General features: G+C 49.1%; 10 protein-coding genes, 2 long non-coding RNA genes and 1 pseudogene across 29 annotated transcripts; 6 read left to right on the top strand and 7 right to left on the bottom strand.

Moving 5' to 3' along the window:
• Nucleotides 1–4,189: 4,189 nt before the first annotated feature.
• On the bottom strand, nt 4,190–42,524 carry DNMT3B (DNA methyltransferase 3 beta). Of its 4 annotated transcripts, none has more exons than XM_089896692.1 (22): nt 42,269–42,524; nt 28,812–28,992; nt 27,841–27,902; nt 26,245–26,352; nt 24,980–25,105; nt 24,123–24,332; nt 22,608–22,766; nt 20,237–20,344; nt 19,194–19,338; nt 17,198–17,323; nt 17,018–17,062; nt 15,519–15,598; nt 15,104–15,216; nt 14,558–14,741; nt 13,933–14,017; nt 12,863–13,008; nt 12,443–12,533; nt 11,974–12,122; nt 11,055–11,140; nt 8,439–8,508; nt 7,581–7,699; nt 4,190–6,218 (listed from the first exon to the last, which is right to left on the bottom strand). In XM_089896692.1, exons 2-22 carry the CDS (start codon nt 28,984–28,986, stop codon nt 6,077–6,079), a joined length of 2,529 nt encoding a protein of 842 aa, XP_089752818.1. In that variant the 5' UTR covers nt 28,987–28,992; nt 42,269–42,524; the 3' UTR covers nt 4,190–6,076. The 4 variants fall into 4 exon arrangements, with proteins under 4 accessions (XP_089752818.1, XP_089752815.1, XP_089752816.1 ...); XM_089896689.1 differs by having other exon boundaries at nt 28,821–28,992; nt 42,269–42,362; XM_089896690.1 differs by lacking the exons at nt 7,581–7,699; nt 8,439–8,508 and having other exon boundaries at nt 42,269–42,362.
• Nucleotides 42,525–59,717: 17,193 nt separating this feature from the next.
• On the top strand, nt 59,718–80,548 carry COMMD7 (COMM domain containing 7). Its single transcript, XM_022592696.3, has 9 exons — nt 59,718–60,080; nt 67,155–67,208; nt 67,308–67,410; nt 76,400–76,456; nt 76,538–76,575; nt 77,038–77,128; nt 77,434–77,483; nt 77,855–77,903; nt 78,472–80,548. The coding sequence occupies exons 1-9, from the start codon at nt 59,997–59,999 to the stop codon at nt 78,546–78,548; spliced, it is 603 nt and encodes a 200-aa protein (XP_022448404.1). The 5' UTR covers nt 59,718–59,996; the 3' UTR covers nt 78,549–80,548.
• A 2,951-nt stretch (nt 80,549–83,499) lies between these two features.
• Nucleotides 83,500–86,371, bottom strand: LOC149747477 (uncharacterized). Its single transcript, XR_016387908.1, has 2 exons — nt 86,162–86,371; nt 83,500–84,697 (listed from the first exon to the last, which is right to left on the bottom strand). It is a non-coding gene; the product is annotated as an uncharacterized LOC149747477 (long non-coding RNA).
• Nucleotides 86,372–113,134: 26,763 nt separating this feature from the next.
• On the top strand, nt 113,135–115,563 carry LOC111184431 (uncharacterized protein C20orf203). The gene is given in 4 exon segments (XM_022592959.2): nt 113,135–113,681; nt 113,683–113,724; nt 113,726–113,857; nt 113,860–115,563. Coding segments are annotated over 4 exon segments (384 nt in total). The 5' UTR covers nt 113,135–113,579; the 3' UTR covers nt 113,968–115,563.
• Nucleotides 115,564–165,854: 50,291 nt separating this feature from the next.
• NOL4L (nucleolar protein 4 like) lies at nt 165,855–296,108 on the top strand. Of its 5 annotated transcripts, none has more exons than XM_089896684.1 (12): nt 165,855–166,614; nt 217,457–217,612; nt 223,552–223,663; nt 232,390–232,499; nt 266,658–266,799; nt 282,848–283,116; nt 285,448–285,633; nt 285,713–285,904; nt 286,108–286,230; nt 286,669–286,870; nt 287,848–287,946; nt 291,411–292,085. In XM_089896684.1, exons 1-12 carry the CDS (start codon nt 166,294–166,296, stop codon nt 291,632–291,634), a joined length of 2,136 nt encoding a protein of 711 aa, XP_089752810.1. In that variant the 5' UTR covers nt 165,855–166,293; the 3' UTR covers nt 291,635–292,085. The 5 variants fall into 5 exon arrangements, 4 of the variants coding, with proteins under 4 accessions (XP_089752810.1, XP_089752808.1, XP_022448406.1 ...); XR_016387907.1 differs by lacking the exon at nt 287,848–287,946 and having other exon boundaries at nt 165,859–166,614; nt 291,414–291,979; nt 292,084–296,108; XM_089896682.1 differs by lacking the exon at nt 287,848–287,946 and having other exon boundaries at nt 165,856–166,614; nt 286,762–286,870; nt 291,414–292,085.
• Nucleotides 239,649–240,998, bottom strand: LOC115803392 (large ribosomal subunit protein uL23 pseudogene; annotated as a pseudogene).
• A 3,811-nt stretch (nt 296,109–299,919) lies between the features above and the next one.
• ASXL1 (ASXL transcriptional regulator 1) lies at nt 299,920–367,712 on the bottom strand. Its single transcript, XM_022592700.3, has 13 exons — nt 367,588–367,712; nt 361,675–361,757; nt 360,710–360,712; nt 359,229–359,337; nt 311,083–311,203; nt 310,909–311,006; nt 310,240–310,333; nt 309,629–309,781; nt 308,252–308,415; nt 308,060–308,156; nt 306,454–306,559; nt 305,536–306,169; nt 299,920–304,800 (listed from the first exon to the last, which is right to left on the bottom strand). Exons 1-13 carry the CDS (start codon nt 367,642–367,644, stop codon nt 301,882–301,884), a joined length of 4,638 nt encoding a protein of 1,545 aa, XP_022448408.3. The 5' UTR covers nt 367,645–367,712; the 3' UTR covers nt 299,920–301,881.
• A 111-nt stretch (nt 367,713–367,823) lies between these two features.
• On the top strand, nt 367,824–384,627 carry LOC111184298 (uncharacterized). The gene is made up of 3 exons (XR_004024113.2): nt 367,824–368,368; nt 379,534–379,634; nt 381,292–384,627. It is a non-coding gene; the product is annotated as an uncharacterized LOC111184298 (long non-coding RNA).
• A 1,572-nt stretch (nt 384,628–386,199) lies between these two features.
• On the bottom strand, nt 386,200–423,690 carry KIF3B (kinesin family member 3B). Of its 5 annotated transcripts, none has more exons than XM_022592703.3 (11): nt 423,582–423,690; nt 422,263–422,386; nt 418,126–418,258; nt 401,900–403,369; nt 398,619–398,720; nt 398,282–398,404; nt 398,055–398,173; nt 393,665–393,778; nt 392,868–392,973; nt 390,241–390,419; nt 386,200–389,676 (listed from the first exon to the last, which is right to left on the bottom strand). In XM_022592703.3, the coding sequence occupies exons 3-11, from the start codon at nt 418,156–418,158 to the stop codon at nt 389,580–389,582; spliced, it is 2,343 nt and encodes a 780-aa protein (XP_022448411.1). In that variant the 5' UTR covers nt 418,159–418,258; nt 422,263–422,386; nt 423,582–423,690; the 3' UTR covers nt 386,200–389,579. The 5 variants fall into 5 exon arrangements, with proteins under 5 accessions (XP_022448411.1, XP_089752806.1, XP_022448412.1 ...); XM_089896680.1 differs by having other exon boundaries at nt 422,263–422,372; nt 423,582–423,682; XM_022592704.3 differs by lacking the exon at nt 418,126–418,258.
• A 22,335-nt stretch (nt 423,691–446,025) lies between these two features.
• On the bottom strand, nt 446,026–471,194 carry POFUT1 (protein O-fucosyltransferase 1). Of its 2 annotated transcripts, XM_022592707.2 has the most exons (8): nt 470,991–471,194; nt 469,225–469,346; nt 465,599–465,781; nt 464,331–464,443; nt 454,814–455,006; nt 453,105–453,347; nt 451,847–451,929; nt 450,199–450,304 (listed from the first exon to the last, which is right to left on the bottom strand). In XM_022592707.2, exons 1-8 carry the CDS (start codon nt 471,121–471,123, stop codon nt 450,301–450,303), a joined length of 1,074 nt encoding a protein of 357 aa, XP_022448415.2. In that variant the 5' UTR covers nt 471,124–471,194; the 3' UTR covers nt 450,199–450,300. The 2 variants fall into 2 exon arrangements, with proteins under 2 accessions (XP_022448414.2, XP_022448415.2); XM_022592706.2 differs by lacking the exon at nt 451,847–451,929 and having other exon boundaries at nt 446,026–450,304.
• PLAGL2 (PLAG1 like zinc finger 2) lies at nt 471,015–485,360 on the top strand. 2 transcript variants are annotated; one of them, XM_022592708.3, is made up of 3 exons: nt 471,015–471,424; nt 476,661–477,033; nt 480,188–485,360. In XM_022592708.3, the coding sequence occupies exons 2-3, from the start codon at nt 476,774–476,776 to the stop codon at nt 481,416–481,418; spliced, it is 1,491 nt and encodes a 496-aa protein (XP_022448416.1). In that variant the 5' UTR covers nt 471,015–471,424; nt 476,661–476,773; the 3' UTR covers nt 481,419–485,360. The 2 variants fall into 2 exon arrangements, with proteins under 2 accessions (XP_022448416.1, XP_022448417.1); XM_022592709.2 differs by lacking the exon at nt 476,661–477,033 and having other exon boundaries at nt 471,016–471,424.
• Nucleotides 485,361–486,590: 1,230 nt separating this feature from the next.
• On the top strand, nt 486,591–508,564 carry LOC111184304 (putative testis-specific Y-encoded-like protein 3). Its single transcript, XM_089896688.1, has one exon. It carries the CDS (start codon nt 487,544–487,546, stop codon nt 488,606–488,608), a length of 1,065 nt encoding a protein of 354 aa, XP_089752814.1. The 5' UTR covers nt 486,591–487,543; the 3' UTR covers nt 488,609–508,564.
• TM9SF4 (transmembrane 9 superfamily member 4) lies at nt 508,261–565,001 on the bottom strand. Of its 5 annotated transcripts, none has more exons than XM_022592715.3 (18): nt 564,834–565,000; nt 541,176–541,289; nt 536,418–536,517; nt 531,532–531,700; nt 531,303–531,432; nt 529,937–530,060; nt 528,362–528,480; nt 528,148–528,259; nt 526,743–526,813; nt 522,254–522,386; nt 520,747–520,828; nt 520,575–520,650; nt 517,678–517,761; nt 515,958–516,133; nt 515,399–515,462; nt 514,118–514,237; nt 513,219–513,308; nt 508,261–510,199 (listed from the first exon to the last, which is right to left on the bottom strand). In XM_022592715.3, exons 1-18 carry the CDS (start codon nt 564,846–564,848, stop codon nt 510,050–510,052), a joined length of 1,929 nt encoding a protein of 642 aa, XP_022448423.1. In that variant the 5' UTR covers nt 564,849–565,000; the 3' UTR covers nt 508,261–510,049. The 5 variants fall into 5 exon arrangements, with proteins under 5 accessions (XP_022448423.1, XP_022448424.1, XP_089752811.1 ...); XM_022592716.2 differs by lacking the exon at nt 564,834–565,000 and adding an exon at nt 563,617–564,126; XM_089896685.1 differs by lacking the exon at nt 517,678–517,761 and having other exon boundaries at nt 564,834–565,001.
• Nucleotides 565,002–567,977: the final 2,976 nt, after the last annotated feature.

Here is a 567,977-nt window from a genome sequence, read left to right as displayed (position 1 = left end):
ATCTAGAGTGACCCTACAACCTCATCGTCCGTTCTTTTCTTAGTATAGTCACATCTTGTTTATGCCTTTACTGTCTGCCTTCCCGTCAGTTCCACGGAAGCAAGGCTTTTCTCAGTCCTGCTCCCACCGTGTCCCAGAGCCTGATACATAGGTTCTTAGTAGAGACTTGCTCAAAGAATGAATTACACCCACTTTACAGAAGAGGAAACTGAGTGTCAGAGAGGTCAACTGCCCAGCATCACAAAGACTGATCCAGGTTTCCAGCTGGTTTCCTTGTCCAAATATCATTTATTCTTGTGTTCAACAAATATGTATTTTCCCTGATCAATCAGGCCCTAGGATTTTGGTGATGACCAAGAACCAGACATAGCCTCTGAGCTCTTAAAGTTTCCAGTCCAGCAGGGAAGGCAAAGCACATAACTAATTACACATCACTACTTAATTACAAACCAGACTTAGTGTTAGGCAGGAGGAGGCTGTGGCAGGAGTGATGGCACCTGCATTGCAAGAGGTGGGGTCCTGGAGGCCTCTTCTGGGCTGGGTCTCTCCCTCCCCTGAGGCCTGGAGAGATGTTCAGGGAAGAATAGGTTGGGGAGCTGGGGCAGGAGCTATTTATCAACTGGCCAGGAGGCACTTCAATATTTTAACCACCAGTATACAGCTGGGTAGTCTCTCTGGTATGCAGCGCTCCAAGAGTGCAGCATGAGACCTGACCTCACCTGAGGAGTATGGGAAGGCTTCCCAGAGTTGATAGTTGCCCTAAAATATGAGACGTTAACCCAGCACAAGAGTAAGGGTAGGAATAGACAAACAAGAGGATGCAGCAAAGAGCCCTGTAACCATATGATTACAGCAGTAGTAGTAATATTAGCACTATAGTGAATTGATACGAAGTCTGGATAATTGAGTAAAGATATTCATAAGTGATTTGGGCAATATAATGTGTTATCATCTTATACACAAGGACATTAAGTTTCCAACAGTTTCAGTGAATTTCATAAGTAGCAAAGCCAGCAGGCCTGGGTTCAAATCCTGACTCTGCTAGGAGTTAGAATCAAATGATGTGTGTAATGTTCTTAGACCACTCCTAGCACATAGTGTGTGTTCAATAAATGTTAGGGATTTCGAAGTCCCTTTCGATTAATGTCAACGTTCAATTACTGTCAACTGATTGTTGTCAGCAGTACCTAAAAGCCATTTTGGGTGAGGGAGGAATGGGTGTGGGGAATGAAAGCCAAGTCAAGAAGAGCCTCAAGTGCCAGTCTAGAGTTTGAACCTGGTTCTGGAGACACAGGACATCACAGGTTTCTGAGCAAGGGCCTCTGAAATAAAACTCACCTACCCTCCCAGGAGACAGCTCCCCAAAGAGCGAGGGTCACGTGATCTCCTCAGGCTCCACCCTCCTCCCTGAGGCGATTAGCCAAGGTTGTCTGGGTCAGATTAAGCTTTGACTGAGAAAGGCCAGAGGGTAAACAGAAAAAAAGAACTTCCATCCAGCAGGTGAAAGTTGGGAGACTTTACTATGCGTCTTTAAGCTACCGTTGTAAAGTATGAGGTAATCTCATTTTCCCAGATAGAAATTGTGAGTCTCCTCTCCGAAAACAAAACCAAAACACTATGACTTCAAGACCCGAGTTTTCCAAATGTATGACAAGATTATTGAACTAAAAAATGGTGTCAGGTCTCATTTGCCTTGAGGACCTCACAAGCTCATGCAGGAGAGGACTGCAAAAGTAAGAAATGATAATACAGAGTGCTTTGTGCTGAGATGGATTCTTCTATCTGTCCACAGGGAAGGAGGGCTCAGATTAGGGGATGTCTCTTAATGCTGCCTAGAGTGGAGGCAAAGGAGCCTTCCTGGAAGAGGTGAGAACTGGAGGACCTGTCTGGCAAAGTGGAGAAGGCTGTTCCAGGCAGAGAACAGCGCATGCAAAGACTCAGAGTAAGTAGTCCCAACTCCAGTAATAAAGTTAAACAGAAAGAAGGAAGAAAGGAAAGAAGGCAGAAAGGAAGGAGGGAAGGTAAGCTGGAAAAAAGTAAGAAGGGAAGGAAGCAAGAAAGGTAAATTGTACCATAGGCTGCAAAGGCCAGCAGGTAATTTCAGGATCCAAACACACACACACACACACACACACACACACACAGAGATGCAGGTGAGACCAATGGATTCGCAGAACAGATTCTAACTTACACCTCCTTTGCCACTGGCTGTGTGGCCTTGGGTATGTTAGACTTCTGAGCCTCAGTTCTCTTACCTATGATCACAATAATCACTGCCTCACTTCAGGGTTGCTGGGAGGATTCTCTAACAGTAAACAATAAAGCAGCCGCCACTTACTCAGCACTCACTACCCACAAGCACTCTGCATGTGCTTCACATACACTGAATCATTTGATCCACACGTCAACCTTATGAGGTTATTATCTCCATTTTACACTGGATAAACTGAGGTACAGAGTGGCTATGGAGCACATCCAAGGTCACAAATAAGGAGGGGGTGAAGCCAGGAGAGGCATCCAGTCTGGCTGCAGAGAGGAATCAAAGATGAAACACAGGCCTGGAACAGAGAATCCCTCAAGAAGCAGTTGGCTGGAAAACCAGAGGGACTGAGGTAGAGTGGGGCACCCTCTCTATCTAGTGCTCATCTCCAACAGCCATGGAAAAACTGTCCAGAGGTCAGTCTCTGCACCCCCAGGCAAGATCCCTTCCACAGGTCTCTGGGGTGCCGGATGCCAAAGCCACCCCCATCAACTCTCCCTAACAAGGAGCACGGGGACCCCAATATGATGGAGGGGAGGGGGGTGATGGACACAGTTTCAATGCCAGATGCTGCTGTTGCTATAGTTAGCATCTGAGCCCAGCTCCTTTGAAACACCTAGGTGAATACTACCTGTCCTTCCTTTTTAAGACTTTAATACATTAATATTGGATGTTACCATCACTACCAGCACCGTCATTAACACTGCATTGATTAATGGGTTTCGTTATCACAATGCCATTCAATACATGTGAGGGCTTACTACGTGCCAGACACCAGGCAAAGCAATTTACCCAGATCACAGCCTTGAACATTCACAGCAGCCCTAGGAAGTAGGTAGGATTTATGATTCCCACTTTTATAGAGATGAAAAATTCCAAGGGTCACCTGCCCAAGTGATACAACATGCCAGACCCCAGATACAGCCCCAGGCAACTGGAAGACTTTCAGAAAAGGCCTACTTGTGGTGCAAACCAACTACTTCCCCAAGATCAGAATTTTCATTACATTCTCCATTTGGCCCCAGACCTGGGATCACTGCTATCCAAACCTGGCCCCCATCTTGAGAAAATACAGAGAACTGCCCCGGCAGCCCCAACAAGGTCTCCCCACTAGCCTGCCCACAGGTAGGCCAGGACACCCAAGGGCCCCTCATCTGAAGAGCTAGTTCATCTCCTCTCTTGGGGTTTTGAGGCCGAGGCTGTTTATTTTGCTTCATCCTGTCCTGGCATTTGGTGCAGCACTGTATACAAGATGGCTTAATAGGGCAGCCAAGGCCCCTGGGGCCTGAACACCTGAGCAGAGCGCCAGCCTGGCTTGGCTTGCGAATTGACAATTGTCTCACCATGGCAACTTGCACCTGAGCTGTCCTAGCCCAGCAAGTGCCTAAAAAAATAGCTGCTTTCTCATTCTCCAACCCTGGACCAGACCCTTTCTGAACTTGGCCTTATTAAGGCCCATAACTCTAATCATGGAGGTGGCCGTGATTATAACCTATCTTATGTTAAGAAACAAGTTCAGAGGTGCCAAGTCCAACTGAGGCTCAATTGATACACCATGTGCATCCCATTTACACACCATTCTCCCTCTGCACGCACCAGCTGACCGATATTAACCTCTGGAGAGCTATTGAAATCAGCTACTTTGCCCTGACCCATGGTTAGAGATAGTGAAATATGAGGATTATGGCATGATGGGCTCTGGGCTTGGGACACCTGGCTGGGTGGCCCCAGGTAAACTTTAAGATGGAACTACTGAAGCGAGTTGCAATGTTAAGCTTAAGCAAGATACACATTCCACCCAAAGAGCTGGGGCCACTGGCAGCTATGTTAAAATCTCGGACCATGGGCCACTCCCAACAAGTCCCCTCACTGACTGTGGCTGAACTGTGATATGGCAACTTGGGAGCAGTGGAACAGGGTGCAGGGAAAGCCTACAGAGGGACAAGGAACTGGAGGATCAGCCCTGGGATTCTTGAGTCATCTGGACCAGCTACCCAAGAGCTGTAATAATCTGGAGATGGCTGTTCCAGACATCAAGGCTTTAAATGAACTCAAGCACTCCAGTTATTTGTTTGGGGAACCAAGGTTTAGAAACCCATTCACTAGCCGAGATTGGTTCTTGGACCAGAAGCATGGAATTCTCAGGCTCCACTCCAGACTTAATGAATCAGACTCTGGGGATGGGGCCCAGAAATCTCCACTGAACAAGCCTTCCAGGGAACGCTGATACATTGGAGTTTGGGGACCATGGCACTAGATTTGGGGGTCACCGTGGTACTTATGTACTGGGCTTGTTGATGAATGACCTACTGCGACCACCCACCTTTCCACTTTAACCAGGCCCTCACATACCCCACCCATCTGACCTGCAAAAGAACAAAAGGGACACCAGACTGTTAGAGAAATACTGATTTTAATTCAACATAAGGTAAACTCTAGGCATCTGTCATCTTTCAGCCTAAAAATTAGCAAAACTGTTGAAACAAGGCACAATTTTTCCCCATACTTTGTTACATGGCTCCAGTTACAAAAAAAAAAAAAATTATGAAAATGTTAAAACAAAAATAGATGTCTGAGTTTTAAAAAAAAAGTGTATAAAAAACCTCCCACAAAACCTGTCAACACTGTTCCTTAGTCTACAAAATAGCACCAGTAAGAAGAGTAAAAGGTGTTAAAAACCATTACGACAGCATTTCTGAAATGCAGCTTGTCCGACCTCCCACTCCCCCTAAAAACGATTTATCGATTTATCATGGAATAAAAAAGGACTTTAAAATCTCTGGAGGGAGGGTCGAGCTTTTATTGCAGTTTTCCCCCTGCAGTCTCTTAGATGAGGGGAAAGTGCGAGGAATGTGCTTCTGCCCCTGGCTGTCACTGCTGAGTTTAGAGAAGCCTAAGGAATTGGGGTGTCATACTTCTAATCTGGGGACCTGTGCCTGCGTAGTAGTCTGGAGGGTGGGGGGACGGGTGGGGGGGCGTCTTACCTAAGCCTTCTCCTTCTCCCCCCTCACACGGGGAAGGGGGGAAGACAGTGAGAAGCCATACCTGTCTACACAATACATGGCAGCTTATAACCCAGCCCACCCCTTCCTGAGCTTCCAGAGGGTTCTATTGCAGTCACTGGGAGGGATTTAGCTAAGGGTAGCCCTGCCTTTGGGTTTATGGGGAAAAAAAATAGCCCTGAAAGTGATGATGATGTCATCCCGGCTGAAATCACCATCCTTGTGGAAAATACTCTAAATGGGCCCCGGATCCCAGCCCTTTATACTGAGGCCAGGGGAACGTGCCGGGGAAAATTCAAGACAGACATGGACATCATGTCCTCTTCTGCTAGCCCTAGAAGAAACCATCCTAGGCCCTTAAAAGGTCCCTTAGCTACATGTCTACTGCCACACACTCCTGGAAACAAGGAGCTGCAGACATTTAAAAAATTAAAGTCTTGCAGTAACTGTCTTGGGTGATTTTTCAGCATTAACCTGAGTATCGGAGAGCTGTCGGCACTGTGGTTTTGGTATCTTAGCCATCGTTTCTCTGAGCGGTAAACCCAGGAGGGAAAAAAAAGCCATCTTACTACCTATTTCAAGTTTTAAAATTTTAGAAGACAAAATGAGCACCGTGTTTGGCCACTCCGAGCGGCCAGGTCTGAATTGTGCACAAGGAGATGGCACCTCGGGGTCCCCCTGCCAGGAGGGGACAAGGCAGCTCTGCTCCCGACGAGATACTCGGCCCGACCCCACACAGCTGAGCTGGGAAGGGCAGAGCCTGGGTGCACCTCCTGGGTCGTGGCTCTGCCCACACGCCCTGGTGCCTGGGGTACTATTCACAGGCAAAGTAGTCCTTCAAGGGGGCGAAGAGGTGTCGGATGACAGGTACACTCCAGGACCTCCCGAGCAGCTTCTGGCGGGCAACACGGCCCATGTTGGACACATCTGTGTAGTGTACGGGAAAGCCGAAGATCCTGGGGGTGGGGAGGGGGGCACCAGAGTGAAAACACAGGGAGTCAGATGTGCCCCCTCCAGCGTGCTTAACGCCTCTGGGAGATCCTCGCCTCGGCAGCCAACGTGGCGCTGCTCTTCCTGCCCTTTGACCCGTCCCTTCCACCAGGCCCACCAGGCCTTCACATGAGCCCTCTCTTGAGCCCCAGAGGTCAGGCCCACCAGTTCTTCAGCACAAATGACTGTCATGAGGGCATGGTCCCTCTCTGAGGGCACCTGTCTTGTGCACGCCCCTACACTGACTGGCACAATGCTCCTGGCACATAGATGGTGCTCAGTGGACCTTTCTCAAATGAATGAATGCCAAGATGGCCGGCCAGCCAGCAGACAGAAACATACCTCTCTTCAAACCACACAAGGACAGAAGTTAGGCAAATTGCCTTAGTAAGGAATAAGGACACTCACATAATGGACCTATTTCCAATAATCAGATGCTCAGATAATTTACTGTGAGGAAACTGAAGCATCCTGCGTGTTCTTTCCTTCTTCAAAGCAAACTGCTGGATCAAGGGCCAAGCTGGACTTAATGGTAGATGGCAACCAAATATACCAACAGCCTCCTGAATGGAATTCTACCACAGGTCTGGGAAGAGGCTACAGATACACGGGACCTCATTCTTTCCCAGGTTTCCAATCTAATACCACAAATTAAACCAAGAAATAAATCCAGTTGTAGAACTAACATATCTGGAATGTAAATACTCTTATCAAATAACCACAAAACACAGCCAAAAATGTAAAGAGGAATACTCGTAGCCCTTACTACATTCTAATCACAATAACAAAATAAAACAAAAGGAGTGAGAGAAAAAAAATTAAATACAGAACAGGAGAAATGAAATCTCAGAGCTGGTTCCCTGAATCAAAATAGACACACTACCAACTTAGTCAAATAAATGGATAAGGGAGAAGACAGACTGTGGCTAAGGAGGAATCAGCTTTAGAACAAGCGACTTGGCAGGAGGAATCCTGAGAAAGAGCAATGGCATGTCGGCGGGGTGTCCTGTAGCTGGATCCTCATCCATCCTAGTGTCCCAGCATGGTGGGGCGGGCAAATGCCGGGGCAACACAGCCAACATAGACAGATGTGCCGTCTCACAACCTCATGTTCTGGATTCCTCACCACCACAACCCTTTTGCCATTTCTGCTAGGAAATAAGCACTAACTGAAAAGGTTACTCCCAGCCCTGCTAATATAGAAGGTCACTGAGACCATGTGGAATTAAGGCAAGCACTTGCCCATTCGCACTGCTGGCCTTAACCATGTTTTCTTCCCCTTTCTCTCTATCTGCTTGATTCCCCTTTCCACGTACAGCCTTGCTCACCTTTCTAGCTCAGTGCACCACAAAACATCTTCTTTGCCATTCATGACAACAGGGAAAAGTTGGTTTTTCCCCTGTCTGATCGAGTTCGACTTGGTGGTTATTGTCTGTACTTTCTTTAACTGGAGAACAAAACGACATCATGGAGTGAGCACAGAATGAAGGGTTCTGGGTCAAGGCTCAGAAGCAGGTAAGGGAAGGAAGAGGGAGGGGTGGGTGGCAGAGAGAGAGTGTCAGGGCCGGGCTCTGAGAGGGAATGAGAAAAGGAAAGTTGGAAGGACAAGAACACTCTGTGCTTCCCACAAACACCAAGAAGTTAATGAACAGGAAGGACCAGCCTCAGAGAGAACAAGAGATAAACAACAAATGACCACAAATGAGATCACATGGGGGCCAAGAAAACAGAGTTATTGATCAAGCAAGATTAAGCAAAATTGAAAGTCCACCCAGACTGTAGAGGATGGTCAACCAGGGTTTGAATGAATGGAGCTTAGCTTAATGGAAACATTGAAAAGTAAGTTTATGGAGATCTTAATAGAATTATCCATGACTTAACCGTAGGTTTTTTTTTTTTTCTGCAAAAGTGTACTCATTTCTCACTGGGAGGATGAGCTGAGTCTCTGTGGAGTGTGCCTTCACAATCGGAAAGTCTACTTGCCTTTTCTCATAGTGATTTGTTTATCAAGAACCTCTCCTACACTGTACTTGAAGACAGGATAGAACAATTATGTGGGGAAAGAAGCCCAGCACCAGGGAGTCACGTGGGGGGAGGGGCAGGAACAAATTGGACACCAAGGTCAAGTCCCGATTAGAGATCACCAAGTGCATTTCCCAGTGGGCCGGGCACAGAGCACATCTTACCTTTGCTGTCCTATTGAACTCCAGGCAGTCCTGCAGCTCGAGTTTATCATTCTTTGATGCTATCACAGGCCTGAGAACATCCAAAACCCATTACTTCCTACCACCTTGAAAGGGGCCTTGGCTAGGTGCCTCCCAAGGTGGGAGTGAGAGCCCAAGCTGCAAAATGTGCTCTGGCAGTGAACTTTGCTACAAATACATGATAAAAATGGCCCTGGCATGAGCACGAGCCTGTGTGCTGAGCCAGGGACAGACTAGCCCCTTGATGGCGGCCGGGGGGCGGGGAGCCCAATGTCCAGGAGTGAATGCTCCTCCTTCTCAAATGTTAACAGTAGTCAAAGCTCCTTCACTGAGGGGAGCAGGATGGGGAAGCACATTGTTGGAGGAGCCAGGAGATGCCTCAGTCTCAGCCCCACTGCTCACTGGCTGAGTGAACGACCTTGAGCAAGTTCTGCCACCTCTCTGAGCCTCAGGAGCTTGGATTAGGTCTTTGTGGGTCTGCTCACTCCAACTAGCACATCAAACCCACGACTTGGTTGCTTATTGCTGGAGTGCAGCCTCAGGAGGCTTTAATAATGGGTCCAAGTGAAGACAAAAGGTGGTTCACAAAAGGACTAAAATTAATTCCCCCTTGTAACTGTCACCACTGAAACCTGCAAAAGCAGAGAGAGGAAAACAGATGCTTGAGAAGGAGAATGGATAGAACTTCAGAAAATGAAGTGGTTAAGCAGGTCCAGACCAGAAAACCAGCAAAAGGTCTGAATGCACAGGGTTGATGAATGCCACAGCATCCCTGTGTAAGGAACTCCAAGGCCAAAAAGAAATCAGACGTAAGATTGGATATGGTGCCCGCAAGAGGGGCCATCGAACACAGAATAATGCCTCACTGACCTCACCCTCTCTCCATTCCCAACTCTTCCATGGACCCAGGGGAGCTAAGGGCTCACAGCCCTGCTCTACCTTCTGTTGATTCTAGGACTGAAATCTTAACAACCAAGATGTTTGGTCTAAAGGCTGGATTTGGGTCTGTGACCCGGGGTTGACGCTGGCTGAGTCATGGATCCTGCAGAGCCCACCTGTAGCAGTTCACTTCTCATCCCAACTCAGATAATGCTCAGCAAATCCCATTATCTAGAATCTGATCCCTCCCTGTAATCCCACAGGACACTCTCCTGGAGCCACTGCTCTCATTGTGTTCAGTGCATGTGGATGGTACCTCTCGAGCACAACACAGTAATCAAAGTCAGAGCCCTCCTCCTCTGAACAACACCTCAGCTGCCTCCCCACTTCTGCATTCACCACGTGATAGTCTAGTCTTCCACCAGAAACCCTGAGAACCAGAGACACAACTCATCTCATCCGCTTAAAATCTCACGTGAACTCCTGGGTCAAAGTAAATATGTGTTGCCATGACTACAAGCCTCACAGAATTTGGCCCATACTTCGGAGTTCTCAGCCCTCCTCTCACACCCGCTCCACACCCACTCCCCACCCCTGGAACGCTGTTCTCCGGGCTGCTCTGCGAATGCCCGTCACTGGCCTCCCTGATCCTCTCCCTTCTGCTCTCAACTGCATGTCTCCACTCCATCACTTTGAGTCCTGCTGGGATGAGAAGCCTCCCCATCAACTCTTCCAGTGCCCCCTCCAACCCTGACCCTGAAATCATTTGTCTTCTCTACGCCTCCCTCACTGGCTCTGTGAGAGCCAAGACTGACATCTAGTCACCACGGAACTGGCAGCAGGGACAGAAGTGTCTGGCAGGGTGACAGCTCAGGAACGGAGTGAATAAGCCGAGTTCATTCCACACATGGACATTGCACCATCTGATGGGCTGATAATGAAAATATAAGACACCCAACAGAAATCCCAAGCTATTCCAGTACCTTCTGACCTCTGTCCACACTTTGCTAAATGTCTGAAAGTTATGTTTCCAACACTCCCTTTTAAAGAAGAATTTTTTTGAAGCTAACTCATTTGCAAGTTATATTACCATCACATTTGGTATCTTAATTAGAAGGTTGGTCTCCGTGAAGCCACATAAAGGAGATAGTTAAGCCTCAGCCAAGCCACTTGCCTGGTGGCTCTCAACATGAAAGGACTAATGAAAAGTTGGGGAAAGATCTCAGTCAAGAAAATCCAAGGGAGACAGGCTTTGGGCAACCAATTGTTATCTCAGCTCTGCCACCTGATTGGTCACCACAGGCCTGGTCCAGGGATCACTTCATCTCAGGGGCAGGGAGGTTAAGTTCATTTCCTAATGGACCGTAACTGGGAGGAGAGGTGGGGTGTAGAAACATCAGCATCCCTCGCTGGGAAGAAGCCTGCTCCAACACATGGCACTTTTAAGCACCAGGTCCCTAGGCAGAGCAGAAATAAATGTACTGAGGAATCCTGGCCTGAGATTCTCAGGCACTTGGTGTACAGCCTAACAGGCTTCAGCCATAACCCTATGGTTGAAGGGGTTGGTCTGAAGCAGAGGGTGAGGCCTTTTCTCAGCAGAGCCAGCTCTTTCTACAAGGTTCCAATGTGTCTCCCTCATAAGAGTCGATGGTTAATGGCTCATACCGTTAGTTATATTTAACTTGGCTGTTACCTGCCCCACTCGGAGCCCCTTGTTACCTGTTCATCCCGGGCAGGTTGCCCCAGAAGTACCGGGCTCTGTGAGCAGCAGACACTTTGATGGCATCAATCATCACAGGATTACACTGCAGGGAGAGAGAAGGGCAGCTGCTGGGAGCCCATGGCAGAACTCAGGCGGCAGACAGGTGACATGGCAGTCCCCTGGCTGTGGAGGAGGCATGGTTCCTGTCGGGCAAGGGACAGGCTAATTCCCCTCAAGAATCTGACTGAAGGACATAGCTAGTGCCCCCATATTAATGGTGGGGAAAGAGACCAGATCAGACCGGCAGGTTATAAGAGAAAGTATCCCCGGGGGCACGCCGTGTTATTACAGAATGTACTGTGTACAATGGTAAAAGCAGCTCAAAATTGAAATCCAGCAGGCTGAGGTCCTTGTTATGGAAGTGCAGTGTTGGCAAAATCTGACTTCTGCCACTGACTGGTCAGGTTCACGGGGCATGAGGGAACTGACCAGCCAGTTCTATAACCTCACTAGCAGAACTTTAGCTCTAACGTTGGGGGGAATAAGTATGTACATAAAGTATTTACTACAATGCTTGATGCATATTAAACGGTAAATAATTAACTTGCCCATGGTCCCTAATGCAGAGCTTCTGGGAACAAGGGTGAGAAGAAAAAAAAAAACTCTCTAGAGTAAAAAATCTCCTTCATGATGCCTCCAAAAGTAGGTGATGGCTTCATCATCTGACTTCAGTGGGTTTGGGGTGAGGGGAGACATCAAATGTTCTCCACGCACTAAACAGAACCCACCGACTCCATTCCATTACTCAGACCTAGCCATGCCCGCCATGGGGAGCCCGGAAATCGTTCCCAACACTGGAAATACCCTACACCCCCATTGCCAGCAGGGCCTCCATGCTCATGTTATCTTGACAATCAAGACCCCGGGTCCCCTCACCTCCAGGAACCGAGAGATGTCCCGCTTGTCGCCAACCTTCATGGCCACCACATTCTCAAACATCCAGAAGAAAGGCCGGTCTTCACCCTCCTTGGGGCGTGTGTAATTCAGCAGGTGGTAGAACTCAAAGAAGAGCCGGCCTGTGCCCTCTGAGCCCACAAAAGAAAACGGCAGAGCCAGGTTCAAACCATTCACCTCACCCCTCCATACTGAGACCAATGGGTTCCCGATGACTAGCTAAGGCTGATGCCTTACTGTCCCTGCTCCCTGCCACCCTCTGCAATGACAGGCATCAGCACTGCAGTACTCATTTGTATCTCTGGGGACTGGGGAGTCACTATGAGGCATGAACAGAGACAACAGGTAAGTTTGGCCAGAAGCTAACAGCTCCTTCTCAGCCCACTCCTCCTGGACCAGCACTCAGGGGACACAGGGTCTCTTGGGGCCACGGGAAAGAAGGGATGCTCACCATACAGGCCTTTCCTGGCAGGGTTCACATTTGAGAGATCATTGCATGGGCTTCCACCAATCACCAAGTCAAAGGGGCCCCATTCTTCAATCTGCAAGAGAAAAACAGTCCAGGATGGGGGTGAGGATGAAGAGATGAACAGCCTGGGTTCCAGGTAACCAGCTAGAAGAAAACCCACTTCTAGGTCTTGCTTGGTGATTTCAGTCTCCCAACTCTACTTTTGACCCAAGAAAACCAAATGCTCAGGATACGCTAAGATCTAAATCATTCTGAATGATTTCCAAGTTGCGGGTTTAATACTGCAGCTTGATGGAACCAAACCTTCTCTTCTGCCACAACCCCGGGCATGGAGAAGGCGGTAACGTGGCTGTGAGGATGTGGGGGACTCAGGGAGTGGAGGAAGAGGGGGGCTGCCCTCACATTTTTCTTTGTGATATTCCTGACGTCGTTCACATATTTGATATTGCCCTCATGCTTAACAGTTCCAACGGCGATGGACTCTTCACACACTTCGGAGGCGACATATTTCTCCACTTTGATGCCCAATTCTTTGAGGACCAAGTACCCTGTTTGGGGGGGGGGGTGTCGAGGGGGAGAGAAAAGACATCAGGGTTGTCCGGCCGAGGGGCCCTCCTTTCAGTGACTGTAAGCCATCTCCAGAACTCAGACCAGACACAGCAAGGCCATGGCAGTCCTCAAGTGGACCCCTGCAGATGGCAGGGTCTAACCCTACCTAACTGCACACTGGGCCCCCCAGGCTCTCTGCGGAGTTTCATGAAGAAAATATGTATATATAACTAGTATAGCCCACTGGTAGCATTTATTAAAACTGACAGGCACATAGCCAAGGCCCCCCATCTACCAACCCAGCAGAGTCAGATACATGAATGGGGATCTTCTCCAAAACCATGCTGAGAAAAAAAAAACTCTAAAAGCTGTCAGTGTTTCAGGCAGGCGGACACTGGTGAACAAATAGAAGTACAAGTGATGCTAAGTGCACAGCAACTTATTCTCACTGCTTCCTGCTCTAGTAAAAGGGAAATGTTCCTAACAATGCATCACAGGGCAGTTCTGACAATTAAATGAGTTAAATCAGGCAAAGTGCCCAGGGGCAAACGTGCATGTCGGCTATGCTTATTCTATACATGGGAAACCTAGAGGAAACGGGAGGGTACAAGATTAGAGATGTTAGGAGAAGAGTTGCCCAATTAATAATCCCCAATATATCTATGCTTATGGAACGGAAAATAATTTTCCAAAATTCCTGTACATAATAAAAAATAAAATGCAGAGGCTAAAATATCCATGCCTTTAAAAAGGACCAAAAGCAGACCAGGTGGGTGAAATGGTGGAGAGGTTTGAGGAGAGAAACAAGGAGCCAGTGGATTTCTCAGAACAGGTGACCAACAGGTACTTCCCAGGGGTCTTTCTTGACACTGACAACGGACACCTGGATCAGGTGAGCATCCCCAGGTGAACTCCTAACTCACCTGTCGCAATTCCGTCAAACAGGGACAAGACTCGAATGGGTCGCCTTCGGTTTGCGGGAATCGCAGGGTATAACTTGGGGGCTTCCTGCCAGGTTAAATAAAGAGGTCATGGAGGTCAAGGTGTGGGTATGGGGAGGGGGACTCAAGCTCTGGGAGGAGGAAGGTCTGGCCTTCCTCTGAGAGACAAAAGCCCTGAGCTCTGCCCTTTCTTCGCTGGGATGCCCTGGGGAGCTTTGGCACAGATGGCCCTTCTACCCTTAGACACGGAACAGATGAGGCTCTGACACGGGTGCAAAGTCACCCACAAAAAGACACGTGCTCCTCCATGAACTTGCAGCCCAGGAAAAGCCATATATGCCCACTAAGACTTGGGAGTAGGTCACAGGCTTCCCTACCCTCTGCAGTTCCACTAAGACTAAGGCTGGGTCAGTTCCATCCTTATTTCTTTAGCAGGCCCTTGAAAAAGCCAAGCCAAGAAGGAGGGGAGGGAAGAACACTGGAGCTGCCTGGGAAGTGCACACGGGACAATTAGCCGGGGCTCCAGTCTGAGGCGCTCAGACGCTCCTCTGTACAGCGGAGCTTTGTTTCTGTGAACTCCACGGACTGGGGCGGGTGCCAGGCTTACGTAGTCGAGCCCCGGGTCGCTGGTGAAGAAGGCCTGCAGGCGCACACTCCAGTCCTTGCGGCGCCGCAGGATGCCATGGCAGCGCTGGGGCAGGCACATGTAGCAGCTCCAGGGCTCCTGCAGCTTGGCGTCCGCCGCCGTGCCTGGGCCCACCAGCACCTCCAGGCACTCCACGCAGAAGCACCTACGCCGGGTAGCGGGGAGGAGGGGTGCCCGTCATCAGGCGGCTCTCCTGCGAACCCCACCCTCCCCACGGAGCTGGCGTGTGCTGGCTGAAACCCTCTCGGGCCCCCAGTTGCCCTTCCCCATGGGCGGGAAGGCCCTGTGTGTGAGGAACAGCAACCTCTCCCTGGAAACCTGGGCACCCTCAGTCCACAGGCAGCTCTGGGGATCCTTCTCTAGCCCGCTCCCTGCCTTTCTTAAACCCATCCCTACATCCCAGTTCTACTTCAGGGACATAGAGACTTCAAGGACAGGCTCCCACAGATATAATGCTGACTCCGGGCCCCGTCCCCAGGTCAGCGAGGCTCCAGTCCCCGTGCTCACCGGCAGCAGCTCGTGTTGCTGCAAAGGAGCAGCTCGCGGCCCTCGCAGCACACGGTGCAGTAGGACTGGTAGCCGTCGTCGTCGTACATGTAGAACAGCTCAAGGAACCGGTCCTGGCAGCCAGAGAGAAATGCCTGTGAAATCGGAGACCAGGGACCTCCAGGCCCCGCTCGCTTGCTCACTGGCGGAGGCCCTAGAACGCAGCCACAGAACAGGTCATGGGTGGCCTGGTGCTCTTTACAGGGACAGCTGGCTGGGGTCTGCGGGGCACCGCCCCTTGGAGTGAAGGGTGGGGCGGTTGGCCCCACTAGAGCCTTCCCGACCGCCTACACGCAGGTGCTTCATCCTAGGGAAGTGCAGGGAAGTTGAGAAGAAGGGAAGGGCCAGGAAAGTCCAGGGTGGGGATTGGTCTTACCCGGCATGTCTGGCAGAGCCCACCCTCAAAGAGAGGGTGGAAGGACACGGGGTTTTTCCTACCACAGGACAAACAGCTATCTGTAAGAAAGACAGGGATGCAGCTTGTGGCAATGACAGCCCCAAGATCAGCTGCTGAAGCCTTGTGTCTCGTTGTTCTTATTTACTCCACGTTAGGAATATGCCAGAGATTCTTCACCATTTGTTCCTTTGACTGTGCTTCAAAGTTGCCATCTCCGTTCCAGAGATGGAGAGGCTAAATCGACAGCTCCAAGCAGTAGGTCCCACAAGACAGGCAAAGGTCTGACCCAGAAATGGGGGGGGGGGGGGGGCAGGGTGGTGCCCACAGAACAGAACAAGGAGCAGCTGTGCCAGCAGAGGAGCCAAGCTTGGAGGGTCTGGTATGAAAAATCTTTGAAGACTCTTTACAGACTGGGACTTCTGGAGAATTTGTGGTGATGCCAGTTTGCCTGTTGTCTCATCGTGATAGGACTTGCCCGTGACCAATCCTACACAGAGCCATGGCTGTAATTTCAGAGCCCGGGTCCCTTTACTATAGGCTATCCTGTCCCTTCACATCAGCAGGTCTTACTGATCTACATCACTGACCAGGTGGACCGGGCCTGCAAAATAAATACCAAGCACCCCCTGCCAGGAAGCAGACAGATGAAGGAGTCTTGGGGGATAGGAGGATCGTGGGTCCAGGTTCCCAGAATCAAAAGGGCCTGCTCCAGGCTTCCCTGGTGGCGCAGTGGTTGAGAGTCCGCCTGCCGATGCAGGGGACACGGGTTCATGCCCCGGTCCGGGAAGATCCCACATGCCGTGGAGCGGCTGGGCCCGTGAGCCATGGCCGCTGAGCCTGCGCATCCGGAGCCTGTGCTCCACAACGGGAGAGGCCACAACAGTGAGAGGCCCGCGTATCACAAAAAAAAAAAAAGGGCCTGCTCCAATCGGGGCTCCCTGGGTCAACAGCTCTGTTGTTTTCCTACCCAGCACTGACTAACCACTTAACATTTGTTGACTAAAGGACATCGGGCTGAGGAAGCAATAGACACCTGTCCTCACACATTCCGAGTTCCATTAGATGAGTACTGGGCAGTTTCAATCCCAGCGGAATTCCCAGCCAGGGCAAAGAACCAGAGTTGGCTGGAGAGTGACAGTGGTGAAGTGTGTCTGCCTTTCACCCCAAAGCCAGTTGCAGTGCTTGTTCAGGGGGCTCACGAGGCCATAGATCATGGTTTCAGGTTTTGGGCTCTCCTGGCCCAAGCATCCTTGTTTCCATTCTGTCCCCAGGCACACTTCCTGCTCGCTGATCTTAGGAATCAGCCTCAGTGAAAATCAGGTAACTCATTCTAAGTAGCATCTGAGTAAGATGCCCACGCCTCGACCTGAGGTCAACGCAGAGTGGGGGGTGGACCTCCACCGGGCAGACCAGCAGGCCTGGAGGACAGGCTGGGAGCACTACCCAGGCAGGGAAGCCAACCAGGGATAGGGCCTTACCTTCGAGATTGCTCTTGTTGTTGGAAACATCTGAAGCCATTTGCTCTGTTTAGAAAAGAGAAGGTGTGAGATGAGGTCGGGGAGCCTCTTACTGATCATCTACGCCCTTGCTGGGTGGTCACTACCTGCCCACTCCACTTGAGGATGGACCGTCCCCCAGCCTCCTCGCCCCACAATCACCTCGACTCTGGTCCTCCTCTCCTCGGTCTTTGCCATTGTTATAACAATTTGTCTTGAGGCGCTTGGCTGGGGGGCAGTAGTCAGAAGTGGCGGAGTCGTCAGCTGTGCGTCTTCGTGTCTTGTTCTCTGTGAAAGGTGAGGAGAAGGCAGCCATGGCTGGGTGGGAGGAGGGTGCTGGGAGAACAGGACCCTACTTGCTATGCCTGGGTGCCGGCTGCATCTGGCCATGACATGAGTCTACCCTGGGTGTCTCAGGCCCCTCTATGGAAAATTTGCATGAGGACGTAATTTAAAACTCCTCACGTAGCTAACCCACGTACAGGGTCTTCAACAGCTGTAGTTGCAAAATACATGCTCTAGACCCAGCACAAAGAGAATTAGACACAGCTCAGTCTATAGATGAAACCCTGACACTGTCTATGATCCCCAATGAGCTGATAGCCACATGTAGCTACTGAGAACTGGCAATGTCACTTGTATGAATGAGGAGTTGCATTTTACATTTAACTTCTATGTGAATTTAAAAACTGCAATTGATCCAATTAACTAATTCATTTGGAACAAGTTGGACATTTGTGAAAATAGACATCAAGTATTTCTAATGAGAATTTAGCATCCAAATTGAGATGTTCTAAGACACATCAAAGAGATATTGAAAATAGGACTAAAAGGTCATGTAAAATATCTTAATTTTTTATACTGACTGTTGGAAATGCTACAATGTTGGAAATAGATTAAGTGTATGATGAATATTAATTTTACTCTTTTTTTAAGCTTCTTAATGTGGCTACTAGAAAACATTTAATTATATTAGGTGGCTACTGTTTATATGTCTATAAATTCCATTGTATTTTTATTCAACCTATACAGTATAATCCATATGGGACATGGTTAAGTTTGACTCTGACCCTAGGAGAGAAAATTACACAGCCGTTAAAAATCATAAGGACCCTTTAGTGAGAAAATGACATTTGACAGTGCTTATACGATAAATATTGAGAAATAAAGGGAAAGCAGGAATCCAACCAGTGTACAGAAAGAGCTGGAAGGACGTGCACACCCAAAAATATTGCCCTAAAGGGCAGCTGTGAAGGTTGGAGTGAAGGGGCAGGGGTAAGAGCTCAGGTTGACTTTTAACAGATTTGATTCTTTTCCAGTGACCACTGTGTATGCAAAGAAATTGAAAGAAAGTGCAGAGAAAAGAGTGCATAGTCAAAAGATGGGGAGGGAATACCGTGTTTCTTTGCTTCTAAGTTCCTACTGCCTGCACGACGAACCTTCGACTTATTAACCACTTTTGGCGGGAGGGACAAAACAAAACAGAAAACACTGCGTTAAATATAAGGATTGTAGGACAAATCCTGGATTTCTGGAGAGTAACAACAAGAAACCACAGATCCCTAATAATGGGGGAAATGCAATACTGGTCAACGTGAGGATAGATGATGCCCGTTTCTGAATGGAGGTGACTTATAGATTTTGGGTGTTTGTAGGGTTTTTTAAAAACGCATTCCAAGTTTTCTCCAATATTCAGAGCTTAATTATTTTTTCCTTTTGAAAAAAGGTGCTAGTGAAGATTCCATCTTGACTCTGTTTACTCAAGCTTTAAGAACAGACTCAGGGAGGCGCAAGAGGGAAGGGATATGGGGATATATGTATACATATAGCTGATTCACTTTGTTGTACAGCAGAAACTAACACAACATTGTAAAGCAATTATACTCCAATAAAGATGTAAAACAATTAAAAAGTAAATAAAAAACAAAGAACGGATTCAATCCCGGTTATGTGTATTTGACCTTTTGGCAGGAAAGTGTCCAGTGAAACTACAAAAGGCTAGGCTGTTGGAAAAAACTCACTAAACTAAGGAGCCAGCCAGGGCCGACCGGCTGCTGTAAAGCCAGGGTGGGATGGGAGGCAGCGGGGGGTGACTGCATCTCCCCAGGGTGCTCCCACCAGCAGAAGTAGGGGTGCTGCCACAGGGAGCCATTCCCACCTGGTTGCCTGTTGTTGGGTTTGAGGCCCTCGACCCCGGTGGGTTTAAAGCCCCCGTGGGCCCACTCCAACATGGGCTTCAGCTGATCCTCCAGCGAGTCTCCAGGGCTGCTGGGGAAGGTTTTGCCAGCCCGCATCCTGGCTTTCTGCCGAGATAGAGAGAGAATCTGATGAACAGGAGGGGCGGGTGCTTGCCTGGCCCCACCCAGGGATGCCCCTTGCTGGGGCCTGCATTCCCCTTTACACTGGGCCCTTTCATAGCCAGACAGCTGTCCTGAGCTGTGGTATGTGACAGCGAGGAACGACCTGTGCAGGGACAGGCCATGGGGGGAGCGTTAAGTCTCCCCACACAGGCACCAAATATGATCTCTTCCCTGTAGGGAACTGGAGTGGTCAGCTCTCTCTCGAGGGTAGAGGATCAGAATTAGCTGTGTCACTTTTAGCTATAGGAGAAGCATCAGCCAGCACCGTCTCATGGCCTCTGAGAAAGCTCCAGGTTTCTTGTTTAATTTCCCTAATGAAGGTGTGGAGGTGTTAAGTCCTATTTCAGAAGCACCAGGACTTACATGTCTAATTAAGCACAGAGCTTGTCTCATAAATGCTGGACAGAGGACACTGATCTTTTCAGTTGCAAGTCAAGGTAGAGGAAGGACAGAGCCTGACGGATCCCACGGACAAGGGGAGGAAGCAGCTGACCCTCAGCAGCTACCCAGTCTTGGCCTTGAACCACAAGCTCTGGAAAAGCTTGCTCACTGGTTTGAATATCACCTCCTACTTCCCAGGGCTCCTCCTTCCTCATTCAGTGGGCAATTCAGACGGAGACCAGCGGGGAGCTGGGGTAGCACTAGGAAATCATGGGCGGATTCAAATCCCTTCCTTCCCTTCCCAGCACGCCTGTCAGGCCACTGTCTTTCAACCTCCTTCCTCCCTGCTTGCCCCAGTCCCCTCCAACCCATCCTTGGCCACACTGAGTTGGCTTTCTGTATGTTTCTTGCTTTAACCCCATTCTTGGGGCCAGGCCCTAGCCACCCACCACCATGTTACCTCCAGAGCGTGGTACATGGCCTTCCTGTAAGAGACCAGCTTATTGAAGGTCGCCAGGTTAAAGTGCTGGCTGAACAACCCCAAGGCCACCAACTTATCTGCTGGTATCTAGAAGAGAAAGCCATCATCAACATTCACCTACAGCCTGTGTCTTGGGTGCCCTGGGTTTCTCATGAGCTTATTCCTGGGGATCAGGTTCACAGATATTTTCAGAGCAAATGACTTTCATGATCCCTGGTGTGACCCCCTTGCACCTCAGTCTTGAAATTCACCACGGATGCTCCAATTTTAGGGGTTTTGCACATGTTCTTTCCTCCTTCGTGAGCATGACAAATAGCTGTGATTACTATTTACTGTCTACTTACTTTAGCCTTTTATTAATTGAGCTAATGGATGTGTTTAGAGAACAGTGCCTGGCACAGACTACGCTCTTTTTAGTAATCGTGAATTGTTAATACAAGAATTCCACTGGGGCTAAAGATCCATATTCTACAAGTCTCATCCCCAAGTCCCCAGGCCATGCATGAACCACTTGGGTTGCCAATTATGAGATGAAACTGGGCGTTCAGGTTTCGGAGCTGACAAGACATGTGATATTTCATTCTCCCCAGTGCTGGCACTCATGCACCCCTCTCAATCTCTAAGCCCAACCACCCATAGGAGTGTTGCCACTACTGATGAGAAGGGACTGGGATTCAACACAGTTGTGCATGGAAATGCAGGTGCTACCCCAATGCCAAACTGCTTCAATACAGCAAGCGGCCTAAGCACCAGGCCCCATATTGCAATCCCATCCCATAACGCTAACATAACAGCATCTTGAATATTACCATCAGACGCAGTCTTGCTAAGCACATTTTATGTCTCACTGGGCCAAAGCAATTACAAACACTCCATGTTTTCTTTCATTTCATTGCACACAAATCATCGCCCTGCAATTAGATGCTTCAGGGAGAGCACAGGCCCAGGACATTCGTCCTTCAGCTCCCTCTGCTGGCCAAGGAGGACCTCTGTATGCAGACTCTCCCCAAGAGGGATACTCCAGGTCATATTATTCTTGCCCTTTGAGAACTTCAATGTGTTAACGGAAAATGGCCCAATTTATGGGAAAACTAGAATCTCAACCTGAGGCCAAGTCCCACAGATGTACTAGCTGGCCCTTCATTCCCACACCTGCCTCCACCCCAGCCCACTTGTTCTGCAGTTCCTCACCTAACCCCTGGACACGTTGAGGGATGCGCTAAAGACAACATCACAGGAAAAGTATTGTTTGCCGCATTCTAATCAAAACCTGGAGGTCTACGAAGGTGTCTTCAAAAAGGTGTAAGAATCAAAATAGCCTGATTCATCCCCAACAAAGACTCATCAAGAAAGATGAGTATTGGGCTTCCCTGGTGGCACAGTGGTTGAGAGTCCGCCTGCCGATGCAGGGGACACGGGTTCGTGCCCTGGTCTGGGAAGATCCCACATGCTGCGGAGCGGCTGGGCCCGTGAGCCATGGCCGCTGAGCCTGCGCTTCCGGAGCCTGTGCTCCGCAATGGGAGAGGCCACAGCAGTGAGAGGCCCGTGTACCGCAAAAAACAAAAAAAAGAAAGATGAGTTTTACAACAGGACAACTTTCAAAAATATATGTACATGAAAAGAAGCCACACACAAAACAGTATATATTATATTATCTACATAAGTTTGTGTATAATCCAAACTAGTCTATAGTGATAGAAATCAGAACAGCGGTCACCTATGGGGATGGTATGTACGGGGACGTACTGCAGAGGTCGAAATGTTCCATATTTGGGTTGAGATATTGTTTACATATGTGCATACATTTTAGAAAATTCATTGAATCATAGATCATTTGAGATCTATGCACTGCACTGTAAGCAAATTTTTATCTTAATAAAGTATTTAAAAATATATATATATATATATACACAAAAGGTGAGCTTTAAATGGCTAATATCAATAATCAAGAAACACTGAAATCACCACTCAAAGAATTTTTCCATAACTCTGCCCCTAGGACTAAATGACTGAGTCAGACACCCCTTCCTGTCTCTTCCAGGCTTCTCCACTGGAATACTTTGAGGGTATCTTCCCAGGTGGCCACTCCTGCCCCTCAGAATTCATACTGGTGACTCTGCCTCAGAGAAATGGACCAACAGAGCCCAGGTGGCCATGGATCCAGAGCTCTGGGCCTGTGTGAGCCAACGAGCAAGGGAAGTTTTTGTCCTCCTTTTGGACACACAGAGTCACAGAGTCTCATCCATCTGCAGAAAGCAGGCCGTTATCTTAAAAGGCAACTGTAAAAGGAAGGGAAGGAAAACACTGTGGGTCTGTAAGCTCATGAAAGCTCACCCTGCCCTGGACTCACCTCGGAGAACTTGCCATCGCCAAACCACTGAACCCACCGCATGCCAGACATTGCCTGACGCTTGGAGGTGGCCTTCCAGGACACCACCATGGCAGGCCACCAGGAGAAACCCTTGATCTTTCCCCACACGAGATCCCCTATTCCAAACTCTTTCCCGTCCTGCAAGAAAAACCACATGAAGGAATCGCAATGAGACAGACCAGTTGGGCCAAGGAAAAACCCTGCCGGTCCCACTGACCCTGATGGCAACTGCCTCGGAGTCTAACACAGGGCTTCCTGCAAGTGCAGGCAGAGTTCCTCAGGAAATTCCCTACCTCCAACACTTCCTGGTTGAAAATTCAGTGAGAATGGCTTGAAAATAAGGGGCAGAGCATGGGCAGGCTTGCTTGTTTGACAGGAACGTGGGGTTTTTTATATTGGATCTATAATATGTAACCTGTAACATGTAACCTAGTATCTGGAAAGATATTAACTGAAAACTCACAGGAAGTAAGAGAGTAAAAAACCTGGATATTCCCACCACAGGCCATCAAATGGGATATTACAAAGCCGTTAAAATGCAAAAAAAAAAAAAAAAAAATTTGGCCGCTTGCACATAAAAACTTGCCATAAAAGGTGAGATGCCCATGGAATCATGCAGGTTATTAAAATGTATCTATAAGATCTACTCTGGGACTTCCCTGGTGGTGCAGTGGTTGGGAGTCCGCCTCCCAATGCAGGGGACATGGGTTCGAGCCCTGGTCCAGGATGATCCTACATGCTGCGGATCAACTGGGACCATGCGCCACAGCTGCTGAGCCTGCACTCTAGAGCCCGCGAGCCACAACTACTGAACCCATATGTCACAACTACTGACGCCTGTGTGCCTCAAGCCCAAGCTCCGCAACGGGAGGGGCCACAACAGTGAGAAGTCTGTGCACCACAGCAAAGCGTGGCCCCCGCTCGTTGCAACTAGAGAAAGCCCCCATGCATCAGTGAAGACTCAATGCAGCCAAACATAAATTAATTTTTAAAAAAAGATCTACTCTGAAGTCATGTACATGGAAAAAAGGATTTCTACATGATATGTGTACATACATATACACATGCGTATGTAGCAAAGCCTGAGTGAAACCAACAAGCTCAACTGGTTAATTATGAACAACCCTAGATGGATTACACTATACAATGGATTATAGACATGAAAGTGAGGCAACTCCAGTTCCTAATAAGGGAAAGAAGCAGATCAACAATTGTATACGTAAACATGATGAACAGAATTATGAATTATATATACAAGGTATATATATCTAGGTACAAAGATGTCATGTTCAGAAAATCAGTAATCCGATGGTAAACTAATCTGGTGCTTGAGTTATGTCTAGGAGATAAGGATACAGCAAGGACCATGTTGCATATGAAAAATGTACTTGGCGAGTGAATTCAAATATTATGATAAAAGTGACAAGAACCGTAGTAAGTCACCTCTGGGTAAGTGTTCCCTTTTCCCTATATTCAGCCCTTCCCCAGTGGTACCTGATACTCAGTGCTGTCTGCATCTCTGCCCTCTGCGTCCACCTGCGGTGACTCCATGCTCTCCTGCTGGCTGTCCTGGGCCAGGCGGGCATAGGGCGTACTGCTGCTCTGGGGCACCACTTCATCATCTGTGAGGTCAATAGTGAGGTAGGGGCTGGCAGGGGACAGCCACGGCGCGCCTGCAGATGACCCTGTCCGCCGCCTCAGGGACTGTGGACAAAAGGACACACAGCTTGGGCCACAGCAGACCAGGTGGGTGACCAGAGACCAGTGGTACCCCCAATGGCTTCCCAAGCAAGCAGAAGTGAAGCAGAGTGAAGATGTAAGTTAATGAAACAGAGACCACCACGGATGGTTTTCCAGGAACAAGTAAGTGTCCCTTAAGTGGCGAGAGAAAGCAACTTCCTTAAGGACAAGGACAGAATCAAGGACCAAGTCAGGATAACAAGTGATGCTCAGAGAGGGCTCCCTGGTGCCCAGCTTTGCAACAGGAGTCGAGAGTTGCTGTAACCCACGGGGCTGCCTCAAGAGAGTCACTGAAGATACTAAGGAGACAAGACAGTTCTGGTATCAGTGGTTTGAGCTTTTTCCGAGGAGGAGTAAGAACCCAGTCAACAGGGAATTCTTGCATTCCCACCACGGTTCCATCCAGGGATCAGGCCAGGAGAGAAGTCATCAGGCTTAGGAAGAGCTTACCCAGCACCCGGGAGAGAAAGGAAAGGTAAGACCCTGAAAGGGTGGTAAGTGTGAAGAAAGGAAGCAGGTTATAACAGCGGCCACTTTCCGTGGTGTGGTGAGAGGGGCAGATCTTCCAGTTAGAGACGGGGGGCAGGGGTCTGAGCGTCCGGGGAACCAACCCTGGTAGCTGAGAATTCCACGGGGGACTCGTCCACGTGGTTGCGGCCCTGCCGGCCTCGGGTGGAACGTGGGGAGGGCCTGTGCCTCTCCCGGCTGGAGGTACTGTTGTTATTTCGAGTTCGGACCTGGAAGCAAGAGAGGATAAGCACGAGGCCTTTGGTGAATGGAGGCTGGGGTCTTAGACAGAGGGCCCAGAGGACTGGGCTTGAGAGGCAGCCTCAGGCCAACAGAAGTGAACAAGGTAGTCTAGCAGGAAGGGATTCTGGACTGGTTACTTCCCACCCAGAAACTCCCCAGTTTGTGGGATAAGGGATCAGGGTGGCCAGCAGGGCTGCCTGACAATCTACAGCAGTTCCCACTCTGCCTGGCACAGCTGAAACTGGCACCTGCAAATTGAATTGAAAAATAAAATCCAAGTTTACTCTCAATCAAACACTTTTCTTTTCCAAAAGCATTATTACTATTGTTGCATTCCTCCCAAAGGTACTGGATCATCAAGACGGATGAGAAGCCCTTATGCTTCCTTCTCAAAAATGGCATGAACTTGGGTGTTGCAGACCTGTGTTCAAATCCTGCACACAAGAGTTAATGTTTAACCTTGAGTAAACTACCAGCGTCTTCTGTCACCTGTAAAAAAACAGGATGATACACATCACATGGGTGAGATTATCAACTGCACCTGCCATGGTCACCAAGTGTCAGCCTGCTTTCTAACAGGCTGGGTGACCATGAGCAGTAATTACCTTCCCATTTCCAGATTTCAAGTCACAGAATCCACCTACAGAAGCGACTCCCAAAGGTAACGGGCAGTTGAATCATCCACCTGCAAACTATCACCCTTGGGCACTTCTTAGAATGCTTCCCAAAAAAGTAGAGAACTGCCATGTGAAAACCATCACAATGATAATTCATTAGCTTTGCTATCATTTTCCAATTTCAAAACATTTGTTCAAAGTTCCCCCAGGGAGGGCTTCCCTGGTGGCGCAGTGGTTGAGAGTCCGCCTGCCGATGCAGGGGACACGGGTTCATGCCCCGGTCCGGGAAGATCCCACATGCCGTGGAGCGGCTGGGCCCATGAGCCATGGCTGCTGAGCCTGCGTGTCTGGAGCCTGTGCTCCGCAACGGGAGAGGCCACAACAGTGAGAGGTCCGCGTACCGCAAAAAACAAAAACAGAAACAAAGTTCCCCCAGGGAGATCCTGGACAAGGTTTTTAATGCAGGCTGATGTGTGGTTGAAGTGCCTTGGCTTAGGGCTGGCACTTACAGCTGGGCTTTCTGGCCGAGTCCTGGTTTCACGGAAGAGTTTTGGCATCACTGGAGTGTCGGAGCCATCTCCATCTTCCCCTTCCCCATCTCCATCGCCCGTCAGATCCTTTACAAATGAAACATTATGAATTTTAGGATGTCATATAACCAAAATAGTTTTTAAATGAAGAGCCAATCATATAGAAAACAATCATAATATTGGTCTGAGTGACTTAAAAAGATTTTCAACCTCATTTTGTTCAAAAAATATTTTGCAGTGGCTTACCACATGATCATGAATTCAAGAGAAACCTTGGTGGAATTAGAAAGCCAAAGAAATGGTGTCAATGCAAAGTGCGTCGTGAAGCCTTCCGTGCCCACACCACGGTTAGACTAGCTCGCTGTGCGCAGCAGGGAGACCTAGGGAGACGTAATCTCCACAATTAACAGTGTCTGGGAGAAATCACAGGCTCAAGGAAGATGCTTCTTGCTACAGTGGCCAAGAAGAAATGGTGCTAATCCTGTGTCAAGTGCATGTCCCAGGCTGCACACCAAACCCAGCAAAAACCGAGCATGAGAGCCAGAGCAGTGGTGAGTGGCTCGAGGTCTTGCCGGGGTGTTAAGAACTTGACTTTCACCTGCCAACTAAGGCCTCTAGTGAGTCCGTTCCTCTCTTTAAAATTGGTATAATGGTTCTTGCCTTATAAGGGAACAACAGGCTTATAATGAGAATCAAATAATGCACCCTTGCCCAAGGCAGGGCACAGAGGAAGTGCTCAGAGGCTAAAACAGCTGTTCTGAGCCTCTGATCCAGCACTGTCCCTTCCCAGTTCCCCACACAGCTCTCATTCCTCATCATATGGGTGCCCACTTGTTGTCCTCCATGAGGATAAGAGAAGCTGTATGAGGGTAGGTTTTCATTGGTCCACAACTTTTGTCCATGACTTTGTCCCAATGCCTGACACTGGTTCTTTGAAAAAGTAACCGAATGGACAAAACTAATATGATTAATAGGAAAACAGAAGGCGTAAATAATGTCAAGAGTGAAAAAAACATGGAAAAACTATAACTTGGAGAAAACTAATCAAGCAGAAACACTGATATTGCAACAAGTGGTAAAAGATGTTTCAGAGATTGTTGCAAATCCACTAAAACAAGCCAGGCAAATTCTTTCCAACGTGAAAAAAAAAAAATCCTTGAGGCCACATGGCCATACAACCTTGCTATCAAACCGGACACAGATATTATTACAAGAAATAAATCATACATTCATTTTACTCATGAATAGATGCTAAAGTACATCCAATTTAAAACATACCATGAGCAAGTTGGTCTCATTCCAGGAATAAAAGGACAGCTTGCTACAGGAGGAATTTATCAATGTAATTGATCATCCAGATTGAGAAAAAAATAATTTCAAAAACTTGGCAAATCACGGCAGCAAATGGCATCCTAAGTGAGGTTGCTGGAAGTCTTCTGTGTGCCTAGCAATGTTCAAATTCCTCACTCAACAAGTATTTACTGGGTACCAATTTAAGTGGGCCTCAGTTATCCTATTTGATACAAACCAAAGAGAATTCCCCCGAATCCCAAAAAGTGAGAGTGGAGCGGGTACCTGAGTATAACTTAGCAGGCTGGAGACCTCCCTCTTAGACAGTCGTGAGCTTGATCTGCGGCCTGTGGAGGAAAGAACCAAAGTCTGTTGAGGAAGGGGCAGCCGCCAGGCTGTCCTGTCTCTTCTCTGGGCTGTGGCCTGGGGTCTCCCTAAACCCACTGGCATCTTCAGGGCTTAACTCCTAACCCCTCGGGACCCACAGTCCTCTCAATGTATTAGTAAGGCAACAGGATCCAAGGCCTGCATGAGATATAGGACCCAAAACACTACTGATGGTACTCCTGACACGTTCCTTCCAGAACTGTGCTGCCCAGTCAGTGGTCACTAAGTCCACTTAAATGAGCATTCCAGTGCCTGCCATCGCAGCCACATTAAGTGCTCACACGTGGCTCCTGGCTGTTATAGTGAACAATGCAGAAATAGAACACTTTCACCCTCTGGAAAGTGCTATTGGACAGCACAATTTGAGGAGTTCTCAATAGCAGGATGGGACAATACAGGGGTTTCCAAATCAGCTGGGCCAGAAAATCTCAGGGGGGAGGATCCCAAGGGATCTGATCTGGGAGCAGCATAGGGGAAGGGAGGAGAGGGTGGGATTGGCAGCAAGCCTTAGACGCTCCCTGCCTGAGTGTATTTCTTCCCATAAAAATCACAGGCCCAGCTGCTAGGGGAGAGGGGTGCCCCTGTAAAAGGGCGAAAAACCTCAGTCTATCTATGCCGCAACCACACCCGTGTCAGGAAAAGAACAAGGGTCATTGCCTTGGGGTCACTTGCTCAGAGTACCAGCTGAGGTGACTGGAAAATAGGGAGGTCAGGGGCTCTGCCTCCATCCTCTTCCCTTCCCTGGAGCTTCCCCAGAGCCGTGGTATGAGGCTCTTGCCCCACAACCTGCCTTGAGTCTGCTCGGAGGCTCGTGTGCCAGCTGTGGTCCCCAGTGCCTGCCCACCCGTCCTCCCCACAGGCCAGGCCACCTCTTCCACCTCTGCCACCTCTGATGTCCGGGCTGCTGATAGCCTCCAGGATTGGGGGCGAGGGCGCGTCCTTGGAGTCGGAAGACTGGTCACTGCAGCCCCCGTTGGTGAGGATGGAGTCTTCCCTCCTGCTGGCGTCCTCCTCTCCGTTGAGCTGTCTGGTGTCTCCCTTCATTGTTTCCTGCAGGAGGGCCAGAATGAGGAAGGTAGCAGGGAAGCAAGGGCACAAGGGGGCAGCATGCCCCCAAACCTCCCGCCAGTGGCTCCAGGTCCTCAGGCCAAGAGAGGCCCCATGACTTGTCCTCAGGGTGATACTCCCGCCCTAGGACCCCGCCCAGGCTGCCCCCCATAGCCTGGCCCCCTCACCAAACTCGGAGGATCAGGACTTGGTTCCATGTGGCCACTCGACCTGAAGGCTCAGAAGCCAGCACCCAAGACAGAGGAGGGGGCTGGGCCGTGGTATGAGGCTCAGGCTGCTCTGTGCAATTAGCCGGCCACTTCAAACAATGCCATCTAGGGCCCGCCTGCCCCGGCCTGCCTGCCGCCAGCCTTGGTCCCCTCTGCCCCTGGCCCTCTCTCCCTGCCCAGCCTCTGCAGGGCCTCAGGAAGCCAGTGCATTATTTTCCCTCCTGACCCCTTTGTTTGCTCTCTCCCTTCCCCTCAATCTCCAGGTCCTCTTCCCACCCGCCCCCTCCTCCCCCACAGAACAGCTTCTCTCCTCTCCATGGCAGCACAAGCCCCGCCCCACCCCAACCTCAGGGGCCCATTGGTCTGCTGGCCTGTCGCTCACTCTCCTCCTCCCTTACCAGCTGGGGCTCAGAGTCCCAAGTTCCCAAGAAGGGAAGGGATGGAGGAGACACAGCAGGAAGGACTGGGGCATTTAACAAGGGGCATGCTCCCCATCTGCTCCAGCCACACCCCACCTCTGGGCCTTTGCCTCCCCACTGCTGCCCACCCTGGTATCCGCAACATCACTAGGCTAATTCAGCTACGACCAGCTTGGGCCAGGTCTTCAGGGATGGGCCAGGTCTTCAGGGATGGGCCAGGTCTTCAGGGATGCGTTGGAGGGCTGTGTGACCTGCGACCTGGCCCACTGCCTGGGACATGTTGGCCTCAAGAACCTGCACCTTGCTCTCATTTATTCCTCCTAATGTGACTGTGGGCCCATTTTATAGAAAAGGAAAACTGACACACAGACCTGATTAGTCTCCAAAGTCAAAAAATCACAGTAATAGACCTGAAACATTGTTAATCAACTATACTCCAATATAAAATAAAATTTTTTTAAGAAACCACATGTAATCGGAAGGGTGAGGCCCCCAGGCTCCCATTCCTTTGCTTCCCCCAAACAGCTCCAGTATTTGGTGCCACACTGTCCTGTCCTGGACCCCTGCTTGGGAAAAGTTTCCCCAGCAACCGGCTGCCTATGGGGCCTGATCACTGCCAGCCCCTATTCCCCATCTTGGAGACTCACCACATGGTGCCTGATGACCAAGCTAGCCTCCAGGGTACCTTCCAGAAATATCGTCTAGGCTGCAAGCTGCAGTGGTGACACTGGCACCATACCCACCAGGGGGCGCTGTGGGGCTCACTGATGAGGCCTGCAGTGTCCCACTGAGGATTTGCGATGTCACGTGGGTTCTCAATTCAGTCTTCTGCACCGGTCCATTCCCCAGGTGTAGGTGTGGGACAACTAGACCTCTGCTAGTCCCCATATGGACCAAGGACCAGGGAACCACCCCGGAGCTGGTTAGAACTGCAGAATATCACGCACCTACTAAATCATGATCAACATTTTCACAGGATCCCTGGGTGATCAATATGCACGTTAAAGAAACACTGCCTTGGGAATTCCCTGGCAGTCCAGTGGTCAGGACTCAGCGCTTTCACTGCGGGACCCTGGGTTCGATCCCTTGTGGGGGAACTAAGATCCCGCAAGCCACTCAGAGCGGCAAAAAAAAAAAAAAAAAAAGAAAAGAAAAGAAAAGAAACACTGCCTGGGTCACAAATGTATACACTGATATAGTTTAACCACCCCATGTGGTCCAGGGTATGTATGCAGGTTCACAGTTCCTGGTGTTTTCTCTCAACCCATGTTAAGGACTCTCACCAGCCCCAGGGAAAAGGAAGAGCACCCGACCCAGCTACTTCTAGGCCCCTTTCACTCTCAAGCCCTGACCCGGAAGAACAGGTTGTCTGACCTATGGCCAGTTCCTGTGAGTCCAAGTGGCCAGTATCCCAGGAAAACTGCTGGAGTGTGGTTCAAAGTAATGATTAATTTCCAGCGTTTCGCCTCAGGCCAAACCAGTGAACTAAATAACTTGGGTGGCCTGGCAGGGGGTGGGAGGCTGGGCCATGGGGTACAAGATACCAGGAGGGTCCAAGGGGAGCTCTGTAGAGGGGGGAGGGGCAGACAGGGCTTCAAGTGAGGAGCTGGTATCAGGTCAGAGGCTGAAATCAAGGGACAAGACTTCTCTCTCATCTGGGACCCAGGATTCCCTCAGACAGCCCCCAACTGGATCAATGGGAGTCTCCCTCTTAGACAGACCCATTTGGGGCCTGCAGCCTGGAGCTGACAATGATTAACTATGACTAACCACCCTCAGGCTTCCCCAGGGCCTCAGCAGTGCTAACTTGTCCACCAGCCTGCCAAGAGGGATGGACAAGTGAGCAGAGCTCCTTCCCAAAGCCAGATCTCAACATTCAGGAAAAATCCTGCCCCTAGAACCAAACACATGGGCACTGGAGGAAGACTCAGGAAAGGAAACCAACCAGCTGTGTCACCAGCTACCTGGGTGCCCTGGGGTGAGCTGGGCGTGTAAAATAATTACTTCTAGTGGCATAATTCAGTGTGATTTCATTAAAAATTCCTTCCCTGTAGTTTTCATTACCCTGGATTTGCAATGACATTAGCTTCACCACACGCACCAGCGTCCAGAACCGGCATGATTGAAAGATGCCCAGCTCGGTTTCTCTCCCGTCCAGGTTACACACAAGGTCAAAGAGATCCAGCTCCAGGCGTGTGCTGCTACTGGGCCTGGGCCTGGAAGCCCTCCCCATCTCTCCCTATCACATACTCAGGTTTCAAAAACCGCAGTTCAAAAGCCAGGAAGGGTTCTCTCATAGGTCTCTGCTTCAAAAAGTGATGATCTGGCCCTCTCCGTGTAGATATACAAATCCTCTCACCTGATCATTTTTTTCAGCGTTTACTACTATATACCAGGCACCTTTTTGTGCTTTACCTGTATTAGTTCATGCAATCCTTACATGAGGTACATATTATTATCCCTGTATAACAGATGGGCAAACTGAGGTTAGGCAACATAACATATACTTGACCAGTGAGATTTGTTTAAAGGTGCTCAAAGAGTCCAGGGAAATTAAATAAGAACACACGAATTTTAGCTACATGCTCTTGGCAACAGGAAGAAATTAGCACCGGCCATTGGTTTCTAATGGTAGATACAAATCTCCCTCATGAAGCTGTTTGGCTTGTAATGAGTCAGAATTGGCATTTCCCAGATAGCATGGCCAACACAAGTTAGCTGCTTCATCTAGACTGATGGTTCCAGCGCTGGAGGATAAACTGGCCGGACTACCTCCCTGACAGAGGTGGCGCCTTCCTAAGGGATTTTTCAGAGGGACTCACATACCAGCTTCAGGACAGCCTTGCCGCTTGGCTGTTCTAACAGTTCCCAGGCCCCTACTGTAAGCTAAAGGCAGCACAAACCTCTAACCCCTACCCCATCCTGAGGCAAGTCCTCTCATCAACCAGCTGTCAACAGGCTCAGATGAATTAAGTCACCCAGCAAAGTGGAAGCACCAAACTCATGTCCAGGCAGTCCTGGGCACGTGCCTGTAACTGCTGTGCCTGAGACAAGTTATGAACAATGCACCATCTATTCCAGGGGCTACGGGAGCCCTATGGCTGAGGGACATGATACACCAGCTGAGCGTTCACCTTCACAGGAGGTAGTGGTCCGTCCTCGTGATGCAGGTGAACTCTGACCCTTTCCCAGAGGCTGGGGTCCAGCACGTGACTTGGGGGTGGGCAGCAGTGCCGGGTGGGCTCACCAACAAGGCTCCCCTGCAAGGCCCTGCCTCATTAGTGCAGGGTGCTCGTGTCCCGACTGAACCAGGTCAGACGTATCCAAATGCAATGTGGCAGACAGAAGGGTGGGTGGCACCCCTAATTAGACTCAGGGAGGAGGCTCAGGGACTGCCCAACCCAGCTATAAAGCTGAGAAGTGATGTCACTCACGTCTTCCAGGCTGGCACCAGCAGCAGAACTATTTCACTGGCACCTTGTAAATGTTAATTGCATTAATTAAACTCATAGTGCAGGAAGTGGGGGAAGGTGGGCACGATGGTGAAGTGGTGGAAGCGGGGAGGCCACTTGGGCATCCCTACCCATGGTTAGTCCACCCAGGGCTTAGAGATTTGGTGAAGTAAAAAGGGAGAGGCTGAAAGATAATCCCACCTCCCCTGTTTAAAAAATTCCTTCTCAGAAAAAAAAAAAACCAAACTCCTTCTCAGCCTGTGGGAGGGATATCTTGACTCCTGCCTCCTGCCCTTGAACTACTCAAGCCTTTCTTAGCTGTTCCCCAGAAATAGCTGAGATGGAGCAATCAATATGTACCTCACAAAAAGAGCTACTCTTATGATCCCCATTTTTCAGATGCGTAAACAAGCTCAGAGGAAACAGATCAGCAGATTCCTTGCTGAGGCTTCCAGAGTGACTAAGTGATGGAGATTGAGGCCTTAGTCCAGAAGTCAGATCTTAAAGACATCTTAAAACGATGCAGTAAGCATAGTTATAAAAGGTAAGCCCAGGAGGGACAGTTCACCCAGGTGAGTGGAGAGGGAGGCAGCCAGGCAGCAGGGACAGTACCAAGTCAAGGAGGCCAGAAATAGGCTGCCCACCTGGCTGCACACAGAGCACAGGGTCCCAGTTCAGTGCCTTTGCCTGATCAGGGATCTCCACTAAATTCCTAAGAGATCAGATTCACAGGAAAGCGGGAAGAAAAAGTCCTGTCTTCCTCAAGCCCCAGTTTTATAGTCTGTGAAATGAAGTGACGCCACCTAATTCCTAGGTGGTTGGTGCTACAGATCCCAAAGTAGATGACAAAACCTTAAAACCTGGAGATTGGGCTTCCCTGGTGGCGCAGTGGTTGAGAGTCCGCCTCCCGATGCAGGGAACACGGGTTCGTGCCCCAGTCTGGGAAGATCCCACATGCCGTGGAGCGGCTGGGCCTGTGAGCCATGGCTGCTGAGCCTGCGCGTCCGGAGCCTGTGCTCCGCAACGGGAGAGGCCACAACAGTGAGAGGCCCGCGTACTGCAAAAAAAGAGAAAAAACAACAACAAAAAAAACCCCTGGAGATTACGCTTTCTCGTGTGCTGTCTTGCCAGACATCCCAGTTCTGCCTCACAAAGGGAAGCATCCCTTCATCCACGATGATTCCGAAGTCTGGAGAATTGCTCAGTGCCTCTGGGTCATGGCTACATGCACCACTGTCATTGTACAGTGATAGCTGGTCCTTGGCATATTTATCAGAATCATCATAAGAATTGATCCCAGCAGGGGTCAAATTGGACAAGTAAAAAAGTTGACTATGAGGATGTTCCTTGCAGCATTGCTCATTAATAGCAAAATACTAACAAATACCTGGATGTTTGCCAATGGATTGTGGTAAAATCATATATCATTACCTTTTAGATAATTCACAGGAAAACCTAGGAACGCACAGAAAGATCCGAAAGATATGGCAGCTTAAACTGGAGTTTGGAGTCAAACTTTTTACCCTATGTAAACAAAATGCAGGCAAACAGCCCCCTTCCCCTACAAGTTATTTGGGAAGCCCTAGGAAGGACGTGCAGATGTGGACAAGGAAGCCACAGGTCACCCAGAATGACAGGTGGGGCATGATGAGACGCAGAGGATTCTGGGAGCTGCCATGCCCACTCCTGTGACCTTGTCCTCCTTGGCAAAACCAGAGCCAAAGCGCCCTCTGCCCTCTTCCCAAGGGGTAAGGGAAGAAAGGAGATCACTATTCTGAAAAGCTACCCCCTCAGTTCTGCCCCTCACAGCAGGCTGCACCCGTTGCTTCAGCCTATGCCTTAAATCTCAGCCCATCCACATACCAATGCCATGGGGATATTGATTCAGCCTTGAAAATGGCAATCTGACAGTATGATCTCACACGCCAAGTGTCTGCATCCTGTTACACAGGATTCTACTGCGAGGAATTGACTCAGCGCAAAGCTCTCACCAAAACCTGTGGGCAGGATTGGCACTGCCTTTCTTTGCTGTAGCAAAAGCTGCAAACAAATGATCAATAGGAGACTGACTAAATTATATGCAGCCACACCGGGGAGACCACTGAGAAGCAAAGAATGGGGCAACTGTTGCTAGATGAAGCCATGAAAAGTGAAAGTCTGCCCCAATACAATCCCATTTGTTAATTCATTACCGTGTACATTAAGCAAAGTTCCTCCAGCATTTTTCCTCTAACTGTAAAAAGCTAGGTATCTCAGGAAGGTAGCTTGTGGGGGAATGGACAACCATATCCCCATGTTACTTTCACAATCAGAAAGTCAACTTTAAAATGTCACTGTCCAAGAAACATTTTTTCCTTCGAAAATGTTCAAGTTTAGCTAACCTGAAGTTATTTGTATATGGTTTGAGGTAGGGATCTCAATTTTCCCTGTAAGGAAAGCCAGATACATATAACTAGTATGTCCCAGCTCCACCTCTTTTATAAAGTTCCTTTATATAAATGGGATGTCTCTAGGCTCACTTCTCTTTTTGGTATTTACCCCTTGCAACTTCTTTTAATCGTGGTAGCTTTATAATAAATGCTCATACCTACTAGGACAAGCCTGCCAACCTTATTGAGAAGTTTCATTGATTTTCTCCTTAAAGGTCTTGAACATCCCTTAGTTTGGGTTTTCTTTTCTTTTTTTTTTTGCTGTACACGGGCCTCTCACTGTTGTGGCCTCTCCCGTTGCAGAGCACAGGCTCCGGACGCGCAGGCTCAGCGGCCATGGCTCACGGGCCTAGCCACTCCGTGGCATGTGGGATCCTCCCGGACCGGGGCACGAACCCGTGTCCCCTGCATTGGCAGGCGGACTCTCAACCACTGCACCACCAGGAAAGCCCCAGTTTGGGTTTTCTTGTTTCTAGTTCCCTCTTCTGGCCCTTAGATTTCTTTTCTAGGGAGCTTAGCATGCACGTTAGACATCATTCCTAGTTGCTTCCGTGAGAGGACTTACAGATTAATCAGAAAATTAGTCCTTGAGCATTACTTATTTTTAAAAAAGACAAAAAAGAAAAACTAGGTACAATGTATGAGGGAAGTAGGGAAAGTGATGAAAAGGTATGAACTTCCAGTTATAACTAAGTCCCTATGTTATGTCCCTATGTATGTTACTATGTATGTAACTAAGTCCCTATGTATGTTACTATGGGATGTAACATACAGCACGGTGGCTGTGGTTAACAAAATTGTATTGTATCTTTGAAAGTTGTTGAGAGTAGATCTTAAAAGTTCCCATCCCGGGAATTCCCTGGCGGTCCAGTGGTTAGGACTCGGGGCTTTCACTGTGGGGGCCCGGGTTCAATCCCTGGTTGGGGAACCAAGATCCTGCAAGCCACACAGCGAGGCCAAAAAAAAAAAAAAAAAAGGTCCTTTTTCACAAGAAAAGAAGTTGTAACTATATGAGGTTAAAATGGAATTGCATACTAAATTGGCTTTTTTATAAAAGCCCATGATATCTCACATAAACGGCTTTTGGAAAAACCAGCCACAATTACCTAGTAGGGGTTTGGGCCCGCCCACCTCAACGCAGTGGTGAATCAGGCCTGCAGACAAAGCAGTCAGCAGACAGGTAACTCCAGAGCATCTTAACCCAACTGCATCCTATCCTGCCAGCTCTGTGGGTCTAAGCCAGGTGGAGGAGGCAAAGGGCTCAGAAATTTCACAGCATTTCAATGCAGAGTCCACTCCCTGCTAGCCGTGTGGCCTTAGGTAAGGGCGACAATTTTAATATTGAGCAGTTACTCTGTACTGTGCTTTCAGCCCAACACACATAACATCCTAGGACAGATCGGGACCCTGGAAAAGGCCACTCTTATCCATTCAGATAGGAGTTCCTGCTGTGCTTCAGGAACCATGTTCATTCAGCAGGAGCATCAAAGGCAGGCAAGGGCCAGCCAGCCCCTGCCCTCATGGGGTTGAGGTTAGGAATTGGGGGGTAGGGAGGGCCAGGGGACAGTGGAGATAACAACAAGGTAGGCTCACCCCCAAAACCTGTTCTTCTCTTACACTACAGAGGACAAGATTTCACCCACACCTCTATGTACATTTGCTCAGAATTTTCCAAATCCTATCATCCTGCCTCCCATATAACCCAGAACAACCCATAAAATCCCTGCGGACAGCACCTGCCTGTTCAGGCATCTCGCCTACCACTGCATTTCTCACCGTGTCCCAGGTGAGGTCTCCTGCTCACCTGCGGTGTCCCCTCTGGGTTTCAGTGCCGCAGCTACAGGACACTCAGGCTTGACTGAGGCCAGCTTTTGTTGCTTTACTCAAGTTACACAGCACACATTCATGGAGCCAGGACGTCAGGGGCCCCAGCACTGTGCTGAGGAATGGGAACACTGACCAAGAAGGCATCATCCCTTCCCAGGAGCTGAAGTGCAGTGGAAGGCCCTGGCTCTGGCCCCAGCATGCCACCATTTGCTACAGGAAGCAAACGCAGTGGGAAATAAATGCTGCTTAGGAAGCCCAGTTAACCTCAGAAGGTGGGGCTGCAGGGAGGGATGGAAAAGAAACAGGTAGGCAACCACTTCTCCACCCGGGCTGCAACACAGGAGACCTGATCAGGGGGAGAGATTAACACCAAACTGTGAACTCCCCGGTACCTTTCTCTCACAGCCAGGCCTGTACATCTCTCTTGGGCAGGGCACTAAAGATTCCTCTGCTCCAGGGAATAAGACAAACCAATATATCAGAGAACTTCCTTCAGATTTTGGGAGACCCAAAGACATGTTCAAGTCCCTATCCCACAAAGAAACCCTCCAGGTTAAGTCCCACAGATAATTTCGGTCTCTCTCAAATATGGAGATAAGTTTCAAAACTTAAATATGAGAAATGAAAACAGTGAAAACAAACAAAAAGACATACTCAGAAACATTGGAGGGAGCACTGAAAGCTAAACAAAGATTCTCAGGGAGATAAGGGATGTGTCCAAAAAACAAGATGAAGACATCATTACAAATGGAATTTGTAGGACAAGAACCCTTCAAAACATAAAAGCTGAGGGCACCAGAAAGCAGAACTTAAACACAAATGGCCAAAATTCTACCAGGCCAGGAGGCACCACATCTGATAAATAAGAGTTATAGAAAGAGTAGAAAAAAACAAGGCATATAATGGCTCAAGGGAATTTATTCCCTCAACTTCAGGAGAAGAGTCCCCAAAGCTGCTGGGCCCACTTCTCCCGTTATCTCCTCCTCCCACACACCTGGTCAGCATCAAACTGTCCCCAAAAGGAAATTTGTTAGTCAAGAACATTTCCCCACGGATCCCTCACACCCATCAATTATCAGTCGTTTCTGAAAATGCACTTCTAACTTCCCGCTCATCATAATCTTTCAATGGCTAATTCCATTTGCTTGGGAAGCCGGCCCCAAAGGTGACCACAGTGGGCACCTTCCCCAATTGAGCACCTTTCCTCACCACTCTGTACTTTCCTTGCGTTCTCATCCCTTCACTAAGGAAGGGCTGCTGGTCCTCTCTACGCTTTTCTCCACTTCTAGAAGAAATTGAGGACCCTCTCCCCCAATGAAAGCAAAACATTCATTACGTTGGGACTGTGAGATTATAGGCCGTGACCCGTTTTTTTCTTGGCATCTGAAGATGGTACATTTGATTTTCATTTGTATCTAACACAATAAAAGCCATTTTTTGAAATATTCCAATTCCCTACACAAAACAGGTCCTCCTCACTTTTTGCTTATTCTGAGGAAAATCTCAGGAATGCTAACCAGGATTGTTTCTCTCAAGACATAAATAATGACCACTTGCTAATATTTCAGTATTTACCACATAATGCGACATTTATTGAATCCTCAGTATGTGCACTTTTTAATCTATAGCATCTCAACTGACTTCAACATCCCCTGGAACTGGCCAACAACGCATCCCTATTTTACAGATGGAGCAACTGGGGCTCACCACCAGCTTATAAACTGAGTGAACAGGAATACCAATCCAGATTTTTTTTTTTTTTTTCCAATCCAGATTTGATTCCAAAGCCCAGGCCCTATGAGTATACTGACTCCAATGACTAACACGACCTAGAGCACAACAGGCTTTTTACAATACTTAGGGCCCCCACCTAACTCATTTTGTGAAAGAGCACCCTAAGGCTTGCTAAGCTAAAAGGTCCCTGGATTCCATTTCGTCCTCCTACCAACTCTACTGGGTGTGTGTGTACTTGTACCCACTACACAGAAAGGTAATCCAGCACGGCAGCCCCATGTGTGGGCTCCCTCTGCATTTACCAGGCCACTTCCCTCCAGCCACAGCCAGACACATCTGAACACCTGGACTGGGCTTGTTCCCTTCTGGAAGGACAAACTCTTGTCCTGGGATACTGGCAGATATGAAAGTTCTGGAAAGCACTAACCACCAAGCTGCCGAAGAGTTCTATCAGCTGCAGATTTTCGGCCCAGTGAGAACATCAGCCCATCACTTTACAAAGAGGGTGCCGACCACACAAGGAATTCTGTAGTCCTCCAGCCCTGGTCCATCATGAAACTGAAAAATCACCCTAAATTCATGATTTTAAAACTCACTCAACACCAAGAGTGTGCCTAGCCTGAGATCCTGTACCTCTCAAAGGCTGAGGTGGAGGCACTTGCCATGCTGTTGGACCAAGAGGAGTTTCAGATTTAGTGAGGACCATCTCAGGTGAAATTTCCAAGTATCTGAGCCTGGAGGTGGGACAGCTGGCAGGAGTGCTGGTCTGAGACAAAGAAGTCAGTCCCATGGCAAGTTTTCTGGGAAGGAGAACTTGCCCCAAATCACCCCCCACCCCCCAATCAGGAAGCTTGGGGCTGCAGTAAGAAAGCGCGACAGGCCCCTCTGGGTTGCAGGCCCCACGTGGCTGGAGGAGAGGAAGGAGGGGAAGCAGCTTCTCCCAGCCCCACCTCCCTTGCTCCTCCCCTTCGCCCCCTGCAGCTCCCAGATACCCTCCTCCCCTCCTAGCCAACATTGCAAGGGATGGAGGTATTGCTTATGGCTTTAAGGAGCGGGATGCAGCCAGCCCCAGCCCTGGGCCCTTTGTCTCAGCCTTCTCCACCCCAATGGGGAAAGGGAAAGGATCTCACTTAGCTCTACACCTTCAAGGTAGGCCCCAAACTTGGGCGGGGGTGTAAAAATGGCCCCAACCCATAAAACAAAAACATGTTCCTTTCAAAAAGGAACAAAGGCACTCCTTCCTGCCAACTCCCAAATTGAAGACAATGATTTGGAAAAGCTTTCACAGCTCAGAGGAATACCTTGGTGGAGGAAGGCAGGAAAGGAGGGGCCAGCGGAGGTGCCTCCTTTCATCCCCAATTCTCATTAATGGCCACCCTAAAAAGAGGGGCTAGCGGTTAATTAGTACAATGTCAACATTCACCACCTGCTATATGCCAAGCACTATCGCATTGAGTCCTAACCCAAGCCTAACGTGATAGGGGCTATTACCCCTGTCAGACATCTGAGGAAACACTGAGGGTTAGAGGTTAAATCATGTAAAAACTAGTTTCGCTCTTACACAAATTGGGGTTATCAGCACGATTGTTCCTATTTCACAGATGTAATAACTAAGGAACACAGGGCAACAGATTTACAGGGACAGATTTAAACACATGCCAAAGACCTATGCATTCCCCTAAAAGAGGGCAGCCTGCTTAGACCACACACTAGATAATGATGCCAAGCCTTTATTGAGTGATTACTGTATGCCAGCCCTATAAAATAGGCAGCGTCATCTCAACGCTGGAAGAATTAAGTCTGCACCTGGGGATTCCAATGGCTGGGGTGCAAGAAGTCACAGCAGTCCTGGAGGCGGAGGGCGGAGGCAGGTCGGCGTCCTGGGCCCTGGAAGCAAGGGCCCCACCAGGGATCCCAAAAACAGTTACCACCAGTTCACCAAAACTCACAGCATCCAGAAGTCAGGAGGCGGAAAGTCAGAAATCATAGTCTTGTCCTTAATTCTCTTTAATTCATACGCATCTCAGCTTGAGGGGATGGGGAAGCACAACGGCCCAGCCAGCCTCTTTCAGCCCAGATAAGGGAAGGAGGCCAAGTGGAGGCCCAGGCCTGGGGCTGGGCCCAGAACTCCTGCAGCCCTTCCCTGCCACAGGTGCATGACTCCAACGGGGAAAACCCAGGCCCAAGAGCAACTCTCTGTTGCTAACTTGCTAAGTCGGCCGGCTCTTTCCCAATTTCCACTTTCTCCCCTGTGAAGTGGGGCTCAACACCCACCCTCCCTCGCCGAACAATCACACGGGCTCGGAGGTACTGCTGGAAGTTTTCAGGCTCAGTTTGCAAGTCTGGGAAGTGGGACCAGCCTGACTCTGGAAGAGGGGAAAATAGAAAGTGAGCCCCCAGGGCAGGCAGCGTGGCCGGGGCAGGGAAGCGCCGCCCCGGACCGGCGCCTCCCGGGCCAGGTGTGCACAGGGAGAAGGCAGCCTCTCCCGAGGGCATCCCGGCAGCCCCGCAGCGCCTCGCTCTCCGTAGCTCATCTAGGGAGTACCCCGCGAGCCCGCCCCTCTGGCACACGCCCCCGAGAAGCGCGCACACCCCGGCCCACCTGTTCGCCCGCACCCATCCACAAGCTCTCTCCTAGCCCTGGGACGGAAAAGAAAAAGAAAAAAAAAAAAAGTCCCTCAGAAGAACCCCCAGGTACAAGTCATAAAGGACGGACGCTCACCTCCTTGGCCGAACTCTCTTCTATTCCGTGCCCCTCCCCAAGGAGGCTCCCTCTCAAGCCGAGGCCAGGTAAGAATACCCCTCCCCATTAACTCCACTTCTTTCCAATGGGAGACCTCCTCCCCTCGGCTGTAGACCCCAGGAAGGCCGCCCATCGCCCTCCCTGGGGACGAACCTCTTTGCTCCTCTGCGTCTCGGGAACACAGCAAGTATCCCTTCCACTCGTATCGCTGTAAGACACATGCTCCCCGCCCATTTTATCCTCCTTGCCCGTTTCCCCCAAGTAGGATCAGTGACTTCTCCTCCCAAAGCATGCCTGGTCTCCAGCCGGATGGGAGCCGCCTCCCCAGGAGGTCCCGGAACGGGATTCCCTCCCTGCAGTCCCGGGACCCCGCCGCTATGCCCTCCCCCACCAGCCCACGGAATCCTCGGGCTGGCGAGCCTCCCCGGGGCCACGGGCCGCTCACCTGCCGAGAGCCTGGCTCGGGCGCGGCTCCGCGGTCGAGCCGCGGATCCGGACAGGCTGGCGGGAGGCCGGCGGGCGGCCGCGCAGGGCGCTCGGCTAGCGAATCTCCGGCGCCGATCGCCGAGCTACGTTTACTTGGCCACTTAACCCCCGCGCTGCCGGCCGGGCGCGGCGGCCGCCCGCTCGCCCGCCTGCCGGTGGGCCGGTGGCGTCCGTCGGGGGGCGCTCGGGGCGTCCACGCGGGCTGCGGCCGCCGGGCCGGGGGGGGGCGGCTGCTGCGAGGAAGCGGCGCGGGCAGGACCGGGCAGCTGGAGTGGGTGGGGAGGGGGCGGTGCCGAGTCCCCTTGTAACCCCGGCCCGATACTCGCCCCGCCCCCGCCCGGGGGCGCCCCCGCCGCAGCCACTCAGAGCCGGACCTCGGGCGCGGAGGGCGGGGGGCGGGGACGAGGGAAATTTGAAATCACTCCGGAGCCACCCCTCCGCTCCTCCTCCACAGGCGCCGCCTCCCGGCCCCCCGGCAGGTTAAATCACCCCCGGGATAACAGGTCTTCAAGGGGACCCCGCAGACGTCCCCCAACCCTCAAGACTCCTCCCAGGGCCCGTTTTCCCCGCCCCCCACTCCGACCACGGACACAGACGCGCAGGTCTGGATGTGGGGGCCCAGAGAAGGAAGAGCCCCCACCGGAGTCACACAGCAGCCGGGTCTCCCCTTTACCCCCACTCCAGCCACAGTGCCACCTGGGCCCTGCGGTGTCCCCGCGGGTCAGTCACCCCGCTCTGGACCCTCGGACTAGTCCTTCCTCCCTCCCTCCTACCCCGCTGGCCCTTTGTCGGCCATCTTGAGGGGAGGGGAGGGAGAGCAGAGGAGCGAAGACAGGTCCCTGGCTGGGTTCTGGGGTACAGCTGGCATCACCCGAAGGAGAAGCCCCAGTCTGTTAGAGGTCTCGACGGCCTCTGCCCTTAAAGGGGCATTGAACTATTGGAAAACAGCACTTCCTGATATTTCTCATACCTGGTATTTACGCTGACAGTATTTATTTGTTTACCTGCATATTGTGTGTCTCCAGGTATGAGACTGTGAGGGCAAGGTCTCAGTGTGTCTCAGCACAGAGTTAGATGCTGAATAAACGTTGAATGAATGAAAGAACAAATGAATGATGACAAGATGGCCCACAAAGACCCTAGGTGAGCAGGCTCCAGCCTGCCTTCCCAGGCGGCTCCTAGCCTCGCCCCTCCCTCACTTCATCTAATCTCACCTCCTTGCTCTTCCTCAAATACATCAAGCATGTTTCTGGATGTTCTTTGCCCAGATCTCTGCACCATTCAGTTTTCTCCCAAAATGTCACCTTCTGGAAAGATTTTTCTGACCAACCTGCCTGAACAGTCTCCCCTCCTTCACTCCTATTTCATTTGCTTTGTAGCACGTATAGCCATTTGAAATTGCTTTGCATATTTCCTTGTTTACATCTTTCTTATTCTTGTTTTACACACACACACACACACACACACACACTGTGAACTCTACTCCATGAGGGCAGAAACCGCATCTGTCTGGCCTGTTCCAAGCTCTGTTTCTAGTGCCTACAAGGAGGAGTTCAATACAAGTTTGTTGAATGAATGAACACGGGTTTCCTGACTCCTGGGCTCCGAAAACCACAGCTTTTTCCCTTCGTCTCTTACCAGGTATTTGCGAATAAGTAAATGGTAAATTCTCTGGAAGCGGCAAACGTTTCTAAACTTACTGGATCTTGTTCTACCTAGGAACCCAGAGAGAGGCTAAGGAGATTCGAAAGTGAAATGGGCTCAGCAGCCAGGAAAGCCTCATGTGAATGAGTGGCAGGAACTCCTTGACCTTCTGGCACAAACATCCAAAATTGGGTTCCAGTCAGTTGGTGCAGGAAGAAGATCTCTCAAGAGGGCCTGTGGCTTGTGCCCACCATCTGTGGTAAGTCTTCAGAGGAAAGAAATTATATGAAGTTCGTGGGCCTGTGGAGAGGGCTGCTGGGTCTCTGTTTTCTGATCCATAAGCTAAGACCTGCCACATGGCAAAGGATGTCTGTGTACCACCAGGAATGCCTGGAAGGTGTAGTTAAGATGCCAAAGAGTAGGGTTTGGGGGGACATGGCAGGCATTTCTAGGGACAGCAGACCACCTAACTCCAGGAAGAAAAACATATAAGGTCTGAATAAGCAAATGTTCTCTGTCCTGTCATTTGGAAAGGAGGTGAAAGAAAAATGGCATGTTTCCCCATGGCACAGGACGTTATAGTTTGCAAAGTTCCTTGGTCATATTTACCACCTCATTTGAGCCTCTCAGCCACTCCACGAGGAGCCAGGGCAAGGAGAATTGGGGACCCCATTTCAGATGAGGGGACTGAGGCCCACAGAAGAGAAAGGCTTGTGCAAAGTGAGTCAGCCATGCAGCCTGACCCTGATTGAGCATCTGCTATGTGGCAGCTACCTGGCTAGGAATTCAGACAGGAAGGTTCAGAGCTTACACGCTGGTTAGGGAGTGTCAGGCAAGAAACACAAATAAACAAACAAGAGAAAGTCGGGTGTGGATAAATCTGGGAAGAAGATATTGTAAAATGGAGACTGGAAAGACAGCCAGGGGAAGACCCAGGTCAGGATCCAGCCTGGCATGTGGGAGGGACAGGCAGGGGGCCAGTGTGGCCAGAGCACAGGAAGTAAGGAGGGAAAAAATAACAGGGTGGCCATGTCCTGTGAGACCTGGCAAGCCATGGCGGGGATGTCACCATGTGAGCCATGTTCTGACTCAGATGTTTCAAACAGACCTGAGTAGGGAGGTGGATGGGGAGAAGTCTGGTGCCTGATCTGGAAGACTATGGATGGTGGTGGGAGCAGAGGAGGTGGAGACAAGTGACTGGATTTGGGATAGATTGTAGAGGATGAGCCAAGTGGTATTGCTGGCTCCAGTGGGTAAAGGGAAGAGTGACATCAAGGATGACCCCTGGGGTTTTAGCCTGAGCACCAGCGCGAAGGGTGGTATATTTACCTAAATGAGGAGGGCTTGCAGACTGTGGATTTGGAGGGGAGCACAGTGGGTCTGCCTTGGCCGTGTGAATGTGGAGTCACAGCATGGGCTGGGTTGGCACCCAGGTCCCCCAGCTCTCTGTCCAGTGCTCTTCACACTGTCTCTGTGGTAGGGTGTGCCATATACATCTCCCACACCACACCCTCACCCCCAGCATCCATTCTCAGAGGGACTGGCCCCATGTCCAAGAGGGGGACCTTTCATCAGATACTGTGATTTGAATCCAGCCTCTAAGATCATGTGAATCTGATGAATGTCACTTGGTCTCTCCGAACCTCAGTTTTCCGCAGCCACAGAGAGAGAAGACTTCAGGGGATTGCTGCTGGGACCATTGAATGCATTTAAATGAACACATTGATACTGGATTACCCAGTTAGGCAGACAAGGCTTTGGTCCCCAGTGAAATATTTTTAAGAAAGATTTTGCTTTTTATTCCCCCAGACCCCCAAGATTTTGCTTTTTGATATTTAAAAAATATATATAGATGTTACTACATGCACACAAACTTTTTTTTCTAGATTTCATATTTTCCTCTGGTTGCATACAGGTGCAACAGTGCTTACTTAAAAATTTATTGTAACAGATCACAGTCATGATGTGATGGCAATCGATATTTATTAAGGAAACGACAAAAATTCTGTGCTTAAAGGACATTTGCTCTGTCGTCAAAAAACCATAGACAAGAGCATGTTCTTGCTCTTAGGAAGTAAACATGAAAGTATTGAGGCATAAAGGGGCACAATGTCACCAATTTGCCCTTCTATGGTTCAGAAACAATAATATGCATGTATATGGGAGAGGGAGAATGGAAAGCAAATGGGGCAAGAATGTAAGCAAATGGAGAATCTGGTTAAAAAGACATTCATGAGTTCCTTGTGCTAGTCTTACAACTCCTCTGTAAATTAGAGATTATCTCAAATAAAAAGATTATCTCCCCCCAAAAAGATTAGCATTAAAAAGAAAAAACACATACATACAGACATCCTTGATGCCCTCGTGCTAATAAATCAACACATTGATGGACCTTTGCCTGTGTTATGATTAAATATTATATTTGTATAGAATTATACCATCGTCTTTTCAGCTTTTAGAGCAGCTACAGGTTTTTAATAACACTTGAAAAGTGCCTGATGAGCAGTTAACTTCTCCATATATGGTCAGTATTTTTATGAGCAAGTGACTTCACCTCTCTGTGCCTCAATTTCTTCACCTGTAAAATGAAGGTAGTAATAGTACCACGTTGTAGGGTTGTTGTGAGAATTATATGAGTTAATACATGTGAGGCCAACTACTGAGCCCACATGTCACAACTACTGAGCCCGCACGCCTAGAGCCCATGCTCCGCAACAACAGAAGCCACCACAATGAGAAGCCCGCCGCAAATAAGAGTACCCCCCCTCCTCGCAACTAAAGAAAGCCCGCGCGCAGCAATGAAGACCCAATGCAGCCAAAAAATTTTTTAAAAAGAAAAAATAAATGTGAGGCATTTTGAACAGTGCCTGGCACATGGAAACCACCATAAAAGTGCTTGTTAAATTAAAAAAATACATTGTTATTGGTAACGAGTACTTATTTCACCGCGCTCCTGCCCGTCCCAGCTCACGGCAGGTGCAGAGATGAGCATTCTCCCTGCCTTCTCAGGGACATAACCCTGTCCCTTAGGTTTCCAGCTGCTGAGGCTTGCCCAGTTCACCTCAACAAGCCACGTCTAGCATAATGAGCTCCATTTTACAGTCGAGGAGACTGAGGCTCTGCACGGTGAGGCGGTTTGTCTGAGCCACAGCTGGTTGGTGGCAGCTCAGGGACTAGACTCCTGGCTCGACCCCCACTACCTGTGACCCCCCCCCCACTCCACGTATACTATGCTAAGGAGTTTGATCCTCTGTCGTCTTCCCCTTCTAATTGGAATAATAATAATAATAGTGATGCCTACTTCCCGGAGTGACTGCAGGGATTCGCAGAGCCCATGTATGTGAAAGAACCCCATTGTAAGGTACTCAGTCTTAATTGCAGTGTCATTATAGGCCACGTTCATTTGCAAAGTGGGTTCCTCACCTTTCATTTTCAACAGGAACACCCAGAATCCTTTCTGCCCCAGTTGACGATGGAAGGAATTCTTTTCTGCTTTTTTAAATCCCCAAATGGGCCATTGAAATAGTTGCTTTAAATATACCTGCTTAGATGAGTACACAGCATCTGGCCAGGTATTATTCTTTATAATAATAATTATTAAATAAGCGTCTTAGGGGGAGTTCCCTAGCGGTTCAGTGGTTAGGGCTGTGCGCTTTCACTGCCAAGGGCCTGGACTCAATCCCTGGTCGGGGAACTAAGATCCCACAAGCCGCGTGGTGTGGCAAAAAAAATAATAAATAAATAAATAATCACATTAACAGTAGCTATTGTATCGAGAAAATAACCGTGTGCCAGACGCTGAGCTGGGGGTTTTACACGTATTACACATGGAGTTTCATAGCAGTCTTATGAAGTAGGAGGGAGTGGTATCTGCATTTTACACATGGGGAAACTGAGGTTCACAGGTAGAGCGATTGTCCAAAGTCATACTTCCAGGAAGTGTGTTGCAAACTCGTATTAAATGCCAAGCTATGGTCTTAACCACTTTGCTACCCCATAAAAGGCTTAGCACGGTGCCTGGTAAGTGCTCCTTAAATATTAGCTATTGTTAGTATTCTTATTACTGAGTAGGAGGCCCTTTACTTAGGAAAATGAGGCTCAGAAAGAAGCAGTAACTTGCCCAAGGTTACACAGCAAGTCACTGGTGGGCAGGAGGTTGGATCCTGAGTCTCCTTAGGTCCTAGAGCCCTTTGCTCAATGCACAGCTCCAGGACTTTCCTTTGCCTGGGGAGGTGAATCTGCCCCATCTTCTGAGCCAGGAAAATATCCTGTGGCTTTGCTGCTGACATCTCCCTTCTCTCCCTCCTTGTCCTCCTCCAAAAAAGGGAAGTGCCCTGGAGTGGGGATGGGGGTTGGGATAAGAAGTGGGGGATACCCTGCCTCCTTGTCCTGACAGCCCACCCTCTCCATCCCCTGCAAAGCCAGCTTAGAAATTCTTTCCTTGTTACCCTCACTGAATAGGATGCCTTGGAGGAGGAGGGGTGTGGATATTTATTGAATCTATTGTAGTAGGACTGGGGATAAAACAGAGAACAAAAACAGACTCCTTCCTGGTCCTGCCCTCCTGGAGCTTACAATTGAGTGAGTAAGAGAAACAGACATTAATTAAATTTATCTCATGAGAAATTATGAGATTACAGTTGTGTTAAATGCTAAGAAGACAGGCACAGGGTATAATAAGAGGAAGGATTTTCAGTGGCGGGGCCTGAGAAAACCGCCCTGGGAAAGTGGTGGCCAAGCAGCGATCTGAGGGAACACAGCAGTTAGGAGGCTACAGGAGAGGAAAGTGTTTGGGGGAGAGAGACCAGCGCTTGCTAATGTCCTAGAGCACAGGGAACCTGGTCCACACAAGGAACTGAGGGGATGCCCACGTGGCTGGAGCAGTGGAGAGGAGGCTGGAATCTGGTGAAGAAAGCAGGGCCAGGTCATGCGGTGTCATTGGAAGGTTTTCAGCAGGCAGGTTAGTAATGTGATCATATATGAATGAAGCATTTTGCATGGTGTCTGGCACAGTGGGAGCTAGCAGAAAGCAAGAAAGCCTTCCCTTGGTAGGGGAGGGATAAATTGGGAGATTGGGACTGACATATACACACTACTATATGTAAAATAGATAACTTAATAAGAACCTGCTGTAGAGCACAGGGAGCTCTACTCAATACTCTGTAATGGCCTACATGGGAAAAGAATCTAAAAAAAAAACAAAGAGTGGGTATATGTATAACTGACTCACTTTGCTGCACACCTAAAACTAATACAACACTGTAAATCAACTATACTTCAATAAAAATTTTAATTTTTACTTCCCTTCATTCTGCAATAGTCTTTGGATCCAGATAACATTTTATCCCCATTTCGCCAGACATCAAATGAATGAATGTTCAAGTTATTCATTAGTAGTAGTAGTAGCAATGGTAACATTACTCCTAACTTGCCTCCTCTGAATTACCCAAGATGATGATTTTTAAAAGGTATAGATGTGATTTAGGAAACGTAGCCCTACTGTCCACTGCCCTGAAACACACCCCTCATAGTGGCCCTTGTGAAAAGAAACTCCTGCAGAATTGTCCATAATTGGTCTTTGTGGCTTTTGAATGGGAGCCCAGGCCTAAACCACTGATGGCTTTCTCCATCCTGAGCCTTAAAACAGATTGGGGGACTTCCCCGGTGGTCCAGTGGTAAAGAATTCGCCTTACAATGCAAGGACACGGGTTCGATCCCTGGTCGGGGAACTAGGATCCCACATGCCGCGGAGCAACTAAACCCACGCACCACGACCAGAGAGCCTGCAAGCCTCAACTAAGACCTGATGCAGCCAAAAATAAAAATGAAATAAATAAATCTTTTAAAAAAAAAGAAAAACAGATCCGGTGCCTTACTCTTTAGAGAGTGCCCCACGGCCACTCCAAGTTTTGTGATGATCATGAAATGAGGTAACATTGATTTTGATTCATCCACAGTTGATAGGTTTCTAGTGTTAGGAAGCTCTTTGTAAAAGTCTTGTTTCGGCCGCTTGTTACCTGGCCTGACGAGCTTACCTGTCTGAGCTTCACTCCCTCCGTCTATAAAACAGGGGTTGGTGAGGATTGAAGGGGATGATGTACAGCCTCACATATGTCCTTACACACAGCAGCACAGACTTCAGCCTCGAGTCCTCCCTGAAGAAACGTCAACTGAGACGGTAGTAGTGATGGGGACAGGGAATACAGGTGCCAAGGAACAAGGCCATGTTCACTGTTTGCAAGTTCCAGGCCTTAGTGCCCATTCCAGCTGCATTCTGGGGCCTCCAGGAGATGTCTGTCCTCCCCCATCCACTGTCCAGGTTCCAGGGTTGCCACCTGAAGTTCCCATTTGTTTGCTACTACCAGACAGATGCCTAGGGGTCCTGTTGAGTTATAAAGCGTTAGTCCCCCTACCCCACTACCCTCAAGCCTCTGCTTAGAACTCGTACATAGGTTGCCCTCAGAGCAAAAACCAAAGTCCCGGAGGTAGGGTGAAGGCCGTGTTATGTTGCGTGTGTATCACATTTTGCCCTTTCCTTGGTCAACCCAAGGGAAAATGGCTATGTCAGCACTTATGACTCTGTCATTCTTTTGAAACTGTTTCACAGAATTCCACAGTATGAATGAACTGCAAGTTATTTAACAGTTTATCCTGTTAGTGGACAATGAGTGTGTTTGCAACTTTTCCCCATTATAATCCATTACAATTTTTTTTTTTTTTTTTTGGCTGAGCTGCACTGCTTGCAGGACCTCAGTTCTTCAACCAGGGACTGAACCTGGGCCCCAGCAGTGAAAGCCCAGAATCCTAACTGCTAGGCCACCAGGGAACTCCCAGATATTTTCAGTTTTAAGAGTTACTGTTAAATTGTCCCAGATGACTATATAACAATTAATTATTTTTATAATTTTCCAACATTTTATTATGAAAACATTCAGCAAAGTTGAAAGAAATTATGAGGAACACTCTTATACCCACCACCCAAGTTACACATCTATCCATTTATTCATCCATCCATCCATCTTATTTTTTGAAACATTTCAAAGTAAATTGCAGACATCAATACACTTCCCTTTAGACATTTCAACATGCATATCACTAAAGTTTAATGTTTGTTTACAGTTTTTTTGTCTTCAAGGTAAATTTTACATACAAAGGTACACACAAATCTTAGATGTACATTTGTTAAACCTTCACACACACACGCACATATACACACACGCCTGTGTAACCCAAACCCCTATCAAGATATAGAACAACACCATCACCCGAGAAAGTTCTCTGGTGTCCCTTCGAGCTTTATATTTTTTTAAGGAGAAGGAAAAAAAAATACTACCTGTACACTCACATATTTTTTTTCTCCGTATTTTAGTGGGAGAAAAAAATATCCTACCTCCTCTCCAATGCCTAAAGGAATTTATTTCTTCCTGGCCAGATGAGTTCCATTCCTTCTCTGAGTTCCAATAAACAATTAACTGCTCATTCTCTGGGATACACATATTTAGGCCTTGAGCTCCCTGAGAGCAAGGACCCTATTTACCCACAGTAGGTGCTCTGACTCATTATTATCTTTCTCCCACTCTCAGACAGACCAGCAAGTACCCCGGGGCTTCCCCTTATGTTTGGAAGCTCAGGCTTGACTCCTGAGGTGGGGTAAGAAGGTCGGCAGCCTGGGGCTCTGGTCTTAGTCTCCCATTAACCCACTGAGTGACCTCGTGCAAGGGTCTTCCCCTCTCTGGGCACTTGCTTCCTCCACTGAAGGCAGATGGTAGAGCGTGGAATGGGGCCAAAAACTTTAGTGTCATTCTTGCCTACTTTGTCTCATGCTTCCACACTGGATGTAGCAGGAAATCTGACAGTTCTTCCCTCAAATCAGATCCAAAACCTGACCCTCACCATTCTTGCATTGCCACCACCTTGGTACAAGCTAGCAAGCTACCGTCCTCCTCACTAGAAGACTACACCAGGCTCCTTCCTAGGCTCCTGGCTCCCAACTTGCCCCCTGTGCTCTCCTCTGAAGCAGCCAGAAGGGTCTCTGCAACACTTAGGGCAGACCACCCTCCGTCTCTGTTCAAAGCCCTCCCATGACTCCCCATCTCAGGGCAAAAACCAAAGTGCTCCTGATGGCCCACAAGGGCCCCCATGATCTTGACCCAATCCGACCTTGACTTCACCTTGCATCGTCCTCGCAGCTCTCACCACACTGGCCTCATGGATTTCCTGGAACACACCAAGCATACTCTGACCTCAGGGCCTTTGCAGTTTCTCTCCCCATGCCTGGCTTATTTTTTCATTTTTTTTCAGGTCTTTGCTCAAATGTCACTTTATTAAAGATGCCTTCCTTCACTGCCACCATTAACAGAGCAAACCTCCACCTTCCTCCACAAGCACTCCGCACCTCCCTTCCACCTGCCATCATCCAATCTGCTATGTATTCACCTACTTATTATTGTCTGTCTACCCGACTAGGGTGTAAGCTCCATGAGGGACAGCTTATTTGTCTGCTTGACTACTGCTATATTTTGTTCCTGATGCACCTAGAACAGGGCCTAGCTCCTAGTACGTGCTCAGGAAATATTTCTTGGTTAAGTCAGGAACAGGGGTTTGGGACATACCTCTAGCACATTTTCTCTAAGGCTTGGATTCCTCCCTTAAAAGGGGTCCCGGGACTTCCCTGGTGGTGCAGTGGTTAAGAATCAGCCTGCCAATGCAGGGGACACGGGTTCGAGCCCTGGTCCAGGAAGATCCCACATGCCACGGAGCAACTAAGCCCATGCGCCACACCTACTGAGCCTGCCCTCCAGAGACCACATGCCACAACTACTGAGCCAGTGAGCCACAACTACTGAAGCCCGCTCACCTAGAGCCCATGCTCCACAACAAGAGAAGCCACCGCAATGTGAAGCCCACGCACCGCAACAAGAGAAAGCCCGCGTGCAACAACAAAGACCCAATGCAGCCAAAAATAAATAAATAAATAGATTTATTAAAAAAAAAAAAAAAAAAAGGGCGGAGGTCCCAATGTTTTCCTCATTGTGGAAGTGAGATGGTACATGGACGCCTGTTATAGAGTACTGCCCACAGGTTGAAGAGGGAGAGGTCCTGTGGCTTAGGGCACTGGCTTCAGACACCTGTGTGACCTCGGGCAGGCCACTCAAGTTCCCTGGCCCTGCTGATCTCTGCTTCAGAAGTTTATTGAGGGTTAAACAAGAAGCCATGTGGAAAGTGTTTAACACAGTGCCTGATATGTAGTAATAATAACAACTGTTATTGCTGCTGAGGGACTGGAAAGGAAGGATTCTACTTCCTGAGTTTGCTCTGCATCTGGACTCCGCCTCCTCTTTTGTTTCAGGATAAGCATAGAGGGGATGGATTCCCCCATGTCCAGACCTTGCCTGATCTCTTCTGGGCAGGCCCTCTCCCTCCAAGCTGCAGGAAGTCCATATACACAGCATGCCAATAACTCTGCCTGCGGGCTGGGCTTTGGAAAATGACTGTGAGTTGTGCTGACCTGGGGAGTAGTGGGAGAAGGCTGGGTGACATGCTTAAGACCCCAGGGCTTTCCCCCTGTGTTGTTTAGTTCATATGTTCAAGGCCTGACGACTCGGCTTAACCTCCATTCATCTCTCAGCTCTACTCATGCCTGGCTTCCTCTACCCCTACCCCCACTGAACCTGCTCACAAGCCCCCACTCTCTTCCTAGCATTTATCGCTTTGTAATGTCTTTGAGTGACTCTTCAGATATGGCGTATCTCCTCCATCAGATTGGGAGCTGCACAGGGGTGGAACAGTAGCCTGTCTTGTTCACTGTTGTGTCCCCGGCACCTAGCACAGGGCCTGGCACATAGTAGGTGCTCAATAAGTATCTGCTGTCTGAAGGAGTCAATGGACTCCTCCAGCCTTCAGATAACCAAAATGGTCTAGAAGAGAAAGTTCCCCTGGGGAACTCCTCCAAGGTTACACCCAGGTTGTGTTCACAAACACCCAGCAGCAATTTGCATTGCAGTCCTAAATCAGGGCCCAGAGCAGGCATTCACTTTATAATAGTCCTGAGGAGAAAAACAAAGCAGACAATAGGGATCCAAGCCCTCATTTTCTCAGGCAAAGTGAATCCCACCTTGAATTTGAAATAAGGGGTGAGATTCCCAAAAGGTGGAGGCATTATCACCCCCACCCTCAAAACTAGGAACTGCCAAAGGGCCCTTTAAAAAGCAAATTTCTAGAGGGGACGGTGTAAATGTCCATTGGAGCTTAGGCCAAGGATCTTAAACAGATCTTAAACTTTACCCCAGGAATTCCACTTCTCAAATTTGTCTCAAGGAAAAATCTTGAGATCTGGAGAAATATTTTTGAACAGACAAGCTAGTACATCACCACATCCCATACAAAAATCAGAGAATAGGAACTGTCCTAGGAGTCTAACAATAGAGGATTGTTTACATTCATTTACATGTATAAGGATTAAAAACTAAAAGTGGAATTGATTCCTTTCCCCTGGCTGCAAACAAGCTCAGAGCCAATTTGAAAACTAATCAGTAATCTCTCCACTGCCCCATGTGTTGGTGAATTTGCTTCCGACCTGGTCCTGATTTACTATCTTTCTTTTTTTTAAATCTTCCTATTTTAAGCATCTCATTTCCTCTGCCCTTAACAGCCTCCCAACAGAGGAGTTTTTGTCTCTAGTTCACTGCTCTGTACCGGCATCTAGCACGATGATGGGTGCATAATAAGTGTTCAATAAAGACGTGTCCCATGAATGGACAAATGTCTCCACAAAGCTGACTTCAAATCTTCTTGGGCGTTAAGCAAATCCTCCCCAGATGAAAGGTACTGACCCAGGGAGAATTCCCTGGCGGTCCAGTGGATTAGGATTCGGCGCTTTCACTGCCAGGGTCCGAGTTTGATCCCTGGTCAGTGATCTAAGATCCCGCAAGCCCCGTGGCGTGGCCAAAAAAAAAAGAGAGAAAAAAAGGTACTGACCCAGCAATTCCATTCTAAGGCCAGCAACTCCATTCATAAGAGTGCAAGTGTCTGTACAGGGAGGAATGTTTCCTCTAACATTGTTTGTAACAGTGCGAGCATGGGAAAACCCTCAGTGTGCATCAATAGGGGCCTGGTTAAATCAGATAGAATTCATCCAGACTATACAGCTATTGAAAAGGAAATAGCAAGTCTATAACTGCTGATGTGGAGAGAGCTACAAGACATGCTTCTAAGTGAAAAGGCAAGATGCTAAATAGTGTAAACAGTGTATATATGAGTCCATGGTTCAAAATAAATAAATAAATAACACGGAGAAAGAAGTCTAATAGGCCATTCCGGAGTGATCCTGAGAGCACATTTGGGAGGTTCCAACCTCAGTCCTGCCCCTAACCAGCAAGTGACCTTGATTAGCACCTTTCCTCTCTAAGCCCATCCCCCCTTCTATAAAAACAAGGATGAGTTATGACCTCCTGGTGGAGTTACTGAGAGGATTAAGGAAGAAAATGCATATAAATGTCAGGCACCTCTCTCAGAGTGAGCACTCAAAGATATATGAGTTAAAATAGAAAATCATTTCTCTCATCATAGGATGGGAACAAAGATCATTTAACTTTTTAAAAGAAAACCTTTAAAATGTATTCTGCAAATAAATCAAAATTTACAAAAGAGTTGCAAGAATAATACAAAGAATCCCTGTATATTCTTTACCCAGAGTTACCAATTGTTAACATTGGCCATATTTGCACTACCCCCTCCTCATTTTTTTCTTGAACCATTTTATCCCTCTTTACCTTATATGTTCAGCATATATTTCTTAAGAAAAAAGACATTCTCTTACATAAATCAAGTACAATGATAAAATTCAGGAAATTAAACATTGATACAATATTATATCCAATCTAAAGTCATGTTCAAATTTCATCAATTGTCCCAATAATGTCTTTTTTAAAAATTGTGGTTAAAAAATACATATATCACATAAAATTTACCATCTTAGCCCTTTCTTTCTTTCTTTCTTCCTTCCTTCCTTCCTTTCATTTTTTTTTTGCCATGCTGTACAGCTTGTGGGATCTTATTTCCCCAACCAGGGATTGAATCCGGGCCCTAGGCAGTGAAAGTGCGGAGTCCTAACCACTAGACAGCCAGGGAATTCCCTTTGCCTAAGTGTACAGTGTACAGTTCAGTAGTGTTAAGGATATTCACATTGCTGTGCCAATAGTATCTTTTATAGCAATTGTTTGCCTCCATCTAGGATCACACATTACATTTACGTGGTCACCTTATCCTTTCAGTTTCTTTTAACCTGGAAAAATTCCTTAGCCTTCCTTTGTTAATGACTTTCATGACATAGGTGTTTTGAAGAGTCTAGGCTAACTGTAATTTTGTGGCTTTTGTTATCTTTTATAATAAAGGAGATAATATTGAAGGTATGATGAGGATAATCACAAATGGAAACATAAAAATATCCACAGTACTTTTCCCCCTAGTTTTTGGTAGAAAGAGTATCTGGAGTTTGTCCCTCCTGCTAAAATGCAGGATCCCAGTGGTGATGGAGATGTTCTGTATCTCTGTATCAAAGTCAATATCCTGGTTGGGAGATTGCACTCTAGCTTTGCAAGATGGGATCTGTGCACAGAGAGAAACTGGGAAAAGGGTACAGGCGCCTCTCTGTATGATTTCTTAAAAGTGTAAGTGTAAATCTACAATTGTCTCAGCATTAAATGTTTAATTTTTTAAAAGATGCCCTTTGGCATTTCAGAGCCTGAAGTGTCAACAATTCTCCCAGGGAGAACCTAGCCCCTTGGTGAAATTCCCAGTGGGAATCCTCCAGCCTGAGAAAGGACTTCTTAATGAACTCCTTTCACTTGCAGGGGTTGGGGGAGGGGGCCTCCTTTGCCCTCTGCAGGGACATTTTAAAGTGAATGAAGGGAGCAAGGTCCCTCATTAAGGCTGAAATGGGAGCTGCTGGGGGCGGGGGTTCTCTAGAAGGAGGCTTGGCCCCAGGTCTGCATTTCCGGCTACAAAGTTATCTCATTAACAGTAATCACCACTGCTTTCTATCTGAGAGTGGATTGTGAAGGACAACATTGGAAAGATAATTTTTATCTACTGTCCTTGCTAGTTGCCAACTTCTTAATAATAAAATTGAAAAACTGTAAAGACCTGAATAGGCAACCAATGGGGATTCCTTATGAGCATTATTATATTCTTGCTTAGTAGAATATTATGCCGCATTTTATGATGAGGTTTTTGTAGCATTTATAATTGAAACCAAGAATGCTGTTGTGTGAGACTTTGAAGTTTCTCTTAGAGGACTTGGAATTCTTCTCAGGGCTGAGGAATGTGGGTTAGGAGAGCAGGGTCCTCATCAGGGAAATGAACCTGCCACCGGGTTCCTGTTCAGGCTGAAATGCTAATTTTCTGGGTGTTCTCAGATCAATCATGGTCTAGTCTCTCCCTAACTTGAAAGTTTCTCATCCTAGTGCTATTTTGAACCCTGAAAGTCAGAACATGATATCCCTTAACCCTTCTAGGAATTTCTCCTAAAGAAATAATCAGATGTGGAAAATGAATTGTGTACCAGGGTTCTTATTGCCATCTTCTTTTTATAAGATTGAAAAATTGGAATACTATTAGTAACAAGCATTTATTGAGCACTTAGCGTGGGCCAGTTGCTGTGCTAAGTGTTTTACAAGCATTATCTCATTTCATCTTTTCTAGTAGGTTGTATTATTGTCTCCATTTTTACAAATGAAAAAAGAAATGGAAGCACAGAAAGGTTAGTAATTTGCCCAAGACAACATAATTAGTAAGCAGAGGAGACACGTGTAAATGACAGCAAAAACACAATGTGATAAACATTAAAATAGAAATAATATGAGAGACAAGAGGTAGACAATGCAAAGTATTAACATTATACACAGGGTGTCTTTGGGTGCATAAAATAAAGCCCAGCATGTGGTAGGCATTTTAAAACGGTGATTATTTGTACCTCAGACTTGAATGTGATCATGAATCACCCGGGGATCTTGTTTAAAGTGCTGGTCTAGGGTAAGTCTGGGAGTCTGCATTTCCTCCAACCTCCTGGGTAATGTCCATGCTGCTGGTCCAAGGACCACACTTTGAGTACCAGAGATTAAATAGCTTGGCAGAAAAATAAATAAGTAAATAATAAATAAATAAATAGCTTGGCAAAGTGGGAGAGCCCTGAATATGTAAAAACCAAACAAATCACAGCGGCCCCAATGATCTGTGATGTGGAAAAAGACTGGAAAACAATACAGTTACTGTCCTACTGCGGTGTTGGGCTGCAGTTTCAAGTGAATTTCTTTCCCTTCCTCTATTTTCTGTCACATTCAATTCCACACATATCTATTGAGTGCCTCAGCACCAGTCACTGTGGGAGCAGAAATGAAGGAAATCCAGTGGTTTCCTCAAAGTTATTATTTTTTTTAAGTTAAAAATAAACACACTTAAAATGGGTGCATTTCACTGTATATAATTTATACCTGAACAAAGTTGATTTAATACTTAAAGATATGAAGAAATATAAGTCCCTGATAGGGATCTTTTTTAATAGGTTAAAACTATTTTTAAATTAAATTCCTGGACAGTGAGTCAGGGGGTCTGAGTTCAGTCCCTGTCTGTCAGTCACCCGAAGGTTTACTTTCTTCCAGGTACCTTGGACTTGGACAGGTGCCCTGTATGCATTCTCAAAGCACTTTGTACTTTTTGGCATCATTTCATAATTTCACCCACGCGTGATTTTTCACATGTGTGTGTCTACCTCCCTGACTAAACTCTGACTTCTCCCAGGCCAGGCACTGCATCTGGTTTTGTCACTGTGGTGTCCCAACACCTGTCAGGGCAACTGCCCCACAGGTGGTACTCAGGATTATCTGTTGAATGAATGTATGAAGGAATTTGTTCATACCCTTTCCGAAGGGATTTTTAGGAAAGCGTAGAGAAAAAAGCCTGGTGGAGAAAGCCAGCCAATCCTCCCCACACTCCCCCACCCCAGGTATCTAGGAACCCTCTCCCTACCCTCAAGGCTGGGCTCAGGGGTAGGTGAAGATGCTTTGGGGCTTGCAGGGCTCAGGTCTTAGATTCCAAGGAGCATGTCTTGGTTTTCTCATCTGTCCAGTGGGGATCAGGGTAATTAATACTTATCTCGGGCTGCAAGGGGTCCTTGGGAAGAGAGCACGGGGGTTAACATGTTTCAGGGGCTGCAGTGATTATCACTGTCTCAATAATCTCCCCCACCAACCTGACCACCTTCCTGCCTGGCACTATCACACTCCTTGCACTTCTTTGGGTCAGTGTTTCCTTCACTCCAGAGTTTCTCCAACTCTGGTCTTTGGGAAGTTGTTGGAAATGCAAAATTCTCAGCTTCCATCCCAGGCTTTTCTAATCAGAGACTCTGGGGGTGGGGCCCAGAAATTGGCATGCCCTCCAGATGATGCTGGTGCAAGCCCAAGTTTGAGCTTTCATTGCTCTGCTCTGACCCAAGCTCTCCCAGAGACACTTGGCCTGCCTGTTCACTTTTCTATCCCCAGTGCCTGGCATCTAGGAGGCATGCCCTAAATATATTCTGATGCATAGTAACGATGTTAATGATAGCAGCTAGCCATTGGTTGAGGACCTCCAGTGTGCCAGGCTATCTTCTAAACATTTTAAGAGGGTGAGCGCACTTAAAGCGCCACCCCCGGGATCATTTTACGGATAGTGAAGCCGGTTCCGAGAGGCCAAGCTCTGAGCCCCGGGGGAGATCACGCAGGGAATCCCGCGTTTCACCGCTGGCTGCTCAGCGCCCTGGACGGGGCATAGCGGTCGCGGGTATCCAGGGCTCCGCGAGGGCGCCCCTGCCCCGCCCCACCCGGGGTCCGCGCGCGTCAGCGGCTCGTGAGAGCGCACCCGGAACCGGTCCGAGAGGAGCTCGGCGGCGGCGGCGGCGGCGGCCCGTGGCGAAAGTGCGGCTGCGGAAGCGCGGCGAGGCCGGCGGCGCGAAGGAGGAAGTCCGGGGAGGCGCGGGAGCTGGGGGTCTGCGGCGCCGAGCGGACGCCATGGGCCGCCTGCACTGCACGCAGGACCCCGTGCCCGAGGCCGTGGGCGGCGACATGCAGCAGCTGAACCAGCTGGGCGCGCAGGTGGGCCCGGCGACCGCGGCGCGGGATCCGGGCGGGGGCCCCGGAGGGGATGGCGGTTTAGGCCGCAGCCGCCCGCTGTGCGTTGTGGCGGTAGGGGGGGATTCGGGGAGGGGCTGAGGGGAATTGGGGTCTCAGGCCAGTTTTGAGGGCCTAAAGATCTCGGGAGGCCTAAGGCCAAGCTGAGGGATCCCAGGAGGATCTCGGGGACCCAGAAATGGGACTGGGGGACTTCTGAGGGTCCTGGGAACCAGGAGAGTTTGCAGGGTCCTGGAAGTGGGGCTGAGGGGAGTCTTCATGAGGCCGAAGGGAGTTGGGAGAACCGAAGTAACAGACTAAGGGCCTTGGGAGGCTGATGGAGTTTGGGGGAGCCGTGGAATTTGGTGGGCCAGGCGAGGGACTGAGACATTTTGTAGGAAGGCCGGGGATCTTAGGGAGACTTAGCCAGGGGGGTCTTAGCATCTCGAGGAGGCTGAAGGAGCCTGGAGTGGGGGCAGGTCATCAGGGGGTGGGATGTGTGTGTAGGTAATGGCCAGGCCAGAATGGCTCTGTGGGCAAGCGATGACATCCTGTCCTCGTCGCCACTCCCATCCGCCCCAATTAAGGGAGATACTGGTAGTCCCCAAGGAAAGAAACCATGTACCCTACACAGTAGAGGGCGGGTGCTTGATGGTAGTGGGGCTGGCAAAGGCTTTTTCTCACTATTCAGGCTGCAGGTGCCCTCCAGTCAACCTTGACGTCTTCCTGCTCCTGTGCTGGTTGGGATGCCCCTTTCATACCACTAAGTCAGACAAATTAAGCAAGTTAAAATGTCACTTCTCACCACCACAGCAAAGGTGCATTTATTTCCCCCACTGGGTTGTAACTTCCCAGGAGGTGGGGCCCCTGTCTTTCATCTCAGCATCCTCACAACTTATTGTTTTCTCATGAAGTAACACTAATTGTAATGCCAGTCGTGTTCTACGGCTTCAGTGTCCAAGAAAAATGAACTGCAAGCCTCAGTTCTACTTTTACATTTTCTAGCAGCCACATTTAAAAATTCAAAAGAAACAGGAAATGAATATAATGTGTTTTCTGTAATCCACTGTATCAGAATATTATCATTTCAATGTGTAACCCACATAAAGTATATCAGTGAGATATTTCACTTTTTGGTACTGAGGTTTCTGATTCTAGTGTGTACTTTAAAGCGCATCTGAAATTACCTTTTTCAAGTGCTCAGTAGCCACACTGAGCCACACTGAGCAAACCTTTTTCAAGTGCTCAGTAGCCACACATGGCTGGCAGCCACTGTATTTTACAGCCCAGTTCTAAGTGCTTTTATGTGTATTAAGTCACCGAGTTCTTGCAACCACCCTAGGAGTCAGGTACTATTACCATTCCCATTTCACAGATAAAAAAAATGGTTCAGGGAAATCAATTGACCTGTTTAAGGGCAGTCAGCCAGGAAGTGGTGGAGCCAGGAATTCAGGACCGGACACCTGACTTCAGATCCTGGGGAATTAAACACACTAGAATAGAGCTTTGTAGGTGATCTCCCCAATCAGGTAGTTTAGCTTTTACTTGTTTATGTATTGGGGCTTTCTGAAAGACTTCCATTTGGAGAATAAAAAAGATTCTGCTGCTAAAAAACTTTTTTTAAAGCTTCTGGATTGTATGATCTCTAAGGTTACCTCCAACTTGGTATTCTAAAGATAATCCACCTCCTTTTAGGTCAGAGCTGGACTCATTTTCTAACCTTGAAACGCACTTTAAACCTTTACCTTTGTTTTTAATACAGAAAGCTTTTTCCTGATGAGCAACTTATCAGAGTCCTTTGGGCCATTTTTCCCCCTTTACTTGGGTGATCAAACTTCTCTGAGTAGCCACTCTGTTAGCTGAACTTACTTTGAAGTCGGAGGCCCAGGCCTCAAGGAGAAAAAGAATCATTGTATTAATGCTGGCATCACCATTTATTGCTTATTCGGTGGGTATTTATCTGAATGCCTCCTGTGCACCAAATAGCCACTAAACCCAGTGAGATTTATAAAGGTTGATGAATGAGGCCTCTTGTGCTGGGGAAGTTGTGATCTGCTGGGGCAGGTCAGAAAATGGAGACATGGTACAGCACTGAGTGGATCTGCATGTGCTCTCTGATGCCGTGGACAGTCCTAGGTAACGTAATCACTAAAAAAAAAAAAAAATCACTGTTAGAGTGGTTATGAGAGGATATTCAGAAAAATATAAAGAAGAAAACAAATGGTCTACAGTCTCTCACCTAGCAACACACACAGAAAATTCAGACAGTATTCAAAGGTATAAAATTAAAAAACACCTATTTCTCTTGAAATAGAAATCATTTTGATAGTTTCTCATGTATCTTTATAGAAAAACAAGTCTGCAATCTGCCATCGTATGTATGGGTATCCTTTCAAAACTTTTTTTTACACAAAAGGGAGTGTGATATTCCTTGAAACAGATCTAACATAATTTAACCGGTCCCCTATTAATAGACACGTAAGTTGCTTTCAGTTTTTTACTTTTAAGAACAATGCTGTCAACAAACTGCTTTGTGTGTGTCTGGGTTTACTTTTTAGAACATCTCTGAAGGGTATACTTCTTGCAGTGGAATTACTAGGTCAAAGGGTCTGATTGTTTAAAAAAGTAGATATGGATTTTGCTAAGTTACAGTCCAGAAAGGTTGCCCCAGTTTATCTTCTCAACAGTGTGCAAGCATGTCTGTTACTTTCACCAACACTGGTGTCATCAGACTATTAGTTTGAAGATCTGATAAGTGAAAAATTGGTATCTCCTTGTTTTGCTGATTTGCATTTCTCATCTGGAATGATCTTGAGAATCTTTTCATATGTTTAACTGGTAAGAGTAGTTAAGATTTTGATTTCATGGATATTCATGAGCAGGTGAGCATTCCAAGGAGAGACAGCTATGCAGGTACAAAGGCAAAGAATGGGGAAAGTGTTTAGGGAAGATTTATTCAACAAATACTTACTGTGCACTTACAATAATTAAGGTGCAGTTTACCATACAAAGCTGGAGGAGGAACCTTCTCTGTTAAGACAGGTTTGTGTTCCTTATCAAGATTGAAAATTCTAAGTGCCCCCAGGTGAGGTTCCAAGAGGGAGCCTCAGAACTTAAGAATTTGGGTAGGTCCCTTTCTTGTTGGGAGTGTCCTGGTATCTTGGCAGGGCTTTGAGGATAAGGAGGTTTTGGAAGAGTGGAGATAGGGATGGGGGTCGGTAACCGCCTACAGACCACAATAGCTTGAGGCCCCTCTTGAGAGGCAGGGATGAGACCACACAAGGAGCCCGAGCCTGAGTGCTAGGCTGAGGCCTGGAAATGGAAAAGCAACTGGAGGCCTTCTCAATCACCCCATTTTTTAAAAGGCCCCAGGTGGCATAGCAAACACGGTTTGCCAAAGATCTGACAGTTCCACAGATCTGCAGCAAAAAAATAAATAAAATAAAATAAAAATGAAAGAAATAGAGGAAAACACAGTTTGAGGACACATTCTCAAGCCAGTCTTGACTATTCTTGTTTTCACTATATCAGCATTTGGGCAAGGCTGATACCCAATATCACAAATACTGCAGAAAAACAGCCCCTGGACCAGCATTGGTTAAAGTGTTCCCATGGAATATCCATGAAGTTTTGAGAAAGCAGACACCTCTATGCCATTGGGTAGTGGGAGTGTAAATCTGTGCAACTTCTTTGCAAGGCAATTTGGCAATATTTTCTCAGAATTTAAAATGCATATATCTTAGAGAATAAACTAGTGGTTCCCAGTGGGGAGGGGGGAGGGGCAAGATAGGGGTAGGGGATTAAGAGGTACAAACTTTATGTAAAAAATTAATAAACTATAAAGGGCTTCCCTGGTGGCGCAGTGGTTAAGAATCTGCCTGCCAATGCAAGGGACATGGGTTCGAGCCTGTGCACCACAACTACTGAGCCTGAGCTCTAGAGCCCGCAAGCCACAACTACTGAGCCCACATGCCACAACTACTGAAGCCTGCACGCCTAGAGCCCGTGCTCTGCAACAAGAGAAGCCACGACAATGAGAAGCCCGCGCAACGCAACGAAGAGTGGCCTCCGCTCATCACAACTAGAGAAAGCCTGCGCACAGCAATGAAGACCCAACACAGCCAAAAATAAATAAATAAATAAATAAATAAATAAATAAGCTATAAGGATATATTGTACAACACAGGAAATATAGCCAATATTTTATAAAAACTATAAATGGAATCTAACCTTTAAAAATTATGAATTACTGTGTTGTACACCTGGAACTTATATAATGTTGTACTTGAACTACACCTCAACATAAAAAATGCATATATCCTTTTGACCTAGGATGCATTTTAAGAATATATCTTTTTTTCTTTTTTACCGCACCGCGAGGTTTGTAGGATCTTAGTTTCCTGACCAGGGATTGAAGCTGGGCCCTCGGTAGTGAAAGCTCAGAGTCCTAACCGTTGGACCTCCTGGGAATTCCCGAGAATATATCTTATAGACATACATGTCACAAAGAAATATGTGGGAGGATATTCATTGCAGCATCGTTTACATAACACCAACAAACACACCCATTAATGTTCATTTCTAGGGAAATAAATTATGCTAAGTCTTTACCAGTTGAATGTCATGCAGTTGTTAAAAGAACTGGGTAGATTTATATCTGCTGACATGATTGATCTCTAAGCTGTAATTGAGTGAAAAAAAGGTGAGGTGCAGGGAGTGGGTTCCGTATGATCCCATTTGTATTTAAAAGAAATTAAATGAAAATAAAATGATGGGAAGGCCACAGAGGTGTTAGCAGTAACTACCCTGGGGAGTGTGACTAAAGTGGGAGGGGGCAGGGAGGGAGCAAGACATTTTATTTTATATTCTTTTATGTTAGCTGGGTCTTTTTAAAACCTTCTGCATATATTTTATATTTTCAAACGCTAGTTTTATATTTTAAAATAGAATACATTTTAGAATAAAATAATACAGAGCCTTGCCAGGGGTTTACGTGGAGTTTAGTGTCATGGGAAAAAGGGCAGATGCATTTGACAGTCATATTGCACGTATAGCTTTGGGGGCTCTGAGCTGAAGTATCTAATCTTTGTTTAAATGTTATCTTGCTTCAGGAAGGTGGCTCCATTGGCATAGTGACTTTAGTTGTAGCTGTGGGAATTGCTACCGTTGGTTTAGCCTCTAGCCTGGCGCTGTACTGGAGGCTTTGCATGTGCCAATTAGTACTGTTCTGGAAGCTATGTACTATTACCTTCATTTTCCCGATGAGGACTGAATCACAGTGAGGCTGAGTGACTTGCCCAGGGTCACATTGGGTGGTCAGCAGAACAATGATTCACATCTGGGTCTTTTAAACTCTTGTGTGTTGATTTTCCCCACTATGCCACACACACTGTGTCCATTGGGAGGGAACATGGGAAAGTAATGACATGTGTCTCAGTCTGCTTGGGCTGCTGTAACAAAATACCACAGACTGGGCAGCTTGAACAGCAGAGGCTGGTGATTCCAAGATCAGGGTGCCACCAGATTCAGTTCCTGGTGAGAGCTCTCTTCCTGGCTTGCCTTCACGCCGTGTCTTCATGACCTGTGCCTCACAGAGAGAGCTCTGGGGTGTCTTCCTCTGCTTACAAGGGCACCAGCCCTATGCGAGTAGCGCCCCACCCTTATGACCTCATTTAACCTTTGTCACCTCCTCACAGCCCCTCTCTCCAAATACAGTAATACACTGTGTTTGGTGTTAGGACTTCAACATATGAATTTGGGGACACACATCTATTCAGTTCTTAATAATATGGTACTGATAAAGAGGTTCACATGCACAAAAGAATAAGAGACTCTTCTAAGACAGTGTATAATAACATGTTAAACTTTACTGTTTTGTCATATACTCAACAAGATGTTTATTGTGGGAGAAGGAAACCCAGAAGACATGGATAGACAAAACAGAAGAAAATAAAAATCTAAAATCTTGCCACACAGAAGTAACTGCTTTCAGAAGCAAGGTAGAGAAAAAGTTCATATAATATGTTACCATTTGTGAGGGTGAAAATGGGAGAAATTATGTATCTGAATTGACATGTTTGAATAATAAGTATGTGAAAGTATAAACAAAAAGAGAAAAGAAAAAAAAAGTAACTGCTATGAATGTTCCAGTGATTTTCCCTTTCAGGTCTTGGGGGGGGGAGGTGTTGGAGGGGTGGTATTTAGACCCTTGGGATGTATGTGTGAACATGTGTGCATACACTCACCATCTCTCAATATGTATCTCCTAAGTATCCCAATAAGATACGTGAGTTTTTCAGACAATATAGTGGTACAGACAGATTGACACTGGTGGTGGGTATTGTGAATATTTGTAACTTTTTTTTAATTGAAATATAGTTGACATACAATATTATGTTAGTTTCAGGTGTACTACACAGTGATTTGACATTTGTGTACATTATGAAATGATCACCGTAAGTCTAGTAACCATCTGTCACCATACAAACTTATTACAGTATTATTCACCATATTCCTTATGCTGCATATTACATCCCTGTGGCTAATTTATTTTGTAACTGGAAGTTTGTACCTCTTAATCCCCTTAGCCCACTTCATACCCCACCCCTCTCCCCTCTGTATCTGTGAGTCTGTTTTTGTTTGTTTTGTTTTTCAGATTCCACATAAAAGTGAGATCGTATGGTATTTGTCTTTCTCTGACTTATTTCACTTAGCATAATACCTTCTACATCCATCCATGTTGTTACCAATGGCAAGATTTCATTCTTTTTATGGCTGAGTAATATTCTGTTGTATATACGTACCACATCTTCCTTATCCATTCATCTGTTGACGGACGCTTAGGTTGCTTGCGCGTCTCGGCTATCGTAAATAGTGCCGCAATGAACATTGGTGTGCTTACATATTTTCAAATTATGAATGTTTGTAACTTTAAGATGATCAAAACAGGTATCAACATCTGTGTGTTCCTCTTCTCTCTTAAGGGGCTGTAGTAGGACGGGATGTGGGAACACTGACCCAGGAGTAGAATTTTACTGATGTTCTGTGTTCTCTTCACAGAAGTTCTCAGCCCTGACGGAAGTACTCTTCCACTTCCTAACTGAGCCAAAAGAGGTAAAGTATCTTGTGTTAAGGAGCGTTCCCGAGTGTGGGCCTACAGTCCTGAGATGCTTAGAAAGTGAAGGCCTGGTTTGTGCTGTCCCCTCTCTGCAGGTGGAAAGGTTTCTGGCTCAGCTCTCTGAATTTGCCACCACCAACCAGATCAGTCTCGGCCCCCTCAGAAGCATCGTGAAGAGCCTCCTCCTGGTTCCAAATGGTGAGTAGCCTCTCCCGGCAGCCAAGGCCAGAGACATTACTTGAACATTCCCTCAATCCACCGAGTTGGCAAGTGTGCTCTGGGCACTGAGCCAGAGCGTTTGGTAGTGAACCAGACATGGGTGGGACTGCAGTCTAGGAAGGGAAGCCAGGTAAACGGATAGCCATAGGAGAGTATAACTGCGGTCTGCATCCCAGCTTCCATGCCCAGACTTATCTGGTCCTCTGCGTGATAGGTGCAGAAACTGAGAGTAAGAATTTAGAAACTTTTATGACAATTTGATGAAGTCTCTTCAGTCTGTTAATTTTTTAAAATGGGGCTTTTTTTAAACTGTGGTAAAATAATACATAAACATGTAATCGACCATTGTAACCATTTGGGCCGTATATTTTGTATGTGTTTTTTCAGTTCTAGGAATTAATTTTCATTGTATTTTACAAAAATATCAGTCCATGATGGATTGAAAACTTTAAAAGGTAGGTCTTCTGCTGCAGGTAGTCTTAGAAGCAGGGTTTGCCTTAGAGCAATCAGAGAAAGTTTCTAGTCAGAAGGGAGGTGATCACAAAGGTTGAGCTATAGGGCCGTCCGTAGTAGCACTGTTTATGACGGAGAAAAATTAGAAGCAATCAGATTACCCAGCAGCTGGAAATTGGTGTAACGAGTTGAGGTGCATTGTTAGAGGGGAGCATCACGGTGGTCAAGAATTCAGTTTGAGTTAGTAGGACCTGAGTGGGAGTCTGGCCCTTGATAAGTAGTGTGACTTTGGCTAAGTACCTGATCTCTTTCAGCCCCTAGCAACAACCGTCCCCCAGCAGTTGATCCCCTCCAACTAAGCTTGTTTTTGGTGTGTGCATGGAGTTGTTCTGAAGCTTACTTAAGATAACATAAATAAAACGCTTAGCACAGTACCTCAGCAAAAGGTGGTTCTTATTTTTCAAATTATGTAGTAATTTAAAAAGATGCTGTTGAGGAAAATGTAATGATATGGAAAACCTTTCACAGTATTCTGTTGAATACTGTCTGCCACTGTCCTATTTTTGCATTAAAAAAAAAAGTTCACTGTGGCTCTATCTGGGTAGTAGGACTGCAGGTTGTTTTAATTGTTTATTTTTAGCTATGTTTTGTCTAAAAAGTTGCAAGAATTAATTTGGCAATTTAATTAAATGTTAATTTTATTTAAAGAGAGACATGACCTTTGAGCCCAGTCTTAAGGAATGAATAAATGTCAGCCGGGCTGAGAGGAGATAAAACGGCATCCCCAGTTTGCATATTTTAAAAATCAGTAATAAGCTGATCTTCCCAAGATCTCAGCGCAAAGGTGCATTAAAAGTTGGGTGCTTGATTTGTTTGTTCCTGTCGGGCCTTCTGTTATATCTTAGTGCAGATCCTTTCCTTTGCCGTGTCTTGTGATCAGAACATCCCTGAGGTTTCCAGCTGTGAAATTTTATGATCCTCTGCTTGTGCAGTTCTTGCATTCTTTGCCCTCATGGCAGGTTAAAGCATGAGAACCACAAGGCTGGATGGGAACTTGCAGTCTTTTTAACACAGGAATAAATTTTCATTATAAACTTAAAACTGCAGAGCTCTGGAGAGTCAAAGGGAAAATCCCCTTTTACTCTCATCCCACTCTTGTCTCTAGGAATAATCACAGTATAATTTTGGTGTATATCCTTTTTTTTTTTTTTAATTTTATTTATTTATTTTTGCCTGCGTTGGGTCTTTGTTGCTGTGTGCAGGCTTCCTCTAGTTGCAACAAGCGGGGGCTACTTTTCGTTGCGGTGCGCAGGCTTCTCATTGCGGTGGCTTCTCTTGTTGTGGAGCATGGGCTCTAGGCGTGTGGGCTTCAGTAGTTGTGGCTTACAGGCTCAGTAGTTGTGGCTCACAGGCTCTAGAGTGCAGGTTCAGTAGTTGTGGTGCACGGGCTTAGCCGCTCTGAACCATGTGGGATCTTCCCGAACCAGGGCTCAAACCCGTGACCCCTGCGTTGGCAGGCAGATTCTTAACCACTGTGCCACCAGGGAAGTCCAGTGTATATCTTTTTATATTTTTATATATAAAATGGTAATAAACCATAGAATTGCTCTGCGGCTTGCATTTTTTCATACCTAGTACATCAAGGAGATCTCTCCACATCAACTTCATTCTTCTGATGACTGCAGTGTACCTTGGACTGAATGTATCTTCTTTTAGTTAATCCATTTCCTGTTGCTGGACATTTTAGTTCTGACTCTTCACTCTTAGAAACAATATCACAGTGAACGTCCTTAGGAAATCTATGTTCTCAACTTATGTGAGCATTTCGTAGGACAGGTGCCCAGAGTGCAGAACCAGGAGTACTTATTCTGTTTATTCTCATTGTCTAGCCTACACCTGTAGGAATGGGGAAACCTGTGAGCTGTTGTGGATACTGGTTTTTCGGGAGATCTCTGTCTGGTGTCCCTGCCTCCATTCTTTCCTGTCCTTCTCATCTCTGCTCCCCGCCACATTCCATCCTGCCAGACTGCCTTAATCCCTCCTAATCCTAGCGCTCCAGCCTCTGTTCTACCTCTTTCAGAAAGTCTTCCCAAACCATTTCAGTCCATGGTGAGCTCCCCTTCCTCTCAACAACCGAGATAGGTTCTTTTATCTGAAGCTCTTATTTTGGACTATAATCATTTTGTTTTCTGTTGATCATGCTGTTTTGTGTGTGTCTATCTCGTGGCCCTAACAGACAGTTCTTTGAAGTCAGGGGCTTGTCTGTACTACTTTCCTAAGCCACAGTCACAAGTAAAGTGAAGACATAGAGCAGGAGATTTTAGCACATGCTAGGTGAGTTGAGCTGCACTTGGGAGACCCTGTGATCCTCCCAGGGGATGCTGGGTGTGTATTCTTCAAGCAGGACTGATTGTCTATGTTTATGGCATACTGCTTTCTATAGACGCAGAGGACACTGAGGCATGCTGAGTTCCAGCGATGGGCTTTGCAAGCTCACTTGGATTTGAGTCTTGGTCATATCACCTAATGTAGCTATTTGGCCTTGGACAAATCAGCCTCTTGGCGCCTCAGTTTCTCATCTGAAAAACGGAATAATAAGAGCAGTTTATGGTGTTGGCATTAGGAATAAATGAGTTAGTACAGTGCTTGCTGAACTTCAGCATTATTTATTGATTGTTCAGTTAATTTCAGTCCTTTGCCTCGATATCAGATCATCAGGTAAAACGTTCCTTCCTTCATCTAATGGAGAGGATCTGAATTCACCTCTTGACTATTTAATGTCCCAAAGCTTTTCAAGCTTTTCAAGTTCTAGAATCGAAGTCTCAGGTTTGCTGTATTTTTCAGTAGCTCTCAAGAATTTCTTTTACTCTTCTTTTTGTTCTCATGCAATCTGACTTTTCTCTTCCTGCAGAGTTTTTCTGCTTGAATTCTCCATTTCTTCCAGAGCATCTCCTAAGCATCTGAGGTAGCTTGTAAGTCTCTTGGCCTCCTCCTCATCCCTTGGCCTGATGTGCCATTTTCTTTTCCTTTTTTCTTTTTTTTCTTTCTGCACTGCACGGCTTGTGGGATTTTAGTTCCCCCACCATAGATTGAACCCGGGCCCTCGGCAGTGAGAGCATGGAGCCCTGACCACTGCACCGCCAGGGAATTCCCAATGTGCCATTTCTTTTCAGTCCCAAAGGCTGCCATCCCAGAACAAGTTCTTAGCCCTTCATGCCTTGTTACGGCAGCACCATCTCCGCTTCTGTTCTCCCATCCCAGATTCCAGTTTGCCCTGGAGTATAGTACAACTTGGATACTTGGACCCTGCTGTTCCTCTCAACTGTTTATTTTGCATAATAAATTCTGTAGTCCTTAACTGGGCATTCAAGGCCTTCCCCAATCTAGTCTGAAGTGTAAGGCCCTCATTCTCTTCCCCTTCCCTCATCCTGGTCCTGCTTGTGCAGTAAGACCTCACTGTAGAAGTGCAGCTTGTTAGAGCTGAAAGGATCTCGAGAACTCTTCAGATCAGTCTTCCCCAGATTGGTGTTTTCATCCAGAAAAGGCTTCAGTGGCCAGACAGGGTCATAAAATACTGTCCCCGCACCCCCCAGCCTTGGAATCTTGGAGATTCACACACACATTAACATATCTCAGGTTCTGAAAAGTCCTGCAGTAAAGCAACCTGCTTAACCAGTATCTGTGAAACAGTTAACCATGGACCTCTTCTTTTTTTGGAGGGGGGGAGGGGGGCAGGGGGAGGGTCAAGTAAAAGCTTTGTAAAGTGCTGATCTAGTCTGATCTTTGTCTTGGAGATAAAGAAACAGAGCCCTAGAGAGGGGAAGTGACTTAAGATCTTACAGTGGAAAAGCTGCTGCTAGAACCTCCCTTGATTAGCTCAAAGGTTGTGGGGTTTTTGGTTTGGGTTTTTTTTGTTGTTGTTCTTAATGTTTTTCTTTTACTAAGTATGTAATTCTTTTTTTTTTTTTTTTTTTTTTTTAGTATGTAATTCTTAAAACCACCTGAGATCAACCTTTATCATCCCATGGACGAATTGCTTCATCTGTGCCCCACTAATTCTCCTCATTGCTCTCCAAACTGGACTATTTTTAAACAAATCTCAGATATCATATCGTTTCATTCAGTTCATTCAGTTCCTAGTTATGTATCTCTAAAAGATAAAGGACTTTTTCCCCCTTATCAAGTCGCTGTGCAATTATCGTATCTAAAATTAAAATATGCAGTCAGTGTTCAGACTTCCCCATTGTCTCGTACATTTTATTTGTAAGTGGCGTTCTCATCAGGATCCCAATAGAGGGCCCCCACCTTGCATTCGGTTCCTAGGTGGCCCTTGTGTGCTCACTTGTCACTGTGGCTCCTTCACAGCTCTGAGACCTTGAGCCACATCACTTAACCACTCTGACAATCAGTTTCTTCAGGAATAAAATGAAGCTAATACTAGTAGCTCATACATTGTTGCAAGAATGGAGAAAGATGGCAGTCTAGTGGTTAGGACTCACGCTTTCACTTCCGGGGCCAGGTTCAGTCCTTGGTCGGGGAACTAAGATCCCACAAGCTGTGTGGTGCAGCCAAAAAAATTAAAAGAAAATAATTTTAAAATTAAAATTAAAAAAAACCATTTCTTCCCAAAAAATGGAGAAAGATAAATGTAAAGCGCTTGCTTCAATAATGAGTGGTAGCTACACTGCCGCTGGTATGATGATCGATTGTCATTATCATCATGAGTTGTCTCCTAGAAAAGATTGCAGATAACTTCACAGTAGGGCCATAATTTAAGTGGTTTTTACTTTAATACATTGCAAGATATCTGGCCCTTGTGGGTACTCAGTAACTGGTTGTTTTTTAAGAAAAGGTGATAACTCCCTTTCCCCACTCCTAAAGGAGTCTGTCTGGCTGGGCCAAAAAAGGAATAATCAGCACTGAACAATAGTCACAAATGGTATTTAATCAAATGTTGAACTAAGTTCCCCAGGGTTCCTGACCTTACCCTGCTCTGTTACTTTTCTCTGTGGCACTTTTCAATAATACTCTATATGGCTTACCTACTTGTTACATTATTGTTTTGGTCTTTCTCCTCCCAAAAGATTGTGAGCCTCAGGAGAACAGAGATTGTTGCCTGTTCAGTTCATTGATGTATTCCAGGGTCCAGCACAGTGCTGGCACATAGTGGGTGCTCAGTACATCTGTGTACAGTGACCGTGACCTCTGTTTCCCCGTGAACCTCGCAGGGGTGGATTCAGCTGGTCAGCCTTCAGGGTCAGTAATGGCTGAATGAATGGGGCTCACTGTGCTCTCCCATCTGCTTCCTCCTCCAGGGCTCTTCACCAAGGCTTAGTTCTGTTGCTTGGGCTTCCCTTATTATACTGAATAAACTTACATAGATTTTGGCTGGAAGAATAGTGTTTGCTAATTTTCCAACTGTTTCCTGAAACCCTCACCCTCACATACACTTCTGTCTTGTCACCCGTCCTATTTGATGGCAATGGGGGTTTGCCTAAGGCAACTGTTCCAGTGAAAAGTGGAGCTCAAGGACTTTTATAAACCATCCCGGATGGTTATCTGTGTTTAAAGGACATTCTCAGATTTCCCCTAGTGACATGTTCTGGTGACTCCAGGCCTGGAGTTCAGAGTTTTCTATCTGACATAGGGTCAAGGCTGCAGGCCTGTCTTGCATTTAGGACAAAGGAATCACCAAAGGAAAAAGCTGAAAAAGAAGCTAAGGGCTTGAGGCCTAGCACAATGCAAATATATATATACATATGTATATTTCTAAAGTATGGCTCCTGCCTGCCCCAGGTAATGAGATGACATCAGGACGGAGAGCTTGCTCTGGCCCCTGCAGCTTGGTAGCCTCTGTTGTCAGTCACTGTCAAGGCGTGGCCTGGTACCGCCTCCCCGACAGCATCTCAGAATGACCTGGAGTGGAAAGAGCCTGGGTTTGGGGACCCTCTGGCCTGTAAGCGACTTTCTCTGCCACTTGCCAGCTGTTGTGGCCCTGAGCAATTCATATAATTTTTTTTTCTTGGCGTGGGGGACATTTTTTTTAATTATAGAAAGTACAAGAAAGAAAACAAAAATGGCTCACAATTTTACTGTCTTCACATAAAAAAACCAGCGTGCAGCTAGAACATTTTTAAATGACACAAAGAAAAAGTCCCACCCAGTCCCTTTCCCAAAAGATATCCACTCTTAAGTTTTTTGTGGATATGTTCAGAAAAAATATGCCTCACATCTGTCTACTTAGCTATAAGGATATAATTAAAGCTAGAAATAAGAATAGATAATATATACTTCTTTATTATGCAAAAGGGATTACATTGTGCAGACTGTTCTTACCTTTCCTTTTCTTCTTTCAATTATATTTTGCAAATAGGCACATCAAAAGCTACCTTATTCTTTTTAAAGGTTGCATAGTATTCCATTGTATGGATCCTTTCGTTCAGTATGTGCTTACTGAGTGCCAACCAATGAACAGCGCCAGGCACTTTTTTAGGAGCTTGAGACACAGCAGTAGGCAAAATGGACCACGTCCTTGTTCTCATCAAACTGACATTTTAGTGGGAAAATGGACAATAAATATGTAACATAAAGTTGGGTAGTTATAAATGCGATGCAGAAAAGTATACTTGAAGAATGGTCAGGGATCCTTTCAGAGGAGGTGCGATTCAAGCAGATTCCAGAATGAAGTGAGGGAGTGAGCATGTACGTATTTGAGGAAAGTGTTCCCAGCAGAGGGAACTGCAAGGGCAAATGCCTGGAGGTAGGAACCTGCCTAGCAAATGACAAGAAGAGCTAAGGGAGGGGAGAGAGCATAGGGTTCTAAAGAGGGCCAGATCCTGCCAGGCATTGTGAGAGCTTTGGATTTTACTATGAGTGAAACAGGAGCTATTAGAGGGTTTTGAGCAGAGGGGAGACATGGTCTGACTTAAGTTTTAACAAAATCACCTCGGCGCCCAGGCGGTTACGTGGATGCACCAAAACCAACGTACTGTTGCTGACACTTCATCTCTCCTGCCCACATTGCTGAAGAGCTGCCCACGTAGATCTCAGTGTATTTGGGGGCATAGCTGCAGTTGAGTTCTTGGCAGTGCAGTCGTTGACTATGGATTTGCCAAATCTTCTCCCCCAAAAGCTCGATCATTCTGATCTTTAACTTCCTGGTAAATTAAAAGTTACCATAATAATCTCCACTTCAGAGTATTTTGGGATCATCAAACAGAATATTGGATTTGAACTGGATATAAACTAAGGAGCAGCACCCGTGGTAGCCAGGAGTTCTTTGGAGTGTCTGGAATGTAGCCGCCTTCTTGGAGAGCTTTTATGGCCAAGGTTTCCTGGGGTCTTGCCTTTTTTATTTCCCGGTGGTTTCCTTGCTCGGTCTGATTTTGCAGATAAAAGATTTCCTCCCTTTGTTGACATGGTTTATTTTGCAGGGGACAACAGCCTTTAGGGTTGTTTTTCTGGAGTGCGATGGGGGCGGAGGCTCAGGTTTAGGGTGTTACTTCAGGGCCCTCCCTGGATGGTGGTGGATGTCTTCTTACTCTTTGATGAGTCATCTTCTGGAAGACTAAGAAGTGGAAAATTTTAAAGCCGCTGCCAGATCGTGACTCGAGGCTGTAGCCTGCGGGTTAAAGGTTGAGAAGCCCGGACTGCTGGTAGCAGTTTGTTCTCAGGAACTGGGAGGCTGCAGGCAGGACAAAGCGGCTCCCACGGGGAGGGGGCTCCCAGGGCTCCTGGGGGCAGGTCCTGATAGCCCCTCTGCAAGTGACTTGGGAACCGTAGAGGCCAAACTGCTTACTCCACCTGGGTTTACTTCCTGAGGGCTGATCTCTGCGGCGGGCTGGCCAGTATGTAGATGGGAACGGTGTATGATCTGCCCTGACCAGCGCTGTGGCCCCTGGGCCCGTGTGGCTGTTGAGCACTGAGGAACAGAATCGTACATTTTCTTTAATTTTAATTCATTAAAAGTTAAAGAGGGGAATTCCCTGGCGGTCCAGTGGTTAGGACTTAGCGCTTTCAGTGCCGAGGGCCCAGGTTTCATCCCTGGTCGGGGAACCAAGATCCCCGCAAGCCTCGTGGTGCGGCCAAAAACAGAAAAATAAATAAAAAGAGCCACGTATGTTCAGTGGTTATGGATCACACAGCGCAGCTCTGGGCTGTTACCCCTGCACCCTGTCTGACCTTGAACTCCCCCGCTTGGCTCAAGGAGTCTGTGGCCTTATTTCCTCAGATCAGGTGCCCCATCCCCAAGTCCATACAGTCTTTTCTTTTGGCTCTGACGTCATCCATACTTTCTGGAGGGGCCAACACGTGTGTGGCCCAAAAAAAGCCCCAAAATGTGCTGCCTCGTTCTCCCGGGTCTCGGGGGCTCCTTCCTCCCCGACTGGACTGAGATGGAGCTGAGTCTGCTCATTCCTGTTGTCATCCTGGTCACTTAGGTTGTGCCCATTAAATACTTACTGCTAGCTGATTGATTGATTTGCCCTCTTTGACTGATTTCTCCCCTCCCTCCTAGGTGCCTTGAAGAAGAGTCTCACAGCTGAGCAGGTCCGGGCTGATTTCATAACTCTGGGTAGGTGACCACCAAGGCTGCTCAGGGTGACAGGCCCTGCAGCCCTTCACTGTGTTCATGTCTCCTCCTGTTCTCTTATAGGTCTCAGTGAGGAGAAAGCCACTTACTTTTCTGAAAAGGTATCATAATTCCTCCTAATCAAGGTTAATTAAGATCGCTTGCTTTTATTTCATGAAAAGAAACAAATGGAAAACGCTGACTAAGGAAAAACCGTCAGTCATCATGTGTCGTCTCCCAGCTTAATGTTTTTCATTTGGTTTCATGCAAATGACAGACATGTAGCTTTTAAACAGCACTATTCAGTGCATCTCTAATTTTTTCCCTCTGATTTGACTGAATATAAATGTCATACAGTTTTTGTTCCAACCTGGATTAAATCTTGGAATAAAAGAAAACATTTAAATTGTCTCCTGCCCCTCTTGACTCCCCCCAGCCCCCAGATCTGTGCACATAGGCCGAGCCCTTCGTTCTGCATGCTTACCACTGTCTGTATAAAGACTAAACATGCTGTGTTGGGGGCGGAATGAAGAGGGGGGATTTTTTCCCATTGTTATGACTTTGGCTTTTTGCTTTTGTTCCAGTGGAAACAGAATGCCCCCACCCTTGCTCGATGGGCCGTAGGTCAGACTCTGATGATTAACCAGCTTATAGATATGGAGTGGACATTTGGAGGTAACTAGTTAGAGCCAGTCCTGGGTCATTTGGGTGATGTAGGGTTGGGTGGCAGAGGCTTTCAGATGACTTTGCTGGGGAAGAGGTGTCCTTGGTCCCCCAAGACTGTTGGGTCCAGCACCTGCTTCTCTGTGTCGCTGTCAACATTCGGCAGCTCTTCCTACCCACAGGTCTCAATAAGTTCACTTCCTGAAAAGCACATTCTGCCGTCCCCCACATGGCTTCTGCTGTACAACTTACAAGATTGGGGTCTTCAGGGTGAGTCCTCAACCAGTCACTTACTGGTTTTCTCTTTTGTGTCACAGTGACGTCTGGGAGCAGCGAACTGGAAAAAGTGGGAAGTATTTTTTTACAAGTAAGTCTTCTCCTGATCTCTGAAAATTGGGAGATTTTTGACTTGGTATTAAATCTACATCGGGTTTCTTTAATATCCAGTGCCTTGTGTATCTCAGAGCAATGTGGTCAGCCAAAGATGTAGCCACTAACACGCTTACTTTCAGATTAATAGGATCGGGATATTATTCTTGAAAATTTGATTATTCATGTAATCGCGGAAATTGTTAGAAGTTTTGGTGGTGGACGATCCAGACTGCTCCCTAGTAACTCTCAAGTGAGATGCTGGATGCTTTGATGTTTACGTGACAGTTCAGGTTTCAGGAATTTCTTTGCCCAGTTGTCATCATTTTAATTTAAATGTTTTCTTTCTCTTTTTCCTTTTTGGATCAGTTAAAGTTGGTGGTTAAGAAAGGAAATCAAACTGAAAATTTATACATAGGTGAGTCCAAATTCCCATTAGAGCTCTTTCCCTTTTTCCATGTTTTCTTCAGTCATTGGGCTTGTGAAGCCCGCCACCAATCATTTTTCCAGAAGGAAAAGTCATAACCAAGCTGTGGAGTCACCATTCTGCTGCCTTTGCTCTCATAAATAATAAGCCATCAGCAGGTTGGAGACCCCACAGTTTGAAGACTTTTAGACCTTTTTGCAAAAGGGAAAGGGTGAGGTAGGAATGGCGAATATCGAAGAGCAAGAAGCTCTTGCTGTAGGAGCCACATCTACTGTCCTGAATGACCCCCTTTCATCCCTTTGTGCTGGGGAGTTAATGCCATTTTAAATCCCCCCCTTCCTTTTTTTTGTGGAGCTGAGAACTTTCTATGTTCAAGGCTTCAGTTCTTTTTTTTTTTTTTTAAGGCTTCAGTTCTTTATTATGATCAATTACCTGTCAAGAACTGCTTAGAGGTACTAAACCAAAAAAGAAAAAGAAAGTCTCCGGGTGGAAATTCACTTTCTTGGATGATTCTGTGGAGTTGGAAACACTCACCTGAAGCTGCATTTTCTCTCCCCAGAATTAACCTTGCCTCAGTTCTACAGCTTCCTGCACGAGATGGAGCGAGTCAGAACCAGCATGGAGTGTTTCAGCTGATTTCTGTCCCCCTGCATCTCCACCTCGCCCCCTCCCTGCCCCCTCCTCCTCCCCTGTGACTGCTCAGAGAGGCCGCTCGCTCCCAGGCCTGTGGCCGCTCCTTTGGGCCTGCTTGCCTCTTGGGAGCCCAGGTGCAAAGGTTTCTGAAAAACAAAGGATTAAGTACTTAAGGAGCCTGATAGGCTGGTCCTGAAGAGTCTTTGTTGAGGGACCCTCCACGACCTATCTCCCAGGTCACGGTTTAGATATTCAGAGAAGCGATTGCATCTCAGATGCAGGGGAGGAAATAAGTCGAGTCACCTCCCTTTCAAAGTTCCAGAGTAAACAAATGGTCTATCGCTCAAGATACGCACTGATGACCTTCCCCCGCAAAAGAACGAGGACTTATTTATGGCTGAGGAAGAGGTGGACTCCGTGAATGACACACGGGGGAGCCCCCAGCGGAGTTTGTATGTTTGTGGTGGTGGTGCTTTGCTGATCAGTCTTTAGTGGATACCTGTGTAAGAATACATGCTGGGTCTGCTCTGAAAAAAACTGAGGCTTCACTTCAGGTTTTGCCCTGTTGTGTGTAATGAGGTGGGCCTTTTCAGGCGATTTCAGCTTGTTTTGGTTCAAGCTGACCTTCTCTGGTGGTTAGAAGAAGAATAAAAAAGGTTCTGAAGAACAGGTCTGCATCTGGCCGTCTCTATGCATGGATTAAAGAGTCACCTGCCTTTCAGAGAGCTAGTGCTCTTATCTTCAAAAATTATCTTCCTGGGCTTCCCTGGTGGCGCAGTGGTTGAGAGTCCGCCTGCTGATGCAGGGGACACGGGTTCGTGCCCCGGTCCGGGAGGATCCCACATGCCGCGGAGCGGCTGGGCCCGTGAGCCATGGCTGCTGAGCCTGCGCGTCTGGAGCCTGTGCTCCGCAACGGGAGAGGCCACAACAGTTAGAGGCCCGCGTACCGCAAAAAAAAAAAAATTATCTTCCTGATTTTGGTGAGGGCCCTGGGTCTTCAGTGAAATTTGCCGTGGTCCAAAGTGGGAATTCGTAAGATCAGTTCAGGGGAAACTGAGGTTAAAAACATCATAAAAAGCGGAGTGGATGAATGCTTTGTGTTCAGTACCACCCTGGCACGTAAGTTCTCCTCCTCCTACCTCTCCCCTTCCCCTCAGAAATTTTCCTAACTTTTGAGTAGATTATACATGCCCATGATTCAAAAAATACATTGTAGAGTAATTCCTTCTCCCGCCCCACTCCCCACTTACCTAGTTCCCCTTCCCAGAGGGAACACCTGTCATGAGTTTATTCTGTGTTCATGCATTTGCAAATACACAGGCACTGAGTTTGACTTTTCTTCCCACACAAATGGTAGCATACTGTATACACACCGTGTCCTGCACCTCACTTTTTCCCACTTGGAAATCATTCCACATCAGAACAGAGAGAGCAGCCTCATTTTTTGAACAAATGGATGATTTATTTAACCGCTTTCCTGCTGATGGGTGTTTGGGTTGTTTCCATTCTTTTTTTATATATATAAATTTATATATTTTATTTATTTATTTTTGACTGCATTGGGTCTTCGTTCCTGTGTGTGCGCTTTCTCTAGTTGCAGCAAGCGAGGGCTACTCTGTTGCGGTGCAGGGCCTTCTCATTGCAGTGGCTGTTCTTTTTTCGGAGCACGGGCTCTAGGCGTGCGGGCTCAGTAGTTGTGGCTCGTGGGCTGTAGAGCACAGGCGCACACGGGCTTAGTAGCTCTGCGGCATGTGGGATCTTCTTGGACCAGGGCTCGAACCTGTGTCCCCTGCATTGGCAGGTGTATTCTTAACCACTGCGCCACCAGGGAAGTCCCTCCATTCTTATTTTCTTATGAACGATGCTACAACTGAATTTTATATACCATTTTACATGTGGGGGAGTGTATTTATAAGGTAAACATGTGGATGTGGAATTGTTGGGTCAAAGAATATGTGCATTTATCAAAGAATATAGAAGGAATAAAGCAAAAAGCCCCTCTGCCCTGTCTCCCATTACTCAGTTCCCCCACTGCCCTCCTCCAACAGGTAACCCCTGCTGTTAATTTCTTAGTTATCCTTCCAGAGAGTTTTTCCCCCACAGGTAAGCAATACGAATTTTAATTTTTACTCTTTTTTTGCTGTTTACACAGATGATTATACACTATACACATTATTATTAATATATCTTGGAGCTCTTTCCATGTCAGTACATAAAGGGACTGCATCTTTTTCTGTGGCTACAATATATTCTGATATGTGGATGGGTTATAACCAGCATTTACAATTTTGATAAATAGTGTGGGTATTAGTGTTCTCCAGAGAACAGAACCAGCTGTGTGTGTGTGTGTGTGTGTGTGAGAGAGAGAGAGACAGAGACAGAGAGAGAGACAGAGAGAGAGAGGACTGATTTATTTTAAAGGATTGGCTCACAGGATTGTGGAGGCTTGGTAAATCTAAAATCTGTAGAGTAGGCTGGCTGGCTGGAGACCCAGGGAAGAGTTTCAGATCCAGTCCAAAGGCAGTCTGCTGGCAGAATTCCTTGCTTGGAGGAGGTGGGGGAGTCCAGCTTTGGTCTAATAAGACCTTCAACTGATTGGATGAGGCCCACCCACATTACAAAGGGGAACTGCTTTTCTCTGGTTTAAAGTCCACTGACTTAAATGTTAATCTCATCTCAAAAACACCTTTATAGAAACATCCAGAGTAATGTTTGATCAAACATCTGGGCACAGTGGCTCAGCCAAGTTAACGCAACGCACAAACCAAACCATGACAGTGCCAAACTGACCTCTTCAGAGATTGTTCCAATTTATATAAGATTACTGCCCACACGTCCCAAAGAAGAGCAAATCAGTGCCTTTGGACAGAACTTCCAGATGTGTCCATGAGGTTTCGTTTGCCTGACACCCTGGGAATCTAATATAAAAAGAATTCACAGAATGTCAGAACAGGAAGCTACCCAAAGTGCAAATCTAGTTAAATCCCTTTGCATTACAGATGGGGAAACTGAGACCAGAGATCGAAACTGGCTGCCGGCCAGCGGTGTGTGCTGCCTTGGGAACCATGGGGCCTGCTTGGTTCAGCAACGGGGTCCTGAGAGACCTGAGGGGGTCGGCCCAGCAAGCAGCCCAGGGTTGGTCCGTGTCAGATGCTCTGCGAGAGCTGTACCTGGCTCCCCTGGGCGGATTCTGACCAAGGAGCTCCTGGCCCTGCCCAGTTCAGGCTCTCCTGCCCAACTGGACCGGCGCAGTGACTTTGTGATGGCCCCTCCCCAGTCTTCAATTTCCCAGCTTCTACAGCGTGGCCTGGCCCTACATGAGCATTCTCACGGGCGAGACTCATGTCGGCCAACAGATCGAAAGGCTCACGGTTCTGCTGGGGGCCCGGGTAAAGTGTAGACTCCCTGCACACCAAGCCCCATGGTCTGGCCCTGCCTGTGTCTCCCAGGGCTCCATCTCCCGTGCCTCCTGGCGGTGTCCCGTGCCTCCTGGCGGCATCCCGTTGTACCGCAGCGTCTGGTCCACCATGAGGCCATTTGCCTCTTCTCCCCTCATGCTGCAGTGCTTCCCCCATGCTTCAGGATGTAGCGGCCAGGACAGGTCTGAGGGCCTCCTCTGACAGCTCCAGGTCTCAGGTCTTCTTCATATCTCTGTGGCAGGGGCCAGGAGTGCAGGCTGTGGAGTCAGACCTCTTGGGTTCTTTTCCTGGCCCCTCTGCTCACTGCCTCTGTGACCTCAGGCAAGCGCCTAACCTCTCAGAACCTTAGTTTCCTCGTTTTAAAGTGGGTATAGTTCTCACCTCACAAGGTTATTGGACAGATCACTTAGCACAATGTCTGCTCAACTAATGGTGAGCTCTTCATTATCAAATTATTGTAATTGTTTCCAGAATTCTCTTTCCCACTAGCATGTGAGCTTCTCGGTAAGAAGCTTTTCAGCTCAATAACCCCAACACCTGGCATCAGTCAGCTGTACTCCTCCCCACCCCCAGCTGGTAACAGGGTAACAGGCCCCGTTGTTACTTGAAATGAGACTGTGTAGACCCTCCATGCAGGACTGTTAACAAACTTGCGTGGCTTTAGAAGAATAAATCTGGGGAAGTTGGTTTGACTGTTGGTCAATTGTAACATGGATTAGAGATAAGTCTTTACCGTGACGGGGGCTGGGCTGGGCACCCATCTTCCAAGAGCAGTTGAATGCCTTGCTCACAAACATTCTTGGAGCGCCTCCTACGGGCCGGAGCTCCGCTGGGCCCTGTGGGAGCAGGTGATAAGCGGTGCACACAGATAGATGACCCTTTCTTTTCAGCGACCTTATTTCTGTGCAAGAGGAGGTTATATCCTCAGTTCCATTTGCTGTAGTTCAGATCCCATTATGAACTCCAGGAACTACTTCGGTCCCTTGGTTGTATTGGAATTTTGTCAGCATTGATCAGGGCCACGGACTGCGGGGCAGGGATTTTGACGCAATGCTGGCAGGTTTGAGCAGATTCTTTCTCACTGTTAGCACTTCATCTTTGTACTGATCCCCTCTTGTTCCTATTCTGCTTAGAAATCTGCTGTCCATTAGCCTAGTCTTTGGCTGCAGGTTATTCTTATTTTATATTTTATTTACTTTTGGAGCATGGTGTTCATTAAGATGGCAGTGGTCAGGCCAAGAGGAGATCAACCAGAAATACCTGTATTCTTTCCCTGGAGGACAAAGGCTGTCCTGGTTGGGTTGGGGGAGGCGTTCACTGTTCAGTTCTGACACTGTTGATTCTTTTTACTCTGGTAGTGTTAAAAACAAATAAGCAAACAAACAGGTGATGAAAGGAGAACCCTCAAATAGTACAAGTGGTCAGCTGCTCCCCAATGGGACCAGCTGCCTCACATATGAGCATTTGCTAGAGTGTAGAAATGGCCGTTCCAAAAGGCCGCCTAACAACACATATTTTCCTGAGCACATTTTGTCTTTTCTATATTTCTTTTTTTTTTTTTTTTTTTACGTTTGCCGTGTTTCACAAAGGCATTTGAGAATTTCTGTGAAAAGTACTATAGGTAGTGCCTGATGGATGATACCTTATACCTGGACAGTACTATACTTTTTTTTTCTTTTTTTGGCCATGCCACGTGGCTTGCGGGATCTTAGTTCCCCAACCAGGGATTGAACCCGCACCCTCTGAAGTGAAAGCCCTGGACGGCCAAGGAATTCCCTATATTTTGTTTTTTTGAGGGGAGTCATTTTTTTTCATTTAAAAATTTTATTTATTTATTTATTTATAATTTAATTTATTTATTTATTCATTGGCTGTGTTGGGTCTTTGTTGCTGTGCTCAGGCTTTTTTCTGGTTGCCATGAGCGGGGGCTACTCTTCGTTGCTGTGCGCAGGCTTCTCATCGTGGTGGCTTCTCTCGTTGTGGAGCATGGGCTCTAGGCGTGGGGGCTTCAGTAGTTGTGGCACACGGGCTCAGTAGTGTGGCTCGCGGGCTCTAGAGCACAGGCTCAGTAGTTGTGGCACACGGGCTTAGTTGCTCCACGGCATGTGGGATTTTCCCGGACCAGGGCTCGAACCCATGTTCCCTGCGTTGGCAGGCGGATTCTTAACCACCGTGCCACCACGGAAGCCGAAGAGTTAAATTTATTAAGGCATAGTTTACATACAGTAAAATTCACCCTTTATAGGTGTACAGTTCAATGAGTTTTGAAAAATGTATACAGTTGTGTAGCCACCACTGTTATCAACATACAAAATATTTCCATCGCCCCAGAAAATCCCCTCATGAGTCTTTATAGTCAGTCCCCTCCCCTCACTCCTAGTCCTGGAAACCACTGACCTGATCCCTTTCCCCACAGTTTACCTTTCTCAGAATGTTGTATCAATGAAATAATTCAGTATGTAGCCTTGTGTGGCTAGCTTCTTCCACTTAGCATAATGTATTTCAGATTCATCTATGTTATTGACATGTCAGTAGTTTTTTCCTTTTTATCCGTGGCTTGTGTTCCATAGTACAGATACATCCCAGTTTATAAATCTGTTTACCAGTGACCAGTGGAGTAGGTTGTTTCTTGCTTTGGTGATTATGCATAGAGAACAGCATTCATTCCTTCACACACACCATCTTGTTTGAAGCTCAGGACACCCTGAGAGTTGGGTATTGTTACACCAGTATCTGAGAAAAAGGACACATCAAGGGTTACACTGCATGAGGTCACATGGCAACAATTGGAATTTTGGTCTTCTAACTCCCAACTAGAAAGGATTTTTGTTTGGTTTTTACCAAGATACAATTCATATTCCATAAAGTTCCAATTAGAAAGGTTTTAACAGAACTTACCTAAATTAAGAAGTATTACAAAAATCAAACCCCCACTGAAACATCTCCATGAATGTTTTACTTCTCAGCCTGTGTTAAAACAGGAGGAATCTTAAAATATCATCTCTTGATCCAAATGAGGCTCTTTCAAACCATGGGTAACCCAATGATGAATACAATGTACTAGTCCAAAATAAACTAAAATTAATATAGCAAATAATTGAAAATAATCTAGTATCAGGCAATAAGAGATTAGTTATATACATTATGGTGTGTGCATGTAATGGAGGAGCATGTAGCCATTGAAATGGATATTGAAGACAATGAAAGGATCATGGTCATGATGTGTTGCTTAAAAAAGCCAGGCTATGGGCTTCCCTGGTGGCGCAGTGGTTGAGAGTATGCCTGCTGATGCAGGGGACACGGGTTCGTGCCCCAGTCCGGGAAGATCCCACATGCCGCGGAGCGGCTGGGCCCGTGAGCCATGGCCGCTGAGCCTGCGCGTCTGGAGCCTGTGCTCCGCAACGGGAGAGGCCACAACAGTGAGAGGCCCGAGTACCGGAAAAAAAAAAAAAAAAAAAAAAAGTCAGGCTACAAAACAATAAGATCAAGGTAAACCTACTCTTGTAAAAAATGTCTACATAGAAATAAACTAGTAAGTAGATAAAATGGGTATAAACGTAAACATTAAGCAACTGTACTCCAATAAAAACTAATTCAAAAAAATTTTTAATTAAGGGAAAACATTATCAGTGGTTATTTCCAGGTCATGGAATTACAGGTTTTGAATTTTTTCTTTTGTTTATCTGTAGTTTCTAAGTTTTTCAATGTAAGCATCCATTAGTGTGCTCTGTTTATAGAGATAATACACGAAAGGTGCACAGTCAAAAAATTCTCTACCCGCCCAGATTGCTAAGAACATCGATTATTTTTGGTAAAAATATATTTTTTTCAACCAAAACAATTAAACTTCCTCCACCCCAACTACCTGAATTATTTCTAGATGCTTGTCCCTAATGAGGCCCTGGTGATTCCCTGGGGCTGATCTGGGCCCATAACCTGGGCCTTGTCTTCACTCCTCTGGCAGGTGGTCCCACTTCTCACCTGTGGCCCCTCCAGGGCCAGCTCCTCAACACTGCTTTTCATTTCTGCTGCACTAGGTCAGACCCTGAGCCCTGACAGGAGGTTCAGGAAAGCTTTAGTCAGATCACTACTTTCATAAAGAGAGGGAAGAAAGAGAGAGGGGAAGGGGGGTGGGCAGGGAGGGAGGAAGGAAATAGAGAAAAGCTTTAGTCCTTTCCCTCCCAGAGCTTACATTACCTCCTTTGATACTTCCTGCTAATGTGGTAGAATGAGTCTGAGCTTTGGAGTCAGATTTGGGTTCAAATCCGTCTCTTAACCATCTGTGTTCACGGGTGAGAATATGTTGACCTCTTGCTGTGCGCGAGCTCCTGGGCTAAGTAGTGTGTGGCCCTGAGGAGGGTTGCTTCCCTTCTCCTCTCCAGTTCATCTGTAAAATGGAGATAGTGTCGACCTCGCAGGGTAACTGTGAGGACCGAATGAGGTGCTCTCTGTGGGGCACGGGGCCCAAGGCCTGCTTCACAGCCTGCACTGCCATCCCCTCACTAACTTAGTACTAAGCCCAGTATTCAGAGAAAAGGGGAAACGAAACACATTCATTGGCAGCAGGTAGCCGCCTCCACCCATGATAGTCTCACCCTGGGACTCAATGAGTGGCTAGACTAGTGGTTCTCAAAGTGCAGTCCCAGGACCCACAGTATGAGCATCACCCGGAAACCCACTAGAAATTCAGGTTCTTGGGCCCTGCTCCAGACCTACTGGGTCAGGAACTCTGAGGGTGTGACCCGGTGCTCTACGTGGTAACCAGCCCTTGGAGGGTAACTGTGATGCACGCTTGCATTTGGGAGCCACTGGGCTACACCATCCCCTGCGTTTGAGAGACTGCTTACTATGTCTTTAATAAACACAGGGTCTTGCCAGCCCGCTGGGCCCCTCCAAGATCCTGCCTCTAACAGAGATGCCTCTGGATTGGGTTGTGGAGCCTTGAAAGCCAGCCCAAAGTTAGGGACATCCCCTAAAACATCCTGGCTTCCCTTCAGGAGCACTTTGTGACTCAGCCTTGAACTCAGTGAAGAGTTTCGTACGTACGTTTCCTTAGATTGGGAGGTTCCTCGATTTTTCATCCTGCTGAATGAAGCAGGGCAGGTTTGAGACTTCACGGGTACTTTGGTCTGGGTGGCAGAGGGAAGGGGAGACAGACTCTCCCCTTTGTACTCTGGGACTTCCAGTTCAATCAGCGGTTCTCTGAGCTGCCGGCTAAGTTCCAGGCAGCCCCACCTTCAAATATTCCACCCCTTTGTCCCTTTGGGGATGGACCCTTACACGTGTTAGACCTCTCCCGTGTGTTTTTGGTTTGGAAGTGCTGGTCCCTGTGACTGCACAGGGCCGGGTGGTAGGGGCGCCGTAAAGGGGGAGACTGACTGCTCACCCTTGAGGAATTGAAACCAAGCAGCTCCAGCAACACGCAGGAAGTCGTAAACTGACGCGGACAGGCAGTGAGCTGCGGAAGAGCAGGAGGACGCCCCAGGTGCTGGGGGCTGGGCCAGCGTCAGGGAGTGGTCGCTTTGCCCTAACAGGCCCAAAGAGGGGGGGTCTCAGGGCCGCGCCTCAGGCCTCACATGGCCTGTGTGTTGAGCGAGATGAGGAAGCTGCCTCTGGCCTCTTTGGAGAGCCCCCTTTACCTACTGTTGACTAAATAAAGGCTTAGAGAGGCTTATGGAATAAGGCTGCTTTCACATCAAAGGGCTATTACAAAACAGCCTGGTGATGAGATAAGTACAAATGAATCAGAAACAGATGGACTCAATTTCCTAGAAAATACCCCTGGGCTTCAACAAGAAGAGGGAAAGTGCTCAGCCAAAGGCATTGTGGGTTTTTGCTGATCCTAAAATATGCTCAGTGATTTTGCCTGAAACAGAGCTGAGATGTTGGGACTGTCAGGCTCCAAGTCCTTAGAAAGTCCGGCTGGAATCCTGCCAGCACATCAAGTGATCCCCAGCAGCCCCTCCCAGCTCTCCTCAGTGGCCCAGGAGGAGACCCCATCGGCTTGGTCCTGCTCTGGGTTTGCAAGCCTGGGCAGAAGAGCCAGTGAGACCTTCCTCTTCCCTGACTGTAAAATGCAGGAGTTAATGTAGATGATCTCTAAAGGCGTTTTCAGCACGGGTGTTCCGTGAGTAATAATAATGGTGATAATTGCCAACCTTCACTGAGTGATTCCTTATGCCAGGCACTGCTGCATTAGGGGCTTTATATACTTTGGCTTGTTTCATTGCTTTTAGCAGCCCTGAGTTAGCACGATAATTATCTCCATTGTACAGATAAAGAAACTGAGGCTCAGAGAGTTAAATAGCTTGCCCAAATGCCCACAGCTCGTATGTGGTAGAGTCTGGATTTTAACCAAGTGATGAGGCATCTTTTGGTGATTTCTAGCCTGTCAACTCCTAGGTTTCTATTCTTGTGGCAACTTTCTAGTTCCTGGGTTGGTACTGAATAGTCTCCTCTCTGCCCAAGGCTGTCCATTCTCTAAGAGGTCTTTAGAACCTAGCCAAGGTAAGCCAAAAACACAACTTGCCCTTTCTTACCCTCTGCTCCCCCAGCCTCTTACGTGCCTGTGTTAGATGCTAGGGACGCACAGCCTTGTTCTCAGGGAGATGGACAGCGACTCCAGGGCAGTATGATAGATGCCCACTGGAGGAGGTGGGCAGTACATGCCCTAGGAGCCCGGATGGAGCCTTCGGCCCTGTGGGTGAGGCCCCAGCAGGAGTGAAGCAGTCTGGTGAGTGGGGGTTGAGGGCACTGCTGTGGGCAACGGCGCTCCCTTTGCAGGGAGGTGGGAAGTCGCGTGGCGCTTGTGGAAGAACTGGATGTAGTTTAAGATGAAGGAGCCCCTGGGTGAGTGCTGGGGAACGGGAACAGCAGGAGAGGAGGTAGGAAGATAGTCAGGGACCAGATCCTACCAGGTGAGCCTTAGGACTTGGTCCTAAAGGGAGTCATGGACAGGGGTTAGGCAGGAGAGGGACAGGAGCATCTGTGCCCTGCCTCCCAGCCTGGCCCCCCTCACAGCGGTCTCCCAGTTCGAGTGGGAGTGGAAGTTTTAAGGGCAGGGGTGTGTCCAGTGCAGCCCATAGCAAGCACTCAATCAGTGTTCACCTAACATCCACCACTCACAAGAAAAGCCAGGTCCCCTGACTTGGGTCAGCAAGAACAGTCTAGAAAGCAAGCATCTGGGCAGTGGTGGTTCTTAACCCTGGCTGCACGTGGGGAATGTTTGAAAACCCCTGGCCCTTGAGTCAGGATCTCTGCAGCAGAGGGGAGAGCTGCTCAAATCGTTGCAGTGTCTGGCCAGGGTTGGAATCACTGACAGCCTTCGCTGTGCATCAGAATCTACCTGGGCACTTGCCTTGCCCCAGCCCAGACCTGTGAAGTCAGCGTGGGACAGAGTGGGCAGGGCATCTGTGTTTTCTCACAGGTTTCCTGGGTGATTCTAATGTACATATAATGTTGAGAACCCTTGATCCTGTCACTTGGATATATTTGCCTTGGCTTCTAAAGTAGGTCTGAGTCCTGGTGGGTCAGTACTGATTAGAGATTGATCAGAAGGGTGACCCAGGTGCAGCTTGAAACCCTTCTCGTGAAGCAGCGATTGTTTGATGACTCTCTGCCACTCTTGGGGGCACAGAGAATAGAAATAAGAGCAGTTTCAGAGTGTCTTACAGAACGCCATCCTACAGTACCCACAGTGTCCTGCTGTCAGGGTGCCTACCTGGCTGGGTGGGGCCAAGTGGCCCTTTACCTGGGCTCCCAACTCCTGGACACCACTCTCACACTCCAGGGCTCTTCTTAGCCTCTCTGTCATGAACACCGAATAAGAATGATAAACTCGGAAGACGTATTCTGATAATTTAACTGCTCAACTTAGTGGTATGGTCAGAGGATAAAGGGACTCGAGTGTCAGCCTGAGGGGTTCTGATTGCGCACAACGAGAAATCATTCAGTTCTTCGTGTAACAAATATTTACCGAGGGTCTGTTTTGTACCAAGCATTGTGCAAGGACTTGAGGACATCATGGTGAGTAGAACCAACCTCTCAGGCTTACTCTCCCTGAGGAGACAGGCAGTAGACAGGTGAAGAAGTACACGACTAACTTGTAATATGGGTTAGGATGGGAACAATTTTCATGCAAGGATAGGAAATAATGTTGGGGGGGGTTCTCATGGTCTCTCCGAGGTGACAAGGAACCTCGTCTTGCAGGATGATAGGGAGCCTGACATGTAATGAATAGAAGGGAGAAGGGGTGGCATGTGCAAAGGCCCTGAGGCATGCTTGGTGTGTTTGAGAAACAAGGAAGCCAGAGTGGTTGCAGAAGGAGAGCAAGGGGGAGTGTGATGAGGGCCGAGGGTGGCAGGGCCCAGGCACAAGGGTCTGTGATAAAGAATCCAGTTCTTCAGCAGGAGGGCCGCATCAGGGTTTGAGTGATGGAGAGTGAGAAGACCATGGAATATCGTCTGCATTTTGAAAATGTGGGCTTTGAGTTTGAACCCCCATGTGACCTGGGGCAAGCCACCTCCCCCTGGGGCCCCCAGTTTTCCTTTGTGGGAGGATTGGCCACATGGTCCTTGTCTAGCTATGTCTAGTGAGGTGTCCTGGGAGCCTCCAGCTGTCTGTACGTAAACTGAAGATAAAGAAGTACCGACTACCGGCATGGCCGTGACACTGAAAACGCTTTGGAATCTGTGTCACTGTCATTTGTTCATAATTGAGTGAAGTTGTCGCTCTTCTAGACTCAGCTGTCATCCCCAGGGCAGGCGACCCGTAAATACTGATTTACCGAGGCTGAGCCGGCCTTATTTCAAGCTATCCCAGGAGAAATGTGTAAAGTGGCTGGGGGGTGGGGGTGGGAGGGTGGGCTGGAGGCACTGTGGTTGTGGAGCTGGTGGCTGACAGTGGCTGGGGTGAGGGCGGGCGCTGGGCAGGTGTCGTATTTTATGAATGATTTCCTGACAGGTAGAGAGTCTGACTCAGCTGGCAGCCTCCCGTGGGTTGGTGTGTGGGGCCTGCTTTTCCGGAGCCAAATGCTAATCTGCCAGGGGCAGCTGGCTCCAGGGAAGGAAGGGCCTCCAGCTCGGTGGGCCAGGGAGGGCAACTGTGCATCTTTGGCGGTTTTTCTCCCCCAGAGCTTTTCTTAGCTTGTCCGGGGTGGGTCGTGGGGAGGGAGCAGGCCTCACCCGGTCTCTCTCCTCCTCCTCTTCCTTTTCCTTCCCCCCATTTCCTCCCCTCCACACTCCTCCTCAGAGGCCTGCTGTCAGCAGCTTTCATCTACACTGCCCGCCTCACTGCCTGCAGCAGATGTGCGCCCACCCGTAGGAGGGGTGAAGGGGTGAAGGCTGCTCCCCAAGCACCCCTCCACCCAGTGGCCCTTGCAGTCGGGAGGCTCTTGGGGGGTGGGGCTGGGGGCCAAGCTCTCAGAAAACTCGGGGCAGCAGAAGTGAGGAGGGATTCTGCCCCGAGAATTCCATCCCTCTCTCTACCATTCCCCGCCGCACCCCCGACCCCCCGCCGCCCCATCAGGGAAACCATCCAGAGAGAAGCCCCGTGCTTGTGGCCAGCGTTGGGGAGGATTTTCAAGCCTGTCTCAAAGGCTGGCAGAGAATGTGTGTTTCTGAGTTAGGGTGTATTTGCCATCACAGAGGGAGACAGGAAGGGAGTCCACCGAGTGTCTGACCACCTACAGGGCATCAGGAAGGCCTGTCAGGGGCCCAGGAGGAGCTTTCCATCCCAGGGACACCTTATTTCACTGAATTCTTACTACAGTGTTAAGAAGCATCTATTATTTCCCCCATTTTACAGATGAGGAAATAGGCTCAGAGAGGGAAATGTATTTGCCCAAAGTCACACAGCAATTAAGTGGGGGAGTGAGGCTTCAAACCAGTCTGCCCAGCCCCAAAGCCATTCCTTACACTTACTTCCAGCCTCTTGGAGAGAAAGCCTGTGAAGAAAGTGAATTGGGAGGAAGGGTCCCTCTTATTGGTGAGAAGTTGGGGATACGGGAGTCAGGGACTTGAGTCTAACCTGCCTTGTAGTACTGGGTAAACCGTGCCCTTCCTGTGCTCCTCTGTTACCCCATCTGGACCAGGAGAGGTTTAAACTAGCTGCTTTTGAGATCCCTGCTCTGTGCCAGAGTTTTCCTCCTGAAACCACCTTGCCAAGGCCCAGAGTTTTGAAAGGGGCTGGACGCTGGCTGGCCTGAGAGTCTTGGCCAGCTGTGGCCACCAGGGCACCTACCTCCCTGTGGGTCTTCAGCTTTCCCTGCGAGGCTCACTCAATTCAGGGAAGGAGAGGCGCTGCTGGCCCCAACCGCAGCTTGGCCTGGAAGGGTTGGCGACTTTGGCCTGCCAGGCCTCAAAGAACTGGACATAAGCCACGTTCTGCCTCTGTCCTAAGGGTTCGGGGTGATGGGACGCGCACGCACCCACCCTGCTTCCTCCCTCTCAGGTGTTGACTAGATTGGGCCTCCTATAATCATCAACACTCGGCAGTTTGCAGGCTACTGACTGCAGGCAGTGGGGGCGGGGGGAGCAGGCAGCCTCTGGAGGGCAGGGGAGATCTAGCTGCTGAGAAGCATCTGGGCCACCGTCTCCTCCTCCCAGGCTTGTCTGCAGGCCAAGTCAGGCTTGCCCCCTGGTCCTGGTCTTTGTGTCACACCCCAGGAAGAGGCCCCACCCTGCTAGCCCAGAGTGGGCAGAGTAGCAAGGGTGGCTGGTGATGCTGGAAATAAGATGGAACCAGTTGGCAGGTTTAAACACATTGGTGGCTGGATGCCCTGTCGCTGTTACCTTGGGGGAACATCTCTGGAACCAACATGCCAACTTTCTCCTTCCAGACCTACCCTTACTGCCTGGGGGCCCGTGGGCAAGTCGCTCACCCCTCCTTGCCTCGGTTTCCTCATCTCTGAAATGGGGGCAGTGGCTATTCTGGGGCTGTGGGAGGAGTACATGGAGCCAAGTGTATGTTCTTGGCGCCCATGGTGAGCCGGTTGGTGACAGCTGTCGCTGCTGGGGTAGCTGTTGTTGTGGCAGGCGTGACACCTCGCCCAGTCCCCCTCTTGCTGCTCTGGAATGGAGACGACCACCTCCCTCGTCCCCCCCACCCACCGACAGTGTCCTGACGGGTCTTCTGTCTGAGCACCTGAACTGTACGTGCTTCTTTCTACGTCTGTCTCCTAGATGGTGCAGTCCTAGAATTCGGGGGCTGTGCACTCCACAGCCGACACCCATTCTTGTTGGTGGACTTTTTTTTTTTTTTTTAAAGAGAAAGGTGAATATATGATCCAATTTTTAAATTTTATTTTATTTATTTATTTATTTTGGGCTGTGTTGGGTCTTCGTTTCTGTGCGGAGGGCTTTCTCTAGTTGCGGCGAGCGGGGGCCACTCTTCATCGCGGTGCGCGGGCCTCTCACTGTTGCGGCATGCCTTGTTGAGGAGCACAAGCTCCAGACGCGCAGGCTCAGTAGTTGTGGCTCACGGGCCTAGTTGCTCCGCGGCATGTGGGATCTTCCCAGACCAGGGCTCGAACCCGTGTGCCCTGCATCGGCAAGCGGATTCTCAACCACTGCGCCACCAGGGAAGCCCCTGGATGGACATTTTGACAGTCTCAGCAGGGGGAGGACAGGAGGCAGGGCTCGTCCGGCTGGGACTCCTCTGCACTGCCCCCTCTACCTGGGTTCTTCTTCCAGGTGGTGTGGCCACTTCATAAACCCTGTAGCACTAGGAGAAGCAGAATGTTGGCCTTGGGAAGGAGCCGAGCCGGGCTGGCCGGGGCTGCAGCTCATGCAGTTCCTCTTCCTTTCACACCTGCCACATCCTGAGCCGTGGTTTCTGTTCCTTTGTGAGAGCTGATAAACCTGTGAGCCACGCCCATCGCACCTCCCCCAGCTTAGCTTTGTAGAAGGCCCCAAACCTCGGAGGTGCCTGGTATGTGGTTGCTGGATACCTGCTTATGGGGTGGGGTTTTCTTCCCCAGGCACCAACAGGGTAGAGAGGAGAGCCGGTTAAGTAACAGCCCCCACATCACCGAAGACATCCTGAAATGCAGCTCTGCCAGCTTCCGCCCTTGAGGTGTGAAGTACTGGGCTTACAGGGACACAGATCAGAGGTGAAATCGGGGTGAGGAGCTGGGTTCAGAACTCTTTGGGGGCGCACAATGCTCTCAGCGCCTCCGAGCCCCCGCATCTTGGTGACAGCTCTAATAGCAGGTAGCAGTGAGGCCCAGGACAGACCGTGGGCACAGATGCAGCTGCCGCATGGCTGACTCTGCCTGTTGGGCTGCACTTGGGGAGCCTTCTGTGTGGCCTAGGGCGGTGTCAGGACAGCCTGTATACTCTCTGAGCCCCTGCTGTTCTGCAGGCATCCTGGAGATGCCAAGATCCAATCCAACAAACGCTCCTGAGCATCTACTACACAGCAGGCACTGGTCCTCTGAGGCGGCTGATGCAGCCCTGCCCTGGGAAACCCCAGGGTGGACACAGGACCCGACGCAGGTGATTCAGAACCGTTTGAAGAGAGGGTTGGGTACCTTGAGTGGGGACAGCCAACTAGCCACAGGGCCGTGCGCGCGTCACCTGGTCCTGTGCCTCAGTTTCCCCATCTGTCAGGCCGTCCTGCACGATCCAGCCCCTGCTTCTCCTGTTGTGTCATATCTTGACAGCCTCTTCGTCGCCCCCTCTGCTGCTCTGGCCTCCTGAGGCCTCTGGGGGGCCAACTCCTCCTCCTTAGGCAAGTCTCAGCTCAAGTTGTCATCTCCTCCCAGGAGCCTTCCCTGACCACCCAGCCTCTGCCTCCTCCCACCCCACTGTTCTTATGACACTTGCGTCAGGTGCAACAGTATGTTTATGTGCTGCCCCTTGTCTTGTCTTTCTCTCCCTAGCCCAGAACTTGGCACCAAATAAATATTTGTTGAATGAATGTGCTCGATCCGTGGGGCCTCCTGGAAGGTGGCAAAGGCTGGAAGGATTTTAAATAAAGCAGGAACAACAGGACCACAATTGTGTTGTTAAAGAGCCTTCCTGTCACCCCGTGAGGGGTGAGGAGAGAGGGAGCTGGGAGACCAGACTAGAGGCTGTCACTGCCTCTTTTCTCTTTGCCCCCTCCTCCTCCAGGCTTCACCTCTTCCAAAATAGATCTTTTTCAGCTCAGAGCGCGGTTCCTCATGAACTGTCGTTGTAAGCAGCCTGGAGGCCAGGAAAAAGATTCTTAATTCTTAATTCCTCCTTGAAAGACGAGCTTAATGAAAAACTACTGCACTGAGGGTAGAGACACTGAGCTGAGAGGGGCCCGGGGATCCTCTAGACGGGGAAAGAAGGCCCAGAGAGAGGCCCTCCCAGTGCCGGAAACGGGCCAGGAGCGTCCCTGTGCCCCCAGGGTGGGTGCCTGATGTACAGTGTGACTGAGAAGGGAGGGACGGGAAGGGAGGGACGGGGCTGCCGGAGGCACACCGAGCCGTCGGGGGAGGGGCAGGAGGAAGGCCCCTTGGGCACCTGGAAACTCAGGCGGAGTAGTTCGTGGGTGGTTGGGTCCCGTGAGGAGGCGTCCCCGCCTCCTGTCGCTGGGTGGGCAGGACTGGTCCCCAGGACAAGCGGTGGGCTCCTCCGTTAGCTCACCTGAGACAAGCCCCTGCTCTCCCCTTCCGAGCCCAGCACCCCGGCTGGCCACGCAGTGCGGGCGGTCCCTAGCAGAGGATGTGGGGTGGGAAGGAGCCTGGGGGTTCATGACTTTATCTTAGCCCCTCGGGTAAGGGGAGGAATCCTTGCCTGGACTCCTTGGGGTGTGTGTGCGGAGTGTGGGGAAACATGGCCCACCAGGAGGGCCCCAAACCTGCAGCAGACAGAGACCAGGAGGATAAATGGCAGGCTCCCAGCAGACGGAAGGGGAAGGAGGGATTGGGTCCAGGGACATGGCATCACGAAAATGCAGAGAGAGAGAGGAGGCAGCAGGAGAGGTTAGAGGGCTGAGCCCAAGGCCAGGGCTTAGCTCACTGACTTTATTTGGGTTACCCTGGGCCCCAGGTTCTCTCCTCTGGGCCATCGTATATTTTGCGGCCTGGGCTGTGCCAACCTTGGTTTCCCCACCTGTTCACAGGAATAACAAGATCCGTAGCACCCATTTGTCATGAAGCTCATGAAAGACATTGCACAAGTCAAGTTCTGAATTCTAACAAACTGAATTCTGACCGGGGAGCTTTGAGAGATGAAGATCTGGACAGAAATAAGCCCAGCAGAACAATATTAGAACGTAAGAGTTAAAATTGCCTTTTTTTTTTTTTTTTTTTTTTTTTTTGGTAAGGGGAGTCTTTTATGAGGAAGGGCAGAGAGGACACAAAACACGTAGATATTGTCTGTAACAAAAGCTCCCAGGGTGCGATGAAGTAAGACTGGCACGTCCTTTGAGAAGAACTGGGTTTTGTCATTTTTGTCCTTTAAGTCCAGGGGCTCTGGGCTAACCTGATCGAGCCCCTGACCCAAAGGCGCCTCCTGGTGGTCAGTTCTAAAAATACTGAAAATTCTCCCACTTGCTTTTTTCTCCCTTATTAAAACAATGTATTGTACTTTTCTTCAGGACAAGTTCCTAGAAGCACAAGGGCTGGGTTGGTGGATGCTACTAGCATTTTGCGTGTAGGCGGGTGACATCTAAGTCTCTTTCCAAAATAGTTTGCACCAATTTGCACTCCCTTTTTGGTTCAGATAAACATGAACATCAAGATGAGACGGGGCGGGGGGGTCACATCACCCACAGCATTCTGTCCATAAAATGAAAGGGCTGGATTTTTTTAAAAAAAGAAACAAAGGGACTTCCCTGGGGGTCCAGTGGTTAAGACTTTGCCCTTCCACTGCCAGGTGCCTGGGTTCAGTCCCTGGTTGGGGAGCTAAGATCACACGTGCTGCACGGTGTGGCCAATAAATAAATAAATAAAAATTAAAAAAAGAACCAAAGTAAGGAAACCAACCTTCTCTGAACAGCGTGATCCCTGCTTTGTGCTCAGAGGTGGGTGAGCTGAGCCAGCAAAAGCTGGGAGAGGCTTGCCAGGCTGGGGACCTGCCCAAGGTCACACAGCCAGTGGGTCTTCCCGAGCATGTCTGATCTCCAAACCCTTGGCTGCCCCACAGCCTCACCCTCCTCCCCAGCTTCTTCATTCATTCCACCGACAAACAGTTCTTGCGTGGTTACCGGGGTCAGGCTCTCCGCACCATGTAGGGGACGCCACAGGAGCAAAAGCAGATGTGTCCCTGCGCTCTTGAAGAATCTCACAAATAAACGCCTACTTGCAAACAGAGCCAAGTGGCCGGGGCAAGAGGCACGGATGAGCAGGGTGAGGGGAGCCTACAGCTGGCCAGCCTGTCTTTATTCTGAGGTCACCGAGTGACCGTGAGGGGTTTTAAGCAGGGGAGGGAGTGACTGGGTGAAAATCAAGCAGAAGGACCAGTGTGTGCTTCTGAAGCTGCCATCTGACGGTCACATGTCCCTCGGCGCCCCACCTGGGCCTCTGGGCCTGGGGGACCGCGGTGGCTGCCATGTGGGGAGCGTATGGCCATTGAGTCCACCTCCGGCAGCCAGGTCTGAAGAGCCGGCCACTTCTGCCCTCTGCTCTCCCTGTGGTTGGCTGCTGGGGCTGAGACACCTCGGGCCGGCGCGGAGGGGAGCGGGTAGAGGGAGCGGGGCTGGCCCAGGAGGGGCCGGGCCTCCCAACTCCCAGCTTGTCTGTGGTTCTGAGGTCCCGGCTCAGCCTCTTCCTGCCATTCGTCCCAGCCCTGGGCCTTATCGGGAATGAATCTTTCCAGGGCATCTCCCCACCTCCACCCCTATCCCCCGCTGCCTCTCCCCACCCTCCCCCAGGCTGTGAGGGGGGACAGAGGTACCCAGTCCTCGAGACAGAGCGGTCTTGGGGCTGGGCGGGCTTCTCTTAGGGGCAGTCCTTCCATATGGTTTCCATTCTTCCCTTCCTAAGCCCTTCAGGTCTCCTGGGCCTGATGCCCACGTTGCCTCCCCAGGTCCAGTCAGAATCCACTTTCCACCCAACAGTGTGTGCCAGACCCCTACCCGGTGCCAGTACCAGTTAGATGGGGGTGGGAACAGAGGGGTGGGAGGCATCCTGCCCTCCGCAGCTCACAGCCCGGTGGGAAGATGCAGAGCCAGCCCCAAATAAGTGAGAGAAGCATTCTTCTACAACTGTGTGTGCAAAGTGCTGTGGGCTTGAAGGAAGAAGGCGGGGGCGGCGCGGGGCACTGGTCAGAGGAGGAAGCGTCCATGGCTTCCTCCCCTGGACTTACAGACGCAAGGTCTAGTGTGATGAGAAATGGGCAGGGGCGGGGGGCAGGGGCGAGGAGAAAGCAAGACACACACACACACACACACACACACACACACACCCTGTGGTCTGTTTCCCCCACAAAACTAAAGCTATTTAATTTGAAGGACTATTCTTTATTCTGAGATGATAGCTTTCCTGTTTTTTGGTGTTCTGATGTCCTTTCCAGAAGGCACTTTGTTTTTTTATTGTGGTTAAAGAGGACGTAACATGAGTTCCACTCCCATAACAAAACGTTAAGTGTATGACACCATATTGTGAGCTGGATGCCCAGCGCTGTACAGCAGATCCCTAGAACTTATTCCTCTTGCATAACTGAAACTCTACCCCCATTGAATAGCAACTCCCCATCTCCTCCTCCCCCCAGCCCTTGGCAACCACCCTTCTACTTTCTGTTTCTATGAATTTAACTGTTCTAGATACCTCATATAAGTGGAATCATGCAGGATTTGTCCTTCTGTGACTGGCCGATTTCACTTAGCATGTCCTCATGTTTTCATCTGTGTTGTAGCATAAGACAAGATATTCTTCTTTTTCATGGCTGAGTAACAAACATTTCATTGTATGTATATACAGCATCTTGTTTACTTTCATCCGTCCGTCAGTGGACGTTTAGGTTGTTTCCAATTCCATTGCAGTGCTGCAGTCAACATGGGAATGCAAATATATTTTTGAGATCCTGATTTCAGTTCTTTTGGGTATATACCCAGAAGTGGGATTGCTAGATCATATGGTATTCAGTTTATTTTGAGGAACCTCCATACTGTTTTCCCTAACAGCTGCACCATTTTACATTCCCACCAACATGCACAAGGTTTCTCTCTTTTATATCCTCCCACACTTGTTAATTCTTGTCTTTTTGATATTAGCCATTCTAACGTGTGTGAGGTGATATCATATTGTAGTTTTGATTTGCATTTAGCCAATGATTAAGGATGTTGAGCACCTTCTCACTTGCTTGTTGGCCATCTCTGTGTCTTCTTTGGAGAAAAGTCTGTTCAGATGCTTTGCCCATTTTTTAATTTGGTTATTTGGGTTTTTGCTATTGAGTTGTAGGAGTTCCTTATATATTAACTTCTTATCATATATATAGTTTGCAAATTTATGGTTTGCAAATGTTTTTTCCCATTCTGTAGGTTGCCTTTTTGTTGATTGTTTCTTTTGCTGTGCAGAAGCTTTTTAGTTTGATATAGACCCACTTGTCTATTTTTGCTTTTGTTGCCCGTGCTTCTGGTGTCATATCCAAGAAATCATTGCCAAGACCATTGTTATGAAACTTTTCCCCTATGTTTTCTTCTAGGAGTCTTATAGTTTCAGGTCTTACATTTAAGTCTTCAATCCATTTTGAGTTGACTTTTGTGTAGGGTGGAAGATAAGGGTCCAGTTTCATTCTTTTGCACATGGATATCCACTTTTCCCAGCGCCATTTGTTGTTTGGTTTTAAGGGCCTTGTTTGGAAAAATAACAAATTTTCAGTCCTTTGCAAGTTCCCTAAAGTTTCTTTAGAAATGTTGCTGGTTTATGAAATCCTGTGAACCAGACTCTCATAATTTTATTATAGTGACAGATTGTTTTTTAAAAACTAGGATTTGTGGGCCAGTATACACATGGCTCTTATGAAAAGGGTGGGTCAGTCAGGAATGTTCCAGAAAATCTGAGCCATAGGGCCCATGTCCTTGGAGGCCACATCCCAGTCTGACTGGTAGTTCATTCCTTCTCCCCAGTCAGGCCGTGAGCGCTTTGGAGTTCAGGGCTCCACAGAGGAGGTGCGTGTTAACGTCTGTCCACTGCCTCGCAGCCAGGAGTGCTGAGATCAGAGAGGTGAAGCCCTTTGCCCACATCACAGAGCAGCTCAGGCAGAGACGACCCAGCCTGGCGTCTCCCAGTTCTCGGGCCACCGCTGTTTTGACTGCCCTGTTATCGGCATGTGTCTCTCTGCCTGCACTGAACAAAACCTTTCTCACCCTGTAGTCCAGAGTGGCTGACAAAGAGCTTTTTCCTTCCGAACTGGAAAGCCTTGATTTTGTAGAGATGGGGCTTGTACCAGCATGGCACCTGGCACATGGGGAGAACATGGTAACTGTCTGAACGAAGGGATGGCCAGCATTTCCAGTTGGGAGATGGCTCCGTGTAAGAGCCAGAAATTAGAAAATTTAGATTCTGTTTCCTGCTCTGCCGCAGGTTTACTGTTTGACACTGGGCAGGTCCCTTCCTGTCCCTCGGCCTTAGTTATCTCATCTGTTAACAAAAACAGCAACAATTACGATAGATAACATGCAATGAGTGCCTCATATGTGTCAGGCACTGTGATAACCACTTTCATAGGTATACACCTACTTACTCTTCCCAGTCACCCCAGAGATAGAGATTATTAATGCCTCTGGAATACAGATGAGGAAACACTAGCCCAGGAGTGTTAAGTGTCTTGTCCAAGGTCACGCAGTTTGTTAGAGGGACAGCAGGGGTTGAAACGCAGGCAGGCTGGCCCCAGAGATCATCTCATCACTAGGTGATACTGAGCATCTAGAAAATTTATCTTTTCTTGCTCAGAAATGCAGTGATTCTTTGAGACACAGAAAGTGGCGGCCTTTTCAATTCTGGGCCTTTGGCAAACTGTTTCTGGTTGAGCGCCTGTAGGCTTTGTTAAATAGCAACCACGCAGATCTCTTCCTGGGAGGAAGGCAACTGTGAGGACAGGGTTACTTTGGAGGAATTTTGGCAGAGAGGAAGAAAAAAAGCAGATGGGAAGTCCTGCCTCCCTGTCTCTCTGCCTCTCCACGGTCTCTTCAGTGTCCCCTGCAGCTCCATCATGGCTGCCCTCAATGAGGCCCAGGCCGCCTTCAGCCCCGACCTGGGTGTCTGTCTGGCAACTGACCTCACTCACTTGCTCCAAAGCATTCCAAGTGGTGGCCAGAGTCAGCCTGTAAAGACAGCAGTGAATCACATCACGCCCCTACTTAAAGCCCTCTCACAGCTTCCGGAAACTCCTGGAATGAATCCAAGGTGATCCCTGCCCACCTCTCTGACCTTATCTCACACCTCCTCCCCTTTGCTCACCCTCTCGTAGTCCTGTGCTGTCCTAACCAGTGGCCACTAGCCATACGGGGCCGCTGAGCCCTTGGAATACGGCCAGTCTGAATTGAGATGTGCGCATCCATGTAAAATACACACCTGATCTCGAAGCTGTAGTACAAAAAAGATGTAAAATGTCTCGTTAATAATTTCTATATCGGGAATTCCCTGGCGGTCCAGTGGTTAGGACTCAGCATTTGCACTGCAGGGGGCCTGGGTTCCATCCCTGGTCAGGGAACTTAGATCCCCCGCAAGCCACATGGCATGGCCAATAATAATAATAATTTCTATATTGATTCTGCATTGAAATATTAATATTTGAGATATATTGGGTTAAATAAAATATTAAAATGAAGTTCACCTATTTCTTTTTACTTTTTTTTTTTACAACAATACCAATATTTATTCTGAAAAGTAATTGTATGTTCCAAGTAGTAGATATTAACAACTTCCAACGCGATCTATGGAGTAGTTCACAGTTCTGAACTATGCTTTGGAAAAGCATTCCCAGCTGTCTGTGCAGGATTTATTCCTGTCCCATCATTGGTAATAAGTGCACTTGTTGCTGAAGGGACTTTACATTCTTCTGCTGCAAACTATAAGACTGTTGTGAAAGGTGTACTTTCAGGAACACTGTGTACTTTGTAAGGCAGCCTTGGGTCCAAGGTCGGTGTGATCTTAAAGGAAACTGTGGTGGAACCAGCCTGGACAGAGACCCCATGCCAACTCCCTCTTTTTATTTTTTTATTGTGGCTACTAGAAAATTGTAAATTGCATGTGTGGCTCGCATTCTGTTCCTATTGGCCTGAGCTGCCCTAGCCACACTGGCTTTCCTTCAGTTCCTGGACGGTGCCAAGCTCTTCCCAGCCCCAGGCCACAGGCCCCTGCATCCCTCCTCCCGCAGCTCTTCTCCACCCCCTCTCAGTTGCCCTGCCCCCCACCCCCGCTGCACCTCCATTACACAATCACGGAGAGCCCTTCTGTTTGCATGTTTGTTATCTTTTTTCCTCCTGGATGGACTGCAGGCTCCTGAGGATCTGCTCTTGGTCCAGTACCTGGTTCCGCGTTGGCCGGGAAAGGCCTGTGGTCAGTCAGAGGCCTGGGGGAGGGAAGGATGGGAACTGGCTCACATTCCTCCGCCTGAAGCCAAGGTGTCGGGGCGGGGGCGGGGGCAGGTCTTAGGCCAGAAGGGTCCACCTGCTGTTGGCCAGGGCTTAGCAGAAGCAGCAGTAGGTAATCAGCAGCTCTGAGCGGAACACACGGGCCACAAGGGGCTTTGGGCTTTTCGTGGGGTCCTGGGAACCTGCTATTTGGGTAGAACCAGGGCTGCAGAGCCTCCCAGGCTTCATGAGAACTCGTTTGCCAGCTGGGCCGGCTGCCACTGTCTGCCAGGCCCTAGGGAAACGCCAGGGCTGCCCAGGTGGACTTGAGCTTTGCTGGGGCTCCCCAGGCTCTATCTCGGCCCTGCTGCTCACCAGCACGGTGACCTTGACAGGTCACTCAGCTCCCCTCCAAATGAGCATCAGCTCACTGCCTGGGGCCGGTGAGGACCAGAGTGAGGGACGTGTGTCTCCAGCACTGACGTGGCACCGTGTGGGAACACACCGATGTGCAGGCCACCCCCACGTCCTTGTGACCAATGCTCCCTCCATGCCAGCAGCCACCTTTGCAGGGCGCTGGCCACGATGGGGACAGAAGCAGTGCCTGGCCTTAGTTCCTGAGCAAGCCCCACCCCCCACCTTCCGATATGGGAGGACCACCAGGTCACCACCTCGTTCTGTGTTTTCACCCCGAGGACGCTGACTTTGGAAGGATCTGGAGGAGGCGGAGGTGCCACCATTTCTGTGAAGAAGGCGTGTGGGCTCTAACTGGCCACAAGCTCAGAGTGAACCCACGGGTGGCCTGATTGCTAAAATAGTCCAGGAGGAAGGCAGAAGCTTCCAGAACTGGGAGGGGGTGGGGTGGCCGAAAGGAAGTGAGGGCACCGTTTTGGAACTGGCCCAATTCTGTTGCCAGCTCTGGAGAGCAGGGAGCCCCCTCTCTCTGGAAACCTCCGCTAGTCCAGCCCCAGTGGGTGAGAACAGGGTGGGGCAAAAGCAGGTGCCAGCCAGACGCAGGGCTGGGTGGATGCGGGTGGTGGTGAATACTGCATGCTGACTCTCCAGGCTTCTCCAAACACTGCTCTTGAATGGATCCAGACAGCTTTTCTAAGACAGGGCCAGTGACCCTGGGCCTTTGCCTCTCAGGTTAGAAGCAGCCCAGAGCGTTGGGGCTGGAAAGGGCCCCGGAGACCAGGTGGGCCAGGAGCTCCAGTCCCACGTGGGGAAGCTGGGAGCCTGCCCGGGGCCCGCGGTGAGAAGGTGACAGAGGCCAGCTCTCCTTCAGCCCTCCCGCTGCGTGCTCAGCGGCTCCGAAAGAGGTGCAAGGAACAAAGAAGATGGCTTTTCTCATACAGTAGATAATGAATGTTTTGATTCTCAGCCCTAGAGAGGATCATCTCCCAGAGTCCCTAGCCAGGAAATTTACATACTGCAGTTGACCCTTCCAGAGGGCCTGGGGCGGGGCCTGGGCTCCAAAAGGGCAGCGTCCCCTCGCTGGTTCTTCCACCGGCAGGGATGGCTGGTGAACCCCATGACCTCCGGCCAGGCCGGGCTGGCCAGCGAGGACAGAGCCCAGAGGCCCCCAGCTTGGTGTGGAGGGAGGGGCAGGTAGGGAGGGTAAGCTTGGGCAAGAGCAACCCCTGACTCTGCTTTTTTGTTTAATGTCTAATTATAAAAGCAATTCATACTCACTGTAAAATTGGGGAACTACAGAAAGGTAGAAAGGAGAAAATGAAAGTCATCTGTCATCTCAGTGCCCAGAGATAATGCCGTCGGTGTTTTGTTGTATTTCTCTCTAGTCCTGTTTTTCTGCATGGATCATACATGTGTATCTAAGTGTGTTTTAATTGTAACCATACTCAACAGCTGCCTTCCCTCTCCGCACCCCCACGTTACATCGTATTGTGAACACTTTCTCACAGCATTCAAATTTTCTTTAAAGTTATTTAATGGCTGTATAATATTCTAGTAAAAATTTATTTAGCCATCCTCCTATTTTTTAAATTCTCCTATTTTGACTCTTTTTTTATCAAAGGAATTTGGCAGTTTTAAGACTTCCACTTAAAAATATAAATCCAGGGCTTCCCTGGTGGCGCAGTGGTTGGGAGTCCGCCTGCCGATGCGGGGGACGCGGGTTCGTGCCCCAGTCCGGGAAGATCCCGCGTGCCACGGAGCGGCTGGGCCTGTGAGCCGTGGCCGCTGGGCCTGCGCGCCTGGAGCCTGTGCTCTGCGACGGGAGAGGCCGCGGCGGTGAGATGACTGCGTACCGCAAAAAAAAAAAAAAAAAAATATATATATATATATATATATAAATCCAGCTTTTCGGCTGCCGAGATGGAGCAGTTTTGGGGCATCCTGTCTGCTATTCATTCTGAGAGGGGCCCCTCGGTTTAACATCTCCAGGTGATGGCAAAGGTCGAGCATTTGGAAGAAACAAAAAATAAACCCCAGCACCCCACCGGGGAGGCTGAGGAAGAGAGTTTTCATGCTGTGCCCCCGCTGGAGTGCCGTTCACATCACCAGTGCAGTGTGTGGATGTGCCCATCCTCTGGGCAGCGTCCTGGGGTGCGAGCTGGAAGAAAGGGTTGGGCCGTTCGCCGTTCACACTCTGCTTGGGATGAGTTGACGTGTGATCTTGGGCAAGTCCTCTCACAGCTCCGTTTCGCCCTCCCTAGGCTGTAGTGTGGACCTGATGCTAGAGTGGCTAGAATCGAATGCCATAACGCTGCCTCTGACCCAGTATTGCCTCACTGGGGAGCAAAGGAACAAAGGCCTGGTAGGGCCTGGGTGGCCTCAGCAAGTGACCTTTGCCCTGTAAGAGCCGTGGAGCCCTTCCCAGCTCTGAGATTCTCTGCCGTGTCCCCAGCCCCAGGAGTCTGTGGCTACACCCTGAATGGCTGGCCCTCGGCCTTCCAATTGTCCAGACTGGATAACTCCAGACCCCTTTGAATATCTCTGGCTTCCCAGGGCCCTGATTAGTCCCTAGCAAGGCACTCATTGGGTTTCCTGTCCTTCCCGGATCCCTGCTCAGCAGCCCGGAACCAGGCCCCAATATGACTCATGGAGAACCCCTAGGTCTGCTGCAACCCCCAGCCCTTTCTGAGAAATTTCCTGTTGTAGTCAGGGCTCAGGGGTCATGCAAGCAGGGTTTCTGGAGGCTCACGGCTGGACACCTCTAGAATGTACGCCTCAGGAGGGCAGGAGCCTTGTGCCTCTCACTCACTCGGTGCCCTCAGTGCCCAGCGCTGGTCCTGGCCTACAGTAGACCCTCAGTAAATACTAGCCACCAAGGCCAGTAGGGGCCTCTGACTGCCTCAGTTCTCCTTTCCATCCTGCCCTGCTAGGCCGTGAGCTCTGGGAGAGCAGAGATCAGCCAGGTTTACCTGAGTCCTCAATGCTCAGCAAAAACACTGGCATGTGGAGACGGTCCACGAATGTGTAAAGGAACAGAGAACGGTTGGATCAATGAGTAAATTATGTCCTGAGAGAGTCAGAGCTCACGATACAGGCCCTCCCTTACTCCCCACCTCCCCTCCACGTGGGTCTCTTCCCTCCCACCGAAGGGTCCTGAATGGTCCCTTCCTCTGTCCCTCCTTGGTGGAAACTGAGGCTTCCTGGCTCTGTGATTTTGGACAAGTCACTCAACCTCTCTGAGCCTCCATTGCCTTTCCTGAAAGTGTGGTGAGGCTTTGGTGGTTAGCGCAGTCGGTGCCCAGCAAGCAAGTGGTGGGCACTCGAGAAGCGGCCCCTCTTGTTGGCGGTGGCCTGGCCTCTGTAGGTGGTGTGAGCCCCCCGACGTGAGCTGGCTGACTGTTGACTGATGGAGGTGCAGGGGATGATCTTGGGCTGAGGCCACGGAGGGTTCTGGATCCCATGAGACCTGGCAGCTGTCCCTGGCACTTCGCCCTTGGCTCTGTCATTGGGTGTCCTTTCTCCTGCTGGGAAGGCACACGCTGTAGCTGGGGAGCTCGGCCAGGAGGGGGCCCAGCTCCTCTGGAGAGCTGCTCTCTTGTCTCCCCGCAGCGGGAAAGGGGCTAGCCATACTGCCTCCGTGGGCTCCCACGCCAGCTGCCCCATGCAGGGCAGGATGGAAGCCCCGGGCCCCCTCGGCCTGTCGCTCAACTCTCTGGGCCTCCAGACTTTAAAATGGGGGGAAATACAGTCGGACGGAAGATTTACAGGCCTGCTGAAAGCAGCAAATGAGAGGGTGTCTCTGAGAGCACTTTGGCCGCTGTCACGTACACTCCTGAGGTTATAGTACAATCACTAGCTTGACTAGGAGTGGGAACACGCCCACCGCCCCTCAAAGCTGGAAGAGGCCGCCTGGCCCTGCTGCAGTTGCTGTGGGGCGTGGGGAGCTGACCACCTCCCTCAGCTTCAGCGTCCTCCTCTGCCACATGAGGGCAGCCCCCTCCCAGGGTTCCTGCAAGGAGTCACTGAGGCCCTGAACGCGAGGGGTCTGCTGAATCCAGCCTCAGAGATAGCGACTGCTCCAGGGGCCTCCCTGACCTCACGTTGCCCACCTGTCATACGAAGATGATGAGCCCCCCATCCCTCAGGTCATTCGGAGGACTCAATAAAACGATCCACAGGACCCCTAGCATGAGTGCCCGGCATGTAGAATGAGCCCCCCCATCCCTCAGGTCATTCGGAGGACTCAATAAAACGATCCACAGGACCACCTAGCATGAGTGCCCGGCATGTAGAAAGTGCTCATTTAGCTATTATTATGCAGTTTTTGCTGGTGGTAGCAAAGCCAGCCAGGGTGAGAAGCTGCCCCCCGCCTCACCCCTGCCTCGCCTGCCCTCTGCCTGGGCTTCTCGTCCTCGGCCCAGGACAGGAGACTTGGACAGATGGGAGCAGAGTGACCTCTGTCGAGCTCGCCAGGCCAGACTGCGCTCCCAGCATCTTTGGAGCACGAGGCCACCGGGACGGCTGTGCAGCAGCTGCCGCCAGCAGCCCGAAGGGGGCCGAGTCTCCCGGCTGGGCCTCGGCGTCTTGGCTAGGCCTGGGCACTGAGCAGGCAATGAACCCCGGTCTTCTGCCGCACAGACCCCTGTGCCATCTCCCAGCTGCTCCAAGGCCATCACAATCTACCTTTCTGCTCACACGATGCCAGAGCTCCAAGGGAATGCCCAAGACACAGCAAAGAGCTTTATTTTTTTCTGGTTGTGAAAGTAATTCTTGTTCACTGCAGAAAAAGATAGAAAATTAGAAAAATATAAATTAAGAGCACCCCAAATTTCAAACTTCCAAGTGTTTTTCTGTGTATACACATATAGATATAGACTGTTTTGGAGAATGGAATCCTTTGATACTTGCTTTAAAAAAAATTGGAATGAGTATACTTTATTTTTTAAATCTTCGTATTGTAAAATATGACACATACAGAAAGACCACGTAAAATGATTGCTCAACTCGACATATTATAAGGCAAACACCCTTGGACCCACTGCCCAGGTGAAGAACTCTGCCAGCCCCCCCCAGAAGCCGTCAGTGTGCCCCATCTTAGTCACACTCCCTACCTCCCCCCAAAAGTTTCCATTATCTGGATTTTTAAGATAATCACTTTCTGGCTTGTTATCACTCAAGTGTGCATCCCTAGATGCTATAATTTTGTCGTTTAAAAAACCTCTCTTTTATGTCCCTTTAATCTACAGGTTTATTTTTGTAACTTGCTTTAAAAAAAACCCAAAAAACAAAAAAACTTGGCAGTGTATCTTGGACCTTGTCCATGTGATTCTCATTTTTAAAGAGTCCATTTTTCCATCCCAGGGATGAATATAACCGACTCTTTCCCCTACTGATGGACACTTAGGTTATTCTCACACTTTTGCCATTACATACAATACTATGGTGGAAAGCTTTATGCATATGTTTTCATGTTCTTGAATGATTCCTAGAAGGAATTTCTAGAAGTGGAGTCTCGGGTCCAAACAACAGGCTCTTTTTTGAGAAATGATCCACATACCATATAATTCACCCATTTAAAGCATACAATTCATTGTTTTATCGTATATTCTGAGTTGTGCAACCGTCACCACGATCAATTTTAGAATATTTTCATCATCCCGTAAAGAACCCCAAGCCCATTTTCCCCGATCCTCTCCTCCAGCCCTAGGCAACCACTGCTATAAAGGACTGTCTTCTTTTTTTTTTTTTTTCTTTGTTTGTTTTGGTCATGCCATGCGGTTTGTGGGATCTTAATTCCCCGACCAGGGATTGAACCCGAGCCCTCAGCACTGAAAGCACAGAGTCCTAACCACTGGACTGCCAGGGAATTCCCTATAAAAGACAATCTTGGGACTTCCCCGGTGGAGCAGTGGTTAAGAATCCGCCTGCCAATGCAGGGGACATGGGTTCGAGCCCTGGTCCGGGAAGATCCCACATACCGTGGAGCAAGTAAGCCCGTGAGCGTCAACTATTGAGCCTGCGCTCTAGAGCCTGCGAGCCACAACTACTGAAGCCCGTGCACTTAGAGCCTGTGCCCTGCAGGAAGAGAAGCCACCGCAATGAGAAGCCTGCACACCGCAACGAAGAGTAGACCCCACTCGCTGCAACTAGAGAAAGCCCATGCGTAGCAATGAAGACCCAACGCAGCCATAAAAAAATAAATAAATACATTTTTTTTTTTTTAAAAAGGGCTATCTTCTTTCCGTCTCTATGGATTTGTTTATTCTGGACATTTCATATAAATGAAGTCAAACAGTGTGTGACTTTTGTGACTGACTTTCCATTAGCTTAATGTTTTCAAGATTTATCCATGTCATAGCATGCATCAGTACTTTATTCCTTTTTATCGCTGAATAATATTCCGTTGCATGATTGAACCACACTTTGTTTATCTATTCATCAGTCTGTGGACATTTGGGTTGTTTCTGCTTTTAGCTTTTATGAATGTGGACGTTCATGTAAGTTTTTGTGCAAATGTATGTTTTCATTTCTCTTTGATATATATCTCCTAGGCATGGGATTGCTGGGTCATATGCTAATTCTGTTTAACCTTTTGAGGAACTGCCAGACGGTTTTCCCAAGTTACTGCATCATTTTAAATTCCTACCAGTAGTGTGTGAGGGTTTTGATTTCTCCACATCCTTGTCAACACTTGTTATTATCTGTTGTTGTTTTTTTAATAGGAAACCTAGTGGTTGCGAAGTGGTATCTTGTGGGTTTAATTTGCATTTCCCTGGTGGCTAATGATATTCAGCATCTTTCATGAGCTTATGGGCCATTTGTATATCTTCTTTGGATCAGTGTCTACTTAGATCATTTGCCCATTTTTAAATTAGTGTATTTGTCTTTTATTATTGAGTTGTAAGAGTTCTTTATATAATCTGGTTACAATTCCTTATCAAATATATGAATTGCAAATATTTTCTCCCATTCTATGGGTTGTTTTTTTACTTTCTTAATGATGTTCTTTGCAGCACAAAAGTTTTTGATTTTCACGATGTCCAATTTATCTATTTTTTTTGGTAAATATTTATTTATTTATTTATTGACTATGTGGGGTCTACGTTGTTCCACGTGGGCTTTCTCTAGTTGTGGCGAGCAGGGGCCACTCTTCATTGTCGTGCGCGGGCTTCTCATTGTGGTGGCTTCTCTTGTTGCGGAGCACGGTCTCTAGGTGCATGGACTTCAGTAGTGGTGGCACGTGGACTCAGTAGTTGTGGCTCACAAGCTCTAGAGCACAGGCTTAGTAGTTGTGGCACATGGGTTTAGTTGCTCCGCAGCATGTGGGATCTTCCCGGATCAGGGCTCGAACCCGTGTCCCCTGCATTGGCAGGCGGATTCTTAACCACTGCGCCACCAGGGAAGTCCAATTTTTTTCTTTTGTTGCTGTGCTTTTGGTGTCATATTTAAGGAACTGTTGCCTAATCCTAGGGCGTGAATATTTATGCCTGTGTTTTCTTCTAACAGTTTCATAGTTTTAACTTTTACATTTGGGTCTAAGATTCATTTTGAGTGAATTTTTGTGTGGGGTGTGAGGAAGGTGTCCAGCTTCTTTCTTTTGCATGTGGGTAACCAGTTGTCCCAGCACCATTTGTTGAAAAGACTGTCCTTTCCCCATTGAATTATCTTGGAACTTTTGTTGAAAATCAATTAACTGTAAATGTGAGGCTTTATTTATTTATTTATTTATTTATTTGGCTGCGTTGGGTCTTCGTTGCTGCGTGTGTGCTTTTTCTCTAGTTGCGGCGAGCGGAGGCTACTCTTCATTGTGGTGCGTGGGCTTCTCATTGTGGTGGCTTCTCATTGCGGTGGCTTCTCTTGTTGCAGAGTACGGGCTCTCGGCGTGCGGGCTTCAGTAGTTGTGGCACGTAGGCTCAGTAGTTGTGGCTCACGGGCTCTAGAGTGCAGGCTCAGTAGTTGTGGCGCATGGGTTAATTGCTCCACAGCATGTGGGATCTTCCCGGACCAGGGCTCGAACCCATGTCCCCTGCATTGGCAGGCGGATTCTTAACCATTGCGCCACCAGGGAAGCCCTTAATTACGTTTTTGAAGTGTTCATTGCAAATGCATAGAGATGCAATTGATTTTTGTATATTCAGCTTGTATCCCACAACCTTGCAGAAATCGTTTATTAGTTCTAATATTTTTTGGTGGATTCTTCAGAATTTTGTATATACATTAGTCATCTACAAATAGTTTTACTTCTTCCTTTGCAATCTGGATGCCTTTCTTTTCTTGCCTTAGTGCCCTGGCTGGAACCTCCAGTACAATGTTGGACAGAAATGGTGAGAGTGGACGTTCTTCTCTTGTTCTTGATCTCAGGGGGAAAGCACCCAGTCTTTCACCATTAAATGCAATACTCACTGTAGCAAGGCTTATTTTAGGATTTTCTGGAAGGTTGGCTTGTTACAGCCTCACTACTAGTGTGTATGAATGGGACCCCAGTCTCCTTGCCAACACAATGGCCCCGGGTTTAGAGGTGAGGACCCTAAGGCCAGGGAAGGGAAGTGTTGCATGCCTCATGACACAGCTGCTCAGCCGCCTTCCATCCAGCTGTCCACAGTTACTGGGGAGTCAGCCTCCTGGACACTCAACCTTCCCTCCCCTAGTAGGGATGCCTTGAGACCCACCAAGGGCAGCCACGGCTACAGAGGGAGGCCTGGGTTCTGTTCTTGGCTTGACCACTAAATTGCTGTATGATCCTGGGCATGTTGCTCCATTCCCCCTTCCCTGAGCCTCAGTGTTTCCATCTTTGCAGTGGGAGAGGTGGTCCACTCTAAAGTCCTCCAGCTCTGACCACTCACCCTTAAACCCTCAGCTGCTTCTGCCACTGCCCGGAACGACCACCAGAGGGCGCCCCAGACCAGCATTTGGCCCAGCTCTGGTGCAGGGGGGCCCTAGGGAGGCTGAGAGGCAGGGCGTGTTTTCCAGGAGCCACTAGCTTTGCTTACACAGACTTCCTGGTGGCTAGACCTACTCAAGCCATCTCCCCATTCCTATGAGCACTGATCTCTGAGAAGGGAGGATGGAGACATCACCCCCAAGGCCAGTGACCTTGCACTCATCCCTGTCTGTTTTGGGTTGGCTGCTTAAGGCCCAGGCGCCCCAGTGTCAGGGCCAACAGCTTTGAGTTTCTCAGCCTCAAAAGGTTTCCACTGTCACTAGGCCTCTTACGGCTGAGGCACCCTTCCCCCACCACGTTACCCGGCAGTACAAAGCCCCTATCCTGGACAGTGCCTGGCTGCCTAGAAGGAACACGTCACAGCCCATTTTGCATATGGATGGATTCACGATGGGGGCCCTGGACGGCGTAGTCTTGGAAACCACAACATCCAGGACCCCCAGATACCTCACGTGACAGACCCCAGAACCACAGAAATAGGCACCGCAGACCTCAGGGACCACCCGGCACTTCCCAGAGCAGAGTATCTCACCTCCTTTCTGAAGGATTCTCCTGGGAGCACCAGAGGGGCTCTATCAGGCCCTCTGAGACTCCCCTAATGCTGATTTCACCCTCCAAACAGAAGCAGAACCTTTGCTTTGCAAATCAAGCCCCAAGACAAAGCAGCATCTCCCAGCCTGTTCCCCGGAGGGATGCCGCAGCCCCCGCCCGCCCGGATGCCTGCAACTTGCCTTGCATTCCATTACTTGTGTATGTTTTTTCTCTCCCCTTCCAGACTGGGCCCCCTTGAAGGCAGAGTGACTCTCCCATGCTCCTCACTTCCCTCTGTGGCAGCTGGTTCAGGACTGGGCATCCAGTAGGAGCTCAACAGATGTCACCACGGGAGTCCCTATCCCATCCTGTCCTCCCACTCAAGGACTGGGGCTGCCTCTGCCCCTTACTTAGCTGTGTGGCTTTGGGCCACTTGCTGAGCCTCTCTGAGCTTCCACTCTGTTTTCTTCTTTGCTGCTTTCCTTCCCTCAGAAGATTGCCAGGGTCAGAGAGAGTGTGAGAGCCCTGGAGTGAAGGGTGACATGCTCTCCCCATGTCACGGGCGGTTGTCCTCAGAGCACAGGGCTGCACGCGGAGGTCACATGGAAGAGAGGCAGGCGCCAGGCCACACCCTCCCGAGTGCCCCAGTTTTCAAATAACAATGGCAGACATTTCCTGGGCCCGTTCCATGGGCCAGACATTGTGCTAAGTATCTCACCCAGATTCTCTCTCTTGATCCCCTCTGTGGCCCTTCGAGTAGGCAGCGTGACCATCCCCAGCTTTGCAGACAGGGAAACTGAGGCAGGCAGCAATTAGCTGCGTTGCCTGAGGTCACACACGTGGCCAGTGCTGGGGCTGGGACTTGGACCCTGGTGTCTGGCCTCTGGAGCCCGTGCTCTTAGCTACCGTGCCTGCTCGCCGAAGCCGACACGGGGCAGGGATGGACAGCCCTGGGGTCTTTCTGTCCACTCTATAGGAATCCTCAGGGGTCAGAGATCATTTGTTCTGACCTTCCTGTTTCAGGACTGGAGCACTGAGGCCAGAAAGGAGAGCCTCCCTCAGTCTCTCTCACACACCAGGGCATCTGGGGGCAAAGCAGGACCCTGGCAGAAACTGGGTGACGCCTAAGCCCATGAGTCTCAGAATCTGTGATTCTAAAAATTATCCTGGGACCTTGTTCCCAACAGCCAGCCTATTGCGGTTGGACTCGTTTGCCCAACTTTGGGGTCTTGGCGGGGGGTGATGGGGAGTACTCAAAGGCTCAGAATGATGCCCACCCACCAGCCAGACGCCGGGCACCAACAGGCTCCCTCTCCCCAAGGCCCAGCCCCTTATCAGGAAAGGGATTTGGGTTGGTGGGGAGGGGGAAGTCCGAGGCCCCTGGCTCCGGCAAGGTGGGTAGGAGAGATAGGGGAGTGGGGAGGGGGCCACGGGGGTCCTGCTGGGAGGGCCAGAGGCCGGAAGGGATGCCCAGAGCCAGCGTGGGGGCGTGGGGTTTGCCAAGCGCTGTCCTTGCTGGCCCGGCCCTGCGACATGGTTCCAGGGCTGCTTCTGCCTTCCATCCTTGCCGGCACATTTAATTAGCAAGCAGCAGCCTCTCCCTGATTCATCACAGTCACTGTTTAATTAGCCGCACACAAGGCGCCCCTACCCCCCAGCTCTGGGTTGAGCAGCCTGCCTCTCTCACAGAGGCTGCCACCACCTCATGGTGTCCCCTGTCACCCCCCCATACTTATTCTGCTCCCCAGAATGGGGGATGGGGCGGGCACGCCTGGCTGAAACCTCAAGGAGATTCTGGGCACCGAGGCTTGTATTGAAGGCATCCAGCAAACATTATTAGGGCCTCGAGCCTGCGCCAGGCTGGCGCTGGGCGGAACCCAGGCTGGACGGGGGTGGCCGCCTCAGTCCTGTGCGCCTGCTGGGGCCGGCTTTTCCCTTTGGGAGGTGTTGCTCCCACCCCACATCCGGAAAGGGACGGCCATTTCTTCCTGTTCCTCCTTGTCCCAGAGCCCAGCAGGCTCCCCCGAGAAGGCTGCATCTTCCGGGATGGAGAGGGTCCATCCTCCAACCCCACCTCCCCCAGGCGCAGATCCCGGAGGCCCAGGCCACGGGCAAAGGGCAGTGGTGGGGGAGTCTCAGCTGCGCTCTGCGTCTGCAAGGGCCCTGGGGGTCGGAGGCCCACGAGTGAGCCCACAGGCTGTGGCTGAACCGGGCACTCTGTTTCCTTGAAGCAGGGCGGGGCTGGGAGCCCTGGGAGCGACACCCCACACCCTTCCTGCAGAGCGGGGGCAGCTGCCGCCTCGGGGCAGCCAGCTGGAGGCAGGAGGCTCAGGTTCCAGCCCAGCCCTGCGCTCTGGTCCATCTGTGGCTTCAGGCAAATCAGCCACACTGGGGCCTCAGCATCCTGGCCGCACAAGGGTGCCTACCCCCAGCTCTGACGTGGACTAAGGACTTGGAAGGATGGGCATTTATTCTGGTTCCTGAGGGAAGGGCCAGAGCCTGTCTGCCCTGGTGCTCACCATCTGTGTGGTCACCAAACTGCACTGGCCTCAGTTTCCCCAGAAGTAGCCGCTACCTCATGGGTTGTCGTGAGGATTAAATGATTTACCATGTTTAGTGCACGCAGAACAGAGGGAGTCCTCAGTCATCATTGGCCGTTTTTGCCATTATTTCCCTTCTTTTTATCCATCAATATTTATTGCCAGGTATGAGGGAGTTGGTGGTGAGTGAGTGAGGTGACCTCCCTGCTTTCAGTTTTCCTTCCAGTGGGGGAAGCAGCTGAAAACAAGTAATAAATAAAGGAAAAGTACAATTTCACATGAATTAAGTCTGCAGTTTAGTTAATGGTAATATATCAGTGTTAATTTCTTAGTTTTGACAGATGTACCACTGTTAGGTAATGGACTGAGGTTAGGAAAACTGAGTGAAGGATATACAGGAACCCTTTGTACTGTCTTTGCAACTTTTCTGTGAATTTAAAATTATTCCCTAAAAATAGTTTATTCAAAATATACAATTTGGAAAAAAAAGAAAAAGAACAAAAAGGGGAATTCCCTGGCAGTCCAGTGGGTAGGACTCCATGCTTTCACTGCAGGGGGCCTTGGTTCAATTCCTGGTTGGGGAACTAAGATCCTGCAAGCTGCGTGGGAGATGCAGCCAAAAAAAAGAAACAAAAAATACAATTTGGGGTAACGGTAAGTACCAGGAAGAAGATCAACGGGGGGGGGGAGATAAGGGAGGGGGTGGGGGGCCATTTTAGAGAGGGTGATCCTCTCAGAGGAGGTAGCATTGGGAGAAACTGAGTGATGGGAAGATCAGGGGAAGATGGGCCAGGAGGAGGGAACAGTAGGTGCAAAGGCCTGGAGGCAGGAATTGGCTTGGGAGGTTTGCGGTCCAGCTGCAGGGTTGGAGGGGGCTTCGCGGGTAGAGATCAGCTCCGAGAAGTTGGCAGCTTTTCTTCAACATCATTTTACCCTTTTCAAAGGACAGGAGGGAGGAGGGAGACCCTGGGCTGGGACTGTATCTGGCCCTTTCCACGAATTAGCACCTCACTTCGTCCCTACAGTCACCCTGTGGGGGAGATACCAGAATTTTCACTTACAGGTGAGACGGTGGAGGAACAGAGACTCAGCCCACGTCCCTCTGGGTAAAAGTGACAGGCCTGTGCTTGGAAGGCCAGTGCTCATGGCCCTTGAGGCTGTGCTGGGGACTTGCTGGGAGACATGGAGTGGGCTAAAAGACAGGGCCTGCACAAGGGCTGGGTGTGGCTATGGAGGGGTAGGCCAAGCAGGAAGGGGGCACCCGAGAGATGGGGTCTCTGGCCAGCACAAGGCTGTGTGTAAGCACTAGAGAGCATCTTTGTACAATAGTTTTGTAATCAACTTTGGAAATAGTAATTCTACACGTTTGTAATACAGAATTCTGAAGGTACAAAACAACATATAGAGACAAGTTAAGGTCCGCCCCCCCCCCCCCCAGTTTCCTTCCCTCAGAGATGCCCTCTGAGACCTGTTTCTTGTGCATCTTTCCACAGCAGCACCTTGACCACAAACAACCAGCAGCCCCTGTGGGCCTGCCTGGCACCACCTGCCAGAAAGCCCTAGACGTACAGTTGTCACTTTTAATCCTCATACCAACCCTTGCTGTATATATATCAATATCTCCACTTAAAATTGGAGTAAACTGAGGCACAGACAGGTTAAATCACTTGCCCAGTGCCACACAGCTAACACAGGGTTTGAACTCAGGGACTCTCTAACAACATTGTATAGATGAAGAAACTGAGGCACAGAGAGGTTGAGTAACCAACCCCAGGTGACCCAGCAAGGAGGTGGAGGAACCAGGACTCAAGCCTGGCGGTCTTTTTTTTTTTTTCTTTTTTTTTGCGGTTCACGGCCTCTCACTGCTGTGGCCTCTCCCGTTGTGGAGCACAGGCTCCGGACGCGCAGGCTCAGCGGCCATGGCTCACGGGCCCAGCCGCTCTGCGGCATGTGGGATCTTCCCGGACCGGGGCACGAACCCATGTCCCCTGCATCGGCAGGTGGACTCTCAACCACTGCGCCACCAGGGAAGCCCGAGTCTGGCAGTCTTGATCCTGAACCTGCACCCCTGAGCACTGCACTGTACTGGGAGAAAGGACCCCAACTCCAGAGTCAGCCGCATCCAGGAGTGATGCCCACCACTGCTTGGCTGCCTTGCCTTGGACAAGTCACTGTCTTCTCTGTGATCTGGCTCCCCACTCAGGATGGAGAAAAGGAAGCCTGCCAATCAGATGGCTCAGGGATGAGGGAGGTGGAGGGAGAGGCCTCTGGGGCACAGTGGCACTTGGGAGGTTGCTCTCCCCACCATGCGATGGGCGCTTCCTGTGAAGGGCAAGAGGAAGGATGTGGCCAGGTAGGTGTTTCAGGGGGCCGGGAGCTTAAGGTGGGGTGTCCTTTCCCTGCAACTGTGCAGACAAAGCAGATGAGAGCCCCCCCCCGCCCCCCGGGAGCGGGATGGGTGGTGCCCTCTCCTCTGCATCCACCCTCTACCCACCCCACAGCCGCACTGCTGACTGAGGAATTCTGGGGAGTCAGGGGAGGGAAAAGGGGTTTCCAGAGGTTTGTGCAGTGGGCCCAACACCCCAACCCAGGCTGTGTGCCAGGACCCTGCAAGGTGGGCGGGGCAGGATGCAGGGAAGGAGGCTGCAGCCAGGAGCCACAGGAATGACCAAGAGAAAAGGGGCCCAGCCCAGGTGCCGGCTCAGGCTGGGTTCCCAGGGGTGTGGTCCTCACGTCAGCAGGGTTGCCCCAGGCTGGTGGGCTGGCCTTCAGCTTAGCAGACTCAGAAAACTGATTTTTCTACCTCTCCCCTGCTGTGCCCCAGAGATGATCAGAGGTTTGGGGTCAAGACAGCCCAATTCTCCAGGACATGGACCAAAAAACCCAAAGCCAGTTTCTTCATGAACAACGTGGACCACACCATTAAGGGCCAGACTACATTAGTCTCCCCTCCGATTCCCTTCCTCTTACCCCAGGCCTGGGGAGCCTGGGTTAATAATGAGAGGGGCCTGGGGATTGAGGTATGAAGCGCGGTGTCAAAGCATTTGTCAGTGATCTCAGCCAGGCTGCCCAGAACACCACGGCGGGGTGGGGATTGGGGAGCGGGGGCGCCGGGACTGGGGATGTGAAACCCGGCTTGGGTTTGAATCCCAGCTCTGCTTCGTCCCTGGTCATGTTAACTTACCACCATGAGCCTTGGTTTCCCCATGTATAAAATGGGGTTGTTATCAGAATCGAGATCTCATCATAATGGTAGAGCTTCTTACACAAAGCACGATACGTAGTAGGTGCTCAATAAATGTTACTCTCCTCCACTGACTAGCTGATTAAGCTCATTTTCCAAACTCTACAGGCCTGGAGACGAATTTTGGCACTTGTCCTGTGTTCACGCAGCCGGCTGGGAGATGCACTTTGGTCTCCAAATGTTAGAATTGCTGAAACATTAACAGGGACATGGGGGAGACTACTGCATTTGAAAGTGGTGCTGTCCCTACTGATGGGGCCCGGTGGCCACAGGGCCTCCTCTGCAAGGACCAGGAGACTGCTGATCCGGCAGCACATCTCCCCTGCCTGAGGCTGGGCTGGCTCAACCCACAACAGCTTCTTTTTGGCAACTACTTTTCTAGAAGTCTCCCAGAAGACACCGCCTCCTTTCCTGAAAATGTTCTGGGCCTTCAGTCTGGTCTGGAGCTGGAGGTGACTGCAGGGCGTGGAAGGGAGCTGAGCCAGTCCTGGGGGTGTCCGTGAGGGGGCTTTCTCTACCCGGTCCTCTCTGCCCCTGGGAGCAGGGCTGAGGGCGTGCCACAGGGGTGCAGCCCTTTCCTGTGGGCAAGTGTCAAAGTGCTAGAAAAACTGAAAGGGGCTTCTCCAATGCGGGGATGATAATCTTTAGAAAACCTTCTGTTTCTTCTGTGAGGCAGAAGTTACAAGCTAGAAATGGCCTGGACCATCAATGTTCTTCCAGGAGGATGTTAAATTGATATTGAGCAGAAAAGGGTGTTCGGGACTTCCCTGGTGGCACAGTGGTTAAAAATCCACCTGCCAATGCAGGGACATGGGTTTGAGCCCTGGTCCGGGAAGATCCCACATGCCGCAGAGCAGCTAAGCCCATGCACTACAACTACTGAGCCTGTGCCCTAGAGCCTGCGAGCCTAGAGCCTGTGCTCTGCAAAAAGAGAAGCCACCGCAATGAGAAGCCCGCGCACAGCAATGAAGACCCAACACGGCCTAAAATAAATAAATAAATAAATAAATAAATTTAAAAAAATTAAACAAACAAGAAAGAAAAGGGTGTTCATGGTGAAATAAATCTGGGAAACACCAACTTAACCATCCAATGCGGTTTCTTCTCTGCAGGGTTTCTCAGAGCCTTTCATGTGCATTTGTGAAATTCTAGAGGCAGTAGCCCTGTCTACACAGCAGGCAGACCTCTGACGATGGTGTCCTTTCCAATTGTCCTGGACCATCTAGTGAGCTTAGTGGGCTATGGGTCCCACTTTGGGAAATGCCAACATAGTAAAAAACCTCTCCCCCCTCCACATATAAGAGCTGGAGGAATCTTGGGGACTCTGGAAGAATCTTGGGGAGCACGGGGTCCAAAGAAAAGGATTCGGAAGATGCTCTAGCCTTTACTTTAAAGCTAAGACTTTATCCCTATTTTCCCTATATTAATACATTTAATCTTCACAACCAACCTATAAAGTAAGGACTGCTGTCATCTTCATTTTCCAAAGGTAAACCAAGGCACAGAGAGACAAGTCCTGGTCCAGGTTCACAGCTGGCAAGTGGTGGTGCTGGGATTTGAACCCAGGCTGCCTGAGTGAGGCGCTGCTCTCGTAACCACTGCACGGTCCACCTTTACCACGAAGCCCCCAGAAGCTGCCCTGTTCTGCAGCCATGCACTTAAGCTCCTGTCTGAGGGTGAAGCTTCCTGCAAGTGGCTGGTCTCAAGTGTTCTCAGGAGACTCTGTGGCTTCCGTTTCCCAGGGTGGCTCTGAGTCCAGGGTGGGCAGGGATGCCCCATGGGTGAGCCATGCTGTCTAGCAGCCTGGCCCCACCAGAGGTCACGTTAAGGCCATGTTATACTGTCATTTCATTCTCAACCTGATTAGCTTCGTTCCGCAGGAGAGCCTCAGAAGGGAACCAAGGCTCAGAGAGGGGAAGTAACTTGTCCAGTCACACAGCAAGGAGATGGTGAGACTGGCCCTGAAACCCAGGGAGCTGGACTCCAGAGCTGGGTGTTCAAGATAAGGGTGCCCTTGGTGACAAGGCAGTGGGTCCTTGTGGCCAGGGCAGCGGCACAGGTATGGGGCCACACCCCATCAGGCCCCACTCTCCTGTCTAGCTGCCGCCCCTGCACACCCACTACAGCTCCCTTCTGGACAGATGTGATCTCGGATTCCCTGATAATCTCCCTGGGCCTCCTCTTCCCAGCCTCACGTGGGCCAACAGTCAGTAGCATAAAAACTGGCAGATAGGTCGCCACCACCGAGGACACGAGAAGCAGTTGCCATGGTGGCCGCTCAGCGCTCAGGGCTTTATCTCCGCCTCTTGGAGCAGGGCCTCAGTAGCTTCCTCCTTCTGGGGTGCAGACTTTTTGTTCTGGGTGCTTTTTTCTCCCCCTTTAGCTCACCAGTTCCTGGAGATAGAGTTGTTTGTCTGTCTGTCCATCTGTTTACCTGGGCACCTGTCATGTGCTGGGCCCCCGCCAGGCTCGAGGGCTGTGCTGGCCCTCACCTGCCCTGAGGATGGGCAGGCTTCCAGGGTGCGTCCAGAGCTCCTTGGAGGCAGGGGTACACGCCTGCAAGTGCAGGATCTATTGGTCAAGCAGGACCTGGGTTCAAATCCTCCTTCCAAAAACTTAAAATAATGACACAAGTAACCCAATTTTTAAAATGGGCAAAGGATCTGAATAGATATTTCTCCAAGGAAGACATTTAAACAGCCAACAAGCACATGAAAGACCCTCAACATCATTAGCCATCAGAGACATGCAAATTCAGACCACATGGGGTACCACCTTACACCCACTAGGATGGTTAGAATCAGAAAGACAGATAATAATACGTGCTGGTGAGGATGTAAGGAAACCGTGCCCTTATCTGCTGCTGGTGGGGATGTAAAATGATGCAATTATATTGGAGAACAGTCTGGCAGTTCCTCAAAAGGTAACATGGAGTTACCCTATGACCCAGCAATTGCACTCTGAGGTATCTACCCAAGAGAATTAAAAACACATGTCCACACAAAAAATTACACAAATGGGACTTCCCTGGTGGCGCAGTGGTTAAGAATCCGTCTGCCAATGCAGGGGACACGGGTTCAAGTCCTGGTCCGGGAAGATCCCACATGCTGCGGAGCAACTAAGCCCGTGCGCCACAACTACTGAAGCCTGTGCACCTAGAGCCTGTGCTCCACAACTAGAGAAGCCACTGCAATGAGAAGCCCACGCATCGCAACAAAGAGTAGCCCCCGTTCACCGCAACTAGAGAAAGCCCACGCACAGCAACGAAGCCCCAACGCAGCCAAAAATAAATAAATTAATTTTTAAAAATTACACAAATATTAATAGCAAGCATTATTCATAATAGCCAAAAGGTAGAAATAATCTAAATGCCTTTTGACTGATGAATTAATAAATATAATGTGGACTATTATTTAGCCATAAAAATGAATGATGCTACAACATGGGTGAAACTTGAAGACATCATACTGAGTGAAAGAAGCCAGTCGCGAAGACCACGTGGATGAATCCTTTTGTATGAGTTGTCCAGGACAGGCAAATCTATAGAGGAGGTTTGGGGAAGTGGGGAGTGACAGCTAATGGGTAGGGGTTTTCTGGGAAGGGACTATGGTAATACTAGAAAACAGTGCTGATGGTTGCGTGACTCTGAATACACTAAAAGCCATTGAATTGGACACTAAATGGGTGAATTGTATGCTATGTGAATTATAGCTCCATAAAGCTGCTATAAAAAATTAGGAAATACACATAAGCAGAAGAAAACAGAAAAATATTGTTAAGGTCCATAATCCTATCACCTAGAGACAACCACTGTTGCGTTTTAAGGATACTCTCCCCAATTATACTCTGTGGTCCTACGTGCTGCTTTTTCATTTAATGATATACTGTAAACATCTTTCCATGTCAATAAATATACCTCTACACGAAAACAAATCCTACTTCCACCACTCACTGGCTGTGGGCCTTGGGGAAGCAACCTCACCGCTTGGAGCTTTGGTCTCTCCATCTGTAAGGTGGGGTAACTAAGGACCCTCTGTGGAGGAAGCTGTGAGGAGGAAGGAAGGAGACCGCACGCCTCTGGCACCTGGTATAGCCCCCGGCCCGAGGAAGACACTCTGGAAGCGGAAGCCCTGTCATGATTACATTTGTGCCAGCCTGGAGCGCTCCAACCAGGGGGCAGCTCATTTCTGTGTGTTCTGTAACTTTTCACACATACCATGATTCAAAACATCCATACTTTGGGACTCCCCTGGTGGTCCAGTGGGTAAGACTCCACGCTCCCAATGCAGGGGGCCTGGGTTCAATCCCTGGTCAGGGAACTAGATCCCACATGCCGCAACCAAGAAGTCTGCATGCTGCAACTAAGGAGTCCGCATGCTGCAACGAAGAAGTCTGCGTGCCGCAAGTGCCGCAACGAAGATCTCACATGCCACAACTAAGATCTGACCCAGCCAAAAACAAGAAAACAAAAAGAAATCCATACTTTAAAAGTAGCGGGGGCAGGTCAGGGTCAGACCCTGGGAGAGCCCTGGAGGTTGTCGTGACCCTCAATGGAGAAAATCACCCTTCGGAGCACCTACCGTGTGCCTGGCCCTGGCTCATGGTGTCTCCTTTAACCCTCGCAATGACTGTTGTCCACCCCGTATGACGGAGGGGGAAATCAAGACTTGGGGAGGGGCAGCCACTTAACCTTTTCAAACAGCTGAGGGTGGATCTGGGGGTCATTTCCAGGCTGGCTGGTTGAAAGCCTGTGTTCTTGCTGCTTCTCTGCCCTCTGATGAAGGGATGTCTTTGAAAAGGCTGAGTTGTTTGAATGAGGGAGTGTTATTACTCCCCAGACCTGGAGGGTGGCATGCAAATGGGGAAGTCACTGCTGCAAGATGTAAATCACAAGGATGTGGTGGCGTGTGCCTACTGTGCGCTGAGGCCTCCGCTGGGTCGTGGGGACACGGTGGGGCCTTGAATGCAGTGTCTGCTGGGATGCGCAGGCTGGCAGGGTGGGTGGCAGGGTGGGATCCAGGGTGGGCCGGGGCCCCAGGTCTGGGTAGGGGTTTGGGGCACAGGCTTTGGAGCCAGACAGTTGAGGTTGGAATCCCCCCTCTGCTGGTGACTTGGGCAGCTTCCTCACTGTGCGGACTCGTTTTCCCTGTCTGTGTTAGGTGGGTGGAAGAATTAGATATGTCAGGGAACCTTGAGTCACTCAGCCACCTCCTGACATGGAACGAGCTGTGGTACCACCAGGTGGGTCAGGTGGATGGATGCTGGGAGCCCAGGAGGAGTGGCCGGGAGAGGGGCTGCTGCCCGGCCCAGCCTTTTCACACTGCTCTCAGGCCCACACGAAGGGTGGGAGACAGTTGCCCACTGCTTTTGTACTCATTTCCCAGGAGAGGAGAGGAAGCGGCGACACCTCCACCGAGAAGTCTGCCCCCATCTCCCCAGCCAGGCTTGGTCCCTCTTGTCCCCCAGTCCTGGGCAGCTGCTCTGCACCTCTGGAACGTGGATCCCAACCCACCTGGCGTGGGGTCTCTGTACTCCTCCCCTGCCTCCTGTCCCCCTCCCTTTGGCCACCCTCTGCACCACCCCAGGCTGGCCACCAAGTGAGTGGGACTCCACCTCTCTGAGCCTTATTCCTTCTCGAGGGCACTGGGGTCAGCAGTGGGCTCTGGAGTGTGATTCTGACTCCCCACTTACTCACTGTGGTCCCCTGAGAAAGTTACTCGGCTTCCCCAGCCTCGGTCTCCTTATCTGCAAAGTGGGGACGACAACAGCCCCTCAGAGACTTGAGAATTAACTGAGAAAAAACACACGAAGAGCCCAGAACCATGCTTGGGCCATAGCAAGTGTTTAACGTATGTTGGCCACGGTTACCGTGATCCTGGCCTTTTAGGGCTGTCGCAAAGTGCAGGGGGTCCTGTCCCAGAATGCCGGGTCTCTGGCCTCACATACAGCCAGGCGTGATGGTTCTTTGGGTTCTCACCTTGGCCTCTGCCCCTCGTCCATGAGGCCATCAGCTTGGGCGTCCTGCTTTGTACACCCCCTCCCCACCCGCTGACTCAGTGCATGCTGATGTCTGTCGAACAAGTTGCACAGAAGAGCAAATGTGTGAGAAGGCCACAAGGCTCCACCTTTTGCAGGAAAGCGCCAATTCACTCATTCATTCATTCATTCATTCAACTAATACCTGCTGAACACCTACTATTCTAGGCTCTGGGGATACAGCAGCCAACAAGACAGACGAAACTCCTGTCCTGGTAGAGCTGACGCCCTAGTGGGAGAGACAGACCCCAGAGAAAATGAACAGTGACATATGGAGAATGTCACTTGGTGATATAGACTCTGAGGAAGCTCACAAAACAGGTAGGGGGAGGGGGGTACGGGGGGTTGTCATGTGAGACAGCGCAACCAGGGAAGGCCCCACGGAGAAGGTGACATTTGAGCAAAGATTCAAAGGAGGTGACGTTATCGTTTGTTCATCCGTCCACTCATTCGTATTCATTCATTCGTTTGTTCGTTCATTCTTCCAGGCAGTCAGCCAGCATCAGCAAGCATTGCCTTGGCCCCGTTCGGTGGCCTTGACAGGGCGTGGGGACGTGGGCTCACCCCGAGCAGCTTACAGACGTTTTCTCCCAGCAGTGGGGTCCGACCTACCCTGTAAGAGCCATCGTGCTGTCAGGGACTAAGGGATCCTCAGGACACAGGACTTTCAGGGCTAAACCAGAAAGTCCTGGGCAAACCAGCACAAGCAATCACCCTCACAGAGGCTGCCCTCGTCCCAAGAGGCTGAGGAAAGGCCAGCAAAGGCTTCTGCTTCTCTGAAGATGTGGAAGGAGAGGCCATGTGTCCATGCCAGGTAAGCGAGGAGGGCAGAGGCTCCAAGTGCCAAATGCCACAGAGTGTGGGGTGCAGGCTGGTGTGGCGACAAGGCTGCCTCCCGGGCGTCAGTGATGATGAGGCCGGAAGGGACGGTGAGGCCTTGGGTGTCCGCGAAGGGGCTGCACTGACTGCGGGCAGCCGGCCTCCAAACAGGTGGGCAACTCGACTTCGGCCTTTTAGAAAGAGCAATGCTTTGCTGTGCAAGGTTCTGCGCTGGGGCAGAGGATAGAGAGGGGAGCAATGCTGTGTCCGCGTTCCTTCTTTCCTTCATTCCAGTGGCCACTGAGAAACTTCCCATCCCCAGCTGAGATGTCTGCACTGGATCCGCAAGACCAGGCAAGGGAGGGAAGAAGCAAATAGTGAAGAATCTAAGTGAAGGGCATATGGGTGTTTTTCTTATTGTTTCTTGTAGGTTTAGACACTTTCAAAATAAAGTGTTGGGGGGAATAAATACAAATAAATCTGGGCCCCAAATGAAGCATCTGTGGGGGTGGAGATAAAGCAGTCCTTACCTCCAGCAGCTCAGGGTCCACTGAGGGATCTGGGTGCGTAAACCCAGCCTTCAATGACGTGGGCACTCCGTGTGTGCCAGCTCCTCGGAGGAAGGAGCCTGGGAGGCAGGCTTGGGAGGCTGGGGATGTTTCACCAGAGGGAGAGGGAAAGGGAAGGCAGACAGAGGAACAGCAGAGGCAGAATCACGGAGGCTAATGTACAGGGATGTTGGGGAACAGTGGTCTGTGTGGCTCAGTGGAGGGTTCTTGGTGGGCCGGGAGGTACGGTTCAGAGGAGGCTGGAAAGGGAAGTCGTGGCCTCAGAGAGCTTGTCTCCTAGAATCAGTCTCCAAAAATAAAAGTGAGTCTGGCCCTCTGTTGCAAAATCAGAGAGCACAGGAAATTATTTTTGAAAAGGAAATACAACCCCTAGGTTAGCCCATCACCAGAGATAACCACTGTGAAGCATTCGATACGTTTCTTCCTAATATCTTCCCACATGTATGTGTGTGTGTATATATATATGTGTGTGTGTGTGTATATATATGTGTGTATATATATATATATACATCCTTAGAGTAATAAAATAGTTTGCAGCTTGCTTTTTTGTTGTTGTTCTGTTTTTTTATAAATTTATTTTATTTATTTCTTTTTGGCTGCATTGGGTCTTCGTTGTTGCGCGAGGGCTTTCTCTAGTTGCGGTGAGTGGGGGCTACTCTTTGTTGCAGTGAGCGAGCTTCTCACTGCGGTGACTTCTCCTGTTGCGGAGCATGGGCTCTAGGCGTGTGGGCTTCAGTCGTTGTGGCACGTGGGCTCGGTAGTTGTGGCTCGCAGGCTCTAGAGCGCAGGCTCAGTAGTTGTGGCACACAGGCTTATTTGCTCTGTGGCATGTGTGGGATCTTCCCGGACCAGGAATCGAACCTGTGTCCCCTGCATTGGCAGGCGGATTCTTAACCACTGAGCCACCAGGGAAGCCCCAGCTTGCTGTTTTTTGCTTTAAATTACATCAGACTCATTTTCCAGTGCCATTAAATAATCTCTGAAAACCTGACTTCTCAGCCCTTCGGAGGACTCCAGCCAGTGGTGGGCTCTGGCTAGGAGGCTATTTCTCAGGGCTGGGTACTGAGGCTGTTTCCACTTGTTAGCTGTAAGAAAGAACACCGTGATAAACAGCCTCCATACGTACATAATTCCGTGTCCACATCGCTGATTATTTTGTTTTTTCCTGATTAATTCTTAGACATGAGATTCTTGGAAGCCCCGCTGGGAGCAGAGCTGGCTGGGTAACCAGGAGAGGGGGTGGGTTTCCCAGAGCCACTTGTCCCCACCAGAGGACAGCCTGGGGCCCAGCTGGAAGGAACACCTTGCACTTTATGAATGCCTTATGCTCTCTCCTACCTCCCCGCCACTTTGTCCGAGCTGTTACAGCCCCCCAACCCCCAACTCTCTCTCCCCGCTTCCCTGTCTTGCTAACTCTTCATCTTTCCAGACGCCTGCATAACCTTCTCCAGGAAGCTCTTCCAGAGCCTGGGCGGGGTGCTCCCATGCCCACCCGCTCTGCAGCTGTGCCTGGGCTACCTCCATCAGAGCTGCTATCTCACTGGGTTACGAGTGCCGTTTCTTTGTCTGGTTTTCTTTGTCCCCTGAGGACAAGGCCCAGGCTGGTTTCATCTTTGAATTTCCAGCACCAGGGGTTGAGCTGGCTCATTTCAGTTTCACTAAATGTTTGTTGAGCAAAGGAATGAAGAGTCAGATACATGAATGAACAAATGAAACAAAGTCTGTAGGGGAAGGCTGAAGCTCACTGGGCTCTGGACGAGCATCCAGTCCAGGGGGACAGAGGGAGGTACAGAGCAGGGCCCCCGAGCCCAGAGTGGGGAGCTGGAGGCAAGACTCCTGCGAAAGGAGGCTGGGACCAGGGGACCGGGCAGTGCAGTGCAGGGAGGGAGGGAGGGGCTAGCTCGGGGGACCACCATTCTGAGTAGTCAGAAGCAGGGGGCACCAATGGGTCATGAGGGCAAGAATATTCCAGAAGAGGGCAAAGTTTCATGGGCTCTGGAGCCTACCTGGGTTCAAATCCTGACCCTTTTGCTTATGAGCTGTGTGACTTCAAGCCAGTGACTTAACTTCTCTGTGCCTCAGTTTTTCCGACTATAAAATGAGAATAATAAATGTTAGTACTTCATTCATTCATTGGCTTTTTTTTTTTTTTTCACTTAACAAACACTGTTGAGTGCCTGTTCTGGGCCCAGGACTGGAGGCTGAGAGGGAGCTGACCACTACGGTCACACATGCAGGAAGCCCTGCAGCTGGGATCAAACCCAGGTTTGTCGGCCACAGATTCTGTGCATGGTGCCCTGCAGTCTACCCCTCGGGGCTATTGTGAGGACCGGGTGAGGTGCTGGCGCGGAGAAGCACTTACTAAGCAGGCACTGCTCTCATGGTCTCCTACGGTGTCATCATTGCCAAGTGGACTCTAGTTGCAGTGTCAGGTGTACGCTGACCACCCACAAGGTCATGGGGAATGTCCCTACCCTTCCCAGCCTCACTTTCCCTTAGGGCAACCAACCACCCTGGTTGGGCTGGGAATGAGGGTTTTCCCGGGATGCGGGACTCTCATATCTAAAACTGGGACAGTCCCCAGGCAAGCAGGGATGGGTGGTCACCCTCGTTTCTTCATCTGTAGCAAAGGGAACTGTATGCCTCCCAGGGCTGTTGTGCAGAACAGAAGTAAGCACACGGGGAAGGCACGAAACCATGGGGCCAGAATTGTAGACTTGTTACATATAAAGAATTCTGTCTGCCATGGAAATCCAGGCATGAAGAAGCATGAGCCGGCTCGCAGGAACTGCCATGAAGAAGCTCTAAGATACATATTTTTGGTGAACAAGGCAAGGTACAAAATGCTTTGTGCGGTGTGCTTCTGTTAGTAGTTGGGGTGGGGGGCGGTCTGAATAGACGCATCTACTCCTGCATCCATGGATTCTCCCGGGAGGGAACCGGGGAGCTGGGAGAAAGGATAAGGGAAACACTTGCTTGTCACTATGTATCCTTTTGCATTGTTGGAATTATTTTAACTCTTTGTTTTCATTATCTGGCCAAAACAACTCCCCAGCTCTGTGTGTCAAAAACCAAAGAACAAAAACACGCACCCTGAACAAAAGTAAAAGGCCCAAGTTACAGAGAGTTAGGAAAAGCGCCTAGTTCAGGGCCCAGCACCAGAACTGCTCCAAGGATGGCCTTCTCCCCGCTCCCACCCATGACCTCATCAACCCGTGGGCTGGGTGTTCAGGGGGCACAGGTGGGCTGCTGCCTTCTCTAATGCAGTGTTCGTCAGGTTCAGGTGCAAGCACAGCCTGGGCAGACAGCTTCAGGCTCTGCACGGCACGCCGCCTGCAGGTCTGGGGGCTCCTGGGGTCCCTCACCCACTTCTCTGCCCTCAGGTCTGAGGTCGCCCTCTGCCGGGTTCTGGGGGCGGCCCAGCCTCGAGGGGCGGAGGTGGGCCCATCTCACAGAGCAAGTGGTTGCAGTTTCCTTTACCTCCAGACCAGGGGGCCCGCATGTGCCGCTGCCGCTGCCAAAGCCGTTTCTCTCTGCCTCTGGCCTCGGGGAGAAGGAGCCACAGCTGGTTTAGGAAGAGGCTCCAGGTGCAGCCTGAGACGACCCAGCAGGCCTGACCCCCACAGACCTGCCTCCCACGAGCCGCCGGCCCAGCCCTGCCTCGAGCTCCCAGCCACGTGGCCAGGCTCCTTCTGAATTTTTAGCATCACATACATATTTTAGGAAAATGTTCTCATTGTAATATCTCAAACATTAATAAAATGTAGCCAATAAAACCCAAGTAATTTCCCTGCACTTCCCAAGTCCCATTTTCCTGAAACATTACTGTCAATTGGTAGGCATACTTTCGAAAGTTTTACTGCCCTGTGTATATATCTATACCTCTAACTGGATCTATATCTTTTTTTTTTTGGCTGCGTTGGGTCTTTGTTGCTGTGCGCGGGCTTTTTCTGGTTATGGCGAGCGGGCGCTACTCTTCATTGTGGTACGCAGGCTTCTCATTGCAGTGGCTTCTCTTGTTGTGGAGCACGGGCTCTAGGTGCGCGGGCTTCAGTAGTTGTGGCACGCGGGCTCAGTAGTTGTGGCTCATGGGCTCTAGAGCGCAGGCTCATTAGTTGTGGGGCACCAGCTTAGTTACTCCGCGGCAAGTGGGATCTTCCCGGACCAGGGCTTGAACCCGTGTCCCCTGCGTTGAGGGGGACCCCTTTGGGAGTCCTTTTACCTGAGGCTTCCCACTACATGGGCAGCGTGGGGCAAAGAAGGGCGGGCACGGGAGGTGGAAAGCACAGGGGCACCAAAGAAACGGAACCCTCCTAAGGGCCTATTCCTCATAAAGTACCTCCTGCACACCTGGTGCCACCCCCAGCCTGAGGCACACACCCTGGGTGCTATCACTGTCCCCACCCTGCAAGTGACGAGGCGGAGGCCTGGAGGGTGGAGGAGCCAGGATTTGAACTCAGGCCTCTACAGCCTCAGAGCCCAGGCCCTGAACCCACAAGGAGCTAAAATGTGTGTAGGAGGTGGTGCTGACTCCCCAGAGAGTCTGAGATCAATGAAGGACGAAGGACAGAGAAGGTGTGTGTGTGTGTGTGTGTGTGTGTGTGCGTGCGTGCGTGTGTGTGTGTGTGTGTGTGAGGAGGGAGCATCTGGAGAGACGGGTGGGGTTGGGGAGGAAGGGAAGGGCCTTCCAGGTGGCTGGAAGGGCCTGAACGAAAGCCCCAGGTGGGAGTGAACCTGGCATTTTTGTTTGTTTGTTTGTTGTTTTTACTTTTCTACTTTGTAAAAGTTTTTAATTTTTATTTTGACCACACTATGAGGCTTGCGGGATCTTAGTTCCCCAACCAGGGATCGAATCCTGGCTCCCAGCAGTGAGAGCGCCGAGTCCTAACCCCTGGACCGCCAGGGAATTCCCAACCTGGCATGTTAATGATGGAAAAGCCTGGTCTGGGTCATGGTGCCACGTGCAGAGCTGGCAGCTATGGGAGACCAGGTCTGCCCTGTGGGCTGTGGATGGCAGGCCGGGGATTGGCTTGCAACTCATCACCACCCTCATTATCAACTGTAGCCAATGACATCTGCGTTACTAATACAGCTGCTGGCGCTGTGGCCTTCCAAACACGCGCGCATATTCTCCCAACAACTCCAGGAGATGGACACCATGATGTCTGTTTTACAGATTAGGAAACTGCCTAGCCTGGAAGCCCCATGAGGGTGGGGTAAGGGCTACTGACTCACCCCTGTAGGCCCGTACCCAGCACTGGGTCTGTGCTATAGGAAGAATGGATGGGAGGAAAGAAAGAAGGAAGGAAGTTGGATGGATGAATGGATGGATAATGGATAGATGGAGGGATGGACAATGGATGATGGATGGATGGATGGATGGATGGATGGATGGATGGATGGATGGATGGATATCTTTGAGCCTCCATTTCTTAGTCTCTAAAATGGAGATAATACTAGCGCGTCACTCACAGAGTCACGCTGAGGATGAAGTGAGAAAAGCCGGGCAGAGACCTGGTGCAGAGGGATAAGAACAATCAGAACAATCGTGGCGAGTGTGTCTTGCAGCCTCATCACGTGCCAGGCGCTCCTTCAAGGGCCTTGGCTTCATTTTCTCACACATGGCACCGGACATGCACCGTCACTGTCGCTTGCACTATTGAGATTCCTGCAGATGGCTGGGGCTGGCTGGGGCTTGCCCCTCCTCATTCTTCCTGATCCAAGTCGCTTTAACCCAGTGACCTGCGAGTCCCCAGGGCTGACATTAGCTGCAGGGCTGGCCCGGAACCCTCTCTCCTGAAGTTGCATCTGGAGTTCTTTCTCCCACATTCCAGGTGAAAACCCCACATGCTACGTGAACAGCTGGACCCAATAGGACTCTGGGGATAATGGGACTTACCCACCCACCCAGTCTGAGCTACTCCAAAATCTGGAAAACAGCAGGTTCTTTGGATCCGGGCCTGAGCCAGAGCCTCAGTTTCCCCATCTGTAAGATAGAAATGGTCACAGTCAGATTGGGTGATTCCTAAGGGCATTTCTGTTTGCCTTGGCCCCCCGGCCTTCTGGTTTCTAGTCTCAGAAAACACGCTGTTAGCGGGAGTGGAGCCTGGCCTGGCCTGGCCTCTGCTTCCTGCCAGCCTCTGTCTCAGGAGGCGGGCGAGGGGCCCCTGGACCAGGGGAGCAGCTGTGAGTTCAAGTCCTGCTCCTGGACACTTTCTAGCTGCAGCCCCGAGTGACGTGTGCAAGGTTCCCGCCACTTAGTGGGTACTTGACATCATGACCCCTCTCCCCCCGGTCCCTGCCGGGGCAGGTCAGTTCACTTCTCTGAGCCTCAGTCTCCTCACGTCTGCGATGCTGTTTCTCCCTGGAGCCAAGCACCAGGACTGTTTGAAGATAGTGTAAGATGCTGGATGGGAAAGAGCTTTGCAGTTGGAAAACCTTGGCCCGTTGGGAAGATTTATTGCTGTGACCGTAAGTGTGAGGTCCGAAGGCCATCAGGACCAGATGGTCCCTACCCAGAAGGCTATGCTGAAGCCCAGGCCACTCTCCCTCCATCACCGATGGAAGAGAAGACAGCCTTCTCCCCGACGCCCTGACGTCTGGGGGCATGCTGGGGCTGGGCTCTCTTTCAGCATTTTCCCTTTTATTTTTGCACGTTCGTCCCATGCAGGGCCCTGGTCAGCGCCTAGATGACTGAGGTCTGGGGAGGGGACACAGGTAGTGGGAGAGGCATGCCCTCCCTCCCTCTCAGCCCCACGTCCTGTCTGTTCTTCCCTTTCCCCTCTAACCGGCTGTCCCAGGAGGCCTTGCCTCACCCATGGCCCTTGCCCCTGCCAGCTTCCCCACCTCCCTCATGCCCCCTCCATTTCCACCTTGGCCCCCAGGGATCTTTAGAAATCAAGGATCCTAGCAGGTATCTCCTGCTGAGTGCCCTTCAGATGCCCTCCACCAAGACGCGGGCTGTGCAGAGCCCCAAGGGGCGGCAAGGGCCAGAGGAGAGAAAAGGGTGGCCCTGTGCCCTGCGGCCTGCTGACCCCTGGCCTGCAGGAGCGTCCTCCCACTGCTCCTGGCCCCACGTCCTGCCTGGGGTACACCCCACACTCCTACCCCCCAAGAGGCTGTCCCAGGCCCGGCCCGCCCGCTCCCTCTCCCCTCGGCTGGACCCACCCGTTCCCTCAGTCCTGCCATCTCCTCACTCACTCCAGTCCACGTGAGGGGCCCCTTTCTCATGTCCCCCCGCGGAGTGAGCTCCTAGTGTCACAGCTGTGCGTCTCTCTAAGGGGGTCATGAGCCCTGCAAGGCAGAGGCAGGCCTGCTTCGTGGCTGGGGCTCTGGGCCCCATATGGTGCCCGGCACGGACAAAGGCTCCTGAGATGCTTGTCAGACGCCCAGACAAATGGACGTCGCCCGCCGCCCCCCGCGTGGCCATCCCGGGGCAGTTGGGAGCGTGTGTGACCTCAAGCTCAGCCAGGCTGAGCTATATTTAGACACCAGGGCCAGGGCGAGCTTCTGGATCTGAGGAGGTGGTGGGGCCCCAGGGGGACCTCCTCATCCAGGGCGACAGTCCCTGTGTGACAGGCCCGAGCCCAGACCAGGCACTGTGGCCTCCCACTGCCCCAAAAATGCCGAGGAAAGACTCCGTTTGAACAAAAGAGCCTCTCTGGCGGGTTTTGTGTGCGGCGTGTACGTTGATATCTAGAAAAAATAAGTTCGGGGCTGGCTGGCCAGCTCCAGCACGGGGCTGGGGTGGGGGGCCGGGGCGGAAGCGGAGTTGGCCGGCGCCGCGGGAGCCCGACTGCCCACTGCCCGCGCTCCCTGCGTGGCTCTCCTCCGCTCCGCACCTCGGGCGGGCGCCGTGCCAGGCCTGGGTGCGGCCACCCGGCAGCCAGTGAGGAGGGGCTGCCCTGGCCCCGGCTGCTCGCTACCCTGCTCTCCGGGGCGGGCAGGAGGCAGGATGGATGTTCTGGATGTTCGCAATAATTACCCAGCTGCAGCTTCCCCAGAGCTGCCGCCATAGCAACGGTGCCGGGCGCCCCAGCCAAGCGGCCGAGTGGCAGGAGGGGGTGCTGGCGCTCTGGGCAGGTCGGGGAGGGGGTGGCACGAGCCCCGGGTGCAGCCCCACCGGCTCCCTTTGTCAGCTCCCTCGGCCACCCGCCCCCCTCCCCGGAGGCCAGGGGGAGGGGGCTTTGTCTGGGCACCGGGAGGCTGGCACGGCCCAGGGGAGGCTCCCCCAGACGCCCATTCTGCTGCCGGGGCCCTTGGGGTGAGGGGAGCAGGTCTCAGGAGGGCTGGGGGTGCTCGGGGTCCCCGTGGCTCAGGGCTCAACTCGGGACTGGTGCTGCCACCTGGGTGCCCACGGCACACCCCAGGACCCCTGGGTCTCACCACCCACAGTGGGATCCCTGGGCACTCTTAGGGAAGGGTGTTTATGACCCATTCACTTGCCCTGCTGGGGTCCTGGTGGAGCCAGGCCCCGAGCAGCCTTGGGCAAGACTGGCTTTGTGGGGAGTTTGCTGTGGGAAAGGCCTTGAACCTGGGGCCCTGTTTGGGGACTCCCAGAATCCTGCCCTCATGGCACCCATTCCCCTCCACTCTGTAGTAGAGGCTCTGTCGTTCTCCCTCCTGTGAACATTCAATCTGATGAAAGGGACTGTGTTTATTTCCATTCTATAGATGGGGAAACTGAGGCCAGAGAGGTTATGTGATCTGTCTAAGGTCACACAACTAAAAATGTGGAGCCTCAACCCACTTCAGTCTTGCAACTGCCCTGCCATTGCTGTGGTGTTCATTGTAGCTATTCTCTGTCTCCCTGTCACCTGGCAGTGTTGCCCAGAGGTTAGCTAAGAGTACAGGCTCTGTGGCCTGGGTTGAGATGTGAGTCCACCTCTCCTAGCCTCCGTTTTCTCCTCTGTAAAATGGGGGTATAATTGAACATCCCCTTATGGGGCTGTTGTTCAGATTAAAGAAAACAGTGAGTGGAAAGTGCACGGCCTGGCACGTGGGCAGCATTAGCTGTTGTTATAGTTGGAAATATGATTATTTTTATTATTGTCGTTACAACCTAAGGAGGCGGACCTAGATGCTCACCGAGGCCCCTGTTGGCTCCAGCCTCCCTGGGCTCTCCAGGCGGCTTTCTGAAGGCGTGGCCTCTCTGGAAGGCGCCAGTCGGGACAGCGAGCTGGGACATGGGGAGCTCACAGCCCGGCAAGGAGGTGGTGTTAATCGCCTAATCCCACAAGTGTGTCTGGGGTGTGGGTTGTGATGGTGAGGAAGGAGACAAACCCGGGCTGAGATGGAGCCGGTGCCGGGTGGGCTGAGACCCCAGTTACACAGAGTGATCAGGGAGGGCCTCTCCAGGGGGCCAGCCTGGGAAGGTCAGGAGAAGGACGTTCTAGAATGTGGCCTTGCTTGAGGAGCCAAAGGGAACCAGTTCCCTCTGGAGCACAGAGGGACAGGGAGACTGAGGTGGCCTGGGGTTGGATCTCAGGGCTTCGTGGGCCATGGAGGAGAGTTTCTGGATGTGATTCTAAAAGCTGTGGAAAGTTAGCAAGTGGATTTAGGTAGAAGAGGAGGTCAAAAGACATTTGTTGGATGAATGAGTGAATGAATGAATGGAAGTTTTATTCTGCAGTGCCCAGCCACAGAGCCCCTCTCCCCCGACCTTTCCCTCCTTCCTCTCTCTACCCCCTCCCCCATCACACCATCCCTCCCTGACTGGTTCATTTTAGTCATTTGTCAGCTGCTGCCCTGGGAGCCCACAGTCATATGGTGGAGGATCAACAAGTAAATAGAAAAATTCCAGATCAGCTGTTTGGCCAGTACAGAAGAGTGTTCTGAGGAAGGAGAGCTGACACAGGTCAGGGCACTGCCTGAGAGGGTCATTGAAGCATCAATAGGAGTTCACCAGGCTGTCAAGGCAGAGGACATAGCACTTGCACAGGCTCAGAGATAGGAAACAGTATAGTATGGTGGGGGATTGTTTTTTCATTGTTTCTTAGGGCCAGTGATAAATAAGCATAGCTAGCTTTATTGAGCACTGACTGTATGCCCAGCTCAGTGCTACAGGCAGGAGCTCATTGGAATCACACAATTTAAACCCTGCTCCCTTTGCAGCAAAGGCGTATTTCACTTTCATGAATGAGGGATTGAGATTCAGATAAGTTAAATCACTTGCCCAAGGTCACACAGCAACCACAGAGCCCGTGCTCTCAAACACCCAGGGGTGGAGTTGGATAGACAGTTCGAGTTGGGCCACTAAGGTCCTGAAGTCCAAGCTAAGGTGACAGGACCGACTCATGGGGCTTCTGGAGAGCCCTAGTAGGGTTTTGAGTGGGAGAGGGGGAGGGTCAGGGCTATGTTTGAGAGAGAAGATTCCGTGGCTTCTATGGAGTGTAAATGGAGTGGTCGTGACCAGTTGCAAGGATACTGCAACAGTCCACGTGAAGGATAAGGAGGGCTTGACTCCACGGCAGTGCCTGGGGAAGGAGAAGAAGAAATGCCTTTGAGGGGGACCGAAAGGCAGATGTGAGGCTGGGAGAGCAGAGAGACGCCACTGGCGTGGAAGCTTGGGTCACGACTTGAGTTCAAGTCTGATGACTCTAACAGGGCGCTAATGCTCTTTCCTCCCCCCACAGCAGTTATTTTTATTGATTTATTTATTACTTTAAACTTATTTTTTTCTTGGCTGCGCCACGCGGCTTATGGGATCTTAGTTCCCCGAACAGGGATCAAACCCTGGCCCTGGGCAGTGGAAGTTCAGAGTTCTAACCACTGGACCACCAGGGAATTCCCTATTTCACTGATATGTTAAAGACTTGTCATTTTCTCCCTCATGAGATTATAGGCATTTTTTTTTTATTATTTTTTTTTGCGGTATGCGGGCCTCTCACTGCTGTGGCCTCTCCCGTGGCGGAGCACAGGCTCTGGACGCGCAGGCTCAGCGGCCATGGCTCACGGGCCCAGCCGCTCCGCGGCATGTGGGATCTTCCCGGACCGGGGCACGAACCCGTGTCCCCTGCATCGGCAGGCGGACTCTCAACCACTGCGCCACCAGGGAAGCCCTATAGGCATATTTTTAAAAATGGTAGCTGACAAAATGGTGGATTTCAGGCATGGTGGCACCTCTGTGAGTTTTCCCCAGAATCTTCAAAGCCCCTGACAAGCCAAGGGCAGAAGGCATCACTCTTGCTTGCAGTGTGTGTGTGCATGTAGGAGGCGGCACTTGTGAGGACGTCTGGGCTGGGCTGGGGGGTCAGGCTGCCCTGGATCCATTCCAGAAGTTGCTGGGGCTGCAGAAATTGGAGAAGCTTCTGGAAGCCTGGCAGTGGTGTTCCTGACCTCCCTTCTTGGGCTTCCCAAGGCCGGGCCAGTGGACTGAGGCCCCCAGTCTGCCTACCCATTGCTCTGGGGATATTGTAGCTGGCAGGCCAGGCGGGCGGTGGCTCGAGCTGCAGGTGCTGTGTCACCTGAGCCCAGGTCATGGCTGCCCCAGGGGGAGGAGGGAGCTGTGTTCACACAGCTGGCTGGCCAGCTCACCTCCTCACCGCCACAGAGGAACCTGGGACGAACGTGTGGCTTTGTCAACCCCTGACCGCACTCCCGCCCCTCCCACCCCACCCCCACCCCCTTCCGCCAAGCCCCTTCCAGGCGTGAACTGCCGGCAGAGTTGGGGTCGGGTGGAAAGTGGCGGTTTGGAACCTGACATTCCCAGGTTTGATCCTGGCTTTGCTTCTTAACACAGCTGGCCACCATTTTCTCTGAGCCTCAGTTTACACACCTGCAAATTGCGGGGGAGGTTATAGGACAGAATGAGGTAATGGGTGTCGAGACCAGCCCGGCTCCTGCGCAGAGTAGACAGGCAGTGTGAGCTCCTGTCTCCCCTCCCTTTCCCTGTCAGTGCAACTGGGAGAGGAGATGGGCCAAAAAACCAAAATAAAATCGCTAGAAGCCTGATGAATCTGTGAATGATTGCTTGTAAGATGCTCTGCATGAGCCGGATGTGCCATCAGCTTGACGTCCAGATGGGCACCCCAGAGCCGGGCACGCCTGGCCAGACGTGGATCACAGATGGTGAAAGCACAGGAGGCCAAACCCAGGTCTCCAGAGCCAGAGCCCAGTCTGTGGTAGGACAGGCGATGGCGGCGGCAGGGGCTCCATCGGCCTCCAGACCCTCCGTTCCTCACGGTGGGCCTCAGCTGCCCGGGTCAGTCTCTACTGGTGGCGGGTGCACCGCTGATCTTGGTGTTAAGTGTTGCCAGCCTTTGGGAGCTCTTCTCCATCCGTGACCTTGTCCCTCTATGACAAAGCAGACAGCTGAGGCCTGGGAATGGACACCAGCTTCTGTCTACACGGCCAAGTCCTCTCCAACACACCCCAGGAGCCTCAAAAGATGGGACAGTCCCTTCTGGCCTCACCAGTCTGGGATTTCCCGCCTGGCCGACTCCCCCCCTTGAGTGCTCTGCTCCATCTTACACACTTACTGTTCTCTCTGCCAATTATGCTCTCCCCCAGATCCCCATGGGGCAAACTCCTGCACCTCCCTGAAGCCTCTGCTCTAATGCCCCCTTCCTCAGATGAGCCATTGCTGATCGTCTAAAGGCACCTCCCTTCTCACTTGTTACGCCCCAACTTTGCCTTAGTTTTCTTCCTGGCCCATATGTTATACATATTTCAGGTCGTGTCTAATCACCTACCTCCCCACGACCCCCCCCCCCCGCCTCGAGGACGTGAGCTCCACGAAGGAGGGGGCTTCGTCATGTTCCTGGCTGAATCCTGGGGCCGGGGACCTGGCCCGGAGAAGGCACCCGATACCATCGTTCAATGAATGAACGAGTGAACGAATTCATCATTCAGCAAACGTTTATGAGCACTTACTGTAGGCAAGATCTGCTGTTGGTACAAGGCCTGGGAACCAAACCCCTCACACCCAGGCCTTGAGGAGGACATCACCAGGCAGGTGATCCAAGGACACGTAGCGGAGAGTGGAAGGGAGACAGCAAGGAACCCAGCTGACCTCGATTCCCCCCTGAGCCCATCCTTCATTTCCTAGCTGTGTGGTTTGGGGCTCAGCACTAGCCCTCTCTGAGCCCCGCAGTCCTCATCTGTAAAGTGGTGCTAAATATACCGACCAAGGGGCCTCAGTATTCCCCGCCTCTCCCTCCGCACTGCCACCCTGGTGCGCTGTAATCCATTATCCACACGGTAGCCAGAGGGGCCTTTTTCTTTCTTTTTCTTTTGCTTCCAAAAATGTATTTACCTATTTTTTGAATAGGTAACAAATTTACACGACTCAAAATTCAAAAGGTGCGGGAGAAAATAAATAAAGAAAAAAGTATCCCTCCCACCCAGTCCCAGCCTGGCAGAACTCCTCCCCAGAGGCAAGCACTGTTTCCTCCTATTTTCATCTATCATGCCAGAGATAATTTTATGCATATACAAGCCAATGCATACCTTTATCTCCTTTTTTTAAAGCAGACAGTAGCATACCATGCACGTGGTTCTGCCCGTGCTTTTTTCACTTGACAGTCTAGTCTGAAGAATTTTCAGGGGGTCTTTTAAAAACATGCACTATAGCTGGTCCTTCCCTTGCAAACCAGCCCTCTGGTGGGTCCCCAGAATAAAACCCAAACTTCTACAGGGTCCTCCATGATCTGGCCCCTGCTGGCATCTCTGACCTCACCTCCCACCTCTCCACCCAGCTCCCTCCACTCCAGCTGCGATGGCCTCCTCCATGCTCCTCTAGCACAGCAGCAAAGCCCCCACCCCAGGGCCTTTGCACTTGCTGTTCCCTCTGCCTTGTTCTTCCAGAAATCCTCTCAGCTCCCTCTTTTCCAGGTCTCCACTCAACTATCACCTGCCCAGAGAGGATCTCCCTGATTCTCCTAACTCAAGTATCCACCCTCCCACCCAGCGTGTACGTTTATTCTCTTTTTTTTTTAAGATTTTTTTTTTTTAATGTGGACCATTTCTAAAGTCTTTATTGAATTTGTTACAATATTGCTTCTGGGTTTTTTCGTTTTAATGTTTTTTGGGGGGTTTGTTTTGGCCCCGAGGCATGTGGGATCTTAGCTCCCCGACCAGGGATCGAACCCACACCCCTTGCACTGGAAGGTGAAGTCTTAACCACTGGACCGCCAGGGAAGTCCCTTCTTTATTTTTCTTGATAGTATTGATTACCATCTGTGACTCTTCCACCAGACGGAGCTCCATGGAAGCGAGCACTGGGTCTGCCTTGGTCACACTCCATTCCAACACCCGGATTTTAACAAGTACTCCATAAATACTTGTTGTTGAAGCAAATAAACAGATCCCCAGTTTACAGATGAGAAAACTGAAGCACAGAGGAGGGGAATCCCTTGCCCAAAGTCAGGGTGGGGTCGTTGCAATTCAACCACTGCAACCTGGGTTCTCATCCGAACCCGGTCCTCCATTTCCTAGCTGTGTGGTCTGGGGCTGTGCTCTTGCCCTCTCTGAGCCCCAAGGTCCTCACCTCCCATCCTGGGGACTGTAAGGAGGATGGATGGGCGTCATGGTGCTTTCCTTGGGAACAGAGCTTCACTCACACACCACAGTGGGTCACTGTGTCACTGCCCTTTGCCTTCCACCAGAGGCCCCACCCGGCTGGCCCACTATGGCCATCTAATGCGATGAGAGGGTGTCCGCCATTAACAGTATTTTTAAACAACAGTCCCAAGGAAATACTTTTTAAATCCCACATGGTGCTGGGGAACAGCTCTGAATTATTAACTATCTGGCAGCCCTGCAATATTTCTTGACAGAGTTTATTGCGACACATACAATTTTCCTCCCGGTAATTTATGAAAAGCGTATTCTCTTCTTCAGGAAATCACACCCCTTTCTCCTGAGCACTGCCTCCCCCGACCCCAGATGGAATGTCTACTGGGTAAATTCACCAAACTTTTATCTTAAGGAGCGTCTGCTTGCTTGCCTGATATTGGAGGACATTTCCTGGGGAGACACTGCAACTGTGTTTTCCAAAATGCCCAGCCCAGGGCTTGTTAAGAATTCAGTAAAACACTGTCAATTAAGATGAATTAATCATTGGAAGATTTTTGCTCGCATCCCCCAGCAATGCCCCTCTCCCTCAGCCCCACACTGTGACACCTGGTGACATACCTGCTTCACATCCAGGTGGTCATGGATTTGAGCCCCACTGGAATCCTGTTTCCTGGGATCCAGCTACTCTGGTCTCCCTCTGCATTGCCCACCCTGTCCCAGGCCTTGGCTGTCGAGGGCACAGATGGAGTTAAATGAACTCAGATTTAGAGTCAGAGGCCCTAGTTCTAGTCTTGCTGGTGCCACAGACATAGCTGAGTGACCTTGGGTAAGTCACCAAACTTCTCTGATCCAGTTTTTTCCCTTCCTGATCCAGTTTTCTCATCCATAAAACAGGGAGTGATGATCCAAACTCAGGCATCCTCTCATCAAATGCATAGAGTGCCCTGTGCTGGGCACTGGGGATCCAAGCTGGTGCCCACCTTCATAGAATTCATTGCAAGTGGGGAGTCAGACCAGCTAAACACACAAAGGAACTAAAGAAATGTCAGATGTTGGTAAGATCTATGAGCAAGATTAAGCTGGGGCTGGGCTGGGAAATGGAGGTGGGCTATTTTCAGCAGAATGTCCAGGACAGAGGTGGGATGGGGGGACGGTACACATCTGGTAGGGCAGTGGTTTTTGTTCCCCTGCCCCTGCCAGGGAAGATTTTGCCCCCCGGAGACAGAGTCTGGAGAGTTTTGTTTGTCATAACTGGGGGTGGGGTGCTGCTGGCATCCATCGGGCAGGTCCCAGAGCTGCTGCTGCCGCCATCCTGCCACGCACGGGACAGCCCCGCAGCAGAGGATCACAGCCCTGAATGTCACTAGTGCGGCGGCGGGGAAGACCTGCTCTAGGGGCTGAGGGCTGTCACGAAGCCTCTGGCTTTTACTCCAAGTGATCCGGAAGCCACAGGAGGGTTGTAAGCAGAGGGAAGACAGTGGCCTGACTGGATGGAAAATGGGCCACTCCAGGAAGAGGGATGGCAGACGCCCCTCAGATGCCTGTGCAAGGACCACTCGGCCACCTCCCAAACCCCGTACTTACTACTGTGAGCCAACCGGGCAGAGCAGGGCTTGCCCTCACTGAGCGAATATTCCACTCCAGGGGGAGAAAGGGACGAAGCCACGCCTCTGCTCAGAGCCCTCGAAAGGCTCCTCCCACCTCCCTTGGGACAAGCTTCAGGGTTCACACGCCTGCTTCTCTGGCTCCACTCTCCCGTGTCCTTTGGACATGCGTGCTGGCCTCCCGTCTGGTCTTTGCAATGCTCTTTCCTCCGCCTGGATGCCCACAACCTGCCCCCTACCACCTTCATGATTCTTCCCAAATGTCACCTCCTAACTGAGGCTTTCGGCCCCCAACCACCCTGTCTAAACAGCCATCACCTCATCCTCTACCTTCTACTCAGCTACCATCTGTCTATCCATCACCTTCCCATTCATCCATCCTTCCATCTGTTCATTCACTCATTGAACAAACACTCAGTGAGCCCCAACCATGTGCCAGGCCCTGTCCTGGGTGCAGGTGAGCCAGCAGGTAATGAGACAGGTGGGGCTCTGGCCTGTACAGGTCCACGTCGCTGGGAGAACAGATGCTGTTAGTCAGACAAGCACGAGCTTGCGACGGCAAGAAGAACTATAAAATAGAGGTCTGGGAGTGCCTGGTACAGGCTGGGGATCAGGGCGGGCTTCCTTGAGGAGGCGGCCACTGAACTGAGATCTGAGGGAGAGCGGAAGTAAGTGGGTACAGGGGGGGTGCACTGGTTACAGGGGGTGGGGGGGGTGGAGGAAGAGTATCCCCAGCCTGTGAGATGGGCGGGAGAAGGGTGCACGTGAGGAGAGCAGTCTGTGGGAAGGAGCACGGAGAGATCAGGGTGGGGTGGGGCCGTCAGGGGCAGGAGGTGCGGCCCAGTGGTAACTGGGGGCGTGACTATGTGAGGCCTATGGAGGAGGGTAAGGAGGGCGGCAGCGGGGTGGGGGGAGATTTGAGGCAGGAGGCAGTGGGGGCTAATTTACATGCTCACTCCTTCTGCTCTTGGAGAATGATCTGAAGAGGGGTGGGGAGGCAGCGCGGAGCCCAGTGAGAAGAGTGCTATGGTGTCCAGGCTTAAGAGGGTTGTGGCCTCAGCCAGAAGGTAGCAGGGGGGATGGAGAGGAAGTCAGAGGTAGGATAGGTGGGCCTGAGGGTGGAGTGGATGTGAGGCTAAGAGCAGGGGAGGAGTCACGGACTCACTCCGTGCCCCCCAAGTCGTCCCTTACCCAAGCGGAGCCAGGCAGTGCCCTCACTGAGCACTAGGGGTCCACTGGCCCAGAGGTCCCCCTCTCAATCCACCCATCCATCCATAGATCCAGCTTCCCAACCAATCTCCCATCATCCAGCCATCCAGCCAGCCATCTTTCTATTCTGCCGTCCTCAGCACCTACCGTGTATCGGACTGAGTACTGAGACCCAGGGACTGCAAGACCCAGGATTCAGCCAGTGTCACTGGGTACCCAGAAGTCCGGTTTCAGTTTGAGGATCTTAGGAAGGCTGGAAGGGGCCAGAGAGGTCACAGAGGTCAGATGCTATTGTTCTAGGGACACTGAGGCCCAGAGAAGCTCAGGTCCCCATGCAAGTTTACATGGCCAGGAAGCAGGAAGGTCATGCTTGGTACCAGAGTCCCTCCCGCCCCTATGCCTCCTACTGCAGCCCTGTTTGCAGGTCTCCTGGAAGCCCTGCCTGGGACCTGTCAAGCCCCAAGGAGGCCCTGCAGCTGGGAGGGGAGCAGCCTTCTGCGGCCCACAGGCTCCTCCTTGCAGACCTGCTTGGCCCACCGCGCATCCACCTCCATGGCTGCAGGACGGGCCTGGCTGGGAAAATGCGTCTGGTGCTGCCCAGAGGGCCCCTGGGATGCTGATTCATAGCTCACAGGAGCTGCCTGTTAAATAAGAGCGTGGCTGTGGCCTGCGCCTGTCTCTTTAAGGCAGGCTTGGGCCTCCCTACCCAGCCAGCGTTCCCAGAGGAACAGGAACTGGGCAGGTCTGGTGCAGAACTAGTGACTCCAACCTGTTAAGGCAGCCTGGGGCGGGGCTGCAGGTTCCTGGGCAGGGCAGGGAGGAACCAGCACAGAGGGGCTCTCCCCTTTCCAGGACCACACCCCCAGGAAGGGAAGGAGCCTGGATCCCAGACCAGGCAGCCGGACTTAAAGCCTGGATCTGTGGCACCTGAGCCTGGGTCTGTGGAGGTCCTGAGGGAGGGTCACCAATCGTCCAGGTTGCCTGGGTCTGAGGAAGGCAAACCAGGACCAGTTGGTAGCTCTACTGTATATGCACTCCAAGATCAAAGCCATCCCCATCCTGACAGCTCCCTAGGGTGTGACGCTCCTGGGCCCCAGGGGCTGCCCTTCTTGAGACATAGCTGTGTCTCCTCGGGCAGGGCCCCTAATCTCCGTGAACTGCTGTAACCTGAGGGCAGGGCCACTGCCCTGCCCACCTCAGGCCAATGGGAGCGTCCAGATTGCCAGAGTGACTCTGAGCCTTCATTTGAATCAACCTCTGTGCACTGGGCTCAGATATCCTCAGGGACCTCTAGACAGGCCGACGTGGGGAAGGGGATCATTGTTTCACCCAGCCCAGGACCTGGCGCATTAAAGGTGCTCCACACGGGACTTTCCTGGTGGCGCAGTGGTTGAGGGTCTGCCTGCTGGTGCGGGGGACACGGGTTCCGGCCCTGGTCCGGGAGGATCCCATATGCCATGGAGCAACTAGGCCCGTGAGCCACAACTACTGAGCCCACATGCCACAACTGCTGAAGCCTGCGCGCCTGGAGCCTGTGCTCCGCAACAAGAGAAGCCACCGCAATGAGAAGCCCGCACACCGCAACAAAGAGTGGCCCCAGCTCACCGCAACTGGAGAGGGGCCACGAGCAGCAGTGGGAGCCCAACGCAGCCGAAAATAAATAAATAAGTAAATAATAAGTTAATTAAAAAAAAAAAAAAAGATGTGCTCCGCACTTGTTGAATGAATGAATGTAAGCGTGAATGAATGAGCAGAAAGTTAACCGTGTGTCTGTGCCTCCTGTGTGCACAGAGCTGGTGAAACAGAAGAAGTAAACTCATCTCTGACACCAAGGAGGTCATCCGCAGAGGGAAGGAAGACAGAAGAGGAGTCGGTGCCCAGAGTGGCCCCGTTCTGAGCTTTGGGTTTATACTACCTACCAGGGGAACTTGTGAAGATCTCTTTACTGCTCCATGACTCAATATTCCTCATCCAAAAACAGCATTAGAAACACCTTCTGCATAGGTTGTTAAAAGAAGTAAATGAGCTGATGCTCATACAGCTTGGTACCTGCACAACATCAGTTATTATTATTGCAATTGTTATGTGAGGGAAGCAGATGGGGGGAGAGGAGAGAAGTTGCCAGGAGAAGGGAGCAGTGGCATGGGGAGAGCCAGGAACCCGTAAGGTGGCCTTGGGGAAGGTGCCGGGCTCCATCTCCCGCCCACTTCCCGCTGTTGTAGAGGGAAATCTCAGGCCTCTGGGGTCTGCCAGTGGGTCTGCACAGAGCTTTCCAGAAGCTGAGAGGGGCGGTGGGGTGGGCAATGACCCTTCCTGGTGCAAGCCCGTCCGCCCTGCCCATAGCTTAGCGGGGCAGGGGTTGGATCCAAGGACAAATCGTGATTGGCCACAGCGCTGAGCCGCATCCAGCCCTTCCATGGGACCACACTTTGCAGGTTAGAATCCATATCCATGGCCGCTTGGGTGAGGTTCACGAGTGGCCTGGTGAGCCAGAGCGGGGCAACCTTTCCTGCCCCAGAGCCACCTCTGCCCCGCCCAGGCCCACGTAGAGCTTCTTGAGCTCTGCCGCCACGGGTAGATGAGGACACTGAGGCTCAGGGGGCCAGCGAGCCGCCTGCACTGCCCAGAGAGCGGGCAGAGCAGAGAGGCCGGGCCTGAGGCCACCAGTCTCCACCTGCCACCTCCTGGGCTCCATGGGACCCACGGAGACAGGGACAGCTGACAGGGCTTCTCCCCCGGGGGGAGGACACAGAGGCACTGGGACACCCTCAGAGCCTACCCCCTGTCCCAGCCAGCCCACTGCCCTCAGGCTCCAGTGCCCAAGGCCGCAGTGTCTGCCCTGCTCCAGGCTTCCCAGGAGCCCTGTGGCCAGGCCCATTCATTGTGCAAAGGTCAAGTTGGCTCTGGTTGACTCCCCTCCACCTGGCCCAGGACCTGAAGCCTGGGGACAAGGCCCACAGTGAACTGGCCAGGCAAAGGGCCTGCGGCCTCCACTGCACTGGGCGGGCAGGGGTCCTGAGCCACTTCTGGGCACCCGCTCACTTGCTCAGCAGCATTTGCCATAATTATCCAGCCATCCCCTTCAAGTGTACGGCAACCATAGCAACAGACAGATGTTCTGTCCCAGCCACGGTCCACAGCGAGCCAGGAGCCAAGCACAAAATTTAACCCCTTGCAGCTCAGGCAGGCAAGGGCAAGACTGGACTGGGGACCCAGAAGCCCCAGGCCAGGCACCCAACCTCTCTGGGCCTGGTCAGATGGGACTAGGTGACTCCTGAGGACACATTTACCTCTGACACTCACTCTCCCCTGTTTGCTCCCTTTCCTGCTTTCTACCCACTTCTTCCTTCTCCCCAGAACTAAAAGATACTAGCGAGGGGTAGAGGTCCTACCTGAAAGGCTGGAGTGGGACTGGCTGAGTCCTCAGTGCTAGTTATGACTAAGGCAGAAGAGTGCTGGACACAGAGTCAGGTGGGCTGAGTTGGGCCATTGCCTTGGGTCTGCTTCTGGTTTGCTGTGTGACCTTGGGCAAGTGACTCACCTTCTCTGAACCTCAATTGCTGCCTCTGTACAATGAGGGGGGTAGACTCTCATGCCCTCATTCCACAAATATTTATTGATCATCTAATGTGAACCAGGCCCTGGGGAAGGCCCTAAGGAGACTCCAGGGAACAAGATACATGGGAAGATCACATCCCAGTGTGGGGATGGGCACACTGACAATAAACAGCATATAGGATGACTGTCATTTTTGTTGTCATGAAAGACCTCAAAATGTTCTCTGATGGAGAGTAAGAGGTGGTGGGGCTGACCTGCTTTGGACAGGTGGTCAGGGAAGGCCTCTGAGGAGGGGACGTTGAGGCCTGAGGCTGAGCTGGAACCAGCCAGGCAGCACTGGGGGAGGAGAGTCCCCGGCAGAGAGACAGGCAAGGACAAAAGCGTGGCCCACCACAGCCTGGGAGCAGCAAGGAAGCCCAGTGGCCCATAGGGCATGAGCACAGGGGCCAGGAGAGGGAAGGAAGTTGGAGTCCCAGCTGCAGGCAGGCCACAGCGCATCGCGGGCCCACCTGCCCTAGGAAGGTTCGGGGCGGGGTGGGCAGGGGCCACCTGCCTGAGTTTCGCACAGTCTCCAAGCGCCTGGCTGTGATGTCTCCTGCCCCAGCCAGTCAGCTTCAACTCCAGCAAATTGAGCCTTCCCTGCGTGGCGATGGCTCGGCTGGGGGCGGGGGCAAGGGACAACGGCTGCTCCCCAGTGGCCCCCTTGCTCACTCACTCACTCGCTGGGCTTTGCCCCAGAGGCTGCTGGGCTGAGCCAATACCTGGAGGCTCCTGGGTTAGCTATTAATGAGCAGAGCGTAGGTGAGCCCCAGAGAGCCACAGGGAGGGGCCCCACCTGGTGAGGGGAGGCCCGGTCTCTGGCCTCACATCCCACCAGCAGGCCCACCTCTGCCCCTTCCTTGTTTTGTGACCTTGGACAAGTCGTTTAGCTTCCCTAAGCCTCATGGACCTTCCTGGAAAAGAGCTTAGGAAGAGTCTTCCCGCCCCCGACCCCAGCTCTCCTCTGGTTCACTCCAACTCCAGCCTCCCTTGCTGTTCTGTTACACCCTGCCTCAGGGCCTTGCAATTTACTGCTTCCTCAGGCACAGTCTTTACAGCCTCGAGTCTCTGCTCAATGCCACCTCCTTGGTGAGGCCTCTTAGACCACCCAGTCAGAAGAGAGCCACTCCACTCCTCTGTACCCGTCCTGTGCTTTACGTGTTCATGGTCCTTCTAGACTGCCTTCCTTTCTTCAGCACACACTTCCTCTCTGCCTGGCACTGTCCTAGGTGCTGCGGACGAGCAGAGGACAGAACAGACACCCCCCTGCCGGCTTTTCCACACGAGATACATACGCTAAGTCAAAGAAAGCAGGAGGGAGTGTGGGACTTGTGGGGGACTGTGGTGGTCGTGGGGGAGAGCTCACGACGAGTCGCATAGGAGCAGGGTCTCCGAAGAAGCAGAGGAAGAGTTCGGGGCTCTGTGGGGAAGGTGTCCAGGGCGGAGGTCCTGAGGAGGCATTTTTGCCTCCCTCTCTAGAATGTGCCTCCAGAGGGAGAGGACAAGGAGTGTCTTGGTTATTGCTCCATTCTGGGCAGCCAGCACATAGTAGGTGCTTAAGAAAAGCTGGCACTGCTGTCACAGTGGGTAGTGGGAGGATTATGTACCGCGTGGGGCCTCTTGTCCAGGGCTGCACACCGAGGCCTTCAGGATACCCGCCGTCCCGGGGTCCTGGGTGTGAGGGAGCTGGGGACCACTCCACAGGAGGAGCCTCCCAAGGCCAGCCTTCAGGGGACTCCAGCGCCAGGTAGGGAATCGGCATGTTATCCTGCGGGCCAAGGGCAGCCGTTGGAGGGCTTGGGCGCGTGGATGACACGATTTTCTCCAGGCTTTTAACAACTCTTCCGGCGTCCATTGTGGAGAACGGAGTGGATCTCAGCGGGGCCAGAGGATGGACGGGAGGCAGTGGGAAGACGGAAAGGGCCCTGGGAGAGCAGGATGCCTTGAGTAGCCCCGCACGGCGGGGGGCGGGAGGGGGCCTCGTTCATCCCAGGCTCAGTGAGCTCTCACCCAGCGTCCCTACAGCGCCGTCCCCACGAAGCCCCCCACTGCCGACCAGACCCTGCTCTAGGCGGGGAGGCGCAGGACAGAAATCCCTGCCCTCCTGGGAGAGACCAACAGTAAACATGATAAGCAAGTAAACTGTATGGTATGTGAGATCAGTGTAAGTGCGAAGGGGAAAGAAGGAAGTGGTAAGGGGACGAGGGGTGGCAGCAGCAGGTTGAACTCGAGGATAGGGCACCTGGGAAGGCCTCCGCAGGAGGAGCCTTCTGCACACGTGCTGCTGGGGGAACATTCCAGAAAGCCAGCTCCCTGAGGCAGGAGCTGGAGCGGGGTGAACCTGGGGGGGGGGAGGCAGGAGGGAGGGGGCCGTAGGTTGGGGAGCATGCAGGGTTTCGGAGGTCTTTATCAGGACTAGGGCTTCTCTGAGTGAGGGGCCACTGCAGGGTGGAGCACAGGGGGCTGCGTCCGACTCCGCCGGGAATAGGGTCCCTCCAGCTGCCGTGTGGAGAATAGACTACAGGGGCCTATAGTCCAGAGGGGCTGCAGCCAGGAGAGCAGGAGGCAGCTGTGGTGAAGATCCAGGAGAGAGATGATGGAGGCTGGTCCAGGGGAGGCTGACGAGTGCTGGAAGCTGAGATGGATTTAGAAGTTAGGGCAGCAGGACTTGGTGATGCATCTCATGTGGGATGTGAGAGAGAGTCAGAGAGAGGAAATGCAGGATGGCAGCCAGTGTTTTGGCCTGGGCCGTGGGAAGAATGGAGTTGCCCTTCATTGGGCTGAGGAAGGTTGAGGGTGGAACAGGTCGATGTGCAAGTGTCGGGAGATCAGATTGGAATAAGGTAAAGCGGGGAGGTGGGAGGCACTGAGGAGGAGGAAGGTGGATGCTGGGCTTGGAGCTCAGGGGAGAGTCCAGGTTGGCAACAGCAGTGCGGGGGACCCGCACTGCAGCCTTCTCTAAAGTCCGCCAAGGAGGAAGGTGGATGGAGAGAGACAGAGGACTGGGGACCGAGCCTGGGGCCCCTAACCTTGAGAGGTGAGGGCGAGATGGAGGAAGAAGCAGAAAAGGGGCTGAGAAGGGGCAGCCAGGAAGTCGGAGGAAACCAGAACATTCTGCCAGCCAGTAAAGAAGGCATTGAAGAGGCAGGGAGAGTTACTGCGTCAATGCTGCTGCTGTGGGACCAGAAAGACAAGGGCTAGAGATGGCTCTGGTTTAGCCCGTGGTGGTCCCTGGTGTCCTGGGAGGGGGTGTGAAAACCCGAGGGGAGCGGGTTCGAGGAAGGAGTGGGGACAGCGAGGATAGACACGCTTTCAGGGAACTCCGTGCAGGGCGGGAGAGAAGCCGGGCAGCAGGGGAGGGGATGTGGGCTCAGAGAAACAAATCAGCCGTTTGTACATTGTTCAGGTTGATCCGGTAGAGAGGGAAAGGCTGAGGAGTTCTAACAGGAGGGGACAGTGGCTGGAGCAATGTCTCAGGGAGGACGGAGGGAAGGGGCCACTGAATCATCCCCACGAGCCTAGGAGGTGAGCCACGTTAGCATTTCTACTCCATAGATGTGGAAACCGCAGCCCAGAGAGGTTGGTGCTCCGGCCCCAGGTCACACAGCTGGGCAGTGATGGCGAATCTCCACAGCTCTGCCATCCCCTTCACGGGCCTAGGCTGTTTTGCTAGTTGACAGATGAGGCCCAGAGAGGTTCAGTTCCTTGGCTCAGTTCCAGGGCCCAGGTTAGGAGTTTGACTTGATGGGATGCTGGGGGAGAGGTGGAGCTGGGGGTCAGGAATGACTCCTGTTCTCAGTGGTTCCCTGGGGGCCCCAGGAACCACTTCCGGGGCCGGGAACTAGGAGAGGAGCAGCTTTTCAGATGTTGAGCTCAGTCTGGGATGTGCGTGAGTCTTCCTCCGTGTAAAATGGGGCCAGTCATGGGGTTGACCTCACTGAGTTCTTCTGAGTCTCAAAAGAGTTGTAGTAAAGCCCTTAGAACAGGGCGCAGCCTCCGGGAGATGCCGTGTGGGTCTCGTTATTCTGAGTCTGCCTGGTCAGATGCACAGTGGGGCTTCCAAATGTGCAGCTGTAGCTGGCTCATGGGTGAGGCTGGCAGGAGGGCTGGGCTGACGGGAAACTTAAGACCACACAGACCCTTCAGAGTCCTTCCTGGAGAAGCCTCAGCTCCGAGTTTGGTCACTGTGTTTGAAGGCCCAGCCTTCAAGGGACCCCAAGAGCCCTTTAGAAGCTCCAAGAGTGGGGCCTCTGGGGGATGGTCCTGGGAAAGATCCTTCCCTTCTAGAAGCCTGAGGTCTTCATCTGTAGAATGGGTGTCCTGAGTCTCACTTTGTGGAGACATGGTGATTGTAAAGTGTGCTAAGTGAATCCCAGGACCGAGAGTTAGAGGAGGACTGGACACCGTACCTGCTCTGCCCTAATTTGCTGTGTCACCTTGAACAAGTAGCCTGACTTCTCTGGGCTTTATCTGTAAAACCTGGATGATGTGAGGGCCCCTGCGGACTGTTGACTCTATTGTTATTTAGAGATTCCCGATTTCAGTAGGTGGCAAGTCCTCAGCTATACCTGGGACGTTTTTCAGCTTCAAAGGCTTGCTTATCACTGGAGCAGGAAGGGGACAGGAGCAAGCAGAATGCAGGGCCACCTCTGTCTGAAGGGTCCCACCCTGGGGCAGCCCTGTCCCCAGGCACATTCTGAGGTGCCTGGGGTGGCATCTTGGGTGGCCTGTGTTTCTTTGATTTGGGACAAAGAAACCGTGGCTCCCGTTTTCCAATTGTCCCCATTTTACAAGATGAGCCAGTTGGCTCAGAGGAAACGTAGCTCACCTCTTGCTGCAACTCCTCTTGCTGCAACTCCAGGCCAGCCCTGAGGAGCTGGCTATCAGGATGCAGACATCAGACCCTCAAGGGCATACAGCAGCATTTGCCCTTCGCTCCCCCATTCAGCCCCACCATGTGGCATCTCCTGTGTGTCGGACCCTGTCCTGGGCACTAGAGACACTGAGAGGACGCAGATGAGGGCTCAGCCTCCTCTAGTGGAAAAGACACACGTGAAGAGAAACAAAGAGAAGTTAAGAGGGACTGGGACACCAGGGACGAGAGATGCATTCTGACCTAAGGTCCTGGGGAGGCTTCCTGGAGGAGGAGTCACCAGAGATGGATCTGGAACACCAGTACGGTAGTAACTGTTACCGTCTCTTGAGCAACAGCTTCAGGCTTCAGGGCGTGGCCTCATCACACCTTCCCAGTCCCCAGTGAGGCAGGTCCTTCCCTTAGTCCCATTTTACAGATGAGAACACTGAGGGTCAGAGAACTAGAATGACGCGTCCAGGGTCCCATGGCTTGTGAGAGGGGCCTGAGCCTATTTCCCAGACCCACTCTCCCCAGGCTGAGAAGGCAGGGGAAGACCCCCCCCAGCCTGACAGCCTCAGCCCAGGAGGCCCAGGTCTTCCTCTGGCCGAGTGTCCCCAGCACCCGGTTTCACTTCCCAAAACTCAGACCTATTTTGGATCCTGCTGACTTCCTTTCTCAGCCATGGCTGTTCAGGCTCTGAGGACTGGGCAACCGTAGAATGGACCTGGTGCCCCGGGCCTTTCCCAATGCCCCTCTTACACCACCGCCCTGGAGCCTTCTCCCTGCCCGGCTGCCGTGGCCCCTCGGGGAGGGCACTGACCGCAGGGGGCTGGCAGGAGCTGCGGCCCTGCAGCCTCCTCCCCAAGAGCTAGCTCAGCGGTCCTGTTCCCGGCCCATACTCAGCCTGAGCTGGTCAGGGTGGGAGGTTTGGGCAGGGTCCAAGTCCCAGCTCCACTGTGTCCTGGCCTTGTGACCCCCAGCAAACTGTTTCCCTCCCTGGACCTCGGTTTCCTTGTCTGTGACAGGACACTAAGGCAGCCTCCCACCCAGAGTTAGAACCACATGAGAGTGAATCAGGGTTAACAGCTCTGCACAGATGCCATTCTTGGCACTGGTGAGCCAGAGAGTCTTGCCCTCAGGAAGCTGAAATCCTACTGTGGGTGAGAGGGGTGCCAAGGGTAGCTGAGAAAAAGCAATGCAAATAGGGCAATTAAATAGTATATTAGAAAATGATGCAAACTGTGGAGAAAATGAAGCTGACAAACGACGTGTGTGTGTATGTGTGTGTGTGTGTGTGTGTGTGTGTGTGTGTGTGATGGGGGAAGGGCTTTGCCATTTTAAGTCGGGTGGTCACGGGAGGCCTCCTGGGAACGTGACATCTGATGACTTGAAGGAGGTGAGGCAGCCGGCCCTGCAGACATCTGGGAAGGGCACTGCAGGCAAAGGGCACAGCACGTGCAAATGCCTTGAGGTAAGAATACAAACGCGGCAAGGATGGAGTTGCTGCCACAGACACTGGGGGCGAGAGACTGGGGACAGAGGGCCAGACAGGGACAGGGAGGCCGGAGTTTGAGGGCCTCAAGGGCCAAGTTAGGACTTTACTCTGAGAGAGGTGGGGAGCCACAAGATGCTTTGGAGCAGCGGAGGGACGTGATCTGATTTGTGTTGGAGCTGCCTGATGGAAGGGACACCACGGGGCTGGGAGAGGCTGGCGCAACTATTCCCCGGGGGACCGGAGAGCAGCAGCACAGTGATGAGAAGTGGTCAGATTCCGGTTATATTTTGAAGGTGGAGCCACAGGGATTTGCTGACGGATCAGGTGTAGCGGGTGAGAGAAAGGAGGGGCAGAGATGATTCCAAGGTTTTTGGGAAGAATGGAGTTTGTGTTTACTGAGATGGGAAGACAGTGGAGGGGCAGATCTGGGGGTGGAAATCAGGAGCTCGGGCTTGGACGCGTGCTGCTAGGATGCCCTCAGCCCTCTGAGCGGTGAGGCTGAGTCGGCAGGCTGGCAAGCAGGTCTGGAGGGCAGGAGAGAGGAGCAGGCTGGGTTCAGTGTCAGCCCTGCTCCCAGGTCTCCTGTTCCCATCCTGCCCTCCTGCAGGCCAGTCAGTCCCTGGCCACCAGATGAGTCTCTAAAGCACCAAAGCCAGGAGGTGGACAGACTTTCCAGTTCAATGATTTCCCACTGCTCTGGCCTAGAGACCATACTCCTTGCCCGGCCTGGCCCCAGCCCACCTCTCCAGCCTCATCTCTCTTCAGCCTGCTGGCCTTAGTTCATACTTTGTGTCAACCTCAGGGCCTTTGTACTTGCTCTGCTAGCTTCTGGTCTGTTCCTTACCTGCCTGATGGCCCCGGATGTGGCTTATCCTTTTTCTGGGCCTCAGTTTCTCCATCTGTAAAAGGGGAAGCTTGAACTCCTTGAGCCCTAAAGACAGTCCTTACATTTTCACGTTTTGGGGGCCTTGGGAGCCATGGAGAAGCTGCCCTTCTTTGATCTGTTCATGCCTGGTGAGACCTTGGGAAGATGCTTCATGCTCCCTACCCCTTCAGACTTACCTGCCTTCCGGGGTCTGTCATGGGCACTGACTGCTGGAGGTGGGGAGACGTGGTCCCTGGGCTCACGTCCCTGGAGGAGAGTAAAGATTTGGACAGAAGTGTGTGGCTTAGGACACGTCGCTTCCCCTCTCTGAGCCTTGGTTTCCTCACCTGGAGAATGGGGCTCATGATTGTCGAGAGGTCTGGCCACAGTGGGTCGGGTGTCTGGCACTGCTCATCCAACAAGCACTCATAGCACCTGCCTGGGGCTGGGCTGGGTGCCCAATGGTGGGTATGAGAGACTTAGCCCTGCCCTCACAGAGCTTGCCCAGCAGGCACTTGGCAAATGCTGTGATTACCAAGCAGGGCCCACCGAGGATCCCACCCCAGGGGAGATGGGGGCTCTAGCTCCAGCTTCCGCCAGTCCCCAACTGCCCAGGTCTCCTCAACGTGCGAGGCCCGACCAGGACGTCCTCTAGGACTCCACTCCCTTGGCCAGCACATCTCTCTTCATCCTTTGACCCCTGGGTCCTTCATCCTTTGACCTCTGGACATGAGCCCCGCTTCTGCCGGTCACAAACTGTGGGACTTGGACAGGTGACTTGCCTGGGCCTTGGTTTTCACATCTATAAAATGGGATAATGACAGAGCCTGCTTCTTGGGGTGGTTCTGAGGATTCAGGGGGTTGTAAAGTACCGGAGGGCTCAAAAAAGGTCGCTATGATGATTGAAACCCTTCTGGTACATTTTATCTTGTGGACCTGGGGGCGAGAAGCAGGCTGATACCAGTCCCTTGGTACACAGAGAGAATGAATCACTTCCTCCTGATTCTGGCCAGGTCAGCTCTGCAGTTCACGTGTATTAGACGTTGTCCCAGACCACTTCCTGCTCTCAGTGCTTTGTTCTATTTATGTATTAACCCAGATTTCCTCCATTTTACACATGAGGAAACTGAGGCACAGAGAGGTAAAGTGACCCAAGCAAGGTCACTCACAGTTGGTGACCGACAGACCTGGCATTCAAACCCAGGCAGCCTGGTTCTATACAGACACCCAAACCCTCAGGGGGCTTTTTGCCAGCACTGTCCACTCCCAGAGGGTGCCGTGTGTTGTTATCAGTTATCTGAAGCCGCTTGGTCATCCCGGGGTCAAGCCCATGGATCTTCTTCCTCAGACCGGCAGGAGAAAGTTCTCTGAGTTCAAGAACCACAGATTCCCATCCCCACCTTGCTGCTGCCTGGCCAGGAAAACCTTGGGCAATTTCTTCCCCTTTCATGCCTCAGTTTCCACCTCTGTCAAAAAGGGACTAGAAAACCCTTCCAGCTTTGTTAATCCTGGGATCCTACCCCAACCCTGTCATGTATTAGCTAGGTGACCTCCCTCCAGCCAACTTGCCTTTGGGGCTGCTTTCGTCGTCTGGAAAATGGAGCTGATGCTTCATATCTGCCTTTCCCGAGGTCTCAGGTCAGCTGGGAGAGCCTCACAGGAAAGCCTGGGTGGGGATGTGAGGGGCTCCCAATATACCCCCAGCCCATCTTCTGTAGGTAGGGCCTGTCAGCAGCTTAGCTCCTGACCAAAAATAGGGAGGCCGTCCGTCCATTCATTCAATAGCTATGCATTGAGCATCTATTCTGTGCTGGGCACCCGGACATGGTGGGGACCGAGATCCAACCAGTCCCTGTCCTCATAGAATTCACAGTCTGGGGAAGGACAGATGTCACTAAAGAAACGACATAAATGTGAGATGCACAGGTGGTTAACTGTTACAAAGAAGGGGTGCAGGGGAGCCCCCCATGAGAGTGAATCGTGGAGGAGGATCTCAGGGAGGGAGGGGTTTTCAGGAAGTGATGATTGAGCTGAGAGCTGTAAAGATGAGTTGGAGTTAATTAAGGTGAATTTGTGGCAAGAGAGGAAGGGCTTGGGCGGAGGCACTCGGCTTGGGAGGTGTGAAACGTCCAGGGTCATATGGCTTGTGAGAGGGGCCTGAGGCCATTCCCAAGGCCCTGGCAAATTCAAGGAAGCATAGGAAGGTCAGTGTATCTGAAACCTCCTGTAATGGCTGGTGGAAGACAAGGGATCAGGGGTCAGACCTCACTGGGTCAGTCATGGGTTTCACAGTTTCAGGAGAGAAGTGGTCTTGGAAACCATCCAGACTCCTCCTGGTACTTTTTTTTTTTTGCGGTATGCAGGCCTCTCACTGTTTTGGCCTCTCCCGCTGCGGAGCACAGGCTCTGGACGCACAGGCTCAGCGGCCGTGGCTCACGGGCCCAGCCGCTCCGCGGCATGTGGGATCTTCCCGGACCGGGGCACGAACCCGTGTCCCCTGCATCAGCAGGTGGACTCTCAACCACTGCGCCACCAGGGAAGCCCCGGTACAGATGGGGAAATCGAGACTCATTTGGGTAAGGGACATGGCAAGGTAAAATCAATTTGGGGCAGACCCAGGGTTAGAATCCAGGCTTCTTGACATCTCCCCGGGGCTCTTTCTGCATCTGGAGAGCTGCCCAAGAGAAGTGAGAGAAAACCAAACATTAACTTAGCACCTACTATGTGACCCAGAGTTCTGTGCATGCGCACACATGCACACACACATCTCACCACTGGGTCCCTGGGCCTATTGCCAGGGTCATGGCCCTGGGAATTCCTTCCAAAAAAGAGAGGAAAAGGAACCTATGGAGGTCATTTGATCCAGCCCCACCAGGCACTGCCCTCAACGCATCATTCCACTGTCTAATTTGAAGACACGGAGGCATGGTGAATAGAAATTCTAATCCCCATTTTGTAGATGAGCAAACCAAGGGGAGGAGAAAATGAGACACTGACCTAAAGTCCCACAGTACATCAGCCAAAGGTGCCTTGGCTCCTAGTTTAGTGCACTTTCCAAGGTCATGCACAGCTCAAGTTTCAGCCATCTGGAAGGGAGGAAGTTCTTCCTGCTGTCTAACTGAAATCTCTCCTGCTTTACTATGTCAGTTTCCCCTTGTTTGGGTGGCTGAAGATGTGGAAAAGCACTGTGATCCTTCTCATGATCCTTGACTATCATCTCGGGAGGACTGAACTGGGGTAGGAGACTCAGGGACAGCCCCTGGCCACCATGAATCTGAATCCAGTGTGCAGGTTTGCTGGAGGAGGGTAAGTAGGCAGATCCGTATGCCATAGGGGCCTTTCCTCTAAGGGAAGTTTATGGGAAACCTCTGGAAAGAATTCCTGGGGAAGAAGTCCTTCTGGATCACCCCCAAGGACACACACTCTCCTTAGGATGCGGCTGCCCAGGGGCTGAGCTCATAGCCAGTGACCAGCAGAGCTCAAGGCCTCAGATCCACCCCTGTGGCCAGAGTCAGCCTTGCGTTTCCTCCATACACATGCCTGTTCGACTTGCTTGTCAGAAACCACTCAACAAAATCCAATTTATAGAGCCAGTATGAAATGGGGGAAAATTCCTCTAAACAAAAAATGCCTCTTTTCAAATCAGGAAGGAGGCAGGCCTGACAGCTGGGCATCCAGACGAGCAGGCCCCTGCTGAGACCCAGATTTGAACCTTGTGGAAGTAGGCCCAGGCCGGACCTAGCATTTAGTTGGCATCTTTCCCCAGAAAGACCCACATCCCCCCAAAGATGTCAGGGCTCAGTGTGCCCACTGAGAAAGCTGAGGCCTCTATAGAGATGCTGGTAGTGATTTGTTGAGGGCCTACTGTGTGCTGGGTGTTGTACTATGTGCTCGTACATGGACTTGAACCCTCACAGCAACATCATGAGGTAAGGTGCTTTCTCACCTTACAGGTGAGAAAATTGAAACTCAGAGAGGTTAAGACATTTGGCCAAGGCCACACAGCTGGCAAAAGGGGGTGCAAGGCTCAGAGCCCTTGCTCTTAACATTTTGCTACAGAGGTGACTTGTGCCTAGAAGGGGCCTGAGGTGTAGGGGGGAGAACACTGGGTGAGGCAGGGCAGGGGCCTGGACCCCAGGCCTGGTTCTGCTGTCAACTGCCTGAATGAATCCTTGTCCCTCTCTGGGCCTCAATTTCCCCACTCCTGAAATGGAGCAAGTTGGTGCACAGGTTCACAGTGCCCATTAGCAAATTAAAGGCACTGAGAAGTCCTGAAGTTAAAAAAAAAAAAAAATAGTGAGTGGTTGCCTTGAAGAGTTGACCAGCAAAAATGGTTACTTAATGGTTCACAAGGCCTCAAGGAGTATGACTTTGCTTCAGCCCCCTGTTAGTAAGTTAGTTAGTTGACAGCTATTAACGGGCCCTTTGGGAGCTAAGAAGTGAATAAGACATGTCCCTATCTTTGAGGAGCTCCTCATCTGGGGAGAAGGTAGCCAAATAGGTGATAATAAGCAAATTATGTGGTCATTGACCTGAACGAGACCAGCTGGGGAGCTTGAGGTGCCCAGGGTGGCAGGGAGAGACATCTCACCCTGCCTGGGGCATTCAAGGAAAATATGGCAGACAGGGTAACAGTCAAATGGGGTTTTGAAAGGTGAGTACGAGTTCGCCAGAAAGAATATTGAGGGTAGGGGGCTTAGGGAAGTCCCAGTGAGGGGAACAGCATATATAAATTATAGTCACATAAAGGGTGTGTTGTTCAGAGGAATGGAGAGCTCAGTGTGGCTGGCATAGAGAGGGATAGAGCAGAACAGGATGGTGAAAGGCCTTGAATGTTGAGTTGAGGACTTTGACTTTATTCTGGAGAATGACAGAGGTCATAATTAAGAGAAGAGACCCTTTTGGGTTGGGGTGGAGGGGAAGACATACAGACCAGGAGTCCAGTGAGGAGGTTGGTATAGCTGTCTGGGCCAGACCAGAGGAGGTCCAAACTGCATTGCACAGATGGTACATCTGACAAGGATCTTTGGGTTGCAAGAAATCCAGCACAAAGAGACCTAAGTGAAAATAAAAAGGGCCTCCAGGCACGACTGAATCAAGGGGCTCAAATAATGCCAGAAATCTGGCCACCATCACAGTGGTCAAGGGGACGGGATGTTTTTGATGGCCAGGGTTTAGGTCTGTCCTGCTCCAGCTACACGCTCTAAAGAAGGGGAAGGGGCAGCTTCTCAAAGGCATTTCAGATTACCAGGCGAAGAATGTCACTAGGCAGGTGAAAGCAACAGCTGACCACCGTGGATGGCGAGTGCTTGTGGCTTTTAGTGGAGGATGGGCCCTTGCCCAGCCCAGGCCTTTGAGGCTGAGGCATATAAGCAAGGCTTGGTGTGGTCAGGGCAGGCTTCGTGGAGGAAACAGGTCTAGGATTGAGGCCTGAGCAGTGGGTAGGATGCAGGAGTTGGGATCTGGGAGAACAGAGGTATGGAGGTGAGAGCAAGCAGGGAAGTGTTTCAGAGCCAGTGAGCATGCCAGGCCCAGAGGGCTGGTGGAGGGAGTGGAGGCAGGTGAGGCTGGAATTAGACGTTAGAGGCCCTTGAATGCCAGTTGTCCTCTGGCCTAACTGACCAGCCTCTTAGAATATAAAAGTCAGGGGGAAATGGTGGCTTCATCTTTCAGCAACAGCCCCCCGCCGCCCTCACCCCCCACACCCACTCCCCATGGCCCACCCAGGGAGGCCCAGAGCTGGCCAGGCATTCAAAGCCCCCACATGCTCACTGCCCCCTACTGGGCCCCTCTGCTCTCCCAGGTGGGCCTGCGCACCACACACACACAAAACCCACCAGTCCCTTTTCCACCTTCAAACCTTTTCTCTGGCTCTTTCCCTGTCCTAAAATATACCTCCCTTTGGTATTTCCACACATCCTCTGAAAGGCAGTTAAAGGCCTTGGTCTCCAGGAAGATTCAGTGGAATGGGTCTCTGCTCACTTTGACCTTGCAGTGCTCCTAATTTAGGGTATTTACATGCCCCTTAGGCCAGCCAGCCTGATGGGGGCAGGGTGGTGGTAACATATGCATGGGCTTTGGAGCCAGTCAGATCTGGGTTCAGCCTGCCACTCACTAGCCATGTGACTTTGAGCACATCATCTGATGTCTCGCTGGTGACGTTTTCTGACCTATAGAATATGAACAAAGCCTATTCATATGAGGCTTAAATGTGGTTATATGTACAAAGTTCCTGGCACACAGTAGGCCCGCATGCAGCTGTCACTATTTCTGTGGGTGTTCAAATGATGAATTATGTCTCTCTCCCCCTCTATCAGCTCTGTTCAGGCAAGGAGCTCACCTGTTTTTTTTCCTAGTCCCCCAGTGCCTGGCACATAGTAGGGGATTTGTAAGGGCTAACCTATCAGTTTTCCTGGGCTGTGCAGACCCACTCTCCCCACCCGCTCCTCCTGGGTGAGGCTGGGGGTAGGCCCCGGTGGCCCCACACCTGCTCCCTGAGGCTGACCCGGCAAGCTGCTAGGTGCCAGCATCCAGCATCAATAAATTACTGGCGAGTTCAGGTGACGGGACAGATCCAGTGTCAGCTGCCTCTGTGTCCTACAGGAAGGCTCAGGCCCTGGGTATCCCCCTCTGTGAGCCTCCCCAACTAAGGGCTCCATCAGAATAACAGAGTTGCCCACAGGGGACCTACTGTGTGCCAGGCCCCATCTGGGCATTTTGCACCATATTGATGTCCCACAATGATGCTGCAAAGTAGATATTAGCTCCATTTTACAGATGAGGAAACTGAGGCTCAATGAAGGGAAGTGACTTGCAGTAGACAAAATTAATAACAGAAAGAAAAACCTCTTTCCTTTTCAATTCAACATAAATCTTTGTGGATATCACTGCAAATTTTAGTTATAATGCATGTGCATGCAAACACACACACACACACACACACACACGGGTTTCTTCATTCACTCATTTATTCAACAAATATGTATTGAACACCTACTATGTGCCAGGCTGTTCTCAGTGTTGGAGATACTACAGTCAACAAGACAAAATCCCCACCTTTTTGACACATTGCAGTGCATGAGATGAACAGAAACAAATAAATACACATTATAACAGAAGGTGGTGCTGAGTCCATGAAGATGAATAAAGTAGGGCAGGGGATAGAGAGAGACACTGGGGATTATTTTTGAAAGGGTGGTCAAGGAGAGCTAGGCTGGGGCAGTGACATTTGAAGGAAACCCTTATCTCTTTATGCTTTAGTTTTTGGAAAGGGAGATGCTGGACTCAAGGGCTTCCTAAACTCTGCGGGAATGTGGGTCGATGTTTCCCACTCTGGTGTGTTTCCACGGCCAGGGCCACTGTAGGTGTGGAGACATTTTTCTCCTTCCCCTTGTCTTCGCCCTGAGTGCCTCCGTCCAGGGAACTCTAGGGCAGGGTTTCTCAGAAGGTGCACATTTGAGCCCCCTTCACGTGTTCTCATGGCAGCTTTTCGTCTTCTAATTCTCAACACATTTGTTATGATCTTTTCAAAGTCAGCTGGTCCCTGAGTGTCATGAGGGCTGGGGCCGGGTCCATCTTGTTTACGGCTGTGATCCCGACACCAGGCACAGCATCTGACACACAGAGGCTACTCAAACAACCGCCGGAATGAATGGCAGATGGACATGGTGATAACTGGAGCTAACATTTATTGAGCGCTTATTCTCACAACAGCACTGTGAGTTAGGTATAATTATTATCCCCATCTTATCGGTTTTGAAAACTGAGGCTTAGAGGAATCAAGGCACCCACGGCAGGCAACTGGATGGCAGAGCCTTCCAAGGAGGAGCACATAAATGCTCACAAACTGATTGATTGCAGGGGAGGTAGAGTAGTGTGGTGGGAAATGCTGTAGTTGTCAGTCTGAGGTGTGCATTTTGAGAACCAACACATTCATTCATTCCTTCATTCACTCATTTATTTAATAATTATTCAACCTCAGCCCGTGTGCTGGGCACTGGTGGGCATAGGTAAGCAGGCAATCACGATATTGTGTGGTCAAAGCCAGGATGGGGAAAGCCCAGGGGTCTGTGAGCAGCCATGGAAGCCCCTGAACCACACTGTGCGGGGTGGACCTGAAGCAGCAGGTCGCTGTGGCTGAGCAGACCATGGGGGGAGATGCTTGCGGTGCTTGCGGTGGGGGGCGGGGGGGCGGGGAATGGCTGCCTAGTCCTTGATGGAAGTGGCACAAGTGCCTGACAGTGGAAACCACCCTCCCCCCAGCTGCCCCAAGGCTCCGGGACCTCACTGCTTCTCCCAGCCTTTGGTGGACAAGCCTCCGTGGGGGCCTCAGTCACTCTGCCCCACCCCAGGCCTGGAACTCTGCCTCCCCCCAGGCTGGGTTGGGGCCACCTCACCTCCGAGTTGCAGGCATTCCCATTCATCTGGGCCCTGGGTCAGAGCTCAGTGATCTGGGCCAAACCAGGCAAAGGCCAGGTACCCCGCTCTGCTGGTAACCCTGAGCCTCTTCCCTTCTGTGGGACTCAGTTTACCCATCTGTAAAGGGCAGAGTTTAGACTGTATGATTTCTCCAGACCCTTTCTCACTTAAGCTCCTGTGACCCAGTACATTACTGTCAGTATTGGAAGTGGACATGAGCCCTGGTGGTCTGGACTCCTGTGGACATCTGGATTAAGGGTAAAAAAAAAATCCAGGGATCCAATAACCCACGATTAATGGAGCAGCCTACTATGTCCTTTTGGCAGCTGTCTGGAATGAGAAGACAGGAGGCGCAGTTTCCCCCTAGGACCATGATTGTCCTTCCACTGCCCTGCTCTTGCTGGGCATTGTGAGAAACTTACCTTCCACCGAGTGTGCTCTGGGGCAGGACCCTTGCTAAAGGATGCCATTGACACGAACAAGCCAGAGGTCCAGGGAACTGCTTCCGCAGAAGTGGAGATGGGTTGCAGTAGGCTATTCTCATCCTTGACTCAAGCCCCTCCACTCTTTTCCTAGCACCCCTTGGGGCAAGAGGCTGAGATGTGCCTGGTGTAGAGTGAGCTGACACATGGGAGGAGAAACCAAGGCCCCTGACCTCCAAGCCCCTAGATCACAGACCCCTGGGCCACTCTAGCTGCCCTCCAGTCCTCTCTACTCATCAATCTCCCCCCTGTTTAAAACTCACCAAAGGCCTCCCAGCACATCTAGACTGAAATCCAAGGTTTCTCCCATGGTCTCCTGCTCTCTAAGCCCTCCTCACTTACCTCACTCTAGCCACACTGGCCTCCTTCCAACTTCTGGAAAATACCATCTCTTTCCCACCTCAGGGCCTTTACACATGCTGTTCCCTCTGCCTGGAATGCTCTTCCCTCAGAACATAGCATGGCTGGCTCCTTGTCACTTACATCACTGCTCAAATCTATCTTCTCAGAGGAGACTTTCCTGATCCCCCTAAGAACAGCAGTCCGTCTTGTCCATTATTTGCTATCACAGTTCCCTATTTCCATCATGGCCCTTTCCCTAAGCTGTAATTATTGATAGTTGGTTTGTTCAATGGCCCTCTTCCCCACCCATCGCTAAGCTCTAAGAGGGCAAGGACCTTGGGGATCCCGTGGCTATATTTCAAGCACCTAGTGTATAACGGCTTCTCAAGAAGTGTTTGTTGATGGAATGAAACACAAAAAGTATTAACAAAGTTCATCTTCCTCCTTGAATATTTTGCAACTTCTATGGAGGTGAAAATGGCATTTATTGGGCACCTGTTAAATATGCCAGCCTCTCTCACATACATTATTCTGCTGAACCTTTACAGTCTGTCCATTATAACATATGATGAAGTTAGGGTTCAGTGACCTGCCAGAGGTCACCCAGCAAAGGGTGGGTTGATGGGTTCATTTAGTTGGGAAGCAGTCAACTGGGATTTCTCTGCATGAAGAATGCCATGGCAAATGGTAGCCAGGATTCAACCTCAAGTCTGTTTGACTCTATGCGAAGTCTACATTCTTTTTTTTAAACTTTTTATGTTCTATTGGAGTATAGCCGATTAACAGTGTTGTGGTAGCTTCAGGTGCACAGCACAGGGACTCAGCCATACATATACATGTATCCATTCTCCCGCAAACTCCCCTCCCATCCAGGCTGCCACATAACACTGAGCAGAGTTCCCTGTGCTATACAGTAGGTCCTTGTCGAAGCCGACATTCTTTTCATCGTACTACACCTTCTGTCACACTAGAACTCAGCTCAAGATTAACAACAGATTTTTAGGTTCTGGAAGGCAGGCAAAGACCCAGATTGCATGGAGAGGTGGTCTGGCTTAGTGGTTATTGGTGTGTCTTGGAACTGGACAGAGACCCGGGCTCAAACGGGGGGGCCCCACCACCTAGGCACCAGGGCACCCTTGCTGAAAGTAATCATTAGCATTGCTAGGCTAGAGCACCTTTGTTCTCAGGAAGAGAGTCAACTGTGGGGTTATGTGTCAAGGGCTGTATTGGAAAAGTCAGAGAGTGGGCTGCTAAATCATGCAGAAGCCCCTCCTCCCCCACCCCCAGGGGAGGGGCTGTATGGCCTTTGGGTAGCACCTTGCCCTCTCTGAGCCTCAGGGGTCATCTCTGAAAAATGGGCATGGCAGCATGGAACCAAATAGAGCTCTTAGGAAGATAAAGAGGAAAAATGAGTGTGGAGTTGTTGGTATATATAAAGTAACATAGAAATGTAAATTATCTAAAAATAAATCTATGTGAAATGCAGAGAGAGGTTGGGACTTGGAAGACCTCTGGCGTTCTTTTGGCAGTTATTGGCACCTACTGTGTGCCAGGTGCTGTGCTAGGGCCTGACATGAACCCTGAGCATCTGGAGCTCCCAGTCTACTGGGGGACGTGAGCCAGCCACATACAGAGTGGGTATCCCTCCCAACGGGATGTCAGGGGGAGTCTTCATGTGTGATGTGGTGGCAGGAGCCAGACCGACCTGGGCCAGAACCCTCCTCTCTTCCCTGCGTGACCTTGACCAGGTCAGGCCACCTCTCCAAGCCCCAGGCCTTCATCTGTAAAATGGGCCAGTCTCCTTTGCTGCTCAGAGTTGCCAGGACCTGGCACTCTGTAGGTACCAGGGTGGGGGACCTTGGGATGAGGGTAGCCAGTAGTTCCTGGGCAAAAAATGGTCCTGCACTGGGCAAAATCTGGGACTCAGGCGTGGGTGGTGACTTGCTTGCAGGAGTGGCCTGAGGACATTGAGGGTGGAAGAGAAGCAGCAAGAAGAGAAGCTCAGCAATTTCTCAAACCTGTTAAGCAAAGGAGGGCAGACATCCCGGAGAATTGGCCTGTGCCTTTATTTATGTTAGTAATCTCATTAAGGGGAAGGGGACTGGCTCTACCCAAGGTCAGTCCTGCCCGGGGGAGGAGGGGGATGGCATATCCACTTGAGTTTACTCAGCCAGTGATTCTAGGCCAAGGTGCACCCAGGAAGGCAGGGTGTCTCGGGATGAATTTGTGGGTGTGTTGAGCGTTGCTCCAAGCCTTGGTGGGGCTGGCCTGAGTGAGGCCACCGGTCAATGTTGACGACTTCTCCGGGGCCTGGCGCTGTCCCAGACCTGTGGCGTTAGCCGAACCAAGACCGGCCAAACTTCGGGGAATTCAGGTGAGGCGAGAGGGGAGGAAGTTTGGGGGCCTCCGAAGGGCGGCGGTTTGGGGTTCCCCAGGGGAACACTGCTCCTCTGGCGCCGGGCTCGCACCGGAGAGGTCAGGCCAGTCGCCGAGAGGAAGGGAAGGGGCCCTGCCCTGTACCACCAGCGCCAGGCTAAAATCGGGCGGGGCCGCCCGGGGAGGCCGGGACGCCTGCGGCCGGGCGGGGTCTGCACCCTACTCCCTGCGAGGCCGCCGGGTCCGGGCTGAGAGCGGCCTGCGAGGCTCGGGGCCAGGCCCGGCCAGAGGGAACTCGGTCCCTGGGCTGGGCACTGCGCGCCTGCGGCTCTTGCCCTACCGGCGGCTGCGGGCGCGGCGGCCCCCGCGCCCCCAGGGGCCGGGCCAGGGCGGGGGCTGGGCCCCGCGGGCGGGCGCGGGAAGGGGGGCGGCGGCGAAGGCTGCGACGCTCTAACAGGTGGGATCCCGCGGCGTGGTGGAGGCGGGCGCGGGAGGAGGAGGAGGAGGAGGAGGAAGAGCAGCGGCAGCGGGAGCCTGAGCAGGAGCAGGATGAGCCGCGCGAGCTGACAGCCGCCGCCGCCGCCGCCCGCGCCCAGGCTCGGTCTCGCTCTCCGCGCCCGGGGCCGCTCCCCGCCTCCCGCCTCCCCCGGCCGCCCGCGGGGCGGCCCGCCCCCTCTGCACCTCCGGGCCCGGAGCTGCCTCCATCGCTCCTGCATCCCGGCCGGGGGGGAGGAGGAGGCGGAGCAGGAGGCGAGCCGGAGCCGCCGCCGCCAACGCCGCCGCCGCCGCCGCCGCCCGAGCAGGACAGAGCGCGCCGCAGCCCCGCGCGTCCGGCCGCCGCCCGTGCCCATCAAGCAGCCGCGCCGGAGCTACACCGCGGGACAGCCCGGGCCGCGGCGCACCCCGGCTCGGCCCAGCCCAGCCCAGTCCCGGCACCGGGCGGCCCGGCGGCCGGCCCGCCCCCGAGGGCGCCGGGCGCGCCGGGAGGATGCCGAAACCGACGCTGCTGCTGCGCGGGGGCTGGGAGCGCGAGCGCAGCCCCGGGGACTCGGAGCTGGGCCGCCAGTTCCGGGACTGGTGCCTGCGCACCTACGGCGACTCGGCCAAAACCAAGACGGTGACACGCAGCAAATACCAGCGGATCGCCGAGGTCCTGCAGGGCGGCGGCGGGACCGGCGCGGGCAGCGGCCCGGCAGCCGGCGAGAAAGGCAAGTTCCAGTTCTGGGTGCGCTCCAAGGGCTTCCGCCTGGGCAGCGGCCGGGAACCCAAGATGGGCCAAGTGGTGTATGTGCCGGTCAAGACGGGCTCGGTGAGTGCGCGCGCGGCGGCCGCGGGCCGGTCCCACCGCGGGGCTCGGGGCGGGCGGGGGCGGGGTGGGGGTGTGGATGTGTGTCCGAACGTGTGTCCCTGAGGTTGTCCCTGGGTCTGGCCCTCCCGAGGCGCACGCGTCCCTGCTCACCCGCCAGCCCCAGCCAGCCCGGGCAGCGCTCCGGGTTCGGGGCGTCCCTGCCCCCCTCTGCGCTGCTGCCCGGGCCGTGCCGGGCGGGCTGTCCCGGGCTGCTCACCCCAGCATGTTCCGTTCTCCCGTCCCCTCCCCCCGCCAGCAGGCGGCTGCTCAGAAGCCCGAGCCTCCCCCCGCCCGCCCCGGGGCTGCCTGTCCCGGGCGCCTCGCGCTCCCGCCCCCGGGCCGGCTGGGCGGTGTGGTGTGTGTGTGTGTGTGTCTGTGTGTGTGTGTGTGTGCGTGCGTGTGTTTGTGTGTGTGGAGGGTGGTGCCGCGAGGGCGGGGGGGCAGGGGCAGCCACGGGACGGGGAGTCAGCTCGGCTTCCCAGCGCCAGGGGAGGGGGCCCGCCCGGGCACTGTCTACCCGACCCCACCCGGGGCTGGCCCGGGGAGGGGCAGCCCGAGCCGCAGCCTGGCGCAGGAGCAGCCTCCCGCGGGTGGGTGGGGCGCCCCCTCCGCCCCCCGGGCCCCTCGCTCCCCCCTCCCTGGGACGGGGGCGGCCTGACCTATCCATCCCCTCCCCTCCCCCGTCCCCGGGGCCGGCCCGGTCCGGGCGGGGTGGCGTGGGGGAGGGGACGGGGAACCGCAGCCGCCGACAGGGAGGAGGCGGGCGGCCGGGCGGGGGCGTCCCCTCCGGCCCGGGGCGCCCTGGAGAGGGCGTGCGGCGTGGGCCCCGCGGCTCCCCCGCCGGGACCTCATTGTTCTGCAGCGGGTGGGGGCTGGGGGGGCGGCTGCTCCCGGGGTGCTGCTGAGCTTTGAACTTTCCGTCGCGGAGACCCTCCATTAGTGCGTTCAGCCCCTGGCCCGGCCGGGCCAGGCCAGCCTTCCTCCCTGCCCCCCTCGCTCCCTCCCCGGCCTCGCCCGGCCCGAGCGAGCGAGCGGGGCCGCCCCGCGCCGGCCTCCCTCCCTCCCTCGCTCCCCCGCTCCCCGCTCCGTGCTCCTCCCCCGTCCGGCCCGCCCGCCCTGCGCTCAGCCCAGTCCCCGGCCGGAGCGGGCTCTTCACACACAATTGATTCGGTCGTTACGAAAAGTGCACTTGTCCCCTCCCCCTCCCCCTCCGGCAGCCGCCCGGGCCCGGCCCGCGGGGTGAGGGAGCCGAGAGGGAGGGAGGCGGGAGCCGGGGAGCGGATCCGGAGGCGCCTCCCCCCTCGCCCAGGGGACGGGGCTGCAGGCCGCGGGGAGTGGGGAGCCGTGAGCGCAGAGGGCGGGCGGCCCATCTGCGAGGAGCGCTGATAACCGCGCCGCTGCCGCTGCGGCCGCCAGCGGCCCATCTGCGCCGCTGCCGCCTCCGGCCGGACACAGAGCAGGGGGCCGGGCCGAGGGGCGCGCTGGGGCCGGATTCCCCGGGGGAAGGCTGGGGTAGTGTCCCACCCTGAGCGAGTCGGGGATCTTCCAGCCTAAATCAGTGCTCTCCGCCAAACGCGGAGAGTCTGGGTCATTGTCCCCCCTCCCCCGATCGAGTCAGGGACCCCCTCCCCGAGCCCAAATTGGTGCCCACTCTGCCACCCGGGGAGTAGGGGTCATTGCCTCTCCCCAGGTCAGCCCTCCCCACTCTGCCAGTTGCTAACCCCCCTCGGTTCTCCTCCATCTTGGGCTAGTGCCCCCAGCCTAAGTGTGGTTTTTCGAGGTCAGTGACCCACCAGATGGTTGGCTTGGTCCACACCCCCTACCCTGGGTCATTGCCCTCAGCCATCCAGGCTTCCCAGGTCAGTTAGTGAGCCTCACCCCCATCCCATCCTGGTTATCCCTCCCCAGGGAGCTGGGAGTCTTGGCCCAACCTCCTTCTTGCCTGAGGCAGGAGCCCCCACTCCACCCGCTCCTGGAGTTGGGAGGGCAGGTGACCCTCAGACAGGGCAGCTAGCTCACCAGTTCTCTGAGCTGGTCGACCTCTCCCCTAGGGAGTGGGCATCATGGGGCCGTCAGTCCCCCTACCCCCTTAGCCACAGAGCTGTCAAGGCGGAGCAAGTGAACATACACCCACCCAGGCCACATGCAGAAATTAGGTGCTAGGCCTGGGCCCCAGGTCCTGCCAGCCTTCGGGTCCTCCGTGAGGCCCACTCCAACCCGCTTTGCTTGGCAACAGGGGCCTTGAAAGACTCCACCCTAGCTCCCAGACCAATAATAAGCCCTCCCAAGGGACCACCTGCCTGGGAGGCAGAGAAAGGGAACCCAGGCCTCCCTGCCCAGGCTGCCAGGGGGACGACAAACACAACAGACGTGCCCTCCTGTGACAGCCCGCCCCTCAAGCTACCCACGCCCACCTGCCTGGCCTGCTGGTCCCCAGGGAGCCCGTTAGTTACCTGCACTCGCCCAGTCAACCGGAGCCAGCCGCAGGAGATGCCCTGAGTCCTGCCACCCCCAGCTCCAAGTACCTTCCTGGGGCTCAGTTATTATTTTTACATTTCCATTTTCCTTTTCACTGATCTAAGAGGGACAGATCCTGCTGGGAATTCTGGGGCAGCCATGGACTCTTCCCGGGAGGAGCTGAATGGGACCTTCTTTGAAAGGTGCAAAGGATATCCCCTACCTTCACTGGCTTTTACACACACACACAGAGTAAAGTTATCATTGCCTCTGGTGGCAGTTGGGAGATATCCTGTAGTTTTGTCCTGGGTGGGTTTTTGTGAAGGTCATTGGGCCACAAACCTTTGTCTGAGACATTTGTTTGGCATCCACAGGCCTTCTGGGGGCACTGGGGCATTGGAGTGGGTTGGACTCAGAGCCTGCTCCCTGGGCACCCAGCTGCTGGGGGTGGGGGTGGGCATAGCTCAGGATCTGATCAAGAAGCCCATGGAGGCTCCAAGGGAGGGCAGGCGGGGAGGCAGAGCAATTTCGGCCAAGAGGGGGTATGGGAGTTGTGTCATGCAGCCGCGGAACAAGGGCCCCCTGCGCCCCTGCGTCAGCTCAGGTCCCCAGGGTGGCCATGGTATGTCATCTCCCTTCCATGTTGCTCTCTGGCTGCCCCCTGCGTGGGCCCCCTTTCCTCTTCCCACAGCCATATGTGGTGCTGCGGTTGGGGCCCTTCCGAGTCCCGGCCGTGGAGGGTCGATGATCTGACACCACTTGTCCCGTCCCATCTGGCCCTGAGCTTTTCTGGGTGTGTGTGACAAAGGCTTAATCTGTCCGGACGGGCCCAGGGCGGAGAGGAGGGCGCGGGGAATTACACTCTGCGGGGCCTCCTGCAGCTGGGGCCCGCTTGGGGGGCGGGGCGCGGCGGGGCGGGGGTCGAGCAGAAGCCAGGGCATGGTGGTGGTGGGGGGAGGCAAGTTGGTCTTCGGTTTGCAGGTTGTCACAGGAAATAGATGTGGAGGCGGAGGGCTGAGGGGAGGAGGGCGGAGTCCACCGGGCAGCACGGGGCGCTCCTGGGGACAAGATCTTTCTGTGACAAGAGCCAGCCGGGCCTCCTGACTGGGCAAAGCCTGGTTAGGATTTATTATTTCTTGCGTTTGGCCTGTTCCGGCCTCTTTGGCTGCCAAGCCCGGGGGCGGGGGGCGGGTGGGAAGCAAACCCTTTGCCAATGAGACCCTCCGATTCCATTCCAGCCTCAGCCCAAAAGTGAACCAACCCCTTTCCTTTTCCTCTGGTCTCTCTGAATGAGGCTGTCCCGGCGCCTGCAAGGGCCACAGGTTATGTCTGGGGAGGGGCCCCGGGCCATCTGTCAACTCCCAGGACCGGAGAGCCCTCAGGCTCCTTGGAGATAGATGTTCTCAGCCCAGCTCTACCATCTTCCGGATGGGAAAACTGAGGCCCTGAGAGGGGAAGTTTCTATTGGTGGGGAGCTGGGCCTGGGACGCAGACCTCTGCGCTCCACTGAGGCTTCTCCGTGGGCCCATCACATGCCAGGAATCCCCCCATTAGAGCCCCGTCCCCCGAGGGGGAAACGCCAGATTGCCAAACTCCACTCTCAGCACTGGGCTTTTGCGAGCCAGACCCCAGGTGTTCCGCTGGCCAAATTGACTAATGGTGGTCTTTTCCCAGTTTGCAGACAATGTTCATTTAGTGGAGAGCATTTTCACAGTCTTCAGCCTTTCTCCCCAGAGCTTTTGTGTAAACCTTTGGCACCTGCGGCCGCTGGTCTGGGCAGGAAATGGCCTCTGACTTAGCACAACGTAATATATGCTGTGACCTTCGGTTGAATACCTCAGTATTTCCTACTTTTCTCTAAATTGTCACCATAGTGACCCCTTCTGAGTCACCTACCGTGTGCCTGTCCCTGTGCATCAGGTTCTCACAGCGGCCCAGAGGTCCCTGCCATCCTTCAGATGAGTAAACTGAGGCTTAGGGAGGTTTAGAGCTTCCCTGAGTCCTCACAGGGCACGCTGAGCTTGCGTGCCGTCTGTACACCCCTCTTTTCTGACCCTCTCTGGTTGTCTCACAGCCTCATCTGGTTCACAGGGCTGTTCGTGACAAGCTTTCAGCCCATCACACCCTAACCTGAATTAGTGGAGAAGGATCCTCTGGTCAAGATGTCTGTAACCACAGGCTGCTGCTTAAGGCAGGATTGGCTCAGTGTATGGTGTCTGGGACTTGCCTGGGGTGCGCAAGGATGGGTATGGGGTGAGGAGAAGGGAGGAGGCCTCTGTTGTCCTGGGTCCTGGGGGCTTTCAGGGAGAAGGTTGGCAATGACACGGGCCCTGTTTGGATTTCTCATGAATGGCAGAAGTGGGCTATTTTGTTAATTAAGCCTCAGTGATTTGGGTGAATGTGGTCTTGGGGTCTCTGTGGGGGCGGGGCCGCAGTTTGGAGCCTGAGTGATTGCTGGTGGATCAGGCTCTGCCTTCCCGGGGCGTCTCCTCCGGATCCTGGGTCACTTTCTGCTGGTGGTGGGGGCAGCATGCCCCGCTCGTCCTTGGGCGAGGCCTGGCGTGAACATTCTCTCCTTCACTACAGGCTGCCTTCCCATCCCTGAGCGTCTGGGAGTCAGGAGGTCCAATTGGGACCCTAAAAACCCTGCTGGGAGGATGGGAGGTGGGTGGCCTGTGGCTGGGGCTGCCCAGGGACAAAGGTCAAGGGTCCACCCCAGCCTCAGGCAAACCTGGGCTTCTCCAAGCCAGCTCTTAACTTAGAGGTTGTGGGACTGATTGAGTACCATGCACATGCTCGTGCATTCCTGGGCTACAGCATGTGTGCGCACGTGGGTGTGCATGCGGGAGTGTGGCTGTGCCTGTCCATGTGCAGGCCGGGGACGCTTGTGGGCCCGGGGCAGTGTGTGTGTGTGTGTGTGTGTGTGTGTGTGTGTGTGTACAGGTGGAGGGGGACTGCATGCTTGTCATTGTGTGTGATTGTGAGCGGCTGTGTTGGCAGATGTGCAAGCACCTGGGGTGTGGGCATTGGCAGACCACGAGTGTGCGTGTGCATGCCACATGTTCAGGATCCTATTGAAAAGCATCCTGTCCTTTGGCAGTGAGGAGCTGACGGGGTGTCCTTCATCACAACCAAGTCAGCCGGAGCTGCTGGCCTGGCCCCTGGCTGCTCCTGGGGTCTCGGCAGCTGCTGAAGTACAGTGTGAGGGAGGGAGTGGACACAAGAGGTTGTGCCATGTCCCTGTCCCCATGATAGTGGCCGAAGCACCTCCTTGTTTCCAGCAGCCATCCTCCTCCTTCCCCGCCACCCCGCCACTCTCTGCCCAACAAGGGCAGCAGGTAAAACTTGTGACCTTTGCCATGGTGGCACTTACCGAGCCCAAAGCTAAGCTCCATGGGGGGCAGGGTGGGAGAGAGGCTTCTGAACTTGAAGTGAGGGGGCCAGGACCGATCCTAACACACCCGCTTTCTTGCCACGTGACCTCGGGCAAATAGCTTGCTTGACCTCTCCAAGTCTCAGTTTACTCATCTGGAAAATGGGCTCCAAAGCCCCACTTCCAAGAGGCTTGGCAAACTGGAAAAGGTTCTGTTGTCATTTCAGGAGGTCACTCTGCCAATCTCTGTCAAAGCCAGGCCTGGGCCCTAGGCCCCAAAACAGAAGAAGGAGCCAGAGGCAGCTGGGAGAGGGCCCAGCAAGGCGGGTGGCTTGTTAGAGCAAGGACTTCTGAGTCCACTTCCCGCCCCTGGCCCACCCTGACGTAGAGGAGAGGTGAAGGGCTTGGGGTGTCAAGCCACAGGCTCCTGGGTACAAATCCCAGCTCTGCTCTTCAGCTCTGCTCTTGCACCTGTTTGGCCTTAGGGTTATCAGCTCCATTTTACAGATGAGAAAACTGCCTTCCTCCTAAGACTGGTATAAAGATGAATGCATTAATGCATATAGAGCCTTAAGAAGGTAGCACGTCTTACAAAATGTTAGTTGCTGTGTGATCTCACTGAGCCTCAGTTTCCTCATCTGGATTATGGGGATGGAAATGAAATGTCATGGATATTAAGTGGGATAATGGAAATAAAGCCCCCAGCCAAATCCCTGGCATGTAGTTGGTGGGAAGCAACTATTGGTTCCCTAGAGATTGTGTCTGGGTTGTTCCTGTGTCTCCAGTGCCACTGGGGGCCTGGTTAATGTTGTACTGAATTACACAGAACACTAGCGGAGTCTTGGTGAGGGCCATAGGTGTGGCATGGGCCCCCAGGACTGGGAACTTGAAGGCTCAGGGTCCCTCTCTGCCCCGGCTGGCTCCTGCCCTGCTCTGAGCCTCAGTTTCCCTAGTCATTGCACAGTGAAGCCTCCTGTGGCCCCTCCCGCCTTTGAATCTCTTCCTGGTGCTGGGGTTGCCCAATCCCAGAGCTCAAGGAGGGGTGCTGGAGAGGTGAGAGTGGGGGCTTTACCCAGGCCTGGAGGCACTCGCCAGGTGGAAAGGTAGAAGGGTGAGCTGCCCAGAGGCTTCTCACCACCCGACGGCCCCCACACACCCCCGCCCCAGTCCCTGGCCGGGAGCCTGAGCTCCGGGCTCTGGGCTCTTGCAGGGAACACAGTGAGGCTGGTGTAGTGACTGCCCCCCTGGGGCAGGGGTCTGAGCATATCTCATGTTCTCAAGCCCCTGCCATGTGCCAGACACTCTATTTCATTTAATCTCCCCTGGATTCTGTGAGGTAGATGAGAACTTGGCATCAGAGAGGCCAGGGAACCTCCCCAAGCACCACAGTGAGCAAGTGGCAGGGCCTGGGTTCCGTGGCTCTTTGACCCTCTGAGACCCGGGGCACAGAGGTAGGGGCCCACAGGTGCCGTGGCTCTCCCCACCTCCCCACCCCAGGCTCACGGTGGCCCCTCACCTGAGGACACCCTACAAAAGCTTCCCAGAGCTCGAGGTAGCCCTCTTACCTGTCCGGACCCAGCCTGGTGGGAGACAGATGCCACCCCTCCCCGTCGCCCACACCTTCACCCTCTCACCTCAACTGCAGCTGCGGGCCCAGCCTGCCCTGGGCAGGCTGCAGGGGGCGGGGAGAGCAGTTGTCCTCTCCCCACAAGGTCAACAACTCCGGCAGCATCCAGCCCTCCCGGCCACCCTGGTACTGCAGGTTCCTCAGCCTCAGATGGAGGGACTAAGGCCAAACGCGAAGGAGGGAGCTCCAGGTCCCACAGAGCACCAGGGCTGAGGGTGAGCCCATCTGGTTCCAAAGCTGGGGGTCATTCATTCATTCATTCATTCGCTTACTCGCTCACTCATTTGCTCCTTTCACCACCCTCCGCATCACAGTGGCTCCAACCTTCTCTGGCTCAGGCCACACCTGGGCATCATTTTGGACTCTTTTCTCTTACCACCCCTCCCTCCCCATCCAACCATTTGCAAATTCTGTTGGTTCTACCTTCAAAATACAACTCAAATTTTACCTTCTCACCACCTCCACTGCCTCCAGCCTCGTCCAAGCCTGGAGATGCGTCAGCGTCCCCACTGGGATCCCTGTGTCCACGCTGCCCCCCTGTAATCCCCTGTGGCTCACACAACCAGCAAATCAGCAAAAGCAAAAAGCAAATCAGATTCTCTCCCTCCCCTGCCCAGAACCCTCTGAGATTCTCATCTCACTCAAAGCAAGAGCCAGAGTCTTTCCTGAAACCTACAGGCCCTGCATGATCTGGCCCAGCTGCCTGCTGCCCTCACCACCCTCCACCCTCCCCTTGTTCATTCAGTGTCAGCCACACTGGCCTCCTTGCTATTCTAAAAACTACCAAACACGATCCTGCCCCAGGGCCCTTGCACTGACTGTTTCCCCAGCCTGGAACAGTCTTCCCCCCAGATCTCTACATGGCTGCTCCCCTCCTCTTTCAGATCTTTGCTCAAGTGTCACCTCCTCAGAGAAGCCCTCCCTGATCACCCAGCCAGGACCACCTTAGGTTCCTTGGACCCTCTCTCTTTCTACTTAATTTTCTCTATAGCCCTTACCACCCTCTGACATTGTGTATGTATTTTACTAGTTTATATATTTAGTATCTTTCTCCCCACAAGGCTGTGATCTCTGTCAGGGTAGACCAGCCTGCTTGGTTCACTGCTGTATCCCCAGGACCCAGAACAGCCCCTGCTCCTAAGGGACTCCCCACTGTGGGGGCAGCAAATGCCTTAGAGCAGGAGTCTGAGAGTCGCCCTTGCCTTCTGCACTCAGAGGGCCTCAGGAGCCCCAAGGCCCAGACCCATCCTCCTGCCTGAGGGCGTCCAAGGAGTCCTCAGGGAGGCGACATTTGAGCTGGACCTTGAGGGCCAAAACAAATTGTTCGGCAAGAACAGAACATGGGGAAAGCTCACTCCAGGGGGTGGGAATGTGAGCAAGGGCTAGGGGTGGGACAGGTTTTGGGGGGTCAGTGCAGGATGTGTATGAGGGTGACCGGGGCCACCTTCCTGGAGAAGCGGGTTCTACAGAGCATTTCAGATGCGGTGGTGGGTGGGTGAATGGTCAGATCAGCTTGAGGACCACTTGGGGATCCTGAGGGGGATGAGCTGGTGAAATCACTTGGGGCCAAATGGAAGAGAAGGATCTGGAAAGCCACTCAGAGGAGCTGGTGCGTCAGAATCAAGGAGAGCTGGGAGTTCGCAGGAGGGTTTTTAAGTAGAGGGGAGAGAAGGTTAGATTCATGTTTTAGAAGGAGTCTCGGAATGCTAGATGTGGCAAGAGGGAGATGTGTTACAGAGAAGGAAAAACAGGAGGCTGGGAAATAGGTGCGGAGAGAGAAGGCCGGCCTGGGGCGAAGAGGAGGGGCTGGTTCCTTGGTAGGACAAGAGGTTGAGTGTCCGGGGCTGGATGACATGGGGAGGGGAGAGGGGGGCAAGGGAAGCTTGATGGTTGATAGCACAGTTGACCCAGTATTCTTGGGTGGAAAGAGAGGTGTTTAGGAAACGAGGAAGGCAGGCAGACACACACATCTGGGGTGATGGCCCAGGGGCAGGGTCCAGTGGGCGGAACCCAAGAGCTGTCCCCAAGGCTGGTAGCATGTGGCAGTGAGAGGCCATGGAGGAGACCTGGTGACTCAGTTCTCAGTGGGGCCAGCTCGGGAGTCATCACGTTCACGGGGCCCCCTTCCCAGCTTGGAACCCTCCCCGCCCCGGCTGGGACCCGATGCAGCCTCCTGGGAGGCCTGTGCTTGGTGGATGACTCATCGTTTTCTCGGCATCCCCAGGCTGAGGAAATGTTCAAGGAGACATGGGGCCCTTCCTTTGGCAGGCCAGGCCCTGACTGGATGCTGGCGGGTCGAGAAAAACACACTCGGCCTCGGGCCTTGTCTGAGAGCATCCTGAGTGCGAGTCTCCAAGAGCCCCTGACTTCCACAATCGCACGCATCCTCAACTGCCCTGGGAGGCCGTCCTGACCCCATTCTACAGGTCAGTGAACCAAGGCACAGCCTCTGCTGGGCACCCGGCTAAGTCATCACTTGGTACTTCAGTTTCTTCATCTGAAAAATGGGTCTGATGATTGGCCCTCCCCTATAGGGTTGTTGGGAAAAACTGAAGGAGGGAATCACGTGATGCTCAAGTAGTGGGGTTGTCATTTTCATGAGGATGGGGAGAGGGGTCCGCCCAGGCTACAGGAGCTCTCTACTGGGTAGAGCAGCCATAGGGAAGGCCAGAGGGTAACATAGCCAAAAACAGACCTGCGTTTGGATCCCAGCTCTGCTACAAGCTCCTGGTTCTGGACAAATGGCTTGCCTGCTCCGATCCCCCGACCGCTTGTGTATAAGCGGGTGATGACCCACACCCTGGGAGGCAGTTGGGAAGATGACATAACACCAAGCCTGACAAACAGGCCACCAAGTAGGGGCTGTGGCTCCATCTCAGGGTCCCTCAGAGGATTCTCCCCACCCCAGTGTGAAGATCCCCAAACCAGACAGCTGTTAACCTCCCAAGGGTGCTTCAAGCCCAGACCAAGAGGGAGAGGGGAGGGGAGGCAGCTCAGAGAGTTCAGGCTAGGAAACTCCCTGGGGGATGGGGTCTCTCTGGGAGATCTGGGGGCTGGGACAGGAGCAGAGCGAGGGGCAAAGGATTTTGTGTTGGATGTAAGGCCCCTATAGGTCCGCAGAAGAGTACAGAGTGTGGAGGTAGGGCCTGGGTCCAGGCTCTGCCATTTCCTGCTGTGCAGCCTTGGGCAGGTCACTTCCCCTCTCTGAGCCTCAGTTTCCTCATCAGTAAAATGGGGTGATAATAGCTGTGGCTTCACTTATATCCTCCTTCTATACTGTGTTCTACAGTATGTATATACACTATACTGTATACTATATTTTATAATCTAGAAGCACCTGTACAGGGCGTGGCCATAATAAAGCCCTCAATAAAAGGGACCTATAATTAGGATTATGACTGTGAGCCAATCAGTAACCCGCGAATCTGTGACAAGGCCATTCAAGCCGTGCTGCTGAGTTGGACTTTGGAGTTCAGACTGGCCCCAGGTTTGCACTGAGCCGTGACTCACTAGCTGGATGACCTTGAAACAAGTTGCTCTCTGAACCTCAGTTTCCTCCTCTGTAAAATTGGCTCAGTAGTATTCCCCATCTCACAGGGTTGCTGTGGGCAAGTGAAGAGAGACTCCATGTCAAGTTCTCAGCACAGGAAGCGGGAGCTTTTCTGTACTTGCCCCTGTGACGTGGCCAGTGGCAATTAGAGCTAGGGATTGGGGTCTGGGGCAGGGCCAGTGGATGCTGGAGCAGAGAGGTACAGAAGAGGGAGAGGACAGAGGCAGAAAGGAATGTGCAGGGAACCGGAGGGGAGGACTTCTAGGAGGAGGGCTGATCAGCTGGGTCTGCCCCGAGGATTAACAACCCCCCCCGCCCCCAGATCTGGATGAGAGAAGGCTTTGATGGAAGCCAGAGGGCAGAGGGAAGGTGCCGAGCCAAAGCAGGTGGGAAGGAGAGACCAGAAGTCTTGCCGGTCCAGTCAGCAGTTGGCTGTCAGGGAATGAGGGCGAGAGGGGCGTGGGCTTCCCCGAGTCTAGGCTGCCTATTATGGGACTAAGAGTGGGTGTGCTCCCCAGGGTAGGGAACCCTGGGTTCAAATCCTGTCTTACCAACCAGCTGTGCAACTTGGATGCATCTCAACCTCTCTGAGCCTCCATTTCCACATCTGTAAAATGGGGATAGTGGTATCAACTACCTTTTAGGGTTGTCGTGGTGATCATTTGAGATACATTCTCAGTCAGTGCCTGCTGCTGAGCAGAAACAATGACAGTCATGACACAGCTAGTATTTGTTGAGTGCTTGCGAAATGCCAGGCGCTCTGCTAAACACATGCACATGCCTCCATGTGCTTGTCCAAACATGGCTACCATTATGATCCTCATCTTTTTTTTTTAAATTAATTAATTAATTTTTTTTTTGGCTGGGTTGGCTCTGTGGGTTGCTGTGCACGGGCTTTCTCTAGTTACGGCGAGAGGGGGGCTACTCTTTGTTGTGGTGCGCGGGCTTCTTACTGAGGTGGCTTCTCTTATTGCGGAGCACGGTCTCTAGGCGCACGGGCTTCAGTAGTTGTGGCTTGCGGGCTCTAGAGCGCAGACTCAGTAGTTGTGGTGCACGGGCTTAGTTGCTCCGCGGCATGTGGGATCTTCCCGGACCAGGAATCGAGCCCCTGTCCCCTGCATTGGCAGGTGGATTCTTTTTTTTTTATATATATAAATTTATTTTATTTTTATTTATTTATTATTTTGGGCTGTGTTGGGTCTTCGTTGCTGTGCGTGGGCTTTCTCTAGTTGCGGCGAGCCGGGGCTACTCTTCATTGTGGTGCGCGGGCTTCTCATTGCGGTGGCTTCTCTTGTTGCGCAGCATGGGCTCTAGAGCGTGCGGGCATCAGTAGATGTGGCGCATGAGCTCAGTAGTTGTGGCTCCTGGGCTCTAGACGCAGGCTCGGTAGTTGTGGTGCACGGACTTAGTTGCTCCGTGGCATGTGGGATCTTCCTGGATCGAGTCCCGAACCCGCATCCCCTGCATTGGCAGGCGAATTCTTAACCACTGCGCCACCAGGGAAGTCCCATGATCCTCATCTTGCTGATGAGGATGTTAAGGCTCAGAGAGGTTAAGTAACATGCCTGAGGCCACACAGCTGGCAAGAGGCAGAGCAGGGACTTGAGCCCATGCGGTGGAGAAGTGTTGTGTCCTTTACTCCCTAAATCACCCATCCTCTTTGACAGTAAGATGAGGATCATGAGGTCCCCTGCGATATTACACGGGCTTGGACAGTGGCTCTTCCCAGGATGGGGAGGCAGGCGTGAGTCTGTCTGGCAGAGTGTGCCGACTCTGGAACACGTTGCTTAGGTGCAAATGGGATCTACTGGTAGAGTTGACCCTCGGGGGTCACCGGGGGATTCTGTGGTTCGGGGAGGGCCAGGTTGCGGCATGGAACCCCACGGCCGGCCGGCCAGCCAGCGCGCTGCACCCAGCTCAGGCCGGGGAGCTTTGTGCCCACCAGCACGACACAAGGCGTGGCTCAACGGCCAGGTCACAGGCAGCTGCCTGCAGCCCCGAGAAGGTATGGGTGGCCAGTGCCTGGCCTGGGCGGCACCCACGGAGGCTGGGGAGGAACTCGGGAGGGCTCTTACGAGGAGGTAAGCCATGAAACAGCAGAGGAGGGGATAGGGCCTCCCAGGATGGGGAAGGAGCACAAGAGAAGTTTGTTTTTAAGGTAATACACACACCTGACTTAACGCAACAGCCACCAAACAGCAGCCTCCAAATAGCGAGAAGTGCCCAGCCCACCCCTCCACCTAGTTCCCCTGCCCAGAGGGGTCCAGTCCGTTATGTGTCTTCCCTGATACACTTGGCTCTGGAGCTGGCCTATCTGGATTTGAATCCTGAACCCGCCATATACTCGTTGTGTGACTTGGGCAAGTTACTCCACCTCTCTGTGCCTCAGTTTCTACATGTAAAAAGTGGAGGTAATAGGTAATAGGAACTGCTTCTCTGGACTGTTGTGAGGATCAGGGCTCCTAAAGCCTAGCAGAGGGCAGGGCCCATGCCTGAGTGCTCCGGGAGCACGGGCTGTCTCTGCTGCTGTTGCTGTTACTGTTACCGCTGTGATCACTGTTGTGCAAGTGTAGTTATGTACACTGGGTGTGCAGTTTAAATGCCCAGCTCCCCTGGCAGGTCCTGAAGGTCAGTTTTCATCACTTCTGCCCATTTAAGAAGAGGCAGAGGTGAGAGGTCAGCCCAGATGTCATCCCAATGGTCCCACATATTGAGACAGGTCTCTGATGTGGAGGGACTTTATGTCATCGGCTGGACCCCCCGAACTAGCCACCGACCCATGCAGGGCTTGTGGTTCGGGGACTCCATCTCCTGCCCCTGTGCTGGGGACATGAGGTGGCGGCGGGGACAGGAAGGATGAAGGGGCTGTGGAGAAAGCCCTGGGCCAGGCTCCAGAAGATGGGGATTCTGCCACTTCTCACCCCTAAGGTTCTTGAAAAAGTTCCCAGCTCCAAGCCTTGGTTTCCTTATCAGGAAGGTGGTACCAGGCTGTGGTGAGGAGCCAGGGCAATGCCTCAGATGTGATGGACCATTGGGCTGTTGATAAGAACCCCACCTTCAGGTTTCTGCCTGCAGGGGATTAACAAGTGAGTTGATGGTGTCATTGATAAGATCCAAATTTGGGAGGTATTAAAGTTCTGCTTAGTAGCTGAGTGACCTTGGGGAAGTTAATTAACTCTCTGGGCCTCAGTTTCCTCCTCTGTAAAATGGGCATAGCAATAGAACCTGCTCTGTGGGGTTGTTGGTAAGAAACGGAGGCAGGGGTCTGGCTCACAGTAAGACTCTGTGACTGGCAGAGCCTTGCAGTTATTTTAAGGAACTCAGACAAAGTTGAGAAACCACCAGCAAACAATACAGGGCTGCAGGCAATCCATTCATTCACCTATTCATTCAGCAAACTTTGATTGGCGCCTGCTGCGTACCAGGTCCTGTTCATTCATTCCACAGAGATTTACTGAGCACCTACCATGTGTCAGGAGTGGTGAATAGGACAGATTTGATCTCTGCCCTCCCAGAGCTGGGAGTTCCAGGTACCTCCACTAGCTGGTGGTCAGGGAGCACCTAGGGCCTGACGTGCTCCAGCTGGTTGGCTCAGGCAGCTGGGCCCCTGTCCCCATTGTGGTGGACTTGCTGAGCTCAAGGGGGCCACTTCTGCCTGGTGTCCCCAAGCTAGCTCTGCTGCCCCCACGTCTGGCTCCTCTGACTCCCCCTTTCCCAGAGAAGTAGAACTCCGGGGGGGTGGGGGAGTGTGCAGGGCCTTTTTCATCAGCCCCTCCCACCCCAGTTCTTGTCACCCCCTCCCCAGCAACAACACTCATTGTCCTTCCTATTTTCTCCTCTTTACACAGCGGCGAAAGCGCAGTATTAAAAATGTAAACCTGACCATATTCCTTCTCTGCTCAAACCCTTCTGTGGGTCCCAATCACTGTCTGAGCAAAAGCCACCAAGACCCACAAGCCCCAGCTCTGCCCCTCTCCACCTTCTGGGCTTCTGCTCACTGCTCTTTGGCCACACTAGCCTCCAGGCTGTCCCCCAGCCCTCACTGGGCCCTGCTGACCTGTCACCTCCTCAGTGAGGCCCTCCCTGACTGCTTTTCCAAAACGCCCTTTATTCCCCATCACTCTCAAGCCCCTTGCTCCAACTATGAAGTGCTTATCAGTAACTGACTAATGCTGTATTTTGTGTGTTCCTCTGGGCTCCATGAGGACAGGGGTATGTGCTCTTTTGCTCCCTGCTGCATTCCCTGGTGCATTCATTCACCAATTTACCGAGCACACTTTGATTGGCACCTGCTGTGTACCAGGTCCTGTTCATTCATTCCACAAAGATTTACTGAGCACCCACTATGTACCGGGAGTGGCGAATAGGACAGACTTGATCTCTGCAGGTCCCAGGGACCCCCTGCTAACACCTGGTACATGGTATACACTCAGAAAATATTTGTTAAATGAATGCCTCTAACCTATTCATTCTTCTCTTTGTGCCTCAGTTTCCTCCTCTGCAAAATGGAGGACCAGGTCTGTTATGGGGCCTACATGAGGGCTGGCTTGCTGGCCAGGATCCCATCAAGGGCTGTCTGACCCACCCAACAAGCAGGCTTCTCCAGTCCAAGGGCTGAGAGAGCCAGAGGAAGGCTGGCCGGGTCAGCAGGTGGTCAGGGAAGGCTCCAAGCCCCACGTGGAGGTGTCTGGACTTGTCCTGGCCATGCTGGGAAGCCTAGGTGGGGCAGGGACACAGCTGTGGGAAGAGGGGAAGAGAAGCTGGTCTGAAGGGAGGTCTGGGGCTGAGGAGATGTGGCTGGGTGGTCCCTTAATGGGGCCCCAGAATGCCAGCTCTCAGGCGGTGGGAGTGACTGAGTACTACAGAGCAGGGGAACACGGGGAGGGAGGCTTTTAGGGAACCGAGTCTGGTCCAGTGTGAGCAGAGACTGGAGTCTGAGGCCCAGGGAAGCTCTGGGTTCTAGGGCACCACAGCCCAAGTGGGAGCAGAAGCTCCAGAACTGAGGTGGAGGGGCTGCTGGGGGCTGGACGAATGGATCCAACAGGCTCCTCCTTGTATTAGCTGCTTTGTTCTCCGTAAACGCCTCTTCATCATTCATTTATCCATTCGCTCATTTACTCATTGACAACTCGGAGAGAACCTCCTGGGGTGCAGTGGTGAGCCTCACAGATGTGGCTCTTGCCCTGGCAGAGCTCAGGATGCATTGTGGGAGACAGATGCTACAGGACCTGGTGATAGCAGTGGTGGTTGTGATGATGACGATGACGGTGATGGTGGTGGTGATGGTGATGGTGGTGACGATGCTGGTGACGATGCTGGTGGTGATAACGGTGACAGTGATGGTGAGGTTGGTGGTGTGTCAGCTACCATTTATTGAGTGCTCACTGGATGCTGGGCTGCTCTAAATGCTTCCTGTGTGTTTGCGCTCTGGGATCCTGCAACCACCCCGTGAGACACTGAGATCTTACTCAACTTGCCTGAGCCCCCCTGTGAACCAAGGGCGGCACCGGATGTGAACCCAGGCAGGCAGGCTGACCAGCAGCTGCTCCTAGCCATGGCCACCTGCCGCTTCCAGCACTGTGATCACTGTCAGGTCCCTTTCTTGCCTCCTGAGCCCAGCACCTAGCACGGGGCCCAGTGCTGGGGAGAGTGCATGAGTCGGACTTGCCTGAACAAGGTTGGAGGTCAGGCTTTGTCCCAGCAAGCTTGGGCAAATGATGCCCTGGCTCCTTTGCCCTCAGCATGTCATTTGTGAAAGGGAAGAACCCAGGGAGGCCGCCAGAAGGTCAAGGAACCCCGACCCTCACTGGAGCAGTTGAGGGGGAGACTCCCTCTCTCCAGCAGGAGACCCCATTCCCTAATCAGGAGGCGAGAGAGAGAGACTCAGTTTGGAGTCTGCCTTCAGCTGTGGGATGGGGAGGGGCACGCGGGGAGGCAGGGGCCCCTGGATGGATGAACACTCTGTACACACACACCCACTTGTTGCTTCCCCTATGCAGGCCCCAGGGGAGGGGCTGTTCTTCTCCCACCCACTGCTGACTCCCCTGCCTCTGGGACCCAGGCTCCTACACCCCCAGTTCTAGCAAACCCAAGTAGTCCCATGAACGTGAAGAGAGGGGTCAGAAGGTGGGTGCTGGGAGCAGAAGGCCCGGACACAGATGCCGCATCTGCGCTCCCTGTGTAGCCTAGGGCCCACCACTGTCCCTCTCTGGGCCTCAGTTTTATCCATTTGTTCAAATATATACAGAGCAGGTGCTCTGTGCCAGGCACTGTGCCAGGCTCTGGAGACACAAATGAAAAACTGCCCTCGGAGAGCTGACATTCTAGTGGAGACTGACACTACGTAATAAACAAGGAAAGCTCCCAGCTTGTCACATGCTGGCAGATGCGTTGGAGAAAAATCAGGCAGAGTGGGGCGAATCGGAGGTGCTGGAGTGGGAAATAATGGAATTTTAATCAGAGAGGGCCTCGCTGGGAAGGTGACATTTTGAGCAAAGCCCTGAAGGAGGTGCAGGAGCAAGTTAGGCAGGTATCTGATGGAAAAGGATTCCAGGTGGAGGGAACAGTAAGTGCAAAGGCCCTGAGGCAGGAGTATGTCTGGAGGACTTGAGGAAGAGTGAGGAGGCCAGTGTCCACAGCTGCCCACACCCCCTGTATTTGGGAATCAAAAGACCACATTTTACCTCTCAGGACGTTAGGCCCCAGAACACAATTATTTCTGAACCCCCACAGCCCATCCTGGGGAGCGCTGGTGATGCCAGCCTCCTGGATGGGGCTGGGGCAGGGACCTTGCTGCCTGTTTCTTCAACCCAAAGGGTGAATTTTAAGGCCTGTGAGGGCTTAGAAAAGAGAACACTATGCTCCTCGTCGCTCCACATGACTGACAATCAGACGGCCCTGGGTTGAAATCCTGGGTCCGCTGCTTTGCGGCTGTGTGACCTTAGGCAAATCCTTCTCTGCGCCTCAGTGTCTTCATCTGTAGAATGAGGCTACAGTGTCTGTCAGGGTTGATGGGATGGGACTTTCAGGAAACACACCTGGAAGCACGTGTATAAGTGCCCAGCCTTGGGCCTTCCTGGAGGAGGTGCTCTGTATACATTTAAAGCCAGAACCTAACATTTATATGACTTCAAACTGTTTTCACAGCTGTTGGGAATTTGTAGTATTACTTTAGTCTTCTAAGAGCTCCATGAGGAAAAGGGGGCAGGAAATAATAGCCCCGACTTAGAGTGGGGTAGACTGAAGCCTGAAGAGGGTGACTTGCCCAAGGTCACAGTGAGGCAGGGCTGATGGAGGGCTAAGACATGGGTCTCCTGGCTCAGGGAAGCCTGGGAGCCAAGGGAGTAGAGATTGTGCAGAGCCCGCCCACCCCACCCCCCCACGAGCGTGTGTGTGTGTGTGTGCGCACGCGCACACACACACATCACCCGCACCAAGCAACAATAGCGACTTTCAGATTTGTGGTCCCCGAGCAGGTTTTGTAAGGCATGGCTTGGTGGGTCGGGAGGTCTGTTGTAAGGATGTTGAAAGGCCCAGAGCATGGGGAAGCTCAGGCCACAGGCGGTGCGGAGTCGGGCAGGTCCTTGAGAAGAGGAAGAGGTCTGGGCTCATGTGATTGTCCACTCGGCCTGTCTGTCCATCCGGTGTCTGGCCTTCCTGGGCAGGGCCGGCTGGGTCTCCAGGTTGAGCAGCCTGGCCCCCAGTGCTTTGTTGTCCAGATGCTCGACCTGATCAGCTTCTGAGCCTCAGGACGGCCTGGGGAGGGAGGAACGGGGTGGGGGGGGGTGCATTACGAATGAGGAAGCCAAGCTTCAGGGTGGGGTGTGCCCAGCTGGTGGGGGGAGCCAGGGTTTGGGCCCAGGTGTGCCTGACCCAGCCCCAGTGCTGGCGATTCCGGGTCATAGCTCAGGCAGGGACTGGCAGGCAGGCTTTGTGCAGGAGGACCCCTTCCTCCCTTGGCCCACCTTCTTGGCCACGATCTGGCCTCCTAACCCTTGATGGAGGGCCCTGCAGACCGGTCGTTCTCTGCTCTTTAGTCGCTGCAGCCTCAACCTTCATCTCGTGGGGCTCGAGGCTGCGGGTTCTAGCCCACCCTGCGTCAGCTCACTGTGGGGACTGGGCTCACCATCTCACCCTTTGCAGGGGACGTCAGAGAGCCCATCCTTATTTAGTGCCTTTAAGGCCCCAGACAGCTTTTGCCCAGTGCCCACACAGCTCAGGGGTTCCTAGGCCCATTTTTATTTATTTATTTATTTATTTTTTGTTTATTTATTTTTGGCTGCCTTGGGTCTTCATTGCTGTGCGTGGGCTTTCTCTAGTTGCAGGGAGCGGGGGCTACTCTTGCGGTGCGTGGGCTTCTCACGGCAGTGGCTTCTCTTGTTGTGGAGCACGGGCTCTAGGCACGCAGGCTCAGTAGTTGTGGCACAGGGGCTCAGTGGTTGTGGCTCGTGGGCTCTAGAGCTCAGGCTCAGTAGCTGTGGCGCACGGGCTTAGTTGCTCCGCGGCATGTGGGATCTTCCCGGTCCAGGGCTTGAACCCGTGTCCCTTGTATTGGCAGGCAGATTCTTAACCACTGCACCACCAGGGAAGCCCCTTAGGCCCATTTTCTAGATGAAGAAACTGAGGCACAAAGAGGAAAGGTTATGTCCTAAAACACACAGGCCATGAGAGCAGAGCTGGGACTCCAAAGCCCATGCTTTTTCTATACTGTAGCCTCCTGCTCTCTCTTTCTTCAGTGGCAAAATGGGAGACTGGAACTGGACGACCTCAATTTAGAGCAGGGTGGAGACAGCACAGACTCTAGTGTGAGACAGGCTGAATGTGAATCCTGGTCCCTTCACTTCTTAGCGGGGTGACCTTGGATAGTCACTTCCTCTCCCCAGGCCTCAGTTTTCTCACCTGTAAATGGGGCTGGGAGCAGTATCACCCCTCGAGCTGCTGTGAGGTCCGGGGAGCAGCCGTGCCGATTGCCCAGAGAGTGAGGGACGCGCACAGGGGTGGCAGGTTTTGAAATTGCTGAGCTTCCTGTCCACCCCTCCCTGCAGTGCTTGAAAGGATGGCTGGGGCCATGTTAATGCTCACTTTTGCTCTTCCTGGGGGGTGGCCGGGTGACCCAGACTGGATGGGAACTCTGTGTGGATGTGTCCTGCTGACAGCAGACATCCAGGGAGCCTGCTGTGGGGGTGGCGAGTGGCGGGTGGTCCTGGGACACGGATGTGAGGCCAGCTTAGGCTGCGCCGGGCAGCCAACGGTGCCTTTGTGCCCTTTGTCGCCTCTCGTGCAGATGACGAGTACCTTTCCTGCTCCTGCAAGCTCGGCCTTTCCTGGGAGAATTGCTCCAAAGCAGCCACAGAGCAAGCAGAAGCCGCCTAGCTAATTAGCAGGTGGCCGCCGGGGACAGGCTCAGGACCTGGTGGCTGGAATTGGGGCTACAGCTGCCTGAGGCTAGCGTCAGCTCGGCTGGGAGGCCAGGCAGTGTCCTGGGCTCCGGGACATCATGGCGTTTAGATCATGGGGTGCGGATCCTGGCTCTGTGGCTTCTTGGCTGCGTGACCTGCGTAAGGCGCTTTGCCTGTCTGGGTGGTAGTTTCCTCATCTTGAACTTTAGATTGTGTGAGTTCGGGGCCCGGAACCTCAGTGTAGTCAGCGAGTCATGTTACTACTGCCGCTGCCTTGGGCCTGTGCTGGCCCAGGTGGCGAATACAAGGAGTGCAAGCCCAGCCGTAACCCTTGGGGACAATGTAGTGCCACCTCAGTGTCACAGGCAGCTGGAGAAGCCCAGCTAGGCCTTAGGCCTTTAGCGAGAGAGGAGCTTAATCTCTCAGAGCCTGAGCCTCTTTTTGTTCCCTTAAGCGATGGAATAATTGAGATACTGTGTGGTCATGTGCCTAGAACAGGGCCTAACAAAGGTGGAGCTCCGTCCCCTGCTTCCTCCTCCCTCCCCTCCCCTTTCTCCCCCTCCCCCCCATCTCTCCCTCCCCCCCACCCCTTCCCTTTCTCCCTCCCCCATCTCTCCCTCCCTCCCCAGGCCTCAGGAACACACAGGAGGGGGGCAGCTGCAACTCCTGCTGGAAAATTGGGTTGAAGGTCTGCCTGTCTTGGGGTGGTCAGGAAAAGGCCACAGAGCAGGGAGGGTCTGAATGGGACTCAGCGGGCCAGGGGGCTGCAGAGTGGCCTGGGGACAGTGTGGTGGGGGTTCTGTGTGAGCAGAGGAGTGGAACGCAAATGGATAGACAGTCTGCTCTGGGGCCATGAGGCTGTAAGGCTGGTGGCCCAGGACATAGGCTGCAGCTGGGCACTGTGGCAGGTTGAGGCGAGGCGGAGATTCGGGAGATAGATAGGGTCTGACTGTGTGGCCTTGGGTGCCAGGCCAGGTGCATTCTCCCCTCGGGGCCCAGATTCCACAGAGGAGATCTTCCGGGCCTATGGGACAGAGGGGTGTTGGTGAACACAGCATTGGAGCACAGGAGAAGGGGTCCCTGGCTTGGCCTGGGGAGCGCTGGGCTGGGAAGCCTTTCTGGAAGAGCGTACCTTAGGGGCCAAGACTTAGCAAAGAGCCGAGTGGAGGGTGGGCATCCCAGGCAGAGGAGACAGCCTTGCAGAGGCACGAAGCACACTTCAAAGCTAGGGTGAGTAGGGCCACATCACAGAGATCTCAGATGCCCGGCAAACGAGCCTGGGTTTTATCCAGGCACTGGGGAGACAAGGAAGGTTTGAGGGAGGCAGCCTTGAGATCTGATTTTCAAAGTCAAAGTGCAGCCCCATTAGTCAGGGAGGTTTAGATAGTGGTTGTTCAAACTGGAAACCTGACAGGGGTGGAAGTCAGCCTGGCCTCTTACCTTCCGGGGTGTCCGACCTGGGCAAACCCCATCCCTTCGGGAGCCTCAGCTTCTGCGTGTGTCCGAGGGGTCTGTAGACCTCCTGCCTCGCTGAGCGCTGGGGATGAGCGTGAAATCGTCCTTATGATACACCTGGGGCCGGGCACCCTGAGGCATCTCAGCAAAAAGTTCCCTGTGATCTTTCATGGAGCACTCGCTATGTGCTAGGTATTCTATAGAGGTTATATATCATTGCATTCTCACAACTGCCCTTTTAGGCAGCCCCTCCCCATTCATCGAGGAGGAAACTGAGGCACAGAGAAGAGAAATGATTTGCCCAACGGGCAGAGCTGGAATTGAGCCCAGGCTGGTCTGGCCCCAGAGTCCTTGCTCTTAGCGACTCCACACCCCTGTCCCCTGGGGGGCCCTGGCTAGGGCATGGCCTAGTCCCCAGCCGGTTCCCCCAGCGCCCGGTTAGTCCCCCGTCAGGGCCCACCGGCACGAGAGCCAGTCAGTGCCTGCTGCGCGCGGGCGCCACACCTGTCCCCCTGCCCTGGGCCCCGCAGAGGCCCGGCCCTGCCTGGATCTCTTCGGGCACCACCCTCAGCTCGAGAAGCTGATGCTTCCAGTATCGCACCATTTAGAAGAAGGACTGAGAATCATTTTTTTGTCAGAGAAGCTGGGAGAAATAAAGCCAGTGAGAGAAGCATCCCGGCATCAGGATTTTTCCATGCCTTGGCTGGGCCGCCCACAGAGCTCGGTCTCCCCCGCCACAGGCTCTCCTGTCTCTCCTGCATCTGCCTCCCTCTCCCCAACCTGGGGCCCTGGCCCCCGCCCCCCTCCGTGGGTCCCCCATGATGGGGGCTGCTGGTGGCATTGGCCGCAGCTTCTCACCTGCGTGCCGGGTCTGGCTCCAGCGAGAAAGGAGGAGGAAAGAAAGGTCCTTGAGATGGTGACAAAGGTCTGAGTGTGGGCCGCCAGAGCAGCCTGTTTCCAGGCAACTGCTCTACCCCGGGCTCCCCGCGGTGGCAGGCACATCCGTCATGCCGCTGCTCGGCTCAGCGAGGGAGCTTGGGCGGCCCCAGCAGTCCGGGCACGCAGCCCACGGCCCCCAAGCTCCAGCCCTGCTGGGGACATGAGGCCCCTCTGGCAGGGGCTGCAGGAGAAAGTACAGCGTTGTCATGGCTACTGCTGGCCAAGCACCTACTGGGTGCCCAGCCGTAGGCCTGGTGCACACAGGGCAGAGCTCCCACTCGTTAGTCTGTCCGTCCCGCCGTCCATCCATCCATCCCTCTATCCATCCATTCGGGAGAGAGGGGTGGCGTATTGTGTGGGCTCCGGACGGCTGGGTTGAAGCCCTGCTTTGCTGTTTGATCTTGGTCACGTTACTCTGCTTCGCCAGGCCTCAGTTTTTTCGTCTGTGAAATGGTCACAATAATAGTTCTTACTTTGTAGTGAGGATTAAATGACTTAATACAGACAATGCCCTATAGGCACAGTGCCTGGCACGTGTTAAATGCTCAATAAAGACGACTTGTGTCCACTTTTATTATTCATTCATTATTTGTAAAGAGACAATCAGGGCAGTGGGAAGCATGTGGGCTTTTGCAGTCAGATAGATCTGGGTAGGGTTTGTTTGCCGCACTTCCAACTGTACGACCTTAGACAAGTCATTTTGCCTCTCAGAACCTCAGTTGCCTCTTGGCTAAATTGGGGAGATAATTAATAGCTATCTCCATACCTGTTCTCTTCCGGGCAGGTTCGAAGCCCTATCTCTTATTGGGAGGATCAGTGATGTGTGTGCCCAGGGCCCCACCCTGACAGCACTCAGTACCGAGAGTGGTCATTATTCAACAGACCTGGATTGGCGCCTGCTGGGTGCCTGCGTGGGGGCAGGGAGAGGTGCCAGACCTGCCAGGCTGTACCCTCACCAGCCCCCCAACCCACCTGATTTCTGGGCTGCTCGGCCCTGCAGGACTGCCGTGCTTCCCGCCCGTCATTCTGATTGCTCCAGCTTCTGCCCTTGGGGCTCCTCACCCTTCCTTCCACCTCCTTTTTGAAAACAACCTCTGCGAGTGCCCCCAGCCTGGGCCCTGGAGGGAGAGCCGGAGAAGAAGGGGGAGGAGGCAGCAGCAGCCCAAGTGCCAGGGCATCGGGCACGCTGCCGGCCTTTGTCTGGGCTGCCCGGCGGCCGAGGCTCAGTCCCCCGGGGCAGGCCACGTTGCCCGCCGGCTGGCGGTTCAGGGAAGGCTGTGTGGGCGGTGGGCCTGGGCAGGCCTGGGCTGGCAGTGGCCCCCTGGGACAGCCTGGCCCACTCAGGCGGGAGGGAGCCCCAAGCCTGGGAGGAGAGTGGGATCAGGCTGGTGCTCCCCGTGGCAGCTAGCTTGGGGGTGACTTTGTCCTTCTGGGGCCCACTACAGAAAGGTCTCCGCACCTCCTATGTGCCAGGAGCAGTGGTGGTAGCAGCTGGGCCCTCAGAACAAGGCCACACAGTCCAGTGCTGGATCCCGACAGCCTGAGTTCAAATCCCTGTTCTGCTATCGGACAGCCGGCTGGCCCCGGCAAATCCCCACACCTTTCTAGGCCTCCAAGGTAAACATGACAGTAGTCCTACCTCAAGTTCTTAGAGCGGTCGAAAAAAGCACCCAGCAAGTGTTACTGCACCGTTGTTGACTACGCTCTTGAGAGGAAGGGCTGAACATTTGCTGAACTCCTACTGTGTGTTAGATCCACTGGAGAGATGATCCATTTCAAGAACCATTTACTGAGTACCTACTCTATGCCAGTATCTGGGCTGGGCATTGGGGATACACAGATGAAAGACCTGGGAGAAGGGGTGTTGGGGAGAGAAGGATAAGGAAGGAAGGGGAAGTGATGTGTGAGGTCTTACCGCGAGCCAGGCTCTTTGCTGAGTGCCGGGAATCCAGAAAGGAGCAGAGTGGCCCCTGCCCTCGTGGCAGAGGAGGGCATGGAAGTCTGGAAACCGATGATTATGACCTGGGATCAGTGCTGTGATGCGGGATGCCCTGGGGGCTGCCAACCCAGCCTTGGGAGTCCAGGAAGGCTTCCTGGAGGAGGTGACCCAGGACCTTGGCCTTGTGGTCCACCTTATCAAGTCCCCTCTGTAACAGCCCTGTCATGTTGTGGTCTGGGCTCAGTTTAAACATGTCCAGGGACAGGGGACTCACTACCTAAGGAGGAATATACTTTTTCCATTTGCAATCAGCTGACCTTCCCTTGGACCCATTCACAGCTCTCCCGCCACTCCCCCTCTGGTCTAGGCTGCAGCGGCTTCTGCGTCAGTCTCCTGCTCCCCCTCTCGCCCCTCCGGTCCATTCTCCACCCAGCAGCCAGAACAGTCTTCTGAAACATAAATCAGACAACATCACTCCTAGCCTAAAACCCTTCAGTGGCTCCCCAGGGGCTCTTAGGACAAAGACCAGACTCCATACCTCAGCCTGGAAGGCCCAGGCGGGCCAGCACAGCTGACCTTCCAGCCTCCCCAGGCTGCGGACAGGGCCACGTCCAGGCCAGATCCTCCACCTGCCCACGCAGCCTCTTGAGGGTGCACGGGTGAAGTTAATGCAGACGGAGCCCCCCGATTGTGGCTGTCAGGTGCAGGCCAGTGGGGTGGTGACGTGCCTAGCCTGGCAGTGCCGTCTCAGCACACAGTCCCTTTCCAGCATCGTGCCTCGGTTTCCCCATCAGCAAAACAAGGGGACTGCCCGGGTGGTGCCCTGGAGAGTCTCATTCAAAGCGCTGGGCCACTGGGGCTCTCATGAGCTCATCCCCCACCCCTCACCCCATGGCTCCCATGATGGACTATTTCCTGCCCTCCCCGGATCTGATCCAAAGAAGAGACTAGCAAATCGGGGTTAGGTTAGGACATGGATTTCAATAGCTCACTTGATCCCGAGGAGACACTGAGGCCCATAAGGTAAAAGGATTCTTACTCAGCTCACCCTGTAGTAACCAAGCCGCTCTGGCCAGTGTCAGTTATCTGCAGTCATGGCAGAAGGGTCAGGCTAACTCGGGAAGCCGGGGTGTTTTTTTGTTTTGTTTATTATTTATTTTTGGCTGCGTTGAATCTTCGTTGCTGCGTGCGGGCTTTCTCTAGTTGCGGCGAGCGGGGGCTACTCTTCGTTGCGGTGCGTGGGCTTCTCATTGCAGTGGCTTCTCTTTGTTGTGGAGCACGGGCTCTGGGTGCGTGGGCTTCATTAGTTGTGGCACGTGGGTTCAGTAGTTGTGGCTCGCGGGCTCTAGAGCGCAGGCTCAGTAGTTGTGGCTCACGGGCCTAGTTACTCTGCAGCATGTGGGATCTTACCGGACCAGGGCTCGAACCCGTGTCCCCTGCAATGGCAGGCAGATTCTTAACCACTGCACCACCAGGGAAGTCCCAAGCCAGGGGTTTTAATCCTTCCACCCAGAATCCTAGTTTCTGTTACTATTGTTAATTTTAATTTTGCTTAAATACACAATGCATTCACATGATTCGAAATTTGAAAGTTTAAAAAGAGATGGTAAAACTCCTCCATTCTCTGCCCCAGCTGCTCCGTCCCACTCTGAGACGGCATCGCTGCAAACAGCTTCTTGTCTGTCCTTCCAGGGGTATTTGATGTGCATGAAGGCAAGTGCTAGTGTACAGAACCTGCTTTTAGAACTAGAAAGAACTGGTCAGCGTCAGAGTTTGCCCCCGTCCGCCTTAAGGGATTGCCAGAGGTCGCAGAGCTTGGTGGGGGTAGAGTACCCGCCGGCCTCCCCCTGCCCAAGCACTGGGCATGCCCACATGGGGAGATTCGGGAAGCTGGCTGGGTTGTTCCTGACTCCCCTGCAGAGAGGATCCTGCCTTCAGAGTGTGTCTCTGTACAAGTAGTAGCGACCGAGGAGATGTTAAGAACATTCTAACTAACTACCCTGAGCTCCTTCGGGCACCATCCGCAACGCAAATGGTGGGGAGAGGCAGTGCCGGGACTCAGCAGACAGGACCCCAGCACAAGCATAGCAGCGAGGGGCCCCTTCATGGGGACGGGATGGGAGGGTGGACCCCGCTTTATGGAATGGGCTTAGCAGGTAGACCTGCTCTATGTAGTGGACAGGCTCTTTGTTGATGGTTTCACCCCCTTAACATAGTTAAGGAATCGAACGTTAACCTTAACATTGTTTCGTTGAACCCCTGTCCCCACCACGTGAACTCCATTAACCCCATGTTACAATTGAGGAAACATCCCAGAGAGATGGAGTCCCTTGTCTGAGGTCACGTGGTGATTTGACTTGAGCTCAGGTCTGATTCCTAAGATTCCCCACCCCCCCTGCAGCAGGAGCTCTATCAGCATCACGTAACCCAGCTCCGGCAGCCCACGTGGAAGGTCAGGGTGGCTGAGCTCCGGGACTTCCAGCTCTGGCTCCACTGTTTCCCAGCTGTGTGACCTTGGGCAGGTCACGTCCTCTTTGAGCCCCAGGACCTCTGCTGCACCTGAGGTCAGAGAAGTAGGGCAGCTTCCCCGGGGCTGATGACATTTATGTGGGGAGATGCCATAGCTGATGCCCCAAGGGATGGACTGAGCCCAGAGCTGAGGTTCACAGATGCACCAGCCTCTGCTTGGCTGTGTGACTTTGGGCCACTCTCTTTCCCTTTCTGAGCCTCCACTTCATGTCTCTAGGCTCCCCAGGGTGAGCTCTTTGGGAGGGAAGCTTTTGGATGTAGCCCCAGGGAGACGGCAGGATTTGGGCAGGGCTGGAACTGGAGAGCAGGAAGAACAGGGTTCAGGCAGGCGTGGGCACAGGTAGCCAAGGGCGAGGTACCTTTTCCTTTGTTGCCTCCAGGAATGAATTTTACATTTTTTAGCAAGGATTGGATTTAAAGTTGCTGGGCAAACCTGAGCCTGACAGACCTGAAGCCCCCCACCCCGAAAAGAAATATTTGCTTCAGAAAAGGAATGAAGTTTAAGAGTTCCAGAAGCCTTCCATTGGCTGTTTTGTGGTCAGGGACAGAGGCACGAGGGGAGACAAGGCCGTGGAGATTTGCTTGTCCTTTACTCCTTCTTGGCTTCGTGCAGTGCTCGTTTATGGAGCACCTACTATGTGCGGGCACTGTGCTAGGCCCTGGCAGAGACCATGGCAGTCCCCATCTGTGCCCTCATGACGCTCACCGTCTGCTGGGGGCGATAGCTCTTAACCAGACAGTCACACAAATAAACAGAGTATCACCGTCGTGAGAGGTGCCGTGAAGGAATGGGGCTCACGAGGTCCTGACCTGGGCATGGGGCTCAGGGAGGGTTCTCTGAGGCAGTCTGTTCACTTGCTGGGGCTGCCAAAGCGAAGTACCACAGAATGGGGGTCTTAAACAGCAGAAATTAATTTTCTCACAATTCTGGAGGCTACAAGCCCGAGATCAAGGTGTCAGCAGCGTTGGTTTCTTGAGGCCTCTTCCTTGGCTCACAGAGGGCCGTCTTCTCCCTGGGTCTTCACACAGTCTCTCCTCTGTGTGTCTCTGTGTCCTAATTTCCTCTTCTTATAAGGACACCGGTCATGTTGGATTAGGGCCCACCCTAATAACCTCATTTAACTTAATTACTTCTTTTAAGACCCTATCTCCAAATACAGTCACATTCTGAGGTATAGGAGTTAAGACCTCAACATAGGAATCTGCAGTGGGAAGGAGTTGCGGGGGACACAGTTCAGCCCGTAACAGGCAGTAATACTTGAGCTGAGACTTGAAGGTCGAGTAGAAGTTAGCTTAGTAATAGGGAAGAAAGGGTGTTTCAGGCAGAGGGTACAGCATGGGCAAAGGCCAGGTGACAAATGTGGTTCTGAGAGCAGCCAGCGTCGCTAGAGGGCAGGAAGGGTGTGGAGAGAAGTTCAAGATGAGGCCCGAAGAGGTCAGACCCCAGTGTGTCTGCTTCATCACCCTGTAACTGCATCCTTTTCCAATCATTGGTTTTTCCTCATCAGGGAAACAGGAATAACCAAACCAGCCTGTTGGGCTGGGAGCCTGGAATGAGGTCACACAGGCCTAAAATGCCTTGGCCAGTGCCACCTCCTCGTAGGTGCTCAAGAAGAGTTGTCCCTTTTCTCTTCCTTTCCTAGACCACCCTTTGTCTCCCCTAGCCCCTCTCCTTGTCCCCTAACCTGATTTGTATGACCCGGCTTGAGATCTTGAGCCACAGGGCCAAGAACCCTTGGCAAACAATATCGTGACTTGGAGAGGCCCTTTGGGCCTCCTGGGAGCCAAGGAGAAAAGGACAATTTCCTGGGGAGTTACTGGGAGAGCATCCCTGTCTTCTGAGCTCTACAGGACCAGACGTGGATTCTCAGTAAAATGTCTGAGTCTCCTGTGATGTTTGGAAAGAAAACCTCCACCTTCCCCCAATACAACATTGCCTTTCATTGCAAAATAAATGGATCTGCAGTGACAGGGGCCTCCTTCTCTTGGGGGATGTTCACCGGTCTCTGCCCGTGAGCTGCGGCTTTTCATTGGCTATGTAGCCTGTGGCAAATGCCTTCACCTTTGAGCCTCAGTTTGCACACGTGTGCTTTCATGCAACACATTTTTAAAATTTAAATAAATGGTTTATTTTAGAACAATTTTAGATTTACAGAAAAGTGGCAAATATAGTCCAGAGAGTTCCCATTTACCCCTCACCCAGTTTCCCCTATTGCTAACATTTGACACTATTATGGTATGTTTGTTACAACTAAGGAACCGACATGGGTACATCACTATTAACTAAGCTCACGCTTTTTTTTTTTTTTCAGATTTCACTAGTTTTTCCCTAACTTTCGTTTCCTCTTTCAGGATCCCAATCAAGAGACCACGTTACATTTAGTCCTCATATCTCCCTGTGCTCCTCTGGTCTGTGACAGTTTCTTAGGACCCAGTTTGTTTTTTTTTTTTTGCGGTACGCGGCACTCTCACCGTTGTGGCCTCTCCCGTTGTGGAGCACAGGCTCCGGACGCGCAGGCTCAGCGGCCATGGCTCACGGGCCCAGCCGCTCCGCGGCATGTGGGATCTTCCCGGACCGGGGCACGAACCCGTGTCCCCTGCATCGGCAGGCGGACTCTCAACCACTGCGCCACCAGGGAAGCCCCCAGTTTTATTTCAACAGATATTTTTGAGCTCCTACAATGTGCATGGTTCTAGGTGCTGGGGAAAGAAACAGAAGCCTACCTTTCATGGAGCCAAATTTGGGGGTGGAGGGACAGATCACAGGCAAGTAAATGTAAATATTAAATATGTCAGTCCTATACAGAAAAATAAAGCAGGGAAGGAAGATAGGGAGGTCTGGGAAGGCCTCTTTATGAGGAAACATTGGAGCAGAGAACTGTCCAGAGGTGAGGGAGCCTTCAGGTGGATATCTGGTGGGAAAGTATTCTAGGTAGAGAGCAGAGCAAGTGCAAAGGCCCTGAGGAAGGAAGTGCCTGGTAAGTCTGAGGAACCGTGAGGAGGCCAGTGGGCTGGAGCCCAGGCTGTGGGGGCGAGTGGTGGGAGCCAAGGGCAGATCCGTGTGGAGTACAGACTGGAGAGGGTGGAAGCTGGGAGAAGGCCGGTGCCTTGATCCAGGTCAGCCAGGTGGAAGAGGATGATGGCCTGAGCCAGAAGGGTGCCTGCAGAGGGTGAGAAATGGACAAATTCTATGCTTTTTTTTGAAGGAAGACCCACAGGATTTGCTGTTGGAAACAGGGCTTGTGCTGAAACCCTCTGACAGGGCTTGCGTGAGAAATAAAAAAGACGATGGATGTTAGCAAGGCTTGGAAAACTGTAAAGTTGGGTTTCTCTCGCCACCTCCTGTGTTTCAGAGCTGCCTCGCCCAACCCACCCTCTGGCTGAGGGCCAGTTATAAACCACTGGTTTGGTTTTTTTTAAGTATAACATTTTGAAATGGTAATAAAATCTCATTATTAAAAAAAAAAATTCATCAGGTACCAGTGTACAGTGAAAAAACAATTCTCCCTCCTAGCCACCCGGTTCCCCTCCCCAGGGGCAGCCACTATTATTTCTCTGGTTTCCTTCCAGAGATGTTTTATACATATGTATAAGCACATATGCACATGTATTTCTGGGGTTTGTTTCTATTTTTACACAAAATATGTTGTACGCTGTTCTGTAGGTTGCTTTTTGTTCTTATAATAGCTTTATTGAGATATACTTCACATACCATACAATTCACCCATTTAAAATACAACTCAGTGGTTTTTGGGTATATTCAGAATTGTGCAAGCGTCACCACCATCAATTTTAGAACATTTTCATCACCCCCAAAAGAAACCCCACACGCAAGAGCAGTCACTCCCCACTCCCCTAGACCTCCTTCCCCAGCCCTAGGAAACTACTTCTTTCACTGTAGATTTGCCTTCTCTGGACATTTCCTATAAATGGAATCATACGATATGTGCCTGACTTTTGTGCCTGACTTCTTTCACTTAGTGTAATTTTTTTCAAGGTTTGTCCATGCTGTAGCATGTACTTCTTTCCTTTTTATTACTGAATAGTATTCCATTGTATGGATATACCACATTTTATTTATCTGTTCAACAGTTGATGGACATTTGGGTTGTTTCCAGATTTTAGCTATTATGAATAATGCTGCTATGAACAGTCACGTGCAAGTTTCTGTGTGGACATACGTTTTCAGTTCTCTTCTACCTAGGAATGGAATTGCTGGATCATAGGGTAATTCTGTGTTTAACTTTTGAGAAACTGCCAGACTGTTTTCCAAAATCATTGCACCATTTTACAATCCTACAGGCAGTGTAGGAGGCTTCCAATTTTCCCACATCCTCATCAACACTTATTATTATCTGTCGTTTTGATTCGAGTCATCCCAGTGGGTGTGAAATAGTATCTGATTGTGGGTTGTTTTTCTTTTCTTTTTTTTTTTTCTTTTTTTTTGGCTGCGTCAGGTCTTAGTTGCAGCACGTGGGATCTTTCATTGTGGCGCACAGGCTCTTTGTTGCGGCACACGGGCTTCTTTGTAGTTGTGGCCTGCGGGCTTTCCCTCTCTAGTTGTGGTGCATGGGTTCCAGAGCACGTGGGCTCTGTAGTTCGTGGCACGCAGGCTCTCTAGTTGAGGCACGCAAGCTCAGTAGTTGTGGCGCTCAGGCTTAGTTGCTCCGTGGCATGTGGGATCTTCCCGGACCAGGGATGGAACCTGCCTCCCCTGCATTGGAAGGTAGATTCTTTACCACTGCACCACCAGGGGAGTCCCCTGATTGTGGTGTTGATTTGCATTTCCCTGATGGCTAATAATATTTAGCATCTTTTCATGTGCTTATTGGCTGCTTGTATAGCTTCTTTGGAGAAATGTCTATTCAGATTCTTCGACTGATTTTTAATTGCATTATTTGTTTTATTATTGAGTTATGAGTTCTTTCTATATTCTAGATACAAGTCCCTTATCAGATATATGATTTGCAAATATTTACTTCCAGGCTGTGGGTTGTCTTTTCACTTTCTTGATGGTGTCCACTAAAGGACAAAAGTTCTTAATTTTGATGAGGTCCAGCTTGTCTAATTTTTTTTTTGCTTGTGTTATAGTGTCGTCTTCATTGCCTAATCCAAGGTCACAAAGATTTATCCTTATGCTTTCTTCTCAGAGTTTTATAGTTTTAGCTCTTACATTCTTCAGGTTGTTTTCCCATGAAACAGTAGATCTACGTGCTGTCAGTGCATAAGTATGTCAGAACGTAAAGAACTTTCTCATTCTTTTTTATAGCTGCGTAGTATCCGATTTTATGGATGTACCACAATTTATTTACCTAGCCCTCTGTCGATGGACATTTAAGTTGTTTCCAGCATTATGTTCTCACAACAAGACCTCAGTGAACCTCCTTGAACGCAGATGGCCATTTCAGACACATGTGAGTTTTTACCAAGGAGTAGAATTGCTGGGTCCACAGGCATGTGCTTTTGGTCCTTGGTGGATGCTGCCGGATTGCCTTCTGCTCCTGGCAGCAACGTCTAGAATGTGTACTGTTAGTTAATCATCATCATTACCGTGTGTTGAACGCTCACTACACACTGGCACTGTGTATACCCTCACAATGACCCTGAAGGTCAGGATTAAAATCCCCACTCTACAGTGATCTAAGGTCACATGGTCTGTCTGGCTTCTGACCCTGACTCACTTTCTACCACCCTATCCAGCTCCTGTGCCTTCACAGTGCCTCAAACGCCTTCCAACATAACCGCCAGAGGAACACAAGTTCAGCATGTGGCGCCTGGGAATCTGTTTCTAAGCCCACGTTTACTCATGCAGAAGGTGAACACAGTTCAGTCACTAGGGAGTCTTGAGTGAGCACCTGCTGTATGCCTGGCACTGTCCTAGGAGCCAGGGGCGCCAAGATGGGTGCGAAGTAGCCTCTGCCCTCAGGCTGCATCCCTCCTGGTAAGGCAGCTAAGACTCAAAGACAGACTTCGGGAAATGTGGTCTGACTCAGGGCTTGGCGATCTAGCTTTGGGTCAGGCCAGTGTTGGTTCAGTCTTGACTCCATCCCACGGTACTTTGGGCAACTTACTTCTCCTCTCAGTGCCTCGATTTTCTCATCTGTAAAGTGGCGTTGTTAATAGTACGTACTGGCATATGGAGACGCGTTAACTATGTTATCCTTGCTGGCAAAATGCTTTAGGAAATCGAAGATAAGAAATATGGCTGGGGGGTCAGGGAAGTCTTCGAAGGGAGGAAGGAGCGAGAAGGACATTTGAATGAAACTTGGAGGAACGATGGCCCAGGAGCCAGGGGGTGGCATTCTACATAGAGGGGACAGGGTGTGTCCAGGCACAGAGGCAGGACAGCCCCAGGCTGATGGGGAAGAGAAGCAGCCAGCATGGCTGGAGTATCACATTTGCGCTGGGGCTGGCCTATGGAAGGAGAAGATGCAGCTGGAGCTCCTTCCAGGGGCCTTGAGTCCAGGTGTGGGTATTTGGGTCTTATTTGACTGGTATTAAATGGGAGCCATGGAAGGACTGTCGAGTTGGCAGCCCTGCTCAGCATATCCCCATCTATAAAGTTGTGGGCTGCCTCCTTGGGGCAGGCTTCCCCAGACCTCATTTCTTCTTGAAGGGTAGCCTGGAACAGTGTTTAAGAATGAGAGTTCTAGGTAATTCCCTGGTGGTCCAGGGGTTAGAACTCCGTGCTTTCACTGCCAAGGAAGGGCGCAGGTTCAATCCCTGGTTGGGGAACTAAGATCCTGCAAGCTACTCGCAGTGCGGCCAAAAAAAAAAAAAAAAAAAAGAATGAGAGTTCTAGGTCCAGGCTGCCTGGAATGGTCTCTGGCTCAGCCACTTATGCACTGTGTGACTTTGGTCATGTCACTTAACCTCTCTGGGCCTCAGTTTCCTCAATCATAAAAGGGAGTTGTTCCTACTTCTTGGGATTATATAGTGAAGCATAAATGAGTTAATATGTGCCTGGCACACAGCAGGCGCTCCGTACATGTTAGTTGTTGTACAGAAGGAAGGCAGTGGCATTAGGTGACTCTACCTATTTCTCAGATGGGAAAATCAAGGCCCTCTGAAATTGAGTGAATGCCCAGGGTGCCTTCGGAGGGCCAGGACGGTTCATTCATTCCTTTATTCATTCAACAAATGTTTCCTGAGCACCTACTCGGTGCTAGGCCCCAGCAGGTATTGGGGACTGGTCAGTGGTTAGCAAGACGTCCTCCACTGCAGGGGGCTCCTAACCCACCCCAGGGTGTTGAAAGTCAAGACTGTCATTGTCTCAGACACTCACACTCTATTCCTTTGTCCCACCTGTGTCCTGCCCAGGCCAGAAAGGAATTAGGAGTTCAACATGAAATGTCCTGTGAACCAGGCTCTTCCCGGCTCCAGAATCTGGACAAAAGGATAACGGGAGTCAAAATGACCTGCTGTATCCCACCCTTCCTACAGATGAAGAGACTGAGACCCAGTGGGGAGGGCCCCAGGGCTCTCCAGTGCCAGCACATGCTTCTCCCTGAAGCCCCACAGGTCCCGGGACAGGAAGTCAGGAGCAGGGAAAGTGGTGGAATGCAGTTGCATTCTGGTTAAAGTTTAAGGTGGAGCCAACAGGATTTGCTGTTGGGTGAGATGGGCGTGGGGGGATGTGAGAGAAAGAGGGAGGAATCAAGGATGACTCCTGGGTATTTGACCTGAGTAAGTGGAGATGGAGAAGGCTTCTGGTGGAGGAGATTTGGTGGCGATGGCCGGGCATTGGAGGCGGTGGCGGTGGTCCAAATGCTTGAATGAATGAATGGATGCATGAATAGATAGGTGCCTTTCCCTGGCCTTCTACAGGGGCCCTAGACACGCACTTGCTTTCAGACATGTCCAATCGGCCGAATGGATGCAGAGCAGAGGCCCAGGCTGGAGGTGTAAACCTGGGAGCCGCTAGGTGGATGAGGTTCAAGGACTGGGTCCTGGAGCTGTCAACATCAGGAGGTTCTGTACAAAGTTCGGGTTTTCTTTTTCCACGAAATTTCCCAACTTTTAAGTATTAGCAATAAATTCAAAATTGTAATAAACCTCTGACCCCCAAATACAGGTTAGGACCTCTGGTGTACAGGTCTGAAGTCAGACTGCCTGGGTCTGAGCCTGGATCTCAGTTCCTAGCTGTGTCTCCTTAGATGAGTGACTCAGCCTCTCGGAGCCTTGGTTTCCTCATCTGCAGAATGGGAATGATAATAAAGGGGAACAGCCCTGGGGTCGGATCCCAACTCTGCGTTGACAACTCTGTGACCCAGGACTAGATTTTAGACCTTGCTGAAGAGGAAGTTTGTTGCTCTTGGAGTTGAGGGATGGCTAGGATGCCTGTAGAGGCCTCTGAGCCCTCAGCAAGCCCTCTCCCTCCCTGCCTCCTTCCCTCCAGCCTCGCCCACCCACCACCTCCCACCCTTCCACCCTGCGGCAGAATGATCTTTCCAAAGCACAGATCGCAGCATGGTCTTTCTCTGCCTGGAGAAGAACCCATATTGGCTCCCCTGCTGCCCTCAGGAAAAAGCCCCAGAGCCTTAGCCTTGCAAGCGGAGGTGGGAGGCGGCCCTCACCTCTCTTCTCTCATCTCCTTTCACCAACCCTGCTTATGTGCCAGCTGCACCCAGCCCCTCACCATGCTCTGCTCTGCTTGCCCATCATCCAGCCAACAGTTACCGAGCGCCTGCTATTTTGTGGATCCAACCACTTCCCTCCCTCCAGTGACTCGCCCGCTTCTCCAAGGTCTCCCTCTTACCCCTTCCTCTCTGCAGTCCATTTTCCACAAGCAGCTGGAGGGATCCTTTAAAAATGTAATGTGGATGGTGTTACCCGCCTGCTTAAAATCCCTCTGTGGCCGCCTACTTCACTATGAGTAAACCCACAGCCCCTGTCCAGTCCCTCCAGCCATGTTTTGCAGTTTCCCCACCGTCCACTCACCAAAGCCTAAGACGCCAGCCGCCTTCCCACCTGCGGGCCTTTGCACAGGCTCTTTCCCTTCCTACGTGCTCTCAGCATCTCTCCTTCAGGAGGGTCTCCCTGACCGCCTGCCTTTATCTTCCCGCCTCAGCCACTCCCACAGGTACGAAACACGTGCTCAGGAGACAGGGCTGCAGGGTCTGCCTGTGACTCTGTAGCCACGGTGCCTGGCACTGGGATCCGTCCTATGTTGGCAAAACCCTGCCACTCATCCTTCAAGGCCCAGCCCAAATGTCACCTCCTCTGTGAAGCCTTCCTTCCTTAGCACAGCCTGCAGCCCCACCCTGTTCCCGAGGCCCCTCCAGATCATTCCCTCCCAGTGCAGCCCCTGCCAGCAGAGACAGCTCTGTCCTGGCTTCCTGTGAGCTTTCTCTCCTTCCCTTTCTGTCTCCCACACCCAACAGTATAATTATCACGGAATGGGAAGCTCCTCAAGGCCAAAAAGCATCACTGCAAGTGAGAGCTAACGTTCACTGAGCCAAGCACTTCCTGCATCCTCTCCCCACCACCCTGTGGGGTTGGCTCTTCTAAAAGCCCCACCTTAAAGAGAAGCCGGTGGAGGTTTAAAGAGGTTAAGTCACAAGCTCGCAGTCACCCCCTGGCAAGTCTGACACCAGAGCTGGAGTTTTAACGAACAAGGCGGTAACTTACCGACAGCCCCTTCCGCCCGCCAGGCACTGTGCTGAGCCCTCGACAGGTGTTTCGTCCTCACAGGGACTTTGCAACTGTATTTTATGGCTGGCGGAACGGAGGCACAGAGAGGTTAAGTAACTTGCCAAAGCCCAGGAAACTAGTAAGGAGTGCGGTAGCATTTGAACCCGTGCCATCTGGCTCTGGGTCGTGCTCTCCATCCAGCCTCATGTTGTGCTAGCTAGCCACTGTTCCCTCCTGCCTCTGACCTGCCCGGGAGGGTTCTCTGGCCCTCGGCACCCCCAGCACCTGGAATAGCAGCCAGCCCACGGGCGGCACTAGTCAGTGGTTGTGTGATGAGTGTGGAGCAGGGAAGCCGGTGGACATGCGACCCCGCCCCGGCCGTCCCGGAGCCTTTATGTCTGGAATAGCCCCTCTCCCGGGCTCCGTGCCCCCCACTACCCGGTTGTCCAGACAGCCCCAGGGAAGGACCAGATCCATAAACATGAGGCTCCACTTGGGCCCAGGAGGGGCTCTGGGCACTGTACAAGTCCTCAATATTATTGCTTTATTGTCATTTAAATGGAGCCTGCCTCAAACAGGCCACCCAGTTCTAGCCACCAGCACTGGACAAAACCCCCATTGAAAAGCCAATTACAATCACTCCATCTAAATTGTCATGGATTTGTATAGAAAATTACATCTCCATTTAGTCCTGAAGCGACATCCTGGGCCCGGACAGAGGGGAGGCTGGCCCATTTACCCCGCCAGCTCAGTGCGGGTGCCGCAGGCAGAGAGAAAGCCCAGGCTGCTGGGTCTTGGCCGGCCTGGGAAACAAAGGCCAGTTTGTGGGGGCCTGGAGAGAAGCTGGGCCTCTCAGGGCGGCTCAGATTCCAGGCCTGGGCCGATGGACCCTGCACCGCCAGCTGGTCTTCCCTGCTGGCGGCTGTGGCCAGACGAGCTCCTGACAGCAGGCTTCAGGCGGCCCGTCAGCCCCGCCACCATCCGAAGCGGCTGGAGCCTGGCTCCTGTCCACGCTGCCAGGAAGTGAAGGAGGTTTGGCCCAGAGAGCACTGGACTGGGATCCCGAAATCTTGGTTTCATTCATTCATTCATTGACACGCTACGAAGTGCTGGTTGTGTGAGAAGCAGGGTAGCACAGGACCGAGCTCCAGCTTCAGGTGTCCTGGCGTGGCTCCAGACTCCGTCCTCAGTAGCTGTGAGGGGCAGGCCACTTCGTTTATTCATTTAGTTCTGAAGTTGTTGAGCACCTACTAGGTGCCAGAGGATGGACAAAATGGTTCTGACTCTTGGCCCTTCAAGGCCAGTGGAGGGTCCAGGTGCTCCACAGGTGATGAGTGTTCTGAGGGAAGTGAACAGGGGCTGCCTGGGCTTTGGGGAGGAGCTGGGGAAGTAGGCAGGTCAGAAGGAGCCGGTCACACCAAGAGCAAGTGGCAAGGCCATTCCAGGCACAGGCAGCCGTGGCTGTGTGGCGAGGCGGGTAGTGAGGCAGGCCGGGGCAGCAGAGTGATGCGGCAGCAGAGGAGGTCATGGGGGCACCCTGAGGGCCTGTGGGCCTCTTCCCTGAGCTTCAGTTTCCTCATCTGTGGAAATGGGAATGAGGACCTGAGCCGTGGGGGGCTTGGGCCAGGACTTAGGGCCATAAGGTATGTAAGATCTCAGCGGAGCTGGGCACGGGAAGCTCCTGCTTAACTAAGATAGCCTAACTTAGACGGTGCTGTCTACGGGCCAGATGGGGACCAGGGCCTTGCATGAATTAGCTCATTAATCCTCCCAACAGACCTATGGGGCAGGGCTGTTCTCCCCATTTCACAGGTAAGGAAACTGAGGGAACAGCACAGGTCAGCTACTTATGTGTTACTATTCCAATAGCTTTTACTCTGGGTTAGCCCAGGGCTTGGCACAGAGCAGGCCCTCAGAGAGTGTTTGTTGAATTAGTGAATACATCTGGAAGGGGGACGCTGGGCAAGTGTGGGGAGCTCCGTGTGCATGTGTGTGAGTGACTGAGACTGGGTGTACTGTCTCCGTGTGCGGTTGTCTATGACTCTGAGTGTGTGCGACTGCTGTCTGACAGGGTCACACACTTGTCTCCCAGAGTCTTCACCCAAACGCCCGGTGGCTGTGAGGACTGTCAGGCCGGCTGTGTGTGTGGCTGTGTGAGACTGTGTATGGCTGCCTACACGCGTCTGTCTGGGCCCAGAGGGCCACCTGGCACCCTTCCTGGGCTGGCTGGCAGGCCCGGAGGCTGTGGCGGGGCAGGACAGGCAGGTTCAGAGGTGAGGAGGGCAGAGTCCCCATCCTCCCCCCCACCGCCCGCCGGCCTCACCAGGCAGACCTGCAGATGGAAAAAATGTTCACACCCGGGGCAGGCGGGTGGCCGCCCCAGCGGGACTGCTCTGTGCGCAGAAAACAAGTTCTTCTGGTATCAGCTCGAGTTTGGCAGGAAGTGGCTTTTGGGTGGCAGGAAGTTGGATTCAGCTCATATCAGCCCTGGCCGAGGGGCAGGAGAGCAGTTATCTGGGGTTAAACAGAGTTACCGAGAAGTGGGGCCCCAACACCCCATACCTGATAGAGCTGGGGGCACAGCCCACGCCTCCTGGTCATTTGGGATGTAAATGGGCCTTATGCAGTGCTGCCGCCCATCAAGTTCCTCCTGGGCCCTAGACCCCAGACGGAGCTCGCCATCCACCTCCCATTACCCCCATGCAGCAGATGTGCAGACTGAGACCGGGAGAGGCAGTGGCTTCCCTGAGGTCGCCGAGACAAGTGGAGAGAACGGGAGGGGAGAGACTGTAAGGAATCTACAAGACAAGAGAGAAACCAAGACAGCAAAGAGGAGAGGGGAGGTGGGACCGGGACGGAGAAGGTAGTTGAATGAACGTAGAGAGCAGTGAGATCACGCTGGTGAGAAGACTTCTGGAGCGTCCAGGCCCTCATGTGGACGTCACAGCTGAGCTTGAGATCCTGAACCCATTTCCCAGAGGAGGGCGTGAGACCCACAGAGCCTCACTGGCTAAGCCGGACCTGGAATCCAGGTCTCGTTCCAAAGCCCATGTTCTTTTGGGCCATGCCCCTGTGCCCACCTTCTAGGGCAGGGAAGTCCTAAAAGGGATGCCAATTACATGAGCTGTTTGCTTGGGTACGCTGTTGATGAATTCACCGAGTTGGCCAGTAGAGACCCAAGGTTCAAACCTAGACAGGGTGGCTACAAACTCATGTGCTTAACCATGTAACAGGGTGTGCCAAGCACTGTGCCAGAGCAGGCAGAGAAAGCCATGGCCCTGCTCTCAGGCTGGGACCCAGAGCATCCAGCCACTGATCTAAAGCCCTGAAGCTCCACCCAGCAAGAAACGGAGTTTCCCAGCTCCCAGCCCTGGACACCCTGTACCCACCCTCAGCCCCCACTGGAGCCCTGGGGAGTGGGCCACTGGTCCTTCTGTTCTCATCCCAAAAGCAGCACCCAAGCTGTTCCCTTGCTGAGATGCTGATTTGAAGCTTGGTTTGCATGTCGTTTGCACATTACTCAGTTCACGTCAGAAGGTACGAACATCTCCCTTTCCCGGAGAGGGCTGCTGGGCCCCCCTGCCCTCCTCCAGACAGCAAAAATGCCAGCCGGCTAGACAGGGAGCTGCGCCCTGGCCTCTGACAGCACCCGCCTGCTGCCACCTCCCCCATTCCCTCCTGGAGCCAAATTTAGGCAGCTCTGCTACTGAGAGATGCGGAGAGCGGAGGCAGGAAATGGTGAGGTTGGAGACAGCCCGGCCTTGGCCCAGGCAGGGTGGGGCAACCCCAGGGGTGCCCCGTCCCTAAAGCCCTTGGCCCAATGCCCCCCCCCACTCCTCCTCCCACAGGAATGTGGGCCTGGTTGGGGAACGCTGGGTTCTCAGCTGCAGCCCGGGGTGCTGGCTCCCCTGGCCATGAGGGAGGAGGGAGAGATGGAGGGAGGGAGGAGGTCATGGCCGGGGCAGTGGGGAAGGGATCAGATAGCCTCCTCCTGCCCCAGACACCCGCCGCCACTGGGGACAGGAGCCCGCTCTGCTTCTCAGCACTTCCTGCCCCTCCTTGGCGTGCCCCCCCAGACCTGACTGTGGGGTGGGGGGGCAGGAGCCATAGCTGGGCCTGCGGGGACTGAACTCCTCGCAAAAGGCTCCACGAGGCCATCTCCTCCTTGGGCTAGCCTTTCACCTTGGTGGTCTTGGTTCCCCTACCTGGGAAATGGGGAGGCTGGCCTACAATGATTTCTGAGTGGCTACCCTCACTGAGAGCCAGGGTTTCTGGGAGGTCTGGCAGAAATTAGGACGTGGCAGCGGCTTTAGGCCTAGGAACTTCTATTTCTCAGGTATGGCTAAGAGAGGCAGCTCCTTACTGATGCTGGGACAGGATGTGGGTGGGCTGAAGGGTGAAAGGAGAGGGCCTGGGCTGGATTACAGACACCAGGAACCTGGGGGTGGAGTTAATAGTGCCCGTAGCTGACAGCATGGATCCTGGGGTCTGAGTGCCTGGGTTTGAATCCAGCTCTTCCACTCTGTTCTCGATGCCTGTGGACAAGTCACTTCCATTTTCTGTGCCTCAGTTTCCTCATCTATAAGATGGGGGTAATAATCCTCCCAGGGCTGCTGGGAAAGTGAAATGAGGCAGTGAATGCTTGGCACACATTAAGTGCACCACGATGCCAGCCACCAGCGTGATTGTTTTGTCTCCCTGGGCGGTTGGGAGGCCCCTGGAGCTATAACGGATGTGGACGCGATGGGGAGGCGCTGCAGCTTGGTGGTTAAATGGGCATCGGGATGGGAGTTCAAGTCTGCGTGACCCTGGGCAAATGGCCACACCCCGCTGCGCCCTGGGCGGGGAACAGCAGAGGCGCCTACCGCAGAGGGTCTGTGAGGATTACACAGATCAGGCTTGGCACGGCGCCTGGCACATAGCGGGCGCTCCCTGAAGGAGAGCTGGGCAGATCGAATGGTACCGCCCCGCACAAAGGACAGGTGGGCAGCGTCCCAGGAGGGCGGGGAGCGGAGCAGGTGCGCGGAGAGTGGGGAGGCGGGGTCGAAAAAGGGGGAACGCAGGGGCCGGCGGGCGGGCGCGCGCGCGCAGCAGGTGCGTGTCGAGTGGGCGGGGCCCCGCGCGGGCGGGGTCTCCAGGTGAGCGGGAGCGCGCCTCGAGGCCGGAGACTGGGGGAGGCGCGCCGCCCCGGCCCACCCGCCGGAAAGCGTCCCTGTGTCTTTAACGCCCTCCTCCCCGCGTTCCTCCCGCCCCCCCCCGCCCCCTTTGTGCGCCCCCCCAGCCGGGCTGCAGCCGCGGAGCCGTCCCCCCTGCACTGACAGCTGGTATCTAATTACTGTGTGAGAATGGAAAGTCAGGCTGTCCCAGCTCCGGGGAGAGGGGATTAACGTCTCCTGCAGAATACACTTCCTCTGGTGGGTTGCCATGGTTACTCTCATTACCTGCCTGCCCGCGAGGAGCCCGCGCGAGCCGCTCCAGCAGGCCCTCCGAACCCGGGCCTGGAGCGCGCGCTCCTCCCGGCCCCTCCTCGCCGAGGCGCACGCGCGTGCGCCGTGGGGGGAGCGCGAGCAGCCTCACCCCCGTCCCCCCGCTCCCCGCCGGAGCAGCTGTCAGTGGCGCGCGCGGCTCGGCCAGTCCCAGCGCGCGCTGTCAACAGTCATTAGCGCGGGCCTTTCCCCTCCCCCTCCAGCCCCTCCTCCTCCCCCCAAGTCTGGGGTGGGGCCCGCACCTGGGGCCCCGCTCGTTAGCGCGCCCCGGCCGCCCGCCGCGGCCCCGAAGGGACCCGCCCGCTGGGTCTGCTTGGCTCAGGGCCGCCCCCTTCCGCCTCACCCCCACCTCAGCGACCCCACTCCCTTGCCCTTGGCCGCGGCGCTCGAGGGAGGCGGGTGCCCAGAATCCTGGAGCGCGCCCCTCCATAGTAGCGGTGACCGCGGTTATTTATGGATATCTCGCCCAGGGTGGGGGCTATTTGTGCATCCTTTGGGTCCCCACGACCTTCCTGTGAGGTGGCGAAAGGCACTGCGCGTATCGTGTCATCTCTGCACAGGAGGAAACTGAGGCCCAGGGTCAGGGCTCATTGTCCTCAGGCCTGTGACTTAACCTTAGAGCACCTGCGCCCTCCTGGCACGCCCAGGCCAGAATTCCTATCCCCCAGGCCCTACCCTGTCCTGCTTGAGAGTGCCTTAGCTACTCCCTCCCTCCATCCCTTAAACCGGGGTCATTGCGCCAAGAGGGGGACACGTTGGCCCACTACACCCCTTTCTCTTCCCACTCCTTCCCCGTTCACCGTTTCCAGACATCCCACAGTTAACAAAACCAAAAAGAAAGAAAAAGGAGAAAGAAAAACATTCAGAGCTGCTTGAAGGGTGGCATCCCCCAAAGGTAGTGCTCTTGTTTGGGGGCTGATCCCCAGCACCTTGCCCTGTGGCCCCGGCGTGTGCATTTCGGTCCCCGGCGTGATTTGAAAGAAGATGGAGGTTCAGCGAAGCAGAAAGGAAGCCTTGGAATATATGAGGCCTGTTCCAGATGGCAGGTGCGATGCGGTGGCGGCTCTGCACTAACAGTTGGAGATTGTGCACAGGGGTGGAGAAGAGGCAACATTAGGTCCTCCACGCCTTGTTTTTGTATTTATTTATTTATGCGGGGGGAGGTCTCATCCCTCCGCCCCATCCAGGCCTACAGAGCTCAGTGCAACCATGGGTCCGAAAATTCTGCTGTGAATCTTTATCTTGGAGTTCTCTGCTTTTGGTTTTGGTTTCCAGTCTGCAGTAAGTAGTGTTCAAAATGGAGAGAAATTCAAATACTGTCCTTGTCCCATTAAAGTAACGGCCCCTCTCAGTCATCTGAGTGCCCTTTGCAAACTGTGACCGGCTTCTCTTGGAGATTCTGAGGAAAGAATTTCTGGATATTTGGGTGACGGTCTTCATTCTGGTTTTCTGTTCTTTTCGTTCTCTCCATTTAGTTTCTTTTTAAATTTCATCTCCACCATTTTCCTTTCCCTCTGAGGACCCTTTGCAGGAAGCTGACTTCTCCCCTTGGGTCTTCTTTCAGCCCTACCAGTAGTTGGAATGAGACTTAGTGGGAACCCCCCAAAAACTGCTATCCCCATTTCCAAAACCTTGGTCCTGCCTGAATTGATTAAAGTGTGGTTTGGGGCACGGGAGGAATGGCCACAGTTCCAGAAGTTGGGAAGAACACGCAGCTAATAGCGTTTGCAGTAGCTTTTGCCTGTAATCTGGCTGGCCCTGATGGGATGGGGCAGCATCTTCACACTTGTCTGTGCAATCAACCTCCTGAAGTCCTGGGCTCCCAAACAAGTGGTAGCCAAAGGTGTGTTTCCCCAGGGGTGGGTTCTGCTCACTGACTTTCTCCTCTGACAGCAATCTCGTTGATTTTTTTTTGAAATAAATTTATTTATTTTTGGCTGCATTGGGTCTTTGTTGCCATGCGTGGGCTTTCTCCAGTTGCGGCGAGCGGGGGCTACTCTTCGTTGCGGTGCGTGTGCTTCTCATTGCGGTGGCCTCTCCCGTTGAGGAGCACAGGCTCCAGGCGCACGGGCTTCAGTAGTTGCAGCACGTGGGCTCACTAGTTGTGGCACACGGGCTCCGTAGTTGTGGCTCTCGGGCTCCAGAGCGCAGGCTCAGTAGTTGTGGCACATGGGCTTTGCTGCTCCGAGGCATGTGGGATCCTCCCAGACCAGGGCTCAAACTCGTGTCTCCGGCATTGGCAGGCGGATTCTTAACCACTGTGCCACCAGGGAAGCTCGTTGATTTTTACTCTTTGTCTAGAGCTGCACCAAAAGGGCTCATCCTAAGGACTGTTTGCATGGTTTCTTCCTCTACCTTAGGAACCCAGTTGAGAAATGTCCCCACTGTTTAGCCTCATTCTCTTAATCATGGACACTTCGTTGCTGGAAGGCATATGCCACTGCTATAGTGACGGTGGTGCACTAAACGGCACCCCGGTGGCCTGAAACGGTGAGCCCACTTTGATAAGTGTATAACTTATTACCAGCAAGTGACTCTGAAGTTCCAGTGGAGATGACAGAACTGCAATCCATTAGCAATTGGACCTCACCTGCCATCAAGGGCAGGAGTCCGTTTAATTGGCTTAGTGGGAAGACAGGCAAGACTGAGTCAGATTCAGGAGCTCACCTGAGAGATGACTCCCAACAACAGCCCGCGAGGCCACCCAGGCAGGGGCCTGGGAAGATATGCTCATCTCTCTCCTAGGTTTGCAGCCCTGGGCACAGCAGTCCCCTTTGTGCCGAGCATTCAGATCATTTGAGGAAACTGAGGAAGCCAGGAAAAGACCCGTCAAGGGATGACCTGCTTAAGTATTAATTAATTTTGCCAGGGAGGACTTAAAAATCAGATGTCAGGATGCTGGGCACTCCCGCTCTTTCTATCCATTAGCCACATTAAGTCTCTGGGTAGGTGTTTTGAATTCATACTAATGTTGTCCAATGAGATTCTTTTCTTCCCACCATTAGGAAAATAGGCCTTCACTGGAGAAGAAAATAGTAATATATTAGGCCTGGCAGCACGGAACATGTTTATTCTTTTTTTAAAAAAATATTCATTTGGCTGTGCCACCTGCGGGATCTTCATTGTGGCATGCGGAATTTTTAGTTGCGGCATGCGGGATCTAGTTCCCTGACCAGGGATCGAACTCGGGCCCCCTGCACTGGAAACGTGGAGTCTTAACCACTGGACCACCAGGGAAGTCCCAGAACATGTTTATATTCATTATCCAATGCCAGTTTCCTTACTAGTTACCTCCCTGTCTCAATCACAGAGACATTCTAACCAGCAGTTCCCCAAATCTGTCATGCATTAGAATCATCTGGGGGGGTCTATTAAAATCCTCAGAGTGTCAGATTTGGTAGGTCTGAGGTGGAACCTGAGAACTGCATTTCTAACAAGTTCACAGGTGATGCCTAGGGACCACACTTTGCGAACCATTGTTATAAATATTCTGAAATACCAGCCTTGCTTAAGTAGACATTTGGTGGTTTCCTCAATGACTTGCAACCTGGTCTTTAGTTTGGAACCCAGATGGGCTGGTTTTAAGGAAGATGGTAATAACCAAGAAAGTTTGTAGCTCCATGAATTTTTTTTTTTTTTGGCCGTGTTGGGTCTGTTGCTGCGCGCTGACTTTCTTTAGTCGTGGCGAGCAGGGGCTACTCTTCGTTGCGGTGTGCGGACTTCTCATTGCTGTGGCTTCTCTTGTCGCGGAGCACGGGCTGTAGGCAAGCGGGCTCTGGAGCGCAGGCTCAGTAGTTGCGGTGCACGGGCTTAGTTGCTCCGCGGCACGTGGGATCTTCCCAGACCAGGGCTCGAACCTGTATCCCCTGCATTGACAGGCAGATTCTTAACCTCTGCGCCACCAGGGAAGTCCCGCTCCATGAATTTTTAACAACTATTGCCATGTCTGGTTTTGTTGGCCCAAGTCTGGCTGGCTGTTTTGGAGTTAGCTGTTTCAAAAGGATGTAGTAAGTTACCATGACAATATTCTTCCCCACACAGGAAGGCCCCAGAGGTCGGTCCTGCACAACTGACCACGTGTTTTTTTTTTTGGCGATTCGCAGGCCTCTCACTGTTGTGGCCTCTCCCGTTGCGGAGCACAGGCTCCGGATGCACAGGCTTAGTGACCATGGCTCACGGGCCCAGCCGCTCCGTGGCATGTGGGATCTTCCCGGACCGGGGCACGAACCCGTGTCCCCTGCATCGGCAGGCGGACTCTCAACCACTGCGCCACCAGGGAAGCCCTGACCATGTGTTTTTCATGGCTTTTCCCATGCGGTGCTGCTGGGTTCCATTCCATCACTCCTGGTTGGCGTTCCCAGGAAGTGGGGAATAGCCAAGAGGCTCCAGCCCCACTCTTTATCCAGCCTGTAAATGAAGTGAGCTTCCTTTGTCAACCCAGGGCCCAGCTTGCTTAGGGCTGTGGATCAGACTAAGCTAACTTGGGTACAAAGCAGAGGTGGTTGGCAGAGGCATCCCAAGGCTGTGCGGAAGGTGCTGTCCACTCCCTAATTAGCAGCTCAAGCGTTGTAGTACTGTGTCTGGATTCTCGGCTAGGAAAGGCATGCCTTTCCTGCAGCATTTAGCATGAAAGTTATTACCTCTGTGGATGCAGGGCATGGCAGAGCTGTCTGTGGCACGTGACTGCCGTGCGATCCCTTTGTTCTCTTCCCAGGGTTCTCCTTGAAGGCCACACAGATATCCTGGTGTTCCACCCTCAGGGTGTAGTACACATGGTGTCCAGGTGGCCACAGCTCACCAGAGGACAGTTCAAGGTGTGGCTCTGCAGACCTTGTGTGGTTTGAATTGTGGTTGCTACGGGCCGTCTCCTTTCCCGTGTACATCTCTGCAGTTGAGATAGACCGATTACAGGACCCAGGTTTGAACAGCACAGGAGAGGACAATCCATTTTTTGTTTGTTTGTTTTTGCGGTACGCGGGCCTCTCACTTCTGTGGCCTCTCCCGCTGCGGAGCACAGGCTCCGGACGCGCAGGCTCAGCGGCCATGGCTCACGGGCCCAGCCGCTCCGCGGCATGTGGGGTCTTCCCGGACCGGGGCACGAACCCGTGTCCCCTGCATCGGCAGGCGGACTCTCAACCACTGCCCCACCAGGGAAGCCCCGACAATCCATTTTTAAAGAGGGAGCATCCCTGAATAGTTTCTCTGGGTTAATTTTATGGTCAACGTTGGGCCAGGCACAAAGCTGTTGGTTACCCGTGCCTGCCTGTGAATGGAGGTGGGAGGCTGGGACCGAGGCAGGTCAGGCACTGGGCAGTGTGTTCTGCTGTTTAATCTGAGTTCGTTAGTTATACCTTGACTTTAGGGAAGCTTATTCCAAGTATTTGTGACAGCCTTATTAGCATGTTACTTTGCATAAGATTCTGCATGCCTTCTGATGGTGGTTATTACCTCGGGGGACCCCTTCTGTAACCTGAATGGATCTATGTGGCAGATGCCTGACTTACGTTCTTACCTGAGCCTTGGAACATCCAACTAGGACTTTTTAGGTTCATTTTACAGGTGAGAGGAAACTGAGTTTTTTTTTTTGTTTGGTTGCATTGGGTTTTCGTTGCTGTGCACGGGCTTTCTCTAGTTGCAGTGAGCGGGGGCTACTCTTAGTTGCGGCACGCGGGCTTCTCACTGCGGTGGCTTCTCTCGTTGCGGAGCACGGGCTCTAGGCGTGCAGCCTTCAGTAGTTGTGGCTCGCAGGCTCTAGAGTGCTCAGTAGTTGTGGTGCACGGGCTTAGTTGCTCCGTGGCATGTGGGATCTTCCCGGACCAGGGCTCGAACCCATGTCCCCTGCATTGGCAGGTGGATTCTTAACCACTGCGCCACCAGGGAAGCCCAGGAAACTGAGTTTTAAGACGTGAAGAAGTGACCTGTCCAAGGTCACCAAGCTGGTTAGGGGGCACTTTCCATCTCACCTATCTAAAATATTATCTTTCATCAGATTGTCTTTTTCCTCTCTTCCTTCTCATCAAATTTTATCAACTTTTTCCAGAAGTATCTGTGTTCTGGCCTGAAACAATTTTATGAGCAGAGAGGTCTTTTCACTTGTAAGCAGCGAAACCCATCATTATGCCTCTGGGACTCAGATTATTGAAATCTGGAACTACCCACCCCATTATACTTTTAAAAAATATACCTTTTAAAATTAAGTTTAACAGACACACAGAAAAGTACACAAATTGTAAGTGTTCAGATCAATGGCTTTTTATAAACTGAACCCACCCCCGCTCAAGAAATAGAAACCCAGTTGTATTTTCATTCTTAAGTTTCTTTTGTTTGTTGTCGTCAATGTGAACCTCTGGTTAGAAGTGTATTGTAACTGACCTGTCATGATATTTGTCCCATGCATCTCTGTCACGGCAGTGTTTGAAGATCTCCAGAATGCTGGTGGTTACAGGTCAGCTAATGAATTAGTCATTGATGAGCCCAGGACTTCAGAGGGGGACTGCCGATACCCTCAAGACAGAGATAACAGTCACTTCTGAGAGGGTTTAAGAATAGCAGTCATGGAATTTTACAGCTCATCTCATAAGCGAAGCTCAGGGAGGTTGAAGAGTTTGCCTACAGTCTCACAGCAAGCAGTCAGGACCAGCAAGCTGTTCTTCCTACACAGGCGCGCGAACACACACACACACACACACACACACACACACACACACACACACACAGGTACCTGCTAAGAAGTCCCCATTGCAGTGGATGCAGGGCCAGTGAGGTCACCACCCAGGGTCATCACTCATGGACGCTGCCCACTAGCCCTAGGGTTTGGTCCCTACGTCCCAGATGCCCTTCCTTTCCACCTGCTCTCAAGTGGGCCACTGGCAAAGAGATAGCCCTGCTATCCTATCATGGCACGTTGAGAAAATTGCTGGATAAAAGCAAACCCTGCCTGTGCCCAGAATGTATTGTGAGTGAGTGTCCCATTCAGCGTGCCCTCGATTCTCCCTGGACGACAAAGACCAAAGTCCTGAGCCAGCTCTGACCCTTACCAGCCACCATCCCACAGGCAGGTCCTGACCCTAACGGTCTCCCAGGCTTGTCGCGATGTTCAGCCCCGTCCTGGCTGGGGGAAGCTTGGCAATTGGCAAAGCACTTCTTAATGACAATATTTATCCAGCAGTTTCTGTGGCCAGGCTTGGTGCTAAGTGCTGCGCACACATTTCATTTACTCCTCTCTGCAGCTTATGGGAAAGGTGCTTCCGTTATGCCCAGCCTCTAGGTAAAGGACCTGAGGCTCAGAAAAGCAAAATACCTGCTCAGGGTCACACAGCCACGTAATTGATGGGGCCCCATTGAAACTGGAGAAGTGTGTGTCTAAACTACCCTGCCTGGCTGCCGCTTACAACCACCCAGTCATTCCGCAGCTGTTTATTGAGCCTACTGTGTGCCAGGCATTGTGCTCTGTGCTGGGGAGACAGCTGTGAGCCCCCAGAAGAACACTCCCTTTTGCCCTCCAAAGAGCCAACATTCTTGAGTGGAATCCTTTGGGGAAGAATTCTATTGGAGATTTGTGTTTTGAGCTCTTTTAGAGAAGAGCCTGCCTCCTTTTTCCCAAATCCCCCCTCCCAAACACTGCTTGCTCTTCCTCTTTGAAACCCCCAGAGCCCTCCAGGTCTCCACTTAGGGAGATGATGGCTGAAAGCCCAGTGTCCCTGAGATCCTGGCACACCTTTTTGGGGCCAGCTGACAGCACTCGTGCCAGCCCAATAAGAGGCTCGGGGGATCCACGGCCACCCCACTCATGTGGCCCTGCCACCTCCACGTGGCCTTGTGTCTGTCATTCTCTACATCTCCACACACAAAGAGCCCGGGTGCCGTTGCTGGCGCTCAGCTGCTGGAGTGGGGAGGTGGGCAGCGGTGAAAAGCTTTTCTGAAAGGCCAGGGCGAGGCAGGAGTCACCCAGGTGATCCGAGCCGTTTCCCTGGGACCCTAGCCCAGGACCACAGCGAAAGGTTACTGCTAATTGGGGAGCTCTTGATGGAGCCGCATCTATTTAGCACCGCCCCCCTCCCCAGAGACTTCCAGGATGGTCTTGGCACAGTGTGTGATTCGAAAGCTCCCTTCTGAGTCTGGCACAATCTGTCTGAAATTGTGAACATGGTGGCTCTTGGTTTTTTAATTTGTTGTTTTTCTCTGCCCATTGTTTCTGGCAGATTTAGTAGCAGCAGCCACCCTTGACTCTGGAAGCCCCCTCCCTGCGGCCCTCTCAGCAGGCTCCTCTCCCCCAGCCCCCCAAACCTACCATCGGAGGCCTTACGGGGTCAGCGAGCAGCGGTGTCCCTGCCCCTGACCCACTGCCCAGCCACAGGGCCCAGCTCTCACCCTGCCATCGTCCCTGACACTAACACAGCTTGTCCACCCTGTCGCAGGGGGCAGATGGCCTGTCGGAGCCGGAGGGCATCTCTCTGAAGCGGGTCGCTGTGGTGGAAGATTTCTTTGACATCATCTACTCGATGCATGTGGAGAGCTCAGCGGAGCCAGGCAAAGCCCCCAAGCACGCTGGGCAGAAGAAAACCTACCGAGCGGTGAGATTTCTGTCTCTTTGCCTCTGCTGGCAGCCCCAGGCCTTGGCAGGAGGCCATGGGATCCGCACATGTTGGGCAGGGGGTGGGGCAGGGAGCTGAGGCGTGATGAAACAGCCTTTGGGGACCCAGGGGGGCACAGGGCAAGGGCATGGCAGCCAGAGATGGCTCATGGGGCGAGGGGGCGGGCTCTGTGGTCTGAGCACAAAGGAGAAGCAGGTTGAAGGGAGTGAGAGGGAGGGAAGGAGAGGGATGAGGGAAGGAGGAAAGCCCTCCTCTTCCTGGTTTCTGCTTCACTCCATCCCCCCAGCCCCGGCCTGGGGCCGCAGTTGGGGGTGGGGTGGCTAGATAATCAGCAGAGCAAACGCTTCCATGGCATTTACTGTGTGCCAGGCCTGTCCTGAATACTCCCTATGTGTGAGCTCCTTCAGCCCCCTACGACCCTGTGAAGTCAGTGCTGGTAGTTCCCCAGGGGAAGTCTGAGGACCTGGGCCCCACCCTCTAGGAAAGCACAGTTCGATTTGGGGTGGGGAGGCTGAGAGCAAAACCAAGATACGAGAAACAGAAATGTGTCCAAGACTAGCTTCGAGGGAACAAGAACCCAGGTACGCCTGGTCATTCAGCAAAGGGCCCTCCAGACACCAACTTTCAGTGCTAAGCCAGGGGGACTTCATGGAGAAGGTGGCAGGTGAGCTAGCAGTCTAAACTTTGGGTAGGCAGAAGAGAGCAGAGGCGGCAACCTAGGGTGGGAAACATCACACACCGGGCAGTGGAGGGGATGGTGGCCAGAGCAGGAGGGGCCTGCCTGGGTTCTGGTCGTGCCCCCCCCCATTGACCCCCATTGCCATGGCTCATGAACAGCTCTGAACCACTTGTCTGGCACCCACCACTAAACCAGTAAAGCCAAGCATTTTATGTTCATTCAAGCCTCACAGCAGTCCTGTGACAGAGGTGCTGTGGCCCATTTCACAGTTGAGGAAACTGAGACCCAGAGAGGTAGGCTACCGCTCTAAGGTCACACAGCACTGAAGTGGCAGTCAGCTCTGTGTTGACTTTCTCTCTGGCTTCCTAGAGACCTGCCCCTCTGTGATGGGGCTACCTCACCCAAAGCGGATGCAAACCCTCCAAGTTCTTTTATAAATAGCCTTGGAGTGCAGCGGAGGTGGCCTGTATAAGTCTATAATTTCCCCATATGGCCTGATTTTTTAAAAAAAAATCCAATAATCTGGTTTGTCCTTGTCCTCAGAAGATGGCCTTTGCTCTAAATGAGTCTTAAGGATGGACCCGCATGACAAGGACCTCAGAGAGATGAGGGGTCGGGCTGAGGGAAGCAGGAGATGTTTGTCCTCTCTGCCCCGACCTCTACTGCTTCTCAGCACTTGTGCGTTGGACAACGGCTTGTGGGAAGGGAGTTCTGAGGGTATTTCCACCAGAGGGTCATAAATGGAGGGAGGGATACCCGAGCTGGGGCCTGTGTGGGCCCCTTGGTACTGATGCGACCCCACACACTTTCTCAGCATTGAATTTGCCTTGCTGGGAGCCGGCACGTGCCAGGCTCTGCGCTCAGCACGTCCCCTGCACCAGCTCTCTGAGCCATCACACGGATGAAGCAGGGCTGCTGTACCCCCATTTTACAGATGAGGAAAGCGAGGCCCAGAGAGATGAATAAACCTGCCTTGAGGTCATCCAGCTGATGTTCAGAGCCAGGCAGCTGTCCCAGAGCCCACACCCTGACCACCACACATGCCACCTCTCTACAAACCTCCTATGGCCAGCTAGTGGGGTCTGCTGACTTGCTTGTACCAACCAGACCTCATGATTTCCCTGGTCCCCTGGGTGCCCAGCCCCAAGTCTCGCCCTCGGGCATTTCCTGGGTGTTTACGAAGGCTGGGGTCTTCGAGCTCTGGGCTGCGGAGAGGGCGGGGCTGGCTGCACCCGCCAGGCTCTGCGTCTCTGGGCCAAGCGGACGTCCAGCCCTTGGCTCTGCGCTTCCTGGCTTCTCGTCCATATGCCCGCCGCGTGCCCCACTTCCCGCTGCCCAGCCTGGAGCTGGCACATGACTGGCAGCGAGCCAGCTGGGCTGCGTGCAGAGCTGGAATTTCAGCAGCAGGGCCAGGGCTGAGGGAGCAGGCCAGGCCCTCCTGCAGTGGGTGTGAGGCCAGGGGGGCCGCCGTACCCCCTTCCTCCCCTGTGTGCCTCCTCTCCCTTCCCCCCTCTTCTCCATCTGTCACCCTTCTCATTGCCACCCTTTTCCTTTTGGGGGGATGGGGTGGTGCCCGCATGCTTTTGTCCTCCTCTTTTCACCTGCTCCCATTTTCCTCAGCCTAAGCCTAGCTCTTCAGCCCCATCCATGCCTGTGGAAAGAGACCCCCCCCCCCAAAGGAAGCTCCGTGCTGATGGCTGCAGAGAGGCACAGCCTGGCGCTGCGGGCTTTGCCTCAGGCCCTTAGGAGGGGTTTTTGGACCTGCCTGTGTGTGCTTTACCAAATGTGAATCCTGGGACTGCCTTGCTGTCTCTGGGGACACCTGGGACCTTCCAGATTCTTACAGGCCTGGGGTGCCTGAGGGAGCCGGAGACTGGAAGGGAGATGGGCAGGCTTGTTCAGGGCATTAAAGGAGGCGCATTCTTCAGTGGGCAAAGGAGTTTCTAGGGATCAGAGAGGGCAGGTAATGAGCTTCTCTGAAACTGGAGGTCTCTGAGCCAGGGGTAGATGGCTGTTTACGACGGACAATACAGGGGAGTCCCATCTTGGGCAAGAAGCCCCTGCCTTACTTTGCCTCTGACGCAGCGTGACCTGAGGTCCAGAGGATCCCAGGGAGTCTTGCCAAGGCAGGGGTGTGGGTTCTACAAAGTTCGCTGAAGCCACATAGAGGACTGGTCCTTCTTCAAGGGGCGTTTCTGGTGTCGGCACCCATCTGAATTAGGGTGATCCCCTTTGCTTCCTTCCTCTTTCCCAGGGTGCTAGTAGGCTAGATCGGGTTCTGGAGTCCTGATCTGGCTGCCCAGACCACTTTGGAGCTGGGGCCAGATGTGGTGAGCAGCTGCTACAGGCCCACCACATGCTAATCCACCCGCAGGGCAGAAGGAGGATCTTGTAAAGTGGTGCAAATCCCCCCAATTGGCCTCATCTGTCCTTGTTGACCTCTGAGTTGGGGACCGAAAATGGGGCCTTGCAAGTCAGCAACTCTGCAAATAGCTTCTGCTCTCCCTGCCAGTGAAATCTCACTCAGTTTTTACTACTAAGAAAAACGTAAAAGGCACATTCATGTATGTGTTTCAGTGTCCAGGCAGGAGGCCTGAGAGCGAGGCAACAGACAGTCCAGGGCCTCCAAGGGCAGCTGGGTGGGGACAGGGGTCCTGGAGCTTCCCCTCTTAAATGCAACAGCTCCATCTTTATCTGTGTCATGTTTTGGGCTTCAGGATAAGAGTCTATTTCCAGAACACTGTCTGTAGCTCTAAAACTATCTGAAAACCACCATCCTACTGACCAGGGCATCAGTTGGGATGGTCCTCCTTGTTTCAGCTCATCCTGTGGGTCCTGTGGCCTTGGGCATCTGTGCAGTCAAACAAATGGAGGTCCCATTTCTCATGTGGACAAGGCAGGAGCATAAACCAAAAGATGCCCACAGGAGATTGAAGGCCCCAGTCGGGGAAGGCATCGTCCTCCATTCGGGTCCCTGCAGCAGCGTGGAGCTGGACTCTGCACTTTACTGGCTCCCCGGGGAGCTCTTGGCGAGGCTGCAGACATTCCAGCCACGCAGGGCAGGGCTTCCCTCCCAGGCCCTCGGAGAGCTCCAAGGACTTCTTACCCACCCGCCTTTGGTCCAGCCCACCTGCCCATCCATGGGACCCAGGGCCAGAAGGCGTGTGCCCGGTGCGCCACCTCCCTGTGGCACTCCGGCCAGCCTTTGCATACTGCTGGGTCTCTGCCAAGGCCGGGAGAGCTGGGGCTGCCACTCCGGCCCCTGGGCAGGACGCTGTCTCGTAACTGTCCCTGTGCCCGCAGTGGGCCAGGCGGCAAGCAGGGCCTCTGCCTATGCCACAGGCAGCCCTCAGCAGAGCAGCCCACCCAGGAAGGCTCTCCCTGAGCCCTGCAGAAACTCTGTCTCTGCCCAGCAGCCGGTGAGCTCCGGGTAGTAAAGTAGGGCTTCTTTCCCCATGGTGTCACCCTTCCTTTCCCAGCAGACTGCAACCCTCCTCCTCCACGCCCTCACCTCAGCTCTTCTGGGGCTTGACCAGAGAGGCCACACCTCGGGCACCTAGGAGGTCGTCTGCTGGCCCAACTGAGCCTTGGCCCTCTGCTTGGCACAGCGGGCATCCTCCCCTCTTGCCCGTTGACTCCTGCAGCCGTCAGCCCCTCAGCAGGACCCATCCCTCCCAACCCCGCAGGCCCAAGAGGGGCCTGCCACCCCTAAGACTACCAGGCAGCCCCTGGCTGGGGATGAAGATGTCCGCATGTGTGGCAGGAGAGCCCCCGTGCCTCGGCCCTCACGCCCTCCCATCCACCAGCTCCAATCAGAGAGCAGGGCTTTGCCCTTGTCCCTGACCTCCAGAGGAAGGCAATCAGACGGAGAATTTGGAAGGGAGATAACTCATCAAGGAGCCTGCCTGCTCCGCAGAGCATCAAATCAGCTGAGAAATAACAATTGTGTCACCAAGATCAACTCTGCATTTGTAGCCGGCCCCCAGGCAGGAGCGGCCCCTGGAGCTCCGCAGACAGCACAGCCTAAGCTGGTCCTCTGACGGCCTGGCCGCAGCCGGGGGGGCCCACTGGCACCCCCCCAACCCCATCCACTCTGCCTCACCCCGCCCTGCTTCCTAGCCACCACAGAGATGGGGCTGGGCACGTGTCCACCCCGCAGGAGCAGACCAGGTGCGTCCTGGAGAGCAGCCCCTCCTACTGTGGGCTGACCAGCACCCTTGGCCAACTTTCCCGACTGGGCTGCGGCGAGAACGGCGGAATGCTAGGGTGGTGCTGCCCCTTAGTGGAGAGGAGCGGAAGGGCCTGGGCTCTGGGAAAGGTGAAAACCAGCAACTGGGCAGCCACCGGCCTCAGCCAGGAAACCTGGGTCCAAGAGGTCCCTCTGGGCCCCTCAGGCAGCCAAACCAGGACCAGTGGGTTTCTCAAAACCCAGAACAAGAGGAGAGGACTGAGCTTCTGGGCCCACACCCCGCTCTTCCCCACTCCCCCACACAGTCTCTTTCTTGTGTCGCCTCCCATCTCTTTCACCTTCCCTCCCACACTGCTTACTCTTTCTCCCTAGCTAGGGGAGGCCCCCTGGAGACAGCTGTGGGGCGTGACCTGGAGCTTGGGTTCTAGTCTGGCATTGCTCTAAGGAGCTGTGTGATCTTGGGCGAATTGGTTCCCCTCTCTGGGCCTCATAAACTCACCTGGAACAAGGGGGTCCCTAAGAGCCTGTCCAATTTGAAAAATCGAACCGCTTGGCATCAGCCTTTCACAGCTCTCTTGATCTGTGAGTAGATCAAGGAATAGCTTGTAGAGCTTTGGGTTCCATTTATAGGCCCGGAGCCGGTAGCTTTGTAAGTGAGGCTCAGTTTCTTCATCTCGAATTGTGGAAGTTGTCTCCTCCTACCCTAGACCAATGTTTATCAAGTCATCTTTCAGTAGTAGCAATGATATGTTGAGAGGAATATTCCCAACTCATGAGAACATAGGTTAAAGACTAGATGATGTTTCATTGTTTTGCTTATTCAATTTTTAAGCTTCTTTAATTTAAAAATTTACAACTGCTGGTATTCTGCAAAAGTACTGACTCATTTCCATGGCTGAGACTCTAAGACATCTGCTCCTTGCTCCTCAAATCCCTGCCCTTGCTGGCAAGGGCAAAGTGCCTGCCACCAAAGCACAGCCCTTGGTGAACCGGTGACCAAGCCACCTCCCCACGGGTCCATGTAACAGCAAACCTCTCTCCCTCCCCCAGATTGCCGAGACCTACGCCTTCCTTCCGCGAGAGGCTGTGACCCGGTTCCTGATGAGCTGCACGGAGTGTCAGAAGAGGATGCACTTTAATTCCAACGGCCTGGAGCCCAAAGGTAGGGGAGGAGGTGGGCGTGCTGGAGGCTCAGGGGAGGCTCTGCGGGGAGGGGCTCTCCCCCAGAAGGGCCTGCCCTTTGCTGGCACGGACAGAAAAGTGCATGGCCAGCAGTTGTCACAATTCCCAGAGGCCAGTGTGGGTCCATGGAGCTGCCCAGAGAGCCTCATTTTAGGTTTGTTGTTTTTAAAACTTTTTTTTAAATGTCAAGTTTCACTTAAAAACCAATAGCGCATTCCTACTGCCCTTCAAGACTCTCCTCTCCCACCGAGGTTCCAGATGGAAATGGCCACCTCGCCCCGTTCCCTAAGCTCTGCAGTACTTGCCTCCCAGATCTCACCCCAGGCGGTGTGCACATGGATCTGGTCTCACTGACCCGACTGTACACTCTCTGAGGACAGGACACCCCCCACTGCGTGCACCCGCCTACCCTATAGCCACCCACCTGCCATTAGCAGGCCTCCCTAAGTGTTTGTCCCCTGCCCCCCACCCCCAGTGCACACCCAGGAGATCTGTGGGGATTCGTTAGAATTGAAAATGCCCAGAGTACTTGTGATCAGCCGAAGGTGGTCCCTTAGACCGACATCCAAGCTCTCCAGCTCTACCCTGCCCAGTGAGGTGCAGCAAGGATCCCCGCTTCAGTCTCCCACAGCCTCTACCTGAACATCCCATAGGCCTCCAGTAAGTCTGGGCCATCTGTTCGCAGGTGGCTTTGGCATAGCGAGACAGGCCGTTATGTTTGGCTGGTGTGACTAGAACTCAGCACTGAGAAATGATGCCCCGGTGGGTGACTTAGCAGGGCTTCTAGGCATCAGGCCCGCAAAGGTTGCTGAGGTCGGTGGGCATTTGCCTGAGGATGGGAACAGACTCGGAATGAAGGGTGAGCCATTTACTCAGGTGGTGCCCAAGTGGCATCCACCAGATACGTGGAAAAACCAACAACGGGGCCCGACGACAGCAAAGGAGTTGGAGCATAGGTGTTGAGTGAGGTTTTCCTCCTGGTTGGTAGTCCCTGATACGACTTCGGACAGCAGCCACCTCACCAAACCCAGAGGCTTTCCTGTCCTTGGGGGCTATTAGGCCATGGCCACTTCACTGAGCTCATTGGATGACCACTAGAGTATGAGGGACAGGAATTAATCTAGTTAATTACTCATAAGTGCTGCGTTCCTGGTTTAAGAGCAGGGGCTCCAGGGCCGCACTGGGTGGGTTCGGATCCCAGCTTTGCCACTCAGCAGCCATGTGTTCTGAACAAGTGACTTCACCTCTGTGAGCCTCAGTTTCCTCATCTGTGAAATGGAGTTAATAATGGCACCTATCTGGTGGCGGGGGGGGCAGGGTTCTGATGAAATACGACAATTAATCCCTGTACCTGGCACAGGGCTCCCATGCAGGAGGAGTGAGCCATGGCTGTGGCAGTTACTGTGATAACGTGTGGGGCCTGAGTGAGGCCCCTGCCCCACGTGGCCTGGCCCCTGCTGAGCAGCTGCAACCCCTGCACCAAGACAGCACTTGGTACCTGCCCATGGGCCAGGAGGCTTTCCCTGCTGCATTCCCCACCCTGCCCGGGTCTGGGTCCCAGGGACGCGGGCCCTGGTGGTGGCTGCTTGGTCCCCGCCCGCCCATTCGCCTGTCCCCTTCAGCGCTGGCCTCATCGTTTCCATAGCAACTGGCAGAGTCAGCCGCAGAACCTGGGGGAAACAAAGGCAGGCCAAGAGGGGCTGTGTTTGTGGGCTGCTCTGGGGCGTCTGCAGGCTCTATTCGGCTCCCTTCTCCATGCTGGTGTGGAGGACATCCTCACGTCTCCGACTCCTCAGTAGAGGCAGCAAGGTCTCCAGGGGGAGGGAGGGGGGACCAAGGGAAGGGGAGAGGCAGAGAGCACACGCGCCAGCTTCACGGGTTCTGTGCTGGAGTCACTCTGTCCAGGGGCTTGCGCCAGCGAGACAGAGGGCAGGCAGAGTAAGGCTGCGCCATGCCCCTCCTTGCCTGTCCTCGGGCAGAGTGCCACTTCCCTGTCCCCAGGAGTGGAGCTTCCCGTGCAGGGAGAGGAGGAGATGCTGAGGGAGCAGGAGACTGTGTGGCCTCAGTGTCTCAGAAAGTGGGCTTGGGGTCTGGCAGGCCTGGGTATGCCGCCCTGCTCCCTGCTGTGTGTCCCTCAGCAGGTTCAGGGACCTCTCTGAACATCAGCTGCTCGTAACAGCTCCTATGATCCTGTGAGGGCTCCTGTCCCTGTTTACAGCTAAGGAAAGGAGGCACAGAGAGGTGGTAGGGTGAAATCACTTGTCCGAGGTCCCCAGAAGGCAGGAGAACTTACCTTCCCATCAACAAATGGGAGTAATGCTTCCCTCTCTTTTTTTTTTTGTCCACGCCACGCAGCTTGCAGGATCTTAGTTCCCCAATCCCCAGGGATTGAACCCAGACCCATGGCAGTGAAAGCCCAAGTCCTAAACACTGGACCACCAGGGAATTCCCCCGTCTCAGGGTTTTCATGAGGATGCAATTGAATTAAACGGGCCCATTCTGCCAGGCGCCTGGTGCCGTGGGTGCCTAGGGAGCATCAGCCTGTCCCCCACCCTACCGCCATGTTGTTGTACCACCCAGGCCAATGTCCAGGTGTCCCACGGGGAGATGCACGGTCAGTCACCCACCCAGGTGAGCACCCTGGGTCCACAACCTGGCCGCTGGGCAAAAGGGAAGGGTTTGGTTTCTGGAGGCTGCCAGTGGAGAGCCTTAGAGGCTGAAAGGCTCCCCTGTCTGCTTGATGGCCAGAGGCACTAGCGCCTGGACCACCCTCACCAGCTGTCAGGTTCTCCCTTCTCCTGCCCCAGCTGAGAGCCTGGAGATCCTGTCTCCGCCTGCCATGCTGGCCCCTCTGGATGTGGTCAGCTGCTCCGACCGCTCTTTCATAGGCACCCCTGCTCTGCCAGCCTTCCCTCCTCCCTCGCCCGCCCTCCGGGAAATCAGAGCCTGCCCCAAGGCCCAGAGGCAGGCCCCAGGTTCCTGTCCCAGGAAGGTGGGGCCGGAGGGAGACGGGGAACAGGATGGAGCCTTCTTGAGGGGCTGCTGGGAGGACGCCTCGCTTCCTGGCCTCATGTTATAAAGAAAGAAAGGAAGCAAAGCAGCCTCCCCTGCTCAGTGGTTTGTCCCGGCACGGGGGCGGGGTGGGGGGGGTAGGGGGCTGGACAGCCCTGTGCCCTCCCCCAGCGCCAGAAGCACGAACAAAGGAGGCTGCCGAGGATCAGGAAGTCCGAGGATGGGAGATTCCAGGGCCTGCCGGCTCCACTCTCCTCTTCCACCAGCCCCTGAGTCTGGACTGGAGGAGGCAGAGATGAGAAGTGGGTGTGCCCTGGGCCCAGCTCTGGCTGCAGGGGTGAGGGGCCTCGGGGGCACGTTTCACGTTTCTTTGATGTGATGAAATACCATTTACATGGCTGCAGACTAGGAGTTAGCAGTGGGCAACGCCAGTCACCTACCGAAGGGTCCCTTCCTCAGCGAGAGCCATCCACTCAGGTGGCAGCGCCTTTGCAGCCAGGCCCAGATTCCTCTGTGGTTTCCAACCCCCTCCCTGCCTGGCCCCTCCAGATCCCCCCTTCCTGTCCTGCCCCATGTGACCCCATCCCAGCTCATTCCTCTGCCCTTGCAGTCTCTCCTGTGCTGGCCTGTCCTCTCTCGGCTCTCATACTCACTTGCTATACGACCTGGGGAGGTTGCGTAGCCTCCCCACGTGTGGCTGCCTCATCTGTAAAGTGGGGTTATTAACACGAGCACCCACCCCACGGAGTCCTTGGGAGCACCACACAGGAGGGTCTGCGTGGCGCTCTGGCAGGGCTCAGTGGCTGTCATCTGAGTGATTGAATGGAAGTCCTGTTGAGATCCCCCCTCCACAAGGCTGCCTGGAGCTACTTACAGCCCTGTGAGCTCTTCCTCCTTGGAGCGCTAATGGACTCGCCATCAGTCCTGCCCTGCTGAGCACAGGAACGGTCCCTACGCCCTTCCCCCCACCGTCCCCACCCTGAGTGCACACACACCAGTGCTCCTTGAAGACTTGCTGACCTATTGATTCACTTCCCTGGGAGAGAGGTCTTTTCATCTGAGCCAGCCCCAGGCCTGGCTTCTCTAGTTCCAAATCTGAGCCCCATGGCAGGCTGGCCGCTCCCGAGGCTCCTCTGTGCCAGGCCTTCATCATGCACACGTCCTTCAGCCCCCAGCTCTGACCCCGAGAGGTCTCACCCTGGCATCCAGCAGCTACAGATGTCTCTGGACGGAGGAGTTCTTCCATCCTGTAGGGGGAAACTCATGAGAATTGCCACCTTGTGTTCCACCTGGAGCATCCGGGCCACCACCTCAGCTGGAATTTGCATTGATTGGCAAATGTCACTGGAGCCCAGCTGTGATCAGCTCTCGGCTTGGCCCTGGGAGAACCTCTACATCGCTGGTTATTTTCAAGGCCTGTAAAACTAGGGCTAGTGCTTGGGCTGGTTTCAGTTTTTCTTGGCAAAAAGGTGTCGAAACAGTTCTTTGTGTGGTTTCTCTGCTTTTCTCACCAACAACCTACTGGGTTATTTCAGCTCCGTGACCCTCCCTAGCTCCTAACTCACCCGTGGTCTCAGGTTACTTGTAGTGGTTCAGGCATGGCCACTGTATTTGTTGACCACAGCGGGGACCTGGTCTGCCCATCAGAGGCCAGGGAAGCCACTTCTTCCTTGTTCGTGTGTCTACCTTAGCTCATCCCCCATCCCACCACGAGCACCGGACTCCATGGAGCCCCCACTGGCCCTGCTCCTTAGCTCTTTCCTAGTAAGCTGTTCATCTTCGTGTGTGGCACTGACCACCCCCGGAACCATTTGGCTTCCCACTGCCGAAAACCCTGCCTGCCTGTCTTCTTGCTGTGGTGTGGCCGAGCTCTGGCCTCCCACAGCCAGCTCCCTGGCATGTTCCCTCACCTGGAATGTGTCCTGCCCGCCAAGGTCCCGCCTCCCCGACAGAACCCTCACTTCCGAAACCGCAGATGCAAACATTTCACTGCACACCGATCTCGGATGGACTCGTGTGTGTGCCCGGGATGTCCCTGCCTCCCCAGATGAGGGCATCCGGCCTCCTATTCCCAAAATCTCCTGGCTCACCTCCGGGCACTGGAAGCAGTTTCTGATCAGTGGACCTGCTGTGGAGGGAACAGGCCAAGGAAGACCCCCTCTCCCACCCCCCAAGAGTGCCTTCCCAGCCATTGTGGGTTTTCTCCTAAACCTAGCTATACCTGGCTTTTTTAAAGTTACCTTTTCGTAAGTAGTCACGGCTTTCAGGCAGGACACGGGTGACCATCAATAAAGGAACACAGTGTCCGGCCTCCATGGACAACAGAACACAGAGCGTCGCCATGGCAGCTCATGAAGTCTTCATTTGAGTCTCTGACCGGCGACCCTTAGGCTGGGGGTCCCTTCTCATCTACCATGTTGTCTAACAGCTTTTCAGCAGACAACCACGTCTTTGAGGAAATGAAATGGAAATGGCAGAATCCTCCATCTGAAGACCCACATTCCAAAACAGGAACCACGGCTCTTTTGAGTGACATCATCTCAATGTGGCTGCAATGTCTGCCTCACATATTGTATCCAACCTCATGGAGCTGCGGAGGCCAGGTCCCAACACGCCCCTGGGTTGAAAGAGGTCACGTCTGGGTTGATGGTGGGGCGGCAAGAAGAAGAGGACCCCAGGTCACAAAAATGCATTTTAGTTTCCCCACAGCACTGGGCATCTGTGCCAGAGGGGCCAGTGTGCACTGGTGTTAGAGAACCCCTCTGCCACAGACCAAGAGGAAATCCCTTAAGAAAAAGAAAGGTTTGGCCCATTCCAAGCCAGTTTCTGAGACATTCTATGAGTGACATTTACCTCCTCCTGGACAAACAGAAATTCTGCGTAAGACAACATAGCTTTAAAAAGCAAAACAAGGAATTCCCTGGTGGTCCAGTGGTTAGGACTCACCGCTTTCACTGAGGGGGACTGGGTTTGATCCCTGGTCAGGGAGCTAAAATCCCACAAGTCGCATGGCGCGGCCCAGAGGAAAAAAAAAAAAAAAGCAAAACAAAGCTCTGCATTTTTATGAAACTTGATAAGAAATGTTATTCAAGCTGTACAGTCACCAGAAGGACACAACCCCAAGGCGCATGGACCCTGTTTTCTGCAGGGCTGTTCCTATCTGCGCCAAGTAGGAACTGCCCGGTGCCCTTTGGGTAGTTTCTCCCCCTTGTTTGCAGGGGCCTTTTTTCTTACCTTTTTTTTCCATCCTTACTGGTGTTTTTTTTTTTTTAATACACCTTTATTGGTTTTTGTAAATACATCTTTATTGGGGGTTTTTCTTGCCTTTTTTCTTTTTTGTGACAAAATATTTACAACACAAAACGTGCCATTTTAATAATTTTGAAGTGTACAACTCAGTGTTAGTTACAGTCACTGGGCAATCATCACCACTGTCTGTTTCCAAAACATTTTCATCACGCCAAACAGAAACTGTGGACCCGTGAAGCAGTAACTTCCCATTCTCAGACACCCATCCCCGGTAACCTCTCTTCTACTTTCTTTCTTTTTTTTAAATTTATTTATTTATTTATTTTTGGCTGCGTTGTGTCTTCATTGCTGCGAACTGGCTTTCTCTAGTTGTGGCAAGCGGGGACTACTCTTTGTTGCGGTGCACGGGCTTCTCATTGCGGTGGCTTCCCTTGTTGTGGAGCACGGGCTCTAGGCACGTGGGCTCAGTAGTTGTGGCTCGCGGGCCCTAGAGCGCAGGCTCAGTAGTTGTGGCGCAGGCTTAGTTGCTCTGCGGCATGTGGGATCTTCCTGGACCAGGGATCGAACCCGTGTCCCCTGCATTGGCAGGCGGATTCCCAACCACTGCGCCACCAGGGAAGCCCTCTTCTACTTTCTGTCTCTGTGAATGTGCCTGTTCTAGATGTTCCATCTACGTGGAATCACACAGTATTTGTCCTGTGGCGTCTGGCTTCTCTCCCTCAGCAGAGCGTTTTCAAGGTTGCAGGGGCCTGTCTGGCCTGGGCTCTGGCTCTGGAGCGGCAGATTCTGCAAATCCCTGCCTCTCTCCACCTCAGCCCTGTCACCCGCTCCCGTCCAGCGCATCTCCTGGGCGCGGTGCTTGTGGGGACGTGCAGGCTTTGGCCCGTCTGGAAGTCGTTCCCACTTCTCCCACCACTCAAACCCCAGCCCATGAACAGAACTAGGCACCAGGGGGGACATGGGTCAAAGGCCTGGCACTCTTGGAGACGGGGGGAAGAGGCAACCAGAGAACAGGTAACCAAGACTATTCCCTGGACGGAGGGTGAAGCCAGGTCAAGCGACTAAGTGACGAAATGAGGCCCCACTTCGTGTGACGGGTCCCAGCAGGTGACTCCAGGGTTTCGAGCTTGGTCACAGCAGGAGACATCTGAAGGGGAAGCTGGACTGGAGAGAGACGTGATGGGCTCCCTTCGAATCATGCTTCTCGTCTTCTTGACTTATTCCTGTGCCATTGCAGTCTCTCCTAAATGGCACCCACAGTGGCACCCAAGATGCAGAACACAATGGCTGGGCAGTGTCCACTGCAGGAGCCTTTGCAGAAGACAGCATGGCCAGACATTTCAAGAGTTTCCGAGTATTCCTACCCTTTGACCCACAAATTCCACGTCTTGGAGTCTGGTCTAAAAAGGAAACGATCATAAATACAGACCAGTATTCCTGCACAAGGATGTCCCCTGCAGTGTTTATAGTAACCCCCAATAGCAAACAACCTAAGTAATCAATCATAAGGGAATGACGTAAGGAAAATAGGATAAAATAGTACAGGGCTATAAAAATTATATTTGCAAAGCAAAACGAGATTTTTGATGGTGGGGGAAATGCCTATGAGAAAATGTTAAGCAAAAAAAAATTTTTTAAGCAGACTGTAATTCTCTGTATGCATTGTGATATCAAGTATATAAAAAAGAGAAATCACAGGGAAAAAATAAACAAGCATATGCCAAGCTTCTTGGTGCAATTATGGTTTCAAAATTTTTTCTTTACATCTTTCCACACTTTGCAAATGCTCTACAAAAGGGATATGCGTTACTTTGATGTTCAGGACAAGAAAGCAATAAATGGGAGGAACAGTGCTCCTCTCTGTGTGATGAAAGAGGAATTAGAATTTGGGCATACTGGAGGCCTGGCTCAGACCTGCGAGTGATGTGGTCCCTGACGGTGCTTTGGGGGGGATACCGTGGGGGTTGGGGGACGGGGTGGGACAGTGTGGCATGTGAGCTGGCTTAGGCCAGCATTGGAAACTTAAATGGCTTCAGGGGCCTGGCAGGCATCATTGTTGAGTGAACGTGTGCAGCGCAATAGGGAGGGGTGGGGACTGTGGCAAAACGGAGCCCTCACACTCTGTCTAAAAGGAGCGGCTGCTGCTCAGCTGCAGTGGGTGTCTGCCACGTGGGAGTGCGGGCCCTGTGCGGCCAGACCTTCCATTTCTCAAAGGAGTCAGAAATCCCTGGTTTTCAAAGGTGAACTCTCTCACTAAACACTGGCACTTAAGCGTCATGCGGTCCACATCCACGGGCCAGGCACGGCGGGCGAGCCCCCAGTCAGCGATCTCCGGCCTCCCCTCCCTCCTCCTCAGTCCCTGTGTTGGGTCCCCCACGTGGGTGCCAGGCTGCTGGTGGCCCACAGCACAGGCTGAAAGGGGCTTCCTTTTCTTCTTTCCGCCAGAAAGCGAGCCTCCCTCCCCTCTGGTCTCCGGGATTATCGATTACAACATGCCCCTCACCTCTACGTACCTGAAGCAGATGAAGTTGCGCGTGATGAATTCCCAGGAGCAGGTAAGGCGTCCGCCCCCCTCACGCCCCCCGGAGGCGCCCTGACTTGCCTGGATATGGTCGATCCTTCCCGAGACTTGTGTAAACACACTGAAAATCAAAGAGGCCCTTATCTGGTTATCTGGGCCATGCAGTCCAGGCTGAGAGGGGAGGGAGGGAATGTGTTCCTAGTTAGAGGGTCTGCCGGGTCTTCAGTGAAACTTTCCTTCAGGGCAGGGGCGAGGAAGGGGGTGGGTAAGAGCTGCCCACCTTGGCCCTTGGGTTGTTCTCTCTGTGCTCTGCCCTTTGTCTGCTACATCACTCGGCTCCTTTCCCCCAAGAGAGGGGGGCCCTTGCTGCCTGCCTGTGGCTTCTGTCACCCTTGGGGCCCAGACAGGCCAAGAAGATGGGCCTTGGAGGGTGGCCTGGGTGACATAAGGCCCTGGGCTCCCCCTCCCCGGCTGTCCAAGACTCCCCAGCTGTGGATTGCCCAGGGCTGTCAGGCACCATGGAAACAGGTTATGAAAAGAAAACCCCTCCTGCCTGCCTCTCTACACAGCCCACCTTCTAGCCCTTTGCAAGGCTAGTAGCCTGTCTTTCAGAGAAGGACTAGGTGAGTGCCACCCCCTCCCTCCGCCACTGCCCAGAAAACAAGAGTAATGATGTCTTAACCTCTCGCTTCAAGTTTTTTCATGTGTTGTGACATATGAACCTACTGTATCTTTGAGGCCTGCCAAGGGGAATGGGTTCTTTCTCCTCCGTTGAAAGTCAGACTTCAGCCCTGGGTGCATTCCGTCCTGGGTATGGCTGGTCTCCTTGACAACCTGAGCTTGTGTCCGCCCAGGGGGTGATGGCTGTGCAGTCAGCTCCGAGGTGATGTTACAGGACGCGCTCAGGTGGCATCTGGGGCTGTGGCACCCAGTTTGAGGATCTGAGCTGGTTGGCTTGAGTTCTGCACTCCCCTGAGGAGGAGGCATGGTGTGCCCTCCCATCCTTACAGCCTCCAAAGGTCAAATGAAGTAAGCTTGGCTCTGGGTAGTAGAGCTGTCTGTGTTTCTTGCGTCTTTTCATCTGAGATGGTCTATTCTATGATGGTTGCATCCCTAAGAAACTTCATGTACTCATAAACAATGTCAGTGGGGGAAATGGTGTTGGGTTTTCAACTCACAGTGGCAAAGTTGTTTTTGTGCAGGAATGCCAGTTATAAGGGTGTTGCTTTTGTTAATAGTTATAAAATCTAAACACCACCACGCAGGGTGAAGAGCAGAGGCACTCGAACAGCCAAACAGCCGGAGTACAGCCCCACGGCTCTTTCTTTTCTACAAAATGGCGCTCCATCCAGCTCACCACCAGAACCAGCAGTGGTCAGTGTAGCCCACTCTGTGATCCCTCATTAATGGATTCTGTTATGTTTCATTTGGTATACAAATTCCTACTGTCTGTGGGGCATTAAGACTGTAGGTTAGGTACATTAGCAAGGATTCAGTCGTTCAACAAATATTTATGAAGCCCCACTCCGTGAGCCAGGCTCTGGGGATGAGCAAAGACAGTACCATTCCTAGCTCTTCTTATGATCTAGGGGGAGACAGACACTCATGAAAAAATTACGCACAAATGGTAATAAGCCACCACGGTGCAGCTGTGACGAGTGCCAGGCAGGAGACTCATGGTGCCATGAGTACTTAGATGGACATGGTGCGGGGACTGAGGCAGGGGTCAGGAAGGTTTGCCTCAGAAGGGGGTGCTTGAACTGAGATCAAGATCCGAAGGGAAGAGAGCTCCAGGCTGAGGAAACAGCTTGTGCAAAGGCCCTGTGGCTCGAGGGAGGACAGCACCAGTGAGAATTTGTGAGGCTGGTGTGGCTGGTGTGGAGAGTGTGAGGAGCTCTGTAGCTAAAGAAAAGTGGGAGAAGCACAGTGTCGGGCATACAAGCACTTGCTGCGCATCTGTGAATGAACGGAAATTCATGTAACAAGATGGATAAGTTGCCCTGGTGAGGTTCAGGCTGCTCCCAAAGGGAGGGAGAATTGTGGGAGGTGTTTGTCCCCAGGATGCTGCGTCTGGGGCTGAGGCTGAGATTGGGGTGGCCTCCGTGGACAGTGGAGTTGACTGTGTCTTCCTTGCCTCCATTTCTGGTTTCCCAGATGGGGATCATCTGAACATTCCCGTGGTAGGGAATAAAGGCTCAGACCCTCCTTGCACACACCTGGCAGGAGAAGCAGCACCCCACCTCGTGCCTGGGGCCCTCCAGCTGTCAGTCTCCCACACTCCACGCACTGCAGTGAGCGCTCAAGGCCTCAGCCTCTCAGCCAGCACCGTTAGCCCGGTTCTATAGGCAGGCGTGTGGCAAACAAGAAGTCGCATTGCTCACTAGTTTACCTGCAGCAGCGAGGAAGGGCCAAGGGCCCAGATGTCTTTGATTCTTCAGCTTGGGTTGGAACTGGAAATACATATACTTGAATTGGTAGCTTCTTTCCTGTAGTGCAGTCAGAGCAGGACTGGGTGAATGGCTCCCTATCCCAGCGCAGCCACAGGGCTACCTCTGCTGCTGTCAAACCCCATGTCCCAAGACAAGGCTCTGAAAGTAGTTTCATTCCCTGCAGCATCCCTGCGACCCCGAAAGGCCTGCCAACAGAAGACACCTGTAGTGTCTACAAATCACTCATGCAGGCTACACGGAAAACAAACCCAAATCTAAAGTAACGGGATAAATGATATTTTACTAATACTGAGCAAAGCTCTACATCTAAAAACTCTGGGTGAGAAAAATCTAAGAATTCATTTTTTTCCAGCATTAGATGTCCAGGAGACACTATACTAGTGAGGCAAGTAGAACGTGTTCCCCTCACTTGGCTTTGAGCAGACAACGAACAGGTGGTGGAGTGTACTTGTGAACTGGACAGAACCATGTTACCTTCTGTCCAGTTGTGTTGGATTAATGTGCTGAGAAATGGGTCTTTCTCCACAGAGGACATTAGTTAATATGAAAATCTAATAATAATGTTCACACGAACAAAAGAGATTCTTGACGTCTGGTCCAGTGCAGCAAATATTTATGGTGTCCTCAACATGCAAGACGTTTAGGGGTCAGACTCCACCCTCCAGGAGCTCCATCCTAAGACACAAGACCCCCCAGGAACTGTCATTGTGGTGGCCACATTGAGCTGAAAATAGGCGAGGGTAGCCTGATAAAAATTTTTTTCCCGCCGTACTTGGGAAAACAGTCATAAAGATATAAAACTGAAATCACATGTAGTTGTACTGACGACTAATACATTCTCTCGTAGGAGGGAGGGTGTGAAGATTTCATGAGATGTGAACTGTCTCAGAGAATGTTCCAAAGCACTCTCTGATAAGATGGGGTCCTAGGGAGGGGTGCAGGCCGAGCTCATAGGGCCAGAGGCGGCCAGCAAGTGCACCCCCAGCCGCTGATGTTTCAAATCCCCTCTCAGGGCCGTGTGCAAAATGCACCGAGAGGAACGTTAGGGTCTCATCTTCACACAGCCACTGATTTGTTTTCTGTCTCCTTTTATTTTCTTTCATACTTTTAGTTAATGGCCTCAGTTGCCAAAAAGCAAAAGCGTGGTGACAAACATCACCATCATCTCACCACACAGATCACTGTGAATATTTCGGTGTCCACCCCTCCAGACTATTGAATAGAAAAGGGAATTATCCTGTCTGCACCATTTTGCAACCCGCTTTGCTCTTCTGATGCTGATTTTCCATCCTATTCAGTCTCCTTACCCTCTGGGCCCTGTTGTTCCCACCTACCAGATAAGCTGATTGTATAATTTCCTGTCATTCACTCCTTTCTCACCCGTACCTACCCACCTACCCATCCACCCGTCCATCCACCCGTCCATCCATCCATCCACCCGTCCATCCATCCACCCATCCACCCGTCCATCCACCCATCCACCCATCCACCCATCCATCCATCCATCCATCCATCCACCCGTCCATCCATCCATCCACCCATCCATCCATCCATCCATCCATCCATCCATCCACCCACCCGTCCATCCATCCATCCACCCATCCACCCATCCATCCATCCATCCATCCATCCACCCGTCCATCCATCCATCCACCCATCCACCCATCCATCCATCCATCCATCCACCCGTCCATCCATCCATCCACCCATCCACCCATCCACCCGTCCATCCATCCACCCATCCACCCGTCCATCCACCCGTCCATCCACCCGTCCATCCATCCATCCATCCACCCGTCCATCCATCCATCCACCCATCCATCCATCCATCCATCCACCCGTCCATCCACCCGTCCATCCACCCGTCCATCCATCCACCCATCCATCCATCCATCCATCCATCCACCCGTCCATCCATCCATCCATCCATCCACCCATCCACCCATCCACCCATCCATCCATCCATCCATCCACCCGTCCATCCATCCATCCATCCATCCATCCATCCACCCATCCACCCATCCATCCATCCATCCATCCATCCACCCGTCCATCCATCCATCCACCCATCCACCCATCCATCCATCCATCCATCCACCCATCCATCCATCCATCCATCCACCCGTCCATCCACCCGTCCACCCGTCCGTCCGTCCGTCCTGCACTAGAGCTGGCATGGTCCCAGGCGCTGAGGAGACTAGCGAACAGAGTCTCTGCCCTGCTGGCTCTCAGAGTTCAGTGAGAGAGAGGAAAACCGAAACCAACGCTGTGGGGTCTGTAGGAAGAGCTTAGAGGAGGAACAGAGGAGGGACGGGCCGTGAGCAGGGTGGATGCTGTTTCAGCACTTTACACACCTCACCCCTCGCCCTCACAGCTCAGCAGGGTCACGTTGTCATCCTCGCCTTACAGGTTCGTAGCTGAGGCTCAGAAAGGTTCCGTACTTGCTCAGGGTCACACAGCCACTAACATGAGCTGAAACTCAGACCTCTTGCGTCCAAACCTGTGCGCTTGCCACGGCCGCGAGCCCTGCTTCTCCCTGTACTTCCTGGATGAGGGTGTGCTCTTTAGAATCGGAGGCGGTGTGCCACCTGGGTACTGAATGCCAGATCGCCGGCACGGCTAGTGGAGAGAAAATGTCCTTGGCAGAGACGCTGGCAGAGCAGGCAGAGAGCTTTCTTTGGCTTGGGAACTGGGAGCCGCCTTAAACATATAATGCTTAAGGAAATACGGGAGGAGGGATTTGGTAGGGGGCTGGGGTGGGGTAGAGGTCGCCCCCTACCTCGTGAACGCTCAGTTACCTGCAGGGGTGCGTGTATAAGTTGATAGCCACGTTACGGGCGATGTGATCCTGATCTTTCCTGAGATCGCAGTGTTTGAACCAAGACCCTGTTGTTGTAGAAATCAGATCCAGATCCGAAGGAGGAAGACAAATCATCTGTGTTCCTTCCCTGACACATACTTGCATTTTATAGTAGCGGAGGCTGAGACCCAGGGCGGCTCAGCAACTTTCCCAGGAAAACCCCTGGCTCAGGCTTTTTCGGTGCCCACCGCCCCTCCACCAACCCCTTGCTCTTCCCGGAGCGGGAGGGCTGTCAGCACCTTCCTTCGCCTCCCACCGCCAGTGTCTCCAGTTCTTGGAGCAGCACTAATGTCCCGCTAATGGTTTTAATGGTTCTCCCAGCAGCGTGTGAAGTGGTGCGCTGCTCCATTGTTTAAACCCACGTGATGGAGGCTCTTACTTGATTCCTTAACGTCTGCCTCCCTCTCCTCTGCAGCTCTCGCCTGGCCCTGAGTTTTCCCTGGATCCTGGAGGTTGGGGGAGGAGGGCAGGCTTCCCCCCTCCCCCACACACAAGTGGGGCCTGCAGGGTAGCCCCTGCCCAGAGCCCCGGGGTGGGGGGGGGTGGGGGTCTCCAGGCCAGCCTGAAGCAGCACTGTTCTCAGCCAAGACTCCAGCCCACCCACCAAAGACCCTGGAGCCCGGCTGACGGTACCAGTTCTGGCGCCTACCCGCTGTGTGACTCTGGGCAAACCGTTTCACCCCTCCGTTCTCCTTTTTCCTCACGTTACTTGAGAATAATAACAATACAGCTACCTCACTGAGTTATTCCGAGAGTTGAATGACACAAAGCAGGCACAGTGCTTAGCACCGTGCTGGACACCTGAGAAGCACAGAGGAGATCTCAGCGACCTCTGCTATTGGTGGTGGTAATGTTATTATGCAGCCTCGGTTTAATAGACAAGTGACTGACCTTGTCTGAGAGACCAGCGCCACAAAGATGAGTAAGACAGCATAGCTGGTCTCAAGGAGCTCTTCTTAGTAGAGGGGACAAGACAGCAGCCAGGGAACTGTAATCCAAGACAAGAAAACAGAAACAAGAGGGGACCAGGAACCTGCCAGGCGGTTCAGGGGACACTCGCTTATTTTAAAATGAGATTTGGACCAGCAAAGAGGGCCCAGGTGAGGGAAGCTGAGGGGTAACAGCTCTAGGAGAACCTGGGCTGGGGAAGAACAGAGCCAGTTTGGCAAAAGGAGGAGAAGGAAGAAGAGGCCGCGGAGGGGACTCAGAGCATGCACCTCTTGCAAGCAAGGCCACCAGAGAGCCCTTTCCTCAGTCAGCACTCGGGAGCCAGGCAAGGATTTGGGGCAGGAAATGAGCACATTCCAAGTGTGAAACTTTCTCAGGCTTGCATCTTCCTTAGAGGAGAAGGAAACAAGTCCACTCTGAAAAGCTCTGCACATTCACTTTTTTCTTTCTTTCTTTTTTTTTTTTTTGCGGTACGCGGGCCTCTCACTGCTGTGGCCTCTCCCATTGCGGAGCACAGGCTCCGGACGCACAGGCTCAGCGGCCATGGCTCACGGGGCCTAGCCGCTCCGCAGCATGTGGGATCCTCCCGAACCCGGGCACGAACCCGCGCCCCCTGCACCGGCAGGCGGACTCTCAACCACTGCGCCACCAGGGAAGCCCCACTTTTTTCTTAATTGTGGTAAAATATATGTAAAATTTTCCATTTTAATCATTTTTAAGTGTACAGTTCAGTGGCATTAAGTACATTCACAGTGTTGTGCAATCATAACCACTATTTCCAAAAGTTTTTCATCACCCCAAACCGAAACTTTGTAACCATTAAGCAATAATTCCCCATTCCCCCCACCTCCAGCCCCTGGTAACCACTGTTTTACTTTCTGTCTCCATAAATTTGACCATCTAGCTACCTCATATAAGTGGAATCACATATTTGTCCTTCTGTGTCTGGCTTATTTCACTTAGCATGTTTCCAAGGTTTATCCATGTTGTAGCATGTGTCAAAACTGCATTCCTTTTTATGGCTGGATAATATTCCATTGTATGGATAGACCGCATTGTTTTTATCCATTCATCCGTTGATGGACATTTGGGTTGTTTCCACTTTTTGGCTAGCCACATTCACTTTTTAATATTTTAGACCAGGTTATGGGATAGGGAGGGATTAAAACAGGGATCTGCTCCTTCTCTCTCTGATTCCTTACCCCTCTTTGTGGCTTGCTTTTCTCATGGACACTCTCAACCTCCTTCCTGCTCAAAAGGGCCCCCCAAAATGGGCAGACCTAAAGAGGAAGCACAGTTGATGGGTTACAGTGAGAGCCTGTCACTTAAACAGTGCCTGACTCACAGGACTTTTACCTGTGGAGAACCTGTGAGTACTGACTCTGACACCCAGATTTAAGAGCTTGATAGCAATGATAATCTCCTCCTTCCCCTTCCTCAGGCTGCCCTGAAGCCCAGGCAAGGTGTGAGCTCAGGGGAGAAATAGCAGAATGGAAACTTTGCCATGTCCAAGGATTTAATGGTTTCTTAAGGAAGCAGCAGTTCTGATGTGTGTGTGTGTGTGTGTGTGTGTGTGTGTGTGTGTGTGTGTGTTTTAATAGTGAAAACTTTTATATTTAGAATTAGCCAGCTGGACTCAGTTTAGGTGATCCCAATTTTGTTGGCAACATCCAAAGCATCATAGTCGGGGCCAGTTGAACACAGGGCTTCTTCTCTCCATCAGGCCTGATCAGGGTGTTGACCTTGGCCACACCAGTGTCATAGAGCTTCTTCACAGCCTGTTTAATGTGGTACTTATTGGCCTTGACATCCACAATGAACACAAGTGTGTTGTTATCCTCTATCTTCTTCATGGCTGTCTTGGTGGTGAGGGGAAACTTGATGATGGCATAGTGGTCAAGCTTGTTTCTCCTAGGGGTGCTCTTCTGAGGCTATTTGGGCTGCCTCCTGAGCTGCAGTATTTTGGGCCATCAGAAGGTGGGTGACGTCCAGATCTTCTTTTTTCTGTGGCTGTGGGCGACTTTCAACACTGCTTTCTTGGCCTTCAAAGCCTTTCCCTTGGCTTCGGCTTTGGGAGGGGCAGGGGCTTCCTTCTTTGCCTTCGGTGCCATCATCGTGAAAAGGCCAATGTGTTCTTGAAAATTAAACAGTAATCTTCATGGAATAGAAATAGAATGTAGAACTTCTAAATGACTAGAGAACAATAAAAGAACCACAGAAAACTTGATCAGTCCAGCAAGAGTAATTAAAAGAGGGAATAAAAGAAGAAGTAACCAAAAAGAGATATAATAAATGGAAAAGATAGGTAAACTAACAGGAACAAGATGAAACACTAGTAAATCACAATAAACATAAATGGGTTAAATTCCACTACAAAGAGTGAAAAAGGCTCAGATGAGGTTTTGTAATGATAAAATCCATTTGGTATTTATAAAAGACTTTTCAGATGAGACAAAAAGGAAGATTAAAACATAAGAAAGAGAGGGCAGCGCTATTAGTGTCAAACAAGTTCAAGGCAAACATGTTCAAGGCAAAAAAAGCATTAAATAGGGCAAAGTGAGATATTTTGTTGATCAAAAGCACAGTTTCCCAGTAAGATTTCAGAGCCTCTTGACTTTGGAGGTCTGCCCTTGGGGAGGTTGAGGGCTCTTGACCTCAGCAGTCTGCCCTGAGGGGGGGTCAAGGAGGGCAGTAGGTCTTATGAACATAAAGAGTAACTTGGACTTCACTGTGAGAGGCAGCATCTTTCTTTCTTCCCTCCTTCCCTCCCTCTTTCCTTCCTTCCTTCCTTCCTTCCTTCCTTCTTTCCTTCCTTCCTTTCTTTCCATCTTTCTTTCTTTCCCAAACGCTCATGTTTTATCCCTTTTTCTTGTGAGGATCTTTTATAATCCCAGCATGTAAGCAAAACGTAAATATACTCTGGGCCTTTACTGGTCCCTGGACGTATCAGGGGAGTAGAAGGGGCAAAGGGTGGAGGCAGCACCTTTCTTTCACATCCCTCAGCATCTACCCATCATCAGTCTCTTCACCGTTGCAATTTTTGCTACTATCTTTCTGTAGCTACTTCTCTAAACCAGTATTTGTACTTTGAGCATCAGCATTTGCTCTCTGGAAACGTGCATGGAGCAATATGAGGGGCGGACTCCATGGAACTTGTGAGAATGTGCGGTCTGCAGCCTTAGCTGCCTGAATTTTAGTCCCTCTCCTCCTCTCCCCACTGGGCTCACCCATTGAGGTATGCTGGGGCCACTTTCTCAGTTCCCAGCCTCCTTCCCTTCTTTCCAACTCCAGGCCTTCCTGGTCCTCTGCTGGCTTCCTTCTCACGTTCCATTTCTTGCCTCCCTCCACTCAGACACCCCCCACAGGCCTCTGGGATCAGCCCGCCTTATGTAGCTGAGTGAAGGGGGCCCACCTTGCCTCTATGAGAGCCCAAGAAAGGCCTGAAATGCCACTGGCCCCATTATCAAGATCTGAGAAGCTGTAGCACAAACCTTTTCCCATCTCAGTAAATCCCTGGCACTGTAGAAGGTTTGTACTGTGGCAAGAAAAACAAAAAGCCACTGAAATACTGACCTTGACCGAGGCTGCTGTTTGGATTTCTCCAGGCAAAGAATGATCCTTGGCACGTTTCTGCTGTGAGAAGATGTGCAGGTGGGGTAGCTGATCTCAGGTCCTGCCCTGTGCCCCTCAGGCCCTCCCGCATCACCCCAGGGCAGCTAACCCTCAGAAACAGCTTCTCAAGTGTTTATCTTTTTTGTTTATTTGTATTCATTTTTATTTTTGTCAATAAAAAATACATATCTTAAAAGTCATATAGAAAAACAGCAGATCCTGTCCCAGCCTCCCCTCTTCAATTTCTACCCTTCAGAGACATCCTCCGTTCTTTCTTATCTTTTAGCTGTCTCTTCTGGTATTTATCTCCTATTTCTACATAACATGTGCTCATGCTGCTAGTTCTTGATTTTTCAGTTTGGGCTGTTTTGGTTATTGTTGTTTAATTTCCTGCTGGAGGAGATAAGTATGTACACTATTACACCTCTCATAAACACATGTATTGTTTCTCCTTCTTCCATCCCTCAGTATTATTTATACCTCCCTATTTAGGTAAATTACTATATTTCTATTATAATGGCTGTATAGGTTATTCATAGCTGAGCCAATCAGCACACTGTGATTACATTTTCTTTCTTTTGATTCCCCAGAGTTAGCCATTGCCTCTTTTTTTCCAGCCTTAGCCCTCCATTTTTTGAGCTTGCTTATGGTGTGTGTGTGTGTGTGTGATTTTTATTTTTATGTACACAGATTTATCAGTTTTTTTCTTTAATAGCTTCTGCATTTGAGTCTTAAGAAAAACCTAACTCCACTCTGCCTCCATGTTCTCTTTTAGTATTCTCATGTTTTTAGAACAGTTTTAGATTTAGAGAAAAATTGAGAAGCTAGTGCAGAATTCCCACATTATCCACCCCCACACAGTTTTCCCTATTTTTTTTTTTTTTTTGCGGTACGCGGGCCTCTCACTGTTGCGGCCTCTCCCGTTGCAGAGCACAGGCTCCGGACACGCAGGCTCAGCGGCCATGGCTCACGGGCCCAGCCGCTCCGCGGCATGTGGGATCTTCCCGAACCGGGGCATGAACCCCTGTCCCCTGCATCGGCAGGCGGACTCTCAACCACTGCACCACCAGGGAAGCCCATCCCCTATTATTAATATCTTACATTAGTATGATACATTTGTTACAATTAGTGAACCAATACTGATACATTATTAACTAAAGTTTATATATTATTTAGATTTCCTTAGTTTTTACCTAATGTCCTTTTTCTGTTCCACAGTCCTATCTGGGATACACTATTAACATTTACTTGTCACATCTCCTTAGGCTCCTCTTGGCTGTGATAGTTTCTCAGCCTTTTCTTGGTTTCGATGACCTTGATAGTTTTAAAGCATACTGGTCAAGTATTCTGTAGAATTTTGGAATTTGTCTGATGTTTTTCTCAATATAAAACTGGGGTTATGGGTTATTAGGAGGAAGACCACAGACACAGAGTGCCATTTAAAAAAAATTATTGAAGTATAGTTGGTTTACAATGTTGTGTTTAATTTCAGCAGACTCAGTTATACATGGACACACACACACACACACATATACATATTCTTTTCACGTTCTTTTCCATTATGGCTTATCCCAGGATATTGAATATAGTTCCCTGTGCTCTACAGTAGGACCTCGTTGTTTATCCATCCTGTATACAATAGTTTGCCTCTGCCAATGCCAAACTCAGAGTGCCATTTTTACCACGTCATATCAAGTGTACCTACTGTCACCATGACTCATGACCGTTGATGTTGCCTTGCCCACACCGGCTGACATGATGTTTGTCAGGTGTCATCACCGTAAAGTTACTTTGGAAGGAAGTCACCATGTGCAGCCCACACCTAAGGAGTGGGGTTTATAATTTCCCTCCTTGAGGGTAAAGTGTCTACATACATTCTTTAGAATTCTTTTGCATGGGAGGTTTGTCTCTCCTTCCTCATTTATAAATCTATTCAATCATTTACTTATATGGCTATTTATTCTATACTTGGGGTTATAACTCAGTACTGCTGTATCTATTTTGATGCTCCAGCTGCTCCGGCTTTGGCCACTGGGAGCTCTTTCAGCTGGCTCCTGTGCTCTTTTGACATAACCCCATTGAAGTTTTTTGTTGGTTTGTTTTTTGAAGGATTTTATTTTGTTTTAGTGTTTCTTTACTTTCTGGTACTACAAGATGCTCCAGGTTCATCTTGTATATATTCTACCCCAATCCTAGAATCAGCCATATCTTCCTTATATTATAGAATCATATTAAAAACCAAGATCTGGGCAATAAGTGTACTTATTGCTACTGGGGTGTCCTTTCCTTTAGACCCTCTCAGATGACAGAGCAAAAAAATATATGTGTTTTCATTTTTCATATTTGATCTTTGATCCATTTGGAGCTCATCCTAGTATATTCTGAGACACACGTCCTGCTTTACCCTTTTGTGTCAACATCATTTATTAAGGAATCTATTTTCTTCCCACTGATTTGAGATGCCACCTTTATAATTTACTAAATTTCCATCTGAAACAGAATGTACTTCTATTCAGTCCACCGGTTTCTTTGTCTGTTCATGTACCAGCTACACACTGTTTTAAGTATTGAGACTAATATGTCTTAATATCTAATACATGTAATTAATATAGCTTACTACGTAGCAGGAATGGTTCCCCTCCTTGTTGTCCTTATTTTTTAAAGTTTCCTTGGCTTGAAAAAAGAAGTATTTGAAAAAAAAAAAGTTTAATGCCTTAAAAAATTTCATACTCCGTTCTTGGTGAGGGAAAGATACTGAGGCACCGTTGATCCATCCACGTGAACATGAAGCTGAAACACTTTGATTGCAGGCCTTTCTGTTCACCCAGCAGACTGGGTGGGCCGTGAGCCAGGAGCATCACACTTCCGTGCTGGAATCTGGGGGCTATAAATATTGACAGCCCAGCGTTCCCATCCTCCTAAAGATGGTGACAGGCAAAATAGGGCATCGCTAAAACTTGAGAGGGAAAGTTTTCTGGGAAACCTCTTTTTTTTTTTTTTTTGCGGTACACGGGCCTCTCACTGTTGTGGCCTCTCCCGTTGCGGAGCACAGGCTCCGGACGCGCAGGCTCAGCGGCCATGGCTCACGGGCCCAGCTGCTCCGCGGCATGTGGGATCTTCCCGGCCTGGGACACGAACCTGCGTCCCCTGCATCGGTAGGTGGACTCTCAACCACTGAGCCACCAGGGTAGCCAGAAACCTCTTTTTTGAGAAGACAAAAAGGGAAGTGAAAAACCCGTTGTCAAACATCTTTGTTACAGGGCATTGTTTTAGTGATCAATATATTTCACTGACAGTCCTCGGTGCTTTGAAGAAACTTCCTACAGTTTCCAAATACTTGAAGAAAATGAGCATTACGGCTGTTTTCGCCAGGGCAGCCTGGGTTCAGAGACGTCCGTGTCTCTCTTCTTTCCTCCTGCTTCCCTGAAGCTGTGTGGGAAAGAAGCAGAAAATGACCAACATCCTGTCTCCAAAGCCAGTTGCCTGATGCAGTTAGTAGATACCCCAAACCTAAACAACTCATTGTCCCCGTCCGCTCCAAAAGTCTCAGCCCCCTTCCAGGCTACCAAATCCACCCCCATGCTTGCAAGGATGCTGACGCAGCCTTTCAGCTTCATTATCTGGGAGGAAAAATGCATGCAGTGCCCATAATTTACTGGTGCAGGCAGGAGAGCTGCCTGGTGCCCGGAGCAGAATCCTGCATGTGGGGCTGGCCTGAAGATGCTTTATCTGTGTCAAGGGAAAAGGCGGGGGCAAGGTCAGGAGCCGCTACCTGGGCCTCCATCCGTGGGAGCAGCTCTGTCTTCTCAGACCTCTGACTGTGAACCGCCCCTCAAGGCACCCAGGTAGCTGACTCCCTGCTCTGTCTCTAAGGACCCAACAGGAAAGGAGGTGTCTCTCCCCAGCTGGGCCAGGAAGGAGCAGCTCAAACCAGATGGTCACTGAACCAATGGCCGACCTTGTGCCCCACCCCCCTCCGACTCTGGGTCCAGCCTGACTGAGACCCAGAGGGGCCTTGTTGTCTCATGGCCACATCCTGTTGTTGTATTTAACAATGGAACTCCTGACCCCAGTTCTTGGATATCCCCCAGTTCGAGGGGGATATCTTGGGCAGGGCGCTTTCTCCCGCCCTCCCTTTTTTGTGTCACATTTTTTTGAGGGCGAAACCCCTGGTGGCTCTGTGGCGGTTTCTGCTTAAGGCACCGCAATGCGGGCTGCTTGGCTCCGGTGGGGGGGGGGCGAGCATTTATGGGTTGTGGCTTTTCCACAGCTTCTTGACTCCCCCGACCTTGGCAGCCTGATGGCTCCTTCTTCTCAGGTGGGGCCCAGACAGGTCCCGGCCCCCAGCAAAGAGCTGCTCCAGGACACCTGACCCCACTTGGTGGCTGGGTGGGCCAGGGCTTTGTAACCAGACCTGGAAAATGCAGGAGGGGTTCAGACGCTTCAGTAGCTGATGTCTGGAGATCAATTAGAGATAATGGCTCTGGGTGGACTCGAAGAAGCATGGCCAGGATTTTTCCTGGTTGTGATTGTGTTCACCTCATTAACCGGCCTTTTTCTTTTTTTTTTGAGGGTGGCACAGAAGTGTCACACTGTTTGTGCTGCCTGCCTTGTTTTACTCATACGGGGACCAGGCATCGACCCACGGCGGGCTGGGAGCTCCCCAACCTCCACTCAGATGGAGGAGGCAAAGGCCCACGCTTCTGCTCGCAGCCCTCCAGACCCTTGCCCTCCCTGCGACCCTCTGTGTGTATAGTTTTTAAAAAATCTCCTCCTTCATTCATTCAACAATCATTTAAGTTCCTTCAACGTCCCAGACACTGTTCTGAGACAGACAAGGAGCCCGCTCTCTGGGAGTTCACAGGCCATAGAGATGATAAACAAGACAAGAAAGAAAAAAAGATATGCAAAAGTGCGATGTTTAGGGCGGAGAATTAAAATAGAGACCATCGATAGACTGCGCCTCTGGGTGAGAAGGCCTCTCTGAAAAGATGGCATCCAGGCCGAGACCCAGTTGATAGGAGGTGGCCCGGTGGAGCAGACAGTCAGTGCAAAGGCCCTAGGCTGGGAACAGCAAGGGGACTAGGACAGCGGAGTGAGGGGCAGATGTGCTTGGGAGAAGCCCGAGCAGCCTGCAGAGGACAGTGTTCTCTCGCCCACCTATCGTGTGCACGTGGAACCTCAAGGCGCACCTTCCTCTTCCAGAGGAGGGCAGGGGCTTAACTGGAGGTGACAGCAAGTGGAGATGAGCGGCCAAGAGAGCCCGTCGACTCCGACCCTAGGTGTGGCCCTGCCCCGCACCAGCTGCCTAACTTTCACTTCTCCAAGCTGCAGCTTCCCTGTTACTGGAACAGCACGTTTGGGCCAGACTTCAGTGGTTTTCAAAATTTGCTTTTGGACAGAGGAACCCCTTTCTTCAAGGAAACTCTTCTGGGGAGGAAGTTAGTATGTCAAGGGTCAGCAGGAGGCAGGCATGTCGCTGGGAAAGGGGCCCAGAACTCTGCCCACCTGCCCTTCCTGCCCGCAGCCAGCCCACCTCCAGCCTTCAGCAGTAAATAACAGGGCCTGGATTGCCCTGAGCTTTGGGCTGGGGTGCTGCAGACAGGCGGGAGAGGGGCTCAGCCCAGCATGACCACAGGCAGCCCGGCCCCAGGCTGGCCGCTCCCCTCCTGCAGCTTCCTCCTCAGTAGACGTGAGTGACAGAGCCTATGCCTTGCCAGCCCCATGGTTGCTGGGAGGCTTGGATGTTTGGAACAGCTCCAAGTGCCTCAAGAAAAAATAGGATAGAAACAGAAGATGCTCTTTACCTGGAACACTGCTGTGGCTCGGGAAGTGCCCGGGCACACCTGTGCAGAGCCTGGCACCTTTCCCTCTGCAGAGTCCTCCCCCACCCTGCACCGCAGTAGCCACAGCAGGTGCCCTGACACAACCCCCGTCCTCAGTCTCTTTAAGGACCTGACACTCTAGGGAAAAGGCCACATGGGTCTGGGGTCCTTACTGTCCAGTCCATCCATAAACAGGAGCCCTGTGAATCAGACAGGGATGCTTTTGACTACAGGTCTAAAAACCCAGCTGGCTCTATAACAAAACATGAAGGTTTTTTACACCTGAAATAGGAAGAGTGGTGGCGCAGCTGTTGGTGTTGATGTCAGCCATGTTGGGTTGGTGTCTCTGTGATGTTATTGGCCTTTTCCTCACACTAGCAAGTTGGCTGCTATTGCTCCAGCCATCTTGTCCACATTCAGGGTAAGAAGAAGATGGGAAGGGGTGGCGTAAGCTTAGTCCAGCAAAGCAAAAGCTTTCCCAGAGAGTTGGCCAGTACACTTTTGTTAACATCTCATTGGCCAGGGTCACATGGCCACTTCCAGCTGCGGGGGTGCAGGTGGGGGGTGGGGGCTGGGAAAGAAAAAATTTCACTTCCCACCTTCTGTAGTTCAGACAAGGGAGAGAGAAATGTTGAGTCTAGCTATCAGGTAAGTTAGTCCACAGTATCTGCCGTGGCCTGGGCACCATCATTTGAGCTTGACAATGCCTTTGGGTGTTAAGTTGCCAAAGGCTTGGGCAGGGGGAAGAATAGTAAGGGAGAGGCTTCCCTGGCCATCCAGTGGTTAAAAGTTCGCCTTCCAATGCAGGGGCTGCAGGTCCGACCCCTGGTCAGGGAGCTAAGATCTCATATGCTTCACAACCAAAAAACCAACATGTAAAACAGAAGCAATATTGTGCCAAGTTCAGTAAAGACTTTAAAAGATGGTCCACATCAAAAGAAAAAAAAAGAATAGTGAGGGAAGGAAACAGAGCGGAAGCAGGGAGGAAGGGAAGAGAGGAGGGGGTGGCAGGGAGGGGAGCAGGAACCATCTTCCGAGGCCTTCTGTGTGCTGGGTCCCTTACAGACAACATGGGGAAACTGAGGCTCGGCGTCAGAGAGCTCAGGTAACTCACCCAAAGTGCGTGAGAGGCAGAGCCTGTTCCCTCCCACATTAACGCTGCTATTTCCCAAGGGATGGGTGGGGAGGTGGGGGGGAGAAGGGAAAGGAGAAAGAAAGTGATGGTGAGGTTAGGGCCAGGCCAAGGCCCCCTGCACCAGCAGCTTCATGGGCACAGGCCTGGGTCTGCTTATCTCACCACCACAGTCCCTCACCTGGGTCAGGCCTTGGCACACAGTAGGGGCTCAAGAAATGTTTGTTGACTGATGTCTGTATCATTAATTACTTATCTTTCACATCATCATCATTAACAATAACTAGGGTTTGGGCAGGTGTTCTGTGTCAGGCATCAGTCCAGCGCCCTGCAGGCATCCCTGCATTTAAGCGCACAGCAGTCTTCAGAAACAAGCTTCTATTATTGTGCCCCCATTTCAGAGATGAAAAAACTGAGGCTTGGAGAAGTTAAGTCTCCTGCCTGAGATCACACCGAGGAAGGGCCTGAATGCAAACAAAACATGTCCCTTGCTCTACCCCCACCTTAGATGCTGACCCTCAAACACAGGACGCCAGCCACCAGCAAGGCCTCTGTGCAGCATCTCTGGCCCCAAAGCCTTGGCTGCTACCCGTCCCCCCACACAACCCCCACCTGCAGCCTCCGTCACGGAGGGACCACCTGCCCCAGTTTCCCAGCGTCTCGCTCAGCTCGCAGAGGGGCTCTGCCTCTCCTCCGATCACCTGCTGAGGAGCAGCCGGAGTTGCCTCCCAGGAGACTCCCAGGCCCAGCTGCCCTCAGGGGCTGCACGGAGAAGCTGGGGTTCCAGGCAGGGGCTGACCACCTCGGAGCAGCCTCAACCCCGGGGGAAACCTCTGCCCACCCAGCAGAGGGTTCCTCTCTCTGCTCTGCTGGAGGTCGGTGAAGCACAGTGCCCCGCGGTACGTCTCAGCAGCCCCACCTGGGCAGGGCCCACCATGCACCCTGGAGACCAGCTCACCCTGCTTCAAACCCCAGCACGTCCACTAGCTTTTAGCTCTGTGACTGTGGGCATGTCCCCTGGTCTCTGAGCTGTCGGGGGACTCGATGTGTCATTTAATCTCCCTCCCACAGCCACTATCTTCGTGTGCAAAGTGGTAGTTAAATCACCCTTGTTATTTGGCTGGTCAAATAAGGCAACATATCCTACCACCCAGCACGGGTGCCTGGTAGTGTATGGGTCGCCGTAATGGATTACACCAAGCTCTAAGCTGCTCAGCTATGGTAACTGGCCTCAGCTTTTTTTCCCTTTTTCATACTTTTATGGAAGTATAACACGCATACAGAAAAGAACACGTATCATTAAGTGGACAGCTCAGTAAATCTTTACAAACTGAATCCACCTCTTGTGACCAATTCTCACATCAAAAAACAGAACTTTGTCAGCGCCACAAAGACCCTTTGAGCCCCCACTCTGGTCACTAACCTTTGGCAAGGGTGACCACTCTCCTGACCTCTGATACCACAGATTGCTTCTGCCTGTTCTACTATGGCATGTGTGTGCTCTTTTGCCCACAAGCATGAGTTCGTGAGAGTCCTTGTGTTGGGGCCTGCACCACTAGTTTGTTCCTTTCCATCGCTGAGCAGTATTCCACAGTGTAGATGTGCCACCATCATCCATTCTCCGCTGATGGACACTTGGTAGTGTCCAGGCCAGGGCTGCTGTGAAAAGTGCTGCTGTGACCATCCTGGCGTGTTTGGGGACCATCTGTACTCGTTTTTGTTGTGTGCACCCCCAGGAGCAGTAGTGCCAGGTTGCAGCTGGCCTTGGCTTTTTGGCCAAGCCTCTCCAAAGGTGCCAGGAAAGAAGGGAGAGAGGAGGTAGGTGCCCTCTCTGGGGAGCTCCAAAGTGTGGTCTGCATTAAGGGGGGGTGCGCTTAATTCAGAGCTCTGTTGCAGACATCAGGGCTGTGCTGGGCAGTGGGCAGGATGGGGTCCTGAGTGATGCAGTGGTAGGTCCCTACTGTGTGCAGGATGCTACCGGGGACTCTGCCACCTGAGAGCCTGTCCCAGCCCCTGAGAGCTCATGGTCCCGTTGGGGAGATGAGGTATAGCTGAGGAAATGGGAAGTACTACAAGTGCATTAAGTGATATAAGACTGACGGAGACCTGCCACCAGAGCCAGCTGGGTGGTCTGTGAGATTGACGCTCTGAGTTCAGAGGGGCCTAGATCTGGCAGGGGTGGAGGATGTCTTTGTTAATGGCCCAGAGTATATTTCTACCTAGTGAACGCCCATGCGTTCTTCAATGCCCAACTTAAATGTCACCTCCTCAGTGGAGCCCTCCAGGATCCACTATGTCCTTCTCACATAACTAGGCACTTCCTTCCTAGCAGGTCCCACAACTGTCAAGTACAAACCGAATATATATCCTGTGACTAAAACCTTTGTGGTCATTTGATTAATCTCTCTCTCTCCTGCTGGCCTGCAGGCTACAGGTGGGAAGACCTGTATCTGTGTTGTTCATTGTTGTGTCACCCATACTAATCATGGTGCCTGGCATGTGGTAGGGGGTCTATACATTTTTGTGGAAAAAACGTGTGTCTGGAAGCATGCATGATCAAAGGCTTGAAGGGGGTCACACATGGGCAGTTGAGGGACAGCAGTTGTGAGTCTGAAGCAGAGTTCACAGTTTGGAACAGAAGGCTGTAAGGCCAACAGGGCTGTGGAAGCCCTTAAACACCAGGCCAGAGAGCTCTAACTTGATTCTGCCCGTGACTGGGAGCCATTGAAGGTTTTGGAGTAAGAGAGATTAATTGATGACATTTTAAAGCAACACATTTCTGAAAAGGCAATTGATCAAATTGTAATTTTTACCTTTTGTCATGGTTGTTAGGAAAGTGTATTTCAACAAGTCAGACTCTTAGTGATACGCATCATGGGAAATTTATCTGAATAGAGAAGGAGTTAGGAAACGGCATGGGACAGTTTCTCCTAGATTTCAACAAAGGTGTCAAACCAACTATGAGGTTGCAGCCAGCTGAGCAAAAATCAGTGAATGTGAAGAATAAATGGATAAGCTGAGTTACTACCCAACCTGCAGATCAGGTATTTCGAATCCAGGCATGTGTGAAGCCCTGGAGCTTCTATCCCCGCTCTTCTTCCTACCGAGATGCCCTCTCCACTTGCCACCTGTCACATTCCTCCCGCCTTCTTTGGTTCAGAGTAGATGTCACCTCTTCCAGGAACCACCCCCCAACAGCCCCTCAGTCAGAAACGCGCCCCCCCCCCTCACCGTTTGCCATAATTGTGCTGCACCTGGAGCCTTCCCTGCTGTGGCAAGAGTTTGTCTTTATTATGCTGCGGGCAGGGACAGTTCATGGCAGGTAGAGGTGAGTGCTGGCCCTACCAGATATTAAAATATATTCCAGAGCTATGCTATTGGGACAGGAATTGACAGATCAGTAGAATAGGCAATTCCAAAAGTAAGGGGAAATTAGTATACTATAAAGATGGCACTTCCAATCAGTGGATAAAGATGAGTTATTTAAAAGATGGTATTGGGGGCTTCCCTGGTGGTGCAGTGGTTAAGAATCCGCCTGCCAATGCAGGGGACACGGGTTTGAGCCTTGGTCCGGGAAGATCCCACGTGCCGCAGAGCAACTAAGCCTGTGCGCCACAACTACTGAGCCTGCGACCTAGAGCCCGCAAGCCACAACTGCTGAGCCTGCGTGCCACAACTGCTGAATCCTGCACACCTAGAGCCCGTGCTCCACAACAAGAGAAGCCACTGCAATGAGATGCCCGCACACCATAATGAAGAGCAGCCCCCATGAGTAGCAACGAAGACCCAACACAGCCAAAAAAAAAAAAGATGGTACTGGGACAACTAGGATAGGCATTAAAAAACAAAATAAGCTAGATCTTCACCTCACTTCTTATATGGAGAGAAATTACAGATAGAATAAAGATTTAACTCTAATGAAGCTATAAATGCTCTAGAAGAAAATATGGGTGAATTACATTTATAATTTTAGAGTGGAAAAAGAAAAACCTTTGTTTTGACGTGAAATCCTAAAGCCCTAAAGGAAAAAAAAAACCTAATGAGACAATATAAAAAAAAAAAGTAAAATTTTCATATGGCAAAACATCCCATCATAAATAAAAAGACAACAAAAGGAAAACATGTTTGCAAAATATATGACAAAAGATGAATTCCCTTCCTTTCTAAACAGTTCTTACCAAAAAAACAAACCACCAGCTCAAGTAAAGGGCAAAGAATATGAATAGATTGTTTAAAAAAAGGAAAAGAATTACAAGTGACCAATAAACACGATACACATAAATATAGGCTCACATTCCCAAATGAAGAGGGCAGAGAGAGACACCATCTTTCACTTCTCAGATTGACAGAGATAAAGGAGGTTGCTAATACTAAGTGCTGACAAGTGTGTAGTGAAATGACAACTACCAGGTGCTGCTGGCTGCTGGGGAAACTGCTACAGCGTTTGTGGAGAGGGTTCTGACCAGCACTGTGAAAATGCAGACTCCTGATGATGACGGTAAAAGCTACCACTTACCGAGTACTCCCTCTGGGGAAAAGAGCAAGCTGTATTTTATGACCTAACCTCAGAAGTCATAGACCCTCATTTCCACAGCCCTATCCATTGTGCCAGGGGACCAAGGGTGTGATACCAGGAGGGGGAAGGATCATCGGGAGAGCTGGGAGGCCGGACACCACAGTTTCTGATGTCAAAGGGGACATTTTGGTGTCAAATACGTTAAACATACTATCTCATTATCTGCTTTGTAGATGAGGAAACTGGTGCCCAAGGACACTTGTTTGGTGTCAGAGCCAGAATTGGAACCAGTCCCATTTGCCTAGACTCTTTCTAGTCCACCTCCTCAGTGGTCTCCCGGATGCCACTCCTGCTTCCTTATAATTTCATCTCCTCTGATCTAAAAACATAATTTAGCTGGCATGATTTCCTTGCTCTTAGAATAAAATCCACACACCTCACGGTGGTGTCCAAGGCTCTGAGTGCTTGGCCCTGCGTGCCCTCTCACCCCTACCTCCTCCCACCCTCCCCCACGCTCTAAATACACTGGTAGCTTTCAAGTCCTCAAACATGCCAAGTCCCTTCTCACCTCAGGGCCTTTGCACCAGCTGTTTCCTCTGCCTGCAAGACTGTGTCCCCAAGTCTTCACCCCGCTGTCAGCTTCCAGCATCCTGGGGTCAGAGCACATGTGGGCTTACTCCTGAGAGGGGCCTTCCCTGACCACTCAGCCCAGAGCCCACCTTATCTCCACCCTCAACCCCTGTCTCCCCTCCACCCCTCACCGCCCCCATCCTCTGCGTCTCCTTCACCCCATCACCACCTCGCTCTTTGTCTCTGGGATCCAACCAAGATTCAAACTTCGCATTTCAATGTTTTTTCTCATTAGTCTCGTGATTAAAAGAAACTAATGACAGTGCATCTTTTGAAGTGTCCGGGATACTTGTGTTATGGAGTCTCTCTTTCAGTATTTCTTGTCTGGTGGTTTCTTCGTGATCAGATTCAGGTTAAGCATTTTGGAGGGGAGGACTTGACATGGGGAGAACATAACATAGGTAATGCTGTGTTCTCTCATTGCATCCCTTCAGGAAGGAAGCACATCGTGTCAGGTGGTTCTACTTCGGGGTCTGCTGCATCTGATCACTTGATTGGGGGGTGTCTACCAGTCTCTCCATTGTGCAGGCACATGTGCCTTTTATCATTAATAAGGAATTTGTAGGGATAATTTTTTTTTTTTTTTTTATGCTTTGAGATGCTTGAATAGCATCTGTTCTGGTCACACTAAGATCCTGTTATTCCTAATCACAACCTCTGGTTCCCATGGCCAGGTCCCTGCTCACAGAGCGTGCTCATTTCATATGGGAATCCGCCTGGAGGGGTTTGCTGCTTAAGAAGCTCCACAGAGCAAATGCCCTGCCAATTTTGCCATTTACAAAGGCACCCACTGTTTGCAGAGCCTGGAGGGGACATGAAGGCAGTACCGCCGCCTTAAGCAGACTAGAGCAGCCCTTCTCTGTCATGGTCTCCCACCAGCCTGGGGCTGGAAGAAGAGACACATCACTGGGAGAATTAGTGGTCAAGAGGCTAGGTTATGTCATTCCTTGTTGGGACTCATGCTGTGGCCACTTTAAGGATATGCGCAGAGACACAGAGAGCAACCTACACAAGGTTACTCAAGGAGTGGCAGCTTCTGCAGGAATTAAGGAGCCGGGAGATTTCTGCAGGCTTCAGCACACACGAAAACTCACCTAATTCGCCGTGCTGCTAAATAGCCAGGCTTCTCCGGGGCTCCCAACCGCTTCCTGTGTATCGAGTGAGGCTGGGGCTGTTTTATCTCAGGGATGGTAAATGAGTTCACATTTCATGCCTAGAGAAAATCACTGCTCTGCCCTCCTGGTGTACTAGCTCTTTCTCTTATTAGTCAGAGAAGAGGTGGCTTATCTGGGTTCAATTCCACCTTTGAACATCAGCTGGATCTGGCTTTATATTTCAAGCCCAGATGTCCACCACCGCTGTGAAATAGTGACTCAGGCCAGGAGAAGTCAGAGGTCTCTAGAAATGTGGTGGGAAGAGATGGGAAATCCTGGGCCTGAATTATCTCATTTTCAGAGTGAGGAAGGACAGTTCCCATGTTGGAAACACCCATATTTCCCTGTATGAACTGAAGATTCGTGGCCACTAATTAATTCTAAAAATCATTATTGGTGTGTGGACGTTCAGACAATGAAGTTTCCAAACTGTACCCCACCACAAAGGTTGAGAAATAAAGATCTCATAGAGAAAAGTGGGAAGAGTGAATTGGTTTGAAAACGCATTTGATTTTAGGGATAAAAGGTGCTAATGAGTAACATGCTTAGAGCCTCTTTTAAAAACAAAGTGTGACTTTTATATTGACAGTAAAATCTTTAGCGTGTGCAGAAGGAAGTCGGTGTGCTGTTAATCTGATGTGTTGTCATCTTTTTATTTTTCTAATGGGTGAATACTGAGCCCTGAACCTGCGGTGTTGTACTTCCAACTCGTACCTGTAGAGGGAGCCTTGTTTACCTCGGATTGTTCACAATGCAAAGCTTTCAGTGGAAGAAAGAAAAAGGCTTTTTACAGAAAAAAAGTTGGAGGGTTAAAGGCAGTCTGTTTCGAAATTGCAAACAATCGCGGTGGCTGTCTCGTTTTCTCTTCTTTGCTGGTTTCACTGTGAATGAATTGTAGCGTAAAGTCAGTAGAAATTGCCCCTCCTCTTTGGATGCGACCAGAGGAACCAGGTGGTGGGATCGTTATTGGTTTGTTTTGTTTTGTTTTTTGGCCATTTCCTCACAGAATTCCACGAGGGCAGCTCTCCATCCCCGTTAAAGGACAAGATTTTCTGAAGGCTGATCTGTTGGAGGGTGTGGATTTGGGGAGGGGAGAATCCGCCCTGACCAATCTTCTCTGTCGGGGGTTAATTCTGCTGTCGGGGTACGAGCGTGTTATGTTTCAGGCTGAGTCTGAGGCTGCTCAGAGGTCCAGGGTCCCCCACCACCGCAACGCCCGGTGCCGTCTTCTCCTGCACCCCAGGTGGATGAGGTCTGACTGCGCGGAGCACTGCGTCTCTGATTCGCGTGGGTCCTTCCCCTACTGCGATTCTGTGTCTGTTGACAGTGCGCGCCCGGGTCTGGGATGGAGCAGCATTTCTTGATGTTATCCTGTGACTTTACAACTGTATCTTGTGCGCCTTAAGGAGCCCGAACTGTGTGGTCTAGAGGAGCACAATGTCCGGCGGGAGGTGGGGCGGGGAGAGAGCCGGGAGCAGGCCGGCGGCGGGCGCTGGAGATGGTTGAAATGTTTGGGTCTGACAGGTGAGCGCAGCCGGACTCTTCGGCGCCCGCCAGTGGGAAGAAGGGGAGCAGGGGAGGGTGTAAACTAAGTGGTGGGAAAGAGACAAAGGAAGAGTGAAGAGGCGAGATGGTGCAGAATAGAGGAGGGGGAGGGGAGGGGGCAGCGAATGGGCAGCAAGCCGAGGAGCCCGAGCTTGAACTTGATCGAGAAAAGGGGGGGCCCAGAGTGAGGGGGCGGCACAGAGCCGACCACGTGCCTGTCTTTCCCAGAGCTGGGTCTCGCTCTGACCGCCGGGGGGGCCCAGCCCTCTGGCCCAGCAGCCCCGCCCAGCGAGGACCCAAGTCCCCGGGGAACCAGAAGACGCGCAGGGGTCGAGGGCTGTCCGAAGGCCCCAGGGTGCCGGGAGTTCCTAATGGTGCCCGAGTCACTTTCTTTGGGCCAAGTGTCTCCTCTTCTGGTCTGAACGCGGAGAGCCGACCGGGCGCCCCCCAACCCCCACCCCGGACTCGAAGACTGAGTCCTCCGCGAGCAAGGGGCGGGCACAGACCCCACCGCCTTCTTTCCCGGGCTCAGACCCCGGCAAGAATCTTCCTCCAGGCGCTTCCCCCTTAAGAGAGCTCTCCCCACAGAGAGCGCGGCGGCGCGTCCAGCGCGCCCTCATCCCTCCCCCCGTACCTGGCCCAGCACCCGCTCCTTCCTCCTCCTCTCCCCACCCCCCGCCTCTCCCTCCTTTCTCCTCTCTCTGGGTGCCTCCTTTTCCTCTCTCCCCCTCCCCCAGTGCCCACTCCTCCCTCCCGCCCGCCCCTCCACCTCCTCCTCCTGCTGCCCCTCCTACTCTCCCAGCGTGCGCCCTCCCAGTGCTCCCCTCCCCCCGGCCCCCGCCCCGTGCCGGGTCCCGCCCCCCTCCCCCGCCTCCCCTTGCCCGGTGCCCCCCTCCCCCGCCTCCCCTTGCCCGGTGCCCCCCTCCCCCTTCCTCCCTCCCGGCCGCGGCGCCGCCGCCGCCGCCGCCGCCGCCGCCGCCGCTCGCCTGGGCCCTCCCCCTGGCCACCCCCGCCCCCGGGCCGGGCAGTGACGCGCCGCGGCGGTGCCAGTCCCTCTCCCCGGGCGGCCGCGGCGGCAGCAGCAGCAGCAGCTGGAGCTGTAGGGCTGTCACCGCCGCCCGCCCCGCTCACTCGCCGAGCCCGACCGTCTGTCTCCGCCTCGCCTCCCGCCCAGGTACGGAGTCCGGCCCGGATCCCCGCGATCGGGCCGTTTCCGGGCCCCCGGCCGCCGCCCCCCTTCTTTCGCTGCTGCCGCCGGCCGTTGAGCTGCGGTTAGGGGGGCGGGAAGCTGGGGGGGTTACGGGGAGGGGGACGCGGGGGAGCTTCCTGCACCGGGGCTGAGGAGGGGGGCGCGCGGAAGCGGCTGCGCCCTAGGCGGAGTGGGCTGGGGCGGGGGGCGGGTGAGTGTGACCGAATGGGGTGGGGGCCGTGAAGCCTGCACTCTGGGGGCCGCGGGGTGCTCGAGAGGTGTGCCCGGCCCCGAGTGCCGGGGGCCGCCGGGCGCACCCCACTCCCGGGCCGTGCGCGCCGCCGGTCCTGGGGGGCGGTGATTGTGTGCGCCGCGCCGCGGTATTGTGCTGCGGCCACACGGTTTGCAGCGGGCTCGGCACCGCGTCCCGGTGAGGAAGGCGTTCGCAGGCGGCGGGGTGGGGGTCAGGCTCGGGTTGCCGCCACCGCGGCCGTAGCGAGAAGGGAAGTGGACTGTTTGGAGATGTGAGGACGGGAAGCGTAGAGTGGCAGGGAGGGGCTCCCTGCCTCGGCGCGGGGAGTTGAGACGAGGTTTGCAGAGTTGAGCCCACTTCGGCAGGCCCCCGCCCCTCCCCGGAGCGGACCTGATGCCCCTGGCAAGTGTTCGGTCGGAGCGGAAGCTGGAGGCGTCGGCGGCCCCTGTCGCAGGGGCATTCCTTACTGACGGGGGCACATGGGGCGGGGGCAGCTGGCCAGAGTGAGGGCGCGCGCCCGGGTTAAGTTGGATTTACACCTCCGTCCGCCGCTCTCCGCTTCTCCAAGGCTGGACACTTTTTCCGGCGGTGCGGTGGGGGAGTGCCATTCGCGTTCTTATTCCAGCAGCTCAGGTTCAGAAGTGACCCCCCTCCCCACCCCCCAATCCCACCTGGAGCTGCGTTTGCCTGAGTCCGGTCGTCCCTAGCGGGCCGCGCTTCCTGGGGGAAGTTCTCACTAAGCCTCGCTAATTAGCATTATTCCTGGAGAAAGGTTAAGGTTAGAGCGTCCTTTTCCTTATCGGGAGGCCCACCCCCCTCCTCCCCATTCCCTTCTTCCTCCCTCCTCCCCAAGAACACAAAAGCACAAAAAGAAAGTGTGAAGAGGCACTGATCAATGGAGAAGCCACAAACCTATTAATTCAAATGGAACCGTTTTTTCCCCCCCTCTAAAACATTGATTTTTCTTTCTGTCTGCTCTGAGGGGAGACTAATAACCTCCTGATTTCACCTGAAATGGTGTTTGGACTCTGTGATTTCCTCCTCTTTCTGAGAAGGATTGTGGCTTGAAATAGATCCTCCCTTGAGATAAAGCCCTACTTATCCCAGAATCAGCTGGAAACCCCAGCCTGGGCCCCTGTCCTACGAGGTGGGGGGCATGGGGAGAGGGCTGTGGGGCTCTCACAGCTCCTCAGGAGAGAGCCCTGACCAGGGGCCCTTTCTTGCCTTGCCCCCTGCTTCTGGATTTCAGGTCATTCTGGGAGAAAGACCCATTTAGGGCCCAGGCCCCAGTGGTAGTTTAGCCCCCAGGTAGTAAATTACCCCTATATTGGAAAACCATTAGGACCTCAGTGTGTCCGTGAATGAATAATATCAAGCTTAATTTAACCCCATCTCAAGCTGGGCTTGTCCTGGAGAGTCAGGGTTTGAGACAGCACCTCCTCCCACACCCTTGCACCATGGCTGGGTGCCAAGACCCCATTCAGCACCTTCCTGAGGAACAGCGGGACCAGAGCACCCAGGGCCTTCCTCCCAGCTGGAAAGGCCGATTTGGGGAAGCTTTTGTGGCCTCAGTCACCCTGGGGCCATGTGGAGCTGAACTGCCCCTGAGTTGCTCAAGAACTTTTTTGACTTGTCTGGGCCCTTTTCTTGGAAGGAAACTCCTGCAGGGGATTAGTGCAGAGTGATTTCTCTCCAGCCCTCTTTTTGGCTGGAAGAACCCTGTCTACTGAAGCTCATCTCTCCAGCCTCCCTTTTAAAGAGACCCCTGTTCAAGGCAGGGCCTGGGGTATCAGTGAGGCCCTCGTGGTGAGGAGTGCTGGGAAGACAGCCAGTTGCCTTTGCTTGGGAAACAAAAGCCCATTTTACACTCAATACACTAGTAGGAAGGTGTTGAAAATGCTCACCCCAGCATCCAGGCACCCATGACAGCAAAGACAACAGAGCGTCCCTGTGTAGATGCGAACATGTTTCTGACAGACGCTGTGTGCATGTGTGTGTGTGTGTGTGTGTGTGAGGAGGGGGGGCTACCTAGAATGTGCTAGGTGATCAGCTGTATCAGCCCTCCCCACTTCCCATTTCCCAGATGAGCCTGTATGCTTGTACGACTAGGAAGCAGAGGAGGTACTCTGGCAGGAAGGAGTGGAATTGTGTGGGAGTGTCCCCGGGAGGCTGGCCTCCTCCCCTGGTGGCCAGGTGGGCTTGGGAAGGAGCATGAGCAGCAGCCTTGGGGCCCCGCAGCTCCCAGGAGCTGTGGCTCCGACCACCCTATGATTTCATTTGTGCTGTTCCTTCCCAACAGGGATTTGAACCCTTGTTGCCTTGGATCCTGGAGGGTTTTCGTCTTCCATTAATAAGCCATCTGATGAACTGAAGTGGTTAAGTTGGGGTCAAATGCGGTTCAGTACCTCCTTGGCATGCTCAGAAGGCTGTGTGTGTAATGCTCGCTGACATGGAGACAAGGGGGGGAATTGCCTCGCACTGAAGAATTTCCAGGGCCTGGAAGGGGCCTGCAGGTGTTCCTGAAGGAGGTGCTCACTTTCTCCGTCTTGGTGCCCGCCTGCTTGGGTTAGGGCCGGTGCCAGGGCAACTGCCTTGAGCCTGGTGGTCTTTCTGGCAGGAGCTTCAGCCTCTCATCAAAAAGACCCCAAGGGCTGGACAGAGAGGGGCTCTGTTTCCTGCCTGGCCCATGCCTGCCTTCCGCCCCTCCTCTGAAACACACACCCAAGAAGGCTCCTGGTCAGGGCTTACGGCTCACAACTGCACTAAATTCACAGCAAATCCTCCTCCTTTTCTCTCTCAAAGCAAGTGGTAGAGATAGAGTTACAGCTCTGAGGAAAGGCCTGGAAAATGTTGTGGAGGCAAAGCCCAGGATCCCTGTCCTGGAGGATGCAAATGGCTCAACTTCAGAGGCACCAGGAACCCAGTTCCCGAGAAAGTGACCCCAGTTGTAAAATAATCAGGTTACTGATAGCACCTGCCCCTGGTTACGTGCCATGGATACAGGCGCGTTTCCACCATTTCCCCTCTGGTCTCCCATTTTCTCCTCCTCCTGGGCTGAGCCGTGCTTGGTGCTATTGCTTGCAGAGGAGGAAGGGCCTCCGAACCTGGGTGGAGAGAAACTGAACCTGCCCGTGAATTTTGGACCACAGATAAGAGCAGGGAGGGTTTGGTCGGCTCCTCTCCTTCTGCCCAGAGTCAGGGCTGCCAGATTGGGGTGTGTCCCAGGGGCTGTCTGGGTGCTGTCTGCCTGCCCCCTCTCCCTGCCCCAACTCTTGTGTTCCCTTTTCAGAAGAACATTTGACCTGATCGCCCTGTGACCCGCAAGTGGCTCAGGTCCTTTGGTGCCTAATAAATGATGGACTTTTGTCAACAGGTGGGCAAGGCTGCAGGCTTCAGGGTGTCCGAAGGTAAGGTGAGAGGAGCCGGGGGTACTGGCTGGCCAGTCACGTGAGGTCTAGGGAGAGGGGACCTGGAAGTAATGGATTGTACACACTCTTATTTTCTAATGTAAGTTTCATTGAAGTTTGTTTAAAGAAAGAGAAATTAGTAGGCTGAGTTCCCTTGAGATTCCAGAGGGAAAAACAAGAAGTGCCCGACTTGTGACCTCTGGGCCTGGCCCTTCATAGCCTGCGCTGGCATCTCCCGCAGGTCCCTCAGGCCCGGCTGTGCCCCCCTCTGCTCATCGTCGATGGGCTCTGAACTGTGTACTGGTAATTGCCTGTGTAATTGGGCTGCTCCTGGAGCCTGGGCCCAGTGTGAGCCGGTGAGGTTACAGTCTGCCCTCTGCAGCTGGGAGCTCTGCTGTAGCAGGTGGGTGGCAGAGGGGGCTTGGGAAGCCCTCTGTCCCAGGTCAGCCCTGGAAGTGAGGGTGTGGGAGCTAATTTTGATTGGAACTTAAGAGTTTGGCAGGTTTTTAAAGTTAGGTTTAATAAGTTTGATTTCTCACTTAAAAAATTGCTGTATCAGTGGTGTCAGAAGCTTAGCTAGAACCATCACCCGCAAAACAGGGATTCATGTGGCAGAGCCCTGGGGCTTGTAGGAACACTCGCTGGGGAGAGCTTGATGGTCGGTAGATAACTGGAGAGGGGGTTCCCCAGCCCCCTTCTCTCTCTGCGCTTACAAGTGGGTCAGAATTTTTCTCTGTCCTTCCCTTAATAACAGGGCCCTGGAGGAAAGGAGCCCTGCCACAGTCTTGGTGCCCCTAACATAACACCGGCACATAGTAGATGCCCCGTAAGTGCGCGTCGACTCATTGATGAGAGTGAGCTGGGTGTGGGTATGGGTGTAAATATAGCTTCGTCTCCCATGGAGTTTCCTTTGGGTCTCGTCCTGAGACACTTTGTTGTTAAGGAATCTGATTCTTCCGATTGAAGAGAGGAAGTGTGGTGAGGGGGCCCCTCGGTGTGGTGGACTGTCATGTGGGCTCTGGGCACAGACAGCCTGGGTTCAGATCCCAGCTCTGCCACTAGCTACGGTGCCCTTGGGCAGCTGAGGCAGGTCTCCAAGGGGCGGGCACCAGATCTGGAGATAGGCCTGACACGGGTGCCTGCTTTCTCTACGGGGCTGTTGCGAGGAAATCTCATAACACCCCTGCCGCAGAGCCCTTCATTTGTGGGCACTGGGTTGCTCTTCGTTATCGGGTGATTGCAACTCAATGTAAAATTTAGCCCACCTCTGCCCCGTTTGACCTGTCAGGGCAGGGAGAAGCGGAGGGGGGTCATTTTGGTGGATAGTTAAGTGATCTGAGCCAGAGAAACCTGAGGCTCTGCATGGGGGCGCCTGGCAGCTGCAGGAGGGGGATGCTGCACGGCAGCAGCCAGGGTCCAGGTTTCATATGGTCTCCATTCAGGAACTGTGTTCAGTGGGTCCAAGTCCCTGATTGTCAAACTGTTGCCGCGTCCTCATTAAACACCGGTATCACGCCAGGCGATTCAGCCAATTTGACTGGTCTCGCTGGCCTTGTCCAGAAAGCATAGAGCCTGGTCCCCGCTCTTGGGAGGACTTAAGGTTTTCTTGGGGAAAGAGAGGGCAGGGAGCCACTCTTCTGCCTGCTGCAGCTGAGTTCTGTGCCTGCCTAAGTGCCAGGGCTGATGGTACAGGCAGGCAGAGGGTGTAAGGAAAGGAATGATGGAGACTGAGCTGGAGTTGATGGAGCCAGGGGGACGGACGTGCGTTTGGAGTTTGGGTTGTGGGGCACCGAGGCAGTGCAGGCGTTCCAGGTGAGGGGCAGGAAGGAGGGTGCATCTGGGCCTTCAGGACTGCCCACCTGTGGCTCTGCCACTTGTTAGCTCGTGACCTTGGGCAGGTGCCTTCACCCCTTGGAGCCTCAGCTTCCTCATCTGTAGAATGGGGCTGATAACTACACCTACCCAGTGGGCCTGTGGTGCACTTGGCACCTGATAAACATTGGCTTCTGTTGTTTCTGTTTTTTGTTTTGTTTTGTTTTTTTTTGCGGTACACAGGCCTCTCACCGCTGTGGCCTCTCCCCTTGTGGAGCACAGGCTCCGGACGCTCCGGCCCAGCGGCCATGGCTCACGGGCCCAGCCGCTCCGCGGCATGTGGGATCTTCCCGGACCGGGGCACGAACCCGTGTCCCCTGCATCGGCAGGCGGACTCTCAAACACTGCGCCACCAGGGAAGCCCTGTTGTTACTGTTTTAAACGCTTGCCAGGTGGGGCTAGAATGTGGGAGCCTTCAGTGCTGCAGCCAGCAGTTCTGACTTTTTCTTACTCCTCAGTGAGAACCTGTGTGTTTAGTGGAACACTCCTTTCTCTGAGCTGAAGATGGTTGCCCAAGATGATGTGCCCCTTATGGCTCCCCCGTATGGCTCCACTGCCCACCGCTCACCCATCCCCCAGCCACTGTGGCCTCCGGGCTGCTTGCTGGAACCCACCAGCACGTGCCGGTGCGTGGTGTACTCCCCACATGGACCGCCCCCTCTCCAGCAACCTCCCTCACTTCTGCAGGCCTCTGCTCTGATTGTCCCCTGACCAGTGAGGCTCCTCTTGGCCACCCTGGCAAACACAGTCTTGCAGGTCCCTCTCCCTCTTCTTCTACTTTATTCTGCTTTATTTTGTAGCCCTCGTCGCCCCCGATATTATGAGTTTTTCTGCTGATTGTCCATCGCCCCCACTGGGCAGTGAGCACTGAGAAGGCCAGGAGTTGTCCACAGCTGAATTTTCCAGCACCTAGAAAGGTGTTGGGCACATAGTAGGTGTTCAGTAAATACTTGTTGAGTAAACGGACGGAGCATTTTGAATAGATGTTACTCCCAGATGTGAACAGAATACTTGGTCCTTTAAACCATGAGTGTTTCGACAATACCCAAGAGCCAGGAGAGGGCCTTCCTGCTTCAGCAGGGACTTCAGGTCATACCCTGAGCACAGTGACCCCTGGGCAGCCAGGAAGAAGCCAGGGCCCCAAGCGAGGATGGCCCAGTTCCTGGCTCCCAGAACCTGTATGGCCCTACCCCTCCAAGGGTCCTTCTCCCCACCTGCCCGCCACCCCTCACTCTGGGTCCTGTCCTGTTAGCGTAGGGAGAGTCGTGTTGCCCTTTGTGCAGAGAGAACCTTTTGAACGTGTGTCTCTCCCTCCTCCCTCCAGGTGTGAGAACACAGTCTGAGTGAGTGTGTGAGTGAGCGTCCTTGTGCATGAGGAGCAGGGCGGCCTGTGGGAGGGAAGCAGAGTGCGTGCGTGTGTGGGGAGAGGGCATGAGAGCACATGTGGTCCCCGTCCCCTGAGGCTCTGGGCGTGCTGCGTGGGGACCCCTGAGCTGCGCGGAGCTGGCGTTCTGGCCAGGCTCGAGTCCTCCTGATTCAGCCGCAGAGGTGCACACTCGTGCTGCACAGAAGCTATAAATTCCAGGAAACTCCCTGCCAGCCGGGCTGGTGGGGGAGGGAGTGAGGATAATCCACGCTGGTTCCCTAGCACTTGGAGAGCAGATGTGTCTGCCTCGGACAGCAGCAGAAGAAAGTTCAAACCGAAGTGTGTTTGCTCGCTGTAAAAGAGACCTCTGTGAGGGGCCCCTGGAGGGAGGCCTTTGGGGGGTAGTGCTCTGCCAGAGGTCCTTCCTGGGGGCCCACAGAGGCCATTGTATCTTGCTGGGGGAGGGGAAGGGGCAAAGCCAGAGCTCCAGGGTGTGGGAGCCGCTGGGTCATCTTTCTTGCGTTTTACAGCCAGCTCCCAAACACAGTTGCTTGCTGCCCCTGAAAGAGGCTGGGCCAGGAGGAGGTGGGGTCCCTTCCCACTGGAGGGCTGGGTTGAAGGGGCCCCGCCCCGGGGGTTCCCGGATGACTGGCCAAGGTCTCACTGAAGCCAGCGAGGGGAGAGGAGGCAGGCGTGGTCCTCTCCAGCAGGCCCTCCGGCTGTTTGGAAGGCCCTGGCGGCCCCCCAGGCCCTTGAGCCGAACCCCCTTTGCGGTCTGATCCGAACCCTCGCCTGCCCCACCCCCTTCCTTCTCTATACTTCTGGGGCTGGCCTTTTCAGCTCTGGAAGCCGCCCAAGAGCATATCTTTGAAGCACTGCAAAGGTTAGGAAGGAGGAAGACAGAAATGTCCTCTGGGCTGGGGGAGTGGGAGAAAGGAATTCCATGCATGCTCCACGGGAGTCGGGAAGCAGGCGTGGTGGGCGCGATCAGCCTGGCCTCGGTGGTGCCCGGCGTGTCCTGCTGCCCACTTCTGCTCGCCTGGCCCTGCGTGGAGTGAGCCCTCGTCGCCGGGCTGTGGGCAGGGAGTGGGGAGCACTGGCCCTTGTTTACAGCGGTTGCTTCAGCCTTGGCTCACAGGGGTAAGAGCCAGGCCCTGCGATCCGCCCCTACAGGATGCGAAACCTCGTAATTGTCTTCAATTACAGACAGCGCCGGCCCTCAGCCCCGGCTTCCGACAGGAACCAGAGCCCGAGCCACTTCCATGGGAGGGTAGGGGGAGCAACCCAGCCCCCACTGCAAGGTTTGGGGGCGCCCTACGGCCTTTGGGGGCACCTCCAAACGCCCACGGGCCTTGGGGTTCACCCAGAATGCTGCCGAGGGGCTGCAGAGAGCCCGTCCCTGTTGAACGCCCAACTTCTTTGTCCCTGATCAGGATGAAACTTCTGTGAGCAGTGAAGATTTTGATATGAACGACTCCACATGGATGTCAGCTGACCCACACCTGGCCTCCAGCCTGAGTCCCAGCCAGGAGGAGAGGATGCGGAGCCCGCAGAACCTCCACAGCCAAGAGGACGGTGAGTGTCCCTTTGTGGCTGGTGGGGGAGGGGCTGTGTCCCCGCCTGCAGGGTCCTAGGAATCCCTGGGGGGGGGGGTAGGGGGCGCAGGGGTAGAATCTGGGCTGGAGCCTCTGGGGGCGGCTGGGCCCAGGCTGACAGCTGCCCCCAGTGTTCTCAGCGCCTCCACAGGCCCCACTGCCCCAGCCCCTGGTTCCGGGGAGAACAGTTGTCCCTCCCAAAGGTGAAGGGCTCAGAGCTCTTCGCGGATAGGCAGCCTGATGGTGTCCTCCCTGTTTGCTCTGATGCGCACAGGCCGGTGGGATATGGATTTTGAAGTTATCACGGTTCAGGTCTGGGAAGGTTAACAGTGTGCCTGACCCGGAACAGTCCAGCTGCCCAGTAACGAAAACAAGAGCTGGGCTTCTGTGGCCTGGATGTGAGGCTACAGGACCAGGGTCCCGTCCCTTCCCCTGGTCAGCGAGCAGGCAGTGCGCTTGTCCACGTGTGTGCCCAGGCCCTTGGGATGAGAGGTGGTCTGGTGAGGAGCTGTCACCCGCCAGGGCCTGCCAGCCAGCCTTCTCTTGCCTCTCTTGGAACACAGGCTCCTTTCTTGGGGTAGGAGCGCTGGGGTCAGAGTCAGACCCCAGAGGTCCACTCTGGTGCTCCCACGCTGAGCCCCAGGGCTGGGCTGGGCTCTGGGACTCCGGTGCCTGCCTCAGTTAGATGCATTTGTGGGCGTGGGGTGGCACCTGTAGTCACAGCGTCCCGGGCGGGCCGGGCTCTGCTCTTCCAGAGGAGGTGCTTGGGGGTGGGGGATGAGCTGGAGAGAACTGGGGTGTAGAGCTGCAATTAGGAGGGGTCGAAGGTCGGGACCTGGAATGTGGGCGGGAGGTGCAGGGTTAAAAAGGGGTGTCATGTGAACTCTGTGAAACGGGTTAGCCTTAAAGAGTAAATAAGGGGTAGGAGCCTTGCAGTTTGGGTCAAAGTTCGTCTCCATGGCGGAACCCGCGTGCCTGCCTCCCCACAGTCCTCCCAGGTCTGAATCCGGCTTTGTCTGGGAGGAGACCCAGCCCGGAGGCCGCTGGGGGTGGCTGCGCCTGGGGCTGGGGAGCCCAGGGTGTGGTTCTGTGAGGAGTGGGGTTCGAGGCTGCTGGGAAAGAAAAGGCTTTTGTCCCTTGACGCTGCATGAGGTCAGCAGGACCCCCTTGTGCTGCGAGCCTCCCAGACCGATTCCGCCTTCCAGCTCCAGCGTTCCCGCGGGTGGGGAGCGGGTCAGGGGCAGCGCATGCTGTCGGGGGGCTCTGGGGCCCGGACGTGCCCAGCAGCTGACCTCCCGCCTCATCTGAGCTGATTGAGGGCCGCAGCCAAAGGCCACACTGAGGGCCACACCAGCAAAGCTCAGCCCAAGGCTGTCGGTTACACCTTCCCAGGAAGGATCCAGAGCATTTCTTTTTAAAAATCCCAGAGTAGTAGGACTGAATGGGGGCCATAGTCCCCCAACTCATTCTCAAAAAACTCGTGTTATTGTTGCTTACAACCACCCTTTGGCGGGGGGCGGGGCGGGGTGGGGGGGTGTCTCAGCTCTGTCAGAGATACTTTCCAGGGAGATGTGGTGATTTGGGGGGGCCTCCAGGATCAGGTAGCAGAAGGGAGTGTTTCTGTGGGGTTTACAGGGCTTCCTCAGCCACGGAGGCTAATGGGGTCAGTGTGTCCCGCAGCCCGTCCTGCAGGAGCCAGGTGGCGGCGCCAACCTGGGTGTGTGTCGTCACACGTGTCCCCCACCCCTCCGGCCGCCCAGGTCCCTCCTGACTGGGTGCTGGGGCCGGGGCAGGCTGGCCCGCTGACAGGACGAGGGTGTTTATGAGGGCAGGGAGCCAGAGCTGGAGACAGGGAGGATGGTGTTGACCACGATACCATCAATTTAATTGTTTCATCAGAGGCTGTGTCTGGAGGCTGTGGGTTGACGTGCTGGCCGGAGGCCGACCCAGACCCAGTGCAGGGGGTCGCAGGCTTTGAGAGACCGGCTGGCTTGGTCTCTGCTGCCCTTCTGGTCCTAGATCTGGTGGTGACTCCCGTGTCTGTCTAGACCAGTGGGCTCCCAAAGCTGGGCACAGACCCGGCCTGGAGTCCTTGGCCAGCCCTCCAGCCCTCCCTCTGAAGGTGCCTGCAGTGTAGACGTGAGCTGAGATCCCGCTCCCATCAGTGAATCGGTGGGAGACCGTTGGGGGCTTCAGGGTGTTCTCATGTCCCCTGTTGTTAAAGAAGGACTGGGCAGCGACAGGCCAAGCAGGGGCTCTGTGTGCGTCCAGGCACAGCCCTCCCTGGTCTCCACTCCCTGCTCCTGTGCCTTCAGCCAGAAGCTTCCCCAACGCCAGCGACCCCCAGGACGGCTTGGCGCTCGGTCTCTGGCCCTCGGTCCTGCGTTGGGGGTCCTCAGTCTGAGGCCCCCACTGTGAGCTCCGCAAAGGGCAGACCACGTGGATCTCACCCTCTGCTCTGTCCCCGGTGACTCTGCACGCCTGGCACGTCATAGGGGCCTGCTGAATGTTTGTTGCCCGAATGAATAAAGGAACACACATTTATTGAGGCCTACCCCCAAGCACACCCTCCAGAGGGGATAGAGGTCTGCCCCCGCCAAGTCAGGTTCTTTGTTCCTGAGGATACCCCCCAGTCTGAGCACCTGGGTCTTTTCCTTTAGCCAGAAAGTGTGGGGACTCCCAAGGCCGTGCCAGGGAGCGGCATCCCACCCCTGCTGCTCAGGGATACAGCCAGAGCATTTCAAGAAACCAGGCAGTTTGCACAGATTCACACCTGTTGGTGGATGTGAATTGGGGGCCCTCCTCTTCCTCCAACACCTCCTCCTCCCTCCCCCTTTTTCAAATTTTAGCAAAGGCAGATAAGGGCTGGGCCTTGGCAGGGCAGGTCCCATGGCTGAGACCAGGAATGAATCAGGCCAGTTCTCACTCCTGGGAGCTTGTCTGAGGTTCAGCAGCTGTGGGAGTGTGCTCACCACGAACACAAACGCGGCTGTGCTTTTGTCCCCGAGCCTGCCACTGCCTGCGAGGCCTCACTTCACAGGTCTCTTTCACGGACCCCGTTCCTGGCTTCTTGAAATCACAGCATTGGCTGCTTTGGCCGGGGAACCCCGTGGTGCTTCCTGACTGGCGGCTGGAGCTGCTGTGGGTGAGCACAGGGCTCTTGTCCCGTCTCAGGGGAGGAAACTGTTGATCAGTGAGAGAACTTGGATGATCTGGCCAGAGTCGGGAGGGGTTGCCAAGGCTGCTGCCCTCCTCTGTCCTCTTTGGCAGGCGTCGAGGTCGTGTGTGAGGTTCCCCGGAAGATGGGCACGGGAGCCTGGGAACCAGAGGAGGCTGTCCCCCCAAACTCAGAGCACTACCTTCTCTGAGTCGTGATCCAGGGCTGAGTGATCCAGGCTGTCCCTACCACTGCCTGCAGTCCACGTACAGCCAGCTCCCCTCCAGACCCTCCACTAAGCCCCAGCTGAGGCTTTGGGCTTTCTTTTGAGTCCACACGGAGCCCTGGTCTCATCATAGGTGCCTGGAAAAACACCCAGGAGCTGCATTTAGGGGGTGGAGAGGAGGACAGTTGGAAGAAGCCAACTGTTGAGACTCCGTCCAGAGACACGGTGGTCTGGCATTGACTTAGGACCAAACAGCGCATCCATCTGTAGTTATGCCCCGTCAGTGGGAGTATCTGTTTGATGACCATCTCTTCCCCAGTGACCGACTAAGCACCCTGAGAGCCAGTTCCCTGGTGCCCAGCATAGCACCTGGCACAGAGCAAGTGAGGGGGAGTGTCTGTTAAATGAGTAAGTGAAAGAGGGCGCAGGCCGGGCAGGTGAGCCCACAGGCTGCTGGATGTCAGATGCATGGCCAGGCCAGGGCCCTCTCCTTCCATTTCCCCTTGATGTGCTTCACCAGGCCTCTTGCTCTGCCTCTTCCTGAGCGGAAAATGTGAGGCCTGGCCTCCAGAAGGGATGCGGGGGGTGGGGAGTGGACATTACTCACCTTCCGGGCAGACAGGAAGTCACCGCCAGGGCAGAACCGGGGGTCCTGCTTCTGTCTTCCTGTAGGGCCATTGGGGTTTGCTGGGCAGGAGCTGTGGGGCATCTGGGGGGCCTCTTGTTTGTGCCTCTCAGATGAGAGGCTCCTCCAGCCTTGGGCCTCTGGGACCCACTGGACCTCAGGGCTTCCCTCCCTCCAGGGACATGGTGTCGGTGCTTTTTGCCTGCAGACTGGACGTCTGGAGTCTCTCCTCCAGTGGCCATCACCACATCTTGAGGCTGGACCAAGGCGCTGAGGGTCCTGGCTTAAGCCTTTGGTTTTTCAGGGCTCTCCACCAGTCTTGTCACATGAATATCAAGCCCTGTGGCCTGGGAGGCTGATAACCCCTCACCCCTTCAAGGAACCTGCAGGAGAGGGACAGGCACACAGAACGTGGGATCCCCGCCAGGTTGTAAGCTTTCTGAGGGCAGGAGATGTGTCTTTGAAGAAACGTATCTTATTTTTTACCTTATTTCACAAGTATTACATTCATTGTAGAAAACAGAAAAAAAACAGGAGCAAAAAAAAAAAATGACAAAGTTACCAGTGTTACCAGTGCTGTTTTTCTTAGTCTTTTCTGTGTATATAATCGAAGTCGTTTCCTTTTAAAAAAAAAAAAAAAAGGTGGGGGGAGGGATCGTGTAGTGTTGGACCCACGTTTTGTTCCACATGGTGTCTCGTCTCTCCCCATCGCTGATAATGGCATTTTTAAAGGTTGTCTGGTCATCCCGGTGACTGGAGGTCCCATTCCTGAGCCCACTGTTTGCCCAGCTCTGCGCTGGTAGCAGGTTGGCTGCGACCCTGTGAGCTCAGAGCTGTGACTAGGCCTGACGTGCAGAGGGAGAGGGAGAGGTGACGTGCCCAGACTCCAAGAGGCCAACAAGGGTGTCTCTGACTCCAGAGCCTATGTTTGGGCCACTCGTGGGGAAGGACATCCCAGCCCCCCCTTTCCTGTTGTCACAAACGGTGCGGCACAGAGCAGCCTCAGGGCCGAGTGTCCTCTTCTGGGCTTTATCCCCAGCCCTCAGCTCAGAGCAGGTGCCCAGCAAACGGCTGTTGAGAAGCTAGTGGCAGAGACGGGGGACCAGCGGAAGCCTCTCGGAGGAGGCTGCGTTGTGATGTCGAAGGCGGGTGTTCAACAGCCTGGGAAGCTTGGGCAGCACGTCAGGAGGAGGCTGGGAAGGGAGGAAGATGCTGCATGCCAGGGTTGGGGATTTCCTGGGTCACATGTCTCCAGAAGCTCCTTGTGGCCCCAAGCTTCAGCCAGGAGAGAGGGCCCAGGCCAGGTGAGGGGCTGCATGCAAGGGATCCGGGAGGAAGGAGAGAGGTGAAGCCGCCTCTGTGGGCCCAGGGTCTCTCCCGGACACGGCCCCCTGCCGGCAGCCCCTGGCGCCTTGCCGTGGCTCTCCCGAGCAGGTCCTGGCCTGCCCTGGTCCTGCAGTGGGGTCCTAAGCAAGTTGCTCACCTCTGATCCCTGGCTGCTGTCTGGAGCGTGGCCTGCGTGACTGCAGCCATTAATCCTGGTGTGTCTCAGAAGCCCTTTGTGAGAAGACCAAGGCTTCCTGCCTCCTGACTCTTGCTGCCCTTGGGTGTGGCGCTCCACTACCCAGACATGCAAACTGGGCAGCAGCAGGGGCGGTCACCTGGGGAGCAGGTGTGTGACTTGCTTGCCCAGGGGGCTCGGTATTTACAGCAGTGCCGCCTCCCCTGTCCTCACCCACCTGGGCCGGTCTCCACGGAGGGTGGGTCTGCAGGGGGAGTGTGCCCTAACCCCAGCCACGGTGAGCCAGCGCAGGCTAGATTCTGCCTCTGCTGCCTGCCTGCTGTGTGGCCTGGGGCCAGTCCCTCCCCGTCACTGGATGGCGGGGTGAGGACCGGACAGTGTGTGGACAGGGAAGGCTGGTGACCGGAGAGGGGATCGTTTCCTCTCAGGTGGCCAGGCAGCTGCAGGAGCCTCTGCTGAAGAGCCGGAGCCTGGGGTCCGTGGCCAACTGGCACTCACAGGCTGAGGGGGCTGTAGGTGGGTCAGGAGTCCGCCTCACTTTACCCCATCCACCCGACCCTTCACTGTCCCATGCGCTCCAGTCCTGTCTCCTCATCCATCCAGGTCTTTCTTGATCCCTTCTGCCCACTGCGCCCTGTGGGGTTCTGACCACGGCTTTCTTTACAAGCTCGTGGCTTGGGCACCCACAGCTTGCTCTAGCATCTCCTGAGTTCCTGTCCCACTCACCACCCACGTGTGCCAGGGCCTGTTGGGGGACCTTACATCTCCCAGGATCCTGCTCTCTAATCTGCAAACCCCAGACCCGTCCCAGGCTCCCTCACTGATGGGCAGCCCCACGGGCAGCTGCAAGTTAGCTCTTCTGTCCAAGGAGAAGGCGCCTGGGCACAGCTTAGCTCCTGTGTGCTGGCCACTGTGCCGGGCACTGAGGATGCCATGGGAGTGTTCCCGGCCGGGGATGGAAGCTACTTGTGCAAGGGAAGAGCCAAGAGGCTGTACTGCGAGTGGGGTTGGGGCCAGGCCAGGCAGGCTCGGAGACGGTCACCCGCGTTACCCCTGAGCCTCGGCCACTTCTCGTGTTCTGTGCGCATGGTACCCACCCTCCCACGGGCCCACCCCTGCGGTTGGAGCAGCTGTCTCCCCAGCCGGGGCCCCAAGGCTTCACAGCCTGCTGCAGCCTGCTCACTGTGGACCCAGCCCTCGTTGTTGGGCATCCTCCCTGGTCACTGTCACATGTGGGGGGGGACTGTGGCCCCTTCACAGTGGCCTCCCTGGGATGGCTTCCTGCAGTGGGCTTTTAAACTGAGCCTCCTCTCCCCCACGCCTGATCTTGGTCCTGACTCCACCTTTCTCAGGTGAGACTGGAAGCTGTGTCTGGGCCTTATTTTCTGGCTACAGGTCACATACTCCCTCCTTCTAGAGCAGTAGCTATTTGCTCCTATTCAAGGCTCCGAACATCCACACCGGATGGAGAGAGGCAGTGGCGGCGGCGGCCTCCTGCCCCCGCCCCCCAACCCCAGAACTACGGCCCAAGCCCTTCTGGGGATTGGCCGTGGGCCACCCTGCCGGGCCCGGGTCACAGGAAAGTGCCCATCATCAGCTGGGCTGCAGGCGGCACGGACAATGCTGGGCTGTCCTGGCCTCCTGCCGCTGCGGGGTAAGGGAGGCTGGGAGACAGCGCCGAGAGATCCCTTTATCCCCGGAGCAGGCCAGGCCTGCACAGCCCTGGCCTTGTGCAGGCTGCCAGGGTCTTAGGCCCTCACAGGCCCCCAGACGCCTGGTGGGGGCATAGGGCAGGACACGCTCCAGGGCCCTAGAGGTAAAGTCCACCTGCTGAGAAAGGGAGAGGGAGATCCCCCCCGACACCTGGAAGATTTGCCTAGGCCTGCTGAGCCATCGGGGTGTCAGAGCCCTGCTCCCCTCTGCCCCCCTCCCCAGCCCAGGACACGTGGAAACCCAACTGCCTCTTGCCCCTCTGTGGAGGCAGGCCTGCTGTGTGCTGGAGAGGAGGCCGGGAGAGGGGTGTGTCGGAGAGGCATCGCCACCAGAGCCTGTCCACAGGCGACGTTCCCAGGAACCAGGAAGTGACTGGGGCCACGCTGGCTTGATCACTCTGACCTAAGGGCTGGGATGCACCGAACCCAGACGGGCTTCCTGGCCGGCTGGCAGAAGGCCTGCCAGGCCCTCAGAAGCCACACACACAAGCACACAGGCTCTGGGGCTAGGGCCCTGCCCCATGAATCATTCACACATGGTTGCCCGAAGTGGCTCTCTTTGCTCATTCGTTTTGGGGTTGGGGTGTGGGGGTGCAGGGGACATCTCAGCTAGAGAGTTGCACACTGAATTAGCATTGAGGGCTCACTGCCTGTGTTTGGCCTTGAGGGTGGGGCCAGGGAGACTGTCGGGCCTGGGAAGACAAAGACCCAGGCAGTCCATATTGGGAGTGTTTTCCCCCGGGGCACATTGGGCCAGGATATGTTGGGGAGGGCCGGCAGAAAGTGGGACAGTGGCAGGGGTGGGGGCTGTCCCATAGTACAGATGGGCAAATCGAGGCCAAAAGAGGAAAGAGCATGAGGGGTGGGTGCTTCGGGGAATCAGGCAGCACTGGGGCTCATCTGTGCTCTTCCATTCACACTGTGTGACGGCCGATGACTTCCCTCTGGGATCCTCTGGTTCCTTCCTGATGTCTGTTCCGGGGGGTGGTTGTGCAAATCAGGCACGATGAGTCTGCCTGGCGCCTGCCACATACTTGGTGTCCACCCCCACCGAAGGCGGCGCCTGCCCCCAGTACCCCGCCACCAACCCTGCTCAGGCCACCTGCCCCAAGACCCCAACTCTCACCTGTAACTTGGACACCTCTCTAGGGGCTGAGACCCCAGGGTCCCTGCACTGAGCGAAATGATTTCAGTTTTAGGGGGAAATCACAAAAATCTGGGTCTGCGCTAACATGGGAGCCAAGACTGCTGTTGAAAAGGGCTCGTGCAAATTGAGGTGTACCGTGTAAAATACACACTGAGTTTCAAAGGCTTTGTATGAAAAAAGGATGTAAGGTATCGCAGATTTAACACGGAATTAATTATTAGTTGAAATGATAATATTTTGGATATATTGGGTTAAATAAAGTAGTTTATTAAAATTCATTCCACTTGTTTTTTGTTTTTTACATTTTTTAATGTGGCTACTAGAAAACTGATAATTCCGTAGGTGGCTTGCGTTACGTTTCTGTTGGACAGCGCCGCTCTGGACTCTGAGGGCCTCAGGTGTTGATGCCACCTTCAGGAATGAGTCATAAAAGTGCAGGAAGGTGGATGCTGTGGAATAGAGGTGCTGGGGGTGTTGGGCGCAGGAGTGGAGCTGGGATGGGGAGCAGGGGCTGGGCCAGGCCTTTGGAGCCACAGGGATGGAGCGGGGTAGTGCTCAGGAGGGGCAGCTAGGCGGGCAGTGGGGTCCAAGGGCAGACTGTGGGGCAGATGCCCGGCGTGGCCCCACCGCCCAGGATGGTGGGGTCCCAGTGACACCGCCTCACCCAGCTCCTCGGTGTCCCCCGTTTGACCCCAGGGCCCTCTTCCGGGAGGAAGAGCCGGGTAAGCCTGCCAGGAGCCGGGTGCTCCTGGGAACTATGCATCATGTCAACACAGCCTGGCCACTGGCCTTTGTCAGAGCGGAGGCCAGCCCTGGCGAGGCGCGCACCCCAAATTCAGAGCAGAGTCAGGGCCCCCGGACTGCAGCCCGAAGCCACGTGGCAGGGGGGAGGCGGGGCTGGCTCTTCCACATCCTGGGGGCCGCCGGGCCGCGGTAGGGCTGCGGCTCCAGCGCTCTCCCCTCCCCGCCTCCTCTGGGCTCTGTCCTGTGTGTGTGAATTATCAACGCCCCCTCCTCTCCCCTGCCTGGAAGCCCGCCAGGAGGGGGCGCTTCCTGCGGCAGCCCAGCCGCACCTCTGGCCACAGCGGGCAGCCTGCAGTGGGCACTCTGGGCTGGTGGGTCCCGGCCTGTGGTCCCAGGGCCGGTGGACCTTCGCGCTCTTGCCCAGCCCTCCTCGGGAGCCTGCGAGGGTCGCCCCTGGGAGAGGGCGCCACCGGCTGTGGCCCCAGAGCCTGGTGTGGCGATTGGCGGCTCGCACAGAGCCGGGCTTGTGCGGACTGCGGGGTGCTGGCGCCCACATAAGGGCATTGTTTGCCGAGGTAAAAGGGGTTTTTGTCTCCTTCTGGAGACTGGACAGAAGGAGGAACAATTTCCCCCATTCATCACTAATTCCCCCATTTGAATAGCAGCGCATTGCCCCACGTTACATAGATGGGCACGCAGTCCTCCCCTGCCCATAGGCATTCCGGGCACAGGTGGTGGGCCCTGTGTCCTGCCCAGACCGGGGAGCTGCCCTTCGCCGGAGCCAGGGAGGCCTGGTTTTGTGGAAATGCTCGGGAGGGGTGCATTCCCGCCGCTTCCCTGTGGCCCCGCACTGCACTTGTCCCTGTCACTGCAGTCACAGGCTGGGGGCCGTCCTGTCCTGCTGGCATTGTTCAGGGCTCCGGCTGGCCGGCCGTGGGTGGGGTGCACACCCTGGAGGGGCCTCCTGGCACGGCTGCACAGACAAGGACCAGGTGGAGACAAGAGGGTCACTTCCAGCTCCGTGTCCCGTGCCTGGAGGCCTGCACCCCCGGCAGGCCCAACTCCTGCACTCTGCGTACTGGGCCCTTGGTGCCCATGGGGCCAGCTGGGTTCTTTCACAGGGTCATAAAGTGTCAGAGCCCAAGAGGGCGTCAGCGGCAACTCCCTAGACTGCAGATAAGAGGAGCCGGGGAGGCAGGCTGTGCCCAAGGTCGGGAGACAGCGAGGCCGCGCACCTGCTCCCCCGGACCTGCTCCTCGGGCATGGGTTTGCGTGCGTGACTCCCTTAAATCGCATTTTTTTGGAGAGGGTCGGGAGGAGGAAAGAACTAGGAATGGATCAGAGCCCAGCGTGCCCCAGCCTGGGATGTTGATGTTTCTCCCTCTTTCTTCTTTCCCCACACGGTGACAGGCAGGTCTCTGGGCCAGGGCTGTGCCGGGTGCTGGGGGAGGGCGGGCCCTGCAGCCAGCCCCTCCTGGGGTTGGGGTGGCCCACAGTGAGGAGAGGGCCAGTGGAGGCTCCGTTCCCTCGGGCGCTCCCGGGGGCAGGACCGTGGATTACTCAGAGACCAAACCAGGCACACGTGATGCAACCTGCCTCCGGCCATTGAGCAGTTAAGGAAATCATTGGCTCCTATAACCAGAAAGTCTAGGGCCTTCTTTGGCTTTGGGCACGGACGGATTTAGGGGGGATTTGTCTGTGCCAGCTTGTCAGCCCTGCCTTCCGGGTGAGGGCCTCCCTGCTGCGTGGGCTCAACAGCCCCTGTGGTGGGGGGGGTACTTCTCCCCAGTGCCCCTGGACTGACTTACATGGGTCGAGCTTGGTCACATGCCCATCAGGGATCGCTGTGATGGGCTGTGCCGACTGGCCGGGCCTGGGACACATGCTCACCCTGGAAGACTCGGGGTGCCCTCACCAGAGGAAGGGGTGTGGTTTCTGGAGAGGCAGGAACGATCCGGGGCAGCTTACCGGGGCGCTGGGCACAGACCATAGACATAATATATGAGAAGGTGATAAACACTCTGAAAACAACGGGTAAAGGGGTCAGTGTGTCAGAGTGGGGGCAGGGAGGTCTTCAGTGTGTCAGAGTGGGGGCAGGGAGGTCTTCAGTGTGTCAGAGTGGGGGCAGGGAGGTCTTCAGTGTGTCAGAGTGGGGGCAGGGAGGTCTCACTGAGAAGGTGACCTTTCAGCAAAGCCCTGGAGGGAAGGGAACTCGGAGTGTCCCGAGAAGAGGGAACAAGGGCAGAGGCCAGGGCACACAGCCGGAGGGGGTGACAGCAGGGGTGGGGGGCTGCCAGCAGGGCCCAGCGGGCCTGGGGAGAGTTTGGCTTCAACTTGGGCGTTTGAACTCAGTCCGTGGACTGTGGCCGGGTCATCACCACTGCCTCGGGGGCCTCTGGACAGATGCAGCCGCTGCCTCGGGGCCTCTGGACAGATGCAGCTGCTTTTCTTCTCCTCAGCAGCCCCCTGCCCTGCTTTGGTCAGGGGGCTTCAGCCCTTGCCCCAGGGCTTTCTCAGCATTTTCCTTGGAGGCTTCTCCCAGAAAGCTTGCCCTGCCTAGCACCCACCCTAGTTCCACCCTCCCTGGGGTGAGATCCGCAGCGGGTGGTCCAGAACTGGAGCCTCGATGGGTGCTGCAGTCAGAGAGGGCTTCCCAGAGGAGGAAGGGGTTGCAGGGGGAGGTGGGGGGACAGGAGGGGCGAGAAACTCCAAGGCTCTCTCCAGAACCCAGTGTCCTCTAGAACCTTATGTTTGGTTTTTTGCTCCCTAGAGCATGAGCCCCAGGACAGTGACCACCCCCATCTTTTCACCTCAGTGTCCCCAGTGCCCCACACAGGGCTGACACCCAGTAAGTGTTCGAGAAAGGAAGGGACGAGGGCAGGAACAGCATCTTCCCGGCCCTGTCCCTCTCCCACCTCCCCTTACCGTGCCCACCTCAGATTTGGCACCAAGCTGGGCTCCGAGGGGCCCCCGGAAGCCCACAGTCCAGCCTGGAAAACCCGTGCTCGGGAAGCACGTGCATTATGAAGTGAGAAGGCCTGGGCGGGGGCGGGGAATCGGGGTGTTTTTTTAAGCACCTATTCTTTGTGCCAGGTATTGTCTACACCTTATAAATCCTATTTTACTGACATGGCACCCATTTTGAAAGGAGGTGAAGGGGTGTCTTCAAGGATACACAGCCCCGCTGCATTCTGCCTACAGCCCATGGCCTCCCTCGTCGGCTGGAAGTGGACCCCAGGTTGCAGGCAGCCCATGAGCAGGTTAAGGGCGGCATGTTGGGGGGCGGGGGGAGGCACTTGTGACTCACCTATGCCCCAGAGGAGGGCTCTGTGTGTGTCACTGGGTTTCCCTGACCCCAGATGCAGAGTGGAGGCGGGAGAGGCTTGGCCCGTGGATACGTGCGGCGGCAGCAAATGGAGCTTGTAAACTGCAGCCCGCTGGCCTACTCAAGGACTTTTGTTTTGTTTTGGGGGAATTTTTTGTGGTGAAAAATTTTGTAAAACATAAAATTTGCCATTTGACCATTTTTAAGTGTGCAGCGTGGCAGCGGTACATTGACAGTGTTATGCAACCAGCACACATTATTTCCAAAACAGAGTTTTCATTACTCTAAACAGAAACTCTGTAACCATTAAGCAATAACTCCCCATTCCGCCCTCCGCCAGTCCCTGGTGTCCCCTCATATACTTTCAATCCCTCTGAACACGACTGTATTGCACGTGAGTGTTCTCATTCAGTATCCGTCCTGTTGCTTCTCACTTATTTCACTTAACGCAACGCTTCCACAGTTCATCCATGTTATAGCGTGTATCAGAGTTTCATTACTTTTTATGGCTGAATAGTATTTCATTGCATAGATAGACCACGTTTTGTTTGTCCGTTTGTCCAGTAAGGTTTTTCAAAATGTGAACAATGTAAGTCAGTCACCAGTATTTAAAAATCTGGACATTTACATAATGGTGCATATTTCCAGTTTCTTCTAAAAACTTGGAATGCAGAGCTACAGGAGGTCAGGGCTCCTGGCCTCATGGGTCTCATCTGCCCAGCCACTTCCCCTATCAGACTGAGGCGGCATCTGCCTTCTCGGAGGGGCCGTGCCACCATTGGAGCCAGTGCCTGAGGTGCACAGCCCTGGGGTGAGGGTGTTGGCAGCTCAAGAGTCTGGGCCAGCACCCTGGGCTCCTGAGCTGGAGGGCCCTGGGAACACCGCACACACACGCACCCGCATACACACTCACACACACCCACGCGCGTGTGTCCTCACAGCACTCGAGCCTCCTTCGTGCTCATGCCTGGAGATGCACAGGGCAGGAGGGTCCATCCTCCCTGGAGGGAATCTGGCCGGGAGGCAGGCAGTCAAGGCGCCACCTCTGGGCCCGTTCCTGGTGTGACGCTGCGGGAGTGAGCGTAGTGACGACTGGCTCTCTCTGTGCTTGGTGTGGTGCCCATTGACCCTCCTAGCAACCCCTCCTTCCAGAGGAGGAAGACAAGGCCCTCTGAGGTCAAGCAAGTGGCCTTTTGGGGGTGGTGCCAGGATGTGAAGTCACACCTGCAAGGTGAGCTAAGAATGGGCACCGGCCAGAGCTCAGAGGAGCTCAGACAGTTGGCCAGGATGGGTGTCAATCCTTGCCCTTCAACTCCTTGACCCTGGCAGAGACTTCTGAATCCCGGGTGCTGGGGCTTCTCTGGCAACGGGCCCAGCCCTGGTGGGGAGGTAGGCAGCTCTCAGGACTGACCCTGAGCCGCTGAAGGAGGCATGAAGTATCCCTCGGAAGGATGGGTACCAGGCTGGGCTCAGGGCTCTGAGTACCTCCTTCCTAGGGACAGCGGAGGAGGGAGGCCTGCTCTGAGAAGGTAGCGTTGAGCCAGGTCCTGAAGGTGGACTGACATTCACTGAGCTGGAAGCAACATGGCAGGCAGGCAGCAGAGCCCAAGCAGAGGCCTGGAGGTGTGAGGCTTCAGAAGTGGTCCAGGGTAGTGGGACCTGGGCTGGAGGAGGCTGCAGAGATCATGGGACCAAGAACACACCCAGCACCCTTGCTGACTCTTCTTGGGCAGGCTGTGGGGAGCAGGAAGGTTAGGGAACAGGGGAGTGATCATTAGACTGGTGCTGGGAAAGGGTGGGGTGACCGAGGGGAGCTGGGGTGCTGAAGGGGGAGGTCGGCCAAGGAGGCTGGATGGGGTGGATGTGGTTTGGCAAGCTGGCGGCCCATTCACTCTCTGTGTGTCTCAGTAATGTGCATCCGTCCCCCGGGAGGGCTGGCATCTGGGTCATAGTCACTACTTTGTTTCTCAGCCTGGGACAGAGCCAGCACACAGTAGGTGCTCAGTAAATACTACTCACTCTACCAGTATCTAGGCTGGTCGCTGGAGGCACTGCCAGAAGAAAACCAGAGCCATCTGTGATTGAGGAGGAGGGGATGGGCGGTGAGGTTCCAGAGGTAGCAGGGCGGCTAGTCTGGGGACTGTGGGATGAAGCTGAGCAAGGCGGGGGAGGGGGGGCAGGGGGGGCGGGGATCTTTGGGGTGGCTTTGAGTAGAGCCTGGAGCTGCCCTGCAGGAGGATGGAGAGAGCAGTGACTGCCCAGAGGAAGAGGGGCAGAAGGAGGGGCATCCTGGCCCAGGGGACCTGCGGCAGCCGAGGGGGAGGGGTGCCATGGCGCGGAGGCCTTTCCCATCCCCCTCTGCCCTGGGCCCTGGCTGCTTGATGGGCAGCCGGGAGGCCAGTGATTGGTTGGCGAGCTAGAGCCGCTTGGTCACCATGGGGACGCTCCGGAGGTGCGCGTGCCCAGTGCCCAGCACCAGGAACTAAATCTTCATAATCTGCCGGCTGGGAGGGTGGGGGTGGGGTCGTGCGCGACCCTGGCCTGGGAGAGGGGGTGGCCTGGGAGGCGGTCAGGATTCACTGTGGCCGCCCCTCCCCCACCCACTCTCGTTACAGGTGCAGAGCCGCTTGGGCACCTGGGCGCCACCAGGAACCACGCGGTACTCACCTGACAGTGACCCCGGGAGCTTGAGCGTAGCTTGGGCCTCTGCCTTCTCAGCTGATCAAGCAGGAGGCTGGGGCAGGGTGGGGAAAAGGGGCCTGGAATTTATCTGAAGTGTCTAACCCCCTAGTTAAAAGTTTGTCCTCCTAGGTCCCCCAGCAATGCCGCGCTGTCTGCAGCAGGGGGCGCCCTCCACAGGGCTTTGTTGGGCTGTCACTTCAGGAAAGCAGGGATGGCCCAGGAGGTGCCAGGGATGCACCCGCAGCCCTGGCTCTGGGTGTTCAGTGCCATGTGGCTGGCCATGCACCAAGGGCAGATCTCTGTCTGCACAGGCTTGGCCTGGGCCTGCTTGCTGGAGGGAGTGACTAAGGGGCAGGGGTGTCACAGTGGAGCCAACCTTCTTCAGGCAGAGGATGGAGAAGTTGGAGGGTCTGCTGTGGGGAAGGGGTCCTGTGGGGAGAGGGTGTAAAGGGGCAAGGCAGTGGTGAGCTGGGGGAAGAGGGGGGCACTGGCCAGGCCCCATGCAGCCCCTGGCGTGTCCGAGAACTCCTGGACCTGCGGCAGGCAGGTCACACTTGAGGCTGCAGCCACTCACTTCCTGGCCCCCGAAGCTGGATATGGCTTTTGTGGGGTGGAGGGCAGGAGGCATGCTCCATGGCCGCTCCGCCCTGATGGCCCCAGTTTCCGGCAGAGGGACCCTGCCCCTACCTCAGGCTGGGGCAAGGCTAGCCTCTTGGCGCCCCCAGCGGGGACGGCAGCGCTCACTCACCTCCTGCCCAGGGATGCTCGTGAGGACAGCATAGGGCAAGTACCCCCTGTGGCTGCCGTGGCCACGTACCTGGTGGGAGGGGGGTCTTAGGGGCCAGCGGGTGCTGAGGTGGAGCCTCACACCCAGGCCTCTCGTTTCAGACGACTCCTCCTCCGAGAGCGGCAGTGGCAATGGCTCCTCCACCCTGAACCCGTCCACCTCGAGCAGCACACAGGGAGACCCCGCCTTCCCCGAGATGAATGGCAACGGCACCGTGGCCCCCGTGGACTTCACCGCCACCGCCGAGGATCAGCCCATCAACCTGTGCGACAAGCTCCCGCAGGGCTCAGCGCTCGGCACGCCCTCCTACCCCTCCGACGCCGATGGACTGCGGAGCCGCGTCAAGTATGGGGTGAAGACCACCCCCGAGGTGTGTGGGGCTGCGGGCTGCTGGCCCGCCGGAGCTGGGAGCCTCTGCCGCGCCCGTACACGGCAGGGCTGTGCGGGGCTGACGTGAAATCACGCGTACCGGGGTTCTGACACCAAGTCAGGGTGGTAGCCGTGGCTGTTCTGCTATCATTGTCCTGGGGAGGCTCTGGAATGGGAGACCGCTCAGTTGACCTCGAGCAAGGCCCTCACTTCTCTCAGCCTCCACCCCCCATCTGTGAAGTGGGGTTGTTGGCCTCTGCCTTGGTGGACGTGGTGGGTGACGTGTGGCCTGGCCCCCTCTGCCTCCAAAACAGAGTCTGCTGTGAGGAGCAGCAGCAAGTGGGCTGCATTCAGCACAGAGGCCCAAGGCCTCATGTTTTCTCGCTACTCTGCATGCCTGTCCCCATTCTACAGATGGTGCAGAAAAAAGGTGAGGCCTTTGTTTGTGGCCCCAGGGATGTGGATGTGTGAAACTCAATAGACCAGGCTAATGGGGGGCGGACAGGTGCCCCACCATTTGGCGCTCCCCTCCCCCTCCCCTGTTGCTTCCGAAAGCCATCTCCAGGCCACCGAGGTCTCCTGCAGCAGTGCAGTGCGGCACCAGGGGCGGGAGCTCTCCCGGGGGGGTGTTTTCTTCTGCCCGGGCTAGGGGGCCCAGAGGTGCCTTCTCAGAGCCCTACACTCCTGGGCTGCAGCTACGGGCCCCTGCACAGGTTCCTTCCCCTCCCAGGGCCTGTTTTCTCTTCTGCAGAGGGTGTGGGGTGGGTGCCAGTGCTGGCTTCCAATGACGTGTCTCGTGGAAAGGTGCTGTACAAATGAACGGGTGTTCAGTCGTCGCTGTGTGTCTGAGCCCAGGCTGAGGGACAGGCACTGGCCAGAGCAGTGTCTTCCCTTCTTTGACTGGGTCCCAGGGGCAGGCACAGCTGCTGCCTCGGCAGGCGGAGAGCCAGAGGGGTTGAGTTTGCCACCGGGGCCTCAGGCCACATGTGTGGACCACGGAAGTGAGACGGGAGCACAAGCGCCACCGATAGTTCTTCTGTTTCCTCTGACGCTGGCAGAGGATTGGCCCAAGAGCACCTGGGACTGTGACTTGCCCAAGGCGCCTTTGACCCTCCGTCGCGAGCCTGACACAGCCCAGTGGGAGGCCAGAGGACCTGGGTGTCCTTTCCCCTTCAGAGTCTATGTGTGGATCAAGAGATGGGCACGAGGCCAGGGACCCTGGGAGGGCTGACCCCGGTGGGTGTGGTCACATGGAGGCTGGTGGTGGCAGCTACCGTGGGACAGGGCACCAATCAGTGTCTGTCTTTATACGTTTGTCCGCAAGAGCTGTATGCCGTCTGGGCCACTATGTGGCCACGTTGCAGGGTGTGATCTGCGGCTGTTTGTTTCCTGGGCCTGACTGCCTACTAGATGCCCACCTCCTTGAGGGCAGGGACTGTGTCTCCAGGACGCTGCTAGTCAGGGTACCACTGAGTGAAGTCAGGACTGGACAAAGCCGCAAACTTTCTAAAAGGCAAATGACAGTGGTCCTCGGGGAGCCTTCCCAGAGCACGTGCGGCAGGGGGCAGGAGACCGGACGGGAACTGAGCAGTAAAGGAAGAAGAGGATGGAAAAAGCAGAGAGGAGAGTGGGGAAGTGCATTCCCAGGAGAGCTGGGGAAGGGTCTTGCTCCAGGAGGGGCTCAGGGGGTGGGTCCCTTCTCTACTGCAGGACAAGGGGCTGTGCCTGGTTCCCTCTCCCCTTTCTACACACGCTCTGCATCAGGGCTCACGGTGACTTCCAGGGGTGGCGGCAGACAGGAGAAGCCCAGCCTGGGAGCTGCGGGGATGCCCTTTTGCCTGATGGGCCTGTCTCTTTGGCTGGTTCTTTCCCAGCCCATCTGTTCCTCATCCCCGACAGACAGCACACTCACTGCTTTTGTGACAGCTCGGTTGTCAACTCAGGGTTGCAGCCCCTTGGAGACCAGGGAGGGAAACCCCGAAGCCAGAACAGATCTTGGCACAGCAGGAGAGGCTGGCTGGTGGCGGGAAGGAGCCCTTTCTGTGTTTGCCTTTCCCTCGTGCGATGAGGCACATCCTGGCGTGGGCACTGCTGCCGAGTAAGCCACTATCCCCTCCACTGAACTCCTCCGGGGCGCCAGGCCTCTGCATGTGTGGTTGCGGGCAGTCCCTCCTACAGCCGCCCAGGGAGGGGCGGCAGCATCGCTGTCCCCGTGTCACAGGGGAAAGGAGCAGAAGGAGAGTGACTTGCTCAGGGCCTTGCAGCGTGGCTCACGTGGCATCTGGGTGTGCTCACCGCGGCCTGACCCTCTGCCCCCGCCGCCCTCTCTCAGTCCCCCCCCTACAGCTCGGGGAGCTATGACTCCATCAAAACCGAGGTCAGTGGCTGCCCTGAGGACCTGACGGTGGGCCGGGCCCCCACAGCAGATGACGACGACGATGACCACGACGACCATGAGGACAATGACAAGATGAATGACTCCGAGGGCATGGACCCTGAGCGCCTCAAGGCCTTCAACGTGAGCGCCCGCCCGGGACAGCCAGCTGGGGCAGGGGCTGAGCCGGGCCAGCCCTTCCCACAGCCTGTGTCTCCTGCAGATGTTCGTGCGTCTCTTTGTGGACGAGAACCTGGACCGCATGGTGCCCATCTCCAAGCAGCCCAAGGAGAAGATCCAGGCCATCATCGAGTCCTGCAGCCGGCAGTTCCCTGAGTTCCAGGAGCGGGCCCGCAAGCGCATCCGCACGTACCTCAAGTCCTGCCGGCGCATGAAGAAGAACGGCATGGAGATGGTGAGCCCCAGGCCCACCAGTCCCAGGCTCCCCGCACCCTCCCGGCCTCCTGGGCGCTTTTCCCACAGCCCTGCCAATACCCCTGGAAGCAGGCATTGTGGCCCCTCGTTCACAGAGGAGCCCAAAGCCCAGTGCCGCCCTGCCCACCTCTAGGGCAGGGTCCCTGTGCCCTAACACTGGCTCCATCCCCATTCTGCCTGCAGACCAGACCCACACCTCCCCACCTGACCTCGGCCATGGCAGAAAACATCCTGGCAGCTGCCTGTGAGAGCGAGACGAGAAAAGCAGCCAAAAGGATGCGCCTGGAGATCTACCCGTCCTCTCAGGTGCCTGCTCGCTGCCAGCCACTGGGAGGGTGTCCTCAGCCACGCCGCAGATACTGCCACGGCCCCCGGGTGCAGAGGGAGCAGGGAGGGCGTCCTCAGATGGGAGATGGAGATGCTGGGGGGAGGGGGGCGGCGGGGGGAAGTCAGAGGAGCCCAGACACAAAGGCCTTGCGGACCTAGGAAGGGAGTCTGGACTTCATCCCGAGCCCTGAGAGTGTCTTCAGCCGGGCAGGAACAGATGAAATCTGCCCTGAAGATAGATGAGCACATGGGGGGCTGGGGGAGGCCCTGGGCAAGGCAGCCAGGGGGAGAGGCAGAGTCCTGCAGGTCCCGCGCCGGGTCCCGGCAAATCTGGGGCCACCACCCACCCCCGTCCAGGGACCGTGGTCAGGGCTTGCTGCCCCTGTGGTTCCCCAGCGCCTCCCTCCCGCTCTGCAGGACGAGCCCATAGCCCTGGACAAGCAGCACTCCCGGGACTCCGCAGCCATCCCCCACTCCACCTACTCACTGCCAGCCTCCTCCTACTCCCAGGACCCTGTGCACGTCAACGGTGGCCTGAACTACAGTTACCGTGGCTACGGGGCCTTGGGCAGCAACCTGCAGCCCCCTGCCTCCCTCCAAACAGGAAATCACAGTAATGGTGAGTGTGGGACACCAGGCTCTGCGGCTCCCTGACCAGCTGCCTTGGGAAGGGGGCGGGGCAGGCAAGGAGGCAGCAGAGGCGGCGGGAAAGTGACTCCTTCTTGGCACAGGGACCCTCCCCATCTCATGATCTTAGCCAGTCCTTAGCTTGGAAGGCAAGGTTAACAGGAACAGCGTTCCGCTCCTTTCTTGCCTCCCCGGAGGCTTGCTGGGCCTCTCCCTGGTCCCCTGCCGCTGCCCCACACCCCCTCCACGGGCCACTGCGTGCAGTCCCAGCCAAGGCCCCGCTCTTCACCTGAGTTGAGCCCCTCCACACCCTCGTCTCACCCAAAATGACCAAGTCTCAGTGAGACGGTCACTGGCCCAGGTCTTGCAGAGTTGATGGCAGAGCCAGGATTTGGTCCCAGGCAGGTCACCTCCCTCTCCAGGCCACCGCTTAGGACCTCACTTGTGAGATGAAGGTTCTTCTTTTTAAAAGCATTTCTTAGTTTTTTAAAAAAATTTATTTATTTTTGGCTGCATTGGGTCTTCGTTGCTGCGCGCGGGCTTTCTCTAGTTGCGGCGAGCGGGGGCTACTCTTCGTTGTGGTACGGTGCGCAGGCTTCTCGTTGCAGTGGCTTCTCTTGTTGCGGAGCACGGGCTCTAGGCGCGCGGGCTTCAGTAGTTGTGGCACATGGGCTCAGTAGTTATGGTTCACGGCTCTAGAGCGCAGGCTCAGTAGTTGTGGCACACGGGCTTAGTTGCTCTGTGGCATGTGGGATCTTCCCGGACCAGGACTCGAACCCGTGTCCCCTGCATTGGCAGGCAGATTCTTAACCGCTGTGCCACCAGGGAAGCCCCGAGATGAAGGTTCTTTGAGCTAGGAGCAGGGCCCCAGCCCTTTCTGCTGCACTGTGGGGCCCCATCTAGGTCACCTGGGACAGTGGTTAGCCGTCTGTCCCCCCACTCTAACCCCAGGAGCTGGTGATCTCCTAGGTGCCCCCTGTAACTCTGCCCATGTGACTCTGATGCAGACGGAACACAGGCCAATATTGGAGAAACAGTCCCCAAAAGATACAAACCTCCCCATGGAGCTAGCTGCTGCCCTGAGTGTGGACCTCAGGCCCTGTCACACTGAGGCCTGGGTGGCAGGTGTGGCAGGAGAAGAGCGGGCTCCCCCGGTGAAGGGCAGCCTGGCGGCCTCCGGGAGCTGGTGGGGTCAGGTAGGGGTGATCCCAGGGCCTCTTGAGCCAGGTATCCGGATTTAGTTCTGTGTGCAGCGGGAGCCACAGATAGGCTTTAACCAAAGGAGGCTATGAATTGTGCTGTCTGCCCTTGTGGTGAGATTTTAATGGGGAGGACAGGAGGCAGAAGCAGTGTGCTTCGGGGGTCGTTCAGAGGCGAGAGGAGAGGCTGGGGGTGACAGCAAGTTGCTGCTTGACGAGTAGGTTAGAGGAAGGTGCCGCCTGCAGGCCAGGGAATTCTGGTTCTAGGTCTTGGCTGAACGTGCCTGAGAATTCCTCTCAGGCCCTTGTCCTTGGCCACGGGAGACCCCTTACTGTTCCTGGGCAGCGATGGAGGCGGCTGGTCCCTACCCATGGCAGAAAGCCCAGACACCCTTGCTCACCTTGCCCCCCACCACCGGCAAGTACGTGTGGGTCCCTGGAAGATTCCTGCCTGGGCTTAACTTCTCATCCTTTCCTAATGCCTCTTAACCTAAAATAAGAGGCTGCCTGGCCCTAATCCCTGAGGCTGAGGCCAGAGTGGTCAGCTGCAGCAGGGGTGAAATGGCTGTCCCAGGCGGGCTGCTTTCCTTCCAGGAAGGAGCCTATCTGACAGCCCTGCTGAGTGGGGACCCTGGTAGAGCGTGTCTGGAGACAGGTGCGGGGCAGGAAGTTAGAGCCCCCCCTGTTGCGCACGGGGAGAGTCCTTCCCAGGGGGCAGGTGATGGTGATAGGCCCCCCCCTGGCACCACACAGCAGGGCCTGTCTCGGGCCGCAGCTGCCAGGGCTGCTCCGGCCTCTCTTGAGGGCCAGGCCTGCCGCCCTCCCGCCCTGTTCACACTTGTCAGAGAGGCTTCAAGAAAGGCCACTAGCTCTGCCCCTGTACCTCAGTCTCCCTGGTTCCTTAGAAGTGGGTGGTGAGGTCACGGAGGCCGAGATCTGCTCGCTGACCTCCTGCCTGGGGCAGTGGCGTCCTGTGAGCACTGGGTTTGGGTCCAGCAGTTGGAAGAACACCACGGGCAGTCCCAGTCCCAGTACCTTACCAGCAGCAGCCCTTAAATGAGGGTTCAGTCCATTTGGCACCTTGGTTGGGCAGTCGTGTTGGTAGCTCAGAGCTCCTCACTTAGATCGTGGGTGGATCCAGGTCAGCCCAGATAGACTCAGGCTCTGCCTGTCTTACCTGGGGTGCTGGGCAACGCGCACCCGCTCTGGCCCCTCTAGCAACCACCTGGCCACCTGAGTGTCTGCCTGTAACCAGAGCCCTGGGGGAAGAGACGGAAGGCCTGCTCTGAGCATGGGAGTGAAGAGGACAAGGCTTGGGGGCGGAGGGAGGAAAGAGAGGAAGCCCAGGGCCAGCTCACACCCATGTGGCAGGCGGCCTTCCTCTGCCATCCCCAGCCAGTGTCTGGAGGGGACCAAACCCTGCAGCAGCCGGGAGCCAGCGCAGGCACCCCTGCCTGCTCCCAGACTATCCCAGCAGCACCCACGTGGGGGTCAGCCGCCTGCTTGGCTGCTGTTCCCAGCAGTTCACAGCCCCAGTCCTTCCTCCTGTGTTTCATTTTAACGGACTTCCCTCGACCCTCAGTTCCAAGGATGTTCCTTAGCAGGCCAGTTCCCAGGACCTCCTGCTTGACGTCCCTGTTCTCTGATTAGAGAAGAAATAACCCCATGTGACAGACTGTCCCATCTAGATTCCAACTTCCTTCCCCATTTGGGGGCTGCACCAGCTTCCTTTTAGCAGTAGTCGAGTTTCCATAATTTCTCCCAAGATGTTACTTCTGGTCTATATGTCTCCAGTGACAAGGGCTTGTCCATCTCTGTAGCAGCATAAAAACTATAGGGAGTTCCCTGGTGTCCTAGTGGTTAGGATTCTGGGCTCTCACTGCTGTGGCCCGGGTTCAGCGCCTGGTCAGGGAACTGAGATCCTGCAAGACTCATGGTGCGGCCAAAAAAAAAAAAAGAAAGCTGCTGCCACTGTAGGTGCAATAATGATTCAAACTGGCTGTCAGAACCAGTGGGGTAGTGGGGAGCTGGCTGGTAACTGAGAACTGCCTCACACACCCTCGTACGATGATCTCTGCGTATGGGAGTTGGGGGCTGGGCAGGGCACAGGGAGACGGACCTAGCTGGGTCACAGAAGGCCTCCCAAGCAAGCTTCCACTCCCACACCGCCAGATCCTCTCCTTTGGCGGTTTTCTTGCTGAACACCTCGAAAGAATGCTCAAATTCCAGGAGCTTCTGTGTTTCCTGGAAGCCCTTTCCCAGTGGGCCTCCGTAGGCTGAGCATCCCGAGCCGCACCGAGGGGTTCACCGGCGTGGCTCAGCCCCAGAACAGTCTCCTTGTGCTGTAGCTGAGGGCCGGGGGCCCAGGGAAGTTAGGAATCACCCACGGCGGGGCCGAGCAGGCCGCCAGTCCGGGCTCGCTGACTGCAGAGCCACAGCGCACCCCATAGAGCCGTTTGGGAAAGGTGGAGAGGAGACCAGGCCTGGTGGCCCCAGCACACACCCCCAGTGTGTTTCGGTAAGACTGCAGGCTCCCTCTTTGTTGCCACTGTTCAAGGGCAAAGGGGAGGTGATTTCTCCAGAGGGCCCCTCTGGGTCCTGTCTGACCTTCCGACCTTCACACACCCACCCCACGCTCTCCCGTCCCACCAGCATTAATCTTCCACCTCGCTTGGGCACAAGAGAACTTCTCAAAGGCAAGGGGCTTAGAGGTGCTGCAGCCCATCAGGAGGAGGCTCAGCCCCCAGCGCCTCCCTCCACCTGCCCCTCCAGCTGCTCCCGGCAGGGCGCGCTCCATCTGGCCGCTCCAGCCCCGGCCTCTTTCCCAGGCCCAAGCAGGGCAGCCCAGGGAAGCCAGCCTCTTTCTTGCTCTTCCCCGGCGGCAGCGGTTGAGAAACCCCTTCCTTGTCTCATGAGGCGCACACATGGGTGCTTCTTTTCCTGGCCTTCTGGGGCTCCAACTCTGGACTCCGTCCAGAGCTTTCCACACCCTGTCCCCCTCGGGGGCGTCGGACCCCCACCTACCGGCAGTGTCTTAGCCGCCTCCTCCCCCGGAGACCAGAGCCCAGAGCGCGGAGGCCTGCCTGACAGTCCTCAGAGAGCAGCCGAGGTGCGATGAGTGCCAGGGAGCTGGGCTCAGAGTGCTGCCCGGCCCGAGGCCAAAGCCTCCCCCTGACCCCAACACAGGATCACCCTCGGGCTTAACAGAGAAGCCCACGTCTTGTCTGCAGGCCCCCTTCTAAGCACTGGGGTACAACCGTGGAGACAGACGAGGGCCTTGGGCCCCCACGATAAGGGAAAGGGTGCCCCTGCTCACCCTGGCTCCCCTCCTCACAGGGCCCACGGACCTCAGCATGAAAGGCGGGGCCTCCAACACCTCCACCACGCCCACGCCCACGCCCTCCAGCAACAGCACCAGCCGGACCATGCCCACCGCCCAGCTCAGCCCCACCGAGATCAGTGCCGTGCGGCAGCTCATCGCCGGCTACCGGGAGTCCGCCGCCTTCCTGCTGCGCTCAGCAGATGAACTGGAAAACCTCATTTTACAGCAGAACTGACCCAGCAGCACGTGGAGTGCACTACCCTAGGGAAGGAGGCTCTCCCAGCCCCGGACCGGCTTCCCGCCTCACCAGTTGGTACCTTTTGTTTTTTGAAAGAGGTGGATGCAGAAGAGCTGTTTCTAGCCACACTCCAAGCGCCTGAGACTCTGGGCACAAGGACACTTTTTTTTGGAATCTCACCACACGGGTGCTCTGACCTGCTTGGAAGAGGCCAACGGGGCAGCTTTGGAAGGGCTGGGGCTCCCCCTGACAAGGCGCTGGGGCCGCAGCTCTATTTAGAATCATCTTCGTGGACCCTGATGTTAGAATCCCACCCCCAGATAATTACCTTTCAAGTCTTAGGTGAGCAGAATTGCATATTTATTGAGAAAAACAAAGTGGACCCTTTCTTCCTCTCCCCTTAGTAATTTATTTTTCTGAAAATGGATTCTTTTGTGTTTGTACAGATTGCCAGTCTGTGTCTGTCTGATCAGAAGGATGTATCCCTGTGACCTAACATTCCATATCACTACACTGGCGCGGGCTGGGGGCCGGCAGGGCTGGGGGCAGCGGGGGCGCCGGGCTGGCTGTCCCTCTGAGCGCCCAGCCCCGCCAAGCAGGAGGACCTCACCCACACCCACTACAGAGCAAAGACAAACAAAAGCGGCTCCCCCTCCCCCATCCCACAGACGCCCCAGTCACACGGTCACCCGTATTCTACCTCACACTCCAGCGTGGGCTTTTCCAGGATGTGCCCTGAGCCTGTTCTGAACGGCTGTCTCCCACCTCCCCCACCCAGTGTGTCTGCCTGGGAGGTAAGTCCAGAGGGGAGGCCAGGAGCTGGATGGAGCCCAGGGAGGAGCCCCTGGCCCCAGCGCTTGACAGGACAGAGTGCTGGGGCACAGGCAGCCGGTCAGCTGGGTCCTTGCCCTCACCCTGCCCCCAGGGAGCCAGGTCGGAACACTTCTCCGCACAGGCCCTGGCCCCTCGGACAGGGCCCCCGACCCCACCCCCCTCATTGCTGCAGGGTGCGCCCCTGGCTGTCAGGAAAGGTGGACCGCAGCTCCTGTCCCCTGCCCCCGTGGCTGGAGTAAAGGGACCATCAGCAGAAGTGGAGAAGCCACCTGGGTTCTCCTAGGACCAGCCCTTCTGCAGGGGCCAGTCCTGGAAGAAACCCATAATCCCTGGAGTGTGAAAAAGGGCAAAAAGAAAAGGCTGGCCTGGTTTCCTTCCTCCCCGATAGGCACTTCCTCTTGCTCAGTGCAATACCTACCAGTGCTGCTAAAACCAGGGATTTGCCCAGACCTCACAAGGCCCACAGGGCCTCTCCATGCGACACTCCGTAGCCATGACAGAAGCCCTCTGTTGCCTTTCCGCCCTCAGAGCAAAGAGGTCCCATGGGAGCCAGGGCCGAGGGGACCCTAGGGTCGAGAGCCGCTCGACCCCAAAGCAGGCGCCCCCTTCCCAAACCAGCTTTTCTGCAGCCAACTGCCTCCTGGCACTGTGGCAGACCACCCTCAGGAGGGGTGGTGAGGGGGCTCCAGCGTGGATGCCTCCCCCTCCTCGGATCCGCGACTGAGCTATGGGCCCCCGATCCAGAAAGTCTGAAGGGCAGGGGGTCCTGCCCCCTGCTTGCTTCCAGCCCCGAGAGGTTGAGGGTGGCCTTGGCTCTCCCAAGTGGCCTCCAGCACCCCACGCAGCCACACCACCTCTGCCTTCCATCTGACCAGTCCCCAGGCTCCAGCCAGGGCCGGGACGCCGAGACCCGCCGTCAGCACAGCACAAGCTCCAGTGCCCGAGGCCGCTCCCACCCCACCCCCAGCGTCCACACGTCCCGCCCCCATCTGCTCAGTACTACTCGCGGACGTTTGAATTTGTGTAAATATTTATTTTTGTGTGTGAACAATACTACAAAAAGTAATCAGTAGATCTTTTGCAAAATGTTACCCCAGGCAATTTGTGAAAATCTTAACGTTGAAAACTGGCACAGACAATCGCCGCCTTAGAATTCTCGACATCAACTGCTTCACGTGTCATTTCTCCTCCCGGAGGCAGTACCCAAGCCAGGCACAAACGGTTAGCTTTTCTGAACACACAGGAGTGAGAAAGACTGGGGAAGCGGCTTCCGCCACCACCCGCACAAGGGATTAGATCTGAAGCTCAGTATAAGCTCCAGTGTGAAGTCGTGTTTTTCTGAGTCAAGCTTGTCCTAACTGACTGACCACCTTCAGCGGCCTTAGCACCGCGATAAGAGTGTGGGTTCAGTGTGCTTCCAAGAGAAAGGAAGCAAACGATGATAGGGGTCAAGGTCCGCTGGGGCTCCCAGAGCCCCTCCAGGACAGTGGATCCCATCACGTTGACCCCACCTCTGGGGTGGGCTCCTTCCGAGTGAAGCTGCACTTCACGTGAAGCCCTCGTGACGGCCGAATCGGGAGCAAGTTACTGCGTGGAAACAGGATTCCATTAGCTAGTTCCGTCAGGGAACTTGTTCAGTTTTGCTTTTGTTTTAAAAGATGCAGCGTCAACCCCATCCCTCTCCTCCTGACTTGGAGAAGCACCAAGGAGCTGGCTCTGCTGAACCCAGCTCGCTGCTGTCCCCACCCACCCCAGGGACTGCCTTCTCCTAAAGGGAGCGTCTAAAGCCCTGCCCCACAGCCAGTTCTTACGGAGGGCCTCAGGGCACAGATTGATCATTCGGGATCCTGCTTTTAAGAGGTAATGCAAGAATAGAATATATATCAGTTCCAGAGTCTTTGCAGGGGGCTAACTAATCCCACAAGGTTGGAATCAGAGGAGAAATGGGAATTTGGTCTTAGTGGTGGGTCATCGGGTAGACCAGTGAGAGTACAACCCATCTAAAACTCATTTTACCATCACCACTCAGTTTATACCCAAGGACAGTGTTGAGGGGGAGGGGGACCGGCAGGGGGTTGGAAAGTTTTAGAAGATTTCAAACAAACAGGTGGAACCCAGCCATCCCTATTCCCAAGGGCCACTTATGACTCCAGGGGTGGTTATAGGATTAATTACCAGTTCATATTCAAAATGCTGCTTTGAACTCAGAGGGTTGATACTTTTAATTTGTAATTTTTTGTAAAACTTTTTACAAGATAGTAAAGTATTTCACCAGAATACCAGTTTCAATCCGTCCATGGTCTGATTTTTATATAATTTAGTGGTGCTTTAGAAACTTTGTTTTTGTTGTTTATGAGCTAAACAGCTCAGTCCTTTTTCGCCTGTATCTACCTAAGACCAATGTGAACCTTTGTATTTTTGCTCCTAATTTTGGACTCAGTGAAAGTGTACTGTTTACATGTACAGATGCCCCGGTCCCTGTGTGTCCTGCAAGACTCGCTCCTGAGGAGGAAGGTGCACCTCAAAGCTCATCTGCTTAGCAAAGCCACAAAACAAAAACCTCTCACTTTTTACCTATGTTTCCACCTAAAAACAAAAACAAAAAACCTACACCACACAGAACTCAGATTTGCTGAAAAATACTTTTCTAAGCTCAGAAAAATCTCCATGCGGCAGATGGCCCATATGCTTGTGTCATATGGTCCATTTAGGAGCAGGGCTCAGAAGGGAGACTTCCTACCGGCTGCAGGTGGGACACTGACTGCGTGGACTCATGAAAAGTGAAACTAGGACTTGGCTGCAGAGCCGAGGGTGGATATAGCTCTTCTCCTGACAGCCTGGGAATGGGAAGGTCACGTTGACTCATGGGAGCTTCAGGGTCAAGCCACCCAAGATTTAGGGACAACCCGAGAGGTTTCCAATCCCCTGGCATAATTTAGACACGTTGGGGAAGAGCGCAAGTTCCTTACCTGAGGTGAGTTTTAAGACTTTCCAATGCAGATGGTATAAGCATTTCTTCAGGGTCCCCTGGAGGCAGCTCATTCATGAGGCATCACCTCTGGGGAGGGGCAGGGGGCTCCAGACAGTAAGCATATGGCACTTAAGACAAACAGCAGATGGCACCAACTTTTGAAGATGACTCTTTATTACTTAATCAATGGCTTCACCTCTAAATTATATTTTTACAGATATGCACCTATGCAACTTAACGTGGCTCTTCTAAGCAGGTGAGGACTTCCTCCTCAATGCTCTATAAAAATTATTTGTGTTCTATATAGTGAGTTTTTCCAGTAAATGTGGCTTAATATTTTAATTCTTAGAATGTGTCTTCTCTATGTGATGCAACTAAATTCTGTTTTGTTTGTGGAATGACTAGCACAGGCCAACTCCCTCTCCCCTCACTTAACAAAAGACCAATGAGCTGTTAATCGAGCTGTTATCTCCATGGTATTACTTGCTAAATGCACTGATTTCATAAGTATGTGGAATCCTTTTTCTTTTGAATCTGTATATCATATATAAGACTGAATCTACTTAATAAACACTGAATAACAAACTGAATGCTTTATTTCCACTGTGTCCTCTCAACAGCAGCACTGCCAGCCAGTTCTGTTCCCTCCAACTCTAGTTTGGCACTGAGACACCATTCTACCAGTAGATTCCACCTTTTTTTTTTATTTGTATACTATTTTTGGCTGCGTTGGGTCTTTGTTGCTGCCCACGGGCTTTCTCTGGTTGCAGCGAGCGGGGGCTACTCTTCGATGTGGTGCACAGGCTTCTCACTGTGGTGGCTTCTCTTGTTGCGGAGCACAGGCTCTAGGCACGCGGGCTTCAGTAGTTGTGGCTCGTGGGCTCCAGAGCACAGGCTCAGTAGTCGTGGCGCATGGGCTTAGTTGCTCTGTGGCATGTGGGATCTTCCCGGACCAGGGATCGAACCCCGTGTCTCCTGCATTGGCAGGCAGATTCTTAACCACTGCACCACCAGGGAAGTCCCAGATTCCACCTTTTCCTAGCCAATAAGCTAGCACACAGAAGGTCCTTAGTAGATTTTCTTGAACAAATGAACTTGTCACTTTTTTTGGCACCTCACCCTTCAGAAAGGGAAGGAAATGGACCTTTCCTGGTCCTCGTCAGGTGCCCAGCACAGGCACACATCATTTTGAAATCTCACCGTTGCCTTCCCAGGGAGGTGCTCTGGCCCCGCTTACAGATGAGAAAGAGGGCACGCCGGGTGCACACCTCGCCTGGATTCAGCCAGCGCCCAAGCAAGGTCTTAAATGCAGCTGTTTCCCGGCAAATCGCCCTCTTTCCACTCCCGTCCGCCCAGGGCGCAGCTCTTCTGAGACTGAAACCAAACTCAGGCGGCTGGGAAAACCGAGGAAACACCATCCCTGGTCCTGAACCGTCAGGACTTGACACTCCATTCGACCCAACACCTGGGGTCCCCTTGAAGGAAACAAAAGGGCTGCTTTTTTTTTTTCAAAGACGTTTACTTGTGTGCAGACTTTTTTTCATCCTGCATTCAATTTAGGTTAAACTTTGAGGAAAACTTTCAGGAATGTGACTGGGGCCAAACCTGATTGTCAGGAGTTTAAAATCAATTCTGAGTTAAAAGCATAAATGTATGTAACAATTGCTTGTATATACACACACCCACACACACTATGTGGCAGTCGTTAAACGTTTTTTTTTTGTGATGGCAGAAGAATCTTTTTTTAAATGAAATTCTGTGCAGTAGCCAAATATATAAAACAGGTAAAGGGAGATGGGCCAACAATTTGAAAATGCTGCCCCAAGGGAGTCTCTATACCCTGGGGCTGAGATTCGTAAGAAGAGGAGCAGGTACAGTCAAAGCAGAAGGTGGCACTTCATCTTCTCAGATGCAGGTAGGGACCCAGAGCAGCAAGTCCTCAGTGATGCCATGACAGTGTCTGTCCCACCAAAACTACCACTGCTGAGAACCACCGAAGGACCACAAACTCCCCCACCTGGGACAACACAGCCAGAGCCCCGGCCCACGGCACACGGTCCGCGCTGGCCCAATGGAAAGCACTCACCTCCAGCTGAAGCCGCAGCCAGCCGCGGGGACACTGGGATCCAAGGAGGAAGCGCTTGTGGACAGAGAAGGGCTGCTTGGTCCCGGCCCAGCTTCTTTAAATGGAGCTCCAGACCACCGGTGTTAAGTGTAGAGGAAGACATCAAAGGGGACGCCCCCATGGAACAGTGAGATCAAGGTTACTCGGTGACCGAGCAGGCCAAGCTCAGCTTACTTGGTGAGGGGGGGAGACCGTGCCTGTAACGCACTTTTAAATCTAAATGCACTAGTGAAGGTCAGTAGCTAGACTGTAGGATAATCCTTTGCAAAGTCCTCTCTCCCCTCTTTTGTATAAACCCAGATTTTATTAGGTTTATTATCAGTCAGGGGGTTCTTCAGTGAGGGGCTCCAGCTGCTGGCGGGGCGGGGGGGGGGCTCTTAAACCATCTGAAATAATACAACTTGTGTGTGCATGTGCACGTTCCTGCGGGGAGAGGGTCCAGAGCTCCCACTGGACTCTCAAAGGAGCCCGTGTTCCCAGAAAAGTTAACCATTGCACTGACAGCTGTATTTTTGTTACTGTCATCCTTACAGAGCTTCCGTCTATTACCTTTCGGTTGTTAGAGATGCTCATTTCAGGCTTTCAAAATGATGCACAAAGAGGAAGAAGCACAGGGCACTGTCACCATTTGGTTTCAAGTATTGACCTCCAGGGTCACAGAGCCTACCCTCTCCATCACTTTAAACGGCGCGCACACACCATACACCACACACACACACACACACACACACACACACACACAGGGCAACACAGCCCGTGCCGCCTTCTCTCAGGGCACAGGGCAGGCAGACGCTTTGGGCTTTGGTCCCCGAGGCCGGAGGGACGTGGCTACTCTGTTGAGAGTAAACACACACACACACACACACACACACACACGCATCCCTCTCAAGCAGGGTCTGACTTCCTCATGAGCAGGTTGGACATGAAACAAACGGGTGACACTGTGCCTGGCCAGTAAGACAGCACTCTTTCCAGATTCTGAAACAGTAGATTTCCTTGTCCTTTGGACCATGAATAAAATAAGCCTCTCCTGCCAAGTACTCAGTTTCTAAACCCAGGACTATGCACTCAACTGTAGTGAGGGGCTGAAAGTCAGATATCCACTCAGCTCGCACCAGCCCTCAGCGCGCCACACGGGCCCCCCCTCTCCACGGCTCCTCCCCGGGGCGAGGGTCAAGCAGACGACAGGAGCCTCTCCTGTCTCGGTCCCACGCGAGCTAACAGGATGGGGTACTTCCTATGCGCCGCACACGATGACTTTATGCAGTAGCAACTCTCAGCCCAGATCAGTGATGAGCAAGTGGCCAGGGGCTTAGTGACTTACCCCAACCACTGCGCTGGCAAGCAGCCAGGCCCCCACTCTCACCCAGCGCACGTTCCACCTCCCTGCTGAGACGCAGTTGGCGATCAGGTCCCAGCCCTGGCTTCCAACACATTCTAAGCTCCTGCAGAAGTAATTGGGCCAACAGATTCCATGACATGAAGGCACACGTACACATCACCGCCACCAGGCAGTTACCCAGGCACCACAAAGCCACCTGACCACGACTTCTCTACCCGCACCTCGATCAAACTGCAGCACCGTAAAACGACAGCTTGCACTGCCCCAAAACATGTTCTGACGCATGTAAAATCTACTTTCTCCAGTTCACGGGAAACAAATTAATGGATACGTATTTTAATTCATCTTTAAAGTCAATCCCTGCAGTCTGTCATCCACTGAGGCTCGTCAACCAGCGTCAGACCCCATTTCGGGCAGGCCCCTCCCTCGCTGCTGCTGGTCACCCTCCCACAAGATCCTCTGCCAGGAGGACTCTCTCAGGCAACCTCAGTCTCAGCAAGGCGGTTGGGATGAGCAGCTGTGGAGGGACGGCATAGTTCACGGCTTCGATTCTCAGGCGAAAAGGACCCCCATCGGTTTCATGAGATTTTGCTTCCAGTCCACATGGTGGATAAATGGGCAAGTTCGCCACGTCATGCTCAGTCTGATGAAGACCAGCAACACTGACAAGTCGCACCTTTGGGACCAACGTCTCAAAAGAACTCCACACACGAGGGACTTCCCTGGCGGTGCAGTGGTTAAGACCCCAGGGGGTGTGGGTTCGATCCCTGGTCAGGGAGTTAGGGTCCCATAAGCCTTGCGGCCAAAAAACCAAAACATGAAACAGAAGCAATACTGTAACAAAATTCAATAAAGACTTTAAAAAATGGTCCCCATCAAACAAAACACAAAGCTCCACGGACTAGAAAATCAGCTCCAGCGCCGAGGTGAAGTGAGCCAGGGTCTGCCTCCCAACCCAACCTTCCTCCCAGCCCAGCAGGGCGGCCGCAGAAGATGACCGAGACCACACGTGCAGGTTGTACAGGTTTATTTTTCCAAGACCACAGAGACATACAAGAGCAGTGCTTTCCCTGGCGGACCAGTTTCCAACTGTCCCCTAGGGTGGCCCCAAAGGTCACAGCAGGAGGAGGAAGAGGGTCAGACACGCTTGTGCCTCTGCTCCCTGTCTTTGGTAAACAGACTCTTGAAGTTGACAACCTGGACTTGGCCAATACTGCATTTAAATCACCACCACATCTTTGCCAACTTCCCACTCATGCTTCAGATGACAGAAATGCCACAATGGATGAAAAGTGGGGGAAAGAAAAGACCTTTCGGATGAAATGAGACTTGCTGAAGTCATACCAATTTTACAGCTCACACAGACGCACTCACACAGGGAGACCTAAGTTCAACAAGGAAGATGCTCAACTCACAAGTCGAGGAACAAGAAATAAGGCAGGAAGCAGGGTGAGGTGACACAGCTATGGAGACATCTACTTGCTGGAAACGTGTCGGGAGAGAGGCTGGCAGCTGGCATAGCTGTTTCTTCCTTAACCTGCTGTCAGAAGTATGTCCAGTGGAGTCCTGTGGCCCCAGGAAAGCGTGCTCCCAGGTACTGCTGACACGTGGGGAGCCCGGAGCCAGGTCCAGAAGGCCCACCTGGGGGGGCTGCCCAGGGCACTCACCCTTGAATCCAGAAGCACTTGACACTGGTGGTGGTGATTTGTCACACATGGCGGCGAGCCGCCAGTGAAGGTCGGAGGAGAAGCGATGAGGAGCAAGACGCATTCGCCCAGCAGCGAGCAGCCGGGCTGCCCGTGGCTCTGCAAGTGCAGCAGGTCCACCGGCTGACCGGTGACAGGGCACCGGGCCAACTGGCAGGTCCCAAGTCAATCACTCCACCCCTCACGTCGGGCAGCACAGCACGCAGTGGCTCTGACACAGGTGGAGAGAAGTCAATGACACCACTTTAATGCAATGATGCCGAAGACGTAAAATAAGGGAGAGTCGTTCGTGTTCTCTGTACAATACATCCATTTACAGAATCGGCCAGTACTGTGTACAACATATAAATACATGATAAAACATTAGAGGTGCAGAGAGCATACTTACAGAAGCCAGAAGTTCACTTTATACATCCAAGGATAAAGAGTTAAAAATATAAAAATAAGAAAAACACACTGCTTTGAAATGTAAAATGACTTTCACATACACAGGTGTGTGGAGATGCCCACTCCCACAGAGTCCAAAGTGACGGAGAGGGTGTCGAGCAGACAAATTCACCTGCCAAACGTCTGGACACCTGACTTACAAGGAGGAAAGACAATCCTATACCCGACCCATTGTCCAAGCAGGTCTATTCAAGGTTCCGAACGCTCCCGTGGGCCAGTGGATTATTCGGAGACAGCCAAGTCCCAAACCGGCTTCAGCAACAGAACCAAAGGTCAAACTGGCTCCACCAACTGGCAAATGACTGTGACCCTGAGGTCAGCAGGTTCTGAAGCCCCCTGGTGGGCACTGCTGGGAGTTGCTTTAACCCCGTGCTGGCTTCTTCCCCATCAACTCCCGGAGGAACAGCGGGAGGAAAGACGGCAGGGAGGGGGCAGTGGAAGACTGACATTTCTACTCAGTTCGGGTAGGTTAGTCCCCTTGGTGGAGAACACAACCTTCTTGCTTCAGCTTCAAGTCCCTCTGAGTCTCAAGGAGGCTCCCCACGCCGCACCAGGCTCTGTCTGTGTGACAAGAGCTCGGGCTGGCCGGCCAGCCTTGGGCAGCCCAGCAACCTGCCCTGCAGGAAACCCTTCCAGCAAAACCAGAAGGCCGACAAGTGGCCGAGGGGCTTTAGCACTACAGATTTTAGGGACAGGCAAGAGAACTCTTGCCTAGAGAGACAGTCTATTTTATCAATGATATTCTGTACACAGATTTAAGATCCGTCATTATCAAAATACACACACTAAATATACAACTTTTCCCATGGCCATAATTTATTATCTCACCACAAGGCACAATACACAGAGCTTTGAGGGTCCAATACAGTCATCGTGACAGAACGCACCACAGCCCTGGCACATGATCATGGCTTTCAGGCTGCACGCACACTGGAGTGAGATGCTTTCCACCGTGCTGCTGTCGGTGAACATCTGCAAGGAAAGTGATGCGCTGTGGCTTGCACCAAAGTTTGCTTTGTGGCTCAGCTGCACCACACTTCCAGCAAGGCCTTTGGCAAAGGTGGGGGAGCCAGAGGAATAATTAAAGCTGGTGGAACTTAGCTGGAGTTTGGAAAGCTTCCCATAAAATGCCTGTTTGATGTTGAGCTGGGAGGGGATGGAAGAAGGCTCTAGAGGCTGACTGAGCCCTTTCCCAGGCTCTCGGGGTAATTTCCAGAAGGGCAAATCAAGGACAAAGGGGATCCCTTGCAAGTGATCCACCAGCTCCCGAGGACTAGGCCCCGCTACATTTCTGTTCTCTGCATTCGCCTTGAGAGGCCCCCCACCAAAAGTCTTCTCGCTCTTGATGCTACCAACAGAGGCAGGCGGTGGCTTCGAAGCCCAGTCTTCCCTGGCAGTCTGTACCCCATCAGACACAGAGTTTTTGCTTGGCCCCGACTTCCTGCTGGGAAAATCGGGAGGGGCATCAGCAGGCAGAGGCATTGGCTCCACAGGCCGGGGGCACTGAAGGGCTGCAGCCTCGTTTTTGGAGCCAAAGAGCTTCTTCCCTTGGCCTCCAGCACTGTTCTGATCACCCAGGGCCCGACCTGCCTGATCGGGACCCGAGGAGACCACGATTGGAGATGAGCAACAAGGGGCTCTCGAGGTAGTGAGATTTCCCGGACTCGTGCCTGGGGCAGCACTTGAATTACTGCACTGGGACAGGTCACCAGCTTCCTTCTGATCTTCAAAACTAAAGGGAGAGAACTGCTCTTTGGAATCCACTTCTACTTTCCCAGAGGCAGCCATTGGATTTGTCACTGGATATAGGGAGCCTAAAGTCAGGGCGTGCTTGGAAATCTTTGGGGGCGCTCCAGGAGCCTGGGCGGCCTCCAGCCTGGCAAGGCCGGTGCTTGCTTCACGGCTCTCAGGTAGAAGAGACTCCTTCGAAGCTCTTAAAGAACTGGGACTGCTACTGCCAACCTCACAACTGCTTTCCGCAGGGTCTTGCAAAGATCCCATATGCAGGGAGCCGTCATGGCTCTGCTCTGTTGTCAGTGGGAGTCGTGGGGATTCGGGTTTGCTGCCACCGTGGGCTGGACGAAGAACCTTCTCTAGGGGCAAGCTGCCCTGCAGCAACTGCATCACGAGGGGGTTAGTAGCCTCCACCGAGGACGCAAGCCTGCCCAGGGACACAGGCCTTGGCTGGTACTCGGTACTGGCCAGTAACAGGGAGTCTGGGATCTTTTGGGGAACCGCACATACTCGAGACACCCAGCTCTGTGGAGCAACCATCCCGTCTGTCCTTGTGACCAGACTCAGGTCACCGTTCACCTTGGAGAGTGAGGTGGAGCGGTTCCAAACGTGTTTCTCACCCTGCTCCACTGCTGAGGACCTCTTCGGCACTGCAGCTTTACTAGGCTCGGCCTCAATGCTGTCCTCAGAGAAGTGGCCTTCAAAGTCAGAGGCTGTGTCTGTGGACTCGCTGTGAGGACTCAGCACTTCAGAGTCTCCACTGATTTTCAGCTTTCCACCTTCCAGCTGTCTGCGGTCGTGGCCGGTGCTGGCAACGCACCGTGGAGATGGCACTGTCCAGAGTGAAGCCAAGCTGTCGGGGGGATCCAGACCCTCCTCAGCTGTCAACCCCCCAGTTGACGCTGGAATGAGGGGAGCAGCTTTCTCCCACTCGTCTCCAACCTGTGGCTTAACAGATGGGACGTCTTCTCTGGAGTCGGGTTCAGGCTGTCCCACTGCCTTGTCATTTGACAGGCCAGGCATCCAAGGAGCAGCACCAGCGGAGACGGGAGCCTCGGTTTTCAAGTTTTCTTGTCTAGTAGCACTTTCCCTCGTGGGTGGGCCCGAGTCACCAAGTCCTGATTCATCATCAAATGGTCTGTCCTGCAGGGAACCGGCCAACGATGGTTCAGGGATGGGACTGGGGGTCACATTCACAGGATCCTTCACGGTGGGATTACTGTCATTGTCTAGAGCCTGGCCGGTTCCTTCTTCTAATCCAACATTCCCCGCTAGAGCCTGAACAGGACTGCTCTCCAGGGGGATGGTGGGTCCTCGCTCCTCATTACCCCTTTCCCAGGAAGTGGTACCAGACCCACATTCAGTTCTACCTCCCAGATGCAACGCAGGCTGCTCAACTAATCGCTCAGGTGCTGGGGTTTTGGAGGGCAGTGGGGGTAAGGCCTGGCGTGGCTGGTCCCCAGTGGGAGCAATGGGAAGTCGGGAAGCATCTTCCAGCCCGCTTCTGAGGCCATCTGGAACCCTCTGTCGTGGGTAGCTCTTCTCCTTTCTGGGAGAAGCCAGGTCTTCTCTGCTGGCTCTGGACACGGCAGTTCCAGGATGGACATGCTCCCCATTTAGAGGACAAGGCGGCAGTAGTTGTGTTCGCTGTAGATCTGACGCACACTCTCCAGGGGTACCTGGGGCTCCCCTGGGCTCAGGGTGGCCACAGGCCTCACCACCATCACCACTGCCGATGCCTCTGCCACCTCCCTCATCGGTGGCCCCGCCGCCACCTCCACCCGGGCCACCCCCCCCTCCGATGGCAGTGGTGGCCGCCTCTCGATGGCAGTGGTGGCCTCTCGCCCCTCGGACCTGCAGAGCACGGGCTTTAATGTCTGCAAGGGTCCTGGTGCCAGTCCAGCCCCGGCAGGAGGACTCCGTGATGGGGACGATGCGGGGGCATATCTGGTAAGTGGGCTGACCTTTAACCACCCAGGGTGGTTTGATACGTGAAAGTTGAATCTGCAAGAGAAAAATAAGAAAACAGTTTTAATTGACTGAGCACTCTGACCTAGGAACTGTAAAGCTAAATCGCGACCCTAGTGGCCTAGAGAATCCAATCATTTTCCTTAAAAATGAAATAATTGGGCTTCCCTGGTGGCGCAGTGGTTGAGAGTCCGCCTGCTGATGCAGGGGACAGGGGTTCGTGCCCCGGTTCGGGAAGATCCCACATGCCGCGGAGCGGCTGGGCCCGTGAGCCATGACCGCTGAGCCTGCGCGTCCGGAGCCTGTGCTCCGCAACGGGAGAGGCCACAACGGTGAGGGGCCCGCGTACCGCAAAAAAAAAAAAAAGAAATAATCATGGTAAAATGGCTGTCCAAGACACCACACCATTCTGAGAAGATTCTGCTCAAGGGCTGTTATATGCCACACTTCTAAATTTAATTTCTGGTGGGACTGTGTAAGTCACTACACAAAAAATCTAACACCACCCAATAAAAGATTTTAAAACCCCAAAGGATTATGACCTCTAGAGATAACTTCAACAGAGTGAACAACCAAGTGAGGAAGAAAAGAACCTTATCCCCCTGATACTCAAGTCAGTCTCAAGAACGCCTCTCGTACAGAGAGCTCTACACTCCCACATAATTAACACAAGGGCCCGGGGGCCTTCTGTCCCTGCAAAGGAGCCCCACTAATCTCCCGTCCCTCAAAAGGGCCTGGGCTCAGGGCAGCCAGGATCAAACAGCCTCCTACCCGGATGGGCGGGACTTTGGGCTCCTCTTTGGTGGGCTGTGGCTTTTCGGTGTGAACACTTTCAATTGTGTTACGAAAGGACTGACGATCTTCAAGCCGGGGCTTCTTTTCGGGAAAGGATGCAGAGGCCGCCTGCTCAAAGGATTTCCTCTTCTGATCCTTGGGTTCCTGATCCACGGTCTCCTGAGGCAAGCTGGGAATCCTGTCTGGAGACGTGGAGACACGTGCCAGGTCGTCTGGATTGGGCTGGATCCGGGAAGCCACAGTTTCCACCGGGAATTCGGAACTCTCTGGGTTGGGTGCTGCGGAGGATGTGCCAGGCAGGTGGGGACCGCCCACCCCTGCTGCATCGGTCTTAGCCTCCCCATCCTTGTACAGGGGGATGTCTGGTGCCACAGACTGTGTGTCTTTAGCAACCTCTGCTTGTTCTGGCTCCTGTTTTTTGTACAGATTCCTTCGGGCTCTGGTTCGGAGATCTGGCCGAGAGCGTTTCTTGAAATGCCCATCTCGCTGCCGGGTGGCCGGGCCACGCTGCGGTCGTGTTGATTCTCCCGAGACACGCAAGTCACTCTTGATTTCAACCTCCTCCTGGCCCACATTCTGCTGCAATGACTCTTCTTTGCTTAAACCCAACCTGCAAACCAAACTCACATTATCAGTTACAGGGCAGAGAGGGCACATCCACTATGAATAATATACACCCAAATATTAGATCTCTCAGAACAAAATAAATCTGCATGGTATGTAACACTAACCATAGAAAAACCTATGTTAGCTCCCCATGAATGGTATTAAGCTAAATAAGAGTCACTGCAATCTCCACATTCCTGGGTGACACAGCAGTATGCATGGCTTTGAGAACACCTGCCTCTGTCCCCCCAGAAACCACACTAGGACTCACAGCACCAAGGGCCTTACTTTTGTCCATAGTAGTCTTCGAAGAACTTTTCTTTCCATTGTTCCACCTTCTTTTCCTTCTCCATTTCCTGTCGTATCCTGACTTGCATCTCATGAGTGAATTCGCCTAGAAAGAAACAAAGCTCTTCAAGTGATGCATTAAGGATATTAAGGTCTGTCTTAGGAAAAGCCAAATCTTGCAGTTCTACCATGTCAGGAGTTTTCAAAATAACACATGACTTTGGTGAGCTTGGAAATCATTTTTTGAACCCTCACTATGTTCCTCACGCTGGCTCCCGTCTCCCCCAGAGGATCTCACATGGTGCTCTTACTCAGGACAGAACTAACACACCTATTATAAGGGAAATTTACCCTTCCCTCGGGTAATCAGTCCTTCAACAGCAAACAACACATTGAGCAGAACAAAAACAAACAAGAGAATTGTTCTTACTCCATGCGCAGAAAAAAGTTAACATAGCAGGCTCAGACAGGCCTGCTGACAAGGTGGGCCCCTGGCTGACATCTGGGACCTTGGATTTCAGGAGGGTCCCCACCCCATAACTGACAGGGAATGGCTCACTGTGCCTGAACAGCTGAAGCAAACCAGATGGTTTATGGTGAACACCTGCTTTCCTTTGGGGAATCTGGAATTTGGGTTTGGGTCAGACAGAGGCTTCCTACATGATCAGCCCCAGTAAAAACCATAGGCACCAAGTCCTTGACGAGCTTCCCGGCAGACTACACTTGTGACTACGTGCGGTCACAACTCCTTGCTGAGGGAACTGAGCACGTCCTGTGGGACGCCACCGGGAGAGGGTCTCAGAAGTGTGCACCTGGTTTCCCTGGACTACACCCCAGACGTCTTTTCCCTTTTTGCTAATTTTGTTCTGTATTCTTTCACCAAAATAAACTACAGCCATGAGTACAACTACATGCTGAGTCCTGTGAGTCCTCCTAGCAAATCATCGAACCTGGAGGGGAGTCTTGGGGACCTCCCAGTGCACTTCCCACGTAGCTTCCCCACAAAATTGAATTACGAGAAGCTAACAATCACTCCAAGTGGCAACATCTAAAAAGACAGAGCACCTGGTGGAACTTACCGAGTAGGTCAATGCCAGGCTTACTGGAAAGAATAGGAGTTTATAGTTTTAATGATGAAGAGGCAATGCGGATGAATATATACACACAAAACAGTGAAAGCCCAAATACTCTTGTACCTTCTTTAGAGCTACGGGGCATATTAACATCCACCACGTCTATTAGAGGAAAGCCTGCCTTATACTAAAGAATACCCCTTGGAAAAAAAAGAAAAAGGGGCTTCCTTGGTGTCGCAGTGGTTGAGAGTCTGCCTGCCGATGCGGGGGACACGGGTTCGTGCCCCGGTCCGGGAAGATCCCACATGCCGCAGAGCAGCTGGGCCCGTGAGCCATGGCCACTGAGCCTGCATGTCCGGAGCCTATGCTCCGCGGCGGGAGAGGCCACAGCAGTGAGAGGCCCGCGTACCGCCAAAAAAAAAAAAAGACTTGAAAAATGCGTATTTGGGTTTTGGGTTTTAAATACCAGGAGACAAGTGACACCACACATGGCAGGCACCTTTCAAGCCGCTGGGACGAGAACGTTTACTCACCATCAGCCAGGCGTTCCCGCCAGCTCTGAGCCGCGTGGGTGAAAAACTCGTTGTTCAGTGCACTGCTGCTGAGACGCAACAGGCCATCGGTCCCCACCTGGAAGGATCAAGGCAAAAAAAAACAATAAAGAAACTTAGAAAGAGAACAGAAGGTGGCCCAGAGAAAGCAAAGAGGAAGCCGCCCACATGTACCTGTCTGTCCACTTCAGGCAGGAGGAAGAGGAGCTGCTGCTGGAAGTGGGACGGCAGGGCATGGAAGGTCCGAGAGTTGATGAGGGCCCGGAGGTTGGTGTTGACGAGAATGGACCCAGGCGTCTCAAAATCTATCTCTTCCCCTCTGTTGCGCTTCATTTGACCTGTGATTTTTCAAGCAGTAGGAAGCAAAATGTAGATTTTCAGCTTCTTAAACCAAAAAAGCAAATGCCAACTGAGGGAAAACTTTGGTGGCAGCACCCAAGCTACCCAGAACTTATCTGCACACAATGAGCTCAATCATCCAGTCTACCCTAACCTATCAGCTACCATCAAACCTAAGAGAACACCTGGGCTTGCATCGTCTCAGACAAGGCTCAGTAGCATGCTGTGTCACAGCCTGAAGGGACACTCTTCCCACAGAAAACCAGGCAAGGGGCAGGCTCTGAGCTTCCCTCCAAAGCTGGAGAACAGGCTCCACAAAGCCAATGGGAGAAACGATGGAAGTCTAAAAGTGAATCCGGTTAGCGTCCTACAGAAAAATCTGCAGAAGTCTTCTGTGAATGGGCTGGAGAGGTCTGACCTCCAGGCAGAAAGGTGCTAAGGGTTGTTTAAAGCCCACTGCAATGTCAATACCTCTCACAAAAGCCTCAGCAAATGGAACAGAGGCCTGTGAGGCTTTAAGATTCGGCAAGGCTGATGAGCTGGAGAGGCAACAAGACAGCAAACCTAGCTGCCACTTGGGTGATGGTTTATTCTAATTTTCAGAAGCCAAGGTTTAGTCTTCTTAATGATTTCAAGTGGCCCATCTACAAAAACCCAGCACGGGGGCTTTGAGAAATAAATCCGGCAATAGCAAATGGCATACTGGCCTTGCAAATAGCCCTACTGCGGGTGGGAGGTGCACAGTACTGAACTTGCCTGCATAGCCCATATTCAACATAGGCTTCCGCCCCATATACTAACTAGCTTATAAAAAAGGGCATCTGACAGAGACTGCAGACGTTGAGAACAAACTTGGCAGGATGCTACCGAAGAAAGAAAACAAATGTTGGAATTCTTCACTGAGACACTCAGAAGCAACTTTCACTCACTTGAGCACTCACTAAGCAGTATCAAGGCAGGCACAGGCTAGGCCCTTACAGGGACATACAAGGAGCAATGTGGCACCATCTCCGCCCACAGGGAGTTCTCTCAGTCTAGCAGAGAAAAATCTGTATGTGACATAACCAAAATACAAGGTAAAAACCAACAAAAATAGAGGGCCACCTGAGAAGTAAAAATAAACTGTAAAGGAGTGGAGTAGAAGACATCATCTTCTCTCTAGGCCTGCAGGGGCCCCCTTACAGGCAGAGAAATGAGTGCCAAGCCACCTACCTGTGGCCGGCTTCCGGAAGCCTCTCAGGAGCGGGGCAGGGTCCCGGGCGACCTCGGCCTGGCCACGAATAGCAGCGCTGCCCAGGGCCAGAGAGCCACTGCTGCTGCTGGACGGGCTGCCGCTCTCGCCATCGGCGTGGCGGCCTGAGAACCCTGAAGGCACAGCATTCCACCGGTCAGAAGCATCACACGCCGTGCCCATGGCTCTCAGACAAGCCTACTTCCCCCAGCTCTCCCTGACATGCTGCCAGCAGTGCTGGTGCTTCCATGGCCCAGCCTTGGGCCGTCAGAGATCACCACCTCCTGGTCTGGCTTTAAATTATCCCGTAAGAATGCCAAACCGCCATCTTAGTTTGCACTGTGTCTTTTACAAAGCACCTGCACACGTCTTCACAGGACCCTCGCAACTGCCCTGTGAGGCCAGGGGAAGGGCGCCCAGCAGAGCCCATGCCGGAAGCTAGGTCGGGTCTCACCGCCACGGCGTGCTGACTGCCAGAGGAGGGCTCCTGACTCTACTGGCACAGCACTACCTAGGCCAAGAGCTGCTGCCAGGGGGAGGCAGGTCCCCAGGACCTGAGGAAGAAGCATCACAATCACGAGTTTACACATACCTGATGCAGATTCCACGTGGGCCCCGTTTACCTTCAGAGGAGTCAGGACAACTCGAGGCAGCATCACCCCGGTCTTCTTCTTCTGCTTGTTTGCCTATTTTCCCAGAGGGGATACAAAAGGAGCCTGAGTCACCTGCAGGCCACAACAGCTGTCCCTCTCGACCACGTCTCCCTCGCTGTCTTGTAAAACAGAGTCAGTGTTCAACCAGCACGGGCAGGTAATGCCAATAATAGCAACGACTCATTCTACTGAGCCAGGTGCCGGCCACTGTGCCAAGCATCACCCCACACTGAAAAGAATGTGTTGCTCTCCCTACTTTACAGGTAAGGGATTTGCCCAAAGCTGGTGAGTGGCAGGGCTGCAATTCAAACTGATGACTCCCAAGCTCATGTGCTCCCCACTCTGTTATACTTCTCCCTGAATGTTCCCAGGTTTTTTCATAAATACAGACAAAATTATCCATCCATGGTAAAGAGAAAAAACAAATTGCTCTGCTCTCAGATCTACTACCCACTTTTCCTATGGCCCGCTTTTAAATGGTACTAACAGGTGGAGACCAAGGTGATTTTCTCCACTCTTCAACACGCTCAGTTAACTACAGGAGGAAGAGTCCCGTCTTGTGCCTGCCTCACTTTTCCATCCAGCCTAGTCACCAACTCTCCCCCCACCTGTGAGGAAGCTCTGTAGCTGTCCCTGGGATTGGAATGAGGCCGACTCTGAGATTCGGTAGAACAGGAAGCATTAGAAGATGTTTCATCGAGAGAAACTGGAAGAGAGGGAAATAAAGGTTAGACCCTAGCGACTGCTTGTGGCTCTTCACCCATCTTGTCAAGGACACTTACCATCATTTTCACCACTCACAGTGCTGGCTTCATTAGACCCACAGCTCTCCACATCAGCTGTGTCCTCTGGCTCCTCTCCCTCCACTGCAGCCGGACTGCGAGACCACTGCAGGGCATCCTTCTGTGACAGCAAGGCACAACTCAGGTGAGCAAAACCCTACAAATCCTACAAGCACAGTAGTCATTCCTAAATGTGTATTGCTTTTGGAGAAGAGGGATTTAGAATATTGATTAAATTCCTATCCCTTTCTAATTGACCTCTTTTTCTCAGAAAGTTCTTCTCATATGTACATTAAGAAAGTTAGAGGGACTTCCCTGGTGGGGCAGTGGTTCAGAATCCACCTGCCAACGCGGGGGACACGGGTTTGATCCCTGGTCCAGGAGGACCCCACATGCCGCGGAGCGACTGAGCCCGTGTGCCACAACTACTGAGCCCACGTGCCTAGAGCCTGTGCTCCACAACAAGAGAAGGCACCGCAAAATGAGAAGCCCACGCACCACAACGAAGAGTAGCCCCCGCTCGCCACAAGTAGAGAAAGCCCATGTGCAGCAATGAAGACCCAATGCAGCCAAAAATAAATTAAAAAGTTAGATATAATTTTGCATCTAATTATTCATTAAACATTTATGGGGTGCCTCCTATAAACACCATGCTAGTTCCAAGCGGTGGGTGGGGTGGGAATAAGGAGGGGAATCAGGGCCCTGCCTTCAAGGAGCTCAAATGAGTAGAGGACAAAGTCAAATCTATAACAATACAAAGCACAGTGATGGAAGGATACAGAGAGAACTGTAGCAGCCCAGAACAGGGAACATCTAACTCACTGAGCTGGAGAAGAGGGCATGGAGGTACAGAAGGGGAATAAGGATCAGGGAGGTAAGGTTTCCAAGGAGATGTGTTGCTTGAGCTCAGTTTTAAAAGAAGTCAGTTAATAGGGAGATGAGTTGCCAGTGGGGAGGGAGAGGGAGTCCTAGGTAATGTGATGAGCCAATGTGGAAGAACATTCCAAATTCAAAGAAACCATAGACTTCAGGAGATGTGTGGGAAACTGGATACGTGAGGAGGATAGAGAGACAGCAAGAGGGCTGATGATAATCACGGCACTGTGCTGAGGGATTAAGACTGTGATTTTTTTAGAGTCTGAAGGATATGAATCAGGAGAATGATCTGAGTTTTAGGAATTTCATTCTGTTAACCATGGGAAGTCTGGAGGCAGAAGAAGAGTTAGATTATGACAGAAATCTACTGAAAAGGATAAAGATCTAAACTAAAGTAAGAGAGTGGGAACAAGGCTAGAGCGTAGAGGAGAGTTCCACTCCAAATTTCACCTCCTAACAAATACTTCTCCTAACAGTCTCTGTCGTGGAGTCTCAAAATGAAACTCTACCCATCCCCAAGGAAAACTTAGGAGCTACCTTGAAACCAGGAAGGAGTATGAATGAATACTGGGGATGGAGAGAGGAGGAGCAGATATAGATTGGGGTGGGGATGTCTTCTTTGAGTAAAAGTGTGTGAAAAAGAGTAGGTAAAATCATGATTCTCTCACTTAAAAATATGCCAGAAATTTACAAGGAAAATCCACAAAATTCTAACTCATCAATTCCATGGACTCCTTGATCCACTATATAGTAGCCTCCCCTTATCTGAGGGTTTTTTTTCACTTTCCACAATCAACCATGGTTGAAAAATATTAAATGGAAAGTAGCAGAAATAAACAACCCATTGGTTTCAAATTGCATGCTGCTCTGAGTAGTGTGCTAAATCTCACGCTGTCCAGCTCCGACCTACCCGGGACGTGGGTCATTTGTTTGTCCAGCGTAGCCCACCCATTAGTCACTGAGTGGCCATCTCAGTTATCAGATTGACTGTCATGGTATCACAGCACTTGTGTTCAAGAAACTCTTCACTTTACTTAATAATGGCCCCAAAGGCAAGCGTAGTGGTGCTGGCACTTCTCGCTCTGCCTGATTTATACTTTCTTAGTGTGCCTAATACATAAACTTTATCATAGGTATGTATGTGTAGGTAAAAACATAGTATATAGAGAGTTAGGTACTATCCAGAGTTTCAGGCATCCACTTGGGGTCCTGGAACATATTCCCCCACAGACAACGGGGGACTACTGTCTTAAGTCTTCATCAGTTTATTTGCATTAATTTAAGCCAACATCAAGCTGACTTAAGTTAATAAAAAAGAAAATGGTTTTTTATATCTTTCTCTCTTTTCCCTACCAACCATAAATGCTCCTCACAGGATCAAAACCTAAAGAATATTTTTAGTATTAATCTTGTAATTAGGCTTACTGACTGCCATGTTCTTGGAACAATGCAACAAATTTATTCCCTGAATCATACAGGCAAACTAAGACAAAATACTCATTTAATGAAGAAAAGAGGTCTATTACATTGTCAAAACAGACCCCAAAACTCCAGTTCTGGCAAGAGTGTGGGAAAATCACATATACACTGTTGGTGAGAGTGAAAATGGTATAAAAAGGTTTATACACAGCCAGTGGTAAAGTAAACTGTAAGCAAAACTCTGAAAACTGTATATACCTTTTAACCCAACACTTGTAAGACTCGCCCAGGACATTATCTTAAAAAGGAGAAAATCAATCGATTGGACTACATTAAAATTAATATCCTCTGCTCTGTTCAGCAAATGATTCCATTAATAGAGTAAAAAGGGCAAAAGCTACCTACAGAGTTGAAGATGAGATCTGCAATTCATATAACCAATAAAGAACTTGTATCTAGACGGCATAAATCAATAAGAAAAAGGCAACCCAGGGACTTCCCTGGCAGTCCAGTGGTTAGGACTCTGCTTCCACTGAAGGGGGCACGGGTTTGATCCCTAGCCCAGGAACTAAGATCCCGCATGCCACGCAGCACGGCAAAAAAAAGAGAAAAGGGCAACCAGTAAGAAAAATAGGCAGACCTGTATTAGGCACTGTACCAAAGAGGATGTCCAGATGGCCAACATTCACACGGAAAGGTATTTAACCTCAATAAAGTAAGGAAGACACAAAACAATGCAAGTTAAAACCACAATGAGATGACATCACATCCACAAGAATGGCTAAAATTAAAGTTTAACAATACCAAGTAGTGCTAATGAGGATGTGGAACAGGGAACAGGTACACTGAAAATGGATCCAGGCATTTAAGAATGTGGTTTGGCATTATCTGCTACACTTGAAGATACAAACATCCTATAACCCAGCAATGTCATCCTAGGTTTGGATTCCCTAGGGAAATACATGCATGTACACATCCAGATGTTCGTGACAGCGTCATTTGTAACTTCGGCTATAAACAAAGTGCCCATCAGTAGAATCACTACATGGATTGACTGATGTATTTATTGATCAATACTCAATAAATGGATATTATACAATAATAAAAAAAAGAACGAACTACAGCTACTCACAACAACATGGATGAACTTGTATTGTGCTTATGCAGGAGACTGTCCTTGGATCAATGTATACCCTTTGTGTCCCTTCCCTTATTTTTTTAAATTGAGGTACAATTTACAAAGAGTTAAATGTATACTATCTGATTAGTTTTGACAAATGTGTATCAAGGGACTTCCCTGGTGGCGCAGTGATTAAGAATCCGCCTGCCAACTCAGGGGACACGGGTTCGAGCCCTGGTCCGGGAAGATCAATCCCACATGCCGTGGAGCAACTAAGCCCGTGCGCCACAACTACTGAGCCTGCGCTCTACAGCCTGCAAGCCACAACTACTGAAGCCCACGCACCTTGAGCCCGTGCTCCGCAACAAGAGAAGCCACCACAATTAGAAGCCCGTGTACTGCAACAAAGAGTAGCCCCCACTCGCTGCAACTAGAGAAAGCCCACACACAACAAAGACCCAATGCAGTCAAAAATAAATAAATTTATTTTATTTTAAAATTTAATTTTATTTATTTTTGGCTGCATTGGGTCTTTGTTGCTACACACAGGCTTTCTCTAGTTGCGGCGAGCGGGGGCTACTCTTTGTTGCAGTGTGCGTGGGCTTCTCATTGCAGTGGCTTCTCGTTGCGGAGCATGGGCTCTACGTGTGTGGGCTTCAGTAGTTGTGGCATGCGGGCTCAGCAGTTGTGGCTCACAGGCTCTAGAGTACAGGCTCAGTACTTGTGGCACACAGGCTTAGCTGCTCCGCGGCATGTGGGATCTTCCCGGAGGAGGGCTCGAACCCATGTCCCCTACATTGGCAGGCGGACTCTTAACCACTGCGCCACCAGGGAAGCCCAATAAATTTATTTCTAAAAATTCATACCAAGATATAGAACACACCCAACACTCCTAAAGGTTCCCTTGTGCCCCTTTCTAGTCAATCCCCACTCTACACTGCCCCTCCCACCCCACAGAGACAATGGTTGTTCCAATTTCTACCACCAAAAATTAGTTTTGCCTATTTTTGTTCTACATGTAAATGCAATCACACAGTAGGTGCTCTCTTTTGTCTGGCTTGTTTTGCTCAGTCTCATGTCTATGAGAGTCATCCATGCTGCTGCATACATCAGATCATTACTTGTTATTACAGAGTAGCATTCATATGCAACCATTTGTTTATCTATTCTCCTGTTGAAGGTATTTGGGGTATTTCCAAATTTGGGCTATTATGAACAAAGCTACTCTGAACATTCTTGTACACAGCTTTTATTGACATGTTTTCATTTTTCCTGAGTAAATATCTAAGAATAGAACAGTGGGGGTATAGGATGGATGAATGTTGAACTTTATTTAAAAAAAAAAAAAAAGCCAAAGATGTACACTTCCAACAACACTGTATGAGAGTTCCAGGTGCTCCACATCCTCACCAACATTTGGTGGTATCAGTCTTATTTTAGCCATTCTAATGCAGTGAGTACCTCACTGTGGCTTTAATTTTCATTTTCCTGATGACTAAAGATACTGAGCGCATTTTTATGTGCTTACTGGACATTTTCATATCTTCCTTTTTTGAAGTTGTTTGTTCAAGTGTTTTTATTTGTTTAAAAAAAAAAAAAAAAAGGGAATTCCCTGGCGGTCCAGTGGTTAGGACTCGGCACTCCACTGCAGGGGTCACAGATTCGATCCCTGGTTGGGGAACTAAGATCCTGAAAGCTGCACGGCCAAAAAACCCAAAACAAAGAAAAAAAAAAAAGAGTTACTTGTCTTTTTTTATTATAGCTATTCTGAATCATTTTTTATTTTGATAATGGGCATGTATTACCTTTACAAACAAATACATTTTGAACACCTTTATTTGGAAATAATTTCAAATTTAAAGAAAAGCTGTAAGAATAAAAATAGTACAAAGAACACCTGCCATATAATTTTTACCCGTGTTCACCTATTAACACAAATAAATGTTTTAAAAATACATAAAATATATTAGTTTGGCAAGGCAACTGGCAAAGAGGCTAGTGATGGGGAAAAAAGCAACCAGCATTGATAAATAAACCCAGATACAGTATTTTCCCGTAAGTCAAATGTTTTTTTTGTTTGTTTGTTTGTTTGTTTTTGTGGTATGCAGGCCTCTCACTGTTGTGGCCTCTCCCGTTGTGGAGCACAGGCTCCGGAAGCACAGGCTCAGAGGCCATGGCTCACGGGCCCAGCCACTCCGCGGCATGTGGGATCTTCCCGGACCAGGGCACGAACCCGTGTCCCCTGCATTGGCAGGCGGACTCTCAACCACTGTGCCACCAGGGAAGCCCAAGTCAAATGTTTTAAAAAATAAAATGCACTGTAAATACAAGAAGCCCCAAACATGAATAAAATGGAACGCTAAAATTTAAACCGATGAAGTTTTAAACCACCCAGGATTAGGTTCACAACCAAAAAACGATAAGCAAATTTCAGGTATGCCTTTGCTTTCTTTATGGGTCTGACAAACCTGTCCTCAACAAGAAATCTGTACTCTCTTAGAGAAGGCTGATCTGAGGGTTGTTTAATGTGTATTATTAAAAACTAAGAACGTACTGACCATTCAACAGTATATTAGAGTTCCTAACCAATGCATAAGAAAAAGAAACAAGAAGGAATTAGAAGAAACCAGAGTGTCGTTATTCCAGATAAGTATAATTATCCACATTGAAGATGCAAGGGATTCCGACCTAGTAAGAAATTCAGCAAGGCTGTAAGATTCAAAATCACATTAAAAACGCAAGTGATCCTAACATCAGCATAATACCAGCAATTAGAAAATGTAATTTATAACAAAGAATATGTTACTCTGAGATAAAGCTCAAAAAGAAACAATCATTTTATGAAGAAAACAAAACTTTATCAAGAAAGGTTTAAAACTTAGTAAACGGAGAGCTACACCATGTTCTTGACTAGGAAGACTCAACACTGTAAAGATGTCAACTCTTCTCAAATTGACTTGTAGGTTCAATGAAATTGCAATAAAACACTCAACCAGGTTTTTTTTTTTTTTGGTAGAACTTGACTGTACAGGGACAAGCAATGGGCCACAAATAAGCCAAGACACTCCTGAAGAAGAACAAATGAGGCGCTCTGCTTTATTTTATTTTATATTTTAATAAAGCTCTAGTAATGAAATGAGTAGATTAGCAGTTGCTAGGGGCTAGGGGGAGGGGAGAATAGGAAATGACTGCTAAAGGATATGGGGTTTCTTTTAAGGGTAATGAAAATGTTCTAGAATTATATAATGGTGATAGTTGCATAAGTTTATGAATATACTAAAAGCCACCGAATTGTACACTTTAAATGGGTAAACTATATGGTCTGTGAGTTACATCCCAAAAAACCTGGATAAAAATTTGCTTACTAAATTTGACAGCTCTGAAAACATGAAAGAATCTAATCAAAATTTATAAAAACCACATAAAAACCATTAAAGTGTATAGAAAGTTTATAGATCAAAAGTTAAAATTCATTTTTAGACAACGGTCCGTTACTATGTTTTAACTTTGTTATGTGAATCCTAAAGAAAGATTAAAACTTGTAAAGCAACCTCTGTGTATGCTTGAGAAAAGGCTTTATCCTTTTTAAAAATACTTAATGTAAAAAAAGTTCTTTGAATTTGAAATCCATTTGCATTATCAGAAGCAATTTCAATATTACAGCTGTCAAAGAAAAGACCTGTTATTTAAAACATGAACACATTCTTGGAATACAGCTTAAAGACAAGAAATTGTCTGAGATCTCATTAATGACAAAAAAGTAGATTCCATCAACCAGAAAAATTCTCATTTTGTGATGTGCCACCCACATCTGCAAACAAAGTTTCTAGCTGATGGTGACCATAGGCCCATGATTCCTCCTCTGAAACCCCTGGGTCTAGATGTGTTTTAGAACTTAGGATTTCTTGAATTTTACAAATGGCAATATATCATATTAACACCACCAGCAACCCATAATCAAACACAGTAATATTTTTTGAATTAACATATATGTACATACCAGGTGAAATAAATAGGTTTAAAGTGTCCTTGTCAGTCTAGATCAGAGATTTGCCACCAAATGAGTTTAAGCAAGTCAAGTTTTACTGCCAAGTGAGTTAGGAATAAATTTTGTCAGTTCTCAAAATATTTCAGATTTCTGTATTGTTAATAAGGGGTTACTGGACCATTAAAAAAGCACATGCTTCTTGATAAAATTTTTGAAAAGATTTGGAAGTTTTATAATTCAACTTTTCTCACCACAGGTGTAACACGTAAAGAAAATGTAATGAAATATTTTTGAGCCCCACACAGCACCTCCAAATCACCTCCATTTTACCCATTAAAAGACAGGGAAGTATCTCCTAGAAAAATTTCACACATTTGCATATGAAGACTACAAAAGTAAAAGAATGATTATTGCAGCAATTTTACTATTATAGTTTGTAATAATGAAAAACTGGAAAACTTGTGAAAAACCTAAGTGTACACAATAGGGGACTGGATAAATAAAAAGATATATTGATATGATGCACTATTAAACGGTAGGTAAAAGGAATAAAAAAATACATCTATATAAACAAACCACACATTTTTCATGGACACATATGAGTAAGAAGGATGCACATTAAACTGATGACAGTAGTTGGTTGCTACTGGGAAGGAACAAGGGCCATAGGCCTGGATGGCATATACAAGGGTAGGGTTCGGTGTGGAAGTCAAAGGCATTTCTCACTTTCTCTGCACAAAGGCTGCAGCTTCCATTTAAACATGGTGAAATGAACACACACAGCTCTCTGCAAACTCCTGAAGCCTCATTTAGAATGGCTGCATTTTAAAAAGTACAAATGCACAAAGAGAAAGAGGGAAGAAAAAGCAGTAGATGAGGACTATCAATAAAATTCTAGAAGATGAATAACAGGAAGACCAGTGATGACTCAGCAGGGGAAAGAAAACCAAAGTCTAAGACTGCAGAGGGAAAAGCCACAAAGAGCAAGCCAGTTCTACTGTAAAACCCTCAAGGGGGCAGGGATTAAGAGGTACCAGGAACCACTGCAGACAGAGGGGAGGCATGGGAATGAAAACAGAAGTGGCTGGAAGTCCGAACAAGAAGTCAGACCCCTCAGATCTCCTCTCTGTCCCCAAACAGTCAAGCAATACCCTTCTCCAGCTCCAGAAGAAAACAGGAGATTTATATTCTGACTGGACTAAACCAGAGAGGTTCTGGAATAGAAGACACCAGTTCAAGGAGTGGGGAGAGACTGAGGTGCCACACTCCATAAACAGAAGCATTAAGTCAAAGACCATATACAAAACGGTGACACCATTAGCTCTCTCCCCCAACTATGGCTCCCAAAGCTCCCCCAAATAGTGGCAGCCCTACAGCCCCAGCCTACTCTCGGCTACCTGGCAAGAGACGGGAGGATCTCTCCTCCTGCAAAAAGTGCCCAACCTAAAAAAATACACCTTCAAAGTACAGATAATTTGGAGATTCCAAAAAAATATCCAGGTCCTCACTCTACCACAGTCAACAAGCAGTGCCCATAAGCACAGAATCTGTCAGTTCTCACCATAAATGACCTATCAACGACCAGCAGATAGGTAAGCACTACTGCTATATGAAGGACAGCAACCAAAATAAACAAAGGAGGAACTGAAAGGAAACAGAAATAATGAAGATCTCACAGCAAATGTCCTCTAAGAGATAGTCCAAAAACAAGTACAAAATGCTATTTTTAAAAAATAAAGGAACATCAGAGAACATGAGCAATGTGCTAGTAATTAAAAATAATCCCCCCCCCAAAAAATCAATAACAACCAATAGGCTATTTCTCAGAGAAGTGACTCGAAAGAAAAAGAGAACAGGCTGCCTGCATCAAGAAAAGTTCCACATACAACAAACAAAAGTTCCAGAAAGAGAAAACCGAAAAAGACAGGAAGTTTTCCCAAAATTAAAAGACCTGAGTTTCCAGGTTTAATAAGGCAAAATGCCCAGCACAGTGAATGAAAAAAGACCCATTCCGCAACACCTCACCATGAAATTTGAGAATACAGGATTGAAAAAGAGATCCTAAAATCTTTTAATCAGAGAGAACACATTACATGACAAAGAAGTCAGAATGGCATCACATGTCTCAAGAGCAGTTTTAGAGAATGTAATAGAATAACATCTTTTGGAATTCTGAGTCAAACCCATAATCCAGTATGGAACACAGAACAAAGACATGTGAGGTCTCAAAATAATTTATTACCTCCTATGCACCTGTTCTTAGGAAGCAACTAGAGAATGTGTTACATAAATAAACAGCAAAAACAACACCTGCACGAGGTATAGGAAAGAGAGGCTATAACACAGGAGAAAGGTGATGAGAATTCTAAGGTGAGAATGAAAGGAACTCCCAGGAAAACAGCTATATGCATGTCAGACAGGGTAACCAACTTGCCCCAGGTGTGTCTGGGACTTTCCTCATTTTAGCACCGAAAGTCCTGCACCCCAGGAAATTCCTCAATCCTGGGCAAACCAGGATGGTTGCCCACCCGATAAATAGTCCATACTGGGAACCGGAATAAGGACAGCAATAGGACCAACCTTTAGAAAGAAAAACAAAACCATTGTGTCTGACCATATCAAGAGGACTTTTATAGCTAGTAATAGCATTAGGCTTCATCTTTTCTGTTTGTAATCCATGTTGTTTTTTATTCCTCATCTTTATCATTTTACTTTTGAAGTAAATGTGAACTATAACATGGTTATAAAAGTCACAATTATCTAAAGGGTTACACTCAGAGAATCGACACTGCCCCCCTTTATCCCTTTCTTCCTCCCCCAACTCCCCAGCTTTCCAATCCATTCCTACCCATCCCGTGGTTAGGTAACCAATCTCATTAGTTTCCAGCTTATTTCTCTTGTGTTTCTTTTTACACAAATGATAATATATACACCTAATTTCCCCTTCATCCTTAGACAAAAAAATGGCACGCTATATATAGCAAAGTGCAAAATACTTTTTTCAATTAACAATGTATCCTGGGACTTCCCTGGCAGTCTAGCGGTTAAGACTCCACGCTTCCAATGCAGGGGGCGTGGTTTCGATCTCAGGTAGAACTAAGATCCCACATGCCATGAGGCGCAGCCAAAAAAAAAAAGAGTATCCTGAGAATGACTCTTTCATTTTATAGATATTCTTCCTCATTCTCTTCTCAGCTGCATAATACTCCACGATGCAGACGTACCGAACTTGATTTATGCAATTACTTCCCCACATGCCGGCATTTAGATGTCTTTTTGATATTTTACAAATAGAAATGCCACTGCCTTGAATAACCTTGTGAGTCTGTGCTTTTGTATTACTGAAGGTGTATCTTCAGAATAAATTCTTAAAGTGGAAAATGATGGGTCAAAAGGTAGATGTAAATGTAATTTTGTTAACAGCCAAATTCCCCTCAAAAAAAAGTTGTTCTGATTTGTGTTCCTAACAGCAAAGTATGACATGCCTGTTTTCCCACAGCCTTGAAAAGAGAAAATATACTGTGATACTTTAAAAATTTTTTGCTTTATGTATTCAAATAACACAACCACACTGAAAGGGGGGCAGGGGTGGATTTAACCCAAGTAACAACTCCATTTTTTTTTTCCTTTTGAAAATATTTATTTATTTGTTTGGCTGCACTGGGTCTTAGTTGTGGCATGCGAACTCTTAGTTGCGGCATGCGTGCAGGATCTAGTTTCCTGACCAGAGATCGAACCCAGGTCCCCTGCATTGAGAGCACGGAGTCTTAGCCACTGGACCACCAGGGAAGTCCCTCAAGTAGCAATTCTTAAACACAGTATTTTAACTATGTACACTTGCGCTAAAGAAATAAATGAACTATGAACAAATATTGAGCTCTAGTTAGATTTTTCATAGGAGAATAGGTTGGCAATTCTTAAAGTATTAAATGTTTATTCTAGACCTGAGCAAATAACTAGATACAAAGTAGATAAAGTAGGGAGCCAAACCTAAACGTAAGAGCCAAATATATACAGCTTCTATAGAAGAAAATGTAATAAAATACTCATTGGAAAGGAAAGACTTCTAAAAACACTAACTATATACGTTCATTAAATTTTTTAAATGGACTTTCTCAAAATTGAAAATTTCTAATTAAAGACAGCTTAATAAAAATGAAAAGGCGGGTCCTTCCCTGGCAGTCCAGTGGTTAGGACTTGGTGCTTTCACTGCTGTGGCCCTGCGTTTGATCCCTGGTAGGGGAACTAAGATCCCGAAAGCCACGTGGCACGGTCAAAAAAAAAGAAAGATCTTAAAAAAAAAAAAATTGAAAAGGCAGCCTACAGATTGGTAAAAATATCTGCAGTACATACATCTGACAAAGGACTTGTATCCAGGGTATATTTCTTTAAAAATCTACAAATGGAAACCAAAATGACTATACTTCAATTTAAAAATAGAAGGGGAAGGGCTGTTATTTTCTTCCTCCCATTAGGTGTGTGTACGAGAAATGTGGGGAAAGGAGCCCCAGTGGCCAAGAGTAGGATGTTAGAGCCCGAGTGGGGAACAGAAGGTATTCACATTTGAGGGCAGCATGGTGTGGGAATGAGAGCTAAAAAAGGGTGAAATTCCCAAACAAGGAATGACAAGGGGCAGAGTATCAAAGCCCAAGTTGGGTGAGGACGGCGCTTATATGAGACGGCAGCCTGGTGCAGGGGATCAGAGTCTGAGCAGGCGAGGCCATCATCCATGGGGGCCAACCTAGCAGAGGGTGTTGGAATTCAAGAGGCGTCAAGAGGGCATCTTCATGAGGGAAAGGCAGCAACACTGATGGGAGAGATTAGTTATATAAGAGAGTGGGAAAATTCAACAAGTAAATATATTAAGAGATACACTAGATATATAGAGATAACAGGAAAAATAGGAGTTGGATTTCTTACTGCTGGAGAAATGAGTTGCAAATATGGAAAGGGAGGGATTTCCCTGGTCCAGTGGGTACGACTCTGTGCTCCCAATGCAGGGAGCCCGGATTCGATACCCAGTTGGGAAACTAGATCCCGCATGCATGACGCAACTAACAGTTCGCATGCTGCAACTAAGAAGTCCTCACGCCACAACTAAAAATCCCGCATGCCTCAATGAAGATCCCTCGTGCCACAACTAAGACCCAGCACAGCCAAAATAAATAAATAAAAATAAATGAATGCTAAAAAAAATATGGAGGACTTCCCTGGTGGCGCAGTGGTTAAGAATCCGCCTGCCAATGCAGGGGACACGGGTTTGAGCCCTGGTCCGGGAAGATTACCACACGCTGCGGAGCAACTAAGCCTGTGTGCCACAACTACTGAGCCTGCGCTCTAGAGCCCGTGAGCCACAACTACTGAAGCCCGCTCGCCTAGAGCCCGTGCTCTGCAACAAGAGAAGCCACCGCAATGAGAAGCCCACGTACCACAACAAAGAGTAGCCCCCACTCGCTGCAGCTAGAGAAAGCCTGTGTGCAGCAACGAAGACCCAACGCAGCCAAAAATAAATAAATAGATATTTTTTAATGTTTAATTAAAAATTTTTTTTTAAATATGGAAAGGCAGAAGAGTAGAATGAACCCTCTGGGCTTGCATTAGAATTTGTGTTATTAGTGTAAACTCATGGTTTTCAATATATTTAGATAAAACTACACATAAATATAGATATAAGGGTATGTATGTATATAAGTGCATATATGTATATGTATGTAAATACACTCAAATATTCCTTAGCTGCTTCTCACGGAGAGGAACTGGGATCAGCAACACCCCAATAACATCAAGCATATCTAAAACCTAGATCCTGGCTTCTAAATGCCACTACACATTAAAAGAACCAGGGCTCTGTGGAGAAATGCTAATAATAAGGGCTAAGGCAGGGAAAGTACACAGTGAGCCTAGATCATCTTTTGCCAGAGAGAAGACAGAACTCCAGGAATGATGGGAATATGTCAAAGGGACACAGAAGCCATACTGACAAAATTCCCACCAGCCAAATCAGGGACAATTTGAACATCTAAATAAGTAATAATAACAGATTATAACACACTGAGTAAAACAGAAAACCATGATTTCATATCGATATATAAACAAACCAAAATTTATAAGAAAGGGATATCACAGAGCTTAAAAGCCCCTCCCACAAAACAGTTATTAAAAGGGGGAAAAAGAGGAGTTTTACAGTGATGAAGTCTGGCAGATGCTCCTTAACCAAGTGATAAAAGTAGACAGCATTAGTAACAGGACAAGTAGAAATAATGAGCCAACTGACAAGATGCACTAAGAAGCATCACTTCTCTGATAATACCTGACACAGATGCATAACTTGAATCGAATCATGAGAAAACCTAAGAAAACCCAAAATGAACATTTTATGAAATAACTATGAAATAATCTTCAAAAGAGTCAAGGTCATGAAAGTCAAGGAAAGATGAAGGAACTGTTCTGGACTGAAGGAGACCAACTCCTTATACCAACTACATACAACATGTAATTCTGCTTTTTTTTTTTTCTATCTTGGCCGCATCACACAGCATGTGGGCTCTTAGTTCCCCCACCAGGGATCGTACCCACGCCTCCTGCATTGGAAGCACAGAGTCTTAACCACTGGACCACCAGGGAAGTCCCACAACATGTAATTCTGAACCAGATCCTTTAGGCATAAAGGATATTACAGGGACAATTGACAAAACTTACATGGAATCGGAAGATTAGATGGCAAAAATGACTCAATGTAATTTTCTGAATTTGATACATGTATTATGGAAATGTAGCAGATGTCCTTAATTGTAACACATATACACTAAAGTATTAAGGTATTGTAACAAGGCCCTAAAATGGTTCAGGAAAAGAGATCTTTTTTGCATTGTATTTAAGACTTTTCTGAAAGTTTAATCACTGTTAGAAACTAAAAATAAATTATTTTTTAAATGGGCAAAACACTTTAATAGACAGTTCACATATGAAGATGATACAAATGGCCAATAAGTACATGAGAAGGTACTCATCATCATTTATCACGAGAAATATCAATTGAAACAATGAGATATGTATAAAAAAAGCAACCATGTATTTATTAAAGCTGGATAATTTTTAACAAAATTCAATACACATTCATGATAAAAACTTTCAGCAAACTAGGAATAGAACTTCCTCAACTCAATGAAGAGCATCTACAAAATATCTATAGCTAACATCATACTAATAGTAAAAGACTGAATGTTTTCCCACTAAGATTGAGAAGAAGGCAAGGATGTCCACACTCACCTCTCCTATTCAACACAATCCCTGAAATCCTAGCCTGTGAAACCAGTCAAGAAAAGGAAATAAAAGGCACATACAACAGAAAGAACATGTGAAATTGGTCCTATTCATGGATAACATGATAATCTACATAGAAAATCCCAAGTCATCTAAAGGAAAAACTCCTAGAACAAGTGAGTTTATCACATTCATAGGACAGAGGTCAACATAAAAAAAAAAAAATCAGTACTATCTATATGCTAGCAATCAACAATTAGAAACCAAAAGTAGAAACACAATACCATTTACAATAGCTTTTCCAAAAATTAAATATTAAGGTATAGATCTAACAAAACATGTATAGACTCTGTATGCTAAAAACCAAAAACTGCTGATGAAAATACCAAAAACTATCTAAGTAAACGAAAAGTCATACCATCCATAAACTGGAAGACTCAACATAGTTAAGATGTCAATTCTCCCCAAACTGATCTACTGGTTTAATGTATTTACTACTAAAATCTCAACAAAGTATTTTGCAGATATAGTTAAGACAGTTCCATACGGAAAGGCAAAGCTATTATAATAGGTAAAACAATTCTGAAAAAGAATAAAGTTGGAGGAAGCACATCACCTAATTTTACAACTTATCATATGGGTATACAACAGTAATCAAGATAACATGGTACTGACAGAGGAAAAGCCGTATAGGTTAATGGAAGAGAGACCAAAAGCAGAACCTTTTAAAAATATGGCCAACTGATTTTTTACAAAGGTGTAAAAGCAATTTAAATGGTGTTGGAACAACTGGCCATCCAGAGGCAAAAAAAAAAAAAAAAAAAAAGCCGTAACATAACCTTACACCTAATTAAAAAATTAACTCAAAAGAAATTGTAGACCTAAATGTAAAATATAAAACTTTTAGAAGAAAATATAAGGAAAAAATTTTCTATCATCTACAATTAGGCAAAGAGTTCTTAAGACATGATGCACACAAACACAAAAACAGATCTATAAATTTTAAAAACTGATAAATTAGACTTCATCAAGATTCAAAACCTTTCCTCTGTAAAAGACACTCCTAAAAACATGAAAAGATAAGCCATACACTGGGAAAAAAGATTTGCAAGTCACATATCCAACAAATAACTTCTATCTAGAACACTTTACAGTCAACAATAAGAAAACAATCCAATTAGAAACTGGACAAAAGACATGAACATAAACTGCACCAAAAAAAAGATATTCAGATGGAACATAAGGGAAGATATTCAACATAATTAGCCATAAGGGAAATGCAAATTAAAGGCCATATGAGATTCTACTATGAATGGATAAAAGGAAAAATACCAACAATATCAAGTGCTAATGAGAAAGCAGAACAACTCACACATACATTGCTAGTGAGAACAAAAAATGGTGCTACCAATCTGGAAAAGTGTGGCAGTCTCCTATAGAGTTAAACACGTATGTAGCAGCACAGGGAGGTCAGCTCAGTGCTCTGTGATGACCTAGATGGGTGGGATGGGGTGGGGGAGGTCCAAGACTGAGGAGAGGTACGTATACATATAGCTGATTCACTCCACTGTAGAGCAGAAACTAACACAACACTGTAAAAAGCAATTATACTCCAATTTTAAAAAAATAATAAAATAAACTGATGATAACAATGAACACACACACACACACACACACACACACACACACACAGCATATGACCCGGCAATTCCACTCATAGATTTATCCCAAAGAAATAAAAATGTTTTCACACTGCAACCTGCATGCAAATTTTCACAGTAGTTTTATTTGTAACAGCCCCAAACTGGTAACAATCCAAATGTTCTTCAGTATAAGAATGACTAAACAACCTATGATATGCCCATAAAGTGGAATACTATCAAACAATAAAATGGAAGGGTGGATATACATAACAACTTCGGTAAACCTCAGGTGTTATGCTGAGTGAGAAAAGCCAATCTCAAAAGGCTTTCTGTATGATTCTATTCCATTCTGGAAAAGATAAAATTATACTAAGGCCATCCTAGACATCAAGCATATTAGTTTTCTACTGTTGTATAACAAACTGTCACAAACTTAGTAGTTTAAAACAACACACATTTATTATCTCAATTTTCAGGGGTAAGGAATCTGGGCATGGTTTAGCTGGGTTCTCTGCTCAGGGGCTCATAAGTTTCAAATCGAGGTGTCAACCAAGCTTTCTTTTCTGGAGCTCAGTGTCCTTTTCCAAGATCATGTGGTTATTGGCAGAAAATTTCTTGTGGTGCAGAGTTAAGGTCACCTTCTTGCTGGCTGTCATCTGGATCTTTCACTCAGCTCCTAGGGACCTCTGCAGTTCTTGCTGTGTGGCCCTCTCACAATACAGCAGCGTACTTCTCCCATCTCTGACCTCCAGGTCCTCTTTTAAAGGGCTTCCCTGATTGGGTCAGGCCAACTCAAGATAATAGCTCTTTGAGGTAACTGACTAGAGATCTTAAATGCATCTATAAACTCTCTTCACCTTTGCCATATCCTATTGGTGAGAAGCCAACTGCAAATCTCACTCCCATGCCCAAGAAAGAGATTATAGAAAGGCATGAATTATTAGGATCTTTTTTTTTTTTTTTTTTTGCCGTGCCATGCAGCATGCAGGATCTTAGTTCCCCCACCAGGGCTCGAACCCACTCCCCCTGAAGTGGAATCACAGAGACTTAACCACTTGACCACCGGGGAAGTCCTAGGATCATTTTAGAATTCTGCCTAACATATCCAGCCTCCAGCCATCCTTCCAGCTGACCACAGATACATGAAAGACCAAGCCCAGATAATCGGATAATCTGAACCAGACCAAACCAGAAACACAGCCCATTCAACCAATTCTCCCAAGGAACTGAGTTAAAGCACCACATTTGGGGATGATTTGTTACACGGCAAAGCTAACTGATACAAAATGCTAAAATATTTAAACATACAGAATAATCAGGAGGTGCTCAAGGATTAGGCAGAGATGTGTCTATCGATGGGGCCAGTAATTGCCAAAATAAAATGTACATACACACATATTTTTAACATCTTTTTTTTTTTTTTTGGCCACACCACGTGACTTGTGTGATCCTAGTTCCCCAAACAGGGACTGAACCCATGCCCTCAACAGTGAAAGCACAGAGTACTAACCACTGGACCACCAGGGAATTCCCCACATATATTTTTAATCCAAAGACAGAACACGAAATTAAGCTTTACCCATTTAGTATATGGAATGACACAGCTGCTCTTTCTCAATTCCTACATCACTCCTACATCATATTCAGTATTCTAAAATTCTTTTCAGCATGTTTCATATGCATAGTTAGGTAGATCAACAGACTTTATATCTAATTTTAACCAGGCTTACTAACATTACCATAAAGAAAAGGCAGTTTTGAGATAATACTGTTAATGCAAGTACAAGGGATACTAAGGAAACAGAAGAGCTGACAATTTTATAGCAAGTATATAAACTCTTCATCAGGTATATTACACGATAAAGTCAACAACAAGCAAATCATGCCCAAAAAAGATGTTAGCCCAAACATTCAAAATGAGATAAGACTAGTTGAAACATACCTTCTGCCATTTAATAATTTCACTCTAATGTTAACTATTTATTTTCAAAATATAGTGTAATTTTAAAATACTTTAAAATTTGTTTTAGGGTGTATTTCACAATGGACATATTATAAAAGAACATATGCTTACGTCTAATAGTACATATATATGATGTATAAATAAACAAATATAAACATATACACACTGAGGATGTGAACTCAGTATTTTTTTAAAATTACTATTGGGGAAATAATAAAAAAATGTGACTCCCACTGCTGTAGGCACTGAAAAGCAGTGCAGTGGCATTATCAGAGTTGTACTCTAGAATCATTCCAACAGCAATTGGAACACCACATTAGAGATGGAAAGAGTCTGAAAACTAGAGCACTAATTAAGAGACGAATGCAATAGTTAGGCCAGGGGTAATTACTGCCTGAGTAAGAATATTAGAACTGTAAGGAAAAAGACAGTTATGAGCATGAAGGAAGAATGAATGAAAAGAACACATATAGGCCATTTTTGTAAAAGAAAGAAAAGGAAATCTGAAAACATGTATCTGTGTATCTTTATAAAAATAAACGCAGGAAGGATAAACTCCACCTAACACAGCTTAAAAGCAAGACCCCAAGGGATACATTTCCAAGTAACTTTACCTGCATTTCAGAACAAAGCTCAAAAATATTAACATGGGGACTACCTGGTGGAGCAGTGGTTAAGAATCCGCCTGCCAATGCAGGGGTCACGGGTTCGAGCCCTGGTCCGGCAAGATTCCACATGCCGCAGAGCAACTAACCCCGTGCGCCACAGCTACTGAGCCTGTGCTCTAGAGCCCATGAGCCACAACTACTGAAGCCCGCGCGCGCCTACAGCCCATGTTCCACAACAAGAGAAGCCACCACAATGAGAAGCCCGTGCACTGCAAGGAAGAGTAGCCCCTGCTCACCACAACTGGAGAATGCCTGTGTGCATCAACGAAGACCCAACACAGCCAAAAATAAATAAAACTTAAAAATATATATTAATATGAATACAAAAATATCCAGGACCCAAAGTTAAATTCACGTGGTATCCAATAAAAAAATTATTAAGAATACAAACCAGAGAAATTTAACCCATAATGACAAGAAAAATAAATAGAAACAGACCCAAAAATGACACATGGTAGGACTACTGAAGACTCTACAAAAAGTTATTACAAGCAAACCTTGGAGATATTGTGAGTTTGGGTTCAGTTCCAGACCACTGCAATGAAGTGATTATCGCAATAAAGCAAATCACACCAAGTTTTTGGTTTCCCAATGCATGTAAGTTATGTTTACACTACACTGTAGTCTATTAAGTAAATGATAGTGCTATGTCTAAAAAAACAATGTGCATACCTTAATTTTAAAAAGCTTTATTGGACTTCCCTGGTGGCACAGTGGTTAAGAATCCGCCTACCAATGCAGGGGGACATGGGTTCGATCCCTGGTCCGGGAGGATCCCGCATGCCTCGGAGCAACTGAGCCCATGTGCCACAGCTGCTGAGCTTGCGGTCTGGAGCCCATGAGCCACAACTGCTGAGCCCGCATGCAACAACTGCTGAGGCCCGCACGCCTGGGGCCATTGCGGTGAGAGGCTCACGCACCACGGCGGGGAGTGGCCCCTGCTTGCCCCCACAGCAACGAAGACCCGGCGCAGCCAAAAATAATTAATTTAAGAAAATTGTTTAAAAAATAAATAAATAAAAATTAAAAAGCTTCATTGCTAAAAAATGCTAACCATCACCTAAGCCTTCATCGAGTCATGATCTTTTTGCTGGTGGAGGGTCTCACCTCAATGCTGATGGCTACTGACTGGTCAGGATGGTGGCTGTTGAAGACTGGGGTGGCCATTGCAACTTCTTAAAATAAAACAATAAAATAAAATATGCCACATCGAATGACTCTTTCATGAATAATTTCTCCATAGCAGGTAATGCTATTTGACAGCATTTTACCCACAGTAGAACTTCTTTCAAAATTGGAGTTTATCCTCTCAAACCCTGCCACTGCTTTATCAACGAAGTTTATGTAATATTCTGAATCCTTTGTTGTCATTTTAACAATCTTCACAGCATCTTTTCCGGGAGTAGACTCCACCTCAAGCAACCACTTTCTCTGTTCATCCACAAGAAGCAACTCTTCATCTGTTCCACTTTTATCATGAGACTGAAGCAATTCAATCCCATCTTCAGGCTCCGCTTGTAATTCTAGCTGTCTTGCTATTTCCACCACGTCTGCAGTTTCTTCCTCCTCTAGAATCTTGAACCCTTCAAATTCATTCATGAGGGCTGGAATCAACTTCTTCCAAACTCCTGTTTAATGTCGATATTTTGACCTCTTCCCATGAATCACGAATGTTCTTGATGGCATCTAGAATGGTGGGTCCTTCCCAGAAGGTTTGCAATTTAAAGTTGCCAGGATCCATTAGAGGAATAACTACCTATGGCAGCTATAGCCTTATAAAATGTATTCCTTAAATAATAAGCTTTGAAAGTTGAAATGACTCCTTCATCCATGGCTACAGAATGGATGTTAGGTTAGCGGGCATGAAAACCCTAATCATGTTCTACATCTCCATCAGACCTCTTGGGTGACCAGGTGCATTGTCAATAAGCAGTAATATTTTGAAAGGAATCTTTTTTTCTGAGCAGTAGGTCTCAACAGCGGATTTAAAGTATTCAGTAAACCATGTTATAAACAGATATGCTGTCATCCAGGCTTTGTTGTTCCATTTCTAGAGCATAGGCAGAGTAGATTTAGCATAACATTTTAGGGCCCCAGGATTTCTGGAATGGTAAATGAGCGCTGGTTTCAACTTAAAATCACCAGCTGCATTAGCCCCTAACAAGAGAGCTTGTCCTTTGAAGCTGGGTTTTGACTTTTCCTTTCTAGCTATGAAAGTCCTAGTTGGTGTCTTCTTCCAATCGAAGGTTGTTCTGTCTACACTGAAAATCTGTTGTTTACTGTAGCCATCTTCATTACTTATCTTAGCTAGATTTTCTGGATAACCTGCTACAGGTGCTACATCAGCACTTGCTGCTTTACCTTGATGTTACAGAGATGGGCTTCTCTTCTTAAACATCATCAACCAACTTCTGCTAGCTTCAGACTTCTCTTTCTGCAGCTACCTCACCTCTCTCAGCCTTCACAGAACTAAAGAGAGTTGGGCTTTGCTTTGGATAAGGCTTTGGCTTAAAGGAAAGTTGCGGCTAGTTTAATCTTCTCTCCAGACCACTCAGACTTTCTTCACATCAGCAATAAGGCTGTTCTGCTTTCTTATCATTCCTGTGTTCACTGAGGTAGCACTTTTAATTTCCTTCAAGAACTTTTTTTTTACATTCACAACTTGGCTAATTATTTGGCACAAGAGGTCTAGTTTTGGGGCTATCTTGGGCTTTGATGTGCCTTCCTCACTAAGCTTAATCATTTTTAGCTTTTGACTTAAAATGAGAAACATGAGACTCTTTCTTTCACTTGAACACTTAGAGGCCATTGTAGGATTACTAACTGGCCTAATTTCAATACTATAATGTCTCAGGGAATAGGGAGACACAAGGAGAAGGAAAGAGATGGGGGAACAACTAGTCAGTGGAACAGTCAGAACACACACAACACTTATCAATTAAGTTTGCTGTCTTATATGGGCACAGTTCATGGCACCCCAAAACAATTACAATAGTGATATCAAAGATCACTGATCACTACAACAAATATAATAACAGCAATGAGAAAGTTTAAGATATTGTGAGAATTACCAAAATGTGACACAGAGACATGATGTGAGCAAATGCTGTTGGAAAAATGATGCCAACAGACTTGCTTGACGCAGGGTTGTCATAAAACTTAAATTTGTTTAAAAAAAAAGAAAAGCAACTTCTGCAAAGGACAATAAAGCAAAGCGCAAGGTATGCCTCTATAACTGTATTTCATGTGTTGAACACTGAGCACATTAAGCAGAGACATGTAAGACATAAACAACCCCCAAAGAGACCTAACACTACAGAAAAACAGATCAGTGACCATGAAGATGTACCAACAGAAACCACCCAGAACAAATACAAGTAAAAAGACTGGAAAAAATATGAATAGCACATCAATAAGTTTGGGAACAACCTCAAGTGGCCAAACATATATGTAATTATAGTCCCGAAAGGGGGAAGGGAGATATAAGAGAAAAATATTTGAAGAAATGATGGCAGAATATTTATCAAATTTGATCCGAGAAACGTAACAAAACCCAGGCAACAAGAAACATGAAACAAACCACATTAAGGCACATCATAATGAAACTGCTGAAAGGCAGTGATGAAAAGAAAATCTTGGGAACTCCCTGGTGGTCCAGTGGTTAGGACTCCATGCTTTCACTGCTGTGGGCCTGGGTTCCATCCCTGGTCAGGGAACTAAGATCCCTGCTAGCTGCACCACACAGTCAGAAAAAAAAAAAGAAAGAAAAAAGAGAAATCTTAAAATTAACAAAAAGGAGGAGAAAAGAACATAACTTACTTAGGAACAAAGATTACAGTAACAGCAGACATCTGATCAAGAATAATACAAGCCAGAAACAGTGGAGCAAGATCTTTAAAGTACAGGAAGAAAAAACTTATCAACCTAGAATTCTGTACCAAATGAAAATATCCTTTAGGAAAGAAGGAAAAATAATTTTTCAGACACACAAATGCTTTAAAATACCAACACCAGCAGACCAGCACTACAAGAAATATTAAAGAAAGTCATTCTGGCAGAATGAAAATAATACCAGATAGACAATGACAAGTACCAGACATGGAAAACATGTAGGTAAAAATCACTTTTTCTTATTTTTTAAATCTCTCAAAAAGATTCTCAAAAAGACTGTTTAAATGAAAAATAATAACAATGTGCTGTGGAGTTTATAACATCTGTGGAACTGAAGTGTATGACAACAGCAGCACAAAGACTGGGGAGTGGTGGTGAGTGAAAGTATACTGCTATAAGGTTCTTAAATACAGGTAAAGTGGTATAATATTACTTGAAGGCAAACTGTGATGTTAAATATCTATACGATAAGTACTAATGTAACCACTAAAACAAAATTTAAAAGTTCAGGGACTTCCCTGGTGGCACAGTGGTTAAGAATCCGCCTGCCAATGCAGGGGACACAGGTTCGATCCTTGGTCCGGGAAGATCCCACATGCCTCGGAGCAACTAAGCCCGTGCGCCACAGCTACTGAGCCTGCACTCTAGAGCCTGTGAGCCACAACTACTGAATCCCGCGAGCCTAGAGCCCATGCTCTGCAACGAGAAGCCTGCACACCACAACGAAGAGCAGCCCCCAATCACCGCAGCTAGAGAGAGCCTGCGTGCAGCAACGAAGACCCAATGCAGCCAAAAATAAATAAATAATTTTTTTAAAAAAAAGTTCAACTAAGAGACAAAGGGGAATTTAAAATATATATTTTTTAAATCCGTAATGAAAAGAAGGCATAAAAAGAAGAAAAACAGGAACAAAGAAGAGATGGGACAAACAAAACAACTAACAAGATGGTAGATTTAAACTCTATAATGTCAGTAATCACACTAAATGTAAATGGTCTACACATCCCAAGAAAAAGGCAGAGAAAAACTGGATAAAAGCAAGACACAATTATATGATGCCTGCAAAAACAAACAAACCAAAATACCCACCTGAAATACAAAGACACAGGCTATACTACCCAAAGTAATCTACAGATTCAATGCAATCCCTATCAAATCACCAATGGCATTTTTCACACAACTAGAACAAAAAATCTTAAAATCTGGATGGAGACACAAAAGACCCCGAACAGCCAAAGCAATCTTGAGGAACAAAAATGGAGCTAGCGGAATCAGGCTTCCTGACTTCAGACTATACCACAAAGCTACAGTAATCAAGATAGTATGCCACTGGCACAAAAACAGACATACAGATCAATGGAACAGGATAGAAAGCCAGAGATAAACCCACGCACCTCCTTTGTCACCTAATCTATGACAGAGGAGATCGGAATATACAATGGAGCAAAGATAGCCTCTTCAATAAGTAGTGCTGGGAAACCATGTGAAAGAATGAAATCAAAACACTCGCTAACACCATACTCAAAAATAAACTCAAAATGGATTAAAGACCTAAATGTAAGGCCAGACGCTATCAAACTCTTAGAGGAAAACATAGGCAGAACACTTTTTGACATAAATCGCAGCAAGATCTTTTTTGATCCACCTCCTAGAGTAATGAGAGTAAAAACAAAAATAAACAAATGGGACCTAATGAAACTTAAAAAGTTTTGCACAACAAAGGAAACCATAAACAAGACACAAACACAACCCTCAGAATGGAAGAAAATATTTGCATACGAAGCAACTGACAAAGGGTTAATCTCCAAAATATACAAACAGCTCATGCAGCTCAATATCAAAAAAGCAAGCAACCCAATCAAAAAAATGGGCGGAAGACCTAAACAGACATTTCTCCAAAGAAGACATAAAGATGGCCAACAAACACATGGAAAGATGCTCAACATCACTAATTATTAGAGAAAAGCAAATGAAAACTACAATGAGGTATCACCTCACACCGGTCAAAATGGCCATCATCAAAAAATCTACAAACAATAAATGTTGGAGAGGGTGTGGAGAAAAGGAAACCCTCATGCATTGTTGGTGGGAATATAAATTGATACAGCCACTATGGAGAACAGTATGGAAATTCCTTAAAAATCTAAAAATAGAACTACCGTCTGACCCAGCAACCCACTACTGGGCACATACCCAGAGAAAACGATAATTCAAAAAGACACATGCACCCCAATGTTCACTGCAGCACTATTTAAAATAGCCAGGACATGGAAGCAACCTATATGTCCATCAACAGAGAAATGGATAAAGAAGATGTGGTACATATATACAATGGAATATTACTCAGCCATAAAAAAGAACGAAATTGGGTCATATATAGAGACATGGATGGACCTAGAGACTGTCATAGAGTGAAGTAAGTCAGAAAGAGAAAAACAAATATCATACATTAACTCATATATGTGGAATCTGAAACAATTGGTGTAGATTATCTTCTTTACAAAGCAGAAATAGAGACACAGATGTAAAGAACAAATGTATGGATACCAAGGGGGAAGGGGGGGATGGGATGAATTGAGAGATTGGGATTGACATATATACACTATTGATACTATGTATAAAATAGATAACTAATGAGAACCTACTGTATAGCACAGGGAACTCTACTCAATGCTCTGTAGTGACCTAAATGAGAAGGAAATTCAAAAAAGAAGGGACATATATATATGTATAGCTGATTCACTTTGCTGTACAGTATAAACTAACACAATATTGTAAAGCAACTATACTCCAATTAAAAAAAAGAGAAACAAACAAAAATATACGTATTTAATTATTCCTATTACCTCTCCAAAAAAACTTTTAAGTGGTATAACTTTTTATATCAAAATAGTGTCTGGTTTTCTAACTGTATTATTCGTTCTAAAATAAATTATTGTCTAACTATAAAAAAAAGGAAAAAATATATACTGTGCAAACACTAATCCAAGGAAAGCAGGAGTGGCTATATTATTATGAGATAAAGTAGATTTGGGGACAAAATATTAGCAGGGCTAAAGACGATCATTTCAAAATGACAGAGGAGTCAGTTATCAAGAGAAACCTAAATGTTTCTGTACCTTTTAAAGTGAATTTTTAAATACATGAAGTAAAAACTGATAAAACTAAAAGAAACACACAAATCCACAATTAGAGATTTCAACATCCCCTCCCTATATATAGTTATAACTGCTAGAATAAGTTGATAGAAAATCAGCAAGAATATGTGTAGATTTGAAAAATGCTATCCACCAACAAGCTAACCAACATTTACAGAACACACCACCTCACAACAGCAGAATACACATTGTTTTCAAGTACACATGGAACATTTACACAGACAGACTGTATCCTGGGCCAAAAAACAAGCCTCAATAAATTTAAAAGGGTTCAAATCATATAAGGTATGTTCTCTTATCACAACAGAATTACATTAAAAATCAAAAACAGAAAGATCTCTGGATATTCCCCAAATACACAGAAACTAAATATCAACTTCCAAATAACCAAAATTTTAAAGAAGCAACAGAAAAATCAGAAAGATATTCTGAACTGAATAAAAACAAAAACACATCCAATTTTGTTGTATAGATTAAATGCTTAACGTGGAAAAGAGGAAAGGTCTCAAATAAATACCTCAGCTTCCCTCATGAGAAAAATCGGAAGGAGAAAGGAGCAAATTAAACCCAAATCAAGCGTAAGAAAGAAAATAATAAAAACAAGAGATCGACGAAACAGAAAACAGAAAAACAACAGTCGAAGAAACCAAAACCTGATTCTTGAGATAACTGCTAAAACTAATGAAACACCAGCCAGACTAATAAGGTAAAGACAGAAAACACAAATTACCAATATCAGGAAGAGATCAGTGACATTATTACAGATTCTACAAATATTAAAAGGATAATAAAGAAATATTATGACTATCCTTATGAAAGTAATTTTGACAATTTGGATGAAATGGACACAAACTACTAAAACTCACCCAGGAAGACATAGATAAACCTTAACAGCTCTGTATCTATAGAAGAAACTGAATTTATAATTAAAAATCTCCAAGTTCAGGGCTTCCCTGGTGGCGCAGTGGTTGAGAGTCCGCCTGCCGATGCAGGGGACGCGGGTTCGTGCCCCGGTCTGGGAAGATCCCACATGCCGCGGAGCGGCTGGGCCCGTAAGCCATGGCCGCTAAGCCTCCGCGTCCGGAGCCTGTGCTCCGCAACAGGAGAGGCCACAACAGTGAGAGGCCCGCATACCGCAAAACAAACAAACAAACAAACAAACAAAAAATCTCCAAGTTCAGATGGCTCCATAGGTGAACTCTATTTAAGGAAGAAATAATACCAATTCTATAAAAACTCTTTCAGAAAAATCTAAAAGGAAAAGATAGTTCCCAATTGCTATAGTCAGAATGTGTCCCCCGCACCCCCTTCCAAATTCAAACGTTGGAATCCTTACGCCCAATGTGATAGTGTTAGAAGGTGGGACTTTGAATGGTGATTAGGTCATGAGGTGGATTATTAGTGGACTCATGAATGGGGTTACTTATAAAAGAGATCCCACAGAGCTCCCTGGCCCCTTCAACCATGTGAGGGTACAATAAGAAGTCTGCAACTCGGGGGATTTCCCAGTGGTTAAGGCTCTGTGCTTCCAGTGCAGCGGGGCACAGCTTCAATCCCTGGTTGGAGAACTAAGATCCCGCAAGCTGCGTGGCATGGCCAAAAAGAAAAAAAGAAGTCTGCAACTCAGAAGAGGGCCCTCACCCTACCATGCTGGCACCCTGATCTTCTAGCTTCTGAAACGGTGAGAAATAAATCTCTGTTGTTTATAAACTACCCAGTCTGTGGTATTTTGTTATAACAACCCAAACAAACTAAGACACTAATTCATTCTGTAAGAACAGCACTACTCTCACGTGAAAAGAAAACTACAGTCCAATACACCTCATGAACACAGATGCAAATATTTCCATTGCTAACAAATATTAAATGTTAACAACAGATGAATCTGGGTGTATGGAATAAGGATGTTTTTGTTCTATTTATTTTATCCTTGCAACTTTTCTGTGAGTTGAGAATTATTTCCAAATAAAAAAGTTTTTTTAAAAGTAACAACACATGAAAATACTGTTAGCCCAGTTCCTGGAACAAATTAAGAGCTCAATAAATGCTGACTATAATATAATCACCTACTTCAACCCCTCATATTATATTTTTTATTTTTTTATAAATTTATTTATTTTATTTTTGGCTGCGTTGGGGTCTCTGTTGCTGTGCACGGGCTTGTGGCGAGTGGGGGCTATTCTTCATTGCAGTGCACGGGTTTCTCATTGCGGTGGCTTCTCTTGTTGCAGAGCACAGGCTCTAGGAATGCGGGCTTCAGTAGTTGTGGCACGTGGGCTCAGTCGTTGTGGCTCGCGGGCTCCAGAGCACAGGCTCAGTAGTTGTGGCGCATGGGCTTAGTTGCTCCGCAGCATGTGGGATCTTCCCAGACCAGGGATTGAACCTGTGTCCCCTGCATTGGCAGGCAGGTTCTTAACCACTGTGCCACCAGGGAAGTCCCCAACCCTCATATTATAGATGACGAAACTGAGGCTCAAAGAATATAAGTAATTTATCCAAAGTCATCCTATTAGTTAATGACTAAAAGTCCAGTCTCTAGAATCAGCCTTTCCCCTACTCCCTGACCACCAAAGACAAAATTTCCTAATGACTCACTAACTTGTTTAAAACAGAACAAAAACGGGAAATACATCTCTGGTTCTTTTCCTAGTTATGTCCTAATATGCCTAAAGGAAAAATATCCCGACCACACACAAACAGCCACAAACAGGACATTTTGTGGAGCTTCACCAAAAGTTTAGGATGAGAAAGGAGGATAAGAACGTGAGATCTTGGTCTGAGCTAAAGATAAGATAAACAGACTGATCAGAGAGGACTATTAGGAGAGATAATGAGAGACTGTGATCTAGAATATACACCTTGATTCTGTCATGGTAAGAGAAAAGACAGGATCACTATGAGAAAGTGGTAACGTGACCTAGCAGCTGACTGCATGTAGAAGAAGAAAAAGAAGTCAGGAGTAACTCAGGTTTTGAGTCTGGGTTACTGAGAAGACAGTGAGGGCGCAGAAGAAACAGGAAACATAACAGGAAGGATGACTTGGGATGTCAGTAAGAGGACACTAGATGAAGAGAAAGGTGAATCTGTGATACCGGTGGAATCTTTGCATGGAAATGTCCTTTTGGGTGTGCAGATCTGGAGTTCTTGAATTACAGACAGAAACCTGGGCATCTGCCCATTCAGCTGTGATAGCTGGAGATTAGATCACTAGGGACTTCCCTGGCAGACCAGTGTTAGGACTCCATGCTTCTATAGCAGGGAGCGTGGGTTTGATCCCTGGTCGGGGAACTAAGATCCCACATGCCGCGTGGCATGGAGTAGATAACTAAAAGAAAAGTTGTGGTCTATCCCAAGATATATCTAAATTCAGAAAACAACACTGGGCCACTCCAGCAATTCTTTCCCATAAGAACAGCTGATGAGAAAGAACTGTGCTACAACTCAAGGCAATCAAAAGCACTCTGATCAATCAAACTATAAAGGGCCCATTAATGCTGTCAACTGATACATCCTTGCAGTCTGACACCGTGCTTTGTGTAGCACCATTCTGACAGAACTCAGAAACTTCTATGTTTTAGTGAGTTACACCTGTTTTACAGGATGTAACTGCAAGTGAGCAAATGTGTCACGGATCTTCCAGTGAATATGGCAGACAGGCCTGACACAGCAACACTCGTTTCCCAATCCAAATACACAGAAAAACTGTGCAAAATATAACACATACACATAGGCAAGCCCAAAAGCAAGAAAGGGAAATTCCCTGATGCTAGAAACAAGCTACAAGGCCAAATAACTCATAGGGCTACTAAAACCAGACACAGGGCTTAGGGCTTAGGACAGGTGTTTTAATTCCTGAAAGAAACGAAGAGACAAGAAATTGAAAATGAGTCAAATGCATAAAATACCAAAAGCTACAAAAGAACTAAACAGGAATATCAGGAACTCCCATTTCCTGTCCATGAAAAAGAAGTATGCCATATGCCAGAAGTCAAGAGGTGAAAAAGTCACCTCTGAGAAAATGAAACCCCATTATCACAAGTATGAGTTCCAAAAATCACTGTACCCAAGCAGTCCAGGAACGCCAAGCCAAGAAATTAGCCTAACCACAGGAATCACACTACAGACACCTGTCAGGTTCAGCAGAAGCTCCAAACTTTCTTACAGGGACACCTCCACAACTTGACTCACATAAAAAAACAAATCCCACAGATGATAGACCTGTAAGTCAAAATTAAAAACTATATAAAGAGGGCTTCCCTGGTGGCGCAGTGGTTAAGAATCCACCTGCCAATGCAGGGGACACGGGTTCGAGCCCTGGTCCGGGAAGATCCCACATGCCGTGGAGCAACTAAGCCTGTGTGCCACAACTACTGAGCCTGAGCTCTAGAGCCCGCGAGCACAGCTACTGAGCCCGCGTGCCACAACTACTGAAGCCCGCGTGCCTAGAGCCTGTGCTCTGCAACAAGAGAAGCCACGGCAATGAGAAGCCCGCGCACTGCAACGAAGGGTAGCCCCCACTCGCCGCAACTAGAGAAAGCCTGCGCGCAGCAACGAAGACCCAACACAGCCATAAATAAATAAATTAAAAAAAATTATTTAAAAAAAAAAAAACAAACTATATAAAGAAATGAGCCCTCAAAGACAGGAAGGATTTTCAGCAGACACAACAAATAGGCAAACTCAGGCCTCCAGATCTAAGGAAAACAGAATAAAGAGGCTTTTAAATAATTATTATTTTTTAAATGTACAGAAAGAAAATTAGAAAGAAAAACCACAAGACAAGAACAGGATAGAATAAGAATACACAAATTTCAAAAAGAATCAGATAAAAAATCTAGAAATAAAAATGTGACTATAAAGCTGAATGCTCAGTCAAAACTAAAGAATTAGTAAACTGTATTCTTGATCTGAAATAATCTCACAGAATGTAGCACAAAAAGATAGAGATGGAAAATATGAAAGTATGGAAGACAGAATGAGAAGTTTTAACATGGTGAAATATCAATAAATATCAACAACAGAAGAGGAAGCAAGAAAGATTATATTCAAAGACATACTGACCAAAATTGAACACACGAGTTTTCAGATTGCCAGGGTAAATTACTCAAATATACACTACAGCAAAACTGCAGAACAATAAAGACAAGCAAAAAGTAGTAAAAGCAACCAAAAGAAAAGAATGATTATAACTAGCAACGGACACCAGACTTCTCAAATGCAAGAATGGATGCCAGAAACAAGGGAATGACATCTTCCTACGAGGGAAAATAACAGTTAACTACAAATCATTACACAAGTAAAATGCCATCTAAGAGTAAAATCAAAGAGGCCTTAAGGTACAGAAAGGTAGCTTATACTTACAGATCCAAATCGGAAGTGCTAGATAAATGATGTACATTAATACAAAAGAAAGGAAACATAGAATGAAGGAATGGGATGCAAGAAGCAACGGTAAACCAATAAATTTGGCATATCTCAACATAAATACTAACTTTTAAACATTTTTTAATGCTTGTCTTTGAGAGAGCTAAAAGTAAGGTGGAACTAGAGAAGAGCATGGGAGAGATGAAACATTGAGAATTACAACACTTGAAAATGCAATTACCGTTTATGAGAAAAGACAGATACTCAGTTTAGGCTGTAAGTATTCGTGGTGAAAAACGTTAAAGGTAACCTATATGACAGAAAGAGAATAAATAACTTCCAAGCCAGCAGAGGGTACAAAAGAGGAATTTTAAAAGCGAGTTCAGACTGCAACATGGATGAACCCTGAAGACATTTATGCTAAGTGAAACAAGCCAGTCACAAAAGGATAAATACTGTATGATTCCACTTATATGAGGTACTAGAGTAGGTCAAAGTCACAGAGACAGAAAGTAGATAGAATACTAATGCAGAAAACAGACAAGTAAAAAAATATATACTGTTAAAGCACAGCTAAAACACTTAAAAACCTGACCATAATATTAAGCCAGAAGTCTCAACAGAATCCAAAACACACATATCACTTCTTTGACACTGATTTAATAAAATGGATAAAATGGGAGGAAACACAATAAATATATTTGGAAACTTATAAAAACACAGTTTTAATTCATGAATTAAGTAAGATTTCATAATAGAAATCTCAAATTATTTAGAACTGAAGAAATACGTTAAAAGTACACATGTCGAAACTTGTGGCACCAGGCACACCAAAAGGGTACACAGAGTAGATACACTCCTTCTCATTCCATCTGGGTTAAAGGACCAGTTTGGGTTTTTTCCCCCAACCCATCAAAGACCAATATGTGGTCCTACTGCACAGGACTAGCCCACGTGACTCACTGCGCAAGCCTGAAAACACCCAAGCGGATCTATACACTGCTCTAGAGTGGGGATGAGTCCACCAAGCACACTCGGGTGTTGCGGCAATGTCAGATTGCAATAAAAGTTTCTAAACATTCCGAATTTCTGTACTTAGCTCATCACAGATAGGAACAATAGTTCACAAACTGAGAGCAGTCTGTGGATCACACTTTGCTTATTTTTGACAATGGTAAATCCACAAAATACAATGCTAAACATCCGTCAAGAGGAACAATGAATAGCTCTATAACATGGCCATGTGACCTCCTGGACGTACGGTCAAGTAAAAAAAATAAGGCGGGGAAAAGTGTGTAATGATGCCATTCTAAAAAAAGGAGGATACAAATACAAATATGTTGTCTATATTTCTGAAAAGGAAGGAAAATAACAAAAAATAAATAAAATAAAATGCTTACCCACAGGGAAAAGAAGCAGGTAAAGGAGATTGGAAAGGAGACAGAATTCATTAAACGAACATTGTGCTGTGTACTGAACCATACATAAATATTTTACATCATTATAAAGCAAAATTAAAATTTATAAATGCAATCTCTAAAAGTAGGTAAAACTAATAAACCAAACTGTGTATCAAGCTGATGGCATAACCACACACAAATGAATTATTTCAAGTGATTTTTAAATTGCAGTGATGTGTTCAATCCCTAGTAAAATATACCTAAGGCCAACAACAACAAAAACCCTTTAGAGTATTCATATTGGTGGTGGTATTGTTATTCTGAGATTATTGGAAAAAGCAAATGAGTAATTATGTGGTTTCACTGGGAACCAGAATTTCCACATAAGAAAGGAGGTATACATGTAAAACTGAAAAAGGTCAAGCAAAAAACCTATAGTCTTGAATTTGAATTGGAATTATCAACAAGAACTCATGAAACAGTTTATCTTAAAACACACACACACACACACACACACACACACACAGGGCATCTCAAGCAGAGCACAGCAGTTTCCTGAGCTGAGACAGGAATCAAAGTTCTGGTTGGCTAAAATGGCTTGAGGTTGCACAACAGAATTCCAGAGAGAAGGAAGCTTTGCAGAAAAATCTGCATAGGGTCTCTGCATATGTATACGGTGAAATTCCATTAGGCTGGGCAATGAATGGCTGAGTAATTCCCAGAGGTAATTCCGCCAAACAGAAGGCCTAGAGACTTAGGAGTTACCAACTAGTCAGAGTGGAGGGACACTGTTAACCATCGGAGGCATTTGGTAGTGACCCCAGAAGGGAAGTATCTTAGTAGGAGAGTTAAATCATCCTTAGAGAAAAGGCTACTCTGACCTGCCCTAACAAAGCTCAAAAAACAAGCCTCAAAGGGAGTAAACTAATCCAAAGGGAGTAACCTAATGACTTGCCAAAATAAAGCCCAACACTCTTGAAAGGAAGATAGACTGTAGCACTGAACATTGGAAAATTCACATTGTCAGCATCCAAACAAAAACTATTAGATACGCCAAGAAGGAGGAAAATATGACTCACAAGCAGAAGAGTCAACAGCAAAAGACCCAGAAATGACAGAGATGGAATTAGTAGACAAAGACTTAAAAGAGCTACCATAAATGCATGCACTATGATCACGGATTAAAAGAATGAACACAATGAGAAAAAAGGAAGATATAAAATAAGAAAAAAAAGGAATTTCTAATGATGAAAAATACATTATCGGTAATGAAAAATCCACTGGATCAGATTAAAAGCAAATTAGATACTGCAGGAGAAAAGATCAGTAGCAACAGAAAGTATTCAAAATGAAGCACAGAAACAAAAGATTGGAAAAATTAACAGAGCATCAGTGACCTGTGGTATAATATAAAGTGGTCAAACACACATGTCTTTCCAGAAGAAACAGGACGACAGGAAAAAAAAATTAAAGAAAAAATGGCTGAAAATATTTCAAATTTGACCCACAGATCTGAAAAGTTCACCATGGTACCTCATAATCAAATTGTCAAAACCTATAATACAGAGAAAAATCTTCAAAGCTGCAACAGAAAAAAGAGGGACACATATAAGAATTACCACAAACTTTTCATCAGAAACTATGCAAACCAGAAAACAAAGGATTGGCATCTTTAAAATGCTGGGGGTGGGGGTGGGAACCTTTCAATGTATCTAGATAAAATAGCCTTCAAGGCAAAATAAAGACGTTGTCACACGAGGAAAAGCTGAGAGAATCTGTCACAACATATCTGCACCACAGTACTGTTAAAGTTCTTCAGAAGGAAGGAAAACAGTAACAAATGGAAACCTGGACCTCCACAAAGAAATGAAGAATACTAGAAATGGTAAATATGTGGGTAAAATAAGACTTTTCCCCCCATTTTAAAATTTCTTTATAAGAACTGTTTAAAGCAAAAGTAGTAATGCTTTGTGACGTGTATAACCTATATAGAAGTAGAATGTATGAAAAGAATAGCACAAAGACTAGGAGGGGGTAAATGGAAGAACAGCATCACAAGGATGCTGCATTTTATGTGAAACGTATAATACTATTTAAAGGTAGTCTGTGAGAAGTTAAAGATGCATTTTGTAAATAATAAAGCAACCTCTGGGGAAAAAACAGATACAGTTAATAAGCTAACAGTGATGATAAAAGGGAATATTAAAAATACTCAATCCAGGGGTAAGGTGGTGGGGGGAGGGATAAATTAGGAATTTGGGATTAACAGATACACACTACTATATATAAAATAGATAAATAAGGGTGTACTGCATAGCACAGGGAACTATATTCATTATCTTGTAATAACCTATAATGGAAAAGAATCTGAAAAAGAATAGATATATATGTATATATATATATAGCTGAATCACTTTGCTGTACACCTGAAACATTGTAAATCAACTATGCTTCAATTAAAAATTTTTAATAAATAAATGTCTCAAAGAAATATGAATAAAAGAAATACTCAATCCAAAAGAAGGCAGGAAAAGAAAAGAAGGAAAATAGGACAAAGAGAAAACAAAGAGCTAGATGGAAGACTTAATCCAACCTTATCAGTAATTACACTAAATGTACATGGTCCAAGCATCCTAATTAAAAGGTAGAAATTATTAGATTGGATAAAAATAAATAAGATCCAACTAAAAATATAAAGAAAACTTAAACATGAAAGACATAGACAGGTTAACAGCAAAAGGATGGAAAAATATACCATGCAAAAACTAATTATAGGGCTTCCCTGGTGGCGCAGTGGTTGAGAGTCCGCCTGCCGATGCAGGGGACACGGGTTCGTGCCCTGCTCCGGGAGGATCCCACATGTCATGGAGCGGCTGGGCCCATGAGCCATGGCCGCTGAGCCTGCGCGTCCGGAGCCTGTGCTCCGCAACGGGAGAGGCCACAGCAGTGACAGGCCCGCGTACGGGGAAAAAAAAAAAAAAAAAAAACTAATTATAAGACAGTTGGATGGGCTATATCAATAACAAAATAGACTTCAGGAAAAAAATAATACTGCCGGGGGAAAAAAGAAAAAATTTTACTAAAGAACAAAAAACTTGAATGTAAGCTTATATAGCCACTTTGGAAAACAGGTTGGCTGTTTCTTAGAAAAGTAAACAGTAATTACAACACAACTCAGCAATTCCACTCCTAGGCATCTACCCAAGAGGAATTAAAACGTTTATCACAAGACTTGTCTACAAATATTCATAGCACTACTCTTAGTAGTCCAAAGAAGAAAACAATCCAAACGTCCATCAGCTGAGGAATGGATAAGCAAAACATGGTAGATCCATACAATGGGATATTATTCAGCACTAAAAAGGAACAAATTATTGATATACAGTAGTCCCCCCTTATCCATGGGGAATATGTTCCAAGACCCCCAGTGGAAGCCTGAAACCGAGATAGTACCGAACTCTATATATACATACTATGTTTTTTCCTATACATACACACCAATGATAAAGTTTATAAGTTAGGCACAGTAAGAGATTAACAACAATAATAATAAAATAGAACTAGAGTAAGAGTTATGTAGATGTGGTCTCTGTCTCAAAATTATCTTACTGTACTGTACTCACCCTTCTTATTGTGATGATATGAGACGATAAAAAGCCTACATGATGAGGTGAAGTGAGGTGAATGATGTAGGCATTGTGACGTAGTGTTAGGCTACTATTGACCTTCTTCAAGAGGAAGACCATCTGCTTCAGGTAATCCTAGATCACTGAGCCATGACAACATCAGTGGTTGGATGCCAGGAGGAGATGATGTCGATGGTTGGTGATCACAGGCGGGACAGCACAGGATGGCTCAAGATTTCACCACACTACTCAGTACAGTGTGCGATTTAATACTTATGAATTGTTGACTTCTGGAATTTTCCATTTAGTATTTTCAGACTGCAGTTGACCACCAGTTACTAAAACTGCAGAAAGTGAAACCTCGGGTAAGGGGGAACTATACTGTACGTTACAAGATAGCTAAATCTCAGATACCTCACACTAAGCGAAGGAAGCCAGACTCAAAAGGCTACATAATGTATAAATCCATTTATATGACATTCTGGAAAAGGCATAACTGCAAGGATAGAAAACAAATCAATGGCTGGCCAGGAGCTGGGGTCGGGAGAGGAACTGACTACAAAAAAGCAAGGGGGTAGTTTCTGGGGTGATGGAACTGTTCTATATCTTAATTATGGTGGCAGTTACACATCTGTATGTGTCTGTCAAAACTCAAAGGACTATAACCGGAAAAGGGTGAATTTTACTGTATATAAATATAAAACTGAATTTTTAGGGGAGGGAGAAGCATGTTTTAACAAAAGCATTTACTGGAGCAACTGCATTCAAGACACGTATGGCATACCTTTAAATAGCACTGTTAAAATGCCAAATAAAATGTCAAAACAAATGTGAACTAAAAAAAAAATGAATTAAAAAAAAACTCATAGAACTGTACACTAGTACATCAAAATGGGTGAATTTTACTGTAGGTAAATGATACCGTATTTTAAAAACAGAACAAAAATACTAATTTACACCCACAATACTCAGGCTGTGGAACAAGAGGAATTCTCATGTACTACGAAAGCAATGTAAATTCATACGATTACTTTACAAATTCATACGATTACATACGAAAAACAGCTGTACTACCTAGTCATGATGATTAGGTGCAAAACCTCCTGGTCAGTCCCATTCCTAGCAACGTACACACCCTAGAGAAGCTACCGAACACATGCGCCAAGAGACGTACAAGAGTATTCAATGCAGCAGTGTTTGTTACAGCGAGAACTAGAAACAACCCAAATGCACACCAAGAGCAGAATGGACAAAGAAATCACGGAATATTCACACCATAAGACAGCATATAGCAGAAAATATGATGTATTTCAATTAAATGCACCAACACACATCAAGCTCAGAAATGATAAGCACAAAGCAGCAAGTGAGAGAAAAATACATACAACGTGATTCCATTCACATAAAGATATTTTAAAAGCATGTTCAGCAATACATACACATGTGGATAAACCTGGAAATAAAAGCAAGTTAATGATTAATATGAAAATTACAACAGTGGTTATCTTCCACAGGGAGAGAAAGGGATATGCGCAGAGGTTTCAAAGAGTGCAGAGGATGTTCTGTTCTTGAGCTGGCTGGTGGATACAGTGCGCAGTTTATTTCTCAGTTATTGTTATCTAAAATAACAAAATTTGCATATATTCTCTTTTGTATAGTTTATATATTTCACAATTTTTAAAAGTTAAAAACAACATATTCTCAAAGTAAGACACATCACACCCAGTAGCCTTCATAGGCATGTTCTACCAAAAAAACCCAAATAATCTCTGTCTTAAAGAGACCACTGCAAAAATCAATGGAGGGAAAACAGCACAGCTTGTTTTAATACCAAAACACGGCAAGGTTTGAAATCAAAATATCAGATCGGTCACTTATGAACACAGATTTAACAATCCTAAATAAATTATTCATACTCTAAATCCAATGACGTGTTATTTAAAAGAAAACCATGTCAAAGTGGCATTTATCCTAGGAATACAAGGATGCTTGAGCACTGGAAAAAATTCTACTGAACTAATTCACTATATTACCAAATTAAAAGAAATAAACTATGATTCATTTACTCACACAAATACTGAGTACCTACTTTTTTCCTAGGGGCTGAAGAGACGGCATTAACTAAAATTAAAAACTCCTCCCCTAGAGGACTAGTTCTAGTCAAAGGAGACATACAATAACAATAAGCAAAACATATATAATATGGTATATCACACAGTGATAAATACCAAGAAAAAAAACGTAAGGCAGGGAACAGGGGGACTGGGAGAGCTATGCGGTGTGGAGGCATCAGGGTGCAATTCGAGCACAGACTTGAACGAGGTGGGGGAGCAAGGCATGAAGGTGTCTGGGGGAAAGCACTGCAGACAGCTGAAGCAGCACAGGCAAAATCCTGGAGACGAATAGCGATAGCATGTTAAAGGATCACCAAAGAAGCCACTGTGTTTGTCAAGCAGAGTGAACAAGGGGAGAGAGTAAGAGGAAGAGAGATGGGAGTGAGGGTGGGACGAAGATGGCGAAAGGGCACTGCGAGCAACTCTAAGGATTTTGGCCTTTACCCTGAGTGAAGCGGGGTGGGAGGAATGACACAGTCTGACTGAACTTTTTTTTTTTTTTTTTTTTTTTTGCGGTACGCGGGCCTCTCACTGCTGTGGTCTCTCCCATTGTGGAGCACAGGCTCCGGACGCGCAGGCTCAGCGGCCATGGCTCACGGGCCCAGCCGCTCAGCGGCATGTGGGATCTTCCCGGACCTGGGCACGAACCCGTGTCCCCTGCATCGGCAGGCGGACTCTCAACCACTGCGCCACCAGGGAAGCCCCTCCATGAGCTTTTAAAAAAATTTCCTGGCTCCAGTGTTGAGGAAGGTGGCAAGAGCAAAGTAAGGAGACCAGTTAGGAAGCTACTACAGTAATCTAGGAGATACTGAAAAGACCCAAGCAGATTCATCCCCTAAATTCCAGACAGGCTCAGAACTTAAACCAGGTACATGGCAGACAAGGATGAGGTATGGAATCGAGAACATGGGAATTGCTAAGTCTACATTAGGAGGAGATGGGCACCCCTACTCCAGTACCATACATCTAAGTGACAACCAGTATCTGCTGCTGCAGGAGACAAGTGAAGCCACAAAACCACAATACACTGAACTTCCCGCTAATATTTAAGAGTCAAGAATAGCCCTCAACCAAAAATCATCAGACATTTGAGTAAGACATGCGGAGTGCAAAAAGACCCACACTAAAGCATATAATCATGGAAATAAGATCCTAAAAGTTTTCAGGGAGAGGCAATAGAAAAAAGAAGGCAGGCAAACACAGAATCTCAGGAATCAATACGGCACTAGATTTCAAAGGCAACACTGGACGTTACTTTTTCTTTCTTTTGAGAAAACAAAGCTTACACTTTGGAGGTTTTCAAATACTCCATTCCCTGAAAAAGAGATCCTGATAAACATTCTGTACTACGTTTCAATTTTAATACTAACAATTACTATTCTGAACCAATTCTACTGTTTGGCATAGAGAACTGCTACCAATCAAGTCATAACAACCTCCTTCTATGCTTTTTCCACTGCATTTATCTAACAAACACTTTTAAGCACCTACTATGAGAGATGCTGAGGATATAGCCCAGAACAAAATAATACAGATTCTCTGCCCTAAGTCCTGGTCAGGAGAGACATCAAACAATCACCCAAATAATTATATAATTATAAAGTTGTAAGTGAAAAGAAGTAAAGTTCAGGGCACAACAGGAAAACCCAATTTAGAGAGAAGGCTCCTCTAAGGGACTGAGATTTAAGTTGATACCCATTAAGTTGAGCCAGGCAGAAGTGGAGAGCAGAGAGTTCCAAATAGGAGACCCTAAAACTGGAAAAGAGCTTAAGGAATTCAAAGAACTGAAAGAAGGGCAGTGTGGCTGAGCAAGGTTTGGATTTTTTGGTAAACACCATAGGAAACCACAGACTTGAATCAAATAGAGATGTGTCATGATCAAATTGTTTTTTAAAAAACCCCTCTGGCTGCTTTGTGGATTACAAAAGAGCAAACTGGATTCTAAGGAGGCAAAAGTGAAAGCAAGTAGACCAGGCAGGAGCTATTTCAGTAGCTAGCGTACAAGGATAACTTAGACTAAGGTGGCAGTGGAAATGCAGACCAAAAAAAAAATAAGGAGTTTTAAAAGAATTGTCAGGAGTTAATTTACCAAAGAAAAGCTGGCATAAAGAGCCAAAGAGACAACTAAAACAAAAGGATTACCTGACTGGAAAAGCACACATTTCAAAGCCCATCTAGTACAACTGAATCGAAGAAGACAGCATCTTCCAGAAGAAAATAGACATCTTTTTTGGCTCCCTATTCTTCTCCTGCCTCATGATGCACAAAGAATTTGAAGTCATTCTTTCAGAACCTTGAGTATGCATCTCACATATTTAAGAGCCAACTCATTTGGGAGAAACTTAGAATATCCTGACCTGTCCTCCGTGTGTTAAATACCAACCTCTCAAATAACCAAAAACGTGACTTCATACCATTTACTTAAACTCTCTCAGGCTGTTGCCCCCATTAGTACAGGAGTAGGAAACACATTTACCTTTCAAGAGACCAATGTGAGCAGCACGATGCCTGTCTGGAATACAGTTAGCACTCGATTAAGCAGTAGTTTCCATCTTTTCTACCAGATTATGTAAACTACAGTAAGAAGCAACTTTCTGCCACCAAACAAGTTCCTCAAACAACCCTCCCCAAAAGTCTGATGTGAAGGATTGAGAAGAGATCAAACGCAGTTTTCATACTGGCTGACCACAGAAAAGTTTAAGCATTTTTTCACACAGTCCCAAGGAAGCCTGAAGTACATACAAGCTCCTCATTTTCCTAGAACCCTGATGCTTTAAAATCACACTTAAGGGACTTCCCTGGTGGCGCAGTGGTTGAGAGTCCGCCTGCCGATGCAGGGGACACGGGTTCGTGCCCCGTTCCGGGAGGATCCCGCGTGCCGCGGAGCGGCTGGGCCCCTGAGCCATGGCCACTGAGCCTGCGCGTCCGGAGCCTGTGCCCCGCAATGGGAGAGGCCACAACAGTGAGAGGCCTGCGTACTGCTAAAAAAAAAAAAAAAAAAAAAAAAAAAAAAAAAATCACACTTAAAAAATGTTTATAACTGTTTTGTTAAAATATATATATACTGCTTTAGAAACCTTGAAATTATCATCCTGCCCACCCCTCTGAGCTACAAAAAAGAATTCCAGTGGTAGTGCTTTCCAAACCTCTGTTCCCTGACCTTTATCATTTACCACTTCATTCTTACAGGGCTTTGAACTTCAGGAGGTAGCAGGACAAAAGGCTGCTCACCTCTTAGGCAAACCAGAGTCTAACCAGGGCTCCATTAACAATCAAGTTCTCTTTTCTCCCTGAGCTTGCTGAATATCCATCCTGTCAGACAACAGAATACCCCATTTTTCAAAGGTGGATCCAGGTGGCCCTTGAGAATTACTCCAATAAGGAAACTTTTACCAAATGACGGGTCAAAGCCTCCATCAAGACCAAACTACTGCTACCACTAACCAGAGTAAATGGTACTGCTCTAAGTAGGCCTTCTGTGCAGTACAGGGTGGGAAAGGGTTTGTAATAAAACAGTCAGCCTCCAGTAAATACCAAATGCGTCACAAAAGAGCAGGAAAGAAAAATATCCAGGGCCGACTTGCTTTTCACACAAAATAGTCTAGATGCTAAAATGTGAGCACAGGAAGGATCTTCACTGAATTTTCACTCTAGGAGGTTTTCAACAGAGCTCCTGGGTCTGGGAAAGATGCCTTGGGTGCTTGGGGAATGGGATAGGGATGGCAGAATCCACGACAGATGGAGAAGTGGGGGTCTTCATGCTTGTTTCAACCGGAGCAGTTTCACAGTCATCTACATCATGCAGCTCTATTTCATGATATGAAAGGTTTTACACCTGAAGTATTTAAACGACCAATCTATTTCAACTTCTCAGTGTTAGAGACAAAGAAGTATAAATGGAGATATTCCATAGGACCTGAGGCACTATGCTGGACCCCAGACCTCAAGCTGACTCCAGTGCTCTTACTACCACCATATACCACTCACTCTGGTACAGAAAAGAATGACCACGACCAGAAATGCCGATATGACCAATGCAGAGGGCAGAAATTCAAGCCAACCGCCCGTAACCGAAGAGTACACATCTAAGGACACGATAAAGCTACTTCTGCTTAACAATTATAAGAATTTTCATTACGAGAATAAAACTAACATTCTGAGAAGTATCAAGGAACTCATAAGACGCTTGAAAAAGATGAAGTAACCAAAGATCCTAAAACCTGAAGAAAAACTCTTTATTCTGAATTGGCATAATGAAAAGAAATCAAACTCAAAAGGTAGGGCCGTGGGTTCTAGTCCCAACTTGGCCAAATGCATTTGTTGCAAGGACACACAGTCATGGGTAGACCTAATCTGTTAGAAGTTCAGTTTTCTACCTGCAAAATGCAAATAAACCGGATGATTTGAGAGCCCCTTCCACACTAAAATTCTAGAATTCTACGCACTAAAAAGATCATATATTTGATAAAGCTAACACGGACTATAAAAGACATCATCTAAAAACGTCACTACCATTTTATATGAAAGAAATTCTTATTTCTAACAAAGATGATGACCACAGTTCAAAACTAAAAAGAATAACATGATACCTAAAAGATACCTAAAACATTCAAACTGTTTCGAATGGCTCTGTTTCTGCCTTCAGCAATTAGAAGAACCACATTATGGCCACAGCCTGGGAAAGATTTCTTTCTTTTTTTTCTTTTTTGCCACACCACGCATGGCATGTGGGATCTTAGTTCCCCAACTAGGGATCAAACCCACGCGCCCTGCACTGGAAGTGTGGGGTTTCACCACTGGGCCACTGGGGAAGTCCCAAGATTTATTTCTAGTGTCAGCAGATTCTTTCACAGATTAACGTAGAATTGCTCTAAAGAGAGCAAGGAAAAAAAAAAAGGGTCTTAGAAGTTGCCTTGCTGAGAAGAAAAAATAACCCAGAGTATGCATATTCTATAATAAAACATATAAAAGAAAGGGAGACGACAAGGAGAACTAGCTGGCTTAAGGTATTGATGATGCTATCTTCTACTTTCCATTCAGCCAATATTTATTACATTATGTACTATTTGCCAGACACAGGAGATACAGTGAAAACCAAGTCCCTGCACTGACATTCAAGTGGAGGGAGGCTAATGATAACCAAGTAACCAAACAAACAAGGTAGGACTGTGAAAAAACCAAAACCCTCATAATGTTGTGGAATTGGAACTACCGTTAGAGAAAGCCTCACTGAGAAGGTACTTCTGGACTAACAACCAAATGACAAGAAGTTACCCCAGAGCTTTCCAGGCATAGGGGCTAGCAAGTGCAAGGGCTCTAAGGTGGACACAAGTTTGGGGCCTTTGAGAAACAGAGTAAATGAAGGCCAGGGTGGCTGAAGTATAATGACCAAGGAGCAGGTGCCAGGAGAGATCAAAGAGGTAGGCAAGGGCCAAGCAGGACAGTGGATGATATGACTTGCATTTTTAGAAGCCCACTTTGCTTGATGCGTACCTATCAAAAATCAAAATGGATTCTGGTCCTGCCTCGCAAATGACAGACTCTATGATTTGACTGTATGGAAGTCTCCTCAGTATTTAATGGTAATATAAATAGTTCTGGAATCACTGCAAGTGTGGAGTTGTATGTGAAAAACTTAATTGTAGATCTATAAATAACATTGTGAAACTGCAAAAATTACCTCCTTCTCGTCCTCCATTTGCTTTTCTTTTATTTGCAAACAGTGAATTTTAATGGATGGATACTTTAAGTGTAGTCATTTATTTTTTTACCAAGATTTTTTAATACTTTAAAAATATATATTCTACATACTAAAAAGATTCAACTGGACTTGTTAATTGAATTAAAGGACCCCCCTAAGGCTGAGCCCTATATCACTACATAAGGTATAATAAAGTGCAAATGGCCATGACACTTTGACTTGAGCATCATTCCACAATAAAACTGAACAATGTTCAGATGACTGCAGTCATGACTAACAGTGAGTGCTGCAATGACAACTCACAACCCAGGTTAAACTCACCAATGACACAGACACCTAGTCACAAAAGCAAAGTAGTTCAGCATGACAGTCATAAAAATGTAGAACACTACAAAGGAGCTCTCACTGGTTTTACAAGGATGGGAAATTCCAAGTGTAAAAAGCAATATAAATCCCACCTCTAACCAGGCAATGATGGACACTGACAGCTGACTTCAGGAAAAGCTTAAGAAAAGCAATTCAAAACAAGAATTCAAAGCATGGATAGATTTCATCTATCCCACACATCCCTGAGTACTAATTCTAAGGCCTGATGCAAGCATCTACATATAGTGTCAAATGTACCATCGCATTACCCAGAACAACTTTTATCAGAGAAGGAACCCTGTGGCATGCCCCCAAAGACTCCAGCTTATCCGTAAAGCTTTGGTAACCATAGATAAGTCCACACAAATGTATTCAGAACTGAAAAAACTCCTATTTTCAACTAAGTAGTGAAACCACATGGTTTCTGACCTTGATGGCCCACTAGAAGAGATTTCCAAGCAGTGGGGAGAAAAATACGAAGCCATTCTGCACATGCTTCTCCTTAACACATGAGAAAAACAGACCAAAAAAATGCCACAGGACTTCCCTGGTGGTGCAGTGGTTAAGAACCCACCTGCCAATGCAGGGGACGAGGGTTCGAGCCCTGGTCCGGGAAGATCCCACACGCCGCCGAACTAAGCCCATGCGCCACAACTACTGAAGCCTGCGTGCCTAGAGCCCGCAAGCCACAACTACTGAGCCTGCACTCTAGAGCCCATGAGCCACAACAAGAGAAGCCACCACAATGAGAAGCCCACGCACCACAACGAAGAGTAGCCCCCGCTCGCCACAACTAGAGAAAGCCTGCGTGCAGCAACGAAGACCCAACACAGCCAAAAATAAAGAAAGAAAGAAAGAAAGAAAGAAAGAAAGAAAGAAAGAAAGAAAGAAAGAAAGAAAGAATATTTTTAGAACTAGAAAAAAACTGAATATGGACTATATATTATATACTACTGTATCATTAAGTTTCTTGACTATGACAATGGTATTGTGGTTATGTAAGACAATGTCCTTGCTCCTAAGACATACATTCTAAGATATGTAAAGGTGAAGTACCAGTACTAGTTGAACACTTTTAAATGGTTCTGGGAAAAAAAGCATATACATGTAGAGAGGGATAAAGCAAATGTGGCAAACTTGTAACAATCAGGAAGAAAGCAAGATAGGTGGGGTGTTCAGTGTAGTACTCCAATTTTTCTGTAGGTTTGAAATTTCTTCAAATGAGGATAAGAAAGGAAAAAATGCACCACCTTGTGCTGTATTCAGCAGACCTGGGTCCTCGGGTGATGAGGACAGGATGGTAATCAGCTGGTTCAGATTTCTGGTATCCTTTCTTATCCATTCCCAAATAACAATAAAGTAAATGCCTGCACAACTTCTGGAAGATAGTGTGGTGATAATGAGGCAATTAATAAGGCTAATCGACACTTCAGACTCTCAAGGAGCCCCGGGAGGGGCGGGGGCAGTGGTGGAGAATAAGGTGTGCCTGTATGTATCAATACCATCATGGCAAATATATTAACTGAATACAACAAGCAGTAAAGCTATAAGGAAATTATAATCCAATTTTTTCAAATATTATTAATATAAATTATCATTTAGGTTACAAATCGCAGAATTTATGGGCTACCTTCACTTTCCCTGCTGCATTTTACTTTCTGTTGCATTTGCACATATCGCTTTCTAACAGGTCAAAATGTTAAAAGAGACACGCACGGATAGCACGCACGGATAATCAACCAAGCTAAAAGTCTACCAGGGACTTCCCTGGTAGCGCAGTGGTTAAGAATCTGCCTGCCAATGCAGGAGACACGGGTTCGAGCCCTGGTCCAGGAAGATCCCACATGCTGCGGAGCAACTAAGCCTGTGTGCCACAACTGAGCCTGCGCTCTAGAACCCACAAGCCACAACTACTGAGCCCACGTGCCACAACTACTGAAGCCCATGTGCCTAGAGCCCATGCTTCGCAACAAGAGAAGCCACCACAATGAGAAAGCCTGCGCACCGCAACAAAGAGTAGCCCCCACTCACCGCAACTAGAGAAAGCCCACATGCAGCAACGAAGACTCAATGCAGCCAAAATAATAAGTAAATTTATTTTTTAAAAAATTTATTAAACATGGACTATGCCAAAAATTCTGCCCAGAGCCAAATTACAAGGACAAATGAAACTCAATTCCTATCCTTAAGGTATCCATAGAAATAGGTATTTCTTCTCCCTCTTAAAAGAGAAATGTTCCATTAACTGGCACATTTGTAACACATATAATCCACACAACTATAACTATATATAATTACCTATAATTACAATATATTTAATAATATATGATAGAAAAATGCCATTAACAAGCAATTAAGGATAAGGAGCCTAAAGGAATATCATAAAGGGCACCATTTATTAAGGACTGACTGTCAGGGATGCATCCACCACCATAAAGAGGGGTTAAATCTGTCCCAGGTGACAAAGCTAAATTTTGAATTCAGGGCTCTGACTCTTCCAAGGCTCAGTTTCTGACATTACATTATGCTGCCTTTTAAAGTCTGAAATACTACAAATAAAAACAACACAGAGAACAGCACAGATATCTGAACATAAGGTACATCTGATGTGTACTTAAAGATCAAGTTTTATGACCACAGGTTATACAGCTGGTATTTGTTCGAGTGTTTAATTTTTAATTAATTAAAGAAAACAGGTCTATCAAAAACGAAACTAAAAGAGAAAAGTCTGTTTATGGACTACTGCAATTTGTAACGACATTATGGAAGATTATAAGGATCAGCATCAAATTTTCAGTTTCTCACCATCAACAGGTCAACTATGTCTAAATTAGGAGTCAGCAAACTACACCCCCAAGCCAAATCTAGCCCACTGCTTCTTTTTATAAATAATGTCTTATTGGATCACACCCATTCATTTGTGCATTCTCTGTGGCTGTTCTCCTGCTTCAATGGCAGAGTTGAATAGTTACGATAGAGACAGTGTGGCCCACAAAACCTACGATATTTATTTTCTGGTCCTTTACAGAAAAAAATCTGCCAATCCCTGGTTTAAATGATGTATATCACAAATCGTAGAAAAATAATTAGCTTGTTCATTTCAGCTCTATTTAAGCTTACGAACTGAACCTGATTTAAGTTCTCTTGCTTTGTAATTAGTGTCACTTGGTAAATGCTGAGTTTTTGAATTTCCACAAGTATTTTCACATTTCAGTTATTTTCCATAGACTAGTTCTTACTTGGCTGTCCAGTAATTTATCCTTCACATATTATTACAAACAAAACTATAATTAAGGCACATTTGCAATTACCCCCACACATACTTATCCCTCTATTGCATACAATCTGCAGATATAAACAAGGAAAAACTGAATACAGACACAATAGCTGATATGACTAAATAATTCCTAGTACTCTGTTCACACTAGAACATCTCAATGCGCCATTTCAGAAAAACAGCACCAGCATCACCTGCCTGCCTATTAGAAATGCAAATTCATGGGCCACATTCCAGACCTACCAGTGATCCCTAGGAACACTAAAAGCTGAAGAACCACTGCACTAAAGTAGAGTTTATATTACTTACCTTGAGTGTAAAAAGGCTGATTCGGCCAGGTAGTTTATAAAATAACCCCTCTCCTCCTCTTGAATTGGAATGTAGCATGGCATTAAGACATGCAAGAGGGGATGTCCCACTGTAAAAACATACAAGGATGGAAGGTGGTCATACAAATCAATATGTCTACTTACTCAAAGCTCTAATACCCTTTAACTCACTCTTAAATCAAGAAAAAGAGGAAGAAATATAAAAGAAAACATCGCATGACAAGAATTCTACTTTGAAAGTGGCAAAAGGGCAACAAATGAAATTCACATAAATCACACCCAGAGAGCTCTGGGATAAGACATGCTATCTGATATCTCCACTCCATACCTGACAATTCTTTAGTGCCTTTTGACAATATGAACCAAACTCTCAAGAAATTTAGAACACTACACAATGATTTTTCAGGTACACTCAGGAGTTTTGAAAAAAAAAATTACCCAATATTTTTATTTACCCAAAATATTTAAATTAAATTTTAATGTTAATTAAAAACAAAACCGAGAGTTTCCTAGCATCTATATTCCAACCTGCGTATCATGCTCAGAAACTGCCACATAACATTTTCAACACAAAAACCACAGGATCACTGGTGCTGTCCCAAGAAAATAAGCACAATTTTTTTTTTCCAGTTAACATTTTCTAATAAACACACAAAAGGAACAGTATTTCATTTGCTTTTTCTCAGTTGGGAAGGGGGAAAGATGGGTTTTATTTTATATCTACCCAGGAGCAATCATTTAAATTTGAATATAAAAAGTCAAATGGATTTAGTACCCAATAATGCTCAAACATTAAACCAAAAAAAGAGATAGCATATTAAGTTATATCATGGTCCCTGCTACAACAGTAGGTCGCAAAACAATGACAACTCATGTGAGTTAGCGACTACTTACTGAATCTTAAAATAGAAAAGCTGTCAAAAATACAGACAAATGTCCATTATTAATATTAACTGAGTTTGGCGCTAGCATGTTAGTGCTAGGGTTCACCTGTGCACCTTCTCTTCCCTCTCCCCAGCATGTTAAATAAATATAAATATCTCAAGTAAAGCCTCTCAGCATTTTTCAGAATTAGAGGCCCTAATTTATGCAGAGTGTTAAAAATAAATTCTGAGTCTAAAAAAGCCATTAAAAAAAACCCTATTACTTATTCAGCTTTGGAACACACTGGATGCTAAAAAAAAAAAAAAAAATTCACGAAGAACCAATCTCTAAAAGAAACCTTGTGCAGAATCTGGAGTATCAAGTGGGTGTGCTAATGTCTCTGCTACAGTGGGGAAAGGCATGCTGGCAGAGTCTTTCTTGAAACAGTGTGACTCCTACACACTATACCTCTGTCTACAAATCACAGAGCTGCTCACTCATCACGAGCCACCATGACTGCTTCATAATTCCTGTAAGAGCTAGAAGCAGAAACAAGTTAGGTTCTCAACTCCATCTGTCCCAGAGGGACTAATTTACCTTCTATAGGCACAGTGGTCCAACAGCAGTGCAGACAGCAGCATGATGGGAAATAGCACATAAAAACAAAACAAACAAAAAAAAACAATTATAACACTACATAGTGCATAGGTAGTATTTAAATGAATGTATCTAGACAATCCTGATCTTCCCTCCCCACAAAACGTCAGCTAGAGAATGTCTGAACTGACAACTGGAAAGTGAGGATCTTTTGATCCTAAAAGATCAATTTCAAGCAGCTAAAGCTTAACCAGCAGAATATATGCTGTCTGTTCTGAATCCCGAGAAGGAACTGTGCTGTGCTCTCCTCTTTCATTTTAATTTTAAAAAAGGTTGGGGTGAGGAGAGAAAGGATTCAGGACAGGCACTGATTTTTGTTTGTGCCTGCAATTCTTTCTGTGTTTCCAATCTGTTGCTTCTCTAGGAAAAATATATCACAGGATAAGAAAATCAAGGTCACCTCCAAATTTAGTATGCTCATATCATGAATGCCTAGAAGCAGTAGGGGGAAAAAAGCCAGTGGGTTTTATGGTGATTAGACCACCCTTCTTTGATCCTAAAACAAAGGGCTTCAAAAATATGGTATAGAGAGGAGGGAAGTTTTAGACACGATGGAGCCTATCAGAGTCTGTCCCTTCTCTATCACTGAAACTTGCAAAACAGAGTACATGAGAAAATGTGCTGACTGCTTACACAAAAAACAAGCTCCATGTCGAAATTTATGGGAGAGCAAGGATAGGGAAAGCCACTGAACCTCTGATGAAAACAAATGAATGTTGGGCCACTCCCACCCTCCACCCAGAGGACACACAACATGGGAGATAGTTCCACACCACCACCAGACGTGTGTGTGTGTATGTATGTACACATATATGCACATGCGGACTTTCTCATATCACTGCCTGAGTGCAGGAAGACACGTGTCCTGTGAAACCCTGACATTAAGCAACAAGAGCCATACAAACCTCATTTCCTTTAGTCCTTCTGCCTCTATGACCTGCAGAATCTGTTTTGGCGTCATTGGAGCGTCTGAGTAGTTTTCTAGTACCTGAAGAAATAGAAGTGTTCTGATTTCAGTGTGCAACTTCCATTTACATCCATCACTATATAACATGGGCTACAATTCTGCTATGAGGTACCGCTGCTGACAATTTAGTCTTTCCACAGACAAAATTACTTCTGAAACCAAATTACACATATTATCTAACCAGTTGCTGAAAGTGACTGCCATTAGATGAAATATTCTAATTCTCAATTCTGAAAACACACAACCTCTTAGCATACATGTTATGATATGTGGGGCCTTAGCAACCTTGATTACCGCTTAACTTGATGCTGTTAATACGGTTAAACCACAGAATACATAGTTTTCTACGCAACAAATTATAAGACAGAAATGTATTTAGGGGCTTCCCTGGTGGCACAGTGGCTGAGAGTCCGCCTGCCAATGCAGGGGACACGGGTTCGTGCCCCGGTCCGGGAAGATCCCACATGCCGCGGAGCGGCTGGGCCCGTGAGCCATGGCCGCTGAGCCTGTGCATCCGGAGCCTGTGCTCCGCAACGGGAGAGGCCGCAACAGTGAGAGGCCCGCGTACCGCAAAAAAAAGAAATGCATTTAGATTTTCTTTCCCAAGGAACTTTGATTAGTATCCATATTTTTTTATCTTTTTTTGGGGGGGGGGCCACACTTGCAGGATCTTAGTTCCCCAAACAGGGACTGAACCTGTGCCCTTGGCAGTGAAAGCACAGAGTCCTAACCACTGGACCACCAGGGAATTCCCAGTACCCACATTTTTTAAATGATGGCTTTTGTACCACTGGGTTGTGAAATTCTGTTAACTGCCACAGTACATTTTGCCATTTGGCAACATGATGCTGTGATCCTATATGACTGGTGCAAGCAAACAATGAGAAATGGAACATCCCACTTATGTTAGCGACTTCTATAACTAAGTCCTGGCATAGTGAGCAACCAGAGCTCTCTCACTTGAAAAAGCTGAGTTGTTTTAGAAATGTTATTCTTCTCAGGGAGGAAAAAAGAGAGGCTGTCAGTATCTCTGTACCATCTCTACCAGTGCAGCTGCTGAGGTTACTCCAAACCACACCAACATATTGCAGTCATTTAACAACCGTAACAACGAAGTACTGTGCTGCTCTGTCACAAGCAAAATGTACAGTCCCACAGGACTGCTGCGAAGGTTCTCTCTGTGGAAGAGCACGAGCCCTGAGCACTAGAGGAAGTCAAGTTCTGGAGGAGTAGCTGCTGAAATAAAACCTCTACCATGGTCCCATTCTTAGCCTCTCTCTGTTCAGTTTTTACATTCTCCTTGGGTGTCATTATCATCTCTCACAGTTTCAACTACTACCAAAATTCTGATAACTCCCAAATCTCTACCTCTAGCCTGGACTGCGGACTGCTTCCCAAGCTTCAGACTCCAAATACTCAGTTCTGTACTGGACGTCCCACATGCTCACCTACTCTAATTCATCCACCCCACCCCACCCCCGCCTTCTAACATTCCTCTCATTGGTCAGCAGCCTGTCTCATCACCTAATTCAGAAACCCAGGCTTCACCCTTCACTCTCACCTGTCCCCCAGTTCCCACCACCAGTTTCTGACCTGACCTGACACAACAGCCTTTTCGCTAATATCCCTGCAACCAGCCCGGCTTTCCTCAAATCCATTCGTACTCCGCTGCCATCCTTCATTCAACAAATACGTGAAACACTCACTTTGTGCTAGGGACAATTCTAAAAATTCACCAGTAAAAAAAGACCAAATCCCCGTTTTTGCATAACTTACCCTGCTATATAGCCCCAGTCAGTCCAACAAAATAAACCTGCCCTAATCACTTTTCCAATTTAAAGTCCTTCAACAGCAACCTAATTATATACAGCGAAAGCTGAAGCTTCCAGAAAGACCACTAGTCCACTGGAAAAGCACAGGTTTTAGAACCAGACAGACCTGGTTCTAAGGAATTCAAATTCTGGTCTTCTAAACTTGGGCAGGTTACCTACCCACCCTAAGCCTAGGTTCCTTCATTTGTGAAGGAAGGATACTGAGATCTTCCTCTCAGATTTGTTGTAGAGATTAGAGATAATGTACTGAGTGCCTACAGTGCCTGGCACCAAGTAGGTGTGTGCTGGCCTGGCGTACAAGGCCCTCAAAATTTGATCTCTGCCTATCTCTCCACAAACTTTATGTTCCAATAACTATGTGTAGTTCTACCCAGTTCCCACACTCTCCACCCTGCAAATAAACACACACACTCCTATTTTTTGTTACCAGCTCCTGCTTATGTCCTCTGTGACAGGCCTAACTCCTACTCACCCTTCAAGATTCAGTTTGGAAAGCACCTTCCTCCAGGAAGCCTTCTCTGCTCTCTGCCAGACAGTTCAATGTCTCTTTTCAGTGCCCCATAGTTGCACAACACTGCTAATTTATCTTCCAAAGAAGGACACTTGAGAGTAAAAGGAGGAGCTATTCATAATTATGCTTAGACAATAAGCAGGAACCAGGATGTCTATTACCATTTATACATCTATGATGGCACTTACCATGCCTGTAATGAAATTCTATTCACCTGTCTGGACCTTCTCCATCCCCAGAAAAACCATAAGCTCCTCAAGGGCAAACCGTATCCATCTTTGTATTCCAAGAACCTAAGTGCCAAGTTAAGCAGTGCTGACTTGAACAAACCCACAATACAAGCTACTAATGTTCACTGCCACAGAAATAACTTCTTTGATACTAATTGTGAGCTAAGCTAGTGCATTTTTGTATGGTAATTTTTTTTTTTTTTTAAAGAAGCATGACTCTGAAAAATTAGCTACCAATTATTTAAACAGCAGTCAGGAAGAGCCTGAGAATCTAAGAGAGAGGAAACAAAATCTCTAAAGGGAAGTTACATCAAAAGATACAAAGTTTTCACTTTTATTAAAACTGTACATGCCTCTGGCTTTCAGTATAAGAACAATTCAGCACTGTTCTATCCCTAGTCTGTCTTTCTAAAGCATACTTAAAAAAAAAAGTATCTCTTCTCCAACTTCAAAGGGAAAAAAATGTTTGATGTAAGAATGGTCAGTCATGAATCAAAGTGAAAGATAAAGCATGCAATGAAGAGTTTCTCAAAGCCAGGGAGAATCCATTTAAGGGCATTCAATCTAAAGGGAAATCCACTCAGCTATTTCTCCCAAACAAATTGTTCCTAACAAGTAGGAGGATTTATACCCACCCAACCCCCTAAAGTCTACCTCCTACATCTAGGAAAAACAAGACTACAAAATGTTTGAAAGAACAATATCTACTTCTCAACAACATAATTAACAGCTGCAAAAATCAACCTCCTGGGGCTTACTGCACTACTGAAATTGTCCAGAAGTCTCTTCTTTCCTACCAAAATAGTTTTAAAAGGGTTCCTGGTATCACTTTAGCCACCAATGTGAGCAAGGTTGGGAGCAATATGAAACTGCCCCCAAGCAAGTGCATCTGATCGCCACTGCAAGCACTCCAAATTCACCTGTCCAAAGAGTAATTAGATCTAATCTACTGCCCTATCCTTATAGCTCACTGGAGTCAAGGTTTTCTCTAGCCAGTGTTAAGCCTCACAAACTCTCCAGCACTTGGTTTGTTACAACAATTTTTTTTTTCCCCAAATGAGGAGAGAACTCTAAAAGGTCCCCCTCGCTCACCAACTAGTCCCATCCAAAGGGACAGAAAATTCTAAACAAAAAACAATAAAAGACAGGCAAAACTACACACCATATACCCACAAGTCATCTTTCATGTGTTTAAGAGCACCACAAGTAATTCCAAGTAGGACTTACTATTTTTTAATGAAGAACCAGAAGTAAAAGAAGAGAAAGAACTTACTGGGATAATCTAGCATGAGTTGAGCCAATGATAAAACAGAAATAGCAACCTAGATACTGGAGTGCAGATCACCGTAAATTCAAGAACCTAAAGAGGCTTAAGAGTGGACCCCAAATTCCTAGAGACTTTCAACTAGGAAGAGCCAACAAAGCTTTGAGACGAGCAGACTTTAGAATTCTGTCAAGACATAAATAACACAGGATTTAAAGGTACTTTCACCTACCTCTAACAAGTAAAACTCTGGCAAGCAAATTTCCTGTTGGTGCCCAGAGTCATAAACACCTGCAGAACAGAAACTCAGAGGAGAATTTCAATGAACAGACTCAACCTCCAGGAGAAAGAGAGCATGTCCTTTTGGCTCTCCTCTACTCTCCTTCAGGTAAAGCAACAATGGAGAAATCCTGAAACTACCAAGAGATCCTGAAAGCTAAACAAAGCTTCCAAATCTGACTGAACCTGAAAAAAGTATTTAGGTACTTCAAAATCTGCAAATTTCATATGCCAAACCAAAACAAATTAACTGAAGCACAAAACTTCAGCATACAAACTAATTGCTACTTCTGTTTCTTGGGCAACAAATGCCTGGGGAAGAGGATCAGGTACACCAGTTTAATTTCCCCTATAAACCAAACAGAGTTAGTTCTTCTAAGTCAATAACTCAGTTTTACAGGCTCCAAGAACTTAAAAGGTGTACCAAAGATTTGTAAAAACCTCCAACACATATTTGTCTTTCTTTGCACAACACCTCTGAGGCAGGAACCCTACTTCCCAATAAAATGAAAGATGAGAAGGTTGAGCTTCATTCATCATTAAAAGTGAATTACAGCAATTACATATAAACTACAGGGTGTCAAGAGACAAGTATACTATCTGCACTGTAACCCTGCTTTGTGGCAGTTATGAGGAAGTGACATCTCTGAGACAAGCATAACCTGTTACTACTGTCATCAGCAAGGTTTTTATAAGAACACGTCTCGAAGCGTCTTAGCTTTGTGGGTGCAAATCCAAAAGGAAGATATTTCACTTGCAAGTCCTCTGACACTTTGAGAACAGAAAATTCACAACCCCCATTACAAGGCAGCTTCAAATACTCAAATTACTCTCTCCTTTGCTAAGTCCTCAGTGAGCATTATCTTCAGAGACACTTGGTCTTTGCCCAACGCTTCATGTATACATGCACCAGGACACTAAGGAAGAGAGAACACACGCATACATTCTTTGCAAAATGTAGTTAGTTCTCTGCAGAGTGCCTGTTTCCAGTCTAGCTTGTGAAGTCCGGTCAGCAGAATCTCAGAAGTGTGGTACGTGGGCCACCTGCTTTACAACCAACCCGAGAAGCTGGTTAAAATGAAGATATTCAAGCTCTACTCCAGAATCTCAGACTCCGTAGGTCTTAAGTAGGGCCCTAGGATGAGCATTCCTAACAACCTCCCCAGGTGTCCCCACAGGACACTGAAGTTTGAGAACCAAGGCTTAGGGTTCAAGCTGGGAGTAAGCATTTGCTTCCCTCCATACACCTGGTTTAGATTGCGAAAGCTCAAAATGCCACTCGCGTCCTTGAAAGTGGGGGCTCTTTCCAACCCCTGGAGTCAAACGCACCACCCCATTGCCCACCAGGAAGCGAGGGAGGAGCTTCCGACCCTTCCCGGAAACCTAACTCCCCCGAGTGCATAAACGAAGCTTCCCCAGACCCCCTAGAAGCTGCCAAATAGTGGGGGAGGGGAGGCGGGGGCCCCGCCGCCCGGAGGGGGAGGAGCCGGCCTGCCAGCTCGACCCCTCCGCAGGAATTTAGAGGGGGGACGTGCAGAAAAAGGCGCCACCTCCGACCCGGCGGGGGACCTCTCCCCACCCAACGCCTTGGGGGATTGTCCCTTTCCAGCAGAAAGGGTGGCCCGCCCCCTCCTACAGTGGGCAGGGCTTCGCCCCTCCCCCCTCCCAGTGGGGGGTGCTCGGCAAGCCAACCCCCCACGCCCCCCACCGAGCCCCCCTCGGCGGCCCGCCTCACCAGGCGCGCGGCCTCTGCCCACGTGCGCTCCTTCTTCCTCTTCTGTTTGTCCTTCATCCTCCTCCTCCCCGGCGGCGGCGGCGGCGGCGGCGGCGTCGGCGGCTCCACGCGGGACCTCCGGGCGGGGTGGGCTGGGGCGGCGGCGGCGGCGGCGGCGCGGGGCGGCGGCGGCGGCGGCGGCGGCGGGGGGCGCGTGGCGGCGGCGGCGGCGCGCGAAAACTCGGGTGCGGCCGGGGAGAGGGGGCGGGCGCGCGGGGACCGGCTGGCGCTAGACCCGGCGCGAGGGCGGCGGTGGGGGAGGGGTGGCGGCTCCACGCGCCCGCGCTGCGTCAGTCGCCCGCGGCGGCGGCGGCAGCAGCAGCGAAGGAGAAGGAGGTAGCCCCGCGATCGCTAAGGAATGCGGCGGCTCCGCATAACCACGGGGTCAGAGGTCACGGCTCCGGCCTCCGCTTTCCCGCTCTACTGCGAGGCCAAGACCGGACTGGCGGCGGGGCGGGAAGGCGAGACGCGGCTTTCCCTTCGGCGCCCGGGTGTGTGCGTGTCTGCCGTGGGTGTGTGTGAGTGTGTGTGAAGAGTGAGGAGGGGGAGTGTGGGGTTTTTTTTTTTTTGAACAAAAACAAACCGAAAGGGCGGCTGGGAGTCGTAGTCCCGGCTGCCTCTCTGGCCTCCCCCGCTCCGGAAGAATATGGCTGAGTGAAACTCTTGGACCACACTTCCCAGCGTGCCCCGCGGCCCGTCTTTTCCGCCCTCCCCTCCCTTCCTCTGCCCCGCGCAGAGCTCGGTAAGGAAGGGGGCCGGACAGTCGTTCGGGAAAGGGGCTGGGCGGAGTCTCGCGAGGTGCGGGAACTGGCTGGGGGCCTGAGGCATTCTGGGAGGCGATGCTGGGAAGGGGCGGTGGCCCTGTGCCCCACTACCGTGAGCTGTGTTTAACCCCTTCGGCGCTTCTCGCCTTGGGGCCGCCACGCGGGTAAAGGGGGGGGATCGAGAACTGGTAGCTCGACTTCCAGCGCCCACTTTGTGCCTCTCTCCGTCTGAGCGGTTTTCACTGACACTTCTTGTAGGTAACAAGAGACAGGACTTTCCCTTTTGGTCCTCCCCTAAATGACTCACTGCCGCATAATAATGAGACAAAAAGATACTCATACCAGTAAAACGGTTATTTCACGATTGATGAACCTAGACAGTTCTCCATTTCCTCCTGTGCTTTCATGCCGCTATGTGTTTGCAGAAGCTGCACACGCAGCCTACAGCGTTCATGCCACCTGGTGAACTTGGTGATACGATTACGGGTTGTGTGAAGAACTTGGACTTTGGGGACATACTTACCAGAATGCACCTGAGGCCTTTTTAGAGGCAATATCCTGAAGGGAACACAGAGCCTGGAGTCAAACGGACCTAGACCGGAATTCTGGCTAAGCCACTCCATGGCTATCAGCCTAATACCTCACAGCATTATTGAGATTAAAATCAACATAAAACACCTGGCAGGTTGGAAGAGGGTGTGAAGGGGGACCATGACATTAGGTCCATATAATTTGGCTCCTGACATAAAGCAAGTGTTTAATAATTGGTACCAGCTGAGGGGCAATGGGCACTGTACTTACCCTCTCTGAGCCTTGGTTGCAGAGCATGAAATGAAATGATGTTCAGAGTACCCAACACATATGTTTTCTGTGCCTATTTGTTGAACCAGTCAACGTCCAGAAACATTCCTAGAATCAGTCCTAAACTGGATAGTGGCCAGTTCTTTAAAATTAGGGAGGAAGGGTCAATGGCCACATTTGAAAGTTATCCCAGGGTGAGGAAGCATACCCTCCACTCCCTGGTGTTAGCGCAGTGCTTAGGGAAGATCAACACGTGCTGCCAAAGGCTAACATCATGGAGTTCAGTGCTCCTGCTTCTAACACTCGTCACACAGAAGACTTGCACGTCCAATAAACAAAACCCTGCAAAGTGAATAGACTGTAGAAGGTGAAATAGGCATGTTTTTAAAATCTTCTGTCCGCTTCTAACTTCACCCCAATAGGGGGAAAGGAAGAACCCCACCTCCACGACCAAAAAATTGTTTGACCTGATTTTTCACAAAGGGTTGGTGGTGGTGGTGGTGGTTTAATCTACAGCAGACGCGGTGACCTTTGACAAGTCATTTGGCTTGTTTCAAATGTTTTCTTCTCGAGTAGCTTCATCCCCCTCTGACCTCCAAGGAGTCAACTAGAGAAGATTCATTCTAAAATTTACATGTTTAGTACAGGCACTGTGGTTGGCAGAATAACGTCCTCCTCGCCCCCTCCCCCCCCCAAAAATTAAAACTATCTATGCCCTAGTCCCTGGAACCTGTGAATATGTTACATTCCATGGCAAAAGGGACATTGCAGATGGAATTAAGGACCATAAAATAGGGAGATTATCCTGGATTATCAGGGTGGACCCAGTGTAATCACATGGACCCTTAAAAAGCAGAAGAGGAATGCAAAAGAGATGCTTTGGAGAGAAGAGGCAGGAGAAGAATCCGATTCGAAGCTTGAGAGGAACTCAACCCACTGTTGATGAAGGGGCCATGAGCCAGGGAACGTAGGCAGCCTTTAGAAGCTGAGAACAAGCCCTGTCAGCAAGTAATGGGACCTCAGTCCTGCGGCCTCATGGGACTGAGCTTTCAAACCTGACTGAGCTTGGAAGCAGGTTCTCCCCACCCCAACCCCGCAATCTGCAGAGAGGAGTCCAGTCCTACTAACACCTTGATTTTAGCTGTATCCAAGAACCAGCTAAGCCACACAGTCCAGACTTCTGACCCATAGAAAGTGTGAGACAGAAGGTTTTAAGCCACTAAATCTGGTAACTTTTTACAGTAGCAAAAGAAAGCTAATGTAGGCAGGCACCGTAGAAACGCCTTTAAGTTTTTCAGTCAATTCTGCCTGGCTGTCAGTTGGGTCAAGCCATGGGGGAATCCAGATGTGAATGTTCAAGGTCTCTGCCCTTGCAGGATCAAACGGAAACTAATGACAACATCATAGTTAAGTGGGAAAAGAGTATGTTCAGAGGACTATACAAGATGTGTGTTAGAAAATTGGCTTTAGTCACTAAACCTTAAATAGCTGTCATTTTTTAAGTTAATGACACTCATGAGTGTATTCTCTTGTCACAAGCACCAAAAACAAACCTATACATTTTTTTGGTGTGTGTTTTTCTGTTTTTAATCACAGTGCTTTTATTACAGAATTTCTTTCAAGTCAACACAGGTGCCACAGGACAGTATAAGATAAACGGGACTGATATCCAACCCTGCCCTGTTTGGGGGTGAGTCAGTGTTTTCAAACTGCACAGTTATGAGCAAAGCACACATTCAGGAATCTGAATAACAAACACACCACCAGCGACCCAAGCATTTCCAAAAGGACACATACACCCCTGGAACCTCACTATGAGATAATGTATTGCCACTGGCTTTGGACTTCAGCAGGCCTGGGTTTAAATCTTCTTGCAGTCATTCTCCAGCTGTGTGGTCTTGGTCAAGTTATGAAAACTCCCATTGACTCAGAGCCATCAATTTAGACAATGGGGTACATAAACTCAAAGGGTGGAATTGGGATTAAATGGGACCTTTGTAAAACACCTTGAACACAGTAGACTCACTAAAGGCCAGCTCTCTTTGCCACCAAGAAGGTTTAGAGTCTGAAGTGTAAAAAGTGTCTCATTTTTATACTTCAGTGAACCTTCAGTGAACCCTGAAACAGAGTTTGCCACACTAACGAATGTTCTCTCCCAGTGACTCTGTCCCCATTTTCAAATGAAGTTGAGGTTCAGAGAGGTCAAATTACCTCCCTCAGGTCCCAGTGAGATCACATCTGCTAAACTTCCAGCATAGCAGATGATCCACAAATGTGCACCTCTCCTGGTACCTCCCACATCTCATTTCCTTGTATGATTACTGGTCTAATGTCTGTGCTCTTGTTAGCATCTTCTTGAGGTCATTATCACACCCCCAACATCTGGTACAGTCTTGGCACATGGTAGGCACTCAATCTGGATGACCTTACTCAATAATTACTTTATTGGACAAAGTCCCTAACTGCTAATTTCCCATGGAATAAGCCCTATCCAGTATTTGGAACCTGCCCAGGCAGAATTGGTAAACAGTGAGGCATGATTCACCCAAACAGACCTATGCAAGTTGTAAAGATGCTTAGAGATGGAGACCTCCTCACCTCACTGTGGTCATTAGGCACAGAATCTGCCCACGTGATGGGCAGCCCTAACTCAGCTTACCTGCCATTCACCATCACTTAAATCCATTCCTGTTTTTTCAGTCTCCCATGAGGCTGAAAACGTGTTTAAATCCCATTTTACGCCACCAAAATGTTAATAATGGTTACTTCTGGTTTGTGAGACTACAGCCAATTTGGGGGGAGGGTGTTTCCTACAAAGTATTACTTTTTTTTTTTTTTTTTGTGGTACGCGGGCCTCTCACTGTTGTGGCCTCTCCCCTTGTGGAGCACAGGCTCCGGACGCGCAGGCTCAGCGGCCATGGCTCACGGGCCCAGCCGCTCCGCGGCATGTGCGATCTTCCCGGACCGGGGCACGAACCCGTGTCCCCTGCATCGGCAGGCGGACTCTCAACTACTGTGCCACCAGGGAAGCCCACATTATTTTAATTGAAAAAAATTATTTTTCATCTAAACCACAAAACCAAGTGCTTAGATTAAGGTGGCAGATATAATGTTTTTCACTTCTTTACACTTGTCTGTAGTTTCCAAATCTTCTAGAATGAGTATGTGCTACTCGTGCTCATTTGAGTGTGATGAAAAAAATAAAGATTTTAATGCTCAACAGTATGAGAACACCTTTAATAATACTTCTTTTCATTTTACTAAGAAGATTTGTGGGGGGCGTCCCTGGTGGCGCAGTGGTTGAGAGTCCGCCTGCCGATGCAGGGGACAGGGGCTCGTGCCCCGGTCTGGGAAGATGGGCCCGTGAGCCATGGCCGCTGAGCCTGCGCGTCCGGAGCCTGTGCTCCGCAACGGGAGAGGCCACAACAGTGAGAGGCCCGCGTACCGCAAAAAAAAAAAAAAAAAAAAAAAAAAAAGATTTGTGGGATCCCCTCCCAAATGGCCTCAAAGGATGACCTGAGCTAGTTTTTACTAGAAGTATAGATAATAAAAGCCCTCTGCTTGATTCTTTAAGGTTTTCAGGTGGAGATTTCAGGACCCCATTAAGAAGCCCATCCCAATTTTCAATATCTCTTAATACTAAAGAAATGTACTCATCTACCATAAATCTTTCTCATCTCAATATAAGACATTTCCTCTATTCCTTCTCTGTGAAGAAGGAAAAGAAACTTTAAAGTGCATTTAAACACCAAAATTTTAAGAGTGGTGCTAATTTGATGAAATTGGGTTGTTTCTTCATTTTCAATTTTTTATACTGAAAACATTAACTTACACACTGCCTCAAATGGCTTTTGTTCCCCCTCCTCTTTAATGATTGCTAATAACTGAATGTGAAGTTGAGGGTTTGAATAAATGGCTTTCACAGGCTTTGACTCTTGAATATCACAACCCACCATGTGAGCTGAGTAAGAAAATTGGCAGTGCCAGTAAAGCAAAGGAGCTTTCCCCAAGATCACACAATTAGTTGTTGTTGGAGTCGGGATTTAAACTTAAAACTCCTCATTCCAAATTCCTTCTAAGGCACTGTGGTAGCCAGCCTCCAAAATTCCCCCCCGCCCCCGCCCCATGATTCCCAGCCCTGACATTCATATCCTTTTTAGTCCCCTCCCACTTTGAATAGGGCTGAACTATGGAACCAATAGGATATTTTGCAAATGACCACGTGTGGCTTCTGCGGCTAGGTCATAAAAGACACTGCAGCTTCTGCCTTGTTCTCTTAGATCACAGGCTCTGGGGGAGGCCAGGCACCCTGTCGTGAGGACACTCAAGCAGCCATATGGAGAGGTGACGCCTACACGGCCAGTAGCCCCAGACAAGCTTTCAGATGACTTCAGCCCTGGCTAACATCTTGAGAGATCAACCTCATAAGAGATCCAGAGCCAGAATCACCCAAATATGCTGCTCCTGGGAACTGTGTGAGATAATGTTTACTGTTTTAAGTCACTAAGTTCTCAGGTAATCTGTTACACAGAACTAGACAACTGAGAAAGACAGTGCCTCCCTTCTGCTTAGTTTGTACATTCTGTGAAAGCTGCTGAAAATCAAGGGACCCTCTTTCTGGACAAGCTTTACTTACACCTATTTATACAAAATTCTTTATAGCATTTCAGGGTGTGCCCAGACCCTCTGAAGCCAATATAGTAATGCTAGTAACAGTAGTACTCCCCCTTTTCTCAAAGGCTCAGAGAAATAAAACCACTTGTCCCAACTTGTGGAGCTACTATATGCCAGAGCCAGGATTGAAACCCAAGTAACCTAACTTTGCACATACCTCACACTCTTTGCCACCTTGCTCCTATGATCCCGGAGCCCTAGGTTCAGAACCACTGCTCTAAGCTAAGTAATCCCATCCCTTCTCTAACTTCTGTATCCTTCCCCTTCAATTACAGAAGTTGCATTTCTTTACCCTATTTTAATTGCAGTTCCCAAGTTATCCACTGCGTCCTAGTTCCCACCAAAGAGACAAAGTCAAGGTCACTGACTCTGAGGGCGCCCTGGTCTAATGGGATCACAGATGTGGAAACAAATAACTATACACATTCTTAAGACCCACCATCAATTTTGGACAAGGATGAAGTAGCAAACGCTGGGAGGGCAGACTTCACAGAGCTGGTGATTCCCTGGTTCTTGAAGGCCCAGAGGAAAGAGGAGTGGCTCAGGGGAGTTCTAGGTAGAAGTGACAGTGCGTATGATGGGGGAAGGGGGTGACAGCCTCCACGTGTGTATGAAAGTACAAGTGTGTTCAGTTGGGGAGGGGTCAGCAGTCCAGTGGGGCAGGAGGACCCATGGGCAGAAAGGTGGGCTGGGGCCTAGTAGGGGCATAAGGGAGGGACAGGAGGTAGATCTCCAGGCTGAGGAGTTTTGATTGCCTCCTGTAACTACCAGGAATCAACAGAACTCTGATTTGAGCTCAGATACTGGCTCTTACCCAACTCTGTGGTCCCAGACCCAACAGCACAGGGCCTGACACAGAGCAGATGCTCTTTGTTTGCTGAATGGATACGTTCAAGCAGGACTGGGTGCTAACACTGGTCTGCAGTGGAGGGAGAGCAAGACGGGTGCAGTCGCCCCAGACTCCTCCTTGAATATTTCTTCGGCAAGGCCTTCTCTGCTGCCCTATACTCACTAAGTCCTTTACGCTCCCATAGCATCCAAAGCTTCCTTCAAAATGTAATAAGGAAAAACATAATTCACTCTTGACATTAATAATGACTTCCTCAATGTCTGCTCCCCAATTAGACTGTCAGCCAGATAAGGTCAGGGACTGTGGGCCTATTTACCGTCCTGCCCTCTGTCCTAGAAGAGAGGCTCTTCTATCCCAGAAAACAGTAGTACAGCATGGGGCACCTTCTTTAATTGGCACTGATAAGTTAGTACTGATACAAGCCCTGTGCTGAGCCCTGGGGACTAACAGTCCAATTAGACACAGTTCCTACATCATATAGATGGATTTTAAGTGATGGCAAGTCAATATGGGAGGTGCCCTAGTGATAGAAACCTGGGATGCTCCTGGAGCTGAGGGAAGGGGATATCTCAAAGCTGACACTATGTAGAGGAGAAATTATTTCCCAAATCAACAATTATAGGGCTTCCTTGGTGGCGCAGCAGTTGAGAGTCCGCCTGCCGATGCAGGGGACACGGGTTCGTGCCCCCGTCCAGGAAGATCCCACATGCCGCGGAGCGGCTGGGCCCGTGAGCCATGGCTGCTGAGCCTGCGTGTCCAGAGCCTGTGCTACGCAACGGGAGAGGCCACAACAGCGAGAGGCCCGCGTACCGCAAAAAAAAAAAAATTAATGAGTAGATACAGAGAACAGACTGGTGGTTGCCAGAGGCGGGGGTGTGGACAAGATGGGTAAAGGTGGTCAAAGGTACAAACTTCCAGTTATAGAATAAGTCCTGGGGATGTAATGTACAGCGTGGTGACTATAGTTAATATTACTGTATTGTATATTTGAAAGTTGCTAAGAGAGTAGATCTTAAAAGTTCTCATCACATGAAAATAAATGTACAACTCCATATGGTGCTAGATGTTAACTAGACTTATTGTGGTGATCATTTTACAATATACACAGATACAGAATCAATATGTTGTACACCCTAAACTAATATAATGTTATATGTCAATTATATCTCAATTTAAAAAAATGAATAACTTTCTTATGTACTAAGAAAGTCACACTCACAACAACAACAAAACTTACACCATCTGGAAATAAAGTTAATATAAAATCACACATCTTATATAAAGAAAACTATAAACTCCACCAAGGAGCATAAAGTCTTGGACCAATAAAGAGCACAGCTTGCCTCAGGCTGGAAGACCCTATAACGTGGATATTCATTATCTCAAAATTAGCCTATCCAGTAAATGTCATCCCAATCAAGATCCCAGTGAGATTTTATTGTCAAAGTGATCCTAAAATTCAACTGGAAAAATAGATGCATCGTTTTCATAACAAAAAGACTGAACATTTACTGACAACTTGCCATGTGCCAGACTCTGGCCCAAGGACTTTCTATGCATCATTTCATCTTCACAAAAACACTGTAAGGTAGATACGGTTACTATTAACTTTAAACAGATGAGGAAGCAGAGGTTCAGAGAGAAAAAAATAACTTGCCCAAGATTACACAGCTAGCAGGTGGCTGACCTGGGATTAAAGCTCAGGCTGGCTGAACGAACCCAAACTCTGCGAATTTAACCACTCCGCCATACTGCCAAAAGAAGTTTGAAGATGAATGAGTTGGGACTTGTTCTACCAGATACTAAAATGCATTAGGTAGCTACACCAAACTAAAACAGTACAGTTTTGACAAAGGAACTGACAGACCTATTAAACTGAACAGAGTACAGAAATAGAGCCAAGTGTATAAGGAATTATAGTGTACAATAAAGGTAACATTTCATATTGGTGGAGAAAAGATGGAAGTCAATAAACGGAACGGGACCACTGGGTAGCCATTTGGAGAAAAATTAAGTTGGAGCTCCATCTTCCTCCCTAAGTCTAAATTCCACCTCTTAGATCAAAGATGTACATGTGATAAAAGAAACAATAAAAGCATTGGAAGAAAAAAACAAGGGAATGTTTTAATAATCCTGGAACCGGAAGACTTTCTAAACATGTTATAAAAGTTTTTAAAAAATCCGTCCAGTAAAATCAAGTCAAGATTTGACTTTATAAACTTAAAACTTCATATGTGGCAATAAAATACCACACACAAGGTTAAAGACAACCAATGAAGCGGAGGAAGATATCTGTCACATACATGACAAAGAGTTAAAATTCCTAATAAACAGGGACTTCCCTGGTGACACAGTGGTTAAGACTCCGTGCTCCCAGTGCAGGGGGCCTGGGTTCGATCCCTGACCAGGAAACTAGATCCCACACACGTGCCACAACTAAGGAGCCAGTGAGCTGCAACTAAGGAGCCTGCCTGCTGCAACTGGTATGGTGCAACCAAATAAATAAATTTTTTTTTTAAAGCTTCCTAATAAACAAAGAGTTTTTAAAAGTCAATAGGAAACACCTGAATTAGAAAAATAGTCAAATAACAATGGCCTAAAAAGGCAATTAACAAAAGAAGGATCACAAATGGAAATAAATACTTGAAAATATTTTCCACCTCATTAGTAATACTGGAACTACAGATAGAAACAAAATTGAGATACCATTTTTCAAGAGAATTGAAATTTTTCAGACTGGCAAAGGTTAAAAAGATTGCCAGAACCTAGTGTTAACAAGGATATAGGGAAATGGGCATAATTTATGCACTGCCGGTGGGAGTGCAAATTCATATAGGCATTTTGGGAGGCAGTTTACCAATATGGGACAAAATTATAATGGGAAAACCCTTTGATCTAGTAATTCATTTATAGTGATTTATCCTAGGAAGGAAATTAAACAAGTGAACAATGATCTATATATAAGGTTGCTTTATACAGTATTGTATAAAACAAAATAATCTGAAAATGACTTCAATGACTATCTATAGCGTTAAATAAATTCTGGTATTCCATACAATAGATTACTAGGAAGCCATTTATTTATTTATTTATTATTATTATTTTTTTCCTTCCTTTTCTTTCTGCGGCACGCAGGCCTCTCACTGTTGTGGCCTCCCCCGCCGCGGAGCACAGGCTCCGGACGCGCAGGCTCAGCGGCCATGGCTCACGGGCCCAGCCGCTCAGCGGCATGTGGGATCTTCCCGGACCGGGGCCCGAACCTGCGTCCCCTGCATCAGCAGACGGACTCCCAACCACTGCGCCACCAGGGAAGCCCCCTAGGAAGCCATTTAGAATAATAATATAAATCCATATTTATTAACTGGACATATGTCCATAACATATTCTTGAGTGAAAACAGGACAGGTGTGTACTATGGACCCATATATATTATGAAGGTCGAACTAAAAGAGTTTGCATAAAGAGATATCTAAAAAACTGGCTATCAGCTATAAGAAATAGAATTTCCAGTGATTTGTAATTACTCCTTTAAGTGTTTTTGTATTGTTTGTTTTACCATCAGAATATATAACTTTTATAATCAGAATATTCAATAAAGCTTGCTATATTTTGATTTTGAAATAGCACTTAACACTTATTATACAACCTAGGAAATTTATATTATCACATTTATCATATATCAACCCTACAAGGAAGGTATTATTCATTCATTTTACAGGAAGGGACACAATCCAAGGCTCAGAAAGGTTAAGCAACTTGCAATGGAAGTATCAGGATTTGCACACAGGTCTGGCTGACACAAGAGCTCTTTCCATAATGCTGCACTGTTACTAATAATTAATAGTGCTATTAATATTTAATAATATATGCCTCTTATTGTATGCCTGTTAAGTGACAGATCCTTGATGGATGTTTTCTTTCATCCTTCCAGCAACTCTTGAGAGCAGCGGGGTGGGTATTAACCCTCCTACCAAGGTGCAATAGCTTGCTTCGGGCAATAAGTGCTAACCCAGGTTTATCTAGCTCCAAAACCTCCCTGCGCCGTTTTGCCACATTTCCTGCTGATCTGGTAGAATACTGTCTTCACCTTGAGACATTGTTTGCCCCGAGGTCTTTGCTCTTCTACATGTCCTTGCATCTCCATCTTGTAGCTCTTTGGATAGATTATAGTGCTTAAACAGAGATTATGTATTTGACCATAATGCAAATGTTTTCTTTTACCATGCAGTATTTAAACAAGAATGTCGTGAAGTCTTAGTTTATCTGCTAATTTTATCACTCGGCTCAGAAGCCTTGGGGTCTCCCTGGACAGACTAAAACCAAGGCAGCCAGGATCCTACACAGTCTAGCCCAGAGTGCCCTGGGCTCCCTCCATTCACACTCCTGACCACACCCCTCCTGGGTTTTTCAACATAAAAGCCCCAGCATCCGGCAGCAGGACTGGCCCAAAGTGGCATTCAGTAAATGCCAGCTGAAGGGAGGAAAAAAGAAAACTCTACCATGAGAGACAAAGATTTCAACCAGGCAACTCGAAAGGGGCCTTGGAGGCTGAGTGAAATTTAATTGAGCGGAGATGAGGGTAGGCTTAGATGAAGGCAACATGCTCGCAAAGTCACCTGGAGACCCACCTCCATGCAGTGCTGTCCAGCTTTACAAAGTGCTTTCATGCAATAATCGTAACAGCTACTGTTGACAGAATGCTCGCCACATGCCAGGCGCCAGGTGCTTTACACATCTGCTTTCTTATTCATGTATTTTATTTATTATGATTATTATTGTCTTTACGATTAATATTTACTTTCTGTCTCTCTCCGCTAGCTCCACACAAGCTCTAGGGGAGCAGGGATTTTTTTCCTGTTGTGTTCAAAACAATACTTACTGCTGAATACATTACTGAATCCTCCACAGAGCTCCACAAGGTAAGGACTTTTCATCCCCACTTTACAGATGAGCAACCTGAGGCTTAGAGGGGACAAGTGACTTTTGCAAAGGTAGAGATCCAACAAAAGGACAAGACTAAAAGTACATCCGTGGTCTCTCTCTCTCTCTCTCTCTATTACCTCTGCAACAACCTGGATTCAGAAATGTCCATTTCTGGCCTTGACGTTGGGAGCCGCCACCTGCCTGCTCCTTACTTGACTAATAATGACAACCACTCATTGAGCAACACTGCCCACTCACTGAGTACTTGCTACAGGCCAGGCACTGTTCCCAGTGCTTCACACATTTTGACTCAGAGCAACTTAGGAAGTACCTGCTATGATGCCTTTCTGGTAGTTGAGGAATCTGAAGCCCCAGGGAGGTTAAAAAAAACTTTGCAATAATCATACAACTCGTCAGTGGTGAGTTCAGAATTCACAATCCAGCAGTCTGGGTCCAGTGCCCACGCGTTTCACCACTGCCCGCGCTGCCTTCGTAAGATGGCAAAGCAGGAGTCAGAGCAGTGGGGGAGGGCTGGGATTTCTGGAGCACTTACTAAGGCCAAGGCCACTCGGCCTGGCCTGTTAGGCATGCTCTCCTGTATTCTTTTCACGTTCTCTTTCCAACCTCATAATCACCCTGTGAAGTTACAGATGAGGAAACGGGGAGTTCTGAGACCTTAAAAGCACCAGGCAGATGAGATAGAGAGTACATCAGTGGGTTGCCTAGGGCTGTGGGGTTGGGAGGAAATGGGGAGTGGCAGTCAATGGGTACTTTCGGGGTGACGAAAATGTTTTAAAATTGGTGGTGGCGATGATTGCACAGCTAGGTGAATATACTAAAAAGCAATAAATCATACACTTTAATGGGCAAATTGTGTGGTAGGTGAATTATATCTTAATAAAGCCTTTTATCTTAAAAGCGGGCTGGGGGGCACATGGAAGGAAGTGGCAGAGGTGGAATTTTCACCAGCTTCAGATCAAACACTTTGGAGCTACTGTTGCCTCTTCTTTTTCTCTCACCTCTCACATACAGTTATCAGCAATCAGCATGCATCTTAAGACATCTTACCACTTCTCTCCGCCGCTCCCACTGCCTGGTCCAAGCCACCACCTCTCCTCCCAACCACCGCTCCCCTTCCAGGCGGCCTCCTTCCTCTCCCCTTGTTCCCTCTGCTCTGTTCTCACAGAGCAGCCAGAGGGATCCTTTTAAGCATTCCTGTCGGATTTCCCTCTCTTACTCTCCACCTCTTTTGCTTAAAAGCCTCCAATGGTCTAAAAATAAAATTCACTTACAATTCAGCCTTGGTCCCCCACCACCTGTCGAACCCCACTGCCTACTAGCCACACTTTGCTGTCCCCAAACACAACCCCACCGCCAGGCCTCTACACTGTGGTTCCATTTCCCTGTAATACTCTTCCTCCCAGTACCAGATGCCTACACGCTTGCTCCCCAGTTTCACTCAGGCCTCTGCTCGAATAGAACCTGTCACCACCGCAGAGAAGCCCCGGCCAACCTCCCAACCTCCCAACCTAACCCAGCCACCCCCGCCAGCTCTTCACTCTCTAACCCCTGCCCTGCCTTGCTGTCCTTCAGGGCACCTCTGAGCACCTGACAGTCCATTCTTTTTTGTTACCCATCTGTCTCCCCCACTAGAATGTGCCAGCCCTGGGAGCAGGAGCTTCATCCTGGACCCCGAGGACTAGAGCGATGCCCACAACATAGTAGGTACTCAAAAAAATGAAGAAAGGAAGCTGGTGCTAAAGCCCTGGCTCTTCTCACTGCCCCAGGACAACCAAGCAGAGAAGACGGATCCCTGCGTTGAACACACCCCTCACGGAAATCTGCGCCCCCCGCCCCCAAGCACGCTCTGAGCACCGGATCTGAGCCACTGATCACTTTGAATTGTACATATTTGTGAATGACGCTACCTCCCTACCAGAATGGGAGCTCCAGAAGCCCTGAGCCACGTGTAGCCCATGACATGTGGCACAGAGTTTGGACAGCATTATGTAAACCTTTTGTTCACTGGCCAAAGAAGATAAATTTCAAAACCAGTGGCAGAAGTTTAATTTCTCTGTTCCTAAACGTAGCAAAGGAACCACCTTCCATTCTGCTACCCTGAAAAATGCCTCAGCCCCATTCCTAGGGAACCAAGCCACAGTCAACCCTTGGAATGCCTTGGGTTCTGAGCTGTGCCAGGGAAAGCTCCTTGCAGAATGGAATTTGCCAACCGAGCCCAGAAAACCTGCGTGAACAGCAGGCAAACTTAAAGCAGCACTTAGTGAAACTGCTTCCTGTTATCTCAGAGAGAAATAGTAGCATGAGGGGCTGGCTTAAGGAGAAAACGCTGCAGTGCAATAAATAGGGCTGGGCGTCACCCCCGCCCCCGACAAACACCCCCAAAAGCCTCCGAGGGCTGCCCCTCTATCTACAGGCTGTGCCTTGGAGTTGAACCCCTTCTCACTCTCCACTCCCAGCACTCCAGGCCTCGGGTTCCCCAGCATGAGCCCCGTGTCTCGTTCATGCTGCTGCCTTCGTCTGGCATGTCCTTCCCTCCTCTCAGGCGAGTGAAACCCTACCCAATATTCAGGAGCACCGCTCAAATGCGGCCTCCTCTGTGAAGGCTTCCTCCACCTCTCCTGTCCTATCACTCCTTCCTCTGACAGAAAACACTCTGTCCTGAGCTGTGGGTGTCAGCACCGACCCAACTAGCTGATCCATCTAAGGGTCAAACCTAAGAAGACAACAGGACATGCCCTCAGGGAACTTATTGTCTAATTGGGGGAGACCAACGCAAAGAAATACATTCATCGCAAGTTGGGGAAAGGGCTAAGAAGGAAGCACGGTTTATTTAGTGAGAGACACCACACAGCCAGGTGGAGATGGGGGGAAACCAGAATGCGTGGTTGGGGAAGGCTTCTTGGAAGAGACGACATTAAACTGGTACCTGATCAATGAGTACGAGTGAGCCAAGCAAAGCGTGGAGAGAAATTTCCAGAGAGAGGGCACAGCACATGTGAAGGTGTCACGGCATGAACGCGCTTGGCATAACCCAGAACCTAAAGGAGGCCCGGGAGAGCAGCGGGAGGAGAGGAGGCTGGCCTTCTCGGAGGTCCTAACCACTCTGAATCACCGTCCTTCGGTGCTTTTGTCTCTCCCCGCCTCAGAAGGGCTGGAGAGCATTTCACTCCTCTCGGTCTCCAGTGCAGAGCAAGACACCTAGCACTCAACAAGCATTCAACAAGTTCCTGTGGGCTGCACTGTCCCCAGCCATGCGGGTGAGCCACTTCTCTCCCTGCCCGTTGCCCCGCCCCAAAAGCCAGTCCCCAGTCAGCTCGCCTAACCGAAGCACCCGGGGACGGTTTACCACAGGCTGCTGATAGAAACAGAGGATGAAACAGGAGCAGCTGTGAGAGCTACAGTTACGTCCTTGATAAATGCCACCGACAACCCAGTTGGCAGATGTGACCACCGCATAGTCCTTGGAGACCAGATTCTCAGGGTAAAATTCAATCAGATGGCAACTCTAGTACAAAAGGACCTGCCAAAATCACGCGCCCCGAGACAAAATACCAGTGTGAAGTTCAAAACAGTTTCCAAGGTCAACTGTTTTTATTCACAGTACTTCTGATGATGAAATGTATGCGTTTTTTCCCTCCACCCGATAATTAAGTCTCTGATTCTCCGGACACCAAGTGGGTGTCCTACAATTCAATTCAGTACTGACACTAACTCCCAGTATTTCAGGACTTGGTCCCACAAGACTGCCCCCACTTCAGACGCTAGTCCAAAGTCCCAGGTTGCCACTTGTACCTCTGACCAACCAGCTATAACTGTCGAGGGTTTCCACAGTCCTGTCCTCAGGTTAAATAATTACTAGAATGAATGGCTCACGGAACTCAGGAAAGCACTGTAGCTACTATTACCGGTTTACTATAAAGGATGCAACTCAGGAACACCCAAATGGAAGAAATGCATAGTGCAAGGTTGGGGGAAGAGCGCGGAGCCTCCCTGCCCTTTTCGGGCATGCCATCCTCCCAGCACCTTCGTGCGTTCGCCAACCTGGAAGCGCTCCAAACCCCCATCATTTAGGGGCTTTTATGGAGGTTCCATTAGGTAGGCACGATTGATTGAATTATTGACTATTGGTGATTAACTCAATCTACAGTTCCTCTCCCCTCCCTGGAGATCAGGAGGGGTGCTGAAAGCTCCGACACTAATCACATGATCGGTTCCTCTGGCAACCAGCCTCCATCCTGAAGTTATCCATGGGTCATTTCATTAGCATAATCTCAGGTATGGTTGAAAGGGGCTTGTTAGGAATACCAAAAGATACTCTTATCACTCAGGAAATTTCGAGAGTTGTAGAAGTTTTGGGGGGATAAAGACCCTATATATTTCTTACTACATCACAGAAGGTTTGAGTAGTTTCTTGATTTTTTTTTTTTTTTAAACAACCCGGAAGATGAGAAGACAACTTGGTGAGTCAGCAGGAATTTCCAAGTTGCCCAGCAACCCTGCCCTGTACCTCCCCTGATATATAGCCCCTGACCCACCCAGATTTCTGCCACTTTCAAGAACACACTCAGAATTCTTCAAATCACACTCTGAACCCTTGCTTTCTGGCTAATGAGTTTTGATCTGTTCTCAACAAATAATTATACAAGCTAAGCTAAGCTAGCTCATTTTGGAAAGAAAGGGGGCTATAGGGACGTTACACATAGTTTGAGGCCATCTTATGAAGAGTTAAGAATCATTTGCCTATAGGCCACCGTCTTCTCTGTGCTCTTCACATTTCTTGTTGGTATATATATTTTTAAAGTCCTCTACTAAATTCTATTCTATAGTAGTTCTCCATGCTTCCCCCTAGTGAGGGTAAAAAAGGACTGCAGATAACTTCCTGTGAAATTCTACTTGTCTGTTACACGAGGCCTTCACAAACGCTGTTCCCTCTTTTTATTTTTTTTAATAAATTTATTTATTTTTGGCTGTGTTGGGTCTTCGTTTCTGTGAGAGGGCTTTCTCTAGTTGCGGCGAGCGGGGGCCACTCTTCATTGCGGTGCGCGGGCCTCTCACTGTTGCGGCCTTCTCTTGTGGAGCACAGGCTCCAGACGCGCAGGCTCAGTAGTTGTGGCGTACGGGCTTAGTTGCTCCGCGGCATGTGGGATCTTCCCAGACCAGGGCTCAGAACTCGCATCCCCTGCATTGGCAGGCAGATTCTCAACCACTGCGCCACCAGGGAAGCCCCGTTCCCTCTTTAAACAAATTCCCTTCCTTACTTTCTTGTCCAGATAACTCCTTGTCCTCTAAATCTCACTTTATGCCATTTCTCCAGAAAGCCCTTCCCTTCTTTACTCGCCCAATCCAAATTAGGCCCCTGTTACTCTCTCATAATGTCTTATAATATCACTTTACGGCATTTGTCACGATTTGTAATTCTACTTTTGTGTGCATTAGGTTACCATTTACCCTGCCTCCCTCCCCATTAAAGCACAAGCTCCATGCAGGCAGGGACCATGTTGCTCACATCTCTATATCCAGTGCCCAGAACAGCATGGCACATAGTAGGTACTCAACATGTATTTGTTAAGTGATGAGCAGCTTTTCTACAGAGGCCTAGGGTTTTCTAAACATAATATGCCCAGTACTAGCTTCTAGTTTCTTAGGATACAAATTGTTCATGGTGTCTTCTGAACACAGGGTCCTGTCACAGCAATAACCATATTTTATTATTTTTATTATTTTTTGGCCATACCGCGTGGCTTGCGGGCTCTTAGTTCCCCGACCAGGGATTGAACCCGGACCATGGCAGTGAAAGCATGAAGTCCTAATCGCTGGACCACCAGGGAATTCCTAATAACCACATTTTAAAATGTCTGCTCTCACCCACATACTTGAGTACTTGCTGCTTTAAATGTAATGCTAATCCTCCACAATGGCCCTGCCAGGTGGGGATTATTGGCCCTATTTTACAACAGACAAGGACCCCAAGGTTCAGAGAGGTAAACTAAACTCCTCATAGTCACACAACTCGTAAGCAGAGGCACAACCAGGATTCAACCCCAGCTCGGAGTCCACGGTCTGAGCTCCTTCTACAGAGTCCCCACTCCTCAGACAGGGTACATGACCCCCAGGGGGACACGCCAGCAGGCCTGAGCATATGAGAAACCATAAGACCAACAAGTGACCCATTTCTGGTATTTTTTTTCTTGATGGTAAAAAACATGAAATATTTCTGTGTTAAAAAAAGATATATATTTTAAAGTACAATATGTAATAAATTTAAAGAAACATAAAAAACAAAACACAGAAATTAAAAGAAATTTCCTGCCTGTCTCAGGAACCTTCATGGAAAAACACGAGAAGCACCTGTCACTCTTTCTTCGTTTCATGTCCCTTTACCTCATTGCCATATTTTTAAAATACCAACATTCCAACTCAATCTTCATTTTCCATTCCCACCCTCCTTTCACTAGAAAAATTCAAATGTTTAGAGAAACTGTCAGTGTGTCAGCCACAGGCAAGTCATTTTCAAAAACGTTAGTCATTTATGAGGACACCTTTTTGTAAGTACAATAAATCTGATTGATTTTTATTACACATCTTAGTTTAGAATCACTTTTACATTCCTAGACAAAGAGATGATACAAATAAATATGAGTTGTAAAATTAGAGCCCCAAGTATTGGCATATTCTTTGTCTAAAGGTAGCCAAAGAGAAGGTCAAGATCAATAGTAACTCCAAAGAGCCATAAAGCCCACTGCCTCCTGCCTGCCCCAGGATCACTCCTTTCATAAATAACCTCAAAAGCATTTCATTCAAGAAACAAGGGTGGGGAGAAGGGGGGCAGGTTTCTGAACAGTACAAGACAAAACCCTGCATGACAGACAATAGCCAGGCCCACTCTTCTTATCCAGGTCCCTCTGAGCATTCCCATTATGGCTTTCAGAGAATATTAATAACCCCCTTTTCGTCCACTGATGGTGCTGAGATGGCCCAAGGCGTTGTTTGCAGTGAGCCTCGACCTCAAGTGGGAAATGTGAGGCAGAATTGATATCCCACGTTAACAGGGAATCTACGCTTCTCAGAAACCTGGCAACGATTCTACATTCAGTGAAGGAGGACTTACAAGAGTCAGACAGAAGTGGGGCATGGCCCACGTCTGAGCTGCAGAACTCTCTTACGCCCTTGGTCGTGGAGGGGCGGGTGGTGAGATTCAAGCAGCATGCAGGCATTCGACGGAGGACAATCCAATATTAGGGCGGAGTCTTAAGAAAGTGCTTCATGCCTATGATTTGTGGCCTTGGGTTCTGAATCCAGGGGCCTGGGAGACATGGGATTTGAAATCTGAAGCCAGATACATTCCTACCAATCAGAGCAAAAGGGGGCCTCACTGAGGGGGGTTGCACACTCCGTCTCAAACTCCTTCTCTCAGATGAGCTTCTTAGATCCTGTTAGACTTGCTGCCAGACTTCATTAGCTGCTGCTGACTTGAAGGCCCTCAGATGGCTTGGAACATTCTAGCATGACTACAGACGTGAAAACCAGGTCCCTCAGTCGACTTGGTAGGTCTACACATTTGGCTCAATTCAGAGCCCAAAGCAGCAGCTTTCCGGCGGCAGCAAGACATTCTACTGTCTACTCTATTCGAACATTTCTCGGATCCATTTTGAGAGAAGAAAAGCACCGGAGACTGCTCTGGGACAGGACGGCTTCACCTCCACCCAGGGGTTCTTCTACTTTGTTTCACAGGCCACCAGATGAACACAGCCAAGTACAAGGCAAGCCTGTTTTCATAATCCTGCCTGTCAACTTGGCTTTCTTCTTTTGCCTTCTTAGAAAAGTTCTATGGTCACTCAATCACCTGTGGTCAGAACAGCCACCTCGAGACATCAGTATTCAGCTACAGTGTTATCTGCAATTTTCAATTCTCAGATTTGCCAAATGGATATGTTCAGCCTAGAGAATTCAGACTAGCTTCGAGGAAATGTGGTGCAAGAGAGAGGTGTAACCGGCAGGTCACCATCTTAGGCTACCCACCCATTATCTGGTTTCTGTTCAAACAGGTAAATTCTTAGTAAATAATAAAGAAGCCGAGTTTGATCCCGAGAAAGATGAGGGATGCCTCCATTATGCTCTGGGAATTGCTGAAAAGGGCCCTGGGTTCAGAAAGAATGGTTATAAAAAGGAGACAAGCTGTCAGACGACAGAGCTCCATTTGTAGAGCACTAAGACATTGCACTTGGTACCTCCTCTTTCCCACGGGTTCTGATCCAGAAATGTGCCCTGGGAACTGAGCAGCTAAGTTAAAGTATAACTCAAGGCCCACCTGAGTCGCCACCTTCCCGAGGCACCGTGCCAGCAAGGTGCGCCGGTGTGGCCGACTGGGGACGCACGTTGTCCCCTCAGGCTTGGCTCGTGGACTCAGACACCAACGTGGGAGCTTCCAGCCTGGATCAACCATTCAACGGGCCTTTAATACAGACAAAGGCAACAACTGCACCGCAGCGTATTTCTAAAGTCGGGCAAGTTCTTGATCTCTCTCTCTCTCACAAACACACGCAGACACACTGGAAGCTTGTGCTTGCACACCCGCACACATTTATGAGCTTCTCTTAGGGGGAAATGAGTAACATTCACCTAATGACCAACGTAAAATGAAGCTTTGAATTTCAATAATACAAAGAACTAAAACTTACAAACCAAACTAGTATATGTAAACGGAAATTCCTAACTCTCTCCTCTGAGCCTATGCGATCGCACAGCCACACCTCGCCACCACCTTTGGCTCTGCCTGAGAAGAGCCACAGTTCTAGGATTAGGTGAGTTTTCCGCCGAAGGCAGGCAGGATTCCTCTGCATCCATCTCTTATGCCTTCCCTTGCCAATGCACCAAGCCTCTTGACTCTTGACCTGCCTAGTCACCCCAATGCTCTCTATGCAAATACGGAACAAAACGGGGGATGCAAAAGTGCCACTATGCGTCTCGTCCCCCCAGCTCTCGTCCCATCAGAGAAGGCAGAGCCAGCCTCCCTTCTCCCACAAATCAGGCCCACTGCAGAGCATGCTCTGGAGGCAGAGGATGGGCCCAGGCAGGGATGCTCAGAGCATGCGTGCATAGGGAAAATGGTGACAAATGAAGAGTAAAGTGACACGGTGTATGGACATGGCATCAACTTACAGATTTATGTCTTTGACAAGATGGTCATGGTTTTGAGGTTTTAAAGAAGCCGTTTCCCTAAACTCTCCAAGGAGGCAAAGGGAATGTTATTTCTATTGCCTCTGACATTGAATCCTTCTGGAGCAGAAGTCGGTAGCTTCCTCGAAAAACATCTGCTCCTTCAGCAGATCCCAGAGGGAGATCCACTTCTTACTGAGGGGCATGGACCGTGCCCCTCGGAGGCTTGGCTCCAAATGAGATTTCTCATTTCTACCTACAAAAACAAGCACCTGTTCAAGTTCTAGGGCTTTCGCTTTCCAACCTCAGTATCATTTTATCCTGAGCCTCCAAAGACTTGGTCCTGCTAAGGTGACTCCTGATTCTGCCCTATTGTTCAACAAGAAGGGAGCCCAGTGTAAAGAACAGGCTAGAAAGGAGAGGGGAGAGGGTGGGAGGGCAAGGGAAGGGAGAGGAGAAGGAGGCAAGGGAGAAGGGAAGCAAGGTCACTGGTCATTCTCTTGCTTTCCACTTCGGCTATCGCGCTTTACCTTACCCATGCATTTCTGAGATGCTAATTAAAGGACGGTTCCCAGAGGAGCTGAGTGCCAGATTATGACCAGCATGTTTCAACCAGATTAAGTTGGTTAATCTGCAAAGAGGCCATCGCTCCCCCCCAGGGGAATGGTTCTGAGTTTGGGCTCGAGTCCTCTCTGCGGGTTTTTGCTTGTCTCTTCTCTCAGAAGGCAAACGCTGTTTATACTCTGGGAGAGGAGGAAGTGGGTTTACTTTGGAACCAGCCCCCGAGACTGTGGATAAAGCTGAGATGCGGGGGTTCCTGAGGAAGAGGAGGAGGATCCCGACTTCCTTCCACTTTTAGGTCTGCAAAAGTCAAGCACATACGTACATTACACATCCCGTCTCTGACACAGATCAGATTCCTTTCCCATCCAATGCCATTACATCTCAGGGTGGCCTTGCCTCAGTGGACTTTCAACTGTAAAACCACCAGAGACTGGCACAGCTTGCCCCTCTTCAATGGCCAACACAACCTGCTAACGGAGGAGTGAGATCTCAGGGGAGGGCCTCTGATTCCCAGCAATTGTTATTCCATTAAAATCATATTTTGACTGTCTTCTCCAAATTGGTAAAAAATACTAAGTTTGCAGGTAGAATTCACTCCTTTTTTGGTTTTTCACTCAATTATTTTCCTTAAATTTCAAATCCAGAATTTAATAAGATAGAATTTCTAATTTAGCACCAAATTAAATCCTTGGTCATTTAAACTGAGGCTCAGAGCCTGGGTTGTGGATTCAGATAGACCTAGGTTAACTCGGGCTCTGCCACTTACTTCCATGATAAACAAGCACTTTTGCCACACTCTCCCCTCATTTGTCCTTGTTCAAACATGTCCTGTTCGAACATAGGTCACCAAAAGCCACTCACCTGGCCTTGGGTTTCTTATTTGCAGTGCTTTCAAAGGATGATGCGTCCACCTGTATCTCATCTTCATCCTGCAGAGCCGCATCCAACGCGGCCTGGACTTTGGGGGCAATGGCGGGCCCCTCGTAATCCCTGGTGGTCCGGCTGGGCATGTCCAGCTCCAGCAGCACGATGTTTTCTGCCTGCAGAAGCAGAGCAAAGACCAGCTAGGATGGCCTCCAGTCACACAAAGGAAGTTCAAGCAATCTAAACCCAAGAACAGAACCGCAAATTGCATGCTACTCAAAGCCTACCAAGGGCCCGCCTGGAAGAAGTGATGTAGTTTTATAACTTTCTTCCTGGTGCAATTACAGATGATTTTTATTTTCTTCTCTATGCTTTTCTCTATTTTCCTTTTTTTTTTTTTTTTTTTTGCAGTACGTGGGCCTCTCACTGTTGTGGCCTCTCCCGTTGCTGAGCACAGGCTCCAGACGTGCAGGCTCAGCGGCCATGGCTCACGGGCCTAGCCGCTCCGCGGCATGTGGGATCCTCCCGAACCGGGGCACGAACCCGTGTCCCCTGCATCGGCAGGCAGACTCTCAACCACTGCGCCACCAGGGAAGCCTTACTTTCCTTTTTTTCTTTTTTAAAAAAAAAAAACAAAAAAACACCCAATGAACATGTATTCTATCCTAAGGGGAATAATCAGGGGAAAAGAATAAATTAAGTAGAACCCATTTATTGTAGACAATGTGAAAATACAAAAAGATACGCAGGAGAAAATAGTAGTCACCAATAATCTCCCCACCTACGGCAGCTTTGATGAACTTTTTGGTTGCAGAGGGAAGGAGGCAGGTATGGTGCATATATGTGGAGGGTGTGTGTGTGGCAGTATATGTGCTTATTACCACATTTTAAAAATCAGACTGGGCCCTGCCTCATAACTGGCCTTGGAGATAGATTCCCTCACTTGATATCCCGCGGTGGGCCTTTACCTAGCTCCTAAATACCAAGTTGAGTGTGAAGAGGGAAGAACACCCATGGTTCTACATCTTCCCCTCTAGCTCCTCCCACAGTAATATTAATAATAACAATTATAACAAATAATAGATAAGTATAATTAATAAATAACAAATGATAATAAATAAAAAGGTAAAAGAGAATGAGATTTAGCAAATCAGGAGGGAAGGAGGAGAGTCCAAACATACTGCATTTGAAAGTTCAAGCCCCAGGGCCCCAGAGGGGGCACGAGGGGCCCCAGCTGGGAGAAGGTGGGGGAAAGAATGGGGTGGCTCCACTGATCAATTTTATATGTTGAGATACTGCATAACATTTCTCTTATGGAGCCGGTCCACTGCTAAAAATCATCTGAGAGCCACTGCTTTAAATTCTACCTTTAGATCAAGGTAAGCCACCTGGAAACCTACATATTTGACTTGCAGGCTTTAAAATCATGTTTTTGGCTTAAGACATGAAATAACCGGCACTCTCTGAAACTGCTAGAAAAAAGTTTCTGAGGATTGTGTGACACATCACTCATCCTCCACTACATAAAACCTCACCTAATACATCTTTTTTGCTTTCGTTTTCTTTATGTAAAATAACTCAATGCCAGGAAGAACAGTGCCTGAGGAGCTAACTAATCCTATCTGTTTTGCTCTGGCTGCTAAGGGAGATTCAAAAACATTTAAAATTTTTTAAGTGAAAATCTTTCATTATAAACGTAATACAGGGAATCCCCTGGTGGTCCAGCGGTTAGGACTTGGTGCTTTCATTGCTGTGGTCCAGGTTCGATCCCTGGTCGGGGAACTAAGATCCCATAAGCCACAGAGTGTGGCCTAAATAGATAAATAAATAAAAGTCATACCAGTTCCCCATTGACAGTTAGAAAATACAGATAAGCAAAAAGAAAATTTTAAATGAGTTCACTTCCATTAACCAGCGACAACCAGTTCACATTCTGATCTACTTCGCACCAGATTTTTCAATTCATAGATACACTTCCAGTACCAATTGCTCTATAACTTAAAAACACATGTGTCTCCTGATTCATCCACTTACCAGCTACCTGACCTTTGAGCCACAGCACTGAGCGAACAGAGCAGGTGAGAGGGCTCAATTAGAGAAAGCAGCCAAGTGCCAAGTACAGTGCCTGGCACACAGCAAGTGCTTATCAATAGAAGCCTGTACGGTGTTTTTATTGTAAAATATGTTTGAGTCATTAAACAGTCATCAATTATGTCACTTCAAATAACTACTTGACTCACACACATTATGTTAGACGGAAGGACCGCCAGCTCTTTAACGCATTTCCATCTCCTGTTACTAGACATCTACTTTCCTTCCCATCTCCCCGCGAGGCCATTCTGAAGCTCATTATTGGCTACGTGGACAGTATGTTTGGACTCTCCTCCTTCCCTCCTGATTTGCTAAATCTCATTCTCTTTTACCTTTTTATTTATTATCATTTGTTATTTATTAATTATACTTATCTATTATTTGTTATAATTGTTATTATTAATATTACTGTCCTCAGGTCCCTCTGGAAAGAGGATACAAACTGTGACTTTGCAGACCGGTGCCTAAGGGTTTACATAAATCTAATCTCTTCTGAGAGAGAGGACAGAGAAACGCGAGTACAATCCTCTCACCCTGTATCGAGCTTCTGGGCGAACCATCATGGACATTCTCGCGTGCTGGCTCAATGGTCTCTTGTATCCCACAGCTGATACCGGCCGCTTCATCATCTGTGGACTCCTGGAAATGGACTGTGGTGGTCAAAGCCCTGGCTGGAGTGTGTTCCACAGTCCCAGGATCGGTACTGTGCAACCAGCACTCAGAAAACTGAGCCTTCTTTAGCTAGAACCTGAAGCAAGGAACTCCCTGGACTGAAGGCTGACATGTAAACGGGGCAGGAGCTGCTTATATTTTCTGCTGGAGTGGCTTTCTGATTCAAGTGTGAGCGTCACGCATCTCTCAAGCTGGAAGGGCCCTGAGTCATCCTCCAGTTCTTCGACAGCAGGCACGAAGCCTAGCTGTAGACACTCTCCACCCCCGCAGCCTTAGCAGACATCTGCCATCTTTCCAGCGAAATCCAGATGCAGACTGAGAATCCTTCTCCACATTGCCAGACTGACACGTAAGAGAACACCTATGTACCGCCCCTCCCTTGGCCGAGCAGTTTCACTTGACAGCTGGGGGAGCTGAAAAGCAGGAACTTGGGAAAGGTCATTAGTTCACTGTGATAAAATCTCCCAATTCCTAATACCATACTCATCACCAAACTTTTACCTCATGCACTTATGGCAGCCACAAAGACCTGCAATTGGCTCCAAGTTTAAATGGATCAAACTGTGTTCTTACCATAGCTCTCTGGCCAAGCCCAGCTTATCAACATTCTTTCCCTCCTCCCCACCTTAAAGTCTACTTGAAGTCATTTGTGACTTACTCCAGTCTGGTTATAGGATGTAATTTCCAATGATCTTCCTCTTCATCAAAGAAGGATCTATTCATAATTTTACTTTTTTCTTCCAGAGGGATGAAGTTTTCTATAATAAGATGCCTGTAAGAGCACACATACACGGGTGAATAGATGGAGAAAGAATACGAAAGGGGTGTTGGCTATCTGGTCCCACGTGAAGTAAGTAATAGGTAAGGGTCAAGTCACTCAGCAAACATTTACTGAGCAGGTACTATGGGCCTAGCCTCATACAAAGAGCTGGTTTACAGATATGAATGACACTTGGTTCTGCCTGAGATAGACAAACACTCTTAGGTATGCTGACAGGTCTGTCCTAGGGATATGGAAAGGTCACTTACGCCCAAGGAGTAGCAGCTTGAGGAGGTGAAAGGACTAAAGAGGAAGGCAATGCCTGGGCTACGCTGGAGTGAACACGTGCTAAGTGACGTATTTTGGGAGGGCCACTGGTACTGCTAAGCCAGCTCGTTAACTTCCAAAATGCTGAAAACAGATTAGAAATTAAACTGCCTTCCTCCAATCCTATGCATTGTTGCCCAAGGTGGAGAACTCCACATTCTAATCACCAGAACAAAGAGCAGAACGAGATGGATTTCAGTCCCTTAGACCCCTGAGAATGAAGACCATTCCTGAGAAGAGTCTCTGCCTAAGAAGCACCCAGGGAACATGGCAAACAATGAAACTGGAACCCACTGGGTTGTGTCTCTCCACGGTGATGACGATCTCCTGCCCCCTCTCTGTGTTCACTCTTTCAAAACCTCAGGATAGAACAATGCCAAAGGGGTGTTAACGTGGGAGAGACACAAAACAAACACCACAGAGGTGTAGGGTGCTATGAGAAACAGGCTGACTTGCTGTTTATTCAAAAGATATTAATTAGAGGGACTTCTCTGGTGGCTCAGTGGTTAAGAATCCGACTGCCAATGCAGGGGATACGGGTTCAAGCCCTGGTCCGGGAAGATCCCACATGCTGCAGAGCAACTAAGCCCGTGAGCCACAACTACTGAGCCTACGCTCTAGAGCCTGCAAGCCACAACTACTGAGCCTGTGCGCCACAACTACTGAGCCCGTGCTCCACAACTACTGAAGCCCACGCACCTAGAGTCCATGCTCTGCAACGAGAGAAGCCACCGCAATGAGAAGCTCACACACCGCACCGAAGACTAGGCCCCGCTCCCCGCAATTAGAGAAAGCCCGAGTGCAGCAACAAACACCCAACACAGCCAAAAATATATATAATAATAATAATAATTTTTTTAAAAGATATTAATAAGAGACATAGCAATGAAAATGGCTTCCTTAAAGAAAAAAATATTTTGGAGAGAAGAAATTTTCTCTTTATTTGATATTTAAGAAACTATTTTTTATAACATATATATATATATTTTTTTCTTTCTGATTTTAAAGGTCCTATTTATACATTAGAAAATGTAAGAAATACAATTACACACAATTTCACCACCCAGAGATACTCTTATTATTTTGGCATATTTTGTTCTGACCTTTTTTCTAGGTGTACATGCCTAGAAAGAGGACTGACACACACATTTAATATTAAGGGCTCCTTTCCAAATTTAAAACTTAAACATTAAAAGAATCTCTTTGAAAAGTTCCTCTTTTTTTTTTTTTGACCACGCCTCGTGGCATGCAGGATCTTAGTTCCCCGACCAGGGATTGAATCTGTGTCCTCTGGAGTGGAAACGTGTAGTCTTAACCACTGGACCACCAGGGAAGTCTCCTGGAAAGTTCCTCTTTAAAGAAAACTTCGAGCAGATGTGGTGGAAGAACCGATATTAAAAAAACATCATTTTGCAAAACCCCTAATGAAATAATGCAGCCAAACAAAGATCATTGCTGGCTGAAACCATTAGCTCAGCGGTTCTCAAGGCAGGCTGCACATCAACAGCAGTTACAATATTTTAGCCGAACCTCATGAGAGATCAACGGTTCTCAAAGTGTGTTCACCAAACCAGCAGGAGCAACAGCTGGTACTTGTGAATGCAAATGCTCAGGCCCCACCCCAGACATACTGAATCAGATTCTCTGGGTGTGGGGCCCAGCAATCTGCATTTAACAAGCCCTTCGGATGATCTGGTGCCTGCTGAAAGTTTAAGGACCACTGCCCTAGACCAATGAAATTAGAATCTCTTAGCAGGGACCCAAGCATCACTATTTTTAAAAACTCCTCAGGTGATTTTGGTACGCATCCAAGGTTGAGCGCTCACTTCCAGTTACAGAGAAGTAAGGGAGATAGAGCCACAAGTTAAACGGCACTGTGAAGAAGCAGACTGACAAATCCAGAGCGTGGGATGTTTCTATAGGCTATCTGCCCTAGACTTTTCAACAAGTCAACTATGAAAAAAAGTTTTTAACAGGAAAAAGGATTGCTCCAGATTAAAATAAGCTTAAGAGACATGATAACCAAATGCCATATGTGGTTCTTATGTAGATCTTAATATTAATAAACCAAGAAAATCTGAATATGGACAGGGTACAAGAGAAACAATGTTAATTTTGTTAGGTGGAAAGATATCATTACGTACGCAAAAATCTATTTTATTTCTTCTACACTACACTAGCAATAAACATTCTGAAAATAAAATTAAGAAAACAATTCCATATATAATAGCATCATAAAAATAAAATACTTAGGTATAAATCTAACAAAAGAGGTGTGAAGACTGCACTGAAAACTATAAACATTCTTGACAGAAATTAAAGAAGGTTTACATAAATGTAAAGACATCCCATGTTCATGGATCGTAATACTTAATGCTGTTAAGATGACAATACTCTCCAAATTGATCTATACAGTCAACACAGTCCCTATCAAAACCCCAGCTGGCTTTTTTTTTTGCAGAAATTGAAAAGCCAATCTTAAAGTTTATATGGAAATGTAAGGGACCCTGAATAGCCACAAAGAATCTTGAAAAAGAACAACAAAGTTGGAAGACTCACATTTCCTCATTTCAAAACTTACTACAAAGTTACAGTAATCAAGACAGTATGGTACTGGCGTAAGGACAGACATACAGCTCAATCGAACAATACTGAGAATTCAGAAATAAACCCTTACATTTATGGTCAACTGATTTTCAACAAGGGTGCAAAGACAATGAAAGAAGAGCCTTTGCAACAAATGGTGCTGGAACAACTGGATAGCCACATACAAAAGAATGCATTTGGAACCATACCTCAGACTTTACAAGAAATTAACTCAAAATGGATCGCAGACCTAAAGGTAAGACCTAAAACTGTAAGACTCTTGGATAACCTAAGAGAACTGCAAACCTAAGTCCACAATAAAACTTGTACACACATGTTCACAGCAGCATTATTCATTATAACTGAAAGGTAGGAACAACCCAAATGTCCATCAACTAATGAATGGAAAAAATGTGGAATATCCATACAATACCATATCGTTCAGCCATTAAAAAGAATGAAGTGCTAACATGCTACAACATGGATGACCCCTGAGAGCATGTTAATTGAAAGAAACCAGTCACAAAAGACCACATATTGTATAATTCCATTTATATGAAAGGTCAAGAATAGGCAAATTTATGGAGACAGAAAGTAGACCAGTAGTTATTAGGCTGGGGTAGGCGGTAATGAGGAGTGACTGATAATTGGTACAGGGTTTCTTTGGGTGGGGGCGGGGGGCACACACAGATATTCTAAAATTAGATTGTGGTGATGACTTTACAACCCTGTAAATGTATTTTTTTTTTAATGACTTGTAGGGGAGTTCCCTGGTGGCTCAGTGGGTAGGATTTCGGGCTTTCAGTGCCGGGGCCCAGGTTCAATCCCTAGTCAGGAAACTGAGATACTGCGAGCCACGCGGCACAGCCAGAAAAACAAATGACTTGTATACTTTAAACAGGTGAATTGTATGGTATGTGAATTATATCTCAATAAAGGTTTTTTAAAGAAAAGCACTGTGGTCATGTATGTAGGTATACAGGAACGAGATAACATGAGGTAAGATTTGCTTTAAAATATTTTTATGAAAGATAGAAGACAAAAGATTGTTTATCATGGAATCTGGGTGATGGGTATTTGGCTGTTCATTATACCATTCAGAAAATTCTAGTTAATAAAAGATTCCCTTTTATCAATAGATAGAAGCCTTCTTTAAAGGCAGGAAGGTAGAGTGGAAAGGAACTTGGAGATCATCTCAGTTAACAGATGGGACCCAGAGACAGAAAATAACTTTCTTTGGAATAAACAGAAGACAGACAAGGTGGCAGGAGATGGGGTGGAGAGAAGTAGGGCCCTGTCCTCAGGGGTGTGTTTCTGACTGAACACACAGCAACCCAGCAAGTGCTAGGGGAGCCCTGGAAGGCCCAGACCTTACTTGAGTTTCAGCTCCCGGGTGAGCTCATTCTGTGTCTGTTCCAGCTCCTGCCGCTCCTTGATGTGCTCTTCTTGGAGGTCATGGATCTCTGCCTTCACTGCCTGAAGCTTGGAGAAGAGCTGGAACCGACAGGAGAGGCAGGTGAGAGGGGCAGCCCTCTAGACAACAGAGTTCTCCCTCTGCCCCAAGCCTCAAGGCACCTCTGCCTGGCCTCGTTTCCTTCATACCTTTTTGAGCTTCTTGGTCTTGATGTCCACCTCTTGCTGCAATGAGCTGTACGTCTCTTTCAGTTCCAAGGTCTCCTCGTCGCGGCTTTCCATCTGTTGCTGGATTTCTCTTTCTCGACGTTTCTGAGCAACATCGCAAAATTGATCAGTGTGCCTAGAGACAAGGTCTATACAAGAATATGGGGCTGGGGGCTCCAGATCAGGGTCTCCCGCCAGGAAGGGGCTGACACACTTCAGTTCCGTTCCCTTTGAAGAGTCTAATACAAGAGATATTCGCTCTGTCGCATTAACACACCTCACCCCACACCATTCTCTCCAAAAAGGCATGAAAAGTTACCTGCTCTGCAATCTCCTGCCGTTTCTGCTCCAGGATTTTCTGCTGTTCGTTTGTATGATCTACTATATTTTTTCCTCCAACAAGCAGCTTACTCTCCATGGCCTTTGTGAGGAAAAAGTAGAATCCATCTGATGAGCGGTCTCCCTCAGAACACAGCTCCTCACAGGGAAGCCCATGAAAGATAAAGAGCTCAGGACTGAGCCCAAGGGGATGAACTCTGGGGGAAAATATAGTGTGCTCAGCTGTACCCTTCCCATCACGGGTGGGGCTGAGGCCGCTTCACTGGGGGCTTTATCTTGGAAACACTGAAGATACAGCTTCCCCAGACATACATGAATTGCAGCTTTCTTTTTAAAAAACACAGTTTGGGTTTGTTTGTACAAAGTATTTGACCCCACTAAGAACCTATTAAGCACCTCCTATGTGCTAGGTACTGAGGATGCAGCTGTAAATACAAATCACAAAGCTGAGAGTCCACTGAGGGCCACAGACAAGCAAGCGGCCTCTTACCCTATGGAGTCGGATCCCATCAGGAGGAAAAGACCGAGTAATAAGGGGAGAGGCACACTGGAGGGAGAGAATTCTGGCTTTTGGAGGGAGTCAGGGAAAGCTTCCTGTCTCAAGGAATTAGCTAAGAAAAAAAATTTTTTTCAGAGGGTAGGGTAGGGAGTGGTGATACATGAAGTTGGCAAAGCAATCAGGGGTCAATTCAAAAACCTCCAAGCCCTGTTAAGGGAGACTAAGCTTGACCCTGAGAACCGCAGGAACCACTGACGTGTCCTTTGAGCGTTAGGGTACAAAATCACACTTGTGTTTTAGAAACAAAACTCCCCTGCGACAGGAAGAATAGCTGGAAAAGGGCAGGCTGGGTGCAAGGAGAGCAGACAGGAGGCAGTTTTAAGGGTCCAGGCCTGGGCTAGGGCAGCAGTGGTTGGGGAGAGCAAAGTGGATGGGTCCGAGAGAGGCAGCATTCAGAGGCTTACAGGAGAGGGGCAGCAGCTAGCAATGATAACCCTTCGGAGTCTGGCTAGACTGAGAAAAGGCAGGCAGGAGCGGGCTCTGGGTGGCCGCGGGCATCTCCGTGGAAATGTCCAGTAGGCAGAGGCTATCGGGCTGGGATATTAGGAGACAGCTCTGGGCTGACTATACAGACTGCAAGGCTTCAGCATTTTAGGTGGTGGCTGAAGCCAGGGGAAGGATTTGCACCTGAAAAGCATGGAATCCAAAAACCCCACAACCTTGCTTTTAAGAAACTTATACCCCTGCCGCCATGTTTCAGGGAGCGCTTGAAATTTTCCTCTTCTCTCAAAACAAAGGGGCTGGACTGATTACTAACCCTCCCCTCACCACACACACCCTTCCGCCTCTAAAATTCTTTTGTCCCGTGATCTTACAGCATCCAGGGATGGAGAAAGGCAGATGTAATGTCATTCTCCCATAAATAAAACTTGTAAGAGGTACAGTGACCTTGAGGTGATGCTGAGTCTTGCCACACTAGGCTTCTGAGAGCTGCCCAAATATCCCAGGTTGTTTAGAGGGTCTAGGCGGTTCCTGGGCTTGAATAACAGATGTGATCTTAGAAAACAGCATGGAGGGGCTTCCCCGGTGGCGCAGTGGTTGGGAGTCTGCCTGCCGATGCAGGGGACACAGGTTTGTGCCCCAGTCCAGGAGGATCCCGCATGCCGCGGGGCAGCTGGGCCCGTGGGCCATGGCCGCTGGGCCTGCGCGTCCGGAGCCTGTGCTCCGCGGCGGGAGGGGCCACAGCAGTGAGAGGCCCGCGTACCGCAAAAAAAACCAAAACAGCATGGAAATCAAACATGGGTACACCCAGTTACACAAGTGCAGGAGTGAGGAGGGGTGAAGTGACATAATGGAATCCCATAGTAAGCCCCTCCCTGGAACACAGTTACCTCCTAATTGTGTTGTATGTGACTCCATTTTCACACCAGGTCTTGAAAGTCTTGGAAAGGACCCCTGCCTCTGAAGTAAAATAGGACCCAGCTCTGTGAAAGGGCTACTTTGATGCCACAGATAAAGTACAGCTTCGTATGGTCGGGGAAGGGGAAGCAAGAAAGAGATCACTTGTCATTTTTAAATTAATAAACACAGATACATTTTAGAGTAGAAATTGAAGTTTGCACCAATTCCATAAGACAGAACTTCAAAGGAATTCTGGGCTGTGGTCGGGTGGTGGCCACCCTCAGGTTTCCAGAGCTAGCTCTGCACTCTCTTCTGCCATTAAAGCCCTGTGGCAGCCCAGGGTCCAGGCGCCTGATGGAGTTGTACACTGTGGACAGAAAGAGCACTCAGGACACTCACAGGGGGCGCCTCCACGCTCTACAATACAATTCAGCCACTGCCACACAGTGGTTGACTGCAAGGGAGCCTCTGGGCGGGGGGTGGTGACGGAACTGTTCTGTATCTTGCTTAATCAGAGACACAGCATATGAAAACCACGAGGAGATACCAGTGTATATCTACCAGATATACAAAAAGTCAAGTCTGCTAATCACAAGTGTTGGTAAGGATGAGGAACAACCAGGACTCATACCCTTCTGGTAGAAGCTTCAATTCACAGGGCTGCGTTAGAAAGTGACATGTCACTGTCTAGCGAAGTTGAAGCTACACACACCCTAGGACCTGCCGGTGTCAGGCAAGAAACTCTCGCGCACACATGTTCTCCTGGAGCCAAGTACAAGGAATTCAGGGCAAAAAAAAAAAAAAGAAAGAAACAGAAACAACCCACACTATCAGGAGAATGGAATACCACGGAATTCTCAGAACAATTATAAGGAATGAATCACAGCTTCAGGCATCAATATGGATAACTCTCATTAACATAACATTTAGCAAATAAAAGTAGATCACAGTAGTGGGATTCCATTTATATAAAAGATAAAAATTATGTGAAACTAAAACTATCTTTTATGTAGAGATATATATACACATTTGGGAAAACTATAAAGAAAAGCAAGGAAAGAATAAACACCAAAACCAAGATAACAGTTACCTCTGAGCGGGCGGGGACACAAAGAGCTTGTAAAGCTATGGATGCTGTTCTGTTTCTCATACTGGGCCGGGGCGGGGGAGGGGGTACATGGGTGTTAGTCTTATTGCTGTCAAAGAAAAATTGTTTTTCTTCATCCAATTCAATTCAACAAATGTTCCTTGGACACTGGGTATCACAAACCCTAAAGAGACACCATCCTTCATATCATTTTTTTGGATAAAACAAGAAGGTTTGAAAGAAAAAAGACCACGCCTAAGGCAGGGTACAGTACCTTGATTTTGGCGCCCAGCATCTCGGCAGCATCCTTTTCCCGCCGCAGATCCTCCATCTTTTTCTCCTTCTCCTTCAGCAGCCTCATCTTCTCCTCTGCAACCAAGCTGTGGTCCTCTACAATGGCCCGCTTCTCGATCTCCAGTTTTTCTTGCTGTTCCCGCCAGTAATCATCCTTATCATCCCCTTCGTCCTCACCCTCTTCTCCCTCCTCCTCCTCCTCTTCCCCACCCCCACCCCCGCCACCACCTTCCCTCCGCTTCTCTCGCCTCTTCCTTCTGCCAATGGACCGTTTTTCTAGCTGGGCCTTGAGCCGAGCAATCTCTTCCTGGAATTCTCGAAGGAGGGCATCCTTAGGGTCCTCATTGACCCTTGGCTTGTTCTTAATGTTCTTGGCACGGTTGGCGTATCTCAGAGTGGTTAGAGTCTCTTCTACGTTGTACGAGGCAGGCCCCACGTTGGCCACCATCACAGTTTTAGCATTGCCACCGAGAGAATCTTGGAGGAGCCTGGTAAGCTTTGAGTCCCGATATGGAATGTGAGTGCTTTTGCCGTCCACCAGGGCAGAGATGACGTTACCCAAGGCTGAAAGGGACAGGTTGATCTTGGTAGCTTCCTTCAGTCTTTCCCCTTGCGCACCGGTCTTGGCCTGCCGTTCGCTGCCAGCAAGATCTACAAGGTTCAATTTCCCTACCCGGATATGGTTTTCGCCATCGAGGCCCACCTCACTGCATTCGATGGTGATGACAAAAATTGCATGCGAACGGGAACTGTGCTCGTTCATGTTGGTAGCACCGACAGAACGGTTCTGGTTCCCCACATTCATCACGTGCTCTATTTCCTTCACGCTCTTGGTGACAAAGGAAGACAGGTCTTTCACGTACACTCCAGTGTCCGGCCTCTCCTTGAGCTCAAGCCTTTTGGTCTGATCCTTTGAGAGGAGATCTCGGATCTCCTCCTGGTAGATCTCTAAGTAAGAAGCCCTGACCAGGTACTGTTGATTCTGGGATCGAGAGATATGGGTGAAGATGTGATCAAAAGAGTTAGGGATGACCCCTCTTTTTTCAGGGTCACCCCGGACTCCTTCCATCGTGTAGGTTTTCCCAGTCCCAGTCTGTCCATAAGCAAAAATCGTCCCGTTGAAACCCTGCAGGACGGAGTCCACCAGCGGTCGGAACGTCTCGTCGTAGAGTTCAAACTGCTTGGCGTTCCAGTCGTAGACGGCATCAAAGGTGAAGGTCTTGGGCATTTCATGGGCCACTCCCTTGGGGTTCTTCACCGACACCTGCCCCAGCTTCACGTCCACATCCACCACCTTGTCGTACGAAGCAGCCTTTTCCTTGCCATTCATGGGCCGACAGCGAACCACCACCCGGACTGACTCTGAGCTTTTCAACTTTGACATGATGAGCTCTGACCGGGTCGATCTTAAGGGCTGTGAATCCAAAGTGAGTCTCACAATGCTAGGGTCCTATAGGAAAAACAAAACAGAGTAAGCAAGGACAGTACAGCTGTCGCTGGGGGCTGCTGAAAAGCACATGACACACCCAGGTCCCCTCCGTCTTGACAACCTTCCGACAGCTGCACTTAATAACTCCACTACATCGGATATTTCCTCATGGGATCTTAACCAGCTGCAGTGGGAAAAATAAAAGCACTAGTCCACCTATAGTGTTAACTAGCGTGTCCTCCCTTCAACTGATACTTTATCTTATACTACAGGCTGAGGCAGCTGGAAACTTTATAAAAGCCTGGGTAATCTGACGTGCTGTGGAACTACTACAACCTCTGCACAGAGCCATTTGGAACTATCTATCTAAATTTAAAACGCACATCCCTTTTGATCTAGCAGCTGTATTTCTAAGAATTTATCCTACAGATAGAAGGATATCTGTGTTGCGGCATCATCTGTGGTAGCAACAGATTTCAGGCGACCCCAATTCCCATCAAGAGGGGACTGATGAAGTAAATTTAATATATACAAATCCTGGGCAGTTACTAAAGAGAATGTGCTAACCTAAACGCAATCCTAAAAGAAGATATGTCGTTACGTGAAAGACGCAGATGAGGAACAGCGTGTATAGTACAGTTTACATATGCATGCTACAATGTAAGTATACATGTAAAGGTGGTAACAGTGGCAGCCTCAGCAGGGGAACTATGGGCCCCGATGACACTCAGAGGTCTAGAGAGAGGAAAATGACTTTTCACAATACAATTGTTTGTACTGTTTGAATTTCCTATCTTGTACTGATAATACTTTTCCATTCTAAAATCATCAACTATGGCTTGTGCAAAATGTATTCAAATAAACAAGGATGTGGGGTAATACATTACAAAGAAAGCACTTGTCCAATCAATAAATTTAATACAATTTGAATGCAAATACGAAAATAGATGTTAAGAAATTTTTAAATAAAACCAAAAACAGAACTTCATTTGGTGCTGAAAAACTCAGGGAGCAGAAGCAAGTATGATTAAATGGGTCCTTTGGGAAGGGGTAGGGAGCAAGCAGATCAGAGCAAAGCGGTATGTACGAGGACCTTAAACTCCCGAAAACCTCAGTGCAAGGGTTTTTAAAAAACAGGTAATTCACATGGTTCTTGACTCAAAAGGCCCTTTGGTGACAGGTCTCTCTCCTTTACCTGTTCTCCAGCCACCCGGTTCCCTGCTTACAAGGCGAGTGTTATTAGATTTGTATCCTCCTGAACTAGTTTATGCATAACAAGCAAATATGTATTAATACATACTTACCCTCTCCCTTTTTACACAAGTGTAGTATGTTATACACAGTAATATGCAGTGTCCTGCATCTTGCTTTTTTTCATTAGACAACCTATCTTGGAGTTCGTTCCCCTCAGTAAATGCAGAGCTGCCTTATTCTTTATGACAGCAGCAAACTATCCCTCTGTATGGAAGCACCATTATTTATTTAACCCCTACCCTAGCACTTAAGCTGTTTCTGATATGTTACTGTGAAAAACCTAGGACCACGCCCTTTCATGTGTGGGAAAATCTATCTGTAAGGATAAATTTCTAGAAGCGCAATTGCTGGATCACAGGATATACGCATTTGTAATTTTAGTAGCTACTTGAACAGTAATAACAGGGTCCTTTTTAGTTGTGAGAATGACCTATTCTTTGCCAACAAAAGGTGGGAAAATGCGAAGCAGGGCTGGGCCGCTCTAGGTATATATGCTGCAAGTTAATAAATACAGAGTCAATATGTTCCTCCGTTGGTCTTTCATAAAAACATTGTTCTGCTGCTAAGCGCATGGAAACATGAAAAGTTACTTTTCATACTTCTTCTAGTTGTTATATTAATAGAATAATGTTGTCTAGAATGCAGAACCAGAAGACCTCTTACCCTCTCTTCACCCATTTTCTGTAAAATCTGTAAAACAGGGGTAATTCTTTGTTTTGGATGCTTGTGAGACTAAAAGCCACTTACAAAGGTGGAAGTACTTTGTGAACTAATATAAAGCTGGATTAAAATTAACTAATACAGTTTCATCCGAAACCCTTGTCAAAGGGTCATTCCAGGGATTACTAGTGAGCCCTAATTTTATGCATTAAAAAACAGAAAGGGGTGGGTGGGGAACGGGTCACTGGAGAGGATCAATTCTTTTACATTACATACCCGGGAAGAGGCCGAGCTGTCCAGCTTTTACCTATCAAAACAATGTGGCCCCAAGCCTGTTTAATAAAGAAAGCCTGCGGCAGGTTTTCTTGCAGATCTTGATGTTCAGGTGCTTCTGTTACAGCTGCATATATTTTTAAGCTCTCCAGAACAATAAAAACAAAGGAATGATAATGACCTACAATAATCTTAAAAATCTTTTAAAAGAAGTAATTCCCAAAGCCTGAGTCCCCTTGATTAAATCTCCTTGATTTGGAACACAGAACACCATTTCTTTTCTGAACTCACAGAGCTCGGCTGAGCTAGTCATGTACTACTGACATATTATTTCAGGAAGATGGACTAATTTAATTTCCTGCCACCAGGGCTTAAAATCTCGCTGTGGGTCCTCCTCAAAGGAGAAGGTTTTCTTGGAAGGATGCCCTGATTCTCTTTCTTTACTTTATTACCTTCCTTCTCCTTCTTCTGGTCAGTCTAATTACAGTGATAAATCTTTAAAGGAACTCACAGCATTGCCAGGAAAGAAGGAACCACAGGTCAGCAGTTCAGCATTTTTGTCCTGAATACTTTTTCTGCTAGAACTTGTCATCTCGATGTTAACAACCACTATTTGAATGGCTACTACACGAGAAAAATTGAGTCTTCCCCTAACTTCATCTCTTTTGTCCGCTGAGGAAATCAGTTGCACATTTCTCATGGCAGCCACCCTCTTCCAGAATCTTTGAGGACTTCCCTGGTTGCGCAGTGGTTAAGAATCCGCCTGCCAATGCAGTGGACACAGGTTTGAGCCCTGGTCCGGGAAGCAACATGCCACGGAGCAACTAAGCCCGTGTGCCACAACTACTGAGCCCACACACCTAGAGCCCGCGAGCCACAACTACTGAGCCCACGCACCTAGAGCCCCTACTCCACAACGGGAGAGGCCACCGCAACGGCAAGCCCACACACTGCAGTGAAGAGTAGCCCCCACTCGCTGTAACTGGAGAAGGCCTGCGTGCAGCAACAAAGACCCAACACAGCCAAAAATAAATAAATAATTTTATTTAAAAAACAAACTTACATGATTGGATTCACGCTCTCTCACCCTTGCTAGCTGTCATGGAGTCCACCTCAAATTCTAGAACCAGGTGCAGACTGGATGCTTAGTAACTACTGGCTTCCTATAGAGATTCTAGAACAGAGGTCACAGACTGATCACATTCTACCTGCCCCCTCTGCCCCAACTAGAGAAAGCCCGCATGCAGCAACGAAGATGCAAAAATAAATAAATTAATTAAAAAAAAGAGAGAGAGCGGTGTTGTTAAAAACAAAAAACAAAAAAAAAACCCCAGCAATTCCACGTCTACATTTGTGTTATGTCCTGGTGAAAAACCTTTGCACCTGTGCACAAGGAAACACAGACAAGGGTGCTTCCTGCAGCACTGTTAAAATAATAGAAAACTGGAAACAACCATCCATTTATAGAGGAACTGAAAAATAAAATATGGTATACTCACATTACAGATAGTATACTATTTGGTAGTTCAAAGGAATAAATTAGAGCAGGGGTCAGCAAATGACAGCCCACAGGCCAAATCCAGTCCATAGCCTGTTTTAGTAAATAAAGTTTTATTGGAACACAACAATGCCCCTTTGTTTACATATCATCTATGGCTGCTTTAGCTATAAAATAGCACAGCTGAGTAGCTGCAGCAGACAGTATGGCCCACAGAACATAAAATATTTACCACCTGATCTTTCACAAAAAAAGTGTGCCAACCCTGAATTAGAGTTATATATATTTACATGGATAAATAAATAGGTTGAGTGGAAAAGCAAGCTGCAGAGTGACGATTATGACTAAAAACTTAGAAAACAATATGGTGCTCATGGATTTGCATTAATGTACACATAAGTATTCCCCCAAATGGGTAGAAGGATATACAACAATTTATGATAGTGGCTGTCCAAGTTGGGCAGGGTGAAATGTTAAGAATGGGACAAGAAATGTGAAGAATTTTTCAATTTTATCTGTAATATTTTATCATTTCTCCTAAAAAAAGAAACAGGGAATGAGACTTGAAGCAAATAAGAGAAAATGTTAATAATTATCAATTCTGTTTCCTATATTTTTCTCTGAATGTTTAAGATTTCTCAAAAAAGAAAAGAAAAAAGAAAACCAGCAATTTCACATTGAAACAGAAGAACCAGATTTTCTGCTTCTCTGGAATAATGGGAATATCTGACAGCCCAGGCCCCAAGTGGCAGCAATGGGAACTGAGTGACGGCTGCCCCTCTAATGGGCCCGGCCACCCAATCCTCCCCAGCCCACACTCCCTACTGTCTCACACCCAGCATGCTCTGCTCATTTATACTGCCTGCCTGGGTCCTGTAGGCATCCCTGTCCATGACCAAATTCATGTATACATGATCTAATTGAGAAAGGCCTGCCATGTTAGTCCATCTCTTTTTTTTCTTTTCAGTATTTATTTATTTATTTATTTGGATGTGCTGGGTCTTAGTTGTGGCACGAGGGATCTTTGTTGCGGCATGCATGTGGGATCTAGTTCCCTGACCAGGGATCAAACCCGGGCCCCCTGCATTGGGAGCGTGGAGTCTTAACCACTGGACCACCAGGGAAGTCCTAGTCCATCTTTTAAAATGACATTTACCAAGGCTCTGTAATGACATGGAATATGCTTAGAATAAATGAAAAAGCAGTTTACAAAATTGAATGCATGCAATCACAATTGTATAAAAATAAGATACACATCAAAACATTAATGGTGGTCCACTTTGTGTGATGGGACTACATATAGGTGATTTCCCCTGCTCCTTCGACATTTCTATATTTTTCAAATTTTCTGTAACAAGCATGTGGTATCTTCAAATGGGAAAAAATAAAGGTCTGGCAATTCACCAGAAACATCCCTGCAAGGAAGAGCAATGTGCGGTCACACAAAGCACATACTAATGCATCTTTAATCAATGCACTCCAATGCAACGTCCTCTAAGATCTGACCGAGCAACCATCTGCCAACTGCCTGGCCTAGAGTTCAAGGACTCAAGAGTGTCTGAAAGGCAGCCCAAACTACGGATCACAGGGGCCATCAGGAAAGCAGCAACACTCAGGCAAGAAGATAAAAGTGACTCCCTATTAACCAGCCCAAACCAAGTCCCTGGGCAGGTTTCTCTAGGGGAAGCAGCTGTTTCTACTCTGTATCCAACTCATCACCATCAACACTACGTTCTTTCTCAACTGTTGCTAATTGTTTTGAAGTATCAGGACTCCTTGTCTGCAAACGCTGAACCAACACCAAGAGAGCAATTCCAACTCTGGGTCTTTGGTTCCCATGACGGTCAGCTATCAAAATGTGAATTACACAATTTTCAGAACAAGATTATTCATCTCCAGTTGAAAAAATAACATCACTGTCTGGAGAACTTTTAAAAGGACATGGAATGTGTGTTGAGGGACTAGTCCTATATTTGCTTCTATTTACATAAAATATATCTGAAGGGATATGCAAGAGCCAGATAACAACAGTGGCTGCCTGTAGGGAAAAGAGCTGGGTGGCTGAAGGCCAAGAGTATAAGGGAGGCTTTGCAGTGTATATCCTTTTATACCTCTTGAATCATGTAAATATATTACCTAGTCAGAAAAATCAAATTAGGGGAGAAAAAAGATGGAAAAAATCTGTAAAATTAACTACATCCAGGTGTTAAAACTCATTTTTCTCTTTTCATCTATCCACCATGAATATAATGTAATAAAATGTTTTAACTGATGAACAAAGGGTCCTAGTTGTAAAACTATTTGTCTTAACTTCATGGTAAAGCTTCATAAAAGAGTTTCTATGAGGTCTACAGCAATGGGAATCCTTAACTTTCTAATGTCAACGTAGCATGTCACATAGCCTCAGCCATAAAAGGCATTCAGAGCAAAGATGTCAAAGTAACAGACTAATAAAATATATTCTGGGGACTTCCCTGGGGGTCCAGTGGTTTAGACTTCGCCTTCCAATGTAGGGGGTGTGGGTTCGATCCCTGGCTGGGGAGCTAAGATCCTACATGCCTCACAGCCAAAGAGCCAAAACATAAAACAGAAGCAATGCTGTAACAAATTCAATAAACACTTTAAAAATGGTCCCCATCAAAAAATAAATAAAATATATTTATTTTAGTGTAACATAGTGTAGTAACAGGCACTGTTTATAAACACAGGTCATCTGTTTTTTGTAAGCCAAACAGTTGTGTGAATGGTCTAAACACTTTCAAACTGTCTCTTAAGTGCACGTGAGCCACAGACTCTTAAACTGGCTCATACTATTTGAGGGCATCTGAGCAGTCAATATCAAAACACCAAAATGCAATACTCAAAATGTAATACTCCCTTGAAACAGCAACTCCATTTCTTGGAACTATTTTAAGGCCTTCAGTGAATAACTGAATACATGTGGAAGATGTATGTACACCTTCATGCTTATCTCAGCAGCATCTCTAACCACTTAAATACTCATTGATAAGGGACTGGTTAGATTATGACACATCTCTACAATGGGAAATTATGCAGTCATTAAGGATGGCAATATAGGGCTTCCCTGGCGGCGCAGTGGTGAAGAATCCACCTGCCAATGCAGGGGACATGGGTTCGAGCCCTGGTTCAGAAAGATCCCTACATGCCGCGGAGCAGCTAAGCCCGTGCGCCTAGAGCCCGTGCTCTGCAACAAAAGAAGCCACCACGATGAGAAGCCCACGCACCGCAACGAAGAGTAGCCCCCGCTCACTGCAAGTAGAGAAAGCCCGCACGCAACAACGAAGACCCAACGCAGCCAAAAATAAAATAAATGAAATAAACTTATAAAAAAAAAAAAGAATGGCAATATACTTCTAAGTATTTACACATGGGAAGATGTTCATGACATTTTGTTGAGTGAGAAAAAGCAGGCTACCAGGGACTTCTCTGGTGGTGCAGTGGTTAAGAATCTGCCTGCCAATGCAGGGTTCAATCCCTGGTCTGGGAAGATCCCACATGCCGCGAAGCAACTAAGCCCATGTGCCACAACTACTGAGCCTGTGCTCTAGAGCCTTCGAGCCACAACTACTGAGCCCGCATGACCCAACTACTGAAGCCTGCCTGCCCAGAGCCTGTGCTTTGCAACAAGAGAAGCCACTGCAATGAGAAGCCTGCACACCACAACAAAGAGTAGCCCCTGCTCGCTGCAACTAGAGAAAGCCCTCGCGCGGCAACGAAGACCCAACGCAGCCAAAAATAAATAAAATAAAATAAAATAAATTTATATTAAAAAAGCAGGCTACCAAACAGAAGACTTACTATGATGTGATTTATGTTTACATGTGTACATGCACAAGTGCAAAGAAAGTTGTGAATGAGACAGTGTAAAGTCATGATTCAAAGCATGAACTTTAGTATTATTCAACGCGTCAGCATTTGAATTTCTGCTCTGCCACTTAGCTATAAAATCTTGAGAAAGTTACATTAAGTCACAGTTTCTTCTACAAAATGGGATTAATAACAACACCTACCATAAAGAACTGTTCTAAGGATTATTAAGTAAGCTAATAAATGTTAAATGGTTAGCCTAGTGCAAGATGTGTAATAAACACTCAAGAAAGGCAAACAATATTGATCTCTGGGGGGTGAGCTTGCAAGTGATTGTTTTTGCTTTCTTTGGCCTTCTTCACAGGTGCATGTATTTTGTTTCTTACAATCAAGCAGGGGGATGGCAATAAAGCTATTTTTTCTTTGGGGAAAAAAGTCTAGTAACTTGGTTTCAGCTTACACATCTTAGGAAGACAGGCTACTTATCTGGAAAGAAACCTAGAAAGGTCACGGATAAGAAACATGAACAACTAAACGCCTGCTCTGAATTCAAATTGGCGCCAAGCACTCCCTGTCACTTGATGACCCCAACAGGCTACCAAAGAAAGCATTTAACTGATAAGGGGGAAAAAGAGGCAAAGAAATCCTATTTTGTGAAACATTCATAACATACATTCATAAAAAATATATTCAGGGCTCCCTGGTGGCTCAGTGGTTAAGAATCTGCCTGCCAATGCAGGGGACACAGGTTCGAGCCCTGATCCAGGAAGATCCCACATGCTGCGGAGCAACTAAGCCCGTGCGCCACAGCTACTGAGCCTGCACTCCAGAGCTTGAGCCACAACTACTGAGCCCAAGAGCCACAACTACTGAGCCCAGGTGCCACAACTACTGAAGCCCACGCACCTAGAGCCGGAGCTCTGCAACAAGAGAAGCCACCACAATGAGAAGCCAGCGCACCGCAACGGAGAGTAGCCCCCCACTCGCCACAACTGGGAAAAGCCCGCGCGCCGCAATGAAGACCCAACCCAGCCAAAAATAAATTTAAAAAATAAATAAATTTATTTTTAAAAAATATATATATATTCAAGTCTAGAGGACGCTAATTCAGAATCAATGTGGGTCTGGGGCTTTGTTGTATTCAATAGTCACAGCTCATAGTACATTAGGAACTTAATGTATATTCCTCTTCTAACCCTCAAAATCACCTTATGAGGAACAGTATTAGCCTTATTTTAAAAATAAGGATGGGAGGCTCAGAGAAATTAACTGGCTCAAGGTCACACAGCAATTAAATGGAACAGTCAGAATTCAAAACCAGGTTTGTCTTATTAAAAGACCCTAATTTAAACTTATTTTAAACACACAAACACACACACATGCCTATACACATGTGTATTAATATATGAATAGATTAAAACAATTCAAGTTGTACATACAGTGAACAGGTAAATCTTCCCCCTACCCCTGGGGAGATACTCGAAGCACATGCAAGCATTAACATATCTATATTGCTTCCCTACCTTTTTTTTTTGTTTTTAAACTCAAGTTTAAGTATAGTATCACCATTCTCTATCTTACTTCATAGATCTTGGGGCCCCCGCCACCCCCACCCCCACCCCCACCTTTTAAGTAGCTGCCTAAATGCCATGGTACAGTTCTCTTGTAATGTATTTGATTAGTCCCCTGCTGAGGGAACCTCTCATAGTTTCCGGTCTTTGCTAGTGCAAACAATGCTGCAGTGAATATCCTGAACATATAACTTTAGCTACACACGAGGGTTCTTCGTAGGAGCTATTCCTGGATGTGTAAACACTACACATGTTCCTTTTTGACAGAGGGCACCATCCTACCCACTTCCCAGGCTGTACCATTTATCCTTCCACCAACAGTGCACCGACTGCCCACACAACCCCAATGTCCGGGGCTCGTGCTCTGAACCACCACAAAGCTATGAAGCTGGAAGAACCTGCCTGTCAGGAACTTCTCATTCCATGTACTGATCCAGGAAAGAAATGAAATTGTTTCTCTGCTAAACATTTACACTCTGATGTCAGAGGCTTAATCAACCAAATACAACATTTGGCCCTTGAGTAGGGCCCTTTTTTGGATCTTGATTCAAACACACCGATTGTTAAAAATGTATGAGACCATCAAGGAAATTTGAACATTAAGGAATGTTAAGGAATTACTGTTACATTTTTAGGTGTGGAAATGGTATTTTTTAAAGAAGGTTCTTACTCTTAGAGACACACACAAAAGCATTTTCATATAAAGTTTTTTTTAACATCTTTATTGGAGTATAATTGCTTTACATTGTTGTATTAGTTTCTGCTATATAACAAAGTGAATCAGCTGTATGTATACATATATCCCCATATCCCCTCCCTCTTGCATCTCCCTCCCACCCTCTCTGTCCCACCCCTCTAGGTGGTCATGAAGCACGGAGCTGATCTCCCTGTGCTATGCGGCTGCTTCCCACTAGCATATAAAGCTATATGCTGACTGGGACCAAAATAATCAGAGGTGAGGTGGGGTGGGATGAATAAGAGGTTATAAGTGAGACAGAACTGCCATGTGCTGCTAACTGCTGGAGCTGGGTAATGGGTCCATGGTTCATTACACTATTCCATTTTTATGTATGCTTGAAAGTTTCCAAGATAGGGGGGAAAAAAAAAAGATTGCCCTCTGACCAATGCCTTTTAACTTTTAAGAAAATTTTAATTGTGGTTAAAAAAACCCCACATAATATAAAATGTACCCTCTTAACCATTTTTAAGTGTACAGTTCAGTAATGACAACGATATTCACATTGTTGTGTGACAGATCTCTAGAACTTTTTCATCTTGCTAAACTGAAACTCTATACCTATCAAATGGCAACTTCCCATTTCCCTGTCTCCCCAACCCCTGGAAACCACCATTCTACCTCAGGGTTCATCCATGTTGTGTAGCATGTGACAAGATCTCTTTTTTTTATAAGGCTAAATAACAACCTATTGTGTGTATGTACCACATTATCTTTATCCATTGATCTGTCCACAGACATCTGGGCTACTTGCACCCCTCATCTATTGTGAATAACGCTGTGGTTGATCACAGGTGTACTCAATGACTTGTCCTTTGAATCAGACTGCCATGCAGCTGGGTAGAGAGCCACAGCAAATTCTACATTTAAAAGAGGGAGGTGGCCTGGAATAACAAAAAAGAGATTCAGACACACCTGGGAATGAAACCCAGCCCAACCATTCCCAGCTCTGGGACTCCAGGCAAGTTCCTTCAACCAGCTAAGCCTATATCCTCCTCTGCAAAATGGGACTACCACAAATGCCCTGCTCCTTGGGGCTGTGTGAGGATTAGAGGAGGACAAGCATGACAGGGCCTGGCCCACAAGAGGTGCTTCTGCCCTGACCCAATTTACAGGAGAAAAAAACCTGAGACTTGGAGAGAGAAGCAACATGGCAGCCTGAGTTAATCGGCAGCAAAGTAAGCAGGAACCAGGGCTACCGGGCTCCCAAGTTCATGGCCCTTTTCCACACCAGCGTGTCCTAAATGTCAGTCATCTGATTGTCTCTTCACAATTTCTGCCAGATCCATACACCACCTGTACCATTATTTAGTTAAGATTTTGCTTTAAATCTACTTTAACACTTTTTTTTTTTTTTAATTTATTTTTTTGGCCATGCTGCACGGCTTGCAGGATCTCAGTTCCCTGACCAGGGACTGAAGCCAGGCCACAACAGTGAAAGCCCAGAATCCTAACCACTAGGCCACCAGGGAACTCCCAAATTTCTTTTTAACAGAAACTTCGTATGACTACCATGAATGGAAAACCAGTATCACTTGTTGTAAATAGAAGGTAACTGAAAATAAAGACAAACAACCATGTTACTAAATTCGAACTAGATACTGTAGCTTACCTAAGGCCAGAGGCCTGATCTCTCTTGGTTAGAAAGCCAGTAGAAGGGTGAGATAGGGAGGGTGGGAGGAAGGCTCAAGAGGGAGGGGATATGGGGATATATGTATGCATACGGCTGATTCACTTTGTTGTCTAACAGAAACTAACACAGTATTGCGAAGCAATTATACTCCAATAAAGATGTATTAAAAAAAAAAAGAAACTAAGAAAGCCAGTTTAGCACGTGTTAAGAAAGACTGGAACCAAACAAATACTCTCCTTGACGTAGTCAAAAGAACCAAAAGAGTTTCAAAGGGAATAACTCTCACCGTGTCGTTCAACATAATTTAGGATGTTGTGTCTGAGTGTCAACTAAAATCTTCTGTTCCACCTGGTTTAGCTCCGGAATCTAAGGCCATCCATGTCTCCAAATCAGAGTCCCGTTATCAAGATCCCTGGTGATTGGTGCGTACATGAATGTTGGAGAAGCTGCCCACATATGCTACCTTTATCGTAAACAGTTCCCAAAGTTGATCAAGCAGAATGTCCCATAAATCACAGAATTTGTTTCAGTAATATAACGAGTTAAATACATTTTAAAAAATCCCCTGCCTAAAGTCCACCAGAACTGTCATGGTTCACTGTCCAATTCCATAATGACATGCTCTCACAGCTCATTCAGTGCACAAAACTGATCATGTACATACAATATTCCTGGTTAATGCAGCCAACAGTCTGTTCATAGAATGAAGGGTTTAAATGTTAAAGGCTCAGGTTCTGGGTCCTACTCATAGGGAATTCTGTATCAAAAAGAAAAACAGATTAAGAAGCAGCAGCAAAGAAGGCGACAAAAACTATGAAAAGATACCTTATGGCTTGTGAATTATACCTCAATAAAGCATTTTATTTTTTTTTGAAGATATTTTTAGGGTCCTAATCAAATTTTAAGAAGGAAAATGTACAGTTCTCCTTTTCAACTTTTTAAAGTTCTAACTTTCCGCAAACTAATTTATTTAGAATTGTTCTCTTATGAGGCTGAGAGGGAAGCAAAGATATTCACTACAGCACTCTATGTGATTATAAAAAGCCAGAAACAACGTCAATGCCCAATGCTAGGCAAAGTTTACTAGCTCATAATTACTAAACATGGGAAAATGGTTATGAAATGTTACGTGAACATTTCCAAATGCAAAATGGGAGATACACTCTGAGAGCAACTACCTAAAAAGATAGCTGTGCAAGTGGACAAGTAAGCTGAAACTGAGTCAGGATACCCTTTGCACAGGTAATCCCTCTCCGCCAAACTGCACTAATGTCTGCCTTTTCGACTTTATTTAGACACTACCTTGTTAAAAACATTATTTAAGGAGGCTGCCTTTATAATTAAAATTTTTTAACAATGAAAGGATCTAGTTTAAAGAAATCATCAGAAATGTAGACAAAAGTTTATGCAAAGAAAAAAAAATGTTTATGCAAAGATAATCTTCAAGATGTTCTCTGTAGCATTATTCATAGCATTTAAGTATTGAAACCTGCCTAAATGACAATGACTGGGGAAACAGGTAAGAACTGCACATTCATGAGATAAAATACATTTAGGAATATATTTTCCTTTGGACAGTAAGATGTTTTAACAGTAGTTATTTCTGAGTGAATCTTTTCAGGGTTTTCCTCAATGGAAATTATTTTTATAATTAAAAAAAATTCTATTAAAAAATGCTGGCAATTGAAGAAGTAAGGAGGGAAAAATACTATATATTTCTTAGGCTAGAATCTGACCTGCTATTGCAGACCGTGCAAAACCAGTAACTATTTCCACCAAGAACTATCTTCTTGCTGTTATCTTAAGTAACTTGAGCTGACATTTTGTCTTACCTGGATGGAATCTTTTATGATTTACTAGCTAGATTTCTTTGCTTAGGTTACTGAAATGTGTTATAAAGTAATGGTTACTGCAGTCCCCTAAGCTGCTGGAGACAGTACTATGAGCTTTAGTTTCTGTGTAATTTATGTCACACACAAAAGCCCCAAAGCAAGCCCTTCCTGAAACCACTGCTGAAAGGGATGTTAAGGACCCCAGAGCGGGTAACAGCATGTCCGGTCTCAGCTCCCAGTGGTCTATTACAATCTCTATTTCACTTGGACTCACTTCCATTTATACACTATGTTCAAATATGACAAAATGCAACTGCTGCAAATATCTTGCCAAAAACTTAAAAATAAAACCACACCCACCACAATTATCACTGGTGCTCTCTAATGCAAACTATGATTTAAATAAATCAGCATACTAAAAAGATAGATCTGCCTGTGTGTGAAGAGTCCAGTGTCTGCTATCAGTGTGACAAAGCGAAGTGTCACCAAGATTAACTGAAGCCTTAAACAAGAACATCCCAAGCTGCAATGCAGATGTGTGATGCTGATAAATGAGCTGATTGCAACGATCTCTGACTGCCAAGAAACAGCTCTAAAAGCCCCACCCTGGAAGGTCTGGGAGAAAGCCCTGCATGAAGTCACCAAGGAAGAGGAAAATATTACCCAACTCAAAGCTGTCTTTCAGGCAGCGCTGGAAGAGCCTTGGAAGATTATCCCACGTCCTTATTTTGCCTATACAGACACTGAGGGCCAGAGAGGCTGAGTTACTTGCCTCGGGTCACACAGCAAGTGGCAGATTTGCTATTAAAATTCATGTCTCCACCCAGATCCCACTGCCTTTTCACACCAGAATTTCCTGTGGTGGCACAGGCCTTGACCAAGAAATTTTTCTAAGACTGCAGAGATAAGGGATGTTGAAGGGAAAATAATAAGCCCACATGGCAGACAGGGAAAACTGAGGCTTGACAAAATTGAATCTTTTACAGATAAAAAAATGGGTAAAAATATTCTTTGGTGACAGAAGATAGGGTAGTGGTCACCCTTCTGGAGGGAGGTGAGGAAGGCTTCTGGAGTGCTGCTAATGTTCTATATGTTGATCTGGGTGGTGGTATCATGGGTGAGTTCATTTTATGAAAATTCAACAAACTATACAGTTACAATCGTCTAATTTTTCTGCCTGTATCTTATCCTTCAATAAAAACATTACATTAAGAAAAGAAAAAAAAAAAAAAAACGGAATCTTTTGCAATTAGTCAGCAGGTGGCATAGGGCTTTAGCCACCCTCTCCTCACCGGTGCAGATGTTATCACCAGAATCAAGAAACAGTTCAGGGCCGAATGACTCAGAATACAAGCTCTCAGTTCCTACCTGCTTCATGTTTCAGCCCTGAGTTAGAGCTAAGAAGGATGAGAGGTAGCCTATCTCACAAATCAGATTATCTATTTGTTGCCTATCAGTGAAGTAACTGACACTCATAGTTATGTTAAAATACCTCGAGGGTTTTTCCCCTGATTTCTTCAAACATTCTATGAAGTCAGTTTTCTTCATCAGCCTTTAAAGTTATTTACCCAGATGCAGAAGAGAAAGAAAGGCTTTTGACCAGATGTCGGGGATGTACTGCCCACCTGCAAAACAGATGAACAAGTGAGTGGTAGGAAGAGCAATGGACCTGGAATCAGACCTGGGTAAGTTATTTGACTTTTCTGTGCCTCTACTTTCCTCTTCTGGAAAATGGGATTCATAACAGTCCTCATGTTACAGGGTTGCTGTGAGGACTAAATGAGACGACATGTGCAAAGTGCTGAAAACAGTGCTTGGCTCAATAAGTGTTAGCTATTTCTATTACAGGTAGACCTCGGAGATACGGCAGGTTTGGTGCCAGACCACCATAATAAAGCAAATCTTGCAATAAAGCAGGTCACACACATTTTTTGGTTTCCCAGCGCATATATAAGTAATGTTTACACTATACTGTAGTCTACTGAGTGTGCAAGAGTATTATGTCTAAACAAACAATGTCCATTAATTAATGTACACTAATTAAAAAATACTTTATTGCTAAAAAATGCATCATCTGACAATGCAGGGTTGCCATAAACCTTCAAATTGTAAAAAAAAAAATGCAGTACTTGTGAACCACAGTAAAAAAAAGGTAAGCCTGTACTATTATTATCATTATCTTTGGCAAGTCCTAGTTTTGCTACTTATTACCAAAGGAGTACATCTCAAGCTTTAATGTACTCAGGAGACACCCGGGGGTCTTGGTAAAATGCAGACTGGCTTATTATATCTAGACTTAGACTCTGCATTTCTAACAAGCTCTCAGGGCACATGGGTGCCTCAGTCATGCAGAACACACTTTGAGTGGCAAGGATCTACCGAACCCAGCACCTATCGGGTGCTTCATATTACTGACCAAAATGAATGACCCCTCAGTAGCTCAATGCTTCATCTGTAAACTGGGGATAATGCATGTGCCATGTGATCTCAACTGGCTGAACGTTACTGCACAAGAATGCACAGGAAAGAGCACTCTAAACTGCAAACAAAGCTACACAAGCAGAGGTGGTAGGATTATCAGTCTTGCTATTCGCAATGTTGAATTTACAACATTGTGAAACCTAAATTTACAGAGGCAATTATTAGCATACGTTAAAAGAAGGCTCGAATTCCCTTGCTAGAATTCTAGCAAGAACACAACAGCTTCTCCAGGGATTCCCAAATCAAAAGCTCTGAAACTTTAGAAATGTCATTCGATGGCCAAGAAAGAACCACTTTGGCAGGGAGAGCGTGGCCATTTGAGGCACTAAGCTTCAAGAGTGATTCCATTCTCTCTCGCAGAGATGGCCAGCCTCCTCCCAGCTTTCATCAGCCAAGATCTCAAGTCAGGACAGCAATGCCAACAGCATGAGACAGATGGGCACTGCCCTGGCAGAGCCCACACCTGCCACTCCACTAGCTGGCAAAGAGCCAGACTTCGAGAAAAGCAGGGCTTCTGGATGTTCAAGGTGGAGGCTTCAAGAAGATGTACCTGGCTACCTTCCTGCAGTATAAGCGGGGATCTCCTCCCCAGAGGCTGTAAGTACGATGTTTACACCTGTGCCTCTCCTCCAAGGGTTCCCAGGGAACCAGAGCTCATTCTTCCACACAGGGCACCTTACCAAAAAGTTCTCTCATCATTTTAGAGGCAGATGGCACCACCAACATCTACCTAATTGATCAGGCCAAAAGCCCAAGAGACGTCTCTGATTCCTCTAGCTCTTCCCCTCAACCACCATCCTGCTGGTTTCACCTCCATGACGCATCCCCAATCCATCCTCTTGTACCATCTCCACTGTCACCACCCTAGAAAGCCGCCATCACCTCTCACCTGGCCTCCTAACTACTCTCCTGCCTGCCACTCTTACACCCCTTAAAATTCACTGGCCACAGGGGCCGAAGTGATGTTTCTAAAAAACAGAGCACAGATCACATCACTCCCCTTCTTAAAGCCTTCAATGCCTCCCCATTGCTTTTGGAATAAAGTCCCACCTCCTCACTCTAGTCCACAGGCCGTAGATGACTTGAGGCCTCACCCCCAGCCCAGCCCCCACTTGGCCATCTCACCATTCTCCCCTCCCCGCACCCCAGCCCACCTGCTCCAGCTGCTCTGAGCCTTCTTTCAGTTCCCAGAACTTACTAAGCTTATTCCCACCTGAGAGCCTTTACTTTTGCTGTTCCTTCTGCCATATTCTCAAATGTTTGGCCCCTTTCTGGCAACAAGTCTCAGCAAAAATGTCACCCCCTCAGAGTGGCCTTCTCAGACCACCCAATTAATTGGCAGCATCCCCATGGGGAAGTCACTCTCCATCACATCACTGTTTTATTGTTTGCACAGTACTTATTTCCATCCGAGTGACCTTGTTCATTTATTGGTCTATTTTTCCGCCGCTGCCACTAGAATGGAAGCTGCACGAGAGCAAGGACCTCACCTACCTCTCTACCATCACATCCCTAGGCTAGAACTGGGCCTGACACATACCAGGTGTTCAGCAAATGCTGAATGAATGAAACTGAGGCAGTAGAGGTAAAAGCACTGAACTTGGAGTCAGAACGCCTGGAGGTCAGTGTGAAATGGGCCACCTACTAGCAGCCTGGCCTGTCTTACCTCAGGTCCCTTGAGTGTAAAATGCGAATCTCAATCTGCACCTTCCCTTCCTTGCAGGGTTACCGATAGACTAAGTGAGTGAAGACACGTTTAAGCATTTTTGTAAACCATTAAGGCACCATAAAGAGAGCACTGTATTATTAGCCAGCATAAGAGAATGCTCTTTCTTAGGGACCCATAAATCAGTGGATGAAAGGGCTTAGAGAGCAAGCCAAGGCTTCTAGCCCAGGCACCCAACAGAAGCATGAGGACACAAGAGATGTGAATCCGAAGCTTTACTCTGAGGAGGGCAAACACAAGATATGGATTCATTTAAAGACATCAAATTCATTTCAAATGCTAGTAATAGGGCTTCCCTGGTGGCGCGATGGTTGGGAGTCCGCCTGCCGACGCAGGGGACATGGGTTCGTGTCCCGGTCCGGGAAGATCCCACATGCCGCGGAGCGGCTGGACCCGTGAGCCATGGCCGCTGGGCCTGCGCGTCCGGAGCCTGTGCTCCGCAATGGGAGAGGCCACAGCAGTGAGAGGCCCGCGTACCTCAAAAAAAAAAAAAGAAAAAAAAAAAAAAATGCTAGTAATATGCAAATTAAGCTCTGAGGTCCTTGAAGAATGTGGAGTTGGGGCTGATCTCCACATGCTCCACTGTGCTTGGCATAAAGAGATTTAGTAAACATTTACTGAACTGGGGGTCGGACTACCAAACCTGGAATCCTATCATCAGCTTTCATTTTTCTTTGCAACCCATTCTGGCATGGGATTACAGGTTCCTGGGGCAACTCTGTAATACTGACATTTGTGACATTTATATAATACTATGACAGCTACTGTTTCATGCATGCAATGACCCTGTGAGGTTGACAGACCTGGTATCGTCAGCACATGCTTTAATTTATTCATTCACCAATCATAAATAGAATATAAAGTATAATACAGGTGCTATGTTAAGCCCAAATAACAATAATGTTTACCAAACATGCCGGGCACTTTACATGTATTAGGTGCAAATAAATCCTCATAACAGCCACATATAGTGGATACTATTATTATCTCCCTTTTACAAATGATGAAACTATAGCACAAAGAGATGAAGTAAAATTATTCAGTGGCATGCAGCTTGGAAGTGGCAGAGTCAAGATTTGAACCCAGGCAGCCTGATTCCATGCTTTTAAACCACCAGCATGCAATCAGAATTGTACAATAGCACCAAAAGGGCCTACCAGCCTACTCCTCTCACTTTAAAGAGGAGGGGGCATGGGGACAGAAAAGCCCCTTGTAAACATTCCAACTTTGTTTTGAGGTCCCCACTTTGGATGGTATCTATTTAAATGAAGCTTTATGTAAGATCTTGTTTCCTTGCCAGTGGAAGAAAAGCCTCTAGCCAAAGCAGTCAGAAGCAACAAAAGAAGACCCTTGTGGCTTTGTAACAGCTACTGCCGAGAAATCAGAGATATCAGGGTACAGGGAAGAAGATACAGGATTTACCTGGAAATGTGTCCAGCTCCATCACTTAATAGGTATAAAGTTCTTAGGCAAGTCATTCACTTTTCTTAGCCTCAGTTTCCTCATCTTCGAAATGGGGATGACATCACCACCTACCTGGCAAAGTCTATGTGAAGATTAAATGAGATAATATACCTGAAAAGTGCTTCTTAATCATATACAGTTGACCCTCAGTATTTGTAGGGGATTCCAGGAGCCCCCTTGGATACCAAAATCCACGGATGCTCAAGTCCCTTATATATAAAGGTGAAGTATATACCTTCCTTGAAAAAAAATCCACATCCACACAGTTCAAACCTGTGTTGTTCAAGGGCCAACCAGACTTGTAAATAGCTATTACTGTTTCAAGCACTTCTCAAAAGACATAAAGATAACTCTTTGTCTTCTGGAAGGGTCAACAAGGCCTAAGTAGAAAATAAAACCATAACCTCAAACAACTACAAGGACTTGACCCCAGGGTTTCCCCCACCAGGACTACTTTGCAGAAGTCCACACCACCTCCCTTTCTCTGAGCAGAATGGAGAAGTAAAACTGAGGGTGGGGGGGATGTCAACAGGGGGAGGAATATCCAATGAGCTGGTGAACTGCACACCTAAATCCTACCTGTCTCAAAGTCAACCCTTCCAGGAAGCCTTGCCCAAACCACCCCTCATGCCTCATAATAGCTTGCTGAGCACTTACTATGTGCCAAGCTACTTGACATACCCATCTTACTGGATTCCCACAGTGGTTCATTAACGCATTTTACAGATAAAGAAAAGAAGGCTCAAGGAGATTAACTTGCCCAAGGCCACACAGTTACTAAGTGGAGATGCAAAGTCTCAAATTCAGACACTCGGACTTAAAGCTGGACTCTTGGTCCTTCTCCTCCCCATTTAGGGCACTTTCAACATACACCTCTCATAATCTAACCACTCTGAGCAGCAAGTGATAGGACCCCATTGTGCAAAAAGGTCAACTGAGGCCAAGAGGGGAAGGGACTTGTCCAAGGTCACACAGCGAGCCAGGGGCAGCGCCGAGGTTTGGACCCCAAGCTTTCGCTTCCCCGCCTTCCTCCCGAGCTGCGTCCCAGACTCCGACCCCTCGCAGCCGGGCCTGGGGGTCGGGCCGCACCCCTGCCCGGGGGAGGAGGGGCGAGGTCGCCCGGACTGCCTGAAGATGCCCAGGAGGCAGGGCAGAAGATGCTCCCGCTCCTGGAGCAGCAAAGCCAGTCGGTGGTGCTGCCCCGGGCCTTCGGGAAGATCCCAGGCGGCGGAAGGATCGGCCCTGCCCGGCGGTCGTTCGCATCGTCGCCGACTCACCTGCAGCCCGAGCCGAACGCGGGCGGCGGCGGCAGCGGCGGCTGGGGCGGCTGTGAACCGTGGGCTCAGCCATTCCCCGCTGCCCCGGATGGGGAGAGACCGAGGCCGCTCACTTCCTTAGCAACCCGGCTCAGCGACCTACTTCCTTAGCAACCAGTGTCAATTTCAATAACTTTATTGGGACACGAGCGGCGGACATGGAGAGCCGGGCGAGCCAGGCGGGGAAGGGCCGGGCCAGGTATTGGCGCTTAGTAGGTATCCAGCCAGCAGTCTTCGGTCCTTTCACCCATCTAAGGGGGTATGAGACGAGCGCGACATGGCCTGACAACCACCTGCTAGTATCTCGTGCCTCGGTTTCCCCATCTGTAAAATGGAACGCACTGGCTTGGTTGCGCCATTTGACCTTTCCTAAAGCGCTTTCACATCTCAAATTGCTGAGATAGCTCCCATTTAGGGCCCACTCGGTGACTCAACCAAAAATTTAGGAATCATTTCTGTCCCTTCCCTCTCTTTCACTCCCCCCACCCGGCCCCCACATCCAATCAGTCACCATGTCCCTTAGAGTACTCCTCAAATATTTCTCCTATCCACCTTTCTTCATCGCCAGGGCCACCACATCAGGCCAGGCAGAGCTCCCCTCACCTCTAGCCTGCCTGCCTTCTCTGTGCTCTGCTTCTACTCTGTTGTCCAGCCCTGACCTGTCAATCTATTTTCCACAAGGTGGCCAAAATGATCATTTTAAAACATAAAACAGATCGTGTCACATTCTGCTTAACACCATTTAATGGACTCCCACTGCTTTTAAAGTCAAACCCAAAGCCCTTACTACTTTCTACAAAATCAATAAAACTCTGTTCCACCCCCATTGGCCTGGAACGCCAGGTTCCATACCCGCTCCCCCCAAGAACTTGACCTGCTGTTACCCACTATGCAGAAGCTCCTGAGAGCAGGATCCCTTTATTCATGGTTACATCTGCCACTCTTGGTCCATAGTAGGTGCTCAGTAAATATGTGTTGAATGAATGAATACCTGGAATGCTCTTCCCCACCCCCCAGCCCCTACTTTTGCCTAGTGTGGTAGATATTGCTACTTACTACCCCACATTTTTTTTCGGGCTCCTGAACACACAACTAGACTACATTTCCCAGCCTTAACCTGTGGTTCAGACCAAGTTCTGGCCAATTCAATGTGAATATGTGCCATTCTCAGGCCTAGCCCATAAAAACTTCTCATATAATTGTTCATACTGTCTCTGCTTTAATGTGAAGGACTTTAAAGGACTTTGCCTTAAAGTGAAGGACTCCAAGGCCCTAGGAGATGGCTGAGTTGCAAGGTGGAAGGAATCTGGATCAATGAGACACCCCTTAGAGGACAGCTGTCCCAAACTGGACAAGAAAATAAACTTTTATTGGACTCTGCTATTGAGACGAGGAGGCTTTTTGTTATAGCAGTTAGCTGGCCCCAACTAAGATACGACTTTGAATCATCCCTTGGGTCCTCATTTACTTCCCTTCACCTGTTAACACCCTACTTCCCTACCCAGCATTATTCAATATAGTTAAATCAGTGAATCATGTTTACCCTATAATAACTACAAATTTTGTTTCTACTGAACCAAATAATATGTGTTTATGTTTATTTCTCCCACACCTTTTGGTATTTTTTGAGATTGATAATTACCTCGATTTTTTTTCCATTTTCCTTAGTTTTCTTTGTAGCTATTATTTTTTTTCCTAAATGATCAACAAATCTTTCTGTCTTGAACTTCTCTTAGAAGTTGTATTTAATGGACTGAGCTTCTAATTTTCTCATTGTTTTTCTCTTACTTTCCTTCTTTGCGGCTTTTTTGTTCTACTCTCTTGGGAGATTTCCTCAACCTTAGCATCCATTTCTTCTATGGAAAGATTCTGGGCTCACCTTTCAGTCATCAGTATTCCTCTCTGCAGACACTGGTCAAAACTTCCTCTTCCTGTTAAGTCAGTTAGTACTTTCCCTTCTGTCTCTGTCTGCCAAAAGTTTGCTGAAATCTCTGCACTGCTAATGTCTCCCTCCTGTTCTATCCACATTATGGGCTGATACATTTTTTATTTCTTACTGTCATATAAGCAGGATTCAAGGAGAAAAAAATAAATACATGTCATGTATTCCAGGCCAATCAATACACCATGTTTAACTAGATGTCTTTATTACTTTAAATTTTAAAAAACAGGTACATAAAGGGGTATAAACAGCTAGTTCAGATAAAGGGTATAGAAAACATGGCTTTTAAACATATGAAAAGATTCTCTACTCACTCATATTAAAGGAAATGAAAATTGAAATGACGTTGAAATTTTTTTCACTTATCAGGAAGAGAAAAACTTTTATAAGGCGCTGTTGATGAGAGTCTGGTCTTGATTCTGTCCTTAGTAAGCTGTATAAAACTGTGTAGATTAGTAGTAGTAGTGTAGATTTAGTAGAAGTGTAGGGCGATCAATTCATCCTTGTTTGCACAGAACTTTCCCTATTTTCGAATCAGTCAGAAGTCCCATCTCCCAAGAAAACCTTAGCTGGGCAAACCAGGATGGCTGGTCATCCTAGTATGGGAGGGTAACACTTTGATATATTACCAGTATTTTTCCATTTTCCACCCAACTTAGACATTGAAGCATTTATTTCTCAAGGAAGAGTTGTTTCAGGAGAAAGATAGGGAAAGGACTTTCTGAGTTCCAAAATCCTGGAGAGGGGACTCAGGACATGGAGGAAGCCTCGAGAAGTCAGAGCAGGGCTTCCAACCTCCAATTCTGGAGATTTGCTCATTTGAGTGAGAAGAGATATGGTGAGAATGCAACAGTGGGGAAAGAGGCCAGCGGGGCTGGGACAAGGGGTCCTGATATGGAGAGATCATGTGAACCACAGCAGAGACCCCTTCCCCCAGAGCAAACTCCAGCCTAGAAACAATCTGATCTAATTCCAGTGAGCGCCATTGTGTCGGTTCATTATAAGCAACAGTAACCAACTCTGACTGATGATAGCAGAAACAATGTATTAAATGAGAAGTTCAAAAATCATCAGGAAATTTCTAGAAGTGTCCAGGAATGACAAGACCAGGTCATGTGAGACCACGTACTACTGAGCTAGTCTGGTGAGGACATCGGATGCCCAGTTTTCACCACAGACATCTGGCCATGAGCACTGTCTCAGCATCATTCTCACCCACCCTCCCCATGAGGATTCCCTGCAGTCCCAGCTTCTTTGTGACCCAAGCTCTGATTGGTCAAGTCTGACTCACATGTCCATCTCATACCTGCAGTGGAAGCTATAAAGGCAAACATCTGGCTTTTTGGCTTCTGTGGTGGGAGAAGACCCTGCCTTCATTTACAAAGTGAGAATTCCTTGAATGTAAGAAAAAGGGGTTCTGTTGTTAGGCAAGAAAAAAATCCCATTATAACCAGACATCCCTTTGCCAAGGAGCTCCGTCCATCCTCCTCCTCCTCATTGTCACTCAGTGAGGACACCTCTCCTCAGCAGCAACCATGTCACCCAGTGGCCACCCAGCTGGAATGAAGCCCACTGTGTCATGAAATTTTGCTCAGTCCCCATCTGATTTACCCTGTGAAGGCATCCATTTTAATGGCCAGGAGCGTCATGAATCCCCCGTGACAGAGGAGAGCACTGGATGCCTGGGGGGTTAGGGCAGAAGGCGAGTGAGGAAAGGAAGCAGCTGGCACCTATCACGGGTGGGACAGAGCGGAGCCAGCTTGCAGTCTCCTCCCAAACCAGGAGAAAGACAAAACGCAGCCCAGAAACCCATGGATAATTTTATTTTGATCTCACCCAGGGAAGATAACTTCCGATGAACTCCCTACAGGGTTGACAAACGGCAGGTGGCTGGCTCCCCATGCAAGAGTAAAATCACCAAATTTCCTTTCTTCTCTGACATTCTAGAGCAGCGCTATCCAACAGATCTTTCCACAGTGATGGAAATATTCTATATTTGATGGTGTCCAATACAGTAGCCATCAGCCATGTATGGCTATTGAGCACTTGAGATGTGGCTGGTACTACCAAGGAATTGAATTTTATTTATTCAATTTGAATTCATTTAAGTTTATTTACATGGCCACGAGTGGCTAGTGGCTACCATATTGGACAGCACAGCTCTGGGATGTGAAAAATGACAAGCATGACTGTGGGGTCCAGATGATTTTGGGTTTGCATCCCAGCTCCGTCCCTCACCAGATAGCTGAGTGACCCAGTGCAAGTCACATTATCTCTCTGGGACTCAGTTTCCTCATCAGTGAAATGGGGCTATTAATGCTACTGCTCAGGTTTATTGTGAGGATTAATGGAGATATAGAGTGGGACAGTGGTTGGCACTTAGTAGGTGCTCCAATAATGGTGAATCTCTTTCCCTCTTTTATTGGGTGAGGACCATGGTGTCCTCCAGGAAAACAATAGTTGCAGTGTAAAGAGTCATACTGTTTAGGAGAGTTTGGTCTTGGAAATTTAATACCTATTGGGGGAGAGGCTTGGAAAGGAATCGTGTAAAAAGACAGCAAAGGTAAGTGAAATGAGTCAGACAGATAAAGACAAATACCATATAACCTCACTTATATGTGGATTCTAAAACAAACAAACAAACAAACAAACAGCAAAACAAAACAAGAACCAAGCTCTGGATATAGAGAAAGCATTGGTGGCTGCCTGTGGCAGGGGGTGGGGAGGTGGATGAAATGGGTGAAGGGAGTTAAAAGGTACAAATTTCTAATTATAAAATGAATAAGTCATGGTGATGTAATGTAGAGCATGGCGACTATAGTGACTAATTCTGTGTTGCATATTAGAAAGTGGCTAGGAGAGTGGATCTTGAAAGTACTCATCACAAGAAAAAAAATTTTGTAACTATACATGGTGACAGATGTTAACTGGACTTATTGTGGTGATCATTTTGTAATATATATAAATAGAGAATCATTACATTGCACATCTGAAATTCATATAACGTCATGTCAAGTATACCTCAGTGGAAAAAACAAAAAAAGAGACTGCAAAGGGAATGATTTATTACAATGCAAGGAGGTGGCATCCCAGAGCCCGTTTCAGGAAGAAACGAGATGCTGGGTTTGGACTGAGGCCAAGCACCTGAGACACACTTGATGGTCCTTGCTTGGCTGAGTGCCCAGATTCAGTATGGATGAGATGCTGGGATCTGAGAGAGGCTCTAAGGGCTGAGAACCAAGCTAGTGCCTTCTAAATTCACATCTTGATGTTTTCTGAAGAAAGCCAGACAGACGCTGGCTGCTAATTGCTTCCTCCTCAGGTACTTAACTGGCTGGACAACCTCAGTGAACCTAGTTCACTTTTCTGGACCTCATTTCCCTACTTGCCTCCTGCAGGGTTGCTATGAGAATTCCCCCAGAGGATGGGTGGGAAACTGCTTTCCCAACATATGATCCAGCAATTTCACTTTTGGATACTTACCCAAAAGAACTGAAAGCAGGGTCTCAAAGAGGTATTTGTACACCCACGTACATAGCAGCATTATTCACAATAGTCAAAAGGTGGAAGCACCCCAGATGTCCATGGATGAATGAATGTATAAACAAAATACAGTATAAACATACAATAGAGGGGCTTCCCTGGTGGCGCAGTGGTTGGGAGTCCTCCTGCCAATGCAGGAGACACGGGGTTGAGCTCTGGTCCAGGAAGATCCCACGTGCCGCGGAGCGACTAAGCCCATCCGCCGCAAGTAATGAGCCCACGTGCCACAACCACTGATGCCCACGCCTAGAGCCCGTGCTCCGCAACAAGAGAAGCCACCACAATAAGAAGCCCACATAACGCAAGGAAGAGTAGCCCCCGCTCACCACAACTAGAGAAAGCCCACGCGCGGCAACAAAGACCCAACACAGCCAAAAATAGTAAATAAATAAATAAAATTTAAAAAATACAATGGAATATTATTTAGCCTTAAAAAGGAAGGAAATTCTGATACATGCTACAACACGGATGAACCTTGAGAACATTATGCTAAGTGAAGTAAGCCAGTGCAAAAAGATAAGTACTGTATGATTCCACTTACACAAAGTAGTCAAAAATCATAGAATGGTGGTTGTCAGGGGCTGGTGAGAGGGGAGAATGGGGAGTTGTTTAATGGGCACAGAGTTTCAGTTTCGCAAGATGAAGAGTTCCGGAGACTGGCTGCATGATAACATGAATGTACTTAACACTACTGAACTGTATATTTAAAAGGGTTAAGATGGTAAATTTTATGTTATGTATATTTTAACCACAATTTTTTTAAAAAAGAAAAAACTAGTGGCCTTTGGCTCTTTTCATCCTACTCCACCCTTCCACGCAAGTTGTTTCCTTGTCCTTGCACTTGTCACCTTGTTGCAAGATGGCCGCTCCAGGCATCACACGCTTACGCCAGCATCTTGCGTGAGAAGAAGCAGGGGCAGAGGCTTCATCCCAATGAGACTCTGTCTTTCCATCCAGGTGGGGTGAGGCAGCAAACTCACCACCCATGTTTCCTGGCCAGGAGTGGGCCAAGCACACACTTCCAGCTGTGTCCAATAAAACTTTCTGCAGTGATGGAAATGTTCTATGTCTGTGCTGTCCAATACTGTAGCCACAGTCACGTGTGGCTTTTGAAGACTTGAAACGTGGCTAGTGCAGCTGAGGAACTACATGTTAGATTTTATTTTTAAAATTAAATAAATTAATTTGAATTTTAAAAGCCACATGTGGGCAATGGTAACCAAATTAGACAGTGCAGCAATACAAGCTAGAAGGGGGGTAAGATGAGCATGAGTGGCCCAGAGCAGTCATGATTCCTCTCCCTGGACAGGCTGAACCTTCTTTGAGATCAAGGCAACTCCATCACTACCTAAAAACAAAACTGGGGCTTCCCTGGTGGCGCAGTGGTTGGGAGTCCGCCTGCCAATGCAGGGGACGTGGGTTCGAGCCCTGGTCCGGGAAGATCCCACATGCCGCGGAACAGTTGAGTCGCTGCACCACAGCTGCTGAGCCTGTGCTCTGGAGCCAGCGCTCCGCAACAGGGGAGGCCAGTGCACCGCAGCAGGGAGTGGCCCCCACTCGCCTCAACTAGAGAAAGCCCGGGTGCAGCAGCAGAGACCCAGTGCAGCCAAAAAATAAAAAAATAACCCAGAGCCTTAAAACAAAACAAAACAAAACTGAAGTTCTGTGAACAAGGGAGAAGGGTGTGTGTATTGAGTAGAAGACCAACAGTATCTGCTACAGGTATGCTACTGTCTGATCACACATTTGGTTTAGAAATACGTGTGTGTGTGTGTGTGTGTGTGTGTGTGTGTGTGTGTGTAGGCACAGAAAAAGCTGGAGGGATACCCATCCAATATTTACAATGGTCATTACCTTTGGGTATTGGCATTATAGTTGATTCTTATTTTCTTCTTAACACCTTTTCATATTTTCTAAATTTTATGTAGTAAGCAGGAATTATATTTATTGTGAAAACTAAGTAGCTGCCATTACACACTTATTAGAACGGCCAAAATCCAGAACACTGACACCACCAAGTGCTGGTAAAGACAGGAAGCAGTGGGAGCTCTCATTCATTGCTGGTGGGAATGTAAAATGAATGGTACAGCCACTTTGGAAGACAGTTTGGCAATTTTTTACAAAACTAAACATACTCTTACCATATGATCCAGCAATCATGCTCCTTGGTATTTATCCAAAGGAGCCAAAAAGTTATGTCCACACAAAAACCTGCACACGGATGTTTAAAGCAGCTTTATTAATAATTGCCCAAACGTGGAAGCCACCAAAATGTCCTTCAGTAGGTGAATGAATAAATAAACTGTGGAATATCCAGACAATGGAATATTATTCAGTGCTAAAAAGAAATGCTCGGGACTTCCCTGGTGGTCCAATGGTTAAGAATCCGCCTACCAATGCAGGGGATGCAAGTTCGATTCCTGGTCAGAGAACTAAGATCCCACATGCCATGGAGCAGCTAAGCCCGTGCACTCTGGAGCCTGCATGCCACAACTAGAGAGCCCGCACGCCGCAGCTACTGAGCCTGTGCACTGCAACAAACGATCCTGCCTGCTTCAACTAAGACCCCATGCAGCCAAATGAATATATATATATTTTTTTAAATAAATAAGTTTATTTATTTATTTTTGGCTGCATTGGGTCTTCGTTGCTGTGCGCGGGCTTTCTCTAGTTGCAGCGAGCAACTAGAGAGCCACAGCAACTTTGTTGTGATGCGCGGGCTTCTCATTGCGGTGGCTTCTCTTGTTGCGGAGCATGGGCTCTTAGGTGCGTGGGTTTCAGTAGTTGTGTTGTACGGGCTCAGTAGTTGTGGCTCATGGGCTCTAGAGCGCAGGCTCAGTAGTTGTAGTGCATGGGCTTAGTTGCTCCGTGGCATGTGGGATCTTCCCGGACCAGGGCTCAAACTCATGTCCCCTGCATTGGCAGGCAGATTCTTAACACTGCACCACCAGGGAAGTCCCTAAATAAATATTTTTTTAAAAAAGGAAAAGAAGTGCGCTATCAAGCCATGAAAAGACATGGAGGAAACTTAAATGTGTATTACTAGGTGAAAGAAGCCAATCTGAAAAGGCTACATAATGTATGATTCTAACTATGTGACATTCTGGAAAAGGCAAAAGTATGGAGACAGTAAAAAGATCAGTGGCTGCCAGAGGTTAGTGGGGAGGGATGAATATGTAGAGCACAGAGTATTTTTAAAGAAGTGAACATACTCTATTATGACACTATAATGGCAGATATATGTCATTATACATTGTCCAAAACCATAGAATGTACAACAAGAGAGAACCCTACCGTAAACTATGGGCTTTGGGCAATAATGATGTGTCCATGTAGTTCATCAGTTGTAACAAATGTACCACTCTGGTGAGGGATGTTGATGGGGACAGGAGACAACTTTGCTGTGAACCTAAAAGCCTGCTCTAAAAAAAAAAGTCTTAAAAAATAAACTAAGTAGCTGTTGCGGTCTTAAAGGATATCATTGGCAACCCACCATCCTGGCCCTGGTGATTACAGTTCCTGGGGTGGCCACCACTTGTATGGTCATGAAGGTCTATCGCTTCCCTTTCCCTCCCCTGAGCAGCAAGGCTATCTCTGGTGCCCTGGGAACAACCAGATTCAGGCTCTGCAAAAAGATAGCATCCGACACAGGGGTGGGCAACCCATTAGAAAATCATTTACTGAAATGATTGTGGGCAGGGCATCACTTTAGGAGCAACAAGACACCTGAGAATGGCTAAGATGTAGCATGTGCACTGAGCTAGGATTCTGGAAGCAGAGGGAATCTTGGCTATACCAATTCTGTGTGACCTTGGATAACCTGCTTTCCCTCTCTGGGCCTCAGTTTCTTCATCTACAAATTGGGCGTGACTCCTGCTGTATGACCTTATAGAATTCCTGTGGGAGAGTTGATAATGAAGTGCTATAGTGAAATGCTTCATTACTTAATGGCCCTATGGGAGAAGCAGGCTGATTATTCTAAAGGGCAACTGAAGCCTCCATATGAGGATTGCGGAGTGGGGGTAAGGGGGAATCACCAGGTTTGGAGCCAGGCAGATCTGGGTTTGGATCTCAGCTCTGCCACTGATGGTCATGAGGCCTTGAACAAGACACTTGATTGCTCACAGCCAGTGAGTATCGAGCCCAAGGAGCATGGTGTGATATCAAAGTTCAGGAACCTGAGAGTCAGTCAGACCTGAATGCAAGACCCAACTCTGCCATTTATCAGCTACATGTGATCTTCTGGCTTTTCCCGAGGAGAATCAGAAGTAAAGAAATTCAAAGGCACATTCTTGACCAGTAAGGAAAGTGGGATCGGGGATGAAAATAGAGGGAGCACATAGGTTAAGGAGGGAGACAGATAATCCACAGGTACAAGGTGGTGGCCTAAGGTAAGGAGACCAAGGGGAAGGGCATGGGAAAGCTGAAAGGACATTTATGGGGCATTTACAATGAGTCAAGTACATCAATCCTTACAGTCCCCTATTATGAAGGTACTATTATCATCCCCACCTTACAGGTAGGAAAACTGGCCAAGGTTACATTTTTGTCACATGAACGCAGAGCCCACACTCTTTCCTCTGCCTACAGCCAGGTGGCCCCAGCTCATCCCTGCACTTCTCTCAAGTTCTCTGCAAATACTGGGGATGTCTCTACGGCAGCAAGACTAAAAAATAGCCTATTTTCCTCCTCCCCCGCAACTCCCAGATTTGTGGAGAGGGGACACAAACTCATACTGATTTGAGATGAGGCCTGGGAAAGCACATTCAGCACACCACTGACTAGCAAACAGTGATGATTTTCGGTTATCCCTTTCCCTGCATCTGCAGATCTGCCCTGCCCGTAACTCTCCAATGGCTCCCCCTCCCCCGCAAGGCACATAGCTCCGAGGCTCCTCCCACCAACATGGACAACCTCATTGTTGGCCGTATTTCCCATGTTTCTCTGGTTAGGTTCCATAAACCCACCGGCCTCTCTGTGCCTTTCTTCCAGAGGTCCTTCTCCCCTGGAATGCCCTCTTCCCTGGACCCCTCTTCCCACGCACACATGACAGATCTCTCTTCACATCTGTTCATCACCCCCCACCCCGCCTCAAAATAGGATCCTGCAAACTTCCTCTTTCAGCTGGGTTTTGTTTCAACCTTGCACGAAGGAAAATGCTGTATGTGCTGGCACCTCAGAGAAAAATGTGAACTGCGCATCTAACAATTAAAACCAAAGTCCCCCTTGAAAACCTCGGAAGTTACCTCAACCACCCTTATCAAAAATTACCTTCATAGGGACTTCCCTGGTGGCGCAGTGGTTAAGAATCCGCCTGCCAATGCAAGGGACACGGGTTCGAGCCCTGGTCCGGGAAGATCCCACATGCCGCGGAGCAACTAAGCCCGTGCGCCACAGCTACTGAGCCTGCGCTCTAGTGCCTGTGAGCCACAACTACTGAGCCCGCGTGCTATAACTACTGAAGCCCGTGAGCCTAGAGCCTGTGCTCTGCAACAAGAGAAGCCACAGCAGTGGGAAGCCCATGCACTGCAACGAAGAGTAGCCCCCGCTCGCCGCAACCAGAGAAAGCCTGCGCACGGCAACGAAGACCCAACGCAGCCAAATATAAATAAATAAATAAATAAATTTATAAAACAAACAAACAAACAAAAAATTACCTTCATAGGCAGAGCTGCGAACAGTGCATGGAAGCCTGAGAGAGGCCCTCATAATAGTTTAGTTATTTATTGCATTTATTTAGCACTGAATATTTATTTATAAATATTTGTTTATTATTTATAAATTTTTTATTTATTTATAGCTCTGCATTTATTGGGTGTTTCCTTATGCCAGGCACTGTGGTAAATACTTTACAGTTTATCTTTCTCTTCACACATCTATGTCTTTAAGAGGTGGGAACTATTATTATCTCCATTTTACAGATGAGAACTGAGGCTTCAAACCATTACCCAGTAAGTGGCAGAGCCAGAGTCAGTCTGTTGTAATCCAGTTTCAAAGCCCATGACTTTGGTGTCTCTGGGCCCACAAACTGGTGAACTGTGGGAGCATCTGCCTGTAGTTGCGTTTTATCTGGCCTGCTCCATGTTTTAAAAAATAGAGAAATAACTGCCGACATTTAAAGACTAGGAGATTTCACATACCAGTTGGGATCTTCAGCTTCTGTTGAAATATCCAGGGAATTCCCTGGTGGTCCAGTGGTTAGGATTCCGTGCTCTCACTGCCGTGGCTCAGGTTCAATCCCCGGTCAGGGAACTAAGATCCCACAAGACATGCAGGGTGGCCAAAAAAAAAAAAAAAAAATAGAAGAAAGAAATACACAAAGACTTGGCCACACTTGGCCTGGGTTCCCACATGGCAATAATTGGCTGGGAGGAGTAGCAACTGTCCCCCTTAATCAGGATGTGTGCATTCCACTTTGCCATATACTCGCCAGTCACCTGCAGACCTACCTCATTTATTTTCATTGCCTACCTGGCCCTTGGAAGCATGTGAGTTTGTACTCCTGGGTCCACACTCTCTGATAGCTGTAATTTCCTTGCAGTGTAATGAGCTTCCCATCACTGGAGATGTGCAAACTGAGGCTAGCTGGCTGTTCGGTATGGGTGTTGGAAAGGGATTTCAAGAGGTAGCTGGAGAACTAGATCAGGTAATGTATATAATCCCCTCCAGCCCTGCAATGCCAAATATTTACTTAAGACTTTGCAGCGTATATTGTTAAGAACTAACTTCCCCCTTGGTCTCAACTTACTGTTTCAAACTTTCCTTCCCTTCACCTTGGTTTCTTGATCTATTTATATATTTTAATCATATGGTTATGTTATATCAATTCTAATAAGCTTCCTCAAATCCTTTTTGGAACAAGGCATGGGGAACAAACAAATCCAGACATAAATATTTACATACAGGGCTTGGTTCCCGATACTGAAAAGAAAAAAAAGGAAAAAGAAAGAATTAAAAGTTGTAACAGCAAGTTATCTCAGTTTCACTGAGATGTTTGGCCTCAAGGAGATAAGGACCTAGGAGTCTGGGATGCAGCAGCTGTGAGCATGTGCCTAGGAGGTCCCAACCCACTATCTCAGGAAAGGCATCCTCAATGTTTTATTCTCCATTCTCTATTTAAAATAGATTAAAAAATTTTTTATTTATGGCCGCATTGGGTCTTCGTTGCTGTGTGTGGGCTTTCTCTAGTTGTGGCGAGCGCGGGCTACTCTTTGCTGCGGCACGCGGGCTTCTCACTGCGGTGGCTTCTCTTGTTGCGAAGCATGCGCTCTAGACACGCATGCTTCAGTAGTTGTGGCACTTGGGCTCAGTAGTTGTGGCTCGTGAGCTCTAGAGCGCAGGATCAGTAGTTGTGGCGCACGGGCTTAGTTGCTCTGCAGCATGCGGGATCTTCCCGGACCAGGGCTCGAACCCGTGTCCCCTGCATTGGCAGGCAGATTCTTAACCACTGCACCACGAGGGAAGCTCTAAAACAGATTTTAAAATCATATAACTAATTGTGGCAGTTTAAAAAAATTACTTCAGTTTCCTTAACATTCCTCCCATCAAGAGGGAGAATCTGTGTCCTCTTTCCTTGAATCTGAGTAGGCTTGTGGATGATTTAAACAATACAGTGTGGCAAAGTGATGCTCAGTGACTTCTGAGACTGGGTCATAAAAAGACATGCAGCTTTGCCTGGTTCTCTTGGAATATCCTCTCTCCAAGAGATATTCCTCCTGGGACACAGCTTCCATGCTATGAGAAAGACCAAGCCACAGCGAGGGCCCATTTGTAGGTGTTCCAGTCAGTGGTCCTACCTGAAGCCAACATCCCAGCCATCCAAGCCCAGGCACCACAAATGTAGTCACTCCCAGCTGTTTTCGTCCCCCAACTTAGGCCCTTAGACTCCTTGGAGCAGAGACAAACCAATTCTGCTACGCCCTGTCCACATTCCCAACCCACAGAATCTGTGAGCAGAATAAAAGGATTATTATTTTACAACACTAAATTTGGGGTGCTTTGCTACATAGCAACAGAAAATTGGAACAGCAAACCCAACAAATGATTCAAACTATAAAGAAAACTATAGTGTAAAAATGGTAAGTTCCCTTTCACAACATTTCATTCCATCTCCCTTCCCAGAGGTAACACTTTTAACAGTGTCAAATGTATCCTTCCAGACCTTTTTCTATACATTTACATATATATATAATAGGAATATGTACATTTTGTTTCTTTATTAAGTGCAATTATATGAAAGGCAACTTGCTTTTTTTCTATTAATAATATCTCAGTGATCTCTTTAAATTTACAAAAGAATTTGAATTGGTGATCTATTCACATACTGTGGTAGACAGCGTGTAAGATGGCTCTCAATGACACCCACTGTATTCAAATCCTTGTGTAGTCCCTTCCCGCCCTGAACCAGCAATGGCTTGTATGGTTAGAATAGGGTTAGAATAGGATATGGCAGAAATGTTGGTGTGCCACTTCTGAGGTTAGTTTTTAAAAGGCACTGAAGCTTCCATCTTGATGTCTTGGATCTGGGGAAAACAGCTGGCACATCAGGAGCAGCCCTATGGAAATGCCTACGTGGGGAATAATTGAGACTTCCTGCCAATAGTCACTGGGGAACTGAGGCCTCCTGCCAATAGCCATGTGAGTGCACCATCTTGGAAGGAGACCCTTCAGCCCTAGTCAAGACTTCAGCTGACTACAGCCCAGGTTGACATCTTGACTATAACTTCATGAGAGACCCTGAGCCAGAACCACTCAGCTAAGCTGATTCCAGATTCCTGACGCTCAGAAACTGGGTGAAGTAATAAATGTTTGTTGTTTTCAGCTGCTGAGTTTTAGGGTCATTTTTTCACACCAACAGATAACTAGTACAAGAGGTTTGAAATTTTTAAAAATAAGAAAGAGAATATAGCAAAAGCTCTTTGTCACTCCTACCTCTAAACACCTGGTCCCCTATCCTCTCCCAAATCCCCCAGCTAACTTATAGAAAGCCCTTGGGAAGCATTAGATTTATTATCTGGGATACAGAAGCAGATATCTTCCTGGCTCCTCTTATAGATCATTTGACCCAAGAAAGGCTGCAGCAATATGGCATTCTCTTTCAGCAGCTGTAAAATCATGCCCTTCTTTCTCCACAGGAACTGGGCCTTTTCAGCCTTGATGCCACCTTTCCCTGCCAAGGCCTCAGTCTCCCACGAGCGTCCCCACATCCTATCTCAGGTCTGGGGGTGGGGGATTCCCCTCCTTGCACACCAGTGGAAAACATTACCTGGCCTTGTTCTTCAACCCATAGAAATCAGAAATCAACCACTCACTTCCCAACATGTAGTCTCAGCCTAGTCCCTGGCCTTCTTGCTGAGGGGACCCACCCTTCATCTTGCCCCAGCCTGGCATCCTCACCCCAGACAGCCCAGTCTGCTCCCAAGATATCGCCCATGCTGATCCCTCTGCCCTGAATGCTCTGCCCCCAACCCACCCTTCTGAAAACAGCCACGTATCTTTGAGACTCAACCCAGGGGCCATCTCTGTGAAGCTTCCCCAAACATCCTTACACGCCTCCTTGCTTCCAACCTGGCCCCCACCCCCACCCCCGTCAGTCCATGGTCCACTTGACAGCCAGGAGGATGGGTGCAAAACCTGAGGTAGTGCTTACTTCCAGTGAGTTGGAGAAACAGTCTCCACCCTGCCTCTGCTGCTGAATGCAACTCCAAACCCTGGACAGAAGATATTGAGCAGCTCTTGAGGGCCCAGAAAAGTCAGCAGTAGCAGGCAGATTGGGGAAGACCAGCAATCAAAGTACCACCAAACTGGCAGTGAGTTTACACTTTTTTCCCCTCTGTATTCCTTGGGCTCTCTCAATGCAGTTCCAAACCTAGAAGTGGACGCCAGCATGACAGAGAGAGTGTCAGGAGAAACCCTCTAGTTCTAACTCCAGAAACAGGAAAGAGGTCTCTTAACACTCAGAAAGACTGGCGGTGCGGGGGGGGGGGGGGGGGATTCCTATTTCCTTTCTTTTCTCCGTTTTCTTGTGTCCTAGTCCCCAGGCCATCCATGGCGGCGGAGATGGTGGCAGGTGCCTCCAGGAGCCTGAAACTATGAGGAAAGCGAAACTTCCTCTCTAACTGGAGGAGCTGTGTCCTGAGATGTTGGGATGAACCCCTACTGATTTTCAGTTGTTGGAAATGCACATCAGGGCCACGTAAATAAAGCCCCAGGGAGCCAGAGAGTCCCAGGGAGACAGCACTGAGGGAGGAGTTTGGGAAAGTGGCCCTGTAAAGTTATCAATGGGCTTCTGGGCTCACCTGCTAGCTGCATATCAGTGGATCTAACCTAAACAGCATACCACAGACTTTGAGAACTGAATCATGAGAGGCTGCTGCCTGAGCTCCAGACTGGCCCATGAGTGGCATGCAAACAGAGCAGATGCACATAGCACCGCTGAGGGTTTGAAAACAGGATTGACACTGGAACTAAACCCACAGAAGGCAGGTGGAGCTGAACCCACTGTGCCAATTGCCTGCTAAGACAAAAATATCGATATATCTGTGGGATTTAAGTGAGATCCATTGCTCGTAACATCATATTCAAAATGTCCAGGACAATTTACCAGCAATACAAAAAAGCAGGAAAGTCTCAACTCACATGGGAAAAGTCAATGAAAAGATGCCAACACCAAGATGTTGGAATGATCTGAAAAAGACCTTAAAGCAGCTGTTACAAAAATACTCCAAGGAGAGAATGGGGAGTATTTAATGGGTATGGTTTTAGTTTGGAAGGAAGAAAAAGTTCTGGAGACGGGTAAGTGGTGATGGTTGCACAACGATGTGAGTATACTTAACGCCCCTGAACTATACTTAAACGTGGTTAAAGTGGTAAATCTTATGTATGCTTTACCGCAACCTTACAAAAATACTCCATGTAGTAAGGATGAAGATTCTGGGCTTTCTCTAGCTTTTTCATAACAGACAATCTCGAATGGATATTTTAGAACTGAAACGTCCAAAAACTGAAATTAAAGACTCAATGGATGGGCTAAACAGCAGAATGGAGATAGCACAGGAAAAAAAAAAATCTGTGGACTTGAAGACAGAGCAATTGAAATGACCCAATCTGAACAACAGAAAAAAGATAAACAGGGTCCATGAGACCTGTGGTACAATATCAAAAGGTCATCAGAGTAGCAGAAGGATGGGAGAAAGAGTACAGTGCATGAGTGTTTATAGCAGCTCTATTCGTAATCCACACTTCCCAATTGGAAATAACCTCTTCAATGGATAAATCAATAAACAAACTGTGGTATAGCCATACAAAGCAATGCAGCTCAGCAATACAAAGAAATGAGCTATTACTTGCAGCAACCTAGATGAGTCTCAGCGGCATTATTCTGAGTGAAAGAAGCCAGTTTCAGAGGTTGATGTACTACTGTACGGTTCCTTTTATGACATTCTCAAAGACAAAACTATAGTGATACATCAGCGGTTACCACAGGTTAAGGGTGGGAAGAGCGTGTCACTACAAAGGGAAACAGGAGGGTTTTTTGAAAGGTGATGGAACTGTTCTGCATCCTGTTTGTGGTGGTGGTTACGCAAATCTACACGTGTTAAAATTCGTAGAACTATACACCAAAAAGAAGTACATTTTACCGTATGCTAATTAAAATAAAACAAAATAAAACTTGTGGTAGTCAGTCTCAAGCTGGCTCACAGAGATCCTCACTGCCTTGTTTTTATGCCCCTGTGTAGTCCCCTCTCACATTGAATAGGGCTGGCGGGTGGGACAAATAAAAATGGCAGAAGTGACAGTGTATGACTTCTGAAGCTGGGTCATAAAAGACACTGCAGCTTCTGTCTTGGTCTCTTGAGTCACTCACTCTGAGGGAAGGCAGCAACAATGCTGTGAGGACACCCAAACAAGCCTGTGGAAAGGAGCTGAGGCCTCCCATCAACAGCCAACCCCAACTCGCCAGCCACACAAGTGGGCCACCTTGGAGATGGAGCCTCCAGCCACGGCCAAGCCTTTAGATGAGTGCAGCCCTGGCCAATACTCACTGCAACCTCATGAGAGACCAGAACGGCTCAGCCAAGTTGCTCCCAAATTGCTGACCCACACAGAAGCTGTGAGAGAGAATATATGATTATTGATTATTGTTGCTTTAAGAGACTACATTTTGCGGGCTTCCCTGGTGGCGCAGCGGTTAAGAATCCGCCTGCCAATGCATGGGACACGGGTTCGAACCCTGGTCCTGGAAGATCCCACATGTCGCAGAGCAACTAAGCCTGTGCGCCACAACTACTGAGCCTGCACTGTAGAGCCCGCGAGCCACAACTACTGAAGCCCATGTGCCACAACTACTGAAGCCCACGCACCTAGAGCCCATGCTCCGCAAGAAGAGAAGCCACCACAATGAGAAGCCAGTGCACCGCAACAAAGAGTAGCCCCCACTCTCAGCAACTAGAGAAAACCTGCGTGCAGCAGTGAAGACCCAATGCGGCCAAAAGTTAAATAAATTAATAAGTAAATAAATTTATTTTTAAAAAAAGAGAGACTACGTTTTGGATTACTTGTTATATAGCAATAGGTAACTACAATCCCGAGATATAGGTCAGATCATGTCGCTCCCCTGCTCAAGATCTCCCAGTGGCTTCTCACCTCACTCACATAAAAACCAGAAGTGAGGTCCACTCTGATCTGGCCCGTGCCCCCCTCATACCTCACCCCCTTCCCCTCCTCCCTGTCCCTTAAACATGCCAGGCTTACCCCCACTCCAGGCCTTCTGCATTTGCTGTTCCTTCTGCCTGGAATGCTCTTCCCAGGTATCCACACACTCACCCACCTCCTGAAGGTTTCTGCTCAAATGCCACCTGGACACAGAGGCCTTCTCTGACTACCTCAGCCACTCTCCTTCCCTTTACCCTATTTCATTCTCCTTCATGGTCTTCATCATCTCCTCACACTTTATATATTTTTTCCTTAGCTGTTTCTCCCCACTAGAAAGCAAGCTCCATGACAGGAGGGACTCAATTCATAACGGTTCAATGGTTTAATTTGTATTCCCATTTTACAGATGACGACACTGAGTCCCAGTGATTACACACTAGATTAATGTTAGGGTAGGCTGTGCACCCAAATCTTGGGACACCAAACCTAGTGCCTTTTCTATAGAATTACCCAATCCAAAGTCCTCATTTTCTAGTTGAAGTGGAAACAGGAGTTCAGAGAGGGCTGGGGACTTTCCTGCCACAAAGAAACAGTTCTCTGTACCCTCCCCTTGTATACAACTGGCCTACTCCTCAGAAGCTTAATCCCCCAGAGGCAGGAGTGGTTCTTTCCCGCCAGCCCATCTCCCAAGTGGGCTGAGCGCTCAGCTCCTGTTTGCTTACTGGCAATGGCTGGGAGAAGACGGTCTCACTGTGAGCTGACACAGCACTGAAATGCCAAGGAGAGAAGTAAAGGAAGTTTACAGCAGGTGGCGCCTGGCAGGGCTGCTGTAGCCCCAGTAAAGAGTAACCCCTGTATCTGGGGCCCTCGTAAGAGTTGCAAAACATTTTCATGCACTTTGGAATCTCTCTGGCAGCCCCATACCAGCTGTTCCTGGATGAAGAAACTGAGCCTCAGAAAGATGCTTTTGCAATTTCATGAAACAATGACACTGTTATCATCAAGCATCTATGATGTGCCAGGTACTATGGCAATAGTAGTTCCTTAAATTCTCACAATGACCCTACAAAGTAGGATGAAGTTATATCACATATGGGTTTAACAAATTAGGGCAGAAAGAGAGTAAATTTTGTCTTTATGCTTTGGGACCTGACTTTAAAGTAAGATAGACTCAACTGAAGACGTTATTTCCATTTGGCAGATGCAAAAACTGAGGCTCAGATAGGCTAATAACTTGATTGAGTCACACATCAGTTAGTGGCTGAGTTGGGATTCAAACCCAAATCTCCTCGACTGTGTACAGCCAGCACAGTGCAGCACCAGGACAGAAATCAGTGTCTAGACCTAAGATAAGTGGCTTCTCCCTAAGCCACATGAAAAACCAGTGAAACCAGACAGTGTAGGGAACAGGCATTATGCCAGGGAGGATGAATTGGCACAAGCTCTTTGGAGGGCAGTGTGGCCATGCCAATCAAAGTGAAAAATGTACACACCGTTTTGACTCACCAATGCCACTGTCAGAAACCTATCCTACTGATGTATTTGCACATATGGGAAATGGCACCTGTTCCATGTTTTTCATTGTGGCTTTGTTCCTGATGGCCGAAAACATCAAACTTAAATGTCTCACAAAGGTTAAATACCCCTCCCCCGACAGCCCCATGGGTCTTATTCTGAGGGTCTGCGGGGCCTGACATAAAGATAAGGCTGAGTGAGGGTCTCCTAAACTTCATCTTCATCATTCACACCATATCATTTACTTAATATTTTCTCTAAATTAAATCACGTTTTGTAACCTAAATAAATTACTTAAAAGGAAACTTTAAATCACGTCTGTAATTGAAAACATACAAAATATCCAAAAAATAAATATAGTGAAAGCAAAAGTGTTACTAAATTCTAGATAGCTAACTCTGACTCCAGGTCTGCTCTCTCTCTTACCAGGATGGATTAGCAGGTGGTAGAGGACTTAATGACCTGCTGGCACCAAACAGAGACTTTCTCTTAGGCATTGCTAGCAGGACTGAGAAAACGCTGAAAAGACAATTCTCTCCTTCTGCTAGTGCCCTGGGCCTCCTAAACCATCTTGTACACTGTTAAGAGGGGAAATGGCCCCCACGCTGTAGAGAATGGATGTGTCACCAGTTTTGTTTTGTTTTAACAAATTTATTTATTTTTGGCTGCGTTGGGTCTTCGTGTGCGCAGGCTTTCTCTAGCTGCGGCGAGCGGGGGCTACTCTTTGTTGCTGTGCGTGGGCTTATTGCGGTGGCTTCTCTTGTTGAGCAGCACGGGTTCTAGGCACGCTGGCTTCAGTAGTTGTGGCACGTGGGCTCAGTAGTTGTGGTTCGCGGGCTCTAGGGCACAGGCTCAGTAGTTGTGGCGCACGGGCTCAGTTGCTCCGTGGCATGTGGGATCTTCCCGGACCAGGGCTCGAACCCATGTTCCCTGCATTGGCAGGCGGATTCTTAACCACTGCACCACCAGGGAAGTCCCAACCAGTTTTTTTTAGAGGTGGATCTTCAAAGAGGGATGGGGTGTCCTCCCAGGCTTCCCTCTGCCCCTTGGGTGGGCATCAGTCCCCATTCTGCTGAGTCACTGCTTGTGGGAAAGGAGGTAGTTTCTGGGAAATGCCTTTTGTTCCTTCCCTTCCCACTCTGTACCTGATTGGGCTTGGCATTCTGGGCTGATGATCCATAAAGGATTAGCTGTAAAAACAAACCAAACCTTCTCGTCCTTAAAGATGTTATTTCAGGGGCTTCCCTGGTGGCGCAGTGGTTGAGAGTCCACCTGCCGATGCAGGGGACACGGGTTCATGCCCCGGTCTGGGAGGATCCCACATGCCGCGGAGCGGCTGGGCCCGTGAGCCATGGCCGCTGAGCCTGTGCGTCCGGAGCCTGTGCTCCACAGCGGGAGAGGCCACAACAGTGAGAGGCCCGCGTCCCGCAAAAAAAAAGATGTTATTTCAAGGGAAAGTTCCCAATCCTGAAATAAACCAGGTTTCAAGTAAGAATTTGAATTACTCCTGACAACATAATCCAGAGAGCAGGATTTGCCTTCAGGCTATGGGTTTTTTCTGTCAACCTCACTAAGGATAAAGAGAAAATTGAAGCAAGGGATCTTTATTTTCAGGCCAGGGAAAGATTATTATTATTGCTATTATTACCATTAAGCTTCCTTGAAGTGAACAGAATGTGGACATGAGAGCTCAGCTTTCTTCCGTCCTCTATCCCGTCTCACCTTCCTTGCCCCCTTCCTGTCCACTCCCTTCCATACTTTTGGAGGATCTATAAGGACAGCATTTTCCCAGCTTTGGTTCCTTTGAACACCAGTTTCTCCATTTCTGCCTCATCCACAACCCACCTCTACTGGTAGTTACTTAATTTTTTAAAAATGTAATTCCCATCATTTTGCTTATGTAAGTTTGGCCCCATCCTAAAACAATGAGATCCATTAACTGAAGGGCTTGACTATCTAGCTGTATATTTCCCCCAGTGCACAAAAAAGAGAAAAAAGTCAATGTTACAACACAAACTGAGCACTACTGGGCACCTTGCACAGCCACGCCGCTGACCACGCTTGGTGGAAACTTCGAGGAGTGCCAGAGAGGCACCTCAGTGAAGGCCCTCCATAAGTGCTTGCTGGCTGACCACAGTGCGCCATCCCCACAACCTTGTTATCAGTGGTGCTCAAACTTTAGCTACTGGAGAGCTTGTTAAAAGATTCCTGGGCTGCATCCGCAGAGATTCTGATTCAGCAGGTCTGGGGTGGGGCCTAGGAGCCTGCATTTCTAGCAAGTTGCCCCAGATGATGTCGATGTTGCTGGTCCAAGGACCACAGTTTAAGTAGGTCTTGGGCTACTGGGCGTCACAATCACTTGTAGGTGCTTAAGACGCAGATTCTTGGGCACTGCACACCAGACAGATTCCTCAGACCTGGGTGGGTGCCCAGAATCTGATATATCAACCAGCACTCCAAGGAGCCTCCAGAGACCACCACTATTAACACCTGGAACTCACAGGTGAGGTGGAGAGGTGAGTGACCCGCATCAAGGTCACTCTGCAAATCAGGGACAGCTCCTCCTCCCCATTGCTTCGGCCCTAAACCTCAGAGCATTCTGGACTTCCCTCTTCTCTCCTAACCCCACTTCAGTGTGTCAGCAAACCCTATAGGTTCTTCCTTTGAAACATTCAGATTTTCTTGAAAAGTCTCCAGCACATGAACTTGGGAATGAGACAGTAAATGAAACAAGGCTGGTGAAACGCTGAGGATTGTTGAAACTGAGAGTTCATTTTATTACTCACAATTTTTATGTATATTTGAATTTTTTCCAAAAAAAAGTTTTTATTTTTAAGTCTTGATCTAACAAATCCACTTCTGGGAATTTATCTTAATGAAAATTTTAGATATAGAAAAAGACTTACAAATAAAAATATTTTCCAAATAATAGCAGTGAAAAATTGGGAACATACTCTCATAATAGGACAACAATAAGCTATGGGACACCCCTCAATGGAATTTTATATCATTAAAAACATTTATTCAGGCCATGTACCAACATGGAAAACATGATATACTATTAAGTGAAAACCAGGACATTAAGTTGTAAATACTGCATGATTAAAACTATGCAAAGACTTATATCTTTAAAAAAGACTGAAATTTTAAAATGATTTTATACATGCAGCATCTGACCACTTCCCACCACCTTCAAGACAATAACCTTTGCCTAAGCCCCATCATCTCTCTCGCCTGCATCCTTGTGACAGCCCCACATTGGTCTCCCTGCTGCTACCCTTCCTCCTTCCCATCTCTTCTCCACGTGGCAGCCAGAGAGGCCCTTCAAAAATGTAAATCAGGGTTTCCCTGGTGGCGAGGTGGTTAACAATCCGCCTGACAATGCAGGGAACACAGGTTCGAGCCCTGCTTGGGGAAGATCCCACATGCCGCGTAGCAACTAAGCCCATGTGCCACGACTACTGAGCCTGCGCTCTAGAGCCTGCGAGCCACAACTACTGAGCCCTGGCGCCACAGCTACTGAAGCCTGCATGCCTAGAGCCCGTGCTCTGCAACGAGAAGCCCGCGCACTGCAATGAAGAGCAGCTCCCGCTCGCCGCAACTAGAGAAAGCCCACGTGCAGCAACGAAGACCCAATGCAGCCAAACGAAAAAAAAAATAACCAAAACTTCAAAAAAAAAAAAAAAAGTAAATCAGACCATGACCCTCCTCTGTTCAGACCCAACAAGGTTTCCCATATCTCTCCAAATAAAAGCCAAGTCTTGACCTTTCACTGCCCTCCAGGCTGTAGGATGGGTCACGTCACCTGCTCTCATCTACTCTGTTCCCTGCCTCGCTTCTGCCACTCCAGCCACACTGACCTCCTTGCTAGTTCTCAAACGCTCACTCCAGCTTCAGGACCTTTGCACATGCCGTTTCCTCTGCCGGGAAAGTGCTGCCTCCAGATGTCTGGATGAGTGCGCCCCTCCGCCCTCCATAGTAGCTCTTCAGAGAGGCCTTCCTGAGCTCATCTAAACCAGGACTACTCCCCATCTGCACCCACCACGCCCTTTATTTTTCTTTAGAGCACTTAACTAACACCTCCCACAGTACATTTGCTTATTATGTCTTCTACTTTATTAGAATGCAAATTCCTTGAGTACAAAGACTTTATGTCTGATCCTCTGCTGAATCCCACAGAGCCTGGCACACAGTGGGTCAATAAACACCTGCTGAATGAAAGCATGTTGAATTAAGCAACCACCCAAGAGAACTGTAAGCTTCATGTGGGCTTTCTGTTTCTTGGGTGATCCCCCCTCCCTGCAGCCCAATGGGGATAAAGGTGGCTGACCATTTCTCCATCTGAAGCCTCCACAGCACACAGCATAAAGTGTATCCTGTGAACTGGAGGAGCAGAGCGTGCTGGCTAACAGCACTGACTTTTGGAGGTCAAATCCGGGCTGACCACTACTGGCTGTGTGGTCATGGGGAAACTGAGAATTTTCTGAGCGTTAATTCCGTGGGACTTCCCTGGTGGCTCGGTGGTTAAGAATCCGCCTGCCAATGCAGGGGACACGGGTTCGATCCCTGCTCCGGGAAGATCCCACATGCCGCAAAGCAACTAAGCCCATGCGCCACAACTATTGAAGCCCGCGCACCCTAGAGCCCACTCGCTGCAACTACTGAGCCCGTGCTGCAACTACTGAAGCCTGTGCACCTAGAGCCTGTGCTCTTCAACAAGAGAAGCCACCGCAATTAGAAGCCTGCACACCGCAACGAAGAGTGGCCCCCGCTCGCCGCAACTAGAGAAAGCCCACATGCAGCAACGAAGACCCAACGCAGCCAAAAATAATTTAAAAAAAACAAATTCTGCCCTGCCCAGAAGTTCCTACTTCCCAGGGCTGAGGTGGGGGCTAAACCAGAGAATGTCCACAAAGCACTTAGCAAGCAGTGCCTGGCGCAAAGGAGGCATGCAACGAGAGGCAGTCAAATTATCAACAGCCATGTATTTGCCTTTGTCTGTTTCACGTTTACAACGGGCTCTTATACATGCTTGATGTGATTGGGGCTGTTCAACAACCCTGTCAGTTTTATCACCATTTTATAGGTGAGGAAACTGGGTCAAAGGAATAAAGTACTCGCCTACAAAACACACTGAATCTGACTGCAACTCCCCTCACCTCCAGAGACACAAGGATTTGGCCGGCCCATTAGAGCCCCAGACTCTAAGGTGTGTGCCTAGTGTGGGGCAGCAAATGACATCAGGCAGAAAGCCACACGCCCCCAACGGCCGGATGGAGGCAGGGGTTCCCATGTCCCACAGTGAGGCTCGTGAACAAGTCTGAACAGATAAACCATCTCTCAGAGTCCACCCAGGATTTAAAACACTTCCCCCAGAGGGAAAATTCAAATGTCCTTTCTGTATAGTTTCTCCTGCTAAGAGTTGGGCGGCAGCTCTAAGCAGCGAATGCCACCTTTGGTGTTTGAGATCCTTGTTGCCCTGCAGCCTCTGATTCAGTCTGCCATGAAAACAAAGCATCTCTTCCCAAAGGTTACCCAAGGGACACCGCTGCATGGAGCTCTGGGCCTGGCTCTCATCAATCTCCTCTACTTTACCAGGATTGACTGTGGCCTTCTGAGGGAGGCCAGATGGCGGGGAAGTGATCGGCAGGTGTTAGACATGAATTTTAGAACCACAAGGCCAAAAAATCAGACTCTCAGGAGTCATGGATTTTTACAACTACAGCATCTGAGAGACAAAGAAACTTAAGACTGTTAACACCTTAAGCCTCATGGGCTTGGCTGAGATTATACTGGATGAGATGGGCAAAAAAACCTGGGAATCCAATGGCTCCTGGGAACTGAGCATCTTAGATCTGGTCAGAGGCTTAGTGAACACTCCCTTGTGAGAATATAGTCTGAGGGCTCCAGCTGCAGGAGGAAGGCTGGGAGGACAGGCCTTGGGTAGCAGCTTAATGGCAAAATTCTACAACCAGGCCCCTTGGGACATGAGATCAGAAGAGGAGACTTCAGAAGGATCCTGCCAGGCCAGCAAGTCCCGGCCCTGGTGAGGTGTTATGAAACCCTGACGGTGCCAGGTTTGTGGCAGGCCACCAACTACCAAGAGACTTTGAGAGCAATACCATGATGGTCTGGCTTGACGGCAGGTGCTCCTTGCCGGGAATGCGCTGTGGGAGCAGCACTTAGCCGTCTTCGGGGTACTGACAGCACTGTGATTGATAACTTCTATTTGCATAGTGTGTACAATGGAGAAGAGTGTTTGTGCCCCAAAGCCTGGCAATGGCCTAGGAAAGGGGGGCTGACAATGGCTCTGGCCAGGCAGTGGGGATGAGTCTGAGGGCCACCTTGGGGGTCATCTGGAAAAGCGGTCAATACACCCACCCACCCCTGGCCTTATCCACATTCTGTTAAGGTCACTTCAGGTACCTATGTTAATGAACTTCACTGATTTTTTAAAATGAGGGAGAGTTCTAGGGGAGTCATGACCTTGTATCAAAACTATAAAAATCTCTCTCTATATAAAAAAAATCTCTCCTAATACAGTTCAGCATTCCAGGCTGCTCAGAGCAGGGCAGACCAAAAGACAGATGTTGGACTGCTTTGCTGGTGTGAGAAATTCCCAGGAGAAGCAGCAGGGAGCACATGAGAAAGGGAGATGGTCTGGCTACTAGAAGCTTGGAAGTCCCGTGCCCTGGGAGATGGACTGTCTTCCTACTCCTCCAGGAAGTCCCTGGTACTTTTTTCTGTTCTCTGATCCTTGGGGATCAATCCTGGGAGCACCTCTGGCTGCCAGGCCTGGCTGGAGGGAACGACTCAGACAGGCGGTATGCTCCAGGTAGGATCAGAACTCATCCCTCAGCTGAGGGGGACTGTCCATGCCGAAGAAGGAGGACTGCTTCCCCTGGAGGTCCCGTTCCCGCTTCACGAAGGCAGTGAAGGAGGAGACACAGTTGCCAATAAAGTGGTCAGCTTGGCCGAGGATGTACAGGTCGATCTGGGCCACCTCAGGCTTCAGACTCACCACGTTCACCTGCAGGAGGAAGGGCAGGGTGTTTTAGCCAGGGTGCAGGCCTAAGTGGCCAGCTCAGCCAAGGCCTGCAGCCACCTGCCACCTTCTTTCCCTGTGCTGAAGTCACAGACAGACAAGGAAGCGCACAGAGGATTAAAATGCAGGGTCGGGGCACCTGAGGGAAGTGCTGCCCAGCAGCTGCCTTAGCCCCTCAGCTGCAGACACACCACTCATTCACACTCTGCCTTTGCTTGCTGGTTCCCTCTGTCGGGAACGCCTCTTCCCATCCATCACAGTCCTGACCATACTCTCAAGGTTCAGCTCAAGGTCACCTGAGGGGCTTGGCTTCTCCCACCAAACCATGATCTGACCAAAGCGCACCCCACCCACTCGGTTCTGCTGCCTGGATGCCTCCAAGACTTAAGTCCTGTCCAATCTATCCCCGAGATATTCCCCAAAGGTGAACCCTTCTCTTGATGGATTACTACTCCCTGGCCAGTCACCATAATCTTTTCTCCTCCAGGTGTATTCACCAAATGAAAGTAGCCAAAGGAAACTTTTCCAGATTCCCCTACCCGCCTACTCCTCCCTCTACCCCAAGCTGAGCACCCTTAACTGGTGTCCTACTGCTCTTCAGATAAAGATGACAAATCTTGAATGTGGCCTATAAGGCCTGTTCAGCTGCCTCTCCACCTTGAGCTCCAGCCACTATACCAGTCTCCCTTCCACCTCAGGACCTTTGCACATGCTCTTCTGTCTGGAGTGCTTGTCTCTTTGCTCGGTTAACTCCTACTTAACTCTCACCCTGCAGCTCAAGTCACACCTCCTTGGGGAAGCCCTCCCTGGCTCCCCCATCTAGTCCAGGCTCCTCTGCTCTACACTCTCACAGAACCACGTTCTTTTACTTTGTAGTACACATCTCAGTTTGTAGCTTTCACTCCTTAGTGATTCTCTGGTTAACGTCTGTTTCCTGCACCTGACTGGGGCTGGGGCCGCGTCAGTTTGCTTGTCGCTGCTGGCTGGGGTCTGCCTCAGTATGTATCTGTTGACTGGACAAGTGAGTGAATGAGCCTCCACACCCAAGCCTGGCTCTCTCTTGTGGCATATCTTATATTTCTTTGCAAATCTCTTTTCCTGAGTTTAGACTGTGAGCCCTGGAAGGCAGCATCACATCTTATTTATCAGTATCACCGGCTCAGCACTGGCCCAGCTTAACAGATGAGCAAGGCTTAGTTCAAGAGGAAGGGTGGGCTGAGCCCATGGAGAAGGGGGCTGAGTGGTGGAAAAGGGCAAAAACAGTGGCACAGGAACAGGAAATAGAAAATGGCAAGAAGCTCAAGGTATAACAAACATACCAACTCTAGAAACTCACAAAAAAACTCCCTGGGACTCTCCAAATGGGGGTGTGGGCAGAGTTGGGGCTGAAAGTGCTTTGCTGTCACACAGAGATTTCTGATGTAACAAAAATCATCATCTTGCTATTTGGATTGCAGCATAAAAATAAAAGCAGCTTAACCATGGCCAAAATCCCCTGAACAATTCCACCCACGCCCTGAAACTTACCCGCTCTGTGTCATGCCCACTAAAATGAGCCCCGAGACCTCCTGGGTAAATTCTATTCCTTCATGGGACTTTGGTTTTCTCAGCTATAAAACACAGGGCTTGGGTTAGAGGCACTCCAAGGTCTCCCGGCTCTGATATTCTTCTATAAAGCGGGTGGGTGGGGACCAGAATGCTCTGACTCGGCACTTCCTCTACAAGCCGGTAAAAGAGAGAAAGGGAGCCCCTTGACATAAGCCAAGGGCACCCACTGCTAGAAAGCGGATGTCTGTCTTTTAAGGTCTGCACAAGCATTTAGGGCCTTCATTCACTCAAAAGTCTTATTGAATGTTCACTATTAACTCCGTCATTTTATCGATACCTACTTAACTTATTATCTATTCTTCGCTCATACAGTAACAAGCCTGTTCTATTATTTACTCATATACTGAACACCTACTATTCACCACCTCTTTAATCATTTACTAAGCACAAAGAGCCTTCCTTGTATTCATCAACCACCTACTTCTACTATCAGTGACCGCTAACTTTATTCAGCACTTATTTTTTACTGGACCTGTTTTAATTTCTTTTTATTTGATCTTCTCACAATTACACTATGAGATGTAGGCACAACTCTCAGTCCCCTTTTATTGACGAGGAAACAGAAGCACAGAGAGGTAAAGTAACTTGTGTAAGGCTGCACAGTGAGTAGAGCCCAAGTCCTCTGGCTCCAGAGTCCATGCTCTTCATCCCTCTGCTGCACTGGACCTCTACCAAGGGCCCACTCTTTATGGCCTTATTCACCAAACATTTCCCAAGTGTCTACCACGTGTCAGGCACTGTCCTAGACACTGAAATGGCAAGGCGGGGTCTCAGCCCTGGAGGAGGTCAAAGCAACAGGCTACACCCTGAGGAGTAGAGCAGGGAGTCCACCTTGGATCCTGCCTTCAAGGAGTCACAACTGGGAAGAAATAAGACCTGTTTCTACACTAGTCTCACAGTCTAGAAGGTGTCTCAGGAGGAGATGTGATAAAGTGCTGTTACAGCTCCCAGTAGGGATCCATTAGCGACAGGAGTGGAGGGAAATCTGCGGAGCACCTGCGGAGGTGTCTGAGCTGGGGTTTAAAGAAGGGTAGGAACTGGAAGGGAACCTGATGTTCAAGTAAAAGCCTGGTGGTGGGAGGACGTGAAGCATGAGGTGGGAGCGGGCAGACCACCCTGGTGCTTCCTCTGATTCCCTTCCTGCTGCCCTCCCACCAGGCCCACGCCCCATGTGTACCTTCCCTTTGAAGAGCTGCTGGATCTCGGGTACATAACTCTCAGAGTCAGTGGCAATGTAGACCGACTGGGCGTTCAGCGCCGTCACCCAGAGCTTCAGGGTGCGCCTGATTTCCTTCAGGTCGGGGAGGCACATGGTCATGGTGAGCGGGGCGGCGGTGTGGCGGCTGTAGCCCACGCACTGCGGGGAGGCCATAAAGTGGGCGCCGGCGGTCCCGTCCTTCAGCATGGCGCACGCATTCTTCTGTGGGGCGGGTGGGGACAGAGCTAAAGACGGTCACCGCCCGCAACCCCAGAAGCAAGAGCCGGGAAGGGGAAAAAGGCAGGCAATACAGGAGGAGCGCAACTTTTTTTTTTTTTAAAGCATTGAGGGAAGAGGGAAATGCTTCAAAACAGTTAACGGTGGTTATTTCTGGGTAGTGGGATATTGGCTTTTCACAATTTTTTTTCTTGGTATAATTGCACTATCTGGGACTTCCAGCAGAATTCTGAACTGTGGTGGTGATGAAGGGCAGCCTTGTCTGATTTCTGACTTCAGTGGGAACACTTCTGATAGCTCCCAAGAAGTACGTGTTTGCTGTGGGTTTCGGAGAGATAGCCTTTATCAAGGTAAGGTGGGTCCCTTGTATTCCTGGTTGGTTAAGAGTTGTTTTTCTTCTTTTTTAAATCATAAATGACTGTTGACTTTTTATCAAGTGCTTTCTTGGCCTCCATTGAGATGATTATATGATTTTTCTTCTTTGGGTGTTAATATAGTGAATTTCCCTGCATTCCTGGGATAAATTTTACTTGTTTGTGTTGTTCTTTAATATGCTAATGGATTTTAGTTGGTAATATTTTACTTAGGATCTGGGCATCTATGTTCTTTATGAGAATGGGCTGTACTTTCCAGAGTTGACCTTATCTGAGTTTGGTATTAGCATTATGCTAGCTTTATAAAACAAGAAAGCATCTTATATCTTCTTATGTTCTAGGGAAGCACAAATGGGAACTATCTGAAACCACTCACAAAATACTCTGGGCCTGGCTCCTTTACTTTGTGGAAGGGGGCAGGAAGGGGGGCAGGAAGGGAATCTAGTGGGTAAATGTGTGATTGCTTCCTCAATTGACACTGAATGAATTGTGATCTACTTTCTACACTTTTCAGTATTTTTCAGGTTTTCAACGATGAGTATTTCTCACATACATACATACGTATCTTCTTCTGTAAACTAAGGAGATTGTCTACATTACTCCAGTTATTTCCACAGGGAGGATAAGCTGATGAGTTTTCTGCACATTTAAGCAGCTACCAAACTTGGAGGATGACATCTTCATCTCTTGGGAGCCCCACCCAACCTCCAGAGCTTGTTTTTCAACAAGGAGTCTACTGGCTAAACACTGAACTGGGACAGAGGACTGTGGGCTATGGGGCTCTTTCTGGCTTGCTGTCTGACCCAGAGCCTAGCTTGATACCTCAGTTTATCCATCTGTGAAATGAGGATAAAAATGGCAACTGTTAAAATGAAAATTGTCAAGCAAGTGCTCTGGAGCTACATTTCTGACGTGTCTGCAGTGGGATCGTGGGGCACAGTCCCATGAACTCGGCCAAGTGAGACCTCTCTACCCTGGCTAGGACGTGGTGCAGTGGGTTCAGTGTCCAACCCCCACAGGCATGGGCCCTGCTCAGAGATGTGTCCATCCCGGCCACGAGAGGAAGGGGGAAGTTACCCAGTCGGAGCCAATGCGCAGGTGGATGCCCACATAGGGTCGGATGAGGTGGGCACGGATCTGGGCCTCCCCTGTCCTCACCATCTCATCTGACCACACCATGTACTTTTGGAGCGGCCTATGCTCCTCCAAGACAGGGAACTGGGCCGGGGCCCCTGGCAGGGCAAGCACTGGATGTTCCTCTGGAGAAAATCTAGGCATGAGACAGAAGGAGAAGAAGTCAGACAGAGAGCGCACAGCAAGTCCAGCCGCCACCCCCATGGGAGAAAAGACGGCGTTGCACCATGCCCCAGAGACCCTGCGGAGGGGCCCCTGCAACCTGCAAGAAGCACAAGAGGTTGTGAAACCCCAACGGGCTGATAAGAGACCTTGGCAGCGGCAAGAGGCACAGTATGCAATACTGTCCCGCCACACGGAATTTACAACTCTCTTTGATTGTTTAACAATTAAAAATTTACAGTAGAGCACTCCAACCTTTTGTATGTCATGCTGGCTTCCAGTCTGTGGTGCAGTAATTCACTCCAGGTTGGGGTGTCTAGACTGAGTCTCTGCCATTTTACCCACACAGTGGGATCGGGAAGTGCAGCTGCTAACAGGTCACACTCCCAGGGAATGTGTACGCTGGATGAGACCATTCACTCAACATCTAACACATTATCTATGGATTGCCTACTATGTGCTGGGGGCCAGGGGAGAATGAGACAGGCCTGGTCCCTGCTCTCATGGAAAACACTAGAGGTCTGTAGATGCCCCCCACATACCCTGCCGAAGGCTCTCCCTCCCCCTTGTTCACAATGCACCTTGTAATTATTTTACCCCTGAGTTCAGAAAAGTCTGCTGGACTCAGGCTTCTGAAGTCAGTATCTCTGCGTGCCTAGAACAGTACATGGAAGAGCTCAGTAAAGATCTGTTGACTGAATCGAGTGAGGAGCAAACCTGTGTTCCCTCATTAGCTAAGCCCAGACTATATTCCAGCAACATGAAATGCCCCGCTCTTCCATAAGCTTGCAATGCACTTTCAAAGTACAGATCTCTGCAGACTTCTCCCCTCTACCTGGTATGCCTTCCCTCTGCCAGCCAAAATCCTTTTCCTAAAATTATGAAATAGGTACAGGCACTCTGGAAAAGTTTGGCAGCTTCTTATAAAACTAGACGTGCAATGACGATATGACCCAGCAACTGTGCTCTTGGGCATTTATCCCAGAGAAATGGAAACCTATATTCACACATGAACCGGTATGCGAATGTTCACAGCAGCTTTTTTAATAATAGTCAAAAAGTGACTGGTTAAACAAACTGCAGTACATCTACGCCACAGAGCACTATTGCAGTAAGAAGGAACCAGCTACTGATACAGGGAACAACGGGGATGGATCTCAAGGGAATTATGCTGAGTGAAAAAAGTCTGCCTCAAAAGGTCACATACTGTATGATTTCGTTTATATAACATTTGTGAAATGACAAAGTTGAGAAAAAAGAAATGGAGATGGGATTAGTGGTTGCCAGGGGCTAGGGTGTGTGTGTGTGTGTGTGTGTGTGTGTGTGTGTGTGTGTGTGTGTGTGTGTGTGTGTGTGTGTGTGTGTGTGTGTGTGTGTAGGGAGGTGGGTGTGGTTATAAACTGGCCACACAAGGACCTTTGTGATGTTAGAACTGTTTGATATCTTAACTGTGGTGATGGATACACGAACATACACACGTGATAAAATTGAATAGAACTAAGTATACACACACACAGAAGTGAGTACAAGTAACACTGGGGAAATTTGAATAAGATGGATGGACTGTACCAATGTCAATATCCTGGTTGTGATACTGTGCTATAGCTTTGCAAAATGTTAACATTGGGGGAAACCGGGTAAAGGGTACATGGGATCTCTCTGTATTAATTCTTACAAGTGCTTGTGAACCTACAGTTATCTCAATAAAAATTTCAATAAAAATTTATTAAAAATTTCAGAGCATACAGGATAATACTGAAAATAATTTAACAGTCCACAGAGCTGTGACCCAAATTAGCAAATATTAACACTTTACTTTGTTTCAGATTTTAAAAAATATGCACCTGAATAAAAGCTCTATCCTATGATCTCTTTTCCACTTCCTCATCTTTCCAGAAGATACTGTGGTTTTATGCATGATTACACCTTACTATTTATATTAAAGGGTATTATTCTGTGTGCTCTTTACACAGTGCAATGGTAAAAGCAAGGATGGTCGAGCCAGATGACCGTGCTCTAATGTTGACTATGCCACTTCCTAACTAGGGCAGGTGACTTAACCATTCTGTGCCTCAGTTTCCTTATCTGTATAATAGAGCTGATAATAGTTCCCACTTCATAGGGCTGTTGAGATCAAATGGATTCATATAAGCATAGCATTCAGAACAGTGCTTGGCACGTAGAAAGCTCTCAGAAAATTCTCTCACCATCACCACCACCATCATCATCATATTGCATGTAACCTATTTCAATTTTTAAAAAATTCAACTCAGGGACTTCCCTGGTAGCGCAGTGGTTAAGAATCTGCCGACAGAGGTTCGATCCCTGGTCTGGGAAGATTCCACACGCCGCAGAGCAACTAAGCCCGTGCACCACAACTACTGAGCCTGCACTCTAGAGCCCGCGAGCCACAACTACTGAGCCTGTGTGCCACAACTACTGAAGATTGCATGCCTAGACCCTGTGCTCCGCAACAAAGAGAAGCCACTGCAGTGAGAAGCCTGCGCACCACGACGAAGAGTAGCCCCCACCTGCCACAACTAGAGAAAGCCTGCGCGCAGCAACGAAGATCCAATGCAGCCAAAAATAAAAAATAAAATAAATTTATTTTTAAAAAGTCAACTCTGTTTTAGAGATTTGGCCATGTTGATGGTGTGGGTCACGTGATCGTGTTAGTGTCTCTTGAAGGTTTCCATCTGCATGAATAAACTGCAGTTTACCTATCTAGTCCCCCCCTGCTGGTCAGTGAGGCTGTTTCCGATCTTTCCCCATACAACAGTGCTGCAATGGACATGCCACTCTTTCTTCACACCCAACCAAACACCTCGCTCCACAAACACCTTCCAAAGTTCCAAGACCAGTTGCCGCTCCCAAGCCTCAGCTCCTAGGAGAGGGCTCTGTACCACTTCTCCTTTGCTGCCTTCTGCACGCTGATGTGCTCAATAACCACCCTCCCTGTCCACTGCCATGAGGGTAGGCCCCAGGCACTCTCGTTCACCATGATTCCCACACACACTGGTGCAAGGCCTGTGCCAACTAAGCCACAGCAAGTGTTCATGGACAGCTTGGCTCTATCTAATCCTCGTCTTGTCAGACTTTACATGTACATACATGTGACAGGCAATGTTCCAATTACTTTGTGTACATTAACTCACTTGATCCTCTTAAGATCCCCGTGAGGTAAGTACTACCGTTAGTCTCACTTCACAGATGAGGAAATTGAGACACAGAAAGGTTAAGTAGCATGCTCCTGGTCACACAGCTAGGAACTGGTGGAGCAGGGATTTGAATCCAGGCAATCTCCTCCAGAACCTTTGCTCTTAACTACTATACCTCACTCCCAGCTCCCCCACCCAGTCAATAAGCACCTCAAAAGCCGAGTCTGTGGCTTATTCTTCTGATTCCCAGCCTAGACACAGGCCTCAACACATAGTAGGTACAATAAATATGTCAGTGAATGAATGAGAATTCAGGGATCTCACCAGAAAGACCAGATCAGGATGTCAGGGGTCAGAGGAAGAAGTGAATAGTAACTGAGTACCTACTATGGGCTAGGACCTCAGCTAAGAGACTTTCATAGGCCACCTTAAAGGGTTTCAAATGGAAAGCAAAGCTGTGATCTCCCAGGGGGCTGGAACTTTAGGATAAAATCAGGATCTGTTCCCTCCTTGACCTCTTAGAAAGTACCTGCTGTTGACCTTTGGTGAATTCCAAATCTGGAATATGCAGCCCCTCCACATGGATCTGGATCAGCACATATAGCTGTCCCAGTGCAACGTCAGCTCTGACGTGACAAGCAGCAAGAGGCCAAGACTGACGTGCTCATTTGCTCCCAATGAGGGAGGAGAGTGTTGTTTGGAAAGAAAGTGGGGAATAAGGGTCTTGTTTGGGAAGAAAGCTTGACCAGGTCCATCTGTTCACAACCCTGATGGTTGACCCTAAGTCAGGCCCTTAGCCTGGTCACTGTTCAGCTGAAGAAGGCACACTTTCCTGCTGCTGGGTGCAGCGAACCTCTGGGGTTCTTCACCACCACACTGACACTACTGAGATCCCCCTACCAAGCTGGGGTTTCTCCATGCACAGCACCCACATGTGAGCCCAGGATACACCAGTGGATGGATACTATGCTGAGTGCAGAGGGTGCAGGGACATGAAAGAGGCAGAGTCTAGTTCTCAATGTCCCTGACATGAAGAACTACCTTTCCCTGCAGCTCTTTGCATGCCTGGCTTCTTCTCATCCTGCAGGTCTCCGCCCTGCCAATTACATGTCACCTGTTTATGTCCTCCCAAGGAGGCTGCAGCCTGGGAGAACGATAAGCCACGTGCTCAAACACCTGTTGCCTTCAAACCAAGAGAATGGTTCATAGCCTTCCTACAGTAAATGTGCAATAAATAATAAATGTCTGTTCAATTAAATCTCCATCAGGGTATTCACAGACTCAGAATCAGCAGAGCTGGAAAGATTCTCAGCGGGAAATCACTTAGTGGGGAGAAATAACTCTTATCCTCTTTTCCTAGAAGCCAGTTTTCAGCTGGACACACAGAAGCCCCAAAAAAGACACTTCTCAGTACTTCTTGTAGCTACGTATGGCCACATGTCTAAGTACTGGCCAATGAGCTGATGTAAGCAAGCTATAAGGAAGGCTCCTTAAAAAGGTGAGGATGTGCCCTTCTTCTGCCCCTTTTGTCCTTCCAGCTACCTGGGGCTTCATGAGTCATCTTGGCCCATGAGGTGACACTAAGGATAAAAGCCAGTACTGGGGGAATTCCTTGGTGGTCCAGTGGTTAGGATTCCACGCTTCCACTGCAGGGGGCAGGGGTTCGATCCCTGGTTGGGGAACTAAGATCCCGCATGCTGTGCAGTGTAGCCAAAAAAAAAAAAAAAAAAAAAAGCCAGTACTGGGATGGCTGAGCAGAGATGGGAGCCTAATTCCTAGACACAAGGGAGCTGCCATGCAGCCCTGGGTTGCACAGCCCAATCCTTTTACTTAAGAAAACAATGAACTTTTATCTTGCTAGTCTGCTGTTATTTGGGGTTTTCTGTTACATGTAGCTAAGTTAAACCTGGTGCACCCGGACCTGTGGCCACCAGCACTTCTAGCTGATATACAAGAGGGTTACTGGTTGAAGGCAGTGGGGGAAGGGAACCAAGCAGTTCCAACTTGGCCCCCGTTGCTGCCCCCACAGCACACAGCACTTCTCCAGAACTCTAAAACTCAAAGAACAGTTTGAAAGTGACCGATCTTGCTCAATCCCTTCATTTTTTTTTTTTTTTTTTCAATCCCTTCATTTTATAGATAGAGCACTGTGGCCAGAGAAGGGAAGCAATCTGCAGTTACACAGTGAGCCAGGGAAGCGGCTGACCCTTTCTAATGCCATTCTCCCTACACCCATGCCCCTGCCCCCAAAGGACAATTTTCTACAGCAAGAAAGTGTCCACTATTTAAGAAAATGTTTAAAATACTTAAACTCTCAAAACTCACTCCTGCAAACACTCACAGGATTCTTATCAGACTGCTTCACCAGGGCCTACAAAGCCCTGCACAGTCTGACCCCTGCCCACTTCTCCAATCTCCTGTTCTATATGGCAGGTTAATTCAAGTCTCCTCCCATTGGGTGGGCTCTATGTCCCCTCCCAATAGCATTTGGCAGAGGTAACAGTGTCCCGGATGCCAGGCCCAGGCTTTAGGGGGCCAGCAGCTTCCACCTCCTGTCTCTTGGAGCACGCACTCCCTGGATGCACCCTCTCAGAATCCAGCTGCCACGTTGTCCAAAATCCAAGCCACACGGAGAGGTCAAGAGTATACATGCCAGCCGACTGCCTCAGGTGAGCTCCCAGATGACAGCCAGCGCCACCTGCCAGCCATGAGTGAGCCCTCTTGGACATGCAGCCCAGTTGGGCCTTCAGATCAGCCGACAGCTGACTGTAGCCATGTGAGACCACAAGCAAGAAGTGCCCAGCTAACCCAAGTGTCCATCAACAGATGAATGGACATCCCACACACATACCCTACCCAATACACTCCATTGGCATGGAGTGGAATACACATATACACACCAGTTAACCATTTTTTGAAATCTCATGTTTTTACATGTTTAGAACTGATCTTGCCAATGATATTTATTTACTAACCTGATAAATATCAATTACTCCTCAGAAAAGATAGTTACTCAATTACAAACTATATGTAATAATTTCATTTTAAGTTAATATGTATAGGTATACATTGTATATGTACATAAAAATACACCCATTTTGGAGGGTGGAAGTATACATATCAAAATTCTAATACTTTTCTGGAGGGGTGATGGGAGTATAAGTAAGTTTAATTTTCTTATTAAAAAAAAAAACAAAAAACACCAAATGTGGTGGGTATTCCAAAGAGTATTCATCTTAAGAAATTAGATGTTTAACATGGATTGGAACTTTGTACAGCTGGGATTCCATAAAGAAAATGGAAAAACAAAAACCAAACCAAAGACCTGCCCTGCTAAGCCCAGTCGACCCACAGAACTCTGAGCAATCCTTCTCAATTGTCCTTGAGCTACCGAGGGTTACAGTGGCTTATTACACTGTGACGGACGATGGGAACACCCTACGCTTCTCCTCCCGAAATGCTCCACACCAGCCACTCTGGCCTTTCTGCCCCTTGACCACACCAAGCTTGTCCTGCCTCAGAGCTTGCAATGTTCCCACCATGAAGAACTACCTTTCCCTCCAGCTCTTGGCACGGCTGGCTCCTCATCCTTCAGATCTGTTATGGACTAAATGTTTGTGCCCCCGCCCCCGCCCCACCACCAATTCATATGTTGAAGCCCCAACTCCCAATGTGATAGTATTAGGAAGTGGGCCTTTTGGGGGCAGTTACATTTAGACGGTCATGAGGGTAGAGCCCTCGTGATGAGATTAGTGCCCTTATAAGAGACCAGAGAGCTTGCTCTCTCTCCAACATGTGAGGATACAGTAAGAGCAGCAACTGCAAGTCAAGGAGTCCTTACTAGGACCTGACCACGCTGGTACCGTGATCTCGGACATCCCAGCCTCCAAAAGCATGAGAAACAAATGTCTGTTGTTTAAGCCCCCTAGTCTGTGGTATTTTGTTATAGCAGTCCAAGCTGACAAAGACAAGGTCTTTGCCTGCCAATCACACATCACCTGCTTATGTCCCTCACAGCACTATGTCTTCTGGGACTATCTTACGTAAAAATGTATTCACTGTCTCCCCTGTTAGACTCAGCTCCATCAGGGCAGGGGCCTTATCTGCTTTATTCTTGCCTGTCTCCCCAGCATCCACACCAGTGCTTGACACTCAGGCGGTGCTTCTTACATGTGAGTGGAAGGAAGGCAGCTGCCCAGGTGGTCCTAGCTCTCTCCAACTGCCTCCAGGGACCTCATCTTCCCCACTAGTCTTCCTTTCCCAAAAATTTGGTTGTGAGGTACAAGCTTCCCCAAGCCCTTACACAATTCCTACAACTCAATGATCTGAAGCAAGACCATGCAGCCATGAACAAGTGTTTCAGCAACATTGTCCGACTGATGCATCCATGGAGCCTTGTCCCTTCTCTTCCAACCAGGACTGTGTGCTTTTTGGAATTTGCTCTTAGAGCTGCTTTTAGAGCTGGTGTCATGTTTTTTTTTTTCCCCCTGGCATTTTAGAGGCAAATCTCCATCCTTTGAGGACAGGTCTGCCGTCTGGCAATAGCTCTGGGTCATTCAGAGTTGAATGGGGAGAACCAAGCAGGTGATCAAATGGGAATCAACAATTCCCTATCTGGGATCAACAATGAGCGGGATTAGACTCTGCCAGGACTGGGTATCCTCAGTAGCTCATGAACTAGCTCTGAAGGCAAGTCCCAAATAGGAATTGGCAGCTATTAAAGGCACAGCTCTTTTCTCTACATTGATGAAGAATGGGTGCTCTGGAGTCAGGCTGCCTGGATTCAAATCCCAGCTCTGCCACTTCAAGCTGCATGACCTTAGGGAAGTGACTTCACTTCTCTCTGTCTCAATTTCCTTACCTGTAAAGCAGAGATGACAGTAACACTTGTCCCCCAGACTCATGGAAACATTAAACGAGCTATTACCTTAGAAGACTTAGGTAGTGAAGATTTAGAACAGCAACTGGCACAAGTAAGCACTAAATAAATATTAGTTCTTATTACCTATGAAAGCCTTACACACAGACCCCTGCTGCCCAGTCAATAGCTGTATTACCTTGGGCAAGTTATTCAGCCTTACTGAGCTCAGTTTCTTCACCTGTCAAATGGAGATTGATCATAATACCCATTTCATGAAATTTCTCAAAGACTTAAATAAAATAAAGCATGTGAATAATAGTAACAGGTAACAGTGACTGGCCCTCTACTATGTGCCATGTGATTTATACACTTGGAGGCAGATACCATAGTGCCCCTTCCATTAAACCAAGGAGGAAACTCAGGCCAGACAGCTGGAGTGGCTCACTCAGGGTCATCTGAGAAAGAGGTAGGGCTGGGTCAGAGCTCAGGGCTGTCTTATCCTGAGCCTGTGCTCGTTCCTCTGCGTCAGTCTATCTTTGGCTAACTAAATGCCAAGCGCTGGGACCTCACAAGAATTCATAAGCCCCTCATGGTTTCTAACCCAGGTCTGACACCTAAGCCCACGCTCTTTCTTGCCACACTACAGCATCAGGGGCAAATGTACTATGTTAGTGTCATCATTATATCTAGACTGTAGCCCGCTGAAGGCTGAGACTGGGTCTTCCTTATTTTTATGCATCACCTCTGGCCTTTGAGCACTACGTCTCATATGTGACGGATGCTCTATAAATATTTCACAGCCTGTGCCTATGCCCTGCTAACCTAGTTTTTGTTCTTTAATAGGGCTTACTGGAGCACAATTAATAAAGCACATCCAATTACTATCAGGATGACATCATTTCTCCGTCTGCACCTGAAGCTGTTTTTCTCTAGAAGCAGCTTCCAATTTTCACCTTGTGAAGAGGAAGGTAACAGGGGAGTGATTCTCACGCCTAGAGGAGGAAATCGAGACTCATGTGACTGCACAATATTCTTTTTATGACATCCTTTATTGGCTGATAAACTCTTGCTCAACCTTGTGGCAGGTCAACGTCCCACCGTGTCAGGCGTTGAGATGGGAACAGATCACATAGGATCCCAAGTTCAACAGACAGAACAGCCGCACCTTTGGTCTCATACATCAGGGTGTGGTAGAGGGGAAGAGGGCCAGGAAGGTGCTGAATGCCCGTGGGCCCCCCACCTCTCCCCTAATCCCAGCAATGCTGCCCCCTCCACATACCTCTGGATCCACTGGTCTTTGTAGGAGGCGCTGAAGGAAATGCCTGCAAAAAGCTCAGACCTGTTGAAACTCACATGAAACTGATCCCAAAATGGGCCAAAGGGGTTTCCTTCCTAGAGAAAGAGAGTGGGAAAAGGCTTACTGAGCAGGAGGGAAGGCCAGTTGGGGATGGGGCCAAGGGACTGTGGATGGGGGAACCCTGGGTGATTTGACTCAGGCTGAAATACTCTCACAGGATGGGCCAGTAGGAATATCACGTCGTAATTTCTGGGCTGGGTGCTGAGGAGGGCAGCTCGGCCTCCAGTCTGGTTTTCAGCAGGCAACGTTCACCACAATACCTGAAGGAGTCTTTCCTGCTCGTGTGCCATATGCCGCTGACCCTGCAGCACTGGTGGGGGTCTGGGGAGCAAGTCAACCTTGGATTTAGGACCATGGACTATGAGCTCCAAGAGACCTTCAAGACCCGGCTAATCCAATGCCCTTATTTTCAAGATGGAAACCAGGACCCAGACAAGACACTTGCTCAAGCTCACAGAGTAAGTGAGGGCAATGTTGGGGCTGTAAGCAAGGTCTCCCTTCTCAAATTTCACAGCTCCTCCAACCACCCTCCTCAGACTGTAGCATAAGCACTGAAACACATGTTGGGGACTGTCTTATTCCAAAAGTGCCAGAAATTTACAAACTTCTGATAAATATAACAGCTTTTCATTTATGTGCTGAGAGGCAAGAAAGTATACAAGTTAGCAGGGTGGACAATGGAGCCATATTACCACAACTTATTTGCTATTATGATTTTGGGCAAAATATTAAACCTCTCTTTGTTGCATTCAGTGTCCTCTCTATAAAATGGGGTATTAACAGTACTTTCCTCATGGAACAGTTTAAGGATTAAGTGGGATAATATGTGGAAAGCTCTTAACATGGTACTGGTGTGTAGTAAGTGCTATGTGAGTATTAGTGATTATTACTGATGTGGCACTTTACAGTTTACAAGCACTCTTACACCTGGCCCTCACTGATACTTTATGAGCAAGACACAGCAGGAACTGGTGTCTTTACTTTGTAGGCAGAAGTAAAGGCTCAGAAGAAGCAAAGTCCTCTGCCCAAAGTGACACTGCTGACAAATGCCAGAAATGGGACTTAAATCTCCATCTTTCTATTCTAGGCCCTTCTGGTGCCTTCTCCCACACACTGCTATCGCACAGTGTCTCAGGGGCCTAGAGGACCTGGAACAGGCAGAAAGGGTCCCCCAGACCCACAGGACCCACCTTCATGGGGCATGTCTTCTTATCAGGGCTTCGCTGGGCTGCCACCTCAAAGCAGTATGCCACCCGCTTCTCAGGGGGCCAGTGAGTAGGTGCCAGCTTCTCCATGAAGTCCTCCAGGCTGATGACCCGATGGTAGGCCTGGAGGGGCTCCAGCTTGAAGTACTTCTGGTAGGACACATGGAGCTACAGGAAAAGTAAGGAAAAGGAGGGGGCGAGGGCCCCTCCTCAGTATCCTAGTGGCTGTTTCAGAGACATTCATTAAAACCATATACTCTAAGACCCAGACAGCTTGGACTACATGTCAATGAACAACTTTTGATAAAAGATACCACAGTCAGAACAGAGGCTGGGAGAAGACATCTGCAAACTAAAGAACAAACAGTAATACACCTCATATTCAAAAATGCCTGCTGATTTATAAGAAAAAAGACAAATGATGCAAGAGAAAACATGGGCAAAGGATAGGAGTGAGCAACTCACAGCAAAGGGAACCCAAATAGCCAACACACTCAAAAGATGTGCAAGCTCACGAGAATTAGGAAAAAGAAAATTACAATGACAACAAGGCACCACTTCTTACCTGTGAGACCAGCAAAAATTTAAAAGCTTAACTCTAATTACTGGAAAAGATACGGCTGATAGTAGAAGTATACATTTTGGAACAACTACTTTGGAGTGTAACCCCTTACAAGCATCTAATAGAATTTTAAAGGTGCCCTCTACCTCTAGGTATTTGCCTTAGAGAATCCTGCCCTTCGTACCAAGAGATGGATAAAAGGATGCTCAGTGCCACAATGGAAGTAGTACAGGAAAAAACTTGGAAGGAGTCATACCAAGACACTAAATCCATGATAGTGGTTGCCTCTGGGGATGGGGGAGGGACTAGAAGTAGCCTCGAGCCAAGACACACAATCTTTTAACGACTTTATCTATAAACTTTTATTTCTTTTATTAACAAAAAGAAAACATGAAGCAAAGATGAGAAAATATTAATGATTATCATTTCTAGTGGTAGATACATGGACGGTGATTATAGTAATCTCTGTATTTTTCTAGATTTAAGAAAATTTCTTAGAACACCATGAAATAAAATTTAGACTTTATCCTATAGGTCAGAGTTCCCAAGCATGTTCCACTAGTTCAGGTGGGTAAAGGGTTCTGCAATAAAAAGGCTCCAGAAATAAACAGGCCTGGGAAATGCTATGTTAAGCAGGTTTCTTTATGACAGAACTTCTCAGGGCCCTTTAATATGCTAACATGCATTTTGAATCTCCAAATTTGGGGGGAATGAGGAATTGAGAGCACAATTTCCCAAACTGACTTAACCACTGCACCATTCCTGCACGAGCCATTGATGTTCCAATGAACAGACTTCGAGACCCTTAATTATTAGCAACAAGGTCTTGCTGAAGGATTTTAAGCAGAAATAATGTGAGATCTGCTTCCTTGAAAGATCACTCTGGCGGCAGAAGAAAGAATGTACTGATGGTAAGATAAGAGGAAGGAGAGGAATTAGGAGGCTACTGCAATGGTCCTTTTACTTGTTCAAGTATTCATTCAACATGTATTTTTGTTTTGTTTTGTATGCTTTGTTTTGTTTCAACATGTATTTTTGAGCATCTCCAAAAGTCCGAGAGATGGGGAAGCATGGACAGGTTAAAAAATGTAAAGGGAGGTGAAGTACAGAGTAAAGGGAAGCATTTAGGATGACTTCTAGGATCCTGGCCCAGGTGAATGGAGGTGACATAAACTAAGGCTGGAAATACAGGTGGTTACACAGGTTTGAGGGGGAAAGTTCTGGCTTTGTGAACTTCAGATTACCTGTGGGTCATCCAAATAGACCCAAAGGCGGAGGAGTTAGAAACATGAGGCCTGTGGTCAGAGGAAAGTCTGGGCCATAGGTAAATTTGGGAGGTACGTGGAGAAAAGTGAAAGCCCAAGAGTCAACAGAAACTTATAGCAAAGCAAATAATGGTAATAAAAGCAACTAATATTTACTGAGTGCTGGGTTAGCGCCAGGTGCTGTACTCATGATGTTTCATGGACTTATTCATCTAATTGTAAGAGGTAGGAATACAACCATCTCCAGTTTATTTATGAAGAAACCCAGGTGGACAGAATCTAGGTAACTCATCTGAAGTCACACAGCTAATAAGCAAACAGAAAGAGGAGACGCACCAACATTTAAACAGTGGGTGGGGAGAGAGGAGCCCCTGATGCAGCCCAAAGAGGAAAATGTGGATAGGTTGGGCTGAAGCAGGAACAGGCTGTGTCTTGGAAGCCAGGGGAGTAGGAAGTTCAAGAAGGAGAGAGGCACATGGGGCCAGGTGCCACCGGGAGGTCAGCTGAGATAAAGACTGAGAAATGACTCCTGGATTTGGCAATTCTGAGGTCCTTAGTGGCCTCTGTGAGAACAGTCTCAGTGGGGAAGGGGAGCCCAACTGGGGTAGGTTGAGTAACCCGTAGAAAGCAAGAAGTGGAGACTCTGAAAGACTCCTAGCTGAGAAGGCAAGGTGAGAGAAGGCAAGCAAACCAGAGGGAGACCAACGGGCCAGGTCTAAACTGTAACAGTGAGTACAAAAAGTCAGAGCATCAACAGCTCCCGGTTACTAAGGACTCCCTGCGTCCTAAGCACTTTCAATTGATGGCTTCAGCTGATCCTAAGAGGGAGGCATTCCACAATCACTAACTCACTGAGGGAGGTAGCAACAACTATTACCAGCCTGTTTTAAAGATGAGGAAACTGAGGCACAAAGAGGTCAAGTACCCTGCCCAGGCTATACGGCTAGTAAGTGGCCAAGCCAGGCTATGATCTCAGGTACTCTGGCTTTTAAACTTTCTAAATACAGGCATGTGCAGGAAAAAATAAAACCTACGTTTTAGGCTGTAAGAATAAAGTACAGTGTTTTGTACATACTAAACATAATTTTTTGAAGTTTATTAAAAACTTTCAAAGTCAATTCACTAAATATTAATTCAGTTCCTACTGCCAGGCCCCTGGAGTTACATTGTGAACAATGACAGACACAGGACTGGTGGAAGACATAAAGAACATGCAAGAAATTACATGATGCTGGGCTTCCCATGCTAAGGGACCCCTTGATGAGGTGAGAGGCAGTGCTGGAGCCAGACTGCTCCGGTTTGTGGCCCTGGACATGTTATTAACCAACTTGTGCCTCTGTTTCTCCTTCAGAACTGATAATAGCAACCATCACCTCTGACCAATGGGTGGGACCAAACAAGGCTGGAAATGGAGTCTGGAGGTTCAGGTCACAGGCTCAGGAGTCAGAGAGACATGGGCTTGAATTCCAGTCTACTACTCACAAGCTGTGTGAGCGCGGGTAAGTTACCTAACCTCTCTAAACCCATTTCCTCATAGGGATGTGATGAGAAGGAAAAGAGCTAATCCTGATGCAGTGCTCAGAAACAGTGCCTGGCAGACAACAGGTGCTGGATAAATGTTAGCCAGTTAGCCAGGGAAGACAGTTCTGGCAGGGGGCGGGGTGGGGGGAGGTAGGGCAAACTCAGAGGGGTGGGAGGTAAAGCCTACAGAAAGACTTGGGGTCAAGCAGAGGTGAGCAGGATTAGGGAAAGGTGGACAAGGGTCAACAGCAGGAGGTACTCACATTGGTGAAAGGAGGCTTGTGATGCTGGTACTCAATCCAAGGAGGTACAGCCAGGGTGCGGTTCAACAGTTTTGCAAATGCCAGGGAGCCCAAGAAATGATCGGCCTGGTTCCCAAAGCGCCCTGGATGGTATATTGCAGGTGAAGTGAGGACTACGGCGTCGAGGGCTTGGGGCATGCAAGGCTCAGAAAGGATGCAGAGCCAGGAGTGTGGAGGGCCAGGACACCAATGAGAGCCATGGGAGCTGGCAGCATGGGATCAAGTCTGGACTCCTGGGTCTGACAGTCAAGGCCCTTCAGGCCGTGCCTCTTCTGCCTCAGCCACTCCAGGTTCTTTGCTGTTTCCCAAACATGCTCTACACTTCCCATCCCCACCCCATGCCTTTGCTCTTGCTGTTCCATCAGCCAGGAGTGACCTTCTACTTCTATTTCCTCCCATCTGCATGTGAAGGGGTAACTCCAATGCCTCACTCACTGGGATCCTTTCACTACCCCTCTGCCATATTCAGTTCCCCTCCCCTGCCTCCCACCTTGGATATGAGTTACTTGTGGTTCTTCACTCTTCCTAGAATGTCCTTTCCCATTTCCCGGCCTTTGGCTGTTTCCTCAGCCTGTGAATGCCTCAGGTGCAAGGTCCCTGTCTGACTCTTTCTGTTATCCCCAGCATGGCATCCATTCATTCATTCCACAAAGATTGTTGAGAGGCCACAATGTGTCAGGCTCTCTGCTAGGTGCTGGGACACAGGAGTGAGCAAGAAGGACAAGGTCTCTGCCTTCAAGGCATTCACAGTCCAGGTAGGGGGACAGTAAACATATAAACAAATATACAGTGATAAATTTTGATAAGTTCAAAAATGAAGTGAAAAAAGTTTGGTGATGGAGAACAATGAGGAGGAGATTATTTGGGTTGAGGTCAGTGAAGTCTTTTCTGGTGACATTTAAGCTGTGGCCTGAGGATGGGAAGGAGTTGGTCTGGCACAAGGCAAGGGGAGGGTGTTCCCCAGCAGAGGGACTAGCACAGGCTGCAGGACCTGAGTATGTGTAAGGAACAGAAAAGGATAACTGTGCCTGCAGCTGGAGGGTCTGGGGAGAAGGGTGTGGTGATGATGCGCAGAGGGCAACATCATCATGGTTAGGAGTGTGAAGGATTTTAAGAAGAAATAACTTTAACAGTGACGATCCACCACTCCCATTTAAATAGCACCCCTAAGCCAGCTTTTAGATTCTCCCTTACCCTGCTCTATTTTATTTTCCCATAGCACTCATCCATAAATACTATGCAGTTACTTATTTTTTATATTTATCTTTTATGGTCTGTCTTTCCCAACTAAAATGAAGGCTCTACAAGGGCCTGGAGCTTTCTGTCTTATCACCACCGTATCCCTGGAGCAGAGAACAGGGCTGGGCACACAGTAGGTGCCCTATAAATATGTGTTGAATGAATGAAAGAATCGCCCAGAGCCAGCGTTGGGTCAGTGACATCAAGTCCTGCCCCACTAACTCCATTTACTGTACTCGGGGCTGGCTTAGGCCTTGCGCAAGACACATTGTAACCTCTCCCGGCCTCAGTTTTCTCATCTGCCAAACGGAAGGTTGGACACCCCTCGGTGCCCTTGCAACTGGGGCAGAAAGGCGAGGAGCAGGCCCTGCCCCGCGCTGGGGTCCTTTCCTGGACCTGTCAAGGCGTCTCTGGGCGCCTCAGAGAAATTGCTTCTCCTCTCTGGGCCTCAGTTTCCCCATTTGGACAGAAGGCTCGGGAGGCCTTACCCATGCATGGGCAGTAGAGCAGGTAACCCGCCGGGTCCCAGGAGCCCACGGGCAGCCCCGGGAACGGCAGAAGCAGCAGCAGGAGAGACACACGCGGCGGCAGGGGCGACGATGCCCACGCGGCGACTCCCATATCGGCCCCAGAGCCAGGGCGCTCCGCGGCTCGGAGGCGGGGAGGGAAGGAAGGGCGCGAGCGTCCGCCCCGCTCCCGTCAGCCCCCGCGCGCCGCCCGCGCGCCGCTCCGGCCGCTCTAGCCGGCGGGCAGGCGGGACCATAGAGAGCCCGCGGCACCGCCCCCTCCACGGGCAGAACGCCCGCTCGTGCGGCTCCCAGAATGCACCGCACAATGGCCCGACCGCCGCCACTACCGGGGCCTGAGCGGGCCTGGCGGAGCCCGAGCGCGGCCCGGCCCGCAGCGCGGGGCCCGGAGCGCGGTAAGTGTGGGCGAGGGCCCCGGGGGACGGCGGGGAGCGGGGCGGGAGGCAGTCTCGCTGCACCCGCGCGCCCGGCGCCCGGAGTGGCAGCGCCCCTCATCTCTGGCCCCTCAGCGCGGTCGCCCACACCCCCGACCTGAGGCCCCCTCTGCGCCAGCCCGGCCCAGATAGGCCCCAGGGTGACGAAAACTTTCCCCGGACCCGATACCTGGGTCTGGGGGACCTGAAGAAACCCCGCTGGCCCCCTCCCTTCCGAGACCTGGAGCCTCAGCCCTGGGGGGGGGTCCCCACTCCCGACCCCGCAGGCTCCCTGGAAACCCAGATAACGCGCTGCTGACCTTACCAGGGACCCGGGTCTGGGGGACGCAGATAAGCTGCACCTGCTCTCTCCTCTCAGACACGCCTACCCGGACCCACATAACCCCCTTTCCTGCTCCAAATAGTTCGCTCTTTCTCCTCTGTTTCATTTCCCAGAACCACATAACCCCTTTTGAGGCTTCCCCCAATTATTTGGTTCTGGGGAACCCAAATAATTTCTACCTATAGTTCCCTCCTCGGCGATCGTACTCCCAAACTCTAGACAGCTTCCACCCGGTACCATTTTGAGACTCTTGAAATTCAGGGAATTCGCTTTTATCTTCAGCCCCTTTAATCCTCCAGCCCATGTAATCCATCCCCCACCCCCCACCGTCTCTCTTTCTTTGCGGAGGGTGGGGTGGGGGTCTCTTAGGGATCGAGATAACTTGCTCCTCCCTCCCTTCCATTCCTGAGACCTCCAGACTTCTTCCTGAATTTCTGTCCCTGGTCCGGCAGCCGTCTACCCCCAGCCCTCCCAGCCCAGGGGCGTTTAACCTTTCCCCCCATGCAGTATGGTGGTCTAGAAACGAACCAGAAGACAGGCTATCCCCTGCAAATCCTGTCCTGGCCCCATCTCGGTGGGGGAAAGGGACTTGTAAGGTGCAAGATAAGGGGACATCGGGTGTGGGGAGTTGGTACTTTCACCAGCAAGTGTTCCTGTGACCTGGCCTGTGTGTTTTCCCACCTGTCTGCCTGGGACTCTGAAAGAGTCTCGCCTGGGGTTGCTAACCCTACCGCCCAAGGTGAGGCCACGGGATTGGGTGGGGGGGGTGTCTAATCAGGTTTCCTCTCGGTGAAAATGGGGCTGTTGTGAGTTGCAGCCATTTGCTCAAGGCCTCCTTAGGAGTGGGAGGCAGCGGGAATCAGAGGAAATCATGAATCAAAAGGACTCCAAAAAGGGTCCATCTACATCGATAGAAGAACTAGCAGCCCCTGTTAATCCTGTTTGATGTCTCCTGGAATGATGCAAGTCATTGAGACGCTTCAGCCTCCCTGTAATTTAATTCTCCCCCCCCCACTCTGGAGTGTATGTGTGTTTGTGTGTGTGTTTTGTGGGGGGCAGCTATACCCATTTCCCCCTTTCCTTCTCACTGTTCTCCAGTCAGTCAGTGTGTCTTTTGGATTTGTTTCTGATGCCCAGGTCAGGACCTGTTTTTTATCTCTAAGTCTATTTATAATTTCCCAGTTGCTATTTTGGGTTCTGCTTAAGGGAAGATTGTGTCCACCGCAAGGAAAGTTCCTGGGTGTGTTTCCTCCTCGGCAGGTGTTGAATTGAGTTCTTCAGATCCCCAAGTAGCTCTTGGGCAGCAGGGATAAAAGCTATTTTAGGGTAGTCACTGAAGTGGAGCTGTTAATCCTCTGTGGGTCTCTCTAGTTAAGAACACTTACAGATTAACCCTTTCCTTGGTGCAGGGGCGCTATTTCTCAACAGTTTTGGGGGGAGGTTTGAGAGAATTCAACTGTGGCAGCAGAAGGTGGTAACATGCAACTCTATACAAAGGCAAAGATAATAGCTGCCTTTTGTTGGGTACTTAGAGCAAGCCAAGCCCTGTGCTGAGTCCTTTGCATACCTGACTAAAATAATCCTTACAACAAGCCTGTGAGGTAAGTATTTTTAGTTTTACAGATGAGGAAACAGGCTAATAATGGAGAAAGAACGCAGTCTCTATAGAGATGATGTAACACCATAAAAACTATAGTTTCATCAGAGGGCAGCAGGCATCATGGCACACAACAGAGGACAGACAGACGAGGAAGCGATTTGTCTCTTTTAAAGGCTTCCAAAGAGGGCCATACAGAGTTTTTAGCAAGCATTTGTATTTGGGGTATGGGGCCTTAATAATAGAGGAGATTCCTACAGTGAGGGAACTCTGGCCCAGGATATGGTGCTGGAGGAAGATAAAGTAAGGGGGACTGGCTCCGGGGGATGTGCTGAGGGTTAATTGTGAGGGAAAAGGGGAAGGCTGCATTCTGGGGAGATGCTGGGAAGGGAAGGAAACTCACTCTGAGGCCTGAGAAGACTCATCTAGGGAGGAAAAAAAAGTAGTACTATTCAGGCCCTGTGCGGAAAAGAGGGAGACACAGTTTAGACCTCAGAGACAGCACTGTTTGTATTTACACGTTTTATGTCAGACATTTCAAGAGTGTTTCACTGAATCTTCCATGAGAATTTTATAGGTAAGGAGAACAAATGTCTATTTTAGAAATTGAGGAAACTGAGGTTCAGAGAAACTACGTAACCTGCCCATGGTTTCACAGCCAGTAAGTGGCAGTCTTCTGATAGCAAGTCCAAGGTTCTTTCCACAATACCTCCCTCTTCATATCAGACTCCAGAAGGAATCTTAGGATGAAAATATACCGAGTTACACCAGTAACTGGGAGGGATTGATTGTGTTTGTTTTATGGGAACAGGTTCTGTCAGCTTCTGTAGTTGTTAAGGTTAGAGTATGAGACCAGAAGAGCAGCTTTGAAAGAGAAGCAGAATTTTTTCACAGTTTTGCAGAGGAAGATGTCTGAAGGAATAGGCCTTCGGATAATGTGGGAGAGGCCCAGGAATCTTCCTGGATGAAAGGAGTTTGCAGACAAGGGACAGAGGGAGAAAAACTAGATTTCCAGAAGGGTTCCTAAGGTAACGCTAAAGCCATAGCCCCATTAAGTGCAAATCAAGGCAAGCACATGGCTGCTGCCTTCCTTCTTTGGTTCTATCAGTACAACCTTGAGAGCTCTTCTTAGCCACCATCAGCCTCTTTCCTAGGAAGCCCATTACTCTTCCAGCAGCAGCATACTAAACTGCTGTGTCTTGTTTGTGCTTGTTCAGGAAAACAGATGAGGTGGACGTGTGGGAGGTGGGGGACATACTGTTCTCTTTCTGAGTTTGTGTGGAATTTCCAAAGCTAGGCTCCTCTCTCACATCAGCCAAAGTGATGTGATTTGCTTCCCTCTGGCTGCCATTCCCAACTTTCCGGAGGCTGAGGTGCATGATTTCACATATTGACGGGGGGGTGGGGCAGAATTTGACTTTGAAGGTGGGGGAAATTTCCTTCAAACTAGATGTTCAAATTCGTGCTCGCTCTCTACCCAATTCCAAGCTGCCTAGTAATCACTGGTATTATAAACGGGTAATTCCACCCTTTGGAAGAAGGAGGGGACTTAAACGATGAAAGCCAGACATCAGAGGCCTTTGAGGTTTATCGTGAAGCAGGCAAATATGCCATGATGACTCGAAGGCTCAAGTGGGACTAGTTTTTACTGCTAACACGTGACTCTCACAAAATGCAGCCACCTTTGTGCAGATCTTTCTAGGCAAATCTCCACTCGTGATAGGGAGATGTTTATCATATTACATTGCAGTGTTTCTTCAACAAGAGGAATGGTTCCTGAACAGGACGTAGCTTATGTTAATGATGAGCAAAGCTCTCTCGGGCATAAACCCGCTGATCCCATCATCTCGTTCACGGCCAGCCTGTTGGTTGAATGGTCACTGTGAGCAGCAGGTGCTAATGAGCTGAGCCAGCATTCTCTGGCCCACAGCTCGTTCGTGCAATTGGAGCCCTCCCCAGATGCTCATGGACAACCCCCAGATACCCCTTTTGCTCCCTTCACATGGAAAAGCCTCATGACCAAATTTTGGCATGACCTCTTCAAAGGAAATCCCCCTGTTATAGCAAGTTGCATTGGGGTTGGTAATCTCGTGTGATGAGCTTGTGAGTGTGAATGTGGCTCTGTTGTCCCCCTTTTGAGAATCAGTACGGTAATGCCCTTTCTCTCTTTCTCTGAGTTGAGTCAGGAAAGAAGTTGTGTCACCTTTGCTCCCCCGCCCCACTCCACAACCCAGTAGAAAGCATCAGACTTCAAGATATTGGCTCCCCACTTTGGAACTCAGTTTAAACCAGAACTTCCTGAGCATGTTAGCCAATAAGAATCCACTTGCATTCAATGACTGATTTATTCATCTAAAAGAAAGTTGAAAGTCCTTTTCTAGATGCTAGGTGTGTGGAGATGAAAGAGATGTGATCTGAACTCTCAAAGAATCAGAGTTTGGTGATGGCGTCTAAGTTCTAATGCAAATGTGTTACTTGCTCATAATGGAGACATGCATGTGTTCTATGAGGGTCTTTGGGATCCTCAGCACCACTCAACACGTTGCGTGTTCAACGGACTTTGCTAAAGAAGTATGGTTTGGGCCCTGAGACCAAGAGACCCAGAGTGGTGGTTGAGGGCGGGACAGGACCAGTACTGGTTTAGTGGAAATGCTGAGTTTGCTGTTGCCTTCCTCAGACAGAACCTCTTGATGTTGATATGCTGCTAAGAAACACATCTGCTAAGGAACACATCTGGCGCAGGGGCTGACTCTCCAGGGTGTAAATTTCCTAAGTAATGGCTTCTTTCTCCTCTGATGCCTTTTGGGCATTTTATTGCTCCTTAGCACCTCTATGAGGAGAATTGTAGAAAGTGAGGAGGAGGTAGGGTGAAGAGGAGGAGGAGGTGCTGCTATTTCTAAATTTAGTGGAAAGGATGTAAAAGTGAAGTTAGAAGGGAAAGTCTGGAGTTTAGGGCTTTTACTTCCTCTGATTATCCTGTTTTCCTATTAGCCTAGGTGGTACTTGTAATAATAGTTACCACTAAGCACTAGGTGCCCAGCCTTCTGCTTAATGCTTTGTATTTATTATCTCATTTAATCCTCAAAAGATCCTTATGATGTAGGAGATTATTAAGCCCATTTTGTAAATGAGGGAACAGCTCAGGGAAATAAGTAATTGGCTGAAAGTCACATGGCTTCTAAGTGGAAGGGCTGGGATGGAACGGGGACCTCTCTGCCTCCAGAGCCCATGTTTTCATGGTATTGGGCTCCCTAACACCAGGTGTTCTGATGTTTCAGGTGAAGAGATTGTTTTCTGAAGGCTGCGTTGGAGGCTGTGACAGAGCACAGAGCCCTGTGGAGCTGATGGGGAGGCTTTCTCAATAACATGGCCCTTCGCCATTAGCCTTGCCATGACCACATTTTTCACCAGCGTACCCCCCTGGATTCAAGATGCAAAGCAGGAGGAGGAAGTGGGCTGGAAACTAGTTCCCAGGCCTCGGGGCCGGGAGGCGGAGAGTCAAGTGAAGTGCCAATGTGAAATCTCGGGGACACCCTTCTCAAATGGGGAGAAGCTGAGGCCTCAGAGCCTCCCCCATCCAGAGCAGAGACCGTATAGCTGCCCTCAGCTGCACTGTGGCAAGGCGTTTGCCTCCAAGTACAAGCTGTATAGGTAGGTGATACTCCCATACTTCTTCCTGCCCTGAGGTTTCCAGAGGATAAAGCCAGAGAGACTCCACTGAGTGTGGGACTTTATCTGTGGCAGAAGAGTAGAGGTTAATTTGTCCCATAAGTGTACCCTGAACGTCAGCCGTTTGAGGTCACTCACTGAAAAATAATGGTGGTATTTTTTATTCAAACACTAGAATCTGATGGGTACAATATCGGATAGCCACGAACAAACTAGATAGAATTTTTTTTTTTCAATACAGGTATACCTCATTGTATTGCACTTCACTTTATTGTACTTCTCAGATACTGCGATTTTTACAAATTGAAGGTTTGTGGCAACTCTCAGTCAAGAAAGTTGGCCCAGTTTTCCAACAGCATTTGCTCACTTCATGTCTCTGTGTCATGTTTTGGTAATTCTCACAAAAAAAGATTATAGCTTGCTGAAGGCTCAGATGATAGCTAGCATTTCTTAGCAATAAAGTATTTTTTAATTAAGTATATACATTGGTGTTTTAGACATAATGCTATTGCACACTTAATAGACCACAGTATAGTGTAAACATAACTTTTATATGCACTAGGAAACCAAAAAATTCATGTGACTCCTATTATTGTGATGTTCACTTTATCGCAGTGGTCTGGAACCAAACCTGCAATATCTCTGAGGTACGCCTGTGCTGCTTTCCCAACCTATGTCAGGTAATGGTCAGAATATTAGCCCCAAATTAGGAATCAGTTTTAGAAGTTTAGAAGGAAAAGGAGACCCTCAGATCCAATCTGTAAATTTTAAAGTGCAGGCTCAGAGTGGAGAAGTAACTTACCCAAGGTCTATAGCATCTTAGGTCCTGCAGTACCTCTTCTACTGAACTAGCATGCCACTCAGATGATTACTTATGTCTCTGTAGAGTCCCTGGTGTCCTCTGGGTTGGAAGATTTCCTGAAACTTCTAAGCCCAAGAACCCCTACTTAAAGTGAAATGGAATGTGAAAGCCCTGGTGTAAAGCAGATAATGACAGAGCAGCTTTGAAGGGAGGGGGGCCCACTCGGACGTAATTTTGATTTTATCCTTGCCTTTCCGTCAGAGGACCATGAACATGCCCTTTACCAAAAATGTAGACTTCCCTGATGCACAGTCATTTATCTCTTGACTATTATTTATTGATCTCCTGCCACATACCAGGCACAGTGTTCAGTGATACGGACAGAATAGTGAGCCAGACAGATGGGGGTGCTGGCCCTCCTTGAGTTTACTGTCTAGTAGCAGGGACAGACAGTAAATGAGTAAATACAAGGACAAGATGACCACAGAAAGCCTCAGTTCCTTGTCTGGAAAACAGTTGATAGGAAGGAACTAAAACAGGTAACAGGGTAGCGTGTGGCCAGGATTGCCCTCATGACAGTTCTGTTGTCCTCAGGAATGCTTTGATTCTGTGTGCTCCTCTGTCTTAGGTGAATTCCAGTTGGGGCTGTCCTCTTAGACTTTCTTAGTGACAGTCTGAGTGTCAGTGGGAGGCTACAGGAAAGGTCCTGGGCCAGGAGACAGGAGCCTTGACTCCACCCTTAGTCACTGTAATTTAGGTGAATTACTAAACCTCTCTAGGCCTTTGTTTCCTCACCTTCAAAATGAGGGAAATAGACTGTGGATCACTCAGCATCTCCCTCTCATACGTTTTCATGCCAGTTGTGTCACAGGAGGTTAATAGTAACCCTCATAGGTGTGAGCATTCACACATAGCATGCGGGTAATGGGTACGATTGATAAGAATCACTGGGTGCTGTGCTAGAGACAGCAGTGGCATACCTAAGTGAACCTGGGTCTCAAAAAGGTCTGTGTTTAAATTCAGCCTCTGCCACTTACTGACTGGTGGGTGGGGCTGCCCTGTGTTTCAGCCTCTTAGGGAGAACAGCGTTAATCACACATCTCACACAGGGCTTGCAAACCGTGGGACTCCAAAGTCTTGCTGAGTTGATTCTGAATGTACTATGGAGCTCTGGATTGCAGTTCCTGGATTCGGAGCTGCTTTCCAGACAGAAAGGAGCAGGAGCAAACCAAGGGACACTGAGGTGCCAGATCACTAAAAAAAAGTTTTTAAATGTTGCTGCTGTGCTCGCTTCGGCAGCACATATGCTAAAATTGAATGTTGCTGCTTTGTGTGGCAAACAATTTAAATGGTACCAGTGGACATGCAGTGAAAAATGAATTGTCACACTCGAAGCCACTGTTCTCCTCCCCAAAGGCAGTTTCTTGTATGTCCTTGTTGAGACATTCAAACGTGTATTCCCTTCCTTCTTTATTTTCACAGGGGATTGTATTACAATACACACTATACTGAACTTCCTTTTTTGACTTGGCTCCCTATATCTTCGGATATTGTTCCAGATCAGGAAGTTTAGATACATTTCATTTTCCCTTTATTGTGTCATTTAAATTTTTATAAATACGCTTTTTTTTGCAAAGGAAATGCATTCAAAATTCAAAAGGTATATAATGAAAATTCTCCATCACACCCATAAAAGCTGCCCGTTTCTTCTCCGCATAGGTAGCCAGTGTTGTCAGTTTCTTGTGTAGCCTTCCAGAAATATTTTAAGCTCATACAAGCAAACATACATATATCTTCCCTCTTTTCATATGTATAGTACCATTCCATAGGCACTATTCTGTCTCATGGGTTTTTTTGACTTAAGTGTATCTAGGAGCTTGTTACCTGTGGTACGTATAAAGCTGCCATTATTTTAAAAAGTTGAGTTGGGAATTCTCTGGTGGTCCAGTGGTTAGGACTCTGCGCTTTCACTGCTGAGGACCCAGGTTCGATCCCTGATCGGGGAACGAAGATCCCACAAGCCTCATGGCCAGAAAAAAAAAAAAGTTGAGTCATTTTATGGACATAGAATAACTTAATCAATTCCCTATTGATGGACATTTAGATTGTTCCTGATTTTTTGCCACTAAAATCAGTGCTGCAAAGAATAGCAGTACATGTGATTTTGCAGGTGGTCAGGGATAGCTATAGAATACAGTTGGCGTGGTATTCCATTCCATTGCATGGCTGTACCATAGTTTTTGTGTCTGGTTGCCTGTTAGTGGACAACTCAGTTGTCTAGCCAGCCCTTGTGATCTCATTTCTTTCTCCTCTGTCCTCCATCCCTATCTCCAGGCACATGGCCACTCACTCAGCCCAGAAACCCCACCAGTGCATGTACTGTGATAAGATGTTTCACCGCAAGGATCATCTGCGGAACCACCTGCAGACCCATGACCCCAACAAAGAGGCCCTCCACTGTTCTGAGTGTGGTAAGAATTACAATACGAAGCTGGGCTACCGGCGCCACCTGGCCATGCATGCCGCCAGCAGTGGTGACCTCAGCTGCAAGGTGTGCCTGCAGACCTTCGAGAGTACCCAGGCCCTGCTAGAGCACCTGAAGGCCCACTCACGCCGGGTAGCAGGTGGCACCAAGGAGAAGAAGCACCCCTGTGACCACTGTGACCGGCGGTTCTATACTCGTAAGGATGTGCGGCGGCACCTGGTGGTCCACACAGGCCGGAAAGACTTCCTGTGCCAGTACTGTGCCCAGCGATTTGGCCGCAAAGACCACCTGACACGTCATGTCAAGAAGAGTCACTCGCAAGAGCTGCTCAAGATCAAGACAGAGCCAGTGGACATGTTAGGCCTACTCAGCTGCAGCTCCACAGTCAGTGTGAAGGAAGAGCTGAGCCCCGTGCTGTGCATGGCCTCTCGGGACGTGATGGGGGCCAAGGCCTTCCCTGGCATGTTGCCCATGGGCATGTATGGTGCCCACATCCCTACCATGCCCAGTGCGGGCGTGCCACACTCCCTGGTGCACAACACGCTGCCCATGGGTATGAGCTACCCTCTGGAGTCCTCACCTATCTCTTCCCCGGCTCAGCTTCCTCCAAAATACCAGCTTGGATCTACCTCATACTTGCCCGACAAATTGCCCAAAGTGGAGGTGGATAGTTTTCTGGCGGAGCTTCCTGGAAGCCTGTCTCTCTCATCCGCTGAACCCCAGCCCGCCTCACCTCAGCCGGCGGCAGCTGCGGCCCTCCTAGATGAAGCACTGCTCACCAAGAGCCCCGCCAACCTCTCTGAGGCCCTCTGCGCTGCTAATGTGGACTTCTCCCACTTACTGGGCTTTCTTCCTCTCAACCTGCCCCCGTGTAACCCACCCGGGGCCACAGGAGGCCTGGTCATGGGCTACTCCCAGGCCGAGGCGCAGCCCCTGCTCACCACTTTGCAAGCTCAGCCTCAAGATTCCCCGGGAGCTGGGGGACCGCTGAACTTTGGGCCTCTGCACTCCTTGCCCCCTGTCTTCACCTCTGGCCTGAGCACCACCACCCTGCCTCGTTTCCACCAGGCATTCCAGTAGCCCCACGGAGGACCTCAGCTCAGTCTTGGCTCTGTCAGGGAGTCTCAGTATCTACCCCATATGCATCCCCCATGAAGGCAGCTGAGCTTTCAGAGCTGAGTTCAAAAAGAAAAATTTCAGTATCTGTATGGAGCACTTGGTTTGGGGGCTTGGGCTCCAGGATCAGTTCCAGGAGGAGCCTTGAGCCCCAACCCCATGAAAAGATTTCATACAATAGGACTTCAGGTATTTTTACTTTTTTTTTTTTTTTTTTTAATCTGAATCGGGAGCCACACCTAGCCCTCTCCCTCTCCAAAGCATCAGAACCTCCTTCTCTTTGGAGAAGGGAGAGGTCTCTTGGAGACACAGAGGGTTTTACTTTGGATGACCTCTAGAGAAATAGCCCAAGAAGCCCGTCTTCTGGTCCCAGCCTGCAGACCCCACAGCAGTTGGTCAGGCCCTGCTGCAGCGGGTCCATCGCCTGCTTCCAACCAACAGGCAGGAGAGAGGGCCTCTGTTCTTCCCCATCACCTCCATCCCTCCTGTCCTAGCACCTCCATTTTCAGTGTTTTCCAGCAACGGTACCGTTTACACAGTCGCCTCAGACACACCATTTCACCTCCCTTGCTGAGCTGTATAGCCTTAGAATGATTGCAGTGAACATTGTTTACACACCGTGAATCCATTCCCACCAGTCCATTCCAGTTGGCACCAGCCGGAACCATTTGGTACCTGGTGTTAACTGGAGCCCTGTTTACAAGGCGGAGTCGGGTCTCACTGACTTCTCTTCACTTGAGGTCATATTTTTCCCCTGTGGGGAAATAAACTGACTTTGGACTGCTTCAGTCTCTGCCATCTTCCATGACTGTGTCTGTTCCTGCCTTCCTCGGCAGAGTCCACAGGAGACAGGCAAGAAGATTGGAGCGGTTTTCTCACAGGTCTGCAATTCTGTTTTTCTCCAAGTACATCATGACCCCCTCATCCTCCTTTTGAACTGGAGAGGGGAAGAAGTGAAAGGCATGCCCACTTCCATCACCTCCCGCCCCAATTCTCTAATCTCCACCCTGAATGTCATGAGCTTTTATCATTAGTCTTGGAACGAGGGACTCCGGTTCTAGGCTGGTGTGGATAGCAAAGGAGGGGGTGAGACCTCATTTGTCTCTCTCCTGTCTCTTTTCCAGGAAGCTGTGGAATTGTTGGAAGAAGAGTTTTCAGAAAGTCAGGACTGGGCAGATAGTTGAGTCCTAATCTCTGGGTGTACATCATTGCCTCCCATACCAAACTTTTTTCTTTACGGTGTTCCTCCTCTTTCCCACTTTGCAGTCCCGTGGACTCAGGCCCACTGTGCCTGGGCTTCTCTGCTCTCCATCAAAGAACTTCCATCTTCCTTTTGTGGCCCCTCTCACTTTTGCCCCCAGTACTCAGCAAGTTTCTTGCAACAAATGATTAGTTCTTCTCTTCTGACTTGTGGGGCTCCCTGCCACAGACAGCACAGCTCTTGCCCAGCTGAACCCCACCCCTGCTTCATCTCAGTTCTGCATGGGCTTCGCTCTTCCCACTCGTGGAAGGGAGGCAGCTCAGGGACCACCAGTGTGGGGCCCTCTTGAGACACTGCCACTCTGATTCAGAAACACACTCCTACCTCTTTACTGTTAACTCCTACAGATGCAGCCAGCAGTTTCTGGGCGCTTCTCTCAGCAGGTGCCTCATACTGGCTTCTCCACTAGGGTTTCAGGACAAACTACCGAGGAACCGCCTCAGCCTCTTCCCAGTCCTCCCCCCGTCCCCCTTCTGTCTAGAAATCACTTTGGTTTATCATCAGGAACTGAGCAGGTCCAAGACCCAGCCTTCTGCTTCAGCCCAGGCCAGTACTCTTCCTTTGAGGTGAAAGCCTTATAATGTAGCTCCCTGGCCCTTGATTGGAAGCAATGTGGAGTGAATAAGCATGTTTTAATTTAGGCAGGCTAGTTTGGGATACCTTTAAAAAAAAAAAAGACAAAACCAGATATAAAGGTGTCTGGCAAGATTAGAATCAGAGTAGGTGATTTGCTTCTAAAAATTAGTTTCAGTGAGTCCCAGGGACTAATTAAGGTTTACTTTTAAAAGCGTCCCCTTGGTACGCAGCCGCCTCCTGCATGCTGTGCATGTTATTGGGACTCGTATATAGGAAATGGTATGTGAGGATCCAAACAGGACTCTGCTGCCATTCTCCTTGTCGTCTCTGATCTTCATCACTAGACCCAGCAACCCTCAGCCCTCCCTGCCACCTTCCCTGCATCTTTCGTTTACAGAGGCAAATGGACCTCTGGCCACAGAATATAAAGTCTTGGGCTGTTAGAAGAGTCGCCTCCTCTTTGCCTGCTCTTTCCTGTCCCTTCCTTGAATACTCTCCCCCATTAGTGATGCTGGGAAACTCATAGGACAGGCAAAGCAACTATTTAAAACCTTATAACTGGGGCCTTGCCCCTCCTCCCCTCACTTCTTCCTTCCGTCCTATTCCTCTTTTCTTCTTCCTTCAATGCCCTTCCTACCCACAAGGAATTTTCCTATCACTGTGAACTTTGCTGGTGCAGAGGAACATTTGCCTTCACCTTTTTTTTTTTTTTTTTGGACCATAGACACCCAGCCATTTCTTAAACCTCCCCAAAATTTAAAAAAAGAAAAAAGTCCATATTGGCCTGGTTCAAAGGATAAGAATAGCTTTATCCTACTCAGTACCAAACCCACTTCAGTACCCTTACTGAGGCCATGAGAGCCTAGGGGTTTCTGCCCAGGACAGGAGCCACGGCATGTTGGCAGAGACCAAACGGGGACCAGGAAAAGGGGTGATGTTCCCTTCCCCCACCACCTCCAACCTCTGTCAGCATGAGCTGCCTTGAACAGTGGCAGGCAACTCCCCCTCTGCACAGTAGCTGGTCAGGGTTGAGTGCAGTCCTGGGCGCCAGGGGATAGCATGCCCAGTTGTGTCAGCTCAGAGGATCTGTGCACATCTTAGAGATGTGAGAGGTAGGGAAAGGAATAACAATGAGGTTTTTTCCCTCACCCTTTTACAATGGCATTTTGTTAATGGAAATCTGGGAAGCAGGTGTGATTACTTCTTTTGCTCGTAGATATTGTCCTAAGTTGAAATTCTCTCACTGCCCTAAACTTTCCCCTAGTAGCCCTTTAAGTCTCCACCCCCCTTCTTTTTGGTAGCTGTTTTCTCCACCCTCTCTCCACCTCCTCTCTTATCTAGGAGCTGTTTTTAAGCACGATTTTTTTTTAACAGTTTATATTGTACAGGATCAATATTTTGCTTTTTAACAAGGATATTTATGTAATAAGAAACTTTGCCTTAGGCAGGTGTTGGCCAGAAAAGTCCAGATTCCTCTGGGACCCCACCCTGGCCTCTCCTGGAACTCTGAACCTGCTGTGGAAGGAATTGGCTGTAACCTCACCACTGGAGAGTAGGGTCTGTGGCGAGGGAAAGGGGTGTACTGGTGTGACAGGAGAAGGATCCACCATCATAATCTAGTGCCTCTATGGAGGGGTTTGGAAGAAGCATTCCAGTTCAGTTTCTTCGGGTGTGAGCTTCCTTCCTTAGCGGGTTCTCCCCATTAGTGCACCTCTCCACCTCCTACTGTTTGGCACTAGAACTCCTGAAACACCACTTCTCATACACCTCCCTCCCTCCTTCCCAGTGGTCAAGGCTTTGGAGCCACTCTTTCGGAACGCCAGATTATTTAAAGAGAGAAAAATACAAGACAAAACCTTCTAGCACTTTGTAAACACAGTGAATAACCTCTTGGAGTATTTTTGGCTTTATATAAAACAAGGTTTTTAATTGTAAAATATAAGTGCCATTAGAAAATGCACAGGGCCTATCTTTGTTAAAGTAGATTTTTCAATGTTTTGCAGAATTACATTTTCAAAAAAAAGTTTTTATAATGAAGTTGTTTATTAAAAACTTCTGAATGATGTGTTTGGAAGTTGTGAACCTGTTTCATTGGGAAGGGGTAGGAGAGAGCTTGAAGAAGAACTGGAATCCAGACATCTTTAGCATCCAAGGGGATGATGAGTAACATCATCCAAGGGGATGATGAGTACAGCAGACAGTAACAACCTTTCACATTAGCACCTACAAACTTTGCACTTTGATATTAAAGATCTTTGAGGTAAGTGGCATCATGCCACCACTTAATATTTTTGGGTGCAAGAGTCAGAAAAACCAAATTGGCTTAAATGGTGAAATTTCATGTCACTGAAAATGCCAGATGAAGTGCAGTCTTGAGGTTAATATTGATCCAGCAGCTCAAACATGGTTGGCCTTAGCATTCCTGTGTTTGCCCTATCTTGTGCAGTTGTGACTTCATCCTCCAGCCCTTCAAAATGGTTTGTGCCTTTATGTAGGAGAAGAATGCTGCCATAATTCCAGTCATTTTCACACAGTGCTGACCACAAATGGAGAGGGACCCTTTCTGGGAGAGAGGAGTCCTTTATTCACGTAAGCGTCTCCTGCCTCGTTGGCCATGATGGCATTCTGTGCCATCCCAAAACCAGTCACTATAGGCCAGTGATGACGAGGCTGAGACAAGGGTTGGAGTAGTTTCTCAAAGGAAATTTGGGGTAGTGTTGGGATGAGGAATGGATGCTGGTTGTCCAAGAAAAAAATGTCATCCATTGCCCAAGGCGCACAGCTGGTAAGTGACAGAGCTAGGACCTAACCTTGACCACACTCGTGCCTACCCATTTGGTTCAGACAGACTCTTGAAAGGCCATTATGGCTTCACCTGATGTTGCTTGGCCAGTCTCCAGTGAAGGTAGTCATCACTATTCCAGGCCCCATCTGAACTGAGATCCTCCTGTCCAGGGCTCAGACTGAGCTTGCTTTTCTGGGGTCTGGAGCCAGTGTTCATAGCCAAGCAGTGCAAATCACTCCAGAGACCAGCCCAAGAATTTATGGGACGTTAAGTGTTAATGTGTGTAACAGGTGCTTTATGTACAAAGGCAGTGGGCTGGCTGTTCATCTCTTTGGCCTTCTGTTTACTTGACTAACTGTCCACCCCAGTGGGTTGGATCCCTGCTAGGGCCCCAAGAGAATCCACCTTGCCCTCTAGGGGATGCATACCCAGGAGTGGGTCTGGGGGCTCAAAGCTATCTTTTCCATTGGATGGGAGGAAGCTGAAGGCCTTCTGGAGGAGGTGGCAAGGACTTCCAGGTGAGCGGGTGGGGTATTGGGTGTATTGACCTCCATGGGCCACAAGTTTGGGAGCTGAGATCACAGGAGTGCAGGTGCACTTGCAGGATCAGGGCTGCAGGGGCTGGTCCATCCAGCCTCTTACCATCTGTGCACAGACCCTGCACTTCAGACTAGAGTTCACATTTGTGAAATGTCTGGAGCAGAGAAAGGGGTAGCCCCTAGGCCTAGGACGAGGTGAAGCCATGTCCACCCTTCAGCCTGTCAGCCCAGGACTCGTTCAGGGAAACCAGGCAGAGGCCCACTTGCTTCCTGGTCGGCAGCATTTGGGATCTTCCCTTGCCCTTAGATCCTTCTACTCAGACCTTGTTTCTGCCTTTCCCCACAAATATTTTGAGCACCTCTGTGTGCCTGACGATTACTATGCAAGTTTCAGTCTAGTCAGCCGCTGCAAAGGATGCCTCTTGAGTCCTCTGCACATGCCTGAGTAATTTATCCTGTGAAAGCTGCCCCAAGCCACAGTCGAGTGTGGGCATCAGCCGACTCCCACCTGTCCACCGCACATGCGGGGAACAGTAATTGCCTGGCGTGGTGGCTCTGGGGTTGGGCCTGATCCTGGGCGCCTGCTCAGAGCTGTTCGCTGCTTGGTACACCCCTGCACTTCACCCCATTTCCACCGCCGACCCCCAGTTCTGTCTGGGCGCCCGCAGTCGCATCCCCACCGGGCAGCCCCCTGCCACTCCACCAGGCGCCTAGTCCCAAGACAGCCGGGGAACCCTTGCGAATCACATCCGTAAAAGCGTCGGGGCGCAAGGGGCGGGGCGAGCCCCGTAGGAGAAAATCGGGCCTCCCTGCCTACTACTCGCGGTCCCGCTGGGGTCGCTGCCCGCCACCCAGCCGCCCCTCTCGCTGAACCCGCAGTATCGCCCGCGCGCCCCGAGCCCCTCCAGGCCAGAGGCTCCCGCAGGTGATGGCGGACGAGGGTGCGGGGGGCCTGGAAACCGCCGCGCGCCCGGTCACCGCGTCTGGGGCCCAAGAGGCTGGGGGACGCGGGTATCCCGACCCCGCAGCCCGCCCAGGGACCGCCCTACCTGCCCCGGGGGGCCGGGAAGCGGCCTCCGCGGCCACTGGCCTGAGCCCAGAAAACGGCCTCTTCGGGGACGGGGGCCCAGAAACCTGTGGCACAGAAGGGTGGGAGGCTCGGGCTGGAGCCGGCGGGAAGGCAGAGGAAGTGACGACTGGGGAGGGCGCCATCTTCATGGAGGAGGCGGAGCGGGAGGTGGGGAAGCAGCCTGGGGGAGAGGAGATGGAGGTGGCCGAGAAGCTGGTGCGGGGGGAGAAGCTGGAGGTGGGAGCGGAGGCGCAGCAAGGCCCGGGGCCCCTGAACTTTGGTGGCCCAGTTGTGGACCCGCTGGAAGCCATCCAGTGGGAGCTGGAGGCCGTGAGTGCCCAGGCAGACAGGGCCTACCTGCGGCTGGAGCGCAGGTTTGGGCGCATGCACCGGTTACACCTAGCCCGAAGGAGCTCCATCATCCAGAATATTCCTGGCTTCTGGGTCACCACCTTCCTGAACCACCCGCAGCTGTCAGCCATGATCAGCCCCCGAGGCGAAGACATGCTCTGCTACCTGATGAATTTGGAAGTGAGGGAGCACAGGCACGCCAGGACGGGCTGCAAGTTCAAGTTCAGTTTTGGGGGCAACCCCTACTTCCGGAACAAGGTGATAGTGAAGAAGTATGAGTGCAGATCCTTAGGCCGGGTGGTGTCAATTGCAAGTCGCATTTGCTGGCACTGGGGCCAGGAACCTCCAACTCTGGTACACAGGAACCGGGACACCATCCACAGCTTCTTCAGCTGGTTCTCAAAGCACAGCCTCCCGGAGGCCGACAGGGTTGCCCAGATTATTAAAGAGGACCTGTGGCCCAACCCCCTGCAGTACTACCTGCTCTGGGATAGGCCCCACAGAGCCAGGCAAGGCCTAGCAAGGTGGCCCACAGAGGCCCCTCCTAGGCCCTATGGGTTCCAGTCTGGCTAAGTCCTGCCCTGGGACCTGGCCCCTACACAAGACTCCTTTCTGCCTCCTGGGGACCTGGGCTTAGGCCAGCCATGGCACTCTGCTGTCTGCTTTCTGTTCCATGTACTCTGACCCCTTTGGACTTCAGTGGACTCAGCTCCGAGATTGTGGCCTTCATGGCCACGCTCTTCTATTTCCATGTAGGCTCCATGCATCACGTGACTGTCACATGCCACAGTGTCTACCCAAGCACCCAGCGCTGTGGACAGGTACTACCATCATCTTCATGGCCTGGACCTGTCTTTGATCATGGCCTTCCACCCACTTTTTTTTTTTTTTTTTTGCGGTACGCGGGCCTCTCACTGTTGTGGCCTCTCCCGTTACGGAGCACAGGCTCCGGACACGCAGGCTCAGCGGCCATGGCTCACGGACCCAGCCGCTCCGCAGCATGTGGGATCTTCCCGGACTGGGGCACGAACCCGCGTCCCCTGCATCAACAGGCGGACCCTCAACCACTGCACCACCAGGGAAGCCCCACCACCCATTTTTTACATGGGCACCCACAGGTCATCACTAGGAGGACCAGTGCCTCTTTGAGGCCTACTCCTTCAAGGCCACAGCATGCCAGGCTTCATACTTAATGCTGACCCCACACCTGTCTGTGGCAAGCTGAGTCTTGTCACCCAAGAGGAAGTGGGTGCATTTGGTCAGCCAGACTTGGACATTCCAGGACCTCAGGACCACAGGCCAGGCTAATGGACTGTTGGGCATCTAGCAGAATGGGCATGGGGTGAGGTCAAGGACATGAAGCAGTGGGCAGTGCATTCTTTGTGATCACACTGCTCTTCTTACCCCTGCTACTGACTTTTGAAGGTCTGTGTCCTGCCTGTGTCTGGTCATCGCCCTTCTCATGAGTTTCACCCAGGTTGCCAGCGACCTTGTTGCCTGCTCCCAGGTCTATAAGGACCTCAAGAACTGCCTGTGAACCCAGGTGGGCCACCTGCCAATGCACAAGAGTTCCCCAAACCCCAGGAACTCTGCCACGCTGGCATATCTGGGCATGCACTTAAGGCAGGGGCAGTAATGGAGTCCCTTCCAGAAGCCTACCTTCCTGAGCTCCAGTCACTGGACTCACACAGAACCCAACTCCCCTGTCTCCACTTGTTTTTAGGCGGCCAGCTTGGGGGTGCTGGAGAGGGGGTGTTTCTGGTCGTGAGGCCTTTCTCCACCTGCCGAGATCTCACATGTTTGTTTTTATTTTCTTTAAAGTGATAGCTCAGAAACAAAATAACTGAAGAAGCAAGGTTTTTTACAAACAGCTGAGGAGACAGGCTTTCTTGTTGAATTTGCCTCTCCGATTGTCTCCAGAGAGGGAGGGTTGTCCTCTAGCTTGGCAGAGCTCTCTTTGCCCCCTCTGCTCCAGTGCCCTGTCCCCCTCAGCAACGGGGGGACAGCACAGGGCCCCTGAGCAGAGACACCAGGAGCTCCGGGCCCGCAGGGATAGCACATTGTTTTGTTTCGTGCTGTGTTCTTGGAGACTAACTTTAGCTCCAACTCTACTTTCTTCTCCTTTCGCCGGGTCCAAACCCTCATGGGATCCTGTTAGTACAGGAGCTTAGCCGAGCCCCACTCCTGAGACCCCCTAAGACAGTGTTTTTGGGCTGTCTCCGTCTCATTTTGGGGGAATGACCATACACAGGTCCCTTCCCATGGAAGGGCTTCTCTTCTGCTCCCGAGGACCTGGGGAGACCTTAACACAAAATAAAGGCGGGGGGCTGCTCTCGGCAGGGGCGTGCAAGAGAAGTTGGAGCCAGCTGGGAAGACAGGGATGGAGGAGGGCCTGCAAGGTGCAGGGAGGGGAGCCCCCGAATCTTCTTAACTTTTTTGATTCACCAACTGATCTTTTAATTTTTTAATATTTTTTTCCTTTTATTTTTTTAAATTTATTTTTATTTGATTACTCCAGTTTCTAAAAATTTTGATGGTCAACCCTATTGAGGAAATTTGTAGATTTTTTTTAACATCTTTATTGCAGTATAATTGCTTTACAATGGTGTGTTAGTTTCTGCTTTATAACAAAGTGAATCAGCTATACATACACGTATATCCCCATACCCCCTCCCTCTTGTGCCTCCCTCCCACCCTCCCTATCCCACCCCTCTAGGTGGTCACAAAGCACCGAGCTGATCTCCCTGTGCTGTGCGGCTGCTTCCCACTAGCTATCTAGTGGGATATATATGTCCATGCCACTCTCTCACTTCGTCCCAGCTTACCATTCCCACTCCCCGTGTCCTCAAGTCCATTCTCTATGTCTGCGTGTAGATTTTTTTAAATTAATTTTTATTGGAGTATGGTTGCTTTACAATGTTGTGTTAGCCTCCACTGCACAACAAAATGAATCAGCCATACACATACAGATATCCCCTCCCTTTTGGACTTCCCTCCCATTTAGGTTACCACAGTGCATTAGGTAAGAGTTCCCTGTGCTATACTGTATGTCCCCATCAGTTGTCTATTTTATACATAGTATCAATAATGTATATGTGCCAATCCCAGTCTCCCAATTCCTCCCACCCCACCCCTTTCCCCCTTGGTATCCATACGTTTGTTCTCTACATCTGTGTCTCTATTTCTGCTTTGCAGATAAGATCATCTATACCATTTTTCTAGATTCCACATATATGTGTTATTATACGATATTTGTTTTTCTCTTTCTGACTTACTTTACTCTGTATAACACTCTCTAGGTCCATCCATGACTCTACAAATGATGCATTTTTATTCCTTTTTATGGCTGAGTAATATTCCATTGTATATATGTACCACATCTTCTTTATCCATTTCTCTGTTGATGGACATTTAGGTTGCTTCCATGTCCTGGCTATTGTAAATAGTGCTTCAGTGAACATTGGGATGCATGTGTTTTTCTGAATTATGGTTTTCTCTGGGCATATGCCCAGTGGTAGGATTGTTGGGTCATATAGTAGTTCTATTTTTAGTTCTTTAAGGAACCTCCATACTGTTCTCCATAGTGGCTGTATCAATTTACATTCCTGCCAACAGTGTATGAGGGTTCCCTTTTCTCCACACCCTCTCCAGCATTTATTGTTTGTAGGTTTTTTAAAATAAATTTTAATTAATTAATTTTTGGCTGCGTTGGGTCTTCGTTGCTATGTGCAGGCTTTCTCTAGTTGCAGCGAGCGGGGGCTACTCTTTGTTGTGGTGGGCGGGCTTCTCATTGCAGTGGCTTCTTTTGTTGCGGAGCACGGGCTTAGTTGCTCTGTGGCATGTGGGATCTTCCCAGACCAGGGCTGGAACCTGTGTCCCCTGCACTGGCAGGTGGCTTCTTAACCACTGCGCCACCAGGGAAGCCCTGTTTGTAGGTTTTTTTTGATGATGGCTGTTCTGACGGGTGTGAGGTGATACCTCATTGTAGTTTTGATTTGCATTTCTCTAATAATTAGTGATGTTGAGCAACTTTTCATGTGTTTGTTAGGTCTTCTGCCCATTTTTGGATTGGGTTGTTTGCTTTTTTGATGTTGAGCTGCATGAGCTGCTTGTATATTTTGGAGTTTAATCCTTTGTCAGTTGCTTCGTTTGCAAATATTTTCTCCCATTCTGAGGGTTGTCTTTTCGTCTTGTTTTTGGTTTCCTTTGCTGTGCAAAAGCTTTTAAGTTTCATTAGGTCCCATTTGTTTATTTTTGTTTTAATTTTCATTACTCTAGGAGGTGGGTCAAAAAAGATGTTGCTGTGATTTATGTCGAAGAGTGTTCTGCCTATGTTTTCCTCTAAGAGTTTTATAGTGTCTGGCCTTACATTTAGGTCTTTAACCCATTTTGAGTTTATTTTTGAGTATGGTGTTAGGGAGTGTTCTAATTTCATTTTTTTACATGTAGCTCTCCAGTTTTCCCAGCACCACTTATTGAAGAGGCTGTCTTTTCTCCATTGTATATTTTTGCTTCCTTTGTCATAGATTAGGTGACCATAGGTGTGTGGGTTTATCTCTGGGCTTTCTTTTTTTTTTTAATTAATTAATTAATTTTTACTTTTGGCTGCATTGAGTCCTCATTGCTGTGTGCGGGCTTTCTTTTAGTTGCGGTGAGTGGGGGCTAGTCTTTGTTGCGGTGCGTGGGCTTCTCATTGTGGTGGCTTCTCTTGTTGCGGAACACAGGCTCTAGGCGCGTGGGCTTCAGTAGTTGTGGCACGTGGGCTCAGTAGTTGTGGCTCGTGGGCTCCGGAGTGCAGGCTCAGTAGTTGTGGCACACGGGCTTAGTTGCTCCGTGGCATGTGGGATCTTCCTAGACCAGGGCTCGAACCCGTGTCCCCTGCATTGGCAGGCAGATTCTTAACTGCAGCACCACCAGGGGAGCCCCTATCTCTGGGCTTTGTACTAATTCTGTGAAAGATGACATTGGTAATTTGATAGGGATTGCATTGAATCTGTAGTTTGCTTTGGGTAGTATAGTCATTTTCACAGTATTGAGTTTTCCAATCCAAGAACATGGTATATCTTTCCATCTGTTTGTGTCTTCTTTGATTTCTTTCAAGAGTGTCTTATAGTTTTCTGCATACAGGTCTTTTGCCTCCTTAGGTAGGTTTATTCCTAGGTATTTTATTCTTTTTGTTGTAGTGGTAAATGGGATTGTTTCCTTAATTTCTCTTTCTGCCCTTTCATTGTTAGTGTACAGGAATGCAAGAGATTTCTGTGTATTAATTTTGTATCCTGCAACTTTACCAAATTCATTGTTTAGCTCTAGTAGTTTTCTGGTGGCATCTCTTTAAATTAGAAGAACTCATAACAGAACACTACAATTTTAGAGGTTCCCTCAATCCAGGTATGACTTTGGGTATGTAGAAAGTTTATGCTCTGTTTTACATTTCGCTGCTTTGTTTGTTTGTTTTTGTTTTGTTTTGTTTTGTTTTGGTCGTGCGGTATGCAGGATCTTAGTTCCCCAACCAGGGATCGAACCCATGCCCCCTGCAGTGGAAGCATGGAGTCCTAACCACTGGACCACCAGGGAAGTCCCTCATTTTGCTGCTTTTAAGTCAGCCCCGATGCATCCCCTTCTCCATTTCCATCCACTGGGGAAATTGAGCTGTCCAGTCCTGCTTGTTGCTTTTAGCTGAGAACATTTACCAAGAATATCAGTGTAATTTTTCTACACCATTTGGAAACCTATGTGGCTATTCATCATTATTATTAAGTTGTTGTGGCTGTTAATATAACCCTGAACTTAGAAGTAGTTTGAATAAGGTTGTTTTGTAGGACTTAAGACTAGAAATTGTTACCATATTCTGTGAGGATAACCTCCGAAAATAAATCTGTAACTCTGATGGTCTTGATGACCTGTGTCCCAGTGGCGGTGTTGTAATGACATCTCTGTAACTGACGTCACTGCTTCTAGACAGAGAAACAGTCATAAGGTGGCTTTGTCCAATCAGAAGAGGATTCATGGCACTTTGTCTTCTATTGCTTGATGAAAAAATAAAAACTTTTCAGTCTGGGGGGAAAAAAACCCCTCAGATCACGTTACTCCCCCATCCAAAACCCTCCATTGACAGAAAAAAAATCCTAATTCCTTATTGTGGCTGACAGATTCCAGCATTTTCTGGTCCCTGCCAACATCTCCCCTCGATCTCCCTTCACTTCCCCCATGCTCGCCTCGAAGCTGCTCCTTAAACACACCGAGCACATTCCGACCTCAGGGGTTTCGCACTTGCTTTTCTGGCCCCAAACGCTTCTCCCGAGGCCCTTCCTGCCCAGCCTGTCTAAATTCATTCTCTGCCCCTCGGCATTGCTTCTCCCCTTCTCTTCCTGATTGCCTCCATGGCACTTGTAACTCTGAAGTGATCTTCGTTTTCTTCTTTTCCTCTCCCATCTAACATGTGTCAGGAGGACAGGGACCTCTCAGTCTGCTGCTTTGCCCCACGTGCACCTCAAAAATTGCTTGTGTGAAATGAATGACTTTAGCCAAATGTGTCAGAGTATCGTGCTCTGCTCTGCCAGCGTGCCAACGTGGTTGCTGCCCAAAGGATTTCAGCTGGGCAGAGAAGTGTGGGGACAGTGAAGGGTGACTATGTAATTTGTCCTTAGCTAGAAACATCTGGGAGTGAAAGGGACGCTACTAATAATTACACCAGGACAAGAGGCCTAACTGGTACATAACAGTCACCCCAAAGAGACAGAACCCAGCTAAGTCCAGCTTGGCATACAGCTCTTCCCAGCTGTGTATGATGTGGGATCAGAGGGTGGAGACTTCTCTGAAGCCAGGACACTGGAGCTGGGCTTTGAAAAATGGGCGGTAGTTTAGAAATTGGGCCTGAAAAAGGAAATTCCTGACAGAGCAAACAATGTGACCAGAGGCGCTGGGATAGAAAATGCATGATGTGTTTAGGGCACAACATGTGCCCTGCGTGTGGCTGCTTGGAAGAGGCAAGCCTAGATGGGTAGGTTCAGGCCATTTTCTGGAAATAGGACCTCTGAATGCAAAGCCAAAGCATTGCCCTGTAGATAGTGGGGAGGGCTATCAGATGTGATTCAAAGGTGGGAGAGCTCACGGGGCAGCTGGAGGCAAGGCAGGGGTCAGTGTCTGCAACCCCCGCTCTCCAGTACCTTCAGTTTGAATCTTTTCCATCTGTCCAGGCTGCAGCTCTTCCAGGAAGCCCTCCATGATTGCCCTAGCCCACCACAATCTCTGCCACCTCCCAAGTAGACTGAGAACCCAAAATTGGCACACCAGTGCCTGGCTGGGCTGCACCCTCTGGGGTTCTCTTTTGTGCTGTCCCAGATGCTCCCAGGGGAATCAGGGTGAGCCTGAAGTGGAGGCAGCCTGGCGATCCTGGAAGCCAGTGCCCCATGTGGTTTGCCTGCCCTGCGCCTGGTGTTTGGCAGGTGCACTTTGGCTCCTGCAGCCCAAATTGGGGCCCAGCTGCATCCTACACATCCTTAGGCCTTCGACAGTGGTGCTTACCCAGACAGGTGCTCACTTGATCTTTCTGCTGCATGGCCAACAGCACACCTCCTTCATGCCGTGACTGGCCTCGGCGGGGGGCCTTGGCAACTGTGGGTCTTGGCGCTCTTCTGGGGCCTGAGTCTCGTCCTCAGAACCCACTCCTGCTTGCTCATTTATTCGGGTCCTGAGTCATTTGTTTATCCACGCATCTTAGCGTCCTCTGTACCGGATGTTGGGGGCGCAAGATGACTCTATTCAGGTTTCTGCTCTCAGTGAGCTCAAGAGCCTGAAAACAGTGATAATAACCCCTGACGTTTAGTGAACACCTACTGTGTACAGGGAGCTCACATGGATACAGCAGCCAGAGTGGTTCTTTAAACCTACGTCGGGTCATGTCTTTCCTCTGCTCCAAACCCTCCAACAGCTCCAATCGCACACAAGAGGGAAAGCCAACGTGCTCCTCGTGGCCTGCAAGACCCTCAAGATCTGACCTTATCACCTCTCCAACTTCATCTCCTCCACCTCTCCCTCCAGATCGCTTTCCAGTGACACCAACTCCTGTTAGTCTTCAAACCTGGCTCAAACCTTTGCTTGCACTTCCCTCACCTGGAACCTTCTTCTGATATCTGCACGGCCGACTCCTCGATTCATTAAGGTTTCTCAGCTCATCTGTTACAGTTTCACCTCCTGAGGGAGGCCGTTTTTGACCACCCTTTCCGAAAAACACCCTGACAGTCCTCCTCCCGGTTCTCTGATTTGGATTTTGTTATAGCACTGACAACCCCTTACGTTAGATTGCATATTGATTTATTGATCTGCCGTTTCCTCTGCACTCATGGGGACTTTGTCTTATTCACTGCTGAATACCCCTCACCTAGAGTAGCACCTGGCACAGTTGGGGGCTCAGGAACTCTTTGAGGAATGAATGCTTCACACCCTTGAGGTTCAGGAAGCTCTCACAGGTGGGCAAGGGGCAGACGATCTCTAAGGATAGGAGCTCTGTATGGCCCGAAGGCAGCCATTTTCCAGGCATTCTCTGGAGTTGAGGTGATGTCTGTGGGCCCATTCCTGGTCTCTCCTACAGAGATATGGCCGCCTGGCTTACACATGCTCCAAGGGTGGAGGAAGGAGTTCAGGGCGAGGAGGGTCTTCCTGCTCTGGTGTGACAGACACGAGCCTATGCTCTCAGAGGTCTGCCCTGTTCCGTTGTCCTGGGAAGGAACTTTGGACAAGTTCTTTTCAATCAGAATGAATCTGTCTAGAAACTATAGCAATTAGTTGTTACCTATAACCACCCTGATTACAGATTGGGGGACTTTGATATTTTCTCCCAAGGACATGATTTCAGCACAGAGATGCAAGTATCTCTGATATCCGTTTGCCTTTGCTTAGCAGGAGAACTAAATGCTAACTTGGGCCAGTGAACTTAGAGGCTCCCACCTCACAGGCCCCACCATCACGGCTGACTCGACCTCAAGGGCAGGGGCTGGGGTGGAGCAGGCACAAGCCGGAAGGCTGATAGGCTGGCATGCTCTTGATTCCCCACTGTGTGGCCTTGGACACATCCTTTCATGGCTCTCAGCCCGAGTTTCTCACCTAAAGGAAAACTTGGAAATTCTTTAGCGGGAGGAAAAAGTCCCTTCAGGTGTCTCCCCCTCCCATAAGCCTCCAGCCCTCCAGGTGGCCGGCTCAGTGCTTTTGGTTGCATCTAACAGAAACTCTAATTGACTTAAACAAGAGGTTTTTTTCCCCTTACTTGAACATCCAGAGGTCAGGTGGGCTTTGGGGCTGTTTGAATCAGCAGCTCAATGGTGTCTGCAAAGACTTGGGCCTTCTTCTCTGATCTGCCATCCTTCCTGTTGGTTCCATTCTCGGGTTGGTACCAAGATGGTAGCAGTAGTTCCAAGGGTAACTTCGGGATATGGCAACTCCAGAGAAGGCAGATTGTGTCTTCCCATGACTTGCTTAAAATGGAATAAAACTTTCCCAGAAGCCACTTTAGACTTTCTGGGTTCTGCATCTAATCTGCTAGAACTGGGTAACACGTCTGCTCTTGAATCAGTTATCGGTGAGGGGGAACGTGGTACCGTGACTTGCTTGGACCAAACATCAGGGGTAAACTGGATGTCTGTCCACAACGTCCAGTGGGATGGTTAAGACTGTCATCTCTAGGAGCTACAGTTATAATTCAGCTCTCCTGTGGGACCCCCTAGATGGCACTTTCACCCTGCAGTGGCCCTCAGGGTGAGAGGGGGCAGACTTCTGGGCTAGCACAGGTTCAATCGCACAGTTTCTGGGCCTAGAGCATTCTTAGGTGCAGCCAAGTCACTGCCAAACTTAGATTGCTAGGAATTAGGCCCTTTAGACTCACCATTCATGGGTGAGGAGGGAGTAACCGATTGAGCAGCTACCATGAGTGATCCTTTCATGTAACAGGACTCACACAGCCCTTCAGAGACCCCGTGATCTTACAGGTTAAAAAAGGGAGCAGCAGAGACTTCTGTTTTTAGCCAAGATGAAATAACAGGTAAGATTTATCCTCCCACCTGAAACTACCAGAAAAACTAAATATATGAAACAGTGGTTTTCAAGGCTTTGGACATGGATCAATAAAGGACAGTAATCCCAGACAGATGGGAAACAAGTGAGGTAAGTTCTAGCTCACTTCCTTGAGAGAGTTTTCAGGCTGCAGCATAAGGAGGGGGACTGAAGTAGAGCCGAGTGCCCTCCCTGAGATGGTGCTGAGAGTCTGGAGACCAATGTAACAAGGGTTCAGAAATGGGCAAAAGATCTGAACGGACATTTTTCCAAAGAAGACAAACAGGTGGCCAACAGGTACATGAAAAGATGCTCAATATCATTAATCATCAGGAGTATGCAAGTCAAAAACCACAATGAGATATCACCTCACACCTGTTAGAATGGCTATTATCAAAAAGACAAGAAATATTGGTGAGGATGTGGAGAAAAGGGAAACTTTGTGCACTGTTGGTAGGAATGTAAATTGGTGCAGCCACTATGGAAAACAATATGGAGGTTCCTCAAAAAATGAAAAATAGAACTACCATATGATCCAGCAGTTCTACTTCTGGGTATTTATCTAAAGAAGATGAAAACACTAACTCAAAAAGATGCACCCCTATGTTCCCTGCAGCATTATTTACAATAGCCAAGATAAGGAAACAACCTAAGTGTCCATCGATGGATGAAGAGATGAAGAAATTGTGGTATATATACACAATGGAATATTATCCAGCCATAAAAAATGAAATCACCATTTGCAACAATATGGTTGGACACTGAGGACATTATGCTAAGTGAAATAAGTCAGAGAAAGACAAATACCATATGATCTCTCTTGTAGGTGGAATCTAAAAAAAGAAAAACAAATAAAAACAAACTCATAAATACAGAGAACAGATTGGTGGTTGCCAGAGGTGCAGGGGGTGGGAGAAATGGGTAAAGGGGATTAAAAGGTAAAAAGAAAAAGGGGGAGAGAAGGGGAGGGGAGACGAGAGAGAGAGAGAGAGGGAGAGAGAGAGAGAGAGAGAGAGAGAGCGAGTTCTCAGAGAGAATACCAGAGAGCCAGAGAGAGCTGTACAAGGAGAAACCCCTGGAGCTCTGCATAGGGTCCCCTGAAGTATTCATTAGCATACTGATCAGCACAGGTGTGCGAGGAAACTACCTGAGGCCAAGTAAAGAACCAACAGGAAGAACGAAAGGGAATAGTCCTTAGTGCTCGCATGAGTGGGGAATAGTGTCTATTTCCACCAGCCATGGCACTGGTGAGAATGTCATGGTATATACGGGAGAATACTCAGAAAGGTCTTGCCTCGATAGCGGCCAATAATTAGCCCTAGAAAAAGCACTGCTCTGAAATTGCCTAAAAAATCTATGAGTAAGACCCAAAAGGATTAAACTGTTTCCAAGTAACTCAACTGTCCCAGAACGAAGCTCAAGAGGATTTACAGGATTACAAAAATATCCAGCCCTTAACAAGGTGAAACTCACAACATCTGGCATTCAATCAAAGACCATGAAGCCTATAAAGTGGCAGGCAATACGATCCACAATGAGGAAAATAAGCAATGAAAACCAGCCCACAACTGAAATAGATGTCCAAATGAGCAGATAGAGGCTTCCCTCCTGGCGCAGTGGTTAAGAATCCACCTGCCGAATCCAGGGGACACGGGCTCAGAGTAACCCTAACCTAACACAAGCCACAACTAGACCTGGTGCAGCCAAAATAAATAAATATTTTAAAATAATAAAAAAATTTTTTTTAATTTGCAGATCAAATGATATTCTATATAAAAACCCCTAAAGATTCCACAAAAAACTGTTAGAACTAATCAATGAATTCAGTAAAGTTGCAGGATATAATCACAATACAAATAATACAATAATACAAAAATCTGCTGTGTGTCTATACACTAATAGCAAAAAAATCACAAGGAGAAATTAAGAAAACAATCCCATTTACAACTTCATCAAATATAATAAAATACCTAGGAATAGATTTTTTTTTACATCTTTATTGGAGTATAATTGCTTTACAATGGTGTGTTAGTTTCTGCTTTATAACAAAGTGAATCAGTTATACACATACATATGTTCCCATATCTCTTCCCTCTTGCGTCTCCCTCCTTCCCACCCTCCCTATCCCACCCCTCTAGGTGGTCACAAACCACCAAGCTGATCTCCCTGTGCTATGCGGCTGCTTCCCACTAGCTATCTACCTTACGTTTGGTAGTGTATATATATAAAAAATTTTTTTAAAAATTTTAAAAAATGGGTAAGGACCTAAATAGACATTTCTCCAAAGAAGATATACAAACAGCCAATAAGCACTGAAAAGATGCTCAACATCACTAATTATTAGGTAAATGCAAATCAAAAACACAAGATACCACTTCACATTCACTAGGATTGATGGGTATTTTCTTTTTTTAAAACAAATTTATTTATTTATTTATTTTTGGTTGCATTGGGTCTTCGTTGCTGTGCGCAGGCTTTCTCTAGTTGCAGCAAGTGGGGGCTACTCTTTGTTGCAGTGCGTGGACTTCTCATCGTGGTGGCTTGTTGCAGAGCATGGGCTCTAGGTGCACGGGCTTCAGTAGTTGTGGCATGCGGGCTCAGTAGTTGTGGCTCGTGGGCCCTAGAGCGCAGGCTCAGTAGTTGTGGCACACGGGCTTAGTTACTCCACAGCATGTGGGATCTTCCTGGACCAGGGCTCAAACCCGTGTCCCCTGCATTGGCAGGCAGATTCTTAACCACTGCACCACCAGGGAAGTCCCAGGATGGGTATTTTCAAAAAACAGAAAATAACAACTATTGGTGAGAATGTAAAGAAACTGAAATTTTCATGCATAGCTGGTGGGAATGTAAATGATACAGCCACTGTGGATAACAGGATGGTGGCTTCTCAAAAAAATTAAACATAAAATTACCATAAGATCCAGCAATACCACTCCTAGGTATATACCCAAAATAACTGAAAGCAGGGACTTGAACAGATATTTGTACACCAGTGTTTACAACAGCATTATCCACAATAGCCCAAAGGTAAAAACAACCCAAATGTCCACTGGTGGGTTAATGGATAAGCAAAATGTTGTATATACATACAATGGGATATTAAACCTTAAAGGAGTGAAATTCTGACAGATGCTACAATGTGAATGAACCTTGAAGACACAGTAAGTAAAATAAGCCAGACACAAAAGGACAAATATGTCCTGATTCCACCAGAGTAGCCAAGTTCATAGAGGCAGAAAGTAGAATAGTGGTTACCAGGGGCTGGGGGGAGAAAAGAACGGGGAGTTAGTGTTTAACGCATAAACAGAGTGTCAGTTTGGGATGATGAAAAAGTTCTGGAGGTGGCTGGTGACCACACATTTGTTGCACAAATTATGTTGCACAATTTGTGAGTCTACTTAATGCTTCTGAATTGTACACTTTAAAACAGTTAAAGTGGTAAATTTTATGTATGCTTTACACAATAAAAATTAGGTAGAAATATATAAAAAGACCTAAATCAAATTGCTAGAGGTGAAAAAGACGATGTCTGAGATGAAAACCACTGGATTAGTGGCAGAGTAGACATGGTACAAGATTAGTGAATTTAAAGGAACAGTAATAGGAACTATCCAAAGTGAAACACAGGAAAAAGAATTAATGAAATGAGCATCAGTGGATGGGACATCAGTGGTGAGACAACTTCAAGTAGTCTAACCCATGGGTAATCAGAATCACAGAGGAAAGTTGGGGGGGGGGAGAAAAAATATTTGAAGAAATAGTGACCTAAAAACTTTCCAATCTTACTGAAAACAATAAACGCACAGTTCTAAGAAGTTCAATGTACCCTAAACATAAGAAATATGAAGAAAACTATACCAAGGCATCCATAATCAAATAGCTCAAAAACCACTGACATAGTAAAAGCAGAGAGAAAAGACTTGTTACATACAGGGGGACAAAGAGAAGGATATCAGCTCTGTTGTTGGAAGCAACGCAAGCAGTAAGAGAGTAGACTAACATCTTTAAAGTACTAGGAAACAAAAAAACTTGTCAACCTAGAATTCTATACCCAGCAAAAATATCTTTCAATCACAAAGCTAAAACTGAAATATTTTGGACATACAAAAACTGAAAGGGTACTTCCCTGGTGGTCTAGTGGTTAAGACTCCATGCTTCCACTGCAGGGGGCACAGGCTTGATCCTTGGTTGGGGAACTAAGGTCCTGCATGCCATGTGGTGAAAAAAAAAAAAAAAAAAGCTGAAATAATACATCATCAGCAGATCCTCACTACAAGAAATATTAAAGGATATTAAAGGATGTCTTTTAGGCAGATGGAAAGTCGTACCAGATGGAAATTTGTGTCTACACAAAGGAATGAAGACCACTGGAAATAATAACTACCTGGGTACATATGTAAGATTTTTTCTTATTACTTAAGCTCTCAAAAGACAACTGTTAAAAGAAAAAAGACAACTGTTTAAATAAAAATAGCGACAGTATATTGTGGGGTTTATAACATATGTAAAAGTAAAAAAGGAGTGACAATCGAAATATAAAGGCTGGTAATGGAGAAATGGAAGTATACTATTGTATGGTTCTTATACTGTATGTGAAGTGGTATAATATCACTTGAAGGTAGACTGTGACAAGTTAAAGATACACACTAGAAACCCTAAAGTAATTACTGAAATATCCAAAAAAAGTTACAGTCAATAAGCCCATGAAGGAAATTAAAATGCAAAGCATACTTAATTTGTCCAAAAGAAGGCAGAAAAAGAGGAAAAAAGGATACAACAAATGGGGAAAATAGAAAACAAATGGCAAGATGAAGGACTTCAACTTAGCCAAATCAAGAATCGTATTAGGGACTCCCCTGGTGGTGCAGTGGTTAAGAATCTGCCTGCCAGTAGAGGGGACACAGGTTCGAGCCCTAGTCTGGGAAGAATCCACATGCCGCAGAGCAACGAAGCCCATGTGTCACAACCCTGAGCCTGTGCTCTACACAGTTGCTCCACAACTACTGAGCCCATGTGCCACGACTCCTGAAGCCTGCACACCTAGAGCCTGTGTTCCACAACAAGAGAAGCCATCGCAATGAGAAGCCCGTGCACCTCAACAAAGAGTAGCCCCTGTTTGCCACAACTAGAGAAAGCCTGTGTGCAGCAACAAAGACCCAACGCAACAAGCAAGTAAGCGAGCAAGAAAGAAAGAGAAAGAAAAGACGAAAGAAAGAAAGAATCATATTAAATGTAAACGATTTAAACACTCCAATTAAAAAGCAGAGATTGTAAGACTGGATAAAAAGCAAAACCAAACTATATGCTGCCTATAAGAAACACACTTTAAATATAAAAATACAAATAGGCTAAAAGTAGAAGAATGGAAAAAGACATACTGTGCTAACGTTAGTTAAAAGAAAGTGGGATTGGCTGTATTAATACCAAAGTAGATTTCTGGGGATAAATTCATCCTAAGAACAATATGAACCTAACAGAGTTTCAAAATACATATAGCAAAAACAGAACTGCAAGGAGAAATATACAAACCTACGATTACAGTTAGAGATTTCAACACTCCTCTCTCAATCACTGGTAAAACAAGCAGGCAGAAAATAGGCAAGCACATCATAGACTTGAAAAACACTGAAAATAGGCAAGCACATCATCGACTTGAAAAACACTATCAACCAACTTGACCTAATTGACATTTATATAACACTCCACTCAAAAACAGCTGAATACTCATTCTTTTCAAGTGTATATGGAATATTTACCAAGACAGACCATATTTGGGACCATAAAACAAGTCTCAATAAATTCAAAAGAATTCAAGTCATATAAAGTCTCTGCCCATTATTGTCTCTGTCCACAATAGAATTAAACTAGAAATCAATAACAGAAATATCCTTGAAAAAAAATCCCCCAATATTTGGACACTAAATAACATACTTCTAAATAACCATGAATCAAACAAGTAGTCAAATGGAAATTAGAAAGTATCTTGGACTGAATGACAGTGAACACACAACATATCAGTATTTCTGGGATCTTGCTAAAGCAGTATTTAGGAAGAAATTTATGAACACCTATTTTAGAAAAAAAAAAAGACCTCAAATAAATGACCTCAGCTTCCACCTTAAGAAACCAGAAGAGAGCAAATTAAAGAGAGATGTCCACTCGCACCATTCAGCACTGTATTTGAGGCTGTAGCCGGTGCAAGACAACATGATCATCTATGTAGAATTCTGAAGGAATATACAAAAGACAAAAAAAACAAAACAAACAACCCCCCCAAAAAAAACAGCTACTAGAACTAATACGTGAATTTAGCAAGGTTTCAGGATATAAGATCAATATATAAAACTCAGTTGTGGGGCTTCCCTGGTGGCACAGTGGTTAAGAATCCGCCTGACAATGCAGGGGACACGGGTTCAAGCCCTGGTCTGGGAAGATCCCACACGCCATGGAGCAACTAAGCCCGTGCGACACAACTACTGAGCCTGCGCTCTAGAGCCCGCAAGCCACAACTACTGAGCCCGTGCGCCTAGAGCCCATGCTCCACAAGAGAAGCCACCATAATGAGAAGCCCGCGCACCACAACAAAGAGTAGTCCCTGCTTGCCACAACTGGAGAAACCGTGCGCAGCAACAAAAACCCAGTGCAGCCCCAAAAAAACAAAAACAAAACTCAATTATATTTCTATTGCTAGCAATGAAAAAATTAGAAATTAAAAAACACCATTTTTAATGGCATCAAAAGTATGAAATACTTAGGAATAAATCTGACAAAAAGCTGTGAAAGACCTATACATTGAAGACTGCAAAATATGGTTGAGAGAAATTAAACAGAGAGATATAAGTTGTTCACAGGTCAGAAGACTCAACATTAAGATGTCAATTCTTCTCAAATTGATCTATAGATTTAACAGAATCTCAATTGAAATTACAGCAAGTGTGGACTTCCCTGGTGGTCCAGTGGGTAAGACTCCAAGCTCCCAATACAGGGGGCCTGGGTTCGATCCCTGGTCAGGGAACTAGATCCTGCATGCATGCTGCAGCTAAGAGTCTGCATGCCGCAACTAAACAAAGATCCTGTGAGCTGCAGCTAAGACCCAGCGCAGTCTAAATAAATAAATAATTAAAAAAAAAAAAGAAATTACAGCAGGTGTTTTTGTGGAAATTGACAAGATGATTTTAAAATTCATATGGAAATCAAAGGGCCTCGAAATGCTGAAAAAGAACAAAATTGGAGGGCTAACAACACCTGATTCTAAGAATTATTATAAAGCTACAGTAATAAAAAGTGTGGCATTTGCATAAAAATGGACAGAACAATGGAACAGAATGGAAATTCCAGAAATAAATCCACACACAGGTGGGCAACTGATTTTTGTCAAAGACACAAAGAGAAAAGATAAGCTTTTCAAGAAATGGTAAAAAAAAAAAAAAAAAAAAACTTAGATCCATGTTGCACCTATACTAAAATTGCCTCAAAATGGATCATAGATCTAAACACAAAACCTAAAACTATGAAACTTCTTAAAGAAAACATAGGAGAAAAATCACTGTAACCTTGAGTTAGGCAAAGATGTCTTAGATATGACACCCTAACCCCAATCCATGAAAGAACGAATTGATAATTGGACTCTTTCAAAATTAAAAATTTCTGCTCTTTAAAAGACACTATTAAGAGAAGGAAAACACAAGCCACAAACTGGGAGAAAATCTTTGCAAAGCATATATCTGATAAAGGACTTGTATGCAGAATCCATAAAGAACTCTCAAAACTTAATTTCAAAAAACGAGCAACTCATTAAAAAATGGGCAAAGGATTTGAACAGACACTTCATCAAAGAAGATATATGGATGACAGATAAGCACATGAAAAGATGCTCAATAAAAGTTGTCACTAGGGATATGTAAATTGAAATCACAGTGAGACATTATTTTGCACCTGTTAGAATGGCTGAAATTAAAAAGATTAACCACAGGAAGTGTCAGAACGTGGAGCAACTGGAACTCTTATATACTGCTGATGGGAATGTGAAATTATAGATACAACCACCTGGGAAAACAGCTTGGCCGTTTAGCTTAAACGTTACCACTATCGTACGATCCAGCCATTTCACTGCTTCACTTATTCACAGCAATTTTTTTTTTTTTTTGCGCAACGCGGGCCTCTCACTGTTCTGGCCTCTCCCGTTGCGGAGCACAGGCTCCGGACGCGTAGGCTCAGCGGTCATGGCTCACGGGCCTAGCCGCTCCGCGGCATGTGGGATCTTCCCGGACCGGGACACGAACCCGTGTCCCCTGCATCGGCAGGCGGACTCTCAACCACCGCGCCACCAGGGAAGCCCACAGCAATTTTCTTTGTGATAGCCAAAAACTTGAGACACAAATGTCTGTCAATAGATAAGTAGATAAACAAATTATGGTATAGCCATACAATGGGATTTCATATACTCTGAAATATAGAGGAATGAACTACTGATATACATAACAATGTGGATTAATCTCAAAATAGATACGCTGAATGAAAAAAGACAAAAAAAGCATACATATGATTTCATTTATATAAAGCCCTAGGAAAGGTAAACTAATCTATAGTGAAAGAAAACAGGAATGGTGAGAGGCTGGAGGCCAGGATTACAAAGGACATGAAGAAACTTGGGTCGATGAATATGTTCACTATCTTGATTGTGGTGATGGTTTCATGATATATATATATGTCAAAACATGGGACTTCCCTGGTGGTCCAGCGGTTAAGACTCCACACTTCCACTGCAGGGGTTGCAGGTTTGACCTCTGGTTGGGGAACTAAGATTCCACATGCTACACGGCACAGCCATAAAATAAATAAATTGTACACACAAACAGAACATATCAAATGGTGTAGTTTCTATCAATTATAATTTATATTAAAAATATCAACATAAATACACTTTTTAAATACACATTCTTTTAAAAAAGCAGCTATAGTAGTGGTTGGAAGAACAGGCCTTGGAGTCTGGCTGCTTCAGTTGAGTACTACTCCAGCACTCACTTGCCATGGGACCCCTCCCCACAGCAGGCTACCTGAACTACTGGTGCCTGTTACCTCCTCCGTAAAAGGGAGGAAAGAACAAATTGATAATTGGACTCTTTCAAAATTAAATAACGGAAATTAAATTTTTAAATTAAATAATGGAACGTGCTTCAGAGGATCATATTCAAGATTAAATGGCCTATAACACATGGAAAGTGTTTGTTAACAGTGTCTGGAACACAGGAAGCATCCCATGAATGGCAACCAGCACCTTTCTCACTGAGGTTTGGCACTGGAGTGGGTGGGTCTAAAAGGCAAATGTTGTTTTTGTTTGCTGTGCACACCCTACGGTGGTTAACTGTTCTTTCCTCATCACCCATTCCACGTGACTCTGGTGGGCTGAAATTCACAGTATCCAGTACGCTTGGGGTATGCAGCCTGTAACAGGACTCTATCACCCAGGATGTAGAGATTGGTCCAAGATGTATGAACAGTAACCCAAGCCGGGCCCATCAGAGACCTTTCCTAGGATTTATCAATATTGAGTGTACTGACATAAGATGTCTTTCTTTTTCTTCTGGGCTTTCTAAACTGGCTAATGTAAGCCTAGAGTGATCTGTGCCATGCTCTCCCTGCCTCCCCCACAGGAAAGAAAACTATTGACAATGGGACAAATGATACAGAGAAAAGCACAGTGGAGACAGGGAGAATCTTAAGGCTATCCTTTGTGCCCCTGGATCTACCCAGACCTGAAGCCAAACCACTCCTTTCCTTGCTGACTTATGAGCTAGTCAATCCTCCTTGGGGCTTTAGGCTGTGTGACCCATTTCCACTGCCTGCAGCTGAAGGTGTCTTACATGACAGAGAGGTGAAGTGAGTTAGCAGCAAAATACTGGAGCTGGAAATCATTTAAAAACCAGGTCTCACTGCTACCAAAGCTCACACATGATTACCATCTCCTACTTGTGGGACCAGAGGGGCATGCTTAGTGATTCAGTATCAAGGGGCTAAGCAGATGGCAGAGGCTATGAACAAGCACCAGGCAGGGGAAGAGCAGTGGCCTGGGCCCTAGAAAGCCTTGACATGAGACCGAGCTTTGAGGGAAACCACTCAGCTCAACACATTTGAGGAATTTGTCTCACCCCAGACCCTTGAAGAGATTCAAGAGACATGACAACAGGACAATGACATATTTATTTACAATTGGACCACAAAAAGGCATACAGGCATCTTTTAATTAAAAATAATGATGATGATGATTTAAAAAGTCAGAAAAATCGATGCTGTTTGACCCCTTTATGAGGAGTCCGTTTCCGTCCCCCCAAGAAGAGAATCTCTCAGGGAAAAAATCCAAGATCCGAATGAAGGACTCCATTATCACACTCTACTGCTTGGGCTCCCTTTCCTCCAGCCTGATTCTTGGCGGACGCCGCTTGGCACTGCGGAGTCGCTGTGAGGCAAGGTTGAGAAGATCACCGTTTTGACTGGTGGAGCTGGTGAGGGCTGCTGGGAGAATGCGGGGGGAGGGCGGCGGGGAGGGGGGTGTGTTCCCAGCTCAGCCAGCATCCTGAGCTTTGTCTTCCTCAAGGGGCTGCAGCCAGGGTGAGTGGCTGCTGCTTGAACCCTAACCCCAGGGTGGGTTTGGTCTCTTGCAGCTTAAGAGCAGACGTCTTGTGACACGCACGGGGGCGGGGGGTGGGTTAGGAGGAGTGGGCGCTGACAGGGGAGCCAGGCCTGCACATCAGCTCCTCTTTCTTAGGCTCCTTGCCTATTCCTGGGACTCGGGGAAGGAATGACAGAACTTACTTTCCATCTTCCTTCTCGCAACCAGCGTTCTGGGTGTTCCTCAAAGGAGACAAGAACTCAGACAGGAGGTGGAGGGGAGGGGTCTGGCTAAAAGAGCTGTGTATGGGCACTAAGGCTGGGGGATGTCAGGGAGAGTGCCTCTTCCCAGCCACCTAAAGGAGGGGATCTGCGGTCTCCAGGCCTTGTCTCGCCCTGGAAATGGAGGAGAGGGCCCACCCTAGCACACTCTGCAAAGAGCAGTGACCCCCACAAGGGAGGGGCTGAGGAGCCTCCTGCGGGGTGAGGACCCTCAGCCCAGACACACACACATGGATGCTTGGTTTGGCTCTGGAAACACTTGGCCCTGGATCCAGGGTTTCTTGGCACGAAGACAGTTCATTGCAAGTCTCTCCTCCGGTCCAGAAAACTCTCACTGCTCTGAGCAGGGGCAACTCCTGCTGTCCTGGGGCATTTGGTGCCCAGTACTTCCAGGGGATTTCCTTGTAGCAACCAAGACCTGGGCTTGCTCCCAGTGACAAGATGACCGGAGGCCTGGTGGGAAGCCCCGCCTCGAGCAGCCCTGGGAGGAGGCTGCGGAGGAGAGAAGAGGGAGGAAAAGGGGCTGGAAGAGGCTGGTTGGCACTGAGGATGCGTGTCCGGGCTGAGCTGTGCTTTGTCGCGGCATCAATGGCGAGGACGGGCAGCAAGAGGCTCAGAAATCTCGCTGGAGCCTGGAAGGCCCGGCGTTTCCTCTTCCAGTTAGTCGTGGGGTGGCCAACAGCCCTGAGGAACTGAGGTGGAGACAGTGACCAGAACCCAGTGTCTTGATGGGTTTATCCATCCTGGATCCATTTGTTAAAAAAACTAAGGAAAAAACTCCAAACCAAAAATAAACCTGAATAAACAGGTCTGAGAGTTCCTGCTGGAGGGATCTTTCTTAGCACTGAAGAAAAACAACCCACAAAAAACTCATCCCCAACAGAACTGGAATAAGATGATGAAGAAAAATGCAAGATTTATCTATAGGCCCTCCCGCCCCTATGCAGCCCCAGGATCCAGGAACACTGTGCCAGGAGTTACATTCCAAACGAGCAGGAGTTATTTTACGTGCCTGCAGTTCCCCACGCGGGGTGGCTTCCTGTCCGTGGATGGAGTGGGCCAGGCCACGGTCCACCCCCATCAGTCTATCTTCACAGCAGCGTAGATCTTGCGGACAAACATGTAGGCTGCATAGAAGCCGATGGTGCCCGTGAGAAGCCAGAAGGACAGGACCATGAGTGCCGTGTAGCCAAAGTAGAGGAGAGAGGGAATGAACTCGACGATGTCCAGCTGGGGCATGAGCAGGGGAGAGAAGAGAGCGGACACGCTTAGTGCCAGCCTGCCGTGGCCAACTGGGTGTCCCCCTACCTTCTCACTGATCTCGTGGTGAAGCTGAAGACTGGCAAGGGGAAGGGGCCTGCCCCAGGTGGGCAGCGAGGGGCAGGTGGGTCTCACAGTCATGGTGGACCTTCATCAGTACCAGGGCCCGTGCACTGCCTTGGATGCTTACCACCACTATGGTAGGTTATTAACCCACTTTACAGATGGGGCACAGTTACACAGCCGGGAAACAGAAGGAGCTGGGATTTGAACCTGGGGCTAGAGGGCTAAGAGCCCAAGGCCCAAATCCATTGACTCAGGACATTTCCTGTGGGGGCAGGAGGGAGTGGGAGTCTTCCTGGGGAAGGGCCTGGGAGCTCGCTGGGAGATGGGGCTGACCTCGGGGGCCAGTGCCAGAATGACAAAGGCAGCAATGGCCATAGCTGTCACTTCTTCACTCGCCACAGTCCCCAGAACAGTACAGTGAGACTCCTGGATGCTGGAGCACAGGAAGTGGGGGCAGGAGAGGGGCGTCCAGGGCCCCTGGCTTTAGGAACAGAGAGCCACCATGAGCCTGTCTCAGCCTACAGTCCTCTCCACCTGAGTGCGCTCTGTCACTTTCGTTACTCTCTCATGGGGATTTTTATCTTGCAGCATTTGAACTCCTTTGCAGAGTTCTGAGGCCTGGGCAGGGATGCTAGGGAATCTGGGGTGTGGTGGGGTTTGCTGGGCCAAGTGGAACTAATCTAGGACCTTGGTATCAAGACCTGCCTAGCCCACCAGGGCCTGAGTGGGGCCTGTTCTAGGGCTCATGGGAAGACAAATGGCCACAAAATGCCAGGAGCCCAGAAGAAAACAATAAGGGTCACTGTTTGAGACCGCCTCCCTGAAGTCAAATGTCCTCAAACTAGGGGTGAAGGCCATGTTTTCCAGCTCAGCTGTCTATGTCTCCTTTTATGAGCTTTCTTATGGCTGAAGATGGGGTGAAGGTGAGGGGGGAAACAGGGCAGTGGTAAATCCAGTGGTAAAACCAGGAAAGGGATGAGGCAAAAAGGCAGCACTGGAAAGTTCCTTAGAGTTCAGACAGGCCAAGGCCACCATTTTACAGACAGGGCTCTGGGGCTGGAGGAGGTTTTTAGAGCAGAGAAGAAAGGCTGGGCCACAGGCAGGAAGGGCAGGAGGCTGAAATGTGACCCTTGTGTAGGCGGCTATGGTAGCAGGTTTTGCTTGCCCAACACTGGCTCCTGTTTTCCTTCTTCCTGGTGTCTCGGGTACCCACTCCCTACTTTGTGGTCCTATTGGGGCTGTCGGTCCTAATACAAAACCTAAGCTAGTCAATCAGAGTATGCCATCCTACTGGACATGAGGAACAGTGAGGGATGGCATGTAGCCTGGGCCAATGAGTGTCTTCCCTGGGATTTGTAACATAATGATAGAAGAAAGATGTTCTTTTAGTTCTAGAGCTGCAAAGCTGAGAAAAGGAGACTCTAGGGCTGCTATTGGTCATCCTTCTATTTGTGGAAAGATCCTGCCTACAGATTGAAGCCAAGAAAACACACACAGAGCTGAGGAATAAACACAGAGCCCTGATACCATCTGAGCTGCTGGATCTAACCAAGCCTGAAGCTAGAACTCCAACTTCTTATTAAACTTACATCAGCCAAAACATTCTCTTTTTTGCTTAAGCCAGTCGGGACTGGTTTTGGTCACTTTCCATTCAAAATAGTTCTGATTAATAAGGGCTGTAGAGAAGGGAAATTAGATTTGTTCTGCAGGAGTCCAGGAACAAGACTGTGGTCTGAAGATGGAATTTACAGGGAGGCAGATTTCAGTGTGACTTAAGGAAGGCCTTGATAATGACAGGAGCTATCCAAAGAGAATGGGAGCATCAGGAGGGAGTGTCTTCTGTTGCTGGATGTGCCAGGGCAGAGGTGAGCGAGCTTTTTCTTAAAGGACCAGATTATAAATAGTTTAGGCCACGTGGGCTCTGTCAAAACTACTCCACTCTGCCATTGTAGTGTAAAAACAGCCTTGACAATAATGTAAATGAACAAGCACGGCTGTGTGCCAATAAAACTTTGTTTACAGAAGCAGGCCTGCTGGCCCATGGGCTTACAGTTGGCTGACCCCTGAGCTAGATGATCACTTGTTGGGATCGCTGGAGAAGAGGGCAGTCAGCAAACTGGAAGCAGGGGTGCAGCACCGCACTCAAATATCTGGACAGTCCTTTCCAACCTGACATTTTTGGGAAAGGGAATTCCAAGCTTCACCCAGCTGACCTATGCCTCTAGTTTGGGAATACACCCTGGTTATAAGCAGAGGACTTCTCGGTTTGGGGTCCTGGATACCCAAAGTACAGCGGGTAAAACTGTCTTCAGCGTAAGCTCCAGAGGTAACATGAGGTCCGCCAGAGCGACCCCAGACTCCTCTCAATGGCCCATCTGGTTTGTGTTACACACAAATCTAATAAGCCTGCTGTGGGGATCTGTCTGTATTCTTGCTCTTACGCCGCTCTTTGGGGACAGTGAGCTCTGTGAGTACAGCCGAGTTCCTAAATCTGAGTGCTAAAGGCTATTTCAGCAGTTTCTGCTTTTACCTTTATTAACTCTTCTCATTTACTTTCATTCTTTCAAGTTACTGTTTTTTTTTTTCTGTCATCTTGAGGTGAACACTGTGTTAGTCTCTCTTATTTCCTCTTGAAAGCACTCTAAGGTGACATACTCCCTTTAAGTTCTGCTTTGGTTGTATCTCACAGGTTTTGCATACAACATTCTCACTGTCATTTATCCTGAAGGCTTTTGTCACCCAAACATACTCTCTTTCCTAAAAAGATTATGTTCTAAGAGCAGGAACAGTTCTAGGATGACTTTGGTCCTCCTCATTCTTGGCAGAAAAGTAAGACTTAGACACTTGGGGTTTTTCCCCAGCACCCTCCCCGCCACAATCCTGCCCTGAAAGGGCTAGGGGGCTCCCTCATGCAGGGTGGTACCTTGTTAACAAAATAAAAGATGGCATAGACCAGGACATAGAATGCAGATCCCCCGGAGACTAGGAAATTCCTCCACCACCAGCGGTAATCCTGAGGAGGAAACAGAGAAGGGTCATAGCTGTCTCCAGGCAGAGCCTCTTCCCCAAGTTTCAGAGCTGCCTGAGGACTAAAGACCCTGGGTAAGAACTGTAATATTGGGGCTGACGCGAAGCTTTTTATACCTTGACTGTGATGGCGGTTACACAACTGTGTGCATTTCTAGAAACTTACAGAAACTGTAGATTAAAAAGGGTGAACTCCACTGTTTATAAATTATATCTCAGTTTAGAAAAATCAGCAACAACAAAAGAACATTATTAACAACATTAGCATTTCTTGAGCAAACGCTCACCATGTGCCACATATTGTTCTAAGTGCTCCATGCGAATCAGCTCATTGAGTCTTCGCAGCCGCCCTGTGAGTTAGGCCCGGAAGGCACACGGAAGTTACACGACTGCCCAAGATCCAGAGCTACTAGCAGAGGAGCCAGGGTTTCAGCTCAGGCTGTGTCCCAGAGCCCTTGTTTCGCCCATCGAGAGCTAGTCCCCAGACGGAGGGCAGGTCACCCAAACTGCATCAGCTGTTGAAGAAACCACTACTGGAGTGGACTCAGTACTGACGAGTCTACTGTCGTTAGGTCGTGGTGACTTCCCTGCAAGGCTATGCAGTGAGGTAGGGATCATTAACTCTAGTCTACAGCTGAACAAATGGAGGCTCGGCAAGGGGAAGTGATGTACTTGCCCAAGACCTCATGGCCAGAAGAGGCAGGACCACATGAGAAACCCAGACAGCCTCACTGATCCAATTCAATACTGGCCCCAGCTGCCCCCACCCCAAACTGCTGGCCCCATTCCCCTCACCTCTGCACACAGCTGGAAGTATACCATGACGATGCTGATTTGCGAACAGGACACCACCAGGATGATGAAGACGAGGAACAGGAAGCCGAAAAGGTAATAGAACTGATTCTCCCAGATTGCCTGTGGATATACCACAGCCGGCCTTCAGGTAGCCTGCCCCCACTCCCCTGGCATTCCCGGCTTGTGCTCGGGAACTCCATCCCTTAGTCAGGACTGGCAGGAATGGAGACACCATCATGACACCACTGGGGCCTGTGAGCCTGGCTCGTGGCTGACTGGTCTCTCCTCCCTGGAGCAAAGGGTTCCTAGGGAGGGGCCGGGGCATGGCTGATCCTGAGATGGGTGGCCCCCGCCTGAACTCAGCAGCTTGCGGAAAATAATGAATCCCACCCCAATCAAAATTACACAGCAGCCACCACTACCTGGGGCAGCTCACCACGTGCCAGGTATAGTGTTACGTGCTTTACGCACAACACCACGTGTCGGCCTACGAAAGCATGGCATTTTACAGTGAAAGAAGTCAAGGTTCAGAGAGGCTGGTGATCGGCCCAGTGTCACACAAACAGAACACATGTAGACCCCCTGCCCAGGCAGCCAACCCGTCCTAGGCAGGGCGGGGTGGGCGAGGGGGTCTCAGCAGGGACAGGCTGGGCCACTCCAGAGGAGTGGATGCTTGTCCAGCACTGACTTATTGCAAGACCCTCCCTCCATGCTAGGCGCTGAGCTGGGTCAGCTGGACTCAGATGGCTCTGAAGAACTGTTCTGCCAGCTTTCATGTCGGCATGCCTGGGAGAGGGGTAATCAGCATTACAACAGCAGCTACAAGTCACCAAGCATTTCCTGAGTGCCAGGCGCTGTGCCTTTTACAGACGCTATCACGTTCCAGCCTCATGATGATCCTGGGGATTAGGCACCATCCCCCCACTTTCCTAGGAGCTCTGAGTAACTTAGGTAAACCCAGCAGTCAAAGCAGACGCAACAATGACATTGACAGTGGTGGTGGCTGACTGCAATGCTGCTAAAGCAGCCACGGCAGCTTCTATTTACTGAGCCCTTCCCACACCAGACCCCGTACATATGGCACATCTCACGTAGCCTTCCAAGCTGTCCTGAGAGGCAGGACTGTTACCCTATTTTAGGGCAAACAATGGGGGCCCTGAGAGGCTAAAAGGTCTGTCTGAAATGTCACAGGCGGTAAGAGGCAGAGCACCTAAGTGGAGGGGTAGGGACTAGGCTAGTGTGGGTGAAGGTGAGGGGTGGGGAGCAAGTAGCAGTACTCACACTGAAGATGAAGAAAAGCTCGATGAACATGGCGCCAAAGGGCAGGATCCCAGCCATGAGAATGCTGCAGAGAATGGGAGGGTTAACACTGCTGGGAGACCTGGGCCACTGGAAGCCTCAGGCTCCCTCCTGAGCCAGCAAGAATGAGCATGCTTACACTGTTTGGTGGGTCTAAATCTTTCGGCATGCTTTTGTACCATTATAGCCTCTCAAGAGGTGGGCATCATTCTCCCCATTTTATAGATGGGAAAACTGAAGTACAGAGAGGTGGCGCGACTTGCCCAAGGTCCAAGGTAGTCTTTACCTGTCACCCTGCACCTTTCCACTCCACCCCTTCCCTGGCCAACACCGAGTCTGGCTACAACTTGGTCCTCTCTACCTTGGAGTGAAGCTAAGCTTTCAGGAAGTCTACTAGAGCCAGCCGGGGCTGCAGGAGCACCTGTCATAGCCCCCACAGGGGGAGGGTACCCCTGTCCGTGTCTTTCCAGGGAGATGGCTCAGGGGAACGTTGGCCTTGCCTACTCCAGAAGCCCCCGACCGGCCCTTGCCGGAGACTCACCCCACAAATCGGTTCATGTACCACCGCTGCTCAGGGATCTGCCGGGGAATCTGGTTGGTGCGCACAGGGTTGTCATATGGCTGCTTGCGGAAGCCGAAGTAGTAACCCAGGTAGACAAGGGGCAGGGAGATTCCGAACCACATGCATAGCAGGGCCACCATGGTGGGGAAGGGCACCTGTGGGCACAGCACCGTGAGGCTCCACAAGCCCTGAAGCCCAGGCTGGGGTCGTGCAGGGGCAGGGGGGACCTTCTGGGTCCCAGGGCAGGAAGGGCCACAGCAGGACCACCATGGTGGGGAAGCTCCTGCAGACACGCCCCCCCACAGGGCTCCTGGCCAGACTGTCCTGGGGCTGACCCCAGCCCTGGGAAAAGCAGAGGGCAGATGGAGGGCCAGTTGAGCCATGAAGTGAAGGAACCACGGCATCCTACAGGAGCTTGTCACCAGGGAGGACGTGGGGAAAGAACAAGGAAGGAGGGGCTGAGAGCATGAAGGGGAGAGGAAGGGCCAGAATGAAGAGAAATTACGTGCGGTCTGTTAAGTGAAAACGAAGGGGAAAATACAGAAGTGCACAAATAGTGCGTTCCCAATTTCGCTCAATGAAGACACCACAATATGCCACGAAGTGAAAAAGGCAGGATATAAAACTGTATGTAGAGAACACCATTTTAATAAAAACACCCCAATACTTATATGCATACATGCCTGGAGAGGCCTACGCCAAAAAGTTAACAGCACTTCCTCAGATGGAGTATGGGGCTTTGGAATTGATTTTTCATTTTCTTTTAAATTCCCCTCTGCACAGTCTGAGGTTTTTACAACTCACACAAAATGGAAGAAATGAATTAATCTTTGTAAAGTGTTCAGAACAGTACTTATTCCAAAGTAAGCACTATAAAAATGTTTGCTATTAGTTTATAATTTTACGATTACATTATTCCATTTTAAATATATCTAAAAAGAGGTTAAAAGACTGCAAAAACAGGGAATTCCCTGGCAGTCCAGTGGTTAGGACTCTGCGCTTCCATTGCAGGGGGAACGTTTCTTTTCTAAAATTTCTGCAATGAGTGTTTATAGTGAGCAGCTGGTAACTGGGAGAAAAATGTTGAGAGAGAGAAGGGAGACAGGTATAAAAAAGAGGAAGTGAGAGGAAGAGCATGACCCTGTCTTTCCTGAGGGCAGCTCCCTGGACTGCTGGGAAGGACCCAGTCCTCCGGCAGCCCGGACTGCAAGCCTCACCCAAGCACCTTCTGTGGGCACCTGCCAGTGGAGGGGAGGCCGTTCTCTCCGCTGAGGCTGGGATGGCAAACACCTGCCCCACCTCTCCCGCAGCTAATCCATCAAGACCATCTCCCCACCCCCAACTGAGTCCACAATCCTCACAGGGGGGCTGGTGCTGAGCTCGGGGCAGGAACACTAGGAGGAGAGCATTGTTTTGGGAGACTGACCTCATCAAGTCATACCAAGCAGCTTTCCCTTGGTTGAGACGAGGGAAATTCCCCAGTTGGCCCCTGGACTGTGGAAATCTCCCTTTAGAGAAGTGAGCTTTGGTCAGCTGTCTGAAAGAGCCCACAGGAAGGGCAAGACAGATGGATGCATAGGGATGGAGAAACCGTGGCCAGCCCTCTGGGGATTTAGAAAAGGGAAGGAAGCAGCAGGAGGTGACCTGCAGGAATGGGCCTGAGCACAGCTGGCCCTCCCTTGCTGGGGAGGGCACTTACCGCCCCTGATGAGTGCTTTCCCCAGATGAAGCAATTCAATACGAAGCAGATGCCAAAAACCACGCCAGGGTACAATGTCGCCGTCTGGAAGCAAGAGAGGCCAGGCTGGGGAGCTGCATCTAGGGAGAGCTCCCACCTGCCCCATCAGGGCTCCCTGACTAGAGGTTCTCAAGCCCTCCCTGTCCTGCAGGACTCAGCTCAAGGATAAACCCTTCCAGAAAGCATTCCCTGACCCCCAGACTAGGCAAGCCTCCTGCTCTCTGTCCTTTTAGATCCCTGAACCGCACCGTCCTCGCCCTCATCCATGTTCATAATTATGTGCTGTTGTTACCCCCACAGACATAAGCTCTTGGGAGGATCAGGTCCTGCTCACTGATGCGCTCCCAGCACTCAGAGCACAGTACTGTTCAATAAGCATTTGCTGAATAGGAATGATCAAATAAAAGTTTTACTAAACACGTAGGTCTGGGCCTCAACCCAAACTGTCCAGAGTGGTGGGTAAGCTTTAACTGAGTCTTAGGGGTGGTGGGTGCTCGCCTCCACATGAATCAATCATCTCACCCAATCCTCGCTACAGGCCTAGATGGGAAGGACTGTCACTATCCCTCTTCAAGAAGAGGACAGAGGCCCAGTAACGTTAAATACCCCACACCCCAACTTCACACAGTCAGTTAAGGGTGGAGCAGAGGTTCAAACCCAGGCAGTCTGACTCCAGAGGCCCTGCTCCTGACGCCCTGTGGTGTATTCTATCCAGTCAAGACTTCTGGGGCTGGGGCTCAGGCACTGGGAACCAAAGCCCTAGACCTACAGTGGAGCCTCCTTTACTACTGCGGCTGCCTGAGCATCCAAGAGGGTCTGCCCGTGAGGCCTGAGGCTCCCTGCAATCTGGTGCTCAGCTTCACGGCCAGTTTTATTTACCTTTAGCCTGTAGCCTCCCACACCCACTAACTGGCCACTGCTCTCTACGTCCCTGACCCCGGGCCTTCATGAGGTAGAGTCACCAGCATCTCAGGGATCCGCCGTCTGAGTGCCAGTGCTGAACCAGTGGCCTTCTGTATACAGTCTCCTTCCAACCACACAACGACCTGAGACTTAGGTGCAACCAGCCCCCACTGGAGAGATGGGGAAACCAAGGCTCAGAGGGCTGGTCAAGGTTACCAACCAAGGAAATAACGGAGCCAGGACTGGGATCCAGGAGATTCCAGAACCTGAGGCCTCCTTGCTGGCTGCTTCCATCCAGTTGAAACCCTCCTCTCCGAGGCCCAGCTCAAATGTCATTTCCCCCCTTCCTGTGTGTTCCTACTTTACTCTGCTGTGTAGCAGAAAACTCCTCGTCTGTCCTCCTGGCTGAAATGTATGGACTGAGCACTGTGCTAGATACCAGGAAGAACAGGAAAAATGTTCAGACCCATAAATGGAGAACAACATAAGTGGCACTCATAGGCACAAGGCTCTGCCCAGGCCCCTCTGGGGTGCCAAGGAGGACCCTGAAGTTAGAATCGGTGGGGGAGGAAGTGACCCCGGACCTAAGACTTAGCTGCCCACGCAGAGGCTGGAGGAGAGAAGAGCAGTTGTACACCTGCACGGCTGCGGCTGCAGCAGAGGCCCGCCTGTGGAGCGAGGCAGAGCTCCACACCAGGGAAGGGCCAGAATCTTGCAGGGAAACTGAGGAGGCCTAGGACGGCCAAGGGCCCAGGCAGGAGGGAAAGATGCCTGAACCTGGGGATGGAGATGGGAAGGAATTCGTGGACTATCTGGCAGGAGAACCATCCACACTTGACGTATGAGAGGAGGCGGGGGCGCTAGTGAGTAGGAGGAAGACAGGGAGCCACCCAGGTGACTGCCTTGGGGGCCCGGGTGGATGATGGTGCCAGTGGATGCAGGGAGCAGGTTTGGGGCAGAGAGACGGGGTTTGCCATGGCACCAGTACAGGGAGACTTGGAGGGTATCTGGTGGGAGACCTCATCAGGGAAGTCTCACCGGGTGAGGAGAGGGCTGGGTTTTACAGCTCTGAAGATCCCTGGGTCTTAGCACACAGTAGCCTGAGAAAAACACCTGATGCGTCAAGAATTTAGGAAACTCTTTTTGATCTTTCCAGAACAACCACTGTCACAGCTCTTCTATACTGAGGGCTTATTAACTGCCAGGGGTATTTGCCAGAGCTGGGATAGCCTGAGTTCCCCTGCTCTTTTGATAGCTGTGAGAATGGTTTCAGAAGGCCTGGGTCTAGAGGCTTCTCTGAATTTGGCACCAGGGGTTTCCCTGGTCCTCTAAGGGCTCACTTGCCCTGGGAGAAGGGGCTCAGGGCTCCCTGGGAGGCAGGGTCCACTCCCAGGCATCCTCTGGTTTCTGTGGTCTTTTCTGCTGCCAAGAACTCTCCTCACCACCAGGAGGACAGTGAACACCAGAAGCTGACCTTATTGAAGAGGAACAGAGGCCCCAAAGTCTGGAAAACAGGCTGACAGTGACGTGGGGCCTGGCTTCTCCCGCCCCTGGCAGGTAATTCTCTCCTTACTCTGCTGGGTAGGGTGTTCTCACAGCTGCCCTGCTGATCAGGTTTTGACCTTAAACTTTGACACCTGGGATGGTGTCTAAATCCTGTTATTCTGAATCCCCTATTTCTTCTTGTGCTTGAGCCATGGGACAACGTAGGCTAAAAATCATCTAAGTTCAATTCCCTCTTTTCGTGGATGCGGCTACTAAGGCCTCAGAGGTAAGCACCCAGGGGTGAGAGCCCAGCTCTCCTGGCCCTTGGGTGTGCTCCTCCCACCCATCAGGCTGCTGCCCAGCACCTGGACCTAAACCCCCACCAGAGCCTGCTTATGCTGCTCTCGAGGAGCCCAGGAAGAAGCTTCTTGGCCTCGCAAGAACATGGGGAGGAGGGTTAGGACACTTACACAGAAGGCTCCTTTCTTCCACCGATGGCCTTTTAGAGTGCGGTACAGACGGCCGGCGGAAAATCCACCAAACACCCTGTGGGGAAATGGAAGGGATCCACACCAAGGGGACCTGTTAGCTGCGGTGCAGGCAGTCTGCGCCAGCCCTGGGACCCCACTCATGCACACGTACCCCATGAACATGAAGAGGAAGCAGGCCGTGGTCATGAGAGCTCCCCGGCTGGAGGGTGACAGCATCCCAAGCATGGCCACAACTGAGGAGGGAGGGGCAAGAGAGGGAAAGTCAGGGTCTCTAGGCCCCAAGGCCCAGTCGTGGGCTGGCTCACAGGGCCCCAGGGCAGGTGAGGCTAGATGAGGCTCCCTACTCCCTCTCCCTACTCTACTGGAGAAGACTGGGTCTTAGTTGGGGTTCAGAGGGGTGCAGCAGTTGCTGGGCCATGGCTGGCTGCGTCTTTTTCTTTTTTTTTTTAAATTTATTTGATTTTTATGTATTTTTGGCTGTGTTGGGTCTTTGTTGCTGCGCGCGGGCTTTCTCTAGTTGCGGTGAGCGGGGGCTACTCTTCATTGCAGTGCTCAGGCTTCTCATTGCGGTGGCTTCTCTTGTTGCACAGTATGGGCTCTAGATGAGCGAGCTTCAGTAGTTGTGGCTCGAGGGCTCTAGAGTGCAGGCTCAGTAGTTGTGGCGTACGGGCTTAGTTGCTCCGCGGCATGTGGGAATTTCCCGGACCAGGGCTTGAACCCGTGTCCCCTGCATTGGCAGGCGTATTCTTAACCACTGTACTACCAGGGAAGCCCCATGCATCTTAATGGTAATGGCCAGCCCACAGAGCACTTGCAACCAACCAGGCACTGAGCTGAGAGCATTACGAATGCCAGCTCACTGAATCTACCTCATCAGCCCTCTGAGGTGGTTAGTTCCCACATTCCTTAGATGAGGAAACTGTGGCTCACAAGGTCAAATGAGAGGCTCACAGAAGTTAAATGACTTGTCCAAGGTCACAAAGCTTGGAGGCATGAGGCTGAGACAGAAATTTAGGCAGATTAGTTGCTAAGAGATTAGATTTTGAAAGTTCTCATCACAAGAAAAAAAAATTGTAACTATGCGAGGTGATGGATATTAACTAAACTCACTACGGTAATCATTTTGCAATATATACATATAATATCAAATCATTATTTTGTATACCTTAAACTAATACAGTGTTATATGTCAGCAAAAAAAAAAAGTTAAAATGGTTAAAAAAAAAATTTAGGCAGATTGATTTCAGAACTGCCTGTAACTACTATATATTCATTTTGGGGGGTGTTTTCTGAGAAAAAAGACCTGATTCCAGTCCTAATCCTGGTGCTGAAATGGGTAAGTCACTTAATGCCTGGCTGCAAAAGGAGGCCAACCTCAGAGTGCTGATATATGGCTTCATTGGTGGTGTGGATGTCGGGGGCTATCGATGGTGCTGGCAAGATCTGAGGAGGAGCAAATCACCAGGGCCTGTTGCTGAGAGGACCAGCCCTCTTGCTGGGATGGACGGCTCTGTCTGGCTCAGAGATGTTGACATGCCCCCCTGCCCCAGGAAGGGACGCCCACCCTTTTCTCAGACTCAGGCCTGTCCTGCACTGGTGAGCACAGCTCACCCTCCCCAAACCCCCAGCCCACCTCCACCCCTGACGGGCTTACTCACAGATGACGATGAGGATCATGCAGAAGAGCTGAATGCCCGAGCCCAGCAGGGAGCTGAGGATCATGGGGTACTGGGGGGGTCTGAAGACGTCGCCATGCACTAGCTTCCACCCGGACTCTTCCATCGTGTCTTCCTGCAGCAAAGGGCCAGAAAGCGAGACTCTTCTTGGGCTCTGGAGAAGGCAGCTCCTGCAGGGACCACCCCCAAGGACCCACATCCTTGACCAGGGCTGAGGGTCCCTCAGGTGTCAACCAGCTCCACTCTGACACAGGAGTATAAGTGACATGAGAACGTATATCCCAGAGAACTGTCACACGGAAAAAGGAGGGCACAAACATGGGCTTACAGCTATACAAAAGGAAAATCTCCTCCCCACATTCCAAAAACCAAATGCATGGAAAAATAATGTAAACCAGCACACTAAAATGTTAACTGTGATAGTTTTTGAGTGGTGTCTTTAGAAGCAAGCTATTATTTTTTTAACTGATTATAAAAGTAATATAGGCACACTTTATTTTATTGTGCTTCATTTTACAGCACTTCGCAGATACTGTATTTTTTACAAATTGAAGGTCTGTGGCAACCTGCATCAAGCAAGTCTGTTGGCACCATTTTTCCAATAGCATTTCCTCATTTTGTGTCTCTGAGTCACATTTTAGTAATTCTCACAACATTTCAAAATTTTTCATTTTATCTGTTATAGTGTTCTGTTATCAATGATCTTTGACTTTACTATTGCAATTGTTTTGGGGTGCTGTGACCTGTGCCCATATAAGATGGCAAACTTCATCAGTAAACGTGTTCTGATTGCTCCACCAACCAGTTGTTTCCCCATCTCTCTCCCTCTCCTCCAGCCTCCCTATTCCCTGAGACATAACAATATTGAAATCAGGCCAATTAATAACCCTACGCCTCTAAGTGTGTAAGTGAAAGGAAGAGTTGCCTGTCTCTCACGTTAAATCAAAAGCTAGAAATGATTAAGCTTAGCAAGGAACAGGTGTCAAAGGCTGAGATTCCTAAAAACTAGAACTCTTTCACCAAATAATTAGCCAAGTTGTGAATGCAAAAGAAAAGTTCTTGAAAGAAATTAAAAGTGCTACTCCAGTGAATACAGAAATGATAAGAAAGCAAAACAGCCTTATTGCTGTTATGGAGAAAGTCTGAGTGGTCTGGATAGAAGATCAAACCAGCCACAACATTCCCTTAAGCCAAAGCCTCATCCAGAGCAAGGCCTAACCCTCTTCAATTCTATGAAGGCTGAGAGAGGTGAGGAAGCGGCAGAAGAAAAGTCTGAAGCTAGGAGAGGTTGGTTCATGAGGTTTAAGGAGAGAATCCCATCTCCATAACATAAAAGCGCAATGTAAAGCAGCAAGTGCTGATGTAGAAGGTGGCTACTCTAAACATCAGATATTCCATGTAGACGAAACAGCCTTCGATTGGAAGAAGATGCCATCTAGGACTTCCATAGCTAGAGAGGAGAAGTCAATGCTAGGCTTCAAAGCTTCAAAGGACAGGCTGACTCTCATTAGAGGCTAATGCAGCTGGTGATTTTAAGTTGAAGCCGATGCTCATTTACCACTCCGAAAATCCTGGGGCCCTAAAGAATTATGCTAAATCTACTCTGCCTGTGCTCTAGAAGTGGGACAACAAGCCTGGATGACAGCACATCTGTTTACAACATGATTTACTGAATACTTTAAATCCACTGTTGAGACCTACTGCTCAGAAAGATTCCTTTCAAAATATCACTGCTCATTGACAATGCGCCTGGTCATCCAAGAGTTCTGCTGGAGATGTCCAATGAGATTACTGTTGTTTTCATGCTTGCTAACACAACATCCATCCTGCAGCCCATGGATTAAGGAGTCATTTTGACTTTGCAGTCTTATTATTTAAGAAATACATTTCATAAAGCTATAGCTGCCACAGAGTGTGATTCCTCCGATGCATCTGGGCAAAGTAAACTGAAAACCTTCTGGAAAGGGGTCACCATTCTAGATGCCATTAAGAACATTCGTGATTCATAGGAGGAGGTCAAAATATCAACATTAATAGGAGTTTTGAAGAAGCTGATTCCAAACCCCATGGATGGAATTGTGGGGTTCAAGACCTCAGAAGAAGAAGTAATTGCAGATGCAGTGGAAACAGCAAGAGAACTAGAATTAGAAGTGGAGCCTAGGGCTTCCCTGGTGGCGCAGTGGCTGGGAGTCCGCCTGCCGATGCAGGGGACGCAGGTTCGTGCCCCGGTCCAGGAGGATCCCACGTGCCGCGGAGAGGCTGGGCCCATAAGCCATGGCCGCCGGGCCTGTGCGTCCGGAGCCTGTGCTCCGCAGCAGGAGAGGCCGCAGCAGTGAGAGGCCCGCGTAACGCAAAAAAAAAAAAAAAAAGAAGTGGAGCCTAAAGATGGGACTGAATTGCTGCTATCTCATGATAAAACTTCAATGGATAAGGAGTTATTTCTTACAGATAGGCAAAGAAAGTGGTTTCTTGAGATGGAAGCTACTCCTGGTGAAGATTTGTGAAGATAGTTGAAATGAAAACATAGGATTTAGAGTATTACATAAACTTGGTTGATAAAGCAGAGGCAGGGTTTGAGAGAACTGACTCCAATTTTGAAAGAAATTCTGCTGTGGGTAAAATGCTATCAAACAGCATTGCATGTTTACAGAGAAATTGTCCATGAAAGGAAGAGTCAATTGATTTGGCAAATTTCACTGCTGTCTTATTTTAAGAAATCGCCACAGCCACCCCAACCTACAGCAACCAACACCCTGATCAGTCAGCAGCATCGACACTGAGGTGAGACGCTCCACCAGCAAAAAGATTAGGACTTGCTGAAGGCTCAGATGATGGTTAGCATTTTTAGCACTAAAGTATTTTTAAATTAAGGTATTTTTTTAGACATACTGCTACTGCACACTTAATAGACTGCAGTATAGTATAAGCATAAGTTTTATATGCACTTGGAAACCAAAAAATGTGTTTGACTCCCTTTACTGTGATAATCACTTTATTGTGATGGTCTGGAACTGAGCCCGCAGTATCTCTGAGGTATGTCTGTATGTGCTCTTACTTGTGTAATAAGTAAAAAAATTTTTTTGATATATGGCATGATATTCAAATGAACAAAAAGTAGTATATGAGTATTGTAGACAATTTTTTAAAAATCCAGAAAGACTGAACAAAAAATATAAAACTCATAAACATTCATAGATTAAAAAATAAATCAGAAAGATAGAGAAAATGATTTATATACTTAATAATACCACTGTTTTGACATATTTCCTTCAGTCCTTTATGTATGTACATGTGCATATGTATATATAATTTTTAACAATAAAATATTGTATTTACTGTGTAACAATACTTTGTTATTTTAAGCTGATGTATGATCATGAGCATTTCCTTATGTCAATAAACACTCTCTACAATTACTATTTTAATGTTTGTACAATTTTTCATTGTATGGCTGTACCATAATATAACCAATCCATTATTATGGAATATCAGGCAATTTACAGTTTATTTAAATGATAAAAAAGGCTGCAATAAATATTTCTAGACCAAATTTTTTTTTTTAGACCAAATTTTTGTGGTTTTAATGCTTTCCTTAGGAAAATTCTAGAAGATAGTGTATCAAAACAAGTTAACTAGGACTTCCCCGGTGGTCCGGTGGTTAAGACTCTGTGCTTCCACTGCAGGGGGTGCGGGTTCGATACTTGGTTGAGGAACTAAGATCCCACAGGCCGCACCAACAGTTAAAAGTGCAGCCAAATGTTAAAAACAAAACAAACAAACAAGTTAACTATTTGGCAGTTCATGATAGGTACTGCCAATTAATAACTTTTCAGAAATCTCCTAGTTTACACCTGCACGGGTGGCATGAAAAGGTGCTTATCTCACATTAACCCTGCCGGCAATTAGTACTATGTATACGAATCTGTGCTAATTTGAAGGTCCAAAACTGTCTTCTCATGACTGTTGGACACTGCACGTTGGGGGCTTATCCCTGAGGTAAAAACAGTTTTTCACATGTTTACTGGCCATGTATGGTTCCTTGTCTGTAAATTTTTTGTTCATTATCACATTAGGGATTTTCGTGGTTTTTTTTTTTAGAGATTTTATACCAGTTCTTTTAACTATCATCTTTTTAAAAATTTGTTGCATATATTGTTTTGCCATTTCACTTTTCTGTTGTTTACATTTCTTAACATGCAGGATTAAGGTAAAATTAATCCAGTTTTCTTTCTGTGATTTCTTCCATTGTTTTTACGCTTAGAAATTAGAAAGCCTTATCCCCATCACTTTGGGTCATTAAACATTTTGTTTTCCTTTTCAATACTTGGTTTACGCTATGAATGATAACACACACACACACACACAGAGGCACGTGCGTGCATGTGCGCGTCCTGGTCTGGTAGGCCCAGAGCCCCACTGCTAGACTGCCCTCCCTCTGCAAGTCCATCCCTCCCCAGCCATGACCTCGTACAATGTCATCCTCCTTATTATAGTTGGCGATGTCCTTCCGGAGGGTCCGAATGATAATCATACTCAGGATGCCTGAAACAAACAGGGGCGGGGAAGAAGAGGAGTCGTCAGCACGGCCATCTGAGTCTTCTGTGCTGCTTGCCCTCTGGGCACACGTGGCTTCCTCTAGTGGGAACTGGCTATGCAGCCGCCTCAGGTTCTCTCCTTGGCATAGCTCCACCCCAGCTACAGGGCAGCGTAAACAGAGGGTCACCCCCCAAGGAGGGGAAGAATGAGCTGCTGGGATGGGCGGAGGCAGTCACAGGACACCGCTTGTATTCCAGGGAGAACAGCATCCCAGCTCCTCCAGGGCTTGGTCCTTCCAGCCTCACCTCCTCCCAGGCTCGCCTCTCACTTGCCTCTGGTTATTTGTTGCTTTTAGTTATCAGGTCACAGCCCCATCTCTCTCTCACCTGCGTGCCTGTAACCCAGGCTGTTCCCTTTACCCGAATGCCCCACTCTGTCCTGACTCCTACTCACACTTCAAAACATCTTCTCTTCTCAACACCGCAAACAGTCCAGAGGCGCCCCCGTTGGTACGTGCGCAGCGCCCTGTTTACCTATCTAGTCAGCACAGCATAGTGGTTAAGACAATGGGTTGTAGGACCTTGAGCTAACTTAACGCTTTTTGGCTTAGCTCACGGGGCTGCGAGGATGGGGATGCATTTAAGTGTTTATTAGCACAGCAGCTGGCCCCTGGGTAAATGTTTAATAAAGACAGAATTATCTTTACTTCTCCTGATACTGAAACGATCAGTTTCATTCTACCTCTGACAACCACCCTCACTCTGCTCAATGCCCTCTTGCCATCTGGTTTCTCACCAAGCCTGTCTCACTGCAGGGCCGTGACCCTTGCTGGGACCGTCTTTCCCTAGGTCTCTGAATGGTGGCTCCTCATTCAGAGAGGTCTTCTCTAAAGCAGCCTTCACCCTTTCCTCAACAGCCATGCATATGCTTCACAGCACTTAGCACCATCTGGAACCCCACTACTTCTGTGCTTTTCTGTCTCTCTCCTGCCACCAGAATACAGACCGTGAGGGCAGAGACTGGGTTGGGCTTGCTCAACACCATATCCAGCACGCGGCATGGGGCCCGAACAGGATGAGCAATGCCGAAACACTGTTGAATGAGTCAGTGAAGGTGTGCGTGAAGAGGCGGAGCAGCCTTCCCCTAGGGAGCTCTCCAGAGTAGAGGGTGAATCTTGTTTACCTCTGTGTACTGATGCCTTGCACAGAGCCCTAGTGTCTGTTTTTGACCTATGCTTGGCTCCAAGAACACCCTAGAAGTCTCCTGGGAGTGATGTGACACCTCAGTCCCTCATCCCTCACCCCCTGTCCTCTCCACCCTCCAACCCATAGCTCTCTCACCTGACAGGAAGAAGACCACCACGACGGAGTTAATGATAGAAAACCAGTGGATCTGTACATCACTCATGGTCAGGTAAGTGTCCCAGCGAGAGGCCCATTTGATGTCACTCTCCTGGTGGTGGGAGGAAGCACTTGAGAGTCAGGCCTCCACCTTGACAACTCCTGCTCGGACCAGAGCCCTCCTCCCCTGCTGTGGGCTCCAGCCCCTTCTCACCTCCCAGTGCACAGAGTAGGTGAAGTACAGCTGATTCTCCTTGGTGGGGTCAATTTCTTGGGGCGAGGAGTTGGTACCCTCAGGCAGGGTGCATGAGCTCTTCTCGTCTGTTTTGAGGTCTGTGAGAAACAGAGACTCAGTCTGTTCCTGCAAGGGCTGGTGCCACTACCCAGGGTCTGTTCTGCGGGTGCCCTCAGAGGCAGTGTGCTGCGGAGCAGTGGCTGGGAGAACAGCTGGCAACTAGAGCTTTAAAACTGTGCTCCCTTGGGTGGGGTGGGGAGGGTGGGAGGGAGCCCCAAGAGGGAGGGGATATAGGTATATATAGAGCTGATTCACTTTGTTGTACAGCAGAAATGAACACAGCATTTTAAAGCAATTATAATCTAATAAAGATGAAAAAACAAAAAAGAAACAAAAAACTGTGCTTCCCAGAGCCCTGACTTTCCAAAGGGCCTTAGGGGCTGCAGAGAGGTGTATGTGGGGAAGGGTCTGAGTCCCTATTTAGTCAAACGAATTCTTCCTTCAATCAATTCAAACATTCATTTGCTCATTCAATCAGTCCCATTCAACAGGCAAAAACAACACTGACTCACTCTCTCATACGTTCGCTCACTCATTTAGTCCCCAGAGTCCTGGCACTTTAGTAATTCAATCACTCCGATGCTTCCTTCCTTCATTTACACATTTGTTCATCCTGCTGTCTGTCCATTCATTCAACCAACATACAATAAATAAGCACCTACTATGTGCCAGGTACTGTGCTGGAGAGAAAGTGGTGAGAAAAGGAGACAGGGTCTCTAACTTCGAAGAGCCAGTGGGGGAACAGCTGCTGTCAAACACTCACACAGTAAATGTCAAGCTGTAACCATGACACAGACGGGAGGAGAGGCAGTATGATGCCCCGAAAGTGCAGGGTCTATGTTTTACATAAGACTTCTACGTATGACTTTGTTTGACTATGAGGTTCCACAGCTTAAAAAAACTCCAGAAACTCACCACCACTGTGGACAAAAGGCCAGGCATGCTATGTGAAAGTGGCCCTGTGGTGAGCTAGCGCTGCCAGGCAAGGCGAGGCCGACCAGATCCTGTCAGGCCCACAGGGCTGCGCCTGGGCGCTCACATTCCTGCACAGCTGTTGACCCGGGGCCAATCACTCACACAGAGGAGCAGAAACACTGAAAGCTGCTGCCCAGCAGCTCCGTCGGTACCCCTGCCCCTTGTGCTTCATCCCTTTGCTCTTGAGCTGGCTGCTTCTTGTGATGGCCCAGCAAAGCCCCAAACTGCTGTTTGGTCTTGGCCAAGTCACTGACCTCTCTGAGCCTCTGGTTCCTATCACAATCAGCACATTACCTCCCGGGGTGGCTGGTAAGGTGCTGTGCCAGGCCAGGAGACACCATGTCAGCTCTCCCATTGCCCCCCACCTTCTCTAATGGGAATGTAGTGACCCTACCTTGGCTGGGCCCATATGCCACACTGGGGCCTATCAGCCATGTCAGGAATCAAGGGTGCAAAGACCCTGGGTGTGAAGCCCAGGCCCGTCCAGCCCTGCCCCTCTGGTCACACCTCCCCACTCACCCTCCAGCCTGATGCTCTGGGGAATCACCTCGAAGCGGACGACGCGGTATGTGTGCTCCTGGTCCTCTTCCAGGTCCTCCCGGTGGTAGTAAAGGATGAACGAGAGGTGATTGTGCAGGTAGATCTAAAACAGCGCAACAAAGAGAACAAAACAGCTAGGAGCCAAGAAACCACCAGAAAAATCACACAGGGTGACCAGCCAGGTATTAGGTCCCTTCCCTCATCTAGCAGACCCAACTGTACCAGCGTTCCAAAAACACTGCTCTTATAGCAACCCGCTACTCATGAACCCTCCAGGGCTCTGTGGGGCTTACTAGGTACAAGTTCAGACCCCTTAGGCTGGTATTCAAGGCCTTCTGTCACCCTAACATACCCAGCTGCCGTCACCCTCCCAGACATGTTAGTTCGCCTGGTCTCCCTGGGTCCCTCCCTGCCCCATGAACAGTCCCCACCCTGAACTCTGTTCATGGCATTCACTTAACTAGAATGCCGTCCCAACTTCACTCAGCTCAAGCCTACCTATTTTTCAAGGCCCACCTCCTCCGTGACAACCTGCCCGCACATTAGCTCCCTCTGAACTCCTCTGGCCCTGACCGTCAAAGCACTGGCACGGTCAGGATTGGGACTTAAGATCCAGGATCTTACACTGTCAGTTCTCTTCCCAGTTATGAAAGAAGCCCCTGGAGGACAGGGACTGTGCCTCAAAAGAAATGCTTTTGTTCTTTATTCCCTAAGTAATATGTGTTTAGTTTAGAAAATGACAAATATAAGAGAATCACTGTTACAATCAATGCCATTAGCATATTTCTCAGTGGCTGTGCTATAAAGTGCTTACACAGATTATCTGATTTACTCTGCATGACAACCCCAAAAGGCAGGTATGGCTGTAACATACATTTTACAGATAAGGAACCCAAGGCTTAGAGAGGTGAGAGAGGTAGGCTTAAGGTCACTCACCAACTAGTAAGTGGTGAAGGCAGGATTCAAAACCCAGGGAACCTGCATGCTCTTGACCACTGCTGAGCTCTCTCTCTTACATACTGATGAAGTTCCAGACTTCCTTTTTTTTTTTTTTTTTTGCGGGGGGGGTGGTTAATCTTATAATCCATATAATCATATATTTATGTGGAATCTGAGTTTTTAGGCACTGTGCTTTCCACCTCCTGTGTAGCATCCGCCAGAGCCCAGCCCACAGCACTCAGACTTCTGACAGGCCATGGCCAGGGGCACCAGGAGGAACTTGTCTTGGCCATCCCCACCTTTCCTAAGCCTAGAGCTACATGTTTCCCCCTCCTCTGTGGCCCCAAGTGCTCATGACTTTGGGGAGTGGCTCCCCCAGCCCTCTGAGCACATCAAGACACTCTACCTTGTTGACATCCGTGAAGCCGAGCCGGTAGCCGTGTTCAAACTGCACGTCCTTCTCCTTCTTTTTGTCATCGCCGTCGCGGTTGGAGTAGAGTTCCAGCCGGGTGGCCACGGGCAGGTTGTCTGCAATGCTGGAAACCCAAGGCCCCGCTCAGTCCCTCAGATCGCCTCTCCCTCAGTGCCCTCCCCTATGGGAACTCGAGGCTGGCAGGGAGCAGAGGACAACTCACAGGTGGACATAGTAGTCCTCTGAGATCCGCTCGGCCACGAGCCGGCTCTGTTCCACGGTCAGGGTCACTGGCTTATTGGACTGGCTGCACAGAACCTCACACTTCTTTTCACTGTTCATGAGAACCTGGAAAGGGGTGTTGACAATCCGGTCCCCTCTCAGCACCTCTCCTGCCATAAGAGAGACAGATGGAGCTCAGAGCTTCAGCCCTGAGGTTGCTGAGGTCAGCAGAGCCACAGAGACACAGGGCCCACCTGCAGGGCCTTCAGCAGTCCTGCAGCCTGGCACTCAATGCGTTACCCTGCCTGTTCAGGCCAGGCTTGCCCACCTGACGCCCCCCTGTTGTCCCTCCTCTCCCTTTGTGCTCTAGCACCACCAGACTCTTCAGAGCACATCAAACATGCCACGACATTCCGTGCCTCTGGGCCACATGTCGTTTCCTTTGCCTGGAGTGCCATTCCCTGCCCCGTGTTCCTGGGAAACTCTTCCTCACCCTTCAAGCTCAGCTTCTATTCCACTCTCCGGGAAGCCCTTCCTGACCGCCTTAGGACTGAGTTTGTGACTCCCTCCTCGGGTTGCCCTCTGCACAGAGGCAGCATCGCACAGTGGCAAAGAGAGGGCTACTGAACCCTGGCTCTGCCACTGACTAGCTTAGCAGTCTTGGTAAGTACCTTAAGCTCAATGAGCCTCAATTTCCTCATCTGTAAAATGGGGATAACAGTACGCATCTCACAGGGTTACAGTGAGAAATAAAGTACCAGGCATAGAGTGGGAAGACAACAAATACTATTTTTATTACCAGCATCACTTCTGCGCCTTTTCATATGTCAGTGATGTGACTTTGCACAATATGTTGATAGGTTAAGTTTCTGCCCTCATACCTCATTATGAGCTCTTTAAGGGCAGATAATGTTTCCTAGTTATTTCTCCGTCTTCAGATCCTGGTTCAGGGAGGAAGGGAGGTAGGGTAAAATCCAGCACCTGAGATTTTCAGCCAAAACATCTTTTTAACTTAACAAACTGGCACACCCCTTGCATGCCTACTGCCTCAGAGAAACCTGCTGCCAGACGTTCCAAGAGCAGGCACCGAGCAGTTAGGGCCTGTCAACTAAACCCGATGGTGCTTTCATTCTGAGCCATTCTAACACTTCTACTGGGATGAGGTGGAACTGGGGCAAGCTGAAGGAGACCTACCAAAGCCCACAGGCGGCACTAATGCCCACATACGCCCAGTCTAACAGCTGCCTACCAGTGTGGACCCGCTTGATGTGGGACTCTTGGCCTAGTCATTCATTCGTTCATTCATTCATTCCTTCCCAAACATCCACTGGATGTTGGTTATGTGCTGGGCTCTGAAGAAATAATGTTGAACAGACATACGGAGCTTATGGTCTAGTGGGAAGACAGACTGATTAATCAGGATAACGAGAAGGTATAGTACAGTATGAGGAACTTGCTCTACATGTGGGGGAGTAGGTCCAGGACAGCTTCTCTGAGGAAGTAATGCTTGAAGTGAGCTCTAAAGGAAGAGAGCCTTAACTAGGCAAAGAGATAGGGGAAGACTATTCTAGACAGAAGGGAACAGCATGCACAAAGGCCCCCTGCCTGGTTGGGGGGCGGGGGGAAGGTAGGGGGATGACACGGTAGATGTAAGAGGCCTGTGCGGCTGCAGTGCACATAGCAAGGGTGACTTGAGGCGCGCTGGAGTGACGGGCTAGAGCTGGACCTCAGGGGGCCTGTGGACCAATGGGAAGTTTGATCTCTATCGAGAGAGCCACAAAAATCAATAAAGCGTTTCTAACAGGGGCGGCAGAAGACATTATCCAATTCTGGTTACAGATCACTCTGGCTGTTTTGTGAAGAAAATATCGAAGATGCACGGAACTGGCTGGGGGCGATGGCAGTCAGCTATGCAAGTGGGCGGTGATGGTGGCTGGATTAGAGGGTATAGTGAGGGCAGAAACAAGTACACAGATTCAGGAGCTACTGAGGAGGTGAAATCTAGGGGGGCTGGTGCTGGCTGACACAAAGGATGAGTGAGGAGCGGTGCATATCAGGAAGACTATGGGGCTTCTACAACCAAGTTCCAGTTGGGGGGAAAATGGGAAAAACAGCATTTTTTCAGTTTGCATATGTCAAGTGGCTATGTCAAGCAGGCAGTCAGATACCCAAATCTGAGGGTCAGAGGAAAGGTCAGGGCTATAGATAGAAGCTGTGAGGTGTTGGGATACAGATGGTAAGTGGCAGGGCCACTAGCTTTACCACTCAGCTGTGCAAAGTAGCACTCTGCCAAGAGTGGATGAGGCCACTCAGGAGAGGGGGGAGGGTGAAAAGGCGCCTGGATGAAGGTCTCTGCACCTCTCCCCCGCTTTCCCCCTCTTTTAGAAGGCTAGTTATACAGATGAGTCTGCAAAACCCAGGGATGGACCGGCCAGTGGGAGGGCAAGAACACCAATAAGATATCTGCATGGTCCACTGCTGAAATGACCTGGGTCATCCTCTGCCATTTTACATATGACGATGCTGAGAACCAGACCCAGATATGACAGTGACTGTGGTAGTGCTAAGCCCCTGGGCTCTTTCCTCTATACCACGCCTTACCACTCACTTCTTTTCAGTAAGGTCAATAAGGAACTCACTTGAGGAAAGGAAGAACATACAGAGAGAGGAACAGGGCTGAAGATCAAGTAAGGTGGGTATCACTTCTTGATATTTAGAAATTATTGATACATTTAAACCAAGAAAGAGGACACTACTGGCCTGGAACAGCTCATTTCTAATACAGAAGTATTCATTTTAATTTTTAAAGCTGGGAGCAGACAGACAGCCACACTAGACGAGCAACAAGCTGAGTGGACCCTCTAAGCAAGTGTGATGTCATACTCCAGTACAGCTGCCGCAGACATGCCCCCACCCCCCCGCCACGATATGAATCTCCACCAACATGATAATCGGGAGCACAGCCCTTGGACAGCCCAAATGAACCTTTCTGGAAAAGGCAGTCTGGACAACAGAAAGAATTCTGTTTTTAGAGTTAAAAAACCTGGGTTAAGATCTCAATTTCTCTACCCATTGACCATGTGACCACAAGCAAGTTTTTCAAACCTCTGAAGCTGCTGTGCCCTCTACTATGGCATGGGGGCCATCATACCTGGCTTTGCTGAGTTACAGTCGGAACCAAGTAAGACAGTGCGCAGAGTGTACTGCTTAAGGCTATGGACCCTGAAGCCAGAGTTCCTGGGCTCTGCCACCAACTCGGCGAGTGACCTGTAGCAAGTGACTTCACCTCCTGTGCCTCGCTTCTGTTATCTGTGATAAGGGGATAGTAAGAGTAGCTACCTCAGAGGGCTGTTGTGAGAATTAACTACGGTAAGCACAGATGTGCTTAGAACAATGCCTGGCTCACTGTTAGAGCCCTTTAAGTATTAACAGTGATGACGATGAGGACGTAGAGTACAAGGCATGCGGCCCAAAAGGCATTCAATCAAGGCTGTTTCTGCTCCACTCAGGGAGGACAAAAACTTTTACTGAATGACAACTATGTGTCAGACACTGGGTCAGAAGTGGCAGAGAGAGACACATGTAAGACATGATCCCGCTGCTCAAAGAGCCCCTAGGCCACAGAGGGAGGCACTACACAAAGCTGGAATGAGATACAGTGTGGCAGGATAACTTCTGTACATGGAAGTTGCCATTTCTATGAGGCAGGAACATTCCCCAGCTTCACGGAGGTTAAGGTCACGCAGTATCACACTGAGGTGTGCCCAAGTGCTCAGCCTTGGGCTGTAGATGAATCCACACCAGCTCACAGGGGGAGGGAGGAGCTGCTGTGAGGGGTCTGGAGAACACAGCAGGTCAGGCTTCCCAGCAGTGGCAAGGTGGCCGGAGCACGGCATGGTGTGGAGAGAAAAGAAGGGTAAGCGGCAGGCAGCAGGAGCAGCCCAGGCCCCGAGACCGACCTCCGTCCAACTGTACAAGGCGAGACTTCGGGACTGGCAGTGCTGCCTGCTTTTGGTCGAGGCCTGCCCCAGCTGGTCTGGGACATCCAATACCTGGCAGTAGGTACACCTGTTGGCTAGGGGTTCTGGAAACATCTGAGCCATGGGTAGCCCTGATGGAGAAGGCAGCCCTTTCAGGGGACTGCTCAAGAGCCAGTTCTCTCCTTTCCCCTCCCTAAGCTATAAGAGAACAGGAAAGTCTCTTAAGCTCCTTGAAGTCAGGGAGGGCATAGTTCCAAGTTTTTATCTCCAGGACTTAACACTGAGATGGCAGAGTAAGTACTAATAACCATGTCCTCAATAGAGGCCACCAAATGTCTTTTCCTTTAAGCCTGAAATTCCACCAAATGAAGAATTATTTGAATTAAAATAAAATGGCTGCTATTTATGAACACATATGCCAGACACTGCACTGGGTGCTTCACACATTATTTGAGGCAAGGCCTGCACAGCTTAGCAAGAACTATGGTGATGTCCCTGATTCCATTAGGGCCAGAGATAATCATTCATTCTTTTAATTAAAAGCAGAGCAGGTTACAGAAGCCACAAGAAACAGAAGGGGCTATCTAGAAATCAAGGAGAGCCAGTCGGAGCAGTAGCCAAGGGCTCCAGCTCTGAAGCCTGACTACATGGATTCCAATCCCAGTTTAGCCATTAATTAACAGTATAGCCAGAGGCAAATCACTTACCCTGTAAAATGGGAATAAACACCACAACTACCTCCTTCGGGATGTTATGAGGATTAAATAAGCTAATCTGTATATAAACTATGGAGAATGGTGTCCAGCACACGGTAGGTGCTATATAAGGGTTAACTGCTATTAACATTATGAAGAGATCTGGGTTCCTCTTTGGGATAGCGTGACAGCAGTGTGAGAGAAGAACTTACCCAGATTCTCTGCCTTGTAGGTTATTTTGCTGGGCTGGCAGAAGGGCAGTGAGTAGTATTCATAAGGCAGCTGGGTGCGAGAGCTGGTGAGCTTCACAGCCTAGTGGAAGAAGGGAGGCCATTATTCTTCAACCCAGAAATCAAGATGACTGTTTCAGTAATCCTCCCTGGTACCCACTCATCTTTAGTATACTCGGCATTATCATCTAATAGGCAAACTAACCACAGCAGACACAACTCTGGTATACTATACAATACAATTATTTCACAGTTCACTAGTTTTAGATTACATTATAGATTTTGTTTAAAATCACAACCAAATCCAATATATACTCAGAGTCCTTAACATGCTGATATCCTTTGACCCTACAATTTCACTTCTGGGTATCTTTCCTAAGGAAATAACTCCAAATAAGGGAAAAAACTTCAGGAACAAAGAGCTCACTCCTCATTCCTAACCACAGTGGTCTTCTGCCTCTAGTTCCTTGAGCCTGACCAGCTCTCTCTTGCTTCAGGCTTTGAACCTGCTCCTCTCTGCCCGACTCTCTGACTCCTTCTCACATTTGGTCTCAGCTTAAATCCCCTCACCTTTGAGTCCTTTCCTTATCATCTTATCAAAGGAATTCCCTCATCTTCTGTATTTCAACACTTCTAGTTACCTTTGTAGCATGTCTGATAAAATGTAATTATTTTATGTTTTTGTTTTCTTTTTCCAGAGAAATCAGCCTCCCCTACTAGAATTTAAGATTAAACTCCATGAGGGCAAGGACCATATGTGTCTTGCTTACCTATGTAACCACCGTGCCTAGAGATCTAGGTACATAGTAGGTGCTCGATAAATGTTTGCACAATGAAAAAAGAGAAAAAAATGGAAAAACAGCTAAAAGCCTCGTAATGGGAAATTGGTCAATAAACCACAATATATTCGTTCAATTAAATATTATGCAACCATTAAAGATGAAGTTTAAGAAGACCATGAAGAAGAACATTTAGGAAGTGATGCAAGCACACAGAATGCAGTTCTGGAAACAGTGACAGCCACAGACAACTCCCCAAAACATGGATAAAATAGAACCAGTCAAAATGTTGCAAAAAAAAAAAAATTAATCAATTAATTATTTTAAAGTTTTTTTTGATGTGGACCATTTTTAAAGTCCTTATTGCTATTGTTACAATATTGCTTCTGGTTTGTTTTGGTTTTCTGGCTGCGAGGCATATGGGATCTTAGCTCCCCGACCAGGGATTGAACCCACAACCCCCTGCATTTGAAGGTGAAGTCTTAACCACTGGACGGCCAGGGAAGTCCCAAATTTTAATTTAAATGCAACTAAAATTATTTTTGCTATTTAAAAACTATTAACCATTCCTCATACACCATCTGAAAGTATAAATAGTTTTTAGAATCCAGGTCCACAATCCTTACTTAAAATTCTTGCTTTGGAATTAGGATTTTTAATTTAATTTTAAAAGATTTAAAATTTAATTTAATTTAATGACTGTTTCAGTAATCCTCCCTGGTACTCACTCATCTTTAGTATACTCGGCATTATTACATTAATAATTATTACATTACATTACATTATTACATTAATTTATAAATTATAATTTAATTTAATTTAATTTAATTTTAAAATTTTTCTAATTTTAAAAGAGCAATGTGGTATATTATAAAACCATGGGTTTTATAACACCCCCCAGCTGGGTCTGGAGCAGTACCCCACATTCAATGACAAGGAAATGCAAAAATATTCATACTAAGTGGGAAAAATAAAGTTAATAAACAGTTCAGGTCAGGTCTCGCCTACAAGAGTTTAGAAAAACTCTAAGTTTCAGAGCTTTTTAGATGTTGGATTGAAGGACGGGGGACCTCTATTAAGCATTTCATGAACTGCTTGAGGCGAAATGACCAAAAAGTTATTATCTGTTATAACAGCCTGTTATTTTGTGTTTCTTAGCATTCTCTCCTTCTGGACAATCAAAAAAGAATCCACATTACAAAGAAACTGAGTCTCACCTTTATGTCCCCTCCCGCCCTCTCCCTTCCCACCCAAGGTGTAGTTCTCACATGCCCAGCTTGGCAGGACTGAAGCCAGAACCACCCTGTCCTCCCCATGCCACAAGCTTTGCTCTGGAGGGGGCTTCTGGCAGAGGCACTGGGAGGAAGGGTGCTGTGGCGGTTAAGAGCCGGGCTCTGAACTAACCCTATGTCTCCCTCACAATGTGACCTTGGACAAGCTGGTTCACTTCCTCGGGCCTCAGTTTCCGTAACTGTAAAATGTTCAGTAAATCTCTAAAACATACAGTATCTGCCTCAGAGGGCTCTTAGGGGGCATCTTGAGCTAAGCCATGCATAATGCCTGGCATGTAAATAATCCTCAATAAAGGTGACTAATTATTGTTCCCGAAAATTACAAGTCTGACTTCCAAGGAAGAGGGATGCTCACAGTAATGCAACACATGGAATGGTGCATTTGCTTGTTACTACCACATAGTTCTAAATGCAGACACTTTCTAATAGTCATTGATCATATGTATTTATCCACCCTACCAGGCTATGTACTAGGAGCTGGTGACACAGCAGTAACCGAGAAAGATAATATCCCAGCCCTTGTAGAACTTGATTTGTGGTAGTTTTCGTTTTTCCACAAATGTATTATATTTTTAACCTCTAAACTGGTTAACTCCCCCTGGATAATGAAAAGTTGCTTGCATCTAATGCCCCAAATAAGCATGACATGTAGCAATTTATAATTTTGCAAATGCCCAAAATGTGGTGGCAAACAAAGGCACATGTACATGACAGCACGTCAGGTGGATGGCCCTTTGTGATTTTCTGGGCTTGTTCCCCCTTGTGAACACTGTGATGCTTAGGACAGGATAAAAACTTTATTTTCACACAATCTCACTGCTTTGCTTTTGCACAGACCAGTGAAGATGTGGTTCCCATCAACAAGAAATGTACATTTTAGGAGCAGAATTTATTTTCATTACTTTATAAGTTTTGCTAGACCTTTGTACAGAATCACTAAGGATTTGAAGGACTACTTAAAAACTTCAACTATACGTTATTTTGCCTATGGGGGACCAATGTGGTAGTCAAGAAGCTGGGGGTTTACGGAAGTGTGAGAATGCCGAGTACCCTACACTGTAAACACTGCACAGAAAAAAAAGACTAAGAAAAATAACCCAAAGTATTAAGAGTGGTTATATTTGGGTGATGGTAGAGAGGAGTCCCTATAGCTGGGAGCTCTGGAACAAGGTCACACCCCTTGTCTGGTGGCCAGTCCTCTCTGCTCAATGTGGGAGAACTCTGCAGCTGGCCACTCCAGTTCCAGAGCCTTCCATAGGACTCTGTTTATCACAGTTTAATATCTCCCTCTGCCCAGTCCTGCTTCCATTACTCCCTCCCGAGTGCCGACCCTGAGCGCCTAGTCAATAAATCTCTTGCACCAAATCTCCACCTTAGAGTTTGTTTCCTGGGAAATGAGATCCAAGAAGATCCACCACCAACCCTCAGCCGTGTTTAGGGCTCTGAAAATGCCACCAAGAGTCCGAGACATTAACCAAGGTGCCAGCCTGCCCACTGCCCCAATCAACCATATTTTAAAGGACTCTCCCATAACCCTGTCACAGGTGACTGACCCACAGGTGGGTATCTAGGCTGACAAGGTGAGGTGGCCCAGCTGGCTGTTCTTCTGGACTCTAATTTAGGATAGTGCTTTCAAATCCGAATCACTCATGTACCAACTTGCTCTATCTACTTACCATTTATTCTGCTATTTTCTTGGATATGATTCATTTTTAGGTAAATACCTTTATTTAAGAAGCAAACATTTTGGGCTTCCCTGGTGGCGCAGTGGTTGAGAGTCCACCTAGCGATGCAGGGGACGCGGGTTCGTGCCCCAGTCCGGGAAGATCCCACATATCGCGGAGCGGCTGGGCCTGTGAGCCATGGCCGCTGAGCCTGCGCGTCCGGAGCCTGTGCTCCACAACGGGAGAGGCCACAAGAGCGAGAGGCCCGCGTACCGCAAAAAAAAAAAAGAAAAAAAAAAAAGAAGCAAACATTTTAACACTATTAAAAATGGAAACCCAACAATGACAGCCATGAAATCATGAGTTGAAGTAATGGTTATATTTTCTAGTATAATTAAAAGAAAACAGCTATTAAAATAAAACATACGTGTCAGCCACTTAAAATCATCTCATATACCACCACTCAGATATGCAGTGCACCGTTTGGAAATACTGAACTGGAGAATCCTGGCAGAAGCTAAAATCGAAAAAAAAGGCCATAATAATCATGCGTATACATAGATGATATGAGTTATGCAGAGAAAGCCGGTAACATAGAGGAGGATGGAGAGAGGCAGAGATGTCACAGAGAAGGAGGCAGGTTGAGAGAGATGGAGACACAGAAAGAGGTGGGCACAGAAGCGAGTGAAAGTGAGAGAGAAACAAAGACACAGGAAGAACCAGAAACAGAGACACAGCCAAAGAGAAAGAGAGAGAAGGACAGAGAGAGAGAATGCACTCATACAGGGGGAGATGCAGAGACAGCCAGAGGCAGAGAGAGAGGAGAGGCGGCGGGGCCCGAGGGACACACCACTTCCGCCCCAGCCATGCGCAGTGAATCCTCTTCCTCCCAGGCTGAGCAGCACTGGTCTGGGTTCTCTGCAACCACAGGAGGGACGTGTCCTCTGGCCAGGCTGCCCAACAACTGGGCAACAGTTGGCTCCCACAGACCAGGAACCCACTTACCTTGATTTCTACAGGGTCGTTCTGGTGGAAGTTGATTGGTGCGACCCCAGGAACGTAGAAGGCCCCGGTATCACACATGAGAGAGAGAAGCAGCAGGGACCACGGCAACCAATCCTGCTTGGAAGAAGAGAGGTGGCAGTCGGAATGGGGGAAAGAGGTGAGCAGCCCTCTGGGGCACCGTCACATCTGCTTTAACTGACGCAGCCTCATCCCCACTCTGAGAAGCCTGAGGCCCCCCAAAGGCTACCCTCTAAATGCCCCCAAGGGTGCTATGAGGCACTGATCCTGCACTTCCAGAAATGAGCCACAAACTGAGTGCAGTAATTAACAGCAGGGCAAAAGGGCAGACTAATACAGGAGCCACGGCTCCCCACTCTTCGAGCAATGTCCCTTCCATCATGTCACATGTATCACTGTCCTGTAGGGCCAGCAGGAAACAAAGCTCCACAGTGTCCCATTAATTCCCATTTCTCCACATAGCAACGGGCTTGCTTTGTCAGGAAGCTCCTATGGTACCAATACATTTTCCTACAAACCGTCTCCAAAACTGTCCTGACCCCGCCGCCTCCCATCCTCTGCCTCCGCAGCTCCGTTCACGCCGGCCTTCATGTCTCCTGACAGCAAGTCCTTCTCCACCCCCTCAGGGCCATCGCTTTCACTGCTCCCTCCGTCAGAATGCCCTTCCCACAGGTGCCTGCCTGGCTCACCCCCTTATTTCATTCAGGTCTCTCTCGGATGTCATTTCCTCAGAGAAGCCTCCACCGACTACCCTGTCTAAAATGGCCTCCTCAGGGCTCCTATCACCCATTCTCCAACCCCTTACTCCACTTCTCTTCATGGACTTAGCTAATTGGCATGGACATATGTATCTGTTTCCTTGTGTATTATCTGTCCCCCTTCACTCGAATGTAATCTCTGTGGGAGCAGGGACTGTGTCCCCAGTGCCTGGCACCTGGGAATCAAAGGCAAGAAAGGTCAATTACCCACCTCAAGAAGTACCCCATCAAAGCATCTCTTTCCCTTCATTAATATGCTTCGCCCCCTCAAGGTACTAGAAGAGCTTCTTTCCCTCTGCCTGGCCTGAACAAGGAACTTTGTCGTCCACACACCTGATCACCAACTCAATTGCGCGGCTGCATCTGCCTTCTCTCTCCACCCCTTTTACCGCTGTGGCATTTCAGACCCTCATTTCCTCCCATCGGACACTGGCCACAGCCCCCTGATCACCTTGTCCCCGCATCCTTCAAGTCACCATCACCACCGTACACACACACACACACACACACACACACACACACACCCTCTCTCTCTCTCTCTCTCTCTCTCTCTCTCTCTCTCTCAGACGATTCTTTCTGGAACTCAGTGTTACAGGGAATCAGAATCACTCAGGGGGCTTGCCAAAAGTGTAGACTCATCTGTGTTTTTACCAGGAGCACAAGTTGAGGAAAACTGGCTTTCAAAGTTTAAGGTTCTGAGGTTATGTACTAGTTTAGATACAAAGCCTGGTCAAACTCTTAAAAGCAATATATTCATAGAGTGCTTTCCTCTGATCTGCTGTGATGTTTATAAGTATCTGTCAGCTGATGTGCATTATGAAATATGAAATAATAGTCTGACCCCAACAAAAACAGTGAAAAATGGCTAAGACAGTTGTATTGAATCTGGTAATCACAAGGTCAGCAGAATTAGGGGTGAAAGCAAGATCTTTAAAAGAAATGACAAGACAAAAAGGTGGAAAAATGTCTCATGGGGTAGGATTCTGTATAGGAAGTCAGTATGCTCCCCTCCTCTGTCATTTTTTTAAACTTTTTATTTTTAAATAAGTTTAGATTTACAGAATATACTATGAGAGTTCCCATATACTCTTCACCCACTTTCCTCTAATGTTAACATATTACATAACCATGTGTAAGAGAGGCTTTTAAAAAAATAACTAGGTTAAAAAAGTTTTGAAAAAGCAAAACATATACAGTAAATATTTGCGAAGATTATGGAAAAACCCGAACAAACTTTTTGGCCAGTCCAGTAATTCAAACAGTACAAATGGGTATAACCATGAAAAATAAATCTTCCTCCCTCTTCAGCTCCCCACAGACAACTGCTAGCACCAGTTCCTTGAAAATCCCTCTGGAGATATTCCATGCACATACAAAGAGAAGCCTTTAGTAGCATGGGTTTGCCTTGATACAGCAACAACAAACAGATTTTTATTCTTTCTTTCTGTGAGAGAAAGCCTACTGACTGTGGGCTGGTTACAGCTTCTGATTTCCTCTCCATCAAGTGGAGGATTTCCTCCACTTGACCAGTCATCAGAAGATTCTAGCCCTCCCTCTTTGCTAGGCCTCACTGGGCAGTCCTTAGATTGAGTGCTTTGTGTGAGAGAAATAAATCCTGTCCTTTGTTTTCCTCAAATTCCTCTTTGAACCTGAATTCCAGTTAACTAAATGCAAGGAAGACAAACCCTGTACTACTGATGTCAAATGTCAGCCAAAAGTCATTTAAAAATAATAACCCAACTCTAAATTTTTGAAAACTGATACAGAAAACAGACAATCCTCACACATAGATACTATCAACAAATCACAAATCAATTTATCTTATAGGAAGGATCAACAGATGAAAAATGGCAAAGAATTATTTCCACAATATGCTAGAATTTTTGAATAATATAAGTTGGCAACCAAAAGCAATTCAGAAGTTCAGTTTAGAATTAATGACTATACCAAGATGATGCTGTTAGTTTTAGATATTAAAATGTCACTGTTTCGATATTTTCATATAGCTGGAGGGATTATAAACTGAAACGTTTCTGGAGGGCAATTTGACGCTATCAAAATCCTCCCCCCAAAAAAGTCCCCCAGAAGTGAATACTCTTTGACCCTGCAATTCTACTTCTAGACATGTTAAGAAAAATGTGACAAATATGCCAAAATGTACATAAAAGGATGTTCACCACAGGTTTATTTAAAATAGTGAAATCGTTCACAACTTACAATAGTAAAATGTCCAATATTAGTGGAATGGGTTAAATTATGGTGTAACCACTTAGCCTTTTATGTAGTCATTAAACATGGTGATATACTTCTTGAGTAGGAATATTCAAGCTTTAGATTTATGTAGAAAAAGCAGGGGACAGAACCCTGCTCAGCAAGATATGCCCCTCTTTTTTAAAGTTATGTTTGAGAAAATGAGGTGATGTTTTCCTTTTTTGCATATCTGTATTTTCCAGTTTTTCTTTGGGGATTATACATATTTATACCACTTAAGAAAAATAATAAAATAAATTAGGCAAAAGAAAACATCACTGTTCTGAACGCCTAGGTTAGAGCAATTCTAGCTTGGTATGGAATGAACTCTACCTGCTGGCCCCAAGATGCCTTTCCATCAGCACCTCCCACCTTTTCTTTCTAAGCCTTCAGGACGACCCCAAGTTTGTCTCTGCCCTGGGCAAGCAGACTTGCCCAGGTGAGGCTGCCTTCAAGGCCTTTGCTCAGGCTGTTTCTGACACTTGCCCTTACCTAATTCAAGTCCTACCTATACTTGGAGGTCCAGTTGAAATGCTGCTTCCTTCAAGAACCCCCTCAGACCCCCACAGGAGGAATTATCCTCTTTCTTCTTTATTTTTCAAGGCAGTTGGCAAATATCTCTATGATGACACTAGAGGCAAGAAATTGGAAACTACCCAACACCCAAATGAACTTTAACATCTATACATGTTCAGAGACTGCCGCTTAAGTTATCTGACAAGTATTTAAATCTGTACTTGTTTAAGGCCCTACTATAGCACTTTTCACGTTGTATTAGGGTTTAAGTAGCTGCCATCTCTCCACCTGCACTAATCACTTGTCTGGCTTTGGTGATGTGAGTACTCAACAAATCCTTATCGAACAGGCTAACAATAAGCATCAACTAACCTCTGATCTATAAAAATGTAAAATCATACATTCACATACAGGTTGAAGACTATGGTTCTTAATCTTTGCTATATCCACTTGATAACTGATTTTCTTCAAATCCTCAAATTTAAGGAGTTCTTGACACCTCCCACCTTTCCAGCTGTCCAAGGACCTACTGTGAGAATCCCTGAGGCATGTATTACCTCTATACCCTATCTGTACATCTAGGACACTGGTTCTCAACCCTGATGCACATTAGAATAACCTGGGGAGTAAATGGATTAAATTCCCAATCAAAAGACATAGAGTGGCTGAATTGGTAAAAAGACAAAATCCAGTGATATGCCACCTGCGAGAGACACATCTAAAGACACACACAATGAAAGTGAAAGGATAGAAGAAGATGTTCCATGTAAACAATAACCAGAAGAAAGCAGGAGTAGCTACACTTATATCAGACAAAATAGACTTTCAGTCAAAAGCTGTGCCTAGAGGGCTTCCCTGGTGGCGCAGCGGTTGAGAGTCTGCCTGCCGATGCAGGGGACACGGGTTCACGCCCTGGTCCGGGAAGATCCCACATGCCGCGGAGCAGCTGGGCCCGTGAGCCTTGGCTGTTGAGCCTGCACGTCCGGAGCCTGTGCTCCGCAACGGGAGAGGCCACAACGGGAGAGGCCACAACCGTGAGAGGCCTGCGTACCGCAAAAAAAAAAAAAAAAAAAAAAAAAAGCTGTGCCTAGAGACAAAGAAGGTCATTATATGATGACAAAAGAGTCAATTCGATAGGAAGATAAAATAATTATAAATATATATGCACCCAACATCAGGGCACCTAAATATATAAAGCAAATATTGACAGATCTGAAGGGAGAAATTGACAGCAATGCAATAATAGTAGGGGACTTTAATATCCCAATTACAATACTGGATAGAACATCCAGATAGAAAACTGTTAAACAGCTGACTTGAACAACACTACAGACCAAATGGACCTATATATATAGACATATATAGAACCTTCCACCCAACAGCAGAAGAATACACATCTACTCAGGTGCACATGAAACATTCCCCAGGACAGACCACATGTTAGGTCACAAAACAAGTCTTAACAAATTTGAAAAGAGTGAAATCATTCCATGTATATTTTCTGACCACAAAGGAATGAAACTAGAACTCAATGACAGCAGAAAATGGGAAAACCTGCAAATAGGTGAAAACTAAACAATACCCTCTTAGATCAAAGAGGAAGTTGAACAAGAATTTTAAAGGTACCTTAAACAAAAGAAAAAAAAAGCCAAAATTTACAAAATGCAACAAAAGCAGTACTAAGAAGGAAGTTTACAGTGATAAATGCCTACATTAAAAAAAAAACAAACCCTCAAACAAACAACCCAACTTTACATCTCAAGGGACCGGAAAAAGAACAAACTAAGCCCAAGTTAGGAGAAGTAAGGAAATAATAAGATTAGAGCAGAAATAAATTGAAAAGAGAATGTGAAAAAATAGGAAAAAAAAACCAGAACTGTGTTGGTTTTTTGAAAATACTGACAAGCCCTTAGCAACACTAAGGAGAAAAAGACTCAAATAAATAAAATGAGAAATAAAAGAGGAGACATTACAACAGATGCCTAAGAAACAAAAAGGATCATAAGGGTCTATTGTGAACAATTATAGGTCAACAAATTGAATAAAAAGGAGACTGAATCAGTAATCAAAAACCTCCCAACAAAGAAAAGTCCAGGACTAGATGGCTTTAAAGGTAAATTCTAACAAACATTCAAAGAAGAGTTAATACCAATCCTTAAACTCTTCCAGAAATACAAGAGGGGACACTTCCAAACTCATTTTATGAGGCCAGCATCACCTGATACCAAAATCAGACAAAGATACCACAAGAAAAGAAAACTATAGGCTAATATCCCTGATGAACACAGATGCAAAAATCCCCAATAAAATACCAGCAAATTGAATTTAACATCTTGCTAAAAGGAGCATACACCAAGATCAAGTGGGATTTATCCCTGGGATACAAGGATGGTTCAACAAATGCAAATCAATCAATGTGATAAACTACATTAACAAAACGAAAGAAAAAATCACATAATCTTTTCAATAGACACAGAAAAAACATTTAACAAAGTTCAACATCCATTCATGGACTTCCCTAGTGGAGCAGTGATTAAGAATCCACCTGCCAATGCAGGGGACACGGGTTTGAGCCCTGGTCCAGGAAGATCCCACATGCCACGGAGCAACTAAGCCCGTGTGCCACAACTCCTGAGCCTGCGTTCTACAGCCCGCGAGCCACAACTACTGAGCCCATGCTCCACAACTACTGAGCCCACGCTCCACGACTACTGAAGCCTGCACTCCTAGAGCCCATGCTCCACAACAAGAGAAGCAGCTGCTATGAGAAGCCCGCACACTGCAGTGAAGAGTATCCCCCGCTCGCCGCAACTAGAGAAAGCCTGCGCACAACAAAGACCCAACGCAGGCAAAAAAAAAAAATCCATTCATGATTTAAATTCTCAAAGAAAAAAGTATAAAAGGAACTTACCTCAATGCAATAAAGGCCACGAATGAAAAGCCCACAGTTAACATCATTATTTCTTGCTAATCAAAAATATATGTGCTCTACCTCCTACACTGCTGGTGGGAATGAAAACTGGTGCAGCCACTATGGAGAACAGTATGGAGGTTCCTCAAGAAACTAAAAATAGAGTTGCCATATGACCCATCAATCCCACTCCTGCGCATATATCCAGACAAAACTATAATTTGAAAAGATCCATGCACCCCTATGTTCATAGCAGCACTATTTACAACAGCCAAGACATGGAAACAACCTAAATGTCCATCGACTGATGAATGGATAAAGAAGATGTGGCAAATACATACGTGTGTGTGTGTGTGTGTCTGTGTATACACACACACACACATATATATACACACACACACAAAATGGAATATTACCCAGCCATAAAAAAGAATGAAATAATGCCATTTGCAGCAACATGGATGGATCTAGAGATTATCATACTAAGCGAAGTAAGTCAAAAAGAGAAAGACAAATACCATATATTACTTATATGTGGAATCTAAAATATGACACAAATGAACTTATCTACAAAACAGAAACAGACTCCTCACAGATATAGAGAACAGACTTGTGGTTGCCAAGGGGGAGGCAGGGTGGGGGAGGGAAGGATTGGGAGGTTGGGATTAGCAGGTGCAAAGTATTATACATATGATGAATAAATGACAAGGTCCTACTGTATAGCACAGGAAACTATATTCAATATCCTGTGTTAAACCATAATGGAAAAGATTATGAAAAAGAATGTGTATATATATATATATATATATATATATATATGAGTCACTTTGCTGTACAGCAGAAATTAACACAACATTGTAAATCAACTATACTTCAATAAAATTTTTTTAAATATATATGTGTTCTAAATTTTCCTTCCTAGGAAGCCAGAGTCCAGACTTTTTGCCTTATCTGATATGTGATGTGAAGCCAGGGCAGAGGATTACAATCTCTTATGGTTATCAAGCCAATTAAATCTAAGAAGTTACTCCAGTTCTTTTGAAACAGAATCCTCCAATCTTAGCAGAGAGACACTGCCCTGGGGAACTCAAGGGCTCCATGAGAGCTCAGGTTGCAGAGGAATGAAAAGCAAATCCTGAAAGACTTCAATACCCTTTTGTTCCAAAGTCTCAAACCAATGGAGCAAGTAGACACAAAAAACAAACAAACAAAAAGACATAACAACAAAGAAAAAACTCACCCTAGCAGAAAACAACATTAAAAAGTAACAAGAAGCCACAGAGTCACTGAGCACCCAAAAGTAGGTACAAGGCACTGTGGCACAAACAGTCCCTTCCTTCCATTTACCAAGTCCCTGCTTTGTGCTAAGCACTTTACAAACACTGACTTGCACGATTCTGGCAACTATAACTAACTACCTGGGGATTTCTATCACCATTTCCCAGATGATTGCCAATTAACCTGAGACCCTGAGATTATATAACTTGCCCAAGATCAGAATGTACAGGAACAGGTATGCTCTTTTCAGGCAGGTGAGTTGCATTAAAAGATGATAAACATGTAATGGTGATATCGATAACAATGGCAGCTAAAATTTACTGGATACCGATTATGTGACAGGCACACTTCTAGGTTCTTTTCATGCAATAACCCAATTAATCAATTAATCCTGACAACAATCCTATGAGATAGAGACTCTTACTATTCTCATTTCAGAGATGAGGAAATTGAGGCTCAGAGAGGTGGTATAACACTAGTTGGGTCAGGATTTATACCCAAGCAGTCTGACTCCAAGGCCCATGCTCTAACCAGTACAGAAATCAGCTCACTACATTGAACACCTACTATATGTCAGGAACTGTGCCAGCCTCACAGAATGCACACCCACGAGGAGCTTTCAGCCAGCTGGCGGACAGAGACAAGTCATCAGCCAATGGCAATACTAGGTCCCAGATGCAGATGCTATGGAGGGCCTAGTCTCTTGTCCTACCAGTTAAGAGGCTAAGAAGTACACAGGACCAGCAACAAGCCCAGTCTTAGAGGGATGGGGTGCAGATCTAAGAACTCAAGCCTACCCAGGGCCTGAAGGGAAAGGAGAGGGAAGAGAGAAGTGTTCCAGAAAGAGCAAAACACAGGCACGAAGGCCTGGGGGCAACCATAAGGGGTTTATGGCAGGTGAGGTGTAGGCTGGTGCTTCTCAAACTTTAATGTGCATATAGATCACCTGGAGGGCTTATTAAAATGCAGAGTCTGATTCCGCAGGTCTGGGGTGGGGCCTGAGATTCTGTATTTCTAACAAGCTCCCAGGTGATGATAACATTTCTAGTTCATGTGAGTAGCAAGCATGAATAGGTCTGTGTAGACAGGAGACTGGAAAACAGGTAAGGGATACATCACACAAAAGCCACACTGAGGAGTTTGGGCTTTCTCCTTAATGCATTGGGGAGACACTGAAGAACTTTAAGTAGGAAAGAGATACATCATATCTGCAGTTTTAAAAATGACTCTGGTTACCGAGTACGCGTGTGTATGTGTTCGGGGGAAAGGTGTGTGTGTGCAGCACATTTCTGCTCCAGAGACATAGTAATATCCAGCCCTAGAGAAGTTACCTATAAATTCTTGGTCAGATGTGAACAGAAGCAGCAGCCAGGTGGGGAAGCAGAATGGTAGGCAGTGGTTCTGAAACTTGAACAGGCAAGGAAATCACCAGGAGGGATTATTAAAACAGATTCCTGGGTCTAACCCCCAGAATGTCTCTTTCAGTAGCTCTGGAGCAGGGCCTGAGAATCTGCACTTCTAACAAGTCTGCTGGAGATGCTGGTACTGCTGGTCTTGTCTTGGGATAACACTTTGAGAACCACTGGTGTAGTGGAAAAAGCACAGGCTTTGGGGGCCATACAGATATGAATTCAAAGCCCTAACCCACCACTTCCTAGCTGTGTGACTTTGGGCAAGTTTTTTAAACTCTTTGAGTCTCTGGTTTCTTATTTGTAATAAGAAAATAGTAATACTAAACTCATGGCAGGGCGGTTGAGTGATGATGGTGGTAAGGATTAAGTAAAGTACACAGAGTGTGTGCTTGATAAGGCAGAGTGGCTTTGCTCTGGGTTGCATCGGAAGGCAGGACCAAGGAGTCCACTGCAAGGAGGGAGATGTATGCTCAATCTAAGGAAACTTCCAACAAGAGAGTTATCTAGCTAAGGAAAAGGCCATAACCATGAGCAAATCAGAGAAGGAGGTGACCAAGGAAGGAGGTGAAAGGGGATATCCCTACCCTAGTGAGGAGAGTGAACCAGAAGCCTCATTACCTCCCATAAAACTCAAGAAATTCATGATTCCCTTGAAAATATGGGACATTCCATCAACCCAAGCAACCTAAAGGTTGAACAAAACAAGGCAAAGTTCCACCCAGAGTTGGGTTCCATAAAGACATCTTTTGGGACTTCCCTGGTGGTGCAGTGGTTAAGAATCTGCCTGCCAATGGAGGGGACATGGGTTCAAGCCCTAGTCTGGGAGGACCCCACATGCCGCAGAGCAACTAAGCCCATGCGCCACAACTACTGAGCCTGCGCTCTAGAGCCCGCGAGCCACAACGACTGAGCCCACGTGCCACAATCACTGAAGCCTGCGCGCCTAGAGCTCGTGCTCCGTAACAAGAGAAGCCACCGCAATGAGAAGTCCACGCAGCACCACGAAGAGTAGCCTCTGCTCACCACAACTAGAGAAAGCCCACGCAGCAATGAAGACCCAATGCAGCCAAAAATAAATAAATAAATTTATTTTAAAAAAAAGACACCTTTTGAAGAACCTCAGGGTCAAGTAATCCAGGAGGCCAGAGAGGGGAAGTGACGTGTTCACACAGCAAATTATCTGCAGAGTAAAGGAAGTCCAGCTGTACCAAACCTGGCAGAGCTGAGTGATCAGAAGTTTGTCCCCACTGTGGGAGCCAAGCTCGGAGATAATTTGGATACCTCATGATTAGAGGTAGCCAAAGAAGAACCTGATGGCACAGATTAATTGCTTTTTGTCTCCCTTTACCCTCCCTCCCTAATTCTTTTCCTCTCCAATACTTTGTCTTCCTTGTCCCTCCCCCAATTCAATGCTTTACTACCAACAAACAAATCACTCTAGTCAGTTTCACACTTATCCTTTACTTCAGGATTATTTTGAAAAGAAAAATAATGAAGGCATACTAGTTCTACTAAATATTAAAATACAGAGCTATCCAAACTGGTATTGGAGAAGACAGAAAAGACTTCAACGTAGAAACTGAAATAAGAGCAGTATCAGAAGAAAATATAGCTATGCTTTTAAACAATCTTGACATGGAAAGTTTTCTAAGAAGAAAACAAAATCCAGAAGCTATTAAGAAAAAGAATATAAAGGAAGAAGGAAGAAAATGAAAAAAAATCACCATAGAAAAAGAAAAAGACAATTTGAATAAAAATATTTCCCACAAAGCAGCCGCATGGCACAGGGATATTGGCTCGGTGCTTTGTGACAGCCTGGAGGGGTGGGATAGGGAGGGTGGGAGGGAGGGAGATGCAAGAGGGAAGACATATGGGAACATATGTATATGTATAACTGATTCACTTTGTTATAAAGCAGAAACTAACACACCATTGTAAAGCAATTATACCCCAATAAAGATGTTTAAAAAAAAAAAAATTTCCCACACACCTGACAAAGGGCTAATTTCTTCAATACACCAAGAGCTCTTACAAACCAATAAAGGACAAATAACCCATAAGAATAAGAATGGGCAGTTAAGGGCTTCCCTGGTGGCGCAGTGGTTAGGAATCCGCCTGCCAGTGCAGGGGACATGGGCTCGAGCCCTGGTCTGGGAAGATCCCATATGCCGTGGAGCGACTAGGCCCATGCACCACAACTACTGAGCCTGTGCTCTAGAGCTCGTGAGCCACAACTACTGAAGCCCGCGCGCCTAGAGCCCATGCTCCGAAACAAGAGAGGCCACCGCAATGAGAGGCCCACACACCACAGAGACGAGTAGCCCCCGCTCGCCGCAACTAGAGAAAGCCCACACGCAGCAATGAAGACCCAACACAGCCAAAAATAAATAAATAAATAAATAAATAAGAAGTATTAAAAAAAAAAAAGAATGGGCAGTTTAAAAGAAAAAGTTCAAATGGTCAGACACAAAAAGATGCTCAACGTCATTCATAATCTAAAAACTGTAAATGAAAATAATGACATCTTTTTTACCTTTCCGAGTCACAAAGTTTAAAAAAAATCTGAATACACTAGATATAGGTAAATTTGGGGAGGGCAATTTAGCATAATATATACTTAAATGGAAGGTAGAATTATTATTGAAATACTGCCAACATAAGACATTAAGTTGAAAAAAAAAGATGCACAGCAGTGTATGTATAGCATAATCTCATTTGTCTAAATAAATTTTTTAAAAGAATGTACCAAAGCCAAAGACATCACAAGAAAAGGAAACTACAAATATTCCTCAGGAACACAGACAGAAAAATCCTTCACAAAATATTAGCAAATTGAATCCAGCAACATATAAAAAGGTTTACACATCATGGCCAAGTGGGGTTTAGCCCAGGAATGCAAGGTTGGCTTAATATCTGAAAATCAAATAATGTAATACACCATATAAATAGAATAAAGGACAAAAACTATACAATCATCACAACTGATGCAGAAAATGCACTTGACAAAATCCAACACACATTCATGATAAAAACTCTCAACAAACTAGGAATAAAAAAGAACTTCCTCAATCAGATAAATGGTAGCTTTGAAAAACCCACGGCCAACATCATACTTGATGAAAGACTGAATGCTTCCCCCTAAGAAGAGGAACAAGGCAAGGATGTCCACTTTTGCCATTTCTATTCAACACTGTTCTATAAATGCAAATAATGTGCACTAAAGCTAATAATTAAAGTCATCCAGATTAAAAGGAAAAAGTAAAAGTGCTTTTATCTGCAGATCACATATCTTGTATCTAGAAAATCCTAAGAAATCCACAAAACAACAACTAGAACTAATAAGTTGAGCCAGGTCACAGACTACAATATCAATATATAAAAATTAATTGTATTTTTACACACTAACAACAAACAATCCAAAAATAAAATTAAAATATTCCAGGGACTTCCCTGGCGGTCTTAACTACTGGACCAGGTTTGATCCCTGGTCAGGGATCTAAGATCCCACATGCTGCACGGTGCGACCAAAAAAAAGAAAAAAAATAGAAAAGAAAATAGCTCCATCCACAGTACTTCAAAAAGAATAAAATATTTAGAAATAAGTTTTCAAAAAGGACTTGTACACTGAAAAATACAAAACATTGCTAAGAAAAACAAAAGAAGATCTAAACAATTGGAGAGACATTCCACACTGGATTGGAAGACAATATTGTTAGGATGGCAATTCTCCCCAGATTAATCTATAGATTCAGTGCAATTCCTATCAAAATCCCAGTAGGCTTTTTTGTTGAAACTGACAAGTTGGCCCTGAAATTTACCTGGAAGCACAAAGGACCTAGAATATCCAAAACAACTTCAAAAAAGAACAAAACTAGAGGATTTATACTACCAATTTCTAAGCAATTATAAAGCTACAGTAATCAAGATAATGTGGTAAGGATACGCATAAAACCCAATGGAACGTGGACTTCCCTGGTGGTGCAGTGGTTAAGAATCCGCCTGCCAATGCAGGGGACATGGGTTTGAGCCCTGGTCTGGGAAGATCCCACATGGCGCAGAATAACTAAGCCCGTGTGCCACAACTACTGATCCTGTGCTCTAGAGCCTGCGAGCCACAACTACTGAGCCTGAGTGCCACAACTACTGAAGCCCACGCGCCTAGAGCCTGTGCTCCACAACGAGAAGCTACCGCAATGAGAAGCCCGTGCACCGCAACAAAGAGTAGCCCCTGCTCCCCGCAACCAAAGAAAGCCTGTGAGCAGCGATGAATACCCAACACAGCCAAAAATAAAATTAATTAATTAAAAAAATTTTTTTGTTTTGTTTTTGTTTTTGTTTTGCGGTACGTGGGCCTCTCACTGTTGTGGCCTCTCCCGTTACAGAGCACAGGCTCCGGACGCGCAGGCTCAGCGGACATGGCTCACAGGTGCAGCCGCCCTGCGGCATGTGGGATCTTCCCGAACCAGGGCACGAACCCGTGTCCCCTGCATCGGCAGGCGGACTCTCAACCACTGCACTACCAGGGAAGCCCTAAATAAATAATTAAAAAAAATAAAACAAAAAAAACCCAATGGAACAAAATTAAAAGTCTAGAGATAAATCTTTGCATTTACAGTAAATTGACTTTCAACAAAGTTGCCAAAGCAATTCAATAGGGAAAGGATAGCCTTTTCAACAAATGGTACTTGGACAATTGGGTAACCACGTGCAAAAGGAACCTCACATCACATACAAAAATTAACTAAAAATAGATCATAGACCTAAACATAAAAGCTAAAATGATAAAACTTCTTGGAGAAAATCTGTGCCCCTGGGTTAGGCAAAGATGTTTTAGATACAACACCAAAAGCACAACCTATATTTTAAAAAACTGATAAATTGAATTTCATCAAAATTTAAAACTTTTATACTTCAAAAGATATCATTAAGAAAATGAGGACTTCCCTGGTGGTGCAGTGGTTAAGAAACCACCTGCCAATGCAGGGGACACGGGTTCGAGCCCTGGTCCGGGAAGATCCCACATGCCGTGGAGCAACTAAGCCCATGCGTCACAGCTACTGAGCCTGCGCTTAGAGCCCGCAAGCCACAACTACTGAGCCCACGTGCCACAACTACTGAAGCCTGTGCGCCTAGAGCCTGTGCTCCGCAACAAGAGAAGCCACCGCAATGAGAAACCCGCGCACCACAACGAAGAGTAGCCCCTGCTCGCCACAACTAGAGAAAGCCTGCGCGCAGCAACGAAGACCCAATGCAGCCAAAAATAGATAAATCAATAAATTTAAAAAAAAAAAAAAGAAAATGAAAAACAGGCCACAGACTAGGAGAAAAACCTTTGTAAATCACATATCTGATAGGGGACTTGCATCCAGAATATATAAAGTTTGGCAGTATCTTTAAAGAGTTAAACATAAACTTACCATACTATCCAGTAATTCCAATCCTAGGCATTTACCCAAAAGAAAAGGAAATACATGTCCATACAATGACTTGCACATGAACGTTCCGAACAGCTTTGATCACAACAGTCCAAAATTGGAAACAACCCAAACACCCATCAATTGGTGAATGGATAAACAAAATGTAGTATAGCTGTACAATGGAATACTATTCAGCAATAAAAACTACCAATTCATGTTACAACATGGATGAACCTCAAAAATATTATGCTAGGTAGAAGCCAGATGTGAAAGTCTATGTACTACATGATTTCACTTACATGAAATGCCCAGAAAAGGCAAATCTATAGAGACAGAAAGCAGATCAGTGGTTGGCTGGCTGTGGGAACAGTGTTATTGGCTGCAAGTGTCAATCCCTTGACTGTAAGGGAATTTGTTGGGGTGACAGAAATGTCTAAAACTTTGTGTCATTATGAAGATGGTTGTATAAGTCTATATGAAAAATTATTGAACTGTACACTTAAAATGGGTAATTTTATGGTGTTAAATGATACCTTCATAAACCTGAAGAAAAAAAAATCAGCTAGGGGGAGGTATAGACAAAACAAGTTTGGCAATATAATAGCAATTGTTGAAGTTGGGTAATGGGTTATAGAGGTTCTTTATACTATTTCTTCTACTTTTGTGTATGTTGGAAAATTTTTATAACAAAAGGTTTTTAAAAATAGACGTTTTATGTGCATAAAGATGTTCTGGAGAAACATTTTTTTAAAAATCAAAGACTACACCTGATGAATGGATGGTGGGGTAGCTGAGTGACTTTCTTTTCATTTATAGCTTTCATACTTTTTCCCACGTATATGGATCACCTATATTCAAAATAAATACACTGACACTTTAAGAAGGGGAAGGCTGCCTCTGAAAATACTTGGGCAAGTTCCCCCAAAGATGTGCAGAAAATGGGAGCTACAAGGTAAGAATGATGCAGAGGAGATTCTGAAGCCAGGTGTGTGGGTAACCAGACCAGATCAGTAATTCTTAATCTTGGGGAAGTGTTGCAAATCCCCCTAAGAATCTTAAAAAGCTACAGACGCTGCTCCCAGAAAAAAACACTCCGAAATGCAGAATCTGACGTATGATTCCAAGAGGATCAAAGGACCTAGAAGTTCACGGGCCCTTGATAAAGACCCCTGTACTGGATCCCCTTCCAACTTTTGCGATTATCTGACTTAATTACCTCTGTAGCCCTGACAGCCTCATAGAGGATGTTTGACCCATATTTCATTTCTGTAAGGAAATTAGGGAGAAGCAAAGTACCTGCTTCTTGGGAAATTCCTTTATATCTTCCTTTAATTTTTAATTGATCACCACAGGAACTCTCACATGAGGTTCAGTTTGAAAAGTCAATTAAGTATTTAGGAAACATCTGCTGCACGTTCAGAGCCATGAAAGGAGCAGAGTCCTAGGAGAGGTGAACCAGTCCATTCAACGTTATTTTGCTTTACTTGGTTTCCAAGTCACAAGACTGCAAAGGCAGCATGTCAAGGAACAAGGTGATGGCAATCTAGAAGCCCTTGTGCTGTAATCTAACACCCTATCACTGGCAAAGATATGGGTGACCTGAAAAGTTATAAAGCTCGAGAGGCCTAAGAATCAAGGTCTTGCCCTCCCTATCTACTTTATTCTTGGGGGCTGGGCACGCAGAAAATTTTCTCCTAAACAACAGCCCAATGAAGGACTACTAGGACCAAAAATCACCCTTCACCCCCTGCCCAAATTTGCACCACCCAGTTTGAAAGGTATGAACAATTAACTTCTTCCAAAGAAAATAGGAAGTTTCCCCTGAGAACTGAAAATTATTTCATTCACTCATATTTCTCTGTGGGCAGAAGTTAACCTTTTGTTTTCTGGAGCCCTCTGCCTTACAGTCGTCTTTCCCATAAACAGCATCACCTAGAGATAGAGTCTGGCCAATCTGAACAGCCTTCCTGGTTTCCATTCCATGCCTTTCCCGCTGCAAAAGCAGCACCTTCCCTTAAGAGTACGCTAGATTCTTCTTTTTCCTTTTCAAAGATACAGTCACCATTTTAAGATCACTCAGTAACTGCTCCCCAGGGCTGCGAAGAACAAAGAAAAAGAAAAAGGCTTTGGGGCACAGTTTGCCAACAGTTAACTGAAATCAGTTACCTAATCAGTTAAAGCTCCCTAAGAATTCAACCACACATGAAGGACAGCTAAAGACCTCAGGAAGAAAAACAAACAAACAAATGAACCAAAACAATCACACAAGCAAAAAAACCAAACCAGACCAAATTAGCCACAGGAGACTGAAAATGTAGCCTTTATTTCAGAGCCCAAAGACACAGAATAGCTGTTGAGCAGAGACACACAAAAAGACTCAAAACTGTTCTTTGGGGGTAGGGAACAACCCACAGCAGGCTGTGGAAGTCCAGGGGAAACTAGTAACTACCCTCACCAAGCAAAAGACAACCAGGCCCAAACCTTGAGGCTAGCAAGTGCAGAAACAAAACATAAAAAATGCACTGACCTTCCCTCTCCCCCTGGGTATTTGTAAAAGGACTCTCAGCCCAAGCAATAGGCTTAGATGGTGCATCTCCTAAAGACTTCAAACCATGGAGTAGGAAAGTTACAGAGCGCTCTCTTTGCACTAGGCATGTTCATCTCATATTTCATTTAATCATCACAACAATCCTCTGAGGAGAGTATCATCCTCGTTTTAAAAATAAGGCAACCGGGCTTCCCTGGTGGCTCAGTGGTTAGGAATCCGCCTGCCAATGCAGGGGAGGTGGGTTCGAGCCCTGGTCCGGGAGGATCCCATATGCCGCAAAGCAACTAAGCCCGTGTGCCCCAACTACTGAGCCTGTGCCCTAGAGCCTGTGAGCCACAACTTCTGAGCCCACGTGCCACAACTACTGAAGCCCACGCACCTAGAGGCCGTGCTCCACAACAAGAGAAGTCACTGCAATGAGAAGCCTGCGCACCACAACGAAGAGCAGCCCCCGCTCGCCGCAACTAGAGAAAGCCCGCGCGCAGTAACGAAGACCCAACGTAGCCAAAAAAAAAAAGGTAAAAATAGGGAAACCGATTCGGATGAAAAAGTTTTGGTTTTTTTTTTTTTTTTTTGCGGTACACGGGCCTCTCACTGTTGTGGCCTCTCCCGTTGCGGAGCACAGGCCCCGGATGCGCAGGCTCAGCGGCCATGGCTCACGGGCCCAGCCGCTCCGCGGCATGTGGGATCTTCCCGGACCAGGGCACGAACCCGTGTCCCCTGCATCGGCAGGCGGACTCTTAGCCACTGCGCCACCAGGGAAGCCCGGATGAAAAAGCTTTAAAGATGTATGGTGGTGATAGTTGCACAATAATGTGAATGTACTTAATGCCACTGTACACTTAAAATAGCTAAAATGATAAATTTTATGTTATGTCTATTTTACCACAATAAAAAAATGTTTTTAAAGTAACAGGTTTAAAGAAGCAAATAGTTTTACCAAAGTCATAAAACCAATCAGTGCCAGATTCTAGCCCAGGTCCTTAGACCAAGCCTTAGTTTCTTCATTTGTAAAATGGGCTTTTGTAAGGATTAGATGGAATAATGGATGAGCCTATGGTTTATCAACTGAAATGTATCTTGTGAGCAGAAATTTCCCCTTCAAAGTTAGGTAACATAGGGGATTACCACACCTTTTCATATTGCTTTTGAATCAGAATGTCAAAATAGGAAAAATGTTATAGAGACTACCTCATTCAGGGGTTGCAAGTTCAACCACCTCGAGGGGCCAGGCAAGATACCTAAATGGTGAAGGAAGGAACAGGACATGAGGGAGTGGAAGAGAAAATGACGAACTGGGTCCTGCATGGGGAATGCTCCTGACAGGGGACTTGGGCCCAAATTTTCAAGAAAAAATGAAAATTTAGAGTTTTTGTAATGTGAAATCTCCCAATTATTAAATATTGGTAACTAATTAGAAAACATTTAAAGTCCTGTGCCTGCCAATCTCTGTCCTCCACCCCCACCACCCCAATCAAATCCATATGAAGATGCGGTCCATAAATTGTCTATTTATAGCATCTGATCTACTTCATTAGAAACTGAGGCCCAAAGACGTTAAGTGACTTGCCAGGGCACCCAGACTCCCTTCCAAACTGGCTTACGAATTCAGCTCCAATTTGTGATTTGATTTTGTTTTTTAAGAACTGCTAGTAGCATTTAGCATAGTCTCTGAATACAAAACCTTCAGACTTCAAACCCTGGGAGGTCTGTCAGTTTAATGCTCGGGCATAGGTGAGAAATCATGGTAGGGGGCAGAGAAGGAAGCAATGAAGAGGAATGAGACGGAACCAAGAAGTCGTGGGTGTCCCCAGCCGTGCCCCACTTGGGAAATACCAGTGTCAGCAAATGGTTCAGGGATCAAAGCAGGTTTGGGGTGGTAGGTGGCTCCTACCATTCGTCTACGGCCAGATGGCCCTGTTCATCCTGGGTCCTTCCCACCTTCCTGCCAGTGCCCAGAGATCAAAACTCAACCTTCTCCAACATTCTGTGACCTGCTTCTTTAATGCTGAGATCAAAGGGGAACTTTTGTCCAAGTTGTAAAAGAGAAACCAAGAGGCAACTTAATGCCATCTCTGCCTTCTCTGGACTTCCTGAGGGGATTAAGGGCACTCCTTTAAAGGGATTCCTCAGAGAAACACATTTGTACCAAGGCCTGGTGTCGGCGCCTCAGCTCCAAAGACGCAGTGACTCCTGCAGAACATGTGCCAGGTGGAGCAACTCGAGAGAGCAGACAACACAACCAACAGACAGCCGCTTGGGAAGACCACAGGGATTATGGTCATGAAAAAAAAAAAATCAATCTGATTTTATAGGCATATTAGCAAAAATCACCTTAAATACAAGTACTGTAAACCACAAAATTTTCAACCAAGACTTTAGAAATCCTCAAGTCTAAATCTTAATTTCACATATGACATGTGTTGAAACAAACCAAAAAAGCCAAAATAATCTGCCCCAGGCTACACGGTGGATCAGTGGCAGTGCTGGGACTAAGCGCCGGCTGCTGACTCCTGCTCCAGTGCTCTTTCCTCAATGGGCCAATGCCCATCCACGTGTGAGGCGCAGGGGAGACAGCAACTTGCCACACACAGGACTGGTAGCAGAGTCCAGGCCTCCTGCCTCTTGTTCCAGGCCTCTATCATCCAGATTCCATCACTAAAAACGGCTCCTGTGCTTCTGACTGGGTTGGGGGGCCGGTGCGGGATGGGACGGGGGGCGGGGGGGAACTGGCTAGCACTGCTTCCATCTGCTCAAAGGAACCCTGAGGTCATTCAGGCCATTCCCCTGCCTCCGGACTGGATCAAACCCAAGTAACCTCAAAACAGTGAGAACTGACCCAGCAGTTCCACTCCTAGGTATATACCCAAGAAAACTGAGAACCTATGTTCACGCAAAAACTTGTACACAAAATGTTCATACCAGCGTTATTCGTAACAGCCAAAAAGTGGAAACGATCCCAAAGTCTACCAACGGATGAAAGGATAAACAAAACGAGGTCTATCCATACAATGGAATATTATTTGACCATAAAAAGGAATGAAATATTGATACATGCTACAACATGGATGACGTTTGAAAACATTATGCCATGTTAAAAAAAAAAAAAGTCAGATACAAAACACCACATATTGTTTGATTCCATTTATATGAAATGTCCAGAAAAGAAAAATCTATACAGACAGAAAGTATATTAGTGGTTGCCAGGGACTGGTGGGAAAGGGGGAGTGGGAAGTGGCTGCTAATGGGTTTCTTTATGGGGTGATGAAAATGTTCTGGAAGTAGATAGCAGTGAAGGTTACACAACTTTGTGAATATACTAAAAACCACTGAACTGTAAACTTTAAAAGGGTGAATTTTATGGTATATGAATTATAATCCAATAAAAAGGGAAAAAGATAAAACCCAAAACAGTATAAACAATGATTATGTGAGAGAAATACACAGAGTTTTATTCTCCAAATGGAGGTTTCCAGACTCCTGAGATGCCTACAAATGCACTCAATGGACATTTCCCAAGTTCCACGAAAATAATATTCCCCAAAGCATATTCCATATGATCAAGAATTCCATAAGGAGTGAGACATGAGCCTGCTTCTCACCTCAGACCCAGCTAGATCAACTCAGTATCCTGTAACTTTATAGAGTCATCTAAATCCAGGGCAGGAGGAAGGCAGGAAAACTAGAGAGCTTCAGTTTACACCAGCCACCTACTCCTATGCTGCAGGAAGTTCAGGAAATCCCACTGTGCTAACACAGACCTGGGGGGTGGCAGCCAACCCCTGGGGAAGAAGAACCAATCACTAAGGAGGGGAAGGGGGAAAAACACATCAATACCACTTGAAACTTGCGTCCACAGCCCTAACTTGCAAAACAAAAGAATAAACCAAAACCCAGCATGTTCCCACGGTCACTGAATCTATTAGCTCACTTCCTCTTTCGTTGTATGACTTGCCTCAAAACCCAGATACCCCAAAGCAGATAGATCCACACACTTCCATTCCTGACAGCTGTGCAACAACCTATGTGTACGAGGGTGTGGGGACTGTTCTGACTTCCGTGTAATAAAGTGCTTAACACAGACCAAGCTCAAGTCCATCTGCCCACTCTGCCTGTCACACATATCCCCCTGTAATAAACTTGCTTCCATGCCTTTTCACCATTGCATCAAACGTGAAGTTTCTCACGTGCACTCTTTAAAATGGCCTCTGTGGGTCACTGTATACATTACATCCTCAGTTTCTTGAAATCAGTTACAGTATTCACCATGAAAGCACAGGACGACACTCCCAGGTGGCACAACAAACATGAAATCACTGTGCTTTCCACTGTGCTTAGAATAAAATCCAAACTCCTTTCCATTGTTTCTCTGCAGGCTGAGAACAAGCCGGCTCCCTCAATGTAACGTTCTGGAGAGGATGGGAAGGCGAAGCACCTAACAGAACAGTCTTTCAAAATGCAGTCCACAGACTATAAACTGTAGGCTACAACCCACCACAATTATAGGCATGCTTCTAGAAACACAGCTCTTCCTGCCTCTCTCCCATTTCCTCTTGTATCATTCTCTGCACCACACCCTGACTCCTCAGCATGTTTCAGTCCCTCCAGCCTTCTGTGTTCCTCAAACATACTCTTTCCCACCTTGGCCCTTTACGCCTGCCATCTCCTTTACCTGGAACACTCTTTGCATTGCTAGTTCCTTCTTGTCAGTCAGGTCTCAACTCATGTCACTTTCTCTGAGAAGACTTCTCTGACCACTTAATGCAAAGCAGGTGCCTCACCCTGTCACCCCCAATCACTACCATTTCACCTTGCCATCTTCACAGCACTTACTACTATCCGACACTACCTTGTTCATGTATTTGTTTACTTACTCACTGCCTGTCTCCTCAGACTAGAAAGGCTCCACGAAGGTAGGGACCTTGACCCTCTAATTCACCAGAACATCTCTAGGTCTTGGCACAGAGCAGGCCCTCAAATATTTGTTGATTAAATAAATGTGTACCAGAAATATGTTAACTTATTACCTCTTAAAAACCTCAGAATAGGGCAGGAATTTCCCAGTGCAATGCAATAAATGCCATTTTATTGAACTTTTGTAAAAGCGGGTGTGACTTTTCCTGTTACGTTCTTATGCCATTCTTGTTCTGAATGTGGTCCAGAAAAAACATGGGTTTCAACATACCACTTTTGGGATTTTTATCAGGCAGGACTGTGAAGACTTTTACCTGACCTCTGAGGTTCTAAGCAAGGAATCCCTTCATTAAACAAAAAGGATAATTTATCAGTTGGTTAACAGAAGGAGGGAAATTTGTTATCAGCCAATATCCTACCCTTGTTTGGAGAAAATCAACACCAAAGAATTTAAACAACAATCTTCTTTACTGAAGTCAAATGTCCTTTGTGTGCACTCCCAGGATGCAATTATCTGCTGAGGAAGCAACATACAGGAACACCCAGACAATCACTCTGGACTAAGTGACTTCAGTTTTGGTTCTGGTCTCTTGACAAGTAGAATGTGAGCCGAGCTTCTGGAAGAAGAAAGGGCCAGTCCTTCATAGATCTACTTCCAGCGTTCTGTACCAGAAGCCAGCAAGTTCTGACCCACTTTCCAGGCACAGCTTATCCACATACCCTTATTCACACACAGGCTTCATCCTAAAGAGCTGTGTGGCCCTGTAGGGGCATGGGAAGGGGAGGGGGCCAGGCGGGGCTGGTACAGTGTTTTTCGAAACGTAGTTACAGACCACCTCGATCATAATCACTACAGTGCTAATAAAAGTGCAGATTCCTGGGCATCATCTAGCCCCAAGGAATTAGAATCTTTGGAAACTGCATTTTTAACAAGCCTCCAAGCACACACCCCGAGTCTTATGCACAGTTAAGTTTGAAAACCAGTGGGATAAAAGCTCCCTATGAGAGAGGCAGGGAGTTGAGAGAAGGCAGGAGAAATGATTAGGGAAGAATCTGGGGATGGAGGATGGGGGGGTGGGCAAAGGCATGCTTCCGGGTATCGGCAGTCAAGACAAGTGCGCGGTGGGAACACCTGAGGGTACAGGTGAAGACAGGGCTCTGGAAAAGATCTGACACAGGATTTGGGCTGGGAGGTTGGTCAGAGGTGAGGACGCATCCGCGGACTGGTCAAGACAGTGGGGAGGCGGAGAGAGCAGGGTCTGGACGTGAGAGGGAGGAGCGAAGGTGGGAATAACTGGGGGCTCTTCAGAGAGATCAGGGCTGGAAAGTGAAAACTGGGAAATGGGAGTCACAGGACGCGGAGACCAAAGCCAGAATAGGAACCGACGGAGGCGGTGTTTGAGACCTTTGCTCCGACCCAGTGCCTCCCCCAAAACTTCGGGCCTTGACAAGACTGAGTGCGGGGCAAAGGCCGCAGAGGGGGAGTTTGGGGGAGTCAAGCCCTGTCAGGGATGTCCCTCAGGCCTGCACTAGGAGTCCCTGAGGTGGCTCGGGCCAGGCATGGGACGCCGGAAAGTCCTGGGATCTCCCGGAGGGCCCCGCTCCATCTCCGGCTCCCGGAGCCTCCTTCACTCACCATCGCAGCCGCCATCTTGGATCCACGTGTCGTCGTAGTGACGTCAGCGGAAGTAGTGTTTCCCTGGTTACGGAGTTAAACTCCGCAAGGTGCTGCCCGCCTTCAGTCGCTCCTTTCGTGGCGGTGAGTGGAGGGGCAAAGAAGACTTGGCTGCTGATCGGTAGCTTGGTCTGGGGAGTCAGGTCGCTGATTAGGTGAAAAGAGAGAATGGTGTAACTACGGGAGCCATGTTAGCTCCTGGCAGAGCCTGCTCCTCCCACTCTTGACATTGCATTGTGGGTAATAGAGATGTGAGTAAACGCACTTGTTTTGTGGACTCCATTTTTACTATTGGCAGGAAGACCCGTTGCCAGGGTTACCTGAGGCCCCTGATATGGGTGAGTGGGATGGGTACCAGGGCTCTATTAGCAGAATAATTTGTAATTATATATTTAATTACTTGCTTGAATATCCTATATCCTCTCCAATAAAATATAATTCCTATGTGGGTAGGATCCTGCCTTTTATTTAACCTCGCTCTGCCTCATTCTCATCTGTGAAATGCGGAGGGGATGATTATAATACCTTCATCATACGTTTATGATGAGGATCCAATGACATAATGTTACGTACTGTTATTCAATAAATAATTGTCATTAGACTCTTATGTATACTCCTTCTGGCATACGTTAGGTGCCCAACACAATACACTACTTATTAAATGAATGAAGGAAAAGCAGCATCTTTAATGGAGGGAAACATCTTTGAATGTGGACTTAACCATGTGCTACTTACCTAAGTGTGTGACTCGAGGCAAGTCACTCATCCTTCCTAAGCCTCAGTTTCCAGTAGCTGGAAAAGGAGACCCAAAGAGTTGTGGAGTTAAAATTGGGAGAGACCTGAAAGTTCTCTTGGTCCATGTATCACTGTAAGGTGGATACAGTACCAGTGCTATCTGCAACTGTTAGGGAAAGTTGTAAAAGAATAATCATGGTGGGACTTCCCTGGTGGCGCAGTGGTTAAGAATCCACCTGCCAATGCAGGGAACACGGGTTCGAGCCCTGGGCCGGGAAGATCCCACATGCCGCGGAGCGGAGCAGCTTAACCCGTGTGTCACAACTACTGAGCCCGCGTGTGGCAACTACTGAAGCCCGCGTGCCTAGAGCCCGTGCTTTGCAACATGAGAAGCCTGCACACGGCAACAAAGAGCAGCCCCCGCTCGCTGCAACTAGAGAAAGCCCATGCTCAGCAGCAAAGACCCAACACAGCCAAAAATAAATTAATTAATTTTAAAAAGACAAAAGAATAATAATGGTTAATAATAATAATCACTTACTGAACATTTGTTGTGTGCTGCAGCGTTTAGCATTACGCTAAAACTATTCATAAGACTCTCTTATCTAATCCTACCTCTTGGCAGGGGGCAGTTGAACTCTGTTGCCCACCTACAGGCACCATTATGGTGGATTGCCAGACAAAGAAGGCTGCCAACAAGTCTTCCCATCTTTTCGTGGGCATACTGTTTCTCCCGCCAAGAGGTAGACTCTTGTTCTCTTCCTTTTGAATCTGGCTGGCCACATCATTTGCTTTAGCCAATAGAATGTGGTACAGATGACGCTGCCAGTTCTGGGTCTAAGCCTTAAGAGACTTGGCAGCTTCTGTTTCCATCATCTTGGGTCTAAAGATGTGTGGCTACCCAGCTGGAGAGCCACATGGAGAGGGAGAGAGGCCCAGGCACCTCCTCAAGTTACTCTGGAAATTCTAGTTGAGCACTAGGCATACAAATGGAGTCATCATGGACATTCTAACCCTAGCTGAACTGCCAACAGAATACAGCCACATGCATAACCTTATCTGACACTATATGGAAGAAAAAAACTGCCCAGCTGAGCTCGGTTGTTTTAGATTTTGGAGTGGTTTCTCATGCAGCAATAGATAATTGAAACATACACTTATTAACTCTTGTGACCCACACAGCTATCCTGAAGAAGAGCACAACAGATAAATCCCCAAGGGGGAAGAAGTTTGAGAGACTAGGGGGGGAAATTTGCCTGGAGTTTCATAGCTAGTAAGCCATAGGTTCCAAACTTGCAATCAGTTCTCCTGGAGCTTGAATCCTGGGTGTTTCCCACCATTTCTGGATGCCTGAAGAAGGATGACTGATAAGGAACAAAGTTCCGTGAATGGCATATTCCTCAGTATTTCCATTTCCCCCCTCATACTTTCTGTTTTTCCCATAGGGCTTTCATGACCCAGTCTCCTTTAGTAACATACATACATCAGAATCTTGGAGTAAGACTGTTTGGGTTTAGATCCCATCTCTGTCACCACCACCCCCAGCTCCATGGTATGGGCAAATTTCACTTTTCCCGTAATTTTTTTTATTGTAAAATATACATCACATAAAATTTACCATTTTAATCACTTTTAAGTGTACAATTCAGTGGTATCAAGTACATTCACAGTCTTGGGCAGTCATTACTACCCTCCATCTCCGGAAACTTTTCTTCATCCCAAACTGAAACTCTGTACCCATTAAACTCTAACTCTGCATTATACCTTCCCCTCAGCCCCTGGTAACCACTATTCTACTTTCTGTCTCTATGAATTTGCCTGTTCTAGATACCTCATATAAATGGAATTATGCAATATTTGTCCTTTTGTGTCTGGCTTATTTCATTTAGCATGATGTCTTCAAGTTTCATTCATGTTGTAGCATGTATCAGAATTTTATTCCTTAAGACATTTGGGTGGTTTCTACCTTTTGGCTATTGTAAATAATGCTGCTATGAAATATCTGTTCAAATCCCTGCTTTCACTTCTTTTAGGTGTACCCACAGAAGTGGAATTGCTGAATCATATGGTAATTCTATGTTTAACTTTTTGAGGAACTGCTATACTATTTCCCACAGTGGCTGTATCATTTTACATTCCCATCAGTTATGCACAAGGGTTCTAATTTCTCCACATCCTCACCAACACTTGTTATTTTCTGTTGTCGTTGTTATATTTAATAATAACCATGCTAATGGGTGTGAAGATGGGCAAGTTTTTTAACCTCTCTAAACCTCAACTTCCTCATCTGTAGAGCATGGATCATAAAAGACCTTACCTCGTAGGATGGTTATGTGGGCTGAATAAGTTAATATATGTCAAAAGATTAGA

This window comes from Delphinapterus leucas, chromosome 15 (genome assembly GCF_059928025.1).
Source record: "Delphinapterus leucas isolate spDelLeu-1000000601 "Yukka" chromosome 15, BTC_Dleu_Yukka2, whole genome shotgun sequence".
Taxonomy (NCBI): Eukaryota; Metazoa; Chordata; class Mammalia; order Artiodactyla; family Monodontidae; genus Delphinapterus; species Delphinapterus leucas.
Note: the sequence above shows the minus strand (reverse complement) of the source record. Positions and strands in the feature narration are given on the sequence as shown.

Excerpts from the sequence above, each read along its gene's own strand:
- DNMT3B (XM_089896692.1), bottom strand. The coding sequence starts at position 28,986 with ATGAAGGGAGACACCAGACAGCTCAACGGAGAGGAGGACGCCAGCAGG. Across the intron at positions 22,767-24,122 it reads CAGACAGCACTGAGTATCAG|GACGGGAAAGAGTTTGGAAT; the intron begins GTACCACTGGGG and ends TTTTTCTTGCAG. Across the intron at positions 13,009-13,932 it reads GTTTGACGGAATTGCGACAG|GGTACTTGGTCCTCAAAGAA; the intron begins GTGAGTTAGGAG and ends CCCCCCAAACAG.
- COMMD7 (XM_022592696.3), top strand. The coding sequence starts at position 59,997 with ATGGGCCGCCTGCACTGCACGCAGGACCCCGTGCCCGAGGCCGTGGGC. Across the intron at positions 67,411-76,399 it reads CCTCCTCCTGGTTCCAAATG|GTGCCTTGAAGAAGAGTCTC; the intron begins GTGAGTAGCCTC and ends CCTCCCTCCTAG. Across the intron at positions 76,576-77,037 it reads CCACTTACTTTTCTGAAAAG|TGGAAACAGAATGCCCCCAC; the intron begins GTATCATAATTC and ends CTTTTGTTCCAG.
- NOL4L (XM_089896684.1), top strand. The coding sequence starts at position 166,294 with ATGCCGAAACCGACGCTGCTGCTGCGCGGGGGCTGGGAGCGCGAGCGC. Across the intron at positions 217,613-223,551 it reads AGAAGAAAACCTACCGAGCG|ATTGCCGAGACCTACGCCTT; the intron begins GTGAGATTTCTG and ends TCCCTCCCCCAG. Across the intron at positions 286,231-286,668 it reads AGATCTACCCGTCCTCTCAG|GACGAGCCCATAGCCCTGGA; the intron begins GTGCCTGCTCGC and ends CCCGCTCTGCAG.
- ASXL1 (XM_022592700.3), bottom strand. The coding sequence starts at position 367,644 with ATGAAGGACAAACAGAAGAGGAAGAAGGAGCGCACGTGGGCAGAGGCC. Across the intron at positions 309,782-310,239 it reads CCACGTGGAATCTGCATCAG|GGTTCTCAGGCCGCCACGCC; the intron begins GTATGTGTAAAC and ends CTGTGCCTTCAG. Across the intron at positions 306,170-306,453 it reads GAAGACTACTATGGACAAAA|GTTGGGTTTAAGCAAAGAAG; the intron begins GTAAGGCCCTTG and ends TTTGGTTTGCAG.
- KIF3B (XM_022592703.3), bottom strand. The coding sequence starts at position 418,158 with ATGTTTGAAGAAATCAGGGGAAAAACCCTCGAG. Across the intron at positions 398,174-398,281 it reads AGACCAAGAAGCTCAAAAAG|CTCTTCTCCAAGCTTCAGGC; the intron begins GTATGAAGGAAA and ends TGTCGGTTCCAG. Across the intron at positions 393,779-398,054 it reads ACCCGGGAGCTGAAACTCAA|GCATCTTATTATAGAAAACT; the intron begins GTAAGGTCTGGG and ends GTGCTCTTACAG.
- POFUT1 (XM_022592706.2), bottom strand. The coding sequence starts at position 471,123 with ATGGGAGTCGCCGCGTGGGCATCGTCGCCCCTGCCGCCGCGTGTGTCT. Across the intron at positions 464,444-465,598 it reads AGAAGACATGCCCCATGAAG|GAAGGAAACCCCTTTGGCCC; the intron begins GTGGGTCCTGTG and ends CTCTTTCTCTAG. Across the intron at positions 450,305-453,104 it reads AGCAGCTCTTCAAAGGGAAG|GTGAACGTGGTGAGTCTGAA; the intron begins GTACACATGGGG and ends TTCCTCCTGCAG.
- PLAGL2 (XM_022592708.3), top strand. The coding sequence starts at position 476,774 with ATGACCACATTTTTCACCAGCGTACCCCCCTGGATTCAAGATGCAAAG. Across the intron at positions 477,034-480,187 it reads TCCAAGTACAAGCTGTATAG|GCACATGGCCACTCACTCAG; the intron begins GTAGGTGATACT and ends CCCTATCTCCAG.
- LOC111184304 (XM_089896688.1), top strand. The coding sequence starts at position 487,544 with ATGGCGGACGAGGGTGCGGGGGGCCTGGAAACCGCCGCGCGCCCGGTC.
- TM9SF4 (XM_022592715.3), bottom strand. Across the intron at positions 514,238-515,398 it reads AGCTTTTCTTCATCTTCAGT|GCAATCTGGGAGAATCAGTT; the intron begins GTGAGTACTGCT and ends GTATATCCACAG. Across the intron at positions 513,309-514,117 it reads ACTTCCAGCTGTGTGCAGAG|GATTACCGCTGGTGGTGGAG; the intron begins GTGAGGGGAATG and ends TTTCCTCCTCAG.